The following is a 576,716-nucleotide window of genomic DNA, read 5'->3' as shown; positions in this document are numbered from 1 at the left end:
GGCTACAAAAAAAAAAGCGGCACCTAAGGGTGACGAGGATGGTCTAATATGACCCTTCTCCAACGCCTCCTTAATATAGGATCGCATAGCCTCGTGCTCGGGTACAGATAAATTGAAGAGCTGACCCTTGGGAAATTTACACCCCGGGCTCAGTTCAATAGCACGGTCATAACTCCTATGAGGAGGCAGAGACGCAGACTCATTCTCACTAAATACATCATAAAAGTCCGCCAAATAATCAGGAACATCATGCGACTGAGGAGAGGTGGAAAACACCGGAGCCTCACTAAAGGCACACCGACAACCCCAACTCACCACAGACACAGATTTCCAATCCAAAACTGGATTATGAATTTGTAACCAGGGAAACCCCAGAACAATAGTATCATGCAGATTATGTAACACCAAAAACCTGCAATTTTCTTGATGGTCTGGGGCGACCCGCATTACCACCTGGGTCCAAAACTGTGGTTTATTTTTAGCCAAAGGAGTAGCATCAATCCCCCTCTAAGGGATAGGCGTCTGCAGAGGTGTCATCGGAAATCCACAACGTTTAGCAAAATCCAAGTCCTTTAGGTTTAGAGCTGCTCCCGAATCCACAAAAGCCTTGGCGGAAAATGTGGACAGGGAGCAGATTAGAGTAATAGCCAGAAGAAACTTAGGTTGAACACCACCAACAGAAAACGTGTGTGCAAAGCGTTTCTCGCGTTTAGGACAGACAGAAATAATATGCGAGGCATCTCCACAGAAAAAACACAACTTATTACGCCTTCTGAACTCCTGACGCTGCTCTCTGGAAAAAACTCTATCACATTGCATAGGTTCAGACATCTGTTCAACAGGTGGCAACACCTCTCGTGCAGCTCTGCGTTCGCGTAAACGCCGATCAACCTGAATGGCTAAAGACATAGAATCGTCATGACCAGAGGGAACAGGAAATCCCACCATAGTATCTCTTATGGCTTCTGACAACCCCTTCCGAAAGAGAGCAGCCAAGGCATTATCATTCCAGGTAGTAAGTACTGCCCACTTTCAGAATTTTTGACAATACAATTCTGCAGAATCACGACCCTGGTTCAATGCCAGCAGGGTCTTTTCAGCCTGATCAATGGCATTAGGTTCGTCATACAACAACCCCAAGGCCTGAAAAAATGCGTTCACATTAGTCAGAATAGGATCATCTGGTTTCAAAGAAAACGCCCAATCCTGGGGATCGCCACGCAGCAAAGAGATGACAATTTTAACCTGCTGCGCGGAGCTCCCTGACGAGTTAGGCTTCAAGGCAAAAAATAATTTACAATTATTTTTGAAATTCAAAAATTTAGACCGATCCCCAAAAAATACATCAGGTGTAGGAATCTTTGGTTCAGCAGCATGTGATTGAGCAAGGTAGGCGGAAATTCCCCGCACTTCCGCAGCGAGCTGCTCCACACGATCAGACAATTGCTTTATCTCCATTGAGAGAAAAAAATTCCCCCTATGGCCTCAGAGATATAGAGGAAAAAATATACACACTTTTTTTTTTTTTTTTTATAATTCTTTCCTGCTATTGAGTACCCTAGAATCTGCGGTATTTTGGGTTATTCTGTTATGATTGAGTCACCGTAGGAGGCAAAAATAGAAATGCTAGCTAAGTCCAGAAAACCAGAGAAGTTGGCAGCTATCGGATTGCAGACCCCTGAACCTATCAACACAACTAGCAGTAGCCGTGGGGGGCTCCTACGATGCCCTAGGCCCCTCGATCACAGCCGGAGGACTACATAGCCTAAAGACAGAAAGGGAAATCTAAACTGCCCCAGAGCAGACCCCAAAGCAAAAGGCAGCCCCCCACATATAATGACGGTGAAGCAAGAAGAAAGAACAAACCACAGACAGAAAGATAGACTGAGCAAAGATGGGGCCCACGCTAGCTTAGATAGGAAAGGACAGGAAGGCTGCTGTCTGCAATCCGTGAAAAACCCTATGAAAATAAGAGCCAACAAACTGACAGTAAAAAAGGCCCTGAAGACGCTAGGCTTCAAAAAAGCTATGTCAGTACTCAGGAATATTCTGAAGACAGAGCAACAGGCAAAAGGAGATTCAGCTCACCCCAGCAGGGAATGGCAGAATCCAGAAAAGCAAGGAAAACAAAACACTAATGCAAAAAGGCAAAGCAGAAATCTTAGCTTTAGATGAGCAGGAATCAGACTGGTTTCCTAGAAGTCCACAGAGAAATCACCCGCAGGCCAAAAGGGCGTCGGCAGCCTTATATCCAGTCATTAACTCCACTCAGCCAGTCATCATCATCAGCCCCAGGTGTTTGACAATCAGGCTCACTACCTTTCTTCACCAGAAGAGGGAGTTCCTCGGGCCTCAGTAGTGAAGGGGAAAATGAACTCACAACAGGTACCATCAGTTAAGTTGGGACCGAAGTTCATTGGTCCGTACGAGATTATGGAGATAGTCAACCCTGTGGCATGTAGGTTGCGTCTCCTTGCCTCCTTAAAAATATCTAATGTGTTCCATAAGTCTCTGTTGAAACCCACAGGATCTGTCAAAGAGAACTCTGAGACTGTTGTTCCTCCAGTGTTGGTAGAGGGTCAATTGGAGTATGAGGTCGGACATATTGTGGACTCTCGGCGGGTGCGTCGCTCTTTGCAGTACCTGGTCCACAGGAAGGGATATGGACCAGAAGAGCGCTCATGGGTCCCTGCTCGCTCGGTACATGCAGATCGCCTTGTTCGGGCTTTCCATGCCAAGTACCCGGGGAAGCCTGGGGGTCCAGAGGCCCCCCGTTGAGAGGGGGGTACTGTCATGATCCCAGTGCAGGTTTTTGAGCTGCACACCGCGGGTTAATGTCTGGAGCTCTGTGCAGGTTTTGACCTGCACACTTGGGGTTAATGATTGTGGCCTCTTTCTGGTTCTGGGAGAGCTTCTTAAACCCCTGGGAAGCTTCAATCCCTGCCAGTTATACTTTTGCCTTTGGCCTAGTGTGCTGACCCCCGTGTGCCTGTTTGTTGCTATAACTTGTTTATATGGTTCTGACCCGGCTCTGTTTCCCATTGTGAATTTGCCTGTTGATTTTGTACTGCGTTATTATCTGTGTATGACTCATTGCCTGTGACCTGACTACTCTCTGCCGCCCCTTTGGTACCTTGCCGCTATATCTGTGTGTGACTCATTGGCTACGTCCTGACTATTCTCCCTGTCTATGCCCCTTGGTAACTTTGTCTCGCAGTTACTCTGCTAGGAATTCTCTTGCAGCTCCTAGCTCTGTGGAGTTTAGGCCACGCTTCTAGCAGTCACTTGCTTCAGGTCCTGCGGCTCTGAAGTACGCATCTACTCGGTTGCTGCCCGCTCCACAGGTATCTTTGAGCACTGTTTCACTTTACTCAGGACACGCGCACTGGCTCAGTGAGCAAGTTCAGTGCGGTGTTCCTGACAGTCACCTAAAGACATCATCTTTAACACAGGCTGCTGACGCTTAGCACTAGCTGTTCGATAGTGGGGCAACACTGCCAGCTGCGGATGTAGTGCTCATGTGACTGCGCTTTGTGGACGAGCTTTTGCTGATAGACGTGGAGGAGGAGCGAATGCCTACAGCCAACTGTTTCCTATACCGTGGGCTTGGCAGCACTGTTCCACCGCTGCTGTCCCCAGTGGAGCCTGCATCCACCACATTAACCCAGTGCGCAGTGATGGACACGTAACGGCCCTGGCTATGCCTACTGGTCCATGCATCCGTTGTGAGGTGCACCTTTCTACTCACTGACTGTTTTAGTGCATGGACAATGCGGTCTTTCACATGCCGGTGGAGGGCAGGGATGGCTTTTTGAGAAAAGTGCCGACTGGGTAGGTTATAGCGTGGGACAGCGTAGGCCATGAGGTCACGGAAAGCTTCGCTTTCAACCAAATGGTAGGGCATCATCTCTAATGAGATTAGTTTGGCAATGTAGGCATTCAAACACAGTGTACGCGGTTGAGAGGATGAGTACTTTCTTGTCCTACTCAGAGTGTCTGGTAGGGTGAGCTGGACTGGAGAGCTGCATATGGGGGAAGTAGCGGTGGATCGGATGGAGTGAGAGGAGGTTGGTGATGGTATTGGTGGTGATGGCCGAGATTCAGTGTTGTGTTGCAAAACCATTGTGATTCCCTGAGTGCTTTGACCTTGCGACGACACCTCCACATTTAGTGCTCGTGATGTGCTTAATGGTGGCGGTGGTCTTACAGTGGGGGTAGCGATGGAGCGTTGTTGGCTACCTTCAGTCGGAGCAGGTGCACATGTGCTACCTGAGGTTTTGTAGTCCGTCCACGCTTGCGAGTGCATGTTGATTAAATGTCTAAGCATGCAACTGGTATTCAAATTTCTGAGTTGTTTACCTCAGCTAATGGTCCTTCCACACTTCTTACTGGTAACCTTTGCGTCATCAGTAGGATTTTGGACATAGAAGTGCCACACTGCACTCTTCCTACTATGGTAAACATTTTCTGGCCTTGCACACTGTACTAAATTGACCGTCTGGTCAAGCTGTCCTGCAACTCTTTTAGTTTTTGTTCCACGTTTTAGGACCGCTACGGGCCTGCTAGATAACCGCTGCTGCGATGTCAATGCCTGCTACAGATCCTTCTCCTTATCTGAACTATTGCCAGCGCCACCCTCCTCCCCCAATGGATGACAATCCGGGTCCAGAACTGGGTCATCCATCACCTCCTCTTCAATGTCATCTGCACCTTCCTCTTTACCTTCCTCTGTGTCACCGTGTAAGGTGATATAGTATGCGGGAAGGGGCACCTGGGTTTCATCAGGGTCAGATTCTGGCTCAAAAGACTGTGAGGGCAATGTAGTGCAGTGGGTCAATGTACCAACAGAATCATCTAGCAGTGGCTGTGTATCAGTGCACTCCATGTAGGATTCATCTTGGACTGGGGAATTCAGGATTTGACTGGATAACCAAGGCATGGTATGTGAAAAGAGCTCCACAGAGTTATCTGAAGTGTGGGCTGCCGCATCCTTAACTTTTGGTGGGGGTGAAGGACACAAGGAAAGCGTTTTTTTAGGACCAGAACCCTGCACTGACGACTCCGTGCTTGCAGGTTTCGACCGTTCAGAAGAGGAGACAATAGAGCTGGTGGCTGTTTGGGCAATGTACTCCAAAACCTGTTCCTGATGCTCCGGCTTTAAAAGCGGTTTTCCTACTCCAAAAAAAAGGCAACCTTACAGGCCTTCTTGGGCCAGAGGATGACGCAGGCTCAACACCTCTTGTCTTAGCTGCTATTGTGCTTTTGCCAGAACCAGCCGATGCACCACCACCATCAATACCAGCTGCGCCCCCCTGCCAACGTCCGCGGCCTCTTCCACCATACTTCCTCATGTTTGGGAAAATGTACCAAAAATACCAGCAGAGAGATGGTACTGTATGAGGAGCGTCCAGCTGTGTAAGGTGTATTAAACAAATTAAATCAACGTAAATATTATGTTAGTCACAGACACTCTCACAGTATATATTGGACCGTTATCCAACAAGCAGATATTCGGAACTATATCCGAAGTGTACAGCTGTATACGATTTTTGCGCAACTAGCAATCTCCTTATATGTATTTACGGAGTGTCACACACACACGCTGACTAGGTATAAAAGTGACTGTAATGTGAACGGCAGATATACAATACTGTTGGAGAATCGGACAGCTCTATACAATGTGTGTAAGGAAAATTGTCAAGCTCTGTGTATTTGTATACGGACTGACACACGCTGTCTCTGTCTAGTTTTGACCGTGATCAAACAGCAGACATACGAAACTGTTTGAAAAGCGTAGACGACTCTAAGGTGCAGGTTTGGAAAAACTCCTCGAGTTTTTTTTCCAGAGTCACACACAGGTAGCTTCTATTTGTCCGTGCTAGAAGGCGGTACACGGTAGTGTGTGAGGAGCGTACACCGCTGTACGGTTTGTGTATGTAAAATTGTCAAGCTCCATGTATTTGTATACGGACTGACACACGCTGTCTTTCTAGTTTAGACCGTAATCAAACAGCAGATATACGAAACTGTTTGAAAAACGGACTCGACTCTAAGGTGTAGGTCTGGAAAAAGGACAAACTCTTCGACTTTTTCTTCCAGAGTCACACCCAGATAGCTTCTATTTGTCCTTGATACCAGCCGGTACACGGTAGTGTGTGAGGAGCGTACACCGCTAGACGGTGTCTGTATGGAAAATTGTCAAGCTCCGTGTATTTGTATACGGACTGACACACGCTGTCTGTCTAGTTTTGAGTGTAATCAAACAGCAGATATACAAAACTGTTTGAAAAACGGACACAACTCTAAGGTGTAGGTCTGGAAAAACGGACAAACTCCTCGACTTTTTCTTTCAGAGTCACACCCAGATAGCTTCTATTTGTCCGTGATACCAGCCGGTACATGGTATTGTGTGAGCAGCGTACACCGCTAGACGGTGTGTGAAAAAATGAACGCTCAGTAACTCACCAGGACAAAATAATAAAATTTGGAGTGCTTTCAAAAAAGGAGTTTGAACAGCAGTGTGCACACAGCAATGCAGCTAGCAGGTAGCCTTAAAAGGCAGCCTAATCACCACCAGTGCTGCTGCACACAACAACAATCCTCCCCTTTCACTGGACACTAACTGTACAGTGAAAACGCTATCAGCAGAAGCAATTTTTTTTTTTCTTCTTCCCTGCCTAACGCTCTCCCTGTTCAGAATCAGCTGCAGCACCTCTCCCTATTGTAAGATCGGCAGAAGTAAGATGGCGGTCGGTGTTCACAACCTTTTATACCCACTATGACGCCACACAAAGCCAGCCAATCACTTCAATGCCCTTCTCTAAGATGGTGCTGGCCGCTGCGCATGTCATCGCGTTGCCCACAGTGTGCGTCCTCCATCACTGGGTGAGATAAGGCGCTGAAAGCATCATTTGAAACGTTACTTTGGCGCACTGATCGGCAACCTCATGGCCGACTTCACACTAGGGTCAGGTTTCGATCGGCGAAACCCAACTTTGGCGAAAGTCGGCGATTTTTGAATCGGACTGACCTGTTTCGCTCAACTCTACTTAAAAGTGGAATTACAAATGTATGATTTGACTTTCATGTATTTTATTGAGACAGTAAAGTATTACTGCAAATAATGGCATAATAACTAGTTCAATAGCATGTACATGAAGGAAATTCAAACTTTTATAAAAGAAGCAATAAATATACAGACAAAACCTAAGAATTAGACTGAGCATTATTATATGTTTGTAAAAGTTTAATTTAAATCTAAGTCTCAATGTTTTAATTTATTTTCTTTCCAGAATATGCCATACCACAAATGATTTCCTGTTTGGGCATTTCCTGGAACCTTTCAGCTAGATTATGAACTAATGTCTTCATACATTCCGTTTTATAATAAACTGGGGCCAAACCAGCAGAAATGTAATAGTTGTCTCTGCTTTATTGTAATACAATAAACAATAGTTTACGTTTATGTATTGCTTTTTGTAAGCTTACGTATAGAGTTTCCTGTGGGTAAATAATAACAGATTTTGCAACATCTCCCTAGTCTTCAATGCCTACCATTGACAAGCAGTCGAGATGATTTATTTCTTTGTTGCTAATATCCATTCATTCATAGAGCTGGACATAAAGATAACCTGTCATGCTAAAAATGTTATCTGATCTACAGACAGGATGTTATAGAACAGGAGGAGCTGAGCAGATTGGTATACATTTTTGTGGTATTTGTAGGTACCGTATTTTTTGGACTATAAGACGCACTTTCCTCCTCCAAAAAGGTGGAGGGAAACGGGGGGTGCGTCTTATAGTCCAGATGTACCAGCTATGGTGGGAGGTGGAGGAGCGGTTTCGGCGGAGCAGCGGGTCACACAGGAAGGAGACAGCTGCTGCAGCTAACTCCTGTGCCCGCTGCTAAAGAGAAATATTCACTGCATTCCACGCCCATGGGGGGGGCAATGAATATTCATTTCTCTTTAATGGCATCCTGGTATGATGGGAACCCACCCCGGTCCTGGTATGCATGGTCCTAGCCTTTTCTTATCCTGGTATGATTGACCCCCACCCCCATCCTAGTATGTTTGGCCCCATCAGAAAACGTTAAAAAAACAAATCATTTCACTTCCCGGTGCTCGCTTGCAGCATCCTGCACCGATGCCAGTAGCTATTTAATCCTTGTAAGCAGCACATGGCAGGGATGTCATGCTCTGCTTGTAAGCCGAAGGGCAACTGCCGGAATACTCAAGGCTCTGCACGCTGGGACTGTGAGCGCGCAAAGCAGTGAGTATTCATTGCTCTCTAGCAAGCACAGTGTCAACCTGAGCCTTCTTGAAGCTGCCAGCGGTCATGTGTGCTGATTCTTAAGAGAAATGAATATTCGCCCTAATTTAATGAATATTAATTTCTCTTAAGTATCGGCACACGTGACCACCGGCAGCAGCAGGAAGGCTCCAGCTGACACTGGGCTCGCTAGAGAGCAATGAATACTCACTGCTTTGCGCGCACACAATCATGGCATGCAGAACACTGAGTATTCCGGCAGCTGCCCTTCAGATTGCAAGCAGTGCATGATGTCCCTGCCATGCGCTGATTACAAGCATAAAGCATGTGCTGGCATCTGAACAGGATGCTGAGAGGGAGCGCCAGGAAGGTGTGTAATTTTTTTTTTGTAATGTTTTCTGATGGGGCCATGCATACCAGGATGGAGGTGAGGGCCATGCATACCAGGATGGGGGTGGGGGCCAATCGTACCAGGATAAGGATGGTACCATACATACCAGGAGCGGGATGAAGGCCAATCATACCAGGTTAAGGATGGGGCCCTGCATACTAGAATAGGGATGGGGACATGCATACTAGGATGAGATGGGGGCCCTGCATACCAGAATAGGGATGAGGGTTATCATTCCTGCCAGCATAGGAATGAGGGGGACCATTCGTACCAGGATAGGGATAAGGGGGCATGCACACCAGGCTAGGGATGAGGAGGCATGCATACAAGGATGGGGATGAGGGCCATGCACACCAGGATAGGGATAAAGGAGCCATGCACACCAGGATAGGGATGAGGGAGCCATGAATACCAGGATAGGGATGTGGGGGCCATGCATACCAGGGTAGGGATGAAGGGGGCCATGCATACCAGTGTATGAATGTGGGGGGCCATGAATGCCAGGATAGGGATGAGGGGGCCATGCATACCTGGATAGGGATGAGGGGGCCATATATACCAGGATAGGGGATATTAAGTACAGAATTGACTACATTTTTTGCTTCAATTTTTTTCCCCTAATTTCCTCCTCTAAAACCTAGGTGCGTCTTACGGTCCAGTGCATCTTATAGTCCGAAAAATACGGTATATGAGTCCAGTGGGTGATCCAATTCAGTGATTGGCAGGCTTCCCTGTATGACAGTACATGCAGAGATACCTGTCAATAGAATCATAGAATCATAGAATCGTAGAGTTGGAAGGGACCTCCTGGGCCATCTGGTCCAACCCCCTGCTCAAAGCAGGATTCGCTAAATCATCCCAGTCAGATGTCTGTCCAGCCTCTGTTTGAAGACTTCCATTGAAGGAGAACTCACCACTTCTCGTGGCAGCCTGTTCCACTCATTGATCACTCTAACTGTCAAAAAGTTGTTTCTAATATCTAATCTGTGTCTCCTCCCATTCAGTTTCATCCCATTGCTTCTAGTCTTTCCTTGTGCAAATGAGAATAAAGTTGATCCTTCTACAATGTGACAGCCCTTTAGATATTTGTAGACAGCTATTAAGTCTCCTCTCAGTCTTCTCTTTTGCAAACTAAACATTCCCAAATCCTGCAACCTTTCCTCATAAGACAGGGTTTGCAGACCGGTCACCATTCTGGTCGCTCTTTTCTGAACTTGCTCCAGTTTGTTGATGTCTTTTTTAAAATGTGGTGCCCCAAACTGGACACAATATTCCAGATGAGGTCTGACCAAAGAGGAGTAGAGGGAAATAATGACTTCACGTGATCTAGACTGTATGCTTCTGTTAATACATCCTAGAATTGCATTTGCCTTTTTTGCTGCTGCATCACACTGTTGACTCATATTCAGTCTGTGATCTATTAGTATACCCAAGTCTTTTTCACATGTGCTGTCACTTAGCCCTATTCCTCCCATTCTATATATGCTTTTTTCATTTTTATTGCCCAGATGTAGTGCTTTGCATTTCTCCCTGTTAAAAACCATTCTGTTAGTTGCTGCCCACTTCTCCAGTTTATTTAAATCTTTTTGAATCCTCTCTCTCTCTTCTCTAGTATTAGCTATCCCTCCTAGCTTTGTGTCATCAGCAAATTTAATCAGTTTACCCTCAATTCCTTCATCTAAATCGTTGATAAAGATGTTGAACAATACAGGGCCCAGGACAGAGCCCTGTGGTACCCCACTTGAGACATTCTTCCAACTGGATGTGCAGCCATTTACGACCACTCTTTGGGTCCGATCACTAAGCCAGTTATGAATCCACCTAACAGTTGCCTTGTCCATTCCATACTTAGTTATTTTTTCAATAAGGATTGTATGAGAGACTTTGTCAAATGCTTTGCTGAAGTCAAGATATACTATATCTACAGCATTTCCTTGATCCACCCAATCAGTAATACCGTCATAGAAGGAAATTAAATTAGTCTGACATGACTTATTAGTTACAAACCCATGCTGACTCTGTTTAATCACTTCATTCTTATCCAGGTATTGACATACATGTTGTTTAATAATTTGTTCAAAGATCTTTCCTGGTATAGAAGTCAGACTCACCGGCCTATAGTTGCCTGGGTCCACCTTCTTCCCCTTTTTGAAGATAGGAACAACATTTGCTCTTCTCCAGTCTTCTGGCACTTCTCCTGTTCTCCAAGAATTTTCAAAGATTATGGAGAGGGGTTCAAAAATTTCTTCTGCTATCTCCTTCAGTACTCTGGGGTGTAATTCATCTGGACCTGGAGACTTGAATTCATTTAGGTTAGCTAAGTGTTTCCTCACTATCTTTCTGTTTATAGATATCCTGGATTCTTCTATTCCCTTAATAATCACTGAGTAGGACCACCCACTGGACTCATATGCATACAAACATTCACATGGTGTCATTCAAATGTCAATATTTTTGCATTTTGTATGCCAAAGCCAGGAGTAGAGCTTAAAGGGAAAATAATTGAAAGATTGACACTTGTTCTGTGTTTTGGAGACACTCTTGTGTTGTGAATTTGCTTTCTGGCCTCCCTGTGGTTACTACTGAAGGTAGTGGAGCTGGTCAAATTGACAGAGGGGTTGCGAGTTCTCTTTCTGGGCTCCCTCTGGTGGTTACTGGAGGTAATGGAGCTGATCTGATTAACAGAGGCTTGCCACCTGATAATAAGGACGACGATTGAAGATCTGGGGTTTCAGATTGGAATTTAAGACAGCCGACTCCCTCTGTCCCTGCTGATGATTTTCTTCCTGCCTCCTGAGATCTTAGTTTCCAGCTCAGTCCCTGCATGTTCAGCTAAGTGTTCATTTGCTATTCTATTTACATTTGATCTGGTTTTGTCTATCTCAGTTTTGTGTGGTCAGCCAGCTCCTGCTGGGGCTGTGCTGAATCACCATCCATATGTTACTGCTTGTGCCAGTTTGTTTTTGTCCCTTATTAGATTGGCCTCTTTTTGCTCTGCTTTCAGAATATACCAGAGTGCTGATATAGTGGGCGAAGTCGTGCAACTTCAGTATTTTTTGCATCAGACGTGTTGGACTTTTTTGCAGGGTTTTTTGCGTGATTGCAGACAGTGTCTTTCCTTTCCTGTCCTGTCTAGTCAGTGTGGGCCCCATCATTTGCTCAGTCTATTTTCCTGCCTGTGTTTGTGTTTTCATCTTGTCTCACCGACAATATATGTTTGGGGACTATCTATTCCTTTGGGGTCTGCTCTGGGGCAGTTTAGATGTCCCCTTTCTTGCTTTAGGCTTAGTTAGCTCTCCGGCTGTGCCGAGGCATCTAGGATCATCGTAGGCATGCTCCACGGCTACTGCTAGTTGTGTGGATAGGATCAGGGGTCTGCAATCCGCTTAGTTACCACCCTCTCTGGTTTTCTGTCGTCGCTTACCTTGGGCTTGCTCTCCTCCTCAGTGACCCAATAATAACACTCTTGATTTTGGCATCAAATACTGATGAAATGCTGATGCAAAAATTCTGACGTGTGTATGAGGCCTTGTTCTGAAACTTTTCAGACAAACTTATACATCATTCTGCTCAGCTTCTCCAGCTCTATAACATGCTGTACATAGATTGTGTTCCAAATACAGTGGGGAAAAAAGTATTTAGTCAGCCACCAATTGTGCAAGTTCTCCCATTTAAAGAGATGAGAGAGACCTGTAATTAACATCATGGGTAGACCACAAGTATGAGAGTCAAAATGAGAAAACAAATCCAGAAAATCACCCTGTCTGATTTGGCAAGATTTATTTTGCAAATTATGGTGGAAAATAAGTATTTGGCCATTAACAAAAGTTCATCTCAATATTTTGTTATCTATCCTTTGTTGGGAATGACAGAGGTCAAACGTTTTCTGTAAGTCTTCACATGGTTGGAACACACTGTTGGTGGTATGCTGGCCCACTCCTCCATGCAGATCTCCTCTAGAGCAGTGATGTTTTGAGCCTGTTGCTGGGCAATATGGACTTTCAAATCCCTCCAAAGGTTTTCTATGGGGTTGAGACCTGTAGACTGGCTAGGCCACTCCAGGACCTTCATATGCTTCTTACGAAGCCACTCCTTCGTTGCCCTGGTGGTAAGCTTGGGATCATTATCATGCTGAAAGACCCATCCATGTTTCATCTTCAATGCCCTTGCTGATGGAAGGAGGTTTGCACTCAAAATCTCACCATACATAGCCCCATTCATTCTTTCATGTACACGGATCAGTCATCCTGGTCTCTTTGCAAAGAAACAGCCCCAAAGCATGAAGTTGCTGCCCCCATGCTACACAGTAGGTATGGTGTTCTTTGGTTGCAACTTAGCATTCTGTCTCCTCTAAACACGACAGGTTTTGTTTCTACCAAACAGCTCTACTTCAAATGACATTCTCCCAATAATAATCTTTATTTTTTTATATAGCGCTAACATATTCCGCAGCGCTTTACAGTTTGCACATATTATCATCACTGTCCCCAATGGGGCTCACAATCTAAATTCCCTAGCAGTATGTCTTTAGAATGTGGGAGGAAACCGGAGTACCCAGAGGAAACCCACGCAAACACGGGGAGAACATGCAAACTCCTAGCAGATATTGTCCTTGGTGGGATTCGAACCCAGGACCTCAGCGCTGCAAGGCTGCAGCGCTAACCACTGAGCCACCGTGCCGCCCGTATACTCTTCTGGATAATCCAAATGCTCTCTAGCAAACTTCCGACGGGCCCAGACATGTACTGACTTAAGCAGGGGGACACGTCTGACACTGCAGGATCTGAGCCCTGGCGGCGTAGTGGTTGCCTTTGTTACAATAGTCCCAGCTCTATGCAGGTAATTCATTAGGTCCCCCATGTGGTTCTGGGATTTTGGCTCACCATTTTTGTGATCATTTTAACCCCACGGGGTGAGATCTTGCGTGGAGCCACATATTGAGGGAGATTTTCAGTGGTCTTGTATGTTTTCCATTTTCTTATTATTGCTCCCGCAGTTGATTTCATCACACCAAGATGCTTGCCTATTGCAGATTCAGTCTTCCCAGCCTGGTGCAGGGCTACAATTTTGTTTCTGGTATCCTTCGACAGCTTTTTGGTCTTCACCATAGTGGAGTTTAGAATGTGACTGTTTGAGGTTGTGGACAGGTGTCTTTTATACTGATAAGGTTCAAAGTTCAAACAGATGCCATTACTACAGGTAATGAGTGGAGGACAGAGGAGCCTCTGAAAGAAGAAGTTATAGGTCAGTGGAAGCCAGAAATCTTGCATGTTTTTAGGTGACCAAATACTTATTTTCCACCACAATTTGCAAAATAAATCTTGCCAAATCAGACAAGGTGATTTTCTGGATTTGTTTCCTCATTTTGACACTCATAGTTGTGGTCTACCTATGATGTCAATTACATGCCTCTCTCATCTTTTTAAGTGGGAGAAGTTGCACAATTGGTGGCTAACTAAATACTTTTTTCCCCACTGTACAATGTGGCCTGTACCTTTTAAGGATGTGCGACCTTTGCGTCAGTGGCACATGCTCAGATCAACCTCTGGAGGTATTTAGGAACATAGCAAAATGAGGAAATGGTTACACTCAATTGCATTAAGGCATGTCAATGTGAAATACATGAAGTGTGAATAGCATAATGGCTTTTGAAAATTAAAAAAAACACATGAGATGCTTAGCACAAAATTTGCTCAAAAAATGTGAGCCCATCCACCAACGTCAAGGTAATCTCATGGATCGGATGGGTCCCTAGCCTAACTGCCTAGTGTGAACACTTACCTCTGGCTAATAACTTGGTAAAGCCTATATTTATATGAAGGTCGGAACCAAATGTGATTGGATGTAATTAAAACCACAGCATGGTGAAGGGCGGAACATGGCGCCAGAGGTGACGCATGCACTGAATGAGATTTTGATTCATCATTGAGCTGAGATCTTTCTACACATGCAACACCTCCTGGTGCCATTTTCTTGACTGCTGGAGGTCGATCTGTGCATGCACCAACACCATTTTCCTGATGTCTGCCCCCAGCTGAATCAGTGAGTGTGTCACCCACAGCTAGGACAGTGCACGCCCAAAATTTAAGTGACGAAAATGATGAATACAACACAGACAGCATAGGTGCTGTGGCTCAGTCCTCTGAACTGAAGACCCTACCCACAGTCCCACCCACATGTCCTGCCCCGAAGTGCAAAGAGATGAGGAAACCAAAATTTGTCATGATAACAATAATAATCTTTATTTATATAGCGTCAACATATTCCGCAGCACTTTACAGTTTAACAGTTCATACACAAGTCATAAGTAACAATGTTTATAATAATACAATAATTACAGCAAAATAAGACGACCCTGCTCGTGAGAGCTTACAATCTACAGTACAATTAGGTAGAGGGAGACACAAAGTGCAGGTGCTTATTTACAATGATGGTCCAGCCATCTTGAGGGAGTGGAGGATAGATAAAGGCTGCATGAGGTAGTTACCAGGCAGTATTTATGGTCAGGGCTGCCACTAGGAATTTCAGGGCTCCATACTGGCAAAATGTTCTGGTCTCCTTGAGACTCCGCCCAGCCTCCACCCCTCGAATCTTCCACAGTCCCACCAACCTCTCTTGGAAAAACTCCATTTCTGCACCACGTATTCACCAATCACATATTTACAGTTCCCTGTAATGCCAGCTCGCATACATAGCCAGCAGCCTTTGTTTTGGCCAAAATCAGGAGTGGAGCAATCAGAAGAAAAGTATAATAGAAACACGTCACCACTTCTGTATTTATCACCCACTCCTGGTTTTGGCTTACAAATACTGATTTCTAATACTGACCAGAAAATGGTATTTAATCTGTATTGGAAATGAAGAATCTTCCCCTTATTGTTATCAGAGAAAACAAGTTACCTCCATACACAACACAATCCCCTATACCAAGACCAATAATACCACATAAAAGGAACAAATACAGCGACAGCATGACCAGACCACAAATTACCACCATATACTGACCAAATAATACAACATACAGGGGGCAAAAACCACAATACTATGACCAGACCACATATTACCACCACAGAGTGACCAAATAATACCACATACAAGGGAAAAATACCACCACACCATGACCAGACCACAAATTACCACCATATACTGACCGAATAATACCACATACAGGGGACAAATACCACCATACCATGACCAGACCGCATATTACCACCACAGAGTGACTGAATAATACCACATACAAGGAAAAAATACCACCACACCATGACCAGACCACAAATTACCACCATATACTGACCAAATAATACCACATACAGGAGACAAATACCACCACACTGTGACCAGTCCACATGTTACCACCACATAGTGACTAGTGACCGAATACTACCACATACAAGGGAGAAATACTGCCACACCATGGTCAGACCACATATTACCACGTGTTGACTGAATAATACTACATACAAGGAACAAATACCGCCACACCCTGACCAGATGACGTCTATGAGAACCTTGCTCAGGCCTTGTTCTGGCTCTAATAGACTTACATTGAGAGCTTTTTGATGCAGCTTTTTACTTCTGGCCAGTCAGAAGTTGCGCTCACAAGATGGGCAGCGGGACTGGATAGGTGCTGAAAAATGGTGAAGACGCCGAAAGGTGAATATACGACAGGGGGCAAGGAACTTAAGTTTTAAAGGACTTTGTCAGAACAGAATGACTGTTCAAACGAAGTCCCTCCGATCGGTGCTTATAGATATCGAATGTGTACAAGGGCTTTAACCCCTGTGGCAGATTGGCTCACTCAGCTGTACACAGAGTTACGCTGTCCCTTTAAGATCTTCACTGGTTTATTATACATGTGGCATAAATCATGCTGAAGTAAAAATATACATGGCTCTTTGGGCAAAATAAGTTGGTCGTGCCCAGCCGGCCGCGATCAATCAGTGACAGGCGCAGTCCGGCCGCGAATTGGTGCGGAATTCGAATGACGCATGCCACTCTTACCGTCGGGAGATCTGCGGCGCCAGCTGCTGATCCCTCGACGGTTTCCGCGGGTCATCTCCTGCCGCATGGAGGTCAGCGGCGACGCAGTCGGAAGATGACCAGCGCTAGCCTGATAGGTCACGGCCGGCCGCGACCAATCAGTGAGAGGTAGTGCAGTCAGCCTGCAAATTGCCACGGGATTTGAACCACGCTTTTCTGCTTGGTCGCGTCCGGCGACCAATCAGCGATATTGGCGCGGAATTTAACCCTCACTCACAGCACGACGTAGTTCACTCATCTTTACTGAACAAGTTCTGTCAGTCACAGTGTGATGTAGTTCAGTCACGTTTACTGAACAAGTTCTGTCAGTCTCTAGAATACCTGATGCATTAGAATCGGGCCACCATCTAGTGTATAATAAACACCTACAGTATGTCTACTGCATACATATGTATACTATATATTTATGTATTACATGTGGCTGTGTATTGTACCTGTGTGATAAATACAACAAGTACAGTACATGTGATTAAAGGCTGAGGGATGAGCTCAGTCTCAGATTGTATTTATTACAGTATTAATGACAGGAGGCCCCTCTCAGAGAATAGTCAGTGATTTAGTGACATTGTTCCCAAGCTCCCAGTTCTCTGGTCGGTGCTGTCTGTGGATGAGAATCCTGCAGCGATCAAACAGCACAAAGCTCAGGGGTCACAGTCAGTAAATCACTGCTAGTAGTCTCTGACTGCAGCCCCTGCCTCCCCTCATGACTGTGTAAACAATCGGGACATGATCAGGCCGTTCTTTACCTACAGGGGGTGACTGAGGTCCTTCACACAGTTGATGTTTCCTTCCAGCCATGAGAGTGCAGATGCCGTTCTGCACAGGCTGGAAGTGTGTTCAGGAAGAAGGAGGCGATCTAACAGCAAGAGCCAGACAGGAGCAAGGAGGAGGAGCAGCTATGCAGACAGGATGTTGGTAAGTGACGGCAGGGCTGCCACTAGGAATTTCGGGGCCCCATACTGGCAAAATTTTCGTGGCCCCCTTGAGACTCCACCCAGGCTCCACCCCTCAAACTGTCCACAGTCCCACTGCTCTCTCTTGGAAAAACTGCACTTCTCATCAATCACACATTAACAGTTCCCATTACCAGATCACACATCTAGCCAGCAGCTCTTGTTTTGGCCAAAAGATTTTTTTAAATCTGCCACCACAACAAGGTAGACTCTTTTGGCCGAGATCTACTCTACTCTAACCTATTAAACATTTGCTAAAATAGCCAATACAATTTAGGGATATTTATTTATTTTTCAATTTTTAAAATGACCAATATCACATCCAAAGGGACAAATACCACCGCACCATGTCCAGACCACATATTACCACCACATAGTGAGCTATAATACCACATACAAGAACAAATACAGCCACACCATGACCAGACCACATATTACTACCATAGTGACCGAATAATGTCACATACAAGGAACAAATACCACCGCACCATGACCAGACCACATATTACCAGCACATGGTGACCTATAATACCACATACATGGAACAAATACAGCCACACCATGAGCAGACCACATATTACCATCACAGAGACAGAATAATAGCACATACAATGGACAAATTCCACCGCACCATGTCCCAAACACATTACCACCACATGGTGACCAATAATACCACATACAAGTAACAAATACAGCCACACCATGATTAGACCACATATTACCACCAGTGACAGAATAATAGCACATACAAGGAACAAATACCACGGCACCATGCCCAGACCACATATTGCTACCACATGGTGACTGAATACTACAATACTGATCATTAATAAAAAAAAACCATAATACTATCACCATAAGTGCTATTATACACAGGAGATCTGTACTTAGCATGAACTGTCTGTGTACAGGTAATACAGTGATCACCGGTGACATTATGCACAGGACCTCTGTATATAGTGTCTGTGTACAGGTAATACAGTGATCACTGGTGACATTGTACAAAGGCACTCTGTATATAGTGTATAGTGTACAGTGTACAGTTAATACAGTGACCACTGGTGACATTATACACAGGAGCTCTGTATATAGTGTCAGTGTACAGATAACACAGTGATCACTGGTGACATTGTACAAAGGCACTCTGTATATAGTGTATAGTGTCAGTGTACAGGTAACACACTGACTCATCATTGACATCTCTAGGTGATGTCCTTCATCTTTGTTTTTCATCTTTCATCCAGCACACACCACCATCACGTCTTCTAGCCAGGGCTCGTCTCTGCAGGAAATAACACAGTTACCTAGAGCTCCGCTTGCAGAACACATTACTTATTTTTTTCCCAACTTCTACACTATACCATATGAAGAAAAAAATTCGACATAGCGTCGCTCTGCACAGTAACAGGACCGCCCCCCCATTTAAAACAGTATCCTCAAAAAAATAAAATAAATACATCACAGCAGTAATAATATCCCTTAATTAGCCCCTATGGTAATAATATGCCCCATCCTGGCCCCCGTGTGTCTCATTCCTGGCTTCCGCCATATTTTCTCTCATCCTGCCCTCATGAGTATCCATTGTGCCCCCATATGATCTCCCGATCCTGCCCAGTCTACATCGTATCCATCCTGTCCCATGATCCTGCACCATGTGACTCCCATCCTGCCCCCTGTGTCTCACATTCTGCCCCGTCCTCTCTCACTTTCACATTCTGCCCCCTCCTGTGTCACATTCTGCCCCCGTGCCTCACTGTTACATTCTGCCCCTTCCTGTGTCCTATTTTCACATTCTGCCCCTTCCTGTGTCTTACTGTCACATTCTGCCCCCATGCCTCACATTCTGCCCCCTCCTGTGTCTCACTGTCACATTCTGCCCCCTCCTGTGTCTTACTGTCACATTCTGCCCCTCCTGTGTCTCACTGTCACATTCTGCCCCCTCCTGTGTCTCACTGTCACATTCTGCCCCCTCCTGTCTCACTGTCACATTCTGCCCCCTCCTGTGTCTTACTGTCACATTCTGCCCCATATCCATTCTGCCCCCTCCTGTGTCATTATTGTCACATTCTGCCCCCTCCTGTGTCTCACTGTCACATTCTGCCCCCTCCTGTCTGTCACATTCTGCCCCCTCCTGTGTCTCACTGTCACATTCTGTCCCCATGTCTCGCATTCTGCCCCCTAACGTGTCTTACTATCACATTCTGCCCCTGCTGTGTCTTACTGTCACATTCTGCCCCCCATGTCTTGCATTCTGCCCCCATGTCTCACTTTTTGCCCCCTCCTGTGTCTCACTGTCACATTCTGCCCCATCCTGTCTTACTGGCACATTCTGCCCCCATCATGTCTTGCATTCTGCCCCCATCATGTCTTGCATTCTGCCCCATCATGTCTTGCATTCTGCCCCCATCATGTCTTGCATTCTGCCCCATCATGTCTTGCATTCTGCCCCATCATGTCTTGCATTCTGCCCCCATCATGTCTTGCAATCTGCCCCCATCATGTCTTGCAATCTGCCCCCATCATGTCTTGCATTCTGCCCCCATCTCTCCATATTTGCCCCTGTGTGTCTCCAATCCTGCCCCCAAGTCTCCATTTCGCCAGGGAAACATATTGCCCCTTTCAATAATAAAATAAAATAAACTTTTTTCTTACCTGGCCTCGCTTCTGCGTTGAAGATGGAGCTGCAGCTGTGTGAGCTGAAAGGACCGGCCGCAGCGCACACTTGGGGCCCGCCTGGCGCCCCATGACATGCAGCACTTGGGGCCCGATGACCGGAAGCACAGGAGCGGGGCCCCTGACCTGCGGGGCCCCCTTCTGTACTGCTGTTCACGGGGCCCCATACAGCAATAAGGGCTGTCATGCCCTGATGGCGGCCCTGAGTGACGGTGACCGGCCACTTTGACCCTGGCGCACGGTGAGCACTAGCAGAAGCAAAGAACTCGTAAATCTCCATGTTCCTCTTAGCTGCTGTCATTGATCACTTAATACCTTTATTTATTACCATATGTTACCCTTTTTCTATTATTTCATTGCCCTGCAGCTGATCCAATTAACCTCTATGTATGGCCACTATACCTACTAATGGCTATGATCTCATCTTGTGTCTCCAATCTGTCTAGGGTTTTCAGAAGTACATCTTATTTGCTTTTTAGAAGCAAAATTAGTTAGTTACAAAGATGATAGGTCACTCTGAACAGATGTGTTTTGAGGGAGCGCTTAGAATTGTGTAAGTTGTGAATAGTCCTAATTTCTTGGGATAGAGCATTCCAGAGGATTGGTGCAACACGGGAGAAATCTTGGAGTCGGGAGTGGGAGGTACAGATTAGTGCAGAGGTTAGTCAAAAGTCACTTGCAAAGTGTAACGAGTGGTAAGGCCGATAAACAGAAATGAGGGAGGAGATGTAGGGAGGTGCTAAACTGTGGAGAGCTTTTTGAGTGAGAACAAGCAGTTTGAATTGGATCCTATAATGAATGGGCAGCCAGTGCAATGACTGTCGAAGAGCGGACACGTCCGAGTACTGATTAGCCAGTGGACGACCCTGGCTGCTGCATTAAGGATGGACTGGAGAGGGGAAAGTCAAGTGAGGGGGAGGCCAATTAATAGAATACAGGTGAGTCCAGTAGTTCAGCCGATTACAGTAGTCCAGGCGAGAGTAGATCAGGGCAACAGTGAGGGTTTTTGTGGTTTCCATGGTGAGAAATGGAGAATTCTTGAAATGTTCTTTAGGTGTAAGCAGCAAGAGATTGTATATGGGAGGTGAAGGAAATATAGGTGTCAAACATAACAACCAGTGTCTGACAAGATATAGAATAAACGGGCACCATCCGCAATGTCAATTTAGGTGGGATCACCTAGTGCATATAAATGGATTGACATGAAAACACATAAAGAAAAAAAGTATATGCACACAAATAGGGATCACCACAAGGATATGATAATCAAAAAGTATCAATTTTATTAATGGACACAACAAACAGACACTTTGTTTAAAAACAATTAAAAAGTCTGAACAACCAGACACTGATAACAAAACAAAGACAATGGGTCATTTTGATAAATAGTTAAATACTATGGGTCCCAAGGCAAACCATTCAGTATAATGCCAGGTATCTGCTAGTTACCATAACCTAGGGTCTATCAAATCAATTGTAATGACAATCATGACCTTGGATCAAAAATACCATATTATCAATAACTACTATGGTTACATAGAGATTCTACATATGCCATGAATAGACAATTGAATACTTATCATATTGCCAACACAAATAAACATACATTAACAAGTCCCTTTCCCTAGCATGATATCACCTGGTTTCTGAGGATGAACAAGCTACCGGGTAGGTTACATGGGACCCCCAAACCAATGCAAGTCAATGGGACACAAATATCAGAATGAAAAAAACCCTTACTTTCCTTGTAGGTTAATTCTACATGAAGGAAAACAACTAAGAATAATGTAGAATGTATTGGGGGAGGTGGAGGAGACATTAAAGGCATAGAGGTTTAGCCCAATCAAATGGAATAGCAGGAATTTTTTTTTTTTTTAAGACGTTCGGAGTTACAAAGATATTGACTATGTTAAATGGGTTGTCCGGGCTTTTCACATAATCTCAGTGCATATCTGGGCTGCAGAATGCTGACAATAAGTAATTTACCTTCTGTGGCTAGTCTGCAAGGTTTCAAAGATATCATCTCTTGCTTCTAAGATAAACGTCCGAGGGGGTGTTCTGGCATTGAAATGAGAACTGGTCATTTCCTCCTCCCTCACTAGTTTCACTTTTACATAGATCACTGTTCAGCGTGTGTCTGGGGGAGGAGCAGCTGGGTGGTCTGCTCGCAGCCAATCACAGCCATGCCATTAGTTAACATGCATAACAGGATGTGCCCACACTTCTTAGGATTCCTCATTGGCTGAATAACATCAAACTAGCTCATTGCATTATGGGAACTTCCGATTCCGGTATTCGATATTCTAAAAGTATCGGAACTCAGTATCGGAACTCCGATACAGCGAATATCGGCCGATACCCGATATTGCAGTATCGGAATGCTCAACACTAGTCAAGGGATGACGTGTATAATTGTGTGTCATCAGCATAAAGATGGTACTGAAAGCGAAATCTGCTGATGGTCTTTCCAATTGGGGACGTGTAGATAGAGAAGAGAAGGGGGCCAAGGACTGAACCATGAGGGACCCCAACAGTCAGAGGAAGAGTAGAGGAAGTGGAGCCAGTGAACAATACACTGAAGGAGCGTTCAGAAAGGTAGGAAGAGAACCATGAGAGAGCAGTGAGCTTTATGCCTATTCACTGGAGCTTAAGAAGTAGGAGGTGGTAGTCAACAGTGTCGAAAGCTGCAGTGAGGTCGAGAAGAATAAGCAGAGAGTGGTCCCCCTGTCAGAAGGTCGTTAGTCACTTTGAGTGCAGTTTCTATTGAATGTAGGGGTCTGAAGCCAGACTGTAGTGGATCTAGGAGAGAATGAGTGGAGAGGTAACGGGTAAGGTGGAAATAGGCCAGGCACTCCAAGAGTTTAGAGATGAAGGGGAAGTTGGAGACTGATCAGTAGTTATTTGTACATGATGGGTCAAGAGAGTGTTTTCTTAATAATGGAGTAATGATAGAGTGTTTGAAGGAAGAGGGGAAAATGCCAGAGGAGAGGGAGTGATTGAAGATTGTAGTTAGGTGAGTAATGACGACTGGAGAAAGAGACTGGAGGAGATGTGAGGGAATGGGGTTGGTAGTGCATGTAGTCAGATGAGAAGAAGAGAAGAGCCTGGAGACTTCTTCTTCTGTGATGGGATCAAATGTGGAGAGTGAGCCAGGGGAAATGCAGGAGGGAATTGGAGTCACAGCACTTGGTGGCTGGAAGCAGATTTCCTGTCGGATATTCTCTATTTTCCCTTTAAAGTGGGAGACGAGGTAATCAGCACAGTTGTCTGTGATGGGAGCATGTGTTTTTGGACTGAGGAGGGAGTGAAAGGTGTCAAAAAGCTTTTTTGAGTTGTTAGATAGTGAGAAGATCAGAGTGGTGAAGTAGGTCTCTTTGGCTAGGTGAAGGGCAGAATTATAGGTCCTTAACATAAATTTGTAGTGGATGAAGTTTTCTGGTATGCGAGTTTTCCTCCATAGGCGTTCAGAACTACTAGAGCATCGCTGGAAAAATCGAGTTTGCAATGTAAACCAATGCCGTTTTACGCTGTGTTTGGAGGTTCTGAGGGTGAGGGGTGCTACTTGGTCGAGGGTGCTTCTGAGAGTGTCATTGTAGTGATGTACAACCAGATCAGGACAGGAAAAAGAGGAGATTGGGGACAGTGGTGAGTTTAGGGAGTCTGTATGTGTATGAGGGTTAATGGCTTGTAAATTTCTGCAACTATGGTAGGTAGGAGTGTGCTGGGGTGGGCAAGAATTTGTGAGCGTGAAGGAGAGTATATTGTGGTCAGAAAGGGGAAAAGGTGAGTTATCTAAGGCCTCTTTGACACTTCAGTTTTTTTGCATCAGTTCAAATCCGCCAAAAAGTCATACAAGCGGATCCGTTCTTAACTGATGTGAACGGATGGCACAGGATCCGTTTTTAGACGGATCCTGAAAATGCGGAAATTTAAAGGAAATGCTGGCCGGGAAGAGGAGAGAGAGAGAGAGAGAGAGAGAGAGATGCTCCGTTTTCAAATCTTTGAGGATGGTGACGGACAGCAATTTTTGGCGGTTCCACAAAAAAAACGGATGCAACGGACAGCAATCCGTCACAATACGCCATTAATGCAAGTCAATGGGGAAAAAAACGGATCCTCAAAAAAAATTTGAGGATCCGTTTTTTTCAAAACCTGGCGGATTGTGACTGATTGTAAAAAACGGAAGTGTGAAACAGGCCTAAGTAGGAGATTGAACAAAGACCAGATCAAGGGTGTTACCGTCTTTGTCTGTTTCTGAGTTTGAGAGCTGTGAGAGGCCAAAAGAAGTGGTTAGAGTTAGGAGCTGGTATGCAGATGGAGAAGTGGGATTGTTAATGGGGATGTTGAAGTCTCTCAGGATAAGGGTTGATAATTCTGAGGACATGAAGTGCGGCAGCCAGACAGATGAGTTAATGAAAACCAAGCTGCAGATTTTTCCACTAAAATATGTACTAAATCAGTATGAAAGCGCCATTCTGCCCATACCTTTAGTTTAACATGAACATTCCTGCTGACAGGTTTTCTTTAAGGGGGACGCTACAGCATAAGGAGTTTCTGTTTGAGTGAGCAGAAGATTTTTTTTCTATTCTTCTGACAACAGTTCCCCCACCAGTGGTTCAGGGAGCCTGTGAGAATAGTGGCGGATGACAAAGGCTCACTTTAACGAACAGATAATTGTTTAAAGGGAACAAATGATGTCCTAAAATTCTATTATCCTTTAATCCTTTAATCGTCCCACCATGGGGAAATTCAGAGCATTACAGCAGCAAGGCAGGAACAAGTACAGATACAGATGCATAAAGGCATTACATTGACAGTAGGTAGGTACATAAACGAAAAAAAAAAAGATATAACCGGACTATCACAACTTTGGATCTATCAACTTTGGATCTATCTATCTATTAACCTTCATATATGGTGATATTCAGCAACTTAATAGCATTCTAAAGGTGTCCAGCTGCCTCAACAATAGCACAACAACAGAGTGGAAATTAATGTTGTTCTTCCCAGGAGCCATTTGCTTTCAGTCATAGAGGCAGGCTGACACAGCTTCAGTCACCACTTACTACACAGTGAGCAGAGGCTGTAAGCATGCCCTAGCACGTTGACTGACGGTCCTCTCTGCAATGATAATGTAAGGGGTTGACTGAAGTCATCGAATACATGCCTTTTATCTATGTTACTGTTTATAGTACTTATGTAGGGAAAGTGTAGTACCCTATTCAGCCCAGTAGATGGGGATATAGTAATGCTCCTAGTGTATATAGTTAATGTAGGAGGAGCTAACTGTGGTTAAGCTGGGGAGCATCTGGCATTTTAGTCAGTTGGGCCAGGAGAGCCCTGACAGGGCAGTTAGCCCCGTAACGTTGAAGACAGGAGCCCAGCTGTTCAAGGCCTTAGGGCCACAGATGGTAGCAGTGCAGATTTTAACAGCACAGATTGCAACAGGACAGATTGCAGCAAGACAGCTAGCAGCAGTACAGGTCGCTCATCATGTGGCAGCTTACTACGTGGGCAGATGCCCTTTTGACTGGGGCAAAACGGACAGGGGCACTCCTGAAGGTGGTGAAGCTGGACAGGGAGGACGCTGTGATGCTGAACGGGATGGGATGACCCGGGTACATACTGAAGGATGACATGGAAGGCAAAGGGAAAGTGAATGAGGCAAGCTGTGTAGTACCCGAAGTGCATGCTGTAATTGATTTTAATGGGCTGAGAACAGACAACAGTAAAGTTACTTTCTTAAAGTTGGAAAGGATTGTGTCTATATTTGTGAACTAGTGGGAGGAAGTCCTGATGAAGTGGAGCATGAAGCAACAGGTATACTGACAGAGAACTGTGAACTGCATGAGATGGGAGACCAGGGCATGTTGGAGCCGTTTACCTCAGCCAAGACTATGGCCATGGATCTCCCTCACACTTGGCGTAGGTGGCAGTATTCCGCTACCTTGAAATGCAGAGATGCCATGGAAAGAGAAGAAACTGATACCCTGAATGTGACTACTGTATTGGATGTGACTAAGACTCTGAATGGGACTGATACTGAGTTGGTGACCAAGATAGCGGCCTTAAAGTTGGCTGACAATGGTGCCAAAAAGAAGAACGACATCTGTGATCTCACTCTTCATGGGCGTGCCGTCCTGGGAAGAGGGCGAAAATCTGTCTGCCAATATCACCTGGCCTGCCCTTAGTGGGTGTATCTGAAGGAAAGAGGACCTCACCCTTTCCTATATAATGCTGTAAAATGGGTGGAGTGGCTGAAAACGACCCCACCTTGGAACAGGTGGTGTCCAGAAAAGAATTGTGGGGGCGGCTGCGTGGCACCATTCTGTAATTTGACACCGGCAGCGATGGAACATTCTTGCGCCCATCACTGCAGAGAAATAGACCACATGGAGTGGAGGTGCCGGCAAGAAGAGGAGAAGGCTCAACCCGGGAGATAGAAAGGAGTGAGCGACGAATTTTGTACAGACCGCTTCCCCGCACCTGTAGAGGAGAGCTGCCGACGAAGCTGGAACATTGTTTTCAGGAGCCAGAAAGTCACCCATAAAAGCCGGAATGACATCATCCAGAGTTGGAAGCCGGTGGACCGGAAGCAACAACCACCCCGGAGGAGTCCACCCTGGAAACGAAGGCCGAGCCAGAACTACGTTGTCAGGAGCCGGAGTGCGCAGCTGTGCCCGCGGAAGTATCCAGCGGTCATGGGACGAGTGCGGCCAGAATGCAGTATCAAAAGGTGGTGAGTGCACCTCGACCCCTGACCCCAGATGGCTGGTGCTTGCCCCCACCCTTCACCCAAGAGGTTCGGCCTGCTACTCGGACTCCCATCCAGGGTGGTGAGCCCCTGCATGGTGGCTCCGTGCCTCACAACCTTTCCCTGGCTCATCAGATCCAGGAGGTCAGATCCCCATCCAGCGACAGCGTGTCTCTTGGCGAATCGCGGCTCCCACCTGCAGCAGTGGGCCCCTTCCTTACTCCCAGGCCAGCCGCCTGGATCGAAGAGGTGGTCAAATGAAAGAATCAACGGGAAAAAGAAGTGTGGGCTGAACTGCATCAACCCAGAGGGGACGCTATGGCAGGGCGTTGCACTCACGGCCAGATCGTCTACACTGAAGCCTACCATGGTTTTGGCTTCATATGGGAGGTTGGCACCAACAATAAAGTTTACCTAAATACCGCCTCCGTGAAATTTTGGAAGGGCCTTACAGGAAGGGGACTGGGTCTCCTTCTTTAAAGATTGATGCCCCCGGGGATACTTTGCAATAGCTGTCACCTTATGTCCTGGGGAAGACCTAGACCTGTGTGCGGACCCGGGGCAGGCCCAGTCCGTCCCTTATATCCGGGCCACTACTACATCAGAGGCAGCCTCGATTTTGCCCTGGCAGACCATGTCTCTAGCGGCTGCAGAGACATCATTGGCCCGACCACGGGCATGGAGTCCAGGAGAGGACAGAGCAGCACGGACGTGTACCGTTGAATTGTAGAGACTTTCTGCTAAACAAAAGTTGTGCTTGTTGCACCTTACATAATAAGTTACGAGACTGTTCCAAATCCTTGTAGGCAAAGAAGCCCTGGAGCACCCCCCAGAGTCCAGTGCCATGTGGCCAGACGGCCAGGAGTGAATGTTGTCTTCATTTTTTTTCTTTTCTTTTTTTCTCTTTCATTTTGTTATTGTTGCGTCAGATGCATTGTTTTTTCTGCTGGAAAGCAGGTCTTTGCCCTTGCAGATTGACGGGTCCTTGGACTAGTGGATCGGGCATGGCTGTAGCAACAGACTGTTTCTGAAACAGGCAGCGCACATATAGGTGAAGAACAGTGCTCTGCTCAAAAGGAGGGGGTAAAGTCCCCAAGGACTTGTAGACCCAATGGACGGGTCATGATGTGGTACATAGGTTTTAATCTGGTGGATATGACCGGAATATAATGGACCGAGAGTGTGACGTGGGGGACTGTGCACCAGGCACCCAGGACCAGAGCATGAACTCCTGCTAAAAAGGACTCAGCTCACGTTGAACCGTATTTCTCCCTGCATGGAGTATTGTTTATATTAAATAAAAATGTTGCACAGCATGGTCGGGGACGAGGACTGCTAAGGAGAGGGGGAATGTAAGGGGTTGTCTAAAGTCATGGTATACATGCCTTTTATCTATGTTACTGTTTATAGTACTTATGTAGGGAAAGTGTGGTACCCTATTCAGCCCAGTAGATGGGGATATAGTTATGCTCCTAGTGTATATAGTTAATGTAAGAGGAGCTAACTGGTTAAGCGAGGAGCATCCGGCATTTTAGTCAGCTGGGCCAGGAGAGCCCTGACCGGGCAGTTAGCCACATAACGTTTGAAGACAGGAGCCGTTCAAGGCCTTAGGGCTACAGATGGTAGCACAGATTATAAAGGCACAGATTGCAACAGGACAGATTGCAGCAAGACAGCTAGCAGCAGTACTGCAGCACAGGTAACTCATCATGTGGCAGCTTACAACGTGGGCTTATGCCCTTTTGTCTGGGGCGAAACGGACAGGGGGACTCCTGAATATGGTGAAGCTGGACAGGGAGGACGGTGTGATGCCAAATGGGATAGGACAACCTGGGTACATGCTAAAGGATGCACAGGGAAAGTGAATGAGGCAACCTGTGTGGTACCCGAAGGGCATGCTGTAATTGATTTAAACGGGCTGAGAACAGACAACAGTAAAGTTACTTGTTTAAAGTTGAAAATGGACTGTGTCTCTGTTTGTGAACTAGTGTCCAGAGGAAACCCTGATGAAGTGGAGCATGAAGCAACAGGTATACTGACAGAGAACTGTGAACTGCATGAGATGGGAGAGCAGGGCATGTTGGAGGCGTTTACCTCAGCCACGACTATGGCCTTGGTTCGCCCTCACAATACAGTGCAGAAATGGCTGTCAGTCAACATGCCATGGCGTGCAACAGCAGCCGTTCATCATGTACTGAGTGGTGACAACTAGAGTATTCCTATCAATAAAGTTAGCCAGTGTTCCTATGTACAATGCTAGTCTCAGAGCCTTTACTAGAAGTAATCAAGAGATGAACAAGGCTTCTTGCCCTATTTGATCTCAGCTTGCAGATATCTATAGACATGACATCATTAGCGCTGCTCACCTTTGGATATGGAAGCGTGCGCATCCGGATTATTCTTGGAGTGATGCAAGTCAGAGTTAAACTACTAACAGAGCTAGTATTTACAGTTTCACTCACTGTGGAGTCAGTAAGCACTTTATATAAAAGAAAATACAATATTCATATACTTCTCTGGCATCACTATATTCTGTCAGTTAGTGATCATCAAGATCATTGCTGAGAAGGCAGACCATGGCTTATCGGATATGATGTGGCTAGATGTTAGCACAGCCGGTGCAGGAGGTGCCCTGCAGTAGGTTCCCAAACCTTAAGTATATATAGCAAATACTGGGCACACTCGTGAACTGCGGATGTGAAAAATAATTTTAATACATACAGTAGCCACTAGATACAAACGTTTCGGTCATTATAGACCTTCGTCAGTGTACTAGGGTAAGTGTAAGAGAATATGTGAAAACTTTACTTGTATGACAGACAGCTGTAGCCTGCCTCGGGGACTCCTCACTGCGTCCCGGCTCTCTATTCAGTTGCTGTTGTGTCCCAAGTCTATGATGGGAGCACTACTCCTCCAGTGTCTGTTGCCGGACATAAAGATCCAATCAACCTCGGGGACCGGGCCCCGGCCTTTGCGCTTTCTGGACTGGAAGGGTTCTCTCTCTTTCTCAACCTGCTTCCCACCGTCCTTCTATTCTCCTCCGTTCCAATCTGTTCTATCTCTCTTATGGAAGGTTAGGTTATCAATCTTATCAGTCTCTTTCTCTGGTCTTTCTCGTGCCAGCAGCCCAGATCACTGGGACCTGCTGCAGCAGGTCCCTCAGACACCCATCTTCTCTCTTCTCTCTCCTCTAACCAACTAACTAACTCTCACTCTTCCCTCTCTTTTATATCTAACTCCACCCACCTCCCCAGCACCTCTCGTGTTATGAAGCCAGGGACCACAAAAGGCACCCTGTGACCTTTCCAGCATAAAGCATGGATGGGTCCCTGCAGAACTATCCTGTGTGTGGGGTGCAGGTGTTGGAATGCGGAAAGGAGTTCCCAGCCTACCTGGATGGTGGGGCACTACACCTTAGGAGAAGGTGCAGTACCTCTGTGGCGACTGAAGCCTCAGCGGCGCCACAACAGTGCCAGAGATAATCCAGTCTGCAAATTGAGATTCTGATTTGGCTTGTATCCTAAGTCATACTACAAGACTCGTTAAAGGGTTGATTGTGACTTGTAGGATCGCTACTACCAATAGGTGGCGCTGTAGAGTAAAAGTCCTCTTTCTTTCTGAAGAGGCAATTTGCATATTAGAGATAATCCAGAGAGTCATCATGGACAAGTACCTGAGAGCTCTACCGCCAGCCCTGAGGAAGTGGGTAAGCCATGGAAATCCTACGACGGCAGATCAGCTGGTGGATCTGGTTGAACGTTACTCCAAGACGACGCTACCCCTCCTCGTTCTTCATCATCTCCACGTAGAACCAGTAAGACTGTTCCAGGGAGTAGGGGAGAAGGAAAAATCCCTAAGACAGTGGGGGAGGAAATCGGGACTGCCCGCAATGCGAGGCCGAGAGTAACGAACTATGGTCTAAGCAAGGGGCCCATTAGGTGTTTCCGCTGCCAAGAGATGGGCCACATTGCTGCGAACTGTCCGGTCACTACTGAACCCATGCAGTGCGACGTCACAGACTCTAAAAATCGCATGTCTATGGTTGCACGGGTAGTGAGTGTGAATGCCGGTTAAAAGGATGTGGAAAAACACTTGTGATTTAACTGTTGATGACAAAAATGTGGTGGCATTGTTAGACTCGGGAAGTGTGGTGACTCTGGTGAAGGCCAGTCTGATGTCAGCCCTGACTGGACCATCAGACAAATTTTCTGTAACGTGTGTGCATGGAGACACCTGCTCGTACCTCACCACGGTCATATGCATTACTACTTCCTATGGGTCTGTGCAACATAAAGTGGGACTCGTCCCTGCGTTATTGCATGATGTTATCTTGGGCCGGGATTTTCCCCACTTCTGGCAATTGTGGGAGAATCAGTTGATACCGCAGGGTAATAGTGTACATGATTCTTCTCCAGGGGGGCGTGTGGGTCCCGAACCCCTGGAAGAGGTCTCAACAGAAGACTCGGGCGAAGAGTCTGCTGGAAATGACCTGCAGTTCCCGTTTTCAGTTATGGCGGGTGATAAGGAGGAAACCGGGGAAGATGAGGAGGCCGACAGCCGTCCACCTCCCCGTTTGCCGGATTTGGAAGTTCAGAAAGATGACTTCCAAAGCGAGCAAATAAAGGATCCTACCCTTTCTCAGGCTAGGACAAATGTAAAAGTGATAAATGGGGTACCCGTAGAACCTGGCTCTAGGCTGGCATATCCTTACATGGTCCTGGAGAATGATTTACTATATCAGATAGAGAAAAAGGGGGAAGACACGGTGTAAATATTAGTCGTGCCAAAACCCTACCGGTGGCAGGTGCTGGACCTGGCCCACGGACATGTGATGGGAGGTCACCTGGGAGTCCAGAAAACCACCGAAAGGATATTACATTGTTTTGTTTGGCCAGGCATGCATCATGATATTCGTGTATATTGTGAGTCTTGTCCTGACTGCCAAGCCTCTGCGCCTAAGCCCCGGTTCAGTAGCCCTTTGGTACCCCTACCTATTATTGAGGGCCCGTTTGAGAGGATTGGGATGGATTTAGTTGGGCCCCTTCCACGGTCTGCATGTGGACACCAACATATCCTGGTCCTCTTGGATTATGCCACTCGTTACCCGGAGGCCATCCCTTTGCGTAACACGGCCACCAAGACGATTGCCAAGGAACTGGTGCACGTGTTTAGTCGGGTCGGTATACCAAAACAGATACTCACCGACCAGGGGACTCCCTTTATGTCCAGGGTAATGAAGGAGCTCTGCCGGTTGTTACAAATCGAACCGTTACGCACATCCGTGTATCGCCCTCAAACAGACGGGTTGGTCGAACGGTTCAATAAAACTCTGAAGCAGATGCTGAGAAAGGCGATAGACAAGGATGGGAAGAACTGGGACTATTTACTTCCGTATTTGCTTTTTGCCATCAGGGAATGTTAAATATTAATAATTCGTTAAATATTTCTTATTACACCCAGTTCTGTAGATTGCTTTAGCTTATATGACATAGGCTATTTTTAAGCTTGGCTCATGGTAGAAATGTCAGCTCACTACATATTTAAGTTTAGCCTTGAGGTAAATGTCAAACTCCATATATACCGAGATCATGTGCTTCAAGAGATGTATATAATTCATGGCTAACTGTAGAGGTCGCTGTCTTCTTCCCTCACCATCATGAAAGACAGACACGAAGATGTCGCCTGTGTTGGGCCATGACATGACATAACAGCTGGTATATTACTTGACGGCGATGTGAGAAGCCGAACTGAGAGACAGCAGCCATTTGCTATTCAGGATCTCGGAGAGAAGAAGAATACATGCTGCTTTGCTATGAACAATGGACAATCTCTTTCACTTATTTTTATTCACCTGTTTTTCTGTAATAACCTTTCTTTGATGGAAGAATCCAAATAAACCACTATATTTTTATCTGGTAACTAGTCCTGAGTATTTTACAGGATAAGCATTATTTTACATTGGAGAGCCAGCCAGATCTGAATTTTTTGTATTTTTTTTTGTGGATTTCCCTCCACTTGCCCGAAAGGGGGATTGGACTTTGCTAACGTCAAATCATATGTGCAAGTTATCGGGAATTCCACTACTTACAAGAATCACACAGAACCTAGAAGTAAGAATTGCCAGATAGATTGGGAAGTACTACAAGTGCCAAAGTGCCAGACGTGCTGAAGCCAAGACGTGTGAAGACAGGAGCCCAGCGTTGTCCATCAAAGGAACAAGCTGAGACATTTCAAGGTAAGATAAAATGGATGTCATTAATTGTCTTGCTAAGCAGAGTAAATTGAAATTTAAGTCTGTAGACAATTCTAATTCAGAAGTTTTATGGTTAAGTATATATGCCGAGTGTGAACTCGAGAATCAAAGGTTAGATTCTAAGTTTTTCAATAGAGAAAGAGAGAGATTAAAAAATATTCTACAGATGGTAGATATATTTCATAGATCTGTGTCAGAGAAATCCAAAAATGATTGTGTAGAGGATAGTGATATTCCCGAGATTCACTGTAATGTGGAGAAACAGTTACAAGTAGCAGCAGCTATTGAAGGTGACCTTGCAGACGTGGAACAAGATGGAGAAGTAGGAGGAGACTTCAGAACTGACGTAGAGGACGTACAAGGGAAAGATGTACCACTAAAAATAGACGACTCACAGGCCCAAATCCGAAGGAAAGTAAGAAAAACTTTGCTACAGATATGCAAAATAATTCCTGCATATGACAGCAAAATCCATGTTTGTAGAAACTCTGAGGTTTTTGAAAGTTGTGTTGATGAATTTGATTTATCTAACGAGGAGAAGAATCAGTTGTTCAAAATGTGGATCCCTGTAACCTTTTCCAGGAGGTTATCTTTAAAGTTATCTGGTGAAACACATGAGAATTTAACTGATAAAGACAGATTAAAAATTCTCATTTTTTGTTCATCAAATGAAAATCATCCAGATATTGATATTCTTCAAAAATTAAGGATTGGTCGGAAGGAATGTATTTTTACGTTCATGTCCATATATGAACGTTTGTATAGAATGCTGAGTGAGAATGTCAAAACACCGTCCCTCATAAGGAGTTTTGTAAGCAAATTTTGGTTTCTAAATCCTGCATCTCGTGTTATTGCGTCACAAAAAGATTCTTTATTTGAATGTGCGCAATCCCTTGATTTTGCCAGAAAACACGAGAATCGTGAGAGGAAAGTAAATTGTGCTAATTTTGTAAAGACAGGCAGAGTAAAATCTTATCAGAAGCTTGTATTAGCAAAACCTTCTAAAATGAGTTTTCCCCAAAATCAAACATATGAAGAACAAAGAAAAAGGAAATCACATGTTTGTTATAAGCCATATGGAATGATGCAAAAGAACACCGAAAAGACACAAATTGAATTAAGAAAAATGATGAGTTTTGATCTTCTTTCTGTAACCAAGATGGCCGAATTTGACAGACAGAAACAGGTGGTGAGTGACATCATGGCCTGTAAACTGAATACTCTGCTCCAAGAATCTATCAGCTTTAAAATGGCAAGAACCTTTCAGGATATTTTTTGCAGAGAAATAAGTATGGGTGTAGGAATTGGCTAGAAAAAGTAATTATATATATATATTTTGTGTAACAGTGTTATACAATTAGTGAATTATATGTAATTATTTTATAGAGTATAATCCTGTAGTTTTATGGTTTGTGGATATATACATATTCATACAGTATATATAGAGTATTTGTAGAAGTAGAAATAGTAGAACTGTATTTTTTAATGAAAATTAAAATCTACATCAGTAATAATATTTAGAATATGAATATGATATTAACCTTCTCTTTTATGTTTCCTTAGAATTTTCATTTCAAAGCAGGACTTAATCGGGAAAAATTCTCTTCCAAGGATTTATGCCTTTATTTACACAGGAAGTTGCAATAATTGCATGATTTTATATATCTAACCCTTAAAAGGAAATAACTAACTGCATTTTAAAATATGTTCTGTGTGTGTGCTTTTCTGCATGGTTCGAATGACAACCACAGAAGGGAAATTTGAACCTTGTTCTAATAATACAAGTATACCAGTATACTATGTCCCTGTTCCTTAGGGAAAGAATTTTTAAGGGGGTCTCAACTTTTGCAAACCAATGGAATTTTTTTTTTTTCCAGGCCTAAATGTCAAGTATAGCTATACATATACATATATTTATGTCATGTGTATTTGGGGAATATTCAAAGAAATATTAAGAGACTAAATTGAAATAGTTTACAATGCATTGATAATTAGGATAATTTGGGTTAAAATACGTGTATTCATCACACCTTCGTATGTGAGGTATTTGGTTTAAACTTAAATATGTGACACAGTCTGAGTGACAGTGACTGAGTGTATGAGCAGCTGCTGAGCGAGTGATGTGATACGTTTGTATGAGGCCTCAGGATTCTGAATAAGAAAAAAAAAAAAACCCCAAAGCTTTTATCTTTAGGAGAAATATGCAGATCAGATAAATTATTAGAATATTAAGATACATAATGAAATATTATCTACACAACATATATTTCTATAGTTCTTTAGTAATTATTTCTTGATTTAGTTAATTGTGGATAAGTGCAATCGCACAACAAAATAGAAAATAGTTTATGAAGAAAATCTATTCTTTCCTTATCAGCTTTAGCTCTTTTAAACAGGCACCAGCACAGAGCCTGGTATTCACCAGCTGCATCTGGGAATAGTGGACCTTCCTTCTCTGTCCAAGTGTGTTAATCTTAAACTACATTTAAATTAATTTTTCCAAAGGATAATTTTATGATATTCAAATTAATTTTGATGGTTACACATCTTCAGACAAATAATGGTATAAGCAAGTATAAATTCACATAATTTATACATTAATTATTTTTAATTTTGGTTTTGATAAATTAATTATTTCATAGAACAATATTTTTTGGTATTAAGGGGGAAAATATGTTTTTTATCCTGACTACATCATCACATTTGATTAATACCTCTTCTTCACACATTTTAATAGGAAAAAATATTAATAAGGTACAATGGTATAAGTATTGGGTATAATAACAAGTATTATAAAGAGTCATTTCTTTACACTAAGAGGAATTACATGCAAAGTTGCATGATTTGAATATTTTGATAACACAAGTTTATGACAATTATGAAATAATCCAGATCATGGAAATATTAAGGGTATATGTTACTGAATACATAACTACTCTGCATCAACATAAAGGCCTTATTCTTATTTTTATTTTTATTCTTATTTTTCATTATTTTTAATTCTTTCACCAATATTTAGTAAAGTAATATCTACTGAGAATATTGCTTCATTAAATATAGCAATTATATGGTTCTATTACTAAGGAAATGTTTCACTTCTGAGTTATATGCAACAATTCTTTTATTCATTCATTCGCTCACTCATATATTCTTATTTTGGTTCATGGCTATACATTCCTACATACAGTGCCTACAAGTAGTATTCAACCCCCTGCAGATTTAGCAGGTTTGATAAGATGTGTATTATTAGTATAATAAATATATTCCTTATTAATAAAGATGATAACACTGGTTACATAAAACACAGTGACACCTATGGGTTGAAAAAGGTAATTACACCTAAGACATAAAAAAAATGTTCTATCACATGAAAAAAATATGGATAATAATGTATTATCACTTATTATTGGTTTATTATTTCAAATATTGAAATCCATATGTGGTACAAATTCTGATAATAATTATACGGATATTACTGATTGCTATGGTACGCTGTGATATTATAGGATAGGAAAATTACCAGATTTGGTATAGACTAGGGAATGAAGACTTCAAGCAAGATACTGAAATTATGTTAATAAAGACTTTTCACATTTCTAAACTTCATTGATTCTTATCAGTTGCAAGAAGAAGAATGCCGCGATCCAGAAGTCCCAGAAGGTAACAAAGCTATGATTACTGAGTAATAAACTGTGTTAATTACAAATGCAGTATCCACCACTGACAGTCACGAGTGCAGTATCCACCACTGACAGTCACGAGTGCAGTATCCACCACTGACGGTCACGATTAAAGTGTCTAACCTGACAACCAGAGCACGATGATCCTATGATGCTGAGATGAACTGTGTTATCACGCTCTTATCAAGTTCCAGAGGTTTTCAATCACCTGAAAAGCTTCAATGTAAAGCTGGTGAACAATGAAGGTAATTAACCCTGACATATGTCCTGTGCATTAGGACAAGGACTGGTTATGGTGCTATGTTTAGCAAGGAAGAGTCATTTTAACCCTTGCTTTGCTGACCAAAGATGTCACACCTGTTCAAAGACCAGTGCCAATGGAGGATTCCAGAATATCCAAGGCGAGCCAATGTAAGCCCAGGTTTTTAAAGATGACACTGCACAGATATTAAAGCTGCATTTCATCTATAGACTTTGTTTCTTATCAACATTTGAATTTATGAACTTTGATTTGATACACAACACAATTTCTACAACATCTATATGCTAGAGAAAAACTGTGGTTTTAAAAGAACCAAGAAGAAGACAGAAGACATCAAAATGAAGACCAGATGACATCAGATGATGATGACTGGACCTGAGATGCTTCGATTTAGACTTAGGGAAGTATAATTATACATATTTTATATGAATATTGTTCACGGCTTACCATAACATGAATTCACATCAATTATGTCATTGAGTACTTATAACGGTAATCTGATATTATTATTGTTATTGATATTAAAATATTTTGTCAAAGAAGAAGAAAAGAAGAAAAAAGATCTCATTATATTTTGAGGGTTCCAATTAATGTCTGTCTCCCTCAAAAGGGGGAATTGTTAAATATTAATAATTCGTTAAATATTTCTTATTACACCCAGTTCTGTAAATTGCTTTAGCTTATATGACATAGGCTATTTTTAAGCTTGGCTCATGGTAGAAATGTCAGCTCACTACATATTTAAGTTTAGCCTTGAGGTAAATGTCAAACTCCATATATACCGAGATCACATGCTTCAAGAGATGTATATAATTCATGGCTAACTGTAGAGGTCGCTGTCTTCTTCCCTCACCATCATGAAAGACAGACACGAAGATGTCGCCTGTGTTGGGCCATGACATGACATAACAGCTGGTATATTACTTGACGGCGATGTGAGAAGCCGAACTGAGAGACAGCAGCCATTTGCTATTCAGGATCTCGGAGAGAAGAAGAATACATGCTGCTTTGCTATGAACAATGGACAATCTCTCTTTCACTTATTTTTATTCACCTGTTTTTCTGTAATAACCTTTCTTTGATGGAAGAATCCAAATAAACCACTATATTTTTATCTGGTAACTAGTCCTGAGTATTTTACAGGATAAGCATTATTTTACAGGGAAGTACCCCAGTCTTCCACGGGATTCTCGCCTTTCGAGTTATTGTACGCCCGACGTCCTCGCGGACTGTTAGACGTCGCCAAAGAAACCTGGGAGGGTCAGGTCACTCCGTTTAAAACGATGATAGATCACGTCCCAAATGCAGGACCGTATTGCGGCTGTTATGCCTATCGTCAAAGAACACATGATGCAGGCTCAAGGAGCCCAAAAAAGAATCTATGATAGAGGTGCCAAGATCCGTACGTTTGCACCTGGAGATAGGGTGTTGATCCTGGTTCCCACGGTGGACAGTAAGTTCCTAGCAAAGTGGCAGGGCCCCTTTGAGATTAAGGAAAGAATTGGTGAAGTAAACTACAAAGTATACCAGGCAGGTAAACGGAAACCTGAACAGGTTTATCATGTAAATCTGATAAAACCCTGGAAAGATCGGTCTGCCTTGTCAGCGGAGCTGGCCCGTCCCGTCTGCTCCCATACCGTACCGGAGGTACGGGTTGCAGAGACTCTCTCGGAGCGGCAAAAGACTGAGGTCAGGCAGTTCCTACTTCACAACCAAAAGTTTTTCTCAGAAAAACCCGGGCAGACTACTCTAATGAAACATGACATCGTAACGGTACCTGGTGTCACAGTTCACGTGAAACCCTACAGAATTCCGGAAGCGCGCCGTGAAGCAGTTTCCCGAGAAGTGAAGGCAATGTTAGAGTTAGGTGTCATTGAGGAATCGCACAGTGCTTGGTCCAGCCCGATTGTGTTAATTCCTATACCGGTCGGCACCATCCGGTTCTGCAATGACTTCAGGAAACTGAATGCGGTCTCAAAATTTGATGCCTACCCTATGCCCCGGGTCGACGAGTTAATAGATCGGTTAGGAAAAGCCCGATATATTACGACCCTAGATCTAACAAAGGGGTATTGGCAGATCCCTCTGGCGGAGGCTGCCAGAGAAAAGACGGCATTTGCTACGCCGGAAGGTTTATTTCAGTATGTGTATATGCCGTTTGGACTGCACGGGGCACCGGCAACCTTCCAGAGACTGATGGATCGAGTCCTGAGGCCACATAGGCAGTACGCTTCGGCCTATTTGGATGACATTGTCATTTACAGCTTGGACTGGGAGACTCATCTCCAGAAAGTACAAGCTGTGATTGACGACCTGTGGGAGGCAGGTCTAACCGCGAACCCCAAGAAATGTCACATCGGGCTAGAAGAAGCCCGGTATTTGGGGTATGTAATTGGGAGGGGTGTTGTTAAACCCCAGGTCGATAAGATTCAAGCGGTTCAGGACTGGCCGCAACCTGTCAACAAGAAGCAGGTGCAAGCCTTTCTGGGGATCGCCGGCTATTATCGCCGGTTCATACCCAATTTTGCAGCCATCGCTACCCCCCTGACGGATCTTTCCAAAGGGAAAGACTCCATCATTATTAAATGGAATTTAGCGGCTGAAGAAGCCTTCCATAGCCTAAAACGGGCACTTTGCTCTCAACCCGTACTGGTGACTCCGGACTTCTGCAGCGAGTTTGTGGTACAAACGGATGCCTCGGATACCGGTATCGGGGCCGTACTGTCACAAGTGAGGGACGGAGTGGAACACCCAGTCCTCTATCTCAGCAGGAAGCTGAATAAACATGAGCAAAAGTATGCAGTCGTAGAAGAAGAGTGCCTAGCCATTAAGTGGGCTCTAGAGGCCCTCAAATATTACCTGGTGGGCCGAAAGTTCAGGCTGACCACTGACCATGCCCCTCTCAAGTGGATGCACTTGCACAAGGAAAGGAATAGCCGGGTTACCCGGTGGTTCCTTGCCCTGCAGGCCTACACTTTTACGGTGGAGCACCGCCCAGGGGTACAGATGGGGAATGCAGATGCCCTGTCCCGAGTGCACTGTTTGGCGGGTGTCATAGCTCGACTGGAGTGGTCTGAGCAGAGGGGGGGATATGTGAGAATCATGTGGGAATAGTGGATGAGGGCAGGTATATCTCGCCCAGATACCTTTCCAATGTGGCCTAGTCTGGTCAGTATATCACCTGGTTACTAATGAATAATGGGAGGCGGATATAAAAGGATGCCAGGTGGTTGTGTGAGTGTCTCAGCCTGGGGACACAGAGAGCCTGTCTGTGTGAGAGACACATGTGAGTGAAAGCAGTGCCCACTGCAACTGTGGTTGGGCTGGACGGGAGAAGCCCGCCAGTTGGTAGTTAGGTTGTACTTTGTTTAGTTAGTGCCGGACAGGCAAGGATTTATGTTTTTTTTCTTTATGCATTGCTTTCACCTTTTAATAAACCTGACCCAGTGTCAGTTATACCCGGACCCCGGCTGTGCGCCTGAGTTTCATGCTGAACGCACGTGACCTTTGACCCCTGCAAAGGCGATCCCGGAGTGTTTTATCACAGTACATATCAGATCCATTGATCTTGTATATTTCAAAATCATAGCCACATACAATATAGACCAACAACCACTCACATCATTCACCTAAATTCTCAAGCACCAGACACCCCAGCCTCTGTCCCTTACAGCACATTACCATTCACAAGGAAGTCTCCCCAAATACAAGTAGGAAAGCATGATAAAAAAGTCCCACAAAACGTACAGATCTATTCCAAATATTGCCAATCATCTATCCTTTCCTTCCCTAAATTTTTTTGCTCACTTCATATTACTATAAAAATTTGGTACATTGGAACACATCTATTAACTAGCTGTATCCTATGAGAAATATTCAGAGTATTGATAGACTTCCAGATTGTCTCTTCAGAGAGGAAGAGTAGCTATCCTAACAGTCAATGTCGACCCTTTAACGAGCCTTGTCACATGATTAGGATAAAAGCCAAACCTGAATCTAAAGTTGGATAGATTTCCAGGAAATAATGACCACTGTCATTATCATAAAACCCATAGATTATTTCATTGATGATACACAGTAAACATACAGTACTTGAGAGTTTAAAAGCCTGGAAAATTCTACTTGTTCATACATAAACGAACCTCCAGCCGGTGTGGAAGAACCTTAGGGCACGAACAAACAGAACGTAAAAAAGACCCTACCGCTACCTCACACCAAAAGCACATTACATGAAGAAGCTCTAGAGATGAGCGAGCACTAAATTGCTTGTTATTCAAAGCGAGCAATTCACAATACTCGCCTGCTCTTTTCAAGTAACGAGTATAATGAGAGTCAATGGGAAATCTATTGTTCCAGCAGACCCTACAAGGAGGTCTGAGGGCAGTGAAAATGTTGCAATGCATGGAGAAAGTGCTGAATGGAAGGAGAATAGCATGGGGAAGACCCCTGGAAGCATCTGTGACTCCCAGAACACTGCTGAGAACAATGGTGTCTAATTTAAGTAAACCAAAAAAATGTATTAAAAAAATTGAAATTTCAGTGCGGTTTATGAAGGAAACAAGAAGTGCCAGAAATTAGAGACTCAGAGGTACTCAGATACACCCTGTTTTAGCAATAAAGGAGGGCCTCATACAGAATCTGTTCAAATGGTAATGTAGTGGTACTCATAAAGGCTATGCACTAAGTGTAAATCAGGCCTTTGATAGTGTACTCCTGACTCTGCTGTACCTTGTGTGTGTCTCCCTCGCCTCTCCTTCCTGGTTGGGCAAGAAAGCTAGCCCCCTGCCACTACCATTGTCTGGCGGGTTTTTTCTTTTTATTCCCACAATGGCGTTCTGGTATAGCATCATTTTAGAAGACCTCTCCACCTCAGGAAGAGATGCAGAGTTCTCCTTGTAGCGTGGGTCTAACGGTGAACAACCAGTACTATTTTTTGGCGAAAATGAATGTAAAGCGAGGGTCACAGGAAAGGCAGCAGCGCATGAAGTCTGGCATATGTGCCAGGGCCCCACAGCCAACACTTCCGTGTCTCCACTATGACTACTCTCCATCTACTCCTCCATCTCTTCCTCTTCATTCTCCTCCACAGCCCATCCATGTAGGAGAGCAGGGACGAAGCTTATGTGGGTACTAGCCGCCATCTTCTGTTCCTCCTCCTTTTTTTCAGCCTCCATTTCCTCATTTGTTATGATGAGTCACCGAAGGAGGAAAAAAACAAAATACCAGCTAAGTCCAGAAAAACCAGAGAGGTTGGCAGCTATCGGATTGCAGACCCCTGAACCTATCCACAACAACTAGCAGTAGCCGTGGGGGGTTCCTACGGTGCCCTAGACCCCTCGATCACAGCCGGAGAACTACATAGCTTAAAGACAGAAAGGGGAAAAACTAAACTGCCCCAGAGCAGACCCCAAAGCAATAGGCAGCCCCCAACATATAATGACGGTGAAGCAAGATGAAAACACTAACACAGATAGAAAGATAGGTTGAGCAAATGATGGGGCCCAAGCTAACTACATAGGACAGGATAGGAAAGCTGCTGTCTGCCATCCGCAAAAACCCTATCAAAATGAGCCAACCGACTGATAGGAAAAACAGGCCTAGGCTAGGCTTCAAAAGACTATGTCAGCACTCAGGTATATTCTGAAGACAGAGCAAAAGAACAACAGATCAAAGACAAAAATGGAATACAGCTCACCCCCGGCCGGGGATGGCAGAACTCCCAAAAAAACAAGGCAAAACAAAAACAAAACTGAAGAGTACAAAGCAGAGCAGAAAAACTTAGCTTTGAGATGCAGGAATCAGACTGGTCTCCAAGAATCCAGCAGGAAAATCACCAGCCAGGAAGAAGGGCATCGGCAGCCTTATATCCAGTCCTCAATTCCAGCCACCCAGTCATCATCTAGCTGCCCAGGTGTTTGGTAATCAGTCTCACTACCTTCCTTCACTAGAGGAGGGAGTTAATCAGACCTCAATGGTGAAGGGAAAAATGAACTCACAACACTCATTGTTATCCAATCTGTGCTGAGCAAATCAGATGAGACTGGGTAGCATCTCCCTGTCTAATGTCTTCCTCTGTCTCCACCTGGTCTGCATTCAAAGCTTCATGTTTAATTCCCAGCAGTGACTGTTTAAGTAGGTACAGAAGGGGGATCGTTGTTCTAATGGCATCATGGATGCTCACCATCTTTGTGGAGTACTCAAATTCTTGGAGTACCACAAAAATATCAGACATCCATGCTCACCCTTCAGTTGTTATGTGTGGAGGCTGACCAGAATACTAATGGGCGTGTTGGAGTTGGTATTTCCCAACTGGCCTCTGCTGCTCTCAAAGCCTTGCCAACATAAGCAGTGTGGAGTTCTAGCGTGTGCTCACGTTGCACACCAGTTGGTGAGCTGGGTCTTGAATGCGCTGCACCAGTACTGCCAGAGCAGAGGCAGTTGTAGATGTTTTGTGGAAATGGGCACTGATGTGGCAAACCTTGACCAGAAGCTGTAGCTCATCTGGGTAGGTTTTCAGAAACAGCTGAATTACCAAGTTGAGCACGTGGGCCAAGCATGGTACATGTGTGAGCTTGCCAAGCTTCACAGCCACCAACAGGTTATGCCAGTTATCACACATGACCATGCCTGATTGTAGGTTCAGCGGCGATCTGTCTGGTATTTTATTCCTTTCAAGAACTCTGCCGAGCTGTAAGTGACCCGGCTTTGGATAGTGCCGGTGCCCCTGACATGTAGAAATGGGTGCCCTATGTCACCTGTACAATTACCAGTTCCCACATAGGAGGTAAGGAACCCCAAGGACAGTACCATCTCTCGGGGGTGGTAGCCCCATTTCAAGCCACCTCAAGGAGCCTCTCCCAGGCTGGTTCATTTCTCAAGAAGGGTTCATCCTACTCCCTTCCTTTTTGGATCACACCCACCGCATACCAGGAAATTGTCCCTTCATTTTGAAGAACGTGACCTTGGTTCCAGCTGTCACGGACTGTTTCTGGCACTTTAACCCCCGAAATGATCGCAGTATTCCGGGAGCAGGCAGAGGGCTGACAGTCCCTCTGCCTTTGGGTCCCGATCGCTGCCATGGTACCCCGATGTCGTTATCATGACATCCGGGTTACCAGAGCTAAGAAACTTCCTGTCATGCGCAGTGCATGATCAGGAAATCTCTCAGTGTCAGTGCACTAAGTGCAGCACTGACAGCTTCTATAGCATGCAGATGCTGCTTGATCAATTGTGTTGAATCTCTCAAATAGGGAGGTAATGTGGTGACATGGCATTGTAGGTACAAATCAATGAAGTGAGACAATGTACTTGTGAGTGACCCTATCCCTGAGATGATAGGACATCCTGGAGGATTTTTTGTATTTTTATGAATTTTTGGTACGGTAGGTGATAGAATATGGCTTGATTAGGGCAAGTGTTGGTGAGAAAACGCTTCTCTTTTTTATTATTTTGTCTCTATATGCTTCATTGATGAGCAAAGAGTACTCCTTTTCAAAATTCTTTTGAGGGATCATTGGAGATCACTTTGTAGTATTTGGTATCTGATAGAATATTTTTTGCCTCTTGAATATAATCATCCACATTCTGCAGTACTACTCCCCCTCTTTTATCTGCTTGTCTTATAACAATTTTGTTATTAGTTTGTAACTGAGTGCCTCTCTCTCTTTTCTCGTCAAATTATTTTCACAATTTTTATTAATATCCTCAAACTCCTCCATCACTAAAGAATAAAAGGTTCCACCAACATGGTGACCTTTATGATGTAATGGATAAAACTGTGATGTTGGAGCTACATATTGGTGTTTTATATGGGTCACATTCAGCGATTTTGGAATCCTCTTTTTTTATATCATTTGTTAAGTGTTCTGAACTTGAAAATGTCTGTCTATAGCTAATTTGCGAATGAATTTATTAAGATCCAGATGGAATTCGCTTGCTTTTTTGGCAGGACAGAAATTTAACCGTTTGCTGAGTAAGGATGTTTCATCTTTGTCGAGAACATGACTAGATAGGTTAAATATTCTTACGGTCTGAGCATTTTTTGGAGGGGCTTAGACTGGTTGCGTAGTCTATTTCTTCTCCCTCCTCGTGTTTCTCTGCCCATTCTTTTCTTTTTAAAGGAACCGTATTTGTTAGAGGATGAAAATAATTTGTTTGACCGAGAGTTGGGAGGATGAAATGTTATAATTTTTTCTGATGGCTTGGGAGGCAAAGGGCGTGTGGGTCCAAGTCATAAAAAAGAAATATGAGAAGCCGTGCTGGCAATAGAAGATGTAGAACCAGAGGAGGCAGAGGTGGGAGATGAAATGGAATTGTTAAGAGGAATGACTGTAGTATGTGACGATGATTGATATGATTGATCATAGATGGAAAGTGCACTGAGGTTAATGGGAGAGATGCAGCCAAGCATCGGCTGTAAAGTGGGTGGTTGTTCAGTGTGCTGTGAGTGATGGGATGTGACAGAGGGTGGAGATTGATTGGGAACTGGGAGTGAGGTGAGAGATGTGTTGCAGTGAATGGTTAGTGCTGAGGTATGGGAAGCTGCTGTCTTGAGGCCTTCATCAGGTGGTCTCGATGTGGCTACAGGGTTCAGAGGGAGCTGATGGTGGGAGTTGAGAGTGTTGTTGGAAGATGGACCCAAAATGGTATTCATATTGGAGGTCTGCCTGGCTAGAGATAATGACCGATGGAAGGTGAGGGATTGTTAAACTGGGGATTCCAATTGACTATGGGCTGGTTCCCATTGCCTTTCTGTGAAGACCTTTTGAAAACAGAGTCTTGATTTATTATATAATGAATGATCTCTGCTGTGGATGTTTTTATTTTTAGATTTATTTGGATCATTATTTTGATCACGTTTAAATTTCTGAGCTTTCTTTTCAACTAGGCTTATTTCATATTTCTCTAACCTAGCTGTAACTTCAGCATTGATTTCTTTGTATAAGGGTGATGAGGCAAATTGCGCTAGATCTTGTATACACGTGTCACATATTAAAGTAGCAATGGTTGCCAGCTCTCTGCTTTTTTTAATTAGCATTTTTATTAAACGTTCTGAACAGGTGTAGAGGTGTTTCCTCCACATTTCAGTGAATTGTGCGTCATTTGAAAAGGTCGATGGTATACCTATCTGTAACCCCTTCGGCATTTGTTTATGAGTAGTGTTGAGCGATACCGTTCGATACCCAAAAATATCGTATCGGATGGTATTGCCCGATACGAAAAAAATATCGGGTATCGCCGATTCCGATACCGGAAGTCCCATTCAAGTCAATGGGACTTCCGGTATCGGAATTAAAAAAAGCCCTTTATTTCCTTGTTGGCTAATTCTACATAATTGAAAACAAATAAGAATCATGTAGAATGTATTGTGGGAGGTGGAGGAGACATTAAAAGCATAGTGGTTTATTCAAATCACATGGCATAGCATTAATTCCAATTTTTTTTTCAGTACGTTCGGAGTTAACAAGATATTGACTATGTTAACCTTTTTTATATTTTGTCAGATATGTATGTTTCACAACTTCCATGCTCTTCACGTTCTTTTGTACTTCTCCCACACTTTCTCCTTCATGATCCGCAGCAGTAGCATTTTTTTCATCAACTTTTTCTTCACCTTATTCATCTTCTTCTTCTTCTTCATCTTCTTCCCATTAATTTTTTTTTCCATTCTTCATATTCTTCTTATTCAGCTATTATCAATTTTAATATGCTATTTCTTCATCTTCTTCCTATTCTTCTTTGTCTTCATTTTCTTATGGTGACAGGCATTCCTGTAGTACTTATCTATAAAAGTTATAAGATTACACCTTACGTTCTGCCTGTCACTAAAGATTTACAACAGGATTTGTCTGCGTTCAGTTTGGCCTGCAGCAGCAGGCATTTTCCAGGGGCACCACGAGGAGGAACGGACTCACCCCCATTTACTGCTTAGTCTTCTTCTGCTTATAATTTTGATTTCTTCTATGCTGATTTTTAGTCTTATGCTTAATGTTCTTCTGCTTTCTGTTCTTCTGCTTTTGCTTCTTCTGCTTCTTGTTCTTCTGTCTTTTGTTCTGTATCTTGGTGGTTGTCTTCATGTTCTTTGTCCTCTTGGTCTTATTATTTAGGGTCATATTTCTGGTCTTCTTTGGTGTGGTCTTCAGGGTCGTTGTCATCAGGGTCGTCGTCATGGAGATCAATAAGGATTACCAAAGACAATTTCAAAAAGCTTGATCTTGGAAATGTAGCAGAAGGTACAAGAAGGCTGAGAAACTGGCGAGAACCAGCAGACAGTGCTGGCACCCGGATGGGTAGCAGAAGGAACAAGAGCCAATGGCACTACCGAGGACCAACTGACGGTGCTGGACCACGGTTACTAAGCAGAAGGTACCTGTGCTAAAAAGCACTACCAAGGACCAGCTGACGGTGCTGGACCTCGGATACCGAGATGGAGGCACCTAGGCCAAAGGCTGTGGCGAGAACCAGCAGACAGTGCTGGAACCCGGGTGGGTAGCAGAAGGTACCCATTCAAAGCAAAGTAGCCAGGCCGCAAGCCGGCCGCAGTTACCAAAACCCACAGTCCTACAGGGGGTCCATGTCCCATTGGCACTACGGATCCAGCCTCCAGTGCCAGTTCCCGCAGCCCACATAGGAGTCACCTAAACTGCAGGCACCGTAGAGTCGGCTAACCCGGCCGCAAGACGACAGGACAATGGATTGGTGGCATAGTGACCTTGACACTACCCGGAAACAGCAGGCGTGCTGGAACCAGGCTGGGCAACAGGGAGTACCCGTGCCAAAGACACTGCCGAGCACCAACTGGCGTTGTTGGAGCCCAGGGACAATCATGGTGTAGGCCGAGGCCTACTTGGTGGTAGTTTTAGATTGTTTGTAGGCTACAACAGACTGTCAACGTGCTCCAATTAGGCATCTGTCTCCACTCTGTTTCCAGGATTTCACGTGACCACCAACACCACCAGTTTATGCGTACAGCAGCCGTCTGCCCAATCCACACGTGTTCCTGTGTTACTGGGATTCTGTAATGTCAGCAGATCCCCTGATGTGTGTCTGCCACTGTCTCCTGCTCTGTCCACCTTCCCACCGCTTGCAGTGGGAAGGTGGACAGCGCAGGAGACAGTGGCGGACACATATTGGGGGATCTGCTGACGTTACAGAACCCCAGTAACACAGGAACACGTGTGGAATGCGTGGACGGCAACTGTGAGCAGGAACTGGCGGTGTTGGAGGTCAGGGGAAATACTAGAGACAGAGTGGAGACAGAGGCCAAATCAGAGAATGTTTAAATGTTTTAGTAGTTACAATTTGGAGGCAGCAGCAGTTTGCCCTCCACACAGCAGGGGATCAGCTGACGTTACCGAACCCCACTTTCACATGAACGAGTGTGTTTTTCTGTGTGGACAGCACTTCCGAGCACCAACTAGCGTTGTTGGAACCCAGGGACAATCATGGTGCAGGCCGAGGCCTACTAGGAGCCAGGTGTAAAGCTGAGGTATTTTGACTTTGGAGGGAGCAGGACACTTTGCCCTCCACACAGCAGGGGATCAGCCGACGTTACCGAACCCCACTTTCACATGAACGAGTGTGTTTTTCTGTGTGGACAGCACTTCTGAGCAACAACTGACGATGTTGGAGCCCAAGGATAGTCATTTTGTAGGCTGAGGCCTACTTGGAGGCAGTTTAAGATAAGACGTTGTTTGAATTTGGAGGCAGCAGCAGTTTGCCCTCCACACAGCAGGGTATCAGCTGACATTACTGACCCCCACTTTCACATGAACGAGTGTGTTTTAGTGTGTGGACAGCACTTCCGAGCACCAACTAGCGTTGTTGGAGCCCAGGGAGAACCAGGGTGCAGGCCGAGGCCTACTTGGTGGCAGTTTTAGATTGTTTGTAGGCTACAACAGACTGTCAACGTGCTCCAATTAGGCATCTGTCTCCACTCTGTTTCCAGGATTTCACGTGACCACCAACACCGCCAGTTTATGCGTACAGCACCCGTCTGCCCAATCCACACGTGTTCCTGTGTTACTGGGATTCTGTAATGTCAGCAGATCCCCTGATGTGTGTCTGCCACTGTCTCCTGCTCTGTCCACCTTCCCACCGCTTGCAGTGGGAAGGTGGACAGCGCAGGAGACAGTGGCGGACACACATTGGGGGATCTGCTGACGTTACAGAACCCCAGTAACACAGGAACACGTGTGGAATGCGTGGACGGCAACTGTGAGCAGGAACTGGCGGTGTTGGAGGTCAGGGGAAATACTAGAGACAGAGTGGAGACAGAGGCCAAATCAGAGAATGTTTAAATCTGAAGTAGTTACAATTTGGAGGCAGCAGCAGTTTCCCCTCCACACAGCAGGGGATCAGCTGACGTTACCGAACCCCACTTTCACATGAACGAGTGTTTTTCTGTGTGGACAGCACTTCCGAGCACCAACTGGCGTTGTTGGAGCCCAGGGACAATCATGGTGCAGGCCGAGGCCTACTAGGAGCCAGGTGTAAAGCTGAGGTATTTTGACTTTGGAGGGAGCAGGACACTTTGCCCTCCACACAGCAGGGGATCAGCCGACGTTACCGAACCCCACTTTCACATGAACGAGTGTGTTTTTCTGTGTGGACGGCACTTCCGAGCAACAACTGACGATGCTGGAGCCCAGGGATAGTCATTTTGTAGACTGAGGCCTACTTGGAGGCAGTTTAAGATAAGACGTTGTTTGAATTTGGAGGCAGCAGCAGTTTGCCCTCCACACAGCAGGGGATCAGCTGACGTTACCGAACCCCACTTTCACATGAACGAGTGTGTTTTTCTGTGTGGACAGCACTTCCGAGCACCAACTGACGGTGTCAGAGCCCAGGGAAAATCAGGTAGTAGGCCGAGGCCTACTTGGAGCCAGGTGTAAATCTGAGGTGGTTTGACTGTGGAGGGAGCAGGACACTTTGCCATACACACAGCAGGGGATCAGCTGACGTTACCGAACCCCACTTACACATGAGCGAGTGTTTTGTCTGTGCGGACAGCACTTCTGAGCACCAACTGGCGGTGTCGGAGCCCAGGGAAAATCAGGTAGTAGGCCGAGGCCTACTTGGAGCCAGGTGTAAATCTGAGGTTGTTTGACTGTGGAGGGAGCAGGACACTTTGCCATACACACAGCAGGGGATCAGCTGACGTTACCGAACCCCACTTACACATGAGCGAGTGTTTTGTCTGTGCGGACAGCACTTCTGAGCACCAACTGGCGGTGTCGGAGCCCAGGGAAAATCAGGTAGTAGGCCGAGGCCTACTTGGTGGCAGTTTGCGATTGCTTCTAGACTACTACTAACTGTCAACGTACTCCAATTAGGCCTCTGTCTTCACTCTGTTTCGAGTATTTCCTCTGGCTTCCAACCATGCCAGTTGCTGCTCTGAAATGCCGTCTGCACAACCCACACTTGTTCCTGTGTTACTGGGGTTCTGTAACAGCAGCTTCTCCCTAGAGGTGAGTCAGGCAATGTCTCCTGCTCTGTCCACATTTCCACTACAAGTAGTGGGAATGTAGACAAAGCAGGAGACATTGCCGTGCTCAACTCTGGAGATGAGCAGATGTTACAGGACCCAGGTACCACAGGAACAAGTGTGGATTGTGCAGACGGCACTTGAGAGCAGAAACAGGCGGTGTTGTAGGCAGGAGGAAATACTCAAAACAGAGTGGAGACAGAGGGCAAATCAAAGAACATATTAAATCAGAGGTAGTCAGAAGTTGTAGGCAGCAGGAGAGTTTGCCGTACACACAGCAGGGGATCAGCTGACGTTACCGAACCCCACTTACACATGAGCGAGTGTTTTGTCTGTGCGGACAGCCCTTCTGAGCACCAACTGGCGTTGTCGGAGCCCAGGGAAAATCAGGTAGTAGGCCGAGGCCTACTTGGAGCCAGGTGTAAATCTGAGGTTGTTTGACTGTGGAGGGAGCAGGACACTTTGCCGTACACACAGCAGGGGATCAGCTGACGTTACTGAACCCCACTTACACATGAGCGAGTGTTTTGTCTGTACGGACAGCACTTCTGAGCACCAACTGGCGGTGTCGGAGCCCAGGGAAAATCAGGTAGTAGGCCGAGGCCTACTTGGTGGCAGTTTGCGATTGTTTCTAGACTACTACTAACTGTCAACGTACTCCAATTAGGCCTCTGTCTTCACTCTGTTTCGAGTATTTCCTCTGGCTTCCAACCACGCCAGTTGCTGCTCTGAAATGCCGTCTGCACAACCCACACTTGTTCCTGTGATACTGGGGTTCTGTAACAGCAGCTTCTCCCTAGAGGTGAGTCAGGCAATGTCTCCTGCTCTGTCCACATTTCCACTACAAGTAGTGGGAATGTAGACAAAGCAGGAGACATTGCCGTGCTCAACGCTGGAGATGAGCAGATGTTACAGGACCCAGGTACCACAGGAACAAGTGTGGATTGTGCAGACGGCACTTGAGAGCAGAAACGGGCAGTGTTGTAGGCCGGAGGAAATACTCAAAACAGAGTGGAGACAGAGGGCAAATCAGAGAACATATTAAATCAGAGGTAGTCAGAAGTTGTAGGCAGCAGGAGAGTTTGCCATACACACAGCAGGGGATCAGCTGACGTTACCGAACCCCACTTACACATGAGCGAGTGTTTTGTCTGTGTGGACAGCACTTCTGAGCAACAACGGGCGTTGCTGTAGTCCAGGAAATAAAGTTCAGGTCATAGAAACATGAACACAACAGGAGACCTGGATCCTGTTGCCAGCCAATTATTTATTCTGGAAGAGGACTGGCAAATTCAGGTGAGATCCAGGCCTTGTTCATTTTCACAAAAGTAAGCCGGTCAACATTATCGGCGGATAGTCGCGTGCGACGGTCTGTTACCACACCACCTGCAGCACTAAAGACACGTTCCGATAATACACTGGCAGCAGGGCAAGCCAGCACCTCCAATGCATACTGGCTAAGCTCTGGCCATGTATCCAGCTTAGAGATCCAATACTTGAACGTGGAAGAGCCGTCTGGGAGAACACTAACAGGGCACGACAAGTAGTCTGTCACCATCTGACGGAAACCTTGCCTCCTGCTGACTGGAGCCGTCTGTGATGGTGTAGCCGTTTGTGGCGGTCCCACAAAACTTTTCCACATTTGGGCCATACTGGCCTTGCCTTGTCCTGCGGCACTGCCTCTGCTACCTCTTTGTGCAGAGCTTCCTCCACTGCTTCTACCCACATGGCTGCTTTGAAAAGCACTACCAGCAACTCTTGTGGGGGGAATGGAGAACATGATGGCCTGCACAATTGTTTCTTGGTACTCCCGCATTTTTCGCTCCCGGTTCAACTGTGGTATGAGGCTTTGTAAGTTGTCCCGGTAGCGAGGATCTAGGAGGGTGTACACCCAATAATCAGCCGTGTGGAGAATGTTGGCGATGCGGCGGTCATTTAACAAGCACTGCAGCATGAAATCAACCATGTGCTGCAGACTGCCAACTGGACCGGAAACGCTGTCCCCAGCTTGAGGCAGCATCTCTGCCTGCTCAGCATCACCCCACCCTCACTGTACACACTGACTACTAGAGCCTTGTGTACCTCCCTCCTCTGGAGAGATGTGTTCCTCCTCCTCCATTGACTCCTTGTCATCCTCCTCACTAAGTGTCCCCTGCCTGGGCCTTTGTGTGGAAGCACGTTGCGCAGACTTGCCAGAAGCAGATGGCATTTCTGACTGCTCATCCTCGACCTCTTCAAAAACCTCCTCACTTAGTGCTTGTAAGGTTTTTTGAAGCAGACAGATGAGGGGGACAGTCATGCTGATTAGTGCATCATCTGCACTGGCCATCCGCGTGGAGTCATCGAAGGCACGCAAAACTTGGCAGATGTCCCTCATAGTGGCCCACTCAGTGGTGGTGAAGTGTGTCCCGTGCAGAGTGCGACTTGTTTGCGCCTGATGCAGCTGGTACTCCATTACTGCTGCCTGCTGCTCACACAACCGCTCCAACATATGTAACGTTGAATTCCACCTGGTGGGGAGGTCACATATGATGCGATGTTCTGGCAGGCGGAATCGGTGTTGCAGAGATGCAATGCGCGATCTTGCCATGCTGGAACGCCGCAAGTGAGCACACTCTAGGCGAACCTTGTGCAGCAGTGCATCAAGATCCGGATAGTCCCTCAGAAAGCTCTGCACAACCAAATTGAGCACGTGTGCCAGACATGGTATGTGAGTGAGGTTGCCTAGGCCCAGAGCTGCCACTAGATTTCGGCCATTGTCACTCACTACCAAACCTGTCTGGAGATTCGCTGACACAAACCACACATCGCTCTCCTGCTTGATGGCATTCCAGAGCTCCTGTGCTGTGTGGCTCCGATTCCCCAAAGAAATTAATTTAAGGACGGCCTGTTGACGTTTGGCCACACCTATGCTCATATCTGGCCTAACAGGCTCACGCAGTGCTGATTCCGAGGAACTAGAGTAGGAGGAGGACTCAATATGTACAGACTGCATTCCTGCAATCCTTGGAGTTGGCAGAATACGTACAGAGCCACTCTCCAGATCTGTACCCGGCTCCACAACATTGACCCAATGGGCAGTGAGGGAAAGGTATCGTCCCTGTCCATGGCTACTGGTCCACGCATCGGTGGTCAGGTGGATCTTGCTACTGACGGCATTTAGGCTAGTTTCACACTTGCTTTTTTTTGCAGCGCGTTTTTCCCGCAAAAAAACGCATTGAAAAAACGCATACAAAAGCATACAACTGCTGCGTTTTTTTCAAGCATTTTTATGAGCATGCATGAAAAAAACGCAGCGTTTTTATGCTTTTGTATGCGTTTTTAGTGCGTTTTTACCGCGTTTGCGTTTTTTTCCAACATTAGGTGGCCCCTCACACTAACCCAAACCTTGACTTTACTAACCCTAACCCTGACCCTAACCCTAACCCTGACCCTAACCCTAACCCTAACCCTGACCCTAAACCTTAACCAAACCATACTTAACCCTAACCCAAACCCTAAACCCTAACTAACCCTAACCCTAACCCTGACCCTAACCCTAACCCTAACCCTAACCCTGACCCTTAACCAAACCATACTTAACCCTAACCCAAACCCTAAACCCTAACTAACCCTAACCCTAACCCTGACCCTGACCCTAACCCTAACCCTAACCCTGACCCTAACCCTTAACCAAACCATACTTAACCCTAACCCTGACCCTAACCCTTAACCCTAACCCTGACCCTAACCCTAACCCTGACCCTAAACCTTAACCAAACCATACTTAACCCTAACCCAAACCCTAAACCCTAACTAACCCTAACCCTAACCCTAACCCTGACCCTAACCCTAACCCTAACCCTGACCCTAACCCTTAACCAAACCATACTTAACCCTAACCCTGACCCTAACCCTTAACCAAACCATACTTAACCCTAACCCAAACCCTAACTAACCCTAACCCTGACCTTAACCCTAACCCTAACCCTAACCCTGACCCTAACCCTAACCCTAACCCTGACCCTAACCCTAACCCTGACCCTAACCCTTAACCAAACCATACTTAACCCTAACCCTGACCCTAACCCTTAACCAAACCATACTTAACCCTAACCCTGACCCTAACCCTAACCCTAACCCTGACCCTGACCCTAACCCTAACCCTAAACCCCCTTATCTAACCCTAACTCTAACCCAAACCCCTAAATTCCATGGTTAACAAAAAAAACGCATGTGCAAAAAAACGCATACATGAGCATGCCAGTGCGCACGTATGCGCATCCATAGGCTATAATGGCCATTTTTAGCGCAAAACGTGCGCATACGTGCGCATGCGCTTTTTTGCAGGGCCAAAAAATGCAACATGCTGCGTCTGGAAAATACAAACGCACACCCCAAAAAAACGCAGCGCATGAAAATCGCATACGTGCGCTTACCAGCGCGCAGGTATGCGCACCCATGTTAAATATAGGGGAAAAAACGCATGCGCAGGTATGCGTTTTTTTCCAGCGTTAAAAAACGCAAATGTGAAACCAGCCTTAGTAGTGCATTTTTAATTTTTCCCTCCACATGCTTTTGCAGGGCAGGGACAGCTTGCCTGCTGAAATAAAAGCGGCTGGGCACATTGTATTGTGGAACTGCCAATGACATAAAGTTCCGGAAGGTGTCAGTCTCCACCAGCCTGAATGACAGCATCTCAAGGGCCAGTAGTTTGGCAATGCCGGCATTCAGAGCCAGTGCTCGGGGATGGTTTGCCGAGTATGGCCGCTTTTTCTCCCATGCCTGTGCTACCAATTGCTGGTGAGTGGCCTGGGAGTGTGCTGATGACTGCGAACGTGGTTCAGTGGGTGGAATTTCACTGGGTCTCTGGACAACAGTGGCAGTGGTTCTTCCATGGCGTTCCAGTGAGGAAGCCGAACCAGCTGTGTGTGAGCTGGAGGAAGAGGCCCCAACACGAGCTGAAGAGGTGGTAGGTGCTGCTGAAGGTTGGCCTACATCTTCAGTGTGTCTGTGTAACTCCACCTCGTGCTTGGTACGCACATGTTTCCACATATTTGTGGTATTGAGGTTGGTCACATTTTTCCCTCGTTTCACTTTCTGATGACACAGCTTGCATTTGACAAAGCAAATGTCATCTGCAACTGTGTCAAAAAAAGACCACGCACTGCAAGTCCTGGGAGCGCCCGTTTTGTGTTTTGGAAGAGGATTGCTCCTCACGGGTGCCAAAGTGGAGGCTACAGGCAACCAAGTCTGCCCCCGCCCTCTCCCTCCTCTTTTGGCCGTTCGGGGAATCTCTTCCTCAGAGCTGCTCCCACCACCTTCCTGTGGCTGACGCCATGATGGGTCAAGGACCTCATCATCTCCACTCCCCTCTTCAAGCACCGGCTGGTCCTGGGTTGTCTCGCCAGCACCGTACGCACCAGAAATTGGCAACTGAGTCTCATCATCATCTGATGCATACTGGGGTGTGCTGACCATAGGCACTGGCCCACCCGCCTCTTCAGATTCAGAGGGACAAAGCAGTTGCGCATCACTGCATACTCCCTCTTCTTCACGCTCTAGAATGCTGCTTGGCTGGCCACCTCCTTCCAAGCCAACAGATTCTGAGAACAGAAGTAAAGATTGAGATGGCTCCTGTCCAGGGCTCTCAGACTGCCTGGGCAATTTGGCAGGTGGTGAAGAGACAGATGGTTGCTCTTCAGTGCTCTGGCCTTGGGAGGATGCGGAAGTCATTGAAGTGGATGCGTTAGCTGCCATCCATCCGACAATGGCTTCAATTTGTTCGTCACGCAGCAGTGGGGTACGGCGAGGTCCTACAAAGCTGCGCATGAAGGACTGTTGCCTGGTAAAAGTAGGGGATGCCGGGTCACTGGTGGCCGCAGCAGACACCGAATCCCCACGTCCTCTCCCTGCTGAATCCCCCCGTCCTCTCCCTGCTGAAACTCCACGGCCACAACCACGTGCCTTACTCCCTGCCTTCTTCATCTTGGTAGACTGATAAAGATAGGCAGAAAAGTAAAAAAGGGGTGGCTTAGTGTTCTTATTCCTGAACACCTGCTAACCAGTATAAGAAACACTAATTTGGCTAAGAGTGTGTGTACTACACTTTAATATGATCTAATGTGGCCTAGACAACTGTAAAGTGGAGTGTTTGGTGAACTTTATTTCCTTTTTTTTGGGTGGGGGGAAAGGAAAGGATGTGACCAAAGTTTGAAAGCTATAGTATCGCAAACTTTTTGGAGCGATTACAATGCAGGAAGCTAACCTACAATGCAATTGATGAGGCTCCAAAAAATAGGGTGATACTAGCCTGGCTGGCCCTGAAGGGCACAAGCCAGCAAAAAGGCTCCTCTATCTAATCCTATATAGTGTTTGCAGCCAACCAATGATAATGGATGCGGTTGGAAGCACACTAATATAGGAGCAAAAATCTGGCTAAATTAGCTGCAAAAAAAGGACTATGTATGAGGCAGTGACGCACGCTGAGCGGACTACAGCTAGCGGTGGCTGTAGAACACACTGCAACGTGAGCTGCACTCACACACAGAGAGACCTATCAGACAGCCAAAAACAGTGCAGAGAAATGGGCTATAGCACTGAAAGGCTGCTGAAAGGCTCCGCTGTCCACTCCTTTAGTGTTTGCAACTAACGTATATGGATACGTATGGAAGCACACTATACAGGAGAAAAAAAAAGCAGCAATAAAAGAAAAATGTGTATGAGGCAGAGACACACGCTGGCCGGCCTACAAGCAGACGTGCCTGCAGGACACACTACACAGCGTGGGTCTGCACTCACACAGCCCTTGCAGACAGCTGTGAAAACAGCGCTGCTAGGGAAAAGCAAGCTACAGTGGTGGTTTATGTAGCCTGGGTTAAGCACTATATGTTTTGTGGAATCGCTATTTCTAACTGTCCCTCACAGTCTTCAACAGCAGCCTGTCCCTAACTGAATTCACAGCAGAGTGACCAGAAATGGCGGCTGCAACGCTTTTTATAGTGCATCATGACATCATTTCAGCAGCCAATCACAGCCATGCCAGTAGTTAACATGCCTACATGCCTAACAGGATGTGCCCACACTTCTGAGGATCCCCATTGGCTGAATCAAATCGAGCGGGCACCTAGCATTATGGGAACTTCCGATTCCGGTATTCGATATGAAAAAAGTATCAGAACTAAGTATCGGAATTCCGATACAGCTAATATCGGCCGATACCCGATACTTGCGGTATAGGAATGCTCAACACTATTTATGAGTAATACAAAGATCTAAAAATTCAGCATCTATTTGATTTCTAATTTCAGGTTTCATATTTGCTTCAAACCTTGAGAAAAGATCCATAATAACAGTACGTGAATCAGTCTGCTTAGTATGGGAAATATCACTCCTTGTGTCCAAGTGGTCGGGCACCACATGATCGAACAGGGAAGCAATAAGTCCTTTCCTTATTTCAGTTCTGGAGGAATAATATTCCATCTTTATTAGACCTGCTGCTCTCCACGTTTCTTAAACGTTTCTCCTCACTGCTGATGGTCTGTTCAAGATCAATCAGCTGGTGCGGTGTGAATAAGGTCCTGGGAAAGAAAGGAAGAGGGGAAAAAAGAGGGAGAGCGCTATCTAAGCATAGTGGATTAGTCAATTCAGTTTGGTGAGAAAAATACAACTTCAAACTTGCTCACCTTGTTTGGTTGTGGAAAGAGGCACAACACTGGGAAAAAGGCCTACACGGCCGAAATGCGTTGTGCTTTTTTATAACAAAAAATGTTTTATTGTTGTTATTGTTTAAAAAATTTTGCATTTTACTTAGCCAATAAAATATCATCTGATTCAACATCAGAGATACTCAGTTATTTGGCTTTATAACCTTCTTGCTCCAAATTGGGTTAAAGATCCTCTGAAGGAAGCGCCCTGAAACTTCTTTATTCGCAATCTCTCAGGAAAGGTTAAATTGGTATTCCCTGAGACACTGTTTCTATCACGAAGCAAAGGGAATCAGTTCAATGTAGTAGGAAAAAATGTGGAAAATAAATTTAACACCATGTCTTGCCCAAAAAGCTAAATCAAGTAAAGACTAAAAGTGAGTTAAAGAAGGATTAACCTCATAACAACTGCTAATGTGCATTAAAACGGCGATCATTAAGGAGTCTTATACCGGATCGCCATTTTAATACGGTGGTGAGAATTATTAAATAGTTAACCTCTGCGGGCGCAATTTCATCAGGTGACAGCTGTACATGACAGCTGACACCATGCGGCATTGGTCCCAGCTGATTTTGAAACCAATCAGGGCTGATTAACCCCTTAAATACTGCTGTCAATAAGAAAAGCGGTTAAAAAGGGGTTAAAAGACCCTCTCTGACAGGATTGCCCACCCACGATCGTAATTGTGGGTACTGATCATTGCCATGGTACTCTGAGGTCATTTAATGAAACCAGGGTACAGTAGCCTGTTAGATCTCACTGAATTAGAGTCTAACAGGCTGAGTCAGTGAGACAGTAAGGCTACTTTCACACATCAGTTTTTTGCCGTCAGGCATGATCCGGCTTTTTTTAGAAAAAACAGATCCGGCATAAATTTTGGAGAACTGTAGAAACGGATCCGTTTTTTTGCTGGATCCGTCTCTGTTCCTGGCGGCTGGCCAATTGGATCTGAGCATGCGCAGACTTACAAAAACCGGATCCGGTTGCTGGATCCGTCTTTTTCTGGATCCGGCGCATTCCGGCGCCCATAGACTTTCATTGTAGCAAAAAGCTGGAAGCGCCGGATCCGGCGCTTCCGGCTTTTTCGCCGGAGACAAAAAACGTTACAGTAGACGTTTTTTCAAGACGCCGGAATGAGACAAGTTGCCGGATCCGTCAAAAAACGGATGAAACGCAATGCCATCCGGCACGATCCGGCGCTAATGCAAGTCAATGGGGAAAAACCGGATCCGTTTTTTCCCAAAAAAGCCGGATCGCGCCTGAAGGCAAAAAACTGATGTGTGAAAGAGGCCTTACAGGGCTCCGGCACTGCAGTACAAATGTATTTAAATGAGGTAACTACTTGTAAAAGAATCTCTGGTATATAGAACGGGTTATTAGAGGGTGAAAATATCCCAAAATTGTCCACTAATTCGAAGAGGGAAGACAGGGAAGGACTGGCATTTTTCAAATAGATTAAATTTTGATCAGACTATAGCAAGACTTTTTGAGAGTCTGTCCAGATATCAGTATTTGGGCTCATACCCATTTGCGAGAAAAAAAATGGCCCGATTTCCAGACCGAAAAAACAGATGAGCGCTATGTAAGAGTCAAGCGAGTGTATTGCGATTTCCATGCGATTTTTCCACGGAACATCCATATGACATGCGTATGCAATCCGTATGCAATGCGATTTTAACATAAGCTTTTACATACAGCAGTTCTCTCTTGTAAAAACCCATGTTAAAATGGCATGGTAAACAAAACTGTACACATCGTTTAAAAACCAAATAATTATATATATATATATATATATATATATATATATATATTATATATATTTATATGTATAGATAGATAGCTAGATAGCTTAAAAGCCGGCAGATGCCAGGTACAGTATAGAATAGGATAGGTTATAAAAATAATAATACATTTTATTTCTATAGCGCCGACATATTCCGCAGCTCTTTACATTTCAGAGGGGACTTGTACAGACGATAGACAATACAGCATAACAATAATCACATAGATCATAACAGATACCAAGAGGAATGAGGGCCCTGCTCGCAAGGTTACAATCTATGAGGGAAAAAGGGGAGACACGAAAGGTGGGTGGTAACAATTGCCCTGATTGTATGGACCAACCAAAATGTTAAGTGTGTAACAGTACGGACACAGAGGGCTAATAGATGCATAAAGCATGTGGGAACATGATACGGGGAACCTGGTTATGGTAAAACTTTTGACTGTGCCATACAGGGATAGTTAGGTTAATGCGTTGAGGCGGTAGGCCAGTCTGAATAAATGAGTTTTCAGGGCACGCTTAAAATTGTAGGGATTGGGGACTACTCGTATTGACCTGGGAAGTGCATTCCACAGAATTGGCGCAGCACGTGTAAAGTCTTGGAGACGGGAGTGGGAGGTTCTGATTATTGAGGATGCTAACCTCAGGTCATCAGCAGAACGGAGGGCACGGGTAGGGTGGTAGACTGAAACAAGGGAGGAGATGTAGGGTGGTGCTGAGCCATGGAGTGCTTTGTGGGTGAGGGCAATAAGTTTGTACTGGATTCTGGAGTGGATGGGTAGCCAGTGTAATGACTGGCACAAGGTCGAGGCATCGGTGTAATGATTGGCGAGGAATATGATCCTGGCTGCAGCTTTCAAGACAGATTGGAGGGGGGAAAGTTTGGTAAGAGGGAGACCGATTAGAAGAGAGCTACAATAGTCCAGACGAGAATGAATAAGAGAAACAGTAAGAGTTTTTGCAGAGTCAAAGGTAAGAAAAGGTCGAATTCTAGAAATGTTTTTGAGATGCAGATAACAAGAGCGAGCCAGTGATTGGATGTGGGGGGTGAATGAAAGCTCTGAATCAAGTATGACCCCAAGACAGCGGGCATGTTGCTGGGGAGTAATAGTGGTTAGAATATGACAGATAGAATAGATGTATACACGTAGAAGAGGTGTATGTGTGTGTGTGTATATATATATATATATATATATATATATATATATGTCATTGACACACACATATATACTGTGTGTGTGTGTGTATATATATATATATATATATATATTTCATACAGAAATAGATAGCAGGATAGCCGATAGTTCAATTGTCCGCTTCTGTAAAATCATTACAGAACCCGACAGGATAGAAGACATGGTTTACATATAATGTTAGTAGTGTACAGTATGTGTGTAAAATTTTGGAGTTGTAGGTGTTAAATTAAAGGATTAATTCACGCAAAAAACTTGCGTGGGATCCCATGCAATTTTCTCCGCCAGAGAGGGCAAGCCAGTGACTGAGGGCAGAAATTACTAGCCTAGAGAGGGACCATTGTTTTTGGGCCCCCCATGGCTAAAAAAAATCTGCCCCCAGCTACCCCAAAAAAGGTGCATCTGTAAGATGCGCCAGGTCTGGCACTTACCCTCTCTCTTCCCATTGCCTTGTAGCGGGTGGCATATGGGGTAATAAGGGGTTAATGTCACCTTGCTATTGGAGGCAAGGCTCGGGAGGGGGCCCCGAAAATTTTGCCAGTAAGAGGCCCCAATATTCCTAGTGGCAGCCCTGCTACTGGATGCTATTAACAGCAGGTCAGACAAGATGGCAGCCCTTATAATCATTTAGTCTATAGGGCTGACAAGAATAGCTGACCCCTGTACTTGACTATCTTACTCAGCTCCATTGATTTTGAATGAAGAGGTTTTGTGAATACCTGACCACTGCTCCATTAAATGGGGACATAAGAACTCCATTCGGTTGATCTGTGGAGGCTACACTTTAAAGAATATAATTTAAGTACTGATGATCAAGCTAAACATCTGCTAAAAAGAGAAAAAAGGTTAGCACATATGTGTAGGGAAGGTGACCTGACGGACGGACTTGTCAGTAAGTAGGAAGGAGGGTTTGCACATTTTAGGCAGATAGCAGTTATGACAGTGGGGAAACAGCTAGGAAAGTGTAGGTGACGTGCAGTACCTGGGGTTGACCACAAGATGACAGGGAGGAGTGTGAGTTCAGGACTTGACAGTAGCTTAGGGCTTAAGAAACCATTGGTCATGGGGGTGGACTTACAGTGAAGCGGGAAAGTTATAAATTTGACAGGAGGGTTCCAGATAGTTCCAGTCCCCGGGAGGAGCTCAAGAGACAAGGAGTCTGTGACAGTTTGTGTGCTGTGAGGAGAGCCAAACCAGGGGACTGAGGAGAGAGGAAGTCAGGGGGGTGGTCCTGACAGGGAGTACCGCAGTACAGACGAGGCCCCGGAGAGAAGCGTACTGTATTGAAGACGATAACTGACCAGTAAAAGTGCTGATGGTGTACGGGCCTAAGGCGGCCACAGTGACTGCACAGACAGGATTGTCACTAAGTGAAAAAGGGACGGTACGTGTATTTATGTCCCTGGTGAAAAAGTACGGTGTGTGTAGCGAGGCATGGAAACGGAAGGCCGTGAAGGTATTACGGAGTACTGCTGAGGCCGTCAGCCGGACGGTGAGGAATAAACTTGGACCTGTTGTACCCGAAACCTGCCTCCATCTTTTGTCTGTGACGTCTCTGCGTGGTATACAGAGGGACCACCCCCCAGCCCGGCCCACGCCTCTACACTTGGCGTAGTCGGCAGTTCTCTTTGAATGATCATACAATGGCTCTTGTATACGCAAATACACAATTTTAGAGCCATGAACTGCACAAAGCTAGGCACACAGTAAAGGCCCCGTCACACTAAGCGATCTCGCTAGCAAGATCGCTGATTTTGTGACACATCAGCGATCCCGCCAGCGAGATCGCTGTGTGTGACGGGGATCAGCGACAGGCCCCCCTGCCGGTTATCACTGATCGTGCTCGAGCGGCCTGGGCCGTTTTTCAATCGCTGGTCTCCCGCTGCCCAGCGCACATCGCTGCGCGTGGCAGCGAGAGACCAGCAATCAGCGACGCTGGTTTCTAATGTAAACGTTGGGTATCAAGGAGCCGCGGCTCCTGGATACCCGCTGTTTACCTTGGAAACCAGCATACATGCTGGTTTACAAGGTAAACGTCGGGTATCCAGGAGTCGCGCGGCTCCTAGATACCCGATGTTTACCTTGGAAACCAGCGTGTATGCCAGTTTCCAAGGTAAACAGTGGGTATCCAGGAGTCACACGGCTCCTGGATACCCGACGTTTACATTATAAACCAGCGTCCAGCGTTGCTGGTCCTGATCGCTGGGGATGTCAGATCGATGGTGGGATCGCTGGGACATCGTTTAGTGTGACGGGGCCTTAAGGGCACACATCTCACATGGTTTTCAGTGTCATGAGATTAGCCGGAAATTATACTATTTGTAATTTATTGTGTTGAGATTAACCACAAAGTGTGCTATTTTGCACATTGTAATCAGAATGGACAAATCTCAGAGCACTCTTTAATCTGTCTACAATCTGTCAGAAATTTTCTAAAAATCTTATTTACTTTGCAGAATTACCCATCAAAAATAATCTTTGGAAGCAAGTTTATCACCTACCAGATTAACAAATAAAACTAATGAGATTCATTTCCATGCGCTTTAGTAACTAAATATCACAGGTCCAAGGAAAATATAAACTTAAAGGGAACATGTCAGTTGCCCAGGCCCCGTAAACGACTTCCATGTCTGTATTCATCTTTTTCTTGCATTCTAACAAAGACTCCTTTTACAGCTTGGTCCTGTAATTGCTGAATAAATGTAAAATTAACTTTAACCCTGATTTCTCGCTCTCTGAATCAGTAGTTCACTAGTAGGGGGTGCATTGATTTCCCCCAGAATAATCCTCCATCTCATCATAAAACACACAAAGGGGGCATAAGTGACATGATTTGTAGGGCGACATCACTGTTGGCTCTTTGCAAATGTTGTGATTGGCCAAGAGCTGCATCACTGCTGCCTCCCTAGGAACGTACAACCAACTTGATTTTCTGTTTCCTTTGAGGCAGGATTAGTCCATAGAAATCAACAACCCCCCCACTCACCCTGACTAGTCACTCCCTGATTTACATAATGCAAGCTCAAGTTTTAAAATTAATTTTACATTTATTCAGCAATCTCTAAGCAGTAACAACTAAAGTTGAGTGAATTTTTCAAAATTCGGTTCCGATTATGATGGGCGCTGAATATTGTTTTTGCAATATTCGCCGAACACAGCCCAACATCATTGGAGTCAATTGGAGCAGAAATGACCGAAAATGTTCGGAACCGATCATCAAACATAAATTCGGCACGAATAGGGTACCAATATGGCACGAATATGGCAAATTTAGATTCGGCGACCGATTCCAAACATATTCGCTCAACTCTAGTAACAATGGGCTTTTTAAAATGCAGGACAAGGGTGCAATACAGACATTGTGGCAGTGTAGAGGGACTAGGGCTGTTGACATTTTCCCTTTAAGTGTTTTCATACTGTGTAATCATGCCTAGTTTTGTGCCTTATAAACAGATAAGCACATTCTGGTTACAAGAACCAGCCATAATGGAAAAAAATTGAATTCTTTACTGCCATATATTTATGGCATATGAGATATATAGTCAAGCATCCGATCTATAAATAAAATGATAGCCATATTATTTATATAGTAACATCATCCTCATAGCAGCATCCACAGACCCCATATAATGACAGCCACAGAGTCCATGTAATATAGGAGCAGCCAAGGCCTCCACATAGCGGTGCCACTCTTCTATACAGTTAACAAATAAAGTAGCACTCTGTAGTGCTATAGCATGCAAACATTAAATATACAAGTTTTGAATTGCTTTACTGCTCTAGAAAATAGGAAAATTTGAGAATATTTAGTGCATAAATTGGCCAATTCATGTTTACCCGGCAGCCACCATTCTTATTGCTGGGACCTATCCTATTGGGACTCCTCTCATGGGTTGATAGCCTACATTTATATGGGAAGATTTTCATATAAATGTAGGCTATCAGCCCATGAGAGGAGTCCCAATAAAATAGGTCCCAACAACGAGAATCTATTGTGGCTGCCAGGTACACATAAATTGGCCAATTTATGTGCTAAGTATTCTAATTTTTTCCTATTTTCTAGAGCAGTAATGCAATTCAAAATTAGTATATTTCATGTTTGCATGCCATAACTCTATAGAGTGCTACTTTATTTGTTGGCTATATATGCAGATGTCTAGATTAGTAAGCATCTGTACACACCTAATTTCTATTTGGAAGTGACTGTCAGTCTTTTGATATTTGTATACATAGGCTCTCTGACTGAGCACTCCACCCTCCGCCTCTGGCAGTTTTAATTACAGCAGGATCCTACCTTCCCATTTAGGCTTCAACCCATGAGAGGAGTCCCAGTATGATAGGTCCCAGCAATGAGAATTGCCTTATCGTGGCTGCTGGGTACACACAAATTGGCCAATCTATGCGCTAAGTATTCTCAATTCTTTATATTTTCTATAGCAGTAAAACAATTAAAATTTTAGAGTGCTACTTTATTTGTTGGTTATATATGGAAATGACTACTCTTAGTATGCACCTGTACACACCTGTTTTCTGTTTGGAAGTGATGGTCAGTCTTGTGATATTTGTATACACAGTTCGATAAAGTAGCAGCTACAACATATACAGATATAGCCTCTATTTAGTGGTTGCTGTAGATCCAAAACAGCAACACATCTCTTTATTTTTTGAGAGAGCTGATTCCTGAGTTTCAGTATAATATACAGTATATTAGTATACAACCTATGGTATTTTTTCTGTACACATTAATTTAAGCTCTGCGTGTATTTTTTATATTTTATAAAGTGGACTTCAGGTCAGTCTCCGGAGACTCGCACCCAATTTTTCACGGTTCAGTTGTTATTTTTATTTTCTACACATTCACACAGACACATGATGTGAAAACATCAATAGCAGACTGGAAGAGCAAATAAAAATAAAATATTATGTCTTCTTTCATCTTTGATACAATTTTAAAACAACGTAGCAAATAAATAGAAAATAAAAAGAAAATAGTAAAGATATTTTAAAAATAGACAAATATGAAATAAAAGTAATTAAAAATAATAATGTCATCTCTTCCCCTGTTCAGCCTCCAGGCTATGTAGAGAAGGGTATTGATCTTTTTATCATCTTTTCAGTGCACTTACCAGTCAGAGACTTTATGTGCCCTTTGATAGACACATTGGGGGTAGGGAGGGGTTGTCCTTTTTTTATTTCTACTAAATAGGGCAGAACATGAGTAGTTGCACTTTTAAAAACTGATGTGCCTAGACAGACCATTAACAGACTCTGTGAGATATTTACTGCCATCTAGATTGCAAATTCTACACATTGTAAAAGTTACTTTTAATAAGTTTTGTGCATCATCGGATGTCAGTGGCGGTTGCAGCTGGGGTCACGTGATGCCGAGTAAGCGGTCAGCAATAGTGCCACTCACAGGCACAGATGGCAACAAGGGGTATTTACAAAAATACTTCCTTACAAGGTTTAAATCGGTGCGGGCAACTTACAATTTAGCGAACAATCTTTCAGATTTTTAGCCACAAACAAGAATTTTATAAGGCTCGTACAAAATGCTACACTATGATGCAAAATTGCAAGATTGTTCAGATTTAAGCTGTGCGAACCCAAACTGTAAAGTTCAGAGTTCATACTGCTGAGCTTTGAGCACAGACTTTTCCCTGAAGTCTGTTTTAGTGTTCGCAGTTCCGGGAGAAGAGAGAGAGCGAGACCATACTACCACCATTTTACAGCACCAAAGTTCAGGTCCCAATTGACTTTTATGGGGTTCAGATTCAAGTTGGGGTAGAGTTCTAGCACCCGAACCTAACTTTGGAAAAAAGTTTGGTCAAACCTGACGAACACAAACATCCACAGGTCCATTCATGATGAAGCTCACGCGTGTCGGGGACCATAACACCTTAAGGTCGTATGCTCTATTCACCATTTGTCTCACTGGGATTATTCATTCTAAATATGGAGTCCGCTTGGACTATTCCTGCTCTGCATGTGCAGCAATTTTATTCAACTGTTTAGCAGTGCTATTATTAACTATTTATGTGTCACTCTCTGATTGCAGTAGCAATTTATCTTATTATGATATCATTTTTTGTACTATACAGTGGAATATGAGTTGCCGACTTGAGAATTTGCTTCACTTATTGGATTTTTCCTGTAATGTATGTAAATCCTTATTACACCACTGAGATACACTACCACTTTGGTACAAAGATGTATGGAAGCATTTCTCATGTAGCATTCTAGTATTGCTCCTGCAACTCTTTGAACTACATTTGTCCTGTCCCCCCCTTCAACGGTGGAGACACATTTAATTATACCATATGGGCTTGACACTGCTGTGACATGGCTATATCTGCAGCTATATCTTTGATCAATTTTTGACCTGTGATGTTGACATGGAAATTTGATTGATATAGATACAGTGGGGAAAAAAAGTATTTAGTCAGTCAGCAATAGTGCAAGTTTCACCACTTAAAAAGATGAGAGGCGTCTGTAATTTACATCATAGGTAGACCTCAACTATGGGAGACAAACTGAGAAAAAAAAATCCAGAAAATCACATTCTGTTTTTTTTTTCATTTTATTTGCATATTATGGTGGAAAATAAGTATTTGGTCAGAAACAAAATTTCATCTCAATACTTTGTGATATATCCTTTGTTGGCAATGACAGAGGTCAAACGTATTCTGTAAGTCTTCACAAGGTTGCCACACACTGTTGTTGGTATGTTGGCCAAATCCTATCAGTGGGCCTCACACAATCCACAAGTGTCCAGTGTCCAAAAGTGTGTGCAGAGATTCAAAATCTCCATTATCCTCTCGTCACTTTGGTCACAGGCAGCTGTGCCATCGAGCCTGTCACATAGCGCTCAGATATCAGTGGGCCTCACACAATCCACAAGTGTCCAGTGTCCAAAAGTGTGCACAGAGATTCAAAATCTCCATTATCCTCTCGCCACTTTGGTCACAGCTGTGCCATCGAGCCTGTCACATAGCGCTCAGATATCAGTGGGCCTCACACAATCCACACGTGTCCAGTGTCCAAAAGTGTGCGCAGAGATTCAAAATCTCCATTATCCTCTCGTCACTTTGGTCACAGGCAGCTGTGCCATCGAGCCTGTCACATAGCGCTCAGATATCAGTGGGCCTCACACAATCCACAAGTGTCCAGTGTCCAAAAGTGTGCGCAGAGATTCAAAATCTCCATTATCCTCTCGTCACTTTGGTCACAGGCAGCTGTGCCATCGAGCGTGTCACATAGCGCTCAGATATCAGTGGGCCTCACACAATCCACAAGTGTCCAGTGCCAAAAGTGTGCGCAGAGATTCAAAATCTCCATTATCCTCTCGTCACTTTGGTCACAGGCAGCTGTGCCATCGAGCGTGTCACATAGCGCTCAGATATCAGTGGGCCTCACACAATCCACAAGTGTCCAGTGTCCAAAAGTGTGCACAGAGATTCAAAATCTCCATTATCCTCTCGTCACTTTGGTCACAGGCAGCTGTGCCATCGAGCCTGTCACATAGCGCTCAGATATCAGTGGGCCTCACACAATTCAAAAGTGTCCACTGTCCACAAGTGTGTGCAGAAATTCTAAATCTCCCCTGTCCTATAGACACCTTGTACCTTGTTTTACATTACTATATAGTTTGTTGGATTTTGTCTACATTTCTACCAAAAATGAGGAAGGCTGGTGGAAGAGGCCGTGGAATTGGGCGGGGGTTGGCAGCTGGTAATGATGGTGTTGGTGGTGGATCTGATGGTAGTGGCAAGAGCAAAATAGGACCGAATGCAGGAGGTGCTGACCCTGCGTCATCGTCTGGCTACATAAGGCCTCGAACGCTTAGTTTTCTAGGAGTTGGCAAACCGCTTTTAAAGGCAGAGCATCAGGAAAAAGTTTTGTCTTACATTGCTGACTCAGCCTCCAGCTCTATCGCCTCCTCTTCTTCAGTTGTAAAAAGTAAAAGCACTGAGTCGTCATTGGAGGCTCATGTTCATGAACCACACCTTTCCTTGTGTCCTTCACCCCAACCAAGATTGAAGGATGACGCAGGCCATACTACTGATTACTCCATGGAGCTGTTTTCACATACCATGCCTGGATTATCAAGTGAAATGGTGAATTACCCAGGCCAAGATGAATCTGACATGGAGTGCACTGATGCACAGCCGCTGATGGATGATTCTGCTGGTACATTCACTCAGAGCACTACATTGTCCTCGCAGTGTACAGAGCCAGATTTTGACCCTGATGAGACTCAGGTGCCCCTTCCCGCACACTATACCACCATACACGGTGACACAGAGAAAGGTGCACATGACATAGAAGAGGAGGTGATGGATGACCCAGTTGTTGACCCAGATTGGCATCCATTGGGGGAAGAGGGTGCTGCTTCCAATAGCTCAGATGAGGAGCATCCACAGCAGACATCGACATCGCAACAGCTGTTATCTGGCAGGCCCGGAGCACTCCAAAGACAGGTTCCAAACATCAAAAGAGTTGCTGGACAGCTTGTCCAGAGGGTCAAAAGATCACAGCGTGCTAGGCCGCAAAATGTCTGCCAAAGTAGGAAGAGTGCAGTGTGGGTGGCACTTTTTTGAACAAAATCCTCATGATCAGGCCAAGGTTATCTGTAAGAAGTGCGCAAAGACCTTTAGCCGAGGGAAAAATCTGAAAAATTTGAATACCAGTTGCATGCTTAGACATTTAACCAGCATGCACTTGCAAGCGTGGACACAACACCAAACCTCAAGTGCCACATGTGCAACTGATCACAACGAAGGTAGTCAGCAACGCTACATTGTTTCCCCCACTGTAAGCCCACCGGTTAGCACAGCAGCAAATGTTGAGGTGTCGTTGCAAGACCACAGCAGTCAGGGAATCCCACTGTTATATCAACGAAAGACTGATTCTAGGCCATCAGAAAGAACACCAACTCCATCACCATCATCAACCCTCTCTCAGTCCGCCCTGTCCACCGCTACTTCCACCATATGCAGCTCTCAAGTCCAGCTCACCCTCCCAGACACTATGAGTAGGTCAAGAAAGTACTCAGTCTCTCATCCGCGTACACTGGGTTTGAACGCCCACATTGCCAAACTAATCTCGTTTGAGATTATGCCCTTTCGGTTGGTGGAAAGCACAGCAATCCGCAAACTCATGGCCTATGCAGTACCACGCTATGACCTACCCAGTCGCCACTTCTTCTCTCGCAAAGCCATCCCAGCCCACCATCATCATGTGAAAGACCGCATTGTCCATGCACTCAAGCAGTCAGTGAGCAGAAAGGTGCACCTCACAACTGATGCATGGTCCAGTCGGCATGGCCAGGGCCGTTACGTGTCCATCACTGCGCACTGGGTTAATGTGGTGGATGCAGGGTCCACAGGGGACAGCGGTGGTGGGACAGTGCTGCCTAGCCCACGGTATAGGAAACAGTTGGCTGTAGGCGTTCGACCCTCCTCCTCCTCCTCCTCCTCCTCCTCCAGAAGCGAAAGCTCGTCCACAGAGCGCAGTCGTACGAGCACTCCATCTGCAGCTGCCACTGTTGCACACGATGTGTCCCCCTATCGAGCAGCTAGTGGAAAGCGTCAGCAGGCTGTGTTGCAGATGATGTGTTTGGGCGACAGACACACCGCCGAGGTGCTGGCCGAGTACTTGAAGCGACAAAGTGAGTCATGGCTGGGCAGTGTACATCTTGAGGCAGGCAAGGTAGTTAGTGATAACGGCCGTAATTTTGTGGCAGCCATAGCCCTTTCAAAACTCAGCCACATACCTTGCTTGGCTCACACCTTGAACCTGGTGGTGCAGTGCTTCCTCAAAAATTATCCGGAGTTAACAGCCCTGCTCCAGAAGGTGCGAAGACTGTGCGCGCACATCCGCCGGTCGCCTGTACACTCCATTCGTATGCAGAAGCTGCAGCGATTGCTCCACCTTCCCAACCACCGCCTCATTATCGACATTGCAACAAGGTGGAACTCCACCCTGCACATGGTGGAGCGGCTGTGCGAGCAGAGGCAGGCCATAATGCATTTGTGGGAGGATACACGGCCAGGCACTTTGAGAGCAGACATGGAGTTGACAGGCGTGCAGTGGTCGAAGCTGAAAGACCTTTTTAAAGTCCTTCAGTGTTTTGAGGAATGCACACGGCTGGTAAGCGCAGACGACGCCATCCTAAGCATGAGCATCCCACTTATGCGTCTGCTCATGCAAACTTTGACGCACCTTAAGGAGCAGGCATCTGCAGCCAATGTTGATGAGGAGGAAGAGGAGGAGGGAATCCTTGATGACATTCAGCCATTGTCTGCTCAGGGACCTCTCCTGGACGAGGTGGAGGAAGAAGAGGAGGAGGAGGAGGATGATGGGGATGATTACTTAGGGGAGGAGGATGCATCTCGTGGGGCAAGTGAAAATGTTGGCGTGGCAAGGTCTGGTACAGGGTTTGTGCGTGACTGGAGGGATGTGGATTTGCCAGAAAGTGCTCCTCCACCCAGCACTCGCAGTGCATCATTGACACCGGGAACATTGGCCCACATGTCAGATTATGCCTTGCGGATCCTAAAAAGGGACCCCCGCATTGCCAAAATGATGAACGATGACGACTACTGGTTGGCCAGCATCCTGGATCCACGCTATAAAGGCAAATTACAAAACATCATGCCACAGGAGAACCTTGACCTAATATTGGCTAATAAACAAGCAACTCTGGTAAATCGGTTGCTTGAGGCATTCCCAGCACACAGCAGCGGTGATGGTTCTCACACGAGCCGTACGGGCCGGGGGCAGCTTGGCAGAGGTGTTCGTGGTGCACACAGCAGAAGTGGCGTTGGAGACAGGGGTTTCATGACAATGTTGTGGACTGATTTTTCAAATACCGCTCACACAACTGGTAATACTGCATCGATGGAAAGTGACAGGAGACAGCAGTTGTCAACTATGGTTACAAACTACTTTTCCTCCCATATCGATGTTCTCCCACACAGGTCATTCCCCTTTGACTATTGGGCCGCTAAACTGGACACCTGGCCTGAATTGGCCCAATATGCCTTACAGGAGCTCGCTTGCCCAGCTGCAAGTGTGCTATCGGAAAGAGTCTTCAGTGCAGCTGGATCAATCCTGACAGAAAAAAGGACCCGTCTGTCAACCCAAAATGTGGATGATCTAACCTTCATTAAAATGAACCACGCATGGGTTTCCAAGGATTTTGTCCCACCTTCCCCTGATGACACATAGGGTGACAGAAAAATGGCTTGCTTTGGTCCACCTCTTCCTGGTACTTCACCTATTTCGCCTTTTGCATCAGCTGAATGTCCAACATCAACATATGCCACTTTCTAAAACTCCCTAACTGTGCTGCCTCCCCCCCCATGGCCGGGGTCACCACCTAGCGCACGACACCGTGCGAGTGCGGTTGCCCTGGACAGGTGGGTAGGCCGACTCTTGGGCGCGGGCACTGGCACAGGGTCCCTCATAGTGCAATCAAGTGTCTCTGACGGTGGTGGTGCACACCCGCCGTCAGACACACCGCTGTACTATGAGGGGCCCAGTGCCAGTACCGACGCCCACGAGTGGGCCCCCCTTGCTTGGGCAGGGCCCCAGCATTTGCAATCTTTACCTCTCCCTGCTCCTCCGCTGTGTAATCTGGGCCGTCAAATCCATACTGTGCCTGACACCGTCTGAGCCTGCCTCCTGAGACATATATTTTGAATGTGTACGCTATCCATACATGTTATCCGGGGATACGGTACCCTTTCTAACCTTTGTGCAATCACGTGCAATCCATACTGTGCCTGACACCGTCTGAGCCTGCCTCCTGAGACATATATTTTGAATGTGTACGCTATCCATACATGTTATCCAGGGATACGGTACCCTTTCTAACCTTTGTGCAATCACGTGCAATCCATACTGGGCCTGACACCGTCTGAGCCTGCCTCCTGAGACATATATTTTGAATGTGTACGCTATCCATACATGTTATCCAGGCATACGGTACCCTTTCTAACCTTTGTGCAATCACGTGCAATCCATACTGGGCCTAACACCGTCTGAGCCTGCCTCCTGAGACATATATTTTGAATGTGTACGCTATCCATACATGTTATCCGGGGATACGGTACCCTTTCTAACCTTTGTGCAATCACGTGCAATCCATACTGGGCCTAACACCGTCTGAGCCTGCCTCCTGAGACATACACTCACTGGCCACTTTATTAGGTACACCTGTCCAACTGTGTGTTAAGACTTAATTTCTAATCAGCCAATCACATGGCGGCAACTCAGTGCATTTAGGCATGTAGACATGGTCAAGACAATCTCCTGCAGTTCAAACCGAGCATCAGTATGGGGAAGAAAGGTGATTTGAGTGCCTTTGAACGTGGCATGATTGTTGGTGCCAGAAGGGCTGGTCTGAGAATTTCAGAAACTGCTGATCTACTGGGATTTTCACGCACAACCATCTCTAGGGTTTACAGAGAATGGTCCGAAAAAGAAAAAAAATCCAGTGAGCGGCAGTTCTGTGGCCGGAAATGCCATGTTGATGCCAGAGGTCAGAGGAGAATGGGCAGACTGGTTCGAGCTGATAGAAAGGCAACAGTGACTCAAATTGCCACCCGTTACAACCAAGGTAGGCAGAAGAGCATCTCTGAACGCACAGTGCGTCGAACTTTGAGGCAGATGGGCTACAGCAGCAGAAGACCACACTGGGTACCACTCCTCTCAGCTAAGAACAGGAAACTGAGGCTACAATTTGCACAAGCTCATCGAAATTGGACAGTAGAAGATTGGAAAAACGTTGCCTGGTCTGATGAGTCTCGATTTCTGCTGCGACATTCGGATGGTAGGGTCAGAATTTGGCGTAAACAACATGAAAGCATGGATCCATCCTGCCTTGTATCAACGGTTCAGGCTGGTGGTGGTGGTGTCATGGTGTGGGGAATTTTTTCTGGGCACTCTTTGGGCCCCTTGGTACCAATTGAGCATCGTTGCAACGCCACAGCCTACCTGAGTATTGTTGCTGACCATGTCCATCCCTTTATGACCACAATGTACCCAACATCTGATGGCTACTTTCAGCAGGATAATGCGCCATGTCATAAAGCTCGAATCATCTCAGATTGGTTTCTTGAACATGACAATGAGTTTACTGTACTCAAATGGCCTCCTCAGTCACCAGATCTCAATCCAATAGAGCATCTTTGGGATGTGGTGGAACGGGAGATTCGCATCAGGGATGTGCAGCCGACAAATCTGCGCCAACTGTGTGATGCCATCATGTCAATATGGTCCAAAATCTCTGAGGAATGCTTCCAGCACCTTGTTGAATCTCTGCCACGAAGAATTGAGGCAGTTCTGAAGGCAAAAGGGGGTCCAACCCCTTACTAGCATGGTGTACCTAATAAAGTGGCCAGTGAGTGTATATTTTGAATGTGTACGCTATCCATACATGTTATCCGGGGATACGGTACCCTTTCTAACCTTTGTGCAATCACGTGCAATCCATACTGGGCCTAACACCGTCTGAGCCTGCCTCCTGAGACATATATTTTGAATGTGTACGCTATCCATACATGTTATCCGGGGATACGGTACCCTTTCTAACCTTTGTGCAATCACGTGCAATCCATACTGTGCCTGACACCGTCTGAGCCTGCCTCCTGAGACATATATTTTGAATGTTTACGCTATCCATACATGTTATCCAGGGATACGGTACCCTTTCTAACCTTTGTGCAATCACGTGCAATCCATACTGGGCCTGACACCGTCTGAGCCTGCCTCCTGAGACATATATTTTGAATGTGTACGCTATCCATACATGTTATCCAGGGATACGGTACCCTTTCTAACCTTTGTGCAATCACATGCAATCCATACTGGGCCTAACACCGTCTGAGCCTGCCTCCTGAGACATATATTTTGAATGTGTACGCTATCCATACATGTTATCCGGGGATACGGTACCCTTTCTAACCTTTGTGCAATCACGTGCAATCCATACTGGGCCTAACACCGTCTGAGCCTGCCTCCTGATACATATATTTTGAATGTGTACGCTATCCATACATGTTATCTGGGGATACGGTACCCTTTCTAACCTTTGTGCAATCACGTGCAATCCATTCTGGGCCTAACACCGTATGAGCCTGCCTCCTGAGACATATATTTTGAATGTGTACGCTATCCATACATGTTATCCGGGGATACGGTACCCTTTCTAACCTTTGTGCAATCACGTGCAATCCATACTGTGCCTGACACCGTCTGAGCCTGCCTCCTGAGACATATATTTTGAATGTGTACGCTATCCATACATGTTATCCAGGGATACGGTACCCTTTCTAACCTTTGTGCAATCACGTGCAATCCATACTGGGCCTGACACCGTCTGAGCCTGCCTCCTGAGACATATATTTTGAATGTGTACGCTATCCATACATGTTATCCAGGGATACGGTACCCTTTCTAACCTTTGTGCAATCACGTGCAATCCATACTGGGCCTAACACCGTCTGAGCCTGCCTCCTGAGACATATATTTTGAATGTGTACGCTATCCATACATGTTATCCAGGGATACGGTACCCTTTCTAACCTTTGTGCAATCACGTGCAATCCATACTGGGCCTGACACCGTCTGAGCCTGCCTCCTGAGACATATATTTTGAATGTGTACGCTATCCATACATGTTATCCAGGGATACGGTACCCTTTCTAACCTTTGTGCAATCACGTGCAATCCATACTGGGCGTGAGAACGGCTGGCGAGCTGTTAAGCAAGCTACAGCACCTGTCCAGACAAGTACAGGGATTCCCTAGCGAGGAGACTTATTTGATTGTTTTCAATGTTGGGACAGCAATTTTTGGGGAGCACTATACTCTGGAGAATGATAGATGGGGCCCACCATACACTGGAACATTCCAAAGGTGGACATCAGACACTGGAGCAGCATTTACAGGGCCCATTATACACTAGAACATTAGAAATGGGGCCCATTATGTTTGGAGCATTATTTGGGCCCATAAGACAGTTGAGCTTCATCCATGGGGACCAACATATACTGTAGCATTATGTGGAGCTCATCATATACTGTTTCATACATTATATGGGACCAATGATTCTGTATGGAGAAATAGATGGGCCTCGTCATGAGATGTAAAAAGTGAGGTATTTTTCATTGTACTATACCGCTATTTATCTGCCGTATCGGAGCATGATGAGTTGTGGTATGTGTTAAAGGGGCGCTCTTTCGCCCAGGGCACATGAAAACCTGCAGCCAGCCCTCCCCCCCCACAACTTTAGCCAAATAACCCCCATTTTTCAGTGCGTAACTTGTATTATGAAGTTAATTAAGGTTGACAAGCTTAAGTAAGAAGAATTGATGCTTTTGGCATTCAAATGGGCACTGTAGGTGTGTTTCCTGTCCTCCTCTCACTGCCGACTTTTATTCCCCATTGACTTACATTGGGTTTCGTGTTTCGGGACGACCCCGACTTTTCCCTATAATCGGACGATCTTGCTCGACCCGACTTTTGGAAAAGTCGGGTTTCACGAAACGAAACGCGACCCTAAAAAACCAAAAGTCGCTCAACTCTAGTACTGACTAACGTGGCAATTCTCTGGCTTAATTTGATCTCAGATCAACAGAGCACCCCTTTCACTTCTAGTTTGTTCTGTTCATGGGGCCCCGTCATTGCTTTTGTCAAGTTGCTTGACAACTCAACCTAATGCAGTGGGGAGCCAGCTGTCAATTAGCATGACATTGACAGTGAGGCCCCACCGATTGAGCAGAACAGGAGAGTAAAAGCTGCTCTGTGGAAGTGATGTTTCCAGAAAAAGGAGAATCGCCGTCAGGAAAAATCTGTGACTGCTTTGAGTTGGAATAAATCGTTGTAGAACAGAACATGCAGTTAGTTAGCAACTTCCTGCCAGTAAGTTCTTAGACCCATAACCTAAAAACCCTAATATCCCAGATAACTATTTTAAGGTGCCTATAGTAGCTGTCACCAGTTGGTCTCTAAAATTCGTCAGCACTTTAAAGAACAACAAAACTGTAGCTTTGAGATTCATTTTAGATATGCTGAAAGGGCAAGTGATTCCTAATGACCCTACATATTTTGTGCATAAGAGGACGGTATGTACAAATGGCACCCTACTGATGTAATCCTTATGTGGTTTGGTGTTATATGGAGATTGGTGATGGCATACATTTTGTTAAAAGTAATTCTCTTGGGTGCCCACTTTCCTTGAATTTATTTTCCATCATGTGTAACTACATTGATCTAAGATGTGGGTCAGTAACTATCCTGGACACCCTGTGGTATTGTGATCTATTTCTTGATAGCCTTTTTGGGACAGTTGGTGGATAAAAACAAGCCATTTCACTCAATGGATTTGTGTATAAATCAGTGGTTAATTGGCTTTCTTGATCTTTTTTGTTCAGGGTGCCTAAGAAACTAATCTAAGGGGCACAGCTGCAACCAGGAATTTCAATTTTTGGGGGCCCATTTCAGACTCCGCCCAAGTTCCACCCCAACTTTGCCTCCACCCCTTGAACCTTCCACAGTCCCACCACCCACTTTTTGAAAAACTCCACTTCTGCACCACATCCTCACCAACCACACATTAACAGTTCCCATTGAAAACCATATCACATACATAGCCATCAGCTTTTGTTTTGGCCAACAGATTTTTTTAAGCCTGCTACCATGACATGGTGGACTCTTCTGGCAGGGCCCTACTCTACTCTAACCTATTAAACATTTCTCAAAATACCCAATACTCTTTTTAGGTATATTTTTCTTTATTTTTCTTTAAGGGAATGAGTAACATACATTTTTTAAAATGACCAATAATACCACATACAAGAGACAAATACCATCACACCATGAGTGAACCATATAGTACCAACACATAGTGATCGAATAATTACACATACAAGGACAAATACAACCACAATATGACCATACCACATATTACTACCACATAGTGAATGAATAATACCGCATATGTAGTGTCGGCATCCCTGCATGCTTCCTCCCTCCCCCGGTGGGGATGCCAACTTACTCACCGCCGCAATGACCATCCTGCACCTTCTCATCTGCCTTGTTTTTCTGTATTCCAGCCGTACCAATCAGAACCTGCCTGCCTGCCTGCATATCAGCTATGCCCATCAGCACCTGCCTGTTTGAATAAAAGCTGTGCCCGCCAGCACCTACCTGCATATCAGCATATAGTCTGGCTCTATATAAGCCCTGCCGCCGCCATTTTCTGCACATTGCATGCAGAACACAGCTAGTGTAGGGAGAGTGTGAGCAGCTGCTAGGGAGAGTTGTGTTTCTATGTGCAAATCATCCAGAAATCCTCTGTAAAACCCAAAAGCTCTTTTCAGAGCTGAAAGTATATGGTCAGGGACTGAGTAGTGACAGTTTTCCCAGCTATTTTTGGGGTCTCATTTACCCCTGCAGGGCAGTTTTTTGTGCTGTTGTGGTGCTGTGTTCACAGCGAATAGGATGCACGGTACTGCACAACTGACACACAGCCAGCAGCGCTTTCTTGTGTGGTGACTGGGGTGCGTAATCTCGCCTTAAACCTCAGGGCAATTTTTTAGTGGCAGCACCGCTCTCTTGTGTGGTTACTGGGGTACGTAATCTCGCCTTAAACTTCAGGGAAATTTTTTTTATTGGCAACACTGCTGTCTAGTGTGGTTACTGGGGTGCATAATCTCGCCTTAAACCTCAGGGCAATTTTTTAGTGGCTGCATCGCTGTCTTGTGTGGTTACTGAGGTGCGTAATCTCGCCTTAAACTTCAGGGCAATTTTTATTGGCAGCACCGCTATCTTGTTTGGTTACTGGGGTGCATAATCTCGCCTTAAACGTCAGGGCAATATTTTTGTGCTGTTGCGGTGCTGTTTATAAAACACAAAGCAGTACTAGGCTGTAGTGCTACCTTCCACAAAGCACTAACTGCTCCTTGCTCCCCAATATCTGCATCTGAACATCTGCAACTATGGCAGAAAAATACAAAATTACTAAAAAGGCTGTTAAGGGACAGGGACGTGGACATGGGGTTGTCACTGGTGCCCAACAAGGCACAGAGTCTGGGAGACCAAAGAAGGTTGATGCATCTAGGTTCCTGGAGAAATTTCCTGGTCTGGAACGTAAACGGGTATGGAAGCCAGAAGAACAAGTGCAGATACTGTCTTGGATGGCTGATAAGGCCTCAACAAAATTTTCTAGCAGCAGTGGCACCCAATCGTCCATGACAAAACAGTCTCCTGTCCATGCAGAGAATGCTGGGTCATCCTATTCTCAACCTGTTCCTAGTTCATCACTCGGTCAGGAGTCACAGGAAACATTTGACCCCAAGCTTGGCCACTCTGAGGATCTGTTTGGTCCATTTCCTTTCGTTGCCTCTGGCCTCTCACCACGCGACATTGAAGAGGAATGTGAGGAGGTATCGTCTGTTGATGATGGCCAAATATTTGAAACCCCACAGCCAAGAGAAAGCCACTTTCATCCACGTGATATACCGGATGAAGAGGTGGAGGCTGATGGTGATGACACACAGTTGCCATCTGGCCAGTCACCAATATCAACACGGAAGGAGAATGACATGGACGACTAGGTGGTCGATGATGAGACTACCGATCCGACCTGGACCGTTGGCATGCATAGCCAGCACAGCAGCATAGAGGAAGAAGGTGGATACGTAGCACCAACAAAGGCACCAAGGGCTGCTGGTTTGAGCAGAGTGCGAAGTGTGTCAACTGTTGCCAAGAGCAATCCCTATGTGCCCCAAGTCAATGCAAGGGTGCGTTTAGCCGCTGTCTGGAAATTTTTTTCCGATAGTCCTTCTGAACCAAATGTTGTCATCTGTAGCATCTGCCGTACGAAGCTGAGCAGAGGCCAGGGCAAAGGCAACCAAAGCACCACCACTATGCAGAAACACATGGCAGACAAGCACCCTAGTCGGTGGGCTGAACAACAGGGTACCAAATCGATGTCTGCAGGTCAAACCATTGCCATGTCGCCTGTGATACGTCCTTCCCAATCTGCTGGGCAGGAAGCAGGTGATCATCATACCTCTTGCTCATAAGCTGCGGTTGCGCAGACACAGGACACAACAAGCTCATCCACTGTTTGTCCCAGGAAAGTGTCCAATTGTCCGTGCCCCAGATGTATGAAAGGAGGCGTAAATACCAAGCCATGCACCCACAAGCACAAATACTGAACTCGCACATTGCCAAGTTGCTAGCCATGGAGATGTTGCCATTTAGGCTTGTGTGATCTTTTGGCTGTGGCTGCCCCACAATACTCGGTTCCCAGCCGGCACTATTTTTCCAGGTGTGCCATTCCCACATTACACCAGCACGTCTTAAACAATCTAAAGCGTGCTCTCACCAATGCCGTAACTGGGAAGGTCCACCTTACAACAGACATGTGAACAAGTACTTGTGGCCAGGGATGATACATCTCTGTCACGGCACACTGGCTCAACCTGGTGGATGGTCGGACAAAGCCTAACACTGGACCATCACATATCCTACCCACGCCCCGAATAGCGGGCCCAACCTCAATCAGGGTTTCCGCCTCATCATATACATCCTGTCTCCCCTCTTCTTCCTCCTCCTCCGCCTCATCATCCTATGCTGAATTACCCTCCACATCGCTCCCAAGTTGGAAGCTGTGCAGCAGCGCATTGGCAAAGCAGCAACATGCTCTGCTGAAGCTGATCTGCTTAGGTGAAACACCACACACTACAGCAGAGCTGTGGCAAGGACTAAAACAACAGACTGATCAGTGGCTCTCCCCACTGCAACTCCAACCGGGTCTGGTTGTCTGCGACAATGGGTGGAACCTGGTGGCGGCTTTAAAGCTCGGGAAGTTGGTACACTTGCCATGCATGGCTCACATGCTGAACCTAGTGGTGCAGAAATTTATAAAAACATACCCTGACTTGCAGTACCTACTTGAGAAGGTGCGCCGTATTTGCTCCCATTTCCGCCATTTCTCAACCACTGTTGCCGGTCTTGCAGCACTTCAAAGGCAATTTAATTTGCCAAACCACAGTCTCATTTGCGACCTGCCAACACGGTGGAACTCAACATAACATATGTTGGCAAGGATAAGTGAGCTGCAGAGGGCACTTGCTGAATACCAGCTTAAACATGCCCATCACACTGAGACTCAGCCAAGACATATAACAACTGTCGAAGTGGGTGTGGATCACTGGTATTTGTGAGGTGCTTGATAACTTTGAGTACTGCACCAAGCTTGTGAGCGGTGATCAGGCTATTATCAGTGTAACCATCCCTATACTATGTCTGCTGAAAAAAATCACTGCAAAATCAAAAAATGGAATATTTGCATGCCCAGCAGCTGGGTATGGAGCAAGATTTCACAATGGGTGATCCTACCCAGCCCAGCCAATATCAGGTAAGATTGGGGGATGAAGATGATGATGAAAATGAGGAGGGAGAGGACTTATTTTTCAGTGGTACCGAGGGGACACCTCATGCTACAGAGGGGAATCCCAACCCCAGCTTCATGTATGTCCAGTATGGGTGGGCTGGAGAGTAGGAGGTGGAGGAGGAGAGTCAGTGTGAGGAGAGGATGGGTATTGTTCCTCCTTCTGGGGTCACAGAAGATTTGCCTCTTTGCAGCTTGGCACACTTCTTATCTGTCTGTGCCAAGACCCTCGCGTAATCCACATTTTCAATAGCAAACTATACTGGTTAGCCACCTTTCTAGACCTACAGTACAAGGACACATTTCCTTCCCTACTGTTGCAGTCACCAAGGGTTTTCACAATGGAATCCATCAAGAGGGCTGTTGTCGATCATTTGATGGCAACAGCACCCTCAGACACCACTGCTAGCAGAAGTACCAGCTCTGTGCAACAGCATGCATTAATGGGGAGAGACACGCCAAGCAGGTCCCAAAGAGGTGGTGGTAAAATGTCCACAAACTGGGCCATCTTCAATAAACCGGCTCATCACCAAGGACTAGCTAGAACAGTAACAATGTCAAGGAGGGAGAAGTTGAACAAGATGGTCAACGACTATCTAAGTGACCATACTTGCGTCCTTCCTGATGCTTCTGTGGCGCCCCTGAGGCTCAGTCACCACAGAGGTACTGCACCTCCTCCTGAGGTGTGGTACCCCACCATCCGGGTAAGGTGGAGACTCTTGACCACACTCCAACACCTGCACCCCACACCACAAAGTAGTGTAGCAAAGCATCTTTGGCGGCTCCCTGCTTGGAGTATAGCAAAGCACCCATTGGTGGCTCCCTGCTGGGAACACGAAACGTGCTGGGAGGTGGAGTTAGTTTACATTACAAAGAGCGGGAAGAGTTTAGTTGGTCAGTTGATTAGAGAGCTGGAGAGGAGAAGATCCCCGGAAAGAGGGATAGATGGATGGATGGAAGTGCTGCAGCAGATCCCAGTGACCTAGGTCTGCTGGCACGGGAAAGGAAGAGAGAGAGCAACGTAGACTGAAAACCTGATTCTCCATAGAAGGAAAGATTAGTACGGAATGTGAGGAGTAAAAGAGAACAGAGGACGTGGGTTAGAAGAGAACCCTTCCTAGAAGTTCTAAGCGCAAGGTCGGGGCCCGGTCCCCGAGGTTGTATGGATACTAATGGTCCTGCAGCAGACCACTTTATTCCCACACAAGACTTGGGGGCACAACAGCAACTGGATAGTGAGCCGGGACTTAGTAGCAAGGTATTCCCGAAGCAGGCTACAGCTGTCTGCCGTACAAGTAGAGTTCATAAGAACAATGGACAGGAGGCACTCCAGTGTAACTCAGTACTAGGAGTACTTCACTTAAAGGCGCTATAAGAGGAGACGCTCAGAAAGACACATGTTGGCGGAGTGTTGGAAAGGAGTATTCCATCTGGCCCGGAGGTTGACTGAGTCCCTGACCCAGAGCACACGGCACGGAGGCAGGCACCTGTTTGTACATAGACTGTGAGTAAAGCTTTGGAACTACATGCCCTGGTGTCCTCCACTTATTCCTGCGCCAACCTGCCCAGCACTGCTGCATCCCTTGCGCCAGACACTACACCATCTACGTGTCACTTCACTCACTCTGCCCTGGGACTACAGCCCTGCCTTTGGAGGGCTATAACATCTGTGCTGCACCACACCATCTGTCTGCAGCGTCGGCTTACATCTCCATTGCCGAACACCACAGGTGGCGTCACGAATCACTTATAAACTTTCACCACCACAAGCACACTGAAACAACCCCCTTTTATAATGGGCGCCCAGGGCCACGGGCCGGGTCACAGCTGCCGTGACATCTCCCATTGAAGCACATCGGGCCCGGTACCGAGTACCCCACAGCCCACTTCTGTTCCATATAATTACTGGGTATCCAAGCTGCATAGTTGGCCAGACCTCTCCTTATATGCCTTGGAGGTGCTGGCCTGCCCTGCTGCTAGAGTGAATTCAGAGCGTGTTTTCAGTGCTGCGGGGGCAATCATCAGATACACGCACACTGTTGGCTACAGAGAATGCAGACAGGCTGACTCTGATAAAATTTAACAAGGACTGAATTTCGCAACAGTATTTAAGCCCTCCAGATGACCGTATCCCAACCTAAAGTCACCCAAAACGTTATTTTTTTTAAATTGGTGATCACGTCCATCCCTTCCCATACAAGCCCCTTTTCATCTTCTTACACATGTTTTCAAATCCTGCTTCTGTCACATGTACCTCATGGTCAAAAAGCTAAAAACAATGTTCTGTTAATTAATATTTACCATCGGAGGCACTTGTGATGAGAGTGAGACCCTTATTCCTTTATCAACCATGGCATCATGCCCCTTGGGCTAATTTTTGAAGAACCTATGACTATGCCTGGACACTGGGCACTGCAACTACTATGCTAGCAGTCCTAGCTTAATCATAATTGTTTGGCCCTTCAGACCTGCCTTGCTTCCTTCATCAACTATGATACAGCCCCTTGGGCTAATTTTTGGAGACACTATGGCTATGCCTAGACATTGGGCTCTGGAACTACCATGCTAGTGGTCTACTTTCATAATTGTCTGCCTCTTGAGGCCTCCTTCCTGCGTCAACCATGATACAGCCCCTAGGGCTAATGTTTTGAAGACACTATGTCTATGCCTACACATTGGGCAGTGGCAGTGGAACAATAAGGACAGTAGTTCAAGCTTTATAATTGTGAATCCTTTGTGATGATGATGATGGGTGGTTTCTTCCTGCGCTAACCATCACACAACCCCTAGGGCAGATCACTCTCCTTACACCATTTACACACTCAGCTGTCAGAAGATTGCCTCCATCATCAGTCGCTCTTACGGCACTTCTGATATATCACTGGCACTGCGTAAGTGGCGTACGAGTCCCGCTCTTCGGGCAAAAAATAACAGAACTTCAAAGTGTTTGTACAGTACATTCTAGTGAAGAAGGTGTAAAACCACTTGTGCAGTCTGTGACCAGGTGCCACCATGTTATATACATTTGTTTACAGCATACATTTTTTTAACATTTACACATTTTTTTTAGCCTTTTCCTCAGCCCCCACACCGCTTTGTAGGGTCCAGCAGACAATTGCTCGCATTTTCCATTGACTATCATTGGACTCGCTAATAGTACCGAATACCCGAGTATTACGGTATACTCGGTACGAGTATAGCGAGTCCGAATACTTCAGTACTCGCTCATCCCTACCTCACCATCAGGGGCTCTAGCTAAAAGTCAAGTGTTCGCTTAGTCATGCCCCTCCAGGCTCTCCTCGGTGCACGGCACAGTGGTTCCACCACCCAGCCCGTTACAGTTTGCTCAGGCCATGGAATCTACTGGCTCTCAATCATCTTCTATCTCCAGCCTGTACCAGGAAGTCTATTGTCAGAAAGAACATCAGGACAAGATCTTCTCTAATCTGCTAACAGTTAACATCAGCCTGGACATGCTGACATCTGCGTCCGCATCTGCTTCTCCCCAAGCTGCGGCAACCTCGGCCATTACCCTCCAGGCTGCCTGCTATTTTCCGGGTCCCGGACCACGTCCGTCAGCTCCACCACATTATGATGGTGATCCTGCTCTATGTCGAGGGTTCATCATCCAATGCACGTTGCTTTTTGAACTTGACACACCAGTTCGCTTCAGATCAGGCCAAAGTGGCTTTCATCATGTCCCACCTCACTGACATAGCTCTGTCATGGCTCAATCCCCTATGGGAGAGAGGGGATCCACTTGTCTCCAACATCCAAACCTTCTTAGAAGCCTTCCGCAAGGTCTTTGATAAGCCTCCACAGGATCTTCTCTTCTCAGGTTACGCCAAGCACTGTCAGGAGGTCCGTGTGCTGAGACAAGGTGTTTCTATTGCGGCGGTCCATATCATTTAATCCATTCCTATCCTGAAAAACTGGGAAGCGCCAAAGACTAGGGTCAGCAATCCGCACCCACTTTATGTGTGGAGATTGAGTGTTACTCTGACGGGCATTGAGAAGCTGGAATTCAGACACTGCCCTCTGCTGCTCACTAAGCCTTGCCAACATATTGAAGGTTGAATTCTAACATGTCAGCAGGTCACAAATCAGTTGGTGACGAGGCAAATTAAAGAGCTACAGAGCAAAGCTAGACCGGCGAAAACCTTATATGACCTTACGAAATGTGCACTTGTAGGGAAGGTGACCGGACGGATGGACTTGTCAGAATAGAGAGAGGAAGGTTTGCACAGTTTAGACAGGTGTCAGTTACTACAGTGGGGAAACAGCTAAGAAAGTGTAGTGAACGTGCAGTACCTTGGGTTGACCATTAGAGGGCAGGGAGGAGTGTGAACAAAGGACTTGACATCAGCTTAGGGCTTAGGAAACCACTGGTCATGGGGGCGGAGTTACAGGGAACCAGGAATTATATAAATTTGACAGGCGGGTTCTAGAAAGTTCCAGTCCCCAGGGGGAGCTCAAGTGACAGGAGGACTACGACAGCTTGTGCACTGTGAGGAAAACCAAACCAGGGGGACTGAGGAGAGTGAAAGTCAGGGGGGTGGTCCTGACATAAAAGTACCGCAGTATAGACGAGGCACCAAGGTAAAGCACACCGCATTAAGGAAGACGACTGATCAGTAAAAGCACTGTTGGTTTAAGGGCCTAAGGCGGCCACAGTGACGGATCTGACATGAGCGTCAAAGAGTGAAGAGGGGACAGTGCGTATATGTACGTCCCTGGTGTAAAGTACGGTGTGAGTGAAGCGGCCCTAGAAACGGAGGGCCGAGAAGCGAAGTGAATTGAAGTGCGGTGTACTTCGGAGGCCGTCAGGCGTACGGCAAGACAATAAACTTGGACCTGTTGTACCCGACACTTGCCTCCATCGTGTCTCTGTTACGTCTCTGCGCGGTAAGAGAGGGACCACCCCCCAGTCCAGCCCACCAACCCTACACGCTGACATGGCGTACCTTGGCAAGTAGGTCTGGCAAGTCAGGGTACGTTATTAAAACCCACTGTACAACCAAGTTCAGCACGTGGCCCATGCATGGAATGTGTACCAGCTTGCTGAACTTTAAAGCCGCCACCAAGATATGCCCATTTCACACAAAACCAGACATCGTTGCAGGTTCAGCGAGGAGGGCCACTGAACGGTCTATTCTTTTATCCCTTTCAGCAGCTTGGATGCGTTGTGAGCTTTATCACTTAAACAGATGAGCTTCATCAGAGCGTGCTGCTGCTACGCCAAGGCAGAGCTGCACATTTCCCAGCTGGGGAGTGATGGGGAGACTAGTTCCACTGAGGATGAGGAGAAGGAGAGACAGGAAGTGTAATACGAGGAGACTGAAACCCTGATGGAAGTTGGGCCCTATATTCTTGGCGTGGGTAAGAAGTTTGATGTCCCAGCCTCTGACTCCATCCCAGACTCCACTAGGTTATTCCAGTGTGCTGTCAGGGAAATGTATCGTGCCTGTCAACAAGAATTTGTCCACGTGTCTGTGGTTAGGTGGACCTTCCCTGTGACTGCGTTGGCCAGAGCACTGCTGATATTGTGTAACACGTGCTTATGTAACGCGGGGTTAAAACAGCAACATTTCCAGGGCTAGCAATCTGGCAATGTGGGTGTTTAGCATTTGGGCCTGTGGGCGAGTGGCTGGATATTTCTGCTTTGTAGTAAACGTCTTGAGCAGGGACAACCAAACGTTGCCCTGGGACAACAAAGTGGACGTGGTTGCTGACCGCTGGTTGTAGTCAGGAGGCATCAGCGCCTGCTTCATAGTCAGCAGATTGGTAAGGCCGTAACACAGGGGAAGGGGTAGTGGTTTCACCCTCAGACACAGATTTGGTAACCAGGCGTTCCGCCCACATGCTGGTGGTGTTCAGGTTGGCAGTGTTCTTGCCTCTTCTTAGCTTAGTTACAGTTGTTTTATCTGAAGGACTTTCAGAAAAAACTGCCATACATGGGAACAACGCACCCTTGGCCTGTTATGTAGCGGAGTGGGGGCTCTGTGGAACAGTTGACCGAGTTCTACCTCTGGGAAAACCACTACCTCTTCTTGCCTGTTTTCTTGCTATGGATCCATCCCTCTATGCACTGCTGTGCTCGCTAGGCGTGCCACAGTGCCAGGTTGGATCAGTGGCCTCATCATCGACCACAATGGCTTCCGATTCATCAAATTGATCCTTCTTCTGAGCTGCGATTTGAGGCTGATGGGTCGCCCTCCGTCCCAGGGCTGTGGGGTACTCGGTACCGGGCCGGTGTCAAGGGGAAAGTATCATGGCAGCTGTGACCCGGTCCGTGGCCCTGGGCACCCAATGTCAATGGTGGTGTGTGGTTAAGTTAATTGAATAGTTTGTGACACCACCTGTGGTGTTTGGCAAGCAAGATGTTAAGCCAACGCTGCATGCACATCCTCTGGGGCTGATGGTGTGTTGCAGCATAGATGGTGTAGCTCCCCACAGGTGAAGCTGTAGCCCCAGGGCAGTGTGTAGGCGCAGGTAGTGTAAAGGATGATACCCAGATGTAGCGGTGCTGACGGTGTTGGCGCACAATGACTGGAAGACACCAGGGCTTGTAGTTCCAAAGCTTTACTCACAGTTCTTGGTAACCACTGGTGCCTGCTTCCATGCCGTGTCCTCCGGGGCAGAGACTCAATCAACCTCCCGGGCAAGTTAGGCTTCTCCTCTCCAACACTCCGCCAACATGTACCTTTCCTGAACGACTCCTATATTGTGCCTATTAGTGTGAAGAGCTCGAGTACCGTGGTTACTCTGAAGTTCCTCCTGTCAGATGTTCCTAACAACTCTACTTGTATGATAGACAGCTGTAGCCTCTATCGGGGACTCCTCTCTGAGTCCTGGCTCTCTATTCGGTTGCTGTTGTGTCCCAAGTCTAAGATGGGAGTAGTGCATTTACAGCCAACTACTCCACCGGTGTCTGCTGCAGAACCATAAGTGTCCATACAACCTCGGGGATGGGGCCCTGGCCTTGCACTGAGAACCTATAGGCAGGGTTCCTCTTCCAACCCACGACTCCTCTCTGTTCTCCTACTCCTTCGTTCCGTGTTGTTCCTTCTCTCTCTTACGGAAGCTTAGGTTGCAGTTCTACGTCTTTCTCCTTCTGTTCCTTTCCCGTGCCAGCTGGCTCAGATCACTGAGGCAGCTGCAGCACTCCTTCCTCCATCCCTCTTCCAGGGATGAGTCCTCAGACTCTCCTGACTGACTGACCTCCAGACTGAACTGTAATTCTAAACTTTCCCACTCTTTTATATCTAACTCCACCCACCTCCCAGCACATCTCGTGTTACGAAGCAAGGACCCACGAAAGGTGCTCTGCTATCCTCTAAGCATGGAGCCGCAATCTGGTCCATTGCTGAACTATCCTGTGTGTGGGTGCAGGTGTTGGAGTGTGGAAAGGAGTTCCCAACTTACCTAGTTGGTGGGGCACTACACCTTAGGAGAAGGTTCAGTACCTCTGTGGCGACTGAGCCTCAGGGGCGCCACACTGACCTGATGGAAACTGTGCCTCATGATTATCCTCCACTTCTTCAGACATCAATTGGCCTTCCCCAACGTGTCTTTCTCCTTTCTGTTAGTGCTCAACTGTTTAGGCATCACTGCACTCCACCTCCTCATGACCCTCTTTAATGGTGCACTTGAGAGGCCTGACAAATTACAAGGGAATGTAAACAGTTCCTCAGAGTGGCCAGCGTTGGGGTCATATGTCTCCTGGAACTCTTGATGGTGGGAGGAAGGAAGACCAGGTAGAGGATTCTGATGCCCAGCTTCTTGGCTACTGAGACTGGACCGTGTGGAAAACTTTGTGGTGCTGCTTGTCAACACACTGGTACCTCTGTCTTCCATCCAACCTACAACATCCTCACATTTGTCTGGGTTCATTAGTAGTGTAGAACGAGCTACAGTCACCTTCGGATCTGTCATATGGTCTTGTCGGGCACCACCACATCCACGTCCCTTAACATCACCCTTTCTCATCTTGAATGCGTTATGCTTATGAAACCAAAAAATACTGGCTTCATTTTTCACAAGTACCCTTACAAAGGTCCATGTACAAATTCACTGTATCTAGCGATGTGTGCTATTTTTTTGAAGATCACCTTGCTGACTCACTCCAAATGCGGAGTAACGAAGATTATTGCCCCTGTTAAATTGTGACGTACGATTATCTCTACCCAGATTGTGCCAGTCGCACAACTGCTTGGTACAGAAAAGCTATATTTTGAAACAATAGAAAATTATGATTTTTTTTCAATCGACTTGCTGACTCACTCCAAATACGGAGTAATGAAGATTATTGCCCCTAATAAATTGTCACATACGATTATCTCTACCCAGATTGAGCCAGTCACACTACTGCTAGTAATTATTAGGTATTTTAAGTGCAAAATAGCAGAAAGCTGCAGCATGTACTTCCAATGATGAGAACACCCAGGTGCCTGCCTTTCACCCATGCTCCCTCCCTCCTATTAAATATCTCCCTACTAAATCCCCACATATCAAACAAAAACTAGTAATCTTGACAGTCTTCAGCTCTAAAAAGTTTTTGGTCTAAATAAAGCTCACTATATCTTTCTATCACTGTCCCTACGCTCCTTTCACTGTCCCTATGCAGAAACTATGCTCTCGGTACGCTGTTATCAGCTGCAATGTGCGCAAGATGTCGCCAACAGCCAATAAATAGTTCCTATGATGCTGGAAGGCCAGCCAATCACAGTAATGCCACACCAAAGATGGTGCCGGCATTACTGTGATTGGCAAACCTGCCCAACATATTAATTGACTACAAATATAGCGCAAAACATGCTGGGTGGGTCACTCGAATATACAGAGGCGAATACCAAATTGCTCGCCAATTAACAAATAGCCCGAATACTGCACTATTTGTGCGAGTAATAAATAGTGACAAATGTATTGGACCATCACTAATTTTAACCTCACACCAGTGGATCCATTAGGGCTTATGTGTCATGGTACTGCGAAAGAGAGGGGCTAGAAGATCGTGGCGTTTGGTTACACAAACTACTGTATGGATTAGAACTACTAGACCATCCTATTAGGCCATGTCTCATGTCAGTGTGTCCAGTACGTGTGGCAGGTACGGACTGGGGCTGAAATTCAGCCCTGGCAATAGAAAATCACACAGGCCCATGCCGTCCCTATCCTCAAGCACCAGATGGGATACATTACTAATACAACCCTGCATGGAGGAAAGCAAGATTTACTACAAGACCAATATTTCTAATGATACCTCCGTCACAACTCTTAACAGTATGAGTGTCTTGAGAACACTAATTCTGTTAACAACGTAGCAGACAAGGCAGCCCACGACCAGACAGGCCCTTCTGGCATTTGCCAGAATTGCCAGATGGCCAGTCCGGCCCTGACGTGTGGTGACAATTTTCACACGTACCAGAGGCACACGTAGACCTATTTAAGTGAATGTGTCAGACTATGTGTCCGTGAACAAAATACGCTGACATGTCCATTTTTTAATGGCAGCTGGGCCACAAAACGTCCTGCACACATGCACATGGATGACACACGGGCGTCATCCATATGACACGTACTAGCGCTTGAGAAGCAGTGGTACAGTTATCGCTGATCCCCAGCGCCTGGTGAAGAGCGTAATATTCAACTGATAACAGGGAGAGCAGGCGGCTGCTGATGGGAGTATTCATCAGCCGCCACCTGCGCTATATATAAATAAATTAATTAAAAATCCTCCTTGGCTTTCCCTGTATTTTTAATAACCAGCCAGGCAAAACTGACAACTGGGGGCCGCAACCCTCAGCTGTAAGTGTTAGCAAAGCTGGTTATCAAGAATAATTAAAAAAACTGGCTTAGGGTCCGCCCATTTTTGATAACCATCCTTGCTAATGTAGAGAGCAGGGGGCTGGTATTCTCATGCTGGTAAGGGGCCATGGATAATGACTCACCTAGCATAAAAATATCAGTCTGCAGCTGCCCATAAAAGGCACATCTATCAGATGTGCCAGTTCTGTCGCTTTGCCTGGCTCTTCCAACACATCCTGCAGCGGTGGCAAGTGGGGTTCATATTTGTGCGGTTGATGTTACCTTTGTATTGTCAGGTGACATCAAGCCCACAGATTAGTAATGGATAGGGCTAAGCAATGGAGAGGCATCTATAAGATACCCATCCATTACTAATCCTATAGCTATATGGTAAATAAACCCACAGCCAGAATAGTCTTTTATTTGAAATCAAAACAAAACTTTTCCATTTCTATATAAAAATAACAAACACAGTTATATTCACCTAAAACAAAATCCATTGAAATCCCTGTAATAAAACAAAAATATAAAAACAACAATATCTTTCACATGTCCGACGTTCTGTCCCACGCCATAATCCATGTCTTGGGCTTAATAAATTTCAACCTGGACAGTGCAAAGATGCAAATGTGCAGGTTGAGAACCACTGGTGAATCAGCTGCTGCGAGCGCAGCATCAGTCAGCAGTGGTGACCTCATCAAGGTTACCGCTGGTCACTGCGTTCCCAGCCGGGCTGAACTAGGGTGACCTCAGCACCATGAGAAAAAGTCAGTGAGTTCACCGCAGTTCAGCTCAGTGAGTTCACTGCAGATCAAAGATGAAAGATCTGGGCAAAGCGCCAAAATTGACGCATCTAATATGTTTGCTTTTTTGGGGGGCTGCGGGCTGCTATTTATAGACTGGGGGGTCAATATCCATGGTCCCTTACTAGCCTGAGAATGCGGCACTGACACCACACTGTTTGTATGTATGACCTTTAGGGTTTGCTAGTCTGCTCTCCTTTCTGCTTTAATGCTTTTTTCAAAGATACACTTGTTCATAATATTTTGTTGGCATCCTACTGTCTTCACAATAATGGGAATCCCACTATAGCCCAATATAGCAGGTGGTTACTAAATATGTGATACTTTACTTAGGCAGCTATTTTCCCTACCTCAGCACAGGCACTTTAAGGGCCCCATCACACATAGCGACTCACCAGTGATCCCGACAACGATATGAACTTGTCAGGATTGCTGGTGTGTCGCTACATGATCGCTGGTGAGCTGCCAAACAGGCAGCTTCACCAGCGATCAGCACCAGCGACGACAAGCGCGCGTGTCACTGTGTACCTTAGATACCAGCGCACTGGTGCAGGGAGCTCATATCCAAGGTAAACAGCGGGTTTCTAAGCGCAACCCGCTGTTTACCTTGGATACGAGCTGGGAGCTTGCTGATCGTTGCTCTCGTGCCTGCCACACGCAGCGATGCATGCTGGCCAGCGGGAGACCAACGATCAAAAAACAGTCCAGGGCATTCGAGCACGATCAGCGATACCCGGCAGGGGGGCCGGTCGCTGATACCTGTCACACACAGCGATATCGCTGGTGAGATCGCTGTTGCGTCACAAAACTTGTGACTCAGCAGCGATCTCGCTAGCGATCTCGCTGTGTGTGATGGGGGCCTAATGGTTTTCTAATCCTTTTTTCAGGCAGATTATTTATAGGTATTTGTATCCCTTTCTTTTACATTTGAGCATTTTTTCTATCACTACACACTCATGATTACAGAATGTGTTTAACCCCTTAAACCATGGAGGTATTTTCATTTTTGCGTTTTCGTTTTTTGCTCCCCTTCTTCCCAGAGCCATAACTTTTTTATTTTTCGGTCAATATGGTCATGTGAGGGCTTGTTTTTTGTGGGACGAGTTGTACTTTTGAACAACACCATTGGTTTTAACATATCTTTTACTGGAAAACGGGAAAAAAAAGTCCAAATGCAGTGAAAATGCAAATAAAGTGCAATCTCACAGTTTTTTTTTTTTTTCCCCATGTTCACTAAATGCTAAGACTGACCAGCCATTATGATTCCCCAGGTCATTACGAGTTCATAGGCACCAAACAGTTCTTTTTTTTTTTTATCTAAATGGTGAAAAAAATCCAACGTTTGTTAAAAAAAATTGCATCATTTTCCAGTACCCATAGCGTCTACATTTGTTATTTCGGGTTGGGTGAGGGCTTATTTTTTTGGGCGCCAAGCTGTTGTTTTTAATGATTCCATTTTTGTGCAGATATAATCTTTTGATCGCCCGTTATTTTAATGCAATGTTGCGGCAACCAAAAAAATGTAATTCTGGTGTTTGACTTTTTTCTCATTATGTCGTTTAGCGATCAGGTTAATTCTTTTTTTATATTCATAAATTGGGCGATTCTGAATGCGGTAATACCAAATTTGTGTATGTTTGATTTTTTTTATTGTTTTATTTTGAATGGTGTGAAAGGTGGGTGATTTGAATTTTTATATTTTTTTTAACATTTTTAAAAAACATTCTTTTTTTACTTTTGACATACTTCAATGGTCTCCATGGGAGGCTAGAAGCTGCACTTGTCCGATCGGCTCTGCTACATACAGGCGATGATCAGATCACCCGTATATAGCAGAATTACTCACTTGCTATGAGTGCTGACCATCGGGCGGCGCTCATAGCAATCCAGAAGTGACAACCATAGAGGTCTGCTGGAGACCTCTGGTTGTCATGCCAACCCACTGGTGACCCGCGGCCATGTGACATGGGCACCGATGTGTGGGATTTCCGGTGTGCTTGCCGGAAGCATGAGTTAAGTGCTGCTGTCAGAGATTGACAGCATCATTTAACAGGTTAACAGCCGCAGGTGGATTGATTCCACCCATGGCTATTAAAGGCACATGTCAGGTATTCAACACAGCTGATGTGCTGGAAAAGATGTGGGCTCAGCGCCAGAGCACACATCAAAGGGAGGGAGTCCGACATCGGCATACTATTACGCCCGATGTCAGAAAGGGGTTAAAGGTGTCTCTAGCCATCTGCGTCCCTCACATCTGAGGCATTTGCTTTTATCCTTTCTTCATTATTTGTTTGATTAATCATGTTGTATATTTAATAAAAATTGCAATTTACTTATTTTGAAAACATTTCTTTTTTGTGTGTATTCTGTTTACCTTTCTCATGCAGTAGAGAATCTGGTGAAACAAACAGGATTTATATATTCGAGAGATACGTATGAAGGTAGGGGCCAGTGATTGTTATGTGCTAGAGCACTTGCCCTCACCTGTAGTTCTTGCATTACCTTAGATGATGCTGCACAATCCCGTGGTGGACTACCAGACTTGTGAGGTAGTAAATTGGAGAGAGTACTGTCAAAGACATGGGTTGGGCACCTGTTTAGCCAGAGTTGATAACCGGTCAGAATATCTGTCTGATTTTAACCCCTTTACCCCCAAGGGTGGTTTGCATGTTAATGACCAGGCCAATTTGTACAATTCTGACCACTGTCCCTTTATGAGGTAATAACTCTGGAACGCTTTCATGGATCCCAGTGATTCTGACATATTGTACTTCATGATAGTGGTAAAATTTATTTGATAGGACTTGTGCTTATTTGTGAAAAAAACAGAAATTTGGCAAAATTGTTGAAAGTTTCGCAATTTTCCAAATTTGAATTTTCATGCCCTTTAAAAGAGAGAAATATGTCACACAAAATTAGTTAATAAATAAAATTTCCAACATGTCTACCTACATCAGCACAATTTTGGAACCAAAATTTTTTTGTTAGGAAGTTATAAGGGTTAAAATTTGACCAGCGATTTCTCATTTTTACAACATCATGTTTGGTTTTTTTTAGGGACCACATCAAATTTGAAGTCATAAACCTAACCCTAACACACCCCTAATCCTAATCCCAACCCTAATCCTAATTTTAGCCCCAACCCTAACTTTAACCCCAACCCTAATGGGAAAATGGAAATAAATTCATTTTTTTCATTTTATTATTTTTCCCTAACTAAGCACGGGGGTTTGATTTACTATTTATAGCGGGATTTTATAGCCGAAGTTTTATGTTTGGCAGATGTCGCAGACTAAAAGAAGCTTTTTATTGCAAAAAATAGTTTTTGCATGACCACATTTTAAGAGCTATAATTTTTCCATATTTTGGCCCACAGAGTCATGTGAGGTCTTATTTTTTCCAGGACAAGTTGACGTTTTTATTGGTACAATTTTTGGTCACATGGTAATTTATCGCTTTTTATTCCGATTTTTTGGGTGACAGAATTAACAAAAATTAGCATTCATTAATTTCTTTGTTGGGGGGGGGTTATACCGTTCCACGTGTGGTAAAATTGATAAAGCAGTTTTATTCTTCGGGTCAGTACGATGACAGTGATACCTCATTTATTTTTTTTATGTTTTTGCGCTTTTATACAATAAAAACTATTTTATATAAAAATAATTATTTTTGCATCGCTTTATTCTGAGAGTTATAACCATTTTAGTTTTCTGGTGATGGCGCTATATGATGGCTTGTTTTTTGCGGGACAAGATGACGTTTTCAGCTGTACCACTTTTATTTCTATCTGTCTTTTTGATCGCGTGTTATTACACTTTTTGTTCGGCGGTATGATGATAAAGCAGTTTTTTGCCATGTTTTTTTTTTTTCTTAATGGTGTTCACTAAAGGGGTTAACTAGTGAGACAGTTTTATAGGTCGGGTCCTTACGGACATGGGGATACTAAATATGTGTATTTTTATTGTTTAGATTTTTTTTATTTAAATATTTATTGAAGGAGTAAATATTGATTTTTTTATTTTTTTATATTTTTACAATTTTTTTAATTTAATTCCTACTTTTACACTGTGTCCCACTATGAGACACTCATTTTGTGCAGGCTGATCGCTTATATGGCATGCAGATCTGCATGCTATAGAAGCTGTCTGCGCTGCACTTTCTGCACACTGACCTTACAGATATCCTGACATGCACTGCTCATGACAGGAAGTCTCTCAGCTCTGGAGATCCGGATGTCGCCATGGCAACATTGGGTCTCCATGGCAGCAATCAGGACCCTGCGTCTCCAATCCAAATGCAGAGGGGTTGTCACAGCTGACATCCCCTCTGTCTACTACCGGAATGCTGCGATCATGTTTGATTGCAGTGTTCCGGGAGTTAAACTGCTGGGAGCGGTCCGTGTTCCAGGGGTTAAAGTGCTGGGAGCGGTCCGTGACTGCTCCTAGCACTTAGTGCCGGGTGTCAGCTGTGAGAATCAGCTGACACCCGGCCATGATCAGCCACGCTCCCCCTGTAAGTGAGGTTGACCGCTCATGATGTACTACACCATCCATGGGCATTAAGACCCAGGGCACATGGACAGTATAGTATGTCAAATGTCTTGAAGGGGTTAAGGATGTATTCTCGGAACAGGGGTGTCAACAACTTCCTCTTCATTGTCCATATAATTGCGTCATTAATTTATTTTCAGTTCAGATCCCTTTTCTGAGATATTTCTTAACGTCCACAGGTTTTCGCATGGATCCAGCGAAGGTCCAGGTGGTACTGGATTGGAATTGTCCTGAAGACTTAAAAGCTTTACAAAGGTTTTTAGGGTTCAACAAATATTACCAGAAGCTCATCAAGAACTTTTTGGCAGTGGCCAAACCACTGACGGATATGACCAGGAAAGGGACAGATTTTTCTAAATGGTCCAGTCTGGCCAGTGAGGTATTTGCTACTTTTAAAGAGATGTTTTGCTTCTGTGCCGACCCTAATACAGCCTGATGTCACTCAGCCATTCATAATAGAGGTTCAATCATCGGAAGTGGGGGTTATGGCTGTTTTGTTGCAGGGTTCATCTCCAAGTACCGTAAATGGTATCCGTGTGCATACTTTTCCAAGAAACAGTTTTGGTGGTCTAGAGCGCACCAGGATGTTTGGGAATATGTAGCTGCCTGCAGTACTTGTGCGTGTTCCAAGACCGCACATACTTGTCCGTCCAGGGCTCTTCAACCTTTCGCTATCCCCTGTAGACCATGGACTCGTGTATCTGTAGATTTCACCACTGATCTTCCCGTGTCAGATGACACTGTAATCTTGGTGGTGCGTGGATAGGCAGATGCCACCTATTGTGGGTCAATGGAGCTGCATTTTGAATTGCAGGGTACAGCAACTTTATTCGGACTCCCATGACAGCACCACGAGAGAGGGGATCCGCCCTTTAGGAACAGGAAACCTACAGATACAAAAGGGCGGCACCTCTCCCATGCATCAGTTGGTTTCCTGTTCCTGAAGGGACGGGATCCTACAGAAGACCAGGATCCCGGGCCGGCCGGCCGATACAGGTAGCGGGGGGGTCTCCTACCTCGGCCTGGTGCGGATCCCTGGAAGACGCCACAGTGGCCCAGGATGGGTAGCACGGCGGTGGCGTAGTCAGCAGGGAGCAGTGTCCGGAGGATGTCCGACTCCAGGATAAAGGCCGCCGCCGGTGAGTATGTTCCCCCCGGGGGCCCCCGGATCCGGCGGCGCTAGTGCGGTGGCCGGCGCGCTGCGGGGGGGCTGCGACTGGGGAGCGCGGTATCCCGAAGCTCCCGGGCGTCCCGCGTGACTTCCGGTCAGGCGGGGGTCGCGGTGACGTCAGAGGGCAGCCGGGGGAGGTGCTTCCGGGTCGGCGGCGCCACTGCGCAGGCGCAAGGAAAACAAGATGGCGGCGCCCATCGCAAACGCCGATGAGCGTCAGCTCTCCGGCCGGGTGCAACGCCAGCTGGGGAAGGGAGCCCTATTGGGGGGGAGGGGCACGGCACGCATACTGCTGTCCGGAGGAGGGGTATATAGGCAGGACCCTGGCAGGGTGCCTTGCCTTGACCACATTATTGCGAGCAGTAATGGAGAGCGAGCAGGAGCAGCAGCAGCAGCGGCAGCAGCAACGACGGCAGCAGCGACAAACATCTCTGCTGCCCCTGGATGACCTTCGGCAGGTCAAGCAGAAAAAGAAAGAGTCACGTGACAGCGAACGTGCGGGACGAAGTGACCAGTCCAGCCATAAAAGCTCCTCTAAGCAGACAGGAGCATCGTCTGAGAGGAATCCCCCTCATCCTCCGGTACTTGATTGTGGCACTGGTAAGTGATCTTCGTGAAAGTTCACTCAGTGACGGGGCCCCCCTTCTGTGCTTTATTCTAGGGGAAGAAGGCTTCAAGTAAAACTAAACACAGGGAATGCGCACTCTGTGCATGCCCATTACCGGACTCATGCCCCAAAAAATTGTGCCCCCCTGTATTCAGCAGACAGTGGCGGAGGAGTCGCCCGCGGTAGCAGCGAGTTTGAGAGACATTGTTAGGGCAGAAATGAAGGAAACCCTAAAGTCACTGTCCCAGCCGGAAACTATAAAGGGCGGGGTCCCGGTGGAGTCCGATTCCTCGGCAGAATGGAGGAGAAGTAGAGACTCCCAGGCTTCATCTCCCTCGTCCTCCTCAGGAGAAGAGGACTCTGGGCGGTTTTGTCTGCCTCTTGACCGGGTAGACAAGCTGGTCAAAGCAGTCAGAAGGACAATGGAAGTAGAGGAGCCTAAGCCCCAATTATCCATGCAGGATGTCATGTTCAGGGGGCTGGAGCAGAGGAAGCGTAGAGTCTTCCCGTTAAATCAGAAGATCCAGGATCTAATCCACAGAGAGTGGAAAAAACCGGATAAAAGAGGGTCGCTACCACCAGCCCTCAAACGCAGATATCCCTTCGACGATCCGGCAGTAAATACTTGGGACAAGGCCCCCAAATTAGATGCGGCCATTGCAAAGGCATCGAAAAGGTCCTCGCTGCCCTTTGAGGACATGGGATCCCTTAAAGATCCCTTAGACAGGAAGGCAGACACCTTCCTTAAAAATACTTGGGAGATGGCAGCCGGTTCCTTAAGACCAGCAGTGGCGTCAACATGCACAGCCAGGTCCATGATGGTCTGGTTGGACCAGTTGGAGTCACAATTAAAACAGGGTACATCAAGACAAACAATTCTTGGGGCCCTACCAACAATCCAAGAGGGAGCAGCCTTCCTAGCAGATGCCTCGGCAGATGCAGTAAGAATGGCAGCCAGAGCAGCAGGTCTCTCTAATGCGGCTCGTAGAGCCCTGTGGCTAAAGTGCTGGCAGGGAGACATTCAGACCAGGGCGAAGCTTTGCACTATTCTGTGTGAGGGGGAATATTTGTTCGGTGCAGTCCTGGACGAACTGCTTGAGAAGGCTGGGGACGACAAGAAAAAATTCCCAAATCTCTGGCCTACATCCTACCGACGCCCATTTGGTAGAAGAAGATTCGGTCAGGGGAGAAGGCGCAATTCTTCGCCTACTAGAGACCGTCCCAGATGGGAAGATAGAAGGAGAAGATGTACGGGCTACATGTTTAGACGCTCGTCTAGAGATCAAAAGAGACAAAATCAATGACTAGCAATTCCCGTGGGAGCTAGACTATCATCCTTCCTTCCGGCATGGTCACAGATTACAAATAGTGACTGGGTGCGCAATGTAATATCCACCGGGCTTAGATTGGAGTTTACCCAGGTCCCGCGGGATACCTTTAAATCCACTCCTTTAAGATCTTCACCCCTCGAACAAGCAGCTTTAGAAGCGGAGGTCTTGAGCCTATGCCAGAAAAACGTCCTGATAGAGGTTCCAGAAGCTGAGAGAGGAAGAGGGTTCTACTCTCCCTTATTCCTGATCCAAAAACCTGATAAGACATTTAGAACGATCATTAACTTACGTTTTCTTAATAAGTTTTTGGTGAACCGTAATTTTAAGATGGAGTCCATCAATACGACAATAAAAATATTGTTTAAAGGGTGTTTTATGGCAGTCATAGATTTGAAAGATGCGTACTATCATGTACCTATCCATGCAGACTTCCAGCAGTTCCTGAGGGTGGCGGTTTCAATAGACGGCACAGTCCGTCATTATCAATATAGAGCCCTTCCCTTTGGTCTCTCAGCAGCGCCCCGGGTATTTACAAAGATAGTGGCCGAAGTGATGGCGCATTTACGGGAAGTGGACATCCTGATTGTTCCATATTTGGATGATTTTTTAATTGTGGGAAAATCGGTGGGCCATTGTACATCCCAGATAGAAAGAGCTAAGTCCAGGTTAGAAAACCTCGGATGGATATTAAACTACGAGAAATCCCGACTCCAGCCCTCAAAAATACAAAAGTTTCTAGGCTTACTATTAAATTCAGAATCTCAGCAGTGTCTGTTGCCATTGGATAAAATGCAAAAGATACAGCAGCAGGTTCTTCGGGCGGTTGATAATCCTTCTATGACCCTCAGACAGGCCATGTCCCTGTTGGGATCTCTAACCTCATGCATCCCAGCAGTTAGGTGTGCACAATTCCATACTAGAGCCCTTCAGAAGGATGTCCTATTTAATAGCAGGGCCTTAAGACACTCCTTACAAGGTCAACTGTTGCTAAGCCCCTCGACTGTCACATCACTTAGATGGTGGCTCGATGATGAGAACCTAGCCTCAGGGGTGCCCTGGATAACGCAGATAACCCGTGTTATAACCACAGACGCTAGTCCCTTCGGTTGGGGGGCCCATATGGGGGACATAGTGGTACAGGGACAGTGGGACTCGGATACGGAGACATCATCCAACCAAAGAGAGCTATTGGCGATAGAGCAGGCAGTCAAAGAACTCATTATGTACCTACAGGGCCATCACGTGAGGATACTCTCGGACAACCAGGTAGCGGTAGCATATATCAACCACCAAGGTGGAACCCGCTCCGACGCCCTGATGCGGACAACAGAACGTCTCCTTCAAATAGCAGAGGGAAGTTTTCTATCTTTGACGGCGCTCCACATCAGAGGAAAGGACAACGTAAAGGCAGACTTTCTAAGCCGCAAGGCTCTAAAGCAAGGAGAATGGGCTTTGAACAGGGATATTTACCACCAGATTGTCCGCAGATGGGGTCGGCCAGAGGTAGACCTCTTTGCCACCAGAGAAAACAGAAAAGAAAAATCGTTCTGCTCTCTGAATCCCAGGGAAAATCCACTGGCAGTGGACGCCCTCCTGATAAGATGGAACTTTTCTCTGGCATACGCCTTCCCGCCATTAAATCTTCTACCTCTGGTATTAAGGAAGATCAGGGAAGATCGGGCAAGAGTCATATTAATTGCCCCCTTTTGGCCCAGGAGGACCTGGTTTGCATGGTTGAGGACCATGTCTGTATGCGATCCCTGGGTGCTGCCGAACCTTCCGGATCTCCTCTACCAGGGGCCGGTCAGCCACCCACAAGTAGCGAGACTCCATTTGACGGCGTGGTCTTTGAAAGGTCACTGTTAGAGGATAGAGGGTTCTCCAAGAAGTTAATTGATACCCTCCTAAAAAGTAGGAAATTGACTACCACTAACATTTATGCTAGGACCTGGAAGCGATTCCTGTCCGCCTTTCAGTTTGATGCCAGAGACGGAATTCCCACGAAACATATTCTGGAATTTCTCCAGAAGGGTCTCGAATTGGGTCTCTCCACAAGTATATTAAAAGTTCAAGTTTCAGCCTTAGGGGCCTTGTTTGCATGTGATATTGCCAATAACTATTGGGTAGCAAGGTTCATCAGAGCAGCGGCTAGATCGAGACCCATACACAAAGACAGATGTGTACCTTGGGACTTAAATTTAGTCCTTATGGCCTTGAAAGAAAGACCATTTGAGCCTCTGGATTCGGCCTCATTAAAGATTATATCTCTTAAGGCAGTTTTTCTGGTGGCGATAACATCCGCACGTAGAGTGAGCGACATACAGGCACTTTCCAGATTGCCCCCTTACACAGAGTTCTTACAGGATAGAGTAATCCTAAGGCCAGATCCAGCATACCTTTCCAAGGTAGCATCACAATTTCACAGGACACAAGAGATAGTTCTGCCTTCCTTCCTCCCTAATCCGACCAACCCTAAGGAGCAAAAACTTCAGGCATTAGATATTAGGAGATGCTTACTTAAATATTTAGCAGCCACGGATCCTTGGAAGAAGGAAAATGCATTATTCCTATCCTTCCAAGGTCCCAGGAAAGGTTGTAGGGTATCGAAACGCACATTAGCAGGGTGGATTAGGGAGGCTATCTCTCTTGCCTACACAGCAGGTGGAGGTCCGGCTCCGCAGAACCTGAGGGCGCATTCCACTCGTGCCATGGCATCATCTTGGGCAGAAAGATCTGGAGTGTCAATTGATCAGATATGTAAGGCGGCCACCTGGTCATCTCCTTCCACCTTTCTTAACCACTATCGATTAGATATGGGTGCCTCTTCAGATCTCACCTTCGGGCTAAGGGTGCTGCAGGCTGTAGTCCCGCCCTAAATTAGTTTACATCTCTGTAATTCTCTCGTGGTGCTGTCATGGGAGTCCGAATAAAGTATTAAGTTACGTACCGGTAACGGTATTTTTCGGAAGCCCATGACAGCACCCTTAGTTCCCTCCCTTGTTCACCTATAGGGGTGCACTCCTTTAGAAGATTGTCCACAATTTACGGTATGTGGGAGATGATATAAAAAAAAAATATATATATTTCTGCTATATAGGGTAGATAGGTTGTATATATTATATGTTGTGTACTAACCATGGTAGCCTCTCAAGCTCTGTAAACCAACTGATGCGTGGGAGAGGTGCCGCCCTTTTGTATCTGTAGGTTTCCTGTTCCTAAAGGGCGGATCCCCTCTCTCGTGGTGCTGTCATGGGCTTCCGAAAAATACCGTTACCGGTACATAACTTAATACTTTTGGGAAGGCTAGTTCAGTGGGGGATTGGGCATAACTTGCTGCTCCACCAGTGGATTCACTGTAATATATACACATACAGCTATACAGATCTGGCAAAAATTAAGAGATCACTGTAAAATTTTCAGTTTGTCTGATTTTTCTCATTATAGGTATATTTTGGAGTAAAATGTAAATTGCTCTTTTATTCTATAAACTACTGACAAGATGTCTTCGAATTTCCAAGCACTAACTATTGTAATTATTTTCAGAAAATGAGACATAGCCAAAATAACTAAAAAAAAAAATGCAGTGCTTGCAGACCTCAATTAATGCTAAGAAAACAAGTCCATAATCATTTAGAAAAAACAATACTAATGTTTTAACTCAGGAAGAGTTCAGAAATCAATATTTTATGGAATAACCATGCTTTTTAATCACTGCTTTCATGCGTCTTGGCAGGCTTGCCACCAGCCTTTCACACTGCTTTTGGGTGACCTTATGCCACTCCTGGTACAAAAATGTAAGCAGTTCTTCTTTGTTTGATGGCTTGTGACCATCCTCTTGATTACATTCCAGAGGTTTTCAATGGGGTTCAGGTCTGGAGATTGGGCTGGCCATGACAGGGATTTGATGTGGTGGTTCTTCATCCACACATTCATTGACCTAGCTGTGTGGCATGGCGCATTGTCCTGCTGGAAAACACAGTCCTCAGAGTTGGGGACCATTGCCTGAGCAGAAGGAATCAACTGTTTTTCCAGGATAACCTTGTATGCAGCTTGATTTGTACGTCCTTCGCATACATTAACCTTGCCCAATTCCGGTCTTGCTCAAGCATCCCCAGATCATCATCGATCCTCCACCTAACTTCACAGTGGGTGCAAGACACTGTGGTGTTGTGAGTTCATTTTCCCCTTCGTCACTGAGGTCTGGTGAACTCCCTATTCTGGTAAAGGAAGGTAATGAGCCTGATTATCAGGCACCTGAGCCTAATGAGGATGACTGGCTGAGTGGAGTCACGGACTGGATATAAGGCTGCCGACGCCCTTCTGCCCTGCGGGTGATTTCTCTGTGGACTTCTAGGACACCAGTCTGATTCCTGCTCCTCTAAAGCTAAGTTTTCTGTTTTGCCTGTTAGCATTTTTGTTTTGTTTTTTGTTTTCCTTGCTTTTCTGTATTCTGCCATTCCCTGCTGGGGTAAGCTGAATCTCCTTTTGCCTGTAGCTCTGTCTTCAGAATATTCCTGAGTACTGACATAGCTTTTTTGAAGCCTAGCGTCTTCAGGGCCTTTTTCACTGTTAGTCTGTTGGCTCTTATTTTCATAGGGTTTTTCACGGATTGCAGACAGTAGCCTTCCTGTCCTTTTCTATCTAGTTAGCTTGGGCCCCGTCTTTGCTCAGTCTATCTTTCTGTCTGTGTTAGTATTTTCATCTTGCTTCACCGTCATTATATGTTGGGGACTGCCTATTGCTTTGGGGTCTGCTCTGGGGCAGTTTAGATTTCCCCTTTCTTTCTTTAGGCCTATTTAATTCTCCGGCTGTGATCGAGGGGTCTAGGGCATCGTAGGAACCCCCCACGGCTACTGCTAGTTGTGTTGATAGGTTCAGGGGTCTGCAATCCGATAGCTGCCAACTTCTCTGGTTTTCTGGACTTAGCTAGCATTTCTGTTTTTGCCTCCTACGGTGACTCAATCATAACACTGTGGCTTGTACGCCTCACCAGGTCTCTGTCTAACCATTAGACAAACAGGTGTTGGGCAAAGCTGAGAATTTGACTCATCAGAGAAGATTACCTTACTCCAGTCCTCTATGGTCCAATCCTTTGGCAAAGCTCAGCCTGGTTCTCCTTTGTTTGTCATTGATGAAAGGCTTTTTTTATACCTTTACATGACTTGAGCCATGCCTCTAGGATCCTGTTACGAACTGTTCTTGCTGTGCACTTCACCCCAGCTGTCATTTGCCATTCCTTTTGTAGGTCACATGTCATCCTGTGGTTGCTGAGTGACATTCAATCAAGATGACAGTCATACCAGTCAGTGGAGAGTCGTTTTCCTCCTCTGCCAGTCTGTAGCTATGTTGTCCCCAACGTCTGCTGCTTTACCTTGTTGTAATGGTCTTAGAAATTTTAAGGATGGAGGCAACATGATGCTCACTGTTTCCCTCTGCTAGTAAAGCCAGAAGTGAGCCCTTCTTTTTGGACCGAAACGTTGCACTGAATGGGCACATAGCCCTATGGGCTGAATAAAACACCTTCATATCTTCTAAGGCGTGCTGTTTTCCATTTTTTTGACGGATATCACTAAGATCATGAATATGGATGTCACTCCACTCTCATAGGCGTGGCGCCCATATCCATGACCTTAATGAGCAGTACCATGTGACCGCGCGCTCACACAAACAGGAAGAACAGATATCGGCTCCTGGCTAGATGAGAGACATGCAGCAGCAGGTGAGCTGGATGGAGAGTGAGCTGCGTGGGGGGGATGGAGAGTGAGCTGTGTGGGGGGGGTGGAGAGAGAGCTGCGTGGGGGGAATGGAGAGTTAACTGTGTGGGGGGGATGGAGAGTGAGCTGCGTGGGGGGGATGGAGAGTGAGCTGCGTGGGGGGGATGGAGAGTGAGTGGCGTGGGGGAAGAGTGAGCGGCGTGGGGGAAGAGTGAGCTGGGTGGAGAATGAGCGGAGGCTGCACTCAGTGCACTGGGGAGATGGCTGCACTAGGTATATGTATTATGAATGGGTCACCGAGGAGGATAGCAGGACCAGGCTAAGCCACCAGAAAACCAGAGAGGTTGGTAACTAAGCGGATTGCAGACCCCTGATCCTATCCACCCAACTAGGAGTAGCCGTGGAGCGCACCTACGATGCCCTAGACGCCTCGGCACAGTCAGAGAACTATCTCAGCCTAAAGCAAGAAAGGTGAAATCTAAACTGCCCCAGAACAGGCCCCAAAGGAATATTCAGCCCACAAACATATATTGTTGGTGAGACAAGATGAAAACACAAACGCAGGCAGAAAAATAGACTGAGCAAATGATGAGTCCCAAACTGACTAGACAGGACAGGACAGGAAAGACGCTGTCTGTAATCACACAAAAACCCTGAAAAATCAAACACGTCTGATGCACAAAAGCACTGAAGTCACACAAGTCGACTTTGCCCCCACTATATCAGCACTCTGGTATATACTGAAAGCAAAAAGAGACCAATATAACAGGGGACAGAACAAACTGACACAAGCAGTAACATATGGGCGGTGATCCAGCACAGCCCCAGCAGGAGCAAGCTGACCCACACAAAGCAGAGATTGACAAAACCAGATCAAATGCAAAAAAGATTAGCAAATGAGCCACTTAGCTGAACCATGCAGGAACAGAGCAGGAGACATCAGACATCAGATCTCAGAAGGCACAGGAAGAAAATCACCAGCATTGAAGGAAGTCAGTTGTCTTAAATACACCAGTCAGAAACCCCAGATCTCCAATCATCATCATTATCAGGTGGCAAGCCTCTGTCAATCTGACCAGCTCCACTACCTTCAGTAACCACCAGAGGGAGCCTAGAAAGAGAATTCACAACAGAGATGGGTGTACTGGGGAGACGGCTGCACTGGGGGGGAAAGGCTACTTTCACATCAGCGATTTTTGCCAGTGTCTGCATTAGTTGTACTCACCAAAGGGGGAGGCAGCACTAAGGCTGTGTGCACACAATGCAGATTTGCAGCGGATCCGCAGCGGATTTTACCACGTAGAAGCGTTGCATATCTGCATTGTGATGTACAGTAGCCTTAAAATCAATGAAAAAAAAAAACGCTGTGCAGACGCTGTGGATTTTTCCGCGCGGTTTTCCTGCGGTACAAAATCCGCAGCATGTTACTTCTTTTGTGCGGTTTTCCATCTCCCCTGTCACCAAATCCGCAGGGGAGAATCGGCAGTGGAAAACCGCACAAAAATCTCAAGAAAACCGCCAAATGGAAGAAATCCGCAGGAAAAATGCAGGTCATTTGACCTGCGGATTTCTTCCATTCTGCGCGGAAAAATCCGCAGGGCAAAAAAGTCCGTCTGCACTCAGCCTAAAAGTGCCTAGGGCAGCATAAACTCTAAATACGGCCCTGTTGGCATGGCTAAAAGTTATTTTGTCATTCCTATTACTCTTGGGATATTACTAGCACTTGTGTTGCCATCCAGCTTGTCCTATTGCAGGATTGTGAACACCACAGCAGGGTGTTCTATACTTTCCTTTGTTAGATAAGATTTGGTTCAGGTGATCACCTAATCAGAAGCAGGTTAAGTAGAATGAGGTGTTCTCTGGTTGGAATTCAACTGACCCTGGAATGGAATGACTGTCAGACATGTAGAGAAGCTGATTTTTTTAAACTGTGCAGTGGTCTCTTAATTTTTGCCAGAGCTGTATAAAGAAATATATATATAATCTATCTCCCGCTTTCTCTGTCTACCCACCCTGTGTACCCCAACTTTCCCAGAGGCAGAGCAGCCTGTGACAATAGACAGGAGGTGAGCTGTGTACTTAGCAGTGCTGACTCCTAGGTATTTCGGTCAGGGCTGATTTGCAGCCATGATGTGGGATGTATGTGTGAATATGTGTAAACTTGGCCGGCTTCCAGGCTATAAACATGCCGGGTGTTTCCCTCTCCCCTCCCCAGGCTCAGAGCACATAGCCGGCCAGACCCCAGAGACCCTCGTCCTCTCCTCCCCGAATAACTAATGTGTGGTGCGCCGGGCAGAGCTCCTGAGGTACAGGGGTGAGGTAATATGGACGCCTGACGTGAGGCTGGGAGGAGAGGAGGGAGGACTGCAGCCTGCCGGTCCTCCCACATTTCTCCACAGAGGATGGATGCTGGGACCTTGCAGTGACTGCTCTAGAGGGAGAGAGCTGCCGGCATCACTGAGCAGCACGACAAGCAACAAGTATATGCCGCTGTGGATGTGAACTCCGTCCTGACTGGATTATTGGAATGGCCGGGCTCTGCTGAGGGAAGGAGCATCTTTGTATTGTACCGGCCTATGGAGGGCGCCCTATGCTCTGCCCGATGGAAATGCTGAGTGTCTGTGGGATGAGAGCATGAAGTCTACAGGATGGGAGCGAACAATGGCAAGTACGGCAGTGAGGGTGAGTGAGTGCTCCCCGGAGCTGAGGATGGGCGGGTCTCTTTGGCAATGAGGGTGAGTGAGTACTCCCCGGAACTGAGGACGGTTCAGTGCTCTATGGCAGTGAGGGTGAGTGCGTGCTCCCTGGAGCTGAGGACTGGGGCTCTATGGCAGTGAGAGTGAGTGCTCCCCGGAGCTGAGGACGGGGCTCTATGGCAGTGAATTAGTGAGTGGTCCCTGGAGCTGAGGACAGGGGCTCTATGGCAATGAGGGTGAGTGCTCCCCGGAGCTAAGGACAGGGGCTCTATGGCAGTGAGAGTGAGTGAGTGGTCCCTGGAGCTGAGGACAGGGGCTCTATGGCAGTGAGAGTGAGTGGTCCCTGGAGCTGAGGACAGGGGCTCTATGGCAGTGAGAGTGAGTGGTCCCTGGAGCTGAGGACAGGGGCTCTATGGCAGTGAGAGTGAGTGGTCCCTGGAGCTGAGGACAGGGGCTCTATGGCAATGAGGGTGAGTGAGTGGTCCCTGGAGCTGAGGACAGGGTCTCTATGGCAGTGAGAGTGAGTGAGTGGTCCCTGGAGCTGAGGACAGGGGCTCTATGGCAATGAGGGTGAGTGGTCCATGGAGCTGAAGACAGGGACTATATGGCAGTGAGGGCGAGTGCTCCCTGAGCTGAGGACGGGCGGGGGCTCTTCCTCTCTGTACTATTGTTCTGTAGACTATGGACTGTACAAAGTTCAGCCCATTGTTAGTGCTCCAGGAAGGGCGGGCTCTATTGGAGATGTCACTCCGTCCTGACAGACCTGTCACCCTGTAGCTGACAGTGAGCTGGCTGCCTCCTGTCACCCACTGAAGGTGACTAGAGACAGGTCCCAATACTGAGGAACCCACATAGCAATGATATGTAAGTGCTCCCTCCAAAATCCCTACTGTGTATCATACTGTATATACCGCTTCCTTAGCTAGACTTGCACTACTTTTCTCTATTGTAGATACTGGCTAATGGCTGTAAGTTGTCCTCCCTGAGACCCTAATTAACAAGCAGGTTGCATCTATTAGAGGAGGCACCCCTGAAAGAGAATAAAACGGGGTCAAAAAATCAGAGGTTAGATATCCGTCAGTAATAGTGACAAAAAGAGCTGGAATTTACCAGGGAAACTCAAGTTTATTACCTTGTACTTTGTATATCAGAAATGTTTTAGTGTGTCATATAAAGGGAGACACACGAAATTCGGGAATTGGGGGACAGGGAATCTGAGGGTGATGGCATTTGAGGAGTGACAGAAGTTCAAGAAATCTGGGGGATGATGGGGACAGAGAATCAAGAGAGGAGGCACAGATGGACAGTTAAATCTGGGAGATGATTGTGAACTTGGAGGGTACAGAAGGACAGGGAATATGTGTGATTATTATTAATATTTATTTATATAGCACCATTGATTCCATGGTGCTGCACATGAGAAGGGGTTACATACAAAGTACAGATATCACAGTATACAAACTAACAATCAGACTGATACAGAGAGGAGAGAGGACCCTGCCTTTTCGGGCTTACATTCTGTGATGATAGAATCTGGGAAAGGACAGACAGGGAATCTGGGGGATGACACCGACAGGGAATCTGGAGGATGACAACGACAGGGAATCTGGAGGATGACAACGACAGGGAATCTGGAGGATGACATGGAATCTGGAGAATGACAACAACAGGGAATCTGGAGGATGACATGGAATATGGAGATTGACAGGGAATCTGGAGGATAACAGGGACAAATAATCTGCGTGATGACAGGAAATCTGGAAGATGACAACGACAGGGAATCTGAAGGATTACAGGGAATCTTGGGGAAGACCGAACAGGAAATCTGTAATGACAGGGAATCTAGAGGATGATAGGGAATCTGGGAGCTGACAGGAAATCTGTGTGATGGCAGGCAATCTGGGGCATGACAGAGACCGGATGACTTGGAATCTGAGGGAAGAAAGGTATTCTGGGCAATCGGGAATGACAGGGACAGGTTATCTAGGGGATGACTGGGAATCTGGGGCATGACAGGGACACAGGATGATGGAGTCAGAAGATGAAAGGGAGTCTGGGGGATGGCAGGGACAGGTTATAAAGTAGATGACAGTGAATCTTGGGTATGACAGGGATAGTTTAGGAGATGAAAGGGAATCTGGGGAATGACAGGGACTCTGGGCGATGACAGAGAACCTTGGTTATTATGAGGCAGTGAATTTGAAGATGACAGAAGGACTGAGAATCTGGGTGAGGAAATGATCTGAGGTTGGAGAGGGGGTAGGAATATAAGGAATCTTGTATGACAGGGACGGAATCTGAGGGATGACAAGAGGATAAAAAGCTGGAGGGTCATAGTAGGACAGGTAATCTGGGTAGTGATCGAGGGACAGAGAAGTACAGGAAATCTGAGAGGTGATAGTGACAGGAATCTTGGGAGTGATTGAAGGACACTGTCTAGGTGTTAATGGGGACAAATGGGATGAAACCTAGGGAAAGGGAACCAGAAAAAGTTGAGGGTTATGGATTCTGGGGTAAGAGTTGGCATTTTAATGTAGTGTGTGCTGTGTGAAGTCAAACAGATCTAAGGGCTCCTTATACAGAGGACCTTTTTTCCTTGGAACCAAAAAACCACCAGGGGGCACATATGCAAAAAGTTGTTTGTTTTCTTCAGTTTGTAATTACTGCAGGAGTGAAGGACAAGGTACTGAAGAAAAGACAAATCTAGTAAACCTCCAGCATATAGGTCATAATCAGTGTGGTGATATTTTAGGCTGGCAGGTCTCTTGCTGTTTCTTATCTATCTATTCATCTTAATGAACATTACATGACCGGACAGATTTGCATGTACGAGTATTACATGTATTGATGTTAGAATATCAAAAACCAACACTAAAGGGAAGCTAAGCTTCTGTTCTCCATTGAATTGTGCACTAATTTTAATTTCCCAGTATAACATTCTGTATTGTACAGTGTCTTTTCTGTGTATGAAATTTATTAAACTTTTGCAATCCTATATTCATGGATCTTGCTTCTTTGCAACCCACACCATGAAAGTTAGTTCCCAATCATTAATTTTAATTCATTCAATTCTATACTTGGCAATATACAATTGGACTGAAAAAATTCTTGCAGGAAGCAAATCTAGATTCGTCCATCAGACTGCGGGGTGGGGAAGTGTCAAACCCTGTCATGTTCAGAGAGTTTGTGGCCAGACCAAAACATTCAGCTGCCCAGGGCAACTCAAGGAGTGCAAAACTGACAAAATGATATGCTCGAAAGGTATTATAGTGCAATGCTGAATGAGGTCATTTAATTAAAAAAAAAGTGTTCATTCTAAACTTTGGCTATAAAAATGGCACAATTACATGCATGTGTTTGATGCTAGTAGAAGGGTTGTGAATCCAGTCTTTTCTTTTTCTTCATTCCTTTTTAGCATTTATTTAGATTTGGAGCCAGGTCTTATTGTATGTTGACAATTCCGGCTTGTGCACTTAAAAAAGTCATTGCTGTTGCACATCAGTCACCTATGTTATGGTTGGTTAGGTTTATAGTTTAGGAGGTGATTTCTGTGGTGTCCAATAATACATTAATAACCGCAATTGTACAGTTTTATAGCTACTTTATAGCAATTGTTTCTAAATAAGGGTGTAGCTGTCTTATAAGTGTAACTGCCAGATCTAAATTTGGTTATAACTAATGTGAGGTAGCGCTGTCATCTAAGTAGGGGATTCTCGCTAAGCAGCGAACAAAACCATATCCGGCACGGATTTTCCAACAAACCATAACAGTCCTTGCGGTTTATTCACCATCATAAACCATAGAAGCAACATAACGTCATAACATCTGCATAGCGTCCATTATAGTGCTTACTCTGGTTATCAGTGTCCAGTACGCAGGCTCTCTTAGCCTCACAATTATCTCACCCACGTCAGGGCTCCTCATGCGGCTTCAGCATCCCTCACACGTTTATCCCCTCCAGGGAACTCTCAGGCACACATCGCCATTGCTCACAGCGTCCACACGTGCTGTCAAGCAGGAAGCTCCATCTCTGCAGGACCTTCCACACTGGACCAACCAGGTCCCAGCATTCACCACATGTGACCTACCCTGGCCACATTATATGGTCTATAGCCATGCCCAACGGGTCACGTGACTATGACCTCATCACAGGTCCTTCACACACTCACTTAGCCTTTTAATACAGGCGTTTTCAGACACACCCCTGGGTGGGTTTGTGGGTAACCAGAACCCGCCCATCTCTCTAGTTACCTGAAGACTTCTCCCTTACACTTTGAAACAACACCTCAGCAAAGATATTGCTGATCAGACATACACAAGTCTCCATCTCAAAGCCACCCACTTTGAGAAACATAACCATCCTTCAGGATTCTGCCACTCATCCGTTCTCTTGGGACATCCACACAGCACCCCCTAGTGGACACAGTGGTTACTACACCACACACTCGCCCCTCTGTTCAAACTTGTGGGGTTGAACACGCAACATTAAATCAGGCTCTCGAGACCGGGCACTCATCACATCTTGCCCCACAGGTCGAGAGAACCTTTTCCAACTGTCATAGGGCCTCCTCTCTATGTTAGGCCTCCCCCGCCCCCAGCGGTCAGAATATCGGTCCTGCTCTTTGACCCTCCAGTTACCGTCTGTCTGCGTCATCAGACTCTGTCTAGTCACAACCTTCGTCTCTCTATTTGTTCCGTTCCCCAACCAGCTCCCCCGGTTGGTACGGTCATCCATCTTACTTGAGTCTACTGTCTGGCCTGAGTCTGACCCACTCAGCATCTCAACGGAACTACGGTCTCTCAACGTCATCCTGCCAGTCGAACTACCACTTGCTGACATTCTTCGGCCATCTGTCCTGTCACTTCTTGGCGGAACTCTTCGGGTCCTTACATCTTGTTGGGTTGCAGGCGGCCGCCACCTGGTATTCCGTACTTCTTTATTAATTCACCGGCGGTCCTGCCTCAACTGCTCAATCTCTTGCAGGTACCTCACTCGATACTCCAATAGCATCCAAAAGTCTCTCAGGCTCTCCCCGGAGCCAACCACTAGGATGGGAATCCTACCCACTTCACTGGATACTTGGTCTTCATCATCAGGAGGGATCCTCACTCTCACCACACCGGAGATATTCACAAGGTCTTGCATTACCTTCCTGGATCTTCCAATGATTCTCCCAATCAGAGCTTTGGGTACCGGCACCACATCTTTCCGCAAACCCAGCTGATCCATAGCCTCCCTTGCTAACTCTAGGCATCGAGCAGCCTTCACATTACTCTGCCTGACCCGCTGTTTGGTGTGGAGACATTGTAGATGCATCTCTTTCAGGACAGCTACTCGGTTTGATGTATCTTCTCTGTTCGATACTATCACCATCTGCCGAGTCTCATGTGCCTAGCGCACCTTACACGCTTTGACCGCTTCTTTGAAAGCCTCATGCTCACCTTCCTCCGCACAGGCTTCTTGCATGTCCTCTGGTACATCAATCACAAACTGGAAGGTTGGGGTCTTGCTCTCTTCCTGGACCGAAGGCTCTAGCTTTACCATGGACACTTCCCTCACTACAGTTGACCCGACTGGGTGACTATCTTCCTCAGTTCTTAAGTCACCAGCTTCACCCGATTGGACCACTTAATGACCCTTTGCCATGAGGGCTACTGGCCGTTCTGTCCTGTTAACACTTGCGCTCACCTGCGGTAAGTCTTCGTCCAACTTCTCCCACAGAATGCTTTTATCTACTCCTCTGAGTTCTTCCATTTCTTCCCTAAGGGTCTTGTTCACATTTTGCCACATCGACAGGTGACCTCTGAGCTCCAAGACTTCTTTCTCGAGCTCCTCCACTCTGTGCTCGGCCGTTTGTCTCATCACACTTTCTCGTTCGAAATGTTCCTTCAATGTCTCTTTTATTAACTGTATCTCCTGCTCTAGTTCTCTTTTCGCCAGTATGTGTTGCACCACTACTTCTTTAATCATATCGTCAAAGGGTACCCCTGGGTTAGTCCCGTCAGTCGAGTGAACCCCCCACTTACCCTCTGACTGTGTCTCTACTCCCGTTATCTTCTCGATTAGGTTACCATCAGTCCTGTCACGATTTTCAGTCAGCACAGCACTAGATTCTGTCCTAGGGGTGGCTACTGGCAATAACACGTCACAGTCACACCACACCGTACTGTAAACCCCCAAGACACTCTCTGTCCGTGTGTCAGCTCCGCTCTTTTTGTTTATCACACCCTTCTCATTCACACCGTTGTACCCTTCAGGTGACGTCCGGTCAGTAAGTTCGTCCAGCGTCATTCTTTCTCCGGTCGCCCCTACGTCTGGCCTGTCCACGTTATGAGGTGTCAGCGTCTCAGTGTCTGCTAGCCCTACAGTAGAAACGTCTCTACCCTCCTGCCCCACATCATCAAATATGAGAAAGTCCCGGCGCCTCTCAAAGGTATACACTAAGTTTTGTGGCATACTACCGCCTTGGCACTCCCCCTTTTTCATCTCAATCGGGACTCTGTCCACCTTATAATTCACAATGCCCCCATGGATGCAGCGAACTCTGACATTTTTCTCAGAGAGAAAACGAGCGAAGTTCCCGTCAGTCACCTGACTCTTGGAGTCCAGCCTACCAGAGACGCCTTCCTGGTACAGCATCACGGTACACACCTGGGGCCCGTCATTACTACCTGGAAAGGATATCTCACATTCCTCACAAGACATACACATACACTGCGGTACTGCAGACATACCCACTGAGTCAACCAGTGCTGCCATTTCCTGAACCACCCCAATTTGGGTCGCCGCCCCCTTCTGGGACTCCACCCCCTTTTGGGCTACCACCCCGATTCGGGTCTCCGCCCCCCTTCTGGGACTCCACCCCCTTTCAGGATCTTCCCATCTCCGTTATACCGGTCTTCTCAGACCACAGTTCACACAACACAGTTTGTCTTAACGATACCACACAAGTCCTTGGCACCACCACAGCTCCTGCTGTCACCGATCACCGACACCACCGGCTGCTGTTTACACACACAGCGGCTGGAGTCACTGCAGCTCCTGCTGTGCCGTCTTCGTGGACCGCCGATCCACCGGAAGCTGCTTGTCCACTTCGTAACCCCGCCGAGTTACCGGAAGCCGCTTGTCACCTTCGTGACCCCACTGATCCACATCAAGCCGCTTGTCACCTTCATGACTCCCACTGAGCCACCGCAGGCTGAGTTGAGAAAAGAAAAAAAGAAAAACACCACACAAAAAACTCAAAAATTCACGTTTCCTTTCTGTGTGCTATTCAGGACGTACCATCTCCGCCTGAGACCGTCTAACACACAGGGCGCACCGGGTGCAATTCAGGGAGCGACCCTCCTCCCAGGGTTTCCCAACACACGGCCACACCAACACAAAACTCACGGGTCCTGTCTGTGTGCTATTCAGGATGCACCATCTCCACCTGAGGCCGTCCAACACACAGGGCGCACCGGGTGCTATTCAGGGAGCCGACCCTCTTTCCAGGGTTTCCCAACACACCGGCCTCACCAGGTCCAGGTGCTTAGCGGGTGCTTTTCAGGACATCCGTCTCGGCCTGAGACTGCCCAACACTTACGCCTCACCAGGTCCAAGGTCATACCACGTGCTCCAGGGATCTTCCCAACACTGACCCTCCAGGACCTTGCTCACTGAACCCTCCAGGAACACAGTCTTTCCCACTGACCCAGTTCAGTACCACACGAACACCAGTCCATTACCTGTGTCGGCCACACAGGTCCTTGGTTACCTCTTATCCACAAAGGCACCCTACAGCATCCACAGTCTTTCTTCTGAGGAAACGGCCGCACTGAGCTCCCCGATCAGGACAGTGCCTTACTCACTAGGCCGCCCCACGGTTCCAGAACCACAGCCGGACAGTGGCTTCCCCAACCGTCAGCCTTCCTGGCTCAGCGTTTCCAGCACTGCAACATGCACTTTTTGGAAACCGTTGCCCTTAACAACCGACTTTGCAGTCCTCTTCTGTTGCTCCCAGCAACAAGGCTACAACATTGCCCGCATTCTCCACCAAATGTGAGGTAGCGCTGTCATCTAAGTAGGGGATTCTCTCTAGGCAGCGAACAAAACCAGAGCCGGCACGGATTTTCCAACAAACCGTAACAGTCCTTGCGGTTTATTCACCATCATAAATCATAGAAGCAACATAACTTCATAACATCTGCATAGCGTCCATTATAGTGCTCACTGGTTATCAGTGTCCTGTACGCAGGCTCTCTTAGCCTCACAATTATCTCACCCACGTCAGGGCTCCTCATGCGGCTTCAGCATCCCTCACACGTTTATCCTCTCCAGGGAACTCTCAGGCACACATCGCCATTGCTCACAGCGTCCACACGTGCTGTCAGGCAGGAAGCTCCATCTCTGCAGGACCTTCCACACTGGACCAACCAGGTCCCAGCATTCACCACATGTGACCTACCCTGGCCTCATTATATGGTCTATAGCCACGCCCACTGGGTCACGTGTCTATGACCTCATCACAGGTCCTTCACACACTCACTTAGCCTTTTAATACAGGCATTTTCAGACACATCCCTGGGTGGGTTTGTAGGTAACCAGAACCCGCCCATCTCTCTAGTTACCTGAAGACTTCTCCCTTACACTTTGAAACAACACCTCAGCAATGATATTGCTGATCAGACATACACAAGTCTCCATCTCAAAGCCACCCACCTTGAGATACATAACCATCCTTCAGGATTCTGCCACTCATCCGTTCTCTTGGGACATCCACACAGCGCCCCCTAGCGGGCACAGTGGTTACTACACCACACTATGACAATTTTGTTATGGTGTTTGGTCTCAGGAAACATTACTACATACTGTATACAGTCATGGCTGAAAGTGTTGGCACCCTTGAAATTATTCCAGAAAATGAAATATCTCTCCCACAAAATTATTGCAATTACTCATTTTATTATACAGTATGTTTACTTCCATTGTGTGTATTGAAACAACATAAAAATAGAGAAAAAAGGCAAATTGGACATAAATTAGTACAAAATCCCCAAAATGGGCTGTACAAAATCGTTGTCACCCTCAACTTAATATTTGGTTGCATAACTTTTGAAATAAACAACTCCAGTTAATTACTTCTTATAACCATAACAAGCTTCTTACACCTCTTTTCTGGAACTTTGGACCACTCTTCTTTTACAGATAGCTCCATGTCTCATATTTGAAAGGTGCCTTCTCTCAACATCAATTTTAACATCTGTCTCCAAAGGTGTTCAATGTGATTTAGATCCGGACTCATTGATGGCCACTTCAGAACTTCAGCACTGTGTTTCCATCATCCATTTCTGGGTGATTGTTCAAGTATGTTTGGTGACATTGTCCTACTGGAAGACCCATGACCTAGGATGCAAACCCAGCTTTCTGCCACTATATTGCAACCCAAAATTCTTTGGTAATCTTCAGATTTCATGATGCCTTGCACACAGTGAAAGCATCCAGTGCCAGAGGCAGCAAAACAACCCCAAAACAGCTTTGAACTTCCACCATATTTGACTGTAGGTAGTCTTGTTTCTTTGTTGGCCTCATTATGCTCTCAGTAAACAATAGAATGATGTGCTTTATCAAAAAAACTGTATCTTGGTCTCAACTGTCCACAAAGTACTTTCCCAGAAGGATTTTGGCTTATGCACATTTTGGCGAACTGCAGTGTAGCCTTTTTATGCCTATATGCCAGCTGTGGGGTCCTCCTGGGTCTACTGCCATAGTGTTTAATTTCATTCAAAAGTCGATGGATAGTTCACGCTGGCACTGATGCACCCTGAGGCTGCAAGACAGCTTGAATTTCTTTTTGAACTGCATTGGGGCTGCTTACCACATTCTGGACTATTTTGTGTTGCAACCTTTAATCAGTTTTTCTCTTCTGTCCATTTCCAGAGTGATTAGCTACAGTGCCATGGGTTGTAAACTTCTTGAATGTGTTGCACACCATGGACAAAGGAAAATCAAGATCTCTGGAGATGGACTTGTAACCTTAAGATTCTTGATATTTTTTAGCAGTTTTGGTTCTCAAGTCCTCAAACAGTTCTTTTCTCCTCTTTCTGTTTTGGTACACACAGACACACAATGCAATGCAATGCTCCCCTTTTAATCTTGTTTAGGGTATGATTTCATATTGCCCACACCTGTTACTTGCTACAGATGAGTTTGAACAAACATCACATGCTTAAAACAAAGTTTTTTACCCACAATTTTGGAAAGGTACCAACTTTTTTTTGTCTATCCCACTTTTGTGGTCTTGTGTGAAATTATATCCAATTTGACTTTTTTCTTTTTTTGTGTGTGTTGTTCCAATACACACAAAGGAAATAAACAGGTCTATAACAAAACGTGTAATTGGAATAATTTTCTGGGAGAAATACTTCATTTTCTGGGACAATTTCAAGTGTGGCAATACTTTTGGCCATGACTGTATCTTAAGACTTCCATACATATTAAATAGCTGTTGGCCAAATAAATGTTTCTCCGCCAGAGACAATCTCTTCTCAATTCTCATACAGATGTATTTAAGAAAAAAAGTTTTAAAAAAAAGGAATAAAAGTGGCTGCTGAAGTAGTGAATCAGCCCACAGTATAGTTCATCACTTTTATTTGATAAACAAAATTAGGTTACAAATCTACACATTTTAGGCTGGTTTCACATTAGCATTTGTGTGTGCAGTGTTTGCTCCGCATTGATCCGCATGCATCATGCGTACATATTTTTAACATGGTGTACGCAGGGACATGCATTTGCATATGTACGCATGCTTTTGCGTAAGCGTGCGGTGGTGTCCAGCAAACGCAACATGTTGCATTTTTTTGAAGCGTCAAATATGCTCAGGCATGCGCATGCGGATGAGTGCGTAAAAAAACGGATTACTGTCCATGGGAACGCATTGGTACGCAAGGACATGCGTATGAATGCGTTCGATACCCATGCTTTCTTCAAAATGTTACTAGAAATCCCATTAGACACTCCCATTTTTGTTTGGTGTCATATCGAACGCATGCGCAATGTGCTTTCTTCCAGGTGCAAAAATTAAAGATGTGTCTGACAGGATATCAGGACTCTTCAGACCTGCAGATGACTACCCAATCCTGCTAATACATGTGGGGACAAATGACACCACAAGAAAGGACCTGGAAATCATCTGCAGTGATTTTGAAAATTTAGGTAAGAAAATGAAAAAACTGGGAGCGCAGGTTGTCTTCCCTTCCATCCTCCCAGTGGATGGCCATGGAATAAGATTCTGCAGTTGAACAAATGGCTACGTCGATGGTGCTGTCACCAAGGATTTGGACTTCTAGATCACGGAGCGAATTACCTATACGATGGACTACTTGTTAGAGATTGGGTGCAGTCTTTGTAGACTGGAAAACATGTATTTTGAAGTCGCCTTTCTACACTCATCAGGAGAGCTTTAAACTAGAACGATGTGCGAGGGAAGCAAAAGGCCAGAAAAAGCCATACACCTGACAAATACTATTGACAACTCTGCTATTAGAAGTGGAAAGGAACAACAAAGACAAAAAATCTAAATAATAAAAATATTGGAGAACGAGAAACCAATAACAAACTAAAATGTTTCTATACAAATGCTCAAAGCATGGGAAACAAACAAGGAGAACTGGAACTACTAACACAGGAGAAGAAATATGATGTCATTGGAATCACAAACTTGGTGGGACGATACACATGATTGTAATGACAGGCTAGAAGGATACAAGTTATTTGCTAAAACAGACTTGATAAACGAGGAGGAGGTGGCACCATTGAATGTTAGAAATGCGTATTTCTGCACAGAGATCTAAGCTTCAGAGACTGGGAGTTCTGTGGAAACTGTTTGAGTAAGGATACAAGGAAAGAACACTACTGGCCTCCTGTGCAAGATGAAGATACGGATGAATGCTTTATGCATCAAATGACAAAGTTCTCCAAAAAATATGACAAAGTGGTCATGGGATATTTTAGCTATTCAGACATTTTTTGGGAATCTCTCTCAGGGAAAACTAATAAGTCAAGCAAATTCTTATCCTCTCTTGTTGACAACTTTTATCTTCCAAAATGTAGGGGAGAAAACAAGGGGATCTGTTACCTTGGATCTAATCCTTATAAACAGGGGGGAAATGGTTGAGGAGGTAAGAGTGGCTGGGACCCTAGGAGGTACCTACCATGCTGTTTTACAATTTCAAATAACTAGAGGAGGAAGACCTGTGAAGATTCAGTCTTCAAGGTTAGATTTCAGAAAGGCAGATTTTATGGGACTCAGAAAGAGAATTGAAGGAATCCAATGGCTGGATATTTTTAAGGACAAAAATGTTCAGGAAGGATGGGAAATCTTGAAAAATTAGATTCTCAAATCGTTCTTTATTGCTTTCTGCATCTCTTGCAAGTCTTAATTCGTTGTCAGCTTTAGCTAATCTGAGAAACAATAAAAAAAACATATCATATAAAATTGTGCCATGCTGTGTTTTTATTGAGGATGGCAAAGCACAATTTTATATATTTTTTTGTATTTTTTTTGGTTGTTTCTTAGTAATTTCAGCTCATTGTTTTTATATCCTAATGCATTTCCTTTTAAAATAAGTAAGATTTTGTTTTTTATTTTATTCTTTTTTAAATATAATGAACTCTGACATTAACATGTGCCTGTTTGGTGTTTTTTTTTCCCTAAAGAAGGACTATATATAAATAAGTTCATCTACTACAAGGATCCACTAGGTTTTTGTCCTGATGTAAACCTGTTAAAATAAAGTGTCCAAGGCTGGGTTCACACTTGCGTTTGGCTGGTCTGCTTATGGCTGCGTACTTCCTCCCTTAAGCGCCACCTACTTCTGCATGCGTCCTGTGTCATCCTGCATACCTATCTTTAACATTGGGTACGCAGGGACATGCGTATGCGGCTGTAACATGTTGCGTTCCCGTGCGGTCGGCGGGCACATCAAAACGCCGCATGCAGAAGCATCCACATACAATGCATGTCCCTGCGTACCCAGTGTTAAAGATAGGTACGCAGGACGCTTGCGGAACCTAGGGGCGTAATATATTACATTGATAGAGTACCTATCACAAAAAAATCTAGTTCTATTAAAAAATGTAATTACGGTATATGTGTGCACTTACTTTAGATTTATACTGACTGCTTTGAAAATCAGTATGTACCTAAAAAGTTTGTGTTTTATATATTTCCAATGGTAGCACGCTACCATCTTCTGATCTATCACATACTTTGTGCTCTGATCAGAGTGAAAACGCTCCAGTCAGAGCACAGACCAGTGAGATAGTGATAGATAATGAAGCCGCTGACAGGCAGGGACAACTGTAAGAATACACTTATCGCAGGTGGAGCGGTGTTGATCGTTCTTTAAAAAAAAGTGCAGGGATGTTCCCGGGAACCATGGATATGGGAGCACTTTCTGGTATCTCTCCTTACTAAACAGTGAGGTCTCGCAAGTTTTCAAGAGCAGACCAGTGTGACAATGGTTGATGGTGAAGTTGCAGACATGCAAGGAAAAGTCTAATAATGTTGTCATATGTTCCCAGGAGCAGCGCACGCTCCCTCTACAACACTGAACAGGGTGTCTGCTCTTAGTAATGATACTGTGGTTCCCCTGAGGGTCCAGTCGCCACAGAGATACAGCACCTCATCCACAGGTGTGTTACTCCGCTCTCAGGTAAAGAGGGGACACTACCCAGTACCCACACACTAGCACCCAACACAAGACCTCTCCAGGCCAGGAAGGGACTAAGTAGAAGGTGTGGGTGGAGAAAGTGGAGAAGAGGAGGAGCTTAAGGGAGTGAGAGTGAGAGCAGGAGTGTTCAGTTTGTGCTGGGTACTGGAGCAGTGAATAGCTCGTCCCTGGATTAGAGAAGAGTGAGATGAGAAAGAAGGGGTCCTAGGGGCAAGGGAAGTGAGGAATCCACCCGTAGCGCCCAAATTCACGCCAGCTGTAGTCGGGTGGAGGGACCAGGTCGCAGTAGGGGACCGGCTCCAGACTAGTGGAGAAACTGAGGACTCAGCTAGCAAACCGGAGGCTGTAGTATCTATGTGCGACAGCCAAATCTGCACACATTTGCTGAAAAGGCAGCCAGATAGGATAAGGGGACCAAGAGAACGTCGCCCGACAGGATCCGAGGCTGCAGGCTTGGGACACTGTGTGTGAGTCGCAGGGCAGGAGAGGTGGGAGCCAGTGCAGTGAAATGGCCAGGAAAGAAACATCAGAAGGGAGTTCTGGTACAGTGTACCCCAAATTACCTGAGAGCTGGCTGGACCCGGGGGACACAGCACTCTGGCTGGGGATTGTAACTGGAAGAACTGTGAGTAAAAGTGTGAAAACTGCACTCCGCTGTGTCCTTCGATTTATTTCCAACATCACCTGTCCTGCACTACAACCATTACCATCACCTTTAACACCATAACTGCCCTGGGGCCTAGCTCTACCCGTGGAGAGCTGTTCCAACTCTGCTGTTTCATCAACTGCCCCAGTGGATCTGAACTGCAGCGTCGGCCATATTATCATTGCCGAACACCATGGGTGGTGTCACGAATTATTCCCATCTTTATTACCTGAAATCATCTTTATTTCCACTGCATGTCCAGGGCCATGGACCGGGTCACTGCTGCCGTGACATCCCCTGAAGAACTGACCGGCCCAAGTATCCCACAGCCCTGGAGGGTGCCTCAATATCACACACTTCCTTGATGTGAAGTGACATAGCTCCGAATAGGTATCTCGGGTAATGGTGACGGCTTTTTACTCCTAGTCGGATTAGCATACTAGCTGCGTATCTATATCTTATTTTTTACTTTTTAGTTCAGGATATTTGTGTTTTTTGCTTTCTGTTTTCTCTGGTTAATGGTCATGTGTTAATATGCACTTACATTATGCATACACATTAACTTACTTTTCTCAGTTCAGATTTGTTTTTTGTTTTTTTTTCATTTCATTGTGCATTCAGTGCATATATGGGTGTGACCGCCCTCTTTCTGAGCTGGGAAAACCATCCTGTCTGGCCTAAGCTTTTACTAGTGGTTCAGCTGCTCGATCCTTGTTCACATTCACGTCACTTGGCAAGTGAAAAGATTTTAAATACTAGAGTAGGGACTGTCCCACAAGGGTTGCCGTGACGTGGCGGGATGGCTTGTACATTATTTTGATCAAAATTATGTTTACTAAATACCCTTATTATTGTTACCTTTATGCATTATTTGCAGTTTATTTTTTACTTTTTAGTTCAGTTTATTTGTGTTTTTTTGCTTTCTGTTTTCTCTATTAATGTATCAGTAGAAACCCTTTCCTTAATGATTTTTATCGTACATACTCATATATAAGCCGACCCCCCCATAAGCCGACCCCCCCTAATTTTGTCACAAAAAACTGGGAAAACTTATTGACTCGTGTATAAGCCTACTGTGCACAGTGAGTGGCCCCAGTTTTGCTGCACGGTGAGTGGCCCCCCAGATAATGCTGCACGGTGAGTGGCCCCGGTTTTGCTGCACAGTGAGTGGCCCCAGATAATGCTGCACAGTGAGTGGCCCCAGATAATGCTGCACAGTGAGTGGCCCTAGATAATGCTGCACAGTGAGTGGCCCCAAATAATGCTGCGCAGTGTGTGGCCCCAGATAATGCTGCACAGTGTGTGGCCCCAGATAATGCTGCCCAGTGTGTGGCCCCAGATAATGCTGCCCAGTGTGTGGCCCCAGATAATGCTGCCCAGTGTGTGGCCCCAGATAATGCTGCCCAGTGTGTGGCCCCAGATAATGCTGCCCAGTGTGTGGCCCCAGATAATGCTGCCCAGTGTGTGGCCCCAGATAATGCTGCCCAGTGTGTGGCCCCAGATAATGCTGCCCAGTGTGTGGCCCCAGATAATGCTGCCCAGTGTGTGGCCCCAGATAATGCTGCCCAGTGTGTGGCCCCAGATAATGCTGCACAGTGTGTGGCCCCAGATAATGCTGCACAGTGTGTGGCCCCAGATAATGCTGCACAGTGAGTGGCCCCAGATAATGCTGCACAGTGAGTGGCCCCAGATACCGCTGCACAGTGAGTGGCCCCAGATACCGCTGCACAGTGTGTGGCCCCAGATACCACTGCACAGTGTGTGGCCCCAGATACCGCTGCACAGTGTGTGGCCCCAGATAACGCTGCACAGTGTGTGGCCCCAGATAACGCTGCACAGTGTGTGGCCCCAGATAACGCTGCACAGTGTGTGGCCCCAGTTTTGCTGCACAGTGAGTGGCCCCAGATAATGAGGACAGTGAGTGGCCCCAGATAATGCTGCACAGTGAGTGACCCCAGTTTTGCTGCGCAGTGAGTGGCCCCAGATGATAATGACAGTGAGTGGCTCCAGATAATGCTGCACAGTGAGTGGCCTCAGATAATGAGGACAGTGTGTGGCCCCAGATAATGCTGCACAGTGTGTGGCCCCAGATAATGCAGCACAGTGTGTGGCCCCAGATAATGCTGCACAGTGAGTGGCCCCAGATAATGCTGCACAGTGAGTGGTCCCAGTTTTGCTGCACAGAGTGTGGCCCCAGATAATGATGACAGTCAGTGGCCCCATCATGTTGCTGCTGCTGCTGCCGCTGCCTCCGTTGCAAAAAAAACAAAACTGTATACTCACCTCCGTCGCTGCCCGCTGCTCATCAGCGTTTGCCGGCTTTGCAGTGACTGTTCAGGCAGAGGGCGTGTATTAACTACGTCATTGCGCCCTCTGACCTGCATGTCACTGCAGAGGACGCAAGACAGCAGAGCGACGTGCAGCAACGGGGACAGGTGAATGTGGCTCCCCCGTTCATACTCACCCCCTCCTGGCGCTCGTCTATGCGCATATTCATGACTTTAATGAACGGTACCACGTGACCGTTGAAGCGGGAACAGCAGGGGTACCGAGAACATGGAACAAGTAGGGGGGCTGCAGAGATGAGCCTGGAGGTCGTGAGTATGATCTCTGACACACCCGCTCCCCCGCCGATCCCCCTGGTATATGACTCGTGTATAAGCCGAGAGGGGGACTTTTCAACCTTTTCATGCTTCAAACATAAGGATGTAAATTTTTGGTGAAGAACAACAAGTGGAACACAATTGTGAAGTTGAACAAAATTTATTGGCTATTTTAAATTTTTGTGGAAATTCAAAAACTGAAAAGTGGGACGTGCAATATTATTCAGCCCCTTTATTTTCAGTGCAGCAAACTCACTACCATTGCAAATCTACCAAGACCCGGCCGTCCCTCTAAACTTTCATCTCCGACAAGGAGAAGACTGATGAGAGATGCAGCCAAGAGGTGGGACAGTCTGTCCATAGGACAAAAATCAGTCATACACTGCACAAATCTTGCCTTTATGGAAGAGTGGCAAGAAGAAAGCCATTTCTCAAAGATATCCATAAAAAGTGTTGTTTAAAGTTTGCAACAAGTCACCTGGAAGACACACCAAACATGTGGAAGAAGGTGCTCTGGTCAGATGAAACCAAAATCGAACTTTTTGGCAACATTGCCAAACGATATGTTTGGCGTAAAGGCAGCACAGCTCATCACCCTGAACACACCATCCCCACTGTTAGACACAGTGGTGGCAGCATCATGGTTTGGGCCTGCTTTTCTTCAGCAGGGACAAGGAAGATGGTTAAAATTGATGGGAAGATGGATGGAGCCAAATACAGGACCATTCTTGAAGAAAACCTGTTGGAGTCTGCAAAAGATCTGAGACTGGGACGGAGATTTGTCTTCCAACAAGACAATGATCCCAAACATAAGGCAAAATCTACAATGGAATGGTTCACAAATAAACATATCCAGGTGTTAGAATGGCCTAGTCAAAGTCCGGACCTGAAGCCAATCGAGAATCTGTGGAAAGAGCTGAAAACTGCTGTTCACAAATGATCTCCATCCAACCTCACTGAGCTCGAGCCGTTTGCCAAGGAAGAATGGGCAAGAATTTCAGTCTCTCGATGTACAAACCTGATAGAGACATACCCCAAGCGACTTGCAGCTGTAATCGCAGCAAAAGGTGGCGCAACAAACTATTAAGTTAAAGGGGCTGAATAATATTGCACGACCCACTTTTCAGTTTTTGAATTTCCACAAAAATTTAAAATAACCAATAAATTTCGTTCAACTTCACAATTGTGTCCCATTTGTTGATTCTTCACCAAAAATTTACATTTGGTATCTTTATGTTTGAAGCATGATATGTAGGAAAAGGTTGAAAAGTTCCAGGGAGCCGAATACTTTCGCAAGACACTGTATATTGTAAATTTCAAATATCAAATTTTTATGGCCATTGCTGTATTTGTTAAAACTTTGGACTTTTACTATGTATATCGTTGCTAGCTGCAGAGGATTCCAAATGTGGATGGGTAAGTAACTAATAATCCTTTCTACTATTATTAGGTTAGAATCCCACCAATTATTGGCAGCCAATATAAAGAATTGGTCATCAATTGTAGATTTTGGAAAAAGAAGCCCCCTAAGAGCAGAAGCCACAGTGGTAGAGTGAAAAGAGCCTAAAGCTGAAGAAATAATAAGCCCATCAATAACAATCCTCAGCTACTACTGTATGTGTGCAGGAATTACTAAATTCACATTCAAGCATTTTGGGAACAAAGAAAATAAAAAAAGACCTCTTCTAAAAGTAGATGACCTTGGTAAGTGCAGCCTGAAGAGAAGTGGACATACGGTATGTAAAAGCAGTCATGATTTACAGCATGGAAAAGTACTCTGCATTCTACCTTGGCTAGTATCTGCTTAGTCCTGTATATTAATTTCATACACCAAATTTGGAGCGAGATATTTCAGTGGTCTACTAAGAGAATAAAAGCAAAACTATGCCAAAAAAAGTTTCTGAGGTGATTATATATCCCACAATTCCTAAATATAATGCACAGATCCTGACTGCATTCCTTCCAGACAGCGATAGACAAAACCCCTGGAGAGAGAGGGTGGAAGTAATGTTTTCCAGCTGCTTTGTGTAAGCGCTACCAATGTCGTCTCTGCTCACTTTAGGCATACATTTTTTGGAGGGATCAAATGCACATTTCACTTTTTCGGAGAAGTGATCTGTAAGATCTTCAGAAAGTATTTGCCTGACTTTCTTCTACTTTCATTCAAACATTCTCTTTTTTAAGGAATCAGGTCTATGTGTATACATTTATGTGTAGCCTGGCTTTTACTTGGGAGAAAGATATCAATTTACTTATTTGCACTTTTAATTTGATTAAAGATTTCTATAGTATTCTCCAACCCCAGGCACTTCCTGCATTTGTAGCTTTGTGAATGGTAGGCATTTATACTGGCACCATCGCTGCACATAAATGCATAGTTTAGTATAGTATTACCATAACATTGCACAGACGGATTGTATAGTATACACAGGAGCACACCCTAACGCAAATGGATGGTAGAATTAATACTTCTTTGTGTTTGGTTGTGGATGAAGAACAAAATCCCAGCTGATGAGGTTTGTGGTTTGTCGCTGTGGGTAACAATCTTTCATTTGGCCAATATGCAGATGTGTTTTATTAACATTATTATGCTGTGAGAAAGTCTGGCAGTAGTAGTGTACACATGGGCGACACGACCTATGAAACTACATACACACACTTTAGTATTTGGCTGGTTTACTTTGGATCTTAGATGGATACTTAAAGAGTCTGTTTTCTTTTCATGGGCAGGGCAGCACAGTAGATCATTTGGTTCTCGTCGTCAGTTCTCTGTGTATGATGTTCTGCGTACTTTTTTTATACCTGGGTTCACTCACAGTATTTTGCAACTTGACGTTGGTATTGTCAAGTTGTTTTTCCTGAGGGGAGACAAAAGCATCTTAGCGCCCCCACCACCCCACCTGTATAAAATCCAATACGCCGCTCACTAAAACACAGAGACCGGTAATTTCTTTGGAATTTGTATGGCCACAGCAGCCTTTTATTAAATCAACAAACAACAATAAACAATGTATTATGAATACCATAAATACAATAACTTGAACACTGAGGAGGAGTCCTTGAAGCCACAAGATCTTGGTGAATTAGCCCAAAATTTTGTGGACAAAAACCCATCATATCACTCCCAGCCATTACCCCACAGGCTCAGGAGCACCAACACCCCGAGATATATTGTCCACTAAGCTACTTGGGGATCTGCCCACTTTTGTTGGAAACTCCCCGTCCACCTTTCACCAGATCACCACCACCATACCTTTGAACGGAGGAGACCCTATACACTGAGTCTCCAAAGCCAATTTCCAAATGACTCCAAGGACTCCCCCCACCCCCCGAACTGCCACAACGAGGGCCCTTGAACACCTCAACGGCCGAAGACCCCCCCAACACGCCATGCTATGGCCCTCCCTATGCCCTCCTGAAGACCGAGAGTCCAACTGTCAGAACCAACTGTGTTTAAGTGGACACCATCGGCCAGCCAAAAATCGCCTTTGCCCTTTTCGAGGTCAAAATGATGCACAGCCACTCCCCCATTCCTTACAACAAAGGAAGACACCGCCCTGTTGACTTTTATCCTGGCCTTATAGACCTTTACCAAGGACCTCATAGAACGCCAACGCCTGCGTGGAACAATTTCAGACCAGATGATGGTGACCCCCCGGTACATCAACCACAACCGCAAGCAATCCTGCTTGATATCCTTTATCAGTTCCCGAAAAGGTCGTACCACCAGATCGTTACCCCCGACATGAAGAACAAGAATGTCCGGTGCTCGGTCCAACTGGGCACATTCAGGAATTTCCTGCAACACCCTTCTCCACTCCAATCCCCTGAAACCAAGCCACCGCACCAACACCATAGTCCTGGGGAAGCCCAGTTGTCTGACTTTGTTCCTGACCTCGGCTCGCAATGCTCCCCAATGAGTGAAGGAATGACCAAAAATCCAAACTAGCAAAGGCTCGACACCTGCAACAAAAAAGGCAGTGCTAATATCAAAACATACCAAAATGCATGTAAACGTAACCCTCTCTATCCACCCCCTATGCGCCACCCTGTTTGTAATGACTCTATATAATGAGTTTCACTTTTTGTATTGAAGAACTGAAATAAATTAACTTTTTGATATTTTAATTTTGCGAGAAGCACTTGTATATCATAGGAGTGCCAAAATGGCAGCAATGGGCGCCTTCAGCAGCCAGCTGGCTGCCATAGCAACCCATCACTGTGATCATATAATGGGTAGTCGATGGGAGGTGCTAGGTGTGTGGTTTGTAATAAAGCTGGCAAATGTGGGTGAGCTCATGAGCCTGATCCACATACCCCAAATTGCTGCATGACATGTATATTTGTCTTGGGGCATTAAGAGGTTAATGGGCCTAGGGAGCTGAGGAAAAAATAATATCTACCTATCAGACCAGCCCTGCTCTTGTGTAGTCGCGAGAAGTAACTTTAAAGCTGCAGTATTGACAATTTGTATGGGCAGAGCCAGTAAAACAGTGTTTTTTTTTCTGCTCGGATTTGATAAACTGAACACTTCAGTTGAACAGCACCTGATGTTTGGTCACATTGCTTATGTGACTACAGAGTAGAGTTTAGCTACCCAAAAAGTATCACTTTTTTTTTATTTCTGTCTCCTCTCTAGGCATGATAATAAGGGTTAGACAACATAATCTTGGAACTGGCTTCCAAAACGTTCCACCTTTTTAACCCCTTAGTGATGGAGCTAATTTTAACCTTAATGACAAGGCCAAATTTTTTTTATTCTAACCATTGTCACTTTTTGTGGTAATAACTCTTGAACACTTTCAACGGATCCCACTGATTGAGTGTTTTTTTGTGACATATTGTTCATGTTAGTGGTAAATTTTGGTCCATATGAATATTTTTGAAAATATAGAAAATGCTCAAACTTTACATTTTTGCTCCCTTAAATCAGATACTGTAGTTATACCACATAAAATAATTAATAACATTTCACACATGTTTGTTTTATATCAGTACAATTTTTGAAACTTCATTTTTTTCTTAGAAAGTTAGAAGGGTTAAAAGTTGATTGTCAATTTCTTAATTTTCCAACAAAATTTACAAAACCATTTATTTTGGCACCTCATTACATTTGAAGTGACTTTGAGGGGCCTATATGACAGAAAATACCCAAAGTGATACCTTTCTAAAAACTGCATCCCTCAAAGTCCTCAAAACCACATTCAAGAAACTTATTAGCCCTTCAGGTTCTCCATAGGAATTAATGGAATATGGAAGTAAAAAAATTACATTTTAATTTTTTTTCACGAAAATTTAGCGTTAGCCCAAAAATTTTTTATTGACACAAGGGTATAAGGAGAAATTGGACCCCCAAAATTTGTTAAATTTCTACTGAGTATGCCAATACCCCATATGTGGGGGAAACCTACCATTTGGGCACACAGCAAGGCTCAGAAGGAAAGCAGCACCGTTTGACTTTTTGAACTAAAAAATGACTCGAATCGAGAGTGGACGCCATGTCGCGCTTGGAGAGCCTCTGATATGCCTAAAGAGTGGAAACCCTCCACAATTGACCACTTTTTGGAAACTATACCCTTCAAATATCTAATCCAGGGGTATAGTGAGGACTTTTAACTCAAATGAATTTGATAACATTAGGTCATCATATTGAATATATCGTTATTAGTTTTGAGCGCAAGTGCTCGCTACTCGATTTTGCATTGGTGTGCTCAGGTATGCACCAAGCATCACCGTGTGCTCAAGCGACTCCGATGCAGACTCGAGTAGCGAGCACTTGCACTCAACACTAGTCATCATATAATCATCTTTTTTTTACTTTTGAAAAAACCCTAACCTCAATGCTAACCCTAGTCCAACCCTAACCGTAGCCTAAACCCTAGCCTAACCCGAACCCTAACTCTAGCCTAACCGCAACCCTAATGGCAAACAATGAAATAAAAATTCTAAAATGAAAAAAATTTAATCTGACTAAGGGGATGACACGAGGGGTAACGAACTAATTACTGGCTTTTGTTCACTGTGATAGACTCTATCACAGTGTTCAAAATGAACCAATAGGAAAAATTCCTGCTGTTGCCGGATGCTGGCTGTCAGATCTCAGCATGCGCTTACGTCTGCCAATTTTTTTTCCAGGAAGAGTTGGCGGAGGGCCTGTGGACATAGCTGGAGGGACCAGGGCATAGCGGAGGTACCGAAGGGGGAGCTTGGGCACCTCATTTCTCCTCTGACATGTATATCATGTCAGAAGAGAGAGAAATGTTTTAATAGCACACTTTTTTAACTTGATCGGGACCCGGAAAAACCGTCCTTGATTGTGTTCTCTAGAGTCTCAGAGTATTTCCGACATGGGGGGGCTGTATAGCCTTATTCCTGATTGCCATTTTAATATGGCAATGAGGGAATAAGGAACATTAACAGCCACTGTTTTAATGCATATCTGCGATTGTTAAAGTATTAAAATAATTCCTGCTGCTTGTTGGATTGTGCACATGTTGTATAACATTAGAAGCTTAAAGGGTTCTTTGCATCTTAATAGATGGGTTTTGTCAGATAGCGCTTATAAAAGCAAGCCCAATTTACCGTACTGCTTACTATATTTTTCAATCATTGCTGTTTTGCTTGTAAGCACTGCGCTAAAGCGGAACATGATTAGGAGGTAACAGCACACTCCAGGGATCCTGGCTAGCTGCAACACTGCTGTCTAGCAGCGGTGGTTGGTCTCTAAGGGCCCCATCACACATAGCGATGCAACCAGCGATCCCGACAACGATATGACCTTTTCAGGATCGTTGGTGTGTTGCTACATGATAGCTGGTGAGCTGCCAAACAGGCACATCTCAGCAGCGATCAGCACAGCAACACGCGGGTAACAAGCGATGCACGTCGCTTAGTTACCCGCTGTGTATGTTAGAAACCAGCGCGCTGGTGCAGGGAGCTGGTAACCAAGGTAAACATCGGGTTTCTAAGCGCCGTGCGGTGCTTAGAAACCTGATGTTTACCTTGGTTACCAGCTCCCTGCACCAGCGCGCTGGTTTCTAATGTACACATCAGGTTTCTAAGCGCCGCGCGGTGCTTAGAAACCCAATGTTTACCTTGGTTACCAGGCTCCAGCTCACTGATCGCTGGTCTCCCACCTGCCACACGCAGCGATGCATGCTTGCCAGTGGGAGACCAACAATCAAAAAAATGTCCAGGCCATTTGAGCACGATCAGCGATACGCGGCAGGGGGGGCGGTCGCTGATAAGTGTCACACACAGCGATCTCGCTGGTGAGATCACTGTTGCGTCACAAAACTTGTGACTCAGCAGCGATCTCGCTAGTGAGATCGTTGTTTGTGATGGGGGCTTAAGGCAATGAGGTATAAACAGAACAAACGAATTGTGCTAATCTCTCATGAGTGACTGAAAATTTTAATAGTCAGTAAATTTCAAAATTGCTTGTATTGGCAAGTATTATCCGGCTATACCAATTTATCAAGATGGGAATAACCCTTTTAGAAAACTTAGTGGGTTTACTGTAGGCCTTTAATTTAATCACCAATAAAAATAACATATTTTTAGACTCTCTCAAACCGCTCCCACTTCCAAACTTTTCACTTCATGTCACTGTATATGTAGCTAGGAGAGGACTGTGTTTGTCTCTTAATTTGGTAGATATAATGGGGAAATTCATCAATCTCTCTCTGTCAGTTTGCTGTTGTTAACAACTTATAAAATGTAGTGCATGGTCCACCCAATTTTTTTAAAGGGGGTGGGGTTTTGCAAAAAAGACTGTGGTCGACCACTGCACAACAAAATTTATTTTGTGCTGCATGGAAATCCTGAAAGGTTCACCAAATTTTATAACAGGCTTGCACAGCTTAATAAATTTGCTGCATCTTATTGAGACAAATTTTTGTTCAATAATGTCATATAAATTGCTATTCTTGATTAATTTCATTCCATATGTAAAATGGAGACAGTTCCCCCAATGATGAGACAAACCAAGAACCATTCAAGAACCAATAGCAACAGGAATAAAATAGACATGGAAAAGAAACCCTGAGATTAATTACAGGGAACCAAAACAAGATAACGTGGTTTGGATCCCAAGAGATAAGTAAGTCCCATTTGGCAGACATATGAATTGTAGAATATATTAGAAGAATTAGATGTATTTGCATAAAATACTCTCTGCAGCTTCTAACCAGAACAAGAAATAATACACATTGATGTTATACTGCCTTTACTTGTACTCATGTGACATCATTCATGCCCCTGTTACGACTTAGTAATACATGAGATAAGATGAATACTCTGTTAAAGCATGTTGTTTTAGCATTGTTATGGTTTGCGTTATAGATCAGATAAATAAAAATTGAAAGTCAGGTATAGATAAACACTGGCGCTTCTACGTGTCAAGTTTATATACAGGAGCTTGTAATGGATTAATATAGAGAGCTGCAGGTGATAAAAGGACAGGTTCTGTGCATGCCTGTCAAAACTGAATATACAAGAATAGTAATAATATCACCGCGCTTAGTTCTGAGAGTGGTACAGAGATACTTACACTCAAAATGTGAAGGATAGGATCAAGATGCTTGATAGGTAGAGGGAAAACGGATTCACTTGGGCTGTGTGGTGAACTAAATAGAAAAAGTTGCATATATAATTATGAGAACACTGGGTACAAAAAGTAGGTTTTACGGATGAGCGTACTTACTGGTTTGTATGCTTCAAGTGTATATTAGTACTGGTTGCTCAGAATATGTAGCCTAGTATGGCCTTCTGGCTTGTTTGGTGCAGGTTCACTGCAAAAATACAAGGATAACAATAATAATATCACCGCACTGTTAGTTCTGAGAGTGGTATAGATATAAAAACAACCAGGTATAAAAAGTAAGCTTTGTAGATAAGCGTATTTACTGTTTTTTTTAACCTGCACCAAACAGTCCAGAAGTCCATATTAAGCTATATAATCTGAGCAACAAGTACTAATATATACTTGAAGCATACAAACCAGTAAGTACACTTATCTACAAAGCCTACTTTTTACACCTGGTTGTTTTCACAATTATATATACAACTTTTTCCATCTAGTTAACTACGTAGCCTCAGTGAAACCGTTTTCGTCCACGAACCAAGCATCTTTGTCCTGCCCTCCACGTTTTGGGAGTAAGTTTATCTATACCACTCTCAGAACTAACAGTGCGGTGATATTATTATTGTTATCCTTGTATTTTTGCAGTGAACCTGCACCAAACAAGCCAGAAGGCCATACTAGGCTACATATTCTGAGCAACCAGTACTAATATACACTTGAAGCTTACAAACCAGTAAGTACGCTCATCCGTAAAGCCTACTTTTTGTACCCGGTGTTCTCATAATTATATATACAACTTTTTCTATTTAGTTCACCACACAGCCCCAGTGAATCCGTTTTCCCTCTACCTATCAAGCATCTTGATCCTATCCTTCACATTTTGAGAGTAAGTATCTCTGTACCACTCTCAGAACTAACAGCGTGGTGATATTACTAAAAATTGAAAGTCACTTAGACATACTCCTTTGTGTGTAGATAAATGAGCAAATGGCAAAGTTTCCGGAAGAGCAAATTTTTGCTGTGTACTTCCTCATTAGTAAATAGGTGCTACATCAAAGATGAAGATACAGTAATTGCATTTCTGTGGGTTCAATTGCAAGGAACCCATAGAAATTTAATATCAACCCAAATTATGGAAATACCATACAAGTATTCTTAGAATGGTGAAAGTATACTTGGAAATATAGCGGTCTTTTTATGACAAATTAGAATTATGTCCTGATTCCCAACTCTCCATGCATACAGTTAGCCATCAGGAGGAGGGGTGAGTGATGTAGATGAGACCCTTTTTTAGTGTTCACAAAAAACTCACATCCAAGAGACAAAGTGAATTGTAGATCTGCCAAGTTTCTGCAGTGATTCTTCTGCAAAGAAATGCTTTATTTATCCCTTGTGTACTGTTTTCACCTTGTGTGTCTTTTACTCTTTTTGTATATTAAATGTAACATATAATAAGTTTGTTCCTTGCTGCTCCACACATAGCCACAACCTCAAAGAGGGGGAAGTATAACCTGGTTGTGGTGCCTAGTGTATGGTACAGTGCAAGAAGAGTACATATCAGATGACTGAGAAATTTGGGTGTGCATGTTTACTAATGTGTCATTAGTATATGTGTCTCTTTGGCCTATCAAAGAGGGAGGCAGTTGCAGTAAGAAGTGTGGTGTGGATGTGTGAACTGGCTGTGGGATCGCTTTATGATATTCGATTGGATGACTGAGGGTGAGAAGCGGAGCTGCTCTTTATACTCACCTCAAAATCACATGTGCATCAAGTGGGCGGTGTTCGTGACAAAGTTAATGGCAAGTGATGGAATAATTTTTTATTAGAACAGTGAGTGCCTGGATTATTTTATCAGCCCTTTCACCTATGGCTTCATAGTCTTTGCGAGGAGCACTCCAGTCAACAAGGACAAACTTAGTGCTTAATGTTGTTTATTAACCCCTTCACCCCCAAGGGTGGTTTGCACGTTCATGACCGGGCCAATTTTTACAATTCTGACCACTGTACCTTTATGAGGTCATAACTCTGGAACGCTTCCATGGATCCCAGTGATTCTGACACTGTTTTCTCGTGACATATTGTACTTCATGTTAGTGGTAAAATTTCATTCAAATAACTTGCGTTTATTTGTGAAAAAAATGGAAATTTGGCAAAAATTTTGAAAATTTTGCAATTTTCCAACTTTGAATTTTTATGCCCTTAAATCACAGAGATACGGCACACAAAAAACTTGATAAGTAACATTTCCCACATGTTTACTTTACATCAGCACAATTTTGGAACCAAAATTTTTTTTTGTTAGGAAGTTATAAGGGTTAAAAGTTGACCAGCGATTTCTCATTTTTACAACACCATTTTATTTTTAGGACCACATCACATTTGAAGCCACTTTGAGGGGTCTATATGATAGAAAATACCCAAAAGTGACACCATTCTAAAAACTGCACCCCTTAAGGTGCTCAAAACCACATTCAAGAAGTTTATTAACCCTTTAGGTGTGTCACAGGAATTTTTTTGAATATTTAAAAAAAAATGAACATCTAACTTTTTTTCATAAAAAAAAATAATTCAGGTTCAATTTTTTTTTATTTTACCAAGGGTAACAGGAGAAATTGGACTGCAAAAGTTATTGTGCAATTTGTCCTGAGTACGCAGATACCTGATATGTGGGGGGGAATGACTGTTTCGGCGCATGGCAGAGCTCAGAATTGAAGGAGCGCCGTTTGACTTTTTCAATGCAAAATTGGCTGGAATTCAGATTGGACGCCATGTCACGTTTGGAGAGTCCCTGATGTACCTAAACAGTGGAAACCCCCTACAAGTGACCCCATTTTGGAAACTAGACCCCCCAAGGAACTTATCTAGATATGTGGTGAGAACTTTGAACCCACAAGGGCTTTACAAAAGTTTATAACGTACAGCGGTACAATTAAAAAATCATATTTTTTCCACAAAAATGATCTTTTCACCCCAATTTTTATTTTCCCAAGGGTAACAGGACCCTAAAAGTTATTGTGCAATTTGTCCTGAGTACGCTGATACCCCACATGTGGGGGTAAACCACTATTTGGGCGCATGGCAGAGCTTGGAAGGGAAGCAGCGCCATTTGACGTTTTTGGCTGGAATTGAGATCGGACACCATGTCGCGTTTGGAAAACCCCTGATGTACCAAAACAGTGGAAACCCCCCACAAATGACACCATTTTGGAAACTAGACCCCCTAAGGAACTTATCTAGATGTGTGGTGAGCACTTTGAACCCCCCAGTGCTTCACAGAAGTTTATAACGCCCGGGCATGAAAATAAAAAATTCGTATTTTTTCCACAAACATGATCTTTTAGTCACCATTTTTTTATTTTCCCAAGGGTACCAGGAGAAATTGGACCTTAAAAGTTGTTGTCCAATTTGTCCTGAGTATGCTGATACCCCATATGTGGGAGAAAACTACTGTATGGGCAACTGTATGTGGAAACCCCCCACAAGTGACCCCATTTTGGAAACTAGACCCCATAAGGAACTTGCCTAGATGTGTGGTGAGCACCTTGAACCCCGAAGTGCTTCACAGAAGATTGTAACGCAGAGCCATGAAAATAAAAAATCTTTTTTTTTCCTCAAAAAATTAATTTTTAGCTCGCAATTTTTTATTTTCACAAGGGTCACAGGAGAAATTGGACCCCAAAAGTTGTTGTCCAATTTGTCCTGAGTATGCTGATACCCCATATGTGGGAGAAAACTACTGTATGGGCACACGTCGGGGCTCGGAAGGGAAGTAGTGACGTTTTGGAATGCAGACTTTGATGGAATGGTCTGCGGGTGTCATGTTGCCTTTGGAGAGCCCCTAATGTACCTAAACAGTGGAAACCCCCCACAAATGACACCATTTTGTAAACTAGACCCCCCAAGGAACTTATCTAGATGTGTGGTGAGCACTTTGAACCCCCCAGTGCTTCACAGAAGTTTATAACGCCCGGGCGTGAAAATAAAAAATTCGTATTTTTTCCACAAACATGATCTTTTAGTCACCATTTTTTTATTTTCCCAAGGGTACCAGGAGAAATTGGTCCCCAAAAGTTGTTGTCCAATTTGTCCTGAGTATGCTGATACCCCATATGTGGGAGAAAACTACTGTATGGGCACACGTCGAGGCTCGGAAGGGAAGTAGTGACGTTTTGGAATGCAGACTTTGATGGAATGGTCTGCGGGTGTCATGTTGCCTTTGGAGAGCCCCTAATGTACCTAAACAGTGGAAACCCCCCTCAAATGACCCCATTTTGAAAACTAGACCCACTAAGGAACTTATCTAGATGTGAGGTGAGCACTTTGAACCCCCAAGGGCTTCACTGAAGTTTATAATGCCAGGGCATGAAAATAAAAAAATCTTATTTTTTCCAGAAACATGATCAATTAGTCCCCAATTTTTTCATTTTCCTAAGGGTAACAGGAGAAATTGGACCCCCAAAAGTTGTTGTCCAATTTAGCCTGAGTACGCTGACACCCCATATGTGGGAGAAAACTACTGTATGGACACACGTCGGGGCTCGGAAGGGAAGCAGTGACGTTTTGAAATGCAGACTTTGATGGAATGGTCTGCGGGTGTCATGTGCGTTTGGAGAGCCCCTGATGTACCTAAACTATTGAAACTCCCCACAAGTGACCCCATTTTGGACACTAGACCCCCCACGGAACTTATCTAGATGTGTGGTGAGCACTTTGAACCCCCAAGTGCTTCACAGAAGTTTATAACGCTCGGACGTGAAAATAAAAAAATCATTTTTTTCCACAAAAATGATATTTTTGCCCCCAATTTTTTATTTTCCTAAGGGTAACAGTAGAAATTGGACCCCAAAAATTGTTTTGCAATTTGTCCTGAGTAGGCTGATACCCTACATGTGGGGGTAAAACACTGTTTGGGCGCATGGCAGAGCTTGGAAGGGAAGGAGCACCATTTGACTTTTTTTCAACTCAGAATTGGCTGGAATTGAGATCAGATGCCATGTTGCATTTGGAGAGCCCCTGATGTGCCCAAACAGTGGAAACCCCCAATTATAACTCCAACCCTAACCCCAACACACCCCTAACCCTAATCTGAGCCCTAACCCTAGCCCTAACCCTAGCCCTAACCCTAGCCCTAACCCTAACCCTAACCCTAGCCCTAACCCTAGCCCTAACCCTAGCCCTAACCCTAACCCTAACCCTAGCCCTAACCCTAGCCCTAACCCTAGCCCTAACCCTAGCCCTAACCCTAGCCCTAACCCTAGCCCTAGCCCTAACCCTAGCCCTAACCGTAAGGCTGTGTGCACACGCTGCGGATTTTGCTGCGGTTCCGCAGCAGTTTTGGCCGCTGCGGACCAGCAGCAGTTTTTGCTGTGGTGTACAGTACCATGATTCCCTATGGGAATCAAAAACCGCACTGCAGACGGTGCGGAATTTTCCGCGCGGATTATCTGCGGTTTTCAATCCACAGAAAGAATTGACATGTCAATTCTTTCTGCGGATTCTCCTGCGGTTTGCCATCTCCTCTATTGAGGAGATGAAAAACCGCAGGACAAAACCGCAGAGCAATCCGCAGGTAAAACCGCAGGTCTTTTGACCTGCGGTTTCACCTGCGGATTTTACAAAATCCGCGCGGATGAATCCGCACCTAATCCGCAGCGTGTGCACACAGCCTTACCCTAACGGGAAAATGGAGATAAATACTTTTTTTTTAGTTTTATTATTTTTCCCTAACTAAGGGGGTGATAACGGGGGGTTTGACTTACTATTTATGGCGGTTTTTATGTTTGGCGGCTGTCACACGCTAAAAGACGCTTTTTATTGTAAAATAGTTTTTGCATCACCACATATTGAGAGCTATAATTTTTCCGTATTTTGACCCACTGAGTCATGTGAGGTCTTATTTTTTGCGGGACGAGTTGACGTTTTTATTGGTACCATTTTCGGGCACGTGACATTTTTTGATCGCTTTTTATTCCTATTTTTGGGGACGCAGAATGAACAAAAACCAGCGTTTCATGAATTTCTTTTGGGGGGGTGCGTTTACACCGTTCCGCGTGCGGTAAAATTGATAAAGCGGTTTTATTCTTCAGGTCAGTACGGTTAGTGATACCTCATTTAGGTCGTTTTTTTATGTTTTTGTCGGTTTTATGCAATGAAAACTATTTTATATAAAAAATAATTATTTTTGCATCGCTTTATTCTGCGAGCTATAACTTTTTTATTTTTTCGCTGATGATGCTGTGTGGCGGCTCGTTTTTTGCGGGACAAGATGATGTTTTCAGCGGTACCATGGATATTTATATGCGTCTTTTTGATCGCGCGTTATTACACTTTTTGTTTGGCGGTATGATAATAAATCATTATTTTTTGCTTCGTTTTTTATTTTTATTTTTTAAGGGGTTCGCTAAAAGGGTTAACTAATGGGACAGTTTTATAGGGCGGGTCATTATGGACGCGGCGATACCTAATATGTGTACTTTTATTGTTTTTTTTTTTTATTATTTCCAAAAAATGGATTTATTGAGGGAATATTTTTTTTTTTTTTCTAATTTATTTGGCGATTTTTTTTAATTTATTTTTACATTTTTTTTAATTTTTTTTTACTTTATTACATAGTCCCAGGTGGGACATCACTGTCCTGTGACAGATCGCTGATCTGTCACATCACAGATCACTGTGACAGATCAGCAATCTGTCACAGGCATTGAAGAAGACTTCCTCTTGCCTGCGCTTTGCAGGCACTGAGGAAGCCAGCTTCCTCAGGTCCCCGAAGGCCCCCGTCGCCATCTTGGATTCGGGGGCCTGGAGGATAGGAGCCCCCCGCAGCAGCGCTGCACATTGCGCTGCCGTGGGGGACTCAGGGAAGCACGGAGGGAGCCCCCTCCCTCCCGATGCTTCCCTTTAACTCCCGGTACACCGCGATCATGTTTGATCGCGGTGTGCAAGGGGTTAACGTGTCGGGGCGGTCCGTGACCGCCCCTGACACATAGTGCCGGGTGTCAGCTGTGATAATCAGCTGACACCCAGCCGCGATCAGCGGCGCTCACCACGTGGGCGCCGCTGATCGCGGTAGACGTACTATCCCGTCCACGGTAATACGGGCCCGGGTACCGTGGATGGGATAGTACGTCGGATGTCAGGAAGGGGTTAAGCAAAACATTCCCCCATACACACAGACACATTCTTGTTTTTGTTTCCTATCTTTTATTTGGCAAGTAATGGTTAAATTGGCAACTACTTAGAAGAAACAAGAAAAAGCTATGTTGATTCACTATTGAGAAGAGAGAGGTCTTTTTGGGATGCATAGATACAAGGAAATGTTGATCTGTGCCTGGTCAAGATAATGCCGAACGCCAAAGCAATGTGGTTATAGAGCGAAGATATCCAGCCAAGGATCTGATTCCAAGAGTGTCCAATGCAGATGGTGCTAGCAGTAAACACATCTTCTAGAGCACAAAAAAAACTGAAGAAGAAAAGAGGATGGCTGTGACAAATGGATAATAATCTTAAATCCACAATAGACTACCTCAAAAGGCTCAGGCTGAAGATTTTACAATGGCCCTCACAGTCCCCTGAACTTAACATCATTGAAAATCTGTTGCTAGACCTCAATGTAGCAGTGCATGCAGGATGACCCAGAAATGAAGGGTTTTCCTAGGAAGAATAGATGACAATCTTTCAAACAAGAATTGAAAGACTCTTGTCTGGCTGCAGAAAGCATTCACAAGATGTGATACTTGCAAAAGGGGGTGCTACTAGGTACTAACCATGCAGGGTGCCCAAATTTTTGCAACGGACAATTTTCCTTTCTGTAATTTTTAAAATGGAAATTTTTTTGGTGGTTAAAATACAAAGAAAATGTGTCATCTTTAACTTTAGTCGTTTTTAGATATCATTTCATATTCTACTTCCTTAACTGTTCACAATCACAGTAATTTTGACCAATTTATTATTTCATCTATTTGCCATTTTCGAAAGCTCTATATTTTTTCATATATTAAATCTAAAATTTTATAAGTTTGTTTTTTTCTGGACTAAACATACAAGCTCAAAAGGATACAGTATAGCCTGATTGTGTTGCCCTGTGTGTGCTAGAGTGTAAGAAGAATACTTATTGGGTAAAAACGACAAGTGGTGGAACAAGAATTGTGCTGTGGGTGCGCTAAGCTCATTGTCATCTTATCGCTATAGGCAAGTGGACAAGCAAGTGTGAAAAGTGGAGTGAGCCTAAGAATCACATTCAAGTCACAAGTACAGAGAAGGTGCAGTGAGCATGACAAGAATGATCGGTGGTTCCCAATCAAGTTTTTATGGCAGACAATGTTGTTTGGCATGGGGGTAGGCAAAGCAAGAAAAAAAATGAAATGCACTCTTTCTGAGATAGTTGAAATCAGTGCAACCATTGTTGTTGTGTGAGGGTCGGTGAGATCAGGTATAAATATCAGTAATAAATCAGTTGGATCAGTTATGATGACTTTTTCCCCAACTCGTAGCATGAAGTTGGAAACTTTTGTATTATTCCTAATGGGTGTTATAAATAGTGCATCAAATGTGGTGTGCCACTTAAAGAAGCACTCCCATAAAAAAGTTTTCATTAAATGTGTATTTATGTTTGAGTGTGTAAATATACTCCTCTACCGCCGGTTTCTTCTGGATCAAGTGCCGTTCTGCGTTGCTTCTCAGTGTTCAGACCACATAGTGAGATCGCTAGCGAGATCGCTGATGTGTCACCGATTTTGTGACGCAACAGCGATCTCGCCAGCGATCTTGCTACATGTGACACATAGCGGTGAGCGGCCCCCCTGCTGGATATCGCTGATTGTGCTTGAATGTCCTGGGCCATTTTTTCATCGTCAGCGTCCCGCTGGCCAGCACGCATCGCTGTGTTTAACGCTGACGAGCGACCTCGTTGGTGACGCAGAACTCAGGGACACAGAGTTCGTTCGTCTGGAATCGTTCAGAATGGCTGCTGTGTGACAACGCACCAGCGATCCTTACCAGGTCGTATCGTTGTCGGGATCGCTGGTGCGTCGTTGAAGAGATCTGCTTGTTTGGCAGCTTACTAGCGACCATATAGCGATGCACCAGCGATCCTTACCAGGTCGTATCGTTATCTGGATCGCTGGTGCGTCGTTGAAGAGATCTGCCTGTTTGGCAGCTTACTAGCGACCATATAACGATGCACCAGTGATCCTTACCAGGTTGTATCATTGTCTGGATCACTGGAGCATTGCTATTTGAAACGGGACCCTAAGGGTACGTGCACACGCTGCGGAATCCGCTGCGGATTAATCCGCACGGATTTTGCAAAAACCGCAGATAAACCGCAGGTCAAAAGACCTGCGGATTATCTGCGGTTTTGCCTGCGGTTTGGTCCTGCGGATTCACCATCTCCACAATGGTGGAGATAGGAACCCGCAGCGGTTTCTGCAGAAAGAATTGGCAGATTTTTCCGCTACGTCTACACAGCGGTTTTTTTATACCATTCATTTGAATGGTACTGTACACCGCAGCTAAAACTGCTGCGGGTCCGCAGCGGCCAAAAACGCTGCGGAAACGCAGCGGAATCCGCAGCCTGTGCACGCAGCCTAACACTTGATCCCAGAGAGAGTAGCAGTAGGTAAGTATATTAGCACATACACATTACTACAGTACATGCACATATGCACACATTTAGTGAAGAAAAATATTAATGGGAGTGTTTTCATGTTCCAGTGTTAGAACTCAATATGCGGCGCATAACAAGGAAATGTCAGTGCTCAAAGAAATCTGTAGCTCTGTTTATGTAACAGTGGCTGATAATCAAGAGTTCATTCCTGCTCTTTGCATTCCCTGTGCCAGATACAAGGTCTGACTTTTAAATAGCTGGCATTTTTGTCAGTTTGTACACTTTCCCAGTAGAGGTTTTCGAAGTTATGCAACCATTTTTCTTATTCTATTAAGAGCATGACTTTTCAATGTACAGAGATGCCCACCCAAAATTATATTACAAAAAGGGATCCTCTAGAACGGTGATCGTCATAAAGGAGATGGACAGTATGAACTTTAAATGATGAAATTGAAATCAGTAACAGAAAATATTGTCTGGCTGAAAGTGTGGTTTCATCATAATGGTGGTCTTTCAGAGAGGTTTCAGTCTATCCAGTATTCGTACAGTGATTTTAGTTGAATGATGATTTTAGGTTTCTACAAATTACTATTATACATTTTTATAGCTCCATTTATTCTATGGAGCTTTACATGTGAAAGGTGCAAATATAGTAAAATAAACATGAGTAATACAAGGCACACACAGTTACAGAACTATAATGTCTTTCCTTACTTACAGATTATTGGATATCTTAAATTCTGAATTTTTTTTTACAGTTAAAATGCAGTAGTTACCATTCTGCTATTTGTCATGCTTTATGATTCTGACAATACTCTATAATCATTGTCTATACTCATTTTTTTCTTGGAAATGTAAAAGTAAATGTTATTTTAAGTAAAAAAAGCTGCAGTATCCATAGGATATTTCTGTTTATTGCCTGGCAATATCAATGTTCTTACACATCAAATAACATTAGGTCAAATAGTTAATTGTTACAGTTACTTGTTATTCTAATGTGCTTAACTGTGCAGAATAGTGCAGAGTGTTCAATATAGTTTGTGTATTAGTAACCTGACCAGTAACCAATGACTATTCCTACTAATTGAACCCAATTAGTAATCAAGGAAGCAGATACTAATACACTACCGTTTGAAAGTTTAGGGTCACTTAGAAATTTCCTTATTTTTGAAAGAAAAGCAAAGGTTTTTCCAATGAAGCTAACATTAAATGACTCACAAATACACTCTATACATTGTTAATGTGGTAAATGACTATTCTAGCTGCAAGCGTCTGATTTGTAATGCAAAATCTTCATAGATGTATAGAGGCCCATTTCCAACAACCATCACTCCAGTGTTCTTATGGTACTTTGTGTTTGCTAACTGTGTAAGAAGGCTTATGGATGGTTAGAATACCCTTGAAAACCCTTATGCAAGTATGTTAGCACAGCTGAAAACTGTTTGGCTGATTAGAGTACCTATAAACCTGACCTTCCTTTGAGCTAGTTGAGAATCTGGAGCATTACATTTGTTGGTTCCATTAAACTCTCAAAATGGCGAGAAAAATTTTTGTCATGTGAAACTCAACAGTCTATTCTTGTTCTTAGAAATAAAGGCTATTCCATGTAAGAAATTGCCAAGAAGCGGAAGGTTTCCTACAACGGTGTGTACTACTCCTTTCAAAGGAGAGCACAAACAGGCTCTAACCAGAGTAGAAAGAGAAGTGGGAGGCCCCGCTGTACAACTGAGCAACAAAACAAGTACATTTGAGTGTAGTTTGAGAAATTGACGCCTCACAGGTCCTCAACTGGCAGCTTCATTAAATAGTACACGCAAAACACAGTGTCAACGTCTACAGTGAAGAGACAACTCCAGGATGCAGGGCAGAGTGGCAAAGAAAAAGCCCTATCTGAGACTGGCTAATAAAAGGAAAAGATTAATATGGGCAAAAGAACACAGACATTGGACAGAGAAAGATTGGAAAAAAGTGTTATGGACAGACAAATCCAAGTTTGAGGTGTTTGGATGACACAGAAGAACATTTGTGAGATGCGGAACAACTGAAAAGATGCTGGAAGAGTGCCTGATGCCATCTGTCAAGCATGATGGAGGTAATGGGATGGTCTGGGGTTGCTTTGGTGCTGGTAAAATGGGAGATTTGTACAAAGTAAAAGGGATTTTGAATAAGGAAGGCTATCACTCCATTTTGCAACGCCATGCCATACCCTGTGGACAGCGCTTGATTGGAGCCAATTTCATCCTACAACAGGACAATGACCCAAAGCACATCTCCAAACTATGCAAGAACTATTTAGGGAGGAAGCAGGCAGCTGGTATTCTATCTGTAATGGAGTGGCCAGCGCAGTCACCAAATCGCAAACCCATTGAGCTGTTGTGGGAGCAGCTTGACGGTATGGTACGCAAAAAGTGCCCATCAAGCCAAACCAACATGTGGGAGGAGCTTCTGGAAGCATGGGGTGAAATTTCTCCAGATTACCTCAGCAAATTTACTGCTAGAATGCCAAAGGTCTGCAATGCTGTAATTGCTGCAAAGGGAGCATTCTTTGACGAAAGCAAAGTTTGAAGGCGAAAATTATTATTTCAAATAAAAATCTTTTTTTCGAACCTTGTCAATGTCTGGACTAGATTTTAAATTCATTTAGCAACTCATTTGATTAATAAAAGTATGGGTTTTCATGGAAAACACAAAATTGTCTGGGTGACCCCAAACTTTAGAGCGGTAGTGTACATTCTCTGTAAGTTTTATTGCTCAAAGAATAATTTGTATTTGTCAAAGCAATTAACTTCCTCTAAAGACTAAACATGTACGGTATGTAGGGTTGTGACATGAAAATACGTGAAGCTGAGTCTGACTTTGTGAAACACAGAACACATTTTACACTGATTATTTTGTGCAGTGATATTGTAAAGGTATGTGCATACATTCAGTAATTGGCAGCGCTTTGGATGCAGCACATATCCCCTGTATCCAAAGTGCTGCTGGCAATTGAACGCAGCTGATTCCTCTGTGTTCACTGAACTCCTCGAAACTGCTCAGATTCACCGAGTTCAATACATTGTATGGGTGAAATTTATCTTGCGGGGACTCGCGACTCCGCATGACATGCTGCAGTCTGGAAAGATGCTCTGCATGTCCATCTCCTCAAGTGAGCCGTGGGCATCTGTTCACGCATAGTGGGTATGGGATTTCAAGAAATCCCATCTACTATGCTGCAACATCTGGACACTGCGCAAGTATGCATCCAACCCGCAGCATTTACTGACGGCGTACACCTACCCTGGGGCCGGGTGCACATGGTCAGTAATTGGCAGCGCTTTGGACACAGCACATGTCCGCTGCATCCAAAGCGCTGCCGGCTTTTGAACGCAGGTGATACTGCATGTGTTCTTTGAACCGGGTGGAATTACCGCGTCAAGTACATTGTACGGGTGAGATTTATCTTGCAGAGACTCACGTCTCTGCAAGATAAATAGACATGCTGTGGTCTGGAGAGACACGGCGCATGTCCTTCTCTGCGGGTGATCCGTGGGCGTCGGTGCACGCATAGTGGACATGAGATTTCCTGAAATCTCATCCACTGTGCTGTAACATTTGGATGCTGAGGGTTAGACGCTGTGGATGTACACAGCGTCCAACCAGCAGCATTTACTGACTGTGGCAACATACCCCAATAGTACAGAAAGAAACCTGTGTAGTGATATCATTGTCCTGAATTTTAGTATTCTATATAATTGTGAAATTTACATTGAACATAGTGATAAGTAGAAGGATGTTTTGGGTGTGTAATAGGAAATAATTTATTGAGGTGTTGGAATAGCAATTCTTGACACTGGTGGCTTGCTTATATGACCTGTTTTACTTACATGATGTGACAATTGCATGGCATTTGCATGTCAGAACACTGGTGGCTTGCTTACATGACCTTGTTTACATTAAATGTTTTATTAAGCAAAATGTTCTTATTGGTATAATGTAAGTAATCAGCAGAACATAAAAAAGATCTTACTAATACATGAGGGGGTTAAGGATTAATGTGAGAGCTGCGGGGGAGTCTGTAGCTTTCATTCCCAACTCTCACTGTAGCCTATAGTATGTCAGTAGCCGTAGAGGTGCTTCCAGTGCCCCTGCATGGTGTCCCCTTCTCCCTCCATGCAGAAATGCCAGCTTACCGCCCTCGGTGCAGTCCCAGGAGCGCTCCTGCTTCATACTTCTTGCTTTTGGTTTTTGTGCGTGCCGCAACACCTGGCGGAGCTCCTAGTGCGCAGGCACGCGCTCCCCTGCTCTTAAAGGAGCAGAACTTGTATTTTGCTAAATGCCCTCAGGTTTGGCTTACTGACTCCACAGCCCTGGTTAATATGTCTCGTATGCCACATAGTCAACATTGAAAGTAAATAGCAATTTTCAATTCTTGCCATCTTCTGCACATAACATTATTGAAGACAGTTTTGGAGTTAAAATGGTAACTTCACCTCTTAATAAATGTTATGATTGTTACAGTTTACAAATTAGAATCACCTTGGTGGGGGGGTTCATCTGTTATAATACCTTCAGTGAATCTGCAAGTACAATATGGTAACAGAAAACCATTGCAGAAAATTTTGTGCTTCAAATGGAGCTCCTTCACTTCTGAGCCTCACCATGTGACCAATCCTTAATAAACAACTGCATACAGTATTGGGTATTGCCGTACTCAGGAGACATTGTGTATTATATTGCGGAGTACAGTTTTTTCTTATTACCTTTTGTTAAGATGAAAAAATGTTAAACTAAATCTGCATATAGTAATAAACAAAAAATTTTCATTTTCAGATGCCAATGGCACAGCAATTTGTGAAATGCTTGTGGGCTAAAATGTTCAATGCATTCCTAGATGAAGTCCTATAGAGATGTTTCCAAATGGTGTCACTTGGGGCTTTCCTCTATACTAATACCTCAGTGGCTCTGCAAATGTGATATGGCGAATGAAAACCAATACAGTAAAATTTGTACTCTAAAAGTCAAGTGTTGATCCTTCTCTTTTGATCTGTATGCTAAAGGAGTAGAGTCCAACCATATATAGGATATTGCCGTAAATGACAAATACGGTAACAAATTGTGAGGTATTTTTTGTTCCTATTACTCCTTGAGAAATTTTAAAAAATTGGACTATTACTATATTTTATTGGGAAAAAATGATTTTTTATAATTTTTCACACTTTACCATAGTGCATGTGAAGGCCCTGAAGGGTTAATAAACTTCCTAAATATTGTTTTGAATTCTATAAGGGTGCACGTTTTAAAATGGGTTGATTTGTATATTGCTTCTAATATATTTCTCATCAAAGTCACTTGACAGCTGAAAAGACCCCTACAAAAATTGTTTTTGAAAGTTTCCTGGAAAAATGGTATCTCCGGTCGTGATGATTTTGTAAACATATAGTATTTAGGCATAGGCTATGTGGTATGTATGAACTCAGCACATGTCAAGCTTAGTTTTTTTTAGGAGGTGATGTATATCTAATTTTCTTTCTGAGTCACACTTTTAGCCACTAATATAAATTTTTATGAATTTTTTTACAAAAAATTAATTCACTTTGCAGCAAAATTGCATGAAGGTGCCTGCGTCAGCGCACCGTCAAAACTGTAGATCTTGTGTGGTAGTCCCGGTATGCAGCGGTTAATACCTAACTAAAGTGGTCCATGAAAAGACAAGCGGTGAACTCTTGGGACATGAACATTCAAATCTTATTCATGTGCTTGGGGAGAATTGCTCACCTGGTCCACAAGGTACTAAAGAATTTAATGCTGGACAGGATGGAAAGGTTATAAAGAAACATTCTACAGTTATTTCATTTTTTTTCAGAAATCGTTTCTTATTAACGATACTGAGCAGCTTTCACCATATTCACCAAAATTGCAAGTTTAATCATCTTTGCTGTGTTTTACACATGGGAGCTATTGTTCTTACATGTTGAGATGCTGATTAGGAGGAAACAAGCATCAGCTTACCTTCAGTGCATCCTGGATACAGCTTACAGACAGATAACTATGTGATTCTTTTCACCTGATACATCAAAATACAAAATGTTAAAATATGGAACAACTGGATAAAATATATGGATTAATAATAACCATTGCTATATAGTCACTATTTATTATATTTATCTTCACATCTACTATATATATATATAGCAAGATGACTAATGGGCTAAACAAGCTCTGTCTATAAATATAAGCCATCCAGTTAAGGATAAAGAAATATTTAAGAAAAACACTTAAGCTGCAATAATTATTCAATCCTTTTGGATGCACTAGAACCAACGTGTAGATGAAATCGGTTTCAGGTTTGACCCGTTAAATCTCTATTTGCTATTTGTCCTTGCCATCTACTTCTTCAACATTCACCCATTTCAAGTCCTTTCCACCATTACCAACCTCATAAGAATCTAATGTTTCAGAGGAGTGCGAGATCATAAATCAAACTTGCTAATTTGCATCCAGAGAAGCATATAATTTGAAATTCGAATTCACAAGCGAACATTTCCCAAAAGCTTGATTAGTGGCGGATCAATTTGTGGTGAATCACAATTACTCCAATTGCCCTGCAAAGTGTATGTGTATAACATCCTGAGGCCTTCTTGGACGGTGTCCAATCCTTTTCATTCTTTTTCACGCAAACGGAGCCTTAGTAATACTGAAGTGATCTTAATATATATGGCTATGGGTAAATGGATGGTAACTATTCATCACTGCTGTGCTATCAAACATAGTTTGTAATGTTTATTTACTGTTTTATAATTTTCTTTCCCTAGCTTTGTTGCTAAGTTGCGAGATTCTTTCTAAAATGGCTGCTGCATTTCCTGCCTCTACTTTTATACAGGTAGATAGTCCCTCCTGATTGCCTGTTCTATATCAGGTGATGTGATAGCTGCAAGGCATTACGGGGAAGCCCACCTAGCTGTGCTCAAGGTCATGTGAGCCTTCTCTGACCAATGGGTGATTGCACAGGCACAGTTGCTCTGATCAAAAACATGGCATTTAACCGCATGGTGAAAAAAAGTAAAAATAGTTTATCTGGTTTGTGAAATCCCAAATAATGGGAAAGGATTTATGTGTCATTTCTTTTTTATTTCAAAGCGGCATAATATAGTTAGAATCTTTGGCTTTAGCAAGAGGAAAAAGTAGTGAGGTTCTCATTCCTGTTCTGCTTTGTCACTAGTTGTGCTGTGCTAAAACAAAGCCTAAGAAAACAGGAAACCTTTTCTTCTACACATGATTAAGCCAGGAAATAGTTGTAAAAATTTGACTTGGATATCATGTTTGTGTGACATTCTTCATCGTTAAGGCTTGTAGAAAGCACTTCATGCTGGCCGAGGTGGGATTGCCGGGGCAGCATCAACATTCTTTCTTTGTTTTAGTTTAGGGGATGACTTATAAAAAGCAGTATATGTCTTTTTTTTCTGGTAGTTTGCTTTGTAACTCACTGGTATGTGTATTTTGCTCTGATTCATAATGATCCATTACTATTTATTAGTTTATAACTTTGGCTATATTTACTTTTCCGTTTTGTTTGTATTTTAGGAGACATTTTCATGTTTGAGATTGAGTGCAATTTTTGAAAATTATTAATCAAAATATTTATGAATATGAAGTATTAATGAAAAATTTAGCATCTCCTTACACAACCTCAGCCACTAACCAAATGCAAAAAGTGACAAAGTGACAAAAAGTGGCAACTTTTATGATCTATTTATGTTGCACAATTGAATCACATATTTTTTGTGAATGAAACAAATGTTGCCAACCACAATTTGACTGCATCTTGTAAATGCATCTTTACTTTTTTGCCACAAATGTTAACTTTTGACCATCCTGGAGTAACGCTTCATTAATAATCAAAACCTCCAAACATATTTTCACTTTTCACTCCTCTGTTTGGGCTCAAACATTAACTCCTTTGATGGACAACTACATGTTTTTCAAGAGTAAAAAACTTCAGGAAACTCCCTTTTTCTGGTGTTTGGTAAACTGATGTATCTTTTGTTTTTTGTTTTTTTTTTCCTGAGCATTTTTTTTTTACATATTTGACCGTAAACTTTTTTTCCCCCTTTTTTAGCTACAATTAAAAAAAACACTAGTGGTTTTTCACGCATACTTGCTGACAAAATACTTAAATAGATGCCTGGGCATCTTCCAGGCATGTGTTTAACATTCCCATTGACTTGTATTGGAAAGTATAATGCATAGTCATAGTTGGAGAAGGGTCAGGTCGCTTCTCTTAACCACTTGACACCTTTTGAAATCAAGAGCTTAAAGTGCACCTGTCACCTGTTTTGGCTGCTATAAGACACGGCCGCTGCCTTTCAGGGCTTATATACAGCACTCTATAATGCTGTAGATAAGCCCCTGGTCCGACCTGCAAGATAAGAAAATAATTTTTATTATGCTCACCCGGGGGGGCAGTTCGATGGGTGTCGCAGATCTGGGTCTGGCGCCTCCCATCTTCTTGCGATGCTGTCCTCCTGCTTGCTTCATCGCTCCCGGCATTGCACTTCTGCGCAGGTGTACTTATCTGTCCTATTGAGGGCAGAGGAAAGCACTGCAGTGTGCAGGCGCCAGGAAGGTCAGAGAGGCCCAGCGCCTGCGCATTGCAGTACTTTACTCTGTTTGCTCTAGTTCTAGGCTTATGTTAGGATTTTAAACTTTCAATTTTTAGCAACAGATGAATGAATGTTGGGAATATTTAAATCATTACAGAGATTTCTTCCAAAAGAGGAATTTGTCACTGACCTATGTGTGTTACTTATAAGAAAATGAAGGATGAAATATAAAATCATATTTCAGCCTCTCTTGTCCTTTTATGTGGCTCTACAGATGAAAATTTAACATGTTGAAAACATCAGCAATATTTTGCTCATCTCGATTTTTTAATTGTTGCTAGCATTCTTGTGCATACTAGTGGAATATGGCTACGGCAAGAAATTTTCAATCATATACAAAGCATTTATATACTTTTTTTGCAACAAGCTATTAGGATAAATAAGAAATTTTAACTTTTTGATATACAATACATTTGTAATTTTTTTTACTATAGTGTGTTACAATATTCACCCGGTCAAAGAATTAAAGAAATGCTAAGCATCACAGTATATTTTAAGTTCCCAAAGTTAAACTTCAAAGATACACAGTTGAAACTAGAAGTTTACATACACTATATAAAAAGACACATATGCATGTTTTTCTCAATATCTGACATGAAATCAGAATACACTTTTCCCGATTTAGGTCAATTAGGATTACCATAATTATTAATATTTGCCAAATGCCAGAATAATGAGATAGAGAGATAATGTTTTAAAGCACTTTTATTACTTACTGCAGAGTCAAAAGTTTATATACATTTCATTAGTATTTGGTACCATTGCTCTTAAACTGAATGACTTGGGTCAAACCTTTGGGATATCCTTCCTCAAGCTTCTCACAATAGTTGGTCGAAATTTGGGCCCATTCCTCCTGACAAAACTGAGTAACTGATCCAGGTTTGTAAGTCGCCTTTTCAGCTTTGCCCATAAATTCATTAGGATTGAGATCAGGGCTTTGTGATGGCCACTCCAAAACATTGACTTTGTTATCCTTAAGCCACTTTGTTACCATTTTGGCAGTATGCTTCGGGTCATTGTCCATTTGGAAGACCCATTTCCACCCAAGCTTTAACTTCCTGGCTGATGGCTTGAAATGTTGCTTCAGTATTTCCACATAATCTTTTCTCATGATGCTATTTTGTGAAGTGCACCAGTACCTTCACAGCAAAACAACCCCACAACATGATGCTACCACCCCCCGTGTTTCACAGTTGGGATGGTTTTCTTAGGCTTCAAAGCTTCTCCTTTGTTCCTCCAAGTGTAATGATGGTCATTATGCCCAAAAAGTTATTATTATGGTTTATTGCGTCAATGCCTTTCAATTTTTACAAACCTCTTCATCAGGACAAAACATGATCAAGAGGTTTGTAAACCTTGAAACGTGTTGATGCGATAAACCGCAAACATATCACATCTCCGTCTATGACTGTACTTTGGACACTTGCAGAGTGGATGTTGAATCACCAGATTCCTCGTTCTATTGCATCGAATCTGTTATTTACTTTGAAGTCTTAGGGTGTGTGCACACGCTGCGGATTCTGCTGCGGATCCGCAGCAGTTTTGGTCCTGCGGATCCACAGCAGTTTCTGCTGCGGTGGTACAGTACCATTAAAATCAATGAAAATTGAAAACCACAGTGCAGATTTTTCAGTGTGGATTTGCTTCAAAACCGCAGCATGTCAATTCTTTGTGCAGATTCCGCTGCAGTTTGGCACCTGCTCCATGGCAGGTGTCAAACCGCAGGGGAAAACTGCCGGCTAAACCGCAGAAAAACTGCAGATAACCCGCAGGTCTTTTGACCTGCGGATTTACCTGCGGTTTTTGAAAAATCCGCAGGACAATCCGCAGCGTGTGCACACACCCTAAAGAAAATGGATCTGTTATTTAGCCATCTTTTTTTCTTTCATTTGTAATTATTCCATTTTTTGCTTACTGGATCAGAGTGTGTATGAAGTTTTCTCATATGACTAATGACTGGACCTCACATTCCCAGGACCTTAGTCCAAATCAGAACATCTGAGGCATTATGTATGTGATGCCGCCTAATATCCTCTCAGTCTGTCTAAGGCGTCCATAATGTCCTCATCCTGGTCAAGAAAGAGAACCTCCAAAATACCATAAATCTTTTTATCAGGAGCATGCCAAAACATTGTAGGGATTGTATACAGGCACGAGTGGTCCATACACACTACTAAATCACATTATGAGTTGTTGTGATGAAATTCACGCAAATAGGATCTGCTTATAATTTCACTATTTTTCTTTCATGTTTGGTTTATTTTTTTATCCAGTCCTCAAATGAGGATTTTGTTCCCATATGCTATTGACACATAATTTTGTTCTCAACAAAACTGCAAAATTTATGTCAGCAAATATTTTCAACTTGAATCTTCCATTCATCAAGATCTAATGTATGATTTGAACGGGTTGAGTCACATGACTGCTGAAGCCAATCAGTATTTAGTCTTTTCTGATGAAATAGTAAAGGCTGTAGCCAGTCAGCAGGCACTGATTGGCTGCAGCAGTCACGTGACACAACAGTTTCCCATCACCTGCACGGAACAACAGCACCGACATTGCTAAAACAGCACTGCCGGCAGAGATTAATATCAATTGTTTTTATTTATAAATGGGACCTTAAAGTGATTAAGCAGTGGTTTATCCAGCAAAGGACAACTGTTATGAATGAGTCACCGTAGGAGGCAAAAACAGAAATACTAGCTAAGTCCAGAAAACCAGAGAAGTTGGCAGCTATCGGATTGCAGACCCCTGAACCTAACAACAACAACTAGCAGTAGCCGTGGGGGGTTCCTACGGTGCCCTAGACCCCTCGATCACAGCCGGAGAACTACATAGCCTAAAGACAGAAAGGGAAATCTAAACTGCCCCAGAGCAGACCCCAAAGCAATAGGCAGCCCCCAACATATAATGACGGTGAAGCAAGATGAAAAAACACTCACACAGATAGAAAGATAGGCTGAGCAAATGATGGGGCCCAAGCTAACTAAATAGGACAGAATAGAAAAGCTGCTGTCTGCAATCCGCCAAAACCCTCTCAAAACAAGAGCCAAGAGACTGATAGGGAAAAAAGCCCTGAAGACGCTAGGCTTCAAAAAGACTATATCAGTACTCAGGTATTTTCTGAAGACAGAGCAAAAAGGAATTCAGCTCACCCAGCAGGGAAAGGCAGAAATCCAGAAATACAAGGCAAAACAAAACCAAAACACAAATGCAAAAAGTAGAGCAGAAAGCTTAGCTTTTGAGGAGCAGGAATCAGACTGGTCTCCAAGAATCCCTCAGAGTAATCACCTGCAAGGCAGAAGGGCGTCAGCTGCCTTATATCCAGTCAGCAATTCCAGTCACCCAGTCATCATTCTGCTCAGGTGCTTTGTAATCAGCCTCACTACCTTCCTTCACCAGAAGAGGGAGTTCATCAGACCTCAATGGTGAAGGGGAAAATGAACTCACAACAGACAACCCTACAAGTTTTCCCTTAAATTTTTGGCCAGGGTATTTTTTTAAGTTTTATAATTCTTGATGTCTTATTTAAATTACTTACATTAGATGTTTGTGACATGGGAATACTTTTTTCATTGTACGTATTTTATACAGACAATTTATGATACCTAGAGTTGAGCGAAATGGGTCAGCCAAATTCAGAATCCGACGACTTTTGCTAAAGTCGGGTTTCGCCGATCGAAACCCGACCATAGGGTGAGGTCGACCATGAGGTCGCCGACTTGCGCGCCAAAGTCGCGTTTCCCACAATCCTTCCAGCGCCTATTTTCAGCCAATCATGAAGGACGCACACTGTGGGCAATGAGATTACGTCGGCAGCGGCCCCCACCATGTTAGAGACGGGCATGCAAGTGATTGGCTGGCTTTGTGTGGCTTCACAGTTCCTATAAAAGGCAGTGACCGCCGACCGCCATCTTACTTCTGCCGATCTTAGCATAGGCAGAGATTGCTGCTGATCGTTCTCAATAGGGAGAGTGTTTAGGCAGGGAAAAAGAAAAAAAAATTGCTTGTGCTGACAGCGAATGTCACTGTAAAACACAACTGTATAGTGTGCAGTGACAGGGGAGGATATATTTGTGTGCAGAAGCTCTGTTGGTTATTAGGCTGCCTTATAGGCTCCCTGATAGCTGCATTGCTGTTTGCACACTGCTGTGCAGACTGCTTTTTTAAAATCAAAAATCCTTTTATTCCTTTTTTTCTGCACAGTAGATACTGAGCGTACATTTTTTCACACACCGTGTAGAGGTGTATGCTCCTCACACACTACCGTGTACCGGCTAGTATCATGGACAAATACATGCTATATGTGTGTGACTCCGTAAAAAAATACACGGAGATGAACATTTTTCCATCCATTCACCGTTTAGAGGTGTCCAATTATCAAACAGTATTGGATATCTGGTGTTCTTATTACTGTCACATCTACACAGAGTCAGCGTGTGTGTGTGACACTCCATAAATACATATACGGACATTTCCATTTCTTTATACACCGTATTGACTGCTGTCCGATTGTCAAACAGTTTCGGATATCTGGTGTTCTTATTACGGTCACATCTACACAGAGTCAGCGTGTGTGTGTAACATTCCGTAAATACATATACGGAGATTGACAGTTTCACCAACAACATATACAGCTGTACACCTCTGATACAGTACCGTATATCTGCTTGTTGGATTACGGTGAAATACATACCGGGTGAGCGTCTGTGACTCAAAAAAAATACGGAGATTTCACTTCTTATATACACCTTACACAGCTGTATGCTACTCATACAGTACCATTTCTCTGCTGGTATTTTTGGTACATTTTCCCAAACATGAGGAAGTCTAGTGGAAGAGGCTGCGGACGTGGGCGGGGGCGCAGCTGGTACTGATGGTGGTGGTGGTGCATCGGCTGGTTCTGGCAAAAGCACTATAGCAGCTAAGGCAGGAGGTGTTGAGCCTGCGTCATCGTCTGGCACAAGAAGGCCTTTAAGGTTCCCTTTTCTGGGAGTAGGTAAACAACTTTTAAAGCTGGAGCATCAGGAACAGGTTTTGGCTTACATTGCCGAAACAGCTCCAATTCTATTGCCTCTTCTTCTGAAGTTACAAAAACTGCAAGCACAGAGTCGTCAGTGCAGGCCACTGGTCAGGAACAACATCTTTCATTGTGTCCTTCACCCACATCAAAAGTGAAGGATGCTGCAGCACACACTTCAGATTACTCCATGGAGCTCTTTTCACATACCATTCCTGGGTTATCAAGTCAAATCCTGAATTCCCCAGTCCAAGATGAATCTGACATGGAGTGCACTGATGCACAGCCACTGCTAGACGAATCTGCTGGTACATTCACCCACAGCACTACATTGCTTTCGCAGTCTACTGAGCCCGAATCAGACCCTGATGAAACTCAGGTGCCCCTTCCCGCACACTATACCACCTTACACGGTGACACAGAGGAAGGTACAGAGTTAGGTGCAGATGACATTGAAGACGAGGTCATGGAGGACCCAGTTGTTGACCCGGATTGGCATCCATTGAGGAAAGAGGGTGCTGGTGACAATAGGTCAGAACAGGAGAAGGATCCGCAGCAGGCATCATCATCGCAGCAGCGGTTATCCGGCAGGCCCATAGCTGTCAAAAAACTTGGCAAGAAAACTAAAAGAGTTGCAGGACAGCTTGGCCAGATGGTAAAATTAAGGGCGGCACGGTGGCTCAGTGGTTAGCGCTGCAGCCTTGCAGCGCTGGGGTCCTGGGTTCGTATCCCACAAAGGACAACATCTGCAAGGAGTTTGTATGTTCTCCCCGTGTTTGCGTGGGTTTCCTCCGGGCACTCCGGTTTCCTCCCACATTCTAAAGACATACTAATAGGGAATTTAGATTGTGAGCCCCATCGGGGACAGTGATGATGTGTGCAAAATGTAAAGCGCTGCAGAATTTGTTAGCGCTATATAAAAATAAAAAGATGAAGATGATGATGAAGCCCTGAAAATTTGTACCATAGTAGGAAGAGTGCAGTGTGGCACTTTTTTGAACAAAATCCTACTGATGACGCAAAGGTTATCTGTAAGAAGTGTCGAAGGACCTTTAGCAGAGGGAAAAATCTAAGAAATTTGAATACTAGTTGCATGCTTAGACATTTAACCAACATGCACTTGCAAGCGTGGACGGACTACAAAAGCTCAGGTAGCACATGTGCACCTGCTCCGACTCAAGTTAGCAGGCAACGCTCCATCGCTTCCCCCACTGTAAGGCCACCGCTAAGCACACCACCATCAAGAAATGTTGAGGTGTCGTCGCTAGGCCAAACCAGTCACGCAAACACAATATTTTTGTGAGGAAACACTGAATCTAGGCCATCAACACCCTCACCATCACCAACCCCTTCTCAGTCCATCATGTCCAATGCTAGTTCCCCCATATGCAGCTCTCAAGTCCAGCTCACCCTACCAGACACTCTGAGTAGGACAAGACAGTACTCATCCTCTCAACCGCGTACACTGGCTTTGAACACCTACATTGCCAAATTGATCTCATTAGAGATGATGCCCTTCCGTTTTGTAGAAAGTGAAGCTTTCCGAGAGCTCATGTCCTATGCTGTCCCAAGCTATGACCTACCCAGTTGGCACTTTTCTCGAAAAGCCATCCCTGCCCTCCACTGGCATGTGAAAGACCGCACTAAAACAATCAGTGAGTGGAAAGGTGCACCTCACAACAGATGCATGGACCAGTAGGCATGGCCAGGGTCGTTACGTGTCCATCACTGCGCACTGGGTTAATGTGGTGGATGCAGGCTCCACAGGGGACAGCGGTGGTGGAACAGTGCTGCCTAGCCCATGGTATAGGAAACAGTTGGGTGTAGGCGTTCGACCCTCCTCCTCCTCCAGAAGCGAAAGCTCGTCGACAGAGCGCAGTCGCACGAGCACTCCATCCACATCTGTCAGTGTTGCACACGAGGTGTCCCACTATCGAACAGCTAGTGGTAAGCGGCAGCAGGCTGTTTTAAAAATGATGTGTTTGGGCAACAGTAGACACACCGCGGAGGTACTGGCCGAGTACTTGCATCGACAAACTGAGTCTTGGCTGGGCAGTCTACATCTTGAGCCAGGCAAGGTAGTCAGTGATAATGGGCGGAATTTTGTGGCAGCCATAGCCCTTTCAAAACCAACACACATGCCTTGCCTGGCTCACACCTTGAACCTGGTGGTGCAGTGCTTCCTAAATAATTATCCAGAGTTAACAGCCCTGCTCCATAAGGTGCAAAGACTGTGCTCGCACATCCGTCGCTCAAACGTCCTCTCCAGTCGTATGCAGAAGCTGCAGCAGTCACTCAACCTCCCCAAGCTCCGCCTAATCATAGACGTTGCTACAAGATGGAACTCCACCCTGCACATGGTTGAGAGGCTGTGCGAACAGAGGCAGGCTGTAATGCATTTGTGGGAGGATACACGGGCCGGCAGTTTGAGGGCAGACATGGAATTGTCGGGTGTGCAGTGGTCAAAGCTGAAAGACCTCTGTAAAGTCCTTCAGTGTTTTGAGGAATGCACACGGCTGGTAAGCGCAGACGACGCCATCATAAGCATGAGCATACCACTTATGCGTCTGCTCATGCAAACTTTGACACACATCAAGGATCAGGCGTCTGCAGCTGAGGAGCAACAGGAGGAGGAGGAGGAAGAGGGAAGCCTTGATGACAGTCAGCCATTGTCTGGTCAGGGAACTGTTGTGGGCGAGGTGGAAGAAAAAGAGGAAGATGAGGGGGACGATTATTTTGGGGAGGAGGATGCTTCTCAGGGGGCAGAGAACATGGTGTGCCAAAGTCAGGTACAGGGTTTGTGCTTGGCTGGAGGGATGTGGATTTGCCAGAAAGTGCTCCTCCACCCACCACTGGCAGTGCAGCCTTGACACCTGGAACATTGGCCCACATGTGTGACTATGCCTTGCGGATCCTAAAAGGGGACCCCAGCATTGCCAAAATGATGAGGGATGATGACTACTGGTTGGCCAGCATCCTCGATTCACACTAAAAAGACAAATTACACAACATCATGCCACAGGAGAACCTAGAGCTAATATTGGCTAACAAACAAGCAACTCTGGTAGACAGGTTTTTTGAGGCATTCCCAGCACACAGCAGCGGAGCTGGTTCTCCCACGAGCCTTAGTGGGCAAAATGGAAGAGGTGTTCATGGTGCGCACAGCCGAACTGGCGTTGGAGACAGGGGTTTCCTGACCATGAGTTCTCAAGTCCCGCGCACACGACGGCTAATACAGAATCGATTGCAAGTGACAGGAGACAGCAGTTGTCAACTATGGTTACAAACTACTCCCATATCGAGGTTCTCCCTCACAGGTCATTCCCCTTTGATTATTGGGCCTCAAAACTGGACATATGGCCTGAATTGGCACAATATGCCTTACAGGAGTTCGCTTGCCCTGCTGCTAGTGTGCTATCTGAAAGAGTCTTCAGTGCTGCTGGATCAATCCTGACAGAAAAAAGGACCCATCTGTTGACCCAAAATGTTGATGATTTAACCTTCATTAAAATGAACCATGCATGGGTTTCAAAAGATTTTGTCCCACCCTCCCCTGATAACACATAGGTTGCCAGAAAAAAGGCTCGCTTTTGTCCTCCTCTTCCTCTGACTTCTCTAATTCCTCCATTTGCAGCAGCTGAAAATCTAGCCTACACATCAACATATGCCATTTTTTAAATCACCCGAAATGGGCTGCCCCCCCCCACCCCAGGCCCGAGGTCAACACCTGTCACACCCAGGCAAGTGCTGTTGCCCTGAACAGGTGTGTGGCCCAACCCTTGGGCGACGTCACTGGCACAGGGCCTCTCATAGTACAATAAAGTGTCTCTGACGTGGGGGGCCCACTCGCTGTCAGACACACTGGCGCACTATGAGGGGCCCTGTGCCAGTACCGGCACCCACGAGTGGGTCCCCCCTGCTTGCTCAGGGACACAGCACTTGCAACACTTACCTCTCCCTGCTCCATTGCTGTGTAGTCTGGCCAGTTAAATCCATCACAGGGACGTTCACTACAAATTTGGTGTACTGATCGATGATGGTTAATTTGTAGCTATGTCCTGTCCTGCTGGCCTCTACCTTCAGATTACCAATGGCTACCATTTGTAATGGACGTCAACTCCCAATCGGATGCAATGGTGCTTTATGATCACCTTTCACGTTTTTCATAGTCACTGACATGTGACATTCCTGCCACCATTTTTCAATGTGTCCTGTCATGGCAATCCAATAGAATCCCCTATGGCCTGTGGCTTATGTGTTTTGCATTCCAAAGTGACCAGACAGATCATGATAAGCAGTGAGGACCATGTCTACAGCTCTTCCTGTGATCACAATTTGATGGAGACGAGTTACGGTGATGGGATCGACGCAACTGCGATACAGCAACCCTTTCTTCACTAATTTGCATTTTAGCTGTATCCACAGTTAAAGTTATTGAGGGTCAGCATCACCTTTGCGAATTCTCCCGGGAGGTTTTCCCATGATTACAAATTCAAAAACATCTAAAATCACTTTACGTCCGTACTTTTATCCGTCTACCTTCCTCTAGCAGAGAGTCTGGACTGGCAGACTGACACTGAAATATAAATGAAGATTTCAAAGTACTCTAACACTGTACACTGGTGTACGTTTCAAATACATTTCCCTTTTTCTCATTTTTATATTCGGCTGTAATCCATACTGAGCCTGTGAAAGTTTGTGTCTTACTCTGGTAAAATATAAGGAGATTTAAAATGACACCAACACTGTATGCAGCTGACCGATGGTAAAGCATTACCCTTTTTCAAGTTTTTATATTCTTGTGTAATCCATACTGAGCCTGTAAACGTCTGTCTGTAACTCCACAAATATATTTGTAGATTTAAGATTAACCCAACACTGTATACAGCTGTACGCTTGTGATACCTTACCCATTTACTGCTTTTTATATAGTGGTCTAATCCATACTGGGCCAGTGAGACTCTGTTTCTGACTCTGGAAATATCTACTGAGATTTACAATTACCCCAACACTGTATGCAGCTGTACGCTTCTGATCCATTACCCTTTTACTGCTTTTTATATTGTGTAATCCATACTGACCCTGAGAGCGTTTGTGTCTGCCTCCAGAAAAAAATAAGGAGATTTATAATGTTTAACCACTACTATATGTACCTTGTATGTGGTGATAGAGTAACCTTTTTATACTTTTTATATTCTTGGCTAATGTATACTGGGACTGAGAGCGTCTGTGTCTGCCTCATGAAATGTCTACGGAGATTTAGAATATTTAAACTATATTATATATACCTTGTATCTGGTCATACTGTACCCTTTTTCAACTTGTTACATTATTGTCAAATCCATACTGAGCGTGTAAGCATATGTGTCTGCCTCCTGAAAGACATGCGGAATTTTTTTGTATTTTAAGTAGACTATATATACCTTGTATCTGTTGAACCAGTACCCTTTGTGCCCGAAATTCATCCTCCACCCACCACTCAAAGTGCATCATTTACACCTGGAACATTGGCACACATGTGTGATTATTTCTTGCTGATCTTCTTTTTATATTATGGTGTGATCCATACTGAGCCTGTGAGAGGCTGTGTGTTACTCTTGAAATATATATGTAGATCGCCAAATGATCCCAACACTGTATACAGCAGTACGCTTGGGATCAATTCCCCTTTTACTGCTTTTTATATTGTTGTGTAATCCATACTGGGCCTCAGAGCATCTGTGTCTGCCTCCTGAAATAAATACGGAGATTTTGAATGTTGAAACTATACTATATATACCTTGGATCTTGTGATACTGTACCCTTTTTCTACTTTTTAGTTTGTTGTCGAATCCATACTGGCCATGACAGCGTCTGTGTCTGCCTCCTCAAATATATACGTAGATTTATAATGTTGAAACTATACAATATATCCCTGTTATCTGGTGTTAAAATGAAACGCCACGCAGGGCTGGGGGATACTCAGTACCGGGCCTTTCAGGCTCTTTTAAGGGGGAAGTTTGTCACGGTGGTAATTGGGACCCGGTCCGTGACCCTGGGTGTCCAATAAAGAAGAAGACAGTTCAGATGAGGGGGAAGATGGTATGATAATTAATTTGGAAAAAGGGGATCGTGACGCCGACGCTGCAATGCAGATCCTCTGTGCCGGTGTTAAAGCAGACAAGATGATGAAGCTCTCCACGGGCAGAGCTGTATCCCAGGTCAGTTGAGATGGTGTTTGTGAGCCGTTGACGGTGATGATGAGTGTAGCGTGTGTAGCAGGCGAGTTGTAAAAGCTACCAAGGACACAGTTGGGTGGAGTTTATGATTTTTTCCTCCAAAAGTTTTGTGCACAAGATGACCCAATTGGTACTGTGTCATCCGAGGGAGGGGTCCGGCAAACTCAAAGGTAGATCAGGAACACCTGTTCAAGACTCCTCCTTGTGTATCCTTTCTAGGCCATGTCTCTGCGCTGATCTCTCCCTTCCTGCTGTGGGCCTTCGCAAACAGTGTCCCAAGCCGGCAGCCACGGATCACATCGGGCGACGTGGGTCAGGCTCCGGGGTCCTTTATTTTAACTGCTGCCTTCTTGAGTATTGAATGCAGCTGCGACTGAGGCACTTAAAATTACCTCAGCCTCCGTCTTTCTAGCTGAGCCCTGTATTTCTCCACTACCTTCAGGAGCCACCTTCCCCAACGAGGCCTGGTCCTTCCTTCTCCAGAAACGAGCTTCACAGGTGGCTTATTGCACTTCCCGTGCCCCAAGAATCCCTTCCTTCCAGTCTAGGAGCTTGGACAAGATTTTTCTCTCTTCTCTGACCCTCAGCCCTCTCACAGCAATCCTGCTCTTACTCTGTCCAGTCACCGACTGACAACTCTCTAGAAAGATCCATTTACCTTAGACTAGCTCCACCCATCAACTGTCGGCTTGCTCTCTCTGATTAGATGCCCACAATCACTCCACTACCTAAGCTCCTCCCACTGTACCTACCTTCCACACTAACCCCCAACACCCTTTCCTAGTCAGTCTGAGATGAGGCCATCCTCCCGCCGGGTACACCCAGAAAGCACTGACTAACGTGTGTGTGTTGAGTGCAGGGTTAGGAGTCCTGAGTGGGGATCCCTCCTTACCTGAGGGTGGGATACCACACCTTTGAATGAGGTGCAGTACCTCTGTGGCGACCTTACCCTCAGGGGCGCCATAGTACCTTTTCTCAACTTTCTATATTGTCGGATCCATACTGGGCCTGAGAGCGTCTCTGTTTGCTTCCTGAAATGTATACAGAGATTCAGTATGTTTAAACTATACTATATATACCTTGTATCTAGTGATACTGTACCCTTTTGCAAATTTTTAGATGATTGTCTAATCCATACTGAGCCTGTGACCATCTGTGTCTGACTCATGAAATATATATGGAGATTTACAATTATCCCTAGACTGTATAGAGCTGTCCACTTCTGAAACTGTACCATATTTTTGCTGGTATTTTTAGTCCATTTTCACAAAAATTATTACATATGGTGGAAGAGGCCGCGGACGTGGGTGTGGGGGGGCCATCTGGTACTGATGGTGGTGGTGCATCTGCTGGTATTGCCAAAAGCACAATAGCAGCTAAGGCAGGAGGTGTTGAGCCTGCGTCATCAGCTGGCACAAGAAGACCTATAAGGCTCCCTTTACTGGGAATAGGTAAACTGCTTTTAAAGCCGGAGCATCAGGAACTGGTTTTGCCTTACATTGCCGAAAAAGCCTCCAGCTCTATCGCCTCCTCTTCTGAAGTTTAAAAAAATGCAAGCACTGAGTCGTCAGTGCAGGCATCTGGTTAGGAACCACCCCTTTCCTTGTCTCCTTCACCCTCGCTAAAAGTGAAGGATGCGGCAGCCCACACTTCAGATTACTCCATGGAGCTCTTTCCACAGTCTATGCCTGTGTTACCAAGTGGAATTCTGAATTTCCCTGTCCAACATGAATTGGAGATGGAGTGCACTGATGCACAGCCACTGCTAGATGATTCTGCTGGTACATTGACCCACAGCACTACATTCCCCTTGCACTCTACAGAACCAGAATGTGACCCTGATGAAACTCGGGTGCCCCTTCCCACATACTATACCACCTTAAACAGTGACACAGAGGAAGGTGCAGATGAAAGTGCCGGTTCACTGAGCAGGTGGGGGGGTCCTACTCATGAGCGACGGCAGTGGCACAGGGCCCCTCATAGTATGCAAAAGTGTCTCTGCCAGTGGGATGGCCCACTCGCCGTCAGACATACCGTAGTACTATGAGGGGCCCTGTGCCAGTGCCTTCGCCCATGAGTGGGCCCCCCATGCTTGCTCAGGGCCACAGCGCTTGCAATACTTACCACTCCCTGCTCCACCGCCGTGACGTCTTCCGCCTTCCCTGACAGTGACATTCAGGTTACAGAGCGCGATGACATCACGTCTGCATGCCCTCTACCGAAACAGTACAAGTGCAGAGAGCTTTAAAATGGCAATGCTGAGGAGTCCAGAGTAGAGCAGTGCCCAGCGAACAGAGGTACAGTTGTGGCCAAAAGTATTGACACCCCTGCAATTCTGTCAGATAATACTCAGCTTTTTCCTGAAAATGATTGCAAACACAAATTCTTTGGTATTATTATCTTCATTTAATTTGTCTTAAATGAAAAAACACAAAAGAGAATGAAGCAAAAAGCAAAACATTGATCATTTCACACAAAACTCCAAAAATGGGCCAGACAAAAGTATTGGCACCCTCAGCCTAATACTTGGTTGCACAACCTTTAGCCAAAATAACTGCGACCAACCGCTTCCGGTAACCATCAATGAGTTTCTTACAATGCTCTGCTGGAATTTTAGACCATTCTTCTTTGCAAACTGCTCCAGGTCCCTGATATTTGAAGGGTGCCTTCACCAAACTGCCATTTTTAGATCTCTCCACAGGTGTTCTATGGGATTCAGGTCTGGACTCATTGCTGGCCACCTTAGAAGTCTCCAGTGCTTTCTCTCAAACCATTTTCTAGTGCTTTTTGAAGTGTGTTTTGGGTCCTGCTGGAAGACCCATGACCTCTGAGGGAGACCCAGCTTTCTCACACTGGGCCCTACATTATGCTGCAAAATTTGTTGGTAGTCTTCAGACTTCATAATGCCATGCACATGGTCAAGCAGTCCAGTGCCAGAGGCAGCAAAGCAACCCCAAAACATTAGGGAACCTCCGCCATGTTTGACTGTAGGGACCGTGTTCTTTTCTTTGAATGCCTCTTATTTTTCTCCTGTAAACTCTGTTGATGCCTTTGCCCAAAAAGCTCTACTTTTGTCTCATCTGACCAGAGAACATTCTTCCAAAATGTTTTAGGCTTTTTCAGGTAAGTTTTATCCAACTCCAGTCTGGCTTTTTTATGTCTCGGGGTAAGAAGTGAGGTCTTCCTGGGTCTCCTACCATGCAGTCCCTTTTCATTCAGACGCCGACGGATAGTACGGGTTGACACTGTTGTACCCTCGGACTGCAGGGCAGCTTGAACTTGTTTGGGTGTTAGTCGAGGTTCTTTATCCAACATCCGCACAATCTTGCGTTGAAATCTATTGTCAATTTTTCTTTTCCGTCCACATCTAGGGAGGTTAGCCACAGTGACATGGGCTTTAAACTTCTTGATGACACTGCGCACGGTAGACACAGGAACATTCAGGTCTTTGGAGATGGACTTGTAGCCTTGAGATTGCTCATCCTTCCTCACAATTTGATTTCTCAAGTCCTCAGACAGTTCTTTGGTCTTCTTTCTTTTCTCCATGCTCAATGTGGTACACACAAGGACACAGGACAGAGGTTGAGTCAACTTTAATCCATGTCAACTGGCTGCAAGTGTGATTTAGTTATTGCCAACACCTGTTAGGTGCCACAGGTAAGTTACAGGTGCTGTTAATTACACAAATTAAAAAAGCATCACATGATTTTTCAAACAGTGCCAATACTTTTGTCCACCCTCTTTTTTATGTTTGGTGTGGAGTTATATCCAATTTGGCTGTAGGACAATTCTTTTTGTGTTTTTTCATTTAAGACAAATTAAATGAAGATAATAATACCAAAGAATTTGTGTTTGCAATCATTTTCAGGAAAAAACTGAATATTATCTGACAGAATTGCAGGGGTGTCAATACTTTTGGCCACAACTGTATTTAATTTTTTTAAATGTTGGGAGCATTTTTTGGGGAGCAATATACACAGGAGAATGATATATGGGGCCCATCATACACTGGAGCATCATCCATTTGGCCCCATCATACACTGGAGCATTCCAAATGGGGGACATCAGACACTGGAGCCCCATTTACGGGGCCCATTATACACTGGAGCATTAGAAATGGGGCCCATTATATATGGAGCATTATTTGGGCCCATAACACACTGGAGCATCGTCCATGGGGACCAACATATACTGGAGCATTCCAAATGGGGGACATGAGACACTAGAGCAGCATTTGCTGGGCCCATTATACACTGTAGCATTAGAAATGGGGCCCATTAGATATGGAGCACTATTTGGGCCCATAAGACAGTGGAGCATCATCCATGGGGACCAACATATACTGTAGCATTATGTGGAGCTCATCATATACTGTATGGAACATTTTATGGGACCAATTATTCTATATGGAGAAATATATGGGGCTCATTATTCTGTATGGCGCACTAGGTGGTGGCCATAATACTGTATGGAGAAATATACTGTCCGGTTTTTGAGAATTTAAAATAGATATCAGTCATGTCATGTAAGCAGTGAAGTATTTTTCATTGTACTATACCTATATTTCTGTGCCGTATCGGAGCATTATGAATTGTATGTGTTGAAAGGGCGCACTGACACTCTTTGGCCCAGGGCACACGAAAACCTGGCGCCAGCCCTACCCCCCCACAACTTTAGCCAAATAACCCCCAGTTTTCAATGCGTAACTATTATAAAGTAAATTAAGGTTGCCAAGCTTAAGTAATAAGAATTGATGTTTTTGGCATTAAAATGGGCACTGTAGGTGTGCTTCCTGTCCTCCACTCCCTGCCGACTTTGCTTCCCCATTAACTTGCATTGGGTTTCATGTTTCAGTCGGACCCCGAATTTTCCCTATAGTCGGCCGATTTCGTTCGACCCGACTTTTTAGAAAGTTGAGTTTCATGAAACCAGACTCTCAACCCGAAAAAGGGAAAAGTCGCTCATCTCTAATGATACCTAATAACAGGATATTCCAATTGAAAATTAGGTTGGTGATGTGTATGTTTGGGGCTGTTATGCCTGGCCATCCAGCCGAAAAGCACAGGAATTCTCCAGCCGATATAAAACTTTTGCACTGCTTATTTGTAAGATCAACGTACGTCTACGTGAGTTGGTCAGAAAGATAAAATGGCACATTCTTCCCTTATGTAGAACATTGTATTAGAAAATAAAAGCAGTTCATGTCCTTTATTGGTTTAGCATTACATAGTGAAAATTCTAAAATCCTGTTAAGATTTTGAAAGACTTGTGTAACCTGTAACATAAAGCCTTTCATTTTCACTTAGGGTTTTTAGCAAACCTTTTTGTTCTCTCAATCCCATAAAATTAAGGGGGAATGTTTTAAATTTTAGCTTAAAGTATATCATACCTATTGGTGTATTTCTATGTAAAAGTTGAAGAAACAGCACATTTAAGCCAATGTCATAGCTGTCTTAAAGAAAACATGGAAGGGGTATGTTTATGTAGGCACCTCTGTCTTTAACATGAAATCTATACAGAAACTGTATACCTACCATTTTCTATAATTGACAAGAATTCATACTTTTAATTGACAAAATTACATAAAAACATGATTAACCCCTTCACGACCTTGGGTGTTTCCAGTTTTTGCTCCTTTTCTTCCCAGAGCCATAACTTTTTTTTTGTTAATATGCCGTGCGAGGGCTAGTTTTTTTGTGGTTGTACTTTTGAACTACACCATTAGTTTTACTATATCGTGTCCTGGAAAACGGGAAAAAATTCAAAAGTGCAGTGAAATTGCAAAAAAAAAGTGCAATTCCACAATTTTATTTTGTTTTTTTTTTGCCATGTTCACTAAATGCTAAAACTTAGCTGCCATTATAATTCTCCAGGTCATTACGAGTTCACAGACACCAAACATGTCTAGGTACTTTTTTATTTAAGCCGTGAAAAAAGATCCAAAGTTTGAAAAGAAAAAATTGCCCCATTTTTCAAGACTTGTAGCATCTCCATTTTTCGAGATCTGGAGCTGGGTAAGGGAATATTTTTTGCACGCTAAGCTGATGTTTATATTTATTCCATTTTGGTGTAGATATGATGTTTTGGTCACCTGTTATTGCATTTTGTTGCAATGTTACGGCGACCAAAAAACGTAATTCTGGCATTTTATTTTTTTTCTGCTTACGTCATTTACCGATCAGACTAATTATTTTTATGTTTTGAGAGATCGTACATTTCTGAACACAACGATACCAAATATGTGTATTTTTTAATTTTATTTTGAATGGGACGAATTGGAAGTGATTTGAACTTTTATATTTTTAACATTTTTAAAATATTTTTAACCCCTTCGCACCTGAGCCTGTTTTTGCCTTCGTGACCGGGCCAATTTTTTCAATTCTGACCAGTGTCACTTTATGAGGTCATAACTCTAGAACGCTTCAACGGATCCTGCTGATTCTGACATTGTTTTCTCATGACATATTGTACTTCATGATGGTGGTAAAAATTTTTAGATATGATCTGCACTTATTTGTTAAAAAATTCAAAAATTTAGAAAATTTTGCAATTTTCAAACTTTTAATTTTTATGCCCTTAAATCAGAGAGTGATATCGCACAAAATAGTTAATAAATAACATTTCCCACATGTCTACTTTACATCTGCACAATTTTGGAAACATAATTTTTTTTTTTTAGGAAGTTATAAGGGTTAAAAGTTGACCAGCGATTTCTCATTTTTACAACAAAATTTGCAACACCATTTTTTTTAGGGACCACCTCACATTTGAAGTGAGTTTGGGGGGTCAATATGACAGAAAATACCCAAAATTGACACCATTCTAAAAGCTGCACCTCTCAATGTACTCAAAACCACATTCAAGAAGTTTATTAACCCTTCAGGTGCTTCACATGAATGAATGGAATATGGAAGGAAAAAATAAACATTTAACTTTTTTTCACAAACATTTTACTTCAAAACCATTTTTTTTTATTTTCACAAGTGTAAAAAGAGAAAATGAACCACTAAATTTTTTGTGCAATTTCTCCCGAATACGCCAATACCCCGTATGTGGGGCTAAACCACTGTTTGAGCACACGGCAGAGCTCAGAACGGAAGGAGTGCCGTTTGACTTTTTCAATGCAGAATTGGCTGGAATTGAGATCGGATGCCATGTCGCATTTGGAGAGCCCCTGATGTACCTAAACAGTGGAAACCCCCCACAAGTGACCCCATTTTGGAAATTACACCCTCCCAAGGGACTTATCTAGATGTGTGGTGAGCACTTTGAACCCCCAAGTGTTTCACTAAAGTTTATAATGTAGAGCCGTGAAAATAAAAAAAAATCATTTTTTTTCCACAAAAATGATCTTTTAGCCCCCAATTTATATTTTCACAAGGGTAACAGGAGAAATTGGACCCTAAGAGTTGTTGTCCAATTTGTCCTGAGTACGCTGGTACGCCATATGTTGGAGAAAACTACTGTTTGGGCACACGGTGGGGCTCGGAAGGGAAGTAGTGACGTTCTGAAATGCAGACTTTGATGGAATGGTCTGCGGGTGTCATGTCGCGTTTGCAGAGCCCCTGATGTACCTAAACAGTGGAAACCCCACACAAGTGACCCCATTTTGGAAACTAGACCCCCCAAGGAACTTATATAGATGTGTGGTGAGCACTTTGAACCCCCAAGTGTTTCAGTAAAGTTTATAATGTAGAGGCGTGAAAATAAAAAAATCATTTTTTTTTCCACAAAAATGATCTTTTAGCCCCCAATTTTTATTTTCACAAGGGTAACAGGAGAAATTGGACCCTAAGAGTTGTTGTCCAATTTGTCCTGAGTACGCTGGTACGCCATATGTTGGAGAAAACTACTGTTTGGGCACACGGTGGGGCTCGGAAGGGAAGTAGTGACGTTCTGAAATGCAGACTTTGATGGAATTTTCTGCGGGTGTCATGTCGCGTTTGCAGAGCCCCTGATGTACCTAAACAGTGGAAACCCCACACAAGTGACCCCATTTTGGAAACTAGACCCCCCAAGGAACTTATATAGATGTGTGGTGAGCACTTTGAACCCCCAAGTGTTTCAGTAAAGTTTATAATGTAGAGGCGTGAAAATAAAAAAATCATTTTTTTTTCCACAAAAATGATCTTTTAGCCCCCAATTTTTATTTTCACAAGGGTAACAGGAGAAATTGGACCCTAAGAGTTGTTGTCCAATTTGTCCTGAGTACGCTGGTATGCCATATGTTGGAGAAAACTACTGTTTGGGCACACGGTGGGGCTCGGAAGGGAAGTAGTGACGTTCTGAAATGCAGACTTTGATGGAATGGTCTGTGGGTGTCATGTCGCGTTTGCAGAGCCCCTGATGTACCTAAACAGTGGAAACCCCCCACAAGTGACCCCATTTTGGAAACTAGACCCCCCAAGGAACTTATATAGATGTGTGGTGAGCACTTTGAACCCCCAAGTGTTTCAGTAAAGTTTATAATGTAGAGGCGTGAAAATAAAAAAATCATTTTTTTTCCACAAAAATGATCTCTTAGCCCCCAATTTTTATTTTCACAAGGGTAACGGGAGAAATTGGACCCTAAGAGTTGTTGTCCAATTTGTCCTGAGTCCTGAGTACGCTGGTACCCCATATGTGGGAGAAAACTACTGTTTGGGCACACGTCGGGGCTCGGAAGGGAAGTAGTGACGTTCTGAAATGCAGACTTTGATGGAATGGTCTGCGGGCGTCATATTGCATTTACAGAGCCCCTGATGTACCTAAACAGTGGAAACCCCCAATTCTAATTCCAACCCTAACCCCAACACACCCCTAACCCTAATCTCAGCCCTAACCATAACCCTAACCACAAACCTAACACCAACACACCCATAACCTTAATCCCAGCCCTAGCCCTAGCCCTAACCCTAACCCTAACCCTAACCCTAACCCTAGCCCTAGCCCTAGCCCTAACCCTAACCCTAACCCTAGCCCTAACCCTAACCCTAGCCCTAGCCCCTGCATTTTTTTTTTTACTTTTTTTTATTTTTGTCACAAGATCGCTGCCCTGCGATCTGACTCAGAGTAACGCCACTTCACCTCTGATCATCTGTCAGTGTGAGATCAGAGGAGAAGCAGCGTTACTATGTGACAAGATCGCTGCCTGGCACATAATAACGCGACTTCTCCTCTGATCTCACAATGACAGATGATCAGAGGTGAAGCAGCGTTACTGTGTGACAAGATCGCTGCCTGGCACAGCTGTACCAGGCAGCGATCAGCTGTGCCAGGCAGCGATCTAGTCACACAATAACGCTGCTTCACCTCTGATCAGCTGTCAGTGTTAGATCAGAGGGAGAAGCCGCGTTACAATGAGGGAGATCGCCGGGAAACAAGCAGCTTTCCCAGCGATCGCTCCCATTGGCTGCTGTGACGCTGACGTCATCGGGACCTGAACCAATCAGGTCTCGATGACGTCGCGGGTCCCAGCATGCATTGCGCACCGGGATCCCCGCGTTGGAAGGTATGTGGGGGTCCCGGGGGGCACAAAACCGCCGACAGTAGATAAACGTCGGCGCTGCACAAAGCCCAGCAAGCGCCAACGTTTATCTACTGTGGGCGGTCGTGAAGAGGTTAAAACTTTTTTTTACTTTTCACTGGCATCAATAGTCTCCATGCGACACTTGAAGCTGCGATTATCTGATTGCCTGTGCTATGCTAAAATGCTCATCTGCTATGAGCGCTGGCCACAGGGTGGTGCTAATAGCAATCCGGCAATGACAACAACAGGGGTCTCCTGCCATGCCAACCCATCGACGACCCGCGGTCATGTGACGCAGACACGATGGGCGAGGTTTGTGATGCACTTCAGGTGCAAGCATGCTAAATGCCATTGTCAGAGATTGACCACGGCATTTCATATGTTAACAGCCATGGGTGGATCGCGATTCTACCTGCGGTTATTAGGGGCACATGTCAGCTTATGAAATCACATGTGCTTCAAAACATGCTGGCTCAGAGCCGGAGTCGGCATGGAGTGCATAAATACCACATATGACTTACCTATGCATTATAGGTCATTTACGGGTTAAACTTAGTCTGTCAGCCCCAAATGAAAGTATAAACTAGGCCCATATGTAGGGGATATAGCCTGTATAAAAATCACATCTTTACTGTTATAACTGCTGCTCAATTCTGCAGAAACAGAAATTTAGTCAAACAATTTAGGTTACACATTGCACCCTTGTATGGCCAAGAGACTCCCCACTTTACCCACTGCTTTTGCATGCTGCCGTCTCCCTCTCTGATGATTCACCGGACTGGTTTGTCTAGAATCTCTTTCTTCCTTTTTAGCACGTGTTTAAGTTCTGTTGTCATTCATCCTGCTTTCCTTAAATGCTTCCTATTCTTCCCTCTTTTCGGAATTGTTAAGGATTGTGCTTTTTCAAAGTTTCCCATCCTTCCTGGACATTTTCGTCCTTAAGGATATCCAGCCATTGGATCCCTCCAATTTGCTTTCTGAGTCCCCTAAAATCTGCCTTTCTGAAATCTAACCTTGACGTCTGAGTCTTCACAGGTATTCCTCCTCTAATTATCTGAACTTCTAAAATAGCATGGTCACTACCTCCTAGGGTCCCAGCCACTCTTACCTCCTCAACCATTTCCTCCCTGTTTATAAGGATTAGATCCAAGGTAGCAGTTCCCCTTGTTTTCTCCGTTACCTTTTGGAAGATAAAGTTGTCAGCAAGAGAGATTAAGAATTTGCTTGACCTGTTAGTTTTGCTTGAGAGAGAGTCTCACACAAGTTTCATCACCAACTTGTGATGTTTCGGTCAATTTTGACCCTGATCAAACATACACTGAAAGTCAATAGGATAGCATAAGCCAGACAGTAAAATGAGATGTGAATAATACAATAAAAAAACAAAAAAAATGGAATATATTTATATTTATTCAGGTTTTTTTTATTATTTTGTTCATCTCATTTTATTGTCTGGCTTATGGTATCCTATTGTCTTTTAAACTGCTTGCAGCCCTGAAGGCCTTGAGTACACTGGAAGTTAATCATTTAATGTTTAATAATAGCTATATTGCTTACACTACCATTTGAGTACTTGTACAATAAATTACCACTGGCACATGGGAACTAGTGCTTCGTTATCGTAAGTAAAGTTTAAAATATTCCCTGTATCTCCTTTTTTAATATAGAATTATCCCCATATTTTATTTAGCAAAAGAGAAATCAATACTTTTCAGTTTGTATCAGTCCCTTTTAATAACTATTTGTAACTTGTGAGCTCTCAACCTGTAAAATGAATGGAATGAATTTAAAGTCGACATGTGCCACATAGAAATGTTTTGGAATTGAATATAGCTAAAATATAAAAGCAAATCCCACATTCTTTAAGTGAATGTTATTTTAAACGTCATGGTCTATATTCTTAGATGTCATAAATTCCACTCTTATAATAAAAGCCAAGGGATTGTCAGAGTTTTACATCTTTACGGAATTAGCATAAAACTCAAAGCACTCTTACTTTGCCAGTTGGCTATAGACGTGAACGTGAGCCAATATTTTCATAGGGTCAGGAATGCACACCCAAAATCCTATGTACAACCAATCTGTCCAATTATATTCAGTCAATATATAATATACCCCTAAGGCTTTTGTAGTGTTTGAACTTGATCCAGAAAGGTCCATTAAGGTTATGCTACAATTAGCATGTAACTCTTTTCAGTCAATATGTTGAGTTGACGAGTTAAAACTATTGTAACTGAGCCTTAATGGACATTTTTTTGTCTCTATTTTATCACCAAAATGCTTTCAGTTACGGTATGAAAACTAACATAAAACTCCATCCTATGATTTTAGGTTTCGTAGATACGGTAATTCAGATGGTAAACTAACAGCATAAGGACTATAATCTGTGATTTTAGGATAATTCTGATTACTGATGGGTGAATTGCTGTGATACCGTACTGCAGTGTCCGATGCTTTTATTAACTCTAAACTAAAAGACATACAGATTATAGAGCCAACAAGACAGGCACAAAAATACAGTCATATGTAAAAGTTTGGGCACCCCTATTAATGTTAACCTTTTTTCTTTATAACAATTTTGGTTTTTGCAACAGCTATATCAGTTTCATATATCTAATAACTGATGGACTCAGTTATATTTCTGGATTCAAATGAGGTTTATTGTACTAACAGAAAATGTGCAATCTGCATTTAAACAAAATTTGACCGGTGCAAAAGTATGGGCACCCTTATCATTTTCTTGATTTGAACGTTTTTTACTGACTTCCTGAAGCACTAAATTGGTTTTGTATCCTCATTAAGCTTTGAACTTCATAGCCAGGTGTATCAAATCATGAGAAAAGGTATTTAAGGTGGCCACTTGCAAGTACTCCTATTTGATTCTCCTATGAAGAGTGGCATCATGGGCTCCTCAAAACAACTCTCAAATGATCTGAAAACAAAGATTATTCAACATAGCTTTTCAGGGGAAGGATACAAAAAGTTGTCTCAGAGATTTAACCTGTCAGTTTCCACTGTGAGGAACATAATAAGGAAATGGAAGAACACAGGTACAGTTCTTGTTAAGCCCAGAAGTGGCAGGCCAAGAAAAATATCAGAAAGGCAGAGAAGAAGAATGGTGAGAACAGTCAAGGACAATCCACAGACCACCTCCAAAGACCTGCAGCATCATCTTGCTGCAGATGGTGTCACTGTGCATCGGTCAACAATACTACGCACATTGCACAAGGAGAAGCTGTATGGGAGAGTGATGCGAAAGAAGCCGTTTCTGCAAGCACGCCACAAACAGAGTCGCCTGAGGTATGCAAAAGCACATTTGGACAAGCCAGTTACATTTTGGAAGAAGGTCCTGTGGACTGATGAAACAAAGATTGAGTTGTTTGGTCATACAAAAAGGCGTTATGCATGCGCTGTATTGTTGACCGATGCACAGTGACACCAGGATAACCTTGTATGCGGCTGGTTTCATACATCCATTGCAAAGAATAACTTGCCCAATTCCAGCCTTGCTGAAGCATCCGCAGATCATCACCGATCCTCCACCAAATTTCACAGTGGGTGCAAGACACTGTGGCTTGTATGCCTGTCCAGGTCTCCATCTAATCATTAGATGAGCAGGTGTTGGGCAAAGTGGAAAATTAGACTCATCAGAGTCTACCTTACTCCAGTCCACTATGGTCCAATCCTTATCATTTTTGGCAAACTTCAGCCTGGCTCTCCTTTGCTTCTCATTGATGAAAGGCTTTTTTCTACCTTTACATGACTTGAGCTCTGCCTCTAGGAGCCTGTTACGAACTGTTCTTGCCGTGCACTTCACCCCAGCTGCCATTTGACATTCCTTTTGTAGGTCACTTGATGTCATCCTGTGGTTGCTGAGTGACTTTCGAATAAGATGATGGTCATCCTGGTCAGTGGAGAGTTGTTTTCTCCCTCTGCTGATCTGTAGCTTTGTTGTCCCCAATGTCTGCTGCTTGACCTTGTTGTAATGGACTGCCATTTTAGAAAGTTTAAGATCGTGGCAACACTGTATCCCTCTGCTAGTAAAGCCAGAATTGTGCGCTTTTTTTCCTCACTCAAAACTTGTCTTTTCAACTCCTTCGGCATGGTTAAAAGTTATTTTTTCATTTGTTACTTTTGGGATATTATTAGCACTTGTTTTGCCATCTAGCTTGTCCTATTGCAAGAGGATTGTGAACACCACAGAAGGGTTTTTTTTATACTTTCCTTTGTTAAATAAGATTTGGTTTAGGTGATCACTTAATCAGAAGCACATTAAGTAGAATGAGGTATACTCTGGTTGGAATTCAACTGACACTGGAATGGAATGGCTGTCAGACATGTAGAGAAGCTGATTTTTATAAAACTGTGCAGTGGTCTCTTAATTTTTGCCAGAGCTGTATATGCTCAAGAAGCATCCAGGGTACAAAAATTTGTTGAGATTGTAGTGGCAGCAAATAATTGCCTGAAAAGTAAATCAGAGAAAGTAATAGTAGTGCAAGTAATAGAAGGAAAGAGGTAGTCAGGCTCACCCACCAAACATTTTCCCTATGAGTCTGCAGGATGATGCATAATTATGACTTATAAGAGTAAGGGCTACATTCCTTGTTGGATTTTTAGGATAATGCAGGTTGCTTAAAGTGGTTGTCCACTATTAGGACATCCCTTTCTTGATCAAAACGTTTGGCCCGCATAAAATAATAAAGCTTATAATCACCTCCGGTACTGGCGCTATTCCCGCATCGGCAGTTGCTCTCCTAGGGGCTCTTGTGTTTTGTTGGGATATGTGACGTTGATGCCCAGTCAGCGCTAGCATCACTGCCCCTGCCTTCGGAAGTCCAGCCTGTAGCTGATCCTGGACTTCCTCTTCATGTTCGATTTGACCAAAGTCGGGGACAATGATGCCAGCGCTGATTGGGCGCCTGTGCCATGTGTCACAAGACCCGAGGAAAGCGACTGCCAACACCACAGGAACGGCACCAGCACGGGAAGTGAGTTTAGGTTTTATTATTTTATGGGGGGGCCAAGCGAGGGGTATGACAAGAAGTTGTTCAAATAGTGGACAACGTCTTTAAATCAAAAGTGGCTAGTCTTTGCTATTATTTTATTCCTACTGTTTCTCTGAATATTCAGTTTTTTGGCTATTTTTTTAAATCAGCCCTATGGATTTAGAGCTAAGGGATGTTTATAATTAGTGTTAATTTTTATGGTATTTACCAATGGGGCACTGCTCACACGATTGGGGGCATCTTTAGTCTAAGTTCACGCTAGGCCCTTCCTCCACCAATGCTGACTACAAGTAGGGAGAAAACGGAGAGAGCCAGCAGGCAGACACAGTGCGGCCCGCAGACCTCTGGTTTTCAGCCCCACGGCTGCCTTGGGCCGCACTTTGCCCAGGTCTGCCTAAGACCATATAGTAACTCAAATCATACCTCCATAGTGGCTACAGCCCTTGCTAGTGTGTTTCTATGGAAATGTAATGACAGATGATACAGTGTCACTATTGTGCCACACATTATAATGTCCCACATTGCAACCGTATTTATTGCAATTTCCCCTTATCACATCCCCATAAAACCTCACATCTTTACTGTACCCTCATAGTACTGCAATTTATTCATTAGTACCTTATCGCCTCAATAATATTTTACTTATTAATGAAGTGTGCCACCATAGTGTTCCCTCTACCAGATAATAATTTTCTACCATTGTACCCTCTAAATGCTTTTAGTGTTCCCCATAGTACACCTCCACCACTTACATTGACCAAAAATCTCCAATTGTATGCAAATGTTCTTCTTGCCAAATCTCTTTTGACCACTTGCTTGACATATTTACATATGAGTCTTATTAAATTGGGTAACATTCTGCTTTGGCTAAGTGAAGATAGATGTCCTTGGCAGAAGATTCACCTGAATGAGATATATATGGTTTACCTCATTTTCTGGGAAGGAGCTGTCCTAATAAGATGACTTTTCAAAGGCTTAAGTTTTAGACTGATTTATTGTTTTTCCATTAGATGCAATTGGAAGAATAAAACTGCTCTTTCTTTTTATTACTGTTATTTTATTTGTAAAATCAGATTTAAAGATATGTTTCTGAATTGTTAAACCTGCATTGCGCAAAGCACCAATGATATCAAATCCCATTGTATTATGGAAGCAAAGCCTGGTAATGTCATTGAAATTGGCCACATATGTTTTCTGGAGTTACCGGGTGGGCACGTTAGAAGCCTCATGATGTGAGCTGGAACATCTCTGGTATTGGAGGTCTATTATTTTTGTGATGCTATACGCTGACAAGTATAATAGTAGTTACTTTCCGCTCTTGTGTGTAAGTGAGTAGGTGCCATATTGCTTTAGAAATCATTATTTTCTTTTTTTTGCCAGACTTGTTCCTAGATCTCCCAATCTTCAAAATCAGAAGCCTCTTTATCCCCCAATTGTTAAGTGATACCAGCTCCTAGCATTGCTAGCAGGTACAGTTTTCAGGGGAAGTAAAGCTTTATATCCTAATAGTCAGAGTAAAATTACATGCAGAGTCCATTATTTTCCCCTTTTGCATCATAAAAATTGCCATTCACCAAGAGCTGATACAACTGCTAGCAATTTATGCCGCCAATATTTACTTCTAACGTCTAGAGAACAAAATGTCATATATCCCGGCCTCCACATGTATTTTCTTTTTCAATTTCTCATTCAGGTGTTTTCAATATTTTCAATGGGAAGGTTTTAAATCATAAGGGTTTATTAAAGAATACCATATTTAATAACTTTTAGAACCTTTCCACTTCAAAAAGAAAAAAGTAATGTGGGGAGTGCTATTAGATTTCAATGGTTTATGCTTTTTGTCCCATCTTTAGGCAACGTATTTCTGCTCTGCTGCATTATTTTACCACAAACACCCAATATGCAGTGAATTTAATCGGAAATTGGGCAATATTCCTGCACTCATTGCCGGTCTTTTGATTTGCATTCTAGTGGTATTGTTTTCAATACTGACTTCTCTATTTAAAATATTGAAAACTTAATGTAAATTAAAAACTCCATGTAAATGGTACTTGTGTCTGCACATCCTACACTAGCAGGGTATAGATGTTTGATGTGAGCATAGTGGGTCTTGCAATACTATGATGGCTTATGGTCACAGGAGGTACAGTATATTATCCATTGACAGACAGACACACAAGAAAATCAAAGAACAATAAAAAGATAGAACAGGGGGATGCTTCCATACCCTATCCTTATATCTATTCTGTAGACTACCTGTCAGCGGCGGTTGGCACCCTAAGGGGATTCTATAATGGCACCCCCGCTCCACGGTGCCTGAAAACATTTAGGGGCACAAAAAGGGTATGTGGCGACAAAGATGTAGGCGACTGAACTTTTGTGTTGAAGGACTACAGTAGGATCTCAGCTCACTTCTCCCTACCTTGCCCCTCCACTGTTCTCTACCTACTAACGGAGGATGGCACCCTAGGGAGAGCGATGTTGGCGCCCCTGCTCCTCGGCGGCTACAGAATAGATGTAAGTATAGGGTATGGTAGTATCCCATATTTTTATTGTTCTTTGACTTTCTTGTATGTATGTATGTATGTCAATGGATGTTATACAACCTTTTAATGCATATCTAATAAAGAATCGTTTTGTAGGTCTTTTTTTCTATGATTACTGCAACCAATAGAGACCACGTGTTTATTTGACTTTTTCTTAACAAAAAGGCTAATCCGCACAAATAGATGGTGGAATGACCTGGAGCACCACATAAAAATGTTACGTTGTTTTTAACACTTTTCATATATTGTTAAATAAAGAGTTTTTTCCCCTATTATTTATTGGTTGTTTTCATGCCTAAATTTTGTTGGATTGATGCTTATCCTGCACAAAACCTTACTGTGAGCGACACTTCAATTGGTTTATATATACTATTAGCATTCACATCTCTGAGCTTTCTTACGCTAGTTTCAAATAATCTGATTTGACTTCTTATCCTAAGTCGTGTACTAGGCCCTTTAAAGGGTAGATATTGACTTTTAGGATTGCTATCTCCAATATATGGCACTAGAGGCCCAGTGCAATTACATTCTGAAGAGGCTTTTTGCATGTCTACGCCAACTTTGTGTTACCCATTGGACTCTTCCATCAGAGGCCTCTCACGCAACAAAATCAGCTTTGCAGTGATGGGGTAAACAGCCTGAAAGACACATATGCATATGAAGATTGTGGTTTGGCTTCTTATGCTTAGTCTTATGGAAAGGTCCTTTAAAAGGTCAACATTAACTTTTGTGATTCCTACCTCCAATAAGTTGCACTCAAGTTCCAGTCCTCATCCTTTTTACATTGTGGCATAAAATTTGGTTCAAACGTTTTAATTATTAATGACTGTGTGGATTTGCAACTAAACAGCTTACTTTTAAAGGGGTTGTCCGGGCTTTTCACATAATCTCAGTACATATCTGGGCTGCAGAATTATGACCATAAGTAATTTACTTTCTGTCACTAGTTTGCACGGTTTTCTAGATATTCTGAACAGAACATCCAAGGGGGGGGGGGTGTTATGGCATTGAAATGAGAACTGGTCATAACCTCCTACTCTACTCCAAACATGCCCTCTATCATAAACAACCCCACCCTCCATAGCTACAGGCCCTCCCTGTCCACATGAAGAAGCCCTCATCACACAGTAACAAATCCTCCCCTTCTAGCAGCCTCACTACAGAGAGCAGCTGCTCCTCCCCCAGACACACACTGAACACTGATCTATGGAAAGTGAAACTATTGAGGAGGGAAAATCGTCCTGTATTCTGGGCCACTCCATGATTACAATACATAACTCATTATCAGTAATTCCTTCCCTCACTGTCCCAGGCTGCTGGCAGCAGTGAGAACAGACTGTGTGTTGGCCAGTGATGGGGGTCTGCAGCTTCTAATCTGCGCAGGGGATGGCAGTCACTGATGTAATCTGATGTGTGACAAAGCCTCTGCTGTGTGAATGAGACAGCTCTGTGTCACTGATGTCTTCACACAGCAGCAGATTTGATGCAGTGTATGTGTGAGCACTGTGTCTCTAATGACACAAATACTGATGGGAGCAGCCTGTCCCAGAATACAGGACGATTTTCCCTCCTCGCTAGTTTCACTTTCCATAGAACACTGTTCAGCGTGTGTCTGGGGAAGGAGCAGCGGCTCTCTGCAGTGAGGCTGCTAGAGGGGGAGGATTTGTTACTGTGTGATGAGGGCTTCTTCATGTGGACGGGGTGGGCCTGTAGCTATGGAGGGTGGGGTTGTTGCTATAGAGGGCATGTTTGGAGTAGAGTAGAAGGTTACGACTAGTTCTCATTTCAATGCCATAACACACACCCCCCTTGGACGTTCTGTTCAGAATATCTAGAAAACCGTGCAAACTAGTGACAGAAAGTAAATTACTTATTGTCATAATTCTGCAGCCCAGATATGTACTGAGATTATGTGAAAAGTCCGGCCAACCCCTTTAACAATCGTTGTTGGCTGTAGTTTAAAAAAACTGGTTTTGATTGCATTAATGCCACAATGTGACAACCCAGCTTAACTAATTTGTTAACAGTTCAGATCTGCATGTTGTCACATTTTGGGCCGCATCACGTATACTTAGCCTTACCCTAAGCAACATTTTATTTGCTTAAACAATGTTAACTTTCGATATTGTTTGTCAAAAGGACTTTGCAAGATGTGGTGCTCTTATGGAATGTCTCATCTGACATCTCTGGGCATGTGTGGTCATCAGGTTCCAAACCTGGAAGCAAGTCTGGCTCTCTTTCTAAGCTCCCAAGATTGTTGTACCAGCCTTCTGATCCATGGGGAAAGAGAATGGTTTATTGGGGACCATCTCCATTTGGAGAATACCTAAGTTTTTCTTTTAAACCTTTGTGTGGCATGCAACACTTTTTTTGCACTTTGGTGAGAAAAATAAAACAAAAACAGTGGCTTGTTCTCCTGAACAAATCTACTTTTCGCCTTCGCCATAACCCGAGGTGGATGCACCAGCAGCCTCACCAAGGTCTTTGCATATGACAAAGGATTTCGTAACCTGGATCTTGCCAGCGTGTGAGCTGGATTTCAAAGACTTCCGACCTGATGTCATTAGACTGGAGCAATCAGTCAGAGAGTGTGCGTTTTTCTCAAAAGATGACTCGGCCAGGATGCCGTACTGCTCTGATATCTCAGACAAACAGTTTAAGGCTAGTTTCACACTAGCGCTTTTGAGCGCAGCGACGGCCTGCGCACGGCCGCCGCTAAGCCCCGCCCCCTGCCGCGCCTCCACTGGTAGCTCCGCCTACCGGCGCATGACACTGCATGCGTCCTGCATCCCCTATCTTTATCACTGGGGGGCGCAGGCCGTGTGCAGTATGCGTTTGGCGGCGCATGCGTCCTTTTGACGGTGCGCCGACCTGCGCCAAACGCAACCTGCTGCAGTTTGGTTGCGCACGGCGCACCATCAAAAAGGCGCATGTGCCGCCAAACACATACTGCGCACGGCCTGCGCCCCCAGTGATAAAGATAGGGGACGCAGGACGCATGCAGCGTCATGTGCCGGTAGTTGGAGCTACCGGCGGAGGCGCGGCAGGGGGAGGGGCTTAGCGGCAGCCGTGCGCAGGCCGTCGCTGCGCTTAAAAGCGCTAGTGTGAAACTAGCCTAATACACACAGAGGCAAATTATTCAATGATAACTATAGCAAAACCACAAAGCATATAGTTTAACTACAAACATTGTTGTAGTTATTAGGTAATTGCCTGTAGAAGCATGGGGTTAGGTTAACAGGTTATTTTCTCATGTCATATTTCCTTTATAGGGTATAAAGTCATGGAGTGGATCTTGTGTAAATTGCTGTTTCTATTTGTGTCCCAGTGTAATCAATAGCGGTAGCAGTATAATTGGTATAATTGATGGGCTTGCTTGATTTACGAAACCCATGTTCAAATAGTTTCTTATATAATTCTAAGTTAATAGATTGCAGACCTTCATTCTCAAAATGAATCTGCCAGCTTAAAGAAGAACTTTCACAATATTTCTTATTTTAGACTGCATACATAAGTAAACAGGGGAACGTTTTACATTTTGTTCTCCACAGCACTGTGAAGATATGGTCTTTAGAAGTCTATATGTAAATTTCCCCTCCAATCCACGTTGTAGAAACTGAGATTCTTCTTTGGGGCGTGTACTTTTCCCTTTATGACTTGGCCCAATCATAAGAAGGCAGCATCATACATGGGGAAAAAAGGCAAATGCCCCCCAGAGGAGGTTAGAACTGGCTTCAGGTTCACCACTCACTGTTAAACATCTTTATTGCTTGTATTCTGCAGCAGAGCTTGTTTTTTTGTCGGCAAGTATACATTTCTATTTATACCATTTTGGGATAAGTACGATATGATGTTTTGCTTTTTGTTTTTTTTGTGGCAACCCCCCAAAAATGCAGTTTTTGCGTTTTTATTCTGCTCATGGTGTTTTCAAATTTTAGAGTTTGATAAATCCAACTTTTATGGACGCAGTGATATCATATGTGTGAATTTTTGTCAAAAATACTTGATTTGATTTTTTAAAAAAAACTTCTTTTACCTTTTACTGCGTTTGTTAGTCCTCCCCACAGGGGACTTGAAGCTGCAAATATCTGATTGCATATACTATAAACAGCAATACTTTAATATTGCTCTATTTAGAAAAAATCAGTCTCTTTTGAAGCTCAGGCAAAGGCTGGGTTGCTATGGAGTACTGTGAAGGCAGACATTGGGTCTTCAGCAGACCTCTAACCTCTGACTGCCATAGCATCTTATGGACTTATGCAAATGTCTCGGAAGTGAGGAGACAAGTTCCTGGAGTTTTGGGAGAGAAATGTTGTCCCACTCTTGTCTGATGTAGGATTCAAATCTGCTGAACAGTCCTGGGTATGCTTTGCTGGGTTCTTCAATTCATAATGTGACAATTGTTTTCTATTGGTGAAAAGTGTAGACTACAGGCTGCCTGTGAAGTCATGCTTTTGTGATGGATGCAGTGTGTGGTTTAGCATTATTTTACTGAAATATGCAAGGCCTTCCCTGAAATGGATCTGCATGGGAACATATGTTGTTCTAAAACCTACTTGTAATGCTTAGCATTGATTGCGCCTTTCAAGATGTATAAGCAGCCCATGCAATAGGCACTAATGCAACCCAATACTATCACAGATGCAGGCTTCCTCTCCTCTTAGTCTGCATGACACAGCATCAGTAGCTTCGATAACAAATTTCAAATGTTGATTCACCTGACCACAGATCAGTTTTCTATTTTGTCTCTGTCAATTCAAAGTGATCGTTGGCTCAGAGAAGGCTGCAGCATTTCTGAATTGTGTTGAAGCTGCCATAGCCCGATTGGCTCTGCTACATAGAGGCGATGCTCAGATCGCCTCTATGTAGCAGATTTACTGCATTGCTATGAGCGCCGTTCACCGAGTGGCGCTCATAGCAATCCAGCATCAACAACCGTTGAGGTCTCAAGGAGACCTTTGGTTGTCATGCCGACACAACAGTGACCCGTGATCACGTGACGTGAATCACCGGTGAGCGTATTTCCGGCCTGATGGCTGGAAGTGCTTGTTAAATGCTGCTATCAGAGTTTGACAGCAGCACTTAACTAGTTAATAGCTGCGGGTGAATCGCCATTCTGCCCGCGGCTATTATGGGCACATGTCAGCTGTTCAAAACAGCTGACATGTCCCGGCTTTGAGATTGGCTCACCACCGGAGCCCACTACAAAGGGGGAGATGCGACATGCGCTGTACTAGTATTGCGCCTGTCGCAAAGGGGTTAATCCTGATGACTGTTGGACCCAGGATCAACCTCCCTCCGGCTCTAATTGACACCTGGACCTTAGTGTTTATAAACTCCTAGTCTGCTTCAGGGAGTCACCGGTGATATTCACTTTTACCCTTGTGAAGGTTTGGAGCTGTAGCTGTTGGTTAATTTCCTCTTTGTTGCTCTTGGAGGACGTTTGGTGTGATCTCTCTGGAGTCTGCTCAAGCTAAGTTCTTCTCTCCTTGTTTGTCTCCCTTGTTGTCTTTAGTTATCAGTGGGGACTGACCAGTGCCTATTCCCTCCCTATCCAGGGCCTAGCTCTAGGGCTATACAGGGCTTAAGTTTCCTGCCCAGCAATTGGTGTGGAACCAATTTAGGGATGGTAGGATAAGGCAGGGTGTTGTAAGGCCAGTTTCACACTAGCGTTTATGAGCGCAGCGACGGCCTGCGCACGGCCGCCGCTAAGCCCCGCCCCCTGTCGCGCCCCCGCCGGTAGATCCGCCCACCGGCGCATGACGCTGCATGCGCTCTGCGTCCCCTATCTTTATCACTGGGGGCGCAGCCCGTGCGCAGTATGCGTTTGGCGGCGCATGCGTCCTTTTGACGGTGCGCCGACCTGCGCCAAACGCAACCTGCTGCAGTTTGGTTGCGTCGGCGCACCATCAAAAAGGCGCATGCGCCGCCAAACGCATACTGCGCACGGCCTGCGCCCCCTGTGATAAAGATAGGGGACGCAGGGCGCATGCAGCGTCATGCGCCGGTGGGCGGGGCGCGGCAGGGGGCGGGGCTTAGCGGCGGCCGTGCGCAGGCCGTCGCTGCGCTCATAAACGCTAGTGTGAAACTAGCCTTAGATCTGCATAGCGGGTCTACACTCATCCATTTCCTAGTGTTTGGGTTTCCTTCCACTCATCTCTTCGTGTTGCACTTAGTCTTTCCCACACTGTGTGTGACAGTCAGTTCTACTCCAGTTATAAGTAATTTTCCCACTTCCCCATATGTTTAATCTTTCCTCTTTGACATATGCCATTTAGAGAATGTACCATTTACAATGACTTTATTTCCTGTCTTTTAACCAGTTTTTTACCCATCTTCATATAGTTTCCTGTAGTCCTTGCTTCTGGAGCTTCAGTATTTTGATGATTGGTCAAAGCCTTTTACACCAGAATTCAGGCTTTGATGAATTGAGACCTTTGTTTTTTTTTAAGTCAAAGGTGTCCATAGACTTTGAAATGATCTATGATCTGATTAGAAAACAGTCACTATTTAGATTAATAGTGGGGATATATAATTCTAGGAAAATATTGCCTTTTACTTCGTATCCTTGGACAGGTACACTACATGTAAATTTCTCGTGTAGACTGATGTCTCGGTAAATGAATATCTGACGACCAGACTAATTAGGATGTATAATCATATAAATTCAACAACGTTCCAAAATTTAAAGGAATATATTATAGTTTTAGATTATTTTGAATTTAGATAATCATTTGAGTAATGCACATTTTAGAGCTTTTTTTGACTGTTTTTTTACTTTTATATCTAGAACAGTCTGTGCTTTACACTTGAGATATTTTTAAGTATGTTGGTATTTTAATATCTTTTTATGAGTATTTTTTGGCACATGCATATCTGAAACAGCTTAAATAGATTGGTTGTTGCATGCTGTAGTATGTGCCGGGAACTGAGATTTTACACTCTATATGTAGCGTTTTCTTGCCAGTTTCTCTCGAGGTAAGATCACTGTGAGATATATGCTAGGTATGCTTTACAATACAGTAGCACAAGTGGCTGTAAGAAAATACAAACTTCAATCATTCCACAAACATGAAGCACCTAAAATCCTGCTACAACCATAAAAGGGTTATCCAGGCAAAATGAACATTTTCCTGTTGAATTGGTATGTTAAATAACAACTAGCCAAACTTTATTCACTTACCGGGATTCCACACAGGCTGTTCCACGGTCTACATTTGCACTAGCGGGGAGTCATCACTCTTCAAAGCAGCAACGGAACCTCTGGAACCTGTGATTGGCCCCCACGGTCAGGTGATTTCTGCAGTGCGTTATCGGTGACATCACCAATGAAGTGCAGAGGAACTTGTCTGACTGTGCCCACCAATCACAGGTCCCAGCGGTCCTGATACTGCTTTGGATGGTAACAACTTCCTGACAATGTAAAGGCAGGCCACGGAGCAAAATATGACCCCTTTTTTATGATTTGGAATATAAGAGGTAGTTAATACTTCTTGATATTTTAGGCTATTGATATTGACTTCCACCTTGCAAATGTTGTGCACACCCCCCATACTGAATCCTAAAAACTGTTCTAGTTGACACAGGGACTTCAAGTGACCAGGCCTGTTGGAGCTCTGCTGCAGTGGAAGAGGGGCTTGCTTTGGATTTTCTAACCAACAAACGTTCCTCCTGAGCAGTTGTCTTGCGGGGTCTGCCGGACCTGGGCTTGTCAAACACAACTCCAGTCTCTTCCAATCTTTTTTTTAATTTTTTGTACTTGACACTGAGACACATTAAAGGTGCCAGGCACCTCTGCAGTGGATCTGGTCTTCAGCCTCTTGATAATCCAGGCTTTGGTCACAGGGTGGATTTTTGGCATGTTGTCAGAGCTCAAGTTGCAGCTGAAGTGAAGGTCTGGGTTGCTGGGTTTCTTTTTATACACATCCACTAATTAACCGATCGTTTACTGAGCACAGGTGAGGATGTAAACTAGGATTGGGTGCATTATATGACCAGGCGACAAAACTTTTGTCTTGTCAAAATCTGACCATTCTGTGTCCATTAAATGATCAATATTTCTGCATTGATGCCAATTTATTTTCTTAACCTAAACCACATTTCGGAGGGTTTCAGCTTTCAAAAGAATAATTTATACAACCAATGGATGAATTTAACGTCAGGTTATAAGCTTTTATTTACATAACATGGATAAGCGACATAACTTCTGTCAGGGAGTGTATGCTTGCATTTTTTACTTCTGCTGTTCCAATATTTGTCTATCTTTTTATTTATCTCTGTCATATCTATCTATATATCTCTATCTATCTATTTATCTATTACAATTCTTTGTAACTACCGTAATTCATTCTGCATGTATGAATAGTTAGTGTCACAGATACATGCAGTAACGATTATATTGGCCTTGGGTCTTTCTGCAGATGTTTTGCATGTGTTATTTTAGCTTTTTAGAATGACATAAGTTTCCAAGACCTCAAATCTGGGCTCTTTGACAACCTCTTAGCGCCAGGTATCTTCAGGCGTCTGATAGTTAAACTCTATGATTTATCATACAATACAGGCTAACTCTAGGTCACTCAATATAAAACATAAGTTAAAAATAGATTATATTTCCCTGATTTTATGGTGGAAAGAGTGTTGCAGAGTAGCGTGAAAGCACTATGACCAATTTACTGCAGATAATCCTCTTCCTTCAAATTGTGAAAGATGCAGAATAGTTTTTACAACTTGTAATGTTTTGTGTATGATTATGGTGGAGCTACAAGAGAAGGAAAGATTGTGGAGTGATTTTAATCCATCCCTAAACATTCTTTGGAATCTCCTCATTTTGTGAACTGTTCTCAGGGAATACAGTGCAGAAAGTAGGAGAATTTTTGCTACAACATCCTGACTTCATTCACTGGTTCACTGTATTACTAGCTCTAAACAATAGAAGATTAATAAACAAATGGCTAAAACTTTTTGTTTCTTATCCATTTGTACTGGAAAAAATGTAAAAAAAGTGCATTGATAAATGAACTCCCTCTCTGAAATCCTAGTAGGTTGCAGGTAAAACCAGTAGAACTCAGCAAAAGTTAAAGCAAGACAATCCATTGTATCACATATAAAATAATTGTTAAACTTTATATATTGTCAGACACAAATAGCATTTTGTGAGTTTAGTAAATACAGGCCCTCATACACATGTCAATAAACTTCATCCCTTAAAGGCAATCTGTCAGCAGGATTTCACCCCCCAAACTACTGATTTCTGCATGTAGCTCTTTCAAAGTCTAGCAACTCCTTTGCATGGCCAGTCTGTTCCTCCATTACTGAGAAATCAGTTTTTGAAATGATATGTAAATGAGGCTGTAGATCTGAAGCCTATGTCACTCCAGCTCTATTACTCGGTGCCTCCTCTCTTCTTGCAATCGCCATCCTCCTTCTTGCTTCATGAGGATGACGCATCTTACGTCATCCACACAGTGTCCTCCGCATCGCGCTCCTGCGCAGGTGCACTTTTCTCTGCCCTACCGTGGGCAGAGCAAAGTATTGCAGTGTGCGTGCACCAATGCTCTTTCACCTTTCTCCGTGCATGTCCATTTCAGTACTTTGATCTGCACTCGGCAGGGTAGAGAAGTGTGTTTGCACAGGAGCACGATGCCGATACTGTGTGGATGACGAAGGATGTATCATTAACTTGAAGCAAGAACGATGACGGCGATTATAGCACTGGACTGGTCAATTGATAGAGCTGGAGTGACACAGGCTTCAGATCTACAGCCTCATTTACATATCAATTCAAATGCTCATTTCTCAGTAATGGAGGAACAAACTGGCCACGTACAGGTGTTGCTGGACTTTGAAAGAGCTACATGCACATATCTTTCTATCTATCTCCCATGTATCTATATATCTATCATCTATTTGTCTGTCTAACCTATCTATGTCCTATCTATCATCTATCTGTCTAATCTATCTATCTAACTCCTATCTATCTATTATCTATCTATTATCTATCTATCGCCTATCTATCAGTCTGTCTAATCTATCTGTCATCTATCTGTCATTTATCTATCTATCTCTGTCTGTGTAAATCTATCTATCTATCCATCCATCCATCTATCCATCTATGTATAAAAAAGCAGCACTCTGTGAATGCCAAGACATATAGTGTCAATGGAAATAGCTTCCAACCGCACTGTCCCTCAGCAAGATGTACTTACAAAAAAAGTGAAGGTTCTTAGAGCATAAATTGGCCAGTTTATGTGTGCCCATCAACCACTGTAAAGTGTCACGTCTCTGACTGGTCCTGTCATAACCCTTCCATATCCTACTGTACAGTTGTGGCCAAAAGTATTGACACCCCTGCAATTCTGTCAGATAATACTCAGTTTCTTCCTGAAAATGATTGCAAACACAAATTCTTTGGTATTATTATCTTCATTTAATTTGTCTTAAATGAAAAAACACAAAAAGAATTGTCCTAAAGCCAAATTGGATATAATTCCACACCAAACATAAAAAAGAGGGTGGACAAAAGTATTGGCACTGTTTGAAAAATCATGTGATGCTTCTCTAATTTGTGTAATTAACAGCACCTGTAACTTACCTGTGGCACCTAACAGGTGTTGGCAATAACTAAATCACACTTTCAGCCAGTTGACATGGATTAAAGTTGACTCAACCTCTGTCCTGTGTCCTTGTGTGTACCACATTGAGCATGGAGAAAAGAAAGAAGACCAAAGAACTGTCTGAGGACTTGAGAAACCAAATTGTGAGGAAGCATGAGCAATCTCAAGGCTACAAGTCCATCTCCAAAGACCTGAATGTTCCTGTGTCTACCGTGCGCAGTGTCATCAAGAAGTTTAAAGCCCATGGCACTGTGGCTAACCTCCCTAGATGTGGACGGAAAAGAAAAATTGACAAGAGATTTCAACGCAAGATTGTGCGGATATTGAATAAAGAACCTCGACTAACATCCAAACAAGTTCAAGCTGCCCTGCAGTCCGAGGGTACAACTGTGTCAACCCATACTATCCGTCGGCGTCTGAATGAAAAGGGACTGTATGGTAGGAAACCCAGGAAGTCCCCACTTCTTAACCCGAGACATAAAAAAGCCAGGCTGGAGTTTGCCAAAACTTACTTGAAAAAGCCTAAAATGTTTTGGAAGAATGTTCTGTGGTCAGATGAGACAAAAGTAGAGCTTTTTGGACAAAGGCATCAACATAGAGTTTACAGGAGAAAAAAAGAGGCATTCAAAGAAAAGAACACGGTCCCTACAGTCAAACATGGCGGAGGTTCCCTGATGTTTTGGGGTTGCTTTGCTGCCTCTGGAACTGGACTGCTTGACCGTGTGCATGGCATTATGAAGTCTGAAGACTACCAACAAATTTTGCAGTATAATGTAGGGCCCAGTGTGAGAAAGCTGGGTCTCCCTCAGAGGTCATGGGTTTTCCAGCAGGACAATGACCTAAAACACACTTCAAAAAGCACTAGAAAATGGTTTGAGAGAAAGCACTGGAGACTTCAAAGGTGGTCAGCAATGAGTCCAGACCTGAATCCCATAGAACACCTGTGGAGAGATCTAAAAATGTCAGTTTGGAGAAGGCACCCTTCAAATATCAGGGACCTGGAGCAGTTTGCCAAAGAATAATGGTCTAAAATTCCAGCAGAGCCTTGTAAGAAACTCATTGATGGTTACCGGAAGCGGTTGGTCGCAGTTATTTTGGCTAAAGGTTGTGCAACCAAGTATTAAGCTGAGGGTGCCAATACTTTTGTCTGGCCCATTTTTGGAGTTTTGCATGAAATGATCAATGTTTTGCTTCATTCTCTTTTGTGTTTTTTTCATTTAAGACAAATTAAATGAAGATAATAATACCAAAGAATTTGTGTTTGCAATCATTTTCAGGAAGAAACTGAGTATTATCTGACAGAATTGCAGGGGTGTCAATACTTTTGGCCACAACTGTACAAGCCACTTTTGGGCTAAAAACCTACAATAATGGACAAACATGTCCTGGGCTGCAAGCCTTCAATTTGAATGGGCAAATAGAACTGGCTGAGAACACCTGCAGGTTAATGGGAGGAGTGCAAGTGTCAGAGCAGAGGGAGTCCCATCCTCCAAACTAGCTATACAAAAAAACCTGACCAGCACCTCTCAAGTGTGAACAGGAGAAAGCTGTAGTGACTGCAAAATATGTATAAAAATGCCCAGCAGCAGCCTGTGAATGCCAAGACATATAGTGCCAATGGAAATAACAACTTCCAACCGCATTGTCCTTCAGCAAGATGTACTTACAACAAAAGTGAAGGTACTTAGCGCATATCTATCCATCTATTTCCTGGGTTATGGCTGTGACCTTCCTATGCTTGGCTGATGCAAACTCATGGTTCCTTTGAGATGTGTGCATAAGAATCAGACAGTGTACACATGGTCTGTGTGCCGTCCTTTTTTTTCTCGCACCCATTGAATTACAGTGCTGCGATTTTTTTGCTCACCCTGATTACAGCTGAAGAATAACTCTCGGATCAGCGCTAGCTCATTGAATAACATTGGGGAGAGTGTAATGCGATTTTATTTCTCAGATTGCACTCGTCCAATTTATACGGTAATGTGAGCGAACCCTAAAGCAAAAATCCTTTGCATCTTTAAACTGTAGTCAAGTATAGTATGATGCATGATATGATCAACATTTTAATCATTTTATTGTCGTAAAATGTTGCAGGCTTAAGGCCAGAGGAAATACATGAAGGTGACGGAGCAATATGATGCTATCAAATGCAGTATGTTCTTCAGGCGCCGGGGTTATATGTACAAGACTTGAGCAATAGTCTGACGTAGAAGATTATAACTAAGTGCTACGGAGATGTTTTCCACTCATAAATTATAGGCATGGCATAATGCCTCTAGGCAGCGCAGATCTATGTGCAGATGCCTGAAAGGTTCCCCTTTCATGTCGCTAACACATGTAGCCTTTACATGCTGTACTTTACGTACGTGCTCGTGAGATATCATTGTTATTGTGTATGGTGGGATGTGTCCTTTCTGATGAATGTAGCGCCTCTGCTCTTGTGTTACGCATAAATACGATGGAGACACAAGTAAATAATTTACTATTCTCGTCTGCCTGAGATCTTCAAGTAACATAACTATTTATACAAAGGATGGAAATGGAGTTACACAATTAGCGAATTTACCTTATGTTCCCCATTTGAACAAAAACAGGAGAAATATGTGAGTGGAAGACGTATACTCAGACCGGACTGTGGTGGAGACTTATCGGGCTGAATGTTATTGTCTACACTTCCAGTGTATTTTAACGTGGTGTTAATGACAAAAGTTAAAAATTGGAAATGTGTGATGTAGAGCTTACCTTTTACATTGTAAAATCATTAAAAATGTACAGAGGAGGGTTCCTCAAGAAGGACCTGTTAGAAATGCCAACCCTAACAATTCTTGTGTTTTCTTGTCTGCTGTGTAACATTATACTAGTCTTTCTAACATGCCGGACCCAAAGGAATCCTCGTTATACAGCACTAAAGATAATTGAAATAGTATGGCATATGGGAAAGGAAACGTGATCTGAAATCATACAAGGTATTTCACTGAGATATAAACATTAATCATATTTCAAGAAAACAGATGAAATGAGGAGTTCTAGGACGTGAACCCTGATATTGTATGGAGAAAGTATTGCAGGAACTGGGTAGAGTAATAATCATACAAAAGGATGTCAGATTCACTATGGATGCAACTTCAGGGAAAGCAATGGTAGAAATGTAATTTAGCTTAAGTCGAAAATGTCTTTCCTTTCTTTTCTTTTCTTTTCTTTTCTTTCTTTCTTTCCTTTCCTTTCTTTTCTTTCTTTCTTTCTTTCTTTCTTTCTTTCATTCTTGATAGAAAACATTTTGGCATAGCTCAGCTGAGAAACAATCTGGAATTCTGGCTCAAATTGCGCCAAAGAAGTGTTATACATGTCATGCAACAAGTTCATCATGTGTTTTATGCTCTTTTGGTATTTTTCCCATTAGTTTTAAAACGTACCTAAAATGACTCGGAGGAGATATCAATTGTTCAAAATGTGTAACCAGTGTATAATTGTTATGTAGCTCCGTTCATGGTAACTTGGCAGCTCTCATTAGGCCTTCCATGACAAACTTTGCAAAAGCCACTTTTTAGCATGTCCCAGTGAATCCTTGGCTTTCACCCTTGAACCATTCTACAGGGATTTGGAATTATAAAGGACATTCATGTGATAGCTTGCTGGATGGTGGAGTGATCTGGCAAAAACAAGGGTCGGGTCGTCAAGCTTAGTCGTTAATGGGTGGTCAAAGTTAGGGACAGAATAATGAAGTAGGATACACAGAAGATGTTCCAAGGACAGGTACTAAACACCAGGAGATGCTAGGATGCAAGAGCTAGGCGGAGGAGCAACAGACCAGGGTAGTAACAAACTTTAATGGTAGTTAGAAGTTATCTACTGGGGATACAAATAGGGAGTGACCTTGCCCAAGGCTCACAGCGGAGAGCTGATTACAACTTAAGGGGGTTTTACACTAAGCAATATCGCTAGCAATATCGCTAAAACGTCACTGGTTTTGTGACGTTATAGCGATATTGCTAGCGATATCGCTATGTGTGATACTTACCAGCGACCGGCTCCCCCGCTGTCCATCGCTGATCGCGCGAGAATGTCCGGCTCCATTTCTCGTCGGGCGCTTCCTGCTGAGACTTCCTGCTGTGACGTCCAGCGACGCGTGGAGGCGGGCGGGAGGACGCAGGATCGCTGTGTGTGAAAGGTAAGTATCGTGCGCTGCGTCGCTGCTGCATCGCTGTGAGATCTTTCTGTATGAAAGCTCACTAGCGATCATTTAGCGATGCACCAGCGATCCTGACCGGGTCGGATCGCTGGTTGGATCGCTGGTGCATCGCTAAATGTAAAAGGGCCTTTATAGTCCTCACAGTGCAGAAAGACATAGACGCCCAGTCAGCCTAATGTAGGGTAAGACAACTCCTGCATCCCTCAGCACCATTCACATGGATATAATAATACTTTTTTTATGTAAAATATTAGGTAAAATATAACAGTTCTAAGGCAGTCTCTTTTGCATAGTTCCTATGTAACATTAGCCCAGTATTAATAAGTATTGACTTATTGTCCCAAAATTCAATCTTTAAGCCTGATCTATTTGACGACTAAAATTCCTTGTGTATCTACATTGTAAACCATTCTTGATCATTGGAAAGACCTCAGATTTCATTATTGTTGCACTGTGGTGCTTGTATAGGTGTTTATTCTCTGCAGAAATATATTCCCGGAGGCAATACATGAGCAAATAGTTTATTTGGTAGTAAATGGGCATTTCAATAGTGTCCCTTTGCCGGTGATAATCCTGGTTTAAATTGTAGGATTTTTGGGTCCTCTATGTATCTATGCCTTTATCGAGAGTCTGGAATAACATAATTACCGTAGTTGAACATCTTTGTTGCAATATTTCAGTAACTGGTTAGAATAGCCCTATAGTTAGTATCATATTCTTGACTGTTACATTGATACTGAACTTCAAGGCCAGGTATGTTAATGCTTCAATATAAAGTTACAAACTAATCCTGAAATGTAATGAGGGATATTGTATAAAATTAGGAATTTCACAGTGCATCCAGTATTCAGGTAACTAGTTGTTTTCCATGCCTGCAACTGCACATTATAGGACATGCTACATTAGGAGTATGGAAACCATTTGATTGACAGCCACTCTTATGAAAAGAATGTAATTAAAACAAATGTTTTAGTTTTGTTTGAAAAATGATATATTTGTAGCATTTAGCAGGGAGCCTGCAAGGGAGAATTCATGTCATACAAGTGTTTCCTGCTTTCTAGGGCTTGGAGGAAACACCTGCTGCACATATAGTCAGACCTTACAGACTGCGGGAGATAGAGGAAGTTACATATTTTCACATTTCCAAAGTAATTTGTACTTTGAGTTAAATCGTACATTGGTGAAAGAGGTAACATGGGACTTTGGCTTAGTATTTAATGTCACACAGTAAGGACCCTATGAAACATTAGTTTTATTGAGAAGGTCTGGAGAGCAACCGAAATGCACACAAAACAGGGCAATACCGTCTGGTGAAGGATAAATGAAAGCGACGGTAGCACTCACCTAAAGGTGTTGTATGCAGGCTCTACACCTTTATAGGCATGAAAAAGTTGCTGCCTCATGGCTGGAGGAAAGGGTTCCTGCAGATGTGTACAGTATAATACCAAAAATCAAAACTGGCACGATTAGGTGGGCTGTGCTGCGGGAATTGAAAGCCTTGGGATTCAAAATTGGTTTTTATTATTACCAATGCATTTCTGTGCCAGACCAGTGCCTTTTTCATGGTATAAAGACCAAGTGTTTTATTGTAATTTGTTCTATGTGGTTTTTTTTTTCAGATAGATCATGGACCCATTACAATCAGACTACTTCTTCATATATCCTATTTTGATCCGTGTTGCGGATCAAACTCACCAATGCAAGTCAATAGCCCCATAAAGAAAAAACACATACAGTGGGTACAGAAAGTATTCAGACCCCTTTAAATTTTTCACTCTTTGATTCATTGCAGTCATTTGATAAATTCAAAAAAGTTCATTTTTGTTCTCATTAATGTACACTCTGCACCCTATCTTGACTGAAAAAAGCAGAAATGTAGAAATTTTTACAAATGTATTAAAGAAAAACTGAAATATGACATGGTCATAAGTATTCAGACCCTTTGCTCACACACTCATATTTAAGTCACATGCTGTTCATTTACTTGTGATCCTCCTTGAGATGGTTCTACTCCTTCATTGGTCCAGCTGGGTTTAATTAAACTGATAGTGATAGTGATAGGACTTGATTTGTAAAGGCACACACCTGTCTATATAAGCCCTCACAGTGCATGTCAGACCAAATGAGAATCATGAGGTCAAAGGAACTGGCCAAGGAGCTCAGAGACAGAATTGAGGCAAGGCACAAATCTGGCCAAGGTTGCAAAAGAATTTATGCTGTACTCAAGGTTCCTAAGAGCACAGTGGCCTCCATAATCCTTAAGTGGAAGAAGTTTGGGACCACCAGAAGTCTTCCTAGACCTGGCCGTTCAGCCAAACTGAGGAATCGTGGGAGAAGAGCCTTGGTGAGAGGAGTAAAGAAAAACCCTAAGATCACTGTGGCTGAGCTCCACAGATGTAGTAGGGAAATGGGAGAAAGTTCCACTGCAGCCCTTCACCAGTTGGGCCTTTATGGCAGAGTGGCCCAAAGGAAGCCTATCCTCAGTGCCAGACATATGAAAGCCCACATAGTTTGCTAAAAAAACACATTAAGGACTCCCAGACTATGAGAAATAAGATTCTCTGGTCTGGTGAGATGAATATAGAACTTTTTGGTGATAATTCTAAGCGGTATGTGTGGAGAAAACCAGGTGCTGCTCATCACCTGCCCAATATATTCCCAAAAGGGAAATATGGTTGTAGCAGCATTATGCTACGGGGTTGTTTTTCAGCTGCAGGGACAGGACGACTGGTTGCAATTGAAGGAAACATGAATGCGGCCAAGTGCAGAGATATCCTGGATGAAAACGTCTTCTAGAGTGCCATGGACCTCAGACTTGGCAGAAGGTTCACCTTCCAACAAGACAATGACCCTAAGCACACAGCTAAAATAACAAAGGAGTGGCTTCAGAACAACTCTGTGACCATTCTTGACTGGCCCAGCCAGAGTCCTAACATAAACCCATTTGAGCACCTCTGGAGAGACCAGAAAATTGCTGTCCAACAGCATTCACCATTCAACCTGACGAAACTGGAGAGGATCTGCAAGGAAAATTGTCAGATGATCCTGAAATCCAGGTATGAAAACTTGTTGCATTATTCCTGTTAGGCGTCAGGTTCCTGCAACTGCACAGCAGGAATCCAGAGCCTTGCATTCAGCGGTCTCCCATTCTCCACCGACCGCTCAGGAGCCTGCACAGCAATCCCGGCATTCCAAATGCTCTGCTCAGACCAGCTCTGTGGGTCTGGTTGTTGCTGAAACCTCTGGGCCAGCAATAGTAGCGCAGTCTGCTCTGCAGCAAGCCACTCCAGAGGCTAATTCCTCCCGTCATGCTACTGGGCATGCTCACAAGATGATCTCCCATTGGAGCTCAGGAGTCATGTGCTCAGGTCCTTCTCCAGATCTCATTGGTCCATCTCAGAGATCTGGAAGCTTCCGGAAGGTCCCGGCTATAAAAGGGTTGCATGGCCACTCGGCCATGTGCTAGTATAGAATCTAATTGCTACTGTGTGAATGTTGATGGATGTATGGACTGCAAATGACTCATTAAGATTCCCCTCCCTCTGATATTACGAGTGTGTATAGGGATCTAGTAATAGAGTCAGCGGCAGCGCCAGTCAGTGGCAAGCTACAGGCCACAGTACGCATCCTCCACAGGGCTAGCGTCCGACAGTGTGCCTGTCTCGGCATTGTCGTGTTGCGGCTGGATCAGTTGCCGTACTGCAGTCAGCAGCACTTGTTGGCATCCGCGGTAGCGACACCGCACGCACGGTAGGTCTAGACGGACTTTGGCCCAGAGTCTAGGGCCTAGTCCTGTGACCATATACCGTGCATGCACACCGCTGAGACCTGTGAGGTCAACAGGCTCGGCATTTATATTTATGCCTGGGGCGCCTCTGTGATTATAACAGAGTTCGCCAGCACTCGCCGGGTGATGATCAACCCGCGTGTGCCATACCGCCATACTGTGCGTCTGCCATTATATACCAGCAGTTTAGCACCACTGCACGGTGGACCCCGGGTGGCGAACACACTTTCTGTTATTTAATATTTAGTGCGTTCCGCCATCCCTAACAATTTCCAAGAAGACTGGCTGTACTAGCTCAAAAGGGTGCTTCTACTCAATACTGAGCAAAGGGTCTGAATACTTACGGCCATGTGATATTTCAGTTTTTCTTTTTTAATAAATTTGCAAAAAATTCTACATTTCAATTTTTTTTCAGTCAAGATGGGGTGCAGAGTATACATTAATGAGAAAAAAATTAACTTTTTTAAATTTACCAAATGGCTGCAGTGAAACAAAGAGTGAAAAATGTAAAGGATCTGAATACTTTCCGTACCTGCAGTTGCACAGGGATGTGACCCTTGTGTTGCCCTGATTTTACCTTTAATGGGTAGGAGACGCTAAGAAACATTTTTCTCCAAATGATAATGATAAAAGCATATACAACAATGGAACACACAGACCAAAAATTGGTCCAATACACTAAAAAAATACGGTTTATTTTCACATACAAGAAATAAAACTGATGTGTGAACCCAGCCTTAGGCTTTGTTCACACGTGAGGTTTTCACAGCTTTTTTCTGCATTGAAAACCTTCCCTCATCGCAGAAAAAAAGCAGCTTACAAAATCTATACATTTCTTGCATTTTACAAGCTTTTTGTATGTGAAAATAAACCATATTTTTTATGTACTGGAACAATTTTTGGTCTGTCTATTTCCTGATTGTGTTCACATACACTTACGGTTCATACGTTTAGTCTTTTGAGCGTTTTTTAGCCAGTTCAGGCTTTCAATAATGCCAAGTGTTTAAAAAAGTGACCATTTTTCAGACGTCTTAAACTTGGAATATTCTTTATGCATTTATCATAGAAATCATTGGAAAGTCTCAAAGGGGTATGTGCACACAGAGTTTTATTGAAATGTTCAAAAATGTTGAGCTTTCTTGTGGAAACTACTTCAGAAAACATTCCTTCTTGCAGAGATGTTAAGAGTTTTTTGTGATTCTTACAGTGGTTTTGATAAGTGTTTGAAGTGTTTTGGAAGGGTTTTTTTTCCCAAAGCATTTTTTTGCAGCCTTATGATTACCGTATACAATGCCTAGATAGTAGTGAATTCCAACTGGAGCTGGTTCAAGAAGCGACTGTCATGACTCGGTTTGTGGATTTGATTCGCTGACTTGTTGCTGGATGGTCTGTTCCCTTGTCTCCTGAGCTATTGCCATGTCTTCTTTGGCCAATTGCTGATGGTTCCAGTTGTCTTTGTTCTCCCATTTTGGTTTGCTTCCCTCAAGGTGTTTTCCATTTCCCGTTTTGGCCTGCCCTATCAAATTCTGGGTTGGGTTTTATATATTCACCCTTCACTTCACTCCCTTGCTGGCTATACCTTTAGGTGGACTTTGGTTTAGGAGTTTCAGCCCTTCAGCTAAGGGGTTTAGCTTGTACAATAAACACAGGTTGAATTCCTGCAATAAGTCTGTCTGTTCTCCTTCCCAGTTCCTCCCCTTTCACCTCTTTAGTTTCCAGAGGTTATATTTGTTCTGTTTACTTATGGCTATCCTTAGCTTACCCTCTACTCTATATGAATGTTTATTAAATTTCTCATCCTGCATTTTGTATCTTCCTGCACTCTTTCCTCTGCGCTTGTTGGCAGTGTCTTGCAGGCTCCCCTCTGGTTCCTCAGGAGAACCGAGAAAGCCTTCGATGGCCTTTAAGGGTGCCAGGTCCGAGGTGCTGTTTTTAGAGTTGTGCAGATAAGGTTTTTCTATTCTGTACGGGGACCAGTTGGGTGTGGGTGCAGCTTCTCCCTATAGTAGGTATCAGCTTTTTCCATTACATTCATTGAGTGCGTGTGTGTTATGTTTATAAATTCGACAAGTGCTTTCTTTGCTCCCACCAAAAAATTTCTCAGAACCTGAAAGGGAAAAAAATGTGAAAAGACTGAATATATGAAACAATGGTATGTCCACACAATGTCTTTTAAACTTAGGCAAATCCGACAAGTTTTTCAAGCAGAAGATGCTACCGAACACTCGAGGTTTTTTCTCCTGTTTTATGAGCATTTTTTATATGGCTTTATCAGCTGGTGGGTTTTTATAGGGTTTTCCTAAGGATTTGTCTATTTTACTGTTTTTTAATTGTCGCCTTTTCACTCCATTGAATAATGAAGAAACTGCTAGCATTTTTTTAAGCAAAAACAATGGCATAATTCTCAAAAAAAAAAATCTGGTGATCTTCCTGGTATCTTTTTAACTTTTCCATTGACTTGAGTTGTAAAGCACAAGGTGTTTTCTGAGCGTAAAAAAAAAAAACATTACAAGAATAGACAGGTCACTTATTTAAACTATTTGGTGTTTTTGGAAACCTGAAGGGGTTAGAAGACTGAACATACAGTGTGTACAACAAGTCGTGTTTACGTTCAGTCTTATGAATCCGCCTGAAAAAGATACCATGTGTACAAAGCCCAAAAGTGGTTTTATAACAGAAGATCTTTCAAGCTATTTTTTCATGCAGAATTCATCTGAGAATTGAGAATTTTGAGAATGAATGTGATTTTTTTTTTTTAGAGTCAGGGAAGTCATACTAGTAATGTAATGAGTGATAGCTACTGAAACTTCGCTGTATCCTACTATATATTGCTGCTAAACAAATTTGCCATTTAGGAGTATTGGAGAAATAAGTGACAGTCTCTAAAGGAGTAATAATGTCTGCCATCTGCTGGTGTCATGCATGGGAACCATGAGAGGGGCGTTCAGCGCCATCATATTCTGGTATTTGATTCTTGCTCTTGCTTTTGCTTTTGCCTTCAATTCATAGTGACCCCTAATACATCCAGTGAAGTGGAGTCGTGACTCGTTCTCGTAGAAGCTACTCATACGCCTGGCATACATGTTTTTAATTATCAGATGAATTCTAATTCATGGACTTAGCGCCATGCAGTGCAATACGATCATCCACTGTGAATATCCCCACATATGCTTGTCATTTGGAGTGAGCTGGAGGCCAGATCTGATCTACATACTGAAATATATTATTGTATGACCATGTGACCTAAATCCCTGTTAGTATTTTCTTTCAGAGAAAGAAAAAGTTGCGCTTGTTCTTGGCTTTCCGTACTCTAATTTGTTCTGGCTCTTTTGTTATGAATTGATTGTAATAACATGTATTGACAAGAAGGTTTCTAGAGCAGCCCTCAGTAGTCAGGTTTGGGTTGTAAGTCAATATTCAGTGTGCAATCAAGTGTTGTGACTTCTGCTGACCTTGTTATAAAATATGATCTACTGAACTCCAGCAGCTAGCCACCGATGGCTACTGGGACTGCTCTGCTTGAAATTGTTGGAGGAGTTGTCATCAAAATCTTGGCGCATAGCTGCTTGTGTTGTAAAATGTTGCCTACTGAAGCTCAAGTGTGGCCCTTACCTTGCTACCTGTATTTCGTGGCTTCCTATCTACAGAACCTGAGTGTAGTCATTGGCCTCATGACGCCTACATTGGCGTCACCTCTGAGCCCAGTGATTGGCTGCGGTGGCCACGTGTTGTAGTTGTGACATCACCAGTGCAACAAAGATGAGAGAGCATTAGGTTTCTCGGTAGGTAAGCATTTGCGTGTTTCGTTATGTTCCAGCATCAGCAGCCTTGGCCCCAGGTTTAATAACATAAAAGAAACCTTTTCAGAATGAAAAAACCTTGTGGCAAAGTTATGTGTATTATCTAAAAACTATAGATCGATGATTATTACCTAAAAAGTAGATAGACCGGGGATCAAAAAGCCAGAATACTGTGCAAAAACAATCAGTGAAATTCAGTATTGTATTCAGATATTCAGAAACCCAAGAGCAGTGTTTCCATGTCAACATTCAGTAAAGTTTACCAAAGCATGATTAAAGAGGTAATCCAATTGAAAAAAAAAATATATATATATCCATGCAAAGAAAAGAGGTCGCACTCATCGAGATGGAAGTTTCACTGATTTATTGACATATTATGAACATGTCAAGTCGGGGGAGTGACATAAGGAGTGCAAGAAAGGCTGACAACGGCCGTTTCGCGCTGCTCGAGGGCTTCAACGGGTCAAACAGTGGGGGGAAGTGCCGGGTTCATATGGAAATCACATCACTCCGTACCTCCTCCCTCCACAGCTGCTGTCTAAGTGACATTAGTGAATTAAAAACATGCTGAGATGCATTACAACATACAAAAGCATAAATACAACTTACTGCACAAGCAGAAAAAATGGTTACATCGCGAGATAAATTACAATGCATATTCATATATCGAAGACTACTGTTATTTTCATATGTCGAAAACTACTACTTTTTTTCTTTTTCTTATGGAAAACATCTACAATCATATATATCCAGAGACCAAACTGTCTCACTATTATTGTATTGAGCCATTAATATACTCACAAAAAAAAAATCCCCCTTCAAAAAAATTCTCTCAAAAATTATTTTTCTTTTTTTCTTTTTTTCCTTTTCTTTTCCTTTTCTCCTTTTTTTTCAAAAACATTTTTTTCTTATCCTGAAATGAAAAATGTGAATTGTGTGCAACTTAATATCTGTTTTTTTAGGATTCTCATAAACTACTATGTACCTGCATAGCTGTATCTTATTATGGATAAACACAATAATGGACTATCAATGACAAATCTCAATCATAGCGGACAAAAACCGCTGTACCGAAAACGCACAATGTATATGTGCACGTGTACTATACAAACAAAAAACGAGTCACTAAACGATTCAAATGCTACGGGAAAGAAAACCCACCAAATTCAAAAAGATGTCTTTGTCTCAAATATGTGGAAGTTCATCAAAGCTACAATAAGAGACTCCAGAAAAAGGGTACCAACCAGAAAAGCCACATGTATACATATGTGACCTAGTTCTCCTATCAACTTCAAGAGAAATGAGGGAAAATATAAACTTCATAAAAAAACAGCCATGTCTATTCTATCATTAAAACCCAGCGGACCTGTCGCCTGTGTATTCATAATCCACCTGGATTCTCGTTTTAATAAGATTTTATTTAAATGCCCTCCCTGCGGCGGTAAAACCACCTCGATTCCTGCAAAGGAGAGAACATTAGGGTCATTTCCATGTGCATCCCTTACATGGTTAATTAAACGTGGGACTCCTTTTCCCGTTCTAATGGACTTAAAATGCTCACGAAAACGAATGTATAGCGGACGTATGATTTTACCTATGTAGAAAAACCGACATGTGCAAAAAATCACATAGACTACATGATCTGTCTTGCATGTGTTCAAATCTGTTAGGCTAAGTGCACACGTACCGGAACTCTCGCGGAAATTACCGCGAGAATTCCGAAATTCCAGTCCGCGGGAAAATCGCATTTTAAATTCCCGCGATTTTCCCGCAGAAAAACTAGCATTTTGCAAGCGTATTTAGCTTGCAAAATGCTAGCGTTCTCCAAGCGATCTGTAGCATCGCTGGGAGAACTGATTGACAGATTGGTCACACTCGTCAAACATAGTGTTTGACGAGTGTGACCAACTTTTTACTACTGAGGCCGCCTACGCAGCATCAATAGTAAAAGATAAAATGTAAAAAAAATAAAAAATAGTGTTATTCTTACCCTCCGACGTCCCGCGCATCCGTTCCCAGTAATCCTTTGCGAAAATGCCCGCGATGACGTCAGTTCTCGCGGGATTGCGACGTCTCGCGGTAATTCGCGATGACGTCGCGCGAATGACCGCGAGACTTCGCGATCCCGCGAGAACGGACGCCATCGCGGGCATTTTCGCAAAGGACTACTGGGAACGGGAGCATGAAGAGAAGCGGAAAGACTGCGCGGGACGTCGGAGGGTGAGAATAACAATATTTTTTATTTTAAATTCTATTTTTTACAGGGGTATGGTACCCAAAGCCTGGAGGACAGTCTCCTCTCCTCCGGACCGTGGGTACCATCCGCAAATGTTCTGCTTACTTTCCGCATGTTGTGCACAGCCACATGCGGGAAGTAAGCGGAACAATGCAATCCTATGGGTGCGGGATCGCCGCGATTCCGCAAATTAATGAGCATGCTGCGGTTTTTACCGCGAAGCGATTCCGCTGCGGTAAAAACCGCAGCATTAGCACAGCATTGCGGAATCCCATAGGAATGCATGGGATGCTTATTTTTCGCGTTTTCGCGGCAAAATTGAGCGGTTAAAACAGCCGCGGAAACGCGAAAAAAACGCCACGTGTGAACTCAGCCTTACTGTATGAGTGACTGCACCCATGTGTAGTGTACGATCAGTACGATGAAATTTACAATAAGGACAATGGCCATACCTATAATTCCCTTGTGGTGTTCCTTTACTCAGCCAAGTGTCACGCTTAGTGACGATCCGATTCTTAACCAGAATATGTCTAATTCTTGTACTCCGCTTACATGAGATAAGGGGCCCTCTAGATACTATGTCGCTTAAATCCCTATCTTGTTCCAAAATATGCCAATTTTTTCTGATTGCTGCTCGTATCTGACGATCCATGGGACTATATCGAAAACAGAAGGTAAATCTCTTTTCATTTTCGACTCTTTTATTTTTTAGAGGCACAACTCCTCTAACTTTGTTACTGTACTGAGATTTTACTTTTTCAAGTGTGGTATCTAATAGAGCCTTAGGGTACCGTTACACCTAGCGACTCACCAGCGATCCCGACCAGCGATATGACGCGGTCAGGATCACTGGTGAATCGCTAGGTGGTCGCTAGTGAGCTGCCACTCAGGCAGATCTCACCAGCGACATCGCTGGGGACGTGGATCACTACTTACCTGTCAGACGCGGCGATCCTGCGTCCTCCCGCCCGGCTCCACGCGTCGCTCGTCGGCGCCACAGGAAGCCCAGCAGGAAGCTGACGACGAGGAATGATCCAGAAGCTTCTCGCGCGATCAGCGATAATCAGCGGGGGAGCCGGTCGGAGGTAAGTATCACATGCAGCGATATCGCTAGCAATATCCCTGCAACGTCACAAAATCGGTGACTTTGCAGCGATATTGCTAGCGATATCGCAGTGTGTAACGGGGGCTTTAGGATATCCCCATTGTCTGAACCTATTATATAACTCTCTAGATTGTGTTTCAAAGCCCTCCAAGGTATTATTTAGACGGTGGACTCTCAAAAATTGACCATATGGCAATGAATTGATGGTATGTTGATGGATGGAAACTATCATAACGCAATATGGAATTGGTAGCCAAGGGTTTCCTGTAAACTGACGTGCAGATTTCATTATCCTTAACTTCCAACAAGACATCAAGAAATTCCAGCCGTGTCCCTCCAAAATTGTGTGGAAACAGCATGTTCATCTGGTTCACCTCATTTAGGTGACTGACAAACTTGTCAAAAGAATCTCTGGTGCCATCCCAGACAATGAACACATCGTCCACATACCTGAGATACAGTCTAATATGTTGAAAAAATTGTTTGGTATTGTAGACATATTTTTCTTCCAGGGCACCCAAAAAGAGATTGGCGAATGTACATGCTGCCGGGGTACCCATCGCGGTACCCACATTTTGGCGGTACCACGTACAATTGAAAGTGAATGCATTGTGAGTAAGTATGAAATTCAAAGCTTCACAAACAAAATCCACAAAGCCCTGCTCTTTGCCTGTGGAGTTCAATATTTCTCTAATAGCACCCACACCCAACTTCTGGGGAATTTGTGTATATAAGCTCTCCACATCTATGGATGCCAGCATAAAGCCGGGTTGCCAAGCAAAGTCCTGTATCACATGCAGAAAAGCATTGGTGTCCTTTATGTACGACGGGATCTCTCCCAATAAAGGGCGCAGCAACCAATCAATATACTGGGACAGGGATTCCGTAACGGATCCTATCCCAGATACGATTGGGCATCCTGGGGGACAAGAAGCAGACTTGTGGATTTTGGGTACGTGGTACCAGTGGGGGCGCGTGGGAAACTCCGGCAGCAATTTCTCTGCCTTCTCAGAAATAACATCCATCATGACATATTTCCTGAGTAACGACCTTAATTCCCTGATGTACCTGGGAGTGGGATCAGTCTTCAATCTGGTATATGTTACTGTATCAGATAGCTGCCGGTGTGCCTCAGAAAAATACATATCCCTGGGCAACAAAACCATGTTGCCGCCTTTATCTGAGGGTCTCACTATGGTATCAGACCATTCTCTGATCTCCACCATAGCCTTCCTTTCTGAGTCTGTCAGATTAGAAGGCACTACAGGATATACCAATGATTCAATGTCCTTTATAACTTGCATTTCAAACACATCAATAAGGTTACCCGGGGATATGGGAGGCATGTATTGTGAAGCAACCCCCCCTGTAAACGGTCTATTGATCAACTGTGATTCATTAATAGTTACCCTATCTGAGCCTGGGCTTCTGTATGCCGCACATCATTTGAAGTCACACGGTAACAGCGGTGCCGTCCGCTTTTTATCTTGAGTTTTGTGATATATATACAGTATATATATATATATGTCAAGTGATGTGCGTGTGGATAAGGGCTGAAAAGGACTGAAACCTGGCTAGTGAACATACAGCCATGGGGAACTACTTGAATATAATTTCCAGCTCAAAGACAAGGCAGACCACAGCTATATATGCACGTGCAAGTGATATGTGTGTAGAAAAGGGCATTTTTTTACCAAAATTATTATTATTATTAACTAAGTGTAAGGAGGTGGCGGCGACCATCATGTGCCTTCTCTCTCCTGAACACTATTCACACGACGACGTGCAGCACCTCAGTGTATATCAATGTAATGTGATGCATTTGTTATGTATTGTGCTTTATCTTAGGGATAAAATAGGGCCATAGAGAAAGGATAGCATAGAATTGATGTAAGAGTAGTAAGGTATAAGCAACATAGGGGTTAAGTAAATGGGAGGGTCACAGAGCAGAGCAGTACAGAGCAGGGAGTTATAGGGCTGGCGCTTCCTGATTACAGGCAGAAGCCCAGGCAGCCTGCCCAGGGCAAGGTGCATGCAGTGGATGAGACAGTTACAGGCCGTGGGGATAAAGCTGCTAAGGCAGAAAGGGGCCCCAGGCTGGAGAATAGTGCAAGCGGACACCAGCTCAGCAGGACCATCCCCAGGAAGGATCCGGGGTCTACAACCGGGGCAGGAGTCGTTAAGATGGCACTCCTGACACTTTTCTCAATTGGAGTGGGATGAGCCGTTGACGGAGCTGGTGATGCAGGAAGCACAGATTGTCCACAGAGACAGCAGGGATTGCCAGGAGAACAGAAGGACAGGATATAGAACGAATGGAGTGTGCCCGGATGGCAGGGAAAGCAAAGGATATGAGGCTCTGTATGAAACATGCTGCCAAAATGACAAGTACCCATGTTATCAGTAAAGTTTAACTGTTTGAAAAGGACTGTGACTCTGCAGTGCTTTGTGGAACATGAAAGCATGAAGCCGGAGTGACAGTAACCGTAAATGTTATGCTGCGCGTGCAGCCGAAGGAACTTTGCATTTCAGCTGTGGGGCGCCAGGGTGTGGGAATTGTACAGCCCGTTGCCACGGCTACCACCCTGGCCACCTTACAGAATCACCCATTGTTATTTTCATGCACTACTGCTGTTTATTTACTGCAGGGTATTTGCTTAGTATTATGCTTCTATGTTGTTTTATTGTATATACTGTATATCCAGGGACAGATGGGCATATTCCACAGCCTATTTAAGGACCACATTTCCCAAACAGATCGCAGATCTGATCCAAACTTACAGCCTTATAGCCAATCTTAAAGTAGAGCTACCAGATCCTAAGACTACACTGATTTAAAAAGATCCAGAAACCTTTGGTAATACAAATGTATTAGTGAGTTCTATATTTTTATTTTATTAGGAACACATTTAAACATTTTTTAACTGAATAGCCCGGTTACAACTATGTACTTGAGCATTATCAGAAGGAGACATAACAGGCAAACCACAAAATATACATAATTGGAATTGCTGGCCAGGAAGTCTCCTCTGAGCATTCCTCTGATTACAGATTTGTTCAAGTCACCAAATATTTCACCATTTTATTAAGATTATATAACATTGAAAAAATGTTAAGATTGTACAGGATAATCTTAGCAGCCTTCATAAGAAAAACATATATTTCTATATGCTGAAGACAGCCTTCTTCAACAGAAAAGAGAGGAACGCAGCACTCCAGTAAAGCAGTGCTGATCCTTTATTCACCCAATGAGATCATGTTCGCAACATTTCATCACTTGGGGTATTTGCAAACTTTTGCTTAACTTAAGATTGCCAAACAAATGAGATAAATGTTGGCCATGTCTTTGGAAGACAGCTATCTCTTCTGACTCCCCTCATGAGCACCTTATGTATTTTCAATGGGGATAGAGGAAAAAGCTGCTGCCACTCTCCTCTGGGTGTGAATCATGTCCCTGAATCAAACGGTTCAAATTCCAGAAGCCTGATCTTTAGAGATGAGCGAGTATACTTGTTGCTCGGGTTTCCCCGAGCATGCTCGGGTGATCTCCAAGTATTTTGGCGTGCTTGGAGATTTAGTGTTTGCCCATGCAGCTGCATGATTTGCTGCTGCTAGACAGTCTGAATACATGTGTGGAATTCCTAACAAATAGGCAACCCCCACATGTATTCAGCATGTCTAGCAGCCGCAAATCATGCAGCTGCGTCGACAAACACTAAATCTCAGAGCACGCCAAAAGATCACCCGAGCATGCTCGGGAAATCCCGAGCAAGGAGTATACTCGCTCATCACTACTGATCTTCTTATCTGACGTCATCTGTTGGGAGCTACTCAGGAGACGCTCATATGCATCAGATGTCAGTCTCTCCTGCCGAAATCATTGCGTTTGGCCATTTTTCTTTTAAAAGGGCATTTAGGAGTGTGCCGCATTGTTCACATCCAGATTTTTATACTGTCAAACATATCTTTATTACATTTTTAACTCATTTTTACCTGGTACATCATCAAAATAACTCCTGTTTCATGCATTCTCTTTTTATGAGAGGTTGTTTAGTAATCAACACTTTCTGCCATGTTGTGTTTTTCACTTCAACAAGAGTATCATGATCGATCACTGCTGTGTCCGCTGTGTGTAGTCAGGCTCCTATTTCCTGCTCTCCATGTCTGGTCATATGTCCAGTCCTACCAACTTCCTTCTGGGACCTCTGGTGTTGCCTATTGGGCACATGTGCCCTGACTTTTTATGTGATTCTTCCCCTATCAATCACTATGTTCTTGAGATTTCTGTTTGTGCTGAGGTGTGCATCGGAGTTGACAATCCTATTACCAACCCAATTTCTATCTTGTTCTCACTCCTAGCATTCTGCCTGCCCTAATGTGCCTGAATACCAATTTTAGTGAACTCCACCGGCCCCAACCATGGCCTATCTGACTACTACTGTTCACTGTTCTTCTTCCCCTGGCATTACATATTGGAGGTGAAAAAAAAGTGTTCAGCTCACCCTTTGTACTTCCATGTTGCTTTCAAGCACAGGCCACAGCTCTGTCAGGCAGTAGACAAAATATGGAAAGACTGTCCAGCTCAAAAGGGTAAAATCCAAAATATTTTATTTAGATATCCATAAAATAGGTATACAAAATACAAAAAATGCATATACCCGACCGGAAAACTGGAGGGAAGGTTGAGGAGACACTGTACGCGTTTCGAACGAAAAGTTCTTAAACTCAGTAGGAACATATTAGAACCTACAGTACGTGATCTATAAAATGTGGTACCTTCTCCATTCTGCGACTTGTATCTTCAGCACATGAATATTCACTTTATGTGTATATTAAAGCTTAAAAGAATTCACTGGGAAAAACTATGCAAAGCTGAATTTCAGGTCAACAAATTAAAGAAAAGATTTGGAACATTGGTACCAACCATGGCAATTTCTTCATGCTTATGATGCTGTGAAATTCTGAAATGAAATCACAACCTTCAAGAGATACAGACATATTTGTGGCATGATGCCTGTGCGGTCTACTCAAAGGAATTTAAGTAATTTTTACTCAACACATTGGTGTTCCCTAGATTTATGTCCCACACATGGCCATTTCAGTTGCATCATTAACTAACTAAATGGGCCATTGAACCTTGGAATATATGACTCCTTAATAAACAGACTCTCTGACCGTACACTCACCAGGAGATAAGCATTTACAGTTTGACAGTTTGCTTTAGTAGTCACCATTGCTTAGTCTGTAGTTTATCTTGTATCTACAATGTTTGCCAGAGGTCATACATGTTGTGCAGCCCAACAAATGCTATTTGGGAGAGTTTTGTATAATAATTGTTAACCACAGCTCCCTTAAATCTTAACAAACATTGGGATGTAAGACTACGAATATAATGTTTTTTTCATTTTAGATTTACTCTTAATGTTAAAGCATATATATTGTTTTAGGTGTCTATTCAGAATAAGTTGTTTGTGTATGTGAGGAATGGCGCACTTTTTATTTCACTTATATATGGCATCTTTTCTATTAGTTTTCCTTCATTAGGCATTTTAACTGCCAGTTGTCTCTGGTGTGGAATAGTAATGGTGTCTCCCGTGCAGGAGACACGAAGAACTGAACTCTTAGCACAAGCTGAAAATCATCTGAAGTGTGGAGAATATTAAACAGCAGTACTGAGCAGTGTAGCTATGAATCCATCTCTGAAAAGAGATAGAAAACTTACTAGAAAGTAACAACTATATGTATATGCCTCTCTTGTTTCAGAAGGTGAACATGTATGTCTTATCTTAAGATGGATATTTGCAGTGTCTCAGAATGAATGATTAATTATGGAGGTGGAGACAGAGAAGTGGCTCATAAGTGAATAAAAGTACCCTTTTCTCTATGAGATAAATAGCAAAATTGCTGCTATTCACTTTTACTATTCATTTCTGCAATGTTTGTTGAAATGGCAGTGGCAATTTGAAAAGCTATTACTGGATACTAAAAATACTATACAGTATACTGGTAATTAAAGGTCTCAAACAATAGTGGTAATAGAGTCCTACAGAAGTCCTGTAATCACTGGCTAACAGCATGCCCCTGAAGCAGGGTTAATGAAACATCCAACCCAACTGAAAATGTATAGCAGTAAGCAGAAAATAAGAATGGCCTCCAATGACAGTAAGCAAAGGGAAAAGTGAATAGCATTTGATTATTGTGATGATGCAAAAAGTGCGTGCTGCTAAGTACATCATTTGGTAGTATCCACAGTGTAAAACCTTTTAGTTAGTTGTTAATATCAGATGTAGCCTAGATTTGCCTAATAACATGACATATGCAATTTAATATATATTTGAAATTTATACGGTATGTCAATTTATAGGTTAGTAATTGACATCACAAATATACATAGTAGGGCATATATATTTTTGAAGTATGGCATAATTGCAAAACTAATCAAATTAATTCTCACCTGTGATTGTGGCTTTGGATATTACTGTAAAATAACCAGCTTACAGTAGATATGAACATAAACTCTTAAATATTATTATTTTTGTATCACTTTGCTTTTCTCAGCCGAGTTATTCAAGGCTAAGGTGCCTGGTGACCTTTTTAGATACACATACATGGTCAATCCTAAAACACAAGAAAACTCCACCCTGGAAATCCATTCCTTAAAAATATTTTTGCAGTATTATCTAATGTTGTTCAAGCACAGATATAGAATATGGGAGAAATAATAACAAGTGGAATCCTAACAGTGTGTAATTAGCTCACTGTTAGGATTCCGTGCATTCTACACTCCCAGCGCTCATCACGTGACTGCTCGTTGGGGTTCCCATATTTGCAATCTCATGCCAGCTGCTTTCTTTTCTACTTCTTTCATTGGTCTTAGCTGTAGACGTTCAGACAATCCCTTTAACCCTTTATGAGACTGAAGTTGAATGTTATTCTTCTCTGCAGAAAAGTTGTGCAGTAAAGTTGGACAGGAGTTGCTGCAGTCTTGTTCGCTACGTTTTAAAGGGGCTGTCCGCTACTGGAGAATTCCTTCATAATGGGTACAGTCCGTTGCACAAAATAAAAAGGGATGTATGTATGCTTTTTTTATTTTGTGTAGCAGACTGGAACTAAATATGAAGAGGTCTCCATTAGGGGAGAGTCCCTTTATATTATTCTAAGGCCAAATAGGGTCACGCCTATTGTCTCATTGGTAATAAGTGGTCTTACACATGGCTGCCCACTATCCTGACAGTGACTATATGGTTATATTGTCTGATTTAGTATGTGTATGTTAATATATTCTCAGCTTTTATATATTTGTACTTTAGTGACAGCTGCTATACATTAGATCAATTACTATACAATAACATACCTCCCCCACACAAAACCCTGTACTTGTAGAGATGACTGCAGATCAATTCATGTGTTTGCGTGACTTATAAAAGCACCTATTAAGTTGCCAGCATGGTTGTTGAAAAGGAGTGATGTTGTAGGCGCAGTAGGTTTAACCGGCAATGTACCTCCAGTGGATTCCTATTCATTTCAGGCATTGTGCTTCTCAAATGCCCCAGCAGCAGATACTTAGAGTAACTGGTTTTTCTTTCTTTTTTTTCCGTTAATAAATAGTACATGTGAAATGTAATTTTGTAATGTATATTAGCAAAGAAATCTACTTGGACTGATCATTCATTCTCAAAATTCTCAATTCTCCTTTACTGTAATGCTACAGTCACACAAGTGACGTTTCTCTCTTTTAACCCCTTTACCACATTGGATTTTTCCTTTTTGGCGTTTTTGTTTTTCGCTCCCCTTCTTCCCAGAGCCATAACTTTTTTATTTTTCAGTCAATGTGGCCATGGGAGGGCTTGTTTTTTTGCTGGATGAGTTGTACTTTTGAACAATACCATTAGTTTTACCATATAGTGTATTGGAAAACAGGAAAACAAAATCCAAGTGCGGTGAAATTGCAAAAAAAAGTGCAATTCCACAATTTTATTATTTTTTTTTTTTACCATGTTCACTCTATGGTAAAACTGACCTGCCATTATGATTCTCTAGGTCATTCCGAATTTGTAGATAACAAACATGTATAGGTTCTTTTTTATTTGTTTTAGTTATTTTTAAAAAATCCAACGTTTGTATAAAAAAAAAAGGCGCCATTTTCCGAGACCCATAACATATGTCTTTTTCGGGATTTGGGGCTGGGTGAGGGCCTATTTTTTGTGCGCTGTGCTGGAATTTTTATTGATTTTGGCATAGATACAATGTTTTGATCGCCTGTTATTGCATTTTATTGCAATTTTGCGGAGACAAAAAAAGAGTAATTTTGGCGTTTTTATATTTTTTCTCGTCATGCTGTTTACCGATCAGAATAATTCTTTTTAGATATTGATAAGTCGGGTGATTCTGAAAACAGCAAATCCATATATGTGTTTTTTTTTCATTGTTTTACTTTGAATGGGGTAAAAGAAGGATGATTTGAACTTTTATATTTTTTAAATTTTTCCATATTTTTACAAACTTTTTTTTTACTTTTTACATGCTTTAATAGTCTCCTTAGAAGACATGAAGCTGAGATCTTTTGATCGCTTGTGCTATACATAGCAGGGCTTCGGCCCTGCTATGAGTAGCAGAAATGCTCATCTGCTATAAGCTCTGCCCAAAGGGTGACGCTCATAGCAGTTTGGCAATGACAACCACAGAAGTCTTCTGCAGACCCCGGGTTATCATGCCAACCCATTGTCGCCCTGCGATCATGTAACAAAGGCGCAGACGGGCAGGATTAGAGATGTGCTTCCGACGCGACCAAGTTAAATAATGCTGTCGGAGATTGAGAGTGGCATTTAACATGTTAACAGCTGCAGGTGGATTGTGATTCCACGGGTGGCTGCTTGGGTCACATGTCAGCTGATGAAATCAGCTGTCATGTGCCGCAAAAGGTGAGGGCTCAGCTCCAGAGTCTGCATCAAAGAGGGAGAGGCGACCTATGATGTACCTATATGTCATAGGTCATAAAAGGGTTAAGAGAACAAAGTGATTATGTAAATTTCACTTGGCTCAAACTCTTGTCAGAGTTTGATTAAAGTGTCAGCTTACTGTGATCCGATGATATCTGATGCAGTCGAATGCTCAAGTCTCTGGGTGTGCGTGAATCAAATTCCGGAGCCACTCGCAGCATGCTGCGATTTTGTTCCACAGCCTGTTTCAGTCTGTAGAAAAAAATGGCAGATATGCCCAGCCCTATAGTATAACATTGGCCTGAGTGCTATCTGATAAAACATCGTATAGCACTTTCCCGTGTTATATGTCACTGTGAGTGAGCCCTAAGTGGAGTTTCAGGAGAACTTGCAGAAGAATGTTTGTGTCTGCTTCTAGTTTCTCCTCCGCAGCAGAATGTCTGTGTCTGCTTCTAGTTTCTCCTCCACAGCAGAATGTCTGTGTCTGCTTCTAGTTTTTCCTCCGCAGTAGAATGTCTGTGTATACTTATAGTTTCTCCTCCGCAACAGAATGTCTGTGTCTGCTTCTAGTTTTTCCTCCGTAGCAGAATGTCTGTGTCTGCTTCTAGTTTTTCCTCCGCAGTAGAATGTCTGTGTCTGCTTCTAGTTTTTCCTCCGCAGTAGAATGTCTGTGTATACTTCTAGTTTCTCCTCCGCAGCAGAATGTCTGTGTCTGCTTCTAGTTTTCCCTCCGTAGCAGAATGTCTGTGTCTGCTTCCAGTTTTTCCTTCGCAGTAGAATGTCTGTGTCTGCTTCTAGTTTCTCCTCCGTAGCAGAATGTCTGTGTCTGCTTCTAGTTTTTCCTCCGCAGCAGAATGTCTGTGTTTGCTTCTAGTTTTTCCTCCGCAGTAGAATGTCTGTGTATACTTCTAGTTTCTCCTCCGCAGCAGAATGTCTGTGTCTGCTTCTAGTTTTTCCTCCGTAGCAGAATGTCTGTGTTTGCTTCTAGTTTTTCCTCCGCAGTAGAATGTCTGTGTATACTTCTAGTTTCTCCGCAGCAGCAGAATGTCTGTGTCTGCTTCTAGTATTTCCTCCACAGCAGAATGTCTGTGTCTGCTTCTAGTTTCTCCTCCGTAGCAGAATGTCTGTGTCTGCTTCTAGTTTTTCCTCCACAGCAGAATGTCTGTGTCTGCTTCTAGTTTCTCCTCCGTAGCAGAATGTCTGTGTCTGCTTCTAGTTTTTCCTCCGCGGTAGAATGTCTGTGTCTGCTTCTAGTTTTTCCTCCGTAGCAGAATGTCTGTGTCTGCTTCTAGTTTTTCCTCCGTAGCAGAATGTCTGTGTTTGCTTCTAGTTTTTCCTCTGCAGTAGAATGTCTGTGTATACTTCTAGTTTCTCCTCCGCAGCAGAATGTCTGTGTCTGCTTCTAGTTTTTCCTCCGTAGCAGAATGTCTGTGTTTGCTTCTAGTTTTTCCTCCGCAGTAGAATGTCTGTGTATACTTCTAGTTTCTCCTCCGCAGCAGAATGTCTGTGTCTGCTTCTAGTTTTTCCACCGTAGCAGAATGTCTGTGTTTGCTTCTAGTTTTTCCTCCGCAGTAGAATGTCTGTGTATACTTCTAGTTTCTCCTCCGCAGCAGAATGTCTGTGTCTGCTTCTAGTTTTTCCTCCGTAGCAGAATGTCTGTGTCTGCTTCTAGTATTTCCTCCGCAGCAGAATGTCTGTGTCTGCTTCTAGTTTCTCCTCCGTAGCAGAATGTCTGTGTCTGCTTCTAGTTTTTCCTCCGCGGTAGAATGTCTGTGTCTGCTTCTAGTTTTTCCTCCGTAGCAGAATGTCTGTGTCTGCTTCTAGTTTTTCCTCCGCGGTAGAATGTCTGTGTCTGCTTCTAGTTTTTCCTCCGCAGTAGAATGCCTGTGTCTGCTTCTAGTTTCTCCTCCGTAGCAGAATGTCTGTGTCTGCTTCTAGTTTTTCCTCCGCAGTAGAATGTCTGTGTCTGCTTCTAGTTTCTCCTCCGTAGCAGAATGTTTGTGTCTACTTCTAGATTTTCCTCCGCGGTAGAATGTCTGTGTCTGCTTCTAGTTTCTCCACCGTAGCAGAATGTCTGTGTCTGCTTCTAGTTTCTCCTCCGTAGCAGAATGTCTGTGTCTGCTTCTAGTTTCTCCTCCGTAGCAGAATGTCTGTGTCTGCTTCTAGTTTTTCCTCCGCAGTAGAATGCCTGTGTCTGCTTCTAGTTTCTCCTCCGTAGCAGAATGTCTGTGTCTGCTTCTAGTATTTCCTCCGCAGCAGAATGTCTGTGTCTGCTCCTAGTTTTTCCTCCGTAGAAGAATGTCTGTGTTTGCTTCTAGTTTTTCCTCCGCAGTAGAATGTCTGTGTCTGCTTCTAGTTTCTCCTCCGTAGCAGAATGTTTGTGTCTACTTCTAGTTTTTCCTCCGCGGTAGAATGTCTGTGTCTGCTTCTAGTTTCTCCACCGTAGCAGAATGTCTGTGTCTGCTTCTAGTTTCTCCTCCGTAGCAGAATGTCCGTGTCTGCTTCTAGTTTCTCCTCCCCATCCTCTTTCCATAGAATTGAAATACCCCAGCTGTTGTGGCCTATCTCAGTAATGCGGAAATCTTCCTTCACTGAATACAGATTTTATTCAATACGTGAGATAAAGATCAATTCAGGAGATGAAATATGAATCTTTCTCTGATAAGATATGTTACAAATCTCCTTATTTTCATGTGTTCTACTGATTTATGAAATAAAAATTAAAATGATGGTCACACTTTAAATAGTTTGTCCAAATTCTGTACCACTCTGCACCAAAACAGCTGCCTTGCTAAAACAATGAAGTAACGCTCCCCTCTATTCTAGCTCTGCGCCACCGCTGCTCCCTGCCGATATACTGTTTACCTTGGCTGCAGATGTCCCCGCCCGTGTGCACCCCATGTGATGTTGGCATCCAATCCCTGGGCTGGGACTGGGTAACGCTGAGGCCAGTGATTAGCTGCAGACGTCCCATGATGCGGAGCAGATTGGACGTAGCGCTGGAACTTAGGGAAAGTACTATGTGTTTCATTTAATTAGCAGTGCTGCTGTCTCTTGGAATACCCCATCATCACTCATACTTACTGGTTACAGTAAACTGGATTATACTGTGTTGAACATGATTTAATGTGAAAGAACTGCATCGCAAATACCTTATATTTTATGTTTGTGCATTGATTCTTATTTATTCTTTGTTTTAGGCAAAGGCAGCTCAAGCATCTCATCCGACGTGAGTTCAAGCACAGATCACACGCCGACCAAAGCCCTCAAGAATGTGGCTACTAGTGAAGGTACACATCTGGTCCTCATAATTATCTACTGCTGCCAACTCTGGGAGTCAAGTCTCGCTGTCTACAGGATATTGGCAGTGTGTCCCTATTGTATTCATAAAGATAGATGTCTAAAGCACTTATCTAAATACGGGATTTTATTAGGAGAGAATTACACATTATAGTCTGACGGTTTATTAATATGCATTGTTTTCCCTTCTGAGGAGCATTCAGCATTGCTGTTATGGCTGCGGAATGGGGGCCCCAATGTGAGGTCCTGTAGAGACCATGAGAGCCTTGTGGTGTATGGTTGGCGCCTGTTGTGTGGGCACTGATGTAGCAGTAGCTACGATGTGGGCGCTGCTATGGTGGAAGCTCAGTGTCGTGGCACAAGTGTACAGGTAATTCTGGTTGAATGCTATTACTGACTGTCACTTTTTATGACACTAAGGACATGTGTCCCTTGTGCGAGCAGCTCAGTGTGTAAACTGTCTTTTCTTTGTTACTACTCCGCCCTGTATTCTCCAACATGGCACATATCTAATAAGGTGATATGGTGCTGAACTACCGTGTGCTGGTTGTATATGATGATATTTAAAAAACAATTACCGGTACATAATTGAACACTTAAAAAAGTATCCATTGTTTTAATTTTTGTTCAGTAAATCAATAGTACACCTATCTGAGAAATCTGCTTCTTTCTCCTTCTGGACTGATCCTTTTATCTCGACTCATGGATAAAATATGTATTTTGTGACGGCAGATTCTCCCATAACAGGGATAGAAGATAGCAGATAGTGCTTTTAAAACTTCGATAGAGCGAGGAGCTAGAGGTAGACACAGACATTCTGCTGCAAGTTCTCTGGAAATGTTGGTTACAGTTCTCCATAGTAAGTCCTATCTCAGTAAGGCCGGGGTAACACAAGCGTATATTCTCTCACGAGACAGAATCGGATCAATTATGTATATGACACTCAGATCAAACTTTGATCAGAGTTTGAGCCGAGTGTCAGCATAGTGTGAGCCGATTCTCTTGGATGAGAGAATCGTATCACAGGTGTGGAGAAGATGGAGAACAAAATTTCTCCATGGTGTGAGTCCGCGGAAATTGGACTGTACTCAAATGCCATCCTAATGCAGTTTGGTGTTTTCCAAGTAGCCATAGACTTGAATGGGTGAGTGCGATCTGATTTGTGCAACTGATCAGCAGTGCCCCATGGAATAACATTGGTCCGAGTGCTATCATATGAAACATTGGGTAGCACTGTACCGATGTATAAGCTAGTGTGAGCGATCCCTAATGGGAAAATCTGTATTCACTGAAGACAGACATTATTCATAAATTGAAACTTTAAGAATGAAGGATCAGTTCAGAGGGAGAAAAGAAGCCGATTTCTCTGATAAGATATATAACAAAGTATCTTATTTTCAGGTAAAATTAATTTAGGAATCAAAAATTAAAACCACGGTTTAGTCTTTAGGCATGAAACTAATTGACAAAAATCAACACAAAGAGTAGGCCAGACAGTTTGGTTGATAGTGAAGTTCAAATGAGCTTACAATGCCTCTCCCATAGAGTTTAGTGCACGACTCCCCACTCCACTTAGTTCCTCCTCACCACTAATTTGCAGATGAGGAAAGACTTGGGTCCTTATCACACAAAGGAAATCCTTGGAGTATTAGTGTTTTAATCTGGGTACTGTGCAATTTCTTCTGAATTGAGGGGCATCAAGGCCATTGCTGGGTGATGGTTTTTAATTGTGATGAGGAAACCTACAGTTAGGTCCAAATATATTTGGACAGAGACAACATTTTTCTAATTGTGTACTAGACATTACCACAATGAATTTTAAACAAAACAATTCAGATGCAGTTGAAGTTCAGACTTTCAGCTTTCATTTGAGGGTATCCACATTAAGATTGGATGAAGGGTTTAGGAGTTTCAGCTCCTTAACATGTGCCACCCTGTTTTTAAAGGGACCAAAAGTAATTGAACAGATTAAATTGTAAATAAAATGTTCACTTCTAGTACTTGGTTGAAAACGCTTTGTTGGCAATGACTGCCTGAAGTCTTGAACTTATGGACATCACCAGATGCTGTGTTTCCTCCTTTTTGATGCTCTGCCAGGCCTTCACTGCGGTGGTTTTCAGTTTCTGTTTGTTTGTGGGCCTTTCTGTCTGAAGTTTAGTCTTTAACAAGTGAAATGCTTGCTCAGTTGGGTTGAGATCAGGTGACTGACTTGGCCATTCAAGAATATTCCACTTCTTTGCTTTAATAAACCCCTGGGTTGCTTTGGCTTTATGTTTTGGGTCATTGTCCATCTGTAGTATGAAACGACGATCAATCAGTTTGGCTGCATTTGGCTGGATCTGAGCACACAGTATGGCTCTGAATACCTCAGAATTCGGCTGCTTCTGTCCTGTGTCACATCATCAATAAACACTAGTGACTCAGTGCCACTGGCAGCCATGCATGCCCAAGCCATCACACTGCCTCCGCCATGTTTTACAGATGATGTGGTATGCTTTGGATCATGAGCTGTACCACGCCTTTGCCATACTTTTCTCTTTCCATCATTCTGGTAGAGGTTGTCCTTGGTTTCATCTCTCCAAAGAATGTTGTGCTGGCTTTTTTAGATGTTTTCTTAGCAAAGTCCAGTCTAGCCTTTTGATTCTTGATGCTTATGAGTGGCTTGCACCGTGCAGTGAACCCTCTGTATTTACTTTCATTCAGTCTTCTCTTTATGGTAGATTTGGATATTGATACGCCTACCTCCTGGAGAGTGTTGTTCACTTGGTTGGCTGTTGTGAAGGGGTTTCTCTTCACCATGGAGACTATTCTGCGATCATCCACCACTGTTGTCTTCCGTGAGCACCCAGGTCTTTTTGCATTGATGAGTTCACCAGTGCTTTCTTTCTTCCTCAGGATGTAGCAAACTGTAGATTTTGCCACTCCTAATGTTGTAGCAATTTCTCGGATGGGTTTTTTCTGTTTTTGCAGCTTAAGGATGGCTTGTTTCACCGGCATGGAGAGCTCCTTTGACTGCATGTTTCCTTCACAGCAAAACCTTCCAAATGCAAGCACCACACCTCAAATCAACTCCAGGCCTTTTATCGGCTTAATTGAGAATGACATAATGAAGGGATTGCCCACTCCTGTCCATGACATAGCCTTGGAGTCAATTGTCCAATTACTTTTGGTCCCTTTAAAAACAGGGTGGCACATGTTAAGGAGCTGAAACTCCTAAACCCTTCATCCAATTTTAATGTGGATACCCTCAAATGAAAGCTGAAAGTCTGAACTTCAACTGCATCTGAATTATTTTGTTTAAAATTCATTGTGGTAATGTCTAGAACCAAAATTAGAAAAATGTTGTCTCTGTCCAAATATATACGGACCTGTCACCTAACTGGAGGTTTCCTGCAGGGATGGATGCAGACAGAAGAGTGGCCCTGTGGAAGAACAGTATATGGGCCCTCTGCAGTCTAGTAGCTTATAATAATGCACAATCCCACCTGCTTTGGAGGTAGAAATGGGCCTCCCTACCTCTTAGGCCCCTGTACAACTGCACAGATTGCACCAATGTTATGTCCGCCACTGGTCACCTATGTCAATTTGTTTTGTGGATAGGTTATTTATGCAACTAGTGAAAATAATATTGATTGTATTAATAATTGTATACAGTATAAGCAATGGAATGATGACCTGCCTCTGATCTGGAGAGCGAGCAGGAGGTTTACAGTCACTGTGCAATGCAGTTGCACTTGAAAATTTAAGTGCATAAGGCTGGACCCTGACGTACTTCCGACCCTGCTGTGCTCCCGACCCTGCCTTATTCCTGACCCTTCCATACTCCCGACCCTGTCTTACTTCTGACCCTGCCGTACTTCCGACCCTGGCATAATCCCAACCGTCCTGTACTCCTGACCCTGCCGTACTTCCGACCCTGCCGTACTCCTGACTCTGGCATTCTCCTGACTCTGGCATAATCCCAACCCTGCCGTACTCCCGACCCTGCCGTACTCCCGACCCTCCCGTACTCCCGACCCTCCCGTACTCCCGACCCTCCCGTACTCCCGACCCTCCCGTACTTCCGATCCTGGCGTACTGTCGACCCTGGCGTACTCCCGACCCTCCCTTACTCCTGACCCTGCCGTACTCCTGACCCTGCCATACTCCTGACCCTGCCGTATTTCCGACCCTGGCGTACTCCTTACCCTGCCGTACTCCCAACCCTGCCATACTCCCGACCCTGGTGTACTCCCGACCCTTCTGTACTCCTGACTCTGTCTTACTCCTGACCCTGCCGTACTCCCGACCCTAGCGTAATCCCGACCCTTCCGTACTCCTGATCCTGTCTTACTCCCAACTCTGGCATACTCCCGACCCTGCCATACTTCCGACCCTGCTGTACTTCCGACCCTGCCATACTACTGACCCTGCCATACTCCTGACCCTGCCGTACTTCCGACACTGGCATACGCCTGACCCTTCCGTACGCCTGACCCTTCCATACTCCTGACCCTTCCGTACTCCTGACCCTGGCGTAATCCATGGCGCAATCCTGACCCTTCCATACTCCCGACCCTGCCATACTCCCTACTCTGCCGTACTCCCGACCCTGCCATACTTCTGACCCTGGCGTACTCCTGACCCTGCCGTACTCCCGACCCTGCTGTACTCCCAACCCTGCCATACTTCCGACCCTGGTGTACTACCGACCCTTCCGTACTCCCGACCTTCTGTACTCCTGACCCTGTCTTACTCCTGACCCTGCCGTACTCCCGACCCTAGCGTAATCCCGACCCTAGCGTAATCCCGACCCTTTCGTACTCCTGACCCTGTCTTACTCCCAACTCTGGCATACTCCCGACCCTGCCGTACTCCCGACCCTGCCGTACTCCCGACCCTGCCGTACTCCCGACCCTGCCATACTCCCGACCCTGTCGTACTCCCGACCCTGCCGTACTTCTGACCCTGCCGTACTTGTGACCCTGGCATACTCCTGACCCTTCCGTACTCCTGACCCTGGCGTAATCCGTGGCGCAATCCTGACCCTGCCGTACTCCCTACTCTGCCATACTCCCTACTCTGCCGTACTCCCGACCCTGCCGTACTTCTGACCCTGGCGTACTCCTGACCCTGCCGTACTCCCCACGCTGCTGTACTCCCAACCCTGCCGTACTCCCTATCCTCCCAAACTCCCTATCCTCCCAAACTCCCTACCCTGCTTCCCTGTGGAAATTCCAGCCACGATAAGCATGAACTTTAATTTTTTCCATTTGCTCTTCTTTTCTGGTAACAAAAGGCACAGCCCAGCCCTTTCCATTACAGAAGTAGTGACCCAGGGCTGCTACGCTGGAGTGACATGGCAATCATAAACTATCCATTCTTCTAGTGAGTTTTCCTCCTATCTTTTACAGGAACAAAGTGAATTGTAAGACACTCTGTCCCATCTTAATACTTTAGGAATCTGGAGAAATAGCAGCGTGGAATGGGTCCAGATGTATGCTCATTGGCTGAATCATAATGGCGTCCAGCCAGCCTCACTCTAAAACAACTCAAGAATGTTATTTATCCATTGCTTTTTTCCCTGTACTATCCCCTCCTCCCTTCTCTGTTAGTGCTGTGCTGGCATAGAAAGGGATGAAATCATTTTATAGTGACCTTCTCCATACCTCTGCTAACAAGCCAAAAAACCACATAGTGAATAAGTGTCTGCATTGTTGTTGTCACCATCGGATGTATTTACAGCGCGGTAAATTGCGTCTAACGTTGCTGTAACGTGAGACCTTAAGCGCTACATTGATGCAGCTGCCATAGATAAATGATCACACTTTATAACCAGTATAATGCACGCTGATTTACGGCAGGACTTATGATCCTTTCTTCTGCTTTTATGTTGCCCCAAATTTGTTTGTCATAGTGCATTCAATATCTTATGTCTGTTGTCCTAAAAACATCGAAATAAGGCTTAGAATCAGTCACGCTCTACTTGCACATACTCGGGAAATAAAGGGGTTATCCAGAACTTAATGATTTTGTGTATGGGGTTTAGAGTGAACAGGCAGGTAATTACTAACTACCAATCTATGCTGGCTCAGAGTGGTCTCAGGCAGCTCTTGTCGGCGATTCTCCTTCTTCCACTGATGTCATGTCGATAGAGCAACGTCTTTTCTTCAGGGCATTTCTGTCGATGTCGTGCTGATTGACAGCCTGCTTGCTGCTGCTTAACTGCCGGGAGCCGGCTGTCAATCAGCAAGATGTCTGCAGTAATGCACCATTGACACAGAAGCCTGGAAGAGGAAGAGCTGCTCTGTTGCTGAGAGGTGAAATCAAGCTGGGGAATCGCCGCTGATCCGGCAGAGATCGTTCATGTGCAGATCAGGCAAGCGGTTGGGAACTACCTGCCTGTTAGTTCTTAACCCGATGCACAAAAATAATAAAAGTCCTTCATAACCCCTTAAATAACAGTTCCGTCCAGGAAAACATTCCTGGCATGTGTATTGACCTTGCTGAGTTCAGTCCACCCCATGACAGGGTTTGGTTGCCAAATTCAGATGGCGTGCTTGGGTCATTTAGCAATTGCCATTCGGCTGCATACAAGTTGATGGGCGGTTGTTTAATGGCCCGTTTTGACAGACTAATCACAACCGACCGTTAGGTTGTGTGCACACGTAAGCGTTTTTTTCACGTTTTTACCGGCAAAAACGCTTACAAGAAGCATCCCATTCATTTTAATGAATTCTGCACTTTTTGTGCATATTGATGCGTTTTTTTTCTGCAAAAAAAACGCATTGCGGTAAAAAACGCAGCATGCTCATTAATGTCGCGGAAAAATCTGCATTTCTAACTATTTTCTATGAGGCTATGTGCACACGTTGCAGAATTCCTGCGGAAATTTCCGCGGGAATTCCTGAATTCCATTCTGCGGGAAATATGCGAGCAAATCGCATTTTAATTTCCGCCTATTTCCCACGGAAAAAACTGGCGATTTGCAAGCGTAATTAGCTTGCAGAATGCTAGCGTTTTCCAAGCGATCTGTAGCATCGCTTGGCAAACTGATTGACAGTTTGGTCACACTCGTCAAACATAGTGTTTGATGAGTGTGACCGACTTTTTACTATTGAGGCTGCCTACGCGGCATCAGTAGTAATGAGATGCAATGTTAAAAATAATTTAAAAAAATAAAAAATCGTGTTTTTCTTACCTTCCGGCGTTACGCGCAGCGTTTCCGATCATCGCAATGATCCTGGCAGGTCCAGTTCCCAGAGATGCATTGCGGCAATGACCTTTGATGACGTCGCGGTCTCACAAGACCGCTACGGTGTCGCGAGACCGCGACGTCATCAAAGGTCATTATCGCAATGCATCACTGGGAAGGGGACCTGCCGGAAACATCGGTGAGGCCTGGGGACGCTGCGCGGGGCATCGGAAGGTGAGAATATGATGAATTTTTTATTTTAATTCTATTTTTTACAGGGATATGGTACCCACAGCCTGGAGGAGAATCTCCTCTCCTCCACCCTCTGGTTAACATCCTCAAATGTTCTGCTTACGTTTCACATGGTGGGCAATGGGTGAAATGTGTCCTAATAAGTAGACAGGAATTTCTTACACGTGCTCTTTTCCATGTTATATGTATTTTGTACTTTTAATGAGTTTTCTTGCAACTAACATTTCTCACCACTTCTTTAGATGATGAATGTTAGGTCAGTGGGCACCCAACCATTCAGTAGAAGGGGTTCCCATCATACCCCACAGCCAACACTAGTGGAGCATGCACACTGCTGCGCTATACAACTCTACCGGAGAGAGACCAACCACTCCAACTCTCAGATATGTGCTACTGATGTGCTGATGATAATAGCAAGAATAGCTCTTTAACATTTTATTTAATCACATCCTTCTGTGGAAATTATTAGTATTGAAAGATCTATGGATTAAAATTAACTTTGTTCATGGGACATCCCCTTTAATTTAAGTGCAAAAAGAAAGCCGAGCGTGCACAGGCTATCCAAGGTTCTGGAGAGTAGCAAGCTTATAATGGCAGCAGAAAATGGATTTGTGTTTTGCCCATCCTGGCCTTAGGCTCTACCTGAGTGGTCTGCAACAGATTTGAAGCCAGGGACTCTCTTTCTGAATCTATATTCATAAAACTGTTAGTTTCTCTCTCATTGAGTTTTTCATATACAAAAACTGGAATACTCAGGGGAGCAGGGGAAATAAAATAAGAGCAGTAGCAGGCTCTTTCCTCAGTGCCCCTAGTTCTTCCTCCAAATTGCCTCAAGGGTATCTTATTGAGCCACCAGACTCTACACTGATGAGGGGCAAAGAACCTGAAACAGGCTGTCTGTAGAAAAGCTTCTGGCATGTCATTTATCTCTGAACATGTTGCATAGTTCATTAATGAGTTGGGCAATCACTTACTGTATATTGTAAAGATCTTACCCGGATTTTACCTGTAACGTGTAAGTTTTGTTTTGTTTAGCAAAAGAGCTACTTTGCCTACTTTTCTACCATGAAGCACTGCCTGGAAGGCTCCATACTCAGCTGGTCTTTCTTTCCCAATGTTTGTCTGCATTTTTAATTAGATTTTTTTGTAAAAATATAATGCCAAACTTTTGCAAGAATCCCTTTGATTTCATTGCATGCCTAGTATTGAAAATGCTAAAGAGCATCATAAAAATACCCGCCGGCTAAGCGCACACATTTCTATTTCTTTAAGCACATTACGTTCTGTATGTGCCAGCAGAAAAAAACCTGTCAGATCTTTCTCTGTGATTTTATTTGAAGTTGTGGCCTGTTTAACCAATTGTAACCGAGTTGACAGACATCATGTTACATTCCGCGCACCGTCCAGCTTTAACAACAGACCAAAAGCTTTAAAGCAAACACCAGGGAAGGAAATCAAAATCCAATTAATCCTCTCCCAAGACACATATATTAATGATGCCGCGCTCGTATTTTTCTTGTCTGGAGTAGGGGATACATTTTCAGTACACTTACGCCATGCAGATTTTCTAAATCAGTACCAGCAGATGATGGCTGGGCAGGACTCGACATTACGTAGGCAGCACCAGATAAAGGTTGTTTCTTCTGGGTCCAGTGTAGCGGAAATCGCATTGTAAGGACTGGGGTGGATTTATTGGTGTTTGTTTTTTTTTTACTTTGGCGCAAGTGTGCCATGCAGACTGTGGCTTTGCCATTAGGTCAGAATTAGAAAAAAGTATGTGCACCCAAAGATTTTTTTCTCTCTCCATATCTTTCAGCTTGAAACACGAAGGTTATGTCCACATACAGCCAGTAGTGTGTTTTTTCTTGCAGATTTCTTTGCTGTGGATTTTCTACAAATTTCCACCTTTGCATTGCCTAAATTGGAAATCTGCACCACAAAGATAGCTTCCAGACGAATGATTGGCCGAACCATCATTCACCTGACAGCTGGCTAAGGTGGGTGCTTACCCTCAAAGTCTATTTTTTTTCAGACATTTGTGACCGCTCTGCTGACTCACCATAGGCAAGCATGCCTGGATCACCTGAGCGTGGATACTAATAAATTCCTGGCAACTTGCTGGATGATCATGGGTTGTTTAAAGGGATAGAAATGAAGATACTGGGTGCACTACAATGAGGATTCTAACAATATCTACTAGAGTAAGGTGCTACTATATGGATGGAAAAAGAGCATGAATTATGTAATAAAAAAGACCCTTGCATATACATAGTGCACAATTACGTATCAAAAATCATCCTTTATTAAGATCACAAAAAACACACACATGTCCAATTTTTTACAGCCCTAAAATAATAGATCATACAGACAAGGCGAAGCCAAAAGATTACATGAGCACAATAAGCATGTATGACATAACCTTTAACATCCGTCCGGTTCGGTTCGATGGGCGTTTCTGGTCTTGAGCCAGCACCGCCTCTCTTCTTTGGATCACCGTCATCCTTTTTGCTTCCTGTGGATGACGTGTTCTACGTCATCCACACAGTGTCCTCTATCGTACTCCTGCGCAGGCACACTTCGCTCTGCCCTGCCAAGAACAGAGCAAAGTACTGTATTGCGCATGCGCCGGGAAAGGCCAAAGAGTGCTGATAACCCAAAAATTAAACCAGCGGGTTCATGCACGCTACAGTACTTTGCTCTGCCCTCGGCCCTAATGGTGGTGGCCGTACTTTATATGGGGAAAAACTAGGTGACAGGTTCCCATTAAGCAAAGCTACTCTCCCTATTTAGAGAAAGTGTCTAAAACACATAGAAAATATGGTGTAAGTCATGAAAGAGGGGTTTTGGGTGCAAATTGAATTCTGCCTCATTTAGTTTGTTAAATCTACTACATTGTACAATAAGAAGTTGTGTCTTCATGAATGTGGGAACTAAATCTTCAGTTTTGTGAGGTAAGGGTAGAGGGAGGGCAAAAACTGTACCTGTATTGAAGCAAGTTAATGCCAACTATTTAGACTACTGTATAAACATTTGACTTATTAATAGACTAGAATGTACAATCAACCTTATCATGGCATCAAATCATTGAATAGACTAATACAATCTAATTACAGTTTATTTTTTAATGTTCCCAATTTTTTTTTTCTGCAAGTTGCAAAATATTATTTTAGCTACCAAGTACAAATTGTAGATTTTCTAAAACCTTGACAGTTACAAATGGCATGTACAAGTACACTTGGGCAGTGGGCCTAAATGTGCTATAATTAATCTCACTTTGCTTAACCAAAGGGAGCCAGATGGTCTAGTGCTGTACTTGACCTCCAGACTATACACACTAATTGTAATCACTAGTTTACTATTGTAAATGCTCTTATCAGACCTGTTCTTCTGGAGGACCTATTAACTAAATTAAAGCTTGGTCTAATTGGAAGAAGATGATCTGATTGTCACCACCACCAGGTGTACCTCATTGATACCACTGCAGAAGAACGGATTGTTGTATACTTCGAAGCCTTTAAAGTAAGTTAAGTAGGTATTTTATGTAATTAATTCAGAATTAATGTTGGATTACTGTAGCCTCATTTAGGATACCTCTGGTGTATGTAGGAAGGATGAGAGTTTTATATTGCCCTTTCCATTTTGTAAAGTTTTGTGATTAACCTTTTTTGAAAATGTCATTGTACTGAATATGCAAGGAGCTGATAGACAAGGAAATATAAAATGTGCATTTTCTCTGATTTACCAGTGTGTCCATAATTTATAAAACTGGGTCCTATTCATCATTTGCATATTTTTTTTAAACGGGAATCTGTCAGTAGTATCAACCCTCCTAAGCCTATATGGTCTATATGGGCATGTCAGTCATATGAAGCTGAATAAAACAATACCTTGATATTTGCGTTCCGATGTTTTATTCCAGACAAATCCATGTTTTACTTATATGTAAATGAGCGGCTAAGATCAATGGGCCGGACATAGCTCTCCCTGAGAATCTGCCTCCAGAGCTTATTTTATATGGAAGGGGACGTTACCAGTGTGGGTCTTTACATGTATCGCGCCTTGTCACTTTTCATTCCGTTTTGTCTTGTCGTATTAGTTGCCGTTTTCAGCACCAAATTTTTCAACACGATGCGCACGTGATTCATGAATTTGGCTTAAAGTAAAAAATGGCCTTTTTTTCAGTCTTGATGTGTTTTTGCGACTTCTTTTCTGCACGTTTGGCAAGATGATGCAAAAATAGCTCCAAGATACTGGTGTGGTAAAAAATACACCCAACAAGAGACTGGAATGGAGTTGAGCCAAATTTTATTAATTTTTGTCTATTGATGAATCCCCGACTCCTCTTTACTTTAGCTGGCCAGGTCAGCTAATCAAAAGATTAGTCGAGGATGCCAGCAAGTCGGAGGTGGATCACAGAGCTCCTATCCAGAGGCCACAAAATATTGACCTGGAAGAGAAATCAGTGTCTTGAAAATTTATTTTGGCTTCTTCGATTTATTTTAAGGTTTCTGTTAATCATTTTTAAGGTTTTTTTTCCATTTTTTATTGTCACTGTTAATTTACAAATCTTGCCGTTTTTTTTTGAAGCCTGAAGCTGAGCTGACATCTTCTGCTCTGTTGAGGTCACTTGGAGGCCTTGCAGATTTCATACACAGGTTACTATGAAAATCGAAAACGCATTTTGTTGCCTACAGGGACAAGGCAATGCTGTCTGTACGACACGGAGGTACAGGACTCTTGTTTTACTGGATGTTGCTTTCTCCTGAGGAATGATTTAGCCACAGTTACACAACTGTACTCCAAACAGCAGTAATTTATGGAGCTGAGCCGTCTCACAGAGAAGGTATGCTATGCAAATAACCTGGGAGAATTATTACACCAAGCCAAAATAAATAAATAGATGTCAGCTCCCTGGTGGTTATCAGGTCATATTCATAGTCTTCTGCCATAAATCCAGAGTCTGGTGGACTGTAGATGCCAGAGAAGGGGCTCCTTACTGCAGGAGACCACTGGGTCATAAATAGCATCTACCACACTTCTGCTGATTTATGTGCCCTGTAAATGTGGTACGAGGATGGCTATTGGGGCATTCATCAGCCCTGGGGGTTTCGCTTCAGTCTCTGTGTGGGATGGAATGGCATTTGTGAATAAAGCGTATCTGAAATGATTATAACGCGATCATTCTTAGATTAATGCCACTCTAGCATAATTGATGTGCTAATCGGACAGAATGAATTAGCCGGATGCTTTTGGAGGATTGACATACTATAAAACACTTTGCATTGTTGTTTTCATCTTACATAAATGCAATCCGTGTTTTGATTTGGAATAAGCATACATGGATCAATGGCAATGAAATCCAATACTGTCTAATTTGTAGTATCACTGAATGCTACGCATTATACTAGGGCAATTTTATTGCACGTTAGTGCATTTTACCCGACTCTCATATTTGTTCTAAGGGATTGGATATGATTGTATGAAGACGTAAAGCACTACATCAGTGTTACATACCAGCCAACATCTTCTGCTGTCCTTGGTGTTGCTCCTGTCCTCTTCTGCTAGTTGTGGCTAACCGCATCGCTCCGGAATTTGCTGCGCGAATTGGAAGTCACTTCTCAACATGTCTATAAGAGCTGGCAGGAGAACCTTTGACTGTTAGCTCTGTCTTCCAGTCAGACAGGAGCTACAGTCGTAAGATGGTTGAAGTGGCCCAGACCAGCGCCGGGAACAGCAACTTTTACTAGGGGCAGGAAACAGACTTTAGTGATACCACTGCAGGGGTGAAGTGATCATTCATCAACTCCAAGTAGGGAGGGGGAACGCAGGCAAAAAGTTTTCCCCAAGTTGTGAAGTTGCTCCACTCCAGGGGTGAAGCAAAAAAAACCCTGAAGTGGTGCAATTAAGGGAGTCTGTCACCCCAGAATGCCTTTTAAACTACAGTGGCATGTAAAAGTTTCGGCACCCCAGGTTAAAATTGTTGCTTGAATGATTTTCATCCATTCCTCCTTGGAAAACTTCCAGTTCTGTGAGATTCATTGGTCATCTTGCATGCACCGCTATTTTGAGGTCTAGCCACAGATTTTCAATGATGTTCAGATCAGGAGACTGTGAGGGCAATTGTTGAACCCTCAGCTTGCGCCTTTTAAGGTAGTCAGGTAGTCTATTGTGGATTTTGATGTGTATTTAGGATAATCATCCATTTGTAGAAGCCATCCTCTTTTTAACTTCAGCTTTTTTATAGATTGTGCAATGTTTACATCAAGAATTTGTTTCAATTTAATTGAATCCATTCTTCTCTATAACCATGAAATGTTCCCCATGATATAGGCTGCAACACAACTATAAAGCATGATTGATCCACCCTCATGCTTAATGATTGGCGAGATGTTCTTTTCCTGAAATTCTATGCCCTTTTTTCTCCTCACATACCTTTGATCATTGTGGCCAAATCATTCTTTTTTAACCTCATTGTTCCACATGATTTGTTTACAAAATGTATCAGGCTTGTTTAGATGTTCTTTTGCATACTTCTGACACTGAATTTTATGGTGAGGGCTCAGGAGAGGTTTTCTTCTGATGAGTCTTCCATGAAGGCCATATTTGTGCAGGTGTATCTAACCAATAGAACAACATACCAAAACTCCAGAGTCTGCTAAATCTTTCTGAAGGTCTTTTATAGTCAAGCGGGGGTTCTGATTTGCCTCTCTAGTAATCCTCACTGAAATTTTGCAGTCAAGCTTGGTCTTCCAGACTTTATCTTGACCTCTACAGTTCCTGTTAGCTGTCATTTCTTAATAAGATTTCGAACTGAGCAATAGACATCTTAAAATGCTTTGCTATATTCTTATAGCCTTGTCCTGCTTTGTGGGCCCCCACCATTTTCATTTTCAGAGTGCTTAGTCAGCTGCTTAGAAGAACCCATGGCTACTTTTTTGGCACAATGTTTATTTATTTATTTATTTTACTCATTTATATAGCGCCATTAATTCCACAGTGAATTACAGAGATTATTGGCACTGTCCCCGATGGGGCTCACAATCTAAATTCCCTATCAGTATGTCTTTGGAATGTGGGAGGAAACCCACGCAAACACGGGGAGAACATTCAAACTCCTTGCAGATGTTGTCCTTGGTGGGATTTGAACCCAGGACCCCAGCGCTGGAAGGCTGCAGGTTGGGTTTTTATAAAGATGGGAGATTTGCATTATCTGGCATTTCGTAACAATGACAGTGAACAAGCCATAAACCCAGACTAATTAAGGTCTGAAACCTTGTTCAAAGTTATCTGAGCACACAAATCTCCAAGGGTGCCCAAACCTTTGCATTGGACCATTTTCCTTTTTGTAATTTTTGAAGCGTAAAACATGAGATATATATATATATATATATATATATATATATTCTAAAATACAAAGGAAATGTGTCAACTTTAACTTTAGGCCTTTTCGAAATCATGTCACCGTCAAGTTGCTTAACTGTTCACAATACCAGTAATTTTGACTGGGTGCACAGACTTTTACATACAGCTTTAACTGTAAAGTGTTATAAGGGACCCAGTTCCTATAAAAATCATTCTAGTACTGTACCTGTTGCTTGTACAGTGCATGACAAGATAACTTAATTCCTATACAAATGTGGGGGATTTGGTTCAACCTTTTCATGGCCAAGAACTTGGCGCACCATTTCTCAACCTCATTTTTGCATCTTGGTGGACATCCCTTGATTCTGATGGACAGTGTTCCATTCCTAGAGCAAAAGCTTTCCTACATATGTGTGCATGCTCACTGACAATGTCTTTGCTGTCCGCACTCAAACACTGTTCATTGCTAGTGTGTATACAGTGACAAGGCGCATTCTTCTACTATTCTCCTTTGAGCTCATACCACCTGTTGCACTGGTACACCCAGATGCATAGAGAGCGGCGTTAGAGAGGAGGAGAAGGTAAAGATGTGAGGCTCCTGAATTCATGGATCACCAAATAGATGATTATCATCACTGCCACCAATAATAACATTTTAGCCGCAAATATAAAAAAGCACAACCTTATATGCATGTGTTGAATATGCACACGTCCATACGGTAACGGTAGCGTAGCTCTGGGTGGGCCCCCTCAGAGCGAGGGGCCCGGGGTGATGGCCCCCTTTGCCCCCTCGGTAGCTACGCTACTGGTTTGCGCACATGTCAGGAGGAATTTTGGTCCACTTCCCTTTGAAGATCATCTCTAAATCATTAAGATTTTATGCTGTCGCTTGACAAAGTGGAGCTTCAACTCCCTCCATAAGTTTTCTATAGGATTAAAGTCTGGAGACTGGCTAGGCCACTCCATGACCTTAATATGCTTGTTTTTGAGCCACTCCTTTGTTGTTTTGACTATGTTTTAGGTCATTGTCTTGCTGGAAGAGCCAGCCATGACCCATTTTTAATGTCCTGACGGAGGCAAGGAGGTTGGATTTTACGATACATGGCTCCATCCATTCTCCCATTGATGCGGTGAAGTTGTTCTGTGCCCTTAGCAGAGAAACACCCCCAAAACATAACTTTTCCTCCTCCATGCTTGACAGTGGGGATGGTGTTCTTTGGGTCATAGGCAGCATTTCTCTTACTCCAAACACAGCGAGTTAATGCCAAAGACCTTCTCCCAATCACAGAATCATTCAGGTGTTCATTGGCAAACTTCAGAGAGGCCTGCACATGTGCGTTCTTTTGCAGGGGGACCTTGCGGGCACTGCAGGATTTTAAACCTTTACTCGTAATATGTTTCCAATGGTTTTCTTGGTAACTGTGGTCCCAGCTGCCTTGAGATCATTAACAAGTTCCCCCCGTGTAGTTTTAGGTTGATCTCTCACCTTCCTCATGATCAAGGATACCCCATGAGGTGAGATTTTGCATGGTGCCCCAGATTGATGTCAATTGACAGTCATTTTGTATTTCTTCCATTTTCTTACTATTGCACCAACAGATGTCTCCTTCTCACCCAGCAACTTACTTATGGTTTTGTAGCCCATTCCAGCTTAGTGCAGGTCTATGATCTTGTCCCTGACATCCTTATAAAGCTCTTTGGTCTTGCCCATGTTTTAGAGGTTAGAGTCTGACTGAATAATTGAGTCTGTGGACAGGAGTCTTTTATAAAAGTGACTATGTAAGACAGCTATCTTTAATGTAGGTAACGAGTTGATTAGGAGCATCTAACTGGGCTGTTGGAGCCAGAACTCTTAATGGTTTGTAGGGGATCAAATACTTATTTCTCGCTGCAAAATGCAAAGAAATGTATATAATTTATACAATGTGATTTTCTGGAATTTATTTTTGATATTCTATTGCTCAATGTTAAATTTAACCTACCCTTAAAATTATAGACTGTTCATGTCTTTGTCAGTGGGCAAACTTACAAAAATTAGCAAAGGATCAAATACTTATTTCCTTCACTGTATCTGAAGCCCTTATTTATATGTATGCATTTACTTGACTTGTTTCGATAAAGGGGTGGTTTTCTCATACAGTTTTTTTTTTAACAAATCTTTTTTATTAATTTTTCAATGGTTTACATAACTCACGACAAACAAGTAAAGAAGACATCTCGACATACATCAAGATAAGTATCAGACCACCCCCACCCCCCAAAACAATAAATTCTCCCCGTACCGAATAGCAAAACCCACTTAGTAAAGAAGAAAAAAAAATTTTTTTGCATCAGTCAAGAAGCCTGAACCTTTATCTAGTAGTTTCTAATCTTATCAGCAAGAAACAAGTGACTGTCCTGACTTGTTTCAATCCAATTAAAGGATGATGCAAAGTACAACTTGATGTAAAGAGAAACTGAAGTATCAGGAAAATGATATCCATTTTTACATGTTATATATGGCTATCAATATTATTGGGCACTCACAAAATTCTTTTAATTCAAGGTCTTATTTGTATTTTGGTTAATGTCCTTTCTAAATATCAGTTGACTCATGAATTTCCAAACACTAGTTTCCCCACTTGATCTAAAGTATTAACTGTAAAGTAATAAAACAAGATCCTTGGAAAAGAAATTAGGCTGCAAAAATGAATATTACTGGCACCTAGATAGAAGGATTACCTGGAAGGCAGATCTTTCCTTTGTTCAGTTATTGTAGTCACAGGTGTGATTTGTCATCCCAGGAGTTGCTATAGGAAAACATATACCCATCGCAAGCCTACGAAGAAATATGATCTCAAGCACTTCATTAATTTAATAGTGAAGAAGTTATACTGAGACATCCTGGCAGTCACAATTATGTGAGCACAGTCCAAAAAAATCAGAAAAAAAACTTAAAATTAATGCTAACAAACATTAAGGATAGACCTTGAGTGATCCTATCCAGAGGGGATACAGTCACAAATCCATCTCTTTGTTGGAAGATCTCTTAAGTGCAAACTCTCATCCAACATTTTGAAACTTAAGCTAGAATTAAATTGTTGTCTAACACCAAGGAGCGTCCTAGGAAAAGGCATCAGAAAAGCCAAATAGCTTGAATAATAATCTACTTAACAGGGAGCTGGAATTGCAGTTTGCGGTGAATTTAGAAATGGCAATGGTGATCGTATTACACCCTAATGTTGTCACAAGATAGGATATGGGAGCGGTAAGAAAGTATCCTTGTTGGTTCTTCAGAGTATGCTCATGCAGTGGATTTTCTATTCAGATTTTCTGTTCTGATTGTCAGGACTGAAAATCCTTTGTGTTTTACAGTAGTAATATTGTGAATGAGATTTAGCAAAATGCCATGCAGTTCTGCAATATAAGTAGATAGACGCTATATCAGGATCCTGTCAGCGCCGGTGGACTGCCGCGGCTGAACAGGGTAACTCACCCAGACTACGGGAGGACCCGGGGTCTGATATTGCAGGGAAAGTTCAGACAACAGGACCTGCGAAACTGAAAGTAGTTTAGCAGTTCAAGGACCTACGATCATGTGACCAAAGGGGCGTGGCTTAGCGTCCTGCTGCAGGAGAGGGCTATAGGGTTCTATTACAGGAATCCTGGAGTAAAGGCTAGGGAAACTCAGGTCAGACAAGCGGGAGTCATACACGGGGAGGACGGCGTGGTACCAGAGTCATACACGGGAATAGCAGAGCAGTACAAAAGGAACAGGCAGAACTCATAACATGGACATAACCGGATCAAAACCAAGCAAGCATAAAGTATCACAGTCACAAAGCACAACAGGGTCAGACACTCGGCCAAGGGTCTGAGTATAAGCAACAAGGAGTGAGCCCACAATGAGGCTATAAAAAGCCTCCCAGAATCTCAGAGTGAGGCTGTCCAGATTAACCTCTGAACTACCTGATCACACAAACTCAGCAGATCATGACACGCTAGCTGCTAATTTGAAATCCTTTTAATTTCTTTTACTTCTAATATATTTTATCTTTATAACTATTTAATATCCTTGCGCTGTGACAGCACTACGCAATTATCCCTTTCCTGAGAAATCACTGTGTCCATTACCTCTCTACTGTGAAATAATTTTGACCATTTTCTTTGGTACTGGTAGTAAAAGGGAATCTGTCACCGGAAGTTGCAGGCCTATGTAAATGGCGGTGTTTCTTCTTTTTTCTCTACCCCATCCAAGGCCCCCATCTGCGCTCTTCTCCGGTATTCTTCTCCATCGTTCGCGCGTGCGAAAAGCAATCTTGCTTTGCGCACGCGCAGTATGATTTGCCCAACTGCAGGCAAAGCCGATAATCATTACTGCGCATGCGCCGGTACAATATGTCCCGGAACACAGCTAAATACTTCCTGGTTAAAATCCGCAATGTACTGTAGAGGCAGGCATTACATTGCTATAATGGTGGTGCTTGCCACCATTTGGGGGATTCAGAAACCTTATTGTAAAGTGCCCAGGTGAGGTAGTTGTGGGCGAGCTGCTGTTCCCACTTGCTCTGGCACTCTACAGACAACACTTGTCCCCATCCTGGTGTGCTGCTGTGTGTGGGGTGCAGCACAATTACTTCGGGCCTCCATTGGCTCCAGGTTTTCCTCTTCTTTAACAATCAATCAGGGGATACAAGATTTGTAAAAATGGTCCAACTTTTACTTAATGAATGGCAGACTTTACAAGCAGGCACACAGAATAAGGCCCAACATGTCCCCTGTTTCTCGGTATGGGAGGGGGAGTCCATCTTGCTTTCTTCTCTAGCCCTAGAAAAATATTCAGGATTGAGAGTCCTCAGTAGTTGATACCTTTTAATGGCTAACTGAAAAGATGGTAATACATTGCAAGCTTTCGAGACTACTCAGGTCTCTTCATCAGGCTAGACTAATACAAAATCTGAAGTCACATATTTATGCACAATACAGCCTAGAAAAAATGCAATAGATAAGACAAGTGACGTGAAGCAGAACTATCAATATGGGAGAGGGAGAAACATAAATATAAACATTGGACTAGTTCATAGATAAGGAGTCTGGATGTTTTATGGTCCTCTGATTGGGGTCTAGTTCTGTGTTGCCCCGCAAGGTTTTAAAAGGAAATTCCTTAATTGATGTAAAAAGACATAAATCCATGCGACACATGGCTAGCCCTAGGAATTCTTACCCACCACTAGCAGTGCACCCGGATTGCAATACCTTCCACCCCATGTAGTCTGAGTCCATCTTTCCCTGTAACATCAAAGGCCCCGACGTCCATCTCGAGCTTCCCCATACCGGTAAATGGAATCACATGGAAGGGTTATCTTGGCAACCCACTGCCCCAAGTATTAGGCCCACGCTGTCTCTATCTGCTCAATGCATGATACTGCTGCTGCCACTTCACACTATTGTCCCTCAACTGTCTGACACTTCCTGAAGCTGACACACTCAGTTCCTCCTCCCAAACTGGACTGGGCCATTACAGTTAACCCTGCCTAAGCTAGATTGCAGCCCCAGTGAGTGTTACCCTTCTGTAACATGCATGCATATAAAGTACATTTAACCCTTTAGAGTGTCAAGGAGCAGCCCATCAGCTCCACCACTCCTACATTATCATGGTCAGAGCCAAGAGCTTTACAATGGTGTGTTTTTAATTGCTACTTACAGTGATACAATATGGCTTTGTTCTTCTGTGCTTCATCCATTATATGCTGTTACTTTAAGTTGGTCATAGCCAGGAGCTATAAAGAGAATATAGCATTATATGTGCATGTAAACTTAGGGTACCGTTACACCTAGCGCTGCACCAGCGATCCCGACCAGCGATATGACGCGGTCAGGATCACTGGTGCATCGCTAGGTGGTCGCTAGTGAGCTGCCACACAGGCAGATCTCACCAGCGACATCGCTGGGGACGGGGATCGCTACTTACCTGTCAGACGCAGCGATCCTGGCGTCCTCCCGCCCGGCTCCATGCCTCGCTCGTCGGCGCCGCAGGAAGCACCGCAGGAAGTGGCCGGCGAGGAATGGTCCAGGAGCTTCTCGCGTAATCAGCGATAACTAGCGGGGGAGCGGGTCGGAGGTAAGTATCACATGCAGCGATATCGCTAGCAGTATCGCTGCAACTTCACAAAATCGGTGACTTTACAGCTATATTGCTAGCGATATCGCAGTGTGTAACGGGGGCTTTAGGTGTCCCTATTATTCTGCTAACACCTAAGCACAGAGATTAGGACCATTTGTCAAATAGACAGCTGTAGTTCAATGCTTCCAGTTTATGTAAATCTATATACAGGTTGTTGGATGATAATATATGGAGAAAGAGTACTTCTTAAAGAATATCATGGTTAAAACTAAAAGGATTATTTCTGCAAGCCAATACTAGCCAAGCAGAGGCATTTCAAAGATCAGATCTTTCCAGGGACAACAATTTTCTTTTTTGTTATTTTTGTGAAAATTAGGTACATCTGGTGACTGTGCAGTGCCAATATATGAAAATCATTAATTGGAAAAAAATGTGTGGCTGAAGAATAAAATATTTCTGGAAAAAACATCTCTGTGCTTGAGTGTTACTAATAGATTGCACATCTACCATGTATACTGTATGCTCTGTAAATAGATACCTCCCTATTTCTATAGAGCAAAATATGAATTGGGATATGATGTTGGTAAAAAAACTCAACCCTTTATAATAAAACCCATTATATGCACTTTGAGTCTGTTCGCTTAGCATCACTTTGGATGTCAGTAAATAAAAATGTCATGCTAGGACCTTGGTAAAGAAATAATTAGGCACCAGCATCTGGAAAACATTGTTTGGTTATACCATTTTTTTCTAATGTTTCATTAGCCAAACTTGTATTGCTTCATCAGAAGGAATTTGCATCCTTCAACTTCATGTCTTGTCCAATTATTCTAATCACCATTATTACTTCCAGTAAATCCCTTGCTATCTAGCATCCTAGTCGACCACATTTTTTCTGCTTCTGAACTCCAGCCAGTCAATAATCGTTCTAGCAGATGCTTGGATTTTTTGCTAGATTTTTTTTTTAGCATAGGTATTTCTCTTCGGTCCCTCGAGGATCAGCCAGAACAGCTGAGATTTGAAAACTTGTTCGGTAACCTAAGAAAGTATTGCTGACCGAACACCTTCACACCTTCCAGCGTAGCCGGCCTTCAGCTTTCCACTTATTTTGGTATTCAGTAGTCACTGTACTATTTCTGCTGTGAAGCAGTACGCTATACCAATGCATCAAATCTTTTCTCTCTACATCAAAATATTTTTTTGTTCATCTTGGTTGCTTTTAAGAAGCTAAAAAAATGTTTCATAGATATGTTTGTCAGACTTGTACTTTCTATATACAAAGAGAGAACGGTTTAGTCGAGTGATATTTTTGATCTATCATATTATGATATTTGCCATTATTAATTTTCACAACAATAAATTATGCTATAGAAAGTCTGAATCTTTTTGGAAGATGGCAAAAAACAAGATTCTCATGTGAAATCCATGCAAAAAATAAGGGAGATCATGGAAACACCAATCATAGAATCAAAGAATGGTAGAGTTGGAAGGGACCTCCAGGGTCATCATGTCCAACCCCCTGCTCAATGAAGGATTCACTAAATCATCATAGACAGATGTCTTGTCCAGCCTCTGTTTGAAGACTTCCATGGAAGGAGAACTCACCACCTCTCGTGGCAGCCTGTTCCACTCATTGATCACCCTCAGTGTCAAAACGTTTGTTCTAATATCTAATCTGTGTTTCCTTCCATTCAGTTTCATCCCATTACTCCTTGTGTTTCTTTGTGCGAATGAGAATAATGAGGATCCCTCTATGTAGCAGATAGATCTTACAGGCAAAGGATAATATCTGTAAGTAGCTATTTAACTATAGGCCTCAATACACATTAGACTAAAGTCAGATGGCCAACAAACTTATGTGTATGGGGGCCCTTCCATGGATAATGTTGGGAGAGAAGTATCAGGCTTGAGATACTTCATTAGCTGAGCTCTCTCCCATCACCCACTTTAGGTAAGCTCTAATCAGGGAAGTCTGTCAATGACTCTCATTGAAAATGTAGGAGCACTCAGCAGAAACAATATGCAAATTGCAGAGAGAAAGAGGACTTAAACTCTATAGCGCCACCTGTTGGAAGCAGCGATCCTACAAGTCACAATCAACCCTTTAACGAATGTTGTAATATGACTTAGGTTAAAAGCCAAATCAGAATCTCAATTTGCAGACACGGTGTTTCGGACTATTGGCCTTCGTCAGTGCAAAGTATGAGAACTGATTTGTCTAGGTGAGAGGCTCTGGACTGGGGTCTAAGGGGTAAGGTTTCTCCTTGTGGAGAGTGACATACCAGCTCTGGCTTGTCAAGGTATGAAGGCTTATTCACCATACAATGCTCCCCTGTGAAATTTAATATGCAAATTGTCTCTTCATAGAGAAAGAGGACTTTTTGGAAGTAGCGATCTTACAAGTCACAATCAACCCTTTAACAAGTCTTGTAATATGACAGTCCTAAGTGGAGTGGGGGTGGAGTGCAACAATCCTGCGGGACCCTGGTCTCTTATAAGATGTCAGCACCGGTAAACTGAGTCCCCTTTCCTAGATCTCAATCTGCTCATGCGCCCATTTTCCTGAAGCCCACTGCAAGGAAATCTACTAGAAAAGGGAATCCACTCACTGGTGTCGACACCACAGCATCGCCCCTCTCCTGCTGCCGCCGGCCTCCTGCAGGGACTCTGCTTCCAGTGAATCCCAATGTAGGGGTCCAGGTGGCAGGCTGGGGCGGAGGGTAGCATGCTGTGGTATTTAGTTGGTGTGGCTGGTAGGCGGCGGAGGTGTGCTGTACTCCCAGGAATGGGGGGGGTGACCCACTTCTTGACGTCGACAGGCACGAGACAGTGGCAGGAATTGTATTCAACAGGTTTGCTTTTATTGGCCGCCCTCATGATGACCAGAACAAAACACGACAGATGTTTCACACTGTTATCCTCCTGCAGACAGGCCCGGGTACCTTCACTTGTACACTTTCTCCGTCAGGCGTACTTCGTGGCTCTATCCGCCGTGGCTGCCCTAGGCCAATCCACCACGGCGTTTCACCTTACAAAGTCCACCAGTAATCCTGGTCCTCACAGGCCGTCTCTGCCTGTGACCAATGTCCTCTAGGGTCACCCCCCATGACCATTTCCACTGTCCAAAGTCTCTGAGGGGTCTCCTTTGTGTGACAGACTCTCCTAACCTGTGAGCTCCCCTGGCTGACTGAAGCTTCTGGAAGCTTACCTCAGTATTTATTCAGACAGACCAGGTAGCCCCACCCTCTGTCACCTCTGCCCAATCAGAGTCACCTTGACCTCTGGCAGTTATGTAACACTCAAATGACAGTTACATAATCACTGCCATCGGTGCTCTCTAGTGACCTCTGATGGGAAGACTGCCACATGACACCTGCTGTCAAACTCTGTCTCCTATCACAGACAAAATCGTACCCAGCTCAACCTCCCCACATTCTCCCTTCCTTTGCCCATTGTCATCCTCGACAATTTGCGTCCCGAGGATGAGCGTGGTGTCAATACCTGACATGGTCGTCACCTGAGTCACACATACTTTGTCACACAGTCCTCTCTGCGTCACACAAACTCCTGTGTCACACAACTCTTGGTCACACAGACCCTCTTGTCACACAGTGTTCCCTGCATCACACAGTCTCCTGGTCGCACAGACCTCTCTGCGTCACACAAACTCCTGTGTCACACAAACTTCTCTTACTCAGGCACCCGGTCCATTTTGCCTTCTTGGTCCTGTCGTCCCTTCAACTTAACAAAGTCAGGGTTGGCTCATTCCCCATGCCCGGGACCTGCTGAATGCACATTTTCATTTTTCAAATAACATTTCTAACTCACTATACATATTACACATAGCTTCGACATACATTACTTTTTGATGGGTACAACATTTACCCTCTTCTTTGCACCATTCTACATTAAGTACCATACTATGCTTAAATTACTCACTAGTTTTGTTACCTATATCTACCAGTATCATTATGCAAAGCATATTTTTAAATAAAGCATAACATCTTTACATTTTTAACAAACCAGGACACTAGTACTCCCCCTTCCTTTGAGGAGAGCACTCCCCCCCGTATGCATCCCCGCTACACCAAGAGTGGGCACTTATTACCCAATTGAGGACTTCGAGCTGTCCCCAGGTCGTGCAACGGCGCACGGCAGTCCCCGGCAGTCCATTTAGCAGGATACTCCGGGCCACCTCCTGGTGGCCGATGTTTCACCAATTAGCAGGGAACTCCACAGCTGTGAAGTCCCAGGATGCTTGAAATATTCTAGGCCTCGAGTGTCCCTGATGCCCGAGACCCAGGAGTCCTTGTCTCTTTCTATGGAGGCTCATACCCCTCAGGGTAGTTGATGACCGCTACCGTATAGCAGCCGCAGGGGCAGTATTCGTTGTAATAGGAGACCGGGTCTCCCTCCCGCAGAGCCTGTCCATGTCCAATGGGGGTCACATTAAGGTAGTCTTTGTGGCCGGTGGCGAGGTCCCAGATTAACACGTAGCCTTTAGCGGTGTTAGCATGTACAAGCCGCCCATATGATTGAGGGGTAGTCATGGCTGCCTCTCCCTTCTCGTGTAGCAGTGCCCACACCTCCCACTCTTTGGCCTCCTTCTGTTCAATAATCTCCGCAACCCAGGCGGAGGGTCCGGCGTAGGCTGCAGAGTCCAGTGGGCGGGCTGCAGTCGGGGCCAAGAACGGGGCAGAGGCGGCCACGGACATTGGGGAGCAGGCCGCACCCAGAGTCACGGAAGGGACAGAGGCGGCCACAGGCATCAGTGGGTAGGCCGCAGAGCAGGCCGCAGCAGGGATCAAGTCAGCCGCAAGCTCCGGCAAGAAGGCCGCAGCAGGGGCCACGGATGGAGCAGTGGCAGCCGCGGATGCCGGTGAGTAGGCCGCGGCGGTCTGGGGCGGGGCCGGGGTCGCTGAAGAACGAGAGGTCAGGCAGGGCGGCTGGGGGCCGGTGTCTCATACACGGGGCATGGGGGCGGGATCTGCCTGTGGTGCCGCGGGCTGAGCCGGAGTAATGCTCACCTTCACCAGCACCGCGGCTCCCGACAGTCCATCCCGCAGCTCCTTCAGCAGCAGATGTTCTTCACCCCGCCATCCGGCAGGGCCTGCCTCCAGGCCCGATGACTCTGCACGGACGGTCGGCAACAGCTCCTCTAGCAGCTGTTCCTGGTAATCCAAGGTGGCTGCAAACTCCTGTACTTCTCCTTGGCGCCAAATTGCCACAGCCATTTTTAACAAGGCCTTTTTCGCTCCAGAGCCACCTGCAGAAATCCAGCAATTCACAGTCCAATTTTTGTAATCCACAGGGAAAAATAAAATCTTCAACCCACACAGCTTAGGGCCCTTTGATTCTTCTGGCGCAGGCTTACCGCTGAAGATGTTGTATTTGCGGCGATGGATTCTGCTGACTACACCAAATGTAGGCGTCTGGGTGGCAGGCTGGGGAGGAGGGTAGCGTGCTGTGGTATTTAGGTGCTGTGGCTGGTAGGCGGCGGAAGTGTGCTGTACTCACAGGAATGGGGGGTGACCCGCTTCTTGACGTCGACAGGCACGAGACAGAGGCAGGAATTGTATTCAACAGGTTTGCTTTTATTGGCCGCCCTCACGACGACCAGAACAAAACACGACAGATGTTTCACACTGTTATCCTCCTGCAGACAGGCCCGGGTACCTTCACTTGTACACTTTCCCCGTCAGGCGTACTTCGTGGCTCTATCCGCCGTGGCTGCCCTAGGCTAATCCACCGCGGCGTTTCACCTTACAAAGTCCACCAATAATCCAGGTCCTCACAGGCCATCTCTGCCTGTGACCAATGTCCTCTAGGGTCACCCCCGTGACCGTTTCCACTGTCCAAAGTCTCTGAGGGGTCTCCTTTGTGTGACAGGCTCTCCTAACCTGTGAGCTCCCTTGGCTGACTGAAGCTTCTGGATGCTTACCTCAGTATTTATTCAGACAGACCAGGTAGCCCCACCCTCTGTCACCTGACAGTCACCTCTGCCCAATCAGAGTCACCTTGACCTCTGGCAGTTATGTAACACTCAAATGACAGTTACATAATCACTGCCATCGGGGCTCTTTAGTGACCTCTGATGGGCAGACTGCCACATGACACCTGCTGTCAAACTCTCTGTCTCCTATCACAGACAGAACCGTACCCAGGTCAACCTCCCGACACCAAGCCTAGACAATCCCTTTAAGGTTCATTCACTAGAAAAAATCTGCTATCATCTGTTTTTTTTCTCAATTTTTTTTTGTTCACAAAGGCATAATTTTTTTAATGCTGTTAAATGTTTTTTATTTTTTGTGAATAAAATCAAAACTACAAACTGGAATGTCTCAAAGGCATAAATAAAGATAAGTGCATGAAGTGATAAAAAACATATATGGCTTTAAAATCCCTGTATTAGATAAATATAGAAAAATATAGTAGAAAATGACCATGATTTTCAGAGCTTTCTTTTCAGATGGAGGGAGTTTATTCCTGTTTTTTGCTCTCCAGAAATTGCTGTCTTTTTAATATTTGAATTCCACATTTTGAAACAAATAAACCCATGTGAAAGCCGCTTTCATTATTTGGCTTACAATTTTTCTACTGCCCTAAAACTTCTTTTTAAGCTCTAAAGGTACTGTCACACTTAGGCTGGTTTCACATTCGCGCTTTTTAAGCGCACGCACGGCCGGGGGTAGCTCCGCCCCCGAGCCGGCTCTCTGCCCGGCGTGCCCGCCCCTTCCTTGTAGCGCCGCCTCCTAGCGCACAGCGGCGCCTGCGATCGGCGCACCCTATCTTTAGCATAGGGTGCGCAGATCGTGCGCAGGCCGTGCGCTAGTTGCGCTTTGACCTGCGCTGCGCACTTTTGACGGTGCGCCGTGCGCGCCAAAATCCGAAAAGTTTGATTTTGGCGCGCACGGCGCACCGTCAAAAGTGCGCAGCGCAGGTCAAAGCGCAACTAGCGCACGGCCTGCGCACGATCTGCGCACCCTATGCTAAAGATAGGGTGCGCCGATCGCAGGCGCCGCTGTGCGCTAGGAGGCGGCGCTACAAGGAAGGGGCGGGCACGCCGGGCAGAGAGCCGGCTCGGGGGCGGAGCTACCCCCGGCCGTGCGTGCGCTTAAAAAGCGCGAATGTGAAACCAGCCTTAGCGATGCACCAGCGATCCCGACCAGCGATATGACGCGGTCAGGATCGCTGGTGCATCGCTAAGTGGTCGCTAGTGAGCTGCCACACAGGCAGATCTCACCAGCGACATAGTAGCGGTCGGGGGTCGCTACTTACCTGTCAGACGAGGCGATCCTGACGTCCTCCCGCCCGCGTCCACGCGTCGCTCGTCTCTCCACAGGAAGCGCCGCAGGAAGCTGACGACGAGAAACATTGCTGGACGTTCTCGCGCAATCAGAGATAACCAGCGGGGGAGCGGTCGGAGGTAAGTATCAGACATAGCGATATCGCTATAACGTCACAAAATCTGTGACGTTACAGCGATATTGCTAGCGATATCGCTTAGTGTGACGGGCCCTTAACAGTAGAAGGTTGCAAGTTAGGAAAATAGAGATAAATAGATGGCAAATAAAAGGACAGTTCAAGCGTGGTGACATTTCCAACCTTTCTCCTACTGCAAATTCCTAAAACTAAAATCCCTAGAGGTTCGTCTAGATGGGACATTTCCTCTGCGGAATTTCTGCAACACATTCACAGCAATGCCAAATGTTATGGATTTTCTTGTTAAATCTTTAGATTCAACGCAGATTTCCCCATTTTCATTAATTGTGTGCTGTAGATTTACACATGTGGATAAGATCCCTCTGACCATGACCACCATCCTTATTGTATAATGACACTGAGTTCCTTATCGGCCATAGAACCATTGTCGGAGCTCTCGTCTCTGTCCATAGCGCTGGACTACATCAGTAATGGACGTCCTATGTGTTTGATATGCAGCCCGGCCCTGAAAACAATATGTGATGTAGAGTGGTACAGGTTCTAGAGTAATGCCGATAAGGTTTCTGTATTCAGCACTCATTCATTACTTATCTTTTAACGAGAAGACTAAAAATGAAAATGAAGCAGTCATTGCAAGAAATGAGAAATGCTGGTTGGACTTTAGAACCATAAATGGTAAAAACCTAGTCTGGTTCTCTGCCAACAGCCTCAGCCGAGGGAATACGGTTTTCATTTACAGGAACAGAAGAGTTAGGTTCGAGTAGCAAGTTTCAGACCTGCTATATGATTGTGATTATTGAAGGGTTTAACAAAGGAACAGCAGCAGCCTAAAAAAATAGCTCATAGAAAGGCTGTGTTTTTTTAGACATTTTAAAGTTTTTAGCCTCAGTAATTCAGAGAAGGCTGGATAAAATACACCTTGAAACAAAATGCTACATTGCAGAAGGCTGGTGTTTGGTAATTTTATGTGATAGGTAAAAAAGGTAGTATAATCAAAGTATTTATAATATGCTGTATATAATATAAATATATAATATATATAATAAGGTGGTATGTATATATACTGCTATAGTGTAAGATACTTGGAAAAAAACATCCAATTTTCATCTAGAAAACTTTTTAAAATGACAATGTATAAATACAGATGTTATATGCATTGTCAATTTAAAAAGTTCACAATCAGATACAGTTTCCTAGGGTAGTAATGGCAATGTATGCGTAAAAATCAGATGCTACAATGATGATCTTGAATAGCAAAGTATCATCCAAAATATATGAGAATAGCACATTCTGTGACTTCTTTTCACCCAGGCACTCCTTCCATGGGGAAAATGTGTCATCTGAACTGCCCAACAGAATTCTACTGACCAGTGTGCTATCTGATTCTATCCCTGAGAGCACACGTCCTTATAATATGCTGGATTGCACAATAACATTCTTGCATATCCTACAGATGCTCAATTCCTTGAACTCTTTAGCACTGGTTCAGCAGAGCTTTTAGGGACCCGTCACACATAGCGACTCACCAGCGATCCCGACAACGATATCAACATGTCAGGATCACTGGTGTGTCGCTACATGATCACTGGTGAGCTGTCAAACAGACAGCTTCACCAGCGATCAGCACCAGTGACGCCGAGCGCGCAGCGTCGCTGTGTACCTTAGTTACCAGCGCGCTGATGCAGGGAGCTGGTAACTAAGGTACACATCGGGTTTCTAAGGGGCGTGTGTCACTTAGAAACCCGATGTGTACCTTGGCTACCAGCTCCCTGCATCAGCGCGCAGGTAACTAAGGTACACATTGGGTTTCTAGGCGCTGCGAACCCCTTAGAAACCCTGCGTTTACCCTAGTTACCAGCTCCTGATCTCCTGCCTGTCACACGAAGCGATGCCTGCTGGCCAACGGGAGACCAGCGACCCCAAAAATGTCCAGAGGTTTCCACAGCGATCAGCGATACCCAGGAGGGGGGCCGGTCGCTGATAGCTGTCACACACAGCGATCTCGCTGGTGAGATCGCTGTTGTGTCACAAAACTTGTGACACAGCAACAATCTCGCTAGCGAGATCGCTATGTGTGATGGGGGCTTTACTCCAGAATTCTGGTGTGAAAAAACTTTGAAAAGTCACCAAATGCTGGTGCAACATGTGGCTATGCTAAATTGTTGCAACTTTTACCATTCTCATGCCATTTTCAACCAACTCCGACAAAATGGGCAGAGCTAATCACAGATTAAGCATGGCTGCCCTCAATTAATGACAAGCGGTAGAGTTCCTTCCTTACACCACAAATCTTACTCTAGTCCCCAACTGCAGTTATATTTGTGGTGATGTGCACGCCACTTTTCAGACATAGTGGATTTGTTAAGTGGTATGTAATTCTTAAAGAATCAGGAGCATCTGACTCCAGCACCCTCCTTAATCATGATAAGCGTCACTTGTAATGAATCATGGCCTTTGTTTCCTCAAACCATGCTTGAACAATTTTTCCTGTATAACAAAATGATTTATCCTGCTGGATGATGTCTCTTTCTTATGGTGGAGTAATGAACACTGACCTTAACTGAGGCAAGTGAGACCTGCATTCTTTGGATGTTGTTGTGAGGTCTTTTGTGACCTCTTGGATGAGTTGTCGCTGCGCTCTTGAGGTAATTTTGGTTGGCCATTCCTGGGAAGATTCACCACTGTTCCAAGTTTTCGGCATTTGTGGATTATGGCTCTCACGGTGGTTTGCTGGAGTCCCAAAGTTTGAGAAATGACTTTCTAACCTTTTCCAGACTGATAGATCTCAATTACTTTGTTTTTTATTTGTTCCAGAATTTCTTTGGATGGGGGCATGGTATATTGCTTTTGAGGACCTTTTTATCTACTTCACTTTGCCAGGCAGGTCCTATTTAAGTGATTTCTTGATTGAAAACAGGTGCGTCAGTAATCAGGCCTCTGTGTGGCTAGTGTGTGGCAATCACTTGTCTAAAGTCTGCAGCAATATAAGAGAGTATGGGCAAGTGAATGGGGCACATCTAGATGGAATAGGCATTCTTGGACAAGAAAAAATTGAGATAAAAGAGGGTTCAGGTTTTACACCTCCAGTTATGAGCACTAATGGCACTGTTTGGAGTGGGCATGTGAGATGCATGGGTGTGTCCTAGTTTGCCTTCTGGGGAAACCCATCCCAAGCCTTGGATCGATCTTAACATATGTGCATTGACTTTTCTTTTATAAGCCTAATTAAGGGTGTTATACCTGAAAAAAATGCTATTTATTCTGCCCCGGCACCGACTGCATTGTAATTAACGGGCATGAGATATTAGTAAAAAAAAGACGTGTATGAAGCATTTCTCCTTGTCATTTGGTGTGTAGTTCCTTCAACTACTGCATTGTGACTGTAGCACAGTGGTCGGATCTGTAGGAACTAGCACCCACTATAACCTATATGACAGTTAATGGGAGTGCTGCCTACCCTGTTTATGTTTTAGTGGTGAAATGTACTGTTCAAATAAGTACCATGGATCAGTAATAGATGTATCAAAGAAGAATGCAAAAGATATATTTTTCAAAGTAAAAATTGGTGCCAAGTTTTGCTTGGTGAACTACCTAATTGTGTCAGCAAGAAATCTCTTATCTTTTAACCAATAGCAGGGAAATTCAATGAAAATAAAGCTTAACTTTGGCAAATCCAGCTTTAAGTGCACTAGGCTCTTCCAGATGTTGTAAAAGAAATGTCTTATTCAAATTATTTATCACAGACTATTTGGGATTGTCTGTTCTACGGTTAAGTATTTGGCCTTGGTATGATGCTTTTGGAAAACCTGCACAAAGAAACTTATGTCAAGTGGGTAAATGTGAGAGGAACAAGATCAATACCTGGCAGCGAATGACTATTCTGATGGAGTGCAGTCATACAGCATAGACCACATTTTATTGTTCCTACCTAATGCTGTTTCAGATTTGGGATCAAAAAGACTGGAGTGTTTCCCTTTGTTAATCTTCAATGGAGAAGTGCATCCACCCCTCCTTGGTTTTTGGATAAGTTGCACTGTTAGTTGTTAATCCAGGTTCTTACAGGACCATTACACCTATAAAGACACTTGAAAATGTATGCACTGTATCTGAGTAAATCTCTGGCTACAAAATAAACCACTTGGGACCGATTCATTAAGGCGTGTTCATGGAATTCTGGGCTTAAAACCTTAAGTCGCAATATTTGGAACTCAGAAGTTGCTAAAAAATATTGCAACAATTGGCGTTTACACTACAGTTACAGCCAATTATGCCAATATGAGTGGAACATAGGACATCAGCTCACGTGGATACTTCATTCTGCCACCCGGTGACCCTGAACCTGACAGAACAGAGATATCTTGAAAAGGGCAATATTACGCTGAAACGTTGATGAACTATACATATCTGTATTCATTTGGGTCTGTTATCCAAAATTGTGGATTTCCCTATTTTTGTACCAATAAAATTTCAAATTTGAGTACTGGAGTTTATCATTTAATTGATTGACTATTTTACCCCAGAGCACCAACTCTCACCCTGATAATTACCTATTTGGTTGGCTGCGGAGGTTGCCACCCTATACGCAGGCGACGTGGCACCCCTGCTCAACAAAGGCTGTCCCTCGTTGTCCCTAGTCAGACCTCATTAAAGCATATACCAAACAATGGATTTATATCCAAGCCAGAAGCATACCTTATTGTCCAAAAGATATCAGCCACTCCCAATTGTATGTGATATCCCTCCACTAACCTCACTCTGTGATGCGTTCATGCATTGGTTAAGGTATGGGTACCAGACAATACATTTTCAATTGGGTATTCTCAGGGGGCATGCATAGGCACAAATATAAAGTAATACAGACGTAAAAGACAAAAAAAAGCACTGCAAGGTGGTACTCATCCAGATAGTAGAGAGTTGGTATTGGATAAGAGTAGATCAGACTGTCTCCACGCATTTCACCCTTTGGCTCATCAGGAGGCTTTGATATAGATGTCAGGTCATGTTGAGATCTAGTGTCAGACATCAACATGACCTCGGGGAATAGGGATGCCAGGGACAGCCGCCGAGGAAAGGGGGCACCACTGGCATGGGAAATAGGGTGCCAACCTCTGCTGTTAATTGAAACTGCAAGGAAAAAAGCGCAATAGGGTCTTATCTGAGAAAACCAAGATATCAAACAATAATTTATACTCACCGTATATAGGAGAGTAACAGGCATAGAGAAACGCGGTCAGCTTGCTGCACATCCAAATGACCACGCTGTGGCCATAAATCTTCAGATTCACTAGTAGGATTTTTTATGGATTTTTTATGGATTAAAACGTGCGCTGCCAGACCATCACTCCTCACAAATTGTGTGCTTGATATATTTATTTCCCAACGCGTTTCGAGGTCATAAAACCTCTTCCTCAGGGGATGACATGTCATCCCCTGAGGAAGAGGTTTTATGACCTCGAAACGCGTTGGGAAATAAATATATCAAGCACACAATTTGTGAGGAGTGATGGTCTGGCAGCGCACGTTTTAATCCATAAAAAATCCTACTAGTGAACCTCTGCTGTTAGGCAGGGATATAGAATAGGTACATTATTAGGGTGTTAACAGTATATCTCAATTTATATTCTTTATATTGTAAAACAATGTTTGTCTGTGCTAAGATAATCCCTTATTTTAATGTAATTGAAATAAAAGATATTTTTAGAGGTTCTTTATGCTAGCTCATAGTTATGTCACACAAAATAAAATATAATAAATAACATTTCCCACATGTCATCTTTACAAAAGCGCAATTTTTGAAGCAATTATTTTGTTTGGAATTTAGAAATGTTATTAGTTGACCAGCGATTTTCTCATTTTTCCATCAAAATTTTACAACCATTTTTTTAAAGGGACCAGATCACATTTTAAGTGACTTTGAGGGGCCTACATGACAGAAAATACCCAAAAGTGACACCATTGTAAAAACTGCACCCCTCAAGGTGCTCAAAACACCATTGAAGAAGTTTATTAACCCTTTGGGTTCTTCACCAGAACTGAAGCAATGTGGAAGGAAAGATTAAACATTTAACCTTTTTTCACAAAAAATGTACTTTTGACACAATTTTTTTGTATTTTGTATTTTCACAATAGTAACAAGAGAAAATGGACCACAAAATTTGTTGTGCAAATTCTCCTGAGTAAGCCGATATCCCATATGTGGAGGAAAACCACTGTTTGGACGATAGGAAGAGAAAGACCGCCATTTGACTTTTTGAATGCAAAATTTGCTGGAATTGAAAGCAGATGCCATGTCGCGTTTGGAGAGCTCTTGATGTGTGTAAACAGTGGAAACCCCCCCACACCTCAAGGATTTTATCCAGGTGTATAGTGAGGTATCCCTCCCTTGAGAAAGCCACTCGTTGGTGGCGATATGCGTGGGGTTGCTCCCCCCCACCATCTTATCTCGCAGAGGCACTAGGCACTTTCATCGCTTTTTATATGTGTATCCATGGAGTTCTGGTATAATTGATGGTTATTGTTTGCATCTTCTGGTTGTTTGTGGTCTACATGTACTCACTCAGCACACCAGGGGTGCCCAGTCACCAGCTCCTTTGTCCTATATGGGTTTTTGCATTCAATTTTTTACTGGCTGTACTTTCCTGGTAACATGCGGTTTGCATGCTTTTATTAATCACACCAGGGGTGCACACATATCAGCCTCATCTTCCCATAAGGTTTTTGCATACACATTTTTCATGGTGCTGTGAATAGTTTTCAACTGCATACATTTTTTTTTTTTGGATTGTGCATTTTAGATCTTTTTTGGATCTACTTCATTCAAATTATGCTATACTAGACATTTCATGTGGTTGTTTGTCTATTTCTGTGGGATTTTTTGATGTGGGTGGGTTATCATGTCAGTACTACATGACATGGTTTATGATTCTGTTTGCACGTTTTTAAATGTTTTTATGGAATTTGTGCTTTTCCTTGTCTGTGTTGATTTTTTCAATAAAATTGTGTGCATATCATTTATATCTGTGGTGTTCCCATTGTATAAGCAAGCCGCTTTCCTTCCAGTTTCATGTTTCAATTTTTGACTTGCTTTTGGTGAACCCCCCATATTTGATTTCATTCAGCGGTGCCCTCCAATCTTCCCTCTTTGTTCAACTAACAGGGAAGAGTATTGCAGCTAGAAAGATTGCGCCTCAGTCAACAATCTATCACATCATCAAGAACTTCAAGGAGAGAGGTTCCCTTGTTGCCAAAAAGGCTCCAGAGCGCCCAAGAAAGACCAGCAAGCGCCAGGACGGTCTCTTAAAAGTGTTTCAGCTGTGGGATCGGGCTACCAGCAGTGCAGAGCTTGCTCAGGAATGGCAGCAGGCAGATGTGAGTGCATCTTCACGCACTGTGAGGCGGAGACTCTTGGAGCAAGGCCTGGTCTCAAGGAGGGCAGCAAAGAAGCCACTTCTCTCCAGAAAAAACATCATGGACAGACTGATATTCTGCAAGAGGTACAGGGAGTGGACTGCTGAGGACTGGGGTAAAGTCATTTTCTCTGATGAATCCCCTTTTCGATTGTTTGGGACATCTGGAAAACGGCTTATTCGGAGAAGACCAGGTGAGCGCTACCACCAGTCTTGTCTCATGCCAACTGTCAAGCATTCTGAAACCATTCATGTGTGGGGTGGCTTCTCAGCCAAGGGAATGGGCTCTCTCTCAGTCTTTCCTAAAAACACAGCCATGAATAAAGAATGGTACCAGAATGTCCTCCAAGAGCAACTTCTCCCAACCGTCCAAGAGCAGTTTGGCGATCAACAATGCCTTTTTCAACATGATGGAGCACCTTGCCATAAAGCAAAGTTGATAACTAAATGGCTTAGGGAACAAAACATAGAGATTTTGGGGCCATGGCCTGGAAACTCCCCAGATCTTAATCCCATTGAGAACTTGTGGTCAATCTTCAAGAGACGGGTGGACAAACAAAAACCTTCAAATTCAGACAAAATAAAAGCATTGATTTTGCAAGAATGGACTGCTATCAGTCAGGATTTGATCCAGAAGTTGATTGAGAGCATGCCAGGGAGAATTGCTGAGGTCCTGAAGAAGAAGGGTCAACACTGCAAATATTGACTTGCTGCATTAACTCATTCTAACTGTCAATATAACCTTTTGTTACTCATAATATGATTGCAATTATATTTCTGTATGTGATAAAAACATCTGACAAACACACATAAAAACCAGAGGGCAGCAGATCATGTGAAAATATAATATTTGTGTCATTCTCAAAACTTTTGGCCATGACTGTAGTGGACAATCAGTTTAATACAGGCTAAGGAAGATCTGTCAGCTCTGTTGATGTGTCTGTTTTAGAAAATACTCTTCATAAACTAGTAATTCTTGAGCAATTTTTTTTAAAATATTTTCGTGTTGTTATTCCAACTAGAAATTAGTAAATAAATTGCAATTTAACATTTATTTTCACCCCTTTGTTTTAATTAACTTATGGTCCGATAGATTCCACGTAAGTCCAGTGTCTCGCCGGCCAATCAGTACTTAATGGTCAGACAGGGTAGTAGCACTGCTTTGACTAGGAGAATGGTAACACCCAGCCTCCAATTTATGTATAAATAAGGAGAAATAACAGCAGAAATTGTTATTTCATTGAGATTTATTAGAATGAAATAAAACAGATATGTCAGGACTCAGGAGAGATGACAGCTCCCGATTAATCAGTGTTTCAATATGATGTACACTACTTTCTAGTATACTCCCCAATATTCAGTACATTATAATTCAATCTCTTATCATTTTCAAGATATTCGTTTGCTGCAAATATTACTCCAAATATCAGCTGAGAAATGGATAGAACAATATCTACGTCACATATAGATAAGTGTGAGAATGAGCTAACCTAATCTACATCGTCTGATGTACTGAATCTAATTTTCTTGTGCATATATTTTTAGTCTTTGTTTTTTTAGGATGTTTTATGCTGCCATATCAGCCAATTTATCCTATTTTTTCAGGTTGTCACAGCACTAAAAATTCCCTTTAAAGGGAATCTGTCACTAGGTTTGTCACCATTCTCAGATGCCGCTCTATCCACATAAGGTAGTGATAGAGATCCAAAGGCTGTATTCTGGGTTACATTGTTTCTTTCAGCGGCTTTCATAAAGTTATTTTCTCCCTGGTGGCCTCTATTCATGAGCCGAGGCTCTTCACGCCCATCTGCTTCCGATTGACAGCTTCCCCGCTACACTGTTCACAGGCATATAACAGTCAATCAGTGGCGGGTCACTGCTCATGAAAGGGACTCCAGCGCTGCCGAAGATGACTAGGGATTTAATAAAAATGTCAGAAAGAAGCAAAGTCCTGTAAATGGCGCTCTGCTAGGATCACGTTGAACTTCGCTATGTTGCCTTTGTATAGGAGAGCATAAACCTGGTGACAGATTCCTTTTAAAGGCTTTGACCTTTTTGTATTACTATTCCCATGTTTCTTATACCTTGTCTCAGTTTTGAAGATCCTTTGAAAAGAGATACAATGATGAATTACACTAGTACCGACTATACTACCAGTTACAGGTTTAATTTGGACTTTGGTATCATCAACGGCATCAAAACATAATGGGTTCAATCCATCATCTGCAGTTTTAAGTTACTTTTCTTTTTGTCTTGTATTCATTGACATTTTTTGTGCCAAGTTATTCAAAATGGCTTACATGGATACTGAATTTGGAACAATATCAAAAATGTTCTTCATTTTTATGTTATTTCAATTTTTAACCGTTTTGTGTTTGTTTTTGGCACAAATAATTGCATGTTCTGGAAAATGTCACAAAATTTTCATGAAAATTTGCAATATACATAGAATGACTCTAGGGGGGATTGGAAATACGAATCAGTTGAAAATTTCTAGAAAACACACACCCCGCCCACAATAGCGAACATAGAAATGTAACTTTAAAAAACGCGCAAATTAAAAGAATAAAGCACAAAACAAAAACTTGATTAACGCACAAGTGCAATAATACTTTGGGTAAAATAAGACTAGAAAAGCCCACCTATGTACCAAAAGATATTTACAAATAATTCTTTATAGTGCCAGGCTGGATAGACACTATAAAATCACATTACTTCCTTGTTGGTAGGTGGGTGGGTATTCCTACTTGAGTAAAAGTACTGTTTCAGTAGCTGCATCCTACTGCTGAACTTTGTTTTGCTACTATGACACAATAACAAGCTGTCAGTGCTTATTCCAAAGTTTACACAGTAATCACTATATTGAACAAGCACAAGGCTCAAGTAAAATCTGCCTGAGGCTGGTGATTTTGCAGGACTGATGGCTACAGGTGCTTAGAGGGAAGTGGAAGGAGGTGAGCAGCTAATTGATGCATAGAAGTTAATTGGTTGGAGAGAGGTGGCTGGTATTTCAAGAGTTAACGCCTCTTCTCGAAGTCAAACTTCTTGGAAACAAGCTGTACACTATGTAAGATAAAAGATCTCATTGTAGGAGAATGACAAAGTAAAAGCAAGTTAATTGCAAACTTTCTTATTTTCATGCTGGTTAACAAACCATACCTATTCTATTACATGAGAATGCCTCTTTAAAGGGAACCTGTCAACAGGATTGTGCTGAGTAACCTACAATCAGGTTGGTGCCGTTATACTGCTTAAAGAGAATCTGTCACCTGAATTTGGCGGGCTATTTAAATGACTTCAGTCCGGTCCGATGGGCGGTGTTTCCTATCCATTCCTCCTCCCCATCCGTGGCCGCCATCCGCAATATTTTCTGGTTGATGAATTCCGTCTTGTTGTTCTTGTTTAATCTTTTTTTGCAGTTTTCAGTTAATGATATTCTCGTACCTTGGGGCAGGCATGTGTGGGGTCTTTATGTGGTGCTCCGCTTACATATTCATCTGTATGGCTTATGACAAGTCACTAATCCCTCAGTGACCTGCCCCCTATTTTACATACTGTATATCTTATTGTTTTAAAAAAGAAAATTACATTCATCATACAGGCGGCGCCTGCACTGTAGTATGAGTGGATCTATAATATCTATATTTCTTCCTCAAAATAGTGGCGGCAACACCTGCGCAGTAGCATAATTTGGAACACGATAGCTACTACTGTGCAGGTGCCACTGCCAGCGCCATTTTGCTAGAAGAAAAAAAAATCTCTCCAACAAGATGGCCCCTGCAGCACCTACGCAGTAGCATTTATCAGATCTATAGCTTTCCAAATTATGCTACTGCATCGGCGCAGCCGGTGCCATTTTGAGGGAGAATTTTTTTCTAAAGAAATTTATATGACTAAATAAAAAAATATATGGATATTATAGATCCGATCATGCTACAGCACAGGCAACGCCACCAGAGCCTGCATGATGAATGTAATTTTTTTTTTTTTTTAAAAACAATAAGTTATTCAGTACATAAAATAGAGGCATCAGTAAAATAGCCATCAGTATGAATACATAATCAGTGGACAACATAAAGACCCCACCACAGCCCCACCCAAAGCAAAAGAATCTTATTAACTGGAAACTGAAAATAAAGATTAAACACCAACCACAAGATGGATTTCATCAACCAACGTATCATTTTAATGAGTATAGCAGCGCCGACCTGGCACTGTCTGTAGGTTACTGTGTACAATCCTGCTGACAAGTTGCCTTTATTCTCCTTTGAGTTGGCCACGATATGCTTTACAAAAAAATCTGTCTAATAGAACTCCATTATAGCATCGGTGTCCTTGCACGTTGCCCCCCTCCCCAGCAGGTACACCGATTGACTCACCATTGTGACCCCGCACTCCCTCCTCCTTTTCCTGATGCTGCTGCCTGGGGTCTGCACACGGCTGGGAGACACTTATTATTTAAGTCACCTCCATCTGATGGGAGGTGCTTGTGCAACATTGTTAGTCTGTTTCCAAACAAGCTTGCTAGTTCTCAGGTCCCTGACCGCTAGTTCCCACAGTCTGTTAACTTTCTTGCCAAATGCTCGCCTTGTCAGTCTGTATTACAGTCGGACCCGCCTGCACCTGCCATGCCAATCTGTATTACAGCCGGACCAACCTATAACTGCAGTGCCAATCCGTATTACAGTGGTTTCTCCAGCAGTATCACCTGGTGTTCATCAAGAGCCAAGCCAAACCCCACCATTAGGGGCTCTAGTGAAAAATCAAGTGCTCACTTAGCCACACCCCACAAGGCTGTCCTCGGACCATAATACAGTGGTTCCACCACCCCTGTTACAACCATACAGGCAGCATATGTAGATAATTTCCATTTGCATCATTGCAAAACCTGGAAAAACTGCATCTTTTTAGGGAAAAAAACATAGCTGTATGCAATGACAGAGCCTGTCTGGATTTCATGCTGCCAGTCATTTGTTTTCCGAACACCCTAGATTCAGGCTGATATACTTTTACCTACAGTGATACATTGTTGAAAACTAATCTGGACATAAGTACTTGATTTGCTTTGCTTTAGGAAGACTTCCAACTCTGGATACAGTTCTCTGCTGAGAGAATAATAAATATTTATGTACATGGTCATGTATAGACAAAAAGATTAGGCTCTGTAGACCATTTATCGTTCTCACAATTTAGCCTGTGTTGACATGTTCAGTAGTTATTTTCATTTTTTCATTCATTTCTGGATGAGAAAAATGGAAATTTAATGATCTTGTGCAATATCCATGTTTGATTGGGGATGGAAATATCCTAAAATGTTTTTTGTTTGTTTCCTTTCCAGCTGCTGACCGTTTTTAAGCTGGAAGAAAAAAACTTTTATCTAGTCAAAAAAAATGGATATCATCTATTCCTTTTAACATTTAAGTCTATGGGAAATGGAACATAATGGATGGTTATGTGATATGTCATCCATTAACTGATCCGTTTTAGCACACTGGGAATGGTCAAAGAAACCTCAAGTAAAAATGGATCCATTGGCATGGGCCAATTCTTGTAGCATGGGGTTGAGGTTGGCTTTAAGTTGAAAATCTGAAACAATCTGAAATGCTAATGAAATGGCATGATTCAGTAAGTGAGAAGTGCAAGGAGCATGTAATCATAACCGTATGAGCATTGTTTCTTTACTATTGTTCCGCTAAGTCTTTGATGTAGAACTTGAGTGATTGCTAATTGCTCATTACTGCCTTTTATCAATCTTGTAGTAGACGTTGCAGGAAATATTTGACAGTGTATATTTTCTTCACAACCACAGATGGACCACATTCATTGTATCCAAAAATGAAACACATATTAGATTATTACAAATTGTAGGCCCTATTGCATCTAACATTTATAGCAATAGAAAGCAATGACTGGTCAGAGGAAATTAGTGGTGTAAGCAAAGAACCTTCGAGAACAATGTCTTCCATTTAGCCAGTAGGACATGACAAATTATTTTAGTAAAAAGTAGGCTGAATTACATTGTCTTTGATTGAAGTCAGGAAATGTGTAATTATTGTTCCTTGACTCACTCTATAAGTAGGGTCAGATCCTTCTAATGGAGTATTCTTCACCAATGCAGGAGCCTACAATTTATGATTGGATTACAACATAAGCATTGGTCTACGGTAGCAATTAGGAGCAGGGCTGCTGAATTATGCTGGTTTGTTTGTGTAAGCATTAATTTTTAAGGTATCATTATTTTGCCATTATATAGTGTTTTCTTGTAAAGAAAGAAAAAACGAACAACTGGAAATGTAATTCCTGTCTTGGATTCTTCAATTAACTTCCTCTTGTTCTATATCTGGTTGACAAGTACTTATGAGAGCCAAAAATGTATAAATGCAAATCTTCTTACGTTCACCCTGATTTTGGCTTTTTCAACTGTCACTAATCTATGTGGTATAGAAGGGAAATACACAATCTGTGGCTTGCAATTAAAAATGTGTTATGAGAATTATTTTGTAGACCATGAAATGTTGTGAAAATTTGGGCTATCTTTTATTATGTACTGTAATTTTGCCTCTAATAAAACTATTGACTCCAAAATTAAATTTGAGGTTTTTTTGTATGAATTTAATTCACATACTTAAAGGTGTTATCTGGTATTTTTTTTTTGGCTAATAGAATTTACAGTCAAGTAGTTGCTAAGTACTGTACTTGCCTGTTCTGCCTTGCAACAATGTGTTCCGACTTAGGCTGCGATTCATTTAACTTCGCATCAACCGGGAAGCTCTTCCGGTCTGCTCTGTTGACAAGTCATCACTGCTGACGTCATACTGATTGACAGCCACCTCCTTGTGGTTAGGCAGCGAGGAGCCGGCTGTCAATCAGCATGATATCGGCAGTGATGCCTCATTGACAGAGCAAACCGGAATAAAAGAGGCTGCTTTATGGACATAACTTTACCTAAATTTGGACAATCGCTGAAGGGAGCGGTCTGTGACCTCTCTGAGCTATAACAGATCATTACAAGGAACATGCAGGTAGTTAGCACCTACTTGCTAGTTATTTTTTAACACCAGAGGCAAAGAATTTAAATGTTCCGGATTACCCCTTTCAATATGTTATATTTACCAAAAACATTAAAGAAAAATATGACCCTGGGCAAACATCTTGAGTAGAATGTAAGAAGTTTGAGATTAATAAAATGTAGAAACTTCTCTATTGATTAGTTTAAGTCTTAAATGGGCTCCTCCCTGGTATTCTGTTACAGGAAAACTCTGCGCAGTGCCATATTTACCAACATGCCCGCCCTCACTCCCTAATGGCCCAATTGTGGCTTGGCTTTCGCCCATTAATCAGGAACTTTATTACATTTCCAGCTGAAGAATAGTCTACATCGATTAACTGAAATAGAAGTATTTCTACACTAATATACTCATTAAATTTAAGGCCAAACATACAGTAAGGTAGATAATCTAAACTGTTTAAACTATTTAAAGAGATTTTCCAGGGTTTATAAAAACATAGTGATTAGCAGGGAATGAGCTGAATAAAAATCAAAACTTCTTATACACACTTCTCTTGTCTCTTGTGCTGCTGCTCTGCTGGTCTCTGCCTACCTCCTGCAGTAAACTCCTGCCATGTGCTGTACTAGTTTACAGTGTGTTAGCTTTAAGTTGAGTGTGAAGATAAGTTATCTCTAGATGAGATAACCTATAGAAGGTAAGATAGGGTCATTGCTAACATAGCAACAGCTTACTTTGTTGTCTGATATAAAATATTTTTTTTCATACAAATAGCATTATCCTTTTCTTTGAACTTTTTTGCATTTGTACATAACCGCCTTGTGTTTCATATTAAATGGATATAGTTTCTTTTGGTACTGAAGAGGTAACAACCCTTTCTATTCTGGTTAGAAATTTGCAGCTCCATCTCACAGCTGTTCCTGACCTGGTCATTTCCTCTCCTTATAAAATCTGGTCAGACCTTCTCTTCCTTGCCAGTGAAAGCTTTACTTCCTAGCTCCTTGGAGATGCTGTCATGAATTGGAGATTGTTGTTGCGACTGGAGATTGTTCCGTGTTGTTTTTGGGTGTATGGGTTCCACATTGTCCTATTCCCATTTGGTTGGTACATTCCTTTCCCTCCCTATATACCACTCTACTTAGGGTGAGTGTTTTTGTATGTTTGTTGCTCTGTGTTATCCCTGTCTGTCTTTTGTATAAATACATTAGCATTTTTGTCCCAGGCCTCCTGGGGTAGATGGAGGGGACTGCTTAGGGAATAACAGGAGAATGGTAAGGCTGGTGGCCCAAACCTCACCTTTAGGGGTACCTTTGGGAGCAGGGATAGTTAGAGTCCCAGTCCTAGGGACGGCTCAGGACCCCGTTCTCTAATCATGTACAGCGTTTTCACTGACCCCACATTTTTCTAGATCTTGACTTGGATTCCGTCGCTAACTTTGTGATACAGCTACAGGGTCTGTCTTTTGAGCTGTCTGACCTACAGTTCAATATCTCTTCACAGTTTTTGCAACAATTATTGCCTAGGTACTATTATCTCTAGTGTCTCCACTAAAAACGTTCCATCTTTTCTGTCTTATTTTGAGAAGGTGTTCTCTGAAAAGGGGTGTCAAGAACTGCCTACCCACTGTGTGCATGATTGTCCTGTGAGACAGGCCATGAAAGACTATATGTCTGAGAGTCTTGCCAAGGGACATATTAGAGCCTCATCTTGGCCTTTAGCAGTGGGGTTCTTCTTCGTTAAGAAGAAAGATGGGGATCTGCGTCCCTGTTTAGATTTTTGTTTTTTTAATTAGATTACTATCTGAGACCCATATTCCCTCCCACTCATACCTGAATCTCAGGGGAGCCTACAATCTGATTAGGATTAAGGAGGGGGATGAGTGGAAGGCAGTGTTTAACAACCCAGAAGACATTTATTTTTAAAATCTTATCAAGCCTTTTGGCATTTCTGTCCCACGCCTTCTGGAGGAGATGAAGGGGACAGCATAGTGAATAACAGAAGAATGAGGTTGGTGGCCCAACCACCTCACCTTTTAGAGGTACTTTTAGGAGCAGGGATAGTTAGGGCCCCATTGCTAGGGACCGTTCTGGGTCCACTTCCCTAATCACGTACAGTCACTGCGTGACACCCACAAACCAAGAGAAGGCTATAGGAAGATAGCCAAGCATTTTCAAGTTGCCCTTTCCTCTGTTTGAAATATAATTAAGAAACAGCAGTTAACAGAAACAGAGGAGGTCAAGATAAGGTTTGGAAGACTAAGCAAAATTTCAGTGAGAGCTGTTCATAGGCAAATCAGAACCCCTGCTTGACAGCAATATGTCTTTCATGAAAGAGTCATCAGAAGAAAACCTATCCTGTGTCTTCTCCAAAAAATTCAGTATCATGAATTCAGCAAATTGAAAAAAGGATGGCTTCTACAAATGGGTGATGATCCTAATAAAACCTCAAATCCACAATAGACTACTTCAAAAAGTGCAAGCTGAAGGTTTTACAATGGCCCTCACAGTCTCCTGATCTGAACATCATTAAAAATCTGTGGCTATACCTCAAAATAGCAGTGTGTTCAAGATGACCCAGGAATGTCACATAACTGGAAGAATTTTCCAAGGAAGAATGGATGAAAATCCCTCAAACAAGAACTGAAAGAGCCTTGTCTGGCTACAAAAAACACTTACAAGCTCTGATACTTTCAAAATGGCATGCTACCAGGTACTAACCATACAGTGTGCTCAAACTTTTGAATTTGCCCATTTTCCTTTTTGTAATCTTTATAATGTAAACAATGATTATACATATTATATATATATATGTTCCCCTAAAATGCAAAGGAAATGTGTCATCTTAAACTTTAGCCCTTTTAGGGATCATTTCATATTCAACTTGCTTAACTCTTCACAATAACAGTAATTTTGACCAGGGGTGCCCAAACTTTTACATGCCACTGTAGATGGTTTCCTCTGGTGAGCAGCAATCTTCAATCTGACCACAGATTCTCATATGGATTAATGTCTAAGCTTTGGCTAGGCCATTCTTAAACATTTACAAGTTTCCTCTTAAATACCACTCGAGTGATGCTTTAACAGTAAACTTTGGATCATTGGCTTCTTGGATTTTGAACCTCCGTCTCAGTCTCAAATCACCGACAGACTGAAACAGGTTTTGCTCAAGAATATCCCTGTATAATGCAACATCCATCCTTCCCTCAACTCAGACCATTTTCCCTTTCTTTGCTTCTGAAAAACATCCCCACACAATGATGCTACCAACACGTTTCACTGTGGGGATGGTATTCTTGAGGTGATGAGCTGTGTTTATTTAGTGCCAGAGCCAGACATAGCATTTACCTTGGTGGCCAAAAAGTTAAAAAAGCACCTTCCTCCATTCATTTGGGGAGTCTCCCACAGGTCTTTTGGCAAACTCAAAATGAGCCTTAGAATTTTTGTGTGAGAGGCTTTTTCACTCTTCCACCTGTATGGAGTGTATGGCTTATTGTGGTCATATGGACAGATACTCCAGTCACTGCTTGGAGCTCTGCAACTCCTTCAGGGTTACCTTTGGTCTCTGTGCTGCCTTTCTGATTAATGCTCTCCTTGCCCGGTCAGAGAATTTTGGTGGGCGGACCTCTATTGGCTGGCTTGCTGTGGTCCCATTTTCTTTCCGTTTGATGATAATGGACTTGAGGGTCTTCAGGGGATCATCAGAGACTGAGATATTTTTTATAAATCCACCCTGACTTGTACTTCTGGCTTTGTCCCTGACTTGTTTGGATATCACCTTAGTCTTCATGGTGTTGTATGGTTAGTGGTGCCTCTTGCTGATCCCCTTTACCCCCCAAGCTTGTTTGCACTCTCATGACCAGGCCAAATTTTACAATTCTAACAAGTGTAACTTTATGAGATAATAACTCTGGAACACTTCAACGGAACCCACTGATTCTGAGGTAGTTTTTCGTGACATATTGTACTTCTTGATAGTGGTAAAATTTATTCGATTTGAGTTATGTTTATTTGTGAAATAAATAAACAGAAACCAGTCAAATTTAGAAAATTTTCAAATTTTTTATTTTTATGCCCTTTAATTAGTTATGTCACACAAAATAGTTAACACATAATATTTCCCACACGTCTGCTTTACATTGGCACAATTTTTTAAACATAATTGTTTTCGTCATTTTTTTAGGAACCACATTACATTTGAAGTGACTTTCAAGGCTCTATATGACAGAAGATACCCAAATGTGATACTAAAAACTGCAACACTCATGGTGCTCAAAACCACATTCAAGAGGTTGATTAACCCTTAAGGTGCTTCACAAGAATTTTTGGAATGTGGAAGGAAAAAATTAACATTTAACTTTTTTTCACAGAAATGTCACTTTAGAGCCAAATTTTTTTTATTTTCTCAAGGGTAACAGGAAAAAATGGACTCCAAAGTTTTTTTTGCAATTTTTCCTAAGCATACCGATACCCCATATATAAAGGAAAACCACTGTTTGGGTGCACGGAAGGGAAGGAGCACCATTTGACTTTTTAAATGCAAAATTTGCTGTAATAATTAGCGGATGCTATGTCATGTTTGGCGAGCCCCTGATGTGCTTAAACCCGCCACATGTGACTCCATTTTGGAAACTAGACTGCTCTGGGAGCTAATATAGATGTGTGATGAGCACTTTTTAACCCTCAGGTGCTTCACAGAAGTTTATAACATTGAGCTGTAAAAACAAAAAAATTAAATTTTTCTCCCAAAAAATGCTTTTTTAGCCCCAAATTTTGCATTTTCACAAGGGAAACAGGAGACATTGCACCATAAAATTTGTTGTACCATTTCTGCCAAGTAAGCTGATATCTCAAATGTGGGGGAAAACTTCTGCTTAGGCCCATGGCAGGGCGTGGAATGGAAGGAGCACCATTTGAGTTTTTGAATTTTTGGAATAAATATCACATTTGGAGAGCCTCTAGTGTGCAGAAACAGTGGAAACCCTCCACAATTGTCAATATTTTGGAAACTAGACCACTCAAGGAATTTATCTAGATGTGTGGTGAGCACCTTCAACTCCCAGGTGCTTCACATAATTTTGAAACTTGATCTGTGAAAATGGAAAAAAACATTTTTTCCCACAAAACTATTGATTTTGACCCAATTTTTTTCATTTTCACAAGGATAGCAGGAGAATATGGACTCTAACATTTGTTGTGCAATTTTTCAAAAGTACAACAAGACCCCATATGTGGCCGAAAACTACTTTTGAGGCAGAGTACAAAGATCAGAAGAGAAGAGGCGCCATATTGGATTTCAGATTTGCTGGAATGGTTTAGATGGCCATGTCACATTGGCCGAGCCCCTGAGGTGCCAGAACAGCAGAAACCCTGTATATGTGACCTCATTTTACATACTACACTCCCCAAGGTATTCATCTAGTGGTGCAGTGATCATATTGACATCACATGTGCCTCACAGGTTTTTATACTATTGGGTGGTGAAGAAAGAATAATTACATTTTTAGAACTAAAATGCTGTTTTAGTCCCAAGTTTTTAATTTTTCTAAGGGCTAAAAAAAATGGATCTTTGTTGTAAAATTTCTTCCATTTCCGATCACGTAATGTTTTTTGAACACTCTTTATTTTGATTTTTGGGAGACAGAATGAACAAAGACCAGCAATTCAGAAATTGTTTTTTGTGTTTTTTTTTTTAAGCCGTTCTGCGTGTGGTAAAATTGTTAAGGCAGCTTTATTCTTCGGGTCAGTACGATTACAGTGTTACCACATTTATATCTTTTTTTGTGTTTTGGCACGTTTACACAGTAAAAACTATTTTACAGAAAAAAATACTTATTTTTGCATAGTTGTATTCTGAGAGGTATATCCTTTATTTTTACACTGAAGGAGCTGTATGGCAGCTTGCTTTTTGCAGAATAAGATGAAGTTTTCAGAGATTCCTTTTTTATTTACAGTCATTTTTTGTCACATTTTATTCCACTTTTTGTATGGCAATATAAAGAAAAAGCATGTTTCCCCCCCCATTTCTTTTTTACTAGTGGGACAGTTTTATGAGGTGGATCGTTACTGATGCGGAGATAACAAACGTGCACTCTTTTAGTTAATTTAAAAAAAAATATCAGCACAATATATTATTTTTTTTATTATTATTTTCTGATTTTTTTGAAAAAAATATTTTTACAATTTTTTTTGCTTTTTTTAAGTTTCTTACTTTGTCTCACTATGGGACTTTTACTTTCAGCAGCCTGATTGCAGTTGTAATCCATTGCAATGTATGAGCAACGCAATAGATTGTAGCTGTCAGTGTTGCACTGACACAAGCCCCTGAGACCGTGCTCTATGCATGGTTTGAGGGGCTTGCCGTTATCTGGCGACCCGGATGTCGTCATGACGACATCAAATCACCATGGCAACGATCGGGCCCCTGCGGCATCAGTGATTGGAGGGCAAAGGGAGCTCTACTTTCTAAATGCTGCGTTTGCTAGCTATTGCAGTATTTAGAGGGTTAAAATGCTGGAAGTGGTGCAGGCATCGCTCCTGCACTGAGTGACGAGTGTCAGCTGTCAGAATCAGATGACACCGGTGGCGATCAAGTGCGCTCAGTCTCTGTGTGTGCAAAATCGCATGGACATACTCAGTATATCTAAGGTTGATAAGAACCAGGCAACAAAGATGTACTAAGTGCGTCCAAGGTCATGAAGAGGTTAATAGTGTTGCAGCCTCTGTGGCTTTTTAGAAAAGGTGTGTATATACTGACAGACCATATGATACTTAGATTGCACTCAGGTGGGCTTCCTTTCACTGAGAAGGTGACTTATGATGGTAATTGCTTGAATCTGAAATGTTTAGGGTCTTCATCGCAAAAGGGGTGAATACATATGAAAATGTCAATTTTTATTTATTTTATCCCATAAATTAAATTTGTACCTATATTTTTCTCACTTCCCCACTTTAGACTATTTAGTGCTGATGCATCACACACAAATCGAATTACAAAAATATTTAAACACAGATTGTAACATAACAAAATAGGTAAAAAGCCCAGGGGTCAATACTTTTGCATGACAGTGTATATTATAAGACTTATATAATTAGAATAAATGCATGAAGTCAGTGACATAAACATTTTGGAAATTTGTGCATTCAATTGTGGACTCCAATATGCTTCACTTATTATCAATCACATCTCCCAATCTCCACCTCTTCTAAAGGGCCTGTCACACTAAGCGATATTGCTAGCAATATCGCTATAACTTGTGATGTTATAGCGATATTGCTAGCGATATCGCTGTGTCTGATACTTACCTACAACCCGCTCCCCCGCTGGTCATCGCTGATCGCGCGAGAACGTCCTGGACCGTTTCTCGTCGTCAGCTTCCTGCTGGACTTCTTGTGGAGAGACGAGCGACGCGTGGAGCCGGGCGGGAGGACGTCAGGATCGCCTAGTGTGATGGGTAAGTAGCGACCCCCATCCCCAGCGATGTCGCTAGTGAGATCTGCCTGTGTGGCAGCTCACTAGCGACCACTTAGCGATGTACCAGCGATCCTGACCGCGTCATATCGCTGGTCAGGATCGCTGGTACATTGCTAAGTGTGACAGTACCTTAGGTCTATTAACATGTTCAGTACCATCGACCGTTAGAGTAGATGTATCTCAGTGATACATTTAAAAAGAAATCAATCAACCCAATTGTAATGAATCCGGTGAAGTTTCAATCGTGTTTTCAGACAACCATTTCTTTAAAATACGCATTGTGCAACCGATGTAATAATTGCGGCATTATTCATGTCATGTAAGCTACAGGTGCAATTTTTCAATTTATATAAAATTTGACCTAATAGATTGCGAGCAAAAGTTGTAGTTCTAGTCATATGAGCCTTTTGTGGGATGCCTCGTATGGTTGCCCTTTTCTCCTCTCGTCCAGTATATGAACTTGGGGATAACAAATTACCCACACTAGTTGCTCTCCTAGCAACACAATTAATACTTTTAAATAAATATTTGAAATAAAACTTCATCTTGGTGTAGCATAGGTAGGGATTGTATAAAAGAATAATAATGTTGTATTAATTGGTGCTTTAAGAAGTGGAAAATATTTTTAAATTGGATATATGTCTTTAGTTAGATCAAGCACTGGAACTGCTCTGCATAAAGGAAAATTGTGATTTGCGAGAAACTATTGCTTTGGCTCTACTCAGAACTGAAGATTGCTCTGACAGACTCGCCAATTGAAAGCTTACCAATGACGTATGGTGGATCACATCTGTCTGAATGTAAAATGGAATTTCCATTAGTTAATTTTCAAAATAAAAGGTGGTTTGGATGGTTTCGTCCATAGAATTTGTAACATTTGTTTTGTTTTTTTACTTTGAAATGTATATTCAATTGATTGTTATTCAGATATTTATCAAATAAATGTAATTGGTCAGAGTTCTGTCACAAAATAAGGAGATCATCTATATACCCGCCTCACTACCTAATGGATGAATGAAAGGGGTTGAATGTGGTATACCGATGACTCTCCTTCCACCATGACATAAATATGAGAATGGGTGAGAATTTCTCTCCCATTAGACATCTGCAAATCTAGAAAAAAAAAGTGACCGGGAGAAAAAAAAATTCTGGTTAGAATTTGGTAATAGTAATAATGAATTGACGTAAAGTCAATGAGTACTTTCTATATTTAAATGGTGAGAAATAGCACATAGAGACAAATGATGTAAGAATGCAAAAATAAAGAGAAGAAAAATCCCAGGTAACACAGCTAGACTTAGTAGTGTAGGTAAAATAGAAAGTACATTTTTGGAGCAAGTACAGTCACCACTCACAGCACTGAGAGCGGCAGCTCTAGGCATGTCCTTCATCCTGATTGATAGCCAGCATAGAACAAAAAACCTGACCAGCAACTCCATATGGTATGAACAGGTGCCTACTGCAATGAATACATAACTTACAAAAAGGAGGATTGATAGCCAGCTCAGCACTTCATCATTGCAGAGTCAGCTGTCAGTCAGTGTTGGGGAGTGGTTACAGCTACTTTTCTCGGTGATATGAACAGGGCAAAAAAAGTTAATTTCCTCCTGGGTGCTGCTCTTATAGTACAGTGTCTGGGAACCTTCATACCTGCTACTTACCTGCAGGTAACCCCATATCTAAACGTTAGTAGCATTATCAAACATGACAGGTTGCCTTTAAAGATTTGTCCTTTGACTTTTACATTGAAGGAAAAAATAAAATAAAGTTCTCCAGCGATGAGAAAATGACTAAGGCTTATCGCTGAAACGCGTAGGTTTCTCATATGTGCATCATCTGTACCGTTACCCATATTGGTTGCATACAATTTTAAATGGTTTAAATAAACAGTTGTTTTTATCCCACCATTGGGACCATTTTTCTTTTATGTTTTCCTTCATCCACTGAGTCTGAGTCTGAGACTGGGACTGCTCCGCGCGGATGATACTTATGAACAAGGTGCAAGGCATTTCGGTGAGCTGACTTTCCTTATTTCCCCTTTCTGTTTTTTAGTGTGTTGACTTTTACATTAGCCACCTCCAATATGACGCACTAGAGAGGAAGGTTTTTTTTCCCTCCAGGAGGAAAACTGATTTGCAGACAGTAGGGTCTGACATTCAATTAGTTACCTGTCACTTTTACAGATAGTGAATTTTCCAAAGCAAAATGTGATTGCAGCATCACCAGTGTTGATCACATGGAATTTCTCATTTTGAATTGTATATTATTTAGAGGCAGGTAACATTGTGCTTTTTACACTAGGATTTGATGAAAAACACACAAATATTATATGATTTATACAAATTAGGTGTTACAGCACTATACCAGATGTTACACTTATATTGTCCTAAAATGAGATGGATATTAAAGGGGTTGTCTAGGCTTCTATTCTATTCTGTGTGAACATAGGAAGCAGAATGTTGACAGTTTGTAATATGCTCCCTGTTAGCATTCTGCACTGTTGACATGATACCACACTTTGGAGTGTAACCACAGTGCTCGCCTGATTCTAGAGGAGCTGCTCACACCCCGACTAGAGTTTTTTTTGTCTGGCACCGAGAATGGACATAATGTCACAAATAGACACTGCACCCCCAGTCTCTGCCACTCCCTGCCTCTTGCTTCTATGGATTCTTGCACTTGTGCAGTCAGCCTCTTCAGATCTCCTTGCAGAGTCCTGTATTGGTGAGGAGGCTGCTGCCGGCACAGACTTGGATTAAAAGAATCCAGCCCTGCAGGAGAAGGAAAGAATACAGGAGGCAAGTGTGGTAAGAAAGCAAAAAGAGAAGTGAAGTGTATATGAGATGCAGTTGTATAGGAAAGGACAGGAGAATGTAGCAGGAAGGCGAGACCTAGTGTCTTCATCCTCCTGACGAAGCTACACGCGAAACGCACGTCGGGGTGCTGGGCAGTGTGGCTTTGCTAGAAAATGGCACATGGTTTGTTTTGGGGGTTCGTGTACATTATACTTGCTGCTTATTCTTGTAAGGAGTTACTGTTAACATGCAGGAAACCGGATTATAGCAGCATAGTCCTACTGCTACTCCTTGCATATGCTTTTTGCTCCTCAACAGTCTAACTTGGTTATGTATTGGTATATGAGGCATAGCTAGCAATAAATATTCATTACATGTTATGCGTTCCTGTTTTTTCAGATATGTATGAACCACGCTGTCCCTACTGTCTTTAAGGTTTTTTTAGGGACTTTTTTGTACTGCTGTCTGTCACTGTGTGATTCATGTAATAAAGATTATTTAATTACCGTAATTATTTCTATGTCTTTTATTATAACAAAGTGCTGCAATTAAGTATGAAATGATCTTTTGAGTTGTTACCCTCACATATTGACTGAGGAGTGGGCACTGATGCTTTGTTGCTATTGTGAGCAGGGGCATAGGGAAAAAGTGGGGACAACTCTGTGCTATTGAGCACCTTGTAAGTTCTGCTAAACATCTATAGAAGTTTTATTATAGGTTTTCCATATTAAAAGTAAATGTTTTGGGCATGGCTTAGGAGGAAAGGGTGGCGCTTGGTGTGGCTTGTGGGCGGAGCCTAACAATTTAAAAAGCTATTCATTATCACAGTATGGATGCCAATGTCTTACAGTATGTGCTAAAAAGGCAGGAACTGTATGTGCAATGTAATCTAAGAGCAAAGTGACATGTCTGTGTTACTTTTCTCTATGGGTAAGTGACATGTATCTGAATGAGTGATGTGTATCTAATGGGCAAGTGACATGTATCTGTGTGAGCGACTTGTATCTAGTGTGTGAGTGATGCGTATCTGTGTGAGTGACATATATCCGTGGGAGTGACATGTATCTAATGAATAAGTAATATGTATCTGTATGAGTGATGTGTATCTAATGGGCGAGTGACGCGTATCTGTGTGAGTGACATTTATCTAGTGTGTGAGTGACGTGTATCTGTGTGAGTGACATGTATCTCATGAGAAAGTAATAAGTATCTGTGTGTGATGTGTATTTAATAGGTAATAAGAGATATGCATCTGTGTGAGAGACTTGTATCTAATGGATAAGTGACATGTATCTGTGTGAGAGACATGTATCTAATGGGTAAGTAACATGTATCCATGTGAGTGATGTGTATCTAGTGTGTGAGTGACGCATATCTGTGTGTGTGACATGTATTTATGTGTGTCACGCGTATCTAGTGTGCGATTGACGCATATCTAGTAGGCAAGTATATAGTCCCATGTATGTGTGTGAGTAATGTGTACCTAATGTGTTAGTGTTGCGTATCTACGTAGTGGGTGAGTGATGCATATCTAGTAGGCGACTGAGGCGTATCTAGTGGGCGAGTGATGCATATCTAGTGAGTGAGTGACACGTATCTAGTGGGTGACGCATGTCTAGCAGGCGAGTGACATGTATCTAATGTGCAAGTAACGCGTATCTAATGGGTGACATACAGGTACGAACTGGAGCTAAAACTCAGCCCTGGTATTTGAAATCACAGAGGCCCATGCTGTCCCCGTCCCCAAGCACCCGATGGGATATATTACTACTAATACTCTGGATGGAGGAAAGCAAGATTTACTACAAGACCAATATTTCTAATGATACCCGTGGCCTGCTTGGGTAAGTGATGTCAAACTCTTAACAGTATGGCTGTCTTGAGAACACTGATTCTGTTAACACCGTAGCAGACAAGGTGGCCCACAACCAGACAGGCCCTTCTGGCATTTGCCAGATGGCCAGTCTGGCCCTGGTGACATGTGAGTTCCTTTTGCTGTCAGTGTCGATCTCTGCTATTTGGGATGAAATATAATGTATGCACACCTAAATGGATACTACTATTTAATCAGTGTGTGCTAATTTCTGGCTGGCTCTACCACATGGCTACTGTTGGAAAATATTAGACACATGGTAAAGCTAGTCTAAAAGTAGCTCGCACCAATTAAAGAGGTTGTACCAAATTTGGTAGTTATCTACGATTAAAATGGCATTGGCGTGCCACAGTATATGTCCCTTTTCTATTTTATCAGAGTTGGCCGGTATGGGGATGTCCCTCTTATTCTCCACTGTTCTGGCCTGGGGACCTCATGCATGTCTGCACTGTGTGAAAGCGTGAGAAAGCTGATTGGACCAAGCTGTTTAATTAGCTGTTATCAGTGAAATTGTGTTTTAAAGTGGTATGTAAAATCTTGAGCGAGCACCCCAGGTAATGGTTACGGTTATTGTGAACAGTTAAGCAACTTGAAGATGACACGTTCCCTTTGTATTTTAGGCAAAATATGCAGTGTATATATATATATATATATATATATATATATATATACCGCTCAAAAAAAAAAAAAAGGGAACACTCAAATAACACATCCTAGATCTGAATGAATGAAATATTCTCATTGAATACTTTGTTCTGTACAAAGTTGAATGTGCTGACAACAAAATCACACAAAAATCATCAATGGAAATCAAATTTATTATCCAATGGAGGCCTGGATTTGGAGTCACACACAAAATTAAAGTGGAATGTAAAACAAGTCAAAATGATGATCAGTTGTGTGTGTGGCCTCCATGTTCCTGTATGAACTCCCTACTGTATAACGCCTGGACATGCTCCTGATGAGGCGACAGATGGTTTCCTGAGGGATCTCCTCCCAGACCTGGACTGAAGCAACTGCCAACTCCTGGACAGTCTGTGGTGCAACGTGACATTGGTGGATGGAGCAAGACATAATGTCTCAGATGTGCTCAATTGGATTAATGTCTGGGCAACGGGCGGGCCAGTCCATAGCTTCAATATCTTCATCTTGCAGGAACTGCTGACACACTCCCGCCACATAAGGTCTGGCATTGTTCTTCATTAGGAGGAACCCAGGGCCAACCGCACCAGCATATGGTCTCACAAGGGGTCTGAGGATCTCATCTCGGTACCTAATGGCAGTCAGGCTACCTCTGGCGAGCACATGGAGGGCTGTGTGGCCTCCAAAAAAATGCCACCCCACACCATTACTGACCCACTGCAAAACCAGTCATGCTGAAGGATGTTGCAGGCAGCAGATCTCTCTCCACGGCGTCTCCAGACTCTGTCACGTCTGTCACATGTGCTCAATGTGAACCTGCTTTCTTCTGTGAAGAGCACAGGGCGCCAGTGGCGAATTTGCCAATCCTGGTGTTCTGTGGCAAATTCCAAGCGTCCTGCAGCGTGTTGAGCTGTGAGCACAACCCGCGTCTGTGGACGTCAGCCCCTCAGACCATCCTCATGGAGTCTGTTTCTAACCATTTTTGCAGACACATGCACATTTGTGGCCTGCTGGAGGTCATTTTGCAGGGCTCTGGAAGTGCTCCTCCTGTTCCTCCTTGCACAAAGGCAGAGATAGCGGTGCTGCTGCTGGGTTGCTGCCCTCCTACGGCCCCTCCACGTCTCCTAGTGTACTGACCTCTCTCCTGGTAGCGCCTCCTGCCTATGGACGCTATGCTGACAGACACAGCAAACCTTCTTGCCACAGCTCGCATTGGTGTGCCATTCTGGATGAGCTGCACTACCTGAGCCACTTGTGCGATTAAAACATCAGCCACAAAGCTTTGGTACTGAGATGTGGTCTGTGGTCCCCACCTGCAGAACCACTCCTTTATTGAGTGTGTCTTGATAATTGCCAATAATTTCCATCTGTTGCCTATTCCATTTGCACAACAGCATGTGAAATTGATTGTCAATCAGTGTTGCTTCCTAAGTGGACAGTTTTGTTTCACAGAAGTTTGATTTACTTGGCATTATATTCTGTTGTTTAAGTGTTCCCCTTTTTTTGAGCAGTGTATATAAAGTCATTTTTTTCATTTTAAAAATTACAAAAAGGAAATTGTGCCAATGCAAAAGTATGGGCACCCTTGGAGATTTCTGTGCTCAGATAACTGACCAAGGTTTCAGACCTTAATTAGCCTGTTAGGGTTATGGTTTCTCCATCATCATCATTAGGAAAGGCCAGGCGATGCAAATTTCCCAGCTTTATAAAAACACAACCTCCTCTAACCTTGTGCCCAAAAACAGCAGCTATGGGTTCTTTTAGCAGCTACATAGCACTCTGAAAATGAAAAAGGTGGAGGCCAATAATGCAGGAGAAGGCTATGAGAAGATAGCAAAGCGGTTTCAAGTTGACCTTTCTTCAGTTTGAAATGTAACTAAGAAATGGCAGTTAACAGGAACAGTAGAGGTCAAGATAGGGCCTGGGAGACCAAGCAAAATTTCAGTTAGGGCTGCTCGTAGAATTGTTAGAGAGGCAAATGAGAACGTCCGCTTGACTGCAAAAGGCCTTCAAAGAGATTTAGCAGACTCTGGAGTTGTGGTACATTGTTCTACTGCTCAGAGACACCTGCACAAATATGGCCTTCATGGAAAAGTCATCAGAAGAAAACCTCTCCTGCATCCTCACCATAAAATTCAAAGTCAGGAGTATGAAAATGAACATCTAAACAAGCCTGATGCATTTTGGAAACAAGTCCTGTAGATCGATGAGGTTAAAGTAGCACTCTTTGGCCACATTGATCAATGTTACAGAATTTCCGGAAAAGAACATCTCGCCAGCCATTAAGCATGGGGGTGGATCAATCATGCTTTGGGGTTGTATTGCAGCCAATGGCACGGGGAACATTTCATGGATAGAGGGAAGAATACATGCAATTAAATCAAATTCTTGATGCAAGCATTATACCATCTGTATAAAAAAAGTTGAAAAGTGAATAGCTTCTACAAATGGATGAATGTCCAATTTAGTGCTAATCTAATTTTGGAGCTAGGCCTCAATACAAATGCACTAACAAGGTGCAGCGGACCCAAGTAAAATGGCAACTGCACAGGTGCAATAAGCATATGGTTATTGGTTCACAGCCTCTTATATGGTGTTACTAAGAGGCTGTGAACCATATGTTCTCCATTCCCTGTATGAACATTGCCACATACAGATTATTTTTTTGCACTGGTGTGCCACACGGCCAATCCCTGATTGTAGGCTGGCTGTTTCATTAGGTATTATTGCACCTGTGCAGTTGCCATTTTAATTGGGTCCACTGCACCTTGTTAGTGCATTTGTATTGAGGCCTGTCTATACAAATAAGCATCTCTGCCTGTTTTGGTTTCTCTAATTTTGGAGCTAGACTAAAACCTTACTGGGGCATTTGTTCTCTATTTCTACTGACTGGATAAGGGAACTTTTTAGAGACCTCAATATTACTTGACCAATCATTGGTTTTAATAGGCACTATATTACATTGTATACATACCTGCAGCTGTCTGCCAGGAAAAGTATATGTTCTTCCACAGATTTTACTCGTGAAAGCAGTTGATTTGGAGGGTATGTTCCAGTAGTTAGATCCCCAGTTATCCATTATTTTGAGATACTGCTTTAGAAAAATGTTTTTTTATCATACAACTCAATTAATTAGATGTTTCTTCTCCAAGATTTTCTTACTGACTGGGATTCCTTTACTCTTCAACATCCAGCTGTCTAGATTGGCTACAAAGTGGCTCAGTATACAAATCTCTTACATGAAAGACATTAAGGATGGGCTTCTCCAAGTAGAAATAGGACTAGGGATTTAATCTTATGGCTAACCTTTTTTGAAAGAAAGCCTTCAAGTGCATTCACATGTGAAGATGGTAATTCATTGTGGCGGAGAATTTTTAATGTATGGGAATGTTAAAACGTATCGTGAAGACATTTTCTGTGATATTACTCCAAATATTGCTCCCCAAAGGTTTCTTGCAACCAGCAGCCTAGACCTCTGGGTGAGAAGGCAGACAGTATACAAGTATATAGGCTACTAACACTTATTCTACTGGATACAATTTTCTGGAGCAGCAATTTAATGTGGAAAACAGCAGTAAAGATGACAAGCGTTGTATCAGAACCAGCTGAAAAACTTGGATATTGAATTAAGGTCTACCTTGAATGATTGAAGGTCAGGTTTCAGTTACATGAGTAGGTCTCCAGATTTAATTTGAAGGTGAAGTCAATATATTACATCATTACATTGACAAGAGTGTTTTGTGTATTATTTATAGATGAAATCAGTTTGTGATTAAAAAAACTTTTCAGTTTTCAAAATCTCTGATTTTGAAAATGCAATTGTTTTGTTTAATGAAATGTGATAGTTCTACTGTTTTCAAAGCTATACTAAGATTGTATTCATATTTGGGGGAAAAAATGATCGTTAATACAATATTTCTGCCCCCATGCAACATAATGCAGTCACTACAAGTTTTATGCCGATCTAATGGTTCCTTTACACGAGCATATATTCATTTAAAAGATGCAATGGTGACTCACAGCTAATAAACCATATCAGATGAGTGTTTATGAGACACAAGAATGCAATGGCTGAATAGCGATCGTTAAATCATAACTTTGAGCATTTTTCACTGTGTTCACACAAATAATTTGAGGTGTGATACAATTTATTTGGAATATATGCATTCATATAATGTACACACATCTGTTTATACCGTAAGAAGGAATATATAATCAAATTAGCGATAAAATGCTCAATATTGAATATCACGGGTTTATGTGAACAGCAACATTTGAAATAATAATGATGAACAATTTAACACAAATATGTCCTCATTCCAGTGCTACAACTACTGCTGAACAATTGCAAATCATCAAGAAAAAATGAGTTTTTTATTCCCTCCCAAAGAAAAAAATTATTTTCAGAAAAAATAATAAAACATTTTGTCATCTATGCAAAAAATTTCCTTTATTAAATACAAAAAGGTTTCTCAAAGACAAAACATGAAATTACAAAAAGTTACACGTATAAAAGGCAGATAGTGATGCAGCCGTAGTTGTGACATGGAGACTTATTTAAATGACTAGGGGCCAGGACTTCCCATATACAAAACATTGGCCATATTGTTAACAACAATAAATACCATCTCTTAAGCATTAAAGTAAATGCAAGTAAAAAGAAATGCAAATAGAGACTCACTGTGTAAAAAGGAAAAATCCTAGTATAATCCTTCAAACAGCATTAACAATAGCGGTCATATAAATACACAACGGGAATTCCCTTACCCATAATAAAGAGATGTCACCACGTCACACAGAAACACCCCGACGCGTGTTTCGCACCTCGCTTCCTCGGGGGGCATCGAAGGATTATACTAGGATGTCACAACTACGGCTGCATCACTATCTGCCTTCTATACGTGTAACATTTTGTAATTGCATGTTTTGTCTTTGAGAAACCTTTTTGTATTTAATAAAGGAAAATTTTTGCATAGATGACAAAATGTTTTATTATTTTTTCTGAAAATAATTTTTTTTCTTTGGGAGGGAATAAAAACCTCCCATTTTTTCTTGATGATTTGCTATTGGACAGAGTGTGTCCCTAAAACTAATTAAAATATGGTATTATTGTACATCCATATTCCTGGCTATGAATTTATTACTACTGAACAATTGTCCGGAATACAATTAACCAATCACTGAAAGCCAGGCAGATTTAGGACTTGAATTTGCATGTCTCCTTTTTGCCGGTCTAATCATGGAACAAGCAATTTCCATTTACATTACTCAATTTTCTAAAGTTGAACGAGAATTTTTTGGTTCACATATATGATTTTATAAACTATGAACTAACGTTTTTGGACACATTGTTAAGTCGCTCAATCCATTCATATTACTCCATTATTACGACTGATTGACCATTAACATTAGACTCTAAAGTATTGTCGGACAGTCTAAATGACATATATAGAAGACAATTTAATCAGTTAACCAATTCAAGGTAACGTTGATGGCTTGTTAGATGCGGTTCACAGACAAGGTTGTTGGCCAGTTCCCAAGAAATGGATGAAGTAGAACGTGGATGGCTCCAGCATCCACAAGTGAAAAATGTTAAACTATTATGTTTATTGAATCTCTCTAAAATTAAAGAAAAACACTTGCCCTAAGGGTTTTAGGACCATAAAGGGCCCTTAATGATGTGTAAATGAGCCTTAAATGATCTGATCAACATAAATACATACATACATACATACATATGTTTATGGGGCAGGAGACCAGAATGAATGAGTATTCAAAAGACCTCTAATTCACTGATTACTGGCCCATGTAACATGGTCTGTACAAAATGCTAAAAACGTAACGAAAGAGTGCTAATTCACATGAGCATTTATAGGAAAACCATGAGTAAATGTCTAAATTGCAGTCAAAGGGCCCCGTCACACATAGTGACGCCCCTGCGATCCCGACAACGATATGACCTTGTCAGGATCGCTGGTGTGTCACTACATGATCGGTGGTGAGCTGCCAAACAGGCAGATCTCAGCTGTGATCAGGAGAGCGACAACGCGGGTAACAAGCGCGCACATCACTTAGTTACCCGCTGTGCCATGATTGGGTCACCGAGCAGGAAAGCAAGACCAAGCTAAGCCACAGAAAACCAGAGAGGTTGGTAACTAAGTGGATTGCAGACCCCTGATCCTATCCACACAGCTAGCAGTAGCCGTGGAGCGTACCTACAATGATTCTAGACGCCTCAACACAGCCGGAGAACTAAATAAGCCTAAAGCAAGAAAGGGGAAATCTAAACTGCCCCAGAGCAGACCCCAAAGGAATAGATAGCCCCCAAACATATATTGTCAGTGAGACAAGATGAAAACACAAACGCAGACAGGAAAACAGGCCAAGCAAACGATGGGACCCAAACTAACTAGACAGGACAGGAAAGGAAAGTCACTGTCTGCAATCATGCAAAAATCCCTGCAAAAAATGCCCAACACGTCTGATAGAAAAAATACTGAAGTCACTAGACTTCGCCCACTATATCAGCACTCTGGTATTTTCTGAAAACAGAGCAAAGAGAGGCCAATCTAATAAGGGACAAAAACAAACTGGCACAAAAATAACATAAGGATGGAAATTCAGCACAGCCCCAGCCGGGGCTGGCGGACCACACAAAACTGAAATAGACAAAACCAAATCAAATGTGAAAAATAGCAAAAGAACACTTAGCTTGAGCAGGGACTGAGCTGGAAACTAAGACCTCAGGAGGCAGGAAAAAATCACCAGCAGGGATAGAGGGAGTCGGCTGTCTTAAATCCAGTCAGAAACTCCCAATGTCCAATCATCCTCCTCATTATCAGGTGGCAGGCCTCTGTTAATTAGATCAGCTCCATTGCCTCCTGTAACCACCAGAGGGAGCCCGGAAAGAGAACTCGCGACCCCTCTGTCAATACAACCATCTCCACTACCTTCACCAGCAACCAGACGCAGGCCAGAAAGTGAATTCACAACAGTACCCCCCTTGAGGAGGGGTCACCGAACCCTCGTCCACACCACCAGGCCGATCAGGATGGGCCCAGTGAAATGCACGAACCAATCTATTGGCATGAATGTCAGAAGCAGAGACCCAAGAATTATCCTCCTGGCCATAACCCTTCCATTTGACCAAGTACTGGAGTCTCCGTCTATCCAAACGAGAATCCAATATTTTCTCTACCTCATATTCCACATTGCCTTTAACCAATACAGGGTCAGGAGGTGCCGCCATAGGAATTACTGGCTCCAGAAACCTCTTCAACAAAGATTTATGAAACACATTATGGATCTTAAACGTAACTGGAAGAGCCAATCGAAAAGAAAGGATTAAGAATCTCCAAAATCTTATAAGGTCCAATGAATCTTGGCTTCAACTTTGGAGACGCAACTTTCATGGGAATATTCTTTGACGACAACCAAACCATATCACCCACTTTAAACCAATGGTCCTATGCCGGTTGGAAAACCATTGGGCTTTTTCCTGAGAGACGGACAACTTATCCACCACTTGGTCCCAAATCTGCTGCATTCTCTCTACCAGAGTGTCGACACTTGGGCAGGTCGAAGATTCCATTTGCCCTGAAGAAAATCAAGGATGAAACCCAAAGTTACAGAAAAAGGGTGACATCAAAGTGGCAGAACTAGCTCTATTGTTTAGCGCAAATTTGGCCAAGGGCAAAAATGAGACCCAGCCATCCTGATCAGCAGATATAAAACATCTCAAATAGGACTCCAAAGTCTGGTTTGTTCTCTCAGTCTGCCCAATGGTCTGAGGATGAAACGCAGAGGAGAAAGACAACTGAATTCCCAGATTGGAACAAAAAGTTCTCAAAAATCTGGAAACAAACTGGACTTCTCTGTCCGACACAATGTTCTTAGGAATCCCATGCAACCGAACCACCTGTTGTAAAAACAAGGGCACCAACTCTGAAGAAGATGGCCACTTTGGGAGTGGTACAAGATGGATCATCTTAGAAAATCTATCACCAATCACCCAGCTAACAGTCATTCTCAGAGAGACAGGAAGATCAGAAATAAAATCCATAGAGATATGGGTCCATGGCCTCTTGGGCACCGGCAGGGGCATCAACAACCCACTAGAACGAGAACAAGTCCCACAGGACTGCACAAAATTCCTGACATCACGAGATAAGGCAGGCCACCAAAAAGACCGACTCACCAAATCTCTGGTACAAAAATACCTGGATGACCAGCCAACACGGAGCAATGAATTTTAGACATTACTCTCTTCCTCCACTGGTCAGGAACATACAATTTTCCCATAGGGCAACGTTCAGGTTTGTCCTCCTGAAATTCCTCCAGGGCACGTCTCAAATTGGTCGAGATGGCGGAAAGAACTACCCCCTCACCTAGAATGGCGTTAGGCTCGGTCACAATAAGAGTATCCGCAAAGAAACTCCTAGAAAGGGCGTCCGCCTTAACTTTCTTAGTGCCCGGAAGAAAAGAGACCACAAAATTAAAACGCGTGAAAAACAAGGCCCACCTAGCCTGTCTAGGATTCAAACGTTTGGCTGATTCAAGATAAATCAAATTCTTGTGGTCGGTGAGGACCACAACTTGATGTCTAGCTCCCTCCAACCAATGTCTCCACTCTTCAAATGCCCATTTCATGGCCAGCAATTCTGATTCCCCACGTCATAATTACGTTCAGATGGGGAGAATTTTCGAGAAAAGAAGGCACAGGGATTCATTTTAGAAGTCACCGGATCTTTTTAGGACAAAACAGCTCCTGCACCAATCTCAGAAGCATTTATCTCCACCTGAAATGGAAGCGAGACATCAGGTTGCCATAGAACCGGAACAGAAGTGAATCTCCGCTTAAGCTCCTGAAATGCCGAGACTGCCTCTGGAGACCAATTCACCACATCAGCGCCCTTTTTGGTCAGATAAGTCAGTGGTTTGACAATACCAGAAAAATTACCTATAAATTTACTATAGAAATTAGCAAAACCCAAAATCTTCTGGAGAGCCTTCAAAGAAGTGGGCTGAACCCAATCATAAATGGCCTGTACCTTGGCCGGGTCCATTTCAATAGCCAACGGAGACAAAATAATTCCCAAAAAATGAAATCCTCTGTACACCAAAGAGGCATTTTGATCCCTTAACATACAGGGAATTTTCCCTCAAAATACGGAATACAGTCTGGACATGTTCCACATGAGAATCCTAATCACTGGAAAAGATCAAAATATCATGCAGATAAATGATCAAAAACTTATCCACAAAGTCCCGGAAAATATCGTTCATAAAAAATTGGAAGACAGAAGGGGCATTAATGAGCCCAAAAGGCATCACCAGGTATTCAAAATGTCCCTCCAGAGTATTAAACGCCGTCTTCTATTCATCCCCGTGTTTGATGCGAATAAGATTATACGCCCCCAGGAAGTCAAGCTTGGTTAACCAGCAGGCACTTTTAACTCTGGAAAATAAATCAGAAATCAGGGGTAACGGGTACTGATATTTAACAGTGATTTTGTTAAGGGAACGATAGTCAATACAAGGCCTTAATGAACCATCTTTCTTGGTCACAAAAAAAACCAGCACCTAAGGGTGAAGAGGATGGTCTAATATGACCCTTCTCCAACTACTCCTTGATATAAGATCGCATGGCATCATGTTCGGGTACCGATAAGTTGAAAAGCCGACCCTTGGGAAATTTACACCCGGGCATTAACTCAATTGCACAGTCATAACTCCTATGAGGAGGCAAAGATGCAGACTTACTCTCACTGAATACATCAGAAAAATCAGCCAAATAATCAGGAATATCATGAGACTGTGGAGAGATGGAGAAAACTGGAGTGTCACTAAGAACACACTGACAACCCCAACTCACCACAGACACAGATTTCCATTTCAAAACAGGATTGAGTTTGCAACCAGGGAAAACCCAGAATAATAGTATCATGCAAATTGTGCAGCACCAAAAATTTACAATTTTCTTGGTGGTCCGGGACAACCCACATTATCACCTGGGTCCAAAACTGGGGTTTATTCTCCGCCAAAGGAGTAGCATCAATACCCCTCAAAGGGATAGGAGTCCGCAGGGGTATCACGGGAAAACCACAACGTTTAGCAAAGTCCTAATCCATCAGATTCAAAGCTGCTCCTGAATCCACAAAAGCTTTAGTGGAAAATGTAGATAAAAAGCAGATCAGAGTAATTGCCAAAAGGAACTTAGGTTGTACACTGCCCACAGCAAATGTTTGCGCAAAACGTTTCTCTTGTTTAGGGCAAACAGAAATAGTATGAGAGGCGTCTCCACAGAAAAAACACAGCTTATAATGCCTTCTATACTCCTGATGTTGCGCCCTAGACAAAACCCTATCACATTGCATGGGTTCAGACGTTTGTTCAAAAGGTGGCAACGCCTCTTGTGTAGTTTTCCGTTCACGTAGACGCCGATCAACTTGAATGGCTAATGACATAGAATCATCAAGACCAGAGCGAACAGGAAATCCCACCATAACATCTTTTACGGTTTCTGATAAACCCTTCCGAAAGAGAACTGCAAAGGCACCGTCATTCCATGTAGTAAGGACCGGCCACTTTCAGAATTTTTGACAGTATAACTTTGCAGAATCCTGACCCTGGTTCAATGCCAATAGGGTTTTCTCAGCTTGATCAATAGCATTAGGTTCATCATACAACAACCCCAAGGCTTGAAAAAATGCATCCACATTAGTCAGAATAGGATTTCCAGGTGTCAGAGAAAAAGCCCAATCCTGGGGATCACTGCGCAGCAAGGAGATGACAATTTTAACCTGCACAGAGCTCCCCGATGAGTTAGGCTTCAAGGCAAGAAATAGTTTACAATTATTCTTAAAATTCTAAAATTTAGACCGATCCCCAGAAAAGTAATACAGACAAGGCGTGCACTCTGTGGATATTAGGTAGGTGCAAGCTGAACCTGGAACTTAGTCCAGACAGTCATCCAGTGAAGAGAAAACAGCTGCACTCTGGGAAATTTTGATTTTCAATGCAAAAAATTTTTTTTATTATTGAAGACACCACAGGGGAATAGTGCGTTGAGGTAACGTTTCGACCCTATGTCGGGTCTTTTTCAAACCTCACTTAAAGCACAAGAGAAAAAGAAGCAATCACGGCAGTATGAATGTGCAGGAGGGGCTAAAGTGCCATATGTAGAAGTCCGGTCTGGCAGGGACCAGGCAGAGGTCCTAAGATGAGCTGGAAGCGTGGGGCAGCTAGCGCCGTCTGTGGTGTGACACTACACCACAGACGGCGCTAGCTGCCCCACGCTTCCAGCTCATCTTAGGACCTCTGCCTGGTCGCTGCCAGACCGGACTTCTACATATGGCACTTTAGCCCCTCCTGCACATTCATACTGCCGTGATTGCTTCTTTTTCTCTTGTGCTTTAAGTGGGGTTTGAAAAAGACCCGACATAGGGTCGAAACGTTACCTAAACGCACTATTCCCCTGTGGTGTCTTCAATAATAAAAAAAAATTTTTGCATTGAAAATCAAAATTTCCCAGAGAGCAGCTGTTTTCTCTTCACTTGATCCCCAGAAAACACATCAGGAGTAGGGATTTTTGGTTCAACAGCAGGTGATTGAGCGAGATAGGTGGAAATTCCCCACACTTCAGCAGCGAGCTGCTCAACCCGATCAGACAATTGCTTAATCTCCATTAAAAAGAAAAATCCTCCTATGGCCCCAGAGAGAAAAAGGAAAAAATATATATATAAAAAAAGATATTCTGACACTTTTTTTTTTTTTTTTTTTTACAATTCTCTCCTGCTTTTGAGTACCCTAGAATCTGCGGTTTAGGCTCGTGATTCTGTTATGATTGGGTCACCGAGGAGGAAAGCAAGACCAAGCTAAGCCAGAGAAAACCAGAGAGGTTGGTAACTAAGTGGATTGCAGACCCCTGATCCTATCCACACAACTAGCAGTAGCCGTGGAGCGTACCTACGATGATTCTAGATGCCTCGACACAGCCGGAGAATTAAATAAACCTAAAGCAAGAAAGGGGAAATCTAAACTACCCCAGAGCAGACCCCAAAGGAATAGATAGCCCCCAAACATATATTGTCGGTGAGACAAGATGAAAACACAAACGCAGGCAGGAAAACAGGCCGAGCAAATGATGGGACCCAAACTAACTGGACAGGACAAGAAAGGAAAGACACTGCAATCACGCAAAAAACCCTGCAAATAATGCCCAACACGTCTGATAGAAAAAATACTGAAGTCACTAGACTTCGCCCGCTATATCAGCACTCTGGTATTGTCATGATCACGTGTGTCAGGTCGCAGATGTTTCCGCAAGGCGAACCCTTAACACACGTGACCCTGGATACAGCGCCTCCAGTGGGGCGAATTTAAATAATAATACGTGCAGGTGGATACGCCGCCTCCACCTGGCGAATTTAGGTATTACACGTTATACATACAATATCTGGAAACACCGCCTCCAGTAAGGCGCATTTAAATAATAAAGGGGGGAACCTGGGTAACTTTAACAATGGTGGGCCCTGCAATAGGGAAAAGGGAATTGGAGACCTCCTGAGCTCCCCTGAGCCAGTGTCCCTGCACTCCTAACGTTCCCTATGCCGGTTTCACACCGGGCGCCGCACGCGTACCTCAACGCCCTAGCTCGCCCTGACCCTAAACCCTCACTAGGGAATAGGTCGGTGCGGAACCTAATCCCACCACTGCACTAATAACACACATGAGGAAAGAGACAATACAGGGGAAACACCACTTAGCTTTGCTCTGTTGCGTGCGCTCCTAGCAACAGAGCCCTCCACCTGAGTGCATCTTCTCCTCCACCCGGATCCATCACCATAACAGGATCCTTCACCTTATTGCAACCTTGGAGCAGAGTCCAACACCAGTTGCAGCTGCTTAGAACCAGAGTCCCAAGGATGAGTTCAGCTGCTGACACGAAGTCGAGCATGCTTGAGTCCAGCTCAGCGGCCAAGTCCCACATGGTGAGTGCCACTCTCCATAGTCGCCACTCCACCAGCCCATGCAGACACTTCCCGCTGACACCATCACTGCGACTCCACCACGCCATGCCAGCCCTTCGTCCAGACACCATAGCTGAAACACATCCCCCTGGCTAAGCTGCGCAGGACTCCTCACCAGCTCCATCCTTCATCCAGGCTCTCCAAAAACAGAGTGAACACAAACTCACAATATCACAGGCCGTGATTGCACACCTCTAGCACACCTTTATAGGGTGTGACACCTGATACCTAATTAAGTGCACAAAAACCCAAAGTGCAATACCACAACCACCACCGGGGACAGTCAAAACACCTTTGAACTTAACCAAAGTAAAAAAAGTTCACTTTGTGCTTTTAATACCGCCAGATCCAACACTGGATCATGACAGTTATATTCTGAAAAGAGAGCAAAGAGAGGCCAATCTAATAAGGGACAATAACAAACTGGCACAAACAATAACATAAGAATGGAAATTCAGCACAGCCCCAGCCGGGGCTGGCTGACCACACAAAACTTAAATAGACAAAACCAAATCAAATGTGAACAATAGCAAAAGAACACTTAGCTTGAGCATGCAGGGACTGAGCTGGAAACTAAGAGCTCAGGAGGCAAGAAAAAATCACCAGCAGGGATAGAGGGAGTCGGCTGTCTTAAATCCAGTCAGAAACTCCCAAAGTCCAATCGTCCTCCTCATTATCAGGTGGCAGGCCTCTGTTAATTAGATCAGCTCCATTACCTCCTGTAACCACCAGAGGGAGCCCGGAAAGAGAACTCGCGACCCCTCTGTCAATACAACCATCTCCACTACCTTCACCAGCAACCAAAGACAGGCCAGAAAGTGAATTCACAACACCACTGTGTATCTTAGATACCAGTGCGCTGGTGCAGGGAGCTGGTAACCAAGGTAAACAGCGGGTTTCTAAGCGCCGCTGTTTACCTTTGTTACGAGCTCCCTGCACCAGCGCGCTGGTATCTAAGGTACACAGCGGGTAACTAAGTGACGTGCGCCCTTAGTTACCCACGGTTCACATTGGAAACCAGCGTCCAGCTCGCTGATCGCTGGTCTCCTGCGTGCCACACGCAGCGATGCGTGCTGGCCAGTGGGAGACCAATGATCAAAAAAAGGTCCAGGGCATTCGAGCACGATCTGTGATACCTGACGGGGAGCCGGTCGCTGATCCCCGTCACACACAGCGATATCGCTGGTAAGATCGCTGTTGCATCACAAAACTTGTGACTAAGCAGTGATCTTGCTGTGTGTGACGGGGGCTTAAGTCTTTAGCTTTCCAAAACAATTGCAGCGGTGTGTGTTGAGCTCCTTACCAAAGTAAAAAATGTGTCCTCCTTCTGGAGCTGCTTGACAGTTCGATACACCTATCAATTTAAGGCAGGGAGGTATCATCAAGCCTTTTTCATGTCTCTTGTATTCATTTTTTATTTACCTGTAGGTAAGTTGTGGGCCGCCCACCCCTATCCATGTGTTACGCTCGCGCCTTGGCTGAATGACGCGAGCTGGGGAGTTGTGGCCCCTGTTATGATTGAGTCACCGTAGGAGGCAAAAACAGAAATGCTAGCTAAGTCCAGAAAACCAGAGAAGTTGGCAGCTATCGGATTGCAGACCCCTGAACCTATCAACACAACTAGCAGTAGCCGTGGGGGGTTCCTACGATGCCCTAGACCCCTCGATTACAGCCGGAGAATTAAATAGGCCTAAAGAAAGAAAGGGGAAATCTAAACTGCCCCAGAGCAGACCCCAAAGCAATAGGCACCCCCCAACATATAATGACGGTGAAGCAAGATGAAAATACTAACACAGACAGAAAGATAGACTGAGCAAAGACGGGGCCCAAGCTAACTAGATAGAAAAGGACAGGAAGGCTGCTGTCTGCAATCCGTGAAAAACCCTATGAAAATAAGAGCCAACAGACTGACAGTGAAAAAGGCCCTGAAGACGCTAGGCTTCAAAAAAGCTATGTCAGTACTCAGGAATATTCTGAAGACAGAGCTACAGGCAAAAGGAGATTCAGATCACCCCAGCAGGGAATGGCAGACTACAGAAAAGCAAGGAAAACAAAAAACAAAACAAAAATGCTAACAGGCAAAACAGAAAACTTAGCTTTAGAGGAGCAGGAATCAGACTGGTGTCCTAGAAGTCCACAGAGAAATCACCCGCAGGGCAGAAGGGCGTCAGCAGCCTTATATCCAGTCCGTGACTCCACTCAGCCAGTCATCCTCATTAGACTCAGGTGCCTGATAATCAGGCTCATTACCTTCCTTTACCAGAATAGGGAGTTCACCAGACCTCAGTGACGAAGGGGAAAATGAACTCACAACAGTACCTCCCCCTTGAGGAGGGGTCACCGAACCCTCAACCACGCCACCAGGGCGATCAGGGTAAGCCCGATGAAATGCACGCACCAATCTTTTGGCATGAATATCAGAGGCAGAGACCCAGGAATTATCCTCCTGACCATAACCCTTCCACTTAACCAAATACTGGAGTCTCCGTCTAGCCAGACAGGAATCCAGTATTTTCTATACCTCATATTCCATGTTACCTTCAACCAATACAAGGTCTGGAGGTGCCACCCCAGGAACAACTGGTTCAACAAACCTCTTCAACAAGGACTTATGGAACACATTATGGATTTTAAATGTGACAGGAAGAGCCAAATGAAAAGAGACCGGATTAATAATCTCCAAAATCTTGTAAGGTCCAATAAATCTAGGCTTAAACTTAGGAGAAGCCACCTTCATAGCAATATTTTTTGATGATAACCACACCATATCACCAATCTTAAACTGGGGACCAATGGTCCTATGTCGATTGGAAAACCGCTGGGCCTTTTCCTGGGAGAGAGATAACTTATCCACCACTTGGTCCCTGATCTGGTGCATTCTCTCCACCACAGTTTCAACACCTGGGCAGGCAGAAGGCTCCACCTGCCCTGAAGAAAATCGAGGATGAAACCCAAAGTTACAAAAAAAAGGTGAGATCAAAGTGGCAGAACTAGCTCTATTATTTAAAGCAAATTCGGCCAAGGGCAAAAATGAAACCCAATCATCCTGATCAGCGGAAATAAAACATCTCAAATACGACTCCAAGGTCTGGTTTGTTCTCTCTGTCTGCCCATCGGTCTGAGGGTGAAAAGCAGAGGAGAAGGACAACTGAATTCCCAGCTTGGAACAGAAAGTCCTCCAAAATCTAGACACAAACTGAACTCCTCTGTCAGATACAATGTTCTCAGGAATCCCGTGTAAGCGAACCACCTGTTGCAAAAACAGGGGCACCAACTCAGAGGAAGATGGCAACTTAGGGAGTGGTACAAGATGAACCATCTTAGAGAACCTATCACAAATCACCCAAATAACAGTCATTCTTTGAGAGACCAGCATATCAGAGATGAAATCCATTGAAATATGGGTCCATGGCCTCCTGGGGACCGGCAAAGGCATCAACAACCCACTAGAGCGAGAACAAGATTTAGACCGGGAGAAAGTCCCACAGGACTGCACAAAATTCCTGACATCATGAGACAAGGTGGGCCACCAAAAAGAGCGACTCACCAGATCTCTAGTACCAAAAATACCTGGATGACCAGCCAATGCAGAGCAATGAACTTCAGACATCACTCTCTTCTTCCACTGGTCAGGAACATACAACTTTCCACTGGGACAACGCTCAGGTTTGTCCTCCTGGAACTCTTGCAGAGCAAGTCTCAAATCGGGCGAGATGGCAGAAAGAACTACCCCTTCGCCTAAGATGGTAGCAGGCTTGGTCACCACAGGAGAATCAGCAAAGAAACTCCTAGAGAGGGCGTCTGCCTTGACATTCTTAGTTCCAGGAAGAAAAGAGACCACAAAATCAAAACGTGTAAAAACCAAGGCCCACCTAGCCTGTCTAGGGTTCAAGCGTTTAGCCGACTCTAGGTAAATCAAATTCTTGTGGTCAGTGAGGACCACAACTTGATGTTTAGCTCCCTCCAACCAATGTCTCCACTCCTCAAATGCCCATTTCATGGCCAACAGTTCCCGATTCCCCACATCATAGTTACGTTCAGATGGAGAGAACTTTCGGGAAAAGAAAGCACAGGGATTCATTTTAGATGTTACAGGATCCTTTTGGGACAAAACAGCTCCTGCACCAATCTCAGAAGCATCCACCTCTACCTGGAACGGGAGTGAGACATCAGGTTGCTGCAAAACCGGGGCGGAGGTAAATCTTCGCTTCAGCTCCTGAAAGGAAGCAACAGCCTCAGGAGACCAATTCAACACATCAGCACCCTTTTTAGTCAGATCAGTCAATGGCTTGGCAATACTAGAAAATTTTGCTATAAATTTCTGATAAAAATTAGCAAAACCCAAAAACTTCTGGAGGGCCTTCAAAGAAGTGGGCTGAACCCAATCATAAATGGCCTGTACCTTGGCCGGGTCCATTTCAATAGTTGACGGAGACAAAATAAATCCCAAAAATGAAATCCTCTGTACTCCAAAAAGGCATTTCGATCCTTTGACATACAGGGAATTCTCCCTCAAGATCCGGAACACAGTCCGAATATGTTTCACATGAGAATACCAATCCTTGGAGAAGATCAAAATATCATCCAGATAGATAATCAAAAATTTATCGACAAAGTCTCGGAAAATATCGTTCATGAAGCACTGGAAGACAGAAGGGGCATTAGTGAGCCCAAAAGGCATCACCAAGTACTCAAAATGTCCCTCCGGAGTATTAAACGCCGTCTTCCATTCATCCCCCTGCATAATGCGGATAAGATTATACGCCCCCCTGAGGTCAAGCTTGGTAAACCAGCAAGCACCTCTAACTCTAGAGAATAGATCCGAAATCAGGGGTAACGGATACTGATATTTAATAGTAATTTTATTGAGGGCACGATAATCAATACAAGGCCTTAAAGAACCATCCTTTTTGGCCACAAAAAAAAAACTGGCACCTAAGGGTGAGGAGGATGGTCTAATATGACCCTTCTCCAACGCCTCCTTAATATAGGACCGCATAGCCTCGTGCTTGGGTACAGATAAATTGAAGAGCCGACCCTTGGGAAATTTACACCCCGGGCTTAGTTCAATTGCAGTCATAACTCCTATGAGGAGGCAAGGACGCAGACTCATTCTCGCTAAATACATCATAAAAGTCCGCCAAATAGTCAGGAACATCATGCGACTGAGGAGAGGTGGAAAAAATCGGAGCCTCACTAAAGGCACACCGACAACCCCAACTCACCACAGACACAGATTTCCAATCCAAAACTGGATTATGAATTTGCAACCAGGGAAACCCCAGAACAACGGCATCATGCAGACCATGCAATACCAAAAATCTGCAATTTTCTTGATGGTCTGGGGCGACCCGCATGACCACCTGGGTCCAAAACTGAGGTTTATTTTTAGCCAAAGGAGTAGCATCAATCCCCCTCAAAGGGATAGGCGTCTGCAGAGGTGTCATCGGAAATCCACAACGTTTAGCAAAATCCAAGTCCATTAGGTTTAGCGCTGCTCCCGAATCCACAAAAGCCTCGGCAGAAAATGTGGACAGGGAGCAGATCAGAGTAATTGCCAGAAGAAAGTTAGGTTGAACACCACCAACAGAAAACGTGTGTGCAAAGCGTTTCTCTCGTTTAGGACAAACAGAAATAATATGCGAGGCATCTCCACAGAAAAAACACAGCTTATTACGCCTTCTGAACTCCTGACGTTGCGCCTTAGACAAAACTCTATCACATTGCATAGGTTCAGACGTCTGTTCAACCGGTGGCAACACCTCTCATGCAATCCTGCGTTCACGTAAACGCCGATCAACCTGAATGGCTAATGACATAGAATCGTCCAGACCAGAGGGAACAGGAAATCCCACCATAGTATCTTTTCCGGCTTCTGACAAACCCTTCCGAAAGAGAGCAGCCAAGGCATTATCATTCCAGGTAGTAAGGACCGCCCACTTTCGGAACTTTTGACAGTACAACTCTGCAGAATCTCGACCCTGGTTCAATGCCAACAGGGTCTTTTCAGCCTGATCAATAGCATTAGGTTCGTCATACAACAACCCCAAAGCTTGAAAGAATGCGTTCACATTAGTCAGAATAGGATCATCTGGTTTCAAAGAAAACGCCCAATCCTGGGGATCGCCACGCAGCAAAGAGATGACAATTTTAACCTGCTGCGCGGAGCTCCCTGACGAGTTAGGCTTCAAGGCAAAAAATAATTTACAATTATTTTTGAAACTCAAAAATTTAGATCGATCCCCAAAAAATACATCAGGTGTAGGGATCTTTGGTTCAACAGCATGCGAACGAGCAAGGTAGGCGGAAATTCCCCGCACTTCCGCAGCGAGCTGCTCCACACGATCAGACAATTGCTTTATCTCCATTGAGAGAGAAAAAAAAATTCCCCCTACGGCCTCAGAGATATAGAGGAAAGAATATACACACACCTTTTTTTTTAAAACACAATTCTTTCCTGCTATTGAGTACCCTAGGATCTGCGGTAAGGCGGGTGATTCTGTTATGATTGAGTCACCGTAGGAGGCAAAAACAGAAATGCTAGCTAAGTCCAGAAAACCAGAGAAGTTGGCAGCTATTGGATTGCAGACCCCTGAACCTATCAACACAACTAGCAGTAGCCGTGGGGGGTTCCTACGATGCCCTAGACCACTCGATCACAGCCGGAGAATTAAATAGGCCTAAAGAAAGAAAGGGAAAATCTAAACTGCCCCAGAGCAGACCCCAAAGCAATAGGCAGCCCCCAACATATAATGACGGTGAAGCAAGATGAAAATACTAACACAGACAGAAAGATAGACTGAGCAAAGACGGGGCCCAAGCTAACTAGATAGAAAAGGACAGGAAGGCTGCTGTCTGCAATCCGTGAAAAACTCTATGAAAATAAGAGCCAACAGACTGACAGTGAAAAAGGCCCTGAAGACGCTAGGCTTCAAAAAAGCTATGTCAGTAGAGTTGAGCGAAACGGGTCGAAAAATTTGAAAAGTCGCCGACTTTTGGCAAAGTCGGGTTTCATGAAACGAAACCCGACCCTAGGATGAGGTCGGCCACGAGGTCGGCGACTTACGCACCAAAGTCGCGTTTCAAAAGTTTGTTTTGCACTCTTTTTCAGCCAGTCAGGATCCACGGACACTGTGGGCAACGTGATGACATAGGCGGGGTCACCACCATCTTTCAGAAGAGCTTGCAAGTGATTGGCTTGCTTTGGTGGGCGTCACAGGGGTTATAAAAGGGCGTGCACGCCGACCGCCATCTTACTTCTGCCGATCTTAGCATAGGGAGAGGTTGCTGCTGCTGATTCTGTAGGGAGAGCGTTAGGCAGGGAAGAAGAAAAAAAAACTGCTTCTGCTGCTAGCGATTTTGCCTGTACAACACACCAGTCACTGTGTGTGCAGTGCAAGGGGAGGCTATATTGTGGTGGATCAGCGGTGTTGGTTGTTAGGCTGCCTTCTAAGGCTTCCTGACAGCTGCATTGCTGTTTACCCACTGCTTTGCAAACTGCTTTTTTAAAAGCAATCCCAATTTTTTTTTTGTCCTGCTGAGATACTGAGCGTGCATTTTTTCACACCATACAGCGGTGTACGCTCCTCATACAGTACCGTGTAATGGCTGTTATCACAGCCACAGTGAAGCTATCTGTGTGTCACTCTGTGAGAATAAGTCGAGGACATGTTCCGTTCTTACAGACCTGCACCTACTAGTTTTGTCTAGCTTTCAAACAGTTAAATATATTTGCTGTTTGATCACATTCAAAACTATAGAGAGACAGCGTGCGTCAGTCCGTATACTTAAAAAACACGGAGCTTGACAATTTTACGTACACCGGACAGCCATGTACGTGCACACTCCTCTCAGTACCGTGTAATGGCTGTTATCACGGCCACAGTGAAGCTATCTGTGTGTCACTGTGGAAGGATAAGTGGAGGACTTGTTCCGTTCTTACAGACCTACACTCTAGGGAGATTCCTATTCTGCCCAATTCTACATACACCTTGTAGTTTGTGACACACTAGCCAATTTCTGCCTGTGACATAGCGCTCTGATATTTAGTGGGCCTCACACAATCCAAAAGTGTCCAGTGTCCACTAGTGTGTGCAGAAATTCAAAATCTCCCTTATCCTGTAGTCACTTTTTTCACACCTGTGCCATCGAGCCTGTGACATAGCGCTGTGATATTCAGTGGGCCTCACACAATCCAAAAGTGTCCAGTGTCCACTAGTGTGTGCAGAAATTCAAAATCTCCCTTATCCTGTAGTCACTTTTTTCACACCTGTGCCATCGAGCCTGTGACATAGCGCTCTGATATTCAGTGGGCCTCACACAATCCAAAAGTGTCCAGTGTCCACTAGTGTGTGCAGAAATTCAAAATCTCTGTGATCCTGTAGTCACTTTTTTCACACCTGTGCCATCGAGCCTGTGACATAGCGCTCTGATATTCAGTGGGCCTCACACAATCCAAAAGTGTCCAGTGTCCACTAGTGTGTGCAGAAATTCAAAATCTCCCCTATCCTGTAGTCACTTTTTTCACACCTGTGCCATCGAGCCTGTGACATAGCGCTCTGATATTCAGTGGGCCTCACACAATCCAAAAGTGTCCAGTGTCCACAAGTGTGTGCAGAAATTCAACATCTCCCCTGTCCTATAGACACCTTGTACCTTGTTTTACATTACTATATAGTTTGTTGGATTTTGTCTACATTTCTGCAAAAAATGAGGAAGGCTGGTGGAAGAGGCCGTGGAATTGGGCGGGGGTTGGCAGCTGGTAATGATGGTGTTGGATCTGATGGTAGTGGCAAGAGCAAAATAGGACCGAATGCAGGAGGTGTTGAGCCTGCGTCATCGTCTGGCTCCATAAGGCTTCGAAGGCTTAGTTTTCTAGGAGTTGGCAAACCGCTTTTAAAGCCAGAGCATCAGGAAATAGTTTTGTCTTACATTGCTGACTCAGCCTCCAGCTCTATCGCCTCCTCTTCTGAAGTTGTAAAAAGTAAAAGCACTGAGTCGTCATTGGAGGCTCATGTTCATGAACCACACCTTTCCTTGTGTCCTTCACCCCAACCAAGATTGAAGGATGACGCAGGCCATACTACTGATTACTCCATGGAGCTGTTTTCACATACCATGCCTGGATTATCAAGTGAAATGGTGAATTACCCAGGCCAAGATGAATCTGACATGGAGTGCACTGATGCACAGCCGCTGATAGATGATTCTGCTGGTACATTCACTCAGAGCACTACATTGTCCTCGCAGTGTACAGAGCCAGATTCTGACCCTGATGAGACTCAGGTGCCCCTTCCCGCACACTATACCACCATACACGGTGACACAGAGGAAGGTGCACATGACATTGAAGAGGAGGTGATGGATGACCCAGTTGTTGACCCAGATTGGCATCCATTGGGGGAAGAGGGTGCTGCTTCCAATAGCTCAGATGAGGAGGAGCATCCACAGCAGACATCGACATCGCAACAGCTGTTATCTGGCAGGCCCGGAGCACTCCAAAGACAGGTTCCAAAAATCAAAAGAGTTGCTGGACAGCTTGTCCAGAGGGTCAAAAGATCACAGCGTGCTAGGCCGCAAAATGTCTGCCAAAGTAGGAAGAGTGCAGTGTGGCACTTTTTTGAACAAAATCCTCATGATCAGGCCAAGGTTATCTGTAAGAAGTGCGCAAAGACCTTTAGCCGAGGGAAAAATCTGAAAAATTTGAATACCAGTTGCATGCTTAGACATTTAACCACCATGCACTTGCAAGCGTGGACACAACACCAAACCTCAAGTGCCACATGTGCAACTGATCACAAAGAAGGTAGTCAGCAACGCTACATTGTTTCCCCCACTGTAAGCCCACCGGTTAGCACAGCAGCAAATGTTGAGGTGTCGTTGCAAGGCCACAGCAGTCAGGGAATCCCACTGTTATATCAACGAAATACTGAATCTAGGCCATCAGAAATAACACCAACTCCATCACCATCATCAACCCTCTCTCAGTCCGCCCTGTCCACCGCTACTTCCACCATATGCAGCTCTCAAGTCCAGCTCACCCTCCCAGACACTATGAGTAGGTCAAGAAAGTACTCAGTCTCTCATCCACGTACACTGGGTTTGAATGCCCACATTGCCAAACTAATCTCGTTTGAGATGATGCCCTATCGGTTGGTGGAAAGCACAGCTTTCCGCGAACTCATGGCCTATGCAGTACCACGCTATGACCTACCCAGTCGCCACTTCTTCTCTCGCAAAGCCATCCCAGCCCTCCACCATCATGTAAAAGACCGCATTGTCCATGCACTCAAGCAGTCAGTGAGTGGAAAGGTGCACCTCACAACTGATGCATGGTCCAGTCGGCATGGCCAGGGCCGTTACGTGTCCATCACTGCGCACTGGGTTAATGTGGTGGATGCAGGGTCCACAGGGGACAGCGGTGGTGGGACAGTGCTGCCTAGCCCACGGTATAGGAAACAGTTGGCTGTAGGCGTTCGACCCTCCTCCTCCTCCTCCAGAAGCGAAAGCTCGTCCACAGAGCGCAGTCGTACGAGCACTCCATCTGCAGGTGCCACTGTTGCACACAAGGTGTCCTCCTATCGAGCAGCTAGTGGAAAGCGTCAGCAGGCTGTGTTGCAGATGATGTGTTTGGGCGACAGACACACCGCCGAGGTGCTGGCCGAGTACTTGAAGCGACAAAGTGAGTCATGGCTGGGCAGTGTACATCTTGAGGCAGGCAAGGTAGTTAGTGATAACGGCCGTAATTTTGTGGCAGCCATAGCCCTTTCAAAACTCAGCCACATACCTTGCTTGGCTCACACCTTGAACCTGGTGGTGCAGTGCTTCCTCAAAAATTATCCGGAGTTAACAGCCCTGCTCCAGAAGGTGCGAAGACTGTGCGCGCACATCCGCCGGTCGCCTGTACACTCCGTTCGTATGCAGAAGCTGCAGCGATTGCTCCACCTTCCCAACCACCGCCTCATTATCGACATTGCAACAAGGTGGAACTCCACCCTGCACATGGTGGAGCGGCTGTGCGAGCAGAGGCAGGCCATAATGCATTTGTGGGAGGATACACGGCAAGGCACTTTGAGAGCAGACATGGAGTTGACAGGTGTGCAGTGGTCGAAGCTGAAAGACCTCTGTAAAGTCCTTCAGTGTTTTGAGGAATGCACACGGCTGGTAAAATGATGAACGATGACGACTACTGGTTGGCCAGCATCCTGGATCCACGCTATAAAGGCAAATTACAAAACATCATGCCACAGCAGAACCTTGACCTAATATTGGCTAATAAACAAGCAACTCTGGTAAATCGGTTGCTTGAGGCATTCCCAGCACACAGCAGCGGTGATGGTTCTCACACGAGCCGTACGGGCCAGGGGCAACTTGGCAGAGGTGTTCATGGTGCACACAGCAGAAGTGGCGTTGGAGACAGGGGTTTCATGACAATGTTGTGGACTGATTTTTCAAGTACCGCTCACACAACTGGTAATACTGCATCGATGGAAAGTGACAGGAGACAGCAGTTGTCAACTATGGTTACAAACTACTTTTCCTCCCATATCGTTGTTCTCCCACACAGGTCATTCCCCTTTGACTATTGGGCCGCTAAACTGGACACCTGGCCTGAATTGGCACAATATGCCTTACAGGAGCTCGCTTGCCCAGCTGCAAGTGTGCTATCGGAAAGAGTCTTCAGTGCAGCTGGATCAATCCTGACAGAAAAAAGGACCCGTCTGTCAACCCAAAATGTGGATGATCTAACCTTTATTAAAATGAACCATGCATGGGTTTCCAAGGATTTTGTCCCACCTTCCCCTGATGACACATAGGGTGACAGAAAAATGGCTTGCTTTGGTCCACCTCTTCCTGGGACTTGACCTATTTCGCCTTTTGCATCAGCTGAATGTCCAACATCAACATATGCCACTTTCTAAAACTCCCTAACTGTGCTGCCTCCCCCCCATGGCCGGGGTCACCACCTAGCGCACGACACCGTGCGAGTGCCGTTGCCCTGGACAGGTGGGTAGGCCGACTCTTGGGCGCGGGCACTGGCACAGGGTCCCTCATAGTGCAATCAAGTGTCTCTGACGGTGGTGGTGCACACCCGCCGTCAGACACACCGCCGTACTATGAGGGGCCCAGTGCCAGTACCGACACCCACGAGTGGGCCCCCTTGCTTGGGCAGGGCCCCAGCATTTGCAATCTTTACCTCTCCCTGCTCCTCCGCTGTGTAGTCTGGGCCGTCAAATCCATACTGTGCCTGACACCGTCTGAGCCTGCCTCCTGATGTATAGACATATATTTTGAATGTGTACGCTATCCATACATGTTATCCGGGGATACGGTACCCTTTCTCACCTTTGTGCAATCACATGCAATCCATACTGGGCCTAACACCGTCTGAGCCTGCCTCCTGATGTATAGACATATATTTTGAATGTGTACGCTATCCATACATGTTATCCGGGGATACGGTACCCTTTCTCACCTTTGTGCAATCACTTGCAAGCCATACTGGGCCTAACACCGTCTGAGCCTGCCTCCTGATGTATTGACCTATATTTTGAATGTGTACGCTATCCATACATGTTATCCGGGGATACGGTACCCTTTCTCACCTTTGTGCAATCACGTGTAATCCATACTGGGCGTGAGAACGGCTGGCGAGCTGTTAAGCAAGCTACAGCACCTGTGGTTTGCACACGTAAGTTTTTCATTTTTTCAGGAATGACGGTTAGGCCTAATTCCGGAACTGCGGTTGACCTGCACTTACTGGGAAATCATCGTTCGTGGGTAATAATTGTAATCAGTGATCCCCATCACTAACTTTGTTCAGCGGGTTATCTGCACCTGTAAGCGACAAACGCTGGCCTTTTCAGTGTAGCGCACATGCAGCCACGGACATGTAAGGGCATGACACACCAGTTATTGGCCAATCTCATGTGCCAGAGCCTCACGTGTCCCTCTAGTAAGCCGGACTCGGACCGCGGGGCATGACGGAGTCTCGTTCGTTAACGGAATTAAGCTTGCAATGTGTGCATCTTTTCTGTAGCTGGTATGGTTGAGGTTTCCCAGGTGGAGTCGAATTTAACCGTAGGCTCCACTCCTGGTGGTGCCCTTCTGGACATTCCTTTAAGGTTCAGCTTTGCAACCATACTGCCCACGTAAAACAAACACTTTGCCTTCATGAACGCTGTTTGGAGGGTCATGACTCATGGGAATAACGCCGCCCAATCAGTTAACCTGCTAGAGAGATCCTTCGTTGCTCCCAAGCATGACATCACACTCCCTAGGAGGAAGGTAATGCCACTGTGGCGACCGTACTCCTGGGGGCGACACAAGTGCACTGATGCCCAGCCACTGCTCGATGAATCTGCAGGTACATTGACCCAGACCACTACATTCCCCTCGCACGCTATACGGCCTGAATCTGACCCTGATGAAACTCAGGTTACCCTTCCCATATACAGTTCCATCTTACACGGTGACAAAGAGGAAGCTGCAGATGAAAGTGCAGGTTCTGCCCACCCGCCATCAGACACACCACCGTACTATCAGGGGCCCTGTGCCAGTGCCGTCGCCAATGAGTGGGCCCCCCCTGCTTGCTCAGGATCACAGCACTTGCAAGGTTGAAATACTGTGCAGTGAGATGGAAGATGGGGACGACGAGGAGTCCAGACTAGTACAGGGATTCCCTAGCGAGGAGACTTATTTGATTGTTTTCAATGTTGGGACAGCAATTTTTGGGGAGCACTATACTCTGGAGAATGATAGATGGGGCCCACCATACACTGGAACATTCCAAAGGTGGACATCAGACACTGGAGCAGCATTTACAGGGCCCATTATACACTAGAGCATTAGAAATGGGGCCCATTATGTTTGGAGCATTATTTGGGCCCATAAGACAGTGGAGCTTCATCCATGGGGACCAACATATACTGCAGCATTATGTGGAGCTCATCATATACTGTTTCAAACATTATATGGGACCAATGATTCTGTATGGAGAAATAGATGGGCCTCGTCATGAGATGTAAAAAGTGAAGTATTTTTCATTGTACTATACCGCTATTTCTCTGCCGTATTGGAGCATGATGAGTTGTGGTATGTGCTAAAGGGGCGCTCTTCCACCCAGGGCACATGAAAACCTGGAGCCAGCCTTACCCCCCCACAACTTTAGCCAAATAACCCCCATTTTTCAGTGCGTAACTTGTATTGTGAAGTTAATTAAGGTTGACAAGCTTAAGTAAGAAGAATTGATGCTTTTGGCATTCAAATGGGCACTGTAGGTCTGTTTCCTGTCCTCCTCTCACTGCCGACTTTTATTCCCCATTGACTTACATTGGGTTTCGTGTTTCGGGACGACCCCGACTTTTCCCTATAATCGGCCGATCTTGCTCAACCCGACTTTTGGAAAAGTCGGGTTTCACGAAACGAAACTCGACCCTAAAAAACCAAAAGTCGCTCAACTCTATATGTCAGTACTCAGGAATATTCTGAAGACAGAGCTACAGGCAAAAGGAGATTCAGATCACCCTAGCAGGGAATGGCAGACTACAGAAAAGCAAGGAAAACAAAAAACAAAACAAAAATGCTAACAGGCAAAACAGAAAACTTAGCTTTAGAGGAGCAGGAATCAGACTGGTGTCCTAGAAGTCCACAGAGAAATCACCCACAGGGCAGAAGGGCGTCGGCAGCCTTATATCCAGTCCGTGACTCCACTCAGCCAGTCATCCTCATTAGACTCAGGTGCCTGATAATCAGGCTCATTACCTTCCTTTACCAGAATAGGGAGTTCACCAGACCTCAGTGACGAAGGGGAAAATGAACTCACAACAGGCCCCACTGTGCCACAAACCAGACGACCCTGGAAGGGGCGTGACTACGACAGCTACCTTGGTCTTCACTGGAGCCTCTGATGGTGAGGTCAGGCTTGTGTGGCAGATAGCTGTCGGGTGCCACTACAGGGTGGTGTCTGGCTGTGGCTGCTGATCCCACTCGGGGACAAGTCACTTGGACAGGTGCTATAGACAGGCAGGTAAGCACAGCAGGCACAGCTTGGAGACACAGAGCAAGCAGGTACGGCTTGGAGACACAGGACAGGCGGGCACAGCTTGAGACACAGGACAGGCAGGCACGGCTTGAGACACAGGACAGGCGGGCACGGCTTGAGACACAGGACAGGTGGGCACGGCTTGAGACAAAGGACAGGCTGGCGTGGTATGACAAGGAACAGGTAGGGGCCTGTTCACACAGCAGTTGCAGGTACGGTTGTAGGTAGGAAGGAGTGGCATAAGTTGGAACAGGTTAAGAACTGTTCACACAGGAGGTGCAGGTATGCATACAGGCAGAGGTGCAGAGTAGGCGGAGCTTGCAAGAGTGCAAGGTAGGCAGAGCTTGCAAGAGTGGAAGGTAGGCGGAGTTTGCAAGAGTGCAAGGTAGGCGGATCTTGCAAGAGTGCAAGGTAGGCGGAGCTTGCATGGGTGCAAGGTACAGATAGGGAGCACACAGGGAAAGACACAGCAGGGAAAGGAACCACAGACAAGGAGACTGACAGACAGAGGTAAGACGGAGTTCAGACAGAGAAACAGTACAAGACAAGGTACAGCGACTGAAGGATACAGGGACCAGGATATACTGCCTCCTGGAGGGTGAGCAGAGAAATACCAGGCAAGTACTCAGACAAGCCTAGGACAAGACAGGGACCAGGATATACGCCTCCTGGCAGGCAGCCAGAGAATGCTAGACAACGCTAGGAGAAAAGCCTGTCAGAGAAGGCGAGACATAGGACAGGGCCTGGTTTCCTCAGCAGCAAGGAGCTAACTGAGTAGAGACATTGTGCAGGCAAGGGTTAGTGGGTGTGGTGACCCTATATAGTAAAGGTCTCCAGGTGATCTGTCGGGGACAACTTAGACCGGTGCACCCTGACTGCTTAAGAAGCAGAGAGTTCAGGCGCTGCCCCCTATACACAGTCAGGAAACATAAAGAGGGAAAGCAAGAGGCATAGCGCATGGAGCTGGCAGCAGACAGAATTTACCGCATGACCTGGAGCAGTAAGTAAGTTGGTGTGCGGTGATGGGAGGCCATGCAGTGATGCCAGCAGGGTTGTTGCAACATGTTATCGACACCCATTACATGGGGGCGACTTAGGATGGGCTCTCAATTATTCAAGTTCCCCATGGTAGCCACATGGGCTGCCTTAGTGTTACATATACTACATCTGTACATTCTATATGAAAAAAAGTGAAGTGGAAGCTAATTTTCTGTACTATACTCTGTCATTACCACATACACTTGGGACTGGATGACGCCTTGTTGCTCTCTACCGTAGTTATGCCTGCACTGGACAATATACTGGAAACACTTCCAAGACCAGTGTTATATGCATCGTGATCTTCAAAGTCTGAAACTCTAGAAGGAGATGAGTGAAAGCAAGGGAATGGGAGAGGAGGAAAAAGGAGAAAAGGCTAGCACGCGTAGGCTTTGTGTTTCATAAGAGAGGGTCCATCTGGGATTAGATTGATTGGACTAGCGCTCTACTGCTGGATTTCTAAGTCACATACTAGCTTGTAAAGTAGCTTTTATATGGACCCTGCTACATTTCCTAATATAGAAAGAAGAATGATAAATGTTCTAGACCTGCCAGTGGCAGTGTAGTTGTGAGAATATATTAAGTTTCTTATTAGCTATAATTCCCTATAGATGCCAAGTACAAGTATTATAAGACAATAACCCGTTACGGAGTGACTTTCCATTAATGATTTGACACAAATTGTTTGTGGGAAACAAATATGCCCACTGTGAATATGCCTATTTGTTTTAGACATTTTTCCATTAAATTGGGGTACTAATTTATTACAAAATAAAGTTTTTGTGGGTCTATGGATGTCGTTCTCAATCTCCTACACAATCCTAAGAGAACCAGAGTGGATGTGAAATCATGTTGCTGTATTCCATCTTGTAAGTATTGAGACAGAATGGGGAAATGAGACCTGCATTCTAGAAGTTGGTTAGGACCACAGCGATTAGACATTTATCACCTATGCTTGAATGGACTATAAATGCCATTCATGGTAAAGCCCTTTCAACTCCAACTGCAATTTTCCCTCCGGTATTAGCAATGTATAGAATCAGCAACTGCTACCTATGCAATCCAACACAACTTTTCATTTTAAGGACACAACATTTGTATAAATATACAGTCATGACCAAAAGTATTGACACCATTGAAATTGTTCCTGAGAATGAAGTATTTGTCCCAGAAAATTATTGAAATTACATGTCTCAATCCATTTTTAGATCTGTGGCAGATTAAAACTTTTCCTTTCAGGCCATTGGGGGTTAATGTAAGTTTTTTCCCCCTGCTGGTGTAATTGCATTGCTGCTGGGTTAGCTGATGTGTGGTGACCACTCCCACATCCTTTAAAAGGCCACCTGATGCATCAGCTGATCGTCGGTGTTAGTTCATTCTGCAGCGACTGAGCTGGAGACAGGAGCTTCCTGGGTGCAGTGGTGCTTCAGCTTTGTGGTATCTCGTGTCTTAATCCTGCTGTGCGGTGCTTTGCAGCAGGAAGCTAAGTGTTATATCTTTGTTACCTCGTCCCTTCGGTGTCTGTCCCTTCCCTGTGTTTCTTACCTGCAGTGGTGCGGCTAGTGCCTGTCACCCGCCAGTGCACTAGCTAGGGCAGTTTTAGGTGACATTACAGGGACGAGGTATCCTGACGTCGGCAGGGGGAAGGACCGTCCCTGATTCTCTATTGTCAGGGCCTCCTTCTCCCCTATTCCACCGGCGTTGTATTTTTGTGCCGTTTGGTGACCAACCAATCGTGGGGTCGTGTCACACCGCTTCAGTCACATCATGACATTACACATTTTGTTACATACATGTTTATTTTCTTTGTGTATATTGGAACAACACAAAAATCAGAGAAAAAAGGCAAATTGGACATAATTTCGCTCTAAACCCCCAAAATGGACAAGACAAAATTGTTGGCACCCTTCAAAAACTGTTAGTAAACAAACATGTGATGCTCATTCAAAATCACCTGTGGCAAGTAACAGGTTGGGGAAATATAAAAAAAAACAACACCTGTATATTTGGCTTTGTGCTACACTGAATGTTAGGGGATTTAATTTGTTTTATTTTCTTTACATCACCTTATTGTAAGGCGGTCACAAAGATTACCCACAATTCAAAATATAAGAGCAAGCTCTCTGCAGATTTTGAGCCAGCAATAAGTGCTGAGATGCTGGAGCTCAGAATTGTGGCATTATAAAAATGGACAATAATGAATTCAATATTTTAATTATTAAATGAAGTTGAATGCTGACTATTACGGTAAATGAATATATTCAGAAAGTATTGTTTAGCCTACGATCATGCATTAATAATAAATGATAGATTTTCACACATTAGTCATGAAATGGCATTGTTGTATGACAGGTTACGTTATCTCTTCACACACAGCTATTTTTGCCACAATTGTCTTTCTGTAGGCAGTGTTAGAGAGCGATTGTTTGAAACACAGATTAATAATGGGATACAGACTGGAATATTGCTCACACTATTGTTTCTACTGCTATAGAGACCTTGGATTACAACAGAAAGGCCTTTGTCTTGAGCCCAATCTTGGTATAAAAATATTTGTATATCGGAAGCTTGTTGGCTTACAGCCAAGCTCTGAGATGTATCTGAAGCTATTGTTTCCTAGTACAAGCATCGCCTGTATTGAGAAGAACAAAAAATAGGGTTTACTGTTGGAATTTACATGGACTCAGTTTGGCAATGGATTTTACACCCTGTATTAAGACGATCTAGATATAAAAATGTGCATTATAATGAAAGTCTACTTTATCAGGCAACCAATGGAGGAGACTGAGTCATACCATTTCATTTTGTAAATAATTAATTTAGTGAGATTTGACAAATGCCAGATTAAGGGTCCTGGTGGAAGATGGGTTTAAATCAAGTTGCGCTATTCTTTGTTGGGGTGCAACATAGAACATTAGGAAAGTTAATCTGGGAGACCAATAATTGGAAATGCATCTGGAAATATTTAGATGTCTCATTAATGTCTTATTGGTGAGTGCTTTTTTGCAAAAGATTAATAATTGTTGTTAAAGATTAATAGAATCTCCATTAATGGTATTGGTACTTTTTTTCTAATGCAAACTGTGCAGGGATGATGGCGTTAACCAGCTCAAGACCAGATCAATTTCCTCCTCTTCCTGTTTAGGCACATTTTCAGGGATGGTGCGGGTTGATCGTATGAAAAATTTGGGTTAAAACAGCATTTTAGTAAAAACTTAATTTTTTATTTCTATGACCCAATGTCCTTTAATTTTATGAGATGTGTGTTGTCAAAATGCTCAAATGCTCACCATTACAGTTGAGCGAAGTTGGTCGGATCGGATTTCATGAGATAAAATTTGTTTCAGATGAAACTGGTCCGACTAGGGCAAAAAAAGTCGGAGTTTCGTCCGAAACCCAACCCCAATGCAAGTCAATGGGGATTAAAAGTCAGCATTGAGTGGATGAATGTCATCCGCTCAATGCCGACTTTTATTTCCCTTTGACTTGCATTGGGGTCGGGTTTCGGACAAAACTCCGACTTTTTTTGCCCTAGTCGGACCAGTTTCATCTGAAACAAATTTTATTTCATGAAACCCGATCCGACCAAAGTCGCTCAACTCTACTCACCATACTCTTGAATCAATTTCTTGAGGACGCCAGTTTCCAAATGGGGTCACTTGTGGGAAGCTTCTTAAGTTCTGGTACCTCAATGGCTGTGCAAATGTAGCTCACAATTCCAACAAAATCTGAGTTCCAAAAGCCATGTATGTATGTTCAGAAAAATTTGCACCTCAAAATTATTTTGTAGGATATTAGTACTCGCATATTACTCATGATATGAATATTCTAATTAAAAATTAATTTAGATTAAAATATCATGTATTCCGATTTAGCAGAGTGTTTATGGAAGTGATAAAGCGGAATTGTGACATGTTATGTTTCCGATGTTCAATATTATTCAGGCTTTGTCATTTTATCAATCTTTTTCCAATGACATAAACTTGCCTTCCTTGTGTTAATTTTTGTCTTTGTACATTCTCAAAGGTTAATATTTTTGAAACAAGAATTATTATACACCTTTATTTATCCTGTAAGACACCTAATTGCTTTTCCAGCAGCAGGTTACTTGACGCTAGCTAGCTTTACACACTTGACATGTGGCATCCCTGATTTGTAGTTTTGGGAACAAAACCGATCAGATTTTATTTAGAAGCGGAGAAATACATTACATGAAGCGGCATCAGTCATTGAATTTCCTTTCTGTTTTCTGCTGGATTTGGCACCAGACAGTACATTGTTCGATCATACCACTTCATTTGCTGGCTTAGTCATCTAACTGCTGCAGTGATTGAAAGATGCTAATGCTAAGGGAAAGCTGTTTTATGACATACGGTAATTATATTAACGTCTATTGGAGGGCAAGACTTTAATGCAGAGACATGTGTCTTTTTTAAATTTAGAGGGTTATTCTTCAACTGACTATTATGGTGCCAATGTGTCTAGATTTTTATGGATCCATTGTCGTACTAAATAGGTTTGTGGCACTTCTGGAATCTTACAATATTCGGATCACTGCAAAAAATTAAATTTCAAGAGCTGTTTTGGTTAATCCACATAATCTTTGTGTTTTTTGGTGCACTGAATCCGAAAATGACCTCAGTTTTGTCATAGGACATCACGTTTCCTGACAATTTAGGTAACTATGTTAAATAAGGCAATACCGCAAAATAAATGAAAACAGACTTATAAAATTAATTTTTTATTACACATTTTTCATGAAAATCATTTTTTGAACTGAAAAGAGCTCACGAACACTCAGTAAAATCCATCTTTTTTCTGTGAGGCTCCTCTTCGTACATTTACGCTTGTGAGTAGCATCTGGAATGTCTCTGTGAAGCATCCAACAGTAATCTGCCATCATTGTAATGCTCCATTTTCCTTGGTATTTTCTTTCCATCTCTTTAATGTCCTAGTGGAATAGTTCACCTTACTCTTCACTCACAGCTCCCAAATTTTCAGGAAGGTAGTCAAGGTGGGAATGCTAGAAATTCACTTTCAAATTCATCAGGCAACCTAAAGCTTGAAATTCTTTCAGCATCCGTCCAACAATCTTTTTGTAGACAGGATCTTTTTTATTGCCTAAAAATTTCTCTACGACCTATTTAAATGCAATCTAACCTTCTTTTTCAGGATACGCCATGGTATTGACAAACTCTTTATCAGCTGCAAGCCTTCTAATGTCTGGTCTGACAAACACACCTTCCTTCAATTTTGCTCTGAGAGGCTTGGAAACTTGGCGAACCAATATTTTACCCATTCCCCATCTCTTGGAAGTGATTTTATGAATTGCTTCATCAAGCCCAATTTTATGTGGAGACGTGGTAGAAGAACTTTATAGGGAGGTACCAGAGTTTATAGGAGGACCTTTTTTTCACTGACTGTGAGCACCCTTGGCTGCCAACTCTTCTTGGTCCTGTGATTTTTTTGGTCTTGACTATCCCACAGATACAGAAAACAAGAGTATTTGGTATACACAGCTTGTTGCCTGATTAGCATGCACAAGACCTTCAAATCCACACACACTTGCCAACCGTGGTCTTCATATTTAAGTTTATGATGAACCAATTCCAAGTTCTCGTAGGTTTCCTTCAGGTGTAAGGAATGACCCACAGGGATGAAAGCATAAAAATGGTCGCTGTGGAGTAAAACTGCTTTGAGACTTCTTTTTGAAGAATCTATAAAAAGACACCATTGTGCTGAATCATATTGGATTTTGAATTGACCCATCAAACCTTCGACGCAGAAAACAAGGGTATTTGGTATACCCAGCTTGTTGCCTGAACAGCATGCACAAGACCTTCAAATCCGCACACACTAGCCAACCATGGTCTTCATATTTAAGTTCATGATGAACTAATTCCAAGTTCTCGTAGGTTTCCTTCAAGTGTAAGGAATGACCTACAGGGATGTAAGTGTAAAAATGGCCATTGTGGAGTAAAACCGCTTTGAGACTTCTTTATGAAGAATCTATAAAAAGACAACATTGTGCTGAATCATATTGGATTTTGAATTGACCCATCAAGCCTTTGACATTGATGCAAGAAACCAACTTGTTTTCCTGGGCAAAGTAAGGAATGAACTCCTTTTCACGATGTCTGAAGAATAAAAAAGACCCTCCTGGTAACATTAAATTACTGCTTTTGAGCCTTGATCTGAGTAAGTGGCATCTTTGGGAAGATTCAAGCCTCTAACTAAATCCTTCATCTCCTCCATCTTCATCAGAGCTGGGTATCTCTTCCAAGGTAGCAGGGGCCTTGGGTACAAGTATATCTGTGCCATGAGGGATGGGACTAATTGCTGAGTGAAGATTGGGATGAGAAATGGAATGCTTCCATTTTGAATTATACCCTTTCAGATTGCATGAACAAAAGTAACAGTCATCACTATGGTTCTTTTGCTCTCACCATACCATAGGAATCCCATAACGGAAAGCTTTTTTCTTACCCTTGAACCAATTTCAGAGGTCCTCAACACACCATTTGCAAACTTTTTGAGGCACCTAAACTTTATCTTGTTCTCCAAGTTTTAGTCCTAAGTATGCAAAGTATATTTTTTACACAAAGTCTGTAATATTCAGCTGTTGATTCAACACTGCATATTCGCCACAAATGAAGCAGAAACGGTCAGGGGAATTAACTTCCGCAAAGCCATAGCGCTAATTTGGGGAAACACGGTTGATGTACGAAATTCCAATGCAAGTTTCTTGAAAGTATAAGGACTTTTCATTATGTCACTAATCAACTGATTGCCACCAGCCAATCATGCAGTTCCTGGTGATGTTAATGGGGAAAGAAAATAAGCTGCATACCGATGATTCACACCAGAGTTTTCAGAAGAACCTATAGGTTTGTGGCAAGTCCTGACGTTTAGAATTTTTTTCAATTTTTTTTTGGTATCAAAACACCAAAATACATGGAAACTACATGAAAATAATTAAAAGCTTTTTAGTCGCAGACCTGTGTTATCTGCTGACTGACAGTTTTTTCCTATACTGTGTGGAGAAATATCGAGGACCCTTCAGAGTGCTCATTATATTGAAAAGGCTGCAAAATTGAGTAATTTTATGAAAACTACTACACAACAAAGATTCTGGTTTATAAACCTGATGTCAGATTCCTATACAGAAAGGCAGAATGTTCCAGAATTATATTAATATGTCTTTTATTGCTGGGGGAGGGTTCTACCTTTTTGCTGTGCTTACTATATGTGTCAAACACCTTTATTAATTAAATCCTCAGGCTTTATTTTAATGAATGCATGGTTGTGAACAGCTAATCTTAGACTTGGTTAAAGCTAAAAAAAAACTAAATAAAGCTTTTATAATAGTGGATGGTGGTTACCAAAAATATCTTAGAAACAAGAGTCAGGATTAGAGTTGAGCGATACCGTCCGATACTTCAAAGTATCGTATCGGATGGTATCGGCCGATCTTTAAAAAAAGTATCGGTATCGCCGATTCCGATACCGGAAGTCCCATTCAAGTCTATGGGACTTCCGGTATCGGAATAAGAAAAACCCTTTCCTGCCCTTGTACAGCCTCTCTGGGGTCTGTACGGGCCTTTCGGGGGGCTGTGCCGGCCTGCCAGGGGGTCTGTGCAGGCTCCGGTGGTCTGTGCCGGCCTGCCGGTGGTCTGTGCAGGCTCCGGGGGGCTGTGCCGGCCTGTCGGGGGGCTGTGCCGACCTGCCGGGGGGCTGTGCCGGCCTGCCGGGGGGCTGTGCAGGCTCCGGGGGGCTGTGCCGGCCTGCCGGGGGGGCTGTGCCGGCCTGCCAGGGGGCTGTGCCGGCCTGCCGGTGGTCTGTGCAGGCTCCGGGGGTCTGTGCAGGCATCGTCCGATGGGACTACAAGTCCCATCGGGCGATGCCTGCTACCATGACAGTGATTGACACATTAGCCAATGATGGGACAGTAGTAGTCCCATCATCCGGCTAATGTGTTAAATGTAAAAAAAAAAAAAAAAATTACATGCTACATACATACAACATGCATACTACATACATGCTACATTCATACTACATACTACATACATGCTACATTCATACTACATAAATACTACATGCAACATACATACTACATATATACTACATGCATGCTACATACATACTGCATGCTACATACATACCACATATATACTACATACATACTACATGCATGCTACATGCATGCTACATGCTACATACATAACACATATATACTACATGCATGCTACATACATACATGCTACATACTACATATATACTACATGCATGCTACATACTACATGCTACATACATACTACATATATACTACATGCATGCTACATACATACTACATATATACTACATACATACTACATACATACTACATGCATGCTACATACATACTGCATGCTACATGCATGCTACATACATACTACATACATACTACATGCTACATACATACTACATATATACTACATACATACTACATACATACTACATGCATGCTACATGCATGCTACATACATACCACATACATAACACATATATACTACATGCATGCTACATACATACTACATGCTACATACATACCATATACATACTACATGCATGCTACATACTACATGCATGCTACATACATACTACATGCTACATACATACTACATATATACTACATGCATGCTACATACATACTACATGCTACATACATACTACATATATACTACATGAGAGAGAGAGATGAGAAACTGGGTCTGAGCAGAAAAAGTAAATTAATGTGCATGCAAAATGTAATTGCATATGAACACATGACCTTTACACAGAGAAAACCAAAAGCAAAACACAAAACAAATATCCTGGAATAAAAAAGTAAAAAAATATTGCAAAAATTGCATGAAGGTAGTAATAATAGTAATAATAAGGGTATTTAGTTAACATAATTTTGATATACTACATATATACTACATGCATGCTACATACATACTACATGCTACATACATACCACATACATACTACATGCTACATACATACTACATATATACTACATGCATGCTACATACATACTACATGCTACATACATACCACATACATACTACATACATACTACATACATACTACATGCTACATACATACTACATATATACTACATGCATGCTACATACTACATGCTACATACATACTACATATATACTACATGCATGCTACATACATACTACATGCATGCTACATACATACTACATGCTACATACATACCACATACATACTACATATATACTACATGCATGCTACATACATACTGCATGCTACATGCATGCTACATACATACTACATACATACTACATGCTACATACATACCACATATATACTACATACATACAATACATTCATACAATACATACATAGACATACAGTACATATAACATAGAGTAACATACTTACCAATACTTGTCACATTGTTCCCCGAAGCCATTGTCTTTTCCGGAATAAATATTAACATAGCAAACCACAAAAATACTCACCCACGATCCGAAGCAGTCCACGAGTGTGTCCCACGACGATCTTGGGTAGAGAACTGCAGCATCAGATGATGCTGCCGTTCTCTACGGGCTGCAGGAATCCAATGACGGAAGGTAGGTATCCTTCCGCACTGTATTCCTCTGCCACTTAAAAAAAAAAAAAGTCCCTAGTCTCACTTTATGCCATTGCTGTGTGGGAAATTCCCACGCAGCAATGGCATAAAGTGAGACTAGGGACTTTTTTTTTTTTAAGTGGCGGAGGAATACAGTGCGGAAGGATACCTACCTTCCGTCATTGGATTCCTGCAGCCCGTAGAGAACGGCAGCATCATCTGATGCTGCAGTTCTCTACCCAAGATCGTCGTGGGACACACTCGTGGACTGCTTCGGATCGTGGGTGAGTATTTTTGTGGTTTGTTATGTTAATATTTATTCCGGAAAAGACAATGGCTTCGGGGAACAATGTGACAAGTATTGGTAAGTATGTTACTCTATGTTATATGTACTGTATGTCTATGTATGTATTGTATGAATGTATTGTATGTATGTAGTATATATGTGGTATGTATGTAGCATGTAGTATGTATGTAGTATGTATGTAGCATGCATGTAGCATGTAGTATGTATGTAGCATGCATGTAGTATATATGTAGTATGTATGTAGCATGCATGTAGTATATATGTAGCATGTATGTAGTATGTATGTGGTATGTATGTAGCATGTAGTATGTATGTAGCATGCATGTAGTATATATGTAGTATGTATGTAGCATGTAGTATGTATGTAGTATGTATGTAGTATGTATGTGGTATGTATGTAGCATGTAGTATGTATGTAGCATGCATGTAGTATATATGTAGTATGTATGTAGCATGTAGTATGTATGTGGTATGTATGTAGCATGTAGTATGTATGTAGCATGCATGTAGTATATATGTAGTATGTATGTAGCATGTAGTATGTATGTAGTATGTATGTAGTATGTATGTGGTATGTATGTAGCATGTAGTATGTATGTAGCATGCATGTAGTATATATGTAGTATGTATGTAGCATGTAGTATGTATGTAGTATGTATGTAGTATGTATGTGGTATGTATGTAGCATGTAGTATGTATGTAGCATGCATGTAGTATATATGTAGTATGTAGTATCTATGTGGTATGTATGTAGCATGTAGTATGTATGTAGCATGCATGTAGCATGCATGTAGTATGTATGTAGCATGCATGTAGTATGTATGTAGCATGCATGTAGTATGTATGTAGTATGTATGTAGTATGTATGTAGCATGCAGTATGTATGTAGCATGTATGTAGTATATATGTAGTATGTATGTAGCATGCATGTAGTATGTATGTAGCATGTAGTATGTATGTAGCTTGCATGTAGTATGTATGTAGCATGTATGTAGTATGTATGTAGTATATATGTAGTATGTATGTAGCATGTAGTATGTATGTAGCATGCATGTAGTATGTATGTAGTATTTTTTTTTTTTTTTTTTTTAACATTTAACACATTAGCCGGATGATGGGACTACTACTGTCCCATCATTGGCTAATGTGTCAATCACTGTCATGGTAGCAGGCATCGCCCGATGGGACTTGTAGTCCCATCGGACGATGCTTGCACAGACCCCCGGACATCAGCACAGCCCCCCGGCAGGCCGGCACAGCCCCCCGGCAGGCCGGTACAGACCCCCACAGGGTGCACAGACCACCGGCAGGCCGGCACAGCCCCCCGGCAGGCCGGTACAGACCCCGGGCAGTCCACACAGCCCCCCGGCAGGCCGGCACAGCCCCCCGGCAGGCCGGCAGAGACCCCCGGAAGGCCCGAAATGACGGCGCATCATGATGCGCACACACCGCGCATCATGATGACGTCAGGCCGTCAATCAACTGAACTTCCGATTCCGATGCCGAATTCCGATATTGAAAAAATATCAGAAGTCGGTATCGGAATTCCGATACAGCAAGTATCGGCCGATACCCGATACTTGCGGTATCGGAATGCTCAACACTAGTCAGGATCAAATGTAACACATGTATGTGGCTAAAATTAAGGTAGAAATAATGGTAAAAATGGTCATTAGGGATTCTTGTCTTTCCACTTATTTTTCTATCTGAATAACCGTGCTTTCTAGTTTGACTTACAGGGGTTGCCTGTTTTCATAACAAAAATCTGCTGTCTCTCAACTACTACTCATCAGTAGTTTATTAACAGGGCTGCAATGGTGACTTCCTGTCTACAACACTAGTCAATTACTAAACTAGGGCTGTCTACCTCAGCATGGCGACTGAGCCCAGTCAACAAAAACTTGAAAGGATCAGAAGAGAAATGGCATTGGACTGGCAGGGGCTTCATCAGGTAAGTATTGCTTGCTTTGTTATTTTAAAGCAGATTCAGCCTGTGGGCCATCTATGAGACCAAACAACCTCTTTAACTCCTGTGTCATAGAAGTTCGTCTTGACACATTTTATATTACATTTTGTACAGAAATGCAATCGAGGTACAATATTCCCTACTTAAAGGGAGCCTGTCACCTTTATATTTTTAGTGGTATACAGGGGGAGTTAGGGGATGATGGACACCTTTGTGTAATGCAGTACAGGCGCTCAGGAAGGTGGTGGCATTGATTGACACACTAAAAACTGGTGACAGGTTCCCTTTATCCTCCATATGTTGATTTAATTCTTAGGAAAATAGAGACATTTTTATAAATAAAATTTGTACTATACCCATCCCATATTTCAGAGGTATTTCTTCAACATTACCCATTTCTTGGTACCTCTTGAAAAGAGCTTGAACAGCACATCTTAAAAGCAAAGTCTTCTTTGACGTCTTTGCTGGAAGAGACCTTGTTGATGCTGTATAACTACCTTGTGTCTTGTTGCTGTGCTCAGTTTTGCCGTAGCATATGATCTTTGACATGAGACTATCTTATACAATTTCACCTTTGAAGCAGGGTTTCACTGTTCCTCTAGTAGTCTTAAGCCTCCTACACAGCTATTTCATGAATATGAGTTTGCTCAAATTTACATACTAAATGACCATTATCACCTGTTCGGTGGTTACGCATACACCTGACTATAATCCAATAACCTCCCTGACTTTATACAAGTATACCTTGAAGAAATGATGCTATTTTGAAGGCAAAGGTTAGTCACACCAAATATTGATTTGATTTAGATTTCTCTTTTGGTCATTTACTTTTCATTTTGTTTATTGATAAAAATATTTACAATTGTATTTTTGAAGCCATTCTTATATTTCCACACCTGCCTAAAATCTTTTGAACATTAATATATATATATGCTGTATATATCTTCCTTCTCACCCACCACTGGGGGTGGTCTTTTTTGTCCTTCCTCATTCTTGGGCCCTCTATCAGAGGCCTGGGAGTTTGAGGGTTCTGCGCAGGATCTTAGTTGTTACCAGTAATGTGCTTTTCTGGACAGAGAGCTCAGATGTTGCTCCTGGGATCTGTTGTAGCGATTTTCCCAAATTAGGGGTCACTGCTCCAAGTGCTCCTCTCACCACTGGAATCACTGCTGCCTTCATCTTCCACATCTTCTCCAGTTCTCCTTTGAGGCCCGGGTATTTCTCCAGCTTCTCATATTCCTTCTTTCTGATGTTTGTCACTTGGCACTGCCACATCTATTATCATTGCTGTCTTCTGGTCCTTGTCTACTATATATATCAGGTATACTGTATACTGCTCAAAGAAATAATGGGAACACAAACAGCCTGTTGCAAATGGAATAGTGTTCCCTTTATTTTTTGGAGCAGTATATATTCTAGGTGTCTATTTTGTATTTCACAAGAATGTTGCTTCAATAATTGATACTATGTCCTTCCCCATTTTTCTATGCTTGCTATAACGTAGAAAAATGTTCAGTGAAATAGCAGAAACCAGTAAGGGCCCACTTATTCAAGCCGACTGAGGCCATTAAATAACCACCATTCAGCTTCATGTAAATTGATCGGTGGACGTTTAATAGTCTGTTTAGATAGGCTAACACATTCTATGCATGCAGAATGATCATTAATATGCTTGTTCTGTGCACATAGAATATCATATTAGTGGTAGCCATCGCCTGTTTACAGAGGGCGAAAACGATGATATTTCCAGCATGATTGATCCAATCACCCAACAAATAAACGTTTTTCTTGTTCATCAGATAGTAAGTGGAATGTTTACACAAGCTGATAAACAACAAACAACTATTCTATCGAATGCTTGTTCTCTCTTGTAGGCCTTAACGCTATGTACACACGTTCGGAATTCCCGCCGATTTTATGCGTTTTTGCCACGTTTTTTTGCCACAAAAACGCATAAAATATGCAACCCATTGAGTTCAGTGGCATTCCGCACATGCTGTGCTAATGCTGCCCATTTTTCTGCGGCAGAATCGCATCATGGAAAAATACGCAGCAGGCTCATTCTTTGTGCGGAATCGCGGGAAATCCGCACACATAGGAATGCATTGTTCTGCTTACTTTCCGCATGTGGCTATCCTCCAGGCTCTGGGTACCATATCCCTGTAAAAAATAGAATTAAAATAAAAAATCGTGATATTTTCACCTTCCGGCGTACCCCCCCAGCATCCCCAGGCCTCAGCGATGCTCCCGCCAACTCCCGTTCCCAGTGATGCCTTGCGACAATGACCTTTGATGACGTAGCGGTCTTGCGAGGCTGCTACGATGTCGCGAGACCACTGCGTCATCAAAGGTCATTGTCACAAGGCATCGCTGGGAGCGGGACTTGCCGGGAGCATCGCTGAGGCCTGGGAACGCTGCGGGGGGACGCCGGAAGGTGAGAATATCACGATTTTTTATTTTTTTATTATTTTAAACTTTATATCTTTTTACTACTGATGCTGCATAGGGGAATTACACATGCGGATTTCTCACGGATTTCTCGCAGCAGGGAGTTGCGAAATTCCCGCGGGAATTCCGGATGTGTGCACATTGCCGAAATGTTTCTGAAGGAAATAATTAGTGTATTTTTAAATGTAATATTTTAGCTTTAAAATTAATCTCTGACATACTGTGCAAGTAAGCCTTGGTAAATCAGTTTTCTTATAATCTTATTGAGATGTTTTCAGATTATTTTGTTTAATTGAGTTATTTTAATTAAAGTACCTGTAAGAAATGCGATTAGATGTATGCAGTTAAGTATAATGGGAATGCTGGTTATTTATTTTCTAAGAGATTGATTAATAAATGCACTTATATTAAAGAGATTAAACAGCCTTTTAAAATGGATGGCTTATTCCATGGATATAACATTGATATTAGATTCATGACGGGCCAACTATCGGCACCAGCTCTTTTCAAATTACATAATCTTCCAGGCTGGTTCTTATTTTCCATTGAAGTGAATACAATAACATTGCAATGACTTACAGCACAAGCAAATGCAAACCAGCCTGTAAGTTGTGGTTCTTGAGTGCTGCAGCCAGATGGCACCAATCTAATATTGATGGGCCATCAGTTTTAAAAGTTTGTCTAATCCCTTTAACCCCTTAGTTACACAGCCAATTTTGGCCTTAATGACCACGCTAATTTTTACAATTCTGACCACTGTCACTTTATGTGGTTATAGCTCTGGAACGCTTCAACGGATTCAACAGATTCTGAAATCGTTTTTTCGTGACATATTCTACTTCATGAATGTGGTAAAATTTCTTCTATATGACTTGTGTTTATTTCTGAAAAAAGCTGAAATTTGCCAAAAATGTTGAAAATTTTCCAATTTTCAAACTTTTCATGTTTGTGCTCTTAAATCAGAGGGTCTTGTCACACAAAATAACATTTCCCACATGTCAAATTTACATCAGTATAATTTTTCTCATTCAAAATTTTTTATTGTTTTAATAATACACAACAAGAACAATCATATTGACAAGTTCATACGAACACACTATATGGCCTATTAACTACTGAAATAGAGAATTGTTTGGTTACATGAAAACAAACAACTCCACACAGTATCAACAGTAGTTTGCAAAAGACAAATGACAACCTGTTAAACTGAATAGCAAGAAGGAGAAGAAAAAGAAGATATGTGGACCATGAGGACAAATCACTAAGGCAGACGGAGTATGTACTATAATATTGGCATGTCAAATATCGTAGAAGGATAAGGTAGAAATTATCTTAGCATATTTTGGTACATTGGTGAGGATAAGAAGGGATTACCAATGAAGCCATTTTGCAGCCACTTTGTTAGCTGCCTCTTGTGTATGGGCTATCAGGGATGGAAACATATTTTTTTATTAGGACATTATAAGGGTTAAAAGTTGACTAGCAATTTCTCATTTTTCCAACAAAATTTACCAAACCATTTTTTTAAGGACCACCTCACATTTGAAGTGAGTTTGGGGGGTCAATATGACAGAAAATACCCAAAAGTGACACCATTCTAAAAACCGCACCCCTCATCATGTGCAAAACCACACTCAAGAAGTTTATCAACCCTTCATGTGCTTCACAAGAACTAAAGCAATATGGAAGGAAAAAATGAACATTTAACTTTTTTTCACAAAAATGTACTTGGACCCAAACTATTTTATTTTCACCCAGGAGAAAATGGACCACAAAATTTGTTGTGCAATTTCTCTTAAGGATGCCGATACCCCGCATGTGGGGGAAAGCCACTGTTTGGGCACATGGCAGGACTCAGAAGGGAGGGAGCACTATTTGACTTTTTGAATGCAAAATTGTCTGGAATCAATGGCGGGCCAATGTTGTGTTTGGAGACCCCAAACTGGAGCCAAAACACAACCCAAACCCCAACATACCCCTAACCTCAACATCACCCTAACCCCAACTCCACCCAACCCCAACACCACAACCGTATCTGTTATGAATGAGTCACCGTAGGAGGCAAAAGCAGAAATACAAGCTAAGTCCAGAAAAACCAGAGAAGTTGGCAACTATCAGATTGCAGACCCCTGAACCTATCAACACAACTAGCAGTAGCCGTGGGGGTTCCTACGATGCCCTAGACCCCTCGATCACAGCCGGAGAAATACATAGGCCTAAAGAAAGAAAGGGGAAATCTAAACTGCCCCAGAGCAGACCCCAAAGCAATAGGTAGCCCCCAACATATAATGACGGTGAAGCAAGATGAAAATACAAACACAGACAGAAAGATAGACTGAGCAAAGACGGGGCCCCAAAACTACCTAGATAGTAAAGGACAGGAAGGCTGCTGTCTGCAATCTGCCAAAACCCTATCAAAGACATAAGCCAACCAGCTGATATGAAAAAGGCCCTGAAGCAGCTAGGCTTCAAAAACTGAATCAGCACTCAGGTATTTTCAGAAGACAGAGCTAAGTGAATTCAGCACACCCCAGCAGGGAATGGCAGAAATCCAGAAAAACAAAGCAAAAAACAAAGTCAAAGCACAAAAGCAAAAGGCCGAGCAGCAAACTTAGCTTTGGAGGAGCAGGAATTCAGACTGGTCTCCAAGGATCCCACAGAGAAATCACCCGCAGGGCAGAAGGGCGTCGGCAGCCTTAAATCCAGTCCGTAACTCCACTCAGCCAGTCATAATCATCAGCCTCAGGAGTTTGACAATCAGGCTCACTACCTTTCCTTACCAGAAGAGGGAGTTCCTCGGGCCTCAGTAATGAAGGGGAAAATGAACTCACAACACGTATCCCCAACCATAACCCCAACAAAACCCTAACCCCAACACAACTGTAATCCTAGCCCAAACCCTAACCCAAACCTAACCCTAGCCCAATGCTAACTTTAGCTCTAACCCCAACCCTATCCCTAACTGAAAAGAATGGAAAAAAGTACTTTTTTTTTTTTATTATTTTTACATGACAAAGGGGGGTTGATTTACTTTTTTTTTATTTTGATCACTGTGATAGGGTCTATCACAGTGATGAAAATGAACCCATAGGAAAAATTTCCCATTGTTGCCAGGTACCAGCTGGCAGATCTTGGCATGCGCCCGCCATTTTCTTCCAGGAAGATGATATGGAGGACCTGGAGACGGAGCAGGATGGTCTGTGGATGGGGGAGGTACTGGGGGGGCTCTGGGGACCCCATTTCTCCTTTCGTATGCCAAATCATATCAGAGGAGTGAGAGATTATTTAAAAATCTGACTTTTTTGTGAGCGCCGTTATTCAGTGAATAATGGCGATCACAAGACTGGGGACGGTAAAAACTGACCGGAATCATGTTTTCTGGGGTCTCGGCTCCCACCCCGGTAGCTGAGACCCCGAAGATTTTCCAACGCTGGGGGGTGCTACACACTTATTCCTTAACTCCAATAAAAAGCGGCACTGAGGTATAAGTACCCTTAACTGCTGCCGTTAAAAGGTGAATCGGCAGTCATTAAGGGGTTAAAGTTCTGCACTTTTATTAAAAAATATTACATTAAGTAGAATGCATGAAACAATTACTTACTGTTGGTAACAAATTGAAAATGATTAAAGAAGTTTTTTCTTGTTGTGTTATCAGACTGACAGTTCTCATCTTCTGTCTTCAAAATTGAAAGTTTAGACCACCAGCGTGGTTGAGTTTCTGGTCAGAACCATGGCCTGTGCAGCCTAAGGCTAATATGGGGCTTATAGAACTTCCAAACGGCGGCTGATACCACGTTCAGCCCTGCACACTTGCAACCTACTTCTATAAGCCCCATATTAGCCTTAGGCTGCCGGTCTCACCTGCACACCTGCAAGCTACTATTATATGCCCCATACAGGCCTTTTGCTACTGGTCTCAGCACAGACATTTTCTACAGGTATATTTTCACACCGGTCTCAGTACAGACATCTTCCACAGGCAAATTGCTTCAGCAATCCAGCGGGAACCACTCTTCATTTCCTTATGGAATATATTGTATCTAATTGAATTACCAGCACAGCACGCCTTAAGGGTAGCTGGAAGCCTGCTATATGCCTACACCATATATGGAAGCAGGAACTTACAAAAAATTATTTTGCTCGTGGTCATACGTTTGTTCATACTATATAGACAGCAGTCGGACTGACGAAGGCCAAGTGTTGGCCGAAGTGTCTTTTTGTAGGACTGCATATAAATAAAAACTTCACTTAAAAAGGACAATTCAGTTGAGTGCCAAGTTACTTTATTATTATCAAACTCTGCTGATAGACTGCAGCAGTGGCTAGTAACCTAGGAAAAAGAAAAAAATCTGTATTACAAGAAGGTGAGGTAGATACTCTAAGCCTTAGATCTGGGTGAGCACAAGGGCCATGGGCATCGGTGCAGCAGACAAACAAGGCAGGCAAGACACAGGCAAGTAATTGGAGAACTGGAGAACTAGAAGCCTCACGAAGTCAGGAGACGTCCTGAAGACGACAGACAACTTGCAGAGTTACTGAAGTTTGCAGGCTAACAGGAAACTGAAGGACTGGAAGTTGCTGGCATCCTGGAGATGTCTTGGAGGCTGCAGACAGATTGAAGAGTTACTGATGTCCACAGGCAAACAAGAGAATTAAGCATTTGAAAGCTGCAAGCAGCCGTGAGATGTCTTGGAGACTGCAGACAGGTTACAGAGTTACTAAAGCCCACAGGCAAACAAAAGACAGAAGGACTGAAAGCCACAAGCAGACAGGAGATGCCTTGGGAACCACAGACAGGTTGCAGAGTTACTGAAGTCCGCAGGGAGATGGGACTCAAGGACTGGAAGCTGCAGGCAGTCAAGAAAGGGATTGGAGATTGCAGACAAGTTGCAGAGTTACTGAAGTCCGCAGGGAGACGGGACGCAAGGACGGGAAACTGCAGGCAATCAAGAGAGGGATTGGAGATTGCAGAAAGGTTGTAGAGTTACTGAAGTGTGCAGGTAAACAGGACACTGAAAGACTGGAAGCTGCAGACAGAGAGGTTTTAGACAAAACGCCGGAGTAACAAGAAAGTCTAAATACCATGGAAGCTGCAGATGTCTTGGAGATGTCCTGAAAAATGCTGGCGGACACGTAACAGAGGTCCTAGTAGACCGGGAACAGGTAGTAGCTAGAACCCCGAAATAAGTAGAAAGTTTTAATAGCATGGAAGCAGTTGCCAGACAAGAGACATCCAGAGGACCGCAGACAGCAGTGGGAACTGAAAGCTGCAGACAGGCAACTCAGGGACTGGAAACCACAAGCGTCCTAGTCGAATGTAGACAGCAGTGGTACTGAAAGCGAAAGACATGTAACTCAGGAACTGGGAATCACAGGCAACCAGGAGAAATCCTAGAGACTGTGGACAGAAACTGTGTACAGACAAACTAAAAGTGTTATTAGTAAGTCTTAATACCAAGACACAGGTGTGTATCTTGGGAGACCTTATATACAGTAGGCCTTAGGAGAGTAACACATGGGAGCACACCAGGCTACTTGCAAAGTCCAATGTGTAGCACAAGAAAGTTTAGTAGACCAGAGTATAGGGAGAAAACCCCAGACTCTGGATAGATATGTAACAATCTGTACACTCGAAAATAAAAAAATCAAAGGGATTTTTAATAGGTAATAAATTATAAACTGCATTTTGACTTATTTAATTAGAAAAGACAATCCCTTTAAGAACCACTAATTATAACAGTCATAAGACTTTACAGCAGCACACTAAATTACATTGCTTAGTGTGGCGTAGCCTCTACTGTGTGTGTTGGAGGACACTCGCTTGGCAGTGCATTGACGTAGTCAGGCACAGGTTTTTCACACAAAACAGTCCATACGGTTTATTTAAACGTCATAAACCGCTCTGTAAGCCAGGTTGCACATCACTGGCTTACACATAGTCCATTACTTCATCACGTATGGCTTTATACAGCATTCACTAGTCACACTAGACTCCAGTCACCAGGTGACCGCACAGATCAGTAACTGACCATTGTCAATGCACATAGTTTTTTCCCCATACCTGGGGTTACCTCTCAGGAGCTCCTGCTCCACAGGCTGACTCCTTGTCAGTCCAAGGTCCTCAACAGGATATCTTTCTCAGTGTGGGGCTGTCCCAGGCTCCACATACACATGTGGCCTGTCCAGGTGCTATTCAGAACACTTGGCCAACACCCAGGCCACAGGTCCAAGGTCTCACCATGTGCTCAAGGAATCCGATCCTACTCCCAGGATCTTCCAACACAGACCTTCCAGGACCTTGCAACCTGAACCATTCAGGTACACACACTTTCTCCATGTGACCAGACCTCAGTCACATTATATGGCTGCAACCACCCCCCAGGGATGGGTGTGTCACGTGTGGTTAGTCAATTCTCCCCAGCTCTTTGACTAACCCTATAAGCCCCCCTTATAAGTAATACACAACAAATACAGTACTTGTGAAACTATAAGTCCCAGCATAACCATATCATTTTGGGCTTAGGCTAGGGTCACACTGCATTATGGCAGTCCGTTAGACGGACTGCGTTACACCGCGGCATAATGCAGTCCGTTAACGCTGCCATTAATGGGCGCATCGCCAACGCATGCCATAATCGGCATGCACTAGCAATGTGCCGTCATTCAGTGATGGAGCCATGGACGCGGGCTGCAGCGTCTGAGGCTCCATTACCGCTAGCGCAGATGAATCATCTGAGCTAGCGGTATAGCATAATGCAAACGCATTATGCTATAGCGTTAACGCAGCCCGTCAACACTATGTGTTGAACGGGCTGCATTAACGCAGTATGAACCCGGCCTTACAGCGCAGAGAACCTCTGCGACACATACCGGCCATTTACCATAACGCCAGTCCCTAATTCACCTTCATAATTATGCCTCCAAGTGCATCCTGAAGGGTATACACAGCGCCCCCTAGCTGTAACAAATGTTACTGCATCACATAAGCCATAAACACTCCATTTACCACCACAGCTTTGTAATTTGGTAATATAAATGAATGAAACTTGATGTCAGATTCTATCACGTTAGGAAGTGGTGCAAGGCGTTCATTATTTGAGCCTCACAGCCAGCCCTTCTCTTCTACAAACCGGGAGGGTGAGGAAGCTTACTTCCTGTCTGAATGTGTTTGATTGTGCAGAAGAATGTCCATGTCAGGAATCATCTGCTCTGTGATTGCATCATTAATTACATTTAGAAAATGATAGCCTATTAGTAAGTTCAATTACTTTACATTTGTAGACTAATTAAGAATGTCTTTAATTGGTCAGACTACAAGTTTATGGTGGTATTGACCCCTAGAAATAGGCTCTCCTTAGTAAGAAAGCATTCATTGCTTGTATCGCTTGTCAAGCAACCCTTTTATTACCAGCTTTAATGAAACATGGCACTATCTTTCTATGATGATGCTGATGGTATTCCTGATATTTAGTAGATGTAATAGTAATAATAATAATATAATTGCCCATATCTCCAATTAGAAATGCAGTTCAGTTCTTTGGATTTGCTATGTCTCTTACCCCTAGTGCCGGGCACTGCAGTAACTTAGGTAACCATGGTTATGACCGCTCAAATAGTGAGTTAGTTCATTAGCTGTTAGTGGTCGTAAACATGAATACATAAGCTACTGCAATGTCCTGCACATGGGGTAAGCGACTTGTTTACACGCTGACACTAACCCTAGTTAAATTCAGTAAAAAAAACACTGTAGAAATTAGCATTTACAAAGGTATATTTTTACTGTCCCTAATGTAAATTTTTAAAAATTATTTTTCACTCAAAAAAAAGCAATAATTGGAAGCCTTTCACTGATTTTAGCAGCGATCAGCACTTGACAGCTGTAGGACGCGTGGATGATTCTTTTTTCCATGCTGACATGAACTCCATTCCATAAAAAATACTGTAGTAGACACCTATTAATTATTACAGTACATTTTACCTTCACTAATCTAAGTTTTTTTTATTCTCTTTTCACAAAAAAAAAAACGAAAACAACCAACAACCGTACTACAGCTCTCGACAGCTGTAGTACGTACGGATGATTCTTTTTTTCCACGCTGACACTAACGCAATTCAGTAAAACATACTGTAATAGACGACGATTACTACAGTATATTTTACTATCCCTAATTTTGTCCTATCAACTAATCTAAATTTTTTTTTACTCTTTACTATCTGACAATAAGTAATTAATTCAGTAAAAAATACTGTGGTAGACGACGATTACTACGGTCTATTTTACTCTCCCTTATCTAGTCCTATCAACTAATCTAAATAATGTTTCACTCAATTCTTTTTTCACAAAAAAAAACTGGAGGCCTGTCAGTGATATTCGTCACCAACCAGTACTCGACTGCTGTAGGATGCATGCACGGATGTGATGCAAAAAGGGGATAACAAAAAATAGGGGGAAAAAAAGTCTTTGCCAAAAATGAGCACAGGAACTATTCAATGGTGTGCATCTGATCAGTGACTTGGTGGCTGTAGGACACACACGCAGTGGTGCAAAGGGGTGAAGGAGAAAAAATAGTGAGAAGGAGTCATGGAAAACAGCGAGTATGAGTTTGGGTCAGTGATTTGTGTCACTGATCAACGCTTGACGGCTGCAGGATGTATGCATGATGGTGGTGCAGAGTTTAGTGGGGGAAATGGACAGGGACAATATAGTCCTGGAAAACCGCAATCTAGGATGTTGATCAGTGATTTGCAGGGCGCACAAATAAAAAAAAAAAACTGCCAAAAATCGAGCGATCAAGTACTGATCAACACTCGGCAGCAGAAGTGGGGGAGGAGGAAAAATGGGGAAAGGAGGAAGAGGAGTATTGGGGTGGATTAAGCTAGGATCAAGGAGGGATCAGGAACTCTTCTTTCTTCTTCAGCAAGATAAGCAGGAGCAGCGATGTACAGGCTTCAAAAAGTCTGTGGCACAACAAGGCCCAGCACAGCACACAGAGCAACAGAGTAACTACCCTGTACAAGTCCACAGCTAGAATGAGGAAGTACTGCCAAGTCACACTGTATCTGTGTGCTCTGATTGGTGCAACCAACATCATCATCGATCGCACCAATCATAGCTGGCTTTGGTGACACCAGCATTGCTAGGCTCCAGCCTATGATTGGGGTCTTACAGCACCGATCGTAAGCTGGGCATCAGTGTTTCAGGCAATCTGAACAGACAGCCAATCACAGCAATCGTAGTTGTGGGGGGGGGATCACCACCCCTCGGGACGATGACTCCATGTTCCCTTCATGCAGTTAGTCACAGTGATTGCATTATTGACATGACTTGTATATACTGCATTGGTCGAGACATTCTTCAAAAGTCTGGAAGGGGTTAAGTATAGATATTAGAGAGGCAACTTAACTTCATGATTCATAAGTTAGTGGTGCCCATCCAAGTTTTTTTATTTCTACAGTTCTTTGGATGCTATTAGGCATTCTTCTTTTCAATACCTGCATATGGGACTCTCACTGTAGCAAGTAAATCCAGGCTGAAAACATTATCTGCAGATGCACTAACTAATAGACATTTTCCATCTTGCGGCATGCAATGCACAGCAGTGACTATTGCATAAGGTAGCTAACCCACACTGTGGTAGCCACATGGGGCCAAAACATGGGCCTTTTGTACTGAATAATGGCAGCATGATTGTAAGGTAATATTTCTGTTTTACTTATGGCCAACTCACATAGGCAGGGTTCAAGTCACATGTGGTTGCAGGTTGGAGACCAAACCTCAAGATAATCAATAATGTTGACCTGAAGCTATTGAAGGCCCCAAGTTATAGTGTTGCTGTGTACCATGTGGCTCCCTGTGTGTAACCATACAGAATATTTCATGACAATCTATCAAGAGATTCTCTTAATCTTGGTGGATTCTACTGTACATGCATGATGGATCCATTAATATATCTTATTAAAGGGTTTATCTATATTTCTCTAAGCAGGGAGGAAGTAAAGGACTGCTATAATTCAAATCTCTTCCTTCCCTGCCCTCTATTGAAATGAATAGCATATGTAGCCTGCATGGGAATAAAGCTGTAAGAAAGCACATAGTGCTCAGATTTTACAGCGTCTTGTATTTCATCTGGGGTGCAAATCCTTAGGGTTATTAAAGTAAATGAGGTACACTTTACAGCTTCTCACAGAATCAAATTCTACAAACGTCAAAAAGGTCAAAACCCTTTTTAAAAACTTATGTTGAAATCTTTATTTAAAATTAATTGCTGTTTTATGTTTAGAAGCAACATTTAGGAATGTTGGGTCTCTTTTTTATTAATGTCAGCATTTTTTTTCTTTACTTTTAAAATTATTGTCATCAGTTATAGTTCAATATAGTTTAATATGGTATCATAAATAATAATAATTTATACAATAGTTATTTCCATGATAGTATTCACAGTAAAGTATCAGTTTAGCAAAAGGAATCCTTGTAGTGGACAATGACAGTGTAGCTTGTCCGTTATCAGTCACGTCCATGTATGTGGGTCATTTCTTCTGGGTATACAGATGTGCATTGCTGGGTATATTCACTACCTTAAAGGAATGGCCTGAAGTCAAACTAGATTTAATTCTAAATCCCTATCTAATTCGTGCCATAATCTAAGCTATTTTTATATACTTATATTAAAACTTCCCTACTGTTCCCTAACTACACTATCTAACTGTTATTCTGTTTTTTTCTTACTCCCTGTGTGATGACGCTTCATTTGAGAATCTCAGTGCATACTGGGAATCTGAAATGAAGCGTCATCAGAATAGGGAACAGAGGCTGACGCGCATTTCAGAGGCTGTACTTGTCCCTGCTGTGTCCCTCCCTGCGACCTGTATGATCTGCACAGCACAGTGACAGCGTCCACTCTGTTGTCAGTTCAGATCATCAGATCAGTCATAGTCAGCCGGCAAGAGAGTGATATCAGAACACCTGGCGTGCGGGAGATTAGTGCCGCCCCTGCATGTCCCTAGTGACATCATCGATCTCCTGCACTCCGGTTATTCTAACATCTCTCTTGCTGGGAGATTACTAGTGTTGAGCATTCCGATACCGCAAGTATCGGGTATCGGCCGATACTTGCTGTATCGGAATTCCGATACCGACTTCCGATATTTTTTCAATATCGGAAGTCGGCATCAGAATCGGAAGTTCAAAGTTGATTGACAGCCTGACGTCATCATGATGCGCGGTGTGTGCGTATCATGATGCGCCGTCATTTCGGGCCTTCCGGGGGTCTCTGCCGGCCTGCCGGGGGGCTGTGCCGGCCTGCCGGGGGGCTGTGTGGACTGCCCGGGGTCTGTACCGGCCTGCCGGGGGGCTGTGCCGGCCTGCTGGTGGTCTGTGCACCCTGTGGGGGTCTGTACCGGCCTGCCGGGGGGCTGTGCCGGCCTGCCGGTGGTCTGTGCACCCTGTGGGGGTCTGTACCGGCCTGCCGGGGGGCTGTGCCGGCCTGCCGGGGGGCTGTGCTGATGTCCGGGGGTCTGTGCAAGCATCGTCCGATGGGACTACAAGTCCCATCTGGCGATGCCTGCTACCATGACAGTGATTGACACATTAGCCAATGTTGGGACAGTAGTAGTCCCATCATCCGGCTAATGTGTTAAATGTTAAAAAAAAAAAAAAAAATACTACATACATACTACATGCATGCTACATACATACTACATGCTACATACATACTACATACATACTACATACATACTACATACATACCACATACATACCACATACATACTACATACATACTACATACATAACACATATATACTACATACATACTACATACATACCACATACATACTACATATATACTACATGCATGCTACATACATACTACATGCTACATACATACTACATGCTACATACATACTACATATATACTACATGCATGCTACATACATACTACATGCTACATACATACTACATGCTACATACATACTACATATATACTACATGCATGCTACATACATACTACATGCTACATACATACTACATGCTACATACATACTACATATATACTACATGCATGCTACATACATACTACATGCTACATACATACTACATATATACTACATACATACTACATACATACTACATGCATGCTACATACATACTACATGCTACATACATACTACATATATACTACATGCATGCTACATACATACTACATGCTACATATATACTACATATATACTACATACATACTACATACATACTACATGCATGCTACATACATACTACATGCTACATACATACTACATATATACTACATGCATGCTACATACATACTACATGCTACATACATACTACATATATACTACATACATACTACATGCATGCTACATACATACTACATGCTACATACATACTACATATATACTACATGCATGCTACATACATACTGCATGCTTCATGCATGCTACATACATACTACATACATACCACATATATACTACATACATACTACATACAATACATTCATACAATACATACATAGACATACAGTACATATAACATAGAGTAACATACTTACCAATACTTGTCACATTGTTCCCCGAAGCCATTGTCTTTTACGGAATAAATATTAACATAACAAACCACAAAAATACTCACCCACGATCCGAAGCAGTCCACGAGTGTGTCCCACGATGATCTTGGGTAGAGAACTGCAGCATCAGCTGTTGCTGCCGTTCTCTACGGGCTGCAGGAATCCAATGATGGAAGGTAGGTATCCTTCCGCACTGTATTCCTCCGCCACTTAAAAAAAAAAAAAAAGTCCCTAGTCTCACTTTATGCCATTGCTGCGTGGGAATTTCCCACACAGCAATGGCATAAAGTGAGACTAGGGACTTTTTTTTTTTTTAAGTGGCGGAGGAATACAGTGCGGAAGGATACCTACCTTCCGTCATTGGATTCCTGCAGCCCGTAGAGAACGGCAGCAACAGCTGATGCAGCAGTTCTCTACCCAAGATCATCGTGGGACACACTCGTGGACTGCTTCGGATCGTGGGTGAGTATTTTTGTGGTTTGTTATGTTAATATTTATTCCGTAAAAGACAATGGCTTCGGGGAACAATGTGACAAGTATTGGTAAGTATGTTACTCTATGTTATATGTACTGTATGTCTATGTATGTATTGTATGAATGTATTGTATGTAGTATGTATGTAGTATATATGTGGTATGTATGTAGCATGTAGTATGTATGTAGTATGTATGTAGCATGCATGTAGCATGCAGTATGTATGTAGCATGCATGTAGTATATATGTAGTATGTATGTAGCATGTAGTATGTATGTAGTATATATGTGGTATGTATGTAGCATGTAGTATGTATGTAGTATGTATGTAGCATGCATGTAGCATGCAGTATGTATGTAGCATGCATGTAGTATATATGTAGTATGTATGTAGCATGTAGTATGTATGTAGCATGCATGTAGTATATATGTAGTATGTATGTAGCATGTAGTATGTATGTAGCATGCATGTAGTATGTATGTAGTATGTATGTAGCATGTAGTATGTATGTAGCATGCATGTAGTATATATGTAGTATGTATGTAGCATGTAGTATGTATGTAGCATGCATGTAGTATGTATGTAGTATGTATGTAGTATGTATGTAGCATGTAGTATGTATGTAGCATGCATGTAGTATATATGTAGTATGTATGTAGCATGTAGTATGTATGTAGCATGCATGTAGTATGTATGTAGTATGTATGTAGCATGCATGTAGTATGTATGTAGTATGTATGTAGTATATATGTAGTATGTATGTAGCATGTAGTATGTATGTAGCATGCATGTAGTATATATGTAGTATGTATGTAGCATGTAGTATGTATGAAGCATGCATGTAGTATGTATGTAGTATGTATGTAGCATGTAGTATGTATGTAGTATGTAGTATGTATGTAGCATGCATGTAGTATATATGTAGTATGTATGTAGCATGTAGTATGTATGTAGTATGTATGTAGTATGTATGTGGTATGTATGTAGTATATATGTAGTATGTATGTAGCATGTAGTATGTATGTAGCATGCATGTAGTATATATGTAGTATGTATGTAGTATGTATGTAGCATATATGTAGTATGTATGTAGTATGTATGTAGCATGCATGTAGTATATATGTAGTATGTATGTAGCATATATGTAGTATGTATGTAGCATGTAGTATATATGTAGTATACATGTTGCATGCATGTAGTATATATGTAGTATGTATGTTGCATGTAGTATGTATGTTGCATGTAGTATATATGTAGTATGAATGTAGCATGTATGTAGTATGTAGTATGAATGTAGCATGTATGTAGTATGCATGTTGTATGTATGTAGCATGTAATTTTTTTTTTTATTTTTTTTTTTTTACATTCAACACATTAGCCGGATGATGGGACTACTACTGTCCCATCATTGGCTAATGTGTCAATCACTGTCATGGTAGCAGGCATCGCCCGATGGGACTTGTAGTCCCATCGGACGATGCCTGCACAGACCCCCGAAGCCTGCACAGCCCCCCGGCAGGCCGGCACAGCCCCCCGGAGCCTGCACAGCCCCCCGGCAGGCCGGCACAGCCCCCCGGCAGGCCGGCACAGCCCACCGGAGCCTGCACAGCCCCCCTGGCAGGCCGGCACAGCCCCCCGGCAGGCCGGCACAGACCACCGGAGCCTGCACAGACCCCCTGGCAGGCCGGCACAGCCCCCCGAAAGGCCCGTACAGACCCCAGAGAGGCTGTACAAGGGAAAAACAGGATTTTTCTTATTCCGATACCGGAAGTCCCATACACTTGAATGGGACTTCCGGTATCGGAATCGGCGATACCAATACTTTTTTCTAAGATCGGCCGATCCATTCCGATCCGATACTTTGAAGTATCGGACGGTATCGCTCAACTCTAGAGATTACTACTGATCTGAGCCGACTACAGAGCTGACGCTGTCACTGATTCAGGGAGGGGACAGGGGCTTTGACAGTGAAGGCAACCTTTGCCTCCTACTCCGAAGCTTCATTTGAGTATCCCAGAATGCATTGCGATTCCCAAAGAAGCGTCATCAGACAGGAAATAGGAAAAATTTAGAATAACAGACAGTGTATTTAGGGAATTTTTAATACAAGTACATTAGAAAATAGTTTAGATTATGACACTAATACATAGGGATTTAGAATGAAATTTAGTTTGACTTCAGACCACCCCTTTAAGCTGATAATGCTTCCTCACTGCAGACTGTGCTCCACGTCCAAGCACTATAATCCGAGTACAGTATTTGGACTATCCTAATATAAAGTGGGCTTATTATGTCGCTGTTTCGTTTGATACCATTCCCTGAGAAATTCCAGGGAGTTTGCGTTGGCCATATATGCTTGTTTTTTTAGGCAAACATTTATAGTTGTTTTTATATCAACATTTATCCCAATTCTACAGTCTCAGCCCTGGCCTCTTAAAGTTGGCTTTCGTCATTATAACGTCTTTATGCTGTGTTCAGGACTGTAAACTTTTTTTAAATTCATAAACCCAAGTGTGATATTTGGCCAAGAGCAAAATCTCTAGCTTTATATCACTAAAATGCTAGTGGTAATTTACATAGGACCTGATTCTTTTCACTAAACAGACATTTATATGGCTTTCTTTTTTTCAGCTTTTATATACCTGTGCGTTGTGTGCCAAATAGTGACAGTCTTGGCAGTGCCAACACCCTATTTATACCTCATCTGTTCCATTGTCCAGCTCATCTCATGTAATCATAGAGTAGAACTTTTAGTTTTCGGGCCTTCCTCAGTGGGAAGAAAAGACATTGCAATACTGGATCCATGCTCCTAGCGCAATGTGTTGCTACTGACCGCTGTCATCTTTATTATTCATACTAGGTGTTTTTTATTTGCATTCACGCTTTTTATATATCTTGTCTATGGAAAACAATGAATTTCAATAATACGTGTGAAAATAGGAAGCTTTGTAATGTATCTTATCAGAGAAATCTGCTTCTTTCTCCCCCTGAACTGACGTTTAATTCTCAATTCATGAAGAAAATCTGACTTCAGTGAATACAGATTTAACCATTACTGAGATCGGAAATGGCAGTTTGACTATAAAACGTCTATGGAGAGGTAAGGAAGAAGGAGCTAACGAGATAAAGGCAGAAGCAGACAACTTCAATTAATATGGTGTAATATGTTACGAAAAACACTGTCCAATAAATAAAAATACCCAGGGTATTCTTGCATGAAAAAAAAAATTATTCCATGGGATAATGTGTGTGCCTCGGTTTTGCCATATCTCTCTTTGCTGCACATTCTTATTATTCTGTGTTGAGGGACATCTAAAGTTTGTTATTCATAAGTTAATGGTGCCCATCTAATTTCTCACTTCTAAATAAAGGAATCCAGCCATGGGGACCTATCTTTATTACACATTTCTGTTTGGGTTTGTTCTGTTCTGTTTTCCATATGTTCCTAAAAATACATTGCTGGTGGACTTTCTACTTTGGTCTCATCTGACCAGAGCACCTTCTTCCACATGCTAGCTGTGTCACATACATGGCTTTTTGCAAATTGCAGACTTCTTATGGCTTGCTTTAAAAAATGGCTTTCTTCTTGCCACTCTTCCATAAAGGCTAGATTTATGACATTTACGACTAAAGTTGTCCTGTAGACATATTCTCCCACGTAAGGTGTGGATCTCTGCATCTCCTACATTGTGATCATGGACCTCTTGGTTGTTTCTCTAATTAGTGATCTCCTTACTTAGGATGTACGTTCATATGAATTAGAGTCAGTGATAAGTAGAACTGATTGCGGTACCTGCAAGGCCAATTTTTGTAAAAAAAAAAATTTCAAAAATGTTGCTAAATTGAATGTTTTAAAATGTTTTTCCATGTTTTCACATGGCCTAGATTCATGCACATGTGCTGCTATGTTCATTTTTGTCTATATTGTGCAGTTTTCACAGCTTGCACATGTTCACACTAGGAGGTGCTGATCGGTTTTGTTTACTTATATACATGTGTATATATATATACAGTGGGGCAAAAAAGTATTTAGTCAGTCAGCAATAGTGCAAGTTCCACCACTTAAAAAGATGAGAGGCGTCTGTAATTTACATCATAGGTAGACCTCAACTATGGGAGACAAACTGAGAAAAAAAAATCCAGAAAATCACATTGTCTGTTTTTTTTCCCTTTTATTTGCATATTATGGTGGAAAATAAGTATTTGGTCAGAAACAAAATTTCATCTCAATACTTTGTGATATATCCTTTGTTGGCAATGACAGAGGTCAAACGTTTTCTGTAAGTCTTCACAAGGTTGCCACACACTGTTGTTGGTATGTTGGCCCATTCCTCCATGCAGATCTCCTCTAGAGCAGTGATGTTTTTGGCTTTTCGCTTGGCAACATGGACTTTCAACTCCCTCCAAAGGTTTTCTATAGGGTTGAGATCTGGAGACTGGCTAGGCCACTCCAGGACCTTGAAATGCTTCTTACGAAGCCACTCCTTCATTGCCCTGGCGGTGTGCTTTGGATCATTGTCATGTTGAAAGACCCAGCCACGTTTCATCATCAATGCCCTTGCTGATGGAAGGAGGTTTGCACTCAAAATCTCACGATACACGGCCCCATTCATTCTTTCATGTACCCGGATCAGTCGTCCTGGCCCCTTTGCAGAGAAACAGCCCCAAAGCATGATGTTTCCACCACCATGCTTTACAGTAGGTATGGTGTTTGATGGATGCAACTCAGTATTCTTTTTCCTCCAAACACGACAAGTTGTGTTTCTACCAAACAGTTCCAGTTTGGTTTCATCAGACCATAGGACATTCTCCCAAAACTCCTCTGGATCATCCAAATGCTCTCTAGCAAACTTCAGACGGGCCCGGACATGTACAGGTTTAAGTAGTGGGACACATCTGGCACTGCAGGATCTGAGTCCATGGTGGCGTAGTGTGTTACTTATGGTAGGCCTTGATACATTGGTCCCAGCTCTCTGCAGTTCATTCACTAGGTCCCCCCGCGTGGTTCTGGGATTTTTGCTCACCGTTCTTGTGATCATTCTGACCCCACGGGGTGGGATTTTGCGTGGAGCACCAGATCGAGGGAGATTATCAGTGGTCTTGTATGTCTTCCATTTTCTAATTATTGCTCCCACAGTTGATTTCTTCACTCCAAGCTGGTTGGCTATTGCAGATTCAGTCTTCCCAGCCTGGTGCAGGGCTACAGTTTTGTTTCTGGTGTCCTTTGACAGCTCTTTGGTCTTCACCATAGTGGAGTTTGGAGTCAGACTGTTTGAGGGTGTGCACAGGTGTCTTTTTATACTGATAACAAGTTTAAACAGGTGCCATTACTACAGGTAATGAGTGGAGGAAAGAGGAGACTCTTAAAGAAGAAGTTACAGGTCTGTGAGAGCCAGAAATCTTGATTGCTTGTTTCTGACCAAATACTTATTTTCCACCATAATATGCAAATAAAAGGAAAAAAAAAACAGACAATGTGATTTTCTGGATTCTTTTTCTCAGTTTGTCTCCCATAGTTGAGGTCTACCTATGATGTAAATTACAGACACCTCTCATCTTTTTAAGTGGTGGAACTTGCACTATCGCTGACTGACTAAATACTTTTTTGCCCCACTGTATATACAGGAATAAAAAAATGGGAACCAGCACTCCAGGTTTAGCAAAAATGTAAGAGTGGACTTTACTAGGCCCACACGCCATGTGAATGCAATTAAACCATACCTCTGCAGTGTTTGTGTCCGATAACACAAGAATAACAAATCCATTTATATTTTATAGCACAACATCCCTTTAGTGTCTTTCTCCCAGATTGTAAATGTCATCTGCAATATCTCCTTTGGATGTCCGAGTTGTTTCTCATTATACTGGATATAGTGCTCTTTTATGGCATGCTTTACTCCTGCTACATGGCACTGATCCGACTCTAATTACCTTTACAATTTCAAACACTCGCTGATAAGTGTAGGGCAAAATTGGTTAACCAAAAATTTTCTGTTAACGCCACCTATAAATCAGTACAAATTCTCCTGTCAGCAATAAAGTGGCGCCTTAGTACAGTCTAGAGGTTCACGTTGGGAGGTAATCTCATGAAAATATTTCAAGACATAATAATGGGAATTGACAAGCCAGCTTTATAGCACTCTGCATCCGAATACAGAAGGACTAATATGAGATTTTGAGAGTATCAGACTCCCTCTACCACAAAAATTCCTTTTATGCGAAACTACTTGAGTCCTAAATTGGTTTGCTGAGAGGAAATATTGGGGTCGAAGGCTTCTTTGTACTGTAGAAAATGACATTTACTAACATTTTCAGACTAACATATGAAAGAATGTCTTCTTGTTGAGCTTACGACGCTAAACCTGAGCAGAAAAATCCATTTTTTACAGTGTAAGTGAGCGTGAGCCTATGGCATGTTTAATGTCATAATAGAATTTTACTACGTAATAAGACATTCATGTAGACGTAGTAGTTTTTCTACCAAGACATCAATCTTTACGCTATCAAACATTTAATGAAAGGCTTTAGATTACTTTAATTATAAGAGTATTACTGATTAACTGCAGGAATGTAATAAATGTCTGTGGTTTCCAACTGACACCACTAGCCAAGTGATTTCCTTAAGAATTAGAGCTGGTCCAGGAACCAGTTTCCTTCACCTGTAAAAAGGCCTGCCAGATTGGTACAACAGGCCCATTTGTGGTGTACCCAATGGGCAGATGGTCCTTTGGTCCCACGTGAAAGAACATACTGTAGAATGAAATTCTTCACATAAGAATGGCGGCATATGGTGTGTGCTTTTTGTCTATAAGATAAATAAAAAACTTTTATGATAGGGCATAAAGAGTTGAACATAACCACCAGACATATGTAGAGACCCTTTTTGTAGTTTACATTGCCAATAGAATACATTAGTGAAGAAATAATGAAATGTCCGCAACCTGTGCTACTTTCACTAATAAATCCAGGTCCTTTCTGTGTCACACTCAGTGTGTCAAGCCACCTTTACATACCACTTCAGTCACATGCTGATGTAGTCCTGTATTTGCCACAAACCAAAAGAAGACCTTCTGGGATTCAGGGTTAGAGCTTGTAGATGAATATCGGGGCTCCCTACCAGCATCAAACACTTTGTTACTAAGTTGCATAATTTACTAATTTAAGCAGACAATCAAACAATCGCTTTCAATTCATTGATATATGAACAAAATAGTATTACATAGTTACATATGCCCATCAACTTCAACCTTTCCCCCCCAACTGTACATTTTCTCACTAAATTAACTACAGTCATATGTTAAAGTTTGGGCACCCCTATTAATGTTAACCTTTTTTCTTTATAACAATTTTGGTTTTTGCAACAGCTATTTCAGTTTCATATATCTAATAACTGATGGACTCAGTTATATTTCTGGATTCAAATTAGGTTTATTGTACTAACAGAAAATGTGCAATCTGCATTTAAACAAAATTTGACCGGTGCAAAAGTATGGGCACCTCAACATAAAAGTGACATTAATATTTCGTAGATCCTCCTTTTGCAAAAATAACAGCCTCTAGTCGCTTCCTGTAGCTATTAATGAGTTCCTGGATCCTGGATGAAGGTATTTGTGACCATTCCTGTTAACAAAACAATTCCAGTTCAGTTAAGTTTGATGGTCGCCGAGCATGGACAGCCCGCTTCAAATCATCCCACAGATGTTCAATGATATTCAGGTCTGGGGACTGGGATGGCCATTCCAGGACATTGTAATTGTTCCTCTGCATGAATGCCTGAGTACATTTGGAGCGGTGTTTTGGATCATTGTCTTTCTGAAATATCCATCCCCTGCGTTACTTCGTTACTTCAACTTCGTCACTGATTCTTGCACATTATTGTCAAGAATCTGCTGATACTGAGTTGAATCCATGCGACCCTCAACTTTAACAAGATTCTCGGTGCCGGCATTGGCCACACAGCCCCAAAGCATGATGGAACCTCCACCAAATATTACTGTGGGTAGCAAGTGTTTTTCTTGGAATGCTGTGTTTTTTAGCCTCCATGCATAACGCCTTTTTGTATGACCAAACAACTCAATCTTTGTTTCATCAGTCCACAGGACCTTCTTCCAAAATGTAACTGGCTTGTCCAAATGTGCTTTTGCATACCTCAGGTGACTCTGTTTGTGGCGTGCTTGCAGAAACGGCTTCTTTCGCATCACTCTCCCATATAGCTTCTCCTTGTGCAAAGTGCGCTGTATTGTTGACCGATGCACAGTGACACCATCTGCAGCAAGATGATGCTGCAGGTCTTTGGAGGTGGTCTGTGGATTGTCCTTGACTGTTCTCACCATTCTTCTTCTCTGCCTTTCTGATATTTTTCTAGGCCTGCCACTTCTGGGCTTAACAAGAACTGTACCTGTGTTTTTCCATTTCCTTACTATGTTCCTCACAGTGGAAACTGACAGGTTAAATCTCTGAGACAACTTTTTGTATCCTTCCCCTGAAAAGCTATGTTGAATAATCTTTGTTTTCAGATCATTTGAGAGGTGTTTTGAGGAGCCCATGATGCCACTCTTCATAGGAGAATCAAATAGGAGAACTACTTGCAAGTGGCCACCTTAAATACCTTTTCTCATGATTTGATACACCTGGCTATGAAGTTCAAAGCTCAATGAGGTTACAAAACCAATTTAGTGCTTCAGGAAGTCAGTAAAAAGTAGTTAGGAGTGTTCAAATCAAGAAAATGATAAGGGTGCCCATACTTTTGCACTGGTCAAATTTTGTTTAAATGCAGATTGCACATTTTCTGTTAGTACAATAAACCTCATTTGAATCCAGAAATATAACTAAGTCCATCAGTTATTAGATATATGAAACTGAAATAGCTGTTGCAAAAACCAAAATTGTTATAAAGAAAAAAGGTTAGCATTAATAGGGGTGCCCAAACTTTAACATATGACTGTATAACCCAAAATGTTATGTGTATTGAGGAAATCGTCCAGCCCTAATTTAAAAGCTGCCATAGTGTCTGCCATTACGACCTCTTGTGGTAGGGTATTCAACAGTCTGACTGTTCTAAGTCTAAAGAACCCTTTTCCTATTTAGCTCCCGGAATCGCCTTTTTCCCCACTCATAATGAGTGACCTCTGGTCTTTTGTATAGTCTTTGGAAGGAATAAGTCATGTGCCAGTGTTTTGCACTGACTACACATATATTTATACATATAAATGAGATCTCCTCTAAGGCGTCTCTTTTCTAAACTAAATAAGCCCAAATTTTCCATCCTCTCATCATACGAGAGACCTTCCATCCATTGTAATAATCCACTTGACAGTCTTTGAACTGATTCTAACTTCTAAATATCCTTTTTAAAATGTGGAGCACAAAGCTGGGTCCCATATTCTAGATGTGGTCGCCTAAGTGATAATACAGGACACACTGGGAGATACAGTACCACTGAACTTCATCTTGAAAATTCTTATACTAAATCTTCTTTTTCTAATTCTGCTCATTTTCATCCATATGGGACCAGCCTATGGACCAAAACAAATGGTACTCTGCAGCAAAGTATATACCTCCGCGATAAGAGTTTTGATTACCAAAAGTACATCAACCCAAATCCATCACAATCCAACCCAGTAATGGCATCCTCCTACTTGCTTTCAGCCTCCTACTTTACTGCCAAGTCCTCGTACATACTTTGGTCATTTCTTCACTCTTTTCACCTCTGAGTAATTCTAGGACTATGTCTTATACATTGGGTCCTACCGTCTCTGTAATTTGTTCTGACAACTCCATATTTAAATAGCAAAAGACTGACCATCAATTCCAAACAGAAAACTGGTGTGTATAGGTACATAACAGGAGTAATCATCTGTATATATATAACAAACAAATAAAGTAGGACTCTGCAGTGCTATAGCATGTAAACATGAAAGAGATGACATTTCCATTGCGTTACCGCTGTAGATAAAAGGAAAAAAGATCCTTCCTACCCATATAAATGAAGGCTTCAGCCTAGGGGAGGATTCACATTAGGATAGGTCCCTAAGAAAACGAGATCGCCTTGTCGTTGGCTGCTGGGCATGCATGAATGGGCCAATTTATGTGCCAAGTATCTTCATTTTTTCCTACTATCTAGAGCATTAATGCAATTCAAATTTTATATATTTCATGTGCAACTACGGTATATTTATTAGTTTGATAACTGCATATTAGCTGCCGGTCCTGACATTTTGTGATGCCTTATGAGTGAGAATTGAGTAAAGATACAGAAATCCACATAATCCTCCAACTATATTTGTCACATTGCATCACAGTTTACAATGTAACTCACATGGTAGTCTAAAATGGCGAACCATGTAGCTCGCTTCATATAAAAAGTACCATCCTCAGTAATAGATACTTTTAAGAACACAATGTATGAGGTGACATTGCTGGATGCACTTCAGGAGTCACTTTGAATGTTGAGAGAATAACAGAATAACCAAAATTTCAGCTGTAAGTTTCAATTCATCTAACTTTTTCAGGGTGATCTTGCCTGATAGGCCTACCGGCCAGATGGATAAGACGGCCACCGCATCCTACCGTCTCACCCTATATGTAGCCCTGTCTTGTGGATTGCCATCATCCAAGTCACAGCTTTGCTCATGCTGATCTAATCAGGCTGACAAGAGTTTATTATTAGTATTTAATGTAATCTTAGGAACTCACTTTCACATTAAAAATGACTTTTTCTTTCAAGAGAGCGCTTGCCAGAAAACCTCTTTGGCTCCGATTATTTTGTTTACAGATCCTGTCTGCCAAGGCATTATTTTCTCCTTTGCTATGACTAAAGAGCGAGGTTATTTAAAAATGTAAGTGAAATGAGAGCATATGTGCGCTGCCAAAAATGTCTGTAGGAAAAGAATGGTAATTTGCAGACTAGACAGAAATCTATTTATTTTTATTCCATTTCTCTAACCAGGATCTTTTTTTTTGCAGATATTACTCTTTTCTACCTATACAAGTAGTATTTTGTAAATATCGCAGGTGCAAGTAGTTCTCAATAGGAAAAACATTAAATCCTAGGTTTGTGTGTTGCTGAAAGCACACCTGTCTTCTCAAATGTCCTTTCCGTTGCATGTAGTATATGTTTATGTGACCATATATTTTCCTTAAATCCTTCCTTAGTTATGTGCTAACTCTATGAGACATGCTGCGAGGAAATGATGTGCTTGGCCACACCATAGCTTCTGCTATATTATGCTAAGTGTCTGTTATACTTTCGTATGTTGATCTTTTTAAAGAGCTTTAAGATTTATAATTAGTTAAATTAAATGATTTAATAATTTTAGTTGAAAAGTCCAACATTGACAAATGTTCCATGGACATACTTTGTGTGGGTACCTTGTACAAAAAAACAAATTGTCTCCTCACACCACGGATCTAATTCATTGTCATTGTGGACTTTTGTAACTCTCTTCTAATCAATCTCCCTCTTACCAAACTTTCCCCCCTCCAATCTGTCTTGAATGATGCAGCCAGGATAATATTCCTCGCCATTCGTTACACTGATGCCTCTACCTTGTGCCAGTCCTTACACTGGCTACTCATCCACTCCAGAATCCAGTACAAACTTATTACCCTCACCCACAAAGCACTCCATGGCTCAGCACCACCCTACATCTCCTCCCTCGTTTCAGTCTACCATCCTACCCATGCCGTCCGTTCTGCTGATGACCTGAGGTTAGCATCAATAATCAGAACCTCCCACTCCCATCTCCAAGACTTTACACGTGCCAATTCTCTGGAATGGACTTCCCAGGTCAATACGATTAGTCCCCAATCCCTACAATTTTAAGCGTGCCCTGAAAGCGCATTTATTCAGATTGGCCTACCGCCTCAACACATTAACCTAACTATCCCTGTGTGGCACAGCCAAAAGTTTTACCATAACCAGGTTCCCTGCATCATGTTCCCACATGCTTTATGCGTCTATTAGCCCTCTGTGTTTGTACTGTTACACACTTAACATTATGGCTGGTCCAAACAATCAGGGCAATTGTTACCATCCACCTTTCGTGTCTACCTTTTTCCTCATAGATTGTAAGCTTGCGAGCAGGGCCCTCATTCCTCTTGGTATCTGTTTTGATCTATGTGATTATTGTGATGCTGTAATGTCTATTGTCTGTACAAGTCCCCTCTGAAATGTAAAGTGCTGTGGAATATGTCGGCACTATAGAAATAAAATGTATTATTTTTATTATTATCGCTACTGAACTTTTATTATCAGAAGTGATCACTTGAGTGTTTCAAATGTCACGTAACAGGTCAATTAATAAAAATGTGATGTTTTCCCAATAACCACAGGGTTGCTTACTGATTTGTCAAATTGTGTGAACACTGAAAGGCTATTCTAAAATCTAGCCACTAGTTGTCAATTAGTGAAAAGAGTTTATCCAGTGAAATCAAGTTATCACCTATTCGCAAGACCAACAGCAATCAGCAGAATGGGGAACTTGTACTATTATCCTTGTTATGGTGCACTGTTATCCTCATTAGATTGGAGCAGCAGGGCACTGGCCCAATTGCCATTCCATTCATCCTCTATGGGACTGTTGGAAAAACCAAGCGCAGCACTTGGCAGCCGAGTGAATGGAGAAGAGTTCAAGCATGCAAAGCTAAAGTTCCAGCAATGTATAAGTCATCACTTATCCTGTAGATAAGTAATAACTTGTTTTCATCGGATACACCCTTAGGGTGTGTGCACACGCTGCGGATTCTGCTGCGGATCTGCAGTGGTTTTGGTCCTGCGGATCCACAGCAGTTTCTGCTGCGGTGTACAGTACCATAATATCCTATGGGAAATGGAAACCGCAGTGCAGACGGTGCGGATTTTTGCTGCGGTTTCTAATCTGCAGAAAGAATTGACATTCCGCTGCGGTTTACCATCTCCTCCATTGTAGAGGTGATAAACCGCTGGGCAAAACCGCAGGCTAATCCTTTGACCTGCGGATTTATCTGCGGATTTTGCTAAATCCGCGCAGATCAATCCGCAGCAGAATCCGCAGCGTGTGCACGTACCCTTAAAGTTATGTGTATTGTAGTCACTCATAGTGCTAATAGTTTATTTCCATCAGTTATTAAAATGCAAATGAATGAAGAAAAAGTCAATATTTGCTTTCAAAACAGCATCAATTCTTCCAGGTACAATTCACATAGTTTTGAAGGAGCTCATCTGGAAGGTTATCCAAACATCTCGTAGAGCTAGCCACAGACCTTTTGTTGATAAAGGTTTGTGCAAATCCTTTTGTCTCTTCATGTAATCCTTGAGTGACTTGAATTTGAGATTAGGGCTCTGTTGGGACCATTTCATCACTTCAAGTGCTCTTTTTTTATCTTTACTTTGAAAATAACTCCTAATGACATTCTCATGTTTGGGGTCATTGACCTGCTGCAGAATAAATTTGGCGCCAATGATACTTTTGCATGATTGATAAGTAACATAACATAGCAACATAGTTTTGAAGGCTGAAGGAAGACCTTATGTCCATCTAGTTCAGCCTATTTTTTGTGCAGCTGTTCTGCATTGTTGATCCTGGGGAAGGCAAAAAACCCACAGAGTAGAAGCCAATTTTCGCCATAGGGAAAAAAATTCCTTCCCCTAAGCTGGGTCAACCATCTACCTATAATATTAAGTTATTCGTAACCTTCTATACTGTTACTCACAAAAAAAGCATCAATTCCTTTCTTAAATTCATTCAGTGAGTTGGCCATCACCACTTCCTCAGGAAGAGAATTCCAGAGCCTCACTGCTCTTACCGTGAAGAACCCTCTTCTATGCTGGTGCAGAAACTGTCTTTCCTCCAAACGAAGAGAATGCCCCCTTGTTCTTGTCACAGTCCTTGGTACAAACAGTTCATTGGAGAGATGTCTGTATTGCCCTCTGATATACTTGTACATACTGTATATATTAAGTCTCCCCTAAGTCTTCTCTTTTCTAGAGTAAATAGACCTAATTTTGATAACCTTTCTGGGTATTGTAGTGAACCAACTCCATTTATCATTTTAGTAGCCCGCCTTTGAACCCTTTCAAGTTCAGTAATGTCTTTCTTGAGCACCAGCGTCCAAAATTGCACACAATACTCCAAGTGTGGTCTGACGAGTGATTTGTACAGAGGGAGAATTATGTTTTCATCTCGTGTCCCCAGACCTCTTCTAATGCATCCCATGACCCTATTTGCTTTGGTGGCAGCTGCCTGACACTGGGCACTCCAATTTAGCTTCTTATTGACTAAGATGCCTGTCTTTTTCTATGTCTGATTTCCCCAGCAGTTTCCCATTTAGTAAGTAATTGTAGCATCTGTTTCTCCTTCCCATGTGCATAACCTTACACTTATCTGTGTTAAACCTCATTTGCCATTTTTCAGCCCAATTCTCCAATTTACTCAAATCTGTCTGTAGTTGCAAACTGTCCTCCTTTGTGTTATCTACTTTACATAGTTTTGTATCATCAGCAAATACTGATATTTTACTGTGTAAGGCTAGTTTCACATTTGCGTTTAAGGCTGCAGCGTTGGCCGGCGCACGGCCGCCGCTAAGCCCCGCCCCCTGCCGTGCCTCCGCCAGTAGCTCCGCCACGGGCGCATGGCGCTGCATGCTTCCTGCGTCCCCTATCTTTAGCACTGGGGACGCAGGCCGTGTGCAGGTATGCGTTTGGCGGCACATGCGTCCTTTTGACGGTGCGCCGAGCGCACCAAATTGCAACCTGTTGCGTTTGGCAGTGGTCGCATGCGCCACCAAATGCATACCTGCGCATGGCCTGCGTCCACAGTGCTAAAGATAGGGGACGCAGGATGCATGCAGCGTCATGCGCCAGTAGGCGGCACTACTGGTGGAGGCAGGTCAACGCTGCGGCCTTAAACGCAAATGTGAAACTAGCCTAAGCCATCCACTAGATCATTAATAAATATATTAAATAGTAGGGGGCCCAATACAGAACCCTGTGGTACCCCACTAGTAACCCTGGCCCAATCTGAGTATGCACCATTAATAACCACTCTTTGTTTTCTATCACTAAGGCTGGTTTCACACTTGCGTTTTTTTTCGCGGTATTTTAGCGCTAAATAGCGCATGCATTTTTTTTCCTATACTTTGCATGGGATGCGCTTATGTGCGCATACACATGCGTTTGTACGCGTTTTTCCGCGCATGCGTTTTTTTGCGGTATGCGCTCGGGCGCACAAAATGTATCCTGTTGCATTTTTTGGGCGTCCGACTTGCCTCAAAAAAACGCATGCGCGCGCAATGCGTTTTTTTACAGCAAGACACCCATTATAAGTCTATGGGTGCGCATATGTGCGCATTGGCATGCTTATGTATGCGTTTTTTTGCACATGCGTTTTTTTGTTAACCATGGAATTTAGGGGTTTGGGTTAGAGTTAGGGTTAGTTAAGGGGGTTTAGGGTTAGGGTCAGGGTCAGGGTTAGGGTTAGGGTTAGGGTCAGGGTTAGTTAGGGTTTAGGGTTTGGGTTAGGGTTAAGTATGGTTTGGTTAAGGGTTAGGGTCAGGGTTAGGGTCAGGGTTAGGGTTAGGGTTAGGGTCAGGGTTAGGGTTAGGGTTAGGGTCAGGGTCAGGGTTAGTTAGGGTTTAGGGTTTGGGTTAGGGTTAAGTATGGTTTGGTTAAGGGTTAGGGTCAGGGTTAGGGTTAGGGTTAGGGTTAGGGTCAGGGTCAGGGTTAGTTAGGGTTTAGGGTTTGGGTTAGGGTTAAGTATGGTTTGGTTAAGGGTTAGGGTCAGGGTTAGGGTCAGGGTTAGGGTTAGGGTCAGGGTTAGGGTTAGGGTTAGGGTTAGGGTCAGGGTTAGGGTCAGGGTTAGGGTTAGGGTCAGGGTTAGGGTTAGGGTCAGGGTTAGGGTTAGGGTTAGGGTCAGGGTTAGGGTTAGTAAAGTCATGGTTTGGGTTAGTGTGAGGGGCCACCTAATGTTTGGAAAAAACGCAAACGCGGTAAAAACGCACTAAAAACGCAAACGCATAAAAACGCTGCGTTTTTTCCATGCATGCTCATAAAAATGCTTGAAAAAAATGCAGCAGTTGTATGCTTTTGTATGCGTTTTTTCAATGCGTTTTTTTGCGGGAAAAACGCGCTGCAAAAAAAAGCAAGTGTGAAATTAGCCTCAGCCAGCTACCTACCCATCTACACACATTTTCCCCTAGCCCAAGCTTTCTCATCTTACTTACCAATCTTTTATGTGGGACAGTGTCAAATGCTTTAGAGAAGTCAAAATAAATGACATCCAATGATTCTCCTTGGTCCATTTGAGAGCTTACATCCTCATAGAAGCTGATCAGGTTAATTTGACAGGAGCGATCCTTCATAAATTCATGTTGATATGGAGTTAAACATTTATTAACATTGAGATATTCCACAATGGTATCCCTTAGAAACCCTTCAAAAATTTTACCCACAACAGATGTTAAGCTTACCGGCCTAAAGTTTCCAGGTTCCCTTTTACACCCCTTTTTGAATATTGGTACCACATTTGCTTGCCGCCAATCAAAAGGAACAGACCCTGTTTCTATAGAGTCTTTAAATATAAGGAATAGAGGCCTGTCTATCACATTACTTAACTCCCTTAATACCCGAGGGTGAATGCCATCAGGGCCTGGTGATTTGTCAATTTTAATCTTACTAAGGCGGTTCTGCACTTCTTCCTGGGTTAGGCAGGTAATACTTAATGGGGAGTTTACATTATCACTCTGCATTTCCCCTGGCAAATCCTTTTCCTGTGTGAACACTGTTGAGAAAAAAGTATTTAAAACATTTGCTTTTGATTTCACCCTCATTGTTCTTTAAAGGGCCGACACCATCAATTTTAATCATGTTACTCTTTATATAATTAAAGAATAGTTTGGGGTTTGTTTTACTTTCCTTAGCAATGAGTCTCTCAGTTTCCACTTTTGCTAAATGTATTTGTTTTTTACACATTTTATTTTTTTCTCTATAACTTTTTAATGCTTCTTCATTGCCTTCTTGTTTTAACTTCCTAAATGCCTTGTTCTTGTTATTTATTGCCCTTTTTACATCCTTATTCAGCCACATTGGTGTTCTCCTGTTCCTAGCCCTTTTATTTCTGTACGGTATGGCTAGCTTGCAGTGGGTGTGTAAAACTGATTTAAATATTTCCCATTTATTTTCTGTGCTCCTATTTGAGGACATTGTCCCAATCAATTCGGCGAAAGTCCTCTCTAAGCTGATCAAACTTTGCTTTCCTGAAATTCATCGTTTTTGTAACCCCCTTCCAGGGCACCTTACTGAAGGACAAGTGGAATTGTATTATATTGTGGTCACTGTTCCCTAGGTGCCCATCGACTTGTACTTCTGTTATTCTATCTGGCCTGTTGCTTAAAATTAAGTCCAGAAGGGCTGTCCCTCTAGTTGGGCCCTGCATAAGTTGTGACAGATAATTATCCTTGGTCACTGACAGAAATTGGTTTCCTTTCTGAGATACGCAGGTTTCAGTTTCCCAGTCTATGTCGGGGTAGTTGAAGTCCCCCATAATAATCACCTCATTGTGTATCTGGCTATATTTTTCAGTATTGAGAACACCATTAATCCTGTCAAAATGCCCAAATCCATTTGCTGAAATGCAGCTCCTAACTTGCAAGGAACCTCCTCTGTGCTTTATTTTTTCCTGTAGACACTCTTATTTGTACCGCTCTCCAGCCTTTTGGCAAACAAATTGCCTTCCACTACAGGCAAATATTCAATTTTTGATCAATCAGTATCAAGAACCTGTTGCCATTTTTCTGCACCCCAGTTCCTAAGCTTTTCTGCATATCTCAGTCGCTAGTCCTTGTTTCCTTGTGTGTTTTTTTGGGAAACAGTTCTTCCATGAAGACAGCTTCTGGCCAATTTCTCCAAACAGTGGATAGGCATAGCTGGGTCCTACTGGTTGCTGTCAGTTCTGAGCTGATGGCACTGCAGAATGTCTTCCGATTTAGAAGGGAAGGAAGCATGATGTGCATTTCATCTGCGGCATTGTCTCCTTCGCTTACTACTGTGTTTACAGTCCTCAGCTTTCACCATTTTTTGGTGCTTCAAAAGAGCTTGAACAGCATATCTTGCAACTACAGGCTCCTTTGAAATCTTTGACAGGGAGAGACTTTAGTGATGCACGATAAATACCTTGTGTCTTGTTGCTGTGTTCAGTTTTCCTATGTTCTTAGACCTGTGATAGTAAAATAAATTGTCCACTACTGCCTCACCTTTGTAGCAGAGTTTGGCTATTCCTCACAATGTTTTAAGCCTCCTACACAGCTGTTTCTGTTTCACTAAATTACTGTGTTTTATCCTACTTATTAAAAAGATGATCATTATCACCCGTTTGGTATATTTGGTTACTCATACATTTGACTGTACCTAGAAGAATTGATGCTCTTTAAATACCAATTATTAATTTGATTTCATCTCCATTTTGTTCATTCATTTTTCATTTTGTTAATTGATAAAAGAACAATATTAATACTTTTATTTTTAAAAGCATTCTTACTTTGCAGCATTTAGCACTGCAGCCTTGCAGCACTGGAGTCCTGGGTTCAAATCCCACCAAGGACAACATCTGCAAGGAGTTTGTATATTCTCCCCGTGTTTGTGTGGGTTTCCTCCTGGTACTCCGGTTTCCTCCCACACTCCAAGGACATACTGATAGGGAAATTAGATTGTGAGCCCCATCAGGGACAGCGATGATAATGTGTGTAAACTGTAAAGCGCTGCGGAATATGTTAGCGCTATATAAAAATAAAGATTATTATTTCTAATAATATTAGTGTGCGCTTGGAACACTCAAAGAAGAGGAAAATCTAAATTGGGTGGTTATAGAAAAAAAAAAAAAAAAAAAACACCTCTTATAAGTAGAGTTGAGCGACTTTTGGTTTTTTAGGGTCGCGTTTCGTTTCGTGAAACCCGACTTTTCCAAAAGTCGGGTCGAGCAAGATCGTCCGATTATAGGGAAAAGTCGGGGTCGTCCCGAAACACGAAACCCAATGTAAGTCAATGGGGAATAAAAGTCGGCAGTGAGAGGAGGACAGGAAACACACCAACAGTGCCCATTTGAATGCCAAAAGCATCAATTCTTCTTACTTAAGCATGTCAACCTTAATTAACTTCATAATACAAGTTACGCACTGAAAAATGGGGGTTATTTGGCTAAAGTTGTGGGGGGGGAGGGCTGGCTGCAGGTTTTCATGTGCCCTGGGCGAAAGAGCGCCCCTTTAACACATACCACAACTCATCATGCTCCGATACGGCAGAGAAATAGCGGTATAGTACAATGAAAAATACCTCACTTTTTACATCTCATGACGAGGCCCATCTATTTCTCCATACAGAATCATTGGTCCCATATAATGTTTGAAACAGTATATGATGAGCTCCACATAATGCTACAGTATATGTTGGTCCCCATGGATGAAGCTCCACTGTCTTATGGGCCCAAATAATGCTCCAAACATAATGGGCCCCATTTCTAATGCTCTAGTGTATAATGGGCCCTGTAAATGCTGCTCCAGTGTCTGATGTCCACCTTTGGAATGTTCCAGTGTACGGTGGGCCCCATCTATCATTCTCCAGAGTATAGTGCTCCCCAAAAATTGCTGTCCCAACATTGAAAACAATCAAATAAGTCTCCTCGCTAGGGAGTCCCTGTACTTGTCTGGACTCCTCGTCGTCCCCATCTTCCATCTCACTGCACAGTATTTCAACTTTGCAAGTGCTGTGATCCTGGGCAAGCAGGGGGGGCCCACTCGTTGGTGACGGCACTGGCACAGGGCCCCTGATAGTACGGTGGTGTGTCTGATGGCGGGTGGGCCGAACCTGCACTTTCATCTGCAGCTTCCTCTTTGTCACCGTGTAAGATGGAACTGTATATGGGAAGGGTAACCTGAGTTTCATCAGGGTCAGATTCAGGTCGTGTAGCGTGCGAGGGGAATGTAGTGGTCTGGGTCAATGTACCAGCAGATTCATCGAGCAGTGGCTGGGCATCAGTGCACTTGTGTCGCCCCCAGGAGTACGGTCGCCACAGTGGCATTACCTTCTTCCTAGGGAGTGTGATGTCATGCTTGGGAGCAACGAAGGATCTCTCTAGCAGGTTAACTGATTGGGCGGCGTTATTCCCATGAGTCATGACCCTCCAAACAGCGTTCATGAAGGCAAAGTGTTTGTTTTACGTGGGCAGTATGGTTGCAAAGCTGAACCTTAAAGGAATGTCCAGAAGGGCACCACCAGGAGTGGAGCCTACGGTTAAATTCGACTCCACATGGGAAACCTCAACCATGCCAGCTACAGAACAGATGCACACATTGCAAGCTTAATTCCGTTAACGAACGAGACTCCGTCATGCCCCGCGGTCCGAGTCCGGCTTACTAGAGGGACACGTGAGGCTCTGGCACATGAGATTGGCCAATAACTGGTGTGTCATGCCCTTACATGTCCGTGGCTGCATGTGCGCTACACTGAAAAGGCCAGCGTTTGTCGCTTACAGGTGCAGATAACTCGCTGAACAACGTTAGTGATGGGGATCACTGATTACAATTATTACCTGCGAACAATGATTTCCCAGTAAGTGCAGGTCAACCGCAGTTCCGGAATTAGGCCTAACCGTCATTCCTGAAAAAATGAAAAACTTATGTGTGCAAACCACAGGTGCTGTAGCTTGCTTAACAGCTCGCCAGCCGTTCTCACGCCCAGTATGGATTGCAGGCATCATCTCAAACGAGATTAGTTTGGCAATGTGGGCATTCAAACCCAGTGTACGCGGATGAGAGACTGAGTACTTTCTTGACCTACTCATAGTGTCTGGGAGGGTGAGCTGGACTTGAGAGCTGAATATGGTGGAAGTAGCGGTGGACAGGGCGGACTGAGAGAGGGTTGATGATGGTGATGGAGTTGGTGTTCTTTCTGATGGCCTAGAATCAGTCTTTCGTTGATATAACAGTGGGATTCCCTGACTGCTGTGGCCTTGCAACGACACCTCAATATTTGCTGCTGTGCTAACCGGTGGGCTTACAGTGGGGGAAACAATGTAGCGTTGCTGACTACCTTCGTTGTGATCAGTTGCACATGTGGCACTTGAGGTTTGGTGTTGTGTCCACGCTTGCAAGTGCATGCTGGTTAAATGTCTAAGCATGCAACTGGTATTCAAATTTTTCAGATTTTTCCCTCGGCTAAAGGTCTTTGCGCACTTCTTACAGATAACCTTGGCCTGATCATGAGGATTTTGTTCAAAAAAGTGCCACACTGCACTCTTCCTACTTTGGCAGACATTTTGCGGCCTAGCACGCTGTGATCTTTTGACCCTCTGGACAAGCTGTCCAGCAACTCTTTTGATGTTTGGAACCTGTCTTTGGAGTGCTCCGGGCCTGCCAGATAACAGCTGTTGCGATGTCGATGTCTGCTGTGGATGCTCCTCATCTGAGCTATTGGAAGCAGCACCCTCTTCCCCCAATGGATGCCAATCTGGGTCAACAACTGGGTCATCCATCACCTCCTCTTCTATGTCATGTGCACCTTCCTCTGTGTCACCGTGTATGGTGGTATAGTGTGCGGGAAGGGGCACCTGAGTCTCATCAGGGTCAGAATCTGGCTCTGTACACTGCGAGGACAATGTAGTGCTCTGAGTGAATGTACCAGCAGAATAATCCATCAGCGGCTGTGCATCAGTGCACTCCATGTCAGATTCATCTTGGCCTGGGTAATTCACCATTTGACTTGATAATCCAGGCATGGTATGTGAAAACAGCTCCATGGAGTAATCAGTAGTATGGCCTGCGTCATCCTTCAATCTTGGTTGGGGTGAAGGACACAAGGAAAGGTGTGGTTCATGAACATGAGCCTCCAATGACGACTCAGTGCTTTTACTTTTTACAACTGAAGAAGAGGAGGCGATAGAGCTGGAGGCTGAGTCAGCAATGTAAGACAAAACTTTTTCCTGATGCTCTGGCTTTAAAAGCGGTTTGCCAACTCCTAGAAAACTAAGCTTTTGAGGCCTTATGTAGCCAGACGATGATGCAGGCTCAACACCTCCTGCATTCGGTCCTATTTTGCTCTTGCCACTACCATCAGATCCACCACCAACACCATCATTACCAGCTGCCAACCCCCGCCCAATTCCACGGCCTCTTCCACCAGCCTTCCTCATTTTTGGTAGAAATATAGACAAAATTCAACAAACTATATAGTAATGTAAAACAAGGTACAAGGTGTCTATAGGACAGGGGAGATTTTGAATTTCTGCAGACACTTGTGGACACTGGACACTTTTGGATTGTGTGAGGCCCACTGATATCTGAGCGCTGTGTGACAGGCTCGATGGCACAGCTGTGACCAAAGTGACTAGAGGATAAGGGAGATTTTGAATCTCTGCACACACTTTTGGACACTGGACACTTTTGGATTGTGTGAGGCCCACTGATATCTGAGCGCTATGTGACAGGCTCGATGGCACAGCTGTGACCAAAGTGACTAGAGGATAAGGGAGATTTTGAATCTGCGCACACTTTTGGACACTGGACACTTTTGGATTGTGTGAGGCCCAATGAATATCTGAGCGCTATGTGACAGGCTCGATGGCACAGCTGTGACCAAAGTGACTAGAGGATAAGGGAGATTTTGAATCTCTGCACACACTTTTGGACACTGGACACTTTTGGATTGTGTGAGGCCCAATGAATGTCTGAGCGCTATGTGACAGGCTCGATGGCACAGCTGTGACCAAAGTGACTAGAGGATAAGGGAGATTTTGAATCTCTGCACACACTTTTGGACACTGGACACTTTTGGATTGTGTGAGGCCCAATGAATATCTGAGCGCTATGTGACAGGCTCGATGGCACAGCTGTGACCAAAGTGACTAGAGGATAAGGGAGATTTTGAATCTCTGCACACACTTTTGGACACTGGACACTTTTGGATTGTGTGAGGCCCACGGATATCTGAGCGCTATGTCACAGGCTCGATGGCACAGCTGTGACCAAAGTGACTAGAGGATAAGGGAGATTTTGAATCTCTGCACACACTTTTGGACACTGGACACTTTTGGATTGTGTGAGGCCCAATGAATATCTGAGCGCTATGTGACAGGCTCGATGGCACAGCTGCTGTGACCAAAGTGACTAGAGGATAAGGGAGATTTTGAATCTCTGCACACACTTTTGGACACTGGACACTTTTGGATTGTGCGAGGCCCACTGATATCTGAGCGCTATGTGACAGGCTCGATGGCACAGCTGTGACCAAAGTGACTAGAGGATAAGGGAGATTTTGAATCTCTGCACACACTTTTGGACACTGGACACTTTTGGATTGTGTGAGGCCCAATGAATATCTGAGCGCTATGTGACAGGCTCGATGGCACAGCTGTGACCAAAGTGACTAGAGGATAAGGGAGATTTTGAATCTCTGCACACACTTTTGGACACTGGACACTTTTGGATTGTGTGAGGCCCAATGAATATCTGAGCGCTATGTGACAGGCTCGATGGCACAGCTGTGACAAAAGTGACTAGAGGATAAGGGAGATTGGATTGCTTTTAAAAAAGCAGTTTGCGGAGCAGTGGGTAAACAGCAATGCCAGCCTGTCAGGAAGCCTTAAAAGGCAGCCCAACAACCAACACCACTGATACACCACAATATAGCCTTCCCTTGCACTGCACACACAGTTACTGGTGTGTTGTGCAGGCCAAATTGCTAGCAGCAGAAGCAGTTTTTTTTTCTTCTCAGCAGGACAAAAAAAAAAAATTGGGATTGCTTTTAAAAAAGCAGTTTGCGGAGCAGTGGGTAAAAAGCAATGCAGGAATGTCAGGAAGCCTTAGAAGGCAGCCCAACAACCAACACCACTGATACACCACTATATAGCCTCCCCTTGCACTGCACACACAGTGACTGGTGTGTTGTGCAGGCCAAATCGCTAGCAGCAGGAGCAGTTTTTTTGTCTTCTTCCCTGCCTAACGCTCTCCCTACAGAATCAGCAGCAACCTCTCCCGATACTGAGATCGGCAGAAGTAAGATGGCGGTCGGCGTGCACGCCCTTTTATACCCCCTGTGACGCCCACCAAAGCAAGCCAATCACTTGCATGCCCTTCTGAAAGATGGTGGTGACCCCTGCCTATGTCATCACGTTGCCCACAGTGTCCGTGGATCCTGATTAGCTGAAAAAGAGCGCAAAACAAACTTTTGAAACGCGACTTTGGCGCGTAAGTCGCCGACCTCGTGGCCGACCTCATCCTAGGGTCGGGTTTCGTTTCATGAAACCCGACTTTGACAAAAGTCGGCGACTTTTGAAATTTTTCGACCCGTTTCGCTCAACTCTACTTATAAGTGCTCTTTATGTAGCTGGATAATAGCGAGAAAATAGCAATTAGTAATAGTCAATTGTAAGACCTCAGAAGAAGTGCTTAAGGGAAAAAGAATATATATAGATGCTGGTGGCAATCTTAGTTCCAACCTGAACAATCACAAACTAAAAAGGCATGAGTGAGGGTAAAAGCCTGAAATCACTGAACAGGTTATATACTGCAGGGTAATTCTCCCTGATAGTAGCTTAAAAAAAAAAAAAAAGTCAAAGTCAAATTGCAGCCTGTGAACGGCTGTGCAGAGTAGCCGCAATAGTAAATGCACAAGTCAGAGAGTGGTACCTGTAAAGATAATGTGATGCGAAGTCCTCACTCCAGTAAGCGGTGCAGGTTAAAATAGCGCTTTTTGCTCCAGCGCTTGGAAAAGGAGGGGGGGTTTGTACACTGGGGTATAGACGAGTTACAGGGCCTGCCCCGGCCGGTGGCAGCCTCCTGTCAGTGTACCTCCAGCTGTGGAGCAGACGTGAGCGGCCTCTCATGCTCCCGGCGTCTGTGAGCTGCTCCAGGTATACAGGACCTTCGTAATGTGAGTCAACACATGGCCACGTCAGTTTCACTTGCTGGTGGTTGCAGCGGGGACCAATGGACTTTCCAACATGTTTCAAAGACTAACTGTCTTCTTCCTCAGGGATGGTCCCCCCCACCACAGGAGGATTATTTAAGCAGTCCCGCCGCTTAGGCAAGTTTAACCCAATTAACTTAATAGAAGCCAAAAAGTTTGATTTCACTATTTAACCCCTTCGGTATTAGGGTGTCCAATGCAAATATCCAGCGGCTCTCAGCGCGCGACATTAGCTTTATATGGTTGCCTTTACGCACTTGTGGCTTAACATGTTCAATTCCTGTGAAGATAAGGTTATTCACAGAGCCTCCATGACATTCTGAAAAATGTTTAGAGAGGGGATGACCCAGAAATTTTTTCTTTATATTTCTTATATGTTCCTTAATCCTTATCTGCAGGGATCTTTTCGTGCGTCCTACATATACCTTCTGGCATGGACATTTGATGGTATATATGACACTCTCCGTTTTGCAAGTAATAAAATCTGATATTTCCAATTTATTAGAATTATTGCTCCCCATAGCCCATTGTTGTTTAGGGCTCATAGTTTGTTGGCAAGCCCTGCATTTTTTGCAGGGAAAAAAACCTTTCAAATTGCCTATAAAAGATGGAGTGGGTGCATTAACATGGTTATTTAATACAGTGGGGGCAATCATACTACCAATATTACGGGCTTTTCTGTAAACGAACTTTGGACCTGGTGGAATTGAGGATCCTATAATTTTATCCTCTTTCAAAATGTCCCATTGTTTTTTGACAATTCTAGTCAAAATATGACAGTTTGAGTTGTATTCGGCTATAATAGGGATAAAATCATCAAAGGGAGTATTTTTCTTTTTAATATTGTTTGTCCTTCTCAGAGTAGCACTAGGTTTATTTCTAGCTGTTATATTTGCTTCCTCCAGAAGTGAGTTGTTGTAGCCTTTCTCCAGAAATTGATGAGTTAGCGCAGATGCTTCGGAATCATAATCCTGAATTTTAGAGCAGTTCCTGCGAATTCTGATGTACTGACTCTTAGGTACATTTAATAGCCAATTAGGTAAATCGCAGCTGTCTATTGGGATGTAGCTGTTTGCATCTGTAGGCTTATGGAAGACACGGGTTTGAATGGAGTTATCCTCAATAAAAATACTTAGATCTAAAAAATTAATACTGCTGGTACTGGTGGTAGAGGTAAAGTTTAAAAAATATTCATTTTTATTAATATCCGCTAAAACAAATCTAATGATTCTCGGCCACCAGACCAAATAAAAACAACGTTGTCAATGAAACGTTTCCAAAGTACCAGGCCCGCACGTAGCTCCCCGGAAGGGTAAATTGTGTCCTCCTCCCATTTTCCCACATACAAATTGGCGTAACTTGGCGCGAACCTGGTACCCATCGCGGTCCCCCATTGCTGGGTGTAAAGTCCGCCAAATATTTAAAATAGTTGTGGGTTAAAATAAATTGCATACATTCATGTAAAAATTCAGCCTGTATGTCCGGAACTATTCCATGTTTCTTTAAAAAATAGGTGGCGGCATAACAGCCTTTTTCATGTTGGATCACCGTATACAGAGAAGTGATGTATAGTGAACCTAAAATATAATGATCCTGCCATCCTACCTCCCCCAGCAGTTGCAATACATGGGTGCTATCCCTAAGATAGGCTGGCAGTAGGGGAACTAATTTCTGGAGGTGGCAGTCAACATACTTTGATAGGTTAGCCGTTAGGCACTGTATACCCGAGATAATAGGGCGGCCGGGGGGATTAATCAAACTTTTATGAACATTCGGTAAGTAATAAAACATAGCGATCCTAGGAAAAGGGGTGTTAATAAAATCAAATTCTTTTTTGTTTAAAATACCCAGCTGAAATGCCCCCATTGTAAATAACCATGTTAATGCACCTACTCCATCTTTTATAGGCAATTTGAAAGGTTTTTTTCCCTGCAAAAAATGCAGGGCTTGCCAACAAACTATGAGCCCTAAACAACAATGGGCTATGGGGAGCAATAATTCTAATAAATTGGAAATATCAGATTTTATTACTTGCAAAACGGAGAGTGTCATATATACCATCAAATGTCCATGCCAGAAGGTATATGTAGGACGCACGAAAAGATCCCTGCAGATAAGGATTAAGGAACATATAAGAAATATAAAGAAAAAATTTCTGGGTCGTCCCCTCTCTAAACATTTTGCAGAATGTCATGGAGGCTCTGTGAATAACCTTATCTTCACAGGAATTGAACATGTTAAGCCACAAGTGCGTAAAGGCAACCATATAAAGCTAATGTCGCGCGCTGAGAGCCGCTGGATATTTGCATTGGACACCCTAATACCGAAGGGGTTAAATAGTGAAATCGAACTTTTTGGCTTCTATTAAGTTAATTGGGTTAAACTTGCCTAAGCGGCGGGACTGCTTAAATAATCCTCCTGTGGTGGGGGGGACCATCCCTGAGGAAGAAGACAGTTAGTCTTTGAAACATGTTGGAAAGTCCATTGGTCCCCGTCGCAACCACCAGCAAGTGAAACAGACATGGTCATGTGTTGACTCACATCACGAAGGTCCTGTATACCTGGAGCAGCTCACAGACGCCGGGAGCACGAGAGGCCGCTCACGTCTGCTCCACAGCTGGAGGTACACTGATAGGAGGCTGCCACCGGCCGGGGCAGGCCCTGTAACTCGTCTATACCCCAGTGTACAAACCCCCCCTCCTTTTCCAAGCGCTGGAGCAAAAAGCGCTATTTTAAGTTGCACCGCTTACTGGAGTGAGGACTTCGCATCGCATTATCTTTACAGGTACCGCTCTCTGACTTGTGCATTTACTATTGCGGCTACTCTGCACAGCCGTTCACAGGCTGCAATTTGACTTTGATTTTTTTTTTTTTTTTTTTTTTTTTTTAAGCTATTATCAGGGAGAAGTAACCTGCAGTATATAACCTGTTCAGTGATTTCAGGTTTTTACCCTCACTCATGCCTTTTTAGTTTGTGATTGTTCAGGTTGGAACTAAGATTGCCACCAGCATCTATATATATTCTTTTTCCCTTAAGCACTTCTTCTGAGGTCTTACAATTGACTATTACTAATTGCTATTTTCTCGCTATTATCCAGCTACATAAAGAGCACTTATAAGAGGTGTTTTGTTTTTTTTTTCTATAACCACCCAATTTAGATTTCCCTCTTCTTTGAGTGTTCCAAGCGCACACTAATATTATTAGTTATTTTACCCTATTTCTTTGACACCCTTGTGACAGGTGTCTTAGTGTTTGCTGCTGGAGTTACACTCATACACAAGCGCCACTGAATCTCCAATTGTAAAGATTATTATTTTTCTACACCTGCCTAAAGCAATAATACAGTACTATGTAGTACACACCTGTTTCTGGAGTGGTTTTCCTTATTCTTATTGGAATGTGTGTGCATTAGGTTAGATTAGTTTCAGACGTAAGACAGCAAATCATGAAGGAACAGATATGGCAACAAATAATAAAGAAAAAAGTGTGAAGCACACCAGAATATGTGTTAAACCTTAGACTTTTCAAAGTACCCTCCTTTTACTCTGACAGAATTACACACTTTTGGCATTCTCTCAAGCAGCTTTGTCAGACTGGGAATGACTTTCCAACAGCTTTTGAGGAGTTCCCAGAACACTTGTTGGCTGCTTTGCATTCACTCTACAATCCATCTTATCCCAAACTATCTCCACTGTATTGAAGTCAGGTGTGTTGAAGGCCTTGTTATAGCCTGAAGATGTATCTTGGATCATAGTCCTATTGTAACACAAATGATGGTCTCACTAAATGAAAACCAAATGGGATGGAATGTTGTTATGGAATGCTGTGGTAGCCATGCTGGGTATCTCTTCAATGAAATGGGAATCATACAAAGAACTTGGCACTTGATTGAGCACAAATCAATTGAAATTTATTACCAGCCAGTCCAAACTTTGCCTTGTACTAAATTTCAGTGGGTTTCTGCTCAATTGTGTGACAATTATTTATAATAAACAGTAAGAGGTAGGGACGTAGTGATGTGTGATGTGTTCTACACCTATGACTTTAGAATAAATCAGTAGCAATGTCAGTAGCAATATATATCCACACCATCAAACCTCTTCCTCCATGCTTCACGGTGGGCAGCACACATGTAGAAACCATCCATTCACCTTTTCTGTGTCTCATAAAGAAATGGCGGTTGGTACCAAATGATTTTGATCCATTCTTCCACACAAACGCTCTTCACATCCTGAAGGCCCAGTGGGCTCCTTCTATGAACTCTGAGGTTTAGTTCCTTCCATAAATTTTCTATTTGATTAAGGTCAGATTATTGGCTGGTCCAGTCTAGCAGCTTTTTCTTTTTCTGAAACCAATTGAGAGTTTCCCTGGATTTGTGTTTGGGATCATTGTCTTGCTGAAATGTCCACCCTCGTTTCATCTTCATCATCCTAGTAGATGACAGCAGACTTTTATCGAGAATATTTCAGTACATTTGTCCATTCTTCCGTCAGTCAATTTTATGAAGTTTGCCAGTGTACATATATATATTTTATATGTGTGTGTGTATATATATATATATATACTGTGTGTATGTGTGTATATGTGTGTATATATATATATATATATATATATATACATACAGTATATATATATATATATATATATATATCTAGCTGTTTGGACTGTGTTTGTAATAGCAGGTGTACGCACATTTACCCATTAATATATTAGACTCATATTCTAGTGTATGTTACATTTAACTCTACCAATATGATGTTGTTAATGTTATTTTAGCTACAATCTTTTGCTCTCATTTATTTTTCTTTTTTACTCTGTGGTGCCTTTACTGGGAATCCATGCTTTCTTTTAAGTCAACAGTGAAAAGACTGTAAGAGGTGTTAGGGCAGGTCTGTAATATGCTCACGCTACTCCTAAGGTGAATGCTGTACTGAGTTGTACAGTGGGGAAAATAATTACTGTATTTTTCAGACTACAAGACCCAGTGGACCATAAGACACACCCCGAATTTTGTGGTGCAAAATAGGAGAAAAAATATTTTTATAAGATGCGGGTCCATATTTTAGTCCGAATTTAAGATATCTTACCTGGGGTCCGGCGGCGGTGGAGCAGGGTCACAAGAGGCATGGTCACTTCCTCAGGAAGCCGGCGGCGGCAAAAGTGGGGCAATGCTGCGGGACCTGGGTGCTATGAGGGGATATCCCATCGGTGCGATGCTACAGGGTTGATGTAGGCGGTGAGGCAGTGTATTGCGTGGAACAGTGTCCCTTCCTCAGGGAGCCGGCGGCAACAGAAGTGTGACTATGCTGTGGCACCGTGTTGGCAGAGAGCAGAGCGGAGTACATTATCGGTTTTCCAGCACCCATTTTCCTGAAGCCTTGGGCCGCTGGAGACAGCGCGTGTGCGCAGATTGAGATCTCGGCCAGGCCGACCTCTCAATCTGTACACGCGTGGCCTCCAGCAGCCATTTCACTGAAATCCGTAGCCTCAAAAAAAATGCCGCTGGAGTCTGTGCGTGCACAGATTGAGATCTTGACTGGGTCGAAATCTCAATCTGCGCACGCGCCACTGGTGGTGGCACACGGTTTCAGGAAAATGGCCGCCAGGAAGCCAATGATGTACTCTGCTCTGCTCACCGCTGGCACTGGGCCACAACATCACCACACTTATGCCGCCGCCGGCTCCCTGAGGAAGGGACCCTGCTCCACCACCGCCACAACCCCCCCGTAAGCCTGCATTTGTACTATAAGACGCACCCGCAATTTTACTCCCAAATTTTGGGGTAAAAAAGTGTGTCTTATAGTCTGAAAAATACAGTCTATGATGCACTGCCGATTTTGCAAGTTTTCCCACCTTCAAACAATGGAGAGGTCTTTCATTTTTTATCGTAGATACACTTCAACTGTGAGAGACAGAATCTGAAAAGAAATCCAGAAAATCACATTGTATGATTTATGCATAATTATAATTTTATTGCATTAATTATTTGATACAATAAAAAAACAGAAATTAATATTTGGTACAGAAACCTTTGTTTGCAATTACAGAGGTCAGACATTTACTGTATTTCTTGACCAAGTTTGCACATGCTGCAGCAGGGATTTGGCCCACTCCTCAATACAGATCATCTCCAGATCTTCCAGGTTTCAGGGCTGTCATTAGCCAACATTGAGTTTCATCTCCCTGCATTGATTTTCTATTAGGTTCAGGTCCGGAGACTGTCTTGGCCACTCCAGGACCTTGAACTCCTTCTTACAGAGCCACTCCTTAGTTGCCCTGGCTGTGTGTTTCGGATCATTGTCATGCTGGAAACCCAGCCACAGCCTATCTTCAATGCTCTTACTGAGGGGGAAGAATGTTGTTGGTCAAACACTCGCAATACATGACCCCATCCATCCTCCCTTCAATATGGTGCAGTTTTCATGTCCCCTTTGCGTAAAAGCACCCTCAACTTATGATGTTTCCCCCACCATGCTTCACAGTTGAGATGATATTCTTGGGGTTGTACTCATCCTTCTTTTTCCTCCAAATACGGCGAGTGGAGTTGATACAAAAAAGGTCTATTTTGAGCTCATCTGACCACATGATCTTCTCCCATGCCTCCTCTGGATCATCCAGATGGTCATTGGCAAACTTCAAACAGACCTAGACATGTTCTGGCGTGAGCAGGGGGACCTTGCGTGCCTAGCAGGATTTTAATCCATGACGGCTTAGTGTGATACTAACTGTAATGTTTGAGACTGTGGTCCCAACTCTCTTCAAGTCATTGACTAGGTCCTCCCATGTAGTTCTGGGCTGCTTCCTGACCTTTCTCAGAATCATCCTTACCCCACAAGGTGAGATCTTGCATGGAGCCCCAGATCGAGGAAGATTGATTGTCATCTTGTGTTTCTTCCATTTTCTAATAATTGTGCCAGCAGTTGTTGCCTTCTCACCAAGCTGCTTGCCTATTGTCCTGTAGCTCATCCCAGTCTTGTGCAGGTCTGCAATTTTGTACCTGTTGTACTTGACAACTCTTTGGTCTTGGCCATGGTGGAGAAGTTAGAGTGTGATTGATTGAGTGTGTGGAGAAATGTCTTTTATATAGGTAATGCATTCAAACAGGTGCAGTTAATACAGGTAATGAGTAAGAGTGCTTATTAAATAAGAACTAATAGGTCTGTGAGAGCCAGAATTTTTGCTGGTTGGTAGTTGTTGAAATACTTATTTCATGCAATAAAATGCAATTTAATTATTTAAAAATCATACAATGTGATTTTCAGGTTTTTTTATTTTTAGATTCTGTCTCTCACAGTTGAAGTGTACCTACGATGAAAATTACAGACTTCTCCATTCTTTGTAGGTGGGAAAACTTGCAAAATCGGCAGTGTATCAAATACTTATTTTCCCCACAGCATCAAATACAAAAGCTCCAAAATTAACTGTTTTTACTAAGACTCTTTGTACTCATTATGTGCCTGATATTCTTTATTTCACTGGTCAGTTAAAGGTAGTTTTCATTCATACTATCATTGCTCTAATATAAATCAAGATTTAGTTATCTGTGGGATTCTGCTTGTGTCCTGAAGATGCCTAGCTCACAGATCCAGGTTTTATCTGCAGATTTTAGAATCAGTGTGAAGGCTGACAAATAGATTATAACAAAGGGTGAAAGGACTCTTCTATATAGAGAGGTTGGAAAAGTTGTGTCTGTTTAGCTTAAGGCCCCGTTACATTTAGCGATGCACCAGCGATCGTGACAACGATGCGACCCGGTCAGGATCGCTGGTGCATCGCTAAATGGTCACTAGTGAGCTGCCAAACAGGCAGATCTCACTAGCAATGCAGCAGCGGTCGATACTTACCTGTCACACGCGGCCAGGGTGACGTCTTTCGCCTGCGTCCATGGAGTCGCTCGTCTGCGCCAGCAGGAAGAAATGGTCCAGGCCGATCTCGCACGATCAGCGATATCCAGTGGGGAGCCGGGTCGGTGGTAAGTGTCACATGTAGCGAGATCGCTACCGATGTCGCTGTTGCGTCACAAAATCGGTGACTCTTTAGCGATATCGCTAGCGATCTCGCTATGTGTGAAGGGGGCTTTAGAAACAAGACTCCTAAGCTGTGATCTTATATGTATAATACATGTGTGGTCAATATAAAAGACTAGCACATGATTTATTTCTTCCAAAGACATTACAAAGGACCATTGGATATTTATTACATGTGGAGTTTCTAAATAGTGTGGTAGATCTGCTCACTCAGATGTGCATGGAGATAGACATGGGAACACGGTTTCTTTAAGATCTTCACTGGTTTGTTATATTGCGGCATAAACCACGGTGAAGTTAAAATAAACATGACCCTTTGGGCAAAAACAGAAAAATAAAACAAAGTGGTAAAACAAAGCACAGTCCTTGAGGTAGCAGGGAACCGACCGCTCAGGGTTAGCAAAAACACACGGTTCAGGTTAGCACAAACACTTTTCTGGAGTTAGCCTCTCCAGACACACTGAACACTGAATGCCTCAGGAGGCCGACTAGTTAAACCCAAGACCACACCCTTGGGGTGGAGATAAAATGGACAAACTCCCACCCACTCTATGGTTCTCAACGTTAAAAACCCAGCTTTTAAAATGGCCAGTTGACCCCTCTAAACACATAGTGTGCTGGAGCAAACTTCTGGGTTTCAGATCACTGAAGCTAATAGCCTCAGTGAAATATATCTTCCCTCCTGCACTTTGCCCATAACTTGGTCACATTAGGAAAAGGTTCTTTACGGTTAGAGCAGTCAGACTATGGAGTGCCCTACCGCAAGAGGAAGTAATTGCAGACACTATATCAGCATTTTAAAAGAGCTAGATGCTTTCTCACAAAAAATTGCATTGTGGGTTATAAATAATCTAACGAAAGAGAACATATAACTGGTGGAGAAAGGTTAAACTTGATGGACCCATGTCTTTTTTTCAACCTATGTAACTATTAGATGCAGCTAAAATGCAAAGTCTGATGCAGGTATAGAGCATCAGTCTAAGACTGCAAGGTAGATTTAGTACAGTGGCTCTGTGATTAGCACTGTTGCAGTGATGGGATCCTGGGTTCTTGCCAAGGAAAATATCTGCACAGAGTTTGTATTCTCTCCCCGTGTTTGCATGGGTTTCCTCCGGGTTCTACCAGTTTCCTCCCACACTCCAAAGACATACTGATAGGGAATTTACAGTGTGAGACCCAATGGGGGCTGTGGAATATGATGGTGCTATATAAGCAATTATAATAAATACTATACCCGTGACAGGGACCACCATGCTGGTGCTGGAATGGTGGGAGATTGTACAGTGTCATGTAAAAGTTTTTGCACCCCTGGTCAAAATTACTGTTATTGAGAACAGTTAAGCAAGTTGAACATCTCGCCAGCCATTAATTAAACTTGGGAGTGGATCAATCGTGCTTTGGGGTTGTGTTGCAGCCAGTGGCACAGGGAACATTTCACTGATAGAGGGAAGAATGGATTCAATGGCATTTCAACAAATTCTTGATGCAAACATAACACAATCTGTAAAAAAAATTGAAGTTGAAAAGAGGATGGCTTCTACAAATGGATAATGATTCTAAACACAAGTCAAAATCCACAATAGACTACCTCAAAAGGCTCAGGCTGAAGGTTTTACTATGGCCCTTACAGTCCCCTGATCTGAGCATCATTGAAAATGTGTGGCTAGACCTCAAAATAGCAGTGCATGCAAGATGACCCAGGAATCTCACTGCTAGAAAAAGGGTCAAAAGGGGTGCTAGTAAGTAAGTAAGCAGGGTGCCCAAACTTTTGAATCAGCCTATTTTTCTTTTGTAATTTTTAAAATGTAAAAAATGACAATTTTTTTTATTGACTAAAATACAAAGGAAATGTGTCATCTTTAACTTTAGCCCTTTTAGAGATCATTTTGCCTTCAACTTGCTTAAATGTTCACAATAACAGTAATTTTGACCAGGGGTGCCCAAACGTCTACACGCCACTGTATAAGTGAGAATTTTTTGTTTTATTATGTTGAAAATTTTTTTTAGCTCACAACCCATTTTTTAAAGGGAACTTGTCATCAGTTTTGGCCGATATACACTACCGTGTAAAAGTTTAGGGTCACTTAAAAATTTCCTTATTTTTGAAAGAAAAGCAGTTTTTTCCAATGATGTTAACATTAAATGATTCAGAAATACACTCTATACATTGTTAATGTGGTAAATGACTATTCTAGCTCCAAATGTCAGGTTTGTAAAGCAAAATGTTCATAGGTGCATAGAGGCCCATTTCCAACAACCATCACTCCAGTGTTCTTATGGTACTTTGTGTTTGCTAACTGTATAAGAAGGCTAATAGATGGTTAAAATAACCATGAAAACCCTTGTGCAAGCATGTTAGCACAGCTGAAAACAGTTTGGCTGATTAGAGAAGCTATAAACCTGACCTTCCTTTGAGCTAGTTGAGAATCTGGAACATTACATTTGTTGGTTCCATTAAACGCTCAAAATGGCCAGGAAAAAAGAACTTTCATGTGAAACTTGACAGTCTATTCTTGTTCTTAGAAATGAAGGCTATTCCATGCGAGAAGTTGCCAAGAAACTGAAGATTTCCTACAACAGTGTGTACTACTCCCTTCAGAGGAGAGCACAAACAGGCTCTAACCAGAGTAGAAAAAGAAGTGGGAGGCCCCGCATCACAACTGAGCAGCAAGACAAGCACAATAGAGTCTGTAGTTTGAGAAATCGATGCCTCACGGGTCCTCAACTGACAGCTTCATTAAATAGTACACACAAAACCCCAGTGTCAACATATACAGTGAAGAGGCGACTCTGGGATGCTGGCTTTAAGGGCAGAGTGGCAAACAAAAAGCCATATCTGAGACTGGATAATAAAAGGAAAACATTAATATGGGCAAAAGAACACAGACATTGGACAGAGGAAGATTGGGAAAAAAGTGTTATGGACTGATGACTCCAAGTTTGAGGTGTTTGGATCACACAGAAGAACATTTGTGATATGCAGAACAACTGAAAAGATGCTGGAAGAGTGCCTGACGCCTTCTGTCAAGCATGGTGGAGGTTATGTGGTAGTCTGGGGTTGCTTTGGTGCTGGTAAAGTGGGAGATTTGTACAAGGTAAAAGGGATTTTGAATAAGGAAGGTTATCACTCCATTTTGCAACACCATGCCATACCCTGTGGACAGCGCTTGATTGGAGCCAATTTCATCCTACAACAGAACAATGACCCAAAGCACACCTCAAAATTATGCAAGAACTATTTAGGGAAGAAGCAGGCAGCTGGAATTCTATCTGTAATGGAGTGGCCAGCGCAGTCACTAGATCTCAACCCCATTGAGCTGTTGTGGGAGCAGCTTGACCGTATGGTACGCAAAAAGTGCCCATCAAGCCAAACCAACTTGTAGGAGGGGCCTCTGGAAGCATGGGATGCAATTTCTCCAGATTACTTCAGCAAATTTACTGCTAGAATGCCAAAGGTCTGCAATGCTGTAATAGCTGCAAAGGGCGCATTCTTTGACGAAAGCAAAGTTTGAAGGAGAAAATTATTTCAAATAAAAATCTTTTTTTCAAACCTTGTCAATGTCTGCACTAGGTTTTAAATTCATTTGGCAACTCATTTGATTAATAAAAGTATGAGTTTTCATGGAAAACACAAAACTGTCTGGGTGACCCCAAAATTTGGAACAGTAGTGTAAGTTACGGCCATCACCTTTCAGGGCTGATACACAGCATTCTATAATGCTGTATATCTGCCCCCAATCCGACCTGTAGGAGAAGAAAAATAACTTTTATCCCCATGTTCACCCCTTTTAAACCCACATGTTCATACACATGAAAAAAAAACCACCACATACTCACCTCGTTCCCGTTCCCAGGCGCCCTGCTTCTGCTTCTGTTGCTGTCCCCGGTGTACTGACTCTCCGGCGGTACACAGCTGATGCGATGAAATGACGTCATCACCTCAGCTGTTTCACACGTTGAGTGGTGGAGGAAGTGGCCGGTGCGAGTGTGCGGGCACGTTGCGGTCCACGGACCTCAGGTTTTCAGCCCCACGGCTGCTGTTTTGGTCTAGGTCTTTGCCCTGGTCTGCCATAACTTATATCAGCCAAAAATGATGACATGTTCACTTTAAAAATCATCCTTGCTAAACAGCCAAGTCACAGTAACTGATTATACCTGTTTTGGCATGGGGGTGTGGGGAGGTTGACCTGACAGAGGCACTCAGATCAAGAAAGAGGGTGCCATATTGAGAGTGACCATTAGAGGGCAGTGGGGAGCTTGTAAAGGGTAGTTATATAACTGCCATGAGAGAGGTTATGTAACTGCCAGAGGTCGAGGTCACTCTCATTGGTCAGAGGTGACTGTCAGGTGACAGTGGCGGGGCTACCTAGGCTGTGAGTATAAAGACTGAGGTAAGCTTCTAGAAGCTTCAGTCAGCCAGGGGAGCTCGCAAGAAAGGAGGGTCTGCTGTTAGGAGAGAGGCAGCAGAGAGCCCTCAGAGAGAGCCTGACCGTGAAGATGGTCACGGGGGAGTGACCCAATAGACGGTGGCAGCAGACAGTGACACCCTGAGGGTGAGGACAACGGTGTACTCTGGGTGGTGAAGTACTGTGGTGAAGGTGCCTAGGGCAGCCACAGCGAAGAGAACCATAGGGGACACCACGACGGTGACACACAGAACAAGTAAAGATACCCGGGTCTGTGTGAGAAGCAATTCCCAAAAGTCCTGTCATGGTCTGTGGAGGTTCTTAAAGGAGTTGGTGAATAAAATATGGACTTGTTGAATATGCTTTCCGGTCTCAGTCTCCAGTCTGTCTGCGTCAAGAGGTGGGTCACCCCCCTCCCAGCCTGTTGGATCAGCACCACCTAAGCACAGCACACCTTCCCTGCCTATCAGCATCATCACCAGCATCACCAGCTAAATTACCTGATCCTCACCACCCCTACAAAGGTAGCCAAAAATAAAACAAAACAGCCAATGTTGAACAAAATATATTATAGGTATTGCCCAAAGGTGACCATGTTATGCCTAATTTTTATTCTTTTTGTACCTAATATTTGGGAATAACATTAAGATATGCCACATATTTTTTCTTTTCATTTTAGTAGCTACTTTTTATTGACAAAAATATCCTGATCTCCTGCTGAGAAAATATACACATAGCTTCCAACATTTTTGTTCAGAACATCTTAAAGAGCAGTGTGAAGAGTGCATCTTAAAGGAACCATTAAAATAGTTCTTCAATGCATTACAAGAAAAACAAAATCCATGCAGAGCAGGAAACCTATACATTTTAGCTATGCATAGCTATTTTAGAAATATACTGCTGCTAATCATATGTTTTCTCCTAATTATGTGCATGATCCTTTACAGTGAGTACACAAAGTATTCAGACCCCTTTAAATTTTTCACTCTCTTTCATTGCAGCCATTTGGTAAATTCAAAAAAGTTCATTTTTTTCTCATTAATATACACTATGCACCCCATCTTCACTGAAAAAAACAGAAATGTAGAAATGTTTGCAAATTTATTAAAAAAGAAAAACTGAAATATCACATGGTCATAAGTATTCAGATCCTTTGCTCACACACTCATATTTAAGTCACATGCTATTTCTTTGTGATCCTCCTTGAGATGGTTCTACTCCTTCATTGAAGTCCAGCTGTGTTTAATTAAACTGATAGGACTTGATTTGTAAAGGCTCACACCTGTCTATGTAAGACCTCACCGCTCACAGTGCATGCCAAACCAAATGAGAATCATGAGGTCAAAGGAACTGGCCAAGGAGCATTGTGGCAAGGCACACATCTGGCCAAGGTGACAAAAGAATTTCTGCAGTACTCAAGGTTTCTAAGAGCACAGTGATCTCCATAATCCTTAAATGTAAGAAGTTTGGGACCACCAGAAGTCTTCCTAGACCTGGCCGTCCAGCCAAACTGAGCAATCGTGGGACAAGAGCCTTGGTGAGAGCGGTAAAGAAGAACCCCAAGATCACTGTGGCTGAGCTCCACAGATGCAGTAGGGAGATGGGAGAAAGTGCCACAAAGTCAACTATCACTGCAACCCTCCACTAGTCGGGCCTTTATGGCAGTGTGGCCCAACGGAAGCCTCTCCTCAGTGCCAGACATATGAAAGCCCGCATAGAGTTTGGTAAAAAACACATGAAGGACTCCCAGACTATGAGAAATAAGATTCTCTGGTCTGATGAGACGAAGATAGACCTTTTTGGTGATAAATTAAGCGGTATGTGTCGAGAAAACCAGGCACTGCTCATCACCTGCCCAATACAATCCCAACAGTGAAACATGGTGGTAGCAGCATCATGCTATGGGGGTATTTTTCAGCTGCAGGGACAGGACGACTGGTTGCTATTGAAGGAAATATGAATGCGGCCAAGTACAGCGATATCCTGGATGAAAACCTCTTCCAGAGTGCTCTGGACCTCAGACTTGGCCGAAGGTTCACCTTCCAACAAGACTATGACCCTAAGCACACAGCTAAAAGGAGTGGCTTCAGAACAACTCTGTGACCATTCTTGACTGGTCCAGCCAGAGCCCTAACCTCAGCCTAACTGAGCATCTATGGAGAGACCTGAAAATGGCTGTCCACCAATGTTCACCATCCAACCTGATGGAACTGGAGAGGATCTGCAAGGAAGAATGGCAGAGGATCCCCAAATCCAGGTGTGAAAAACTTGTTGCATCATTCCCAAGAAGACTCATGGCTGTACTTGCTCAAAAGGGTGCGTCTACTCAATGCTGAACAAAGGGTCTGAATACTTATGACCATGTGATATTTCAGTTTTTCTTTTTTTATGAAATTTGCAAAAATTTCTACATTTTTTTTCGGTCAAGATGGGGTACAGAGTGTACAATAATGAGAAAAAAAAAATGATTTTTTTTAATTTACCAAATGACTGCAGTGAAACAAAGAGTGAAAAATTTGAAGGGGTCTAAATACTTTCCGTATCCACTGTATTTTGGTTTTATTGTTCTTGTAGAATATGAATACAAAATTTTGCAAGCAAAAGATTTAATATTTTTCTGAAAATGTTTGACAATTAGTTTAAATATAGCCTAAAATGTGCACTATTTGTCAAAGTGAAATGAAGTTCATAAAGAGAGAAAACTTAATTTTGACTTATTTTGGCACATTTGATTGCAGCATAATGATTATATTTTTCAGTTAGTGCCCTGCCGCAGAAATTAGTGTCCAAACATTTCTTCTAGCCAGTTAAGGCCTCATACGTACATCTGTGAATCATGTGAATGTTCTATCCATTTTTTTTCCACAGATACAGAGGCTTGCAAAAATATTCATCCCCCTTGGCTTTTCACTTATTTTGTTACATTGCAATCTGTACTTAAATATTTTTGTAATCCGATATGTGTGTGATGCATCAGCACTAGTGATGAGCGAGTATACTCGTTGCTTGGGTTTTCCCGAGCATGCTCGGGTGACCTCGGAGTATTTTGGCGTGCTCGGAGATTTAGTTTGTGTGGACAGTAACAGCATGATTTGCGGCTGCTAGCGAGCCTGAATACATGAGAAGGAATGCCTGTTTGTTAGGGAATTCCCACATGTATTCAGGCTGTCTTAACAGCCACAAATCATGCAGCTGCTTCGACACAAACTAAATCTCCGAGCACGCCAAAATACTCGGAGGACACCCGAGCATGCTTGGGAAAACCCAAGCATCAAGTATACTCGCTCGTCACTAATCAATACCAAATAGTCTACGTTGGTAAAGTGAAGTGAGAAAAATATAAGGATAAATTAAATTTATGGGATGAAATAACTAAAAATTGGCATGTGCATACCCTAAACATTTCTGGCTCAAACAAGTACCTTCTTAAAGGGAATCTGTCACCCCTTTTTTGAGATATCATATAATGATATCATTCAATTGTGTGTCACATAAGGATTCTCTTAGTACTTTTGCTTCCCCTTGACCCCGCACCCTTCATGCATAAATACCTTTCTTATATCGGTTCAGATGTATGTAAACTGCCACGGTCCAGTCCGATGGGCGGGGCTTATTCAACTGCTCCCCCCCCTCCCTGTCTTGCTCTAGACAAGAAGAAATGTGTAGAGCAAGACAGGGAGGGGGAGCAGGTGAATAAGCCCCACCCAGTGGATCGGACAGCGGCAGTTTACATACATCTGAACTGATATAAACAAGGTATTTATGCATGAAGGGTGCGTTGTCAGGGGGAAGCAAAAGTACTAAGAGAATCCTTATGTGACACACAATTGAATGATATCATTATATGATATCTCAAAAAAGGGGTGACAGATTCCCTTTAAGTCACATGCTTAGTGAGAGGACGTCCCTCTGTGTGCAGTCTAAGTGTCACATGTCTGTCATTATATACACACCTTTTCTGAAAGGCCACAGAGGCTGCATCGCCATTAAGCAAGAGGCATCACTAAACAAACAACACCGTGAAGACCAAAGAGATCTCCAAACAAGTCAGGGATAAAGTTATTGAGAAGTACAAGTCAGGGTTGGATTATTAAAAAAAATCCCAATCTCTGATGATCCTTCAGAGCATCATCAAATCCTTTATCATCAAATGGAAAGAACATGGTGCCACGACAAACTGGCGAAGAGAGAGACGCTCACCAAAACTCTCAGCCCGGGCAAGGAAAGCATTAATCAGAGTGTCAGCACAGAGACCAAAGTTAACCCTGAAGGAGTTGCAGAGTTTCCAAGCAGAGAATGGTGTATCTGTGAGAGTGATCACAATAACCTGTATACTTCATCGAAGTCACCTTTATGGAAAAGTGGGCAGAAAACAGCCTTTACTTACGCACAAAAAATTGTAAGGCTAGTTTTGAGCTGACCAAAAGACATGTGGCAGAATCTAGCTGAGAACAAAAGGAAATCCAAAAGGCTGGAAGCTTCCCTCCCCCAAATCATCTGGGTCACCATCCCAGGGATGTGGGGTACTCGTACCGGGCCGGTGTCAGGGGGATGTGTCACAGCAGCAGTGACCTGGTCCGTGGCCCTGGGCGCCCAAGTAATGGGGGAATTGAAATGGTGAAATGTAGTTAATGGAATAGTTCGTGACGCCACCCGTGGTGTTCGGCAATTGAGATGTTAAGCCGATGCTGCATGCAGATCCACTGGGACTGATGGTATGGTGCAGCCCAAGATGTGAAAGCTCCCCAAAGGTGAAGCTGTAGTCCCAGGGCAGTGTAGATGTGGTTGGCACGGGGATGTAGCAGTGCCGGAAGGGTAGGAAGCTGACAAAGACACAGCGGGGTGCAATTTCTGTACCTTTACTTGATAAATGCAGTCCAGGGTCTTGATTACAGATGGTACTGGAGCAGGCTAGCCTGGAAGCAGCTCAGGGATTCTCTCTCAGCAGATGGGCTGTGCAGTCTCCTTCTTAGCGCTTATCTGAGTGAAGTACTCCTAGTACTGAGTTACACTGAAGTTCTTCCTACTTCTCTTATTGTCTCTTAGAACTACCTTGTATGGCAGACAGCTGTAGCCGTATTCCTCCCTTGGCTCACTCCATGCTGTTGTGCCTCCAAGTCTTAGATGGGAGTAGGGCATTTACAGCCTCCTACTCCTCTGGTATCTGTTGCAGGACCGTTAGTATCTGAACAACCGTGGAGACCAGGCTCCAGTTCATGCGCTCTCACTGTGAGGGAGCTCTCTTTCCTCAGCTCAACCTCCAGCTTCTCTCCACACGTCTGCACACGTGAACCTCCTCACACTAACTGACCACTCCTTCCTCTTGGCCCTCAGAGAGCACTCCTCCCTTCAATTCCGGTTCAGAGTCCCCCCTGCTGGCCTGGAGTGGAACTGTGCTGTATGTATAGGTTAACTGCGAGAGAGACCCTTCACTGCTTCCAAGCCTGGCATTACCCTCCATGGAGGAAGGCAAAGCCACTGTGGCGACCATACTCCTGGGGGCGCCACACATCTAAAGGGCCTTTCACACATAGTGAGATCGCTAGCGAAATCGCTAAAGCGTCACCGATTTTGTGACGCAACAGCGATATCGCTAGCGATCTCGCTTTGTGTGACACGTACCTGCGACTGGCCCCCCCGCAGGATATCACTGATCGCGCTCGAAGTGCCTGGGCCATTTTTTCCTCGTTGTCGTCCCGCTGGCGCTGACTAGCGACGCATGGAAGCAGGCGGAAGTCTTCATCATCGCTGCGGTGTGACAGGTAAGAGCGACCGCCGACGGATCGCTTATTGCTGCTGCGTCGCTTGTGAGATCTGCCTGTTTGGCAGCTCACTAGTGACCATTTAGTGATGCACCAGCGATCCTGATCGGGTCGTATCGTTGTCAGAATCGCTGGTGCATCGCTGAATGTAACGGGACCCTAACACATTAAAGCGACGGCCGATCTTGCTTTTATCGGCCGGTCTGCACAACTATGGGGCCTTTAGGTTGATAGTCCTGTGGCTGCTGTTGACCAATCTTTTTTTTTCTCATACTAAGTCAGATTAATGAAATAATTTACCTTTTCTGCAGATAAACTACCTATAAAGTCTTTTTAGAAGTGTTATCAGGCACAGTGTTACTAGTAGTCCCTAGCTAGCAGCCAGTATGTCTTAGGTGCGAATTGTGATTAAAAGGAGGCTTCTCCATGGCTTGACCAAACACTTGTACTTTCCTTGTTTTTAAGTTTCCAATGAGAGTACCAGGGGAGTTGTGAAGAAAAGCTTAGTTTTCAGCAATCTTTATGCTCTTAAAAATACCAAAGACCATCAGTTCTCATTACAAGTCAATGGAGTCTGTCATTATTTCTTTGAAAACAGGTCCATCATGTCAGTTTTGAATCTGTGATATACTGTATGTACAGATGCTATGATTCTAATCAAAATTACCCTAAATTTGACTCTCCTATTCCAGGAGCCTGTTGTTCTTCTGTTTCTCTCTGCATCAACTCGCCCATTTACAATTTCCTCTTTCTCCCAATATAGCCACCATACTTCTATGACTGCCTGATGAATAATGTGCGTCCGAAGTATGAAACCACTCGCCCTCAGAACGTGCAAGTCATTTTGGGAAAAAAAAAGTGACGTAAACCATCAGATCGTTGGCAAAGGGAAGGCACTATGCATTATTGCCCCATAAACCCAATCACATGAATCGGACGTTCATATTAAACATTTTTTTTTCAGATGCCTTCAAGTAATCCCAAAGTTTTCAAAGTTTGTTTTTGTTCTTTTCACTCATTAAAGGTGTTGTTCACTTATTTTTAAAAGTTTAACAATTGCTCGATAGGGATCTTAAAATATAAAAAAAAAACATACTCATAAAATAAAATAATACAAAACACAGATTCACCTACTGACCTGCTCGGGGCTGCTGCCGATATTCCCCACCGGTCTCCTGGCCTAATCTTCCAAGGAAGCCAACAAATGAACACTACAGGCAATCAACAGCAACTGACTGTCTATAGCAGACACATTTGGCTAAGACAGAAAAAGAAGCTAGACTGTTTCTTCTCGCTCAGATGGAACTTCACCACTACAGATAGTTTTTTCATTTGTTTTTAAAGACCAATCTGGGACCATTCTTAAACTAATAAAATGTAGTCATTAACCCCTTTAACTCTTACACATCATTTTATTCTACAAATGAGCTGAATATCTACATTTATCCCTGTTGTAGAGGTATCATCATATCTTTTCACCATGTGTTAAATGTTTCTCTATCATCATTGTGTTCAACCTCCACTATTTAATCACAAATAAGTAAATTATGTACTGTATATTGTAGGATCTCTTGTCACACACAAAGCAGTTTGGGGGTTCTCCATTTTTTGTTTCTTTTTTAATGTATTATTTTTTAAGGAAATAACATCTAAGGGTTTAAGTTATTAGGACATTTGCCACCTTACAACGACAGTTGAGAACAGCTTGAGCCCCGAGTCCTTACAGACTGATTACATTCTGGGTCATTATAATCACAAAGATAATGCTGAGCACTCAAGAAACTGGGATTGACTGTTCTTGTGTTTGTATTATGCCACCTGTTCGATAAAGACCTACTTATCACCATGTTTCAAAAGAGGTAGACACACCATTTATGTAACCTAATCCCGAGCAGGAACCCCATGCCGTTTATATGTAGGGCTATAAATAACATTTATTCTAAGCTTTTAATTTATGGGGTCAAAATATATTTCACCTTTATGACCTGACACTGTTTTCTATCACTCAGTAATATTTAGGCATAGTTATTATTATAAAAACTATTGAAAGGCTGAAGTGTATTATTATGGTTCCATACCACTGTAGAGTATTACTATGGTTCTACACCACTAATCTGCAATGACTGGTTAAGTAAATTGACAATCCCAGATACAGCAGCAAAGCCTCAAGGGGTCAATTAGCTTAACCCAGCTTAATGTAGATAAATGTAAACTAACACATTAAGGCCATATACGCATTTAATTCCAAGCAGTGTTGCCAGTGCTAAGTAAGCAGTCTCCAGTCTCACTACAAGGCCACCCACCAGTAATCTCTGTCTCAGGCCTAATGGAGTGTGTCTGTAAGCAAAACAGCCATGGCTATAAACCAATGGAGCCCTGGCCGTAAACACAGATACGGGATTCTGAACAACCATTAAAAGTAATTTAACAATTGACAGCCTTGTACAAATGTGTACTGAATGTTTCATTTATTTATTTCATTAACTATGTTCCCTTTTTATTTTTTTGCATTTTTTTGTGTATTTTTGTTATTTTTAGGCCTGCTGTTATATTTCATGATTGTTATGAACAATGTTGTGCATAAAATATGTCATTCTGTACGTAGATGCCTGACTTTACCCCATCCACATCATATTGTAAATACTAACAACCCTGACTGTATACATCACATACAACTACTATGTATTTATTTATTTTGGTCAGTTATATGACACCATCTTATTCTGCAATGCTTTACAGACATCACTATCACTGTCCCCATTGGGGCTCACAATCTGAGTCCCCTATCAGTATGTCTTAGACGTGTGGGAGGAAGCCAGAGAATCGGTAGGAAATCCATGCAAACATGGGAGAGCAGTTGTCCTTGCAGTTGTCCTTGGTGAAGTTTGAACCCAAGACCACAACAGTGCTATCCACTGAGCCAACATGCTGCCCTCACTTTGTACCATGATGCATAACTTTGCTTTCTGTAAAGTTACATGCCTGCACCCCGTGTGCATCACTCTCTGTAGACAACTGTGTTCTTGTAGAGCTTACTGTATAATATAAGACAGTGTCCCTTGTACATGTAGGAGTGATGGAGATGATGTTCTACTCTCTGACATCCCAAGTGGTTAAATGTATTTTATAGTAAGGTATGTGATCTGAAAGTAAAACCCTCCGGGACTGCAGTTTAGCCTTGACAAGGTTAACTGTAACGGCCAGCCCAGATTAGGGAGGGGGAACTGAGAGTTACTGCCAAGTTCAGGAAGTGCCATGTTCAGTTAGGAAGACTGTGGTGACGTGATTTCAGTGGTCATAGGCAGTAGGCTGCTAGGGGCAACATTAGCCTGCTCCTTGGGGTAGTAAATTGCCATAGAACCCTTTCAAGTGAATCTGTGAGCCTGGGAACCTCACGATGGATGTCTGGGCCCTTAGGTGCACTAAGCCTGCAGAGCTGCAGGGTAAGATGGACTCAAACTCTCAGAGGCGGGAGATAATGGAATTCGGGTGCACTGCTTTTGGCTGATAACAATGCCTAGTGCTAGAGGAGTTAGCAAGAGGGATGCTCTACCCATACCCAGAATTAGAGCTGAAGTTCCGTCCAGTACCTGTGGGAAAGACTGTAACCTGTTGGGCCCTATGCTACAAGCTTCATTGTAATTACCATAAACTGCCAAGTAAAAGTTTAACTGTTTGTGACACTAGTCACTACTCACAGACAGGCCATGAGGCAGTAGGGTCAGATGTTCCAGGATCAATATCGAGAGAGTACTTACACAATGAAGGTTTCTTGTATAGTTCACACCATGTACATGATACTTTGTATGAAGACAACCTTCATGTGCTCTTTAGTTAAAAGATACATTACAAGAGCATAAATATATGTATGTAGACGTCTTTTTGTATAGCTTACTGTTTAATGTAGGAGTGCACCGTATGCACATTATACTTTACATTTCCGGTGAGCATAGCAATCCTGTAGGGGCTCATGGTATGGCTTTACAATACTTTCTATGTGAAAGGTTGCATGTCTCACACTGAAGTAGATGTGTGAAGTTGGACATGGATTAAACCTATCAAAGGTTCTGATAGTTCAGTCTTTGCAATGATTAGAGTGCGCAGGAACATGCCAAATACTTTTGCTGCAAATTCTTTGATTCTTATTTTTCAACACTACAGCTGAACTGTGGACCATGGATTCTGCTTTAATTCATTTTACCCCAAAAATGGCCATACAATATTACTTTAGTAAAGGACCAACACCATCATTATGTTGGACATTTTTCTTATGAGGCTTTGTTAGTTTAGGCATTATATGTTAAATTAATGCAGGCGACATTTCCTATGAATAATCTGTGATTTCCTACTACACCAGCCAATATCAAGCATGGAAGCTTTAAGTAGTAACTGTGATTAATTCATGTAATATCCTGTGATTAGAACTATAACAGGCTTAGGACTCATAAGTGGGTGAAGGACACGCTCTGCATGCTCAGAAGATGCTGGCTTAGGCACTTGGAGAATAGGAGAATTCTCTAAAGTGCAAGTAGTCACTCGCTTTAATATAATTCTGGTGTCATTTTAGCCTTAGCTGGACTAGAAACATCACGCTTGAGCATAGCGTTCCAAGACAAATAGCTGTTCGACGTCTTCTTTCCCTTGTGAAAGAAAGCACTGAATGTTTTATAGCAAAAATATGAAAAAAGCAAAACAAATATAACTCACTGTTCAACATTTAATAGAAACAAATGTTTTCCATGGGATCAGCATTCTGACACGAGCTGAGTCACATCAGACCCGCAGCCAAATCTATCTTCACAAAGTGGTTCTTGTCTGTTCGGATGTCAGAGTGACCCAGCTGTAGTCTCTACAATGTAGAACAGGTCCCATCCCTCTCGTCTTGACTGATTGCTCCAAGAGCTGACACTTTGTGCTGCTCAACAATTGTTATGTCTTTTCCCCCCACACAAAAGCAAACAGGACATGGACCAACATAAACCCTGCCTAAGATTTATTGTAATGTGGCCCATGGCTGGATTGAGTAGCAATCCTAGAAATACCAAGAGGCTAAATACTTGCAAACTCAAATTTATTTTTCCTGGATGTTAAACCTTTTTGATCATAACATTTAAGATAAAGTGTAGACTGAAAGTAAGGGCTCACTGACTGGTGAGTAGCATCCGATGATTCTCTTATGTGAGAGTATCCGATGTGATATACTAATGACCCTCGGCTCCTGCTCCGCTGTGAGCGTAATCCAAGTGTCAGTGGTGTGTGCTCTGATCCTCTTGTAGGGAAGGTGACCTGACGGACGAACGGACTTGTCAGAATAGAGAAAGGAAGGTTTGCACAGTTTAGACAGGTGTCAGTTATTACAGTGGGGAAACAGCTAGGAAAGTGTAGTGGACGTGCAGTACCTTGGGTTGACCATTAGAGGGCAGGGAGGAGTGTGAGCATAGGACTTGACATCAGCTTAGGGCATGGGGGCGGAGTTAGAGGGAATCGGGAAAGATATAAATTTGACAGGAGGGTTCCAGAAAGTTCCAGTCCCCAGGGGGAGCTCAAGTGACAAGAAGACTGTGACAGTTGGTGCACTGTGAGGAGACCCAAACCAGGGGGACTGAGGAGAAAGAAAGTCAGGGGGGTAGTCCTGACACGAAGACCGCAAAATAGACGAGGCACTGATGTAAAACATACCGTATTGAGGAAGACGTCTGACCAGTAAAATTACTGTTGGTTTACGGGCCTAAGACGGCCACAGTGACGGACCTGTCAGGAGCGTCAATAAGCGAAAAGGGGCGGTACGTACATATACGTCCCTGGTGAAGAGTACAGTGTGTAATGTGTATTGTAACTGGAGGGCCTTGAAGAGAATTGCAGTGTGCTGAGAGGCCATCAGGTGGACGGCGAGAGAATAAAACTTGGACCTGTTGCACCCGAAACTTGCCTCCAAATTGTCTTTGTTACGTCTCTGCGCAGTAAAAGGGGGACCACCCCCCAGTCCGGCCCACCAACCCTACACTTGGGGTAGTCGGCAGGATCGCCGCCACTCATACCCTATCTTCTGCGGCAGGCCTGCCTCTGAGGAATGGGAACGGACTTGGACTGCACTGTGTGGATTATAAACACCTGTGGATTACAAATTACCAACCTGTGGATTACAAATTGGGAGTGCTGTGGCGTATCTACGTTGCCAGCAGAGGATCCGGGGCGGTACCAGGTCCGGTGCAGGATGGCGGTGCTGCTTCAGCGCAGAGGAGAGATCCGGGTGTTTGCCGTTGTTCCCGGTGGACTGGGGCCCCCTCCTACGTACCCCTGGGGACTGCGATATGTACCAGGAGGCCGATACTCCCACATACTGGACCCTGACAAGTGGGAGGAAAGGCCTGCTGTCGCCCCACCCAACAGAGGGAGTGGCATAGAGGAAAAGTTTGGCTGCGGCTGTCTGGCGCCATTCGAGTGCTGCCCATTGGACGATATGCGGTGCTGTGGATGTCGGGGCATCGGGCGCCTGGAGTGGCGGAGGCGCCGGGAGGTCGAGTCACGCCAGAAAACGTCTTTCTCAGAGTCACGGGCAGAAAATTGGATGTCGAGCGGAGAAGTGGAGCCTTTGCGGAGCCAGCGGGAGCGGCCACCAAAAATACCAGCTGGGAACCTTCCCGCGGAGCTCCTGAGTCTGGAGGCTAGCCCCGCCGGACGGCGGGGTGAAGAGCAGAGACTGCAGGAGGAGCCGCACAATAACGTGACAAAGGCCACGGTGTCGGGGAAGGTAAGAGTTCCCCCGGCCCCATCAGTGGCTCCGCAGGCGGCCCCCACCATGCAGCCGCAGCACGCAGCATCTTGTACCCCCAAGAACCTCACCAGGGAAGGTCCTACAGTCTACGCGGAGCTAAGCGAGGCCTCCGCTCCCGACCCCAAGCCATCCTGCCCGGCGTCGCCGGTGCGGAGCCTGCCACCAGAAGACACTGTTGCGGTATCTCTGCTGATAGTGACCTCATCTCTGAAAGCGGCCGCTGCTCCGGCTCAGTCTCAAGTTCCAGGTGCGGCCTACCCCACGGCCGCAGCTATGCCGGTGTTGGAGCCATCTGAGGCCTATTTGTCAAGCCCTGTGGCCCAGTCTTCGGAGAACATGGCTGTCCCTGGTTGTCACCCGGCCCCAGCGGCTGCTGGGCCGCCGACATCACCAGCCACCTCTGCCCTGTTTTTGTCCCCGGCTAAGTCCCGCCCACCGGACTCCCGGGCTCACACCGGATCCTCCATTTGGGTCGCAGAAGTGGTGAAAAAGAAGAAAGCCAGAGAGCAGGAAGTATGGAACCTGCTTCATGCAAAGGGGGAGGCTGGCATGGCGGCGACACAATCTATAGGACGGCTCGTGTATACAAATATACCCAGGGGGTATGGGTTCATACTCGATCTGGCTACTGGCCAGAAGGTTTATCTTAATGTGGCCTCTATTCATCACGGCCGAGCTCTACACAAGGGGGACTTGGTGTCGTACTACAGAGTACTGTCCCCGCGGCTACTACGCGGTAGCTGTGATTGCTGAGTCCGAAGGTCACGAGCTCCCATAGAAAGAACTTACAGGACATTCCTTACATCCCGGGAGCTCCACGGCTGTGGGGCCCCTTGCTGCCGGCCACTAGGAGGTGGCTTGAACTTCCGAAATTTCGTTGCACCGTTGTGCAAATCACAAGGACAGTTTGCATCCAAGTTAATGAAAAAAAGTTTAATATAAAAATTGAAGTTTTTGTGTGTCAAGCCTGACAAAAGAGGGGATGTAACGAGAGAGGAAGTGTCCATGTTAAAGGAAGGTGGAGAAGGAGAAAATCTGCTATGTTTATGTTATTTATATGTTGGTTTTAACAAGCAATAGTAAAAAGAAAAAAAAATGTAAAAAAATGGGGTACTTGTGATATTATAGAGTTGTTCTGATGTATGATATGCACAAGAAAATGTGACAGGTCCGGGTAAGAGAGGGTCTGAGCGACCAAAGGGAAGTGTGAGATCCTAAGGGGTCTATGTGTTGAGAAGGTCTGGGAGACCGAGACGCCGACCATGACGTGTAACCAAAAGAAAGGCAAAGAGATGGAAGATGTGAGAAAGACAGTTGTCCTAGGTCAGGTCCCTGACACCATGGACACCCCTAAAGGAAGAAGGCGGACGCCGACAATGATCTGGTAGGTGTAAGGCCTTGATCATGGCGTACCGGATAGTGGAAGGTGACATAAGGGGAGAGTAGGGGAAGGTACACGCCGGAAAGAGAATACAGGTGTACCTAGCCCAATTTGAAAGACGTTGTCATGTGGCGTGCGCGCTGGCGAGTAGCAGTAGGCTGCTCGGAGCATGGTGCTCCCAGTTTGGTTCGGCCCCCGCGGGTAGTGGGTTTGGCCCAACAGCTCGTCCGACAACAGAAGGTATGGTAAGCTTCAGAGCGACAAAGGCAGGGATTACGATTGTCGAGGACGAAAATAGACAAAGGAAGGGAGAGTGTAGGGAAGGTGACCTGACGGACGGACGGACTAGAATAGAGAAAGGAAGGTTTGCACAGTTTAGACAGGTGTCAGTTATTACAGTGGGGAAACAGCTAGGAAAGTGTAGTGGACGTGCAGTAGGGGGCAGGGGAGAGTGTGAGCATAGGACTTGACATCAGCTTAGGGATTAAGAAACCGTTGGTCATGGGGGGCGGAGTTAGAGGGAACCGGGAAAGATATAAATTTGACAAGAGGGTTCCAGAAAGTTCCAGTCCCCAGGGGGAGCTCAAGTGACAAGAAGACTGTGACAGTTGGTGCACTGTGAGGAGACCCAAACCAGGGGGACTGAGGAGAAAGAAAGGGGGGTGGTCCTGACCCGAAGACCACAAAATAGACGGAGAAAGTAATTTCTCCATCTCCTCCATTGCCGGAGTCCATGGTATCACACACACCCATAGACTGTTAGACCTGTATTGGTGCGTGCGATCTGATTATCGGATACATTCACATCATGCTGCGAATTGGCATGAGAAAATAATCGCAGGTCAGCACTACCCCATAGTATAACACAGGGTCGAGTGCCTGTGTTATTCTCCAGTGTGAGCGAGCCCTAAAGAATGTCTATTAAACACATATTGTAGAGCAAGAATATAATACAAAATTAATATTGGTAGTTGATGTAATGAATGGTAACATTTCATCATGCTAAAGTGGTTATCTGGGCTAAGATCAAAACGTCATCAGTCTCGTTATGTAACTGTAAACTGTGGAATTGTGATTCACACAATGTTACAATTCCCCTGAAATCCCCATGCAGGTGGGCAGACACTTGATCACATATAGTCCAGCTTCTTTTAAGGGCTCATGCACACGACTGAATTTTCTGTCCAAGTGCGATCTGACAAAACATCGGATCACACTAGGACAAATGTTATCCTATGGGGCCGTTCACATGTCCGATTTTTTCCTCTGACAGAGCCTGTCCGAGGAATAAAATCTCAACTTGCACGATTTGCAGACGATATATATTCAGATCGCACTTAGCAATGCAAGTCAAGGAGTCCATAGAAAACATTGGACTTTAGTCAGATAACATTCGTATGCGGTGAAATTTTTACAGACTGATAGGATGGAGAAGATAGAGACATATTTTTTCCATTTTCTCCACATCCGATAAAATCAGATCATGCTGTGATCCAGCATCTGATAAAACTGTGGTTAGCTTAGTCAGCCCGATTCTCTAGAAAGGGAGAAAATTTGGTGGTGTGACCCTAGTCTAAGGGCCCCATTGCATTTAGCGATGCACCAGCGATCCCGACAACGATACGACCCGGTCAGGATCGCTGGTGCATCGCTAAATGGTCGCTAGTGAGCTGCCAAACAGGCAGATCTCACCCGCGATGCAGCGACGCAGCAGAGGTCGTTACTTACCTGTCAGACGCGGCGATGATGAAGTCTTCCTCCCGCGTCCGTGTGTCGCTCGTCGGCGACAGCAGGAAGCCGCCACCGAGAAACGGCCCAGGACGTTCTCGCGCTATCACCGATAACCAGCGGGGGAGCCGGTCGGAGGTAAGTGTCACGTAGCGATATCGCTAGCAATATCGCTGCTGCGTCACAAAATCAGTGACGCTTTAGCGATATTGCTAGCGATATCGCTATGTGTGAAGCCACCTTAATTCTCTTCTGCTGAGTGAAACAGGATGAGTCTAGGCGATAGGTGACCACAAGTACTCAAATCGCATACATGTTGCAACATGACCGCCCACGGGGAATACAAAGGAATCGTGACTATTCAGCAGTCCACAGGGACTGCAGACTTTTCATTTCAGCCTGGTCAACAACTTTACAGGGAACCTGATTCGTGATGAGCGAGTATACTCGTTGCTCAGGTTTTCCCGAGCATGCTCGGGTGTCCTCCGAGTATTTTGGCGTGCCCGGAGATTTAGTTTTCGTCTCATCTGCATGATTTGCGACTGCTAGACAGCTTGAATACATGTGTGGAATGCCTGTTTGTTAGGGAATTCCAACATGTATTCAGCCTGTCTACAAGTCACTAATCATGCAGATTAGACCACGAAAACGAAGTCTCCGAGCACGCTAAAATACTCGGAGGACACCCTAGCATGCTCGGGAAAACCCGAGCAACAAGTATACTCGCTCATCACTAAACCTGATATGTTGATCATGTAGTCTGATCTGTGAGTAGCAGATTAGAGAGCAAGAGGAGCTGAACTGACTGATATACGGCTGATCCTGGGCTTAGCAGTCCAGTGGGTGGTCCTAAGTAGTGACTGACAGCCTTCCTTGTATAAGTGTGTATACAATCAGTAAGGCTGGGTTCACATTGCGTTAGGCAGTCCATTAGACGAACTGCGTTACACCGCGGTATACCGCGGTGTAACGCAGTCCGTTAATGCTGCCATTCAGCCCCATTGTCGGATGCATCTCGACGCATGCCGTAAAGTAGCACGCGCTCGCGATGTGCTGTCATTCACTGACGGAGCCTCAGACATGGGCTGCAGCATCTGAGGCTCCATCACCGCTAGTGCAGATGAATCATCTACGCTCGCGGGTATAGCATAACGCAATCTCGTTAAAGCTATGCGTTGAATGGCCTGCTTAACGTAATGTGAACCTAGCCTTAGTCGATCCAACCACTGGACTATTAAGCTGAAGATGAGCAGGAACTCAATGAATGTTTCCTTCTGACCACAGATTAGACTACTTGTAACAGGTTCCCTTTGTGGTGATGTTCATACAACTGCTGCTTTAATATATTAGTTTAAGTAAAGTAATTATTTTTCATATATAATAAATTATCCATGGAAATTTAACGTCTTAACAGGTCACTGTACGTCACAGTATTATCCTCATTTTCTAGGAAATGATAGTATGGTTGAGTCATTCTTGATATTTAATAGCAACTGTTTTATACAAAAAAGTTGTGATACAAAAGGGACATCGGTGAAGTATTTGGGGAATGGCGCTCGGTGGAAAGTAGTGATTGGGAACAGTTTCCAAGCAGGGAATGCCCACCTTTGGTGCCCTTGCAGTCTCATAGAAATAAATATTCATAGTTATAGAATATTATTTTGCCAGATTCCCTTCACCGTTGTCAAAAGATGGCAGCTATGATTGTATTCACTACAGACTGTTCAGAGATGTTTAGGCACATTTGTTAAAAATAAATATATTCTTTGCATACTGGATGTCACGTAAGGATAACCCCCAAAAATACATAAAACAGAATGTAAAACGTGAATCCTAGGGAGTCTTTGGCCATGGTTGGCAGGTGAGATTATGAACATTTTTGTGGTGTTGTCACCCACATTCAGCAGTATTGTGACATAAACCAGTATAAACCATTTAGTCTCTGCTGCGGGAGAAGATGGGGGCTGGGGCCCAGTGCTGGTTACACATTTATTGTGTGCAATTTTTCGCTTCTGTATTTTTAACCTCCTCTTGCTCCTGGGTTTAAACATCAGACACTATTGGCTCAATTTTGACACTGTACACCATACCTTTGCAGGATTGTGAACAACTGTGAGTCACAGTGTGGCACAAATTGCTTTGCCAAATGCTAAAGTTATCATTAAAGTGTTCCTGACATTTGGTTGGGAATGCATAGTCTTGTATAGCACGTTACCTGTGCTGTGCAGACTCGTTTTGTGCCTCGTTGTTGTCTTTGTACGCCACAACTGTCTGATCCGTTGACAGCACTATTTGCAGCTCTCCCAACAGTACGGGACATGTACTATGATGACTGACATTGTCAGCTCTATGTGCTTCACCTATCCTTCCCTTAGTTCCCACAATGCATTGCCTGGATTTAGACTGCTGATGTACTATAAGGAACAAGGAGGCACAAGGAATACACACGGGGAGATAGCAAGCTACTGCAAACAAGCAGGGGTGGAGGAGAAAAGCCAAGAAGGAAACAAGTGCAATTCCTACTGCCATGTGCTGCTCTGAGCTCTGTGCAGCATGGAGGGTGTCACTGGTAGAGAGCAGGCTTGTAAAGACATATCCCCAGTATCTGAGATCTCTCCTGCTTGTCTGTAACTAAACATAGATCAGGCTTGTCAACAGGCAGTGGTCAGCAAGTTGCAGGGATGAGAGATTCCTAGTAACCATAACTTTGGAGCAATTTTTTACATGAAAACAAAATAATATATCACTCTTTTGATAGTGACCACATTAACAATATTGTAGCCATAAATTTGTTGAAAATAGTAAAGCAGCAGCTGCCATCCCATGCTGTAATATCTATATACTCTTTCGCTTCCTCCCCTGCCCAGGAGCTGTGGTATGATCAGACCATGTCCCTGTACAGTCAGACACAGCCATTACACAGTACACAGCAGGGACATTTATAAGATTATCTCAGCACAGGAACATTTTTCTTTCATGCATCCAATTGTGAAACTAACTTTTATTCCAAGATCTATTGATTAAAGTGTACCTTGTTCATGAACAAACCCCTTTAAGTCTGCTGTTGATACATCTGTACCTGATTTCACCAGTACTATCTTTCTATTCTTCACTAGTCGGTGCTGCACTTTCATTGCCGGCAATTCAGAGAGACACAAGCATATTTATTTTAAGTGATTGCTGGGACTTTGGGTGCTGACTAGGTAGGGAGCTTGTGGGTTTATAGTTTTGTTTTATTGATTTAATTACATTCTTGCTGTAAGACCTGAGTCAGGCCACACTCTGTTATAAAGTCCTGCAGCCTAGCTGCCAGTGTGGTACAGTAAGTTATAAATGTTACTTACACTAGTGTTTAGTTCCTGACCTTTGTTCATTTTTCTGCGTACACTACTGTCCCTGGAACTGTCTTCCTGTTTAGATCCGGAATAACAACAATTCTCTGCCAGCCTTCTCCACCGGCCAGCAGCCTCTCAGTCTTCTGTGTAAAAGTCTGTTTACACAAACCGACCTGTGGCAGTAAATGTCTGCTGATCAGCAACTTATCAGTGGTCGTTAAATACCTTGTTTCCACAGGCAGACTGCTCTTATGGACACGGAATGATCTGTCATAGACTGTTCAGTGCTCATAAGCCTAAAATCTTCTCAGCAGTTGAAGTCGTTTTTAGGCACTATGATGCACTGCCAAGAGTGATGATCTTTTGTGCGGCACAAACATCATTTCACTTGATGAACAAGTGTTTTGTTTGTTTGTTTAGACTGCAAAATCATCAGAAATCCATCATTTTGAGAAGGGCCCTAAGTCCAGATCCCTGTTTAGCAGTTAAAGTGAAAGTCTGGATTCCCCTGGGACCTGCTAAATGGAGTGACTTGTACAAAGCCTATGCATAGAAGCCCTACTATGAGCTCCCAGACTCCCCTATAGTGTGTAGTTTCAGCCGTATTGACAGGTTTTAAAGAGGGCTTTGTGTCTCCTTTTAGTATGGAAAGTTGAATTACAAATTAAATTACTGTAGCCTCCCTCGAAATTATAAAATTATATTTATAATAACTTAAATATTCACAGAGACGCAGGTGGGTGCTGCTCTGTAGTGAACATCCGTGACAGATCCAAGTGGATTTATGAGCTGAAGTCTTTCTAGTGATGTAGCATGACTACAAATGGTCTGGAATGATGATTGTTAACACTTGTATAAACTGTTGTCCTAAGAATTGGTGCCTTATATTGTAAAACCCGCCTCTAGTCATTTGTGGGTTCTTGTGGAGAATATTCATATCAAAGACTTATTACAAAATAGCATATCTGACTGTAGCTCAATAAAACAACTAACTTGGCTCCTATGTTAAAATGTCAGGTTTTATGTAAGAAACAGGTGTATGATGTGTAAGTACAGTATGTGCAACTGTACTAGAGGATATAAAGTGCAAGTAAGACCAGCAGTAAAGGGGCTGTCAGTAATGTCAGGCATAGACAGGCATGCATAGATTTTGCATGAAGGTCTAAAGTCTGTAATACAGAGGAATGCAGTCCATCACAATTGCTTTTCCTATTCCCCTATATGGCATGATTCAGAACTTACACAGTGATAGAATTATAGTGAAAGACTAGCGTATAGACCCCAAATATAGTATAAAAATCTACTTTGGCGTTTCCTACTCATGAGATGTGCCAAACCTCTGTTGACCATCGCCTCTTTAGTCCCCTGTAATATCCTCTATTCTTACCGCAAATTCACCTTAACAATTGCGATAAGATTAAAAAAAACATACCACTGTGAAATATATTTGTTATATTGTACTGATTAGCTATATTACCTCTTAGTCATCTTTCAGTCCTTGGTGCATTTTCTACTAATCTACATAACTTTGTGGTCAACTAATAGAATAGGACTGTAAATACTTTATTTAGACAGATTCCAGAGAACTCTTAAAGGAATTCTCCAAGAATGATATAAAAAGGCTGCCGTGATATAATTCAAAGGCATGTGTCAGAAAACTTAAGGCCTGCAGCTTCCGAGACCCGTGTGTCAGCTGACACATGAGAATAAATATGGTTTAACCCATATTATGCTCAGTGAGGAGATCTCCAACTTCATCCTTCTCCATCAGTCTATAGCAGTGCACAGAGACTGACTGTGCCCAACTGGAAAACCAAAAAGTAGGATAAAGCTGGAGATAACCCCCTTTGTGCTCAGGGAGGTTGATACCATATATATTTTCATATATGACAGCCCTGCTCCCAGGCCCCAACTGAGTTATGTGTGATACAGCTCTTGTCAGTTGAGACACAGGTCTCTGGAGCTGTATGTCTTCAAACAGCAACATATGGACACGTGAATGGGATTGGATGCAGTTTGAATTATATCAGAGACTCCATTTTAACTCACTCTTCTAGAACCTCTTTAATGTGCATTTACACTACCCACTATTGTGAATGAGCGCTTATTTCACAATAATCTTGCTGTCTAGACGGGCTGTTGATCACCTGATGAGCGAGCATTTTGAAAGGATCGCTTTGGTTTTCACAAAAGATCATCGATCTTGGCAATGTATCATCCTATGTAAGTAGAACTTGCAACTCCGACAACAATGGCAGCCTACGATCTCTGAATGGTCCATTACAGAATGTTCAGTGTACATCATTAAGTGCGTTCTGCCTGTGTAAGCAGGCTATTACACCACCGCCAATCATTAAGAATCCACATACAAGGCTCTTCTGCACTCATACTGAGCATGCTGACACCTGAGATTGACTTTTTCCATACAGTGGCATGAAAAAGTTTGGGCACCCCTGCTCAAAATTATTGTTATTGTGAACAGTTAAGCATGTTGAAGATGAAATGATCTCTAAAAGGCCTAAAGTTAAAGATGAGACATTTCCTTTGTATTTTAGGCAAAAAAATATTGTCATTTTTTTACACTTTAAAAATTACAGAAAGGAAAATGGGCCAGTGCAAAGGTTTGAACACCCTGTTAGTTTCTAGTAGCATCCCTTTCGAAAGTGTCACAGTTTGTAAACACTTTTTGTAGCCAGACAATCGTCTTGCATGCACAGCTATTTTCATGTCAAGCCACAGATTTTCAATGATGATCAGATCAGAGGACTCAGAGGACCATTGTAAAACCTTCAGCTTGCACATTTTGAAGTAGTCTATTGTGAATTTTGATGTGTGTGTAGGATCATTATCTATTTGAAGAAGCCTTCAGGAGAGGTTTTCTTCTGATGACTCTTCCATGAAGACCATATTTCTGCAGTTGTCTCTAAAAAGGTCTTTTGCAGTCAAGCGGGGGTTCTGATTTGCCTCTTTAGCAATCCTACAAGCAGTTCTCACTAAAATTTTGCTTGGTCTTCCAGACATTATCTTGACCTCCACTGTCCCTGTTAACTGCCATTTCTTAATTATATTTTGAACTGAGGAAAGGGCAACTTGAAAAGACTTTGCTATCTTCTTATAGCCTTCTCATGCGTTGTGCGCCTCCACCATTTTTATTTTCAGAGGTCTGCAACTGCTGAAACCTTGATCAAAGTTATTTGAGCACACAAATCTCCAAGGGTACCAAAACGTTTGCATTGGCCCATTTTCCTTTTTGTAATTTTAAAATGTAAAAGACGAAAAAAAATTATAAATATATAATTTTTTTTAAAGGAAATGTGTCATCTTTAACTTTAGGCCTTTTAGAGATCATTTCATCATTAACTTGCTTAACGGTTCATAATAACAGTATCTTTGACCAGGGGTGCCCAAACAATTATATGCCAATGTATAACCCCTAAGTGACAGAGGCAATTTTGTACTTAATGATCAAGCCAATTTTTACAATTCTGACCAGTCATTTTATGAGGTTATAGCTATGGAACGCTTCAATGGATCCCACTGATGCTGTTTTTTCGTGACATATTGTACTTCATGTTAGTGGTAAAATATCTTCGATATGACTTGCGTTTATTTATTTAAAAAACGCAAATTTGGAAACATTTTGAAAATTTTGCAATTTTCAAACTTTTAATTTGTGTGCCTTTAAATCAGAGAGTCATATTGCACAAAGTAGTTAATACGTAACATTTCCCACATGTCTACTTTACATCAGCACAATTTTGGAAACATCATTTTTTTGTTAGGATGTTATAAGGGTTAAAATTTGACTAGCGATTCCTCATTTTTCCAACAATATTTACAAAACCATTTTTTAGGGACCACCTCACATTTGAAGTGTTTGGGGGGTCAATATAGCAGAAAATACCCAAAATTGACACCAATCGAAAAAGTGCACCCACCAAGGCGCTCAAAACCACATTCAAGAAGTTTATTAACCATTCAGGTGCTTCACGAGAACTAAAGCTATGTATGGAAAAAATGAACATTTTACTTTTTTCACCAAAAATTTACTTTGGACCCAAACTTTATTTTCACAAGGGTATCAGGAGAAAATGGACCACAAAATTTGTTGTGCAATTTGTCCTGAGTACAACGATACCCCGAATGTGGGGGCAAGCCACTGTTTGGGCGCATGGCAGGGCTCAGAAGGGAGGACCATTTGACGTTTTGAATGCAAAATTGGCTGTAATCAATGCCGGACGCCATGTTGCATTTGGAGACCCCCTCATGCACCTAAACAGTGTAAACCCCCCAATTCTAACTCCAACCCTAACAGCCCTAACCCCAACCCTAATCCCAACACACACCTAACCCTAATCCCAACCATTACCCTAACCACAACCCTAACCCTAACACCACCCTAACCCCAAGACCACAACCCTAACCCCAACACAACCCTAACCCTAGCCCAATCCTAACCCTAGCTCTAACCCTAGCCCAACCTTAGCCTTAGCTGTAACCCCTAGCCCCAACCCTAACCCTAATGGAAAAATGGAAAAAAAATACATTTTTTTTATTTTATTATTTTTACCTAACTAAGGGGATTATAAAGGGAGGTTGATTTACTTTTTTTATTTTGATCACTGTGATAGGGTCTATCACAGTGATGAAAATGAACCAATAGGAAAAATCTCCTATTGTTGCTGGGTGCTGGCAGATCTCGGTGGACGCACTGCGCATGCGCCTGCCATTTTCTTCCCAGAAGAAGACACTGAGGGTCGAGGGACAGAACCGGAGGGATCGAGGTACACCCGAGGTATCTGCAGTGTTTGGAGGACCCCATTTCTCTCTCCTCTGATATGCTAGATCATATCAGGGGAGAGAGAAATAAATGACTGTAAAAACTGACCTGAAGCACCCCTGGAAGCCAAGATCCTGGAGATGTTCCCACGTTGGGGGCGCTATAACCTTATTTCTCAGCGCAAAGAAAAAAGCAGCGCTGAGGAATAAGTACCCTTAACTGCCGCTGTTAACAGGCGTATCGCCGGTCGTTAAGGGGATAATATACGAAAGACATGCAGTATTTCTGGATTAGTAATAAGAAAAAGTGAGAACTAAAGAGAATAAGTACCCAGTGGTACAGTGCCTTGCAAAAGTATTCGGCTCCCTGGAAGTAAAAGGTGGCGCAACAAAGTATTAAGTTAAAGGGGCCGAATAATATTGCACGCCCCACTTTTCAGTTTTTGTATTTCCACAAAAATTTTAAATAACCAATAAATTTCGTTCAACTTCACAATTGTGTCCCACTTGTTGATTTTTCACCAAAAATTTACATTTGGTATCTTTATGTTTGAAGCATGATATGTGGGAAAAGGTTGAAAAGTTCCAGAGAGCCGAATACTTTCGCGAGGCACTGTATGTATAAATAAACAGAAGAAAATAGTCAGAGATTTAAAGATGATGTTGAAAATAAACTGTCATTCTAGGCTTTCAATGTTTTCTTGTTTCTTGATAACACTCTTGACAATATCCCAGTAAAGTAATTCAGATAAATTGTAATTCCATTGAACAAACCCCCAATACTCGCAAGGTGCAATTGAGGGATGACAATGGTTCCCTTGCAATCTCCACATGTCAGTCATCATAGTACATATTAATGCACATATGCATTATCCTGACACAATGCACTGCAATACAGAAATATTGAGTGCATGTTGAAGTTCCCTACTGCATCTAAAAATGTTTTTAAAAAATAGACTTATAAACCTCAATAAAAAGTTTTAAAAAAATAAAAAAAACTATTTTAAAATGCAAAAAAATAACGCTTGTTTCAATGAAAAGAACATAACTGGTGTTGCCATTATCATATCAAGCAAAACTATAAAATTATTATTGGAGCTTAAAAAAAATGGAATTTAAAATAAAATGAAGCACAGACATAACTTTGCAATATAGATAGCCACTGATAGTAGTAATTTCCTTATTACTCACTTGGGATCGAATGGTGGAGCCATCTGGACTTGAAAAGTTCTACTCCAGGAAGAGCGGAGAACAGGAGTATAGCGCTCCTTCCCGAGTGAGTAATAAGGAGATTATTGCCATCTGTGATTATTTTTATTGTAGTGTTAAGTCTGCTATCAATTTAAAAATATATATGTTTTTTCTATGCTCCCATGTTTAAATGATTTCATCATTGTGCAAACTCCAGTGCGGATTGAAGCAGACACCTAGAGAAAGTGGAATAAAAGCCTTCTAATATTTGTGAGTGATAGAAATTGGCCATTCACAAAGGCTAAGTGCACTGTGTGTATATATATATATATATATATATATATATATATATATACATACATACATAATATATATTTTCTCTTTTATTTTTTTAAGCTTGGTAGCTCCTGTTGAGATTTTTTTTATCTTTACTTTGCATGATATAAAGTTACCATGTAACTTGAATATGCAAATCGCCTATTCAGCAGGAAGAGGACTTGATCTCTAGCGTGTTTTTTATAGCCTTGGCTGGCTGATACCTAGTTTTGACTAGACATATCAGGGATTGAGAATTCGTTTGCCATGTTGAGTTAAAATCCCCATGATTAATGTTGGTGTTCACAAATCATTGTGAGGATCAATACAATTATAAACATTCATGATATCATTTAGATGTTTATTTAAACATTTATGTTCCTTCTTGGGTTCAATTCAAACATATACTATACATTTAGATTTATAGCAAACTGACATCAAGAGTGAAATTAATTTGCTTCTTTTCAAAAAGGAGGAGGAGTTAATGCATGCCATATGGCCGATCCTCTTATTACATCAACGGCACAGATTTGCGTTCCATGGTGGAACGCATAAGGCCATGGGTTATGATTCACTTCTGGCGTCTGTCTTACACAGGCTCCATGTGAAGCATTGCGTGTCTTCTGGACATGCGCATTGTAAAATTATCCGGATACAGGAACTGCAGATGCATTCCAGAAGGAGCGCACGTGGCGATGGCAATGAATGGACTTTCGGCTCTGATGTCGCCAAAGATACATACATTTAACTCCTCCACCTATAGGCGCTTATGATTATGAATAAGTGCCAATTCACTAAAAATCTAGAGGACAAATGTCACTATTATTTATAATCAACCAATAGTGTTTAGACTCCATCTTGAGAGACACTAACATATACCTCTAGTGCATGGAGGAAGTGAGTAGCTTTTTGGATGAGTGGGTTGTCTATATTTAGAAGGAACATGGATGGCCACCTTGCAGCATCCTTACATCCAACCTCCTGATGATCCAATATGGTGAAACGCATAGAGGTTTCTGAGATCATCAAAAATCATAAGTACCTTGTAAGCTTGCTGTTATCATAATGCTCTAATTATCTATAGTGTGCCATTTGAGCTCTCATCTGTTTTTTAGCATTTTGTATTCTAACTGCCTTTATTATCTGCTATACGGCTACCCTATAGGATTATTATAGTGAGATCAGGGACTCCCAGGGAGAGCTGTCGTGGAGCGGGACGCCATTCCACTGATCAGTAGGGTGCCAACCTCCGCTGTCAGGCAGGCTGCACATCAGCAGGGAACAGCATAGCTAGGTACCAATTTTTATGCACTTTTCACTTTATTAGTGTGTCACTATTTCACCCTTCAGCACACTCCTTCAAATGTTGCCTACCTTGTTTGCTATAAGTCCTCATATGGCAACCCCTATACACTCCTTTTTCCTGTGCACGTACAATTGGATGGCTATATGATTCACCAGCATAGGGGTATCTAGGAGATTTAGGGATAGCCGCCGAGGAGCGGGGGCGCCATTCTCGTTTTTTGTTTAGGGTGTCCACCTCCTCTGGTAGGTAGAATTTTGGAAATGTGAACAATTGGGCAGGCAGAAGGTAGCCAGCACGGTTGCTTGAATGGTGATTGTTTTATGTCTTGTGTCTGTTTTAATAGATACTCATTAAAAGTTAATTTTCACTTCTGAACTCTCCAGCGCTTTGTTTCCATCCATTTCTGGATGCTTTTTGAAGTTTTTCTGGGGTCATTGTCCTGCTTGAAGACCCATGACCTAGGATGAAAACCTAGCTTTCTGACACTGGGCACTAAATTGTGACCCGAAATTCTTTGGTAATCTTCAAGGCACCCAGTGCCAGAGGCAGCTAAACAACCCCAAAACATCCTTGAACCTCCACCATATTTGAGCATAGATACTGTGTTCTTTGATTTGTAGGCTTCACTCCGTTTTCAGTACATAGTAGAATGATGTGGTTTTCTAAAAAGCTCTATCTTGATCTCATCTGTCCACAGGATGCTTTCCCAGAAGGAATTTGGCTTAATCATGTACATTTTGGCAAACTGCAGTCAGCCTTTTTTATGTCTCTGTGTCAGCCGTGGGGTCCTCCTGTGTTTCCTGCCATATTGTTTCATTCAAATGTTGATGGATAGTTTGCACTGACAATTATGATCCCAGAGCCTGCAATGACAGCTTGAATTTCTATGCAACTTGATTGGGGCTGCTTATCCACCATCCAGACTATCCTAGGTTGCAACCTTTCATTAATCTTCCTCTACATCCAGGGAAATTAGCTACAGTACTATGGGTTGTAAATTGTTTGATTATGTTGTGCACCATGGACCAAGGAACATCAAGATCTCTGGAGATGAACTTATAAAATTGAGATTGTTGATATTGCTCAACAATTTTTGTTGTCAAGTCCTCAGACAGTTCTGTTCTCTTCTCTTTCTGTTCTCGAAGATTAGTGTGGCATACACAGACACAATATAAAGATTGAGTCAACTTACTTCTCCTCTTTCTATCTGGTTTCAAGTGTGATTTTCTCATTGCCCATACTTGTTACTTGCCACAGGTGAGTTTCAATGAGCTTCATAAGCTAGAAACAAAGTTGTTTTTCCGCATCTTTGTAAAGGTGCCAAAATTTTTGTCCCGACCATTTTTGTAGTTTTGTCTGAAATTATGACCAACTTGTCTTTTATTCTCAGTTTGTTTGCAATAAACACGTGTATAACTAAATCTGTGTAATTGCAATAATTTTCTGAGAAAAATACTTCATTTTCTGGAATCATTTCAATATTATGTAATAAAAAGATAGACTTTGCATAGACACCTGAGTTAAACAATGTAATATTCTGATGACATATTCATTTTATGTTAGCGCTAATAAATTTGTGCACTGCATTACATAAACATACTGTATATACATAGTGTGGTGGATCGGCTCACTCGGCTGCACAAGGAGGTAGACAAAGGAACACTGTCTCTTTAAGACTCTCACTGGTTTATTAGGAGTGCTGCATAAGCCAATGAAGAGTTAGCAAAAATAAACAAGGTCTTCCTTGCCTAAGCAAAAAGGAATCATAACATACAGCACAGTCCATGTGTTTGCAGGGATCCGCCCATTCAGGAGAAAATCAAAATACACTGTGTGGAGACACGGAGGTTTGGCAGGCGCCCTGGTCCATTAGCCGAAACCGCTTGGACCAAGGATCGTCCTGCTGAACTCCTGCTCTCCTTTTAACGTGGGCATAACGCTACTCATACAACACAGGGTTAGGGTAAAAGAGTGTGGCAATGCTTTATTGAACCGCAAAACAGACAGATAACATGTAAAACAGTCCCAGCAGCATACACCAAGATGCACATTACAGAGTCTCACCCTTCTGCTGTCTCGCCGGGATAATGGCAGCTTTTACTTCACAGCTTCCAGGGTCGACTGCCCCACCTGTGGTATGCACACAGAGAGGAGGTGACAACAAGCATAGAAAGATGACAGTCCATTCAGGTACAAATCCAGTTGACTGGAGGGTCTCAACCTGGCTTCATCTTTCAGGGTTGATTACCCCACCTGTGGTATGCACACAGAGAAAAGGTAATGACAAGCTTAGGAAGATGACAGTCTATTCAGGTACAAGGCAAGTTGACTGGAGGGTTACAACCTGGCTTCTCCGAATGTATCCATGGCGCCAGGTGACCAGATGGTACCAACCTGGTTTCTCCAAACATATCCAGAGGTTTCAGGTGACCGGATGGTCCCAACCTAGGTTTTACAAACGTATCCATGGTTCATCGATGGCCAATGGAGCAGATCTGTATTGTTCCAACTGGGGCTGTAGTCCCTTAAGCTGGCCTCCTGTTTAATAATAATTCTGTGTCCCTCGTGATGAAGCTTTGATGTTGTGGCCGCTGTCATGTCTCTTGTCTTTTAGATGTGTGGATGTTTTGACTGAATCTTTGTCTCACTCTCAGAGAGGCATATGACTTTTTTATGTTTAACAAGTGTCCTTCAATCCAGCATCACAAATAAGTGAAAGAATGGTGACGACCATAATCAAACAAGTTGCTTTGTTTGATTATGTAATATATTTGCATGGATTTCCCTCCTCTGTTTGGAAGCCAACAAACTACCTGGCCTAGACAATGTGTAATTAGCATATCAGTAAACATCACTAGTCATCAATGATAAGAGCACAGTGTTACATCAAATGTCGACTTACAAGTCAATATTACAGGCTTACACAAACAAAAGTCTGTTTTCTTGACCAATCAGAAATAAACACATACAGTACATTCAGAAGTCAACAAATAGATAAAAGTCTATTCTTTCTGGCTTGCTAAAAATAGTCATCTTGTTAATTAAGATACAATTCTTTGTCTCCACACACAGGTTCAGCTTCCTTGTCATGACACATAGAGTTCCACTTTCCAGGCTTTCAGAACACTGAAAGCCTTAGAAGGCCAACTATTGAAATCCAAGACCTCACCTCGGGATGGCGATAAGGTGGACAACTTCCCACCCTCTCTATGCTTGTCCACAAAAACCCAGCCTTTTAAATGGCTGATTAACCTCTCTCGACACAGTGTGCTGGAGTAAACTTCTGGGTTTTAAATCACTGAAGCTAATAGCCTCAGTGAAATGTACAGCACTTTACCAGTGACTTAGATTTCATGAAAAAGTTTATGGGAGGGCTTTTTTTTTTAAAAAAAAGGATCAAATCAAGGAAGAAATATTAGTATTATGCTAGAGAAAACTTGCATTTATTCACAAGCATAGCCTATTATGCATGCAAAGGGTTTTACATTCAGGCTAGCCAGTTGAAACAGAGTCAACACTATCGTTCTATCCCATACAAAGTCATTTATTCTGTTGTATATCCTGGGAATGTTTGCCAAGTTTACATTCTGGAAAGGCATTTTACTCCTTGTGTTTATTCCTGTTGAGAAGAGAGAAGCTCTGGGGATTTCCTGCATGCAAGCCAAAATAGCAGACATTGTTACCTAGGGAAGAAAATGAAGAAGACGTGATATATTTCAAATGATATGTACAAGCAATGTTGTTATAGAGAACATATGGTCACTATCATTTCTATTCCAAATGTTATTGAAGAGGCGGCCAAACATATAATGAAAATATATCCAAAGGAAATATAATTGTATGTTTGCTCACTAGTCTTGAAATGTGATAACCAAAGGAATACGCTGTTGTGTTGGGTTAAGATACATATTCACTAGACTATACTGAGTTTACTGCTCTGTAGGCTTTGACTAGTTCTGTTAGTTACTATCTAAATACACTGTTAGGGAAGCCTCTATTTGTCCATAATACTTTGCATATACAGACCAAAGACAAATACCATTAGCAGAGTATCTATAGTGTCGGTGCTGGCTCTCCTGGGATCGCGTGACATTGCGGAGGAAGTGAGAGCAGCAGCTCTCACTTCTTCTGGATGTATGTTATTTGTCAGAAGGCGAGAAGCGTGAAGCCAGCTCTGATTTGCACCAGGGATCATATGATGTAACAATGTCACGTGATCCCAGGAGAGCCAGTGCCGACACCTATGGAATGGTGCACCAGAGAGCAGTATAGGTGTTATTATTTTATGGGAGGGAAAAAAAGCGATTGAGATGGGGGGAGAAACATAGGGATTGAGATGGGATTGGCTAAGTATTGGACAACCCCTTTAATGATTAGCATGCAGTAGTAAGAGGCACCTGCTATTTTATGAATTTAGGTGCATCTTATCACTGCTTTGCCCCTCCATGCACCTCACACATTTTGCAACAACTTTTGATTAATTTATTGGGCGAGGTATGTTTGGTGCCAATATTTTGGCAAAATCAGTCCCATAGTATTTAGCCCTTTAGGCTTGGATCACAAAGTGTGCATATTGTAACTCTCCTGATGAGGTGAATCCTAGAAACCCTTGGTCTCAAGTTGTAGTGCAGCACCGACAAATGATGTTTGTGCAGCAGGGCTGTAGAGACTGGACAGCAAATGGGGGCGTAGCGTAGTAGTCGACTAGGAAGACAGAGACACATCATAGGGAGACTGATGAAGCTGAATCATATATAAGAAAAAGAAGGAAACAAGGATCCATAGGCTAAATTCTAGAAAAAAAAAAATTATTTTTATATCACGATTAAAAATGAAAAGACAAGTCATGCAAACAGATTAAAAAGAGATGCTCATCTGACGCGTTTCTGGCCGTAGTCTTTAGTCATAGAATGTGGCAGTGTTTAGCAGAGGAACTAATATATAGAGATTTCAACCCCTTGTGACATCACAATGTAATTAACATATATCAATATTACAAAAATTCAAAAGGAATACAAGATGAACATCAATAGCTTATATGTATGATGAATTGTTGAATAACTATCGATATGACAATGTAGAAAAATATGGTAAATGTGAACAGTCGAAGGAGTATACTGCATCTGAAATATACCTATTGTCTGAAAGACAAAAAAAGGTTGCTCAGTTAAAGCATGAAATATTTTCCAAAATAAAAATTAGACGATGCAAGAAATATGATTAAACATGAATTGTAGTCAATGGTTTGAAAAAAAACTTTTAGCCATACAACATTTATCGCATATAATAAATGAGACATAAGGTAATGTCTGGTCAGAAGGGTAAATTAAATCCATCAAAATCAGGATTGGTTGATATATAAAAAAACTCCAGTATAAACACATAGTGGGAGTGCACCACGGAGAGTTTGTCGGCATCGTAACTCAAAACATCGGTTTGTAATATATTGAAAAAACAATGCAAGCCGTTTAAAATCATGGTACAAATTTTATTTAATGCATACAGACAAAAACAGTCTAAAACCATATAGAAGAATGAAAGGAGGACAGCTACCAAAAATAATATTAAGAAAAAGATTTTTACATCATGCTTAGTACCGTGCCAGCTATAAAAGGAGTATGTATAATATAAAGAGTAATTTACAAAATAAATTAAGTATATAAAAGTAATGAATGTTATGCAAAGGTTATGCCGAAGTAGGCCTCCTAGATAACGAAAATAGTCACATATTATTGTAAAGAGGCGAAATATTTGATGATGCTATGCCTCAGTACAAAAATACATAGGATAATATACACCATAGGTTACCAAGTAAAATCCAGTAAATGTGACAAAGTGTTGAATAAAACAAAAGTCACAATCAGCACAAAACGTCTGGGGTAAATAACGAAGCAATTGCTTCGGTCCAAAGACAAGGGCACAAATGCCGGTCAAGATAGAGTACAAGGTGGAAAAGCTCCCATAAATACAATGGGCAAAACAAGAGAACACGTGTGAAGAAAAAAGTACCACCAATAATAAAAGACAAATATATTCTTTATTATTCCATTAAATATTAAATGCCAACAATATAGGCCACTGGAGGGAAAAAGGGACAAAAAGAGTACTGTGTAGGTACATACGGGAGTACACAGAGAACAGCAGAGACCAAAAAATGAATATTTTAATCTCTTATATATAGAGAATAACGGGTAAGTATATAGCAATACATATGTATACCAAAATAGGGCAAGTAAATAAGGTGCACATACAAAAGATATACAAATTAGTATGCCCAAATGTGGTAATAAAAATGAAAGTGCCGCTTACCCATGGTCACCGGTCTGTCTGTGCACCTCCCCGCAGACCCCCTGACGCGCGTTTCGCATTAGTTGCTTTCTCAAAATGTGACAGTGTTGGCACATTCCCACCGCACCCGACGCGCATTTCACAAGGAATGCTTTGACCAGGGATGATGGCTTGCATTGTTTTTTCTTTGGTGTTTTTTTCATATCTGGTAACCTTATAATTGTAACAACCGGTACAATACAGAGAACAGATTCTTTATGGTAATCGATAAATTGGGTAAAAAAGGCTTTTTTTCCAATTAAAATCATATTAACGTTAACACAAATGTAACACTTACATATGTGTTTGGCAAAATGGCATTTAAAATACTACAGCTTGCAAAGAAAAAAAGATCTCAAATAGTGAAGCTTGTATAAAAGTAAAAAAGGTATCCAATAGCATATTGCATATATAGTATACTGAATGATTCTGATGCAATGACTGAGACTGAATGTCTAGAACTCCCATGACTGACAGTACAAAGGTCATTGAGTGCTACCACTGTGCACTTCTCTGAATCTTTTGGTGGGGAGAGGGTAGTGATTTCTGAGACCCTGGTGTACAGGGTGACAGGCATGCGCAATTAGTTGTGATTAATAATTCATTTCTTAAAGTATTATATCCTTAGTTTATTATAATGATTATTTATTACACAAGAGGGGGAGGGGTGATTACTGTAAGGTAATATGTGATTGTAACCTGGAGGATTGATTCACTAATATTCTAACATAGTGGGATGATGGATGGTTATTGTAATGTTTTACCTACACTAGGCTTCTGTGAAGCTGATATGATCAGTAGTAGGGGCTATAATGCCCAGAGAGGGTATACTGCTGAAGTGGTGTTCACGCCTTTTTGGGTCTGGTTTGTAGAGGTATATGCACATTACAGGAAGTTAGTTCTTGTTAGATGTGACCACCTCTCCTCCGGGATTGGTACTGTACATAACAAGGATGTTGTCTCTCTGTACTGTCATACTCCTGTACCTACATTGTAATATTTTTGTTGATTTATTATTTGTATCTACTTTATATAAGGGCATTAGTAAACATCCATTACCTCCTGTGGTTCTTTAACTGTCTTGTTATCATTTATGTTTTTTATTTGTTTGAGTCCAGCTGCTTGTTAAACTCATTTAATAAAATAGCTACATTTTCTATACACATTTTTAGCACATTATTTGGTCCATACTGGACTATTATAGTTGTTCTATATTAGGTTACTGTATCGGTCCAGGGGGACCTTGGTGATTATCAGTTGTCACAGGGACATAAGGTAAGGTGAAATCTTCCAAACAGGGGCATAGATAACAAAACAAATGTTACAGGGGTGTTAAGCCTTCACTTTGCTATCCAAAACAAAAATCGGGCTGGAGTTACACTTAAAAATGCAACTGTTCCAATTTACATATAAATTCAGTTTTAGAAGAAACCTATAAAATCTTTCTTGTTCATTTCCTGGGAACTGCCTGTACTTACCTGCTGTCACCACATGGATTAAGTCAGCACCAAATCTAATACTATCATCATTCTCAAGCCACATGACCACTGCAGCCTGTGAGTGGATGCAGCAGTCAGGTGACTTGAAAAGAACATCATCTGAAAAGCATTCAAGGATCCGCTATTCAATCCACTTAACCGTGTCAGGTGTTTTTGTTTTTTGACATTTGTAAAGGGGAGGGGGCCAATATCAATTTTTGCCTCAAACAGCAGAGAAGCTAGAGGCTGGCCTTTACAGAAGCCATTATCTAGCCTGGCATTTTGGGGAACACTTATTTGTTAATATTTAATTGTAAATACATAAAATGTAACCACTTTGATGACAAAACCAAGTATTCAATGAAAAATTTGCAATTGGCAATTTGACCATTATGTAATAATTAGAGTTGAGCGATACCGTCCGATACTTCAAAGTATCGGATCGGAATGGATCGGCCGATCTTTAAAAAAAAGTATCGGTATCGCCGATTCCGATACCGGAAGTCCCATTCAAGTCTATGGGACTTCCGGTATCGGAATAAGAAAAACCCTGTTTTTGCCTTGTACAGCCTCTCTGGGGTCTGTACGGGCCTTTCGGGGGGCTGTGCCGGCCTGCCAGGGGGTCTGTGCAGGCTCCGGTGGTCTGTGCCGGCCTGCCGGGGGGCTGTGCCGGCCTGCCGGTGGTCTGTGCAGGCTCCGGTGGGCTGTGCCGGCCTGCCGGGGGGCTGTGCCGGCCTGCCGGTGGTCTGTGCAGGCTCCGGGGGGCTGTGCCGGCCTGCCGGGGGGCTGTGCCGGCCTGCCGGTGGTCTGTGCAGGCTTCGGGGGTCTGTGCAGGCATCGTCCGATGGGACTACAAGTCCCATCGGGCGATGCCTGCTACCATGACAGTGATTGACACATTAGCCAATGATGGGACAGTAGTAGTCCCATCATCCGGCTAATGTGTTGAATGTAAACAAAAACAAAAAAAATTACATGCTACATACATGCTACATACATACAACATGCATACTACATACATGCTACATTCATACTACATACTACATACATGCTACATTCATACTACATAAATACTACATACATACTACATATATACTACATGCATGCTACATACATACAACATGCATACTACATACATGCTACATTCATACTACATAAATACTACATGCAACATACATACTACATATATACTACATACATACTACATATATACTACATGCATGCTACATACATACTGCATGCTACATACATACTACATGCTACATACATACCACATATACTACATACATACTACATGCATGCTACATACATACCACATACATACTACATACATACTACATACATACTACATGCATGCTACATGCATGCTACATGCTACATACATAACACATACATACTACATGCATGCTACATACATACTACATGCTACATACATACCACATATATACTACATACATACTACATATATACTACATGCATGCTACATACATACTACATGCTACATACATACTACATATATACTACATGCATGCTACATACATACTGCATGCTACATGCATGCTACATACATACTACATACATACTACATGCTACATACATACCACATATATACTACATACATACTACATACAATACATTCATACAATACATACATAGACATACAGTACATATAACATAGAGTAACATACTTACCAATACTTGTCACATTGTTCCCCGAAGCCATTGTCTTTTCCGGAATAAATATTAACATAACAAACCACAAAAATACTCACCCACGATCCGAAGCAGTCCACGAGTGTGTCCCACGACGATCTTGGGTAGAGAACTGCAGCATCAGCTGATGCTGCCGTTCTCTACGGGCTGCAGGAATCCAATGACGGAAGGTAGGTATCCTTCCGCACTGTATTCCTCCGCCACTTAAAAAAAAAAAAGTCCCTAGTCTCACTTTATGCCATTGCTGTGTGGGAATTTCCCACGCAGCAATGGCATAAAGTGAGACTAGGGACTTTTTTTTTTTAAGTGGCGGAGGAATACAGTGCGGAAGGATACCTACCTTCCGTCATTGGATTCCTGCAGCCCGTAGAGAACGGCAGCATCATCTGATGCTGCAGTTCTCTACCCAAGATCGTCGTGGGACACACTCGTGGACTGCTTCGGATCGTGGGTGAGTATTTTTGTGGTTTGTTATGTTAATATTTATTCCGGAAAAGACAATGGCTTCGGGGAACAATGTGACAAGTATTGGTAAGTATGTTACTCTATGTTATATGTACTGTATGTCTATGTATGTATTGTATGAATGTATTGTATGTATGTAGTATATATGTGGTATGTATGTAGCATGTAGTATGTATGTAGTATGTATGTAGCATGCATGTAGCATGCAGTATGTATGTAGCATGCATGTAGTATATTTGTAGTATGTATGTAGCATGCATGTAGTATATATGTAGTATGTATGTAGCATGTAGCATGTATGTAGTATGTATGTGGTATGTATGTAGCATGTAGTATGTATGTAGCATGCATGTAGTATATATGTAGTATGTATGTAGCATGTAGTATGTATGTAGTATGTATGTGGTATGTATGTAGCATGTAGTATGTATGTAGCATGCATGTAGCATGCATGTAGTATGTATGTAGTATGTATGTAGCATGCATGTAGTATGTATGTAGTATGTATGTAGTATATATGTAGTATGTATGTAGCATGTATGTAGTATGTATGTGGTATGTATGTAGCATGTAGTATGTATGTAGCATGCATGTAGTATATATGTAGTATGTATGTAGCATGTAGTATGTATGTAGTATGTATGTAGTATGTATGTGGTATGTATGTAGCATGCAGTATGTATGTGCTGTATGTAGTATATATGTAGTATGTATGTAGTATATATGTAGTATGTATGTAGCATGTAGTATGTATGTAGCATGCATGTAGCATGCATGTAGTATGTATGTAGCATGTATGTAGTATGTATGTAGTATGTATGTAGCATGCAGTATGTATGTAGCATGTATGTAGCATGTATGTAGTATGTATGTAGTATATATGTAGTATGTATGTAGCATGTAGTATGTATGTAGCATGTAGTATGTATGTAGCATGCATGTAGTATATATGTAGTATGTATGTAGCATGTAGTATGTATGTAGCATGTAGTATGTATGTAGCATGCATGTAGTATGTATGTAGTATTTTTTTTTTTTTTAACATTTAACACATTAGCCGGATGATGGGACTACTACTGTCCCATCATTGGCTAATGTGTCAATCACTGTCATGGTAGCAGGCATCGCCAGATGGGACTTGTAGTCCCATCGGACGATGCTTGCACAGACCCCCGGACATCAGCACAGCCCCCCGGCAGGCCGGTACAGACCCCCACAGGGTGCACAGACCACCGGCAGGCCGGCACAGCCCCCCGGCAGGCCGGTACAGACCCCCACAGGGTGCACAGACCACCGGCAGGCCGGCACAGCCCCCCGGCAGGCCGGTACAGACCCCGGGCAGTCCACACAGCCCCCCGGCAGGCCGGCAGAGACCCCCGGAAGGCCCGAAATGACGGCGCATCATGATGCGCACACACCGCGCATCATGATGACGTCAGGCTGTCAATCAACTTTGAACTTCCGATTCCGATGCCGAATTCCAATATTGAAAAAATATCGGAAGTCGGTATCGGAATTCCGATACAGCAAGTATCGGCCGATACCCGATACTTGCGGTATCGGAATGCTCAACACTAGTAATAATGTATTGTGTACCTACATTACCAATAAGATATTCTTAAACCTTAAGCAGGTTTATTACATTACAGTTCATGAATAGCAAAACAAATCACGTCATACTCCCTGTGCAGCATGCCACAGGAAAGCAACTGAAATGCTACCTTGTGATGCAAAGGTTCCTCCGATCAAATTATGTACAAAAATAAACATTGAAATGGAAAATATGTTTATACATAGTATTTGGTTCCTTGCAAAAACTCAAATGTTGTTCCTGGCTGAGTTCATATATCAGAAAATGTCAAAGCCAGAGGTCTGGCGACTCCTTTATCTTGCCTTTGCCAGGTGGCAAATGTGTATTGTAGACTTCACATGCTGAGAGTTATGAGCAGATCTGTAGAAATCAGAAGAGACAGAACAGCTTGTGGAGTGTAATACCACATTTACTTGTCTTGTAGTTCTTTTGCTCTTGAATATTGAGAATAGTTTTGTTATATTTATGTGTCAGTCTAGCTTATTCACGAACTACCATAGTCTAGCAACTGGAAAAGAGGCAATGGCTTCCATTCCCACATTGAAAGGGAAAATGTATGGGTAATGGGTTAATGCTAAAAAAGATCTCATGCCCATATGTGTGTGTATGTATATACAGTATATAGTATACAGTGGGGGAAAAAGTGTTTAGTCTGCCACCAATTGCAAGTTCTCCCACTTAAAAAGATAAGAGAGGCCTGAAATTAACATCATAGGTAGACCACAACTATGAGAGTCAAAATGAGAAAACAAATCCAGAAAATCACCTTGTCAGATTTGGCAACATTTATTTTGCAAATGGAAAATAAGTATTTGGTCATTAACAAAAGTTCATCTCAGTATTTTGTTATATATCCTTTGTTGGCAATGACAGAGGTCAAACATTTCCTGTAAGGGTTCACAAGGTTGGCACACACTGTTGGTGGTGTGTTGGCCCATGCCTCCATGCAGATCTTCTCTGGAGCATTGATGTTTTCGGTCTGTCGCTGGGCAACACAGACTTTCAAATTCCTCCAAAGGTTTTCTATGGGGTTGAGATCTGGAGACTGGCTAGGCTATTCCTGGACCTTCATATGTTTCTTAGGAAGCCACTCCGTCATTGCCCTGGTGGTGTACTTGGGATAATTATCATGCTGAAAGACCCATTCATGTTTCATCTTCAATGCCCTTGCTGATGGAACAAGGTTTGCACTCAAAATCTCACGATACATGGCCTAATTCATTGTTTCATGTACACGGATCAGTCATTCTGATCCCTTTGCAGAAAAACAGCCCCAAAGCATGATGTGGCCACCCCCGTGCTTCACAGTAGGTATGGTGTTCTATCAGCATTCTGTCTCCTCCAAACATGACACATTTTGTTTCTACCAAACAGTTTTACATTGGTTTCATCAGACCATATGACATTCTCCCAGTACTCTTCAGGATAATCCAAATGCTCTCTACTCTAGCAAACTTCAGACGGGCCCAGACATGTACTGGCTGAAGCAGGGGAAAACTTCTGGCACTGCAGGATCTGAGTCCCTGGTGGCATGGTGTGTTACTGATGGTAGCCTTGTTACGGTGGTCCCAGCTCTATGCAGGTCATTCACTAAGTCCCCCCATGTGGTTCTGGGATTTTTGCTCACCTTTCTTGTGATCATTTTGTCCCCACGGGGTGAGATCTTGTGTGGAGCCCCAGATCGAGGGAGATTATCAGTGGTCTTTTATGTCTTTCATTTTCTTATTATTGCTCTCACAGTTCATTTCATCATACTAAGCTGCTTCCCTATTGCAGATTCAGTCTTCCCAGCCTGGTGCAGGGCTACAATTTTGTTTCTGGTGTCCTTCGACAGCTCTTTGGTCTTCGCCATAGTGGAGTTTGGAGTGTGACTGTTTGAGGTTGTGGACGGGTGTCTTTTATACTGAGAACAAGTTCAAACAGGTGCCATTACTATAGGTAATGAGTGGAGGACAGAGGAGCCTCTTAAAGAAGTTACAGGTCTGTGAGAGCCAGAAATCTTGCATGTTTTTAGGTGACCAAATACTTATTTTCCACCGTAATTTGCAAAATAAATCTTGCCAAATAAGACAAGGTGATTTTCTGGATTTGTTTTCTCATTTTGACTCTCACAGTTGTGGTCTACCTATGTCAATTACAGGCCCCTCTCATCTTTTTAAGTGGGAGAACTTGCACAATCAGTGGCTGACTAAATACTTTTTTCCCCACTATATATATATATATGCATGGAAGATAGGAAATTATGCAAAGCACAGGATGGATAGACATGTTAATGATATGCCAGTGATGAAAACATTGAATCAAAATTTTCACAATTGATTTATTTAGTATCAAGTATAAGCGCCATATGCAGAAATACACACACACAACTTGGCATGCTATCAACGAGGCCATGTCTCCAAATTGTCGAAGTAGCTGTTTTTATTACAAAAATGCCTGCATTGCCTAAGTGTGCTACTGAGAGCAGACTGCATGGCCTCGATGTGCTAACGTGGCCTTTTTAGTTACATTACAACCCGTTTTTAAATATTTTTGTAATCTCATTTGTGTGTGATGCATCAGCACTAAATAGTCTAAGTTGGTGAAGTGAGAAAAATATAGACATAAATTAAATTTATGATTAAATTTATGAAATCAAATAACTAAAAATTGTCATGTGCATATGTATTCACCCATTTTTGCAATGAAGCCCCTAAAAATTTCTGGTGCAATTACCTTCATAAGTCACAGGCTTACTGAAAGGAAGTCCACCTGTGTGCAATTTAAGTGTCACATGTCTGTCAGAGTATACACACCTTTTCTGAAAGGCCACAGACGCTGCAACACCATTAATCCCTTCATGACCTTTGACGTACAATATATAGATGTTATCAAAGGTCGGGTCCCTCCCTTTGATGCAGTCTCTGGCGCTGAACCTGCATCTTTCCCGTCACATGACAGCTGATTTGATCAGCTGTCATGTGCCTCTCTCAAATGTAAGAAAGTCTTCAGCACCAAACCTCTCTAACAAGAACTCACCCTTATAACTGTTAGCGGTGCATCAAATGGATTTTTAGTGGTGCAGAGCAGAAAAAGTAAAAATTTGTTCACAGTGAAGAAAAAGAAAAACAACGTTCACCATATCCAAGTGATTAGTCTGTTATTGCAGTTTGCAGGGCATGCTGGCGACATGCAGGTGATGTGGGGGAATCAATGGATGGCTGTTTTGAGTGTACTCTGAGGGTGTGTGCACACGCTGCGGATTCTGCTGCGGATCCGCAGTGGATTTGGTCTTGCGGATCCGCAGCAGTTTCTGCTGTGGTGTACAGTACCATTATATTCAATGAAAAATGAAATCTGCAGTGCACACGGTGCAGAATTTTCAGCGCGGATTTGCTGCGGTTTCAAATCCGCAGCATGTCAACTCTTTGTGCGGATTCCGCTGCAGTTTGGCACCTGCTCCATGGCAAGTGTCAAACCGCAGGGGAAACCCGCAGGCTATACCGCAGAAAATCTGCAGATAAACCGCAGGTCTTTTGACCTGCGGTTTTACCTGCGGATTTACACAGCACAATCCACAGCGTGTGCACACACCCTGACGCTTCCACAAGTCCAGGTCACCTGGACCGTAGAGGTGGCTTTTATGGAGGAGTGAGTAGAAAAAAAGTCTTTACTTGCACACAAAAATTGTAAACGTCATTTTGAATTTGCTAAAAGATGTTGTAGACTCCCTCAAATGTATGGAGAAAGGTGCTGTGGTCAAATGAGAGCAAAATTTAACTTTTTGGCCACCAAGGTAAACCCTATGTCTGACGCCAAACCAACACAGATCATCACCCCAAGAACACCATTCCCATCATGCTGTGAGGATGTTTTTCGGCAGCAGGGACAGGCAAAAAGGTCTGAGTCGAGAGGAAGATGGATGATGCGAAATACAGGAATATTCTTGAGCAAAACCTGTTTCAGTCTGTCAGTGATTTGAGACTGGGAAGAAGGTTCGCCTTCTAACAAGACAATGATGCAAAGCATACTGGAAAGTAACTCTCGGGTGGTTTAAGGGGAATCGTGTAGATGTTTTGGAGTGGCCTAGTCAAAGACCAGAACTTAATCCAATTGAGAATTTGTGGTCAGAGTTGAAGATTCCTGTTCACCAGAGGAAATAATCTAACTTGAAGGAGCTGGGACAGTTTTTCCTTGAGGAATGGGCAAAAATTTCAGTGGTAAGATGTGGAAAGCCCAAGAGACTTATCCAAAGTGAATTCTAGCTGTAATTGTCACAAAAGGAGACTCTACAAAGTATTGAATTTAGGGGAGAGGATAGTTATGCACACTGAAGTTTCCAGCTATTTTGTCAAATTTGTAGTTTGCTTCACAAAAAAAGAAAATCAAATGTTTAGAGTTGTAGGCATGTTTTTTACATGAACTGATGCAAACCCTAAAAAAACTGTGAAATTCCAGATCGTAAGGTAGCAAAACATGAAAAATGCCAAGAGGGGTGAATACTTTTGCAAGCCACTTTATGTACTGACATGACTAAAAGTTTAGAGACTGACATAAAGTTTTGGTTTTCACAAAGTGAGAACACAATAAATACTGAGCCTTTGCATCAACTTGATGTATTAATCAATAAAAGTTTAACATTAAGGTAAAAAAATTCTTATAGTTCAGTAACATGCGGCTTTGAATATATGTTTATAGAAATTTGTGTCTATATTCTGTGGGGTCACCCAGCGTCAATGAGCATGCCCAGGAAGCTGGATTTCAGCACCTCAGTGCGGGATTCTCTCAGCGATTAGCATGGCGCCAGGACAGTCGAGCCCATCTATCACACTGCGTTGGGCTTGACTACTGTCCAAAGGACCCTGACTGAAACGATGTCTAGCGTCAACCATATGTATGGAAGCCAGGGTCTGGTAGCCAACCGAGTAAAGATTAGAAGTATTTCTTTTACTTCTATACTGGGACGTTTAGCTTGAGAACAACATATTAATGATCCACTTGGCATGACCTTTAAGATTTTAAGGGCAGTTTAGTAGGGATAATGACTTAATGACTTCCATTACAGGTTCCATTTATATGTGGTATATGTACCATTTAGTAGTTAAAGAACAGCAAAGTTTCTGAATAATTTCTGGGTTATGTTTTTGATCATGGTCAGTTGAGGGAACATGGACAATAATGAAACAGAGAGCAGATATCTAAGACCATTAGAGCATGTGCACATAACGTCCTCTTCTGGCTATCAAACATGTCTTCTTTTCCAGCGGAATACGCTTCAGGAGTTCTTCCTTTTCCCTTTTGTAGAGCTGGAACCTCTTATTTTAGTATTTTTTTGGTTGTTCCCTCATTGTTTTTTCCACTAGCAGTTTCTTTTTGTATTATTTTCAGCATTTTTGGGGCATCATTTTACCTATATTTTAATTCTTTAAACACAGAACAAAATGTCAGCAAAAAAAGCTCAAAAGGAGGCCTTAGCTTCTTCTGGGCATCTTTTTAACCTTCCCATTGACTTCCATTGTAAAGTATTGAGCTTCTTTATGTTATGAGCGGTGGAACGCACTAAATAAAATTAAAATAAAGTACGTTCACCGCTCGGGGTGACAAAACCGCTGCTGAAAGAGGCAGGGCACTCAGGCGGTGATGTGCACAGGACTTTAGCTGCAGTCAGTGCACCAAAGCAGAATCTGTTATCTGCACAGAGCTGCTAACACAACATAAATACCGCTGAATCTGTTTAGGGTCGCAGACTTCAGCGATGTGGACACGGTATTAAAGGTCACAGAAATAGCCTTAAACACCAGGACTTTCCCCTCTAGACCTACCGTAAAACTTAAGGTACGAGGTGTCGCAACTGCGAACACCCGGGAGGCTGCAACCGCAGCGCGGCGTGAACAGAGCCGCAAGCAAGGCGCTGCAAGGACGCTGGCGCAATGCAGGACGCTTAGCTGCTTCAAAAGGTATGGCTGGAGCGCGCTGGCGCTAGCGCTGCTACTGGCGGCTGCACACTCACACAATCGTAATGTCAGAGGGAAGGGGTTTCATAATAAGTCATCCACCAGTCCAAGCATCCATTACCATACACAGAGCAGCAGTATGAAAAATACTAGCGCATGGCGGAACGACCATGCGCACTTTTTATAGCGTACGGGACCTGCCGGAAATCTCCAGACCCCTGAGCATAACCAATGGAATCAGGAGCAGGACTTGAGCACCTGACTCCTGAAGTCCAATGGGAGCTCATCCCATGAGCATGCTCAGAAGAAGGGACGAAGGACTTAGCCTCTGGAGACAAATGTGAGGATCTGTGTTCCTGCATAGGTATTGTGGACACCAGATTCCTAACATTACCCCCCCTCCTAGGGCCCCCCCTCCCTGAAGCCTCCGACTCACCAGCCTGTGCCCGGCAATGGCACAGACCTCAGGCTCGCCAAACAGTGAACCTGATGTCCTAGTAGGTGAAATTGAAAACCGGGACATACGGATGGCATCAGCGGAGGTCAGGTCACCAGGTCTCAGGAGGGATATCCTGCTGACAATAGGAGCGGAAGATTTAGGAGACCGCCGCCGTGTATCGACGGCCGTCACCACCCTCCGTTCGGGGAGACTTTCCCGAGCACATAACGTGCATGCTCGAATGAATTTTATGATGTCTCGAGCTCTATGGGGCCACCAATACGCTCCAGCCAAAAGCTTCGAGACTTGCATGTAGCCTCGGTGGTGAGACGCATTGGAGTCATGCGCCCAGGCGAGTACCTGAGCCCTAAGATGAGGAGAGACAAAGGTCTCGACAACCGGCTCAGACTCAGACCATTGCGGGGAGCAGGCTTCCGGAGAAACCGCACATACGTGATGACAACCGCAAATGGATTCCTGGTCCGAGTCTGTATTAAAATCGGTACGAGACACCTCCATGGGCTCAGGGGGTAAGACCTCTGGCTCAGGTGGCTCCAGAGACTCAAAAAATTTGGTAAGCTGCGTACCCTTCCGTTTTGAATGAGCACGCTCCAAGCCGCGCTCTGAAAAACGGAGGTCAATACGCGAGGAGATGGAAATCAACTCTTCCAAGGTAGTAGGAATCTCTCTGGTAGAAAGAGCGTCTTTGATGTGCTCCGCCAACCCTCTCCAAAAGACAGGGATAAGGGCCCTATCAGCCCACTCCAACTCGGACGCCAGTGTCCGAAAACGTACGGCATACTGGCTCACCGAGAGGGATCCCTGAGAGAGTGCGAGTAGCTGTAGGGAAGTGTCATGCGTGACCCGTGGACCGAGGAAAACCTGCTTGATGGCCATCAGCAGGTGCACTGCAGTTCATATATCGGGATCACCACGTTCCCATAACGGCGTAGCCCATTCTAGAGCCTTGCCCGACAGTAGGGATATAATGAACGCCACTTTGGCCCGTTCCATAGGGAATTGTGCAGCCAGCAGCTCCAGATGGATCAGCACTGGCTGATAAAACCCCTACAGGAGGCGCCATCCCCGGAAAACTTATCGGGCAACGGGAGGCGGGTAACTGTCGGCGCAAGGGTAGACATGGACAAACGCCCTACTACATCCGTTAACGCCTGTACGGCAGCATCTGTAGCTTGCGCAGCTGAGAGAGACTTCTCAAGAGCCGCCACCCGGTCGCCGAGCTGCTTAACGCATTGCAACAGTTGCTGCGGATCTGCCATCTCCAGCCAGACCCTGGCGCTAGTATTATGTTATGAGCGGTGGAACGCACTAAATAAAATTAAAATAAAGTACGTTCACCGCTCGGGGTCCACCGTGCGGTAGATGACAAAACCGCTGCTGAAAGAGGCAGGGCACTCAGGTAGTGATGTGCACAGGACTTTAGCTGCAGTCAGTGCACCAAAGCAGACTCTGTTATCTGCACAGAGCTGCTAACACAACATAAATACCGCTGAATCTGTTTAGGGTCACAGACTTCAGCGATGTGGACACGGTATTAAAGGTCACAGAAATAGCCTTAAACACCAGGACTATCCCCTCTAGACCTACCGTAAAACTTAAGGTATGAGGTGTCGCAACTGCGAACACCCGGGAGGCTGCAACCGCAGCGCGGCTTGAACAGAGCCTCAAGCAAGGCGCTGCAAGGACGCTGGCGCAATGCAGGACGCTTAGCAGCTGCAAAAGGTGTGGCTGGAGCGCGCTGGTGCTAGCGCTGCTACTGGCAGCTGCCCAATCACTCACACAATTGTAATGTCAGAGGGAAGGGGTTTCATAATAAGTCATCCACCAGTCCAAGCATCCATTACCATACACACAGCAGCAGTATGAAAAATACTAGCACATGGCGGAACGGCCATGCGCACTTTTTATACCGTACGGGACCTGCCGGAAATCTCCAGAGCCCTGAGCATAACCAATGGAATCAGGAGCAGGACCTGAGCACCTGACTCCTGAAGTCCAATGGGAGCTCATCCCATGAGCATGCTCAGAAGAAGGGGCGAAGGACTTAGCCTCTGGAGACAAATGTGAGGATCTGTGTTCCTGCATAGGTATTGTGGACATCAGATTCCTAACACTTTACAGGGGAAAATGGCAGATGAATATAAGTTAGTTCTTTTTTATGCTTATCATCTTCGAAAGCAAGAACATGTGAACAAGTCGTTTCCCATAAAAATTAATAGGATTATTCTTTAGATCTATTTCTTAGTTAGCGCTTTATCTACCATTTATTCAGCAGACCTGCTGAAAACATGGTGCTAAAAGGCGCAGTGTGAACATACCCTTAGGACAAACAGAAAGTGCCACAAAGTCATTATTGGGATTTGCTAGCAATGTTCTGGAATCTCCCTTATGGTACCAGCTAAAGGTAGCACATATACTTAGATTAGATCACAATTACTATATAACTAATGTGTAGTAAAAAGGTCAATAAATCTCCGCTCTGTCACTCTGCACAGATCTCGGGTATAGCATTCCAAGCACAGAGCTGTGGGGTTTTATCGTAATATGTATTGGAATTCATTGTACTGGGAATATTCCCCAATCATTTTCTTACATTCCTTCCTAACATTACAAAGGGAACAAATCTCAGTGCCGGCATGAAAGGTGGTGACAGGTTATAAACCCGGCTGATTTCTGTGCACCGCACTAGGTGGGAAGACCGCTCCGCACCGCCATGTCAGAGATGCTCTTAGCAGATGTCCTTGATTTGTTCATCTGCAGAAACAGAGTATTTCTGTGATTTGTGTGTTTATACAGCACCTTATTCACAAACTGCAGGTCTGTAGATGCTACTTGTGAGAAACACGAAAAAAAGACCATTAATGCCAAAACTGGATTAAGTCCGTATATGCTTTATACTCCTAAATGAATGATGTCAGAGCCATTCAGGCAATGTTTCGCAACGCTGTTAGATGCCTCTGAACATTCACACTTTACCTGCACATGGATGCAGAACACATTTGTGCAACATTTCTAAACAATATTTTTACATATGCAACCCCAATGACCCAAGGAATAGCTAAATAGAATCGGGTGAAAATCGTAATGGCATGCTGTACACTTCACATCCTTTTATAAAAGGGGAAAATCGAGTGGGACTGCCATCTGTGCACTACAAGGCACTGCTTTTAGCGGCTCATTCTAACAATTTACTTTGAATTTAGATGTTGCCCACCTTTAGGACATTACTTTTTTACTATTACTATTTTTGCAGTTGGATTTCCTTAATAATTTTGCATCATTTTTCTTTTATAGGCTCTTTGTTTCCGTCGTAAATCAGCAGGGAGGAGCTCAGAAAAGAATAGATAAAAGAGTAAGCTCCCCATAGTTTATGGACTGTTAGATCCTCAGTTACGACATTTTGCCGCTAGCAATAGACAATGCAACGCAGAGACTAAAGGCAACAAATGGTACAAAATAATAATAACTACAAAATGGCCGTAATACAAAATTAACAGCAAACAACTGAAAATAGGATATACAACAAAGATAGCACCTGTATAAATTGCTAGTAAAACTATTCATGTTTATTGAATCAATTCACATAGAATAAATAACTGCAATAAGGTACAATGTAAACAAGGTGGACTACAACCAAGCAGTAACAAAGAACCATATGCAGTAAATAGGAAGTAAAGTGCATGCAGTGACCAGTATATAAAGTAAAGCCATGTCACGCGGGGCTTAGGACAACTAAGGCAGAAATACCCGGGGCCCCTGTGGTGTCCCTTTCACTAGGGGAAACCCTGTCTGACCCTCAACCCAGGGTTTTTGCTGAAGGTGCAAATGCCTGAGCCTCCACCCTTTCCTTATCTCCTGCTCAGCCCTGCACTTAACCCTCCACCCTCCACCCAGTGAGGAGACACACCACCAAAGCTCCCACACAAATAAGACAGACAGGGAGAACTTAAACTGCACTGCGCCGCACACACACAGGAATATACAGTAATGTGAACAGGGCACAACTAAACACAAATATGGGAAGGAGAAAGGATAACGACGGATCATACGACACCAGATACAAATCTCTCTCTCTGCAACACCTCCACTCCAGACCGGAACCACTTGGTATGAAAACACAAGCTATAATCGGCGACGCCCATATGCCAGTATGACTATTTAAAGACCGTGGGCGTGACTAACCTTCCAACCTGGTCTCCAGCAGGATTAACCCCTGAGAGCCTGAAGATCAAGCCGGCGCCACTGAGGCTATAGTGGCTGGAGGTGGAACTACCTCTGCCTGCCGGATGCTGTGGTGTGAACAGCGTCCGACATGACAGTACCCCGTCTTCTACGAGGGACCCCAGGGCCCTCAAGACTCATAGGACCCGGCTTGTCCGGATGACGACGGTGAAAAGAACTGACCAGCCGATCCGCATGTATGTCTGAGGCTGGAACCCAAGACCTCTCCTCCGGACCATACCCCCGCCAGTGCACCAAATACTGAAGAGTACGGCGTACTACTCGAGAGTCCACTACCTTGGTGACCTCGAACTCTAAATTGCCATCCACCATGACTGGAGGTGGCATCGGCGTCGTGTCCACCAAGCCTACCACCTTTTTCAATAAAGCCCTGTGAAAAACGTTATGTATTTTGTACACCGCAGGAAGTTCCAACCGATAAGCCACTGGGTTAATGATGGCAGAAATCCTAAAAGGCCCAATAAACCTTGGACCCAGTTTTAAAGATGGAATTTTGAGTTTTATGTTCTTTGTAGCTAACCACACCCATTCACCCACACACAGGTCCGGACCTGGCACGCGTCTACTGTCAGCCACCCGTTTGTACCTGGCACTCATGCTCAACAAACGCTGTTTCACCCGCCTCCAGACTGATGACAATTGGGCTCCTAGCTGATCCTCCTCCGGGACACCCCCGGAGTCACCCTGACGTAAGGTACAAAACTGAGGATGTTGACCGTACACACAAAAGAATGGAGACTCTCCTGATGACTCTTGGCGGTGATTATTTAACGCGAATTCGGCCAGAGGAAGGAAAGTAGACCACTCCTCCTGGTTGTCGGACACAAAACATCGTAAATACTGTTCTAGATTTTGGTTCATGCGCTCAGTTTGTCCATTAGACTGTGGATGAAACGCCGATGAATGTGACAACTTGATCCCCAACCTTGAGCAAAAAGCTTTCCAAAACCTCGCCACAAATTGCGTACCCCTATCAGATACTATGTCAGATGGTACTCCGTGGAGTCTGACCACCTCCTTCACAAATACCTGAGCCAACGTCTTAGCATTGGGCAAAGAAGACAACGCCACAAAATGCGCCATCTTTGAAAAACGGTCAACCACCACCAGGATGACCGTGTTCCCTGCCGAGGCTGGCAAGTCAGTGATAAAATCCATGGAGATTTCTGTCCATGGCCTATTGGGTACCCCCAGAGGCTGTAGCGTGCCAGCAGGACGGGTTCGGGGTGACTTAGCCCTAGCGCACGTGATGCAAGCTGCCACGTACGAGACCACGTCCTGCCGGATTTTGGGCCACCAGAAACGACGCGATACCAGCTCTAAGGTGCCCTTCACCCCTGGATGACCAGCCAGTACCGAATTGTGGTGTTCCTTCAACACCTTAAGCCGAAGATGCAGGGGTACAAATGATTTGTTGGCGGGAAGTCCTGGTGGTACCTCCTCTTGGGCCTCGGCAATCTCCGCCTCTACCTCCGTCGTGAGAGCCGAGACCACTACCCCTTTCTGGAGGATGGGTACCGGCTCTTCCCGAGGTTCTCCCCCCGGAAAACACCTAGACAAGGCATCCGCCTTGGTGTTTTTAGCCCCAGGACGGTACGTCACAAGAAAATTGAAACGAGTAAAAAACAATGCCCAGCGAGCCTGCCTAGGAGACAGATGCTTGGCCGACTCCAGATAGAGCAGATTCTTATGGTCGGTGATAACTGTGACCTGGTGAGCCGCCCCCTCCAAGAAGTGTCGCCATTCCTCAAAAGCCAGTTTGATGGCCAACAACTCCCTGTTGCCGATATCATAATTCCGTTCGGCCGGCGACAGCTTCTTGGAGAAGTAGGCGCATGGATGCATCTCGCTCAAGGACGAGCCTTGAGACAGTACTGCCCCCACTCCCACCTCCGACGCATCAACCTCTACCACAAAAGGTTTAGACACGTCTGGTTGCACCAGAATGGGGGCTGAAGCAAAACTATTCTTCAGACGCTCAAATGCACGTATAGCCACCTCAGGCCAGTTCGCCAGATCGGCACCCTTTTTTGTCATGTCCATGAGCGGTTTGGCGACAGTCGAAAAGTGTTTTAGAAATTTCCTATAATAATTCGCAAACCCAAGGAACCGCTGGAGTGCTTTCAGACTCTCTGGCCTCTCCCATTGCAGCACCGCTTGCACCTTAGCGGTGTCCATTTTAAAACCGGCTGCGGACACAATATATCCCAAAAAGGGCAACTCCTGGACAAAAAATAAACATTTTTCCAGCTTAGCATAGAGCTGGTTCTCCCGGAGCAACTGTAACACCTGCCTAACATGCTCCAAATGAGTGTCCCGATCGCTAGAATAAATGAGGATATCATCCAGGTATACAATCACAAATCTCCCCAGGACATGAGCAAATACATCATTAATAAAATGTTGGAAAACGGCAGGCGCGGTGGTCAACCCAAACGGCATAACCAGACTCTCAAAATGACCCTCAGGAGTGTTAAACGCCGTCTTCCACTCATCCCCCTGACGGACCCTTATGAGGTTATACGCCCCCCTGAGGTCCAGCTTAGAAAACCATTTCGCTCCCGCTACCTGGTTGAACAAATCCGGGATCAACGGCATTGGGTAGGGATCACGGATAGTAATCTGGTTTAACTCTCGGAAATCCAGACACGGGCGTAACCCCCCATCTTTCTTCTTAATGAAGAAAAACCCCGCGGCTACAGGCGAGGACGAAGGCCGGATGTGTCCTTTGCTCAGACTCTCCGCGATGTAGTCTTTCAGAGCTTGCCTCTCAGGACCAGAAATATTAAACATCCTGGCCTTAGGTAATTTGGCCCCGGGTTTTAACCTAATCGCACAGACATAGGCTCTATGTGGAGGCAGTTCTGAGCAACCCTTCTCAGAGAAAACATCCGCGAAATCCTGCAAAGCCTCCGGCAGGCTGGGCGTCACGGCGGACACACATGTGGCCAAGCAATTGTCTTGGCAGAAACCACTCCATTGCACTATGTCCTGAGTTTTCCAATCAATTACCGGGTTGTGCCTGGACAGCCATGGAAAACCCAGGACCATTTGTGCTGGGAGATTACGGAGGACCCTACATGTAACCGACTCAGAATGTAGGACCCCAATGTGGAGTTTCACCTCTGCCACAAACTCAGTAATCTCCCCTTGAGGGAGGGGAACAGCATTAATGGTCACCACCTGTATGGGGTGAGGAAGTTTTTTGATCTTAAACCCGGCGGTGTGTGCAAACTCCTCATCTATGAGATTGGTAGCGGAACCGCTATCCACAAACACTGATATAGGTAGCTCTCTGCCGGCGATAATAACCTTGGCAGGGAGCATACATTGAGATACCATCATGGAGGATATGCATACGCTCAGTTGGGTCTCCTCCATACCCTCTGAGCTTAACAGTTTTCCGCCGATGTGACCCTCTTAGGTAGTACCGGGCAAACGTTAACATAATGACCTCTTTTACCACAGTAGAAACATGCTCCGGGCTTCCGGAATCCCGGAGCGCGAGGCTGAACCTGTGCCACGCCAGCAATCTGCATAGGTTCAGGGGACTCATCTACTTCAACCACACCTGCACCTCTGCTTTCCCCCAGAGGTAGCGTCTCCTGTGCCCCCTGGCGAAAACGGCGATCAATACGTATCACCAAACTCATGGCAGACTCCAATGATGCCGGAGTCTCATACATCAGGAGGGCTTGTTTCACCCTCCCTGATACCCCATGAATAAACTGGCTCCGCAGTGCTGGGTCATTCCACTGTGTGTCTACAGCCCAGCGGCGAAATTCCGAACAATAGTCCTCTGCCAAGCGCTCCCCCTGGCGGAGGGCGCGGATTTTAGATTCCGCTAGAGCCAGTCGGTCAGGGTCATCGTAAATGAGCCCGAGGGCAGAAAAAACATTATCGACCGAATGAAATGTAGCAGAGTCAGCTGGTAAGGAAAATGCCCATGCTTGGGGGTCACCACTCAGTAATGACAACACCAGCCCTACTCGATGGGCCTCATTACCTGAGGAGATTGGCCGCATGCGGAAGTATAATTTGCAGGCCTCCCGAAATACGACAAATTTGCTGCGATCGCCTGAAAATCGTTCTGGCAGCGGAAACTTCGGCTCTGCACCGATACCTGCAGATGCCGTTTGCACCTTTGCTACTACCAGGCCCTGCTGCTGAACTGCCCCTTTCAACTCGGAGACCTGTAAGGACAGCGCCGCCAACTGGCGGGTTATGGAATCCATGGGATCCATGGACTCCTGAAAAAATGTGGGCCGATTATAATGTCACGCGGGGCTTAGGACAACTAAGGCAGAAATACCCGGGGCCCCTGTGGTGTCCCTTTCACTAGGGGAAACCCTGTCTGACCCTCAACCCAGGGTTTTTGCTGAAGGTGCAAATGCCTGAGCCTCCACCCTTTCCTTATCTCCTGCTCAGCCCTGCACTTAACCCTCCACCCTCCACCCAGTGAGGAGACACACCACCAAAGCTCCCACACAAATAAGACAGACAGGGAGAACTTAAACTGCACTGCGCCGCACACACACAGGAATATACAGTAATGTGAACAGGGCACAACTAAACACAAATATGGGAAGGAGAAAGGATAACGACGGATCATACGACACCAGATACGAATCTCTCTCTCTGCAACACCTCCACTCCAGACCGGAACCACTTGGTATGAAAACACAAGCTATAATCGGCGACGCCCATATGCCAGTATGACTATTTAAAGACCGTGGGCGTGACTAACCTTCCAACCTGGTCTCCAGCAGGATTAACCCCCGAGAGCCTGAAGATCAAGCCGGCGCCACTGAGGCTATAGTGGCTGGAGGTGGAACTACCTCTGCCTGCCGGACGCTGTGGTGTGAACAGCGTCCGACATGACAAGCCAATAGTGCAGGTACAAGTGATAGGATACAAGGTTCCAGATTTGCACTATATAAATGGCATAGTAAGATACATGGTGGTACTTACATGATGAAGAGGTGTGTTTGTATGCCGCCCCAATGCACGTTTTGCTTCTTCATCAGGATGCATGTGTTGGGGAGGGCTGAAGGACGTTATATATGATCAATAGCCAATCAGGGCTGGGAAAATGGGGGGATGTGTGTGGCGTTGCTGTGTCAAGGTACGATGTGCCGGATATGACCAAGACAGATGGTCGTAAACAGCGCTTACTGCGCATATGCGGTTGACGTCACTCTACAGGAAGGACGTATGAGCTTGTGGCCGTTGAAAAGTAGAGGTTCCTAGTGGCCGCTTGCCCTGGACATCAGAGAGTGAGTCAGCAGCGCATGCGTACTGCTGAGGGTCTAGGATTTAAAGTGAAAGGTGAAGTATGATGTTTAAAAAGAAAATATTATATGTTTGCTGGTGGCAATAGGTTTAGTAACAACAGTGAACATTAATGACCAAGGGGGATAAAATGAGAAGGAGTAAATACCTTCTGTGTGAGAATATGTATGTTAGAATAGAGATAGTATGATTAATTTTATAAACATAATAAATATATAATCTATATACATAACTACACTGCTCAAAAAAATAAAGGTAACACTTAAACAACAGAATATAACTCCAAGTAAATCAAACTTCTGTGAAATGAAACTGTCCACTTAGGAAGCAACACTGATTGACACTCAATTTCACATGCTGTTGTGCAAATGGAATAGACAACAGATGGAAATTATTGGCAACTATCAAGACACACTCAATAAAGGAGTGGTTCTGCAGGTGGGGACCACAGACCACATCTCAGTACCAATGCTTTCTGGCTGATGTTTTGGGCACTTTTGAATGTTGGTTGTGCTTTCACACTCGTGGTAGCAGGAGACGAACTCTACAACCCACACAAGTGGCTCAGGTAGTGCAGCTCATCCAGGATGGCACATCAATGCGAGCTGTGGCAAGAAGGTTTGCTGTGTCTGTCAGTGTAGTGTCGAGAGGCTGGAAGCACTACCAGGGGACAGGCCAGTACACCAGGAGACATGGAGTGGGCCATAGGAGGGCAACAAAACAGCAGCAGGACTGCTACCTCTGTGTTTGTGCAAGGAGGAACAGGAGGAGCACTGCCAGAGCCCAGCAAAATGACCTCCAGCAGGCCACAAATGTGCATGTGTCTGCACAAATGGTTAGAAACCGACTCCATGAGGCTGGTCGGAGTGCCCGACACCCACAGATGGGGGTTGTGCTCACAGCCTAACACCATGCGGCCCTCCAAAGAAATGCCACCCCACACCATTACTGACCTAGTGCCAAAACGGTCATGTTGAAGGATGTTGCAGGCAGCAGATTGCTCTTCACGGCGTCTCCAGACTCTGTCACGTCTGTCACATGTGCTCAGTGTGAGGCTGCTTTCATCTGTGAAGAGCACAGGACGCCAATGACGAATTTGCCAATCCTGGTGTTCTGTGGCAAATACCAAGCGTCCTGCATGATGTTGGGCTGTGAGCACAACCCCCATCTGTGGACATTGGGCACTCAGACCATCCTCATGGAGTCTGGAGGCAAATTTGCAATCATCAGCCCAGAAGCTGCACATGGAATGTACTTGGATATTCCAACATGACAACGATCCAAAACACAAGGCCAAGTCGACCTGTCATTGGATACATCAGAAAAAAGTGAAGGTTATGGAGTGGCCATCTCAGTCTCCTGACCTCAGTTTCACTGAGCCACTCGGTGGAGATCTCAAGTGCACAGTCCATGCTAGACATCCCAGGAATTTACAGGAACTAGAGGATTTTTGTCGAGAACAGTGAGCAGCTTTAGCATCTGAGAAAATAAAGAACCTGATCCCCAACTACCACAAAAGACTTCAAGCAGTCATTGATGTTAGAGGGGGCAATACATGGTATTAAGAAATGGGGTATGTGAACTTTTGATGAGGGTCATTTGGATGTTTTGGGTTGTCATTATTATTATGTCATAATTTCCCTCGGGATCAATAAAGTGTATCGTATCGTATCGTAAAAAGAGAAAACACAGTAGTTAGACAATAAATGCCTTCACCCAACCACTAACCATGAGTGGAGAAAAAGTTTTGGTGTTATCAATCATATTCTCTGAAAAAAGGCCAAGAAAGCAAAAATTCTGCCAGGGTTTGTAAGCTTTTGAGCATAAATATATGTATATCTCTATATTTTATTAGAGTTATATATAGAAAAAATAAATAGCATGAATTATCAAAAGTGTAATAGTGTCAAAGCGAATCTCATTCTTTATCTAAACTGATTAGAAATTAAAATACCGTACAAGGAAAAATCACAGTTACATTTTATGTACTGATAATACTATATTGTACAAGGGCTCAGTATTAGGGGTCTGAGACACAGACTGTTCTCATGAACATACAAAAATTATAGAAAAAAGGGGGAAGTGAGAAAAAAATATATACAACGCATGCTGAGAATAAAGTCCAAAAAGCTTGCATCAGAGGGGCACTTCTCATACCGATAGGGACTTAAAGGATTAACACCATTTTGTATCACATCAGGAAGATCGTTTCAACGAAATTCAGTAAGAATATCATAGCACAGAGATAATGAATAAGTTAAAACCTACAAGAAAAAAATGAGTACATTTTCGAGAAAAAGATTAAAAACAAAGTTTAAAACATATCACCCCAACCCCATAAAATGAATGCCCTATATTACAAGAATGAATTAAACCCAAAATTCTCATTCAAACCCATTGGGGCTAATGTACGTAATCTGAAGATCCATCGACTTTCCATTTGGGAAAGAGTCCTAAATATATTGCCCCACCCCCTGCCCCAGAGATAGTAGTAGGTCTATGGCCCTAACAACAAGCTTACTTGGATCTGAGTTGTGAAATTGCTTGAAATGTTTGGTAAGGGTCTTTAGCCTTTTCGATATCCCGTACATGTTCCCGCACTCTTTTTAATTCACGAGTGGTCATACCCACATAGATCTTTTTGCGCGGGCATTGGGCGTAATAAATTATGCCCGTAGATGAACATGTCAGTGTAAAATCTTATAGCTCTGCGTCCCATCAGAATTAAAAATGTCCTTGCATTTTATCAGATTTTGGCAGGCTTTGCATAACCTACATGGAAAAAAGCCCTGCAGGGATTGGCCAGATGAAGTGGGTTTGTTAGAGTTCATAACATAATGGCTTTTTACTAAGAGATCTTGCAAGTTCTTAGAACTATTTGCTGTGATGAGTGGTTTTGAGGGAATAATTAGTTTCAACATTGGATCCGTTTCCAGGACTTTCCAATGCTTGCAGAGGAGCTCTGTTAGTTGGTCCCATTGCTTATTGTAAGGAGTAATGAGCCGAATCTGTTGAGGATCTTGAGTGATGGTGGGCCATTGCTCATATATGAGTTCATTCCTAGAAATACCTTTGGCACTCTGATATCCTCGCCGAATGGATCTGTGACTGTATCCTCGCACCCGAAATCTGGAATAAAGGTCTTTTGCCTGCTGTTCAAAAGCTACTTCTGTAGAACAAATACGTTTTATTCTAAGGTGCTGCCCAATGGGGATACCGCGAATGGTTGATGGTAGGTGGGATGATTCAGCATGCAGAAGATTGTTGGTAGCTGTGGGTTTCCGGTACAAATTAGTTGTGAGAAGACCGTCAGAGGTAACCTGAAATGGGGACGCCATACAAACACCACCACTGCTTTAATTACATTTTCCCCTTTTGGTTTTCGTCAAGCCTAATAAAAATTAAACTTGGCCATTATGAACTGTAACTGGAAATAATGGGAAAAGGCATTTTTTTCTATGTCAAACATGACTTCTTCAGCAGTTGTTAAATATATGATTCTGTTCCTTACGTGGCTCAGAAAGCTTAAGTTAAAAGAACGCGGCACAGATTGATACTGTACAGATAGATACTTGAACCATCTCAATGTCACATGCTTACAATACATCATGAGAATTACTTTGAATGTCAACAGGGCTCATGTTAATATTTATCGTGCATCTTTTTACCAAATCCTTGCTGGAGCCTAATATATTTGTGAAGAGACATTACTAATCTGGATTTACATCATCTTGGAAATAGTGTATTGAGAATTTCATTTCAACGTTATCTTGCAAGTCCTAGAATGTTATTATTCAGCAGAATTAAAGAGTGCATGGCATTCTAGTCCGGAAATATAGTAACTAAGATATGAGTTCCCATGGAGTTACCAAGGCTGCTGCAAAGGTCCAAGAGGTATCTTCTGTGCTCCATATGTCTCCCACCCAACAAGGAGACAAATAAAGGTTTTTACCCGGACTCCAACAGCCATTGGACTCTGTATGTACAGAACCATTCTACTCTACATGCAATCATTCATATTAGCCTATCGCATTTAAAGGAACTGACGTTTAGGGTGGGTATATAACAATATATTGCAAAACGGAGCTCTGACTCATGCTGTCCTTGGTTCTGGCAGCTGCTATGGCTCACCTGCTGAAGTTTTATTTGCAGCAGAGCAAAGTGTGAAAACAGCACCTTGATGTAGCAGAGATGGTTGTGCAAATGACACATGGTAGCAGCACGATTGAGTAAGAAATCGGGCATCTTTTGATGGCAGAGTTAGATGTGTGGATAGCACTCAGGAGCACCTTAGCGGAGTAGACAATTAGGGCCCTTGTAGTAGTAGAGCTGGATATGTGGATAGCACTCAGGAGCATTAAAGTTGAGTAAACAATCTGGTACCTTGCAGACAGATAGCACTCAGAAACAGTAGAGTTAGGCTACTTTCACACATCAGGTTTTCGGCGTCAGGCGCGATCCGGCGTCGTGCCGGAACGCCGGATCCGGCAAATGTATCGTAAAACCGGATGTGACGGATCCGGTTTAATGCCGGATCCGTCTTTTTCTTGACAGACAAAACCGGATCCGTCTCATCCGGTTCATTCGTTTTTCTATCCGTTTTTCGACGGATTACGCCGGATCCGGTTTTTAAAATTGACCCTTGTGGCCTTCCGAACGGGATTGGCTACTGGAAAACTATATATAGCATGTTCCTACAGCCCTTCTTTGACAGGTTGTAGAGGAGAAAGTGCAGGTTGGAGAGAAGAGCAAGTTACTGGCAAAGATGGATGTTGTCATTGGAAATATTTTGAAGAATTTGGCGGATTTTATAGCGGAGGCGAATCGTTTGAGGGTGATTGTTCTGGAGAAGGAGAGAGCGAGACAGCAGCGCATCAGGCATCGTAGACGACGTTTGTGGATCCACCCCATCACAGCCAAGAGAATGACGCGTGGGGTCTATTCTACACTCTGCATGGACCTTCGACGAAACCCGGATAAATTTTTTGGATATGTTAGGATGAAAATGGAGAATTTTGATTACTTGGTGGAGCGCATTGCACACCTCATAAGAAAAGCGGACACCTATTGCCGCTTCTCTGTTTCACCCGCAGAGCGTCTGATGGTGACTTTAAGGTAAGCCACATTTATTGGATATGCTCGCATCAGAGCACACTTTCACTGCAATCTTGTTGGTGGTAGTTTGTATCTCCAAGTGTTATAGGTCAGTTTTGGTATGTAATGCTGTGATTTAAAAGTAATTTATTGTTTTTTAATTCCCCACAGATTTCTTGCAACTGGAGAATCCCTTTCGTCACTGCATTTCCAGTACAGACTCGGGATTTCCACCATATCTGGAATTGTGAAGTACACATGCCGTGCACTGTGGGACTCCTTAGCTGAAGAGTTTTTACCAGAGCCCACAACAGAGAGGTGGATTGAAATTGCTGACAAGTTTCAACAGATATGTCAGTTTCCAAACTGCTTGGGCGCTGTGGACGGGAAACATATCCGCATTGTAAAGCCAGCTGGATCGGGATCGGAATATTTCAATTACAAGAAATATTTTTCAATTGTCCTCATGGCCATCGCTGACGCGGAATACAAATTTATTGCGGTTGATATTGGGGCCTATGGCCGCTCCAATGACTCTCAAGTTTTCAAACTGTCTGCCATGGGGCGTAAACTGTATGGAAACACCTTCCAGTTCCCACCACCTAGACCGCTGCCGCAAACATCTGGTCCACCTATGCCATTTGTCTGTGTAGGGGATGAAGCCTTCCAGCTGTCAGAACACCTTTTGAAACCGTACTCTAGCAGAGGATTGACAAGACCAAAACGCATTTTTAATTACCGCCTCACAAGAGCAAGAAGAATGGTTGAATGTACCTTTGGTATTCTGACAGCCAAATGGCGGGTCCTATTGACTGCGATCAACCTCAAGACAGAAACTGTGGACGAGGTGATCAAAGCGTGCGTGGTACTCCACAATTTTGTTATCTGCAAGGAACCCATTTCCATTGAGGACACCTCTGAAGAAACCACCTTGCAAGATTACCATGACATTACCACTAGAAGTTCTGTGACGGTTTCAGTAATGAGGGACAATTTTGCACTATACTTTATGTCACCTCAAGGCAGAGTACACTGGCAGGATGACAGGGTGTGAAAGATTTGTGCCCTAACCAAACTTGTGTACCTTCTGGACCAACAGTATATACCTTTGCCAACCAAACTTGGCTATCTTGTCATGGTCTTACTATTTTTAGCTTTAGGCCACAGGTGTGTACCTGGTTGTGTTTTATGCTAAGTATTTCACCTTTTAACAAAAGTTGTGTACATTGTTAGGAAATCACCAACAATAAACACAACTTTTTAGGTGAAATACTTTGCTTCAAACACAACCAGGAACACAACTGTGGCAAAAAGCTAAAATTTACCCACAGTTATATACCTAGTTTTGAATACCATTTCACCTTTTAAATACCCTGTATTTAACCTTTTTCGCTGCAGAAAGAAATGACAGACAACCAGTGTAAAATAATTTAACTTTTATTGAAAAATGTTTTTTTTAGTAAACTTTTTTAAAATTTTAATAAACTTGTTTAATAAAGCTTTGAAACCATAAAACTGGTCATTTTTATTTAAATACACACATTATAAATCTGTGTAGTGTGTGGTGGAAATACTGCTGGAGGGGCTGCAGGACACTTCAACACTGGGAGTGTGGAGAGAGGACTGGGATCGTGGTGGGGAAGGAACAGTTAGAGGTGAAGGTGTGGAAAAAACGACAGAATGGGTGGACATGTGGGAAGCAGAAGAGGTGGTGGGTGGTGGAGTGGAGGGTTGGGCAGGGACTGTAGGAGCAGATGATGTTGATGGCAAGTTGTATGGGGAAGGAGTTTGGTACGGGGCAGGTTGCTGGAAGTGGGGAGATGTCTGGTACGGGGCAGGTTGCTGGAAGTGGGGAGATGTCTGGTACGGGGCAGGTTGCTGGAAGTGGGGAGATGTCTGGTACGGGGCAGGTTGCTGGAAGTGGGGAGATGTCTGGTACTGGGGAGGTTGCTGGTACTGGGGAGTTTGCAGGTACTGGGGAGGTTGCTGGTACTGGGGAGGTTGCTAGTACTGGGAAGGTTGCTGGTACTGGGGAGGTTGCTGGTGCTGGGGAGGTTGCTGGTGCTGGTGAGGTTGCTGGTGCTGGGGAGGTTGCTGGTGCTGGGGAGGTTGCTGGTGCTGGGGAGGTGGATGGTGCTGGGGAGGTGGATGGTATGTAATAGGAGGGGGAGGATGGAAAGTGGCTGGAGGGGGTGTAGATGTAATAGGAGGGGGAGGATGGAAAGTGGCTGGAGGGGGTGTAGATGTAATAGGAGGGGGAGGATGGAAAGTGGCTGGAGGGGGTGCAGGTGGAGGAACTACTGTGGTGGGAGGAGGAGGTTGGGAGGTAACTTGCTGGAGAGCAGTGTGGCATGAATGCATTACATGCATCTGCTGGGCAGGAGAGAGCATTTCCATGCGCTCCACAACAGACCTGAAAAAGGTGTGGTTTGGCGAAGATCTTGCTTCTGAATGCATGGTTTGCAGAAGTGTCTTCACCTCCAGAATGCTGGAGTTGATCTGCTGATAGCCTGCGGAGATTTGCTCTGACAAGACTTTTAGACAGTTCTGGAAAGATGCATTCAGATGCAAGAACTCTGGCGCATAAGTCTTTTCCTGACCCCTCTGCCGCTGCCGCCCAGTACCCGCAGGTGTACTAGAGGTGGCAGGGGCAGAAGGGTGGGGTAAAGGGAAAGCGATCTCCTCACCAGCAGCTTCATGTAATGTAGGCGGCCACGATGCTCCTGTGCTGGTGGATGGGACAGATGGGTCGAATGTGTGGGAAGGCTGGGAAGGTGCAGATGTACCGGGGCGGTCGAAGTGTCCCTCGGTGCCGGTCTCCTCAGGGATCGCCTCAGAAGGGTCCAATCGTGCAGGCTCCCGAGTGCTGCTCACCGTGCTGTGGAATAAAGAGAAAAAAAAAACAATTAAAATACTGACATGGTATGGCCCTGGCTGAAAAAAAAAATTTACATCTAACATTTTTTTTCACATGTGGTGTGTAATATTTACCTTCTAGTGACCATTGTTTCCCGGAGGAACGACAGGGCTTCTGCGTACTTGTACTTGCTCCTGCGTCCTCCAGATCCACTCGGGGCCCGCATCTCTTTATTGAACTCCTTCTTGAAACGATCCCTCACAGACCGCCACCGATTCACAATTCTGTTCCCTGAAACAAGAAAGGACAAAGTGGTTAGTATACAACATCAGTGTTTCCCAAACTCCAGTCCTCATGGTCCCCAGGGGTCATGTTTTCAGGATTTCCATAGTAAATAGAAATCCTGAACACATGATCCGTGGGGACCACGAGGACTGGAGTTCGGGAAACACTGGTTTACATCAAGCAACCGGTACTGTATATACTTACGCTCTTTAATCTGGGCCCGAACATCGAGGTCCTCCCAGCGGCCCACAAGGAGCGAACAGATTTCCTCCCAGAGTCGTCGGGTAACGATAAGGTCAGCGTGGCGGCGGTCAGCCATATTCCAGAGCGGCTCCCTTTCTCTGACGAGATCGATGAGGTGGTCCACATCGAGTCCTCCATCCTCACCGTCAGAGTCGGGAGCACGCTGTGAAGGCTGTTAAAGAAAAAGACAAAAATAACATAATTAGCCTCCACAAAAGAAATGAAATAAAATGTGCAAAAAAACAAAGCAAAAATATTTATACTTACACGCTGGTGACTGCCGCGTTGCTGTCGCCGACGACCCTGGGAGGCACTGCCAGGACCTCTTGGCCGAGCACCAGATTGGGAAGACTAGAGAAGAAAACAAAAAATGTTATGTCTTTGGATGTAGGCATTTGTTTGCTGTGTGTGGTCTGCAGAACATTGTTTTCTATGTGTTGTGTGTAGTGTGATGTTGTGTTTCTGCGTTTGATGCAAAAAACTTACCAATTGTGAGCCCACTCCAGGTGTCTGTCCACCCCTTCCTTCTTCTTCTGGGAGCTCCTCTTCATCTTGTGAATCCTGTTTTGAAATAAAAGGCAATGAATAGACATATATTACAGAGATGATGGATTTTGGAAATAAAAACTTACCGTCAAATGCTGACGATGCGAGGGAGGGCTCCCAGAAGATGATGTGCTGTCTTCCTGGTGGCCACACTCCATGCCTGTGGGTGGTGTTCCAGCTGCTGCCATTGCTGCTGCTGCTGCTGCTGCATCTATTGGGCGGCTGTTGAATAAAGAGAAACAAAGGGCCAATGAATATCTTGATATTCAATAGCCCTAGTTTGGAGGAATGGGGGATTTGATAATTACCGTCTCTCATCTGCTGCTGGCCTCCCCTCCTCAGCATGTTCCATTTGCTGCTCCATTTGGGGTGGTGGTGGTGCTGATGGTGCTGCAGTGGTCTCCTGCCTTCTCCTGCTGCGCTTGGTTGCTTTCTTGGGTGGCATGTTGGGTGTGGCTGTGGGTCCCACTGTCTTGCTTTTATATATGTCTTGTGGGCAGAGCTACTGAGCATGCTCAGACCAAAAAAACCGGATCCGGCTTTCGCCGGATCAGGCGCATTGCGGCGCTCATAGGCTTTCATTGTGTGAAAAAGCCGGACGCGCCGGATCCGGCGTGTCCGGCTTTTTCGCCGGAGACAAAAAACGTTACAGTAGCCGTTTTTTTCCAGACGCCGGATCGCGACACATTGCCGGATCCGGCGAAAACCGGATGAAACGCATGGCCATCCAGCGCGATCCGGCACAAATGCAAGTCAATGGGGGGGAAACCGGATCCGGCATTGCATTTCGCCGGATCCGGTTTCTGTCAAAAGCGCCGGATCGCGCCTGACGGCGAAAACCTGATGTGTGAAAGAGGCCTTAAGTAGACAATCACCTTGTTGTAGCAGATCTGGATGTGCAGATAGAACTCAGGAACTACAGTGCTGAGTAGAGAAACAAGCACCTTTAATGCACGGAAAGCACACAGGAAAAACAGCGTTGAGTAGGCAATCAGGCACCTTGTCGTAGTAGAGCTGGGCGTGTGCATAGCACTTAGGAACAGCAGTATTGAGTAGGCAATCAGGCACTTTGTAGTAGCAGAGATGGATGTGTGGCTAATACACAGGAACAGCTGAGCTGAGTACATAATTAGGCAACTGGGTGAAGCAAAGCCAAGTAGGATGTGTGGCTAGACTATTGGAAAACATGGTAGCAGTGTGAGCTTGCTACCTCACTGCTCAGGCGGCACTCAGCCACCTAAGACAGCTGTAAAAGACCTTGGATGATGACATCAGGGATGTTCTCTGGGTTACTAAACACACAGTAGCACAGAGGGAGGCAGTCATCAGGGAAGGAGCAGAGCTCAGTGTCAGACTGGGACAGGTACATTACCTGCAGCATAGATCAGCTGACAGGTTTCCTTTAATAGTGTCTCGTTACATGATGAGATGCTACTAGCACTGCCACCCCATTCAATCTCTATATGATTTAGGGACATGGCTAAGTGTCCTGGTGCTTGGTGGAGTTCTCTGAGCTGGAACTCCTAGTGATCACACATTTATCACGTATTCCTTGGTAATATGATCAGACAACATGGAGGCTCAGTGGTTAGCACTGTCACTTTGCAGCACTGGGGTCCAGTGTTTGAATCCCACCAAGGTCAGCATCTGTAAGGAGTTTACTTGTTCTCCAAATGTTTGCGTGAGTTTCCTCCAGGTTCTCCGGTTTCCTCCCACACTCCAGACATACTGATAGGGATTTTATTTAGATTATGAGTCCCAATGGGGAAAGTGATGACGTCTGTAAAGCGCTGCAGAATATGATGGTGCTATATAAGCAAAGCATAAAACATAATATTATTGGTAATACCATGTAATTCATTATCCTAGCCATTACCTAGATGAAGTGAAAAAGGACAGATCCAACCCCTATGACTTCTGTACTGGGAGGTGAGTATGTTACTGACTGGGTGTCTGCAGGAAGTATCACAAATATATTGATAATTACACAATACCTGCCAGCCATGCAAAAGACCTGGCAAACAGCCGATAGGTGGATGCTACGTCTCCAGATGTAGGGGTGTCGGGTGAAGATGCTCTTTTAAGATTTTAGGAGAACATTTTTACTTGACTAAAAATCAAAACTACTTTTAGTATTAATTTAATTTGTACTTTAATAAATACCATAAGACAAATAAAATGTAAAGTTAATGAGAACAATATAATGTGGGAAGACGTGCATTTTATTAATTCACAGATTTATTAAAAAAGACATACAACGTCAGTAGAATTTCTTTCCAGTTATGTAAAAATTAACATCCAAAAATTATCGTCCAATACAGGTTTTTATAGTTTAAGGATTATTTCTGAGATTACACTGACAAACCATTTACAGCATGTCTTCTGCTGACAATCTGTTTGTCTGGCTTCAACGGTCTATGGAAGACTGCGGTTACAAACATTTATGGACTTGTAAATCAGTTTAGTCGTAACACATGGCGTTTTACCTTAGATGGCTGGGATTCTACGCTCATATATCATTTGCTTTAGCTTGGGCCATTATTCTCTGGCTCATTCAAAATCTACATTTTTATAAACTTTATATTAGTTCTTAAATAATGTATCCATTTTTCCACCTAATGAGCAATTATAAACTAATGCAATAGACTTTATTACAAAAAAATGAGATCCGTATCAGGTTTCTTGGATCATGTGTATAGATCTTGTACTGTTGACAATTGATCCCCTACTAATCCATACTATATGTGTTACTGTGTATTGCCTTCACACAGCACAATATTACAGAGGTACAATAAAAGCAATGAATCCAGTGGGGATATCTCTGTAGTATAGCTTAAGATGGGGCCATATGCAGCAGGAAAAAGCTCCATATGTTGTATGTGAAATTGAAAGCATATGGAGCTGCAGGATGACAGACTTCTATGGGTGCAATATTACTTGGAACTCGCCCACATGACACTATGTTATCTCTGTTTGCAAAATCTTTCAAAGCTTAACTTATTGTTTAGTGCCAAATACAACTTAAAGCCCCATACACATTAGATTCATGTCTGGCTGACCTGTCAGTATCATCAGATTTAGCTAACACTCTTGTGTATGGGGGCACTGGCCAACCGATCCTCAGGGGAAATGTCAATCAGATGTGTCCATTATTGAATTGCCAATTGCTCTATTCCCCCAGAAATAAGCCGATGGCAGAAACGTCTGTACATGGCTTTCTCATACAGAACACAGAAGCGCTTGGCCAAGCGAGCTCTCTTTTGTATGAAAGAGATGGCTGCCGGATGAACGATTGGTCGAAGCATCGTTCAGCCAACAGCCATCTAATGTGTATGGACGGCTTTAGGCAAAATTTTCACTGGTGTCAGAGCCTCTGTTAGAAGACTACATAACCCGTCCTGCCATTTGCATCAAAATACAGAAACACAGAACTCTGAGCGTTATCATGAACCCAGCCTTACAGATGTGACTGGTGGGGTATACTACAGCATTGACATTGTGTCACAAGTAGGCATCGACATAGCCATTGTTCACAACCATCTTGAGGAGGGAACATGTTGGAGTCTTTCCCTCTTGACTATTTAACCACATCTGAAAAGTGATGTGCGCCTCTATGCACCTCACCATAACTCTTACTCCCTTTGACATCACACCCTTATTACGCCCTTGTCCCACCCCATCTCCTGCCATTTTGTCATTGCTGGACAAAACTGGCATGAAAATTTCAAAAGTCGCCAAATTTGTACACAATTTTGAGTTGCTCAAATATTTTGCATCTTATCAGCGTTTTACTCCAGACTTCTGAAAACTCTTTGATGAATTGGGGCCACAACAATGTGAGCACAAACACTAAGTGTTCATTTGGTGCTTGCTACATCCATTAACATTTTTCTTCATTTTTGTCTTTACTCTGCTGTCTTTGTCTTGTAGTTCTTCATGATGTTATGCAATTGTTCATGCAATTTATAAAAGAAGTCTCAATTCTATCTCATTAATGTTTGAGATCTGCCCACTTTTAAATTACATTTATTGTACAGAGAATAATGAGAATGGAACATCTTCAGTAATAGGCTCCAAATCCAACTGTCAAACTGAAATCATGGAATCATAGAATGTTAGAGTTGGAAGGGACCTCCTGGGTCATCATGTCCACCCCCTGCTCAAAGCAGGATTCACTAAACCATCTCAGACAGCCTCTGTTTGAAGACTTCCATTGAAGGAGAACTCACCACCCTTCATGGCAGCCTGTTCCACATATTTATTACCCTCACTGTCAAAACATTTTCTCTAATATCTAATCTCTATCTTCAAGAAAATCGCATTGCACTCGACCGGGGATGAACTAATAAGCGTGGGAAAGTTTCTGAATATTTTCCGACACTGTCAAGTTCACCTCAGGTCAGCTGGGGACTCCGCGCAGCCTCAGTGATGTCAGTGGTAGTCAGTAAGGCTGCGCCGAGTCCCAGGCTGACCTGAGGTGAACTCAAAAGCATGGGAAAAAGTTAATAAACTTCCACGCTAATCAGTTCATCTCCGGTCAGCCGGGGAGCCTGCGCAGACATGATTTAATTTATTTGGCAGTGGTTTACAGCCAGGCCGGTAGCATTAGCACCGATCCCTGTTGTAAACTAGTTAACCCCTTGTGATGGATTGCAGCGGGGGACCTGACTGAACGCCGGAGAGGTATGGATATTGTTGGTTTTTTGTTTTATTTTTTGTTACAGGAGAACAAGGGATTCAGTTGGATTGACAGCATAATAAATTTGGTCAAAAACTTTGTGTAATTATTTCATTTAAAGAATTTTTAATTAATATGTGTGGGTCTTTTTTAACCCTTTACTACTATAGGATTAATAATGGAGAGGTGCCTTATTGACACCTCTCCATTATTAACCTGGTTTAATGTCACCTTTCAATAGCAAGGAGACATTAACCCCTTATTAACCCATGAGCCACAGCTAAAGGCAATGGGAATAGAAAGGCTAAGTGCCAAGAAAGGCGCATCTTATCTGGGGAGGCTGGGGGCAGATTTTTTTAGCTGGGGGGGCAATAACCATGATCCCTCTCTAGGCTATTAACCCCTTTCTGCCATCCGACGTACTATCCCGTCCATGGGACCTGGGCCCCTATGCCCATGGACGGGATAGTATGTCGGCGCGATCAGTGGCGCCCACGTGGTGAGCGCCGCTGATCGCGGCCGGGTGTCAGCTGATTATCACAGCTGACACCCGGCACAATGTGTCAGGGGCGGTCACGGACCACCCCCGACACGTTAACCCCTTGCACACCGCGATTAAACATGATCGCGGTGTACCGGGGGTTAAAGGGAAGCATCGGCAGGGAGGGGGCTCCCTCCGTGCTTCCCTGAGCCCCCCACGGCAGCGCAATGTGCAGCGCTGCTGTGGGGGGCTCCTTTCCTCCAGGCCCCCGAATCCAAGATGGCGACGGGGGCTTTCGGGGGCCTGAGGAAGCTGGCTTCCTCAGTGCCTGCAAAGCGCAGGCATGAGGAAGCCTTCTGCAGTGCCTGTGTCAGATCGCTGATCTGTCACAGTGATCTGTGATGTGACAGATCAGCGATCTGTCACAGGACAGTGATGTCCCACCTGGGACTATTTAATAAAGTAAAAAAAAAAATAAAAAAAGTGTTAAAATAATTAAAAAAAAATCACCAAATAAATTAGAAAAAAAAAAAAAATATTCCCCCAATAAATCCATTTTTTGGAAATAATAAAAAAAAAAACAATAAAAGTACACATATTAGGTATCGCCGCGTCCGTAATGACCCGCCCTATAAAACTGTCCCATTAGTTAACCCCTTTAGCGAACCCCTTAAAAAATAAAAATAAAAAACAAAGCAAAAAATAATGATTTATCATACCGCCAAACAAAAAGTGTAATAACGCGCGATCAAAAAGACGGGTATAAATATCCATGGTACCGCTGAAAACATCATCTTGTCCCGCAAAAAACGAGCTGTCACACAGCATTATCAGCGAAAAAATAAAAAAGTTATAGCTCGCAGAATAAAGCGATGCAAAAATAATTATTTTTTATATAAAATAGTTTTCATTGCATAAAACCGACAAAAACATAAAAAAAGACCTAAATGAGGTATCGCTGTAACCGTACTGACCCGAAGAATAAAACCGCTTTATCAATTTTACCGCACGCGGAACGGTGTAAACGCACCCCCCCAAAAGAAATTCATGAAACGCTGGTTTTTGTTCATTCTGCGTCCCAAAAATAGGAATAAAAAGCGATCAAAAAATGTCACGTGCCCGAAAATGGTACCAATAAAAACGTCAACTCGTCCCGCAAAAAATAAGACCTCACATGACTCGGTGGGTCAAAATACGGAAAAATTATAGCTCTCAATATGTGGTGATGCAAAAACTATTTTTACAATAAAAAGCGTCTTTTAGCGTGCGACAGCTGCCAAATATAAAAACCGCCATAAATGGTAAATCCAGCCCCCCGATATCACCCCCTTAGTTAGGGAAAAATAATAAAATTAAAAAAAAAGTATTTATCTCCATTTTCCCATTAGGGTTAGGGTTAGGGTTAGGGCTAGGGTTAGGGTTAGGGTTAGGGCTAGGGTTAGGGCTAGGTTAGGGCTAGGGTTAGGGCTCAGATTAGGGTTAGGGGTGTGTTGGGGTTAGGGTTGGAGTTATAATTGGGGGGTTTCCACTGTTTGGGCACATCAGGGGCTCTCCAAATGCAACATGGCGTCTGATCTCAATTCCAGCCAATTCTGAGTTGAAAAAGTCAAATGGTGCTCCTTCCCTTCCAAGCTCTGCCATGCGCCCAAACAGTGTTTTACCCCCACATGTAGGGTATCAGCCTACTCAGGACAAATTGCAAAACAATTTTTGGTGTCCAATTTCTCCTGTTACCCTTAGGAAAATAAAAAATTGGTTGCAAAAATTTCATTTTTGTGGAAAAAAATGATTTTTTTATTTTCACGTCCGAGTGTTATAAACTTCTGTGAAGCACTTGGGGGTTCAAAGTGCTCACCACACATCTAGATAAGTTCCGTGGGTGGTCTAGTGTCCAAAATGGGGTCACTTGTAGGGAGTTTCAATAGTTTAGGTACATCAGGGGCTCTCCAAACGCACATGACACCCGCAGACCATTCCATCAAAGTCTGCATTCCAAAACGTCACTGCTTCCCTTCCGAGCCCCGACGTGTGTCCATACAGTAGTTTTCTCCCACATATGGGGTGTCAGCGTACTCAGGACAAATTGGACAACAACGTTTGGGGGTCCAATTTCTCCTGTTACCCTTGGGAAAATAAAAATATTGGGGACTAATTGATCATGTTTGTGGAAAAAATACGATTTTTTTATTTTTATGCCCTGGCATTATAAACTTCTGTGAAGCCCTTGGGGGTTCAAAGTGCTCACCTCACATCTAGATAAGTTCCTTAGTGGGTCTAGTTTTCAAAATGGGGTCATTTGTGGGGGGTTTCCACTGTTTAGGTACATTAGGGGCTCTCCAAAGGCAACATGACACCCGCAGACCATTCCATCAAAGTCTGCATTCCAAAACGTCACTACTTCCCTTCCGAGCCCTGACGTGTGTCCATACAGTAGTTTTATCCCACATATGGGGTGTGTGTCCATACAGTAGTTTTATCCCACATATGGGGTGTCAGCGTACTCAGGACAAATTGGATAACAACTTTTGGGGTTCAATTTCTCCTGTTACCCTTGGGAAAATAAAAAAATTGGGGACTAATTGATCATGTTTGTGGAAAAAATACGATTTTTTTATTTTCATGCCCTGGCATTATAAACTTCTGTGAAGCCCTTGGGGGTTCAAAGTGCTCACCTCACATCTAGATAAGTTCCTTAGTGGGTCTAGTTTTCAAAATGGGGTCATTTGTGGGGGGTTTCCACTGTTTAGGTACATTAGGGGCTCTCCAAAGGCAACATGACACCCGCAGACCATTCCATCAAAGTCTGCATTCCAAAACGTCACTACTTCCCTTCCGAGCCCCGACGTGTGCCCATACAGTAGTTTTCTCCCACATATGGGGTATCGGCATACTCAGGACAAATTGGACAACAACTTTTGGGGTCCAATTTCTCCTGGTACTCTTGGGAAAATAAAAAATGGTGACTAAAAGATCATGTTTGTGGAAAAAATACAAATTTTTTATTTTCACGCCCGGGCGTTATAAACTTCTGTGAAGCACTGGGGGGTTCAAAGTGCTCACCACACATCTAGATAAGTTCCTTAGGGGGTCTAGTTTCCAAAATGGTGTCATTTGTGGGGGGTTTCCACTGTTTTGGTACATCAGGAGTTTTCCAAACGCGACATGGTGTCCAATCTCAATTCCAGCCAAAAACGTCAAATGGCGCTGCTTCCCTTCCGAGCTCTGCCATGCGCCCAAATAGTGGTTTACCCCCACATGTGGGGTATCAGCGTACTCAGGACAAATTTCACAATAACTTTTAGGGTCCTGTTACCCTTGGAAAAATAAGAATTGAGGGTGAAAAGATCATTTTTGTGGAAAAAATATGATTTTTTAATTGTATGGCTTTATGTTATAAACTTCTGTGAAGCCCATGGGGGTTCAAAGTTCTCACCACACATCTAGATAAGTTCCTTAGGGGGTCTAGTTTCCAAAATTGTGTCATTTGTGGGGGTTTCCACTGTTTTGGTACATCAGGGGTTTTCCAAACGCGACATGGTGTCCAATCTCAATTCCAGCCAAAAACGTCAAATGGCGCTGCTTCCCTTCCGAGCTCTGCCATGCGCCCAAATAGTGGTTTACCCCCACATGTGGGGTATCAGCGTACTCAGGACAAATTGCACAATAACTTTTAGGGTCCTGTTACCCTTGGAAAAATAAGAATTGAGGGTGAAAAGATCATTTTTGTGGAAAAAATATGATTTTTTAATTGTGTGGCTTTATGTTATAAACTTCTGTGAAGCCCATGGGCGTTCAAAGTTCTCACCACACATCTAGATAAGTTCCTTAGGGGGTCTAGTTTCCAAAATGGTGTCATTTGTGGGGGGTTTCCACTGTTTTGGTACATCAGGGGTTTTCCAAACGCGACATGGTGTCCGATCTCAATTCCAGCCAAAAACGTCAAATGGCGCTGCTTCCCTTCCGAGCTCTGCCATGCGCCCAAATAGTGGTTTACCCCCACATGTGGGGTATCAGCGTACTCAGGACAAATTGCACAATAACTTTTAGGGTCCTGTTACCCTTGGGAAAATAAAAATTGGGGTGAAAAGATCATTTTTGTGGAAAAAATATGATTTTTTAATTGTACCGCTGTACGTTATAAACTTCTGTAAAGCCCTTGTGGGTTCAAAGTTCTCACCACATATCTAGATAAGTTCCTTGGGGGGTCTAGTTTCCAAAATGGGGTCACTTGTAGGGGGTTTCCACTGTTTAGGTACATCAGGGACTCTCCAAACGTGACATGGCGTCCAATCTGAATTCCAGCCAATTTTGCATTGAAAAAGTCAAACGGCGCTCCTTCCATTATGAGCTCTGCCATGCGCCGAAACAGTCGTTCCCCCCCGCATGTCAGGTATCTGCGTACTCAGGACAAATTGCACAATAACTTTTGCAGTCCAATTTCTCCTGTTACCCTTGGTAAAATAAAAAAAATTGAACCTGAAGTATTTTTTTTATGAAAAAAAGTTAGATGTTCATTTTTTTTTAAATATTCAAAAAAATTCCTGTGACACACCTAAAGGGTTAATAAACTTCTTGAATGTGGTTTTGAGCACTTTAAGGGGTGCAGTTTTTAGAATGGTGTCACTTTTGGGTATTTTCTATCATATAGACCCCTCAAAGTGGCTTCAAATGTGATGTGGTCCTAAAAATAAAATGGTGTTGTAAAAATGAGAAATCGCTGGTCAACTTTTAACCCTTATAACTTCCTAACAAAAAAAAATTTTGGTTCCAAAATTGTGCTGATGTAAAGTAAACATGTGGGAAATGTTAATTATCAAGTTTTTTGTGTGCCGTATCTCTGTGATTTAAGGGCATAAAAATTCAAAGTTGGAAAATTGCGAAATTTTCAAAATTTTTGCCAAATTTCCGTTTTTCTCACAAATAAACGCAAGTTATTTGAATGAAATTTTACCACTAACATGAAATACAATATGTCACGAGAAAACAATGTCAGAATCCCCGGGATCCATGGAAGCGTTCCAGAGTTATGACCTCATAAAGGTACAGTGGTCAGAATTGTAAAAATTGGCCCGGTCATGAACGTGCAAACCACCCTTGGGGGTGAAGGGGTTAATATCTGCCCTTAGTCACTGGCTTATCTCTCTCAAGCGGAGAAAATACCGCGGGCGCCCACGTAATTTTTTTCAACGAATTTACTCGTTAATTTAACACCTACATGTCCCAAATTTTACACATATACACTAATCTAATTATTAGTCAAAGACATATAAAAAACTAAATGAAATTAAATGGTTTACTGTATGTAAACCATATGTCATTTCATGTCGGATTCTGTAATGATTTTCTAAAAGCCGGCAACTGATTTAGTGGCTACTATGCTATGTAGAACGCTATGAACTATAAATAAATATATATATATACTGTATATATATATATATATGTCTCAATGACATGTATATACAGTATATATACTGTATATATATATATATGTATTCTATGTGTCTATATCTATTCTTTCGCTTGTGTTTTAACCTGTCATTGGGATCCATTATATGTCAATTTTGCAAGCCAGCGAGGAAATCTCATCATACGGATGCCATACGGATGTCACACGGATGCTTAGATGCAAGAAGATCGCATCCTTGCATTACAATCGGATGACATACGGATCACTGTTCATGAAACATTTCTGCGATTCTGGTCCATGAAAAACGGACCGTATTTTTATATCTTGCGTGTGACTCCAGACTTACCCTGCATCTCATCATCGTCAAAGAGATACGAAAGTGTATCTAAATACATTCAGCCATTGTTTTCTATGCAAATGATAATTGTTAATATATAGCTGTGGCCATTTACTAAAGAAATGTCTCCGCAATGCAATCCTGGAATGTTAGTTTCTGCCCCGAGCCAATCACATGTGTATATGTGCAGATGTGCCTGACTTTTCGCAGTAATTCAGCATCCTCTGAACCGGAGACAGGCCACCCAGGAGGTGATCTTGACATGGAGAATTATTGGGAAGTAAACGAGATGATCACTCTAGAGGCTAGCTCCACTTCTACACATAATCTTCATGTTATCTCTCCAGTTCCATTCATGGAGAAACTCCCAAGTTTGCTGTCAGTAGCTGTCACAGAGCTCATAAAACAGCTGGCACCAGGATTTACCTCTCACTGACAGTTTGAGAAGAGGAGCACTGTTAGGGATTGCTCAAGATTTGTTAATTTTAGAGTTAAAATAGTTTATTTTCTTGTTTTATTATTTTACGGTAGATAAAGATGTACTGAAAATGTCTGTTATGGTCTATTGGTGGCATATGCAGATTTACTATTCCTTCACCGCTCATCGTTATTCTAGTCTTACCTATTCAGGAATGACTTTTCTTTCTGAAATATTTTCTTGTCTACTGGAAGAAATGTGAGACTAGCGGAATAATTACCACCAGGCACAATCTAACTGCTAAGAGATCTGCAAGTGTGCCACAAGATTAGTGAGGTCTGCCATAGATAAGAGCAGAACAGTACTTCACTGGTTTAGGTTGGCGATATTTCAGCATTAATCTCATCATCATGTAATAATGTCCACCATCCTGTAATAATCTCAACAATCCTGTAATAATGCCGTCCATTCTGGCAATCATCCGGTAATAATGTCTTCCATCCTAGCCCCCATCCGGTAATAATGTCCCCTATCCTGTAATAATGTCCTTCTTCCTGGCATGTATCTTGTAGTTATGTCCCCATCCTGAGTCCTATAATAAAATAATGTCCTCCATCCTGGTCCGCATCCAGTAATATTGTCTTCCATCCTAGCCCCCATCCGGTAATAATGTCCCCATCCTGTAATAATGTCCTCTCTCTGACATTTATCTTGTAGTAATATCCCCGTCCTGAGTCCTATCCTGAAATAATGTCCTCCATCCTGGTCCTCATGAAGTAATAGTGTCTTCCATTCTGGCCCCCATGTGATAATAATGTCCCCATCCTGTACTAATGTCCTTCCTCCTGGCATTTATCTTGAGGTAATGTTCCCGTCCGGAGCACTATCTTGTAATAATGGCCCCCATCCTGGGTTCCATCCTTTAATAATGTCCTCCGGTCTGGCCCCGTCCAGTAATAATGTTCCCTTTCTTCTTTTTTTTTTCTTTTCCAATAATGTTCCCTTTCAATAATAATGTTCTTCATCCTGGCACTTATCTTGTAGTAACGTCCCCGTCCTGGGCCCTATCTTGCAATAATGGCCCCCCTCCTGGGTTCCATCCTTTAAAAATGTCCTCCATTCTGACCCCGTCCGGTAATAATGTTCCCCTTCCAATAATAATGTTCTTCGTCCTGGCACTTATCTTGTAGTAATGTCCACTGGTGTGAATTCACTTTCTGGCCTCCCTCTTGTTATTACTGAAGGTAGTGGAGCTGGTCAAATTGACAGAGGAGTTGCGAGTTCTCTTTCTGGGCTCCCTCTGGTGGTTACTGGAGGTAATGGAGCTGATCTGATTAACAGTGGCTTGCCACCTGATAATGAGGATGACGATTGGAGATCTGGGATTTCAGATTGGGGTTTAAGACAGCCTACTCCCTCTATCCCTGCAGGTGATTTTCTTCCTGCCTCCTGAGGTCTTTGTTTCCAGCTCAGTCCCTGCATGTTCAGCAAAGTGTTCATTTGCTATTCTGCTTACTTTTGATCTGGTTTTGTTTATCTCAGTTGTTTGTGGGTCAGCAAGCTCCGGCTGGGGCTGTGATGAATCACCGTCCATATGTTACTGCTTGTGCCAGTTTGTTTTTGTCCCTTATTAGACTGGCCTCTTTTTGCTCTGCTTTCAGAATATACCAGAGTGCTGATATAGTGGGCGAAGTCGTGCAACTTCAGTATTTTTTGCATCAGTCGTGTTGGACTTTTTGCAGGATTTTTTGCGTGATTGCAGACAGTGTCTTTCCTTTCCTGTCCTGTCTAGTTAGTGTGGGCCCCATCATTTGCTCAGTCTATTTTCCTGCCTGCGTTTGTCTTTCCATCTTGTCTCACCGACAATATATGTTTGGGGGCTATCTATTCCTTTGGGGTCTGCTCTGGGGCAGTTTAGATTTTCCCTTTCTTGCTTTAGGCTTAGTTAGCTCTCCGGCTGTGCCGAGGCATCTAGGATCATCATAGGCACGCTCCACGGCTACTGCTAGTTGTGTGGATAGGATCAGGGGTCTGCAATCCGCTTAGTTACCATCCTCTCTGGTTTTCTGTGGCTTAGCCTGGGCCTGCTATCCTCCTCGGTGACCCAATCATAACAGTTCACGTCCTGGGCCCTATCCTGTAATAACACCCCATCTTGGGCTCTTTTTGTTTAATAATGTCCTCCTTCCTTGCCCTTATCCATATAATGGCCAAACTTCTGTCTTAATCCTGTAATAACGGCTCCATCCTTATCTAATAATGTCTCTTACCCTACCCCCATCCTGTAATAATGTCCCCCATCCTAGCCCTCATCCTTTAATACTGCCCCCTTCCTGATCCCATCCTGTAATAATGTAACGTCCCCAATCTTGACCCTCATCCTTTAATACTGTCCTCCATCCTGTTATTATGGGGGTGGGCGGGTCATGGCAGTGACATCATGTGTCTTTCGTCATGGACACAGAGAAGTCAAGCTGCTGGCGTCTGATAGGCCGGCCGCCACTATAGCTATTGTGATACAAGAAAGAAGCTGGTGCTTCTCTGCGCTGCAATACATCTCATCTGAGAATGCAAGGCTGAAAGCAGAGCTGGTGTCAGCAGACCCCCAGTCTCCATAGCCCTGGTCATGCTTGTGCCCTCTCTGCGACCACGACCGTTACGCCCGTGTGACTAACTGGACATCTACGAGTATAGATTATGCCTGTTGTAGAGATATTGCCTGTTTCATTCTAAATGATGAATTACTGTTCACCAAAATCATTTTTTCCACTTTATCCTCCCATTTTATTCCGTCCCCAATCACTTGTTTTCAAAAGACTCGGCTTTTTAACTTTTTTTTGAAGGGTGAGAGATTTGTGGAATCAGAAAGTTATCAATTACTAACACTCCACTTAATGTTGACTGCATTCCATATGTACATGCTATAGAAATATACTGTTGTTGATGCATATTATAATATTGTATATGTTTATTTTCTTCCTTCTTCTGATCTCCTCTCAACTGAATTATGACCATGAAGCTCAACTCAGCTTTCGTGTGGTCAAAAATTAGCTGTGAGGCGCATAGAGGATGGAAGATAAGATCTACAAGCTCACTGACAAATTCTTAGTTAAGGCTAGGTTCAGATTAGTGTTCGGGGGCTCTGTTGAGGGCTGCATACTTTCTCCGTAAAGCCCCGCCTACTTACGTATACTTCTGCATGCGTCCTGTGTACCTGTCTTTAGCATTGGGTGCGCAGGACATGCGGATGCGTTGTTTTGACACGCCCGCCGACTGCACGGGAGCGCAAAAAGTTGCGTTTTGTGTAGACGCCGGGTGCGTTAAAACAATGCATCCGCAGAAGTATGCGGAAGTAAGTGGGGATTAACAGAGGAAGTACGCAGCCTTCCGCAGACCCCCCGAACGCTAATCTGAACCTAGCCTAACTCATTCTGCCACCAGCAATAAACAGTGCCACAGGGAGCCTATGGAAGGTAAATGGTGCAACATTTTTAATGACACCAAAATGTAAAAATAATTTTATGCCAACAATACATGCACTTACCATAAGTAAAAAAAGGCCCCCAAAGGTGTCCATATCAATTAGTAATACTGCACATGTGTAAGGTGTGCTAAAAGCAGGGTGCTACAGGGTTAGAAACATTTTTAGTAAAATACTGTATATTTTCATATCAGTTTACATTCTTTCTTTTCTTTTTTTTTAGATTCTGACATGAGCATGCGGACACTCAGCACACCAAGTCCTGCACTAATATGCCCCAAAAACCTGCATAGCTTTCAAAATGGGAGAGGATCATCAACGTCATCATCTTCCATCACAGGAGAGACTGTTGCTATAGTCCATTCACCGCCTCCCACACGACTCACTCATCCACTGATACGTCTTGCCTCGAAGCATCAAAAAGAGCAGGCAAACATCGATCGGTTGCCAGATCAATGTATAATTCAGATTTTCTCATATCTACCTACAAACCAACTTTGCCGGTGTGCTCGAGTTTGCCGACGCTGGTATAACCTAGCCTGGGACCCTCGGTTATGGAGGACTATTCGACTGACTGGTGAAACATTAAGCGTGGACAGGGCTTTAAAAGTGTTGACACGTAGACTTTGCCAGGATACCCCAAACGTCTGTCTCATGTTGGAGACGGTAATTGTTAGTGGCTGCAGGCGGCTCACCGATAGAGGACTCTACACTATTGCCCAATGCTGTCCGGAACTGAGGAGACTCGAAGTTTCCAATTGTTACAACATCTCTAACGAGGCCGTGTTTGACGTGGTCTCATTATGTCCAAACTTGGAGCATCTGGATGTGTCAGGTATTGTACTTCTAATGGGTCTTTCTTTTTCCATTTGGCAACTCTGTACAGGGTTGCCACTGGGAATTTCAGGGCCCCATACTGGTAAAATTTTCAGGCCCCCTTTAGATTCCAGCCAGGCTCCACCCCTCAAACCTTCCACAGTCCCACTCCCACTCTTGGAAAAGCTCCCCTTTTGCACCATGTCAATACCAATCACTCATTGAACAGTTTCCATTGAACACCATATTACATACATAGCCAACAGCTTTTGTTTTGGCCAAAAGATTTTTTAAGCTGCCACCACGACAAGGTAGACTCTTATGACAGCGCCCTACTCTAACCTATTAAACATTTCTTAAAGTGGCAAATACTCTTTTAGGCATATTTTTATTTTTTTTTAAGGGAATGAGTCACATACATTTTTTAAATGACTAATAATACCACATGCAAGGAACAAATACAGCCACACCATGGCCAGACCACATATTACCATCACATAGTGACCGAATAATACCACATACAAGGGACAAATACCTTCACACCTTGACAAGACCCCATGTTACCACCTCATAGTGACCCAATAACACCACACACAAGGAGCAAACACCGTTACACCATTATCAGACCATATATTGCCACCACATAGTGACTGAATAATATCATGTACATGGAACAAATACCACCACACCATGACTCAGACCACATATTACCACCACATAGTTACCGAATAATGCTACATACAAGGCACAAATACTGCCACACCCTGATCAGACCACATATTAAAATCATAGTGACCGAATAATACCACATACAAGGGAAAAATACTACCACACCATGACCAGGACACATATTACCATCACATAGTAACTGAATAATACCACATACAAGGAATAAATACCACCACACTTTGACCAGACCACATATTACCACCACATAGTGACTGAATACTACAATACTGATGATTAATAAAAAAACAACTAAGTGCCATTATACACATGAGCTCTGTATATAAAGTCAGTGTACAGGTAATAAAGTGGTCACCATTGACATTATACGCAGGGGCTCTGTATATAGTGTCAGTGTACAGATACTATAGTGATCACCAGTGACATTATACACAGAAGCTTTGTATATTATATCAGTGCACACATAATACAGTGATCACAGGTGACATTATACACAGGAACTCTGTATATAGTGTACAGGTAATACAGGGATCACCAGTGACATTATACACAGGAGCTCTGTATATAGTGTCAGTGTACAGGTAGTACCGTGATCAACAGTGATATTATACACAGGAGCTCTGTATCTAGTATACAGTATATAGTGGTCAGTGTACAGGTAGCACACAGACATACCAGTGTCATTTCTAGCTAAAGTTATTCATCTTTTTTTTCTTCTTCATACAGAGCAGACCACCATCACTTCTTCCAGCCAGGACTCTTCTCTACATAAAATAACACATACAGTATTTTTTGGACTAAAAGATGCACTTTTTTCCTCCAAAAATGTGGAGGAAAACTGGGAGTGCATCTTATAGTCTGTATAGAGCGGCTCTGGCTGTGGTTTTGGAGGTGAGGGAGCAGCATCTGCGGAGCAGCGGGTCACAGAGGCAGGAGTCGGCTGCTGCGGCTAACTCCTGTCCCACTGGTAAAGAGAAATAAATATTCACTGCATTCCACGCCAATGGGTGCGGAGGGCAATGAATATTCATTTTTCTTTATTAGCATCTTGGTAAGAATGCCCCCATCCTGCTATGCATGACCCCATCAGAAAACATTAAAAAAAACCATTACACTTACCTTCTCAGCCCTCCCTCGCGCCATCCTGCTCCTTTGCCAGCAGCTGCTTTATGCTTGTACGCAGCGCATGGCAGGGACGTCATGCGCTGCTTGCAAGCCGAAGGGCAGCTGCTGGAATACTCACTGCTCTGCACGCCGAGACTGTGTGCTCAGAGAGCAGTGAGTATTCATTGCTCTTTAATAGCGCGCAGTGTCAGCTGGTGCCTTTTGCAGCTTCCGGGCGGTCACGTGTGCTGCTACTTAAGAGAAATGAATATTCATCTCTCCATACCCAGAGAGATGAATATTCATTTCTCTTAAGTATCGGTATACGTGACCGCCCGGCAGCTGCAGGAAGGCTCCGGCTGACACTATGCACGCTACTGAAGAGCAATGAATACTCATTGCTCTCTGCACACAGTCCTGGAGTGCAGAGCAGTGAGTATTCCAGTAGCTGCACTTCAGCTTGCAAGCAGTGCATGACGTCCTTGCCATGCACTGCTTATATGCATAAAGCAGCTTGCATTGAAGCAAGATGCTGCAAGGGAGCACCAGGAAAGTAAGTGTAATTTTTTTTTAAATGTTTTCTGTTTGGGCCATACGTACCATGACAGGGATGGGGGCCAATCATTCCATAATAGGGATGGGGCCATGCATACTAGGAAGAGATGGGGACCCTGCATACCAGGATAGGAATGGGGCCTTGCATACTAAGACGAGATGGGGGCCCCAATCCAAGATAGGGATGGGGCCATGCATACTAGGACAAGATGGGGGCCCTCCATACCAGTATAGGGATGGGGTCATGCATACTAGGTCGAGATAGAGGTCCCCCCATACCAGGATAGGGATAGGGCCATGCATACCAGGAGGAGATGGAGGCCCTGCATACTAGGATAGGAATGGGGCAATGCATACTAGGATAGGGATGAGGGCGCTCATTCCTGCCAGGATAGGGATGAGTGGGCCATGCACACCAGGATAGGGATAAGGGGGCCATGCATACCAGAATAGGGATGATGGGGCCATGCATACCAGAATAGGGATGAGGGATACATGCTCATCAGGGTAGTGATGAAGGGGCCATGTGTATCAGGATGTGATGAGGGGAACATACCAGAATAGGGGATATTAAGTACAGAATTGACCACGTTTTTTGCTTCAATTTTTTTTCTTAATTTCCTCCTCTAAAACCTAGGTGAATTTTATGGTCCGATGAGTCTTATAGTCCAAAAAATACCTAGAGCCCTGCTTTCAGAGCACATTCCCCACATTTTCCATTTCTTCTCCACAACACAGCTGAATATAGATGTGCACCTACAATTAATACATAATTAGTCATTATGCAACCCACCATTCCAAATATAAATTATAATCCACCACTGTGCCCCCACCAACTATAAATAGCCACTATAAATAGCCATAAATTCCCCACTTAATAAATATAAATTAATTAGCTCCTGTACTCTTTCCCCCAATTCAATACCAGCCACTGCATCCTCGACGACCCCCACTATGTACCTCCCACTCTCCTAATTATGTTTACATGCCCCTTCTGCCCCAATTCAGTATGTCATGTCTCCTCTCCCCTCCCACCCTCTATTCTTTATCAACTTCTTTTCCCACATTCAATACTCTCCCTCACCCTCAATTTATCATTATTTGCTGCCCCACCCCAATTCATCATTATTTGTTGTCCCCAACCCTCAATTCATCACATACTGTCCCCTATCCACCAGTCTCAATACATCATCATTTACTCCCCCACCCTATAAATTCATCATTATTTGCTCTCCCCCAAGTCATCATTTTCTCCCCCCACCCCACCTACAATTCATCACTTGCTCTCCCTACCCCCTCCCTTACTTTATAATTTGCAGTCCCCCTCCCCTGCTCACTTTAACATGTGCAGTCCTCCTCCCTCCCTTCATCATTTGCTTTCCCTCTCCACTCCCTCATTTCATAATTTGCAGTCCCCTTCCCCTTCACTTCATCATTTGCCGTCCCCCTCCCCCAATCACTTAATCATTTGCAGTCCCCCCACTCACTTCGTAATTTGCAGTCCCCCTCACTTCATCATTTGCAGTCCCTTCCTTCCAACTTCATAATTTGCAGTCCCCCTCCCCTCACTTCCTCATTTGCAGTCCCCGCCCCCGCTTCATTATTTGCAGTCCCCCCACTTCATTTGCATTCCCCCACTTCATCATTTGCAGTCTCCCACTTCATTTGCAGTTCCCCCTCTATCACTTGCAGTCCACCTACCGCCCTCACCCATTTAATTCATGTTATAACCAAAAAAAAAAAGGTTTTCATACTTACCTCACTAACGATCCCCTGCAGGTGCAGCTCTGCTTCTGGAGTCCTCACACAGGACAGTGTGTACACGATGACGTCCTTTCGTATGGTTAGACGGCCGTAGAGCTCCGAGGAAACTGAATTTCATTGCACGATGGGGCCCATTGAGCAGGAGCATAAGAGGAGGGGTCTGACCTGGGCCTCGGTCCCCCTTTGTGCTGCTGCCCACCGGGCCCCATACAGCAGTAAGGGCAGTAATGCTCTTCAGATGGCGGTCCTGATTCTATACAATAAAACAAGTCCTAAGCTATGAACCAATAGTTTCACCTTGTAATCAGATCATTCTTTGCTCAGTTCTAAAACTTCCATTAATTGAATAACTCTTGAACTGTGGTTTCATTTTGCTGTAGCATAAGGCTAATAAGCTCTAATATTTTTCACAGTGACATACACAATCGTAAGGTCACCTCCTGTATTCCTTATGAAAAAGCCGCTGTCAGATTTCCCTGGTGGAGGCTTATCTCACCAAGAACAAAAGAATTGGCTATCTGAAATCAGACATGTTGGATCCTTATCTCCCCATCATCTTTTGGGTAAAGTGGGGAGGTCCAAATACATATTAGACTGTCAGCTGAGCATGCTGATTTATTGGTGGACGTTGTAGTGAATTTTCTATGGATATTAGGTATCAGTCTATTTAAACAGTATTGAAATCTGCTGTTATCACTGAAAATTAATTTTATCACAGCATTTTTCTGGCTTAAGAACATTTAGCTGTTTTGAGGTTGTAAGCAAAGCTTTAGCGCCCTGGTTATTTATCCTGAAATGTTTTACTAAGGCGTCTTTCACCCTCATCCTCATTTACAGCATAGTCACAGAATACAGCGATGCCTTGATCCAGCTCTCAAGTGTGTCCCATTACAGACTTTCACTTGTATAATAAGGGCTGCAGGGAACGTTAGTTTTGGGACGTGCTTCTCTTTGCTAGTTTGAGAATAATTACTGGCACAGAACCGGCGCTCACAGCTCCTCCACAATGTTTAGTTATTTCTCTTAAGAATCAATAATATTTGAAATGTAGGTACTTAGTCTAAAACACATCTGCAATAAGGCATCCCCCAACTACCATGCTTCATTTAAAATCCCAGGTCTCCATATTCATGAGCTCTGTATAAACTGATTTACAGCTTTTTGTGTACACTGTGTATAGGCACAAAGCTGCCAATCAGTGGTGGGGTCGTGGTTATACAGAGCTCAGCATTCAAAGAATTGGATATCTACAGTAGAGAAAACAAAACTGCAGCCCAGTGACACATAGCTGGAATAAGGGTATCTGCTCCTACATCATGCTGGTCTGATTTCATAGCAAAAACTTGGAGTCAGTTTTTCTATAACCTCCTCTTTGCTTTTTTTATTCTAAGTTTCAAACAACAGTGCACCAAATCTCCTGCATATTAAATGATAATATTGAGTTATGGTATTTAATAAAATTTCTTGTGGGACATCTATTATACATTGATGGTTCTACACTTAACGCACAGCGCTGTAAATGTATGGCATGATAGATGGGGCGTACACAGGAGAGGGAACTACACCATCCCCAGCAAGTGACATCTATATATTATAGGTGACACTGTACTGAAGCAGATATTTCATATCTTGGATGCCATTGTCATGAGTGACTTAGGCCCCCTTCACCCATCCGTTTTTATGTTTGTATGTGGTCTGTTTTTTAAGGACCGCAAATACGGACATACGCGAACCAATTGTATTCAATGGTGGTGCGCACATGTCAGGTTTTTCACACAGCTGAAGCTGATGTTAATAATGTGGAACAAGAGACAATACCCATAAGATTCCAAGGCTGTTAATTATGGCTCACAGCTGATTGCTTAGCCTTTCCTGGAGAATTTAATGGGGACCCGAGAAAAAAAATGATGTAGGGTCCCCTTATAAAGTCAAACCAATAAAGACTAAACTCACATCTGTGGGATGATATTAATAGCCTGGGAAGGGGTCAGAGATATTGCCAGGCAACAAACATCAGCCCTACTAGAAATGGCCCATAAGATGCACCAAATCTAGCGCATAGCCTCGCTCTTCCCACTTGCCCTGTGGTGGTGCCAAGTGGGGTTCATATTTGTGGGGTTGACGTCACCTTTGTATTGTCAAGTGACATCAAGCCCATAGCTTAGTAATGGAGAGGTGTCTATAAGACACCTCTCCATTACTAATCCACAGCAAGTATAAAGTCTTTTATTTGAAATAATACAAAACACCCTGTTCAACACATTTATTTAAAAATAAAAGATAAAGTTATATTCACATTATGCCAATTCCAGTGAAGCCCTTGTCCCCAGTAAAAAACAGAAAAAAATAAGCAATCATATACTCACCTTAAACCCATTCTCTTGAAGCCCTCGTCTTGTGTAAAAAAAAAATATTATACCATCATATCCCTCATCTGTCCGAGATACTGTCCTGTGCCGTAATCCATCTCAGCAATAACTGCTTTACAACCTGGATGATGCAAACATGTGAACGTCCGGGCTGAAGAGCAGGATACAATGACATGCTGCGAGCGCAGCTACAGTGATGAGCGGTGACATCATAGAGTTCACTGCTGGTCATTGTAGCTGCGTTCCCACACTTCACTGTGAGTGGCATGATGAACTGCAGTGACTTCAATGAGACCACCACTAGCACCGTGAGTTTTCTCACAAGACAATGATGACAGCTGCCTTCAGCAGCCGACCGGCACCAGGGAACAGCGCTAACTGTACAGTTTCGTCCCTGGCACCGGTACATGTCACACGGACAACACATGGATGTAACACACGGACACAAGGACAGTAAACACAGACAGCACACGGACTGCACATTTATGTCATATACATAGACACACACACACAAACAAACCACAGATCTCACCAGTACTGGTCTATCCTGTACAGGAATCACCAAGACGTGTGACGGAGGCCTAAGGCATCTAAGAAGTTAGATGTAGTATGGCAATCATCTTCTATGGCAATTGTAGACTTAATGAAGCGCCCCAGGTCTGCTATTTTTGTACTTCTGGGACTGGCAGAGACAGAGCCTCAGCCAGTTTTACAGTGTCATGATATTATATACTGCAGTAATATAGCATTATGTTACATCAGGAATCAATAGATCCAGAGGTATAGAAAAGGCGTGGGTAAAAATTCTCTTTCTTGCAATAGCCTTGGCTTGGTAAAAATCACTTGTGGCAACTCCGCAGTATACATCACATATTAAAGTAGCACTCCACCTAGCGATGCCCCTGAAGCGATTACCAGGTTAAATTCCCTAAATGAACTAAAAAAGAATAAAAATTACACATAATTGGTTTAGCCGTATTTGTAGTAATCTGCATTAGAAAATTGATGTGTCCCTTATCCCTTATAATGGAAAAAAAACCTAAATGCCAAAAGTTTGTTCTTTTATTTTTCTCAAAAAATGAAAAAGTAATAAAAAGTGTGGATGTACCTCATAATACTAATTAGAAATACAACATGTTCCACTGAAAAACAAGCTTTCATAAAAACAAAAAAAAACTCGATTAGCAGCATAAAGTTAACAATTTTATCACATAGCGAACACCTTAAGTACCTAATCAAAAAAAGTACTGTAGAATAGCTGTGGTTCTTCTACACTCACTAGAATAATACAAGATTGTGCCATCAAAAACACAACTCATCATCACGCAGAAATTTGTGCCTTCATACATCTACAGTCATGACCAAAAGTTTTGGCACTCTTGAAATTGTTCCAGAAAATGAAGAAATTCTCCCAGATAGTTATTGCAATTACACCTGTTTTGTTATATTAATATTTATTTCCTTTGTGTGTATTGTAACAACATAGAAAAAGACAAATTGAACCTAATTTCGTACAAAAACCCAAAAATGGGCTTGACAAAATTGTTGGCATCTTTACAAAAATGTGGGTAAACAACTTTGTATGTCATTGTTGTTCAATCTCACCTGTGGCAAGTAACATGTGTGGGCAATATGAAAATCACACCTGAAACCAGATAAAAAGGGTAAACGTTGACTCAAGCTTTGCATTGTCTGTCTTTGTGTGCCACACTAAGCAAGGAGAACAGAAAGAGGAGAAGAGAACTGTCTGAGGACTTGAGATCCAAAATTGTTTCAAAATATCAACAATCTCAAGGTTGCAATACAGGATAGTCTGGATGGTGGATAAATAGCTCCAATCAAGTTCCCAAGAAATTTGGGCTGTCCTGCAGGCTCAAGGTGCATCAGTGTCATCGCAAACTATGGCAGGAGACCCAGGAGGAGCAGACTGCTGACACAAAAAAATAAAAATTCTAGACTGCAATTTGCCAAAATTTACATAAGTAAGCCAATATCATTCTGGGAAAGCGTCATATGGACAGATGAGACCAAGATAGTGCATTTTGGTAAAGTACATCATTGTACTGTTTACTGAAAATGAAATGAGGCCTACAAAGAAAAGAACAATGTACCTACAGTCAAATGTGGTGGAACTTCAAAGATGCACTTGGTGCCTTGACTGTGTGCAAGACATCATAAAATCTGAAGATTACCAAAGGATTTTGGGTTGCAGTGTAGTGCCCAGTGTCAGACTGGGTTTGCATCCTAGGTCATCGGTCTAACAGCAAGACAATGACCCTAAACATACTTCAAGAAGTACCAAGAAATGGATGGAAACGAAGTTCTGGAGAGTTCTGAAGTGGCCAGCAATGAGTCCGGATCTAAATCCCATTAATCACCTTTTGAGAAATCTTGAAATTGCTTTTGTGAGAAGGCATCCTTCAAATATGAGAGAATTGGAGCAGTTTGCAAAAGAAGAGTGGTCCAAAATTCCAGTTGAGAGGTGTAAGGAGCTTGTTGATGGTTACAGTGATTTTATTGGATTTATTTATTCCAAAGAGTGTGCCAACAAATATTAAGTTGATGGATGGTGCCAACAATTTTGTTCGGCCCATTTTTGGGGGTTTTGTGTGAAATTATGTGCAATTTGCCTATTTTTCTCAGTTTTTTTGTGTTGTTCCAATACACAGAAAGGAAATAAAAATGTGTATAACAAAACGTATTATTGCATTAATCTTCTGGGAGAAAAACTTCATTTTCTGGAACAATTTCAAGGGGGCCAACACTTTCATTCATGACTGCATATCAAGTTCCAGCACTCTTAATAGCTATATCCACAATGGTTGACTGCCCGCTTCACTGCCTGAAGTCACGCAGAATTGAGGTTGTCAGTTAAACAGGAGGTTGGGGAATAGACCTGGAGTGACAGACTCCTCAGTATTCAGGATCTCTCGAAAACTATGGGCGAATAGCTGCTCTCATTTTATGGTTATGTTGACTTTTTTTCTGATGTGCTAAATAGTCTATTGTGTACAACAGTGGATGTTCCAGAAATTAAATGCCCGTGTAATACATTATGGAATATATAGTAATGTCAATATATTATTTACATCAGAATACCCCTTCAAGTTTTATATGGCCCTTGGTACAATCAAAAATTTGGCACTCAGCTTAAAAAATGTGTACCTCTGCTTATGGGGAGGAGAGAGGAGCGGAAGAAGAAACCAAGCAAAGGGAGATAAATAAAAATTATGCTGAGCTTTTTAAGAAATCTTTTACCTCAACCCAAAGCTGGATTCACATGCATGCTGCTCACTACTGATATATATATATTGTCCTCCATGCTGCTTCTGTTTCTGTGTGTGTACTGAAAAGACACTGAAGATCAGACATCCATCTTTTTCCACACCTGCCTAAAACTTTTGTACCCTATTGTATATGATAATAATAATAATCTTTATATGATGATGGCTCTTGATATAAACAATATATTAACTAGCTTTATTGGTCTCACTATATATAGGGTTGAACATATTATTTTTGCTCTATGAGTTAATTTGCATGTGTTAAGCAATACAATAATATATGTTTGTTTCTTCTGCAGGTTGCTCTAAAGTAACTTGTATCAGCTTGACTCGTGAAGCTTCCATAAAGCTGTCTCCAATGCATGGTAAACAGATATCCATCCGTTATTTGGACATGACGGACTGTTTTGTGCTGGAAGACGAGGGGCTCCACACGATCGCAGCTCACTGCACTCAGCTCACTCACCTCTACCTGCGTCGCTGCATCCGTATCACTGATGAAGGTCTGCGATATATTATGATATATTGTACATCCATCAAAGAATTAAGTGTGAGTGACTGTCGTTTTGTGAGTGACTTTGGCATGCGAGAAATTGCCAAACTGGAGTCTCGTCTGCGGTACCTAAGCATAGCCCACTGTGGGAGGATAACAGATGTGGGCATCCGATACATTGCCAAGTACTGCAGCAAGCTCCGGTACCTCAATGCTCGAGGTTGTGAAGGCATCACAGATCATGGGGTGGAGTACCTTGCAAAAAATTGCACAAAACTGAAATCTTTGGATATTGGCAAATGCCCGCTGGTTTCAGACATTGGTTTGGAGTTTTTAGCCCTGAACTGCTTTAACCTAAAACGCCTGAGCCTGAAGTCTTGTGAGAGCATCACGGGTCAGGGCCTACAGATCGTTGCTGCCAATTGCTTTGATCTGCAGATGCTAAATGTCCAGGACTGTGAAGTGTCAGTGGATGCTCTTCGCTTTGTCAAACGCCACTGTAAAAGATGCATCATTGAACACACGAATCCTGCGTTCTTCTGAGAAATCATGTAAATCTTACCGTATTTCCAGTATTAAAGCCACATAACAAGAGAAGAACTCCCACAGTCTTCACATTTTCTGCTTAAGGTTATGTTTTTTTATGTCATATCAGAAAAGATCACTGGTTACTTTTGTTATATTGTTCACCTGTCATTCAGATATTGACGTGTTATTGTTAGATGAGATGAATGCATAATATGTGTTCCCGTCTGCTTTATACCAGCCATTGCCAATGTCTGACTAGGGAAACCTTCCATGGTGACCATGTATTACAGAACACAACTAGAGTGGAGGAACATATGTCCCTCAATAATGTTATATAGTAAAGACCCTAAACAATGTTTCTTCATAACTTTCATTGGTAAGTCCATAAAATACACACATACTGGGCCGGTTTCACCCCCCGACATTCACTGCCTGTGTATGGACCATGATGTCTGGAGCAGTAGCTGGTCTCCTGACCTGAGGCATAGATAAAGCTGTTGAGGTTGGGTCAAGAGACCATCAGCTGATCTGGACATTACGGTCCAACAGTGAATGTCAGGTGGGTAAAACCCCCTTATAACTGTTTGTTCGGCACCTTCATCTTAGAACTTTCATTAGCTTTTACGATGTGCAATACATTTCCTACGCACATTCCGACATATACTGTATGTCCAATATAGGGTTTCATATAGTGTTTCATAAATCAGACTATGCTGAAAGAGTATCCGGTTGGCATATGTTTGGCCAGTATATGAAGGTACACCATTGCCTGAATTCTGAAAAGCACAGCTGAGCCCTAAAATCTTATACTATATATTGTTTGCATTATTTGGCACATATAGGCATTAGGTCACAATCAACGAATCCCTTAATGTAGTGAGGATGTGTTCCAATCAGTCAAAAGCAGATAAGGCGGTATTGTTAATGAAATGTGCCTTACTGCTTGCTATGGGCTTGGTCAGATGTAGCATTTTTTGTGTATGAAATAAATGCTGCATTTGACAGTAGCAGCAAAGTAAATGAGATTTCTAAAACCTTCTCAGTGTTGCTGCATGTAAAATCTTTCAGCGTTTTTGCTGCGTTTTTTCACCCATTCAAATTCATGCACGCAAAACTCACCGAAAATGTCTAAAAAATGCATAAAAATCATGTATAATGTACAGGCGTGTTTTCTGACAACGCTTTAGTACAGAAAAAACGCTGCAAAAAAGCATTGTGTAAACTTACCCAATAGAAAGTTTATCCACTGCCCCAACTTAATCCTGCTCACAAAGCTGCAGTTTGTGACAGTGTGTAAGTGTGAGGCTAGGGTCTCACGATCATATGTTCTCCATCCGAGAAAAACAGTCTGATTGTGCTAATCGCACTCTGACCAGAGTGAGATCTCTTTTTCTCGGATGTGGAGAACAATTAAAAAAAAAATTGTCAATCTTCTTCATTCAGTCTATCCGTGAAAGTCGGACTGCATTAAGATGGGTACACAGACCCATAAACATGATTAGGCAAATCGTGCATTCTACAATATTTTTCCTTGGACGAATAACATGGGGATGAGTGCTGCCCCTCAGAACAATGGATAGCACTCGTCCAATTTTTAGGGTCGTGTGCACGATCCCTAAGGCTCTCTCTGTATTAGTGTGCTGCTGTGTACACTATTTGGGGAGCCAGAATTGGTCAGGAGGACAGGTTTTTAACCTTCAAATGACATTTATCGACAGCAATCAAAGGTCTTAAAAGTAATGATGAATTTTACTTTATCAGAAACTCCTAGAGTTTTTTCTCATACAATGATTATGCCGTATTCACATCTGGCTAGAGAATCCCTTTAATTTTTGATGTGTCTAGATGATGAAGAGAAAAGCAAAATCTCTGTCTATCAATTTCATAAAAAAATAAACATTCCTGATTCCCAGTATGGCCGTCAGATTTTAAAATCCATTTAGAGAAATGCGTTTTATTATTTCACTCTTTTATGTTACACGTTTAAGACCGTTAAAAAAACAAAGTTTTAGAATTAAAAATCATTAATGGATGATGCCACGGTGACAGATTTGCTAAGCAACTTTCAGAAAACAAATGAAGGCTTTTTTGAGCACTGGTGGAAATTATTAGGGCAGAGCTCAGGTGGGAGAGGCAGTTTTCCCTTTTTATTATATATATATATATATATACATGATGTGACTACATTTGCTATAGCCACCAGTCCTGTCCACAGATGGAGGATACATACAATATCAGTGATATTCACAAGACAAGTTCATTTTTCTTCCAGTTCTTTAGTTTCGATTTTTGACAGATTGTAATGTATTGGATACAGTTCTCTGGGGTTTGTAATGAGTTAGTACACAGATTCCCATCCCCTATTCCAGTATGCTGTAGTGGGTGCAGAAATGCAGCTCTGTGCTAATTAGGAAGGCAATCAATCACTCTGCCGTGTCTACCACCTCACTTTTCTACGTCCTCTTCTATTTCCTTAAAATAAGCATAATATTTTCATTTGTTATGACTCCAAATGGGAAAATGTTCTCCAGATCAGTGGAATAAATATGCTCTTATGTGACCCCCTTAATATGTAAACCCACTTCTGCATGTTATTTCGCATTCTGCCTCCCAAACTACTAACGATGCTGGTTGTGGGAACTTACAAACTAGTGGGAACATACCTTCCTGATCATTTATAGCGTTAGAACAACAAAGAAAATCTAATGTATTTATTTTTGATTGCCAAGTCCAGTGTCCATTTGTGGCACTAAATTCCCTCACCTCCGCTGTACATTCCATGGCTGGACCATGCTGTGGACATTGAGCCTAAGTAACCTATTAAATCTTACGTATCAGCTGCGACTCATACACAATGTTGTCACTTGCTTTTAGATAGGACCTTTCAATGAATTGTTTAAAGGGAGCGTGTCGCCAGGTTTTCCCCATATTGAGTATGGCCAGCACCTGTAAGCCCTCATATACAGCATTCCCCTCTGCAAGGCAAAAAAATAGCTTTCATTATACGCATCTATGGTGTGGTCCAGTCCGATGGGCATCTTTGGACTTATCCGGCACCTCCTCTCTTCTTGTGATTGCCATCTTCATTCCCTGCTTCATGTGGATGATGCGTCCTACATCATCTACACAACGTCCTCTATCGCCATCCTGTGCAGGTGCACTACTCTCTGCTCTGACAAGGGCACAGCTAAGTATTGTAGTGCGCATGCACTGGCTCTCTTTGGCCTTTCCCGCACATGCACATTAGAGTAGTTTGCTCTGCTCTCGGGAGGACAAAGAAGTGCGCCTGCATAGGAGCGCAATGGAGGACACTGTGTGGTTGATGTGTCATCCACATGATGCAGGGAAGAAGGACATAAATTCAGGAAGAAGGCTATTGTATGAAGAGAAAAAGCACTGGATCAAGACCAGATTTGCCCATCAGACAAGAATGCTGTATATGACAGCTTACGGGTGCTGGCCATACTTTACATGGGGAAAACATGGTGACAGGTTCCCAATAATCTATATTGATATCCTCCTCCAATTGTCCCTGCTCCACTGATACTTGAACAACCTTTCCTTTTCTTCTGTGCCATTCCTCTCCAAAGTTATGCCTTCCCAGTTATAGCCATGCAATTTTCCCTTCAGCCAAGTGGGCGTATACCACACAACCTATTTGTGACCATTTGCTTTTTCTCTGTTTATGATGTCTGATCAAAACATGACCACATGTAGAACATGCCCAGTTGGATGAAGGGAAAATTTACACCATTATTACCAGGGGGCATAACTTTTGAACCGAGGGGCACAAAAGAAAAAGAAAAACTGTTTCAGAATCAATGGGACAGTACCAACTGTAGGAGGTACTCACATTATTTAAAAAAAAAATCAATGAAAAGTTCTCTTTATGTACTCTACATGGCATAGTGGATTAGTAGACAGAAGCCATCTGACAGACTCTAGTGTGTGATGTCAATGTTCTTTTATGAATGTTATAGCAGTAACCTCTCCTTGTCTTCTCTTGCTGAGAGCGCCCACCAGCCTTCTCACTAGGCAGAGTGTATAGGCCACATTTAATCTACTCGTAAATCTCTGTTCAAACCACATTTTGGGGACTTACTTTCATCATCTGCATATATAGAGTGGAACAAAATGTAAGTCACTGACATATTTGCCATTAACTTGTGAAACCCTTATATTAAAAATCATAGTTCGCTATGATATCAATACAGATAAAAACATGAACCACCATATACTGGCCAAATGTACGCCAAAAATACTCTTTCAGTATATGTTTGGCTAATAAATAGGCATGCCTGTGTGTAACCAAGGAAGGTCTTCTGGCATTAACACAATAAAAGAAATAAATGATTGTGTTTTTCAAAAAAAAAAAATTACAAACTGAAATATTCAGATTATTAGACAGATTTTATGTAGCATAGTTAGTGGGAAACTTATAGTCAATTGATAATGAACACGTCTCAGAAGGATCAGCTTTGTCCAATCTAAACTTTCCAATATAAAGTGGATAAAGTGGATACCATGTATTAATATTGTAGTAGGATGGGTTTATTCACTAGTCAACGGAAATAAAATGGTGCAAGTGGCATATTGAATTTTGTGCAATTTTATAGGCATACAAGAAATATTTCTTTTTGTGGTTCCATACTAAAAGAATGAGAAATATGAACAAAACCTTTGCATAGTTTCCTCATTTTCCGAGAGGACACTTACAAAATGGTCACAAATTTACATAAAACTTCTAAATCACAATTCTAAAAAACTGTTTAGTAATTTGGTAAAATTACACAGGGGCCAAAGGGAAAAATGCTGGCACTACCACCACACACAGTTACATAAAAACAAAGGATCAAATAAAATATATCCAGATTACAATAGCAATGTCTTGAGGTGCTCAGCTTGACACTTTTAGAAAATTCGTGAAAATTCATAGGAGAGCAAGAGAAGCGGCACTCACCACCAGCAATTTCAGTAACATGCACTTTATCTTGGTCACAGAGTTGCAGATAGGCATCAGTGCATTTTGGAATGACTGTGGTGTGAGCTGGATGAAGTGTGTACTCACGTAAACAGCTGTTGCTCATTGCAACTGCCTTCCACCCTGTGACTGAAATAAAGTGATACACTTTTACTGAAATTTTTGGTGGTGAGTGCCGCTTCTCTTACTCTCCTCTGAATTTTCATCATTTGGTAAATTGCTCTAACCTCTCATCATATTCTTTTTCTGTATGTTTATTATGAGACCAAAAAATATCTCTCCAACTCCTCATTTTTCAACGTTCCATTAACAACAATAATTGATTGTTGCATTGTTGCATTTTATCCACATGGCAAATTGTTTAAGAAAACCTAGATATTAGAATACATTCTGGAAGGTCATTGTTATGAAGACACACCAGCATCAGGCCAGTGATCTCCATGTATGATCCACTGCTGGGCCAAATACGAAGTGCCTTATGTAGATTCAATGAATCTTTAAATCATCCTTTTCGTATGTGAGGATGGCGTTCACATGGAAAGAAAAATATTTTATAGATGTACAGTCTTATTATATAGTCATGATAGACAGCGTTAATCTACTTATTTCTATCCATATGACGAGTAGTTACATGAACTCCATGCCAAATAACTCCTTATTGTCCTTATCGTCCAGGATTCGTGTATTTCCTATCGCTTTTGGATCCAGAGTGATTGCTTTGATCAGTATTCCCATTTCTCACATTTGGAGCGTATCCACAGACTATGCAATAAAAGTCTGATAGAAGTGAGTCCCAAATTGATATACCGTAATTTTTGGACTTTTCAAAGCAATTTACTCCCGATTTCTGGCAAATTTGCTTTGATGAACAGGGCCTATATATGTCATTTATTCTGGACTTGAATGTGGCTGTTGATAAATCTATTTTTTTTTTTCAATTACCACCGTCTAGTTAGCCATTTACAACCTTCTTGCTTAATACACAGAAGAAAAAATAGAGAAAAAAATGATATAGGGCTCAGAGAAAATTGTCTACAATGCTTGAAACAACCAATCAAAGCTTAGATTTCATTTCATAAACCCCTCTGGGTAAAATAAAAACGTATAGGTTCCTACAAGCAATCTATTTTTCAGTTAGGCTTGCATGTGATAGTCAGGGTATGTTCACACACAGCGTTTCTGTTTTTTTTCTGCATCCAAAACCTACTCTCTTTGCAGTAAATACACGGCATTCAAAATGCCCGTTTTGCAGCTTTTTGTGGTGCTTTTTGCCACTTTTTTGCAGCGTTTTTGGGTGCAGATTACATATGTGCTTTGTTCACAGTATATGATTAATAAAGATGATTTTGTAATGTTTACCAATAATGCTTCAAAAACGTTTCTTGCATTCTTTGCAACATTTTTTCACTTCCTCATTGCAAAACCCGGAAATAATTAATATGCTGCAGATTTTAAAAAAAACACTGCTGTTCCCAAATTCAGTCAGGAGAAAAGCCAAGCGCATGTATGAGATTTCTGAAATCTTGTAGCCTTTGCTTATTCTGGAAAGCGCTGCTTAAAGAAAATACGAAAACGCGGCATGTGAACATAGCCTTACAGTCCAGTAAGTTTTCAGTGGTTGATATAATATGTTTAGGATCAGTCACCAAATTAATGCTTGGTGCTATACTGTGTATGTTCTGTTGATATGTAAAAGTAAAAAAAAATCTGACATTCACAAATAATGTATACAAACGATTTTCTTCCTAGCACGACTTGCGCAATAAAATAGTTTTACTTGCTCGGGATAAATGACACAATGGTAAATCTCAATGATAATTATATAAAGATGTACATAGAGGAAACCTGGTTATATCACAATGCATATAGGAAATCCAAATGTAAAAAGTATTTAATTTTTCATCATCTAGTTATGTTAATGTTCCAATATCCTGTCTTGACTTCATCATGTTTAGCTGTTCTATTGTTTTAATGATATGTGATGTTCTTATAAAACTGCACAAATACATTTTAAATGCTTCAGTTCAGATTTTGTCATTTATTTTTCTTCCCTCGGTTGTAGGAATTTCATGCATTGTTAGGAACACAATATGATAGTCAAATCCTGAACGCAATAGAAGCCAGGCTACAAACAAAGATGTGATATATTTACTTAGAAATCACATTTTTATTAAAAATAGAACAAGGGAAGATAAAGCCCCCGTTACACACTGCGATATCGCTAGCAATATCGCTGTAAAGTCACCGATTTTGTGACGTTGCAGCGATATTGCTAGCGACATCGCTGTGTCTGATGCTTACCTCCGACCGGCTCCCCCGCTGGTTATTGCTGATCGCGCGAGAAGCTGCTGGACCATTCCTCGTCGTCCACTTCCTGCGGCGCTTCCTGCTGTGACGATGAGCGACGCGTGGAGCCGGGCGGGAGGACGCAGGATCGCCGCGTCTGACAGGTAAGTAGCGATCCCCGTCCCCTGCGATGTCGCTGGTGAGATCTGCCTGAGTGGCAGCTCACTAGCGACCACCTAGCGATTCACCAGCGATCCTGACCGCGTCATATCGCTGGTCGGGATCGCTGGTGAGTCGCTAGGTGTAACGGTACCCTTAGAAACTTTGTTAGATATCTTATTAGCCTTATCAGTCACTTTTGTCTCCTGCCGTTATTGCTCACTCTCAAAAACTGCTTACATTTTTTGTAGGGTTTCTACTTACACAGCTGCGGTTGAGGTAGGCTGGTTTATTACAACTTCATATACAAATAAAGAACTTGGCACTCAACTTCAGAAATAATTTTTGTATAGTTTAATGCAGCCAAAATAAAACGTTTCAGCCAGAGTTGGCCTTCATCAGTTGCAGACTGCAATAGAATGCTAGTCGGCTGGGGGATACCGCGTCGCTGCAGGCCGTGCACTATTCCTACTACTTCCAGATAAACAGCATACAGCACCGGCGTTCTTACCAGTGCTGCTCTTACTATATTACTGCATTTAAAGTGATTTGGTGCATTTTCTTCACACTTCTTTCATTTAGACACCAAGCATTCTATTGCAGTCTGCAACTGATGAAGGCCAAGTGTGGCTGAAACGTTTTATTTTGGCTGTATTAAACTACAGAAAAATTATTTCTGAAGTTGAGTGCCAAGTTTTTTATTTGCGCACAAGGTGTGGGGACCTACTTGTGCACCTTCTTAAGTAGTGCATACGGTGTTCTTCTATTAAAACTTCATAAACCGCTCAGCATAGCCAAACAAAAAGACAGCCTTTTCTGACCCAGAGTGAAAACAGAAAGTAAATAGTCCATACAGTAGTGTGGGCTCACCCACTCAGGTTAGTCCAGCTCCTGACACCTTTAGCAAACACGAGCAACACTGGAAGTCAACATACCTCCAAACACTGAATGGACAACTCGTCTCCTTTTTATCTGCCATACCACGCCCCCTGGGTGGGGATATGTGAGCAGTAGAGTTGAGCGATACCGTCCGATACTTCAAAGTATCGTATCGGATGGTATCGGCCGATCTTTAAAAAAAGTATCGGTATCGCCGATTCCGATACCGGAAGTCCCATTCAAGTCTATGGGACTTCCGGTATCGGAATAAGAAAAACCCTTTCCTGCCCTTGTACAGCCTCTCTGGGGTCTGTACGGGCCTTTCGGGGGGCTGTGCCGGCCTGCCAGGGGGTCTGTGCAGGCTCCGGTGGTCTGTGCCGGCCTGCCGGTGGTCTGTGCAGGCTCCGGGGGGCTGTGCCGGCCTGCCGGGGGGCTGTGCCGGCCTGCCGGGGGGCTGTGCAGGCTCCGGGGGGCTGTGCCGGCCTGCCGGGGGGCTGTGCCGGCCTGCCGGGGGGCTGTGCCGGCCTGCCGGTGGTCTGTGCAGGCTCCGGGGGTCTGTGCAGGCATCGTCCGATGGGACTACAAGTCCCATCGGGCGATGCCTGCTACCATGACAGTGATTGACACATTAGCCAATGATGGGACAGTAGTAGTCCCATCATCCGGCTAATGTGTTAAATGTAAAAAAAAAAAAAAAAAAAATTACATGCTACATACATACAACATGCATACTACATACATGCTACATTCATACTACATACTACATACATGCTACATTCATACTACATAAATACTACATGCAACATACATACTACATATATACTACATGCATGCTACATACATACTGCATGCTACATACATACTACATATATACTACATACATACTACATGCATGCTACATGCATGCTACATGCTACATACATAACACATATATACTACATGCATGCTACATACATACTACATGCTACATACATACTACATATATACTACATGCATGCTACATACTACATGCTACATACATACTACATATATACTACATGCATGCTACATACATACTGCATGCTACATGCATGCTACATACATACTACATACATACTACATGCTACATACATACTACATATATACTACATGCATGCTACATACATACTACATGCTACATACATACTACATATATACTACATGCATGCTACATACTACATGCTACATACATACTACATATATACTACATGCATGCTACATACATACTACATGCATGCTACATACATACTACATGCTACATACATACCACATACATACTACATATATACTACATGCATGCTACATACATACTGCATGCTACATGCATGCTACATACATACTACATACATACTACATGCTACATACATACCACATATATACTACATACATACAATACATTCATACAATACATACATAGACATACAGTACATATAACATAGAGTAACATACTTACCAATACTTGTCACATTGTTCCCCGAAGCCATTGTCTTTTCCGGAATAAATATTAACATAACAAACCACAAAAATACTCACCCACGATCCGAAGCAGTCCACGAGTGTGTCCCACGACGATCTTGGGTAGAGAACTGCAGCATCAGCTGTTGCTGCCGTTCTCTACGGGCTGCAGGAATCCAATGACGGAAGGTAGGTATCCTTCCGCACTGTATTCCTCCGCCACTTAAAAAAAAAAAAAGTCCCTAGTCTCACTTTATGCCATTGCTGTGTGGGAAATTCCCACGCAACAATGGCATAAAGTGAGACTAGGGACTTTTTTTTTTTAAGTGGCGGAGGAATACAGTGCGGAAGGATACCTACCTTCCGTCATTGGATTCCTGCAGCCCGTAGAGAACGGCAGCATCATCTGATGCTGCAGTTCTCTACCCAAGATCGTCGTGGGACACACTCGTGGACTGCTTCGGATCGTGGGTGAGTATTTTTGTGGTTTGTTATGTTAATATTTATTCCGGAAAAGACAATGGCTTCGGGGAACAATGTGACAAGTATTGGTAAGTATGTTACTCTATGTTATATGTACTGTATGTCTATGTATGTATTGTATGAATGTATTGTATGTATGTAGTATATATGTGGTATGTATGTAGCATGTAGTATGTATGTAGTATGTATGTAGCATGCATGTAGCATGTAGTATGTATGTAGCATGCATGTAGCATGTAGTATGTATGTAGCATGCATGTAGTATATATGTAGTATGTATGTAGCATGCATGTAGTATATATGTAGCATGTATGTAGTATGTATGTGGTATGTATGTAGCATGTAGTATGTATGTAGCATGCATGTAGTATATATGTAGTATGTATGTAGCATGTAGTATGTATGTAGTATGTATGTAGTATGTATGTGGTATGTATGTAGCATGTAGTATGTATGTAGCATGCATGTAGTATATATGTAGTATGTATGTAGCATGTAGTATGTATGTAGTATGTATGTAGTATGTATGTGGTATGTATGTAGCATGTAGTATGTATGTAGCATGCATGTAGTATATATGTAGTATGTAGTATGTATGTAGTATGTATGTGGTATGTATGTAGCATGTAGTATGTATGTAGCATGCATGTAGCATGCATGTAGTATGTATGTAGCATGCATGTAGTATGTATGTAGCATGCATGTAGTATGTATGTAGTATGTATGTAGTATGTATGTAGCATGCAGTATGTATGTAGCATGTATGTAGTATGTATGTAGTATATATGTAGTATGTATGTAGCATGTAGTATGTATGTAGCATGCATGTAGTATATATGTAGTATGTATGTAGCATGCATGTAGTATGTATGTAGTATGTATGTAGCATGCAGTATGTATGTAGCATGTATGTAGTATGTATGTAGTATATATGTAGTATGTATGTAGCATGCATGTAGTATGTATGTAGCATGTATGTAGCATGTATGTAGCATGTATGTAGCATGTATGTAGTATATATGTAGTATGTATGTAGCATGTAGTATGTATGTAGCATGCATGTAGTATGTATGTAGTTTTTTTTTTTTTTTTTTTTTTTTTTTTTTTTTTAACATTTAACACATTAGCCGGATGATGGGACTACTACTGTCCCATCATTGGCTAATGTGTCAATCACTGTCATGGTAGCAGGCATCGCCCGATGGGACTTGTAGTCCCATCGGACGATGCTTGCACAGACCCCCGGACATCAGCACAGCCCCCCGGCAGGCCGGCACAGCCCCCCGGCAGGCCGGTACAGACCCCCACAGGGTGCACAGACCACCGGCAGGCCGGCACAGCCCCCCGGCAGGCCGGTACAGACCCCGGGCAGTCCACACAGCCCCCCGGCAGGCCGGCACAGCCCCCCGGCAGGCCGGCAGAGACCCCCGGAAGGCCCGAAATGACGGCGCATCATGATGCGCACACACCGCGCATCATGATGACGTCAGGCCGTCAATCAACTGAACTTCCGATTCCGATGCCGAATTCCGATATTGAAAAAATATCGGAAGTCGGTATCGGAATTCCGATACAGCAAGTATCGGCCGATACCCGATACTTGCGGTATCGGAATGCTCAACACTAGTGAGCAGCCATTCCCATCCATCTCTTCTATGCCCTAATAACACTCCCAGCAGCATAAGTGCTGGAGCCTGGTTTCCCGGGCTTATTTCACAGAGGTTACCATCTTACACTCTCTACAAATCTGTCTTTAGTTAGGTATCAAAGTACACCAGTACACAACCACACCCTTTACTCAGTTCAAAGTGTGATTAAGAAATGGCAGTTAGCAGGAACAGTGGAGGTCACGATAAGGTCTGGCAGATCAATGAATATTTCAGTTAGAGCTGCTCATAGGTTTGCTATAGAGGCAAAACAGAAACACCATGTCACAACACCTGGATATTACTGCTGTGGGGAGAGCAGTAAGGGAGTTGAGCAAAGTGCCAGGTAACTAACCAGGTAACAAATAGGACCTGAACCATGTGACAGAGTAGGAGGTGGTCAGGAGCAAAGCCAGACACAGGGGTGCAGAGGATATGATAAACACAGGAGAATAATCAAAACAAGCTCAGATAAGAATCAGGAGATCACGAGGTACCAATGGGGTGAGACAGGGGATTGTCAGAAGGGAAGCCAGAGGTCAAAAGCCAGAATGAGCAGTGCGTTACAATAGGGACAAACTGTAACTGAGTAACAATAGCCAAGCAAGGAGGTCAGAACTGGAGAAGACAATAGTACTAAAACGTGGGACAGAGAACAGAGTGAGCAGACAGACCAGGTCATACACAGGAGGCAATCACGCAATACAGTATACAAGCACACCAGGGGGTCAGACACACAATCAGAACAACAGTATAGCTGACAGGGAATCCTAGTCTGGAGTGAGTATAAATACACCTCCCAGACTCAAAGGGAGGCCAGCAAAATTAACCTTGAGAGAACAGGACATTAACCATGTCCTAGACCATGATACCCCGCTTGACTACAAAAGACCTTCAGAAAGATTTAGCAGACTCTGGAGTTGTGGTACATTTTTCTAATATTCAGAGACACCTGCACAAATATGGCCTTCATGGAAGAGTTATCAAAAGAAAACCTATCCTGCATCCGCACCAAAAAAATATAGCTTCAGAAGTATGCAAAAGAAAATCTAAACAAGCCTAAAGCATTTTGAAAACAAATCCTGTTGAACAATGAGGTTAAAATAGAATTCTTTGGCCACAATGATCAAAGATATATGTGAAGAGAAAAGGACACAATTTAAGGAAAAGAACATCTCGCCAACCATTGCTTAATGGATCAATTATGCTTTGGGGTTACGTTGGAGCCAATGATATGGGGACTATTTCACTGGTAGAGGGAAGAATGGATTCAATGAAATTATGCAAACATAACACAATCTGTAAAAAATCTGAAGTTGAAAAGAGGATGGCTTCTACAAATGGATAGTGATCCTAAACACATGTCAAAATCCACAATAGACTACCTCAAAAGGTGCAAGCTGAAGGTTTTACAATGGCCCTCACTGTCTCCTGATCTGAACATCATTGAAAATCTGTGGCTAGACCTCAAAATAGCAGTGCATGCAAGACTACCAATGAATGTCACAGAGCTGGACACATTTTTCCAAGGAGTAATGGATGAAAATCCCTCAAACAAGAATGAAAGAGTCTTGTCTGGTTACAAAAAGTGTTTACAAGCTGTGATACTTGCAAAAGAGGGTTCTACTAGGTACTAACCATGCAGAGTGTTCAAACTTTTGCATCAGTCCATTATCCTTTCTGTAGTTTTTAAAATGTAAAAAATGACTATATTATTTTTTTGCCTAAAATACAAAGGAAATGTGTCATCTATAACTTTAGCCATTTTAGATATCATTTCACCTTCAACTTGCTTAACTGTTCATAATATCAGTAAATTTGACCAAACTTTTACAAGCCACTGTATCATGCTGTGTGGGGGCTATGAAGGACATCATATTGGCAGTATGGTGTGGCAGGCTGTGGTGACCATATTGTGTATTGGGTTGTGGAAACCATACGTGTGGTGGGCTGTTGCGACCATCATGTTGCATGTGGGGCTGTGAGTGCCATGATACTGTATAGAGGCATAGAGGCTGGTGGGCATTATAATACGTGGATAGGTTATGGTGGTCACTATACTGTATTGGTGGAGGAATGTGTATACATCATACTGTGTTAGGTGTGCTGAGGGTCATCATACTGTTTTGGGAGACATGTTACTCTATGTGGGTCATGTGAGTAGGCACAGGGCGACAATATTTCTATATAGTGTTGTATAACTGTAAAGAGGCACAGGGTAATATAATTACTATGAGAAAGTACAGAGGACGCAGTATTAATGTCTAAGGACATAATGGGAATATTGTTATTGTGTGGGGAACAAAAAGAGGATACATGTACTGTTCAGGGCATAGAAGGGGAATTATTACTGTCTATGGCACTGGTTATAGGACAATATAATTTGTGTAGAGGTAGTGGAAAATGAGCAGGGTGCGAGAAAGCAGTAAGCCAGAGATGTCTGTGCTGCATTTTGCAAAGATGAGTTATGGTTGGATAAAGTAGTCATGGCGGTCAGGGCCAAATGGAAAAGAAATGGGAAAATGAATGACTACAACCAGAGAGTACACCACTGATGAGAACCTGCACAATATACACTTATATGATCTGCAGAGCACTGGTGTTAGTCCGGAGTCGCACTAAACGTATGAAAAATCGGTCCGAGTCTCCCTGCCGAGAGTCGCAGGAGTGTCATGCGAGTACAAGCTGATTTTTCACACCTTGCATCCAATTTAAATCCAATTGCAATGCGATTTTAACATGAGCTTTTACGTTCAGCAACTCTGTCATTTACACATCGTTTTCAAACGAAATATTCGTCAAAACACACACACATATATATGTGTATATATACTGCTCAAAAAAATAAAGGGAACACATCCTAGTACATTATGTTGTTTAAGTGTTCCTTTAATTTTTGAGCAGTATATATATATATATATATATATATATATATATCAGTATATAAACATTATACAGTCATGGCCAAAAGTATTGACACCCCTGAAATTCTGTCAGATAATATTCAGTTTCTTCCTGAAAATGATTACAAACACAAATTCTTTGTATTATTATCTTCATTTAATTTGTCTTAAATGAAAAAACACAAAAGAGAATGAAGCAAAAAGCAAAACATTGATCATTTCACACAAAACTCCAAAAATGGGCCGGACAAAAGAAAAGTATTGGCACCCTCAGCCTAATACTTGGTTGCACAACCTTTAGCCAAAATAACTGCCACCAACCGCTTCCGGTAACCATCAATGAGTTTCTTACAATGCTCTGCTGGAATTTTAGACCATTCTTCTTTGGCAAACTGCTCCAGGTCCCTGATATTTGAATGGTGCCTTCTCCAAACTGCCATTGTTAGATCTCTCCACAGGTGTTCTATGGGATTCAGGTCTGGACTCATTGCTGGCCACCTTAGAAGTCTCCAGTGCTTTCTCTCAAACCATTTTCTAGTGCTTTTTGAAGTGTGTTTTGGGTTATTGTCCTGCTGGAAGACCCATGACCTCTGAGGTAGACCCAGCTTTCTCACACTGGGCCCTAAATTATGCTGCAAAATTTGTTGGTAGGCTTCTGACTTCATAATGCCATGCACACGGTCAAGCAGTCCAGTGCCAGAGGCAGCAAAGCAACCCCAAAACATCAGGGAACCTCCGCCATGTTTGACTGTAGGGACCGTGTACTTTTCTTTGAATGCCTCTTTTTTCTCCTGTAAACTCTATGTTGATGCTTTTGCCCTAAAAGCTCTACTTTTGTCTCATCTGACCAAAGAACATTCTTCCAAAATGTTTTAGGCTTTTTCAGGTAAGTTTTGGCAAACTCCAGCCTGGCTTTTTTATGTCTCGGGGTAAGAAGTGGAGTCTTCCTGGGTCTCCTACCATACAGTCCCTTTTCATTCAGATGCCGACGGATAGTACGGGTTGACACCGTTGTACCCTCGGACTGCAGGGCAGCTTGAACTTGTTTGGATGTTAGTGGAGGTTCTTTATCCAACATCCGCACAATCTTGCGTTGAAATCTCTTGTCAATTTTTCTTTTCCGTCCACATCTAGGGAGGTTAGCCACAGTGCCATGGGCTTTACACTTCTTGATGACACTGCGCACGGTAGACACAGGAACATTCAGGTCTTTGGAGATGGACTTGTAGCCTTGAGATTGCTCATGCTTCCTCACAATTTGGTTTCTCAAGTCCTCAGACAGTTCTTTGGTCTTCTATCTTTTCTCCATGCTCAATGTGGTACACACAAGGACACAGGACAGAGGTTGAGTCAACTTTAATCCATGTCAACTGGCTGCAAGTGTGATTTAGTTATTGCCAACACCTGTTAGGTGCCACAGGTAAGTTACAGGTGCTGTTAATTACACAAATTAGAGAAGCATCACATGATTTTTCGCACAGTGCCAATACTTTTGTCCACCCTCTTTTTTATGTTTGGTGTGGAATTATATCCAATTTGGCTTTAGGACAATTCTTTTTGTGTTTTTTCATTTAAGACAAATGAAATGAAGATAATAATACCAAAGAATTTGTGTTTGCAATAATTTTCAGGAAGAAACTGAGTATTATCTGACAGAATTGCAGGGGTGTCAATACTTTTGGCCATGACTGTATATATATATATATATATATATATATACATGTGTATATATGTATATATAAAAATGATAGATAGATAGAATAAAAGCCAACAATTCATGTGCCGCCTACAGTAAAATCACACTGGCAGGTTAGAATTGAATAGATAGAATAGATATGCAGGGGGTATGGAAAGTATTCAGACCCCTTTAGGCTATGTGCACATGTACCGGAACTCTCGCGGAAACAATATTTTTTATTTTAAATTCTATTTTTTACAGGGATATGGTGCACAAAGCCCAGAGGACAGTCTCCTCTCCTCCGGACCGTGGGTACCATCCGCAAATGTTCTGCTTACTTTCCGCATGGTGTGCACAGCCACATGCCGGAAGTAAGCGGAACAATGCATTCCTATGGGTGCGGGATCGCCGCGATTCCGCAAAATTAATGAGCATGCTGCGGTTTTTACCGCGAATCGATTCCGCCGCGGTAAAAACCGCAGCATTAGCACAGCATTGCGGAATCCCATAGGAATGCATTGGATGCTTATTTTTCGCATTTTCGCAGCAAAATCGCGCGGTTAAAACCGCCGCTGGAACGCGAAAAAAACGCCACGTGTGAACTCAGCCTTAAATTTTTCACTCTTTGTTTCATTGCAGCCATTTGGTAAATTTAAAAAAGTTCATTTTTTTCTCATTAGTGTACACTCTGCTCCCCATCTTGACTGAAAAAGAAACAGAAATGTAGAAATTTTTGCAAATTTATTAAAAATGAAAAACTGAAATATCACATGATCATAAGTATTCAGACCCTTTGCTCAGGATTGAGTAGAAGCACCCTTTCGAGCTAGTACAGCCATGAGTCTTCTTGGGAATGATGCATCAAGTTTTTCACACCTGGATTTGGGGATCCTCTGCCATTCTTCCTTGCAGATTTTCTCTGCTTCCATCAGGTTGGATGGTGAACGTTGGTGGACAGCCATTTTCAGGTCTCTCCAGAGATGCTCAATTGGGTTTAGGTCAGGGCTCTGGCTGGTCCAGTCAAGAATGGTCACAGAGTTGTTCTGAAGTCACTACTTTGTTATTTTAGCTGAGTGCTTAGGGTCATTGTCTTGTTGGAAGGCGAACCTTCGGCCAAGTCTGAGGTCCAGAGCACTCTGGAAGAGGTTTTCATCCAGGATATCTCTGTACTTGGCCGCATTCATGTTTCCTTCAATTGAACCAGTCATCCTGTGCCTGCAGCTGAAAACACCCCCATAGCATGATGCTGCCACCACCATGTTTTACTGTTGGGATTGTATTGGGCAAGTGATGAGCAGTAAGACACCTACATAGAAAAAAATGCCATAAATATATTGATAATACCAAACTAAGAATACCAAAGCAAATAGTAACCCAAAAGAAGATATTCCAAGTACTACTATATTAAAAATATATAGCTTTATTAATAATTAGAACACGATTACACAAAAATATACCAAAACATGATATACACAAGCAATATGGTTATGATTACAACATTTTTATTAAACAATGTTAAAACCAAATCTCATATACGTGTATGAGATGTGGTTTTATCATTGTTCAATAAAAATGTAATCATAAACATATTTCTTGTGTACATCATGTTTTGGTATATTTTTGTGTAATCATGTTTTAATTATTAATAAAGCTATATATTTTTAATATACCGTAGTAGTACTTGGATTATCTTCTTTTGGGTTACTAGGTGATGAGCAGTGCCTGGTTTTCTCCACGAATACCGCTTAGAATTGTCACCAAAAAGTTCTATCTTCGTCTCATCAGACCAGAGAATCTTATTTCTCATAGTCTGGGAGTCCTTCATGTGTTTTTTAGTAAACTCTGTGCGGGCTTTCATATGTCTGTCACTGAGGAGAGGCTTCCGTCAGGGCCACTCTGCCATATAAGCCTGACTAGTGGAGGGTTGCAGTGATAGTTGACTTTGTGGCACTTTCTCCCATCTCCCTACTGCATCTGTGGAGCTCAGCCACAGTGATCTTGGGGTTCTTCTTTACCTCTGTCACCAAGGCTCTTCTCCCATAATTGCTCAGTTTGGCTGGACGGCCAGGTCTAGGAAGACTTCTGGTGATCCCAAACTTCTTGCATTTAAGGATTATTGAGGTCACTGTGCTCTTAGGAACCTTGAGTACTGCAGAAATTCTTTTGTAACCTTGGCCAGATCAGTGCCTTCCCACAATTCTGTCTCTGAGCTCCTTGGCCAGTTCCTTTGACCTCATGATTCTCATTTGGTCTGACATGCACTGTGTGCTGTGAGGTCTTATATAGACAGGTGTGTCCTATCAGTTTAATTAAACACAGCTTGACTCCAGTGAAGGAGTAAAACCATCTCAAGGAGGAGCACAAGGAAATGGACAGCATGTGACTTAAATATGAGTGTCTGAGCAAAGGGTCTGAAAACTTATGACCATGTGATATTTCAGTTTTCCTTTTTAATAAATTTGCAAAAAATTCTACATTTCTGTTTTTTTCAGTCAAGATATGGTGCAGAGTGTACATTAAAGAGAATAAATGAACCTTTTTGCATTTACCAAATGACTGCAATGAAACAAAGAGTGAAAAATTTAAAAGGGGTCTGAATACTTTACGTACCCACTGTAAATATGTATATATATATATATATTACATGGAGAGATGGAAGAAAAGCCGTCAATTTTCATGCCTTGTACTATAAAATCACAGCAGGAGCCGACAGGATAGAAGAAATGGATTACATACAGTAAATACAAATAGAATAATTAGATATATAGATGTATGTGACAAATACAATTAGTATAGTGTGTGTGCAGCTTGCTGTACATGTATTTAATTAATAAAAGGTTACTTTTTGGAAAAAAATGGCGTGGGCTCCCGCGCAATTTTCGTAACCAGCAGAGGGAAAGCCGACGGCTGGGGCCCAATGTTTATAGCCTGTGAAAGGGGTAATACCCATGGAGCTTCCCAAGCTATTAATATCAGCTCACAGCTGTGTAATTAGCCTTTACTGGCTATTAAAATGGAGGACCCCCCAAAAAAGGACGTGGGGCCCCCTATAATTAATAATCAACAAAGGCTAGCAGACAGTTGCAGGCTGAATGGCATAGAGAGGGGCTATGGATATTGGCCCCCAGGCTAAAAATATCAGCTCTCAGCTACCCCAGAAAAGGCGCATCTCTAAGAAACGCCAATTCTGGCTCTTAGCTCTTCCCACTTGCCCTGTAGCGGTGGCAAGTGGAGTGATAGTCGGGGGGTTTATGGCACCTTGGTACTGTCAGGTGACATCAAGCCCTGAGGTTAGTAATGGAGAGGGGTCAATAAGATGCCCCCATTACTAACTCCATAGTCACATTGTAAGAAAACACAGACACACAGAAAATAGTCCTCTAATTGAAAGAAAGACAAAGACTCCTTTAATATTCTTAGTTAAACCATACTTATGACCTCGCCCATTCCCCCGATGCCCTCGTAATCTGCAAGAGGTAAAAAAAAACAAGCAACAAAATTCCTCAAATTTTCACAGAGATGCTTTTAATCTATTTCTCCCATGACACATCTAGCTCTGCTACATCTAGATGGCAGACTGCATGGATGCATGATGCGACCAAGCAGCCAGTCATCCATCAGAGACATTGAGCAGCATGTGCTCAGTGTCTGTCTGTGAACTGCTATTCCCTGTCTGAGGGCACTGCAAGCGTGAGAACTTTCTCCTGCTCGTGGTGCAGTCTGACAGGTCCTGCAAGTTCACAGCCAATGAACTCACTTCACGTATGTGACGTGTATATAACTATGTACTTTATATGCATATATCTATTCTATTCTAACCTGTCAGTGTGATTTTACAGTAGCCGCATATAAATTACCGGCTTTTCAAAGATCACCAGTGCGTAAAAATCGGACAGCACTCCCATGATCCGAGTGCTTTGTGATTTTTTTTCTCACACCAATAGGCTTGCATTGGCGAGTCTCGGCCGAGTCTCGGTGACAATTGCAGCATGCTGCGATTTTACACGCATGCTGAATATGGCTGAGAAAATAAACAGTGATGTGAGCTGCCCCATAGATTAACACTGGGCCGAGTGCTATGTGATGTTTTCCTCACAACACTCGCCCGTATTCTACGGCAGTATGATGCTGGCCTTAAGCTGATATTATCATTATATGATCACTATATGGTCGTAATATCAATCAAAAAAAGTGAATTTAGTTAATATCAGTATGGTGGTATTGTCACTACTGTATATGATGTTTTGTGGGTATTTGTTTTTTATTTTGCAATATTGTTATTGATTTATTATCATTCTTTAATCTTACGTAGGTATTATTGGAAATATAGGTATTATCATACATCTTTATTTCCTCCAGATATGGCAGAATAAGGCCTGTTTCACACTTCAGTTTTTTTACGTCAGTCAAAATCTGCCACTTTTAGGAAAAAACGGATCCACCCATTTTTTGGCGGATCCGTTTTTTTCCCCCATAGACTTGCATTAGCGGCGGGTTTTGACTGATGTTCATCCGTCAGATCCGTTTTTTGACGGATCCATGAAAATTTTAGCGTCTCCCGGGCGGAAGAGACGGACGAAGCAACGTTTTTTTGCAGCGACGGTCCGCTATTTTATAGTGCGCATGCCCAGCAGATTTCCCCCGCCGAGCATATTAACCCTAAATACCGTTCTGGAAGCGCCGAAAAAATCTCTCTCTCTGTCTCTCTTTCTCTCTCCCTGGACCGCGGTTCCTTTAAATTCCGCCCACATGCAGACTCCAGCGGATCCATACAGAATACGGATCCAGTGACGACCGTTTGGCCCACATCGGCAGCGGATTCGTTTTTACCAGCTCTGGCGGATTTGGCCTTCCGTCAAGAAATGGAAATGTGAAACAGGCCTAAGTAATAGAGTCCACCATTTAGGGAAGCGGAAAGGGCAGCTTGGGTCTATCCAATGCCAGGGCTGAGTTTCAATGTGAAGCAAAAAAAAGCGGTCTGTAGGAGCGCTAAAGGAGAGGCAGAAACCAGAAAAAAGGGTAAAAAACAACTTTTATTCTTCCTCCAATACCCACAACGCATTTCTAAGGTCACAGCCGTCTTCCACCTGAGGAAAACGGCTGTGACCGTAGAAATGCGTTGTGGGTATTGGGGAAGGAATAAAAGTTGTTTTTTACCCTTTTTTCTGGTTTCTGCCTCTCCTTTAGCGCTCCTACAGACCGCTTTTTTTTTGCTTCACATTGTCTTTTCCTCATTGAGGATTAGCGGCAGGAGCAGCTTGGAGGGCAGTTGTTTGTGGGAGAACCTGCGCTTGCTGGGCGGTGCTGGGAAGCTCCGGGACCCCTGGTGTTCACTTAAGGCTGGGATCGGTCTCAACACCACGTCTAGAAGCCGGTGTGAGATGGACTGACCAGGAGATCGGATGTTGCTGACAGCCACGTGCAGTGCCCTTCTGGGCAGCGATTATACGCTCCCCAACTACCATTTACGTTCACACCGTGGTTGTGCAAGGGTGGCACAACCCTGCAAGGTGAGCACCTTATCGATTTAGTTAGGAAAGCAACTTAATACAGGTACACTCATTGCGCCTCTCTTTGCATTTCATTTTTCATCTTAATTAATGCAGGGCTGAGTTTCAGTCCCAGTCAGAAGTTGTGTGTGTGATTTTCTCTCGACAAGTTCACTCTATGCAAAACCACTTTGTCCTTTTTTGAACATGGCTTGTAATCTGATATTTTTACAGGTTGCAAATTAATTGATACATGTAAAACTACTCCAAAATAGAAGCGCAAAAAATAGTTATTCTGGAGGCACCATTCCAAGACTTGGAAAAATCCCTTAAGCCATCTACATGGACATGTAGGTCATAGAAAGCTGAAAAAAATGATACCTTGCTATCTGAGATCCAATGTCTTATTCCAAAGTAATCCATCTTTTTCTTATATGTAAATGAGCTGATCAGATCTATGGTTGGACATAGATGTCCATGAGAATCTGCCTCCGGGGTTTATTTTATATGAAAGGGGGCATTATCAGTGTGAGACATGTAAGTCAGGAGAGCAGACTGTCAGTCATTACATGAATAAAAACAATAGGGTCCACACACTTTTAGTATTAAATTTATGTACGGGTGCACAAATACACTATGTGGCCAATACTCAAACATATATGGGTGTCAGCACACTGTGGTGAATGCATACATGAACTTAGTATTTTTTAATCAAAAGTGCAAAAAAATATTTAAATGCGTGAAGGTGTATCTCAATATGGATGGTCCCTATCACTAACATCCTACCTTTCCATGAGCCAAACCAAGACTCATCTGAATGAGGAGGGAAAAAAAACAGGCGTAGCTCACTGTTACAACCTTGTCTGGGAAGGTTGTGTCGAGCAGTCCCACTTATCGACACATCCCTCCCATACATACTGTATGTGGCCAGAAACTACTGATTGGGCACAGTACAGGGATCAGAAAAGAACAAGGGCCACTTTAGGGAGCAGATTGTTCTGGAATTGGTGTCAGCAGAGACCTTGAGGTGACAAAAAGCAGAAACCAAAAGAGACCCAATTTTATTAAAATTTGTTTCTGCAATTCACCAAGTGGTATAAGTGATAAACAATTTTATTTTGGGGTCAGTATTATTGCAGCATTACCAAGATTTTTTTTGCATTGTCATATTTTCAGAGCTATCATTTTTCTATTTTTCTGCCAGAAGAGCCATACCAGGACTTGGTTTTTGCAAGATAAATTTAAGTGTTTATTTGCACCATTTTTGAATACATAGCCTTTTTTCACTTTATATTTATTTTTGCTACTTTTGCACACTAAAACAATTGCGGTATTTAAAAAAAAAGATGATTTGCTTTATTATCTACATGGGCTTACAGATATTAATTTTATTTTTGTGACAAAGATGACTGTGAGGGAAGCTTATTTTTTTGAGGCAGGCATTGATCTTTCCAGTGATGGCATTGACCTCTGCCTTCCATGACAACCATTGGCACTCCACGATCATATTGTGGGTGGGTCAAAGGTGTGAAAGAGGGAGCCCTCTTCTCACACCCATCTAGATCCTGGTCATTATTGATTGTGACATCTAGAGAGTTAAACATCCTGATTGTCACTGTCCCAGGTTGTTGCTGTAGTAACTCGGCTGTCTGTTAAGCCAAACTCCTGCGCTGATCATATCGGCCTCAGCTCCTGCACCCGCATGATCACCTGGACATCCTGGTAAGTCTATTTGCAGAAACTTCTAGGACATAACATTTTGTGCAGTTTCGGGAAGGGGTTAAGATAATACTTATGGTTCTGGGATTTCTCAAAACTCATTAAGCATTGTTCAGAAACATCTGCAAGATTGTTCATAATTTAACAAATCTTTTTCTAAGAACAACAGAACATTGATAGAAACTAAAACAAATGTAATCCCAAATATCTGCAAAACTGCCAAGCTTCATCCAAGTTATTTTCCGAGCCACCGATAAACACATTTTAGCCTTCAATTCTCTCTGGAACGGAGATATGTCTAGTATAGCAGCCCTAGACAAAACAGAAGTGTGATAATGCTTACTGTCAAGAAGACAATTTTAATAATATAACATATTTTGTAGACTCCCTTTACTGGAAACACAGAGAAACATGTCTATTCCCCTTCATTCCACGTTAGTATACCCCAGTTTATTAAGGAAATTCCAATTCATCAATTTATTTCTTTGTCTTGTATTTTTCCTTTAACCTCTTGCAACAAAAAGTCACATATTCTGCTAAAATGTAATAACATTTGTGCAAACAAGTAAGTCATACATAAAGTCACTCCAAAGGGCGACTGTAGTAAATATGCAAAATATGTTATTATTTTTAAAACAGTCTCAAGTTAATGAATCAGACGAAAGCAACTGGGAAGTGGAACCCAAAATTCTGTCCACAATGGTGAATATACAAAAAAAGCAAGCAAACTCGTATAAAATAGACATTAAAAAAATATGCAAACTGAAAAGAATTAGGCGCAAATGAAACATCTGCCAAAAAACTGATAAAAAGGTGCAAATACCATCATAAATTGGACTTTTTTTTTGCACATTTCTTTTCCATTCTTTTGGATCTCTTGCTTACATGCTTTTTACATTAAACTGGAAACAAGGATTTTCATATACAAAATTGGATACGTACAGGAGCATATGTGTTTCCAAGCATACTGTCTGTCTTATCTGCAATATGGTTTTCTGTATGTTTCTTTGTTTTTCCAAATGCCACACTACAGCTATATCACAAGCATCACCTAACTAAACATTTCAGCCACAAATAAGTTGCTTTTTGTTTTGTTTTCTTACTTGGCTTACTATATTTCTTTAAAATGCAGTATGGGGAGAAATAGAAACTTTTTGCTATGCCCAACAGCAAAAGGCCTTGAATGATTTACGTTATCAAGTTACTTATGGAATAACCACTTAAAGGGGTTTTTCAGGCTCCAGACAATTTTCAGCAGTCAGACCATGTGAATGCAGGTTGCCAAATCGTATGCACATTATCACAATACGGCCAGGGTCACACTTGCACATGCAATGCGAGAAACTTGCGTGAGTCTCTCGCCTCAATACCCAACACTGCCGTCGGCACTTGGACTGGAGCGTTCAGCTGCATAGGAAGACATGCAGGCGCACACTACGGTCCCGAGTGCTGGAGGCAGTGCCGGTTATTGAGGCGAGAGACTCACACAAGTTTCTGGCATTACATTGTGACCCCAGCCTTCCCCTGTATTCCCAGAGTGAGTGGTCACGTAATCTGATGCGATCACATCAGAGGAGAGAGAATTAGGATCCCCGATTCCTCCCGGTGCTCCTCGGCCCTCGTGCTTCCCCCCATGGGCAATGCCATCTTCTTCCGGGAAGAGATCTGTGCCCACCGAGATCTGCCGGCCAGCACCCGGTAACAATAGGAAGATTTTTCCTATTGGTTCAGTTTGGTCACTGTGATAGACCCCATCACAGTGATCCAAATAAAAAAAATAGTAAATAACCCCCCTCCCCTTTTTCACTCCCATAGTTAGGGAAAAATAATGAAATAAAGAAAATATATTTATTTTCATTTTTCCATTAGAATTAGATTTAGACTAAGGTTAGGGTTGGAATTAGGGTTAGGGTTGGAATTAGGATTAGGGTTGGATTTAGCATTAGGGTTGGGATTAGGGATAAGGGTTAGGGTTGGGATTAGGGTTAGGGATTAGGGATAGGGGTGTGTTGGGGTTAGGGTTGTGGTTAGGGTTGGGATTAGGGTTAGGGTTGTGGTTAAGGTTATGATTAGGGTTAGGGGTGTGTTGGGGTTAGGATTGTGGTTAGAGTTATGGTTAGGGTTAGGATTAGGGGTGTGTTGGGGTTAGGGTTGGAGTTAGAATTGAGGGGTTTCCACTGTTTAGGCACATCAGGGGCCTCCAAGCGTGACATGGCGCCACCATTGATTCCAGCCAATTTAGCGTTCAAAAAGTCAAACGGTGCTCCCTCCCTTTCAAGCCCCGAAGTATGCCAAAACAGTGGTTAACCCCAACATATGGGGCATCAGCATACTCAGGACAAATTGGACAACAACTTTTAGGGTCTGATTTCTCCTGTTACCCTAGTGAAAATAAAAAATTGCGGGCTAAAAAATCATTTTTGTGGAAAAAAATTATTTTTTTATTTTCACGGCTCTGCGTTATAAACTTTAGTGAAACACTTGGGGGTTCAAAGTTCTCACAACACATCTAGATAAGTTCCTTGGGGGGTCTAGTTTCCAAAATAGGGTCACTTATGGGGGGTTTCTACTGTTTAGGCACATCAGGGGCTCTGCAAAAGCAACATGATGCCCGCAGACCATTCCATCAAAGTCTGCATTACAAAACAGCGCTCCTTCCCTTCCAAGCTCTGCCTTGCACCCAAACAGTGGTTCTCCCCCACATATGGGGTATGGGCGTACTCAGGACAAATTGCACAACAACTTTTGTGATCCATTTTCTCCTGTTACGTTTGTAAAATTAAAAATATGGGGGTGAAAACATCATTTTTGTGAAAAAAATATGATTTTCTATTTTCACGGCTCTACGTTATAAACTTCTGTGAAGCACTTGGGAGTGCAAAGTGCTCACCTCACATCTAGATAAGCTCCTTGGGGGGGTCTAGTTTCCAAAATGGGGTCACTTGTGGGGGTTTTCTACTGTTTAGGCACATCAGGGGCTCTGCAAATGCAACATGATGCCCGCAGACCATTCCATCAAAGTCTGCATTCCAAAACAGCGCTCCTTCCCTTCTGAGCTCTGCCATGCGCCCAAACAGTGGTTCCCCCCATATATGGGGTATCAGCATATTCAGAACAAATTGCAAAACAACCTCTGTGGTCTAACTTCTCCTGTTACCCTTGTGAAAATAAAAATAGAAAAATAGCGGGTTAAAAAAAATCATTTTTTGAGGAAAAAAATGATTTTTTTATTTTCACGGCTCTGCGTTATAAACTTCTGTGAAGCACTTGGAGGTACAAAGTGCTCACCACACATATAGATAAGTTCCTTAAGGCATCTAGTTTCCAAAATAGTGTCACTTGTGGGGGGTTTCCACTGTTTAGGCAGGGGCTCTCCAAACGCGACATGGTGTCCGATCTCAATTCCAGCCAATTCTCCATTGAAAAAGTCAAATGGCCCTCCTTCCCTTCTGAGCTCTGCCGTGTGCCCAAGCAGTGGTTTACCCCCACATATGGGGTATCGGCGTACTCAGGACAAATTGCACAACAACTTTTGGGGTCTAATTTCTCCTGTTACCCTTGTGAAAATTAAAATTTGGGAGCAAAAAAATCATTTTTGTGGAAAAAATATGATTTTTTATTTTCACAGCTCTACATTATAAACTTCTGTGAAGCACTTTGAGGTTCAAAGTGCTCACCACACATCTAGATAAGTTCCTTAAGGGGTCTAGTTTCCAAAATGGTGTCACTTATGGGAGCTTTCCATAAGGTGAACAGTATTATAAAAGAGCAAAAATGTAGCTTTTTCATCACAGTGACGCTCAAAAAATGGGATAAAAAGCAATTAAAGAGTCGCATGTAAAAATAAATGGTATAAATGAAAACATCAGTTTGCTCTACCTAACACAAGACCTATTGAATTCAGAATGGAAAAAAATAAATTTGTAAAATATTGTTTTTTGGGAGGAAAAGTAGCAAATCATAGCAAATCATAGCAAAGAACTACCGTATATAAATCTTATTTCACCATTATTGTACTGCCTCAAAGAATAAATCTTTTGTAGGAATGGTGTAAAATGGTGTTAAAAAAACCTTTCTAAAGTAAAAACAAATAACTGAATTGCTGTTTTTTGTTCATTCTGCATGTGAATAAAAAATAAGAAAAAAATGTTATGTGCCCCAAAATGGTAATAATAAAAAAAGCCCTCACATAGCTCTGGCCAAAAACAAATAAAAAAAAAGCTGTATGCATATGCTATGTGATCGGTATGCGTGCTGTGTGGTATGCTATGTGATCGGAATGCATGTGATATGCGTGCTGTGTGCATATGCTATGTGATCGATATGCGTCCTATACACGTATGCTATGTGATCGGTATGTGTGCTGTGTGCGTATGCTATTTGATCGTTATGCGTCCTATAACACATATGCTATGTGATCAGTATGCGTCCTGTGTGCGTATGCTATTTGATCGGTATGCGTCCTATAACACGTATGCTATGTGATCGGTATGCGTGCTGTGTGCGTATGCTATTTGATCGGTATGCGTCCTATAACACATATGCTATGTGATCAGTATGCGTCCTGTGTGCATATGCTATTTGATCGGTATGCGTCCTATACACGTATGCTATGTGATCGGTATGTGTGCTGTGTGCGTATGCTATTTGATCGGTATGTGTCCTGTATGCATTCCCCCTTGGCAAATCATTCCTCAGACAATTATTAATAACCTCACTTATAACAGCAAAGGCAGAGAGTGCGAGGATACTCAATAAATAGAGATGTTCAGTGTCGGACTGGGGTGCCAAGGGCCCACTAGTAACATTGACTTTGAGGGGCCCACTTTTCACCTGCATGCAAATATTACACTACCCTCATTCACAAATTTACCTACAGTCATGGCCAAAAGTTTTGAGAATGACACAACTATTAATTTTTACAAAGTCTACTGCTTCATTTTTTCTAATGGCAATTTGCATATACTCCAGAATGTTATAAAGAGTGATCAGCTTAACAGCAATTACTTGCAAAGTCAATATTTGCCTAGAAAATTAACTTTATCCCCCAAAACACATTTCAACATCATTGCAGCCCTGCCTTAAAAGGACCAGCTAACATCGTTTCAGTGATTGCTCCATTAACACAGGTGTGGGTGTTGATGAGGACAGGGCTGGAGATCAATCTGTCATGATTAAGTAAGAATGACACCACTGGACACTTTAAAAGGAGGCTGGTGCTTGGCATCATTGTTTCTCTTCTGTTAACCATGGTTATCTCTAAAGAAACACGTGCAGTCATCATTGCACTGCACAAAAATGGCCTAACAGGGAAGAGTATCGCAGCTAGAAAGATTGCACCTCAGTCAACAATCTATCGCATCATCAAGAACTTCAAGGAGAGAGGTTCTCTTGTTGCCAAAAAGGCTCCAAGGTGCCCAAGAAAGACCAGCAAGCGCCAGGACCATCTCTTAAAAGTGTTTCAGCTGCGGGACCAGGCTACCAGCAGTGCAGAGCTTGCTCAGGAATGGCAGCAGGCAGGTGTGAGTGCATCTGCACGCACTGTGAGGCGGAGACTCTTGGAGCAAGGCCTGGTCTCAAGGAGGGCAGCAAAGAAGCCACTTCTCTCCAGGAAAAACATCATGGACAGACTGATATTCTGCAAGAGGTACAGGGGGTGGACTGCTGAGGACTGGGGTAAAGTCATTTTCTCTGATGAATCCCCTTTTCGATTGTTTGGGACATCTGGAAAACGGCTTATTCGGAGAAGACCAGGTGAGCGCTACCACCAGTCTTGTCTCATGCCAACTGTCAAGCATCTTGAAACCATTCATGTGTGGGGTTGCTTCTCAGCCAAGGGAATGGGCTCTCTCTCAGTCTTGCCTAAAAACACAGCCATGAATAAAGAATGGTACCAGAATGTCCTCCAAGAGCAACTTCTCCCAACCGTCCAAGAGCAGTTTGGTGATCAACAATGCCTTTTTCAACATGATGGAGCACATTGCCATAAAGCAAAGGTGATAACTAAATGGCTCAGGGAACAAAACATAGAGATTTTGGGACCATGGCCTGGAAACTCCCCAGATCTTAATCCCATTGAGAACTTGTGGTCAATCATTAAGAGACGGGTGGACAAACAAAAACCTTCAAATTCAGACAAAATAAAAGCATTGATTTTGCAAGAATGGACTGCTATCAGTCAGGATTTGATCCAGAAGTTGATTGAGAGCATGCCAGGGAGAATTGCTGAGGTCCTGAAGAAGAAGGGTCAACACTGCAAATATTGACTTGCTGCATTAACTCATTCTAACTGTCAATATAACCTTTTGCTACTCATAATATGATTGCAATTCTATTTCTGTATGTGATAAAAACATCTGACAAATACACATAAAAACCAGAGGCCAGCAGATCATGTGAAAATATAATATTTGTGTCATTCTCAAAACTTTTTGCCATGACTGTATATCTATAAATAATACTAAGCTAGGTAGTTTGGTTAATGAATGATGAGATACTGCTTTTTACTGTACAGAGTTAATCAAGTGAATTATGCCAAGTACTATCCATATAGTGGGGTTGGGGGCCTAGATCTGCACAGGAGCCCACCGGGGGATTCCCCTGTTTCCCTGTTGGCCAGTCCGAGCCTGGACATGTTTGAACATTTTGTTTCCATATTTCATTTGCAGATCAGTAAAATGTTTCCATCCTGTGATTTCCATTATTCCACGACTTTTCCTTCTTGGTTTTGCAATTTCAATGTTGAGCAGTGTACAGTATGTGCTATCCTGTTCACCTTCACTTTACCCTACTCCAGTTGACTGACATGTCTCTCCTTACATGGAAGAGACCTGTCATTCCAAGGGATCAGAGAAGAAAGAAGCCACAGGTAATCTGCCTTCGACCATGAGGCATAATTTTCTTTGCACCTTTATGCCTTATTAACTATTAAATTTGTGCCTTTTTTAATGAACGTTGCTTGGTTTCATTTGGGTCTTTTGTGTTGTTTGTTTTTATTTTTTTCGTTCGACAATGTGGTTTTGGATTTCCTTATCGAGATGCTTAAACTTAATTCATCATTTGCGACAATTGAAAAGGTTGCAAAATTTTTCCACAATTGTACTCGGGTAGTTCTAGTAGCTTCAAAAAATCACAGACGCATCAAATTTTTAATAGGGACAGGTGAAAAAGTGCCCTATTTTGTTGGTGGCTATTAAATTGTGTTATTCTCTGAAATGTCGCAGCATTTCAGAGTTAAACATATACTGTACGGCTGAAATCTTGCAGTCATGGTATGACACATGTATGTTGCTGTGGGCCTGGCTCATGTGTCGACTGTCAGTTTCTCTTTAAATCACGGCAGAAAAATAAGATGAAAGCATACGTTATGTTGTATAGCAACAGGAGACAAGGGAAGTGTGAAAATTAAGGCGAAGACAGTTCAGTGTAGGGCAAAGAAAGAGACTCGGCAGTGCAGAGAAATGTAATGAAGGAGAACTGAAGGCCCTGTACAGAAAAGAAAACTAGAAGAAGTGAAGAATTATGGTGGGCGGTCCGGGATCTCTTCCAGCTGCTGGAGGAAGGGTGCTTTGTATATCTATTTTCTCCAGCTGGCACCCACCTCAAGGCCCTGCCACCTATAGTATCACAGATGGTGCTGCTTTATGACATGGGGTGGGGAAGGAGAGCTGCTCAGTTTCATCACTTGTCTATGATTTCTATAAAATTCCTTACATTAATCACAAGTGAAATATTCTACTGTACGTATGAATGCAAAGTCTTAAGTCAAAAATGATTACCAAGAGTAGAACAATACACAAGAAAAATGACTTCATACAATCTCAGAGAACAAAAGAGGCCACAAGAAAGCACTGGAACAAAGAACTGGCTTAAAAGATTTGGATGCGTCACCATCTACTGGCAGAAATTGGAACTGAATAGAGCTGAATTTGGGAAAACAGGTTAGTGCAAGTGAGTATTTATTACTTGAGCTATTAGCTAAAATGTTAAAAATGTACACCAAAAAAACAGGATTCAGATATAAACAATGGTGATAAATATACTACAAGCATGTACAATTATTACTGTAAAATATAAAGCTATCAGAAGTCTTGAAATCTAGGGCTTCTCTACTTCAGGAACTTGGGAAAATGATATTAAAATGGCAGACATGATATGATGATGATATGAGAGTACTTCTCTGTGCCACATTTAGTCTTGGCTCTGCCTTTGGCTATATTTTGCAAAGTTAGAGCATATTTTATGAGAAGCCTATTGCCCCCCATAACCTGTATTTCAGTTACCCATGTTTGCTTAGGATCAGAGGCGGATTAAGGGTAGCCAGAGTCTCAGGTGCATGAGCCCCCCAGTACCCGATCTATCACGTGACATGTCATATTATGTTTTTTGAAGGTCATGAACACACAGGTGCTCTCATGCACTTCTGTAGATGCCAATTTCTTCCCCTTATTACATACAATGCTAAACATAACAATATAGGATACTATGTAATAAGAGACAGGACTATACATGACAAGAGGGAATAAGGTGTAAAGCAGGTAAATGGATGCAGTAACAGAGGTGCAGAGCAAGGGTTAACAAGGGTGTGGTTTAATTAGCACAATAGGAGTTCTCCTTGCAGGGAACAAAGAAGGGGTTAAACAACTTAAACAGTGTAAGGGTTATTTTTAACTCAACAGTCTTTTTTATCAGGTTAAACTTATCGTGACTCTGCTGTCCTTTACAGGCTTGTAGTCTAATGGGTGATGGGATGACGGCGGAGGCTGGTGCTGCGTATTCAGGCTTCCCCGCCCAACACACAGTCACGCTTCTGGCGAGTCACTCGATGCGGGGTCTTCTCCCTTCGGTGTTCCAGTATTCCCTGGGGCCGCTTGTTCCAGATCAACACCCAATCTCCTGCTCTCAGAGCTGTCTCTTAAGACGTCGTTTCATGGTGCTGGAGTTCTCGGAACTTTGTCTGCACTGGCCGGTGACGAGTCTGTAGTCGATGTCAGTGTTCCCAAATCCAGGAAGACACCTCCGTCCATGGGTAGTCTTCTGGGTCTAACTCCAGCTCAGTGATCTCTCGTCCCTTTCGCCCGAACAGCAAGGTATACGGAGTGTATCCCGCTGTACTGCACACTCGATTGTTGTACACCCACACCAGTTCAGCCACGAACTCAGGCCACTGTATCTTCCTCCAGTGTCTGGAGCATCTCGATCAACATTGATTAAAGCGCTCACAAGCTCCATTCCCATGAGTATAATAGGGCGTAGTTCTTAACTTCTCAATCTGGTACAAACAATGTAACTGTCCCGCTGGCGCCTTGGCAGGTTGGTATGAGGCTAGGGGGTTGTGGCCCCACTGTGCCACAAACCAGACTACCCTGGAAGGGGCGTGACTAGGACAGCTACCTTGGTGTTCACTGGAGCCTCTGATGGTGAGGTCAGGCTTGTGCTGCAGGTAGCTGCCAGGTGCAACTCCAGGGTGGTGTCTGGCAGTGGCTGCTGATCCCACTCGGGGAAACGGAACACTAGGACAGGTGTGGGTGACAGGCACGACTGACAGATGAGCACGGCTGATACTCAGACGAGTAGGCAAGCATGCACGGCTGAAACACTGGCAGGCGGGCACAGTTGAGACACTGGCAGGCAGGCACAGCTGAGACACAGAGCAGGCAGGCACGGCTGAGACACAGGGCAGGCAGGCACAGCTGAGACACAGGGCAGGCAGGCACGGCTGAGACACAAGGGCAGGAACTAACTCAAAATACACAGCGACATGGGCAGGAAGGAGTGTTGTATGGAATATGTAGAGTCCTGTTCACACAACAGGTGCAGGTACTGGTACGGGTACAGGCAGGAAGGAATGGTGTATGAAGGAACAAGTTTGGACCTGTTCACACTGGAGAAGAGCTGCAAGAGTATGGAGCAGACAGAGCCTCAAGAGTGCAGAGCATAAGCAGAGCCGCCAAAGTATGGAGCAGCAAGAGTGCGGAGCACAGGCAGAGCCGCAAGACTACAGAGCAGGCAGAGCCACAAGAGTGCGGAGTACAGGCAGGGCCGCAAGAGTACCGAGCAAGCAGAGCTGCAAGAGTGCGGAGCACAGGCAGAGCCATAAGAGTGCAGAGCACAGGCAGACGGAGAGGACACAAGGACAGACACAGCAGAGAAAGGAGCCACAGACAAGGAGACTGATAGACAAAGGTAGGATAGAGTTCAGACAAGATAAAGGTACAGGCCAAGGTACAGGAACCAAGACAGATATACTGTCTCCTTGTGGGCAGAGACGACACATGCAAGGCAAGGAACGATAGCACAGGGATCAGAATATTCTGCCTTCTGGAGGGCGGACGGAGAGGTACAAGGCAAGGTAAAGAACTATAGCACAGGGATCAGGATATTCTGCCTCCTGGAGGGTGGACGGAGAGGTACAAGGCAAGGTAAAGAACAATAGCACAGTGATCAGGATATTCTGCCTCCTGGAGGGCGGACGGAGAGAGGTACTAGACAAGTCAAGGAACAAGGACATAGAGACTAGGATATTCTGCCTCCTAGAGGGCAGACAGACAGGCACAGACACAGAACTAGAAATAAAGCCTCCAGAGAAGGCGAAACATAGGACAGGACCTAGCGACTCAGCAGCAAGACACTAACTGAGTTAAGACATTGCACAGGCCGCTACCACTGGGTGGAGTTGCCCTAAATACTAGAGGCCTCTTGATAATTTGTCAGGGGCACATTAGACAGGTGCACCCTGATTCCATAAGAACCAGAGAGTTCTGGCACCGCCCCCCTATGCACACAGCCTGAAAGCATGCAGAGAGCAGGCAGGAAGCAAGAGGCACACAGCATGGAGCCGGCAGCAAACAGAACACACAGCAAGGCCTGTAGCTGTGAGCAAGTTGGTGTTTGGGGGATGGGAGGCCACGCAGTGATGCCGGCAGGGTTTGTTACAGTAATTCTCCATCACTCGACCTTGGAACCATGCGCCTTGGTTGGAATGGATCCTTTTTGGGCAACTGTACACCTGGATAAAGTCTTGGTAAATGGCCTGCGCAGCTGACTCAGCAGTCTGGTCCCGGGTCAGAGTCACTACAGCGAACTTGGTGAAGTGGTCAGTCATCACCAGACAATGTTCATTCCCGAGATGTGCCAGGCCTACAGCTAAGTAGTCAATCATCAATATCTCCAAGGGGGCAGAAGTCATGATGGTCTGTGTTGGGGCCCTCTGCTCTGGAGGTTTAGTTAGCTCACAGCTCCAACATGTTTGACAGGCCTCCTCTACTGCAGTCCTCAATCGGGGGTGATACACCAGCTTCTGTAGCCACTCGAACGTCTTCTCTGGACCGAAGTGAGTCCCTCTCATGGGTCTCCATAGTCACTATACGGATCAACTTTTCTGGGAGCACTACTTGATAAGTGACCCCCAATTCTCATAGTAGCTGTACTCTTCTGTATAGCAATCCATCTTCCAACTGGAGCCTCTCTCACTGTCTCTTAATCTGCAGAGCCTCTGGGGACAGAGCGTCTCTCTCTTGACAGCTGAGAAGTTCCTTCAGGGCCACCCACTGTCTCATCTGGGCAAGTTCGTTATCTGTTTGCTGGAGATGCACCCAGTCATCCTGAGGTCGTACCAGTACCCATTCTCCAGTTGCCTATCCGATCTGTCCCTGAGTTGCCACCAATGACCTAGCAAGGTCACAAAAACCAGGAATCTCTTCTTCCTCCAATTCTTCCTCTCGGTCACGTTTGGGCTGCTCATGAGTTACTATCGAGAGAGCATCAGCATGTGTATTCTCGGCCCTGGCCCGGTAAGCGATATTGTAGCAATATTTCGCCATGCGGGATACCCATCGTTGTTCCAAGGCCCACAATTTTGCATTTTCCAGGTGGGCCAAGGGATTATTATCGATGCACACCAGGACTTCAGACCCTTACAAAATACTCTGTGAACTTTTCGGTCATTGCCCACACCAACGCCTGCAGTTCCAACTTGAGTGAGCTGTAATTGTCTGAGTTTCATTCCGAGTCGTGAAGAGACCGACTCGCATAGGCTATTACTCGTTCCTTTCCTCCCTGCATTTGTGATAGAATGCCTCTAGACCATATAGGCTTCCATCAGTGTGAAGGATGAAGGGCTGTGAGAAATCCGCATAGCCGAGTATTGGGGTCTCTGTCAAGGCCATTTCCAAGGCTCTGAAGGCTTCTTCCTGGCTGCTACCCCATTGAATAGCTCGATTCTTCGAACCAGATGGCACTCCCTTTAGTAGCCCCAAGAAGGCCCGAACATCTTTCACTTTTGTCAGGGTGGGCCACTATTGCATGGCCGCTATCTTTTCATTCGCAGGCCGCACTCCTTCACTGGATACAATATGTCCCAAATACTCAATATTTTTCATAGAATCATAGAATCATAGAATCATAGAATCGTAGAGTTGGAAGGGACCTCCTGGGCCATCTGGTCCAACCCCCTGCTCAAAGCAGGATTCGCTAAATCATCCCAGTCAGATGTCTGTCCAGCCTCTGTTTGAAGACTTCCATTGAAGGAGAACTCACCACTTCTCGTGGCAGCCTGTTCCACTCATTGATCACTCTAACTGTCAAAAAGTTTTTTCTAATATCTAATCTGTGTCTCTTCCCATTCAGTTTCATCCCATTGCTTCTAGTCTTTCCTTGTGCAAATGAGAATAAAGTTGATCCTTCTACAATGTGACAGCCCTTTAGATATTTGTAGACAGCTATTAAGTCTCCTCTCAGTCTTCTCTTTTGCAAACTAAACATTCCCAAATCCTGCAACCTTTCCTCATAAGACAGGGTTTGCAGACCGGTCACCATTCTGGTCGCTCTTTTCTGAACTTGCTCCAGTTTGTTGATGTCTTTTTTAAAATGTGGTGCCCAAAACTGGACACAATATTCCAGATGAGGTCTGACCAAAGAGGAGTAGAGGGAAATAATGACTTCACGTGATCTAGACTGTATGCTTCTGTTAATACATCCTAGAATTGCATTTGCCTTTTTTGCTGCTGCATCACACTGTTGACTCATATTCAGTCTGTGATCTATTAGTATACCCAAGTCTTTTTCACATGTGCTGTCACTTAGCCCTATTCCTCCCATTCTATATATGCTTTTTTCATTTTTATTGCCCAGATGTAGTACTTTGCATTTCTCCCTGTTAAAAACCATTCTGTTAGTTGCTGCCCACTTCTCCAGTTTATTTAAATCTTTTTGAATCTTCTCTCTCTCTTCTCTAGTATTAGCTATCCCTCCTAGCTTTGTGTCATGAGCAAATTTAATCAGTTTACCCTCAATTCCTTCATCTAAATCGTTGATAAAGATGTTGAACAATACAGGGCCCAGGACAGAGCCCTGTGGTACCCCACTTGAGACATTCTTCCAACTGGATGTGCAGCCATTTACGACCACTCTTTGGGTCCGATCACTAAGCCAGTTATGAATCCACCTAACAGTTGCCTTGTCCATTCCATACTTAGTCATTTTTTCAATAAGGATTGTATGAGAGACTTTGTCAAATGCTTTGCTAAAGTCAAGATATACTATATCTACAGCATTTCCTTGATCCACCCAATCAGTGATACCGTCATAGAAGGAAATTAAGTTAGTCTGACATGACTTATTAGTTACAAACCCATGCTGACTCTGTTTAATCACTTCATTCTTATCCAGGTATTGACATACATGTTGTTTAATAATTTGTTCAAAGATCTTTCCTGGTATAGAAGTCAGACTTACCGGCCTATAGTTGCCTGGGTCCACCTTCTTCCCCTTTTTGAAGATAGGAACAACATTTGCTCTTCTCCAGTCTTCTGGCACTTCTCCTGTTCTCCAAGAATTTTCAAAGATTATGGAGAGGGGTTCAAAAATTTCTTCTGCTATCTCCTTCAGTACTCTGGGGTGTAATTCATCTGGACCTGGAGACTTGAATTCATTTAGGTTAGCTAAGTGTTTCCTCACTATCTTTCTGTTTATAGATATCCTGGATTCTTCTATTCCCTTAATAGGACAGTGAATAACAGTTGATGTTATATTTCCTTTCTGAGAGAAAACAGATGCAAAATAGGAATTTAAAAGTTCAGCCTTCTCAACATCCTGTCTTACCATTTCATCATTTTCATCCTGTAAAAATCCTATAGCATCTTTGTCTTTTCTTTTACTTTTGACATATCCCCAAAATCCTTTATTATTGCTTTTGACATCTCTTGCAAGCCTCAATTCATTTTCAGCTTTAGCTAATCTGATTTGTGCCCTGCAGGTTCTGCAGACAGCATTATATTCTTCTTTAGATATGCCTCCCTCTTTCCTTTTTATAAACATTTTTTTCTTCCTTTTTAGCATGTGCTTAAGTTCTGTGTTCATCCATCCTGGTTTCCTTAAATGCTTCCTATTCTTCCCTCTTTTCGGAATTGTTAACAACTGTGCTTTGAGAATTTCATTTTTCAAGATTTCCCATCCTTCCTGGACATTTTTGTCTTTAAGGATATCCAGCCATTGGATCCCTCCAATTCTCTTTCTGAATCCCTTAAAATCTGCCTTTCTGAAATCTAACCTTGACGTCTGAGTCTTCACAGGTCTTCTGCCTCTAGTTATCCAAAATTCTAAAATAGCATGGTCGCTACCTCCTAGGGTCCCAGCCACTTTTACCTCCTCAACCATTTCCTCCCTGTTTATAAGGATTAGATCCAAGGTAGCAGTTCCCCTTGTTTTCTCCCTTACCTTTTGGAAGATAAAGTTGTCAGCAAGAGAGGATAAGAATTTCCTTGACCTGTTAGTTTTGCCTGAGAGAGATTCCCAACAAATGTCTGGATAGTTGAAATCTCCCATGACAACTATGTCATATTTTTTGGAGAACTTGGCCATCTGATGCATAAAGAGTTCATCCATATCTTCGGCTTGCACAGGCGGCCTGTAGTAAATGCCTACAATGGTGTCCTTTCCATTGTTCTGTCCTTGTATTCTTACCCAAACAGTTTCCACAGAACTCCCAGTCTCTGAAGCTTCAATCTCTGTGCAGATATATGCGTTTCTAACATACAATGCAACACCCCCTCCTCGTTTATCAAGTCTGTTTCTTGCAAATAAGTTGTATCCTTCTAGTCTTGTATTCCAATCATGTGTATTGTCCCACCAAGTTTCAGTGATTCCAATGACATCATATTTCTTTTCCTGTGTTAGTAGTTCCAATTCTCCTTGTTTGTTGCCCATGCTTTGTGCATTAGTATAGAAACATTTTAGTTTGTGATTGGTTTCTCTTTCTCCAATATTTTTATTAATTAGATTATTTCGTCTTTGTTCTTCCTTTCCACTTCTAATAGCAGAGTTCTCAATAGCATTTGTCAGTTGTATGGCTTTTTCTGGTCTTTTGCTTCCCTTCCCATGTTGTTCTAGTTTAAAGCTCTCCTTACAAGTGTAGCAAGGCGACTTCCAAATACATGCTTTCCAGTCTTCGTAAGGTGCACCCCATCTCTAGCAAGTAGTCCATCGTATAAGTAGTTCACTCTGTGATCCAGAAATCCAAATCGTTGCTGACGGCACCATCGACGTAGCCAGTTGTTCACCTGCAGAATCTTATTCCACCTCCTTGTTCCATGGCCATCCACTGGGAGGATGGAAGAGAAGACCACCTGCGCTCCCAGTTCTTTCACTTTCTTGCCTAAGTCTTCAAAGTCTCTGCAGATGGTTTCCAGGTCGTTTCTTGCGGTGTCATTTGTCCCCACATGTAGTAGCAGGAATGGGTAGTCATCTGTAGGTCTGAAGAGTCCTGATATCCTGTCGGACACATCTTTAATTTTTGCACCTGGAAGACAGCACATTTCTCTTGAAGTTATATCCGGTCTGCAGATAGCGGCCTCTGTTCCTCTCAGCAGGGAATCCCCCATGACCACCACTCTCCGTTTCTTCTTCACAACATTTTTCTTTCTCCATCCAGGAGGACTCTGAGGGCGTACAAGGTTGCTGTTTGTTGGCAAAGTCTTATCCTGATGTATTTCTTCATCGTTTTCCTGCGTGAGAGCCTGGTACTGGTTTCTGAGCAGTATGGGTGCTGACTGCCTCCTGATCCTCCTGCTTCTCTGGATCACATGTCTCCATTCCTCTGTTTCTTCAGGTGCACTTCGAATTTCTTCTCTTTCTGTAACATGAAGAGATAATTCTGCTCTGTCCAAGAACTCTTCACCTTCCTTAATGATCTTCAACGTAGCTAACCTCTCTTTGAGATTTTGCAACTTTTCCTCCAACAGGGACACAAGCTTGCATTTGTGGCATGTGAAGTTTGGCTTTTCCACTGGTAAATCTGTGAACATGTAGCAAGAAATGCAGCTCACCAAATGGCTCCTGGCCTCTTCCATCTTGAGATTTCTTAAAAACGATGAAAGATGAGCCAAAAGATGACATTTTTGAGGCTTCACCTTCAGGTCGTGACTCTGCAGCCAACTCAACAATTGCTCCAGCCATCGAATATGTTCTTCAAAGGTGGCTGCATAGACAATGTTGTCATCGAGGTAAATGAGTGTTGCTTCAAAATTCAAGTCTCCCAAGCATCTCTCCACCAACCGCTGCAATGTCCTGGGGGAGTTGGTCAGGCCAAAGGGCATCCTATTAAACTCAAACAGTCCCATAGACAGTGTGAACGCCGTCTTTGGCCGGTCATGTTCAGTCATGGGAACCTGCCAGTACCCCCTGGCCAGATCCAGGGATGAAAAGTACAGGCAAACAGTGATTCCTCAATTCTGAGCAATGGATAGGAGTGACGCACTGTACATGTATTTAGTCATCTATAATCAATACAGAAGCTCAGGGTTCCTTCTTCCAGACTAAAACAATGGGAGCCGCCCATACGCTCTGACTTTCCCAAATGACCATAGTCTGCAGCATGTGAGCCAGCATCTCCTTTACTTCTTTATACATCTGAGAAGGTATTAGCCGATATTTTTCCTGAACTGGTGCAGCATTTCCTGTAGGAATTTTGTGGGTGATTGCTTGAGCGCACCCAAAGTCTTCTTCATGATGGGCAAATACCTCTTGATATCACTCTAACACAGCTTCCACCTGTTGTACCTGCTGAGGTGAGAGTCTCCTCAATTCAGCCCGCATTTGCTCCGAGTTTCGGCGACCCTTCCTCACATCTCCAGACAAGTGTTCCGGTGTCATTGTAATGGCTAGGGTCCAGGGATCTCCTTGCATTATTGCCAATTGCACAGAATCCGGTTGCACCAGTTCTTCTGGCATTCCCAGGACCTGAGTCACTTCACTCTTAGGTGAAAGGGTGAGGCTATCTTCTCCCAGGTTGAAGCACTGCACTACAACGTTACCATCATGGACTGTGGCTAATGTTAGAGCTATGAGGAGTCCAGGGGGTACCTGTTCCACCCATGTTAGCTCTATCTGCACCTCCACCCCCTCAAGGGGCGTACAGGCTCGTACTGGCAACGTGAGCACCGTCTGACCAGGTGGTAGCGTAAGTATAGCATTTGCAGGAACGATCACCTTTCCTAGAACCTTCCCTTTGCTTGAAGTTTTCTTGAGCCTGGGCAGCTCGAATCAGTTGCTGAAATACCTTTATTTTGGGAGTTTGTGGGCTCCAATGGTCAGAAAAAGGCCTTTTGCGCTCACTGATCAGGAGAGTTCCTATTTCTGTCCATACATTCATCCTGAGAGTCACCACAGGCCCGTCACCGACATCCCCAGTGACCAATACGACCCTTTTTAGGCCTACATCCTTTCCACACACTCTAATCTCCATCCAGACCACCACTGCAATCGTGATGGGCAACTGGTTGGCTGCCATCAGTCTGATTACCAGGCCCCACCCTGGCCATGCCACTTCTGGAAAATGACATCTAAAGTAAGCTTCTGGCATGGTGGGCTCTTGCAATGCGGTATCAATTAAACAATGAACTGCTTGCCCATTCACTTCAGCCCAGACGGTAGGACTCGTAGAGATTAAACCTCTGGGACTCCCGTCTCTCCTCCTTGGTCTTCCAGCCATGGAGCCCACTAGTTTAATGGTGGCTGTGGTAGGGACCATCCCCATCTCACTCATAACCTCGAGCATAGTGTCCAGTGTTCCCACACTTTAAACAAGTCGGATCACATTCTGCACGAGGCTGTCTCATTCCCTAACAAGGCTGGACGAACAAGCGGGACTCTGATTCGCTCTTATCTCTTGACATATTTTGGGCTAAAGTGGGGACTCTTCTAAGCCTGGACCACTCTTCTTGCATTTCCCATATTTCCTTCTGGATTTCCCATGCCCACTCTGGTTCAGCTGCAGGCGTGGTGGGTACCTCATTGCTCCTCAACATGCTTTTAACCCGCTTGGTCCAGTCCCACAACATTATATTACTCCCTGTTGTGAGTTCATTTTCCCTTTCACCATTGAGGTCTGATGAACTCCCTCTTCTGGTGAAGGAAGGTAGTGAGGCTGATTACAAAGCACCTAAGCAGAATTTAGTTAGCTTGGGCCCCATCATTTGCTCAGCCTATCTTTCTATCTGTGTGAGTGTTTTTTCATCTTGCTTCACCGTCATTATATGTTGGGGGCTGCATATTGCTTTGGGGTCTGCTCTGGGGCAGTTTAGATTTCCCTTTCTGTCTTTAGGCTATGTAGTTCTCCGGCTGTGATCGAGGGGTCTAGGGCACCGTAGGAACCCCCCACGGCTACTGCTAGTTGTTGTTGATAGGTTCAGGGGTCTGCAATCCGATAGCTGCCAACTTCTCTGGTTTTCTGGACTTAGCTAGTACTTCTGTTTTTGCCTCCTACGGTGACTCATTCATAACAGAATCACCCGCCATACCGCAGATCCTAGGGTACTCAATAGCAGGAAAGAATTGTAAAAAAAAAAAAAAGAAAAGTGTGTATATTTTTTCCTCTATATCTCTGAGGCCGTAGGGGGAATTTTTTTTTCTCTCAATGGAGATAAAGCAATTGTCTGATTGTGTGGAGCAGCTCGCTGCGGAAGTGCGGGGAATTTCCGCCTACCTTGCTCATTCACATGCTGCTGAACCAAAGATCCCTACTCCTGATGTGTTTTTTGGGGATCGGTCTAAATTTTTGAATTTCAAAAATAATTGTAAATTATTTTTTGCCTTGAAGCCTAACTCGTCAGGGAGCTCTGCGCAGCAGGTTAAAATTGTCATCTCTTTGCTGCGTGGCGATCCCCAGGATTGGGCGTTTTCTTTTAAACCAGATGATCCTATTCTGACTAATGTGAACGCATTTTTTCAAGCCTTGGGGTTGTAGTATGATGAACCTAATGCTATTGATCAGGCTGAAAAGACCCTGTTGGCATTGAGCCAGGGTCGAGATTCTGCAGTGGGCGGTACTTACTATCTGGAATGATAATGCCTTGGCAGCTCTCTTTCGGAAGGGTTTGTCAGAAGCCGTAAAAGATACTATGGTGGGATTTCCTGTTCCCTCTGGTCTTGACGATTCTATGTCATTAGCCATTCAGGTTGATCGGCGTTTACGTGAACGCAGGACTGCACGAGAGGTGTTGCCACCTGTTGAACAAGTGTCTGAACCTATGCAATGTGATAGAGTTTTGTCCAGGGAGCAACGTCAGGAGTTCAGAAGGCGTAATAAGCTGTGGGTTTTTTTGTGGAGATGCCTCGCATATTATTTCTGTCTGTCCTAAACGAGAGAAACCTTTTGCACACACGTTTTCTGTGGGTGGTGTTCAACCTAAGTTTCTTCTGGCAATTACTCTGATCTGCTCCCTGTCCACATTTTCCGCCAAGGCTTTTGTGGATTCGGGAGCAGCCCTGAATCTAATGGACTTGGATTTTGCTAAACGTTGTGAATTTCCGATGACACCTCTGCGGACGCCTATCCCTTTGAGGGGGATTGATGCTACTCCTTTGGCGAAAAATAAACCTCAGTTTTGGACCCAGGTGGTAATGCGGGTCGCCCCAGACCATCAAGAAAATTGCAGATTTTTGGTGTTGCATAATTTGCATGATACCATTGTTCTGGGGTTTCCCTGGTTGCAATTCATAATCCAGTTTTGGATTGGAAATCTGTGTCTGTGGTAAGTTGGGGTTATCGGTGTGCCCTTAGTGAGGCTCCGGTTTTTTCCACCTCTCCTCAGTCGCATGATGTTCCTGACTATTTGGCGGACTTTTATGATGTATTTAGTGAGACTGAGTCTGTGTCTTTGCCTCCTCATAGGAGTTATGACTGTGCAATTGAACTGAGCCCGGGGTGTATATTTCCTAAGGGTCGGCTCTTCAATTTATCTGTACCCGAGCACGAGGCTATGCGATCCTATATTAAGGAGGCGTTGGAGAAGGGTCATATTAGACCATCCTCTTCACCCTTAGATGCCGTTTTTTTTTGTGGCCAAAAAGGATGGTTCATTAAGGCCTTGCTTGATTATCGTGCCCTCAACAAAATTACTATTAAATATCAGTATCCGTTACCCCTGATTTCGGATCTATTCTCCAGAGTTAAAGGTGCTTGCTGGTTTACCAAGCTTGACCTCAGGGGGGCGTATAATCTTATCCGCATTAAGCATGGGGATGAATGGAAGACGGCGTTTAATACTCCGGAGGGACATTTTGAGTACCTGGTGATGCCTTTTGGGCTCACTAATGCCCCTTCTGTCTTCCAGTGCTTCATGAACGACATTTTCCGAGACTTTGTGGATAAATTTTTGATTATCTATCTGGATGATATTTTGATCTTCTCCAAGGATTGGGATTCTCATGTGGAACATGTTCGGACTGTGTTCCGGATCTTGAGGGAGAATTCCCTGTATGTCAAAGGATCGAAATGCCTTTTTGGGGTACAGAGGATTTCATTTTTGGGATTTATTTTGTCTCCGTCAACTATTGAAATGGACCCGGCAAAGGTACAGGCCATTTATGATTGGGTTCAGCCCACTTCTTTGAAGGCCCTCCAGAAGTTTTTGGGTTTTGCTAATTTTTATCGGAAATTTATAGCAAAATTTTCTAGTATTGCCAAGCCATTGACTGATCTGACTAAAAAGGGTGCTGATGTGTCGAATTGGTCTCCGGAGGCTGTTTCTTCCTTTCAGGAGCTGAAGCGAAGATTCACTTCTGCCTCGGTTTTGCGGCAACCTGATGTCTCACTCCCGTTCCAGGTAGAGGTGGACGCTTCTGAGATTGGTGCAGGAGCTGTTTTGTCCCAAAAGGATCCTGTAACATCTAAAATGAATCCCTGTGCTTTCTTTTCCCGAAACTTCTCTCCATCTGAACGTAACTATGATGTGGGGAATCAGGAACTGTTAGCCATGAAATGGGCATTTGAGGAGTGGAGACATTGGTTGGAGGGAGCTAAACACCAAGTCGTGGTCCTCACTGACCACAAGAATTTGATTTACCTGGAGTCGGCCAAACGCTTGAACCCTAGACAGGCTAGGTGGGCCTTGCTTTTTACACGTTTTGATTTTGCGGTCTCTTTTCTTCCTGGCACTAAGAATGTCAAGGCAGACGCCCTCTCTAGGAGCTTCTTTGCTGATTCTCCTGTGGTGACCAAGCCTGCTACCATCTTAGGCGAAGGGGTAGTTCTTTCTGCCATCTCGCCCGATTTGAGACGTGCTCTGCAAGAGTTCCAGGAGGACAAACCTGAGCGTTGTCCCAGTGGAAAGTTGTATGTTCTTGACCAGTGGAATAAGAGAGTGATGTCTGAAGTTCATTACTCTGCATTGGCTAGTCATCCAGGTATTTTTGTTACTAGAGATCTGGTGAGTCGGTCTTTTTGGTGGCCCGCCTTGTCTCGTGATGTCAGGAATTTTGTGCAGTCCTGTGGGACTTGCTCCCGGTCTAAACCTTGTTCTCGCTCTAGTGGGTTGTTGATGCCTTTGCCGGTCCCCAGGAGGCCATGGACCCATATTTCAATGGATTTCATCTCTGATATGCCTGTCTCTCAGAGAATGACTGTTATTTGGGTGATTTGTGATAGGTTCTCTAAGATGGTTCATCTTGTACCACTCCCTAAGTTGCCATCTTCCTCTGAGTTGGTGCCCCTGTTTTTGCAACAGGTGGTTCGCTTGCACGGGATTCCTGAGAACATTGTATCTGACAGAGGAGTTCAATTTGTGTCTAGATTTTGGAGGACTTTCTGTTCCAAGCTGGGAAGTCAGTTGTCCTTCTCCTCTGCTTTTCACCCTCAGACCAATGGGCAGACGTAGAGAACAAACCAGACCTTGGAGTCGTATTTGAGATGTTTTATTTCCGCCGATCAGGATGATTGGGTTTCATTTTTGCCCTTGGCCGAATTTGCTTTAAATAATAGAGCTAGTTCTGCCACTTTGATGTCACCTTTTCTTTGTAACTTTGGGTTTCATCCTCGATTTTCTTCAGGGCAGGTGGAGCCTTCTGCCTGCCCAGGTGTTGACACTGTGGTGGAGAGAATGCACCAGATCTGGGACCAAGTGGTGGATAAGTTATCTCTGTCCCAGGAAAAGGCCCAGCAGTTTTCCAACCGACATAGGACCATTGGTCCCCAGTTTAAGGTTGGTGATATGGTTTGGTTATCATCAAAAAATATCGCTATGAAGGTGGCTTCTCCTAAGTTTAAGCCTAGACTTATTGGACCTTACAAGATTTTGGAGATTATTAATCCGTTCTCTTTTCATTTGGCTCTTCCTGTCACATTTAAAATTCATAATGTGTTTCATAAGTCCTTGTTGAAGAGGTTTGTTGAACCAGTTGTTCCTGGGGTGGCACCTCCGGACCCTGTATTAGTTGAAGGTAACATGGAATATGAGGTAGAGAAGATACTGGATTCCCGTCTGGCAGTATTTGGTTAAGTGGAAGGGTTATGGTCAGGAGGATAATTCCTGGGTCTCTGCCTCTGATATTCATGCCAAAAGATTGGTGCGTGCCTTTCATCGGGCTCACCCTGATCGCCCTGGTGGCGTGAATGAGGGTTCGGTGACCCCTCCTCAAGGGGGAGGTACTGTTGTGAGTTCATTTTCCCCTTCACCATTGAGGTCTGATGAACTCCCTCTTCTGGTGAAGGAAGGTAGTGAGGCTGATTACAAAGCACCTGAGCAGAATGATGATGACTGGGTGACTGGGATTGCTGACTGGATATAAGGCAGCCGACGCCCTTCTGCCTTGCGGGTGATTACTCTGAGGGATTCTCAGAGACCAGTCTGATTCCTGCTCCTCAAAAGCTAAGTTTTCTGCTCTACTTTTTGCATTTGTGTTTTTGTTTTGTTTTGCCTTGTTTTTCTGAATTTCAGCCTTTCCCTGCTGGGTGAGCTGAATTCCTTTTTGCTCTGTCTTAAGATAATACCTGAGTACTGATATAGTCTTTTTGAAGCCTAGTGTCTTCAGGGCTTTTTTCCCTATCAGTCTGTTGGCTCTTGTTTTTGAGAGGGTTTTCGCAGATTGCAGACAGCAGCTTTTCTATTTTGTCCTATTTAGTTAGCTTGGGCCCCATCATTTGCTCAGCCTATCTTTCTATCTGTGTGAGTGTTTTTTCATCTTGCTTCACCGTCATTATATGTTGGGGGCTGACTATTGCTTTGGGGTCTGCTCTGGGGCAGTTTAGATTTCCCTTTCTGTCTTTAGGCTATGTAGTTCTCCGGCTGTGATCGAGGGGTCTAGGGCACCGTAGGAACCCCCCACGGCTACTGCTAGTTGTTGTTGTTAGGTTCAGGGGTCTGCAATCCGATAGCTGCCAACTTCTCTGGTTTTCTGGACTTAGCTAGTATTTGTTTTTGCCTCCTACGGTGACTCATTCATAACAACTCCCTGTGAATTTTGGTAGATTACTGAGCATGTACCCCAACGGCAAGCTAGATCTCGGGGCACTCATGATTGATTGGTCTGCTGCGTCTGTGTCCGAAGACTGCATCCTGCTGACTACGCCAAATGTAAAGCAGGTAAATGGATGCAGTAACACAGAAATGCAGATCAAGGGTTAACAAGAGTGTGGTTTAGTTAATTAACACAATAGGGTTTCTCTTACAGCGAGTCAACAAGATGTTAAACAACTTAAACAGTCTCTTTTAAAAGGTTCAACTTATCATGACTCCGCTGTCCTTTACACGCTTGCAGTCCAATGGGTGATGGGATGCCGGCAGATGCCTTCTGCTGTGTCTTCAGGCTTTCCCACCCAACACACAGTCCCGCTTCTGGAGGCAGCAGGCGGTCACCGGTTTTGCCCGCTGAGCCCCTAGTCCATTAAACTGCAGAGCCGAAAAGTGCAGCTCTTCACAAGTCTCTACTCGGCTTGTGCTTTTCTGTGCACCCGCCAATACCTGATTGCCCATGCCTCAATGCTTCACTTGGCGCCCGACTCTCGGTACACCCACTGGTATCTGGTTAGCCACACCACGATGCTTCCCTCGGCGCCCGTCTCTCTGCACACTCACTGGTACCTGGGAGTCCCCCCTGCGCCCGTCCTGGATCTCTGCTCTGTAGTCTGTCTCTCTCTGCGCCGTGCAGCAGTTCTCTGCTCTCTCTTTCCTGCAGCGGGGACCCTCTGCATTTTCCCTCGATCGACTCTCCCTCTTCACCTTGCTTACCACGCCACTTCTCTCTAGGTCATGGGTCCTTTCTGACTCCCATTTCCTTCCCCCCTGCAACACTGGACGTGGCCTTGGCAGTTCCGGACCTGGTGTCTCATAGGCACCCACAGCCCGGTCTCCTTCCTTACAAAGAGGCGGGGCTATACATAATAAGAGGGAATGTTATGTAATAAGGGACGGGGCTATACATAACAAGATGGAATGCTTTGTAATAAGGGACAGGGCTATGTAAGCTATGTAAAAAGAGATGGGGCTATACATAATTAGAGGGAATGCTATGCAATAAGGGACATGGGCTTTACATAACAAGATGGGATGTTACGTGGGGAAAAAGAATGTTACACAAATGCCCAAACCATAAATTCTCTGGAAAAAAAACTCAACCAATATATTAACACCGAAGAACACAAGAGTATTTTCCAAAATACATTTATTAAACACAATTTTTTTTAAATCCAAAAAATACTGAATAAGGATGCAGAGCACACTTGCACAAAAAATGGAACACACTGATTGATCAATATATCACATAACTATAAGTTATGGTAACTGCATGTTTAAGACCTAGTTATTGTAGCAGTGTATCTTTTGAGAATCCACCGGAACATAAGAGAACTTCACTGAGCAAGTTATCTTGAGTAAACAGTATTTACTTCATATGGGTAAACATGAGATAAGAGAGTGCTGAAGCACACAGTCCGTGCTGCTGGTATAATACACTCAAAAGCGAAAGTAAAAGTAACAACAACAAGAGACCTTCCCTCCCTACAATACAGCAAACACATAATTTCAGACAATTGCCATCTGCTGTCAGGCTAGTGTAAAGTCCTCCTTTACATAAACAATAAGTCCATTTCTGTTGCATATGCCAACACCCTTTCTCAACAGTAAGGACTTATTCAATCAAACCCAACTTTTTTATTAGCTTCTGGTGTTTATCAGCATTCAACGCCTTCGTGAAGATGTCTGCTGTAATTTCTTCAATAGGATAATCCTTCAAGAAATTATGCTTCTCATTTCTCAAGTCTTTGATTTCAAAATGTCGCTTCAGGATTTTTAGAATGTTTTCTTTATCCCTTTCTTGTTCAGAACAAATCAAAATGTTATCTACATATATGAGTACATAAATCCATCTATTCTTCAGCCTTTTTGTGTACAAGCATGGATCAGCTTTGCTTCTTTGAAATTTTTCATTTGTAAGCACTTCCGTGATTTTGTCATTCAACGCTTTAGCTGCGTGCTTCAAACCATATATGCTTTTCTGTAGTTTGCAAACTTTGTTGGGTTTCTTTCATTTTTGAATCCTGGAGGTTGTTCCATGTAAATGTCTTCTGTTAAATCTCCATTCAAAAATGCTGTCTTTACATCCAGATGTATCATTTCCATCTATTTTATTGCTGCAACTGTAAGTAAAGTTCTTATAGTAGTATGTTTGACAACTGGAGCAAATGTCTCATCATAGTCTTCTCCATATTTTTGAGAATGCTCTTTGCTATTAGTCTTGCTCAGTATCTTTCAGTGTGCCATCTGTTTGATATTTTACTTTAAAAATTAATTTTACATCCTATGGCTTTTCTTCCTTCTGGTAAATCTGTCAGTGTCCATGTATTTGAATCAGGCATGGATTTAATTTCTGTTTCTGTTGCTTCTATCCATTTATTAGCTTCTTCTTTAGGGAGTTTAGATATGTCTTCCCAAGAGGTAGGTTCATAAATTTTACTTGTGCTTGTCTTCTATGAGAGACATTTTGGTGGTTTACCTTTGTTTTCTCTCATTGAACGTCTTGGCTCTGTGCCTGTTTGTAGTTGTATTTCTTCATTTTTAGTATTCTGTTCTTCATCAATTTCAACTACTTTCTCATCAGATACCTCTTCAGCTATGTCACTGCTGTTTTTCTCATTTTTTGTTTCCAGTGAAATCATAGTGTCTTCATTTAGATCCTCAATGAATGTCACACTGTTACTCACCGTGACTCAGCCTGTTTTGGGATCTAGGATTCTGTATCCCTTGCAATTTTCACTGTATCCAACAAATATTCCCTCCATGGATCTGTTTTGAAGTTTGGAACATTTTTCTGTTGGAATGAATATGAAAACTTTACATCCAAAAACTTTTAAATAATTGACACTTGGTTTCATACCTTGCCACAGTTCATATGGAGTTTTCTTCAGTTTTCTGGAAAAAAGTCTGTTCTGTAGATATGTAGCTGTCATTGCTGCCTCACCTCAATATTTCTCTGGTAGTTTGGAATCTGTCAGCATACATCTCATCATTTCTGTCAGACTTCTGTTTTTTCTTTCTGCTACTCCATTTTGTTCGGGTGTGTACGGAACAGTTTTCTGGTGTTCTATACCATTTTGTCTTAAGTGGTTTTCTATTTTGTGACCTGTAAATTCACCTCCATTATCACTTCTGACGACAATTGGCTTCCTTTGAAATTTGTTACTCGATCTTGTTGCGTAGTCTACAAGTTTATCAAAAACTTCACTTTTATTCTTAATTAAGTTTGTGACTGTGTATCTTGAGTAGTCATCTATGAAAGTCACCATGTATCTTTTTCCTCCTGATATAGTCACTTTCATGGGTCCACATACATCAGTATGCACCAAATCAAGTGGTCTTTTGCTTTTCATCTCACTTTCTTTTTGAATAGTTATTCTTGTGGCCTTAGATTTTATACAACATTCACATCTTATGGTAATTGAGCAATCTGATATCTTTAGATCTTTTGTCAATTCTTTTTTTTGTAGTTCCCTTATACTGTCATGGTGTCTGTGTCCTAGACGTCTATGCCACACGTGAATGCAGTTCTTGTGATCATGTGTACATACCTTCATCTGTCAAGATAATATAATTGTTCATCTGCCTTGACATTGGTTATCACCTTGTTTCCTGCTAGAATTGCACACTCATTGTCTTTGAATTTTACAGTAAGCCCATTGGCTGTTAAACGCTTCACAGATAACAATCCGCCTTCCAATTTGGGAACATACAACACATCCTGTATAAGTATCTTTGAATCTTGTCCGAACTTGTTTGAACAGTTTAGCATACCTTGTCCTATACCTTCTGCGATTATTTTGCTTCCATCTGCAAGATAAATGGTTTCTTTCTTATCTAAATCAAGATCAGTGAAGAAATTCTTGTCACTTGTCATATGACTCGTTGCTCCTGAATCAATAAACCAACTGTCACGGTCACGTGTGTCTGGATGCAGCGAGTACTGCAAGGCGAACCCATATGACACACGTGACCCTGGATACACCGCCTCCAGTGGGGTGAATTTAAATAATAAGATGTGCAGCTGGATACACTGCCTCCAACTGGCAAATTTAGATATTACACGTGTATATATACAAAAGTCTGGAAACCCCGCCTCCAGTAAGGCGAATTTAAATAATAAAGGGAAACCTGGGTAACAGTAACAATGGTGGGCCCTGCGATAGGGAAACAGGGAAGTGGAGACCTCCTGCACTCCCCTGAGTCAGTGTCTCTACACTCCTATCGTTCCCTATGCCGGTTCCGCACCGGGCGACACACAGGAACCTCAAAACCCTGACTCGCCCTGCTCCTAAACCCTCACTAGGGAATTGGTCGGTGCGGAAACTAATCCCACCACTGCACTAAACACACATAAGGAAAAATGATAATACAGGGGGACACCACTTAGCTTTGCTCTGTTGCTTATGCTCCCCGCAACAGAGCCCACCACCTGCGTGCATCTTCTCCTTCAACCGGATCCATCGCCATAACCGGATCCATCACCATAGTGCAGCCTTGGAGCAGAGTCCACCACCAGTTGCAGCTGCCCAGTAAACAGAGTCCCAAAGATGAGTCCAGCTTCTGCCAAAAAGTCCAGCATGATTGAGTCAAACTTTTCTGCCAATAAGTCCAGCATGCTTGAGTCCAGCTGTCAGCAACCAAGTCCAGCATGCTGAGTGCAACTCTCACCATAGTCGCCACTCCACTAAGCCATGCAAGCACTTCCTGCTGACATAAACTGCAACTCCACCACGCCATGCCAGCCCTTCTTGCAGACCCCATCGTTGGACTCCACCAATCCATTCCAGCACTCCTTGCAGACTCCATAGCTGACACTCATCCCCTCTGGGTGGGCTGCCCAGGACTCTTGCTCAGCTCCATCTTTCCCCAGGCTTACTTGTGAATGACTAACTGAAGACCTATCACAAACAGTGATCAACACACCTGACACTCTTTTATAGAGCATCACACCTGTTTTATAATTCCATGCACTTAACCAAAGAAACTAAAGTGCACTACCGCTCACAACCACCGGGGCAACTTAGAACAAACGACACCACAGTGCAATAATTCTAATGGCCACCGGGGGCAATCACCACACTTTGGCACACAGCCAAATAAAAAAAAGTTCAATTTGTCCATTTAACTTGTCAGATCCAGCCTGGTTCAGATCCAGTCTGGATCATGACACCAACTAAGTGATGATTTCTTGTCTGTTACTTTAAATGTTCCATTCCAATTATTCTCACATGAATTGGAAATTGTGTTTTTCACTTTCTGTGTATGCTCTCTATGTTGTAATTTTTGTTGTTCTGCTTTCCATATGGTACAGTCCTTCTTTAAATGACCTTTTTTCTTACATCTGAAACATTCTCTTGTCTCTTTATTGTAGGGTTTTTTTAAATTCTGTAGCTTTAAGAGTGTTTCCTCTGTACTTTTCAGTAGAAGAATCATAGAATCATAGAATCATAGAATCGTAGAGTTGGAAGGGACCTCCTGGGCCATCTGGTCCAACCCCCTGCTCAAAGCAGGATTCGCTAAATCATCCCAGTCAGATGTCTGTCCAGCCTCTGTTTGAAGACTTCCATTGAAGGAGAACTCACCACTTCTCGTGGCAGCCTGTTCCACTCATTGATCACTCTAACTGTCAAAAAGTTTTTTCTAATATCTAATCTGTGTCTCCTCCCATTCAGTTTCATCCCATTGCTTCTAGTCTTTCCTTGTGCAAATGAGAATAAAGTTGATCCTTCTACAATGTGACAGCCCTTTAGATATTTGTAGACAGCAATTAAGTCTCCTCTCAGTCTTCTCTTTTGCAAACTAAACATTCCCAAATCCTGCAACCTTTCCTCATAAGACAGGGTTTGCAGACCGGTCACCATTCTGGTCGCTCTTTTCTGAACTTGCTCCAGTTTGTTGATGTCTTTTTTAAAATGTGGTGCCCAAAACTGGACACAATATTCCAGATGAGGTCTGACCAAAGAGGAGTAGAGGGAAATAATGACTTCACGTGATCTAGACTGTATGCTTCTGTTAATACATCCTAGAACTGCATTTGCCTTTTTTGCTGCTGCATCACACTGTTGACTCATATTCAGTCTGTGATCTATTAGTATACCCAAGTCTTTTTCACATGTGCTGTCACTTAGCCCTATTCCTCCCATTCTATATATGCTTTTTTCATTTTTATTGCCCAGATGTAGTACTTTGCATTTCTCCCTGTTAAAAACCATTCTGTTAGTTACTGCCCACTTCTCCAGTTTATTTAAATCTTTTTGAATCCTCTCTCTCTCTTCTCTAGTATTAGCTATCCCTCCTAGCTTTGTGTCATCAGCAAATTTAATCAGTTTACCCTCAATTCCTTCATCTAAATCGTTGATAAAGATGTTGAACAATACAGGGCCCAGGACAGAGCCCTGTGGTACCCCACTTGAGACATTCTTCCAACTGGATGTGCAGCCATTTGCGACCACTCTTTGGGTCCGATCACTAAGCCAGCTATGAATCCACCTAACAGTTGCCTTGTCCATTCCATACTTAGTCATTTTTTCAATAAGGATAGTATGAGAGACTTTGTCAAATGCTTTGCTGAAGTCAAGATATACTATATCTACAGCATTTCCTTGATCCACCCAATCAGTGATACTGTCATAGAAGGAAATTAAGTTAGTCTGACATGACTTATTAGTTATAAACCCATGCTGACTCTGTTTGATCACTTCATTCTTATCCAGGTATTGACTTACATGTTGTTTAATAATTTGTTCAAAGATCTTTCCTGGTATAGAAGTCAGACTCACCGGCCTATAGTTGCCTGGGTCCACCTTCTTCCCCTTTTTGAAGATAGGAACAACATTTGCTCTTCTCCAGTCTTCTGGCACTTCTCCTGTTCTCCAAGAATTTTCAAAGATTATGGAGAGTGGTTCAGAAATTTCTTCTGCTATCTCCTTCAGTACTCTGGGGTGTAATTCATCTGGACCTGGAGACTTGAATTCATTTAGGTTAGCTAAGTGTTTCCTCACTATCTTTCTGTTTATAGATATCCTGGATTCTTCTATTCCCTTAATAGGACAGTGAATAACAGTTGGTGTTACATTTCCTTTCTGAGAGAAAACAGATGCAAAATAGGAATTTAAAAGTTCAGCCTTCTCAACATCCTGTCTTACCATTTCATCATTTTCATCCTGTAAAAATCCTATAGCATCTTTGACTTTTCTTTTACTTTTGACATATCCCCAAAATCCTTTATTATTGCTTTTGACATCTCTTGCAAGCCTCAATTCATTTTCAGCTTTAGCTAATCTGATTTGTGCCCTGCAGATTCTGCAGACAGCATTATATTCTTCTTTAGATATGCCTCCCTCTTTCCATTTTATAAACATTTTTTTCTTCCTTTTTAGCATGTGCTTAAGTTCTGTGTTCACCCATCCTGGTTTCCTTAAATGCTTCCTATTCTTCCCTCTTTTCGGAATTGTTAACAACTGTGCTTTGAGAATTTCATTTTTCAAGATTTCCCATCCTTCCTGGACATTTTTGTCTTTAAGGATATCCAGCCATTGGATCTCTCCAATTATCTTTCTGAATCCCTTAAAATCTGCCTTTCTGAAATCTAACCTTGACGTCTGAGTCTTCACAGGTCTTCCGCCTCTAGTTGTCCAAAATTCTAAAATAGCATGGTCGCTACCTCCTAGGGTTCCAGCCACTTTTACCTCCTCAACCATTTCCTCCCTGTTTATAAGGATTAGATCCAAGGTAGCAGTTCCCCTTGTTTTCTCCCCTACCTTTTGGAAGATAAAGTTGTCAGCAAGAGAGGATAAGAATTTCCTTGACCTGTTAGTTTTGCCTGAGAGAGATTCCCAACAAATGTCTGGATAGTTGAAATCTCCCATGACAACTATGTCATATTTTTTGGAGAACTTGGCCATTTGATGCATAAAGAGTTCATCCATATCTTCAGCTTGCACAGGCGGCCTGTAGTAAATGCCTACAATGGTGTCCTTTCCATTGTTCTGTCCTTGTATTCTTATCCAAACAGTTTCCACAGAACTCCCAGTCTCTGAAGCTTCAATCTCTGTGCAGATATACGCGTTTCTAACATACAATGCAACACCCCCTCCTCGTTTATCAAGTCTGTTTCTTGCAAATAAGTTGTATCCTTCTAGTCTTGTATTCCAATCATGTGTATCGTCCCACCAAGTTTCAGTGATTCCAATGACATCATATTTCTTTTCCTGTGTTAGTAGTTCCAATTCTCCTTGTTTGTTGCCCATGCTTTGTGCATTAGTATAGAAACATTTTAGTTTGTGATTGGTTTCTCTTTCTCCAATATTTTTATTAATTAGATTCTTTCGTCTTTGTACTTCCTTTCCACTTCTATTAGCAGAGTTCTCAATAGCATTTGCCAGGTGTATGGCTTTTTCTGGTCTTTTGCTTCCCTTCCCATGTTGTTCTAGTTTAAAGCTCTCCTTACAAGTGTAGCAAGGCGACTTCCAAATACATGCTTTCCAGTCTTCGTAAGGTGCACCCCATCTCTAGCAAGTAGTCCATCGTATAAGTAGTTCACTCCGTGATCCAGAAATCCAAATCGTTGCTGACGGCACCATCGACGTAGCCAGTTGTTCACCTGCAGAATCTTATTCCACCTCCTTGTTCCATGGCCATCCACTGGGAGGATGGAAGAGAAGACCACCTGCGCTCCCAGTTCTTTCACTTTCTTGCCTAAGTCTTCAAAGTCTCTGCAGATGGTTTCCAGGTCGTTTCTTGCGGTGTCATTTGTCCCCACATGTAGTAGCAGGAATGGGTAGTCATCTGTAGGTCTGAAGAGTCCTGATATCCTGTCAGACACATCTTTAATTTTTGCACCTGGAAGACAGCACATTTCTCTTGAAGTTATATCTGGTCTGCAGATAGCGGCCTCTGTTCCTCTCAACAGGGAATCCCCCATGACCACCACTCTCCGTTTCTTCTTCACAACATTTTTCTTTCTCCATCCAGGAGGACTCTGAAGGCGTACAAGGTTGCTGTTTGTTGGCAAAGTCTTATCCTGATGTATTTCTTCATCATTTTCATGCGTGAGAGCCTGGTACTGGTTTCTGAGCAGTATGGGTGCTGACTGCCTCCTGATCCTCCTGCTTCTCTGGGTCACATGTCTCCATTCCTCTGTTTCTTCAGGTGCACTTCGAATTTCTTCTCTTTCTGTAACATGAAGAGATAATTCTGCTCTGTCCAAGAACTCTTCACCTTCCTTAATGATCTTCAACGTAGCCAACCTCTCTTCGAGATTTTGCAACTTTTCCTCCAACAGGGACACAAGCTTGCATTTGTGGCATGTGAAGTTTGGCTTTTCCACTGGTAAGTCTGTGAACATGTAGCAAGAAATGCAGCTCACCAAATGGCTCCTGGCCTCTTCCACCTTGAGATTTCTTAAAAACGATGAAAGATGAACCAAAATTCGCGCGCCTATCGGCGCGCGGTTTTTCCAATTTCCTCTTTTCAGCTGCAACGGCCAAAACCCAGTGATCGTTGAGCTCGCGGAGACTCTTCACTTATCCCAGAAGGCACTGGGAATATGCAAATGATCTCCTCAAGACTCTTCCCCTGGTTTTCCGATTTCCTCTTTTCAGCTGCAACGGCCAAAACCCAGTGATCGTTGAGCTCGCGGAGACTCTTCACTTATCCCAGAAGGCACTGGGAATATGCAAATGATCTCCTCAAGACTCTTCCCCTGGTTTTCCGATTTCCTCTTTTCAGCTGCAACGGCCAAAACCCAGTGATCGTTGAGCTCGCGGAGACTCTTCACTTATCCCAGAAGGCACTGGGAATATGCAAATGATCTCCTCAAGACTCTTCCCCTGGTTTCATATGTTTGTTCTTGTCTTCTCTGATATTCATCTCTTAGTCTTGTTTTCACAAAATCTAATGTGATGTATTTTCCAGGTCTTGTCTCTAGGGCATTTATTAAGGCTGTATACGAATCTGGTAAACTGCACAATAATATTGCTGCTACTTGACTTTCTTTCATGTCTTCACCAATAGACCATAGCTGTGATATTACTTCCATCTTTGAGAATATGTGCTTCTGCATATCATCATTTGCACTCAATCTCATACTGTAAAGCTTTCTTAATAGAAATAACTTGTGATTTAAACTGGATCTTTCATGTAATTTTCTTAATGCGTCCCACATTCCTTTCGCTGTTTCTTCATTTCATATGTGTATTAATTGAGCATCATCCACTAATAAGCTAATAGTGGCTCTCGCTTTTCTATTCTTTCTATCCCATGTCTGATTATCTTCATCTGGTCCAACTGTAATGATTACTTCCCATAAATCGTCTTTAGATAACAACATCTCTACTTTGAATTTCTATAACTGATAATTTTCACTGTTCAGCTTAGCTACTGTGAGTTTCAGCTCAGTGCTGCACATCATTTTTATATAATCTTACTTGTTTTATGAAGAAATTCTTCTTTCTTCTTTGGAGTTCCTGTATATACTGTTTGTGATGATTCTCTGTAATGATCTCCATTGTGCGGTCATCCAGTTCCTGGATCATAAATTATCTGTATCTGGATTTTTTCCAGCCTCCCTTCACTGGGTTTTATCTTATCTGCTTCTCCGGTATCTGAGATTATTGCTTGTAATTATCTTCTGGGATTCTGTGTTCTGGGTGTCTCTGTTCTGGGACCATAACCTGTAGCAGAGTGTATCTTTTGAGAATCCACCGGAACATAAGAGAACTTCACTGAGCAAGTTATCTTGAGTAAACAGTATTTACTTCATATGGGTAAGCATGAGATAAGAGAATTCAGAAACACACAGCCCGTGCTGCTGGTATAATACACTCAAAAGCGAAAGTAAAAGTAACAACAACAAGAGAGCTTCCCTCCCCACAATACAGCAAACATATAACTTCACACAATCGCCATCTGCTGTTAGGCTAGTGTAAAGTCCTCCTTTACATAAACAATAAGTCCATTTCTGTTGCATATGCCAACAGTTATCTATAATAATAAATGCCCTAAGCAGCTTCCGGTTGCAACAGCTTCCGTCCAGTTGTAACCGGTGACGTCACCGCACACCTCTTTCCATGTTAACCCTCAACACACACACTCCTCTCACCTTTCACCATCTCCACTCACTCTTTCACTCCACATACGACCCTTTCTCTCACTCCGTCTCTCATACTCACGCCGTCATCACCGCTGATCCACGATCCCCGACATCTTCTTCTGCCGGCGCCATCCTGGATCCAGACGTCCTCCAGGCCGGCGACATGTTCTTGCGGTGACGCCATTTTGGATCGGCGAAATCCCGCGATAGTCAAGATGGCGTCGCCGCAAGAACATGTCGCCGGCGTGGAGGACGTCGGGATCCAAAATGGCGTCGGCGAAATCTCGCGAGATTTCACCGACGCCATTTTGGATCCCGACGGCATCCACGCCGGCGACATGTTCCTGCGGCGACGCTATTTTGGATCGGCGAAATCACGCGATACTCGAGATGGCGTCGCCGCAAGAACATGTCGCCGGCGAGGACGACGTCGGGATCCAAAATGGCGTTGGCGAAAACTCGCGAGATTTCGCCGACGCCATTTTGGATCCCGACGTCGTCCACACCGGCGACACGTTCTTCCGGCGACGCCATCTTGAGTATCGCGGGATTTCACGATACTCAAGATGGCGTCGCCGCAAGAACATGTCGCCGGCGTGGACGACGTCTGGATCCAGGATGGCGCCGGTGGAAGAAGATGTCGGGGATCGTGAAGCAGCGGCGATGACAGCGTGAGTATGAGAGACGGAGTGAGAGAAGGGGTCGTATGTGGAGTGAAAGGTGAGAGGAGTGTGTGTGTTGAGGGATAACATGGCAAGAGGTGTGATGCTATCGCATCCTCCCGATGCGATAGCATCGGGCCATAATCTAGTAAATAATATACACAATTCCATCTAATTACTGGTCAAACAAAACAGAGTCTGTGCTATATAAAATGCAGAAAATGGCACAAAGCCATTCTTACACTCCAAACCTAAATACTTAAATGTAGATATCACTATACTTACAATTACAGAGTATTCCATCTTTGTTGCATTTTATATAGCACAGACTCCTTTCTGTTTGACCAGTAATTACAGTATATGGAATTGTGTATATTATTTATAACTAGGTCTTAAACATGCAGTTACCATACCTTATATTTATGTGATATAGTGATCAATCAGTGTGTTCCATTTTTTGTGCAAGTGTGCTCTGCATCCTTATTCAGTATTTTTGGGATTTTGAAAAAATTGTGTTTAATAAATGTATTTTGGAATATACTCTTGTGTTCTTTGGTGTTAATATAGTGGGGAAAAAGAGTATTTAGTCAGCCACCAAATGTGCAAGTTCTCCCACTTAAAAAGATGAGAGAGGCCTGTAATTGACATCATAGGTAGACCACAACTATGAGAGTCAAAATAAGAAAACAAATCCAGAAAATCACCTTGTCTGATTTGACAAGATTTATTTTTCAAATTATGGTGGAAAATAAGTATTTGGCCATTAACAAAAGTTCATCTCAATATTTTGTTAAAAATGGCAATGATGGAGGTCAAAAGTTTTCTGTAAGTCTTCCCAAGGTTGGCACACACTGTTGGTGCTATCTTGACCCATTCCTCCATGCAGATCTCCTCTAGAGCATGTAATAAGGGATGGGGCTATACATAACAAGAGGGAATGCTATTTAATAAGGAATGTGGTTATACATAACAAGAGGGGATGCTATGCTATGTAATGAGGGATGGGGATATACAGTGCTGCACACCATTATTGGCACCCCATTTTGCAATTAGTGGTCCAAAGAAATACAACAATAAGGCTAAGTTCACACTTGCATACCGGGGCTCTGCGGACGGCTGCGTACTACCTCCCTGATCTCCGCCCACTTCTGCACTTCTTCCATTTAGGTCCGCCTACTTCTGCATGCGTCCTGCGTACCTATCATTAACATTGGGTATGCAGGATATGCGGATGTATGGGGATGCGTCCTTTTGACGCGCCTGTCAACCGCATGGGAACACAACTTGTTATAATATATGTTATATATAATGATTCATTGTGCAACCCACTATTCTAAATATAAATAAATACACCACTACGATTCACTATGCTAACTTTAATTAGTTACCTTTCTCCATCCAATAAAATTATAAATTAATTAGCCTCTGCACTCTTCCCACAATTCATTACCAGTCACACTTCTGCACCCCAAACCCACCACTGTGCTCCTAACACTCCAATTCATTCTAATTATATACCCCAAATTAAAATTACATACCCTCAATTCATTATAATTACATACCCTACAATTCAGTATGCAATGTGCTCTTTTACACCCACACCTCCAATTCATTATAATGTAATAACTTCTCACCCATCCCACACCCCAGTTCATTATAACATACTGTTCTCTCACCCATCCCCCTTACCAATTGATTATGAAATACTGTTCTGTCATCCATTCCCCTTCTCAATTCATTATGATATACTGTGCTCTAACACATCCTAAATCATTCTAACATAGTGTTCTGTCACCCATCCCCCTTCCCAAATGATTATAACATACTGTTCTCTCACCCATTCCCCATCCAAAGTCACTATAACACATACTTCCCAACTTTTGAAGAAAAGAAAGAGGGACAAATTATGAGGTGCATATAGAGCTCCATGGCAAATATTGGCCATGCTCCAAGACACACCCCAATCCACACCCATTTACAATTTCTTTCTAACCTGACAGATGGAGATGTCAGAGGGGCCATGGTCGTGAGAGAAATCCAGATCATAGATCCAAATCCAGGACTGTTCCTCTGTATAATTGAATGTTAGGATCTAGAGATGAGTTGATCGATTCATGGGTCTCTAGTCCAGGTCAGCGGTATCGGGTGGCTGAACAGGAGGCCTGCAGACCTCTTACCATAGACCATCTCTGGCGTAGCTTTTAACCCCTTTCCGACCTCAGGCGTAATAGTAAGTCGACAACGGACTCCCTTCCTTTGATGTGGGCTCTGGCGGTGAGCACACATCTTTCCTGGGACAATTTTTTCAACAGATGACATGTGCCCAGAATAGCCCTTGGAGGAATCACGATCCAACTGCGGCTATTAACACATTAAATGCCGCTGTCAAACACTGACAGTGGCATTTAACTTGCATTTCCGGCCACCGGGCCGGAAATCTGCCCACCAGTGACCCCCGTCACGTGATTGCGGGTCAACGGTTCATTGGCATGATAACCAAAGGTCTCCTGGAGACCTCTATGGTTGTCAGTGCTGGCTTGCTGTGAGTGCCACCAAGTGGTCGGCGCTCATAGCAAGTAATTCTGCTATATAGAGGCGATCTGATCATCATCTCTATGTAGCAGAGCTGATCGGATTGTGGCAGCTTCTAGTCTCCCCTGAAGAATATTGAAGCATGCCAAAAGTAAAAAAAAGGTTTTTAAAAATATAAAAAAATAAAAATATATAAAAATCAAATATACACCTATTTGGTACCTGACCGCTAAATGGCGTACCAAAAAAAAAGTCAAAATGCCAGAATTATGTTTTTTTGGTCGCCGCGACATTGCATTAAAATGCAATAACATGTGACAGTGACGCAGCTGCAGTGGCGATCATTATTGGCGATTAATATTATTTGCATTATTGTAATTGTTTTTCATTGCTTTTTATTAATTTTGTAGGAAGAAAAACAATTGTTTTATTCTCTCTCTAGAATACAGAGTTATAAAAATACACTGCTATGAACAAATGTACTGCATCTCTATGTAATCTGCCTGTGGAATCACAGCCTGCAGTACAGATCAAGTACACAAAATTCTTCCAACATCATTACTGCATCCTATGGTGCAGTAGTTTAGTCTCCTACATGCAATGTTGAAGCTTGTGGGTTTGAGACCTGGGGAGATTTATGAAAAAAGAGAAAATATAAAGTTTCTGCTTTTTGGTAGTTTTATAGCAACAAAAAAATTTGACTTTTTCTTCATCTCAGTATACAAGTACAAAGAAATACACTGCTGTATACAATGCACATGTTTGTTCTGCTTCTGGGTTCACTGCCTGCAATACAGTTCAAGATACAGTAATTAACTTCTCCTGTTTTTCCTCATAGGCTGTGGCTCATAGCTAGAGCTGATTCCTGAGCACATGGAGATGTGATTTCATGTCCTGGGGAGATCCAATCACAGGTGAACAAGAGAATTAATAATTTAATTTATGTCAGTCTAGAGAGATGTGGTCCCGCCCCTGAGGAGAAGACATGAAGACGTCGGAGAAAAGTATTAGAAGGCGGGACTGAGCCCTCCATTTGGCCAGTCCCACTGAATCGTGCACATTTGTTAACTATGATAACATACTGTGCTCTCACCTATCCCAATTCATTATAACATACTGTTCTCTCTCCCATCTTCCATCCTAATTCATTATAACATACTATGCTCTCACCCATCTCCCCACCCCAATTCATTAACCCCTTTACCCCCCAAGTCAGTTTTCACCTTCATGACCAGGCCAAATTTTACAATTCTGACCAGTGTCACTTTATGTGGTAATAACTCTTCAATGGATTCCAGTGATTCTTAGGCTAGCTTCAGACTATTATTATTATTATTATTATTTATTGTTATAGCGCCATTTATTCCATGGCGCTTTACATGTGAGGGGGGTATACATAAAAACAAGTACAATAGTCTTAAACAATACAAGTCATAACTGGTACAGGAGGAGAGAGGACCCTGCCCGCGAGGGCTCACAATCTTCAAGGGATGGGTGATAATACAGTAGGCGAGGGTAGAGCTGGTCGTGCAGCGGTTTGGTCGATCGGTGGTTACTGCAGGTTATAGGCTTGTCGGAAGAGGTGGGTCTTCAGGCTCTTTTTGAAGGTTTCGATGGTAGGTGAGAGTCTGATATGTTGTGGTAGAGAGTTCCAGAGTAGGGGAGATGCGCGAGAGAAATCTTGTATGCGATTGTGGGAAGAGGAGATAAGAGGGGAGTAGAGAAGGAGATCTTGTGAGGATCGGAGGTTGCGTGCAGGAAAGTACCGGGAGACGAGGTCACAGATGTATGGAGGAGACAAGTTGTGGATGGCTTTGTATGTCATGGTTAGGGTTTTGTAATGGAGTCTCTGGGCAATTGGGAGCCAGTGAAGGGATTGACAGAGGGGAGAAGCTGGGGAATAGCGGGGGGACAGGTGGATTAGTCGGGCAGCAGAGTTTAGAATAGATTGGAGGGGTGCGAGAGTGTTTGAGGGGAGGCCGCAGAGCATGAGGTTGCAGTAGTCAAGGCGAGAGATGATGAGACTAGCGCATGTTACATGCAGCGCACGGTGCCGCTAAGCCCCGCCCCCTGCCCGCCCCGTCCAGTCATTTCATCCTACTATCGCACAAGGCTGCATGCGATCTGCGCACCCTATCTTAACATAGGGTGCGCAGACCATGCGCTGGCCGTGCGCTAGTAGGATTTTTGCGTGCACTGCGCACTTTTGAAGGTGCACCGAGCGCACAAAAATGCAACATGGTGCGTTCGGCGCACACCGGTGCACTTTCAAAAGTGCAGCCGTGTGCAATAGTAGGAGGAAGTGACCTGACGGGGCGGGCAGGGGGCGGGGCTTAGCGGCGCCGTGCGCTGCATGTAAAATGCGCTAGTCTGAAGCTAGCCTTAGACTGTTTTTTTGTGACATATTGTACTTCATGATAGGCATAAAGTTTCTTCGATATGACTCGTGTGTATTTAAAAAAAAATTGGAAAGTTAGCAAAAATTTTGAATATTTTGTAGTTTTTAAACTTTTAATTTTTATGCCCTTAACTCACCGAGATAGGTCACAAAAAATAGTTAATAGATAACATTTACCATTTGTTTATTTTACATCAGCACAATTTAGAAACATTTTTTGATAGGATGTTTGAAGAATTAAAAGACGGGATTGACCAGCAATTTATCATTTTTCCAACATAATTTACAAAACCATTTTTTTAGGGACCACATCACATTTGAGGAGACTTTGAGGGGCCTATATGACAGAAAATACCCAAAAGTGACACCATTCTAAAAACTGCACCACTCAATGTGCTCAAAACCACATCCAAGAAGTTTATTGACCCTTCAGGTGCTTCACAGGAATTTTTGCAATATGGAAGGAAAAAATGAACATTTAACTTTTTTTCACAAAAATTTTACTTTAGACCCAAATTTATTTATTTTCATAAGGGAAACAGGACAAAATGGAACACCAAATTTGTTGTGCAGCTTCTCCTGAGCATGCAGATACACTATGTGTGGGGGAAAAGTACTGTTTGGGCACACTGCAATGCTCAGAAGGGAAGGAGCACCCAAAATTGGATGGAGTAATTAGCGGGTGCCATGTCGTGCTTGAAGAGGCCTTGATGTGCCAAAACAGTTGAAATACCCTACTAGTGACCACATTTTGGAAAATAGACCCCTCAAAGGATGCATCTAGATGTGTGGTGAGCAGCTTGAACCACCAAATGCTTTACAAAAGTTTATAACGTTGAGCTATGAAAACAAAAATTAACACATTTTTCCTGCAAAAGAGTTATTTTAGCTACATTTTTTTATTTTCACAAGAGTAACAGGAAAAATTTCACCATAAAAATTGTTGTGAAATTTCTCCTGAGTATGCCAATACCCCATATTTGGAGGAAAACTACTGATTGGGTGCACGGCAGAGCTCGGAAAGGAAGGAGTGCCATTTGACTTTTTGTTAAGCAAAATAGGGCGCACTGGCTGTGCCAATCACAAAACAAGTATATGAGGATAGGTGCCGCAACAGTGGAATAAACTGTGAGAGGAAAGAAAAAAGCACCACTGCAGAAAGCGCACACTAAACTCAATAAGATAGAAAATATTTATTGATGCAAAAGAGATATTAAAAACATGCTAAAAACATGATAGGCAACCCACAATAATATAATATAATGGTTGAACATGTATGACATATATAACTAATGTAGTAATTAGAGTTGAGCGATACCGTCCGATACTTCAAAGTATCGGATCGGAATGGATCGGCCGATCTTAAAAAAAAGTATCGGTATCGCCGATTCCGATACCGGAAATCCCATTCAAGTCTATGGGACTTCCGGTATCGGAATAAGAAAAATCCTGTTTTTCCCTTGTACAGCCTCTCTGGGGTCTGTACGGGCCTTTCGGGGGGCTGTGCCGGCCTGCCAGGGGGTCTGTGCAGGCTCCGGTGGTCTGTGCCGGCCTGCCGGGGGTCTGTGCAGGCTCCAGTGGGCTGTGCCGGCCTGCCGGGGGGCTGTGCTGGCCTGCCGGGGGGCTGTGCCGGCCTGCCGGGGGGCTGTGCAGGCTCCGGGGGGCTGTGCCGGCCTGCCGGGGGGCTGTGCCGGCCTGCCGGGGGGCTGTGCAGGCTTCGGGGGTCTGTGCAGGCATCGTCCGATGGGACTACAAGTCCCATCGGGCGATGCCTGCTACCATGACAGTGATTGACACATTAGCCAATGATGGGACAGTAGTAGTCCCATCATCCGGCTAATGTGTTGAATGTAAAAAAAAAAAAAAATTACATGCTACATACATGCTACATACATACAACATGCATACTACATACATGCTACATTCATACTACATATATACTACATGCAACATACATACTACATATATACTACATGCATGCAACATGCATACTACATATATACTACATGCAACATACATACTACATATATACTACATGCTACATACATACTACATATATACTACATGCATGCAACATGCATACTACATATATACTACATGCTACATACATACTACATATATACCACATACATACTACATACATACTACATACATACTACATGCATGCTACATACATACTACATACATACTACATATATACTACATGCATGCTACATACATACTACATGCTACATACATACTACATATATACTACATACATACTACATACATACTACATGCATGCTACATACATACTACATGCTACATACATACCACATACATACTACATACATACATACTACATATATACTACATGCATGCTACATACATACTGCATGCTACATGCATGCTGCATACATACTACATACATACTACATGCTACATACATACCACATATATACTACATACATACTACATACAATACATTCATACAATACATACATAGACATACAGTACATATAACATAGAGTAACATACTTACCAATACTTGTCACATTGTTCCCCGAAGCCATTGTCTTTTACGGAATAAATATTAACATAACAAACCACAAAAATACTCACCCACGATCCGAAGCAGTCCACGAGTGTGTCCCACGACGATCTTGGGTAGAGAACTGCAGCATCAGCTGTTGCTGCCGTTCTCTACGGGCTGCAGGAATCCAATGACGGAAGGTAGGTATCCTTCCGCACTGTATTCCTCCGCCACTTAAAAAAAAAAAAGTCCCTAGTCTCACTTTATGCCATTGCTGTGTGGGAATTTCGGCTGTAATGAAATAAACAACCAGTGGGTGCCCAACCCAGGACCATACCCCACGCGTATCGCCACAACCCATGTGGCTTCCCCTTCCCCTGTTGTTTTATCTCACTTTTTGTTTGGCGATATGATGAAAAAGCATTGTTTTTTGCTCTGGTTTTTTTTCCGTTGGACAAGGGGTTAACTAGTGGGACAGTTTAATTGGGCAGGTTATCCCAGATGTGGTGATACCAAACTGATGCACTTTTTTTTACATAAAAATAGAAATTTACCAGTACAATTTATATATCTTTTATTACTACCCGTATATACTTGAGTATAAGCCGACCCGAGTATAAGCCGAGGCACCTAATTTTGCCACAAAAAACTGGGTCAACTTATTGAGTTGAGTATAAGCCAGGTATGCATTGTCCCCTCATCCCTCTCCTGGTGTGTGTGGCTCTCCCGCCGTTGTCCTGGTATCCATGGCTCCCCCGTCGATGTCCTGGTATACGTGGCTCCCCCATCACTGTCCTGGTATGCGTGGCTCCCCCGTCGCTGTCCTGGTATGCGTGGCTCCAACGTGGCTGTCCTGTATGCGTGGCTCCCCGCGTCGCTGTCCTGGTATGCGTGGTTCTCCCCTCCTGTCCTTGTATGCATGCTTCCCATTACTAAGAAAAACATCCTACTCACCCTCCTGCGCATCCTGCATCTCGTTGGTCCCAGCACCCTTCCTTCCTGTGCCAAGCGCTCATGTGGCTCATTAAGGTAATGAATATTAAGGTAATGAATATTCCCTCCACGCCGATGGGAGTGGAGACGAGTGCGTATTCATTACCTTAAAGAGAGGGACCATGTGATCGCTCGTACAGGAATAGCAACTGGAAGCCGGGACCAACGAGATGCTGCAAGGGCGCCGGGACCAACAAGATGGAGGGCGTGCAGAAGGTTGAGTAGGATATCTACTGGAAGCCAGCGGCTGCAGCTGTCACTGTGCGCACTATAAGAGAAATGAGTATTCATTTCTCTTTAGCAGTGGCACAGGCTTTGGCCACAGCTGCTGGCTTCTGCCTCTGACACCCGCTGCTCCACTGCTCCCCCTCCCCGCCGGCTTTCTGGGACAACTGACTCATGTATAAGCCAAGGGGGGCTGAAAAACTCGGCTTATACATGAGTATATATGGTATTTTCTGATTTTTTAAAAAAAATATATTTTTAAAACTTTTTTTTTACTTTTCTACTTTGTCCCATTATGAAACTTTCACTTTCAGCAGCTGATTGTTGTTATGAACCATTGTAATGTATTGCAATGACTTATGACTGTCAGTGCTGCACTGACACAAGCCACTCAGACCGTGCTCTGTGCATAGTATAAGGGACTTGCCGTATCCTGGTGACCCTGATGTTGCCATGATGACATCGGGTCACCATAGCAACAACTAGGCTCCCGCGAAGATGATGCAAACAATCACTGGTAGCATTTAGAGGATTAATCTGCTGGGAGCGGTGCTGGCACTGCTCCTGGCAGTGAATGACGGGTGTCAGCTGTGATAACCCAGTGGCAATCACGCACGCACAGCTCCTGTGTGCAGAATCGCCTGTACGTGCTCAGTATGTCCAAGGTCAGTAAGTAACAGCCAACCATGACGTACAGAGTAGGTCCAAGATCGTGATGGGGTTAAATTTTAAGAAAAAAAAGAATAACTCACCTCTCCTAGTGGTCCCCTGCAACTCTGCTTCCTTCCTCTTCTTGCTGGCGTGTACATGGTAAACGATGCATCCACTCGATTGACTCAGCTGAGTCATAGAGAAGATAATGGGCTACAGCTATGCTCCATTTCCCTATGGCTTGCAGCAAAGCAACAGAAACCCTTCCTGCCGAAGATAAGCGCCGTCGATGGCGAAGCAAAAAAATATTATAATGAGGGCAAACTGACGTTGGCCCACCCAGAGCCTTCAGCCTCGGGCAGTAGTTCAGATTTCCCTCATTATAATCCAGCTATGCTTAGAATATATTGTATTTCATACAATGAGAAATGAGTTCCTTTCACCTCCCCCCAAACCTGTGCATATTGCCTTGAAGGACACCTGTGGGTATAAAAAGGAATCTCTCTCCTTCTAGACTCTAGAGAAGAGCAACCAAGGCACCATGGCTCTAACAGGAGGAATACAGATTTGTTCCACTGCCCATCACTGAACATACAGAGATGTTATGAGAACCCAGGTTGAGATCAGGTCACCTGGCCACATACCTCAATGGACTGTCAGCTTCCTAAGCTTGTCGCTACCTTCTCTCAGTGTATGCCTTCCAAAGAGAGGTGCCACTGGTTGAGTTAGTTGCCCTGGAAGTTTCCAAGTTGCAGAGTTTCTAATTCTGGCAAGACAGCGGAAGGGTGAGACTGTCATTTGCACCATTTTGTGTACTTACTGTGTCTGTACTATATGTTATTGACTGTTCTTGATCCAATAAATTATTACCACAGTGTGTTACCTTCACCCTTTGATGTCTGAGTAGTATTTTGTTCACGGTATAGGAATACAGGCATTCAGTGGAATGAGCCCTGGTCCATACTGTCTTTCTAATGACAGGCAGGAGAGTGAATGAGAGCATCCACTGACCCTTGTGTCTCCACACTATGGCTATACAGTAACATACTGTTTTTGCCTGAATGTATGTCCTTTTATTATTCTATCTTTTGTAACCTTTTTAAGCATTATTTTCTTTTTTTATGTTAAATAAAAACATTCTTACGTTTGTCCATCATTGATTTAACTTAACTATGATCTTGATGAGAGAAAATAGCTTGGTTGTGTTACCTTGTAGCCAGAGTACAAGTAGAGAACTGTTCAGGAACTTGTGAAAAAGTGTCCGTGTATACCAGTGTATTGCCCAATGAAAGCATCTCGCTGGCCTGGTAAAACAGCGAGTGGTGGCAGCGTAATATGTGGCATGGATGTAGAGACTATCTATGTCGTTTGCTTAGCTCATTGTTGGCCTATTGCAAAAAGTGAGTGGAAAGCAGAGCAGCCCTTTATAGGCACATTTGTTCATTATTCTTGAAACATGTTGTTCCTAGAACATACTGATATTGGGGAGAAGAGGAAGTAACAATGTAAACACATGGTCAAGGAAGAGTTAACCAGTTACAGTCAGACCCTGCAGATTAGTGATGAGTCAACGATCTGAGACAAAGAGCTAGCTTCTGCTCAGAAACAGAAGTCAACACCCCATTGAGAGCCACTAAATTCTCTTTATGACTCTCCCTGGGTGTAAAATTCCCATGTTCGGCGGATGTAACTGTGGCGCCCCTGAGGCTCAGTCGCCACAGAGGTACTGCACCTTCTCCTAAGGTGTAGTGCCCCACCAACTAGGTAAGTTGGGAACTCCTTTCCACACTCCAACACATGCACCCACACACAGGATAGTTCAGCAATGGACCAGATTGCGGCTCCATGCTTAGAAGATAGCAGAGCACCTTTCGTGGGTCCTTGCTTCGTAACACGAGATGTGCTGAGAGGTGGGTGGATTTAGGTATAAAAGAGTGGGAAGGTTTAGAATTTGAGTTCAGTTCAGTTCAGTTGAGTTCAGTCTGGAGGCGAGGCTGAGAGCAGGCTGACAGAAGGTCAGCCTGAGGGGAGCTCAAGGCGGAGGAAGGCAGTCAGTCAGGCGAGGCTGAGGACTGGTCTTAGTGGAACGAGCTCCCTAGGAAAGGAACAGAAGGAGAAAGACGTAGAACTGCAACCTAAGCTTCCATAAGAGAGAGAAGGAACAGCGCGGAACGAAGGAGTAGGAGAACAGAGAGAAGTTGTGGGTTGGAAGAGGAACCCTGCCTATAGGTTCTCAGCGCAAGGCCGGGGCCCGGTCCCCGAGGTTGTATGGACACTTATGTTTCTGCAGCATACACCAGTGGAGTAGTTGGCTGTAAATGCACTACTCCCATCTAAGACTTGGGACACAACAGCAACACGGATATAGAGCCGGGATCCAGGAGCATCCCTGAGCAGGCTACAGCTGTCTGTCATACAAGTAAGGTTCTAGGAACATCTGACAGGAGGAACTTCAGAGTACCACGGTACTGGAGCTCTTCACACTAAAAGGCGCAATAGAGGAGTCGTTCAGGAAAGGTACATGTTGACGGAGTGTTGGAGAGGAGAAGCCTAACTTGCCCGGGAGGTTGATTGAGTCTCTGCCCCAGAGGACACGGCATGGAAGCAGGCACAAGTGGTTACCAAGAACTGTGAGTAAAGCATTGAAACTGCAAGCCCTGGTGTCCTCCATTCCCTCTTGCGTCCGTCAGCACTGCTACATTCCCTGCGCCGGACACTACACCATCAAGGTGTCCCCACATCTACACTGCCCTGGGACAACAGCCCTGCCTGTGGAGGGCTATACCACCATTGCTGCATCCCTCCATCTGTCCCAGAGGATCTGTCTGCAGCGTCGGCTTAACATCTCCCTTGCCGAACACCACAGGTGGCTGTTATGAATGAGTCACCGTAGGAGGCAAAAGCAGAAATACAAGCTAAGTCCAGAAAACCAGAGAAGTTGGCAACTATCAGATTGCAGACCCCTGAACCTATCAACACAACTAGCAGTAGCCGTGGGGGGTTCCTACGAAGCCCTAGACCCCTCGATCACAGCCGGAGAATTACATAGGCCTAAAGAAAGAAAGGGGAAATCTAAACTGCCCCAGAGCAGACCCCAAAGCAATAGGCAGCCCCCAACATATAATGACGGTGAAGCAAGATGAAAATACTAACACAGACAGAAAGATAGACTGAGCAAAGACGGGCCCCGCAACTATCTAGATAGGAAAGGACAGGAAGGCTGCTGTCTGCAATCTGCCAAAACCCTATAAAAGACATAAGCCAACAAGCTGATATGAAAAAGGCCCTGAAGCAGCTAGGCTTCAAAAACTAAATCAGCACTCAGGTATTTTCAGAAGACAGAGCTAAATGAATTCAGCACACCCCAGCAGGGAATGGCAGAAATCCAGAAAAACACAGCAAAAACAAAGTCAAAGCACAAAAGCAAATGGCCGAGCAGCAAACTTAGCTTTAGAGGAGCAGGAATTCAGACTGGTCTCCAAGGATCCCACAGAGAAATCACCCGCAGGGCAGAAGGGCATTGGCAGCCTTATATCCAGTCCGTAACTCCACTCAGCCAGTCATCATCATTAGCCTCAGGTGTTTGATAATCAGGCTCACTACCTTTCTTTACCAGAAGAGGGAGTTCCTCGGGCCTCAGTAATGAAGGGGAAAATGAACTCACAACAGTACCTCCCCCTTGAGGAGGGGTCTCCGAACCCTCAACTACGCCACCAGGGCGATCAGGGTGAGCCCGATGAAAGGCACGCACCAATCTTTTGTCATGAATATCAGAGGCAGAGACCCAGGAATTATCCTCCTGACCATAACCCTTCCACTTAACCAAATACTGGAGTCTCCGTCTAGCCAGACGGGAATCCAGTACTTTCTCTACCTCATATTCCATGTTACCTTCAACCAATACAGGGTCTGGAGGTGCCACCCCCAGAACAACAGGTTCAACAAACCTCTTCAACAAAGATTTATGGAACACATTATGGATTTTAAATGTGACAGGAAGAGCCAAACGAAAAGAGACCGGATTAATAATCTCCACAATCTTGTAAGGTCCAATAAATCTAGGCTTAAACTTAGGAGAAGCCACCTTCATAGCAATATTTTTTGATGATAACCACACCATATCACCAACCTTAAACTGGGGACCAATGGTCCTATGTCGGTTGGAAAACCGCTGGGCCTTTTCCTGGGAGAGAGATAACTTATCCACCACTTGGTCCCAGATCTGGTGCATTCTCTCCACCACAGTGTCAACACCTGGGCAGGCAGAGGGCTCCACCTGCCCTGAAGAAAATCGAGGATGAAACCCAAAGTTACAAAAAAAGGTGACATCATAGTGGCAGAACTAGCTCTATTATTTAAAGCAAATTCGGCAAAGGGCAAAAATGAAACCCAATCATCCTGATCAGCAGAAATAAAACATCTCAAATATGACTCCAAGGTCTGGTTTGTTCTCTCTGTCTACCCATTGGTCTGATGGTGAAAAGCAGAGGAGAAGGACAACTGAATTCCCAGCCTGGAACAGAAAGTTCTCCAAAATCTAGACACAAACTGGACTCCTCTGTCAGATACAATGTTCTCAGGAATCCCGTGCAAACGAACCACCTGTTGTAAAAACAGGGGCACCAACTCAGAGGAAGACGGCAACTTAGGGAGTGGTACAATATGAACCATCTTAGAGAACCTATCACAAATCACCCAAATAACAGTCATCCTCTGAGAGACAGGCATATCAGAGATGAAATCCATTGAAATATGGGTCCATGGCCTCTTGGGGACAGGCAAAGGCATCAACAACCGACTAGAGCGAGAACACGATTTAGACCGGGAGCACGTCCCACAGGACTGCACAAAATTCCTGACATCACGAGACAAGGAGGGCCACCAAAAAAACCGACTCACCAGATCTCTAGTACCAAAAATACCTGGATGACCAGCCAAAGCAGAGCAATGAACTTCAGACATCACTCTCTTCTTCCACTGGTCAGGAACATACAACTTTCCACTGGGACAACGCTCAGGTTTGTCCTCCTGGAACTCTTCCAGAGCACGTCTCAAATCGGGCGAGATGGCAGAAAGAACTACCCCTTCACCTAAGATGGTTGCAGGCTTGGTCACCACAGGAGAATCAGCAAAGAAGCTCCTAGAGAGGGCGTCTGCCTTGACATTCTTTGTTCCAGGAAGAAAAGAAACCACAAAATCAAAACGTGTAAAAAACAAGGCCCACCTAGCCTGTCTAGGGTTCAAGCGCTTAGCCGACTCTAGGTAAATCAAATTCTTGTGGTCAGTGAGGACCACGACTTGATGCTTAGCTCCCTCCAACCAATGTCTCCACTCCTCAAATGCCCATTTCATGGCCAACAGTTCCCTATTCCCCACATCATAGTTACGTTCAGATGGAGAGAACTTTCGGGAAAAGAAAGCACAGGGATTCATTTTAGATGTTACAGGATCCTTTTGGGACAAAACAGCTCCTGCACCAATCTCAGAAGCATCCACCTCTACCTGGAATGGAAGTGAGACATCAGGTTGCCGCAAAACCGGGGCAGAGATGAATCTTCGCTTCAGCTCCTGAAAGGAAGAACCAGCCTCCGGAGACCAATTTAACACATCAGCACCCTTTTTAGTCAAATCAGTCAATGGCTTGGCAATACTAGAAAATTTTGCTATAAATTTCCGATAAAAATTAGCAAAACCCAAAAACTTCTGGAGGGCCTTCAAAGAAGTGGGCTGAACCCAATCGTGAATGGCCTGTACCTTTGCCGGGTCCATTTCAATAGTTGACGGGGACAAAATAAATCCCAAAAAAGAAATCCTCTGTACTCCAAAAAGGCATTTAGATCCTTTGACATACAGGGAATTCTCCCTCAAGATCCGGAACACAGTCCGAATATGTTCCACATGAGAATCCCAATCCTTGGAGAAGATCAAAATATCATCCAGATAGATAATCAAAAATTTATTGACAAAATCTCGGAAAATATCGTTCATGAAGCACTGGAAGACAGAAGGGGCATTAGTGAGCCCAAAAGGCATCACCAGGTACTCAAAATGTCCCTCCGGAGTATTAAACGCCGTCTTCCATTCATCCCCATGCTTAATGCGAATAAGATTATACGCAACCCTGAGGTCAAGCTTGGTAAACCAGCAAGCACCTTTAACTCTGGAGAATAGATCAGAAATCAGGGGTAACGGATACTGATATTTAACAGTAATTTTGTTGAGGGCATGATAATCAATACAAGGTCTTAATGATCCATCCTTTTTGGCTACAAAAAAAAAACCGGCACCTAAGGGTGACGAGGATGGTCTAATATGACCCTTCTCCAACGCCTCCTTAATATAGGATCGCATAGCCTCGTGCTCGGGTACAGATAAATTGAAGAGCCGACCCTTGGGAAATTTACACCCCGGGCTCAGTTCAATTGCACAGTCATAACTCCTATGAGGAGGCAGAGACGCAGACTCATTCTCACTAAATACATCATAAAAGTCCGCCAAATAATCAGGAACATCATGCGACTGAGGAGAGGTGGAAAACACCGAAGCCTCACTAAAGGCACACCGACAACCCCAACTCACCACAGACACAGATTTCCAATCAAAAACTGGATTATGAATCTGTAACCAGGGAAACCCCAGAACAATAGTATCATGCAGATTATGCAACACCAAAAATCTGCAATTTTCTTGATGGTCTGGGGCGACCCGCATTACCACCTGGGTCCAAAACTGGGGTTTATTTTTAGCCAAAGGAGTAGCATCAATTCCCCTCAAAGGGATAGGCATCTGCAGAGGTGTCATCGGAAATCCACAACGTTTAGCAAAATCCAAGTCCATTAGGTTTAGGGCTGCTCCCGAATCCACAAAAGCCTTGGCGGAAAATGTGGACAGGGAGCAGATCAGAGTAATAGCCAGAAGAAACTTAGGTTTAACACCCCCAACAGAAAACGTGTGTGCAAAGCGTTTCTCTCGTTTAGGACAGACAGAAATAATATGCGAGGCATCTCCACAGAAAAAACACAACTTATTACGCCTTCTGAACTCCTGACGCTGCTCTCTGGAAAAAACTCTATCACATTGCATAGGTTCAGACATTTGTTCAACAGGTGGCAACACCTTTCGTGCAGCTTTGCGTTCGCGCAAACGCCGATCAACCTGAATGGCTAGTGACATAGAATCGTCAAGACCAGAGGGAACAGGAAATCCCACCATAGTATCTTTTACGGCTTCTGACAACCCCTTCCGAATGAGAGCAGCCAAGGCATTATCATTCCAGGTAGTAAGTACTGACCACTTTCGGAATTTTTGACAGTACAATTCTGCAGAATCACGACCCTGGCTCAATGCCAGCAGGGTCTTTTCAGCCTGATCAATGGCATTAGGTTCGTCATACAACAACCCCAAAGCTTGAAAGAATGCGTTCACATTAGTCTGAATAGGATCATCTGGTTTCAAAGAAAACGCCCAATCCTGGGGATCGCCACACAGCAAAGAGATGACAATTTTAACCTGCTGCGCTGAGCTCCCTGACGAGTTAGGCTTCAAGGCAAAAAATAATTTCAATTATTTTTGAAATTCAAAAATTTAGACCGATCCCCAAAAAATACATCAGGTGTAGGAATCTTTGGTTCAGCAGCATGTGAATGAGCAAGGTAGGCGGAAATTCCCCGCACTTCCGCAGCGAGCTGCTCCACACGATCAGACAATTGCTTTATCTCCATTGAGAGAAAAAAAAAAATTCCCCCTACGGCCTCAGAGATATAGAGGAAAAAATATACACTTTTTTTTTTACAATTCTTTCCTGCTATTGAGTACCCTAGAATCTGCGGTCTGGCGGGTGATTCTGTTATGAATGAGTCACCGTAGGAGGCAAAAGCAGAAATACAAGCTAAGTCCAGAAAACCAGAGAAGTTGGCAACTATCAGATTGCAGACCCCTGAACCTATCAACACAACTAGCAGTAGCCGTGGGGGGTTCCTACGAAGCCCTAGACCCCTCGATCACAGCTGGAGAATTACATAGGCCTAAAGAAAGAAAGGGGAAATCTAAACTGCCCCAGAGCAGACCCCAAAGCAATAGGCAGCCCCCAACATATAATGACGGTGAAGCAAGATGAAAATACTAACACAGACAGAAAGATAGACTGAGCAAAGACGGGGCCCGCAACTATCTAGATAGGAAAGGACAGGAAGGCTGCTGTCTGCAATCTGCCAAAACCCTATAAAAGACATAAGCCAACAAGCTGATATGAAAAAGGCCCTGAAGCAGCTAGGCTTCAAAAACTAAATCAGCACTCAGGTATTTTCAGAAGACAGAGCTAAATGAATTCAGCACACCCCAGCAGGGAATGGCAGAAATCCAGAAAAACAAAGCAAAAACAAAGTCAAAGCACAAAAGCAAAAGGCCGAGCAGCAAACTTAGCTTTAGAGGAGCAGGAATTCAGACTGGTCTCCAAGGATCCCACAGAGAAATCACCCGCAGGGCAGAAGGGCGTCGGCAGCCTTATATCAAGTCCGTAACTCCACTCAGCCAGTCATCATCATCAGCCTCAGGTGTTTGATAATCAGGCTCACTACCTTTCTTTACCAGAAGAGGGAGTTCCTCGGGCCTCAGTAATGAAGGGGAAAATGAACTCACAACAGGTAGTGTCACGAACTATTCAATTCCATTAGCCACACACCACCATTGACATTGGGAGCCCAGGGCCACGGACCGGGTCACAGCTACCGTGATACTTTCCCCCTGACACCGGCCCGGTACCGAGTACCCCACAGCCCTGGGACTGGAGGGCGACCCATAACCTTGCCATCATGAACAAAACCCCACCCACTCATCAATTTAATTGGCTGGCTTGCAAGTAGGCAAAACCCCGCCCACTCATCAATTTAATTGGTTGGCTTGCAAGTAGGTGGGGTTTTGGCTGTGGGTGGACGGGGTCTCAGCCGCATTAACGACATCTTAAATATATGTTCATCTATGGTGAACACATATTTAATAGGGATACATTTACAATTCAAAAAAGCCAGCTCTTTTTAGTGAATGGAACCAAGTGAGCTGGATCACCAAAAAAAGAGCCATCACTCCTGCAGTTGAGATAGAGTTAACAGTTAGGTGGGATGCAGAATCTTCCAAGTTGAATGTGGCTTACTTACATAATATAAAGGGCAGAAGAGGTCCCCAGAGCCTGAATGCCCATAACATTGCAGTTCAGTAAAGGTAAAGTGTGAAAGCAAGTTCTGTAGAGAGCAATGACATTCAGGGTGGCAGAAGACCAGATACAGGTGCAAGTGAATACAGCTCAGTGGGAAGCTGGGAAGTAAGGAGAACTCCCATGTGGAAGCATTAGAAGAAGCATCCCAGGATCAGGACTGTCGGAGGGAAATCCTGAGACTGCTGTTGGTTCAGTGTATTGCCCTGTAAGAGTGGTGGGCTGATAGGTGCCAGCCTAGTGTGCAAGTTCAGATGAAGAATTCTAAATTGTAGCTTCTCTGCCGACTTGCTGGCAATGTCAAGAAGAGCATGTGGGTGCCGATATGTATTACTTTGAGATTGTGATGAAGAAACAAAGTGATGTGCTGCCAGATATAACCATAAAACTGAAACCTCCATCAATGCAAGTAAGATGTGAGAAGTGCACAGTATTATGCCTGGTGACTATTATAATTGCTCATTTTTCAAAGGTAAATGGAATCCTGCTTTTAACTATAATGGCATCTTCTGCTTCCTTAATTGCACTCTTCACAACACCTTTCAACCTCTGCTACTGGCCCAAACAGAAGCATCACATATAGCTCAAGGGTAGAAGATGACCACAGGGCATATTTAACACTGATGGTTCAAGAAAACACTTGTCCAAATGAAACCTTTCACTCCGAAGGTAAAGCCCCCAGTGTATGACTATTCATTGGCATACGCTATCCCTAGGCCACCATGCAAAAATATATACCATGTAGTGTGCATCTTGTGGCATTGGTGAAATAAAGAGCATATAAACATGACATCTATTAAAGAGGTATGCACTTGTAACAGCCACAAGGAGAGCAGCTTGCTTTGGACCATGGAGCAGCATGCCCTGGATTCAGGTAGGTGCTGATTGGTAAGTATGGCTGAGTTTGCAATTTTTTACATATTCCACTCCCTAGGGAAATTCTTATTTTGCTTGAACAGCATGTTTAAGTCATAAAACTGAAATATTAATCAGTACAGACTGCAGTAAATTCTAATTATGAAAATGGATTTAATCAGCTGACATGTGCCCCTAACAGCCGCTGGTGGAATTGCGATCCTCAGCAGCTGATAACATGTAAAATGCCGCTGTCAATCTCTGACAGCGGCATTTAACACGATCGCGCCGGAAGCGCATCACAAACCCTGCCCATCGGCACCTGTGTCACAGGATTGCAGGGTACCGAAGGGATGAAAGGACCCCCAAGCTTGTCATTGCAGATATCCTATGAACACCGGCATGTGGCAGCTGAAGCATTGCTATGGGTAGCACAAGTGGTTAAATGATCGCAGCTTCAAGTCTCCTAAGGGGGCTACTGAAGCAAGTGAAAAGTCGAGAAAAAATGTTTTTAAAAATATTTGAAAAATTAAAAAATTATAAAAGGTCAAATCACCCCCCTTTTGTCTCATTCAAAGTAAAACAAAAGAATATACATACTTGGTATCACTCAGAAACGCTTGATCGATCAAAAGATAAAAACAATGTATTCGATTGCTAAACAGCGTAATGAGACAAAAAATCAAAACACCAGAATTATGTTTTTTTGGTTGCTGCAACATTGCAATAAAATGCAATAACAGGTGATCAAAACAACGTATCTATCCCAAAATGATATCAATAAAAATGTCAGCTTGGCATGTAAAAAAAAGAAAAGCCCTCACTCAGCCCCAGATCCCAAAAAATAGAGATGCTACGGGTCTCGGCAAATGACACCATTTTTTTTCCTAATTTGGGATTTTTTTTTTACCACTTAAAAAAAAGAACCTAGACATGTTTGGTGTCTATGAACCCGTAATGACCTGGAGAATCATAATGGAAGGTCAGTTTTAGCATTTAGTGAATATAGTAAAAGAAAACAATTGTGGAAATGCACTTTTTTGCCATTTCACTGCACTTTGGATGATTTTCCAGTACACTACAGGGTGGTCCATTTATATGGATACACCTAAATTAAATGGGAATAGTTGGTGATATCAACTTTCTGTTTGTGGCACATTAGTATATGGGAGGGGGGGAAACTTTTCAAGATGGATGATGACCATAGTGGCCATTTTGAAGTCGGCCATTTTGGAACCAACTTTATAAATGGCCCACCCAGGTGTATCCATATAAATGGCCCACCCTGTATATGGTAAAATCAATGGTGTCATTCAAAAATACAGTTTGTCTCATGCTCCTCACATGGCCATAATGACAGAAAAATAAAAAAAGGTATGGCTCTGGGAGGAAGGGGAGCAAAAAGCAAAAAAGCAAAAACAGAGACTCCCAAGGTCATGAAGGTATTCTCACGAACAAAGTACTTTTAATTAATAGGAGAGCAAGAAATCGCAGCTCATTCTTCTGTGAGGTAAAACATGTTTTTAAACTTTACCTCACAAAAAGAATCAGTTGTGATCCCATGTGTCCTGTCTGTATACTCTCTTTTGCTTCCTCCCCTGCCCAGGAACTGTGGTACGATCAGCCCATGCCCCTGTTCGGTCAGACACAGCCATTACATCGCACACAGCAGGGGCACATGTATAAGATTATCTCAGCACAGGAACATTTTATTTAATCTCATCAAATTGTGGAAATTATTATTATTTCAAGATCTATTGATTAAAATCAACATTGTTCGTAGGAAAATCTCTTTTATGAATCACGAGTGTCTGACTCCAGGACGCCTCCGCATCATAGCCGGCATCAACAAAGCTTGTTTTAATGAATAGTGACCATAGTGTTGTAAAATTGTATTAGGGTATGTGCACACGTTGCGGATTCCTGTGCCGATCTTTCAGCGCAGAATCTGCAGAATCCGCAGGTAAATCTGGTAACCAACGTACAATTTTACTTAAAAAAAATGCTTTGTCCCAATCAATTTGCACAGCACTGTACTACTGGGATTTCCCGCAGATTACAGCTGATTTATGGTACTCCCAGGAGGAAGACACTTTGTGATCACTGTATTGTCATGGGCCCTTCTAACAAGTAGTTATGGTTCTAAACTGAGAACCCCTTTAATTGTGGGATAGGCTACAATGCTATTTGGGGATGTGATGGGTAATAATTACTGATAATGCACTGAATTCACTGCTGACACCTATCACTTGTCATATAATTATGGTTAGTATTATATGGCATTTGTGGGTATATTGTGATAAATCCTGTAGTATAAAAAGACATATACACTTAAGATCCACCTAGAAGATACAAGGTTACAAAAACTTGGACTTTTCAGGGGGATCTTGGCAATGGTGAAGAATGGAGGAATATACTGTAAACCTGCAGAGAACTTGTGAATGATTTCATTTCAGAACACTGGTATTATCTATGGAATTTATGTTAATTGCTCATGAGATGTAGTCACGCGGGGTTAAACGCCATATTCTCGTGGCATTGATCGGAATCATCCCAGTTATAATTAAACTTCACAGCTTGAACATACGAGTTTCCAAGAAATGTCATGAAGATGTGAAACAGTCATCATGAAGGATAATTTTGTTCTTAGAGAAAGTAATTTTTCTCCTAGCCCCTAAAGGAACTAATTGAGCGGAAACAGGCCACTGTGTGTAGGGATTCTACTCGCTTAGGTGCGACGGGAGACAACCAGGAGGCACGTTCCTTTAAAAGTTCATAGGGTTTATTGCTTCATAACCCATAAAGCAGCACATAACACAAGGAATAGCCTTTAGGTCAGGCGAAAGCAAGCATAAAAGTCCATTATTTCAGGCTCAGTCCTGGAGCCTCAGCAAACACAGGAGGCTTATCCGTCCTCACATACAGCCAATATCCACAGGCTTCACCGGGTCAGCAGCCTCAGCACGTGGTCTTCAGGAAGGTAGCACACCTTCCTCTACATAGGCCTGCCGGAACCTTCCACATGGCCCAATCAGATCCATGCGCTCTCTCTCTTGTGACCTACTCTGGTTACCTTATATGGTCCGTAGCCACGCCCCCGGGTCACATGGCTATGACCTCATCATAGGTCCTTCAAGCATTCATACACATATACATTATTATGACACTCTTAAACACACCCCTGGGTGTGTTTGTAGGTAACTGGCCCGCCCATCTCCCTAGTTACCTGGAGACTTCTCCCTGACACATTAAAGCAGCACCTCAGCAGAATCACTGCTGATCAACACATAAGTCTCCACCTCAAAGCCATCCACTTTGAGATACATAGCGGGCATTCAGTATTCTGGCATTCATCCTTTCTCCTGGGACATCCACACAACGCCCCCTAGCGGACATAGTGGTTACTACACCACATACCTCCCCCTCTGTTCAAACTTGTGGGGTTGAACACACAACATTACACCAGGGTCTCGCGACCAGGCACTCACTACACCTTGCCCCACAGGTCGAGAAAACCGTCTCCATCTGTCATATGGCATTGTTCCTACGTTAGACATCCACCGCTCCCAGCGGTCAGAATATCGGCCCTGATCTTTAGCCCTCCAGTTACAGTCTGTCTGCATCATCAGACACTGTCTAGTCACCACATTCCTCGCCCTGCTTGTTTCGTTCCCCGACCAGCTCCCCCGGTTGGTACGGTTATCAGTCTTAGTTGGGCCTACTGTTTGGCCTGAGTCTGACCCATTCAGCGACTCACAGGAACTAATGTCTCTCAACATCATCCTGCCAGTCGAACTACCACTTGCTGACATTCTTCGGCCATCTGCCCTGTCACTTCTTGGTGGAACCCTTTGGGTCCTTACATCTTGTTGGGTTGGAGGCGGCCGCCACCTGGTATTCTGTACCTCTTTATTAATTCGCCAACGGTCCAGCCTCAACTGCTCAATTTCTTGCAGATACCCCACTCGATACTCCCCGAGCATCCGAAAGTCTCTCAGGCTTTCCACGGAGCCAACCACCATGATGGGAATCCAACCCTCTTCACTGGATTCCTGGTCTTCATCATCTCATCATCAGGAGGGATCCTCACCCTCACCACACCGGAGATATTCTCAAGGTCTTGCATTACCTTCCCGGATCTTCCAATGATTCTCCCAATCAGAGCTTTGGGTACCGGAACCACATCTTTCTGCAAACCCAGCCGATTCATAGCCTCCCTTGTGAACTCTAGGCATCAAGCAGCCTTCATGTTACTCCGCCTGACCAGCTGTTTGGCGTGGAGACATTGTAGAAGCATCTCCTTCAGGGCAGCTACTCGGTTTGATGTATCTTTTCTGGCTGATACTATCACCAACTGCCGAGTCTCAGGTGCCCAGTGCACCTTACATGCCTTGACTGCCTCTTTAAAAGCCTCATGCACACCTTCCTCAGCACAGGCTTCTTGCATGTCCTCTGGTACATCAATCACAGACTGGAAGGTCGTGGTCTTGCTCTCTTCCTGGAACGAAGGCTCTAGCTTTACCACGGACACTTCAGTCCGTGACCGCCCCTGACACATTGTGCCGGGTGTCAGCTGTGAAAATCAGCTGACACCCGGCCGCGATCAGCGGCGCTCACCACGTGGGCGCCCCTGATCGCTATGACGTACTATCCCGTCCCTGGGAATTAAGTCCCAGGGCACATGGATGGGATAGTACGTCATATGGGATTAAGGGGTTAAGGATTTCCATGCACAGTTATAAGCTGAAAAACTCATGCAGTGAAAAATCGCTATACATTTTGGTGCAGAAATGCTGAGGAATTCCCACAGATTTCACCCTTTGCATCATACTGAAAATCTGTAGTGCAGGTCAGTTTACACTGCATGGGTCTGAGATTTCCTAACATCTTGTGCACTTTGCTGCTACTATGAAACATAATTTTTTCATCATGAAATTCCACAGTTAAAATTTGACAAAACCTAATGTACAATAAAACAAATCCAAGAATACAAAAAACTTCCATAACTAAAAATATAAAAAAACTTACAATAATCAAACATTTACTCATAATAGACTTTTTTTAATTGCTGTCAGGAGGGTGCCCTTAACGTTGGATCTTGAGCAAAAGCACAAAGTATTGATCTAGTGATGTGGTGGGCAATTAATTTTAAAAGGGGGCCACATGAGAGCCCGTGACTGTTGTGGAGGGCCGAATCAATAAACATAAATTCATTATGTTTAAGATTATTATCAACATAATCAAAAACTAATCAGCCTAATCAAAACCATATATTTTACTAAGACATTAGAAAAAGTATGAGGCACTCACCATAGCGTTCTTGAAGAAAGTCCTTTATTCCATAAAGCTGTTACAGGACATTAATTGTGGATAGATTGGTACGGAGGCATGTGGGGAGAGAGTGAAAAGGACACCATATACAGAAGGGGGCTGGGGAGGGCACAGCCTGATAGAAGCCCCCCATGACTGCAATGGGCGGGCAAGTTTTTTAAATTTGTTTTGGCTGGGATGACATTAGTGGCTGGGATGGGCCCAGGGGAGGAGTTCGGGGTGGGGGCAGCCTGGGGCAGTGGGAAAAAGTGCGGGAAAACCCGCATTCATCACCTGAAGCAGAGGGACTGAAGACCTACCTTACAGATCACTGCAGAAGATGGAGACCGTGGAGGAGGAGCTGATGTCCCGGCTCCAGGACGTGGCCCGGTCCAGGAGGGGAGGATGGCTCCATACCCAGCTTTCCTCCCTCCTCAGGGCGGCAGATGCCCCGACAACCAGCCAGCGGGGAAGAAGAACACGCCCCCCCGAGAGGTTGTCACCTCCAGGGACCCTGCGGGCGGCGCAAGCACAGGGGCAGCTTCTCCCCACTGTGCCCATCCCGGCAGCAATCCGCAAAGCCGGCCTGCGGGCGCTAGCAGAGGGAGAACGGGAGACGCGCAGAGAGCCCAGGCCAGACCGGAAGTGAGGACGCCGCTGGCAGGAGCCGAAGTCTCGCGGCGTGTGTCGGTGCCAGACAGGCCTACGGGAGCAGGAGCAGGCAGTGGCAGGCTTGCGTCGTGACGGCCAGGAGGACGGCGGGCAGAGGCGGGGACGACGGGAGCAGCGGACGACACGGCAGGTACCCCTAGGCATGAGGCCCGCCCTGAGGTGCCAGCCAGACGGGATGCCAGGCTGAGTGGCGCGGTGGCCAAGAGGGACCAGTTCCAGGATGTCCTGCCTGCCCCCAGCGCTGCATGCAGGACGGAGAGTGCGGCGGGCAGCCACGATCAGCTGTCTGGCAGGCGGCCGGGGGGTGTAACGGATCGGACAGGCCGGTCCGGGTCCAGTGATCGACGCAGGTCCCGCTCAGGCGGGAGTTCTATGGAACGACAGGAGTCACAAGCTCAGGTCCCCCCTGGTGACGAAGAGGCCAGGGGCGCGGGCCGTGAGTGGCGGAGCGGACATCAGGAGTGTGGAGCACGTCAGGATTCGGGATGTCCGGCTGGCGGGGACACAGCACCCGTGCAGCTATGTGAGTATGGCTCTATGTCGTGTCTGTCACCCGCAGGGGCTGTTTTGCAGCAGGTTGGGGGTAGGCTGGAGGATGGTAGGGAGCAGAGGGGGTATGGTGGGCCTAGTGGGGCTGAAGTTCCCGGGCTAAGGAATATTTTGAGCCATATGTCTCAAATATTGAGTAGATTGGAAGGGGGGGTAACTGGGGTTGCAGCCTCATCTCCGGCGGGGGCATGGTTAGTGGGTCGCGGGCCCGGCACTCAGTCAGAAGGTGAGGCGCTACGCTCAGCCGAATGCGTAGGAGGAGCATCGGCGGGGGTTTCGGTCTCAGTGCAGACTGAGACGGACAAGGGAGATAATATAAAACTGGACGATAGGGCTAAGGGAGAGGTCTATGTGTGCTTTGAGCGGCCTTTGGGTGCCCATTTAAAGAAGGAGGTCAAGGACAAGATCTGGTGGGAAAAGTATGTTGAGATATTCTCCCTCCTCCCGTTGGAAAAATTTAACCTAGATAAGGGAAAGAAGGATGAGAGTAAAAAAGAAGAGGAAGAAAAACGGAGGTGGCGGCTTATTCCACAGACGTTTGTGAATTGGATGCAGGCTTTCGCTATTTTGGCGAGGGTCATAGGCGAGAAGTATCCAGATAATTGTTCTGGCCTGTTTTGTTACCTTGATGCTATCAGGGAGGTGCATCGTATTTATGGGGGACAGGCATGGCTGCGATATGACAAGCAGTTTAGACAGAGGAAGGCGGTAAGGCCAGAGATAAAATGGGATCAGAAGGATATCGGGTTGTGGCTTAAAGTGATGGCTCCAGTGAGGTATGGGCAGTCCTTTCACGGGAGCTGGGGCAGTGGCAGTCAGCAAGCAGGACACGGAAGTGGCGGTCAGGCGACCCAGGGAGGAAAGGACAAGTCAGGAACGTGCTGGCAATTTAATGACGGGCAGTGTAAGTACGGGAACAGCTGCAAGTTCAAGCTCGTGTGCTCCCACTGTAATGGTAGCTCGCACGGGGCTTCAAAATGTTTCAAAAAAGGGAAGGGAAAACCGCATGTGGGTGCCGGTCAAGGGGGAGAGTCCGGTGAGAATTCAAAAGATGGCCCCCTTTCTAAATAGGTACCCGGCTCGGGTTGAGGCCAATGTTATTTGGAATGGTTTTGTTGAGGGCTTCATGATACCCCCTCCTGGGCACGTTGTTCCATTCTCGGTTAGAAATTTGCGGTCGGCAATGCTTCATGCAGAGGTGGTGGACGCAAAGTTAAAAAAGGAAGTGGAAATGGGTAGGATGGCTGGTCCGTTCCCAACGGCACCAGTAGCGGATTTGATTGTTTCCCCTTTGGTGGTAGTGCCAAAGAAGGAGCCGAACAAGTTTCGTTTGATTCAGCATTTATCATACCCGAAAGGTTTGTCAGTTAATGACGGTATTGATAGAGAATTGTGTTTGGTGGAGTATACCTCCTTTGATACGGCGGTGCATTGGGTGCGACGTAATGGGTCAGGAGCTCTGTTGGCGAAGACAGACATTGAATCCGCTTTTCGTTTATTGCCGGTTCATGCAGAAAGCATCCCGCTGTTGGGTTGTTTTTGGAATGGGGAGTTCTACCTCGATAGGTGTTTGCCGATGGGTTGCGCAATTTCTTGTTCACTTTTCGAGACGTTTAGCACTTTTTTGGAGTGGGTGGTAAGGGATGTTGCAGGCGTGCAATCTATCATTCACTATCTGGATGATTTTCTTTTTATCGGTCCTCCGGATTCACAGGTGTGTAGGAATGCGTTGGCAGCCATGGTTTGGGTGGCGGAGCACTTTGGGGTGGCGCTGGCATCAGAGAAGACGGAAGGCCCTAAGACCGTTATAAGTTTTTTGGGCATAGTCGTCGATTCAGAAAGGATGGAGTGTCGTTTGCCAGAGGACAAGTTGTCATTGTTAAAACAGGAAGTTGATAGGATGGCGAAGTTACGAAAAGTGACCCTAAAGGAGTTGCAATCCTTATTGGGGAGACTGCACTTTGCCTGTAGGATCATGCCTATGGGGCGCATTTTTTCTCGTCGCCTGACTAGTGCGACGGCAGGAGTGAATTCCCCGCACCATTATGTTCGTTTGACTAAGGAGCATAGGGAGGATTTGATGGTTTGGCAGCATTTTTTGCGGAATTACAACGGTCGGTCGTTGATGCAGGAGGAGACATTGAGCAATTTTGACTTCGAGATCTATACGGATGCAGCGGGCAGCTCTGGTTACGGCGCCTACTGTAAGGGGAAGTGGAGCGTGGGGCAGTGGCCGCAGGCGTGGACGTCGTTGGGCCTTACGAAAAATGTGGCATTGTTGGAATTGTTTCCCATAGTAGTAGCTGTTTCGGTGTGGGGTCCTATGTTTGCGAATCGGAGGGTGCGTTTTCATTGCGACAACGCGAGTGAGGTGGCGGTGATTAACAGTTTATCGGCCTCATCTCCCCCTGTGATCAGATTGGTTAGAGTTTTGGTTCTTCAATGTCTAGAGTTGAATGCAGGGATTTCTGCAGTGCACGTGCCCGGTGTTACAAATTCAATAGCTGACTCTTTGTCTCGTTTTCAGTGGGGGCGTTTTCGAGAGTTAGCGCCGGAAGCGGAAGCCTCGGGAGAGGAATGCCCTTCTTATCTGTGGCAAGTGATTATGGAAGAGCGGGAAGCCTGATTCTGGAATCGTTATCGCATCAGACCTGGTCGGCCTGCGAATCCTCGTGACGAGTATGGCAGAGTTGGATGCCGGAATGGGGCGGGGTTGAAAGCGAGGAGGATAGGATGTTAGCGGTATTGTTTTTAGTTGGGAAGGCAGCCGACAAAGGTTGGTCCGCTGCCAAGGTAAACAAGTTTGTAGCGGGTTTAGCTTTTGGTTTCAGATTACAGGGATTGGCGGACGTGACAAAACAATTTTTAGTAAGACAGGCGTTGAAGGGGTTTCGCAGGGGAAAAAAGGCTGGGGACAAATGACGGCCTATTTCTTTCAGTATGTTGGAGGGCTTAGGTAGAGTTCTGGAAGGTATTTGTGCTTCAGGGTTTGAGATGGTGCTTTTTAGGTTGGCTTTTTCTTTGGCTTTTTTCGGGGCAAGGCGCATTGATGAGGTGGTGTCAGTTAGCAGGGTATCAGCTGGAGGGGTGTTGGCAGAAGATGTGGATTTTTGGGCGGGGGCATTGTTTTTTGGATTAGGCATTCAAAAACTGATCAACTGTGTAGGGGCAGACGGGTAGTTTTGGGTCGTGTTGATGGAGCAGTGATGTGCCCACGGAGCTGTTTGGAGTTGTATTGGGCCGAGTGGGCAGGTAGAACGGGTCCGCTATTGTGCCATGCGAATGGCAACTATATGTCGCGCTTCCAGTTCATTGCGGTTTTGAAAAAGGCATTGTTAGAGCTGGGCTTTCCCCCGGACATGTACGGGTCTCATTCCTTTAGGATCGGGGCCGCAACTGAGGCTGACAGCCTCGGTCTGGGGGCAGAGGTGATCAGGAGAATTGGCAGGTGGAAGTCGGATCGTTATTTGTCGTATGTTCAACGTTAACTGTCAATTTTTGTTGTATGTCTAGGGATTTTGTCTCTCTATATTCTGTTATGTTTTTTCAGGTGGCGACCCCTGTCTTGCTTGGATATTTGGACACTCGTACATGTATTGGGGTGCGCTACGAGCTGACGCAAGGCCAGATGGTAGGCAATTGGGCTTTAGGAGGGAACAGGTTCGGATCCGTTGGTTGGGTTTCCGAGGTATGGTGTGGAGCAGGGTGCTTCCAGAATTAGCCAAGTCCGCCCACCTGGACAGACCCCCCGACGTTCTTGTCATACACATTGGGGGTAACGATTTGGGAGTTAGGCCGGTGAGGGAATTAATTAGGGACATACGTGCCGATTTCTTGAGATTATGGACGTCTTTCCCGAACGTGTTGACTGTCTGGTCGGACGTGGTGCCTAGAAAGAATTGGAGGCAAGTGAGGACTTTAAAAGGGATTAACAGGGCTAGGGTAAAATTGAATCGGGCAGTGTCGAGTTTTGTATCTAGGAATGGGGGCATTGGTGTTAGGCACTTCGAGTTGGAGGCAGGTGTCGGTAATTTCTGGTTGGACGATGGGGTTCATTTAATTTCTATTTGGAATGACTTGTGGGCACTGGCAATTCAGGAGGGGATCGAGAGGGCCTTGGTGGTTTTGGGGCACTCACGAGCCTGAGGTGGTCAGGGCTGTTCGTGGTTGGCGGGGGGTGGGGTTCTTGGAGTTGACGATGATTGGTCGGGGAAGGATTTGGAAGTAATATTCCCGACAGTTTTAAAATGGTATGGGGGATCTGGCTTTTTGGTTATGGGCTCTGGACGGGGTTTTTACCTCAGGAGCTCTGGTGGTTAGTCTCCCGGAATGGGAGTTACGGTGCCCTCGAGCTGGGGATGGACGGCTGAGGGTAACATGGTGGTCGAGTTTTACATTGGTTTTGGGCCAAAAGGTTTTATAGCCAGATCTTTTAGCTCCAAGAACCCTCCCCTCATATTTGCATTATGATTAATATCGATGTTTATTGTTAATGTTATTGTTTGTTAATAAAATTGGCCGCTGTGGCCAAAATTATCCAAAGGAATTTAAAATTGTAGTGTGTGTTATTTCGGGAGTGGGGATATTAGAAGGAGCTGGGTAGGTATTTGAATTTGGAAGGAAAAAAAAAAAACTGGAGTCGCCATATGCTGTCAAGAAGGGGGCTGGGGAGGGCACAGCCTGATAGAAGCCCCCCATGACTGCAATGGGAGAGCAAGTTTTTTAAATTTGTTTTGGCTGCCGTGACATTAGTGGCTGGGATGGGGCCAGGGGAGGAGTCCGGGGTGGGGGCAGCCTGGGGCAGTGGGAAAAAGTGCGGGAAAACCCGCATTCATCACCTGAAGAAGAGGGACTGAAGACCCACCCTCCCTCCCTGTTAGGTGGTAATACGGGGTAGGTAGTGTTCGGAGATATATATATATAAAAAAAAAAACAAGGAATTGGTGGGATCTATATGGATCGTTTGTTATTACTGTCATCACAGTGGCTAAGGGGCGGGGGGTGGGGTTCTTGGAGTTGATGATGATTGGTCGGGGAAGGATTTGGAAGTAATATTCCCGACAGTTTTAAAATGGTATGGGGGATCTAGCTTTTTGGTTATGGGCTCTGGACGGGGTTTTTATCTCGGGAGCTCTGGTGGTTAGTCTCCCGGAACGGGAGTTACGGTGCCTTCGAGCTGGGGATGGACGGCTGAGGGTAACATGGTGGTCGAGTTTTACATTGGTTTTGGGCCAAAAGGTTTTATAGCCAGATCTTTTAGCTCCAAGAACCCTCCCCTCATATTTGCATTATGATTAATATCGATGTTTATTGTTAATGTTATTGTTTGTTAATAAAATTGGCCGCTGTGACCAAAATTATCCAAAAGAATTTAAAATTGTAGTGTGTGTTATTTCGGGAGTGGGGATATTAGAAGGAGCTGGGTAGGTATTGGAATTTGGAAGGAAAAAAAAAAAAAAACTGGAGTCGCCATATGCTTTCATGTATTTTACTGCTTTTTATAACATTTCTAAATCATACTGCTCTTGTTATTAAACCCTTGTATCTTGATCACCAGCTCCCTTCAATGCAATATGATGGACACCACAACCCTCCCCCACACAAAGTATGATGGTCCCCACAGCCTTCACACACACCACAACCCTCCTACACACAGTATTATGGTCCCCACAACCCACCCCCCACACACAGACAGTATGATGGTCCCCTCAACCCTCCCACACACACAATATGATAGTCTCCACAACTCTCCCACAGGCAGTATGATAGTTCCACAATCCTCTCACACACATTATAATGGTCCCCACAGACTGCAAACACAAACAGAATGATGGCATCACAACACCCCCTATGCACATACATGGCCCACACATACACACTATTATTGCCCCCACACTCATAGTCTGATGGCCCTACAACTCCACCCACACAGTAAGATGGCCTCACAGCCACCCCTACACAGTATGATGGCTTCTCCAGTATTTTAGCCCCCTCATACATTTTGATGGTGCATACAGCCCCCTCACACACATGGCATAACGGCACCCACAGCCACCCCCACACACTCTCTTGGACAACCTCATTTACAATATGAAAGAATCCAAAGCTTCCCACACAGTATGGTACCCCCTCTCCACTTGGTATGATGGGCCCAGATATTCTCCCATGAGTGAATGACAATTTAAAAAAATAATAATACCCACCTTGCTCCCATTCCACCAATGTCCTGGTTCTTTCTTTGCAGTGTGCAGACAGAGACTTAGTACACCAGTCACTAGCTATTGAAAACTTCATACTTCCTGCGCTGCGTTTCCTTCACAGGCAGATGATGGACAGGAATCAGACGGATCTCATCTCTGCAATTATATTCACTGGTGTCTGCATACTGGGAAAGGGGAAGCGTGGGGGACCAACCAGGTAGGAACAGACAGTGTGAGTACAATCAGTATTTGCTGTGTCAGTCTACAGTCTAGAGTAAATGTTGTGGTTGGTCGGTCCACAGTCTAGTGTAATCGTTATGGTTGATCAGTCTACAGTCTAGTCTAAATGCTAGGATCGATCGGTCCAACAGTCTAGGGCAGCGATGGCGAACCTACGGCACGCATGACACAGGGGGCAAGCAGAATCCTCTCTATGGGCACGCACGCCAAGGCTGCCGCTGCACACACTCCACTCCCTTCCGATGTTCAAATCGATTTGCATCTGTCATGATCCAGTGTTGGATCTGGCGGTATTAAAAGCACAAAGTGAACTTTTTTTACTTTGGTTAAGTTCAAAGGTGTTTTGACTGTCCCCGGTGGTGGTTAGTGGTATTGCACCTTAGGTTAGGTTGCACTTAATTATGGTTCAGGTGTGACACTCTATAAATGGGTCTCAGGGTGTTCACTCACTGCTGGTGATATTTCTTGCTGAGTTGTTGGAGAGCCTGGTGGAAGGATGGAGCTGGATTGGAGTCCTACGCAGTCAGCCAGAGAGAACGAGTGCCAGCTAATGGTGTCTGCAGGAAGGACTGGCATGGCCTGGTGGAGTCGCAGTTTATGGTGTCGGCAGGAAGTGCGGGCATGGCTTAGTGGAGTGGCGACTAGGAAGAGAGTTGCACTCAGCATGCTCGACTTGGTTGCTGAGAACTGGACTCGAGCATGCTTGGATTCTTGGCAGAGGCTGGACTCATCTTGGGACTCTGTGTACTGGACTGCTGCAAGTGGTGATGGACTCTGCTCCCAGGCTGCACGATGGTGACGGATCCAGTTATGGTGATGGATCAGGGTGGAGGAGAAGATGCACACAGGTGGTGGGCTCTGTTGCTAGGAGCGCACGCAACAGAGCAAAGCTAAGTGGTGTTTCCCCTGTATTGTCTCTTTCCTCATGTGTGTTGTTAGTGCAGTGGTGGGATTAGTCTCCGCACCGACCCATTCCCTAGTGAGGGTTTTGGGTCAGGGCGAGCAAGGGGTTAAGGTTCGCGTGCGGCGACAGGTGCGGAGCCTGTATAGGGAATGTTAGGAGTGCAGGGACACTGGCTCAGGGGAGCTTAGGAGGTCTCCATGTCCCCATTCCCTATCGCAGGGCCCACCATTGTTAAAGTTTCCCAGGTTCCCCCCTTATTATTTAAATGCGCCTTACTGGAGGCGGTGTTTCCAGAAATATATTTATAACGTGTAATACCTAAATTCGCCAGGTGGAGGCGGCGTATCCACCTGCACGTTCTATTATTTAAATTCGCCCCACTGGAGGCGGTGTATCCAGGGTCACGTGTGTTATGGGTTCGCCTTGCGGCATCATCTGCGACCTGACACACGTGATCATGACAGCATCTTTTAGACACTAATACGTACATTTAAACAGTGCTATGCCGGGACCGAGACAGAGGAGTTGCTGGCTGCCCAGGTACAACGTGCAGAAGTGTGATTGATGACTCATCATGCTACTGGTCTAATCACACTGCTGCCAGGCTGAAGAGGAGTAAAGACATTGTGGGTGGGCACTGGCAAGAGCTCAAGCAGGAGCTGGACATTAAGGGAATGTGCACACGCTGCAGATTCGATCCGCAGCGGATTTGGCCTCTGCGGATCCGCAGCAGTTCTGCAGACATTGTACAGTACAATGTAAGTCTATGGGATTTACATTCTGCTGTGCACATGCTGCATTTTTACACTGCGGAAAAGCTGCAGTTTTGAATCCGCAGAAATAAATCACATGTCAATTCTATCTCCGGATTCCGCTGCAGTTTGCCACCTATTCCATTGTCCAGGTGTCAAACCGCAGGGGAAAACCGCAGGCCAATCCGCAGGTAAAACTGCAGGTCAATTTACCTGCGGTTTTACCTGCGGATTAGCACGGAAAAATCCGCAGCGTGTGCACATAGCCTAAATGTATTAAGATTAGTTTTGAGAGAGGCAGTGTGTGGGGATGGGGGGTGCTTTATTCAGAGGGAGTGTGTGTATCTGTGAGTATGTGTGTGTTTGTTTACATTTTGCAGATAGTTAGTGTGTGTGTATGTATACATATTTTGCAGAGGGGCAGTGTGTGTGCGTATATTATTACAGAGCAGTAGTGTGTGTATGTATATATATATATACACTCACTGGCCACTTTATTAGGTACACCATGCTAGTAAGGGGTTGGACCCCCTTTTGCCTTCAGAACTGCCTCAATTCTTCGTGGCAGAGATTCAACAAGGTGCTGGAAGCATTCCTCAGAGATTTTGGACCATATTGACATGATGGCATCACACAGTTGGCGCAGATTTGTCGGCTGCACATCCCTGATGCGAATCTCCCGTTCCACCACATCCCAAAGATGCTCTATTGGATTGAGATCTGGTGACTGAGGAGGCCATTTGAGTACAGTGAACTCATTGTCATGTTCAAGAAACCAATCTGAGATGATTCGAGCTTTATGACATGGCGCATTATCCTGCTGAAAGTAGCCATCAGATGCCTGTTCTTAGCTGAGAGGAGTGGTACCCAGTGTGGTCTTCTGCTGCTGTAGCCCATCTGCCTCAAAGTTCGACGCACTGTGCGTTCAGAGATGCTCTTCTGCCTACCTTGGTTGTAACGGGTGGCAATTTGAGTCACTGTTGCCTTTCTATCAGCTCGAACCAGTATGCCCATTCTCCTCTGACCTCTGGCATCAACAAGGCATTTCCGGCCACAGAACTGCCGCTCACTGGATTTTTTTTCTTTTTCGGACCATTCTCCGTAAACCCTAGAGATGGTTGTGCGTGAAAATCCCAGTAGATCTTCAGTTTCTGAAATACTCAGACCAGCCCTTCTGGCACCAACAATCTTGCCACGTTCAAAGGCACTCAAATCACCTTTCTTCCCCATACTGATGCTCGGTTTGAACTGCAGGAGATTGTCTTGACCATGTCTACATGCCTAAATGCACTGAGTTGCCGCCATGTGATTGGCTGATTAGAAATTAAGTCTTAACACACAGTTGGACAGGTGTACCTAATAAAGTGGCCAGTGAGTGTATATATATATATATATATATATATATATATATACTTTATACTGCTCAAAAAATAAAAGGAACACTAAAATACCACATCCTATGTTATAGTGTTCGCTTTATTTTTTTGAGCAGTATATATATATATATAGTAGGGATTTGCTCTGGTAGGTAATGGCAGGGCTGCAGTAACAAGGCAACACACAGGCTTAAAGTCTAATGTCAGTGGTTTAATGTCACGTTGCAAACAGCAGATTAACAAAATGTAAGGTTGGTTCTCCCAGGCCTCTTTGGCTATATCGAGTAAGCCCCGTGGATGTCTGCCGTACAATAGTTCAAAGGGCGAGAACCCTGTAGATGCCTGAGGCACCTCCCGCACTGCAAACAACAAATATGGCAATAAGAGATCCCAGCCCTTCCCATTTTTGTAAACTGCCTTTTTTAACATGTTCTTCAGCGTCTTATTGAATCTTTCTACCAGACCATCTGTTTGGGGATGATAGACCGATGTGCGCAACTGTTTAACATTTAGCAAACGGCAGCGCTTCTTCATAATTTTTGACATAAAGGGGGTTCCCTGGTCTGTTAAAATTTCTTGAGGAATTCCCACCCGCGAAAACATACCCATGAGTTCCTTTGCTATAAGCTTAGCTGATGTGTGGCACAGAGGAATGGCCTCAGGATATCGGGTAGCATAATCTAGAACTACCAAGATGTGTTGGTGTCCCCTTGCCGACTTATTGAGAGGCCCGACCAGATCCATTGCCACTCTCTCGAAGGGTACCTCTATGATTGGTAAAGGCACCAAGGGACTCCAAAAGTGAGGCTGGGGACTGGTTACCTGGCACACTGGACAGGAATTACAGTACCGTTTAACTTCTTCATGGACCCCTAGCCAGTAGAACAGCTGAAGAATTCGGTCTAGGGTTTTCTTTTGGCCCAAATGCCCCCCAAGTACATGCGCATGCGCTAAGTCCATTACCAGCCTACAATATGCCTGAGGTACCAGTAACTGTTCTACAATTTCCACACGTATTTTCTCCTCTCGGTAAAACAAATCTTGGTTCAGCTCAAAGCGTGGCAACACTGTAGCTGCCCCAGGTTGTTGGGGTTCCCCATTAACAAACAGTACATTTTCTCTGGCCCGGGCCAAAGTAGGGTCTCGGAGTTGCGCCGTACCAAAATTGTCACTTGCTATATTCAAGTCTGGCAACTTGGGTCCCGGCGGCAAGTCTTCCACCTCTCCAGCCAGTACTTCTATGGTAGAATTTTTCCCCTCCTCCACCGAAGGGAAGGTTACCCCTTAAGCCAGCACTTCTTCCTCCGGGCCACCAGGTTCATGCCCTACTTCTGGAGAATGTAACCTGGTTTCCTCTGGTGCCGGCAGTTGCTCCTTGGGTGGGACAACAGATGGCCACAGCACAGAAAATAAAGGAAAGTCTCTTCCAATTATCACTTCATAATGCAGATTAATCACAAACCCCACCTCGTGGCACTGCCTTCCTGCTGGCGTGTTTATCACCACTAGGGCGCTGGGATAGTCTTTTAAGTCCCCATGTATACACAACACCCCTATTTTCCGACCCATATACTCGCTGGTTTGTATCCAGTTGGTTAATACCAGGGTTACAAGACTCCCTGAGTCCAATAGGGCCACAGCCGGGGAGCCTTCCACTTAAACCCCACACAAATGTTCCATATTGGGACCTTTCGGGGTGCCCATTGCACACATCGGTTCGGCATAGTGAGACTGGCGGTACCCAAAGTTTGTGTCCATGGGCTCAGCCAGGTGGGGGCAATCAGCCCTCATATGACCTGGTTCCTGGTACCACCAGCAGATTATGGGGCTCCTTACTTCCCCAGATAAGTCCTGAGCGGTCTTCCTGGGCTCCGCTCGCCGAACCAGGGGTGGAGACTTAGGGAACCTTCCTGTAACCTTCCGGGGAGTCCCCCCTGTAGCTCTTTGGTAGCCCCATACCTTTCTATGAGGTCTATCATCTGCAAGGGATGCCTGTCTGACCCATGTCTGGAGGGAGTGGGGCAAAGCCCTCCAAAACTCATCAGTCACTATGCGGTCCAGCATGGCTGTGGGGGACAACACCTCAGGCTGCAACCACTTTTGTAACAGGTGCATCAGGTCGTAATACCGGGACCGAGCCGGCTTGAAGGGGCTAAACTCCCACTGGTGTACCCGCTGGGCCTGAACTAACACATTTACCCCAAGATGTGCCAGTATCTCACCCTTGACGACCGTGTAATCCGCCCTATTCTCTGTGGGTAGGTCCTGATATGCTTTCAAAGGTCCTGGGGCCAGAAACGGAGCGATGATTTCTGCCCAATGGTCCCGGGGTAGCTTCTCTCTCTCAGTGACTCCTTCGAACATCTCCAGGTACGCCTCCACATCGTCCAACTTCTCCATTTGGGAACCGCTGCACGAATCGCTTTCTTTCCGGACATCATAGATTCCTCGGTTAGTTCATTTTGTCTGCGCTGTCGTGATATGCTGTATCAACAGCTGATTGGATTCCTGCTGCTGCATAGCCTGCTGCTGCATAGCCTGCTGTCGCATGGCCTCCTGCTGCTGCCACTGCATGGCCTCCTGCTGCTGCTGCATAGCCTGCTGTTGCTGTGTAGCCTGCTGCTGCATAGCCTGCTGCTGCCGCATAGCCTCCTGCTGCTGCTGTGTAGCCTGCTGCTGTCGCATGGTCTCTATGAGCATTTTTACCATGGCCTCCATTTCTGGAAAGTTCCCCGCCTGGATCTGTGCCACTCGTTTCACCCAGGACATAGGCTGGGGTACAAATAAAAATAAGAAAAACAGCCTGGCCTCACTGCGTTTGCCCGCATTCTCCACCAATTGTAGGGATTCGCTCTGGGAGGTAATGGCAGGGCTGCATTAACGAGGCAACACACAGGCTTAAAGTCCAATTCCAGTGGGTTAATGTCACGTTACAAAGAGCAGATAAACAGAAAGTAAAGAAAAACATCAATATACTCCAGCTTCGAGAATCATTGGTCCCAGACTCACCCCTTGCATGGGACGGGCTTAACTAAGCGGCTGCCAGGGCATCCGCCAGGTGCCATTTCCAGGGTTGTTGAGAGTCTTGTTGCTATAGTCCTACAGCACGGGGATCCTGGATGCAAGTTCAGGCTAAGTCCAGCCAAGTTCCTGTAACTTCCAGACACACACTCACCATGTGCCAAACACCAACCTCCATTACATAGCCCATAACCCCTCCCACAAGTGAGGTAGACATCACATGGGCTGATCACGTGACCATGACATCATCGCAGGTTCTGTCTTTAGGGAAAAACCCGGCCAAACATTAATCTGCTGGTAGAAATGTATCTCCCATCCAGTAAAACACCCTTTACTGTACCAATATATATATATATATATATATAATTATATATATATGAAAAAAAAGGCATAGCCAGCTGGACCTGGAGGAAAACACATGTAGTGGCGAAACATGTCGTCCAAAAGGGATTGACTATAAATTGTTATTGCAAAATTGTTATGGAAGAAACATGGAACCTTTTTAATGGAAAAATAAAAGCTATATTTTACCCTACCATTGGACTGATCGCTGGAGGAACAATACTATTTCCTATATATATATATATATATATATATGTGGCGCCCCCAGGAGTATGGTCGCCACACTGGCTTTGCCTTCCTCCAGGGGAGGGTAATGCCAGGCTTGGAAGCAGTGATGGGTCTCTCCAGCAGTTAACCTAATGCATGCAACACAGTTCCACTCCGGGCCAGCAGGGGGAACTCTGATCCAGGATTCTGGAAAGGGGTGTCCTCTGAGGGCCAGGAGGGAAAGAGATGAGATAGTCTGCGGAGGGTGAAGTGTGCAGACAGGAGGTGCGAAGCTGAGTGGTTGAGATGCAAAAGGCGAGCTCCCTCAGCTTGAGAGCGCACAGAACTGGAGCCTGGTCTCCACGGTGGTACGGATACTGACGGTCCCACCACAGATACCAGAGGAGTAGGAGGCTGTAAATGCCCTGCTCTCACCAAAGGCTTGGGACACAACAGCAATTGACTAGTTAGCCAGGACTCAGGAGAGGAGTCCCTGAGAGAGGCTACTGCTGTCTGTCATACAAGTAAAGTTCTAGGAACATCTGAAGAGAGGCATTTCAGAGTAACTAAGTACTGGAGTGCTTCACATTACAAAGTGCTAGGAAGGAGACTGCACAGCCCTTCTGCTGAGAGAGAATCCTGATCTGCTTCCAGGCTAACCTGCTCCAATACCAACTGTAATCAGGAGTCTGGACTTCATATACTCAGTAAAGGTACAGAAACTACAACCGCTGCATCTTGTCTGTTCCCTACGCTTTCGGCACTGCTACATCCCCGTGCCAGCTACATCTACACTGCCCTGGGACTACAGCTCCACCTGTGGGGAGCTTTACCATCTAAGCTGCACATACCATCAGTCCCAGCGGATCTGTATGCAGCGTTGGCCTAACACCATATTTGCCAAACACCATGGATGGCATCACGAACTATCCTACCATTAACTACATCTCCCGATTGCTTGGGCGCTCAGGGCCACAGACCGGGTCACCGCTGCTGTGACGCATCCCCCTGACACCGGTCCAGTACCGAGTACCCCACAGCCCTGGGAGGGCGACCCAATTTGGCGTCACAAACAGGATTATGGAGCCCGGTATCCCGGGTCCTGTGTGCCATTGACTGTGATAGTGAACTGTGTGAATTTGGCGCCATTTGCCGCCATTTCCACGCTGCTTGGCGCGGGCGGGAAGAAAGAGGGGCGGCCTTCGTGGGCGGAGCCTGCCGCAGAGCGCAAAGAGAAGTGCCGCGCGGGAAGGGAGGACAGCGCGCGAGGAGGAGGAGCTGAGGTCTACAGCCCAGAGCGTCGGGCCTGCGAAGCGGCCGCCGGTGAGCTCCCGCAATCCCCATCCCTGGCTAACGTTAACTAGGGGGGGGAGAGAATGTCTGCGCCAAAAGCCAATGCAGCGGCGGAAGCCGCTGCCAACCCCGCGGTACCGCCAGGAGGAGCACCCGCCGCAGCGGTCCCCATAATGCCGCTATCCATGCCCTACATATCGGGAGCGGCCTGGCTACCGCAGTACTCGGGTGAGTCACATCCCCTGAGTGAATTTAAAGAGAGACTGTGCAGCTTGTTTAAAGTTTACCCCCTGTCTGAAAGCCAGAAAGTGAATATCCTGATTGGACAGCTAACGGGTGCAGCGCAGAGAGAAGTGAAAGCGTGGCAGGACACTGATAAAGACACTGTTGCAAAGGTCCTGGCCAAACTGAAGAGCACTTTTGACACTCGCATGGCAGCTGAAATTAAGATGCGGTTCTTTGGCTGTAAACAGAGGGCACAGGACAGTATCAGGGACTATGCCCTCAACTTGCAGGAAGCACGAGCAGTTAAGCAAGTTGACTCTGATAGTGTGAAAGAAGACAAATTGTTAAAGGAGCAGTTCATCGAAGGACTCCTGTCCAGTACCCACAGAGGACAGTTGCGCATTATAACCCTGCAAAACCCTGATTTGAACTTTGCTGAGTTTAAGGACAGGGCTATCCGGGTACTGCCGGAATCCTCTGACAGCCGTCCAGCACCCCCTAGGCGCCCAGCGATCACCTACCATCAGGAAGCTACATCCTTTCCTTCCATCCCTGTGGAGGCTGATGCCCAGACCCTGGATAAAGATCCAACGGAGGAGCTGCGTCTTCAGGTCCAGGAGCTGACCAAATGAATGGCTGCACTCACCAGAACCGTGCAGTCCCTGCAGGATTCCTCCAAAGAAAAGGTCCAGCTTGCTTCCAGTCCAGAGGATGTCCCGTGGCTCCGGAGGAGGAGAACCCCGCCACTTCGAGGAAGGAACAACGATCGCTATGACCAGAACGGACGTCCCATCTGTCAGCGCTGCTACAAGGCAGGTCATCTGGCCAGGTACTGTCCTTTAAACGAGCAACCCCTGGGGCAAAGGGCCAACCCCCAGGAGTAGGTTCAGCAGGCCCAAAGAACTGGAGAGCCAAGTATGGGGGAGGGAGACCAATCCTTCCTGTGGTGATTGACGGCATCCCCATGAGCGCTTTGCTGGACACTGGCTCCCAGGTGACCACTATGCTGTATATTTTGTACAAGAGGTACTGGGCTGATTCTGAACTCACCCGTGGCCCAACTGATGAACTAACAGTAGTTGCTAGTAATGGTCATACCATGCCACAGATTGGATGCAAGGAAATTACTGTTAAAGTGGGGCGGGTAGAGTTAAAATCACAAGGACTGATAATTGTTGATATTGATCGACGTGAATGTAATCCAATGATGACTCTTGGTACAAATGTAATTGAAAACTGTCTGTCCGAGGTTATTGTCTTGTTGCAACAGGTGGCTGAGACTGCTGGTTCCGGTGAACAAAGAGTCCTGCAGAAGGAGACCCGAGCCCTGATGCAAAGGCAACAGGTAGAACTCTCTGGCGGAGAGATTGGCAGCGTTCAGAGTGAGTGATGCTTTTCCCATTGTAATACCCCCCATATGTGAAATGTTGGTTTGGTGTCGGGCAGCAATAGGGCTCAGAGGGCAGGATTACCAGGCATTGGTAGAGCCAGTATATTCAGATAGCAGGCCCACTGTCCTGACAGCCAGAGGGGTGGTTGATGTACGAAAGGGGAGAGTACCTGCATGCCTTCTGAATTGTGGGGAGGAGGAAGCCACAATACCTCGGTACGCCACAGTTGCTAAACTGCTCACTGTTAATAACAACTCATTGCAGGCAGCAGAGCCTTTGGTCTCATCCGATCCGGTGGAGGACAATGGCCCTGTGAAGCAGCTAGAAGAGTGGTGCCAGCAACTGCAGGTGGGAACTGACTCTACACCTTCATACCATAGAAATGGGGTTTACAGAGTGACACAAGAGTATGAGCGGGTATTCAGCAAACACCCACTAGATTTTGGGCAGGCAAAAGGGGTCTAATATCATATCCCCACCGGAGACCATCCACCCATAAAGGAGAGGTACAGACCTATACCCCCAACACAGTACCAATGTGCTAAGAGTATGTTGAAAGAGATGAAGGAAGCTGGGGTCATTAGGGACAGTTGTAGCCCATGGGCAGCTCCAATAGCGTTTGTAAAGAAAAAGGATGGTACTATGAGAATGTGTGTTGATTACAGGAAAATTAACAGTATCACACATAAAGATGCCTACCCATTGCCTAGAATTGAAGAGTCATTAACTGCACTTAAAACCGCTAACTACTTTTCCACCTTGGATCTCACCAGTGGGTATTGGCAGGTTCCCGTGGCAGAGGCAGACAAGGAGAAAACCACATTTACCACTCCAATGGGTCTCTGTGAGTTCAATTATATGCCATTTGGACTCTGCACTGCTCCAGGAACATTTCAGCGGCTGATGGAGTGTTGCCTGGGACACATGAACTTTGAAACAGTCGTATTGTACCTGGATGATGTCATTGTTTTCTCCAAGACCTATGAAGAGCATTTGGAACACCTGGCCGAAGTGTTTGAAGCTTTGTCCAATTTTGGCTTGAAAGTGAAGCCTTCAAAATGCCACCTCCTGAAGCCTAAGGTACAGTACCTCGGTCATGTGGTCAGTGCAGAAGGTGTGGCACCAGATCCTGACAAGGTCACGGTCATCCCGGACTGGATGAAGCCCAGCAACCTCCATGAGGTACGCCAATTCCTTCGACTGGTAGGCTACTACCAGAGATTCATTAAAGGCTTTACTGAAATAGCCACCCCGATGCAAAACCTTCTGGTGGGGCAGTCCAAGAAAGGCAAGCAGAAGAATTCCACATTTGAATGGACTGAGGAGTTGGAGAGGTCTTTCACCAGATTGAAGATGGCTCTCACAGGTGACGAAGTTCTGGCCAACCCAGATTATGACAAACCCTTTGTGCTGTACACGGATGCCAGCAACGTGGGATTAGGAGCAGTACTGTCGCAGGTACAGAATGGAAAAGAGAGTGATCTCCTACGCCAGCAGGAAGCTGCATCCCACTGAGAGGAACCCAGATAATTACAGTTCTTTCAAGCTGGAGTTCCTTGCCATAGTCTGGGCTGTCACCGAAAGGTTCAAGCATTACCTAGCTTCGGACAAATTTACAATCTTCACCGACAACAACACGTTGACCCTTTTGGACACTGCCAAGCTAGGAGCACTGGAGCAGCGATGGATGGCTCTGTTATCCAATTATGAGTTTACCATCAAGTACCGGGTAGGGCACAAGAATGCCAATGCTGATGCGCTATCCAGGATGCCTAATCTGCCAGATGCAGGAGAAGACCCTGAGGCTCTGGAAGAGGTAGAATTGCCTCCCTTCCACCGGCCACTGGCGGCCCAACGTGCTCAAGGAGTGAGAAACAGGCGGCCTGGCTTGAAGGAAGTCACTGAATCCGTTGCCCCATCATGATTGGGCCAAAGCGCAAGATAATGACCCTGCAGTCCGCCTGGTTTAAGAGCTGCTGACACAAGGTGACTCACGCCCAGAGTTGAATGCTCCTGAAGAAACTCATCAGTTGTGGAAGGAGAGGTCGGCTGTTCATTTATGAAGGGAAGCTGTGTCGGAGGAGTATCAATGCCCGCACACATGAGCTGGTCTGGCAGGTGGTGGTCCCAAAGAGAGATGCATCAATGGTCCTAGGAGCATACCACAATGGAGCTGGACACTTTGGTTGGAAGATGTTGGAAACATTGCTCCGAGAGAGGTTCAACTGGGCTGGCATGCGGAAGGCCATTGAGAGGTGGTGCTGGGAGTGTGGACAGTGTAACCTGCGGAGAAAGGATCGAGACAGCCAGAGAGCTCCCGTACAGCCAATCATCAACAAACAGCCCCTGGAGTTGGTAGCCCTGGACCATGTGAAGCTGGTTCCAAGCCGGTCAGGCTACCTCTATGCCCTTACCATTGTGGACCACTATTCAAGATTCCTGGTGGTTGTGCCCGTCAAAGATCTAATGGCCAGGACAGCGGCCAGAGCCTTCCAACAGCACTTCTGTAGGCCACATGGGTATCCTGAAAGAGTACTCACAGATCAAGGTCCAGCTTTCGAGGCAGAAGTGTTCCATGAGTTCTGCAACTTGTATGGTTGTAAGAAGATCCGGACAACACCTTATCACCCACAGACCAACGGCATGTGCGAGAAGATGAACCAGGTAGTGATTGATTTACTGAAGACATTGCCCTTGGAGGAGAGAAATCTGTGGCCAGAAAAGTTACCCGATCTGGTAGATCTCTACAACCATATCCCAGTGAACTCTAACAACTGTACTCCAGCGTACCTGATGAGAGCAAGGCCTGGTAAGCTGCCTATTGACTTGGACATGGGAGTCCTGATGCATGAAGTAACGTCACCAGATGCTGACTGGGACAAGGAGAGGCAGCAGCAGTACAGAAGGGTACAGGAGTGTGTGGAGAAGAGTCTGGCTCAGGCAAGGCAGAAGCAGGAGAGACTTTATAACCAAAATGCACCTGCTGTTCCTTTTTCGCCGGGAGAACAAGCTCTCAAGAGAAAAAGAAGACTGCATAAGCTGGATGATCAATGGGAAAAGGAACCTTATGCCATTCTGCCCTCCAACTTCGATAATACCAAAGTATGCCTTGTTAGCAAAGATGGAGGAGAGACCTCAGCAGCGGTATCCAGGGATCACTTGAAGTTATGCCCTGACCAGTTGAAAGAAAAAGCGGGGGGAGCAGATAACATCCCACCTACAGAGGAAGAAAAGACAGTCAGTACCATGCTGGGAGAGTTCCCTGCAAATTGGACTAGAGTTAATGATGTAATCGTGGTGCCGGTGTTGTTATTTCCCCAAGTAGAAGCGCAGGAGAATAGGACTCAAGAAGACCTTGAAGATCGAGAAAATCTGGCAACAGAGGCCACACCAACAGTGGAGCCAGAGAACCCTCGCCCTGCCAGTGGTGAACCTGTTATGCCCCTGGTGAGTCTAAGAGTCCATAGGAGAATGCTACCTAGTTTGCCTACACTAGGGTTACGCAGATCCACTCGCACCACACAAGGCATACTACCAGTTAGATATCGCATATAGCAAAATAGATGTAAATGTTGAAATTGTTGAAATTTTGTAAATATGTAACTGTTTTTCAAGCTTTTGTGCCTACAGGTAATCGGTAAGTTTCCTTTGGAGTTTGTTTTATGGACACTGAACCACAGGACTTGTGAGTGGTCAAAAACTTTTACCATTTGCCCAGGGACAGACCATGGGCATTGATGCTGGACTTATCATCATAGGACCATTTTTGAGCTCTTGGTTTTTGTACATTTCTCCCTTTTTCAAATCTTGTACAATTATTGTTGTTTAAATGTTTATATGTTGTTTTTCATGTTTTTGTTCAGCCCAGGAGTGCTGACTTGCACTATGGGGGAATGTGGCGCCCCCAGGAGTATGGTCGCCACAATGGCTTTGCCTTCCTCCAGGGGAGGGTAATGCCAGGCTTGGAAGCAGTGATGGGTCTCTCCAGCAGTTAACCTAATGCATGCAACACAGTTCCACTCCGGGCCTGCAGGGGGAACTCTGAACCAGGATTCTGGAAAGGGGTGTCCTCTGAGGGCCAGGAGGGAAAGAGATGAGATAGTCTGCGGAGGGTGAAGTGTGCAGACGGGAGATGCGAAGCTGAGAGTTTGAGCTGCAGTAGGCGAGCTCCCTCAGCTTGAGAGCGCACAGAACTGGAGCCTGGTCTCCACGGTAGTACGGATACTGACGGTCCTACCACAGATACCAAAGGAGTAGGAGGCTGTAAATGCCCTGCTCTCACCAAAGACTTGGGACACAACAGAAATTGACTAGTGAGCCAGGACTCAGGAGAGGAGTCCCCGAGAGAGGCTACAGCTGTCTGTCATACAAGTAAAATTCTAGGAACATCTGAAGAGAGGCATTTCAGAGTAACTAAGTACTGGAGTGCTTCACACTACAAAGCGCTAGGAAGGAGACTGCACAGCCCCTCTGCTGAGAGAGAATCCTGATCTGCTTCCAGGCTAACCTGCTCCAATACCAACTGTAATCAGGACTCTGGACTGCATATACTCAGTAAAGGTACAGAAACTACAACCACTGTGTCTTGTCTGTTCCCTACGCTTTCGGCACTGCTACATCCCCGTGCCAGCTACATCTACACTGCCCTGGGACTACAGCTCCACCTGTGGGGAGCTTTAGCATCTAAGCTCCACATACCATCAGTCCCAGCAGATCTGTATGCAGCGTTGGCCTAACACCATATTTGCCAAACACCACGGGTGGCGTCACGAACTATCCTACCATTAACTGCATCTCCCCATTGCTTGGGCGCCCAGGGCACGGACCGGGTCACCGCTGCTGTCAAGCATCCCCCGACACCGGCCCGGTACCGAGTACCCCACAGCCCTGGGAGGGCGACCTATATATATATATATATATATAAAAAATAAAAAATTAGGCAGCACTCCAAATTAAATGTGAAAAAAGTGGATACTTTACTGATCCTCAGGTGGCAACGTTTCAACGGTGACCCGTCTTTATCAAGCCAAGCCACCGTTGAAACGTCGCCACCTGAGGATCAGTAAAGTATCCACTTTTGTCACATTTAATTTGGAGTGCTGCCTATTTTTTATTTTGTTAACTCGGTTGTTTGGACACTGCTGAATAGGTTTTGCACCAATTGTATAATTTTGGTAGTGCTGCCCTTTTTTTGATTTATATATGTATTTATATATTTTTTTTGCAGAGGGGCAGTGTGTGTTTGTATTTTGCAGAGAGGTAGTGTGTGTGTATATGTGTACATACAGCTCTAGCAAAAATTAAAAGACCGCCACATCAAAACCCTGTCATGGGCAGCCCATTCTCCAGACCTGAACGGCATTGAATACCTATGGAATTTAATCAAGAGAAAGATGGATAGTCACAAGCCATCAAACAAGGAAGAACTGCTTAAATTTTTGCGCCAGAAGTGGCATAAGGTCACCCAAAAGCAGTGTGAAAGACTGGTGGAAAGCATGCCAAGACACATGAAAGCTGTGAATAAAAATCTTGGATATTCCACAAAATATTGATTTCTGAACTCTTCCTGAGCTAAAACATTAGTATTGTTGTTTCTAAATGATTATGAACTTGTTTTCCTTGCATTATTTGAGGTCTGAAAGCACTGTTGTTGTTTTTTTAATTTTGACCATTTCTCCTTTTCAGAAATAAAAAACAAAATTTATTGCTTGGAAATTCAGAGACATGTTGTCAGAAGTTTGTAGACTAAAAGAACAATTTACATTTTACTCAAACATATACCTATAAAGAGAAAAATCAGACAAACTGAACATTTGGAAGTGGTCTCTTAATTTTTGCCAGAGCTGTATTCTGCAGAGGGGCAGTGTGTGTGAGTATATACTTTGAAGAGAAATTGTATGTGTGTGTATATGTATACATATTTTGCCGAGGGGCAGTGTGTATATATATATTGTTCAGGGGGACAGTATGTGTGTATATATTGTGCAGAGGGGCTATGTGTGTGTATTTTGCAGAGGGGTATTGTGTATGTGTGTGTATATGTACGGGGGAGTATTTTGCAGTCCTTCTGTGATGTGATGTTAAATTGCCGTATTGGCACTTTCTGATAAATAAGTGGGTTTTGGGTTGACATTTCAGCACTCAGTCTCTAAAGGGTTCACCATCACTGGTCTAGGGTAACTGGTGGGGTTAGTCAGTCCACAGTCTAGTGTAAATGTGGTCAGTCAGTCCACAGTCTAGTGTAAATGTGGTCAGTCAGTCCACAGTCTAGTGTAAAAGCTGGGGTTGGTTGGCCCATAGTCAATTAAACAAGCAGGAGTTGGTCAGTCTACGATGTATTATGAATGATGGGGTCGATCAGTCCAGGCTAGTGTAAATGAAAAAAGCAAAAAGTGCCTCTTTCCATTATTAAAAAATAGAGAGGTATGTAACATTACATATTTTGGAACATAAAAGATCATTATCTAATAACTAAAATAGGGGGTTACAGTGAGGTTACACTTAGTGATTATGGTGTTGTCAGTGCACCTCTAACATATAGGGACTTACTGTATGTTGCATATGTTCGTATTACATTTATAGAATATAAAGTCAATACTGATCACATTTTTTAAGAGAGTTCCACATGTTCGAAAGCAGAAGGCCTTGTCTAATTAAAAACTTGATGAACAAAAGCAGACTGTTGAATTTTAGGACAGAAGAAAAGTAACCAGCTGTAAAAAGTTAAATTATGATGCAACGTATGGAATTAAGTACGATAATGCACCTCAAGGTTAGAGCGAAAACAGCAAACCAGATAAAAGTTTGTCAAGGTTTCTCTCGAAAAATCATAGAAATAGAAGAAGACCAAAGCATGCGTGAAAGATGAAAACTCAAATACTGTATGTACATGAGCTGAGTATTTTCTATTGTGCTTATGAGGAATAAATGCACTTATTTTCATACACTCTCCATGGAGCCAAATTTGCTGAACAAAACCCTTACATTATAGGGTAGTGGTGATTTTAACCAAAAAAGAACCCATTGAACACTTTTTTGATTCTGAGGAACCGTAACTATCATTCACACATTTAACCCTACTGCATAGACAAACACGCACGTCTAAGAGGCAATCTAAAGGTATGTGCATATGACATCTTTTAGTTGTGTGCAAACCTGCCGAGTTTTTGGGAAGGTAAAACTTCATCACACAGGAGTCCTTAAGCTTCTTCTTTATGTTTTTTCAGCCAATTTCTGAATGCTTATTGCAATATCTTTTACCAATTACAGTGTTTTTCTATAAATTATTTACATTTTTATTATTGGACATTATGCAATTTTTTAAAACTTTATTTTGAATGTATCTGACATGTGAGGAAAATAACATTGATAACCTCATACGCATGGCACCCGCCAAGGGGTAGGATTTATTAGGCATGAAGTGAACAAGTTGATGTGTTGGGCACAGAAAAAATGGGCATGCATAAGGACACTGACAAGGACCAAATTGTGATCCTAGTAGGATGGTCTCTGACACGTACAGGACAAATGGGACAGGGGTAGACATCTCTGAAAAAGTTGCAAGAAGATAGATTGAGCAGCCTGCCTTTCTCAGTGTAAGGACTTGTTCAGACGAGTGTATAATACGGACACCTGCTGTCTGAGCACACTGACCAATGTCATTCAATATGGCTGTCCTGATGCCATTTTTTTCACATTTGGTCCATGTGAAAAAATGCACCATAATCTTCCGTATGACGGTTGAGACTCGCCCATTCAAGTCTATGGGTGCGTAAAAAAAACATCCTATACGGATCGTCTGAGTAGCATTCAAAGTTTATGTCCACATTGCCTCTATTATCTTAGGAAACTGTATTTGTTCCTGTATATTTTTAATTGTCGATGCATAAAATCAGTTACATGGAAGTTACACAGACGTAAAAAAAACGGACACACAGATGGTACACGGATGACAATATGGGTGAAAATTGCCTAGTCTGCATCCAGCTGAAACATTTTTCATGTGTTTGTCTGACCCTAGCCTACGACATATGCCCATCTAAATCACCTAGCAAAATAATCCTAAAAAGAGAAAAGAGGTGGCATTTAGTGATGGGCGAGTCCTAAATTACCCGGAATCGCTTGACTCTAGCGAGTCCGAGCCCGGGACTCGCTACTCGTTGCGAGTCTAGCGAGTCCAATGTTAATGAATGGGGAAGCGAGTCTTAGCGAGTAATGTGCGATTTAGAAATTACAAAGGAACATAACAGATTCTATATTTGCGAGTCCCGAATCCAGTATACAGGACTCGGGATTCGTAGACTCGCTCAGACTCGCTCACAATCGCTGTGTGTTGACATAGGCTGTCTTGGAAACTTGTAGGAACATAACAGATTCTGTATAAGCGAGTCCCGAATCCAGTATACAGGACTCGGGATTCGTAGACTCGCTCAGACTCGCTCACAATCGCTGTGTGTTGACATAGGCTGTCTTGGAAACTTGTAGGAACATAACAGATTCTGTAAAAGCGAGTCCCGAATCCAGTATACAGGACTCGGAATCGTAGACTCGCTCAGACTCGCTGTTGACAGCGATGTGATATAGCGAGTCTAGCGAGTGAGAAAAAAAAACTCTGACAAAACTAGGATTGCCATTGACTTGCATTGGACTCGTTACTGTGCGAGTAATCACTGGGAGAATCGCCGAGTAACGAGTCCCTTACTATTCGCCGAGTAACGAGTCCTAGCGAGTAGACTCGCCCATCCCTAGTGGCATTCCCAAACTTCAATTGCCAGTAGAGTACACTTTAATCCAATATTCGATGTTTCAGCTAACATGTCAGCCTTTTTCAAGCAGTGACCCCAGACACATATACCGTAAATGCCATATAGTGACATAATCAATACAAACATAAGCGATGACATTATTCTGCATTTATTCAATGGAAAATAATTACAAACAGTAATGTACTGTACAGTTGTGGCCAAAAGTATTGACACCCCTGCAATTCTGTCAGATAATACTCAGTTTCTTCCTGAAAATGACTGCAAACACAAGTTCTTTGGTATTATTATCTTCATTTAATTTGTCTTAAATGAAAAAACACAAAAAGAATTGTCCTAAAGTCAAATTGGATATAATTCCACACCAAACATTAAAAAGAGGGTGGACAAAAGTATTGGCACTGTTTGAAAAATCATGTGATGCTTCTCTAATTTGTGTAATTAACAGCACCTGTAACTTACCTGTGGCACCTAACAGGTGTTGGCAATAACAAAATCACACTTGCAGCCAGTTGACATGGATTAAAGTTGACTCAACCTCTGTCCTGTGTCCTTGTGTGTACCACATTGAGCATGGAGAAAAGAAAGAAGACCAAAGAACTGTCTGAGGACTTGAGAAACCAAATTGTGAGGAAGCATGAGCAATCTCAAGGCTACAAGTCCATCTCCAAAGACCAGAATGTTCCTGTGTCTACCGTGCGCAGTGTCATCAAGAAGTTTAAAGCCCATGGCACTGTGGCTAACCTCCCTAGATGTGGACGGAAAAGAAAAATTGACAAGAGATTTCAACGCAAGATTGTGCGCATGTTAGATAAAGAACCTCGACTAACATCCAAACAAGTTCAAGCTGCCCTGCAGTCCGAGGGTACAACAGTGTCAACCCGTACTATCCGTCGGCGTCTGTATGAAAAGGGACTGTATGGTAGGAGACCCAGGAAGACCCCACTTCTTACCCCGAGACATAAAAAAGCCAGGCTGAAGTTTGCCAAAACTTACCTGAAAAAGCCTAAAACATTTTGGAAGACTGCTCTCTGGTCAGATGAGACAAAAGTAGAGCTTTTTGGGCAAAGGCATCAACATAGAGTTTACAGGAGAAAAAAAGAGGCATTCAAAGAAAAGAACACTGTCCCTACAGTCAAACATGGCGGAGGTTCCCTGATGTTTGGGGTTGCTTTGCTACCTCTGGCATTGGACTGCTTGACCGTGTGCATGGCATAATGAAGTCAGAAGACTACCAACAAATTTTGCAGCATAATGTAGGGCCCAGTGTGAGAAAGCTGGGTCTCCCTCAGAGGTCATGAGTCTTCCAGCATGACAATGACCCAAAACACACTTCAAAAAGTACTAGAAAATGGTTTGAGAGAAAGCACTGGAGACTTCTAAGGTGGCCAGCAATGAGTCCAGACCTGAATCCCATAGAACACCTGTGGAGAGATCTAAAAATGGCAGTTTGGAGAAGGCACCCTTCAAATATCAGGGACCTGGAGCAGTTTGCCAAAGAAGAATGGTCTAAAATTCCAGCAGAGCATTGTAAGAAACTCATTGATGGTTACTGGAAGCGGTTGGTCGCAGTTATTTTGGCTAAAGGTTGTGCAACTAAGTATTAGGCTGAGGGTGCCAATACTTTTGTCTGGCCCATTTTTGGAGTTTTGTGTGAAATGATCAATGTTTTGCTTCATTCTCTTTTGCATTTTTTCATTTAAGACAAATTAAATGAAGATAATACCAAAGAATTTGTGTTTGCAATCATTTTCAGGAAGAAACTGAGTATTATCTGACAGAATTGCAGGGGTGTCAATACTTTTGGCCACAACTGTATGTGTGTGTATATATTTATATATATATATATAATATATATATATATATATATATACACACACAGTGGGTATGTAAAGTGTTCAGACCCCTTTAAATTTTTCACTTTGTTTCATTGCAGCAATTTGGTATATTCAAAACTTCGTTTTTTCTCATTAATGTGCACTCTGCTCCCCATCTTGACTGAAAAAAACAGAAATGTAGAAATTTTTGCAAATTTATTAAAAAAGAAAAACTGAAATATCACAAGGTCATAAGTATTCAGACCCTTTGCTCTGTATTGAGTAGACGCACCCTTTTGAGCTAGTGCAGCCATGAGTCTTCTTGGGAAGTATGCAACAAGTTTTTCACACCTGGATTTGGGGATCCTCTGCCATTCTTCCTTGCTTGCACCTTCCTGACGAAGCCAATTTTTACAATTCTGACAGCTATCACTTCATGTGGTAATAACTCTGGAACGCTTCTATGGATGCCACTGATTCTGAGACTGTTTTCTCATGACATTTTGTACTTCATGATGGTGGTAACATTTCTTCAATATGACTTGCATTTATTTGTGAAAAAAACGGAAATTTGGCTAAAATTTTGAAAATGTTGCAATTTTCAAACCTTTTAATTTTTATGCCCTTATATCAGAGAGTCATATCGCACAAAATAGTTAATAAATAACATTTTCCACATGTCTACTTTACATCAGTACAATTTTTTAAACATAATTTTTTTGTTAGGAAGTTATAGGGGTTAAAAGTTGATCAGAGATTTCTTTTTTCAACAAAATTTACATAACAATTTTTTTTTTTAGAGACCACATCTCATTTGAAGTGACTTTGAAGGGTCTATATGGCAGAAAATACCCCAAAGTGACACCATTCTAAAAACTGCACCCCTCTTTGTGCTGAAAACCACATTCAAGAAGTTTATTAACCCTTCAGGTGTTTCACATGAATTTTTAGAATGTGGAAGGAAAAAATGAATATTTAACTCTTTTTTCAAACATTTTACTTTACAACCAATTTTTTTATTTTCCAAGGGTAAGGCTACTTTCACACTTGCATTTTTTTGCTGTGCGTTTTTTGCGCACACAAACGCATGAAAAAAAGCATCATGCATTTGTGTGCGTTCTTTGCGGGTTTTGGTGTGTTTTTAGTAAAATAACGCATACGTGTGCATTACAATGCGCACGTATGCGCACCCATAGACTATAATGGGTGTTTTGCTGTAAAAAAAACGCATTGTGTGCACATGCGTTTTTTGGGGGCAAGTCGGGCGCACAAAAAATGTAACAGGATGCATTTTGTGCGCCCGAGCGCACACTACAAAAAAACGCATGTGCATACAAACGCGTACAAACGCATGTGTATGCGCACCTATGCGCACCCATGTAAAAGATAGGGGAAAAAAACGCATGCTTTTTTTGCGCAAAAAAAAACCCAAGTGTGAAACCAGCCTAACAGGATAAAATGGACCCCAAAATGTGTTGTGCAATTCTCCTGAGCATGCCGATACCTCATATTTGGGGTAAAACCGCTGTTTGGGCTCATGGCAGGGCTCAGAAGGGAAGGAGCACCATTTGAGTTTTTGAATGCAAAATGTGCTGGAATAATTAGCAGACACCATGTCCCATTTGGAGAGCCCCTGATTTGCCTAAACAGTGGAAACCTTCCACAAGCAACACTATTTTGGATACTAAACCCCTCAGGGAACTTATTTACAGGTGTGGTGAGCACCTTCTGTGCTTCACAGAAGTTTAAAACATTGAGCAGTGAAAATAAAAAAAAAAATCACATTTTACCCACGAAAATGAAAAATGTTTTTTAGCCCCAAATTTTGCATTTTCACAAGGGTAACAGGAGAATTACCACCATACAATTTATAGTGCAATTTCTCCTGAGTACACCAATACCCCATATGTGGGGAAAAACTACTATTTGGCTGCATGGCAGGTCTCGGAAGGGAAGGACAGCCATTTGACTTTTTGAAAGCAAAATTTTCTGGAATAATTAGCAGACGCCATATTGCGTTTGGAGAGCCCTTGATGTGCCTAAACAGTGGAAGAACCCCAAAAAGTGACATCATTTTAGAAACCAGACCCTCAAGGAATGAATCTAGATCTGTGTTGAACATGTTGAACCCCCAGGTGCTTCACATAAGTTTATAATGTAGAGCCGTGAAAATAAAAAAAATCTCATTTTTCGGACAAATTGTATTTTAGTCCCAATTTTTTTACTTTCACAAGGGTAACAGAAGAAAATGTAACAAAACATTTGTTATGCAATTTCTCCTGAGTAAGTCGATACCCTATATGTGGTCGAAAACTACTTTTGAGACACAATGCAAAGCTTAGAACTGAATAAGCGCCATATTGGAGTTCAGATTTTGCTGGACTGGTTTGAGAGTACCATGTCACATTGGCAGAGCCCCTGAGGTGCCAGAGCAGCAGAACCCTCCATAAGAGACAAATTTTACAAACTAGACCTCTTAATTAATTCACCTAGGGGTGCAGTAATCATATTGACACCACAGGTGGATTACAGAATGTTATACCATTGAGCAGTGAAGAAAAACATAAATTTATGCCAAATTTTGTTTTAGACCCACATTTTAAAATGTTCACAGTGGAAAATGGGTAAAAATGGCTCATGTACAAACACCCTATTTATGGCTGTATAGTACTGCTTAGCCATATGGAGTGCAGATTTTCCTAGAATAGTTTGCAAACTCCATATACAGAGCTTCTAAGGGATGGAAGAGCAGAATCCCCTTCAAGTAACACCATTTTGGAAAATATACTCCTTTGGGAATTTATCTACAGGTGTAATGACGATTTTGACTCCATGGGTATATTCCAGAAAGAAGCAACAGTGGATGTTGCTGAGTGAATATTGCATACTGCTGTTGTAGTCACCAGTACGTTGTGCCCAGCCCGTGCTTCTGGAGACATGTACCTGTAAATTAGGTGAGCTCTCATTGCTACAGAAATGCCAGACATGTGGAAGCTAACTGCGGTTTAAGCACACTGTTGTGCTCAGATGGGGGGGGGGCATTTGGGAGTTTCTATCTAAATCTCTGAGTGATGTGATTCAGATGAAACCCCCAAGGGAACCAGTCACTATAATGAGGCCTCTGTTCAGTGTTGTCCTTCTTTTCAGAAGTGCATAAGTGCTCAAAACTGTGGCCGACTGCACTTTTATGCACGCCTAATAAGATGGACACCACCGGCTCACAGGTCAGACAGCGTCCACAGTGCCTCCTTCTGCCTTATTATAGGGAATCTTCCACTGGGGGTTCCGTCTAAATCACGTATTTCAAAGATTTACACGTAAACCCCAGTGTAAGCGTTCAGAGTAGAGCGCAGGATAAATGTGAGCTGAGCCTTACTGCGATCTTTGGGAGGCAGAATGAACAAATATACAGGAGGTGAAGAATTGGTTTTATTTATTGTTTACGCTGTTCCTTGCCCGGAATAAGTGATTAGATAACTATTTTTTGGATCGATGCGATAATAGCAATACAAAATTTATATAGTTTTCTTTATGTTTGGTGGCTGTCACACACTAAAAGACACTTATTTTGCAAAAACTAGTTTTTGCATCTCCATATTGTGAAATCTATAATTTTTCCATATTTCGGCTGAGTCATGTCAGTCATGTGAGGGCTTGTTTTTCGCGGGATGAGTTGACGTTTTTATTTATAGCTATTTTGGGGCACATGACATTTTTTGATCGCTTTCCATTCCGATTTTTGGGAGGCAGAACAAACACCAGCAATTCAGAAATTGTTTTTTTTTTCTGCTGTTCCGCGTGTGGTAAAATTTATAAGGCAGCTTTATTCCTCTGGCCAGTAAAATTAGTGATACCCCATTTATATTGTTTTTTATGCTTTGGCGCTTTTACACAATAAAAACTTTTATAGAAAAAATAATTATTTTTGAATCGCTTTATTTTGAAAGCTATAACTTTTTTTATTTTTCCTCTGATCGAGCTGTCGATATGATGATAAAGCATCGTTTTTTCCATGGTGTTCACTAAAGGAGTTAACTAGTGGTACAATTTTATAGGTCGGGTCATTCAGGATGCAGCGATACCAAATATGTGTTCTTTTTAAAAAAAAATTTCATATTTTGTGATTTTTTTTCATATTTTTACAGGTTTTTTCACTTTTTTTTTACTTTGTCCCACTATGAGACTTTTACTTTTTGCAGGCTGATCGCTTGTAAAGCATAGAAATGCAGGAGCATTCCTATGCTGTACAAACAGTCAGCGCTGCAAAGACAGACAAACTTGTTAGAGCATGCACTGAGCATGACCTAGCAAGTTAACTCGACATCGGGTCACCAGAGCAATGATCCAACCCTCACAATGACTTCGCGGGGGCACTGATGCAAGGGCAGAGGGGGCTTCCTCCCTTTGCCTGTTCTCTAAATGCTGGGATCGATTTTGATCGCAGCATTTGGGTGGTAAAGTGCTGGGAGCGCTGCGGCACCGCTCTGGGCACTGAGTGCCTGGTGTCAGCTGTCAGAATCAGCCCCTTCAAAGTCGCTAAGTACCAGGTGACCTGTGGAGCGCCCCGCGCTAACAAATGCATGCCGTGTGGAAAACAGACACCGCAGTTTACAAGACCAAATGAGCCCAACTGCACCCTGAATACGGGCTCACGTATTTTGGCCAAAATATTAACCAATACTCCACATTTTTTATTAAAGATATATTTATATATATTTTTTAAAATGTGTTTTTTGCACTTTTTATTCAGGGTGCAGTTGGGCTCATTTGGTCTTGTAAACTGCGGTGTCTGTTTTCCACACGGCATGCATTTGTTAGCGCTGGGCAGCCCGCCTGAACTAATAGAAGGGTGTTGGTACTAGGCTGGCCTGGACGCTGTGCATGGCCTTAGTGTGAACAGCGCCGCATACAAGTTGTTTTTGTGCATCAACATACCAGGCAATCGCCCCCTCCATGTATTGGTAGGCTGGAGCAGTTGCTTGATTGGTATTTTTGCACCTGTGTTGCCATCTTTATATGGGTCCACTGCACCCTGATAGTGCATTTGTTTGGAGGCCTGTACGGGTAAACCTTGTTGTTCTATTGCTGTTCTCATTATTGGAGGTTTTTCAAGTCCTCTTTTTGTACTGTGCTGTATTATTATTTAGTGTTAGGTACCCGTAAGCGTGGAGATCTTTGACGTAGGTTACGGGCTCATGTATTTTGGCCAAAATATTAACCAATACTCCACATTTTTTATAAAAGATATATTTATATATATTTTTTAAAATGTGTTTTTTGCACTTTTTATTCAGGGTGCAGTTGGGCTCATTTGGTCTTGTAAACTGCGGTGTCTGTTTTCCACACGGCATGCATTTGTTAGCGCTGGGCAGCCCGCCTGAACTAATAGAAGGGTGTTGGTACTAGGCTGGCCTGGACGCTGTGCATGGCCTTAGTGTGAACAGCACCGCATACAAGTTGTTTTTGTGCATCAACATACCAGGCAATCGCCCCCTCCATGTATTGGTAGGCTGGAGCAGTTGCTTGATTGGTATTTTTGCACCTGTGTTGCCATCTTTATATGGGTCCACTGCACCCTGATAGTGCATTTGTTTGGAGGCCTGTACGGGTAAACCTTGTTGTTCTATTGCTGTTCTCATTATTGGAGGTTTTTCAAGTCCTCTTTTTGTACTGTGCTGTATTATTATTTAGTGTTAGGTACCCGTAAGCGTGGAGATCTTTGACGTAGGTTACGGGCTCACGTATTTTGGCCAAAATATTAACCAATACTCCACATTTTTTATAAAAGATATATTTATATATATTTTTTAAAATGTGTTTTTTGCACTTTTTATTCAGGGTGCAGTTGGGCTCATTTGGTCTTGTAAACTGCGGTGTCTGTTTTCCACATGGCATGCATTTGTTAGCGCTGGGCAGCCCGCCTGAACTAATAGAAGGGTGTTGGTACTAGGCTGGCCTGGACGCTGTGCATGGCCTTAGTGTGAACAGCGCCGCATACAAGTTGTTTTTGTGCATCAACATACCAGGCAATCGCCCCCTCCATGTATTGGTAGGCTGGAGCAGTTGCTTGATTGGTATTTTTGCACCTGTGTTGCCATCTTTATATGGGTCCACTGCACCATGATAGTGCATTTGTTTGGAGGCCTGTACGGGTAAAAATGAAAATAAAGTTAATAGATGGTGAAATACGTGACGCCACCTGTGGTATTCTAGTCAGAGGTGACCAGCGCTGCGGTGTTGCTTCTCTGGGATGGATGTTGGGCGCAGCTATGATGTTGTAGCCCTCCACAGGTAGGGTTGTAGTCCGAGGGCAAAGATGTTAAATAAATAGTGAAAATGACTGTTAATGTTGGGGTGCAGATAAATGAGAGAAAGACACAGAGAGGTGCAGTTTCTTTATCTTTTACTGGTAATAGGTTGCAGTCCTGAGTACCACATACAGGTGATGGAATGAGTCTGGCTCACCTGGAGGCATTCAGGGGATCCACCTTGCCAGGTGGGGATTAAGGACCTTCCTTTCTGCGCTATGTGTGTGGGTCTCCGCTGTTTATAACTATGCTGCAACCCTCTATTCGTGATGGTTTCACTAACCTGTACAGCTGCCTGTCTTTATCTGACAGGATCTTCCAGAAAGATCTCTTTACCTCACGTCCTCACGTTTAAACTGTCCTTTTTCCTCACAGCTCACAGCAGTTTCATTTCCTTGACAACCCCCTCGGCTGATTTCTAGCTGACTCACCAACCCCCTCTGCTGGCCAGAATTTATAAGGCATCTCCCTTTTCTGACCTGCAGCAGGAAATTGTGATTAAATCTATGCTGCCTGGCATGGGGGTCCCTTTCTGCCTCCAAGCATGACTTTACCCATTAGAGGGAGGTAATGTCACTGTGACAACCGGACTCTGGGGTGTCACATTCCCCCCCAGTTAAGTTCAGTACTCCTGGACTGAGGAAAATATAACAAGAATTGTTAACAACAATCAATGAAAATCTACAAAGTCTTAAAATTGTAAAAATTATCAAAAACCAGACAAGAAAAAGAAAACAATAGCACAGTTACTGTAGCAACCAGTCCTTTAGCTGCTATCCTGGAATTGTCTTTGTGCTTGTACCTGGAGTTTGGCTGGTGGGAACCACCTTAACCCACTTCGTGTGTCGTCCCTGGGTGTGGCTACAGGGCACTCTGTAGATGGGCCTGTTTTTCGGCCACGCCGCCAGCTTATTTCCAAGGCCTTTTTGGAGTAACTATTTGTTAGGCGTCGGATTCCTGGCACTGCACAGCGGGAATCCAGAGCCAGACATCCTGCGGTCTCCCATTCTCCTCCGACTGCTCAGACTCCTGCTCAGTAATCATGGCGAGCCAGGCATTCTCCTCAGACTCATTCTGTGAGCCTGGATGCTGCTGCTGCCACCTCCGGTGCAGCAATGGTAGCGCAACCTGCTTTGCAGGGAACTGCTCCAGAGGGTTAAATCCTCGTGCCGTGCTACTGGGCATGCCCGCAAC

General features: G+C 43.5%; 1 protein-coding gene across 3 annotated transcripts; it reads left to right on the top strand.

Moving 5' to 3' along the window:
- The first annotated feature begins 107,936 nt into the window (after positions 1-107,936).
- On the top strand, positions 107,937-464,546 carry FBXL7 (F-box and leucine rich repeat protein 7). Of its 3 annotated transcripts, none has more exons than XM_073569442.1 (4): positions 107,937-108,544; positions 218,539-218,628; positions 446,167-446,778; positions 456,822-464,546. In XM_073569442.1, exons 1-4 carry the CDS (start codon positions 108,529-108,531, stop codon positions 457,556-457,558), a joined length of 1,455 nt encoding a protein of 484 aa, XP_073425543.1. In that variant the 5' UTR covers positions 107,937-108,528; the 3' UTR covers positions 457,559-464,546. The 3 variants fall into 3 exon arrangements, with proteins under 3 accessions (XP_073425543.1, XP_073425542.1, XP_073425544.1); XM_073569441.1 differs by having other exon boundaries at positions 107,937-108,562; XM_073569443.1 differs by having other exon boundaries at positions 107,937-108,669.
- Positions 464,547-576,716: the final 112,170 nt, after the last annotated feature.

The sequence above is a fragment of the Dendrobates tinctorius genome, unplaced genomic scaffold (assembly GCF_039654945.1).
Source record: "Dendrobates tinctorius isolate UK_male_01 unplaced genomic scaffold, ASM3965494v1 ptg000025l, whole genome shotgun sequence".
Lineage (NCBI taxonomy): Eukaryota > Metazoa > Chordata > Amphibia > Anura > Dendrobatidae > Dendrobates > Dendrobates tinctorius.
This window is presented reverse-complemented; position numbering and strand designations above follow the sequence as displayed.

What these genes read in the sequence shown, in the direction of transcription:
- FBXL7 (XM_073569441.1), top strand. Translation starts at nt 108,529, where the DNA reads ATGGGAGCGAACAATGGCAAGTACGGCAGTGAGG. An exon ending in GAATGTGGCTACTAGTGAAG is followed by an intron (nt 218,629 to 446,166) that starts GTACACATCTGG and finishes CTTTTTTTTTAG; the next exon opens with ATTCTGACATGAGCATGCGG. An exon ending in GGAGCATCTGGATGTGTCAG is followed by an intron (nt 446,779 to 456,821) that starts GTATTGTACTTC and finishes TTTCTTCTGCAG; the next exon opens with GTTGCTCTAAAGTAACTTGT.